General features: G+C 35.4%; 1 protein-coding gene, 2 long non-coding RNA genes and 1 other non-coding gene across 4 annotated transcripts; 3 read left to right on the forward strand and 1 right to left on the reverse strand.

The window, feature by feature from the left end:
- Positions 1-17,337: 17,337 nt before the first annotated feature.
- On the reverse strand, positions 17,338-318,268 carry LOC140699347 (uncharacterized). Its single transcript, XR_012077460.1, has 7 exons — positions 318,165-318,268; positions 233,264-233,392; positions 119,379-119,510; positions 41,622-42,730; positions 33,233-33,336; positions 29,914-30,123; positions 17,338-17,591 (listed from the first exon to the last, which is right to left on the reverse strand). It is a non-coding gene; the product is annotated as an uncharacterized lncRNA (long non-coding RNA).
- Positions 253,984-256,622, forward strand: MBL2 (mannose binding lectin 2). The gene is given in 5 exon segments (XM_006206677.4): positions 253,984-254,164; positions 254,563-254,613; positions 254,616-254,681; positions 255,283-255,351; positions 256,147-256,622. Coding segments are annotated over 5 exon segments (843 nt in total).
- On the forward strand, positions 279,073-316,130 carry LOC140699348 (uncharacterized). Its single transcript, XR_012077461.1, has 4 exons — positions 279,073-279,430; positions 306,544-306,662; positions 314,292-314,463; positions 316,017-316,130. It is a non-coding gene; the product is annotated as an uncharacterized lncRNA (long non-coding RNA).
- A 79,546-nt stretch (positions 318,269-397,814) lies between the features above and the next one.
- LOC116282451 (U6 spliceosomal RNA) lies at positions 397,815-397,921 on the forward strand. Its single transcript, XR_012078173.1, has one exon. It is a non-coding gene; the product is annotated as a U6 spliceosomal RNA (small nuclear RNA).
- Positions 397,922-576,716: the final 178,795 nt, after the last annotated feature.

The following is a 576,716-nucleotide window of genomic DNA, read 5'->3' on the forward strand; positions in this document are numbered from 1 at the left end:
GTTAGTGTGATGTAGGTGGTACCTTGAGTCTTAGCTCTATCACTGATTCTGACTCCATTCATCTGACCATGGGTCAGGGCAAAGTTATTTTTTAAAGATCCCCAGAAAATATTAATCATCTGCTCAAGTTAAAAATTACTGAACTTGAGAGAGAGAGAGTAAGTGTGAGAGAGAAAGAGAGAGAGAAGTGGGGGAAGACTAGGGAGAAGGAGGCATTTAAGGCACAAGAGGGACCAGTGTGAGCAGGTACACATGGGCCAGGAAGGGAAGAATCATCTTTGGCTGATTTAGGGAAGTCATGGTTTGCGCTATAAAGACTTTTTATTACCACTTCAAGCAATGTCTCAAATAAAACTGATGTGATAAAACATATATGAAAGGTAGAATGAAAGGTAGAATGATTCCTAACTATGTTTGGGTCACTGATTTGGTTTTTCTAAGGCTGATTTATATTTCTGTCTTTGGATTCCCTAGGATCCTCCTATTCATAACAGATTTTCATGACAGATTCATAACACATATTCAAAACATATTTCCATTTGATTAAACTTTTTCAAGATAGTCTGTTAACATTCACATCTAAGCTATGAAACTAATGCAGATGAACACATTTGTGTTATATGGAATAAAATGTGTACTTTTTTAATGTAGTAATTCCAAGAGTTAAAAACTGTTCCTCCACCTGCTTTTTATAACTGATTCAAAGCATTCTTTACACAAACCCTAACAGATTCACACTGAACTACAAATTAGAACATCATTTATTTTTTATAACTAATTTAATTACCCATAATTCTTAATTTTGCAGTTAAGTGCAGGTTAAAGGGAATTTGTAGTGGACTTACTTCCTAATGTACTCTAAATTCTAGTCATTTGTACAACCACCATCATGATTTCTGTCATACCACTTGTCATATTGTTCCATTATTTCATTCATATTTAAATCAACTCACTTTATTTACTTAAGTACTTTTTATTTTTAAAAGGATATGAAATATCAATGTAGAAATCATTGATATACACCACATATATTTTGTACAATTATATATTTTGCTATGCAACAATATAGCCATTAATATTAAAAATTCCAAGTGTTGCGATATCAAAATCATGTCATGTATGTATGACTTCATACACTTCATTGGTATATATACTACATTCTATTAAAGATAGTAATACTCAACAGAAATTAATACACATAAATAGATTTGGTACATCTGAAAGTTAATGAAAATGTACAGTGTTAAGTATATGTAGTTGTGAGCAATAGTTATTGAGCTCCAGAAGTATAACCAGAGGGAAGGACATCATTTAGAATAGATGGTGAAAGTACTGGTAGTAGAAATAACTGGATTTTCATGATGCCATCATAGTACAAACAATTTATAATACTCATTTTTAGTCACTTACTTAGTTTTAATTCATTTTCTTCACGTATTTGATAAGTGGCTCTCTAGATCTGTCACTTGTATATCCATAAATCAGTCATGCTTTAGTGAATATCACTTAGTAATAATGGTATCTATATGTAAATTAGTTTTAGCCAATATGGCTAGTCACAGGACATTATTTTATGAATATTTTGTTAGTGGTTCATTAATGGAACATTTCCAAAAGGATCTTAAGATCTGCTCTAAATGATCTTTAAAGCAGGATAATTAAAATGTCTGGAAATATTAGTCTATCATTTAACAGGAAAAAATATTCATGTATAGTGACTTCAACAGAAACCAAGCATTATTATCCTAGCTGGATATAAACTCGACTGCCTACATTAGAACACTTAGAGATACCACCCTACGCCTCAAGACACAGAGTAAAAGAAAGCACATAGAAAGTTTATCTTAATGGTTTTCTCCAATTTGAGAATATATAATATTACAAGATTATGATTTCTGAAGAAATTAAGTTAACATCTATTTTACATATATTCAATTTGTAAGATGTTTTAAGTGTATTTAATAATACAACCAAAATAATCACCAAGTTACATTAAAAATTAAATGGAGCTCTTGTTGCTTAAAAAAAATAAAAAAGAATATGATGTTAAAACCTGAGGTTGGTTTCTCCCAGCACCTTAGCTGAGACTGACTGCATGGGAGAATAAAAATGAAAAATGCTGCTGAACAATGAGCTATTTTGAACAGTAGAAAGTGATAAAAGGCTATTTTAGAAGTAAATGAGAATAGTCTCAACTTCATCCAAAGGAAAAAGAAAAGGTAGAATCACACTTTTGCTTAGGTAGGAATCATTGTCTTTTGGAAACCAGATAACATGTCCACTTTGTAAATCAACACCCTTTAAAAGACAGAGCAAGTCAAAGTATTTTATCCCTATAGTATTTTTCACCCTTAAGGTAAAAAAAAACGGCATCTATTATAAATGGTAACCCAGACACAAAGAGTAAAATAAAAAATTAAAAGCATCTATTAATAAGTCTTTTGCATAGCTTGTAGACAGGTAATCTTATCTATGCTAGAAACCCACCAATAAAATTGTTTTAAAAAGTCAAACAAATATCCAACAAAAATTCTTTGATAAAATATAAGAATAAGAAAATAACTAAATCAGAAGTGTCATTTCATGAAAATTTCAGGCAATCTAGAAGTGTATAATCCTAAATTATGCCCTCATTGGCTTAACTAAAAACATCTCAGGAATGCACTTCTTGCTTTCTTATTCAATATTATATTTTTATCTGCAGCTTTGATGCATTTTGGTCACTCTCAGTAGTCTGTACAACTTCTAAAAATCATCTAACAAAATATTAAAGAAGCAGAATATGAGCAAGCTAAGAAATTTGCATGAGTTTTGCACGGCCTGGTGTATAGCTATGGGGATTAGAAACCAAATAACACTTTAGGTTATTGTATCAACTCATTCTACTTGGCTAATCTGTTGTTTTTCTTAAAGACTTTATGAGGAAAGCTAAAAATAACCTAATCTTTATCAATTTATTTTTACTCTTTCTCTATTATTTTATCAAATATTATAGTTCTTTTCTTATAAATATATAATTTTAAACTATTTCCTTTCTTGTATTTAGTATTATATGATCTTGGGACTATATTATTTTCATTCTCTGTTGTGGAAAAATCTGTCTTTAAGCAGAGATCAGTAACTGTGTTTTTACTTTCAGAATCTCCAAACAAACCAAAAAGAACTTCATTTATTTTTATTTTGGTTCTTGCTTGTAGCCTAAAAATATCTTGTTTTCTCAATGCATACCATATCAGACTATGGGTACAGAGATAACTTGCAAATGATACACTTATAAAATATTTAAGGGCACTCACCAGGTAAAATCCACCGCATATATCAAAACAACTATTCAGAGATGGGACAGACAGGGACACCATTTTCAACAAGCTTAACATCAAGTATAGGTGAGAAGGATTATACCCCAAACAATAAATCCACCCTAGAAGTAATGAATACCACTGATCTTCTGCTCAAACTAGGTGTAACAAGATAAAATCAAGGATGACAGGAATGGTATTCATCTTCTGCACTTGATAAAAGTGCAGCCTTGCCCTGAAATTGTGTTACAAGAGTGGGTGAGAACAATTTTGGAAAGACAGGCAAAACATAAGCATAGCAACTGTTGTAATACTTAAAACACCGTAGACATTTCAACACTACATTCTCACTAATAGTCTGCATCAATAGCATATTAAAGGAACAGATTTTTTTTTAATCCTTCACAGTTTGAAGAAATTTGTTACCACAAAACCAAGAAAAATAACTACGAAGTGAACACTCATTTTTACTTTCCAAGAAATTAAAACATGGACTCCAAAAAATGCTTTTGAAAATCTCTTCCCTAGATCCACTTAAACAAGCAAAAGTATTTGTTGACTCACCACTGAGAAAAAATAATGTGGCTTCATTAGTTTCCTATCAATGCTGTTAAAAAATTGCCACAGATTTAGCTGACATAAGTTTACTATATTACAAGTTCTAGAGGTTAGAAGTCCAAAACAAGTCTTAGTAGAATAAATTAAATTTGGACTGCCAGAGTGGCATTATGAAGGCGATAATACATTCCTTGCCTTTTCCATCTTCTAGAGTCTGCACGACTTCCTGGCTCATGGCTGCATTACTCATCTCTGCTTCCATTGTCACATCTTCTCTTATTCAGACCCTCTTGCTCCCGTCTTATGAGGACACTGTGATTACACTGGGTCCACCTGAAGAGTCTGGGATAATCCCTGTACCTGAAGATCCTTTACATAATCACATCTGCTAAGACCGTTCTGCCAGGTAAGGCAGTATAGTCATAAATTCCAGGGATTAGGGGTGAACATTTGCAGGGGAGGGGAAATGATTCTACCTACCATAAAAATACAGTAGCTTTTCACAGAACGTGGGAATTCAAAAGGCCTCCCAGAACCTAACTGCAGTATCAATGTCCTCCACTTAACATTTTCTCAATTTAGGATTAGCATTCCTAAAGTCTTTGATTATTTCCAGAAGAATTCTTTTCTCCTCACAGGTCCACGTCTGCCTCCAGCACAAGTTCTAGCCCTTGCTAGAAGTGTCCAAAGCTTTCCCTAGTGAATTATTTTTTTCTTGTCTGACTCTCTGAGTCTCTGGTTCCTATTCTCTACCTGGCCATAATGAGTTGCTTACACCCAAGGTTTTAAAATATTAAAATTGAATAGCATGTATTATTTTATGTCTTCAGCTTTTTATTGACTGTTAGGATGTCTATCTGTATCTGTGTCAGAAGGTAACAACTATTTAAGCCTCAGGCTCAGTTTTACATATTGAAATTCCAAAATTCCTTATTTGTTCCGAATTCTAGGACCTAGTTCAAGGTCCTGTGAACTATGGGCTGCTCTATGTGATCACTGCCCTACACTCATCTCCTTATGTTACTTCTGAATAATCTGGGACTTAAGAGCGTTGACTCTATCATTGCTATCAGATCCACTTGGAAATGTACAGGCAGGCTTAAAAAATATTTATACTAAAGAAAGGTCTATAGATATTTTGAGGGTTATGTTTTCTATGTTTACTTGTTAATTTTAATGGGCTCATTAATAAAAGCCTAGCTAGTAGTCTATTTTCAGCTTTGAATTTTTGTGCCTACACTTTTATTATAAAATTTTATAGCTCTATTAAAAACAATGTTATAAATGCTGTGACGACCATCTGCTTAATTATCCACAAAATAATGGATATTTTGTATGCCAAATACTAATATTAACTTGTGTGTGTGTGTGTGTGTGTACAGTTTTTATCTTTTTAGTTCCAAAGTAGAGAAAGTAACTGCTGACTAAACAAGAAGGAAATTTATGCTTGGAAAGATGCATGTGTGGCTTCCATCAGACCCTACAGTCCTTTGTAAAACAAAATATTTACAATGTCATTGATTTATTTTGAATATCAAGAAAGTGGTTATGTTGGTATAGAATAACATTTCATTTTCTGTTTGAGGCAAGACAGCAGCGAAATCTAAGCTCCAGAAAGATATACATATTTTAGAATGAGAATAATAAAGTGCAAGTAATTTGCTGAGGGAAATTTTTCCCCATACACACACATGCACACACACACATACAAACACAAACCGAATCAATCAATCAAATTTAGAAAGGTTTAAGACAACCATTAGGAAGTTATCATTGAAATGTTTAACTGTTCCTACCTGATAACTCAAAATTTATTTCATGACAAATTTAAAAGAGAGTCTACATGGAGTAAAAATTCCATCCATGGCAAACTGACAGAGTCAGTTAAGAATGGAACTTTTGGTCATCAAGATGGTGACATAAAGTTGTTCCCAACTTTGTTCCACCTCCTAGGACCAACTAGGAGCTATCCATGAACAAGACACCATTGTGAAAATCCCAGAACTAGGGAGTGAGGCTAACATCATAGTCAATGGTGAAAGTTGAAATCATTTCCACTAAGATCAGGAAGAAGACAAGCATGCCCATTCTCCACCACTTTCATTCAACACAGTATTGGAAGTCCTAGTCACAGGAATCAAACAAGAAAATGAAAAAAGAAATCCAAAATGGAAGGAAAGGAGTGTAACTGCCACAGTTGGCAGAAGACATGATACTGTTCATAGAGAATCCTAAAGATGCCACCAAAAAACTACTAGAGTTCATTAATGAATTCAGTAAAGCTGAAGGATATAAAATTAATATATAGAAATCTGTTGCACTCTATATGTTAAAAACAAACTATAAGAAAAATAAATTTAAAAAATCTCATTTACAATTGCATAAAAATATAATAACAAGGAATAAATCTAAGGAGGTAAAAGACTTGTACTCAGAAAACAGTAAGACACCGATGAAAGAAACTGAAGACAACACTAATAGGTGGAAAGATAAACCGTGTTCACAGATTAAAAGAATTAATATTGTTAAAATGACCATACTACTCAAGGCAATCTACAAATTCAATGCAATCCTCATCAAAATACAATGGCATTTTTCACAAAGTAGAACAAATAACTTTAATTTGTGTGCAAACACAAAAGACCCCAAACAGCCAAAATAATCTTGAGAAAGAAGAACAGAATTGGAGATATGAAACTCCATGACTTCAGATGATGCTACAAAGCTATAATAATCAAAACAGTATGATACTGATACAAAATCAGATACATAGCTCAGTGGGACAGAATAGGAGTCCCAGATATAAACTCTCACAATTATGGTCAATTAATCTATGACAAAGAAGGTAAGACCACACAATGGGGATGTCTCCTCAATAAATGGCACTGGGAAAACTGGACAGGTACATGCAAAAGAATGAAATTAGAACATTTTTTTCACACCATATACAACAATAAACACAAAATTATTTAAAGGCCTAAATGTAAGACCAGAAACCATACAACTCCTAGAAGAAAACATAAACAGACACTCTTTGATATAAATTGTAGTGACAGTTGGATATGTCTCCTAAGGTAAATCAAACAAAATCAAACATAAACAGATGAGACCTAATTAAACTTAAAAGCTTGGAAACAGCAAAGGAAACACCCAACTGAATGGGAGAAAATATTTGCAAATGATATATATATATATGTATGTATATATATATATATATAGCCTTCAGAAAGAAGGAAATTTTGCTACTTGCAACAACATGGATGGATCTGGAGAGTATTATGCTTAGTAAAATAAGTCAGACAGACAGACAAAGACCAAAGACTGTATGTTGTCATTTGTATGTGGAATCTAAAAAATAAATCAAAAAAATAAATGCAATAAAACATAACTAGACTCACAGATAATAGAGAATAAACTAGTGGTTACTAGTGGGAAGAGGAAATGAGGAAGGGGCAAAATAGGAGCAAGGGATTGAGGTACAAATTGCTATGCATAAAATAAATGAGTTATAATGATATATCGTACATCACAGGGAATATAGCCAATATTCTATAATTTTGAATTGAGTATAATGTATAAAAATTTTGAATCACTATGCTGTACACCTGAAACTAATATAATATTGTAAACCAACAACATCTCAATTAAAAATAAGAAGAAGAACAAGAGACAACAAATATTCTTAAGACTGTGAAGAGATATCTGCACTCCCAAGTTTACTGCATTATTCAAAATAGCCTAGATATGGAAACACTTAAGTACATTGATGGATAAATGGGTATAGAAGATACAGTACATATATAAATTGAAATATTATGAAGCCATGAGAAAGAAGGAAACCTTGCCATTTGTGACAACATAGATAGACCTTGAGGGCATTACACTAAGTGAAATAAGCCAGACAGAGAAAGACAATTACTGTATGATATCACTTATGTAAGTAATCTGAAAAACTGAACTTACAGGGAATAGAATAGACGTTACCATGGGCTGAGAGTGAGGGAAAAAGGAAGATGTTTTTAAATTGATATACACTCCTAATTATAAGATGAGTAAATTCTGGGGAATCTAATGCATAGCATTATGATTATAGTTAACAATAAGGAATTATATACTTGAAAGTCATTAAGAGAATACATATTGTTGCACAAAAACAAAAGCAAAAATATATCAGTGGGACTACATAAAACTTAAAAGCTTCTACACAGCAAAATAAATGATAAACAAAATGAAAAGGCAAGACATGTCTTACCTCAAATGCCTCCTCCTCTGAAGGCCGTCCTTTATGCTTTATCTAGAAGCATCACACCTTTTGTCTACCTCAATCTAAGAGATTATAAGCATAATGAGAGGAGAAATCTTGTCTTTTTCACTAAGCATTGTCTGGTACATAAACAGAGTCCAGTGTTAATAATTACTGTTGCATGAATCAAATGAACCATTCTATAGACCGTAGAAGGTTAATGAAGTTAATGTTGACCTTCTCCTTGCAGATGCTAAGTCTACAAAAGAAAACAAAAAGCATCTATAAAAGCATCTATAAAAGTAACCCTTTGACTTTTTCTGGGATCAAGTGCAGCACTCTTGTCTCTATGGTAATGATTATCACTTACACAGGTTATATAGCCACGCAGGTTCTTTTGGAAAAAGTCAAAAAGTCCATGAGAAAGATAACTTGTATTAGAGACTAAACTGAAACATAAAAGCTATTTGTCCTCCTAAAACACTGCCTCATTTTATAAACGTTGGACAAATTAAGTATAAAGATAAAGTGAAGAATAATTCACTTATTCACACAATATTCTCTTTACAAGCAGAAAGGTGTCATTTGATTTAGTGGTTAAAAGAACTCAAAGGCAATAAAAGGAGCTGTCCTCATTTTAATACTTTGTTTTATTTCACACACCACTTTTTTTCCTTTCATATTGTTTCTCTACACAATACTTCATGTGATCCTCAAATAACATTTTGAAGTGGATAAAATTGCTCTTTTGCTCTTTACTGCAATGAAAAGATATGTGCTCAAATCAGGGAGTGAAGCTATTGAAGTGATAGGGAAATCTCAGTGAATTCTAGAGGAGGAATGAAAGCCAGGCCTTTTAGTAAACAAGGGTATTGGAAAATGGAAATACAGGGGCTAAGGATACCTTCTGTGTTTTAACTATGTATTTTCATTTTTACTTAATTCTTTACCAAGGCTTGTCTTCAAACATCTTTTACCTCTCTCTAAGCCACATTGTTTCATATTCTATTTCTTCAACAATGGGTTTTAGGTAATTCAGTATTAGCTAAAGTGTCCATGTTTATATAAGTGTCTATATTTACATTTAACATCTGTAAAATTTTTCACAGTTAAGATAGCTCATTAAACGGTAAAAGAATTTATTTTGTGCTATCTCTTGTATTCCTCCACATATTGCTATGAGATCATACATACTTATAAACTTTTCTTGAAATTCCTATGAATTCTTTGTACAGATCTATTATAATGTCTTCTTGGTTCTGTCTCTTGAACTTTTGTTTAAACATTAATTTTATTCAATGCACTCCCTCCTATGAGGACTGACTAAACTTGAAGAGCAAGAAAGTCTATTTAAATGCACTGGAGTGAATGAAAATGAAATAGGAATGAGCCTTTACTGCTTTCTAATTAAGGTAGAACATTTAAGTTAGTTACCATATCTGCTGTAGAAGATATGCCCAATCAAGATTCACATCAAACAAAGGTCTGATTTTTACATATTTATCTTAGTTCCTAAATGACTCTTCCATAGTCATGCTAATCTCTATCTCAGACTGAATCCCAAATTATTAAAAATCTGCAGTTATTATAGCAAGGAAAAGACCATTTTCCTTTCCACCAAAGGATAAGAGTCAGAGATCACCAAAAATATGGGCTGTAAGAGCCCAGATACAGTCAATGGCTTACCAAAACCATCCAGCTACTAACAAAGGCAATGCTATATACTAAGTTAAGTCACTTTATTCAGGTCTAGAGTTTACAAAAAGATTCGCTCTCTGAAGCAGCGCTCTCTAAGGAAATACTATAATCCATCTCTTGTCATTTAGCCAAAAGGAATAGACATGAGCACTGACTATAATGTTAACCTTTTTATAACAGATGTTACATGAACTCAAGCAGAACTTTGATTGACATAAGAGAGATATATGAAACTCATCCCATCATCCATTGCTGCTGCATCAGGGTAGTATCAGAGAAAGAGGCAGAAGGAAGAAATGGTTGTAGACATTCCTCAGCATTGTCTTGGGAATCAGATTCAGACAGGAAGGAAACAATAAATGCCTCCAATGTCTTTAGGGGAAAAAAAATGAACTCACACGCAAAGATCGCCTAGTATTGTTGTATTTGCTCATCTTTTTGATTTTTAAATCTATTTACTTATTTTGTGGGTGGTAATTAGATTTTTTTAAAATTTATTTTAATGGAGGTACTGGGGACTGAACCAGGACCTTGTGCATGTTAACCACTGAACTATACCCTCTCCCCTTCATCTTCTAGTTTTTAATTTTTATAGCAAGATATAAAGAAACAAATGTAATGCTAAATCTAAGAACTCATCAAAACAGTTTATAAAAATTACTTAAAGTAACCTCTACCAGGTCAGTGATAAATATTTTGAAAAGCTTTATTCATTCAGCGCAAAACATAGCCTAAGACAATGATGTGCTTTATATTCTTGTCAGAAAGGATAATATTCATGATGCATTGCCTAACTTTAATGAAAACCTTTATTCTTAAGGCAGTAAATATTTCTTGACACAGGTTGTATTAGATTTCCATTGCTCTATAACAAATTACCACAAACTTTGTGACTTAAAACAACATAAATTTATTATCCCATAGTTTCTGTAGGTCAGAAGTCTGAGATGGTATGACTATGTTCTCTGTCAGGTCTCAAGAAGCTGAAATCTGAGTTCAGTTCTTTCCTAGAGGCTCTCAAAAAACAGCTTTCTACCTCATTGAAACTGTTGAATCTGGTTCCTTGCAATCTGTGGGAATGTCATCCTCATTTTCTTACAGACTGTCAATTGGGCTTGTCCCTAGCTTTAGAGGCCATTCTCAGATTCTTTCCACATGGACACTTTTCATCATCAAGCCAGTCAACAAAGAATATCCGACATATAACCTACTCATGAGAATAAAATCCATTTAACTCAGAATCCTGGAGATCAAGTAAAGTGTGTACACTGGGCGAGAGAGGTGAGAAATCTTTAGGCCGTTAGAAAATTCTGCTTGCCACAGCTCAGAAGGTCTTTGTACTCCTGTTGATATTTCTAAAAGAAATCACTAATTCCTTACCAGATATCACAGCAACATTGAAAATGAAAAGGGAAGTATTTGCATGTTCCTTTTAAATACCTAACCAAAAAGTATACCTATTGGGAAATACATGCCCATTGATTTCAGCTTTTTAAAAACAGAATGTGCCATATAACAGATTTATATATCATATCTGAGGCTCTCTTTTATTTTTGTGGGGCTTAGTGTCATCCTTGGAGATAAAGGCCAGAAAAATATGCTTGCTGCAAAACAAACTGATCATTTCCCATATATACCTTGGAGGACTTTCCTCAGTGGGTTTGGGGAGCAGCAAATCATGACAATAGGGCTTTCTGTTACTTTTTTTTTTTTTTTTTCAGAATCCTGTCCGTAACTGACTACTGTACTCAATGGCTCCTGGAGGCCTACCTTTAATATAAATCCATATATTATCTTCTATTGAAAAGTCAAACTACTCATCTGTGGTAGATATTAAGTCCATATTTCATTTTACAAATGCTCATAACCATATCAGCCTTTTTCTTGAACTATGTTAAAAATAGTAATAATTAAATGCATCATCATTATATTTTCTATACACCAAAAAGAGCAATAATGTAAATCAAATAAACAATCCTGCAAATTTAGTTTGCTAAATCTTCAGAAATTGTCAATTTAATGATCCATTCTAATAAAAAACAGCAGTGACCAGTAGATCACTATCAACCTGACATAAGGGCAACAGAACAAGATACGACACTTGCCTTCAAGTTATTTTTCATCTTTTTTATAGAACTAACAAACAAACCATCAAATACAATGAAAAAGATGTGACTGAGTGGTTATATACTCTAGGACTGTCGGAGCCAGCCGACAATCTATCAGGTCCAGAAACCTGTGCCGCAGGACTGAGAAAAGAAAGACAAGACTAAAAGGTGGGGTTGAGAGGGTCTCACTCTAGCCCGCAAGACGCTAGGTCAAGAGTGGACCTCGAGTTTATTTCAGGCAGTTAATTTATACAAATTCAAGTGACTACCTTGTGCATTCTTGCACGTAGGCACAGGTATTGTTCTTCAGGGTACATTAATGGTGCGCACTAAAATCATTATCATTGTTTACTGTTCCATACACCAAGATTGATTGATCCCCAAAAGCTAAGATCATAGACTAAGATTATTGTTCCTTTAGGCTAACATCATGACTCGTGTATCATTAGCTCAAGTGATTGTTCTTTCAGGCAAAGATCACTAACTTGTGGCCGATTGTATCTCTCTTTCCAGAAGCTCTTGTTCTTAATAACTCAATGGCATCAAGATGTTTTTCCGACTCCAAATGCACCTGCTGTTTTTCTAACAAAGGGGTGGCGGGACAGAGATTGTCTTTGCTCAATCAGCCTTAGAGCCTGACGCCCCGCACTCTGGGAGTTTAGGCCCAGTTTCTGTGCTCGGCAGTCCCAACCTCAGAGCCTGGCGCCCCGCACTCTGGGAGTTTAGGCCCAGTTTCTATGCTCGGCAGCCCTCAGGTCATGAGTGGCCCCCCGCATAGGACCACATATAATGGATACCTAATGTTATCCTAGGGACGCTGGGAGAGACTTAAGCTGAGAGTGAAGGTCTAACATTCTGCAAAAGCCCTGGGATTTTAACATGTCTTTAGTTAACATGAATAAAGGCATCAAAGGCATGCCTATCAAATTTCTGGATAATTCAAAATGGAGAATGATTGCTTTTGTTAGGAAGAATTATACTTCAGCTAATGAGCTTACTCAGCTAAAATAAATGCCCGATTACCAGAAAAAGAAAAGCCAGAATAGAAAAATAAATCATCTTTACATTTAAGAAAAATAAAATGATTAGTAGTTACTTGTGAAGATTTGCTTTGATGAGTGAGACAAAGATGAAGAGAAGCTGAGTTGATTAAAACAATTAAATAAGGGCTACCATGTCCTATACATCTATGTCATACTTACCCTCACCACTTTACAGGTTGGTAAATTAATTTCTACAAATTTATACAGTTGGTAATTGCTGGAAATATCATTTAAATTTATCAGTGAGGGGTCTGGATTAATAACACAGGTTAGGAGGTAATTCATTGCGTTAAAAATATGAAGTTACAATTTAAGTTAGAAGAATACAGAATATACTTGATAAAAAATATTTTACAGGAAGAAACCATGGATTTAAGGGATATTTTGTGTGATATATATATATATATATATATTTAATGTAAAATATATTAGGGCATGTACTGAAGAATATATGTTTCAGTACATGAGGAATTAAGAAAAACAGTCCAAATTTGGAGAACAAGGCTACAAATTACAAATAGAAGAATGAAGTGAGCTGGCATCACAGCTAATAGTTCCTTCATATGAAGCAAATGATCCAGCTAAAACTAAATCCACTCCAAGATGACCCAGATGTAAGAACCTCTCCTCAGGCTAATGAAATAATAATTAGAAAACTTAGAAAAAGTTAAAAAGAGTATTTCTTTACCATGTCCCACTGAGGGAAAAGTCTGGGATGAGTTTAAGTGTTGTTTGTATAGCAACAATAAATAATTGGAGAAAGGTTAAGGCTTATCTGTTAAAGGGACTACAGAGCCTGTGACATCGAGAATTTCTGGAAAATTCAAGGATGTTTTAACTTCTAAGGTCAGTGTCAATAAACTAAGTTTCATGATATATGTTTCACTGGATGGAATTGCTACAAGAGAAAACCCTTGCCTTAGTAAATAGTGAAGCTCATTGTCATGACTCCTCTCTGTGAAATGGTTTATGTTGCTATCAAACATTGTAGCTTAGAGTCTGGATTGTTTCCCTGCCCTTCCCTGAGACAAAAAATCAAGTTGACTGAAAGGGAATAAAATGGCCATGAAGACAATTTGGGATAGTGAAGCAACCGAAAATAGCCTAAATAAAAGAGGTTTAGATTGTATACAATGGGCCACTCTAAACATATAATTGCCCTCCTTGAATGTGCAGTGCTGTATTCCTTAAATTTATTCTTGCTCCCTCAGAATGTAGAACAAAACCAATGATGAATGTTACAAAAAGATTAATATTTTAGATAAATATTGGGCTAATTTTGACTACTTAGCTTTTCAGTAAGACCGTGACTGCTTTGACCTATTCAGTTCTTCCCATCATTGAAGTAAGTAATCAGAAATAGAACAGTGCTTTGTCAGGATGTTCTGCAGGGAATTTCTCCTTTAGATAGACAGCTATATGAATTAATGTTAAAAACCCCTTCAGACCACAAATAATATTATTTTAAGTGTATTTTCCTCATAAGGAAAAAAGTAAATTATACAAGTTAATGAATAAATAATTAGATATCAAACAATGTGGGTGGAAAGGAAAATTACCAGTTCTGAAAACAAAGCCTATAATAAAATTCACCTGCTTTATATGAATATGTTGCCAAGGGGCCTGAGTTCATTATTTAGAATAAAGAAACATTATTTTCCCTCTGTCTAAATACCTCTTAATAGAGAAATATTAGGCAGAGAAATGAGAGTCTATAGTACTATGGTAACCATAGGAGTAACTAGAAAAATAAACACGCACTACATTAATCAAGTTACTGATGCAATCACCTCAGGAAAAATTGAGCACAGACAACAGAAAAAGTATTTATATCAATAATTGCATGTAACTCATTATTCCAAAGTTTCTTTACTCTTAAGTGGACAAAAATTACTTATATCTAATGGAAAGACTTTAGCATTCTATTAGTAAAATATTTAATTTTCATTAAAGCTGTCTATTGGTGAAAATCATTCAAATAAACTCTAGAGCTTGAGAAGAAGACTGAGTGAGTGAGTAAGAAGTGAAGAATTAACTTGAGGCCATTTGTTTCCAAAGTTAACCATGCTTTGAAGTAGATATATTATAAAATTATAAATTACAAGATTTATTTAGATAAAATTTTAATCACAGGTTCTCTATGAATGGTTTAAAACAACCATTCAAGTCATTAAAATCTTTGTTTGATAACATTTATTTAAACCACCCTTTTGTTAGAGCCCAAAGTAGGCCTCCCACAAAATTTGCCTCAATGGAATATTGATTATTTTGACTTAGTGTTACTTAAGAAATGACCAATGCAAGAAGGACACTCTGACCCTCCTTTCTGTCTCCTTGAAAGCAGGAAATAAATAACTCATTCACATGAAAGGTGCACTCCCTGCATCTGGAGGTGGAAGGACACCCTTACTGCCAAAGATAGGGAATTTGGGTCCAGAAGCCTATATAAACAAACCACGTTACCTTTTAAATTTATTACCCCAAGCCCAAATTCAGTTTAATTTTTCATTAATCAGGCACCCAAAACCTAAGTTTTTTTTGTCCTGTCAATTCCTCACAAATTTATTGTTTCTTTGTCTAACAAGCGTAAGAGCTGCCTGCTTTGGCCACTACTTAGTCCCATTTCTATGGGACCTCTACAAGCATGAAATAAAATGTTTCTTATTCTCCTGTTACTCTATCTTGTATCAATTTTATTAATAGTCAAGAAACAAGAACTCAAGATGGGTAGAGGGGGAAATTTCTTTTTCTCTAACACTTAATCTTAATTTTTAATAAAAAGTTAAAACATAGTTCAAAATTTAATGTATATCTATGTGTACCTATACTTATCACACACATACATATACAACACAAATCTGTATACACATGTGAATAAAGTCAGTATTACTATTTTCTGGATATGCTGAAATTTTCATTTGACCTTCCTATTTGTTTCTCAATTTTTTTTCAGAGAATGTTCTCCTAGGTTTTATGATCTTTATTTTTCTCTAATTTTCAAAATTAATTTTGGTGTTATTGGGGCTTTTTGTTTTGAAATGTATTGACATTTTCTTTTACCCTAATGTCTAGTTAAATTGTGAGGATATTTAATGAACAATTGAAGAAACTATGTACCTGCATTTTTTGGTATTCAACTTCCACCCACTGAATAAACCTTCCTTCCTGTGTCATGTCATGGGTATAACTACATATGTTATATCTTCATCGTTAATTGTAACCAACATATTTATAAAGAGTCATTCTACATATTACTTAATTTCCTAAAAGAAGTCTGAATTCAGAATTGTCTTGTCAGTTTAGGATCCACACTTTCTTATCACGTATTTGTTTTTAAAAGGTTTTCACTATGTGGTTCACTTTCTATGCATGTGTGTGTTTCCTCTGATAAACAATATAAAGTGAATTCATGGCATATGGGTTTTATAATTACAAGAGATCCATGTTAAAAGTTATCCACTAGCAACCCATCCATCTTAATTCTGTAATTCTTTAAAGATTATATACTAGTTCACTATCATAAACAATGAAGAAATTAGCATACGTCCTCTTCTTGCAATCTCATTATTCTTTTACGTACTTACTCCCTTTCTTTCTAGCACAATAAAATCTTCCAGGCTCATCTTGTATTTTGTTCTCCTTTGTTTTGGAATCAGCTATTTTGCGAACAAGCTCTCATTTCTTTAAATGTTGAATTACGTTTAGAAAACAAAATCTGAGTGTTAGTTTGTGCTCTTCCTTACTGAGGTATCATTGCCTCTAGGTCTTTTCAGTGGATGGATTTAGTAAATACACGTTTGTATATGCACACATTCACCCCTCTGCCTGTCTCTGTCTATCTGTCTGTCTGCCTGCCTGCCTGCCTGCCTGCCTCCCTCTCTCTCTCTCTCTCTAACTAGGAGCTCATTCTGATTCCTATAAAATTGATCCAACATCACAGCATTTATTCTAGCCTCATTCCTTTCTACATTTACTAAGTCTCTCCTCTGAAGGTGAGAAATTTGGTAACTTCAGATTCCATTATTCTCCATATGTTTATAGTTACAGCATTGCCTTACAGTGAGGGTATAGCTCAGTGGTAGAATGCATGCTTAGCAGGTATGAGGTACTGGGTTCAATCCTCAGTACCTCCATTAAAAATAAATAAATAAATAAATAACATAATCACCTACCCCCTCAAAAGAAATATATAGTTATTGGCTGAGCACCACTGTATACATCTAATACACTGTTCTCCATTGATCTCTTGATATAAATATTCATGTACATGTTTTGTGTAGCTATTTTTTCATAACTCTCGAGTATATATTTAGGAATGGAATTTCTGGGCACATGGTAACTCTATGTTTAACCACTCAAGGAACTGCCAGACTGTTTTCCACAGTGAATGCTGCTCACATCACTTTTAATCATGACTTCATATGATACAAAACTGTCATGTTCCTCATGACGTTTTCCATAAGTGCTCCAAAATTCATAGGCTATCTGGATTACCATTCATTAAAGATTTCAGCAGATTAGTTGCTTCTAAAGGGAGCCATTCAGAGGTTTTTTAAGAAAACATAAATTTTGAATTCAAGTGTACCAAGTTCTGTCAAAATCATTTCTGTGACGTTGAGTAAGCAACTTCATCTCTTTGAACCTAAAAAAAAAATTTTGTATGTCTGAGAATGTGGATCTAATGATTGAGATATAAACGCTCAGCATTGTACCCAATATGAAGGAAACACACAGATGAGAAAGGCATTGATCAATACTGACATTACTTTAATTTACAAGTACAGGACACCTGCCCCAGGTGTGACTGAATAAAGAGTCACAAATCTACCTGGTATGTTGATACAAGCAATGTTTGCAACACTTTAAGCTATTGCTTTTCATTAAGATTTGCACTGAGAACAGATTAGAGCCATAAAGGTAGGAGATCAGGGCTGGAATACAGTAGAGAAGTGAGATGAGAAAAAAGTGAAGAAGGGAAATCTCAGACTGCAGATCTCACATCTTTACCATAAGCCAGTCCTATATGAGTTGGACAACAAATATGACAAATTCAGTTTTCTTTGAATATCCAAAATCCCAGAAAATCTAAATATTTTAGCACTTTCATTAGTGGTATTTTGTTGATAATCAAGTTGATGTATTTCTCTGCATTTCTAACAATCCCTTTTGCCTTTCATGATGGAGAAATTAATTTCATTAGTGAGTCATGGGAAGGGTTGCTTGGTAATAAAATAATTTCAGTTTTCGATATGTTTGCTTAATTTATTTACTTTTTTCTTAAGATACTATTTTTGAAGTGATTATTTTATAAAGTTTGGGTTGTTTGATATGTTGTGGGTTCTGTAGCTACTTCTTTCAAGAAGACAGTCACTTTCCAAGTTCAGATACCAAGAATCACTTTCATAGCCAATTTTTATTCCATAATATTGTCTTTGATAAGATAGCTCAATGCTAAATTTTAGAATTCATATATTTGTTAACAATTTGTGATATCTACTTTTGATTGGCTTATGCTTCTGGTACCTGTAATCAAGTTCCTCTTGGGATTACTTATGATATGAAAGTACCATTGAGCCTGTGCGAGGATTGACTAACAAATTTAAAGAAAATGGTGGTGAGGTTATAAAAATAAGAAAGTATCACCAACGACAGGCAGAAATATTTTAAAGCAAAAATCAGCTTGTATTTGAAGTGTAAATATTGCCCAATTGCTGTTGGCCAGAACCCAGCATAAATGCAAAGGATGCTCGGAAATACTGTTTTTCTGTGTTCAACTGAAAGCATTTAAAGGAAAGAAAAGAAGAATTTATTGTTTAAGAAAAGAAGATACCTTTTGCCATAGATAAGCAAGAAAATCAGCACAAAAGCAGCTTATCATCAGCAATGATCTACAAATGTCCTGTTGCAACATAGTATAACTCATAACGTTTCCACCCTCTTAATTTGGGTAAGTGATAAACGAACTGTGCTTCTGTTGGAACATGCCTTTAATTATTTCTAGTAGTATCCAGTAGCAAAGTAGCCACTGATTAGTATAGCTGAACTGTTTGAGGAAGTGAAGCCTTAGAAAGAACTGAAAGCTGTATGATCATTGCCCTTTTCATACAGATTAACATCACCTTTTCATACAGAATAAACTGGGCAAACACTGAAAAATAATTACTTTCTAAAATATTTTTCTACAGATATTCTCTTGTCAAATCTGAAATAAATCTAGCTTTTAATCAACACCAAAATATATATGGTTAAATATAAAGAATCAGCCACTGTAAACTTGCTTTATAATTAACACACCTGACAAAAAATAAAGTTGAGGATATCATCATAGACAGAAAAGGCAGAATATAGAATTATGTAGATAGTTTAACACTTAAGTTTTTTATATAAAAACCATTTATAATATCTTTCTGATCTCTTTCCATCTTATATTCACCTCAACCATGCTATTCGACCTTACATACCACTCTTCAATTAAATTTAAATTATGTATACAGACTGATAGATATAAGCCACATTGCTACGCCTATGGAGTGAAGTCCAACATTCTATATAATTTACCCTCTTAACCTGACCCAAACATCTTTCCATCTTTGTTTTCCAGAACTATTTTATTATATCCACACTTTGCTTCTGTTGTTTTGTTTTCCTGGCAATTCTCACCCATCTTTTTAAAGCCTGATAAAATATCTTCTGCTCTATGAAACCTCTTCTGTTAACCCAAGCTTAAGTAAACTTAAGCCTTTTCTTCTAAAGCACTGTATTATATTTATTTCAGCAAGTATATATTGAGGCAATGTAGCATACTGGAAAAGGGAATTAACCCTGCACTGTCTGAAGAAACAGTAATGGTCTCTCCTGAGGTAGCTGTCATGCAAGACAATGCGAGATTTCCTCAGGATTCAGCCCCACCACTCCTTTTTGCTTCATGACCTATAACTAGACTCAAGTTCCAGGAAGGCCCCTTCGGTGAGGTACAAAGTGTGATCCATGAAGAGAAATGCTACACTCCAACAAGCTGAATTTTCTAATTTATACAGAGAGAAAAATCTGGGTGGGAATGAATGTAAGACTGTAGGATAATGGTGAAGAAATATAAAGTGTGATCGAGCTGTTTATTGATATGGATACTCTAAACAGAGATTCTGGATTTAACGTTGTAGTTCAAGGAGTTAGAAAGGACTCTAATGGTTTCCTTGGCTGGTTGAAACATGGACAAAAACAAGACCCACCATGAGTAAATTGGAAATGCTCAACCTGCCTTGGTTTACTTTATAGAAATGAATTAAAAGAAATTAGAATGTTAGAGTGAATTTGTCAATTAGTACCTACTTATCCAAACTGGTTGGGCCAAGTAGTCAAAGAAGTAAATTTATAAAGAGAGTCCTAGCATCCTTGAAGAGCTATATGGTCTCTCTTCCTTAAAGGTCAGACTTCTCAGTGGGAACTGAGCCATTGAACTAGGAACCTGAAATGGAATGGGAATCTTTAATGGAATGGAAATAACTGGATCCTGAGGTGGCGACAGCCATGTGGCAGCACTCAACTGCCAAAGACAAGGTAGGTATGGTTACCTTAACAAACATCAGAGTCAAAGCAATAATAAAACAAGTCTGACTTGTGCAGACATAAGGCATTGGCTAGTTGATCATGGTGTTCCTAGAAGTGATCTAATGTGATGCCTACTAAATTCTTAATTGATTTACAAGAACACAAGAGTTTTAGGTCAAGTAAACAGAAATCTAATCCTGAATTGTAAAAACTGAGACTCACAGCCCCTCAATCATTCCCTGGACCTGAGCCAGTGTACAAACCCAGAACCCCTTGAATAAAGGTGAGGTCAGACTCCCTAGATAGAGGACCCTAGTACACTACCAAAACTTTATGTTGCCCAAAGGAACCTGTTGTCTTTTACCAGGGTAACTGTGTATTGAAGAAAAGGAAATAGTCATTTCAGAGACTACTGTGCACTGGACATGAACTGACAGTATGTTCAGGAGATACTAATTCCATTGTGGACCACCAGTCAGAGAAGGGACTTTTGGAAGTCAGGTGATCAGTTGAGTTTTAGCTCAGTTCTGTCTCACAATGGACCCAGTGGTTCCCAAACTCATCCTGTGGTTATTTCCCCTGTTCCAGAATATATAATTGGCATAGATATACTCAATAGCCCTCAAAATCTTCACAATGGTTCCATAAGCAGTAAAGTAAAGGTTATTATGGTGGGAAAGGCCAGATGGAAGCCACCAGAACTGCCTCTACCTGGGAAAATAGTTTTAAAAAGAATACCTGAAGAGATTGCAGATATTAGTGCCACCATCAAGGATTTAGAGAGATGCAGGGGTGGTGATTATTACTACATCACTGGTAAACTATAGACTCTGGATGATTATGATGTGTTAATCTAAGTTCATAAATTAAAACAAATGTACCACTCTGGTGGGGTAAGTTAACAATGGGGAAGGCCATGCATGTTTGGAGACAGGTGTATATGGGAGATTTCTGCACCTTCTCAATTTTGCTGTAAACCTAAAACTGCTCTAAAAAATAAAGTTTGAGTTTTTTTGTCTTTTTGTTTTTAAGTTCAGGGGTCTTCTACATTAGTGAAATCTTCAGAAGTCCAGTGATGAGGGGCTTGTTGATGTAGCCCTTCTAAAGTAAAGAATAAGTCGTTGGATCTGATCCCTCCTAAAATCAAAAAAAAAAAAAGCACAATGTGAGGTGAACCTCTTTAGATTATAGAGGCAATAAATTCTTCATTTGGGTGTATTAATATGGCCCATTTACCAAGTGACCCAAAAAGCTGCTAGTTTTGATGAGCCCAAAACAGAAGTTTCTGTAAAAGATCCAGCTGCTGCACAAGCTGCTCTGATACTTGGACCATATGATCCGGCAAATCCAATGATGCTTGAAATGTCAGTGGCAGATAGCGATGCTGTTTGGAGCCTTTGGCAGACTCTTATAAGTGAACCACAGTGCAGGACTTTAGGATTTCTGAGCCAAGCTCTGTCATCTTCTGAAGATAACTTCTCCTTTTGAGAAATAGCTCTTGACCTGCTATGAGGCCTTAGTAGAGACTGTACACTTAAACACAGGTTAAAATGTGATCTGAGCTGCCCATCATGAACTGAATATCATCTAACCCACCAACCCATAAAACTGGGAGTACACAGCAATGCTTTTTCGTCAAACGAAAGTGATAAATACTTATCAGGCCTGAAGCCACAAATAAGTTACATAAATAAGTGGCCCAAATGTCCACAGTCTCCACTCTTGTTACACTGTCTTCTCTCTTCCAACTTGATTCTATAGCCTCATGGGGAGATCCCTATGATGAGCTGACAGAGGAAGAGAAGGCTTTGGCCTGGCTTACGGATGGGTTCCTCATGATACGCAGGCACCACTTCAAAGTGATCAGCTACAGTATTACAGCACCTCTCTGGTATAACCCTGAAGGACAGTACTGAAGAAAAATTGTTCCAGTGGGCAGAATCTCAAACACTGAACCTAATTTTTTACTTTGCCTGGAATATGAAAGCCAGATGTGTGATTATATACCAATGCACAGGCTGTGATCAATGGTTGGCTGGATGGTCAGGGACTTGGAAGAAACAATTGGAAATTGATGACAAGGAAATTTGGGGAATTGTATATTGCTAGACCACTCTGAATGGGCGAAAATGTGAATACAATCATGGTATTCCACATAGCATTACTTTTGATCAAGGAACTCACTTTACAGCTAAAGGAGTGCAGCAAAAGGTTCATGCTCATGGAATTTACTGGTCTTACTAATCCCCATCATCCTGAAGTAGCTGGCTTGACAGAACGATGGAATACTCTTTAGAAGACTCAGTTACCATACAGGTAGATGGCAGTACTTAATGTGCTGTGACAAGGTTCTCCAGAAGGTGTATATGCTCTGAATCAACATCTAATATATACTGCTGTTTCTTCCATAGCCAGGATTCAAGGGTCCAAGAATCAAGGAATGGAAATGGGAGAGGTATCACTCACTATTAACTTCAGTGACCAACTAGGAAAATGTTTGCTTCCTGTTCTGGAGACCTTATGTTCTGCTGGCCTAGAAGTCTTAGTCCAGAGGGAAAAATGTTCCTCTCAGGAGACACAACAGTGATTCCATTGAACTGGATGTTAAGACTGCCACCTGGCCACTCTGTGTTCCTCATGCTTCTTAATCAGTATGCAAAAATGGAAATTACTAAATGGGATGATTGGTCCTGACTACCAAGAAGATACTGGACTACTACTCCATAATAAAAGAACTAAAATGTATGTCTGGAATACAGGGAATCCCTGACAGTGTCTCTTAGTATTACCATACCATGTGATTGAGACCAATGGAAAACTATAACAAACCAATCGAGGCAAGACTAGTAATGGTCCAGAATGAAGATTTGGGTCACCTCATCAGGTAAAGAACCAGACTGTTGAGATTCTTGGTGAAGGTAAAGGGAATATAGAGTGGGTAGTGAATGAAGGTACTTATAAATACCAGTTATAACCATGTGACCAGTTACAGAAATGAGGACTGGAACTATCTTATGTAAATCCTCCTTATTTTATTATGAATAAATTTGTGTGATGCAATAGACTGAATGCCCATGTCCTCCCAAGTTCATATGATAAAATCTAATCCACAATATGATGGTATTTGGAAGCGAGGCCTTTAGAAGGTGACTGGGTCATGAGCAAAGAGCCCTCATGAATGGCATCAGTGCCTTTATAAAAGAGACTCTAGAGAACTCAACTGCCTCTCCAGCCATGTGAAGATACAGTAAAAAGATGGCTACCTATTAACTAGGAAGCAGAGTCTTCCCAGACAGTGAATCTACCAGTACCTTGATCTTAGACTTCCCAGCCTCCAGAACTGAGAGAAATAAATGTTGTTTATAAGCCACCTAATCCATGTATTCTGTTACAGCAGCCGAATGGACTGAAACATGTATATAGTTGATTATTGAACAATGTAGGGATTAGGGGCATCAAACCTTGTGCGGTTGAAAATCTGACTATAACTTTAGTCAGCTCTCCGTAACCACAGTTCCACACTTGGAAATTCAACCAACCATGGATCAATCGTGTAGTACTGTAGCGCGTATTTATTGAAAAAAAAATCCATGTATAAGTAGACTGCACAGTTCAAACCCATATTAATCAAGGGTCAACTGTATATGTGTGTGTGTGTTACATACATACACCCTGTAATGTTACATAAGATGTACTGACTTCATATCATATTATTTAAGTATTTTTAATTTCACATCATAGTTTTAAGTTTTGGGATATCAAAGAGAAAAAATCATTCAAGGACTTTACTTCCTCTGGTGAAAGGCTTAATGCATTTTTGGTAGGATGCAAAACAGCTGTATCATTTTAGGTGGAATTATGACCTTGTTATTGCCTGTGTTTGGAAATTAAATGTAGTTTCAGGAGGTGGTATGGGTGCCAGTGTGGCAAAGGGTGGACTTGTTATGGTTAATTTTATGTGTCAACTAGACTGGATCACAGGGTACCCAATTATTTAGCTAAACATTATTACTGGGTGTGACTGTGAAGGTGTTTGTGGATGAGATTAGCATTGGATTAGTAGACTGAGTAAAGCAGACTGCCCTCCCTAATGTATCATCCAATCTATTGAGAGCCTGAATAAAACAAAAGCAGAGGAAGAGAGAATTTGTCCCTCCTCTGTCTGATTGCTTGAGCTGAGACATCGATCTTCCCTGCACTAGGATTTAGACTTAATCATCAGCAACCCTGTACTCAGATGCAACCACCAGCTCCCCTATCTTAGGTCTTCAGACTCAGATTGAACTGTATCACCAGCTTTCCTGAGTCTCCAGCTTACAGATGGCAGATCATGAAACTTCTCAGTTCCACATCTGCATGAACCAGTTCCTCATAATCTTTCTCTCTTTCTCTCTCTGGAGAATCCTAACACATGATAGACTATTTTAGAGTTTTTAAACAGTATTTAATGATTTTCTATATAGTGCCTAGCACAATTAAAAGAGCTATGGAATGGGATGGTTATTATTATCACCATTATTATAATTATTCTTAACATTATATTATACATTCTACTACTTGCTGTGGGAAAACAAAAATGATCAAGGCATGACCATGGTTCACTAGGAATTTATAACCTTCTAAAAGAGGAAAATAAAGCAAAGTAAAATTTGATAAACACATTAATAACTAGCAAACAGTTGGTCTACTGCCTGAATTATTATGACAATAATTTTTTAAAAATAAAAGTGATGACTAAATGGAATAAAATATATCCAAGTAACAGTCTAATATTTGGTTACATGTATATATAGAAAAGCAGTATTACATCTATAACTTCAGTGGTTTATCTTCAAGAGTCACAAAATCTCTTCCTTTTATGATACCTGAATAGAAGTCAGCACCTTATACCCACAGGGATTTATTCTACAATGATTATTTAACTGATCAAAGTAGGGTACTTCAATGTGTAAAGGTGGCATTAATATGCACTTTGGGACAACAGTCAGAAACTAAGACTATCTTGGGCAAATGGGCCTGCTTATATCTCACCTCAGTCTTTTATGCTTCTAAAACTACTCTAGAAGATAGTGCATCATCATTGGACAGAATCACCTCCAGTTCTCCAAATCTGGCACTTCAGTGTTTTCAGCTTATAACCAGAATCGAATGAGTCAAACTACAAATTAAGGTCAAAACTGAAGGAAGAAAATCTCAAATCTGATCACAAGCTTAATGAAATATTCAAAATTTACATTAAAGATCCAGATTCATGTTTAATTTCAAGCTCTCTAAATTTTAAAGCATTCATAGAAGCACTCTGATGAGAAGTCATCAAAATGACAGGAAAAAAAAAAAAGAACTAGAGCCTATAAATGGTTTTCAACTGAGCTGCTGCTATTATGTGCTTGACATAAGAGGGAAGAACTGACTATATTTACAGTTCTGCCAAAAAACTAATTGTGCTCAACTGTGTGTTTTATAGACATGGAAATGCCTAGTGAAAGTGAAATAAATAAAGTCTGTATACAATTCATTAGTTTAAGTGTTTTAGAAATCATTGATTTGTACAGAAATGGAGCCTCCAAAAAGGGATAAGAACATTGGGGTAAGAGTTTCTATCACTACCCTCAAGTTTCCAGGAACATCTGTGTTCCTCAAACATTTTCTGGACTCCTGAAAAGGCAAGCAATATGGTGATGCATTTACCTGCCCACTTTAGAAAATTAAGTACTTGGTTATTCCTCATTTTTGTTAGTCTTTCTTTTCCCTTAGGAATGTAATGGAACTATTTTGCCAGTTTATATAATGAAACACACACATACTCACAATTTTTTCCTAACTACATAGGATATTTGTTCTTCTAGAGCTTATGGGCTAAAAACAACAACAACAACAAATGAACAAAAATAAACCTTCAGATTTCAAATGCATTCAAAGAATAGTAGTCTCTGTTAAGGATCCTAGGAAGAAAACTTCATTAAACATAAAAACCTCCTTCTGAAACATTAGCTGGAGACCATTCATTCAAAACCATATAGTTTTCTCTATATTTATACTTTTTTTAAAAAAGAATTTTAAAGTTCTAGAATTTTAGAACATCAGGGATTACTTCTATTTTTTAATTTTTATCTCATACTACCCTTTTCCCAGGATAATATCTAGGGACACCAAAAGAAGCCTATTTATTGTAACAATAGATAGAAAATAGCTAGTCTTAAAAATGACATAATGGAATTAAATTGATTAAAAAATGAACATTTTCCTCGATGTTTTTCCTTTTGATAAATATAACCACGTTAGCCCTGACCCCCTTTCTCAAGTGTTTATGGAATATGGGTTTCTGCTTCATCTGAGATACGGTCTTTGACAAACTTTCAGAGTATGAGGCCACAAGCCTATATCCGCCCATAATGGCATATTAGCTGCTGGCCAAATTGGCTTCTCAGGCAAATTCTGGAAGATCTGAAGCTCTGCATCAAACTCATCAACACAGTCTCCTCTTGTCTTAGAAGGCTCCAGCCACCTTTCTTTTCCTTCAGGGTTATGGTGTAGTCAGATATCCAACGACAGGAGTTAGCCTCATACGTGCCACAGGCAAGAGTGATATGTCTCCTGCTGTAGTCAGGGCTGTTTGTAATTCTCTTACTCAGCATGTATTTTCTTAATTATCTTGGGAAAATATTTGACCAACACAACTATTGGTTAGGTAACTCAAATGTGTTAAATCATCTTTGTGTCAGCTTATTTTCATTACATGTATGTAATTTTCCCTGGCAGAATTCAACCACAGATCAAAAAGCTATACTTTAGTATTAAAAAGTCCACAAGACTAGAGAAAACATCACAATTTTACCTTTAGACTGAAGCAATTTATATTCCAGAATGTAATTAGCATGTAAATGTACACTGAGATTCCTGGTAACAAATGGGACTTTTCCTGTTGTCTATGCACGTTTGTTGAAATATAAATGCAAAAATAAAAGGTGACAAATCAACCCTCCCCACAACCACCCAATACACAAATTCTAAAGAAAGGTCTTACAAAGAGACAGCCAAAAGCACTTTTGGAACACTTACTCTTTACCCTACCCTAGGCTTTAAATGGGGAAAAAGAAAGATATTATTGAAAAAAAAAATTTAACAACAGCATTACCTGCTTCATGGTAAGTATGTGCATTTTCATATCCTCTCAAGGAGTATGTGGGAGGGTGTGTGTGTGTGTGAGAGAGAGAGAGATATTATGGGGGGGGATTGGGGAGCTGTCTTTCTCTAATTTCCTGGAAACTAGTCTGAATAATGGATTTATCTTTAAAAAGAGAGAATGACATCTGGCTGGATAATCATTGAGACACAGAACTCACTGGCTAGGTCAACTTCATGCACTAGAAATGCCAAGCAAAAAAGTTCTATGGAGAATCCAGCACTTAGAGAGTTGGGTGCAACAAGGATGCATTCAATTTTCAAAAGGGCACAGTGAACACCGCAGATGGCAGTTAGGCTTGAATGTATGGAAGAATCCTATTGAGGAACACTGTGTGGTGGATACTGGTGCCTCCAGCATAAAGAAGCTAAGAAACTTTGGGATTTTACTGGGAAGTTGTAGTGGTCTGCCTGAATAATGGAATTATATAATTTAAAATTATCTAGAGCTAAATTAAACTTAGCTAATTAAATCATGGAATTAATAAGGAAAAATCCAGCAATCTACTTGAATGTTTCTGAGTAACGAAACACAAGGAATTAGTCACTGGAATCACCTCCCTCCCCTTTTCCTTTAGCTATTTTCACTATGTGTATGCTACCAGAATATAAAATGCTCTAAGACAAGCTTTCCCTGTGTCATCAGACATTTTCATAGTTGTTACAAAAAACTCAATTACAAGGCAAGAGCATTATTTGGTTTAGCTTGCATAATGCTTTATGTGTGTGTGATTGTGTGTGTCTGCATTGTTACGTACATGTGTGTGCATGTGTACGTCAGGATTTTACAATCTGTCAGTCATGAAGAGTGCCAGTTCCTTTACATCCTCATTTACATGGGATATTATGGATATTACAATTATTTTTAGCATTGATAATCAGATATGAGTCTCAATATTTTTAATGCATGAAAGGAGCATAATTTTTTTAATTCATGGGATTATCTAGTTGGTAATATAAAATAAGCTACTTTATGCAAGGTGTCTTGCACAAAAGATGTCTATTATTATTAGGAGAAGAAGAAAGAAAAACCATAGCAATGCACTGTACATAAAGGTCAGAGATAAGGTAAGTAGAGCATCAATTTTATTCTGACCCAGTAATCAGATGTAGGAGACAAACCCATGAAACACAGCAATTCTCATTATTCATGGTAGTCATTTTCTATATGCTCACTGCAAACCCTGAATTAGTGAATACCAAATGAGAAGTTAGAAGTTAAGTTTCCTGCAAGCCTTTGGTCTCATTTTCATCAACCTATCAATACAGAACCTTAATATATGCATACAAATGTCTGTTTAAAGACATCTTATTTAATATATATTGTTGATTGATCATGGAACTCAAGACCAACAGCACAGTAACTCATGCCTGAATGAGCCTTAAGTGACACATGTATATTCTCATAGCAACCTAACAGTCTTCTTGCACTTACCAGCACTAAACACTAGGCGGCACTTCGGTACCACCCTTGAGGAGTTTTTAAAATGGCAAAATCACCAAAAAATGCACAAAAATCTGAAAAGTGTAGCACTACATAAAAAGTGAAAAGAATGCCTGTTTATAGTATGAACTGACACAAGAATGCATGTCCATCCTCAGCTGGGAATGTGCCTGTTAGACTACTCAAGATTTTTTTGCCACTCTGCATGTCTGAAAATTATTGCAGAAGTGCCATGACTATTGATTTGGGGGTTACAAACAAATTTAGCAAATAGGCAAATTTGCAAATATGAAATCTGAAAATAATGAGGATCAGTGATACTTTTAAAATTTTTCAACTCTTTGGTAGAAAAATCTAGAGTTAGTGCCTCACTAAATTTTATTTTATGCTAGACTGTTTAGTGTAGATATGCTTACAAATGCCTTATGAAAAGATACATAGCTATCGGATATGAAAAAGTTAATCTGATTTTAGGATGCAATAATGTCACAGATTTCAGAAATTTAGACTTAAATTATATTTTAGTATAACCAAGATATAGTTTTTAAATAATAGTGTGTCAATTTAAAAATGCAGAAAAAAGCTTTTCTGAAACTGGGAATACTCTGTAAACCTACAAGAACATATGGAAAAATACATTTATCTCATGCTCTCTATTACTGTTGTTTCTCCTTCAGAAATAAGTATAAAATAATTTCTGATGTCTGTAATTATCTCCTTCAATTATAAATGCATTAAATCAGAAAGTGGAAATGGAAAAAAGTTCTATCTGACCACTCTGCTTGCTTACCAGGTAAAGGTCTCATTAAAACTGCAAAGGTTCCAAAGGATTTTTCCTGTTTTTGTTTGTTGCTTGCTTATTTTTCAATGGAGTATAACGGTTGACTCTATTTTACAGGTTACCTGAATTTGACACTTCTTCTAATACAATAGTTGACAGTATGAAAATGATGTTTCTATGAACCAAACGGTCTACCAATAGCTGTACTTACATTATATCCTATGGAGAATAAAAAGAAGAAAATTAAAGTCATTATCTTCTCTCTATTACATTCAATGAACATTTCTTTGACTATACACATAATGCCAAAAGGCATTTCAACACAGTTATCCACAATAAAGTACATTGATGACCACTGAAAAATACAGCTGAATCCACAACTTGAAGATTAGCCTAATGATCCCACCACCTGTCCAACTGTTAGTGAAAGTAAATGGGCCTTAATAAGCAGGTAGAAAAATTCAGTCACAGCAATTTCATGTGCTGTGTGACCTATAATATGTCTCTCATGAGGATGAACCAACTAAGCCATGCAATTAAATTGGCCAAGTATTTATTTACATGTCTATGGTTTGTCATACACTGTGGCAGCTACTGAAAAGGATTCAAAGCTGAGTAAGCCACATATCCTCAGGAAACTCATCTTCGGGTTATGGAGATTAGATACAAATAAAATGGTATATATATCAAAGACTAGAATGGAGGGCAACCTAAGATAACTGGCACAATAAAAGTACATACAAATTGTTGTAGCAATGTCGAAAGGAAGAAATATGCCATCGTAGGAACCAAGAAATGTTTCATGGGGCAAAGGTATGTATAGTGGACCTTGAGTAGTCAGAATCATCTTTCAGCTGAAAGGTTTTAAGGAGTTTAGTCAGAGGTAGAGGTTTGACATTGTATGTAGAAGTATGGAATATGGGGGTGCTTAGGGAGGACATGTAACCTAAAGCAGAGATTTTATGAGACGGGTGTGTGAGTGTGTGTGCGTGTGTATTGGGCATGTATCAAGGTTTGTCAAAGATTTATAACAGTAGAATGAAAAATTGAAAATCAAATTAGAAAAATAAAGCCTTTTAATAAAAATAATATAATGGACATGAGCTATGGTCTTAAAATTATTTATCATGGATCAAGTTATAGGCAAGTTTAGAAGAAAAAAATATGAAGGAGTGAGAAGACCAATTTTAGTGCCTTAGAGGATACCACATGCTTTTTATATGTATTTTTCCATTGATATCCCTTAAACCTGTCTAAAAAGTTGCAGAAATTACTTTTATTTTACAAAAGCTTAAAGACTTTTAAGTAAATTTCTCAAAGTAACAGAGTTAGTAAATGATGGGCTAAAATATAAAGTATAGTATGTCTTGACTGAAGGGCACAGAAAGCCAATGTTGGTTGAATTAATAAATTAGTGAACAAAGGAACATTTCGTGAGTGACTGTAATTCCTTAATGAGTTTGTTTTCTGTCCCAAGGAAATCTGTAATGAATTCATCTTGAAAAATGCTCCCCCTTATGCTTTTCTGATTCATGGAACTGTAGGACAGGTTCCCCCCAAAATGTGATTTTATAGGTTCCCAACATGTTTCTTGAGTTTAGATACACTTTAAAATTTCATACTACAACTGTCTACAAAAACTCTGTTTAATCTACTTTGCCTTAACCTTTCTATATGAGTGGTTTCTAAGAAGTTCTTAAAGTTGACCTCCTTTGATCTTTCAGGCAGTAAGAGCCCTAGAGAAACACTCCGAAGGATAGCTTGGACTCCTGAATTAGGCTTCAGCACAACTTAGTAAGTTTGGGACATGTGATCCAAATAAAATTGGAATAAATACTCAGATAGGAAAAACAAAAACAAAAAACAAGGACTAGCAAATTGTTTAACACCTTAAAAATGCCATGATCATTCAAAGACAAAAATAATACTTTATTGAAAGTCCCAATATATTGCCCGAAAGCTGCATTTTGAAGTATGATATAGCCTATGCATTAAGAGCACAGATGCCAGAGACAGACTGTAGGAACTTGGGAAGTCACTTACCCTGTATGTACCATCTATGGAATAGGGATAATGACAGTACTATCCTCATTCTGTCTGTGAGCATTAAATAAGTGAGTATCAACTGCTTAATACAGTGACAGGCACTTAGCAAAAGCTGTATAAATATTTATGATTTTCCATTATCATTTTAAGTTTTAAGTTACCTGGATTATTTTGGGCCTTACAACTTAAATAAGAATGATAATCACTAACATTTGCAACCCAAATTGGAAAGGTGGGATGTGGGAAGTGTTTGCATCAGTTCTTTTCTGTAGCCTGTACTGTATATGAGCCAGTGCCTGAGGGAGAGACAGGTTTATCCAGAAACTAATGCCCCACAAAGGAGCCCACATCAGGTCCATGAGCTACATTTTATGGCTTCCTATTAGCACCTAATCATTTGTTCCTCATAGATAGAGGAGCTAGGACTCAGCATAGCAAACAAAACTCACAGTGAGTCTCTGGGAGGCTGGCTCTCATAGGAACACTCCTGCTATTCTTCAAAGTAGCCATGAAAGAAACAAATCCTGCACTGGGGAAACTAATCCCCAAGAGAAAGTAGTATTTGAGTTTAGTTCTTGTTCTCAGATTTTTTTTTCATATTCAGCAAATTTGAATTATAATTGCCCTTAAAAATTTGTGTTTCTTTTTTGAGAAAATTTTAAAAAAGTACTATAAACAATTACCTCTAGCTAAGGCCTTCTGTGAATTAAAGGAAGAGGTGCAGTTGGTAAAATTTTCTTTGTATTTTGCTGTAAAAATCTCTCTCCCAAATTTATGAGGCAAAAATATTTCAAATGGAACTATCTAGCAAAGGTATTGAACTGCTAAGGTAATACATATTGAAAATTCCTATTTTGGACACAGTTCTCTCAGTACTTTCTTATTTCTTCATTAGTAAAATTTTTCAGATTTACTAGTAAAATTTAGAGAAATAAAGAGCCATCTTATCCGGGAGATAAATGATTATACTACCACTTAAAAATAAATATCCACAATCTTTGTTAATAAAGCTTTAATTTTTAAAAGAAGGATTATTTAAAAATCTCTAAAATAATATATGTACTTACAGGCAAAGCAAAATATGTAGTAGTTCTATAAAAATTATCACTAAGACATACCAGTTGAAGAAGTGTCCTAGAGAAGTTAAAATAAATTTGCTCAACTGTTGCTACAAAGGATGGTTATATTAAAAAATCAGAGATTGCAGGATTTACAAACATGTAAGACAGAACTTTATAAAAACTGAATTAGAAAAATTAGCTAGATTTTACTTAACACTTACTTTAAACCAGATTTGTATTAAATGCTTTATTATCATCTTGTTTCCTCGGAACAACAACCTATAGGCAAAGGACTATATCATCTTCCTTTTATAAAAGAAAAAACCTGAGACATGGAAAGACAAAGAAATGTGTTCAAATGTCACATGGTTTTAATTGCTAATTTAAGATGAAGTCAACATTTGAATTAGGCTGATTCAAAGGTCACTAAACAAGTATATAACTTTGTCTCTGAGACCTTAGATTTGATGTAGTAGGTAGAAAGGAGTCACTGAAAATTTCCGAAAAGACAACTAACAATGAGAAAAAGGCTGTTCTGAAAGGTTAGTATGCAGAAAAAAATTGAGAGAGAGAGACAGATTCTGGGGTCATTCTAGGCATTACCGAGCTGTGCAGTGATACAGGATTGAAGGGATACTGAATAATAACGCTTCATATTCCTATGAGATTTTGATAGCATCTCCTCACAACAACCTTATGGGGTAGTTATATTGTTATCCTCACTTAACAGATAAAGAAACCAAAGCTTTAAAAATATTTAGTAATTATTTAAGGCTGCACAGCTAGTAAGAAAGGAAGCTGGGGTTCAAACCCAGTCCTATCTGATTCTAGGGTTTATGTAAATAACAAGCTATACTGATTATATTATGTTATGTATATAAACTGTTCTAAGACTCACAACATACTAATGAGGTACACTGAGACTTAGAAAGCTTAAGGGACTCAATGTCATATAACTGGGATTCAAACCCAGGCTTGTTTAATTTGCTGGGTGAAGCTATATAAAATATACAATTGAAGAAAACTACCTTCAGAGGAAATGATTGAATCAAGAAAGTATCTAATTTTCCCACTTCATAAAAAACCGGTCTCAGCTCTAAGATCAAAAATCCCTTTAGGGTGGTTTCAATAATGAAAAAGTTGTTTTTCCCCCTATAAGAACCATTTTATATTTATCATCTGGAAGTTCTCAGGTAGTGCTTATTGCTGAGTTCACAAAAGGCAGCATTTCTGAAATGGGGGAATTAATCAGCACCGACTTTTTTTTGGTTGTTTTTTTCTCCCAAAATGACCAAAAAATGCCATAAAAATAAACTGTGTTTCTCATACTGTTTTTCTATGAATTACAGTAAAGATTTCTGAGATGCTGCAATGCCAATACCAGCTTATCTCAGATTGCACATGTATATGTCACCCTTTGCACACTGAAAAATGGAACAAACATGTCATGTTATATAGCAAAAGCCACCATCAATGCTGATGGGTTTACATACAGGATAGAGAGCATAGGGAGGTAAAATTAGAGAATAAGAGTAAATCAACTTCTGCTTCTTGGAGGTTGGTGGGGATTTCTCTTCTGCTTGTCAACTTGGGCCTTTCTTTCTTTCTTTTTCTGGATTTGGAATTTGAAGGGAAATTTTGTTTAAACACACCATGCTGTGGCTGACAGATTGACATGTCCTCTACTCAGATAATAACTGGCTATGGCTTCCTGCCTACTAATAGCTGAAAGCACAATTTAGAGTCTGACCCACACACTTGACTCCATGTTTCCTTGATCTAGTTTTTCCCATAACAGTAAGACTTTTGTTGTTATTCCTAAAGTCACATTTCAAATAATGTATTGCAAGGTTAACCAGTTTAACCCAAAACTTTTAAGTTCTATTAAACATTATAGGATAGCTATAAAATTATACATGTATAAAGCTTATTGAAATTTATTATTAGGAGTTCTTCTAAACATCTCTTTTGCATGGAAAATACTCTCAAGTTGTTCTTTGTCCCTTTTAGAACCATGACAAATATTACAGCGGATCCTGACACTCTTGATTTTCCTGAGCTTGAACTTGGCAGTCATGTCCAAGTGGCTAAGTCTGGATCTATTTATTATCTTTGTTCTAGTTCATCCAACATATACAACAGACATGACATGGCTAAACTGAAAAACTTCAGGTTCTGAAATCTTAGAGGAAGGGTTAGCTGTAGTTCTCGAATCACACAGAATCACTTTTACATCAACGTAGCCTTTCTCTTTATGCCAAAGCCAAACCGTTCCAAGGATTCCTCCTAACACAAAATTATCCATAGTTGTATGGGTTTAGTTCTGGACTCTCAATTGTATTACACTGATTTCTATGACTATCCTTATGCCAATACCACATTGTTTTGAATACAGTAGCTTTTCACTAAGTTTTGAAATTGGGAACTGTGAATCTTCCCCTCCGACCCTGATCTTTTTTCAAGGCTCTTTTGCCACTTAAGGTCCACTGAATATCTATTATTTACTTCTGTAAAAATTACTTGAAAATTCAATACTTTTCTTCTCAACCCACTAAACTCCTCCTTTCACTGACTACAGAAACTACTTCATAAGTTCTTCACTTTATGCATTTAATTACATCTAGAATGAACTTGTCATCAATTTCACTTGCTGAAATCTTGGCCATTTGTTAAAGCCTGTTTCATTTACCACCTGTATAATGAAGCCCTCTTCTTATTTCTCTAGTTATTATTTTTTTCTGAACTATCATATTGTCTGAATATTTTATGATAAATTATTACACAACAGTATTATTTAATAAACCATTAAGTCCAATTGTGCTTAGGACGGCAGTGTAGTAATTAAAAGAATGTGGCCTGAAGTAAAATATCCTATACACAATCCAGTACTGTCACTTCTAACTATATAATCTTGGCAGCTCCTCACTTCTCTGTGCCTCATAGAGGTTACCTACAACATAAGTTTAAGACTATTATAAGGATTAGGTATAACAATTCTTTTAAAGAAGTCAGCATAGTGCCTGGAACAGAATAAATGTTTAATGAAAATAAAGTGTCATTTTCACAATGGTTCTGACTTTTTAATATCCTTATATGCTTTCTCTTCACTGTTACTTTCTATCTACTCTGCTATTTTACTCTGATTTCTTTATTTGATACTAAACTCTGAGAGCAGTTTCCTGAACTTCTTGCTGTCTGAGTTACACCCTAATCTCTACTGATGTCACAGTGGTCTTCCTTGAGTGCAAGTCTCATTCTGCTTGTACTCTATTGCCTAAAAGCTTTTAGAACATCCACATGGCTCATAGAATAAAGTTAAATTTCCTCCACGTGACTTAAAATATCCTTTCTGTTTTCACTTTGCTTTCACTCCACAATTATGGCACTATTGTCAGATTCCTGAATTTTCTATAATGTTTCACAAGACTTGTCTTTGCTGATGGGTCTTTTCATATACTGTCATTTTAGAGGCATACTCTATCCTCTCCTATTAAATCCAACGGAAGGATCCTGCCCACATTCCAAATTTCACTGAAACATTGCCTTCCTGACCATTTCCTTTGAGGTAAGAGATGCCAATCACTTCATCATATGTTTGCATGCCATACCATATGCCGACTGCTTGCAAAGAATCTGTAACTTTACTGTTTACTTATCTATCTACTCTTACTAGCCAGTCATAACTTAACAATAAGAACTATATCCAACTCAACTTTGTATACTTAGTTATTACATTTAATATGGAGGTTTGACTGGAATGCTCAGTAAGTATTTTCTGAATAAACAGACAGATAGATAGTTATACAGATAAAGGAAGGGGGGAAGGAAGAAAAGAAAAGAAAAGAAAAGAAAAGGAAAGGAAAGGAAAGGAAAGAAAAGAAAAGAAAAAAGAAGAGAAGGAAGGAAGGAAGGAAGGAAGGAAGAGAGAAAAAAGAAAGAAAGAAAGAAAGAAAGAAAGAAAGAAAGAAAGAAAGAAAGAAAGAAAGAAAGAAAGAAAGAAAGGGAAGTTTAATAGTGTGACTTTTTGTTGTTGTTATTCAGGATAGACTTAAGGAATTTGATTTTCCTTTGATTAGAAGGGAAACACGCTTGATGATATCCTCACTTAGAAACTCAGCTTGTTGGGGTCTATAGATTTGGAATATCATTGGTTATTACAGAAGAAGAAGGAGGATGGTTAGATATACATGGACGCTTAAAGGCCTGTCACTTCCAGTGACAGGCACTGCTGCTGCTCACATGTCACTAGAATGGTGCAATTTTACTATATTCCAAAAGGAAGAGACTAGAATATTGTAAAACAGAACTATTTACTGCAAAATCACCACCTACCACATTAGAGCACAAGCTTCTTAAGGACAAAAAATATATTCCACAAATCTGTATATATTTCAAAAAATGTTGCCCACAGCAATTATGCAGTAGATGGTTTTATAATGAGTGAATAAATGATCTCATATAGATCTTAAACATCAATCCAAATAATAATGATTTCAGAGAAAAATATATCAAAATTAACTAATTCAGAAGATTACATTTAACTATAAGGTTCATTGACTCAATTCACTTTGATTTCCCATTTTCTTAAATCTCAGCAGTTTCAACCTAGGGAACATTAATTGTATTATCTGGAGCCTCTACCCTAGAGTATAATAAAAATAATCCTTGGAATTTTGCCAAAATTCTTCCTCTGTTATTATTCTATCTGTAAATAGTTTAACTTGCTATGGTAGAACAATGTCATCTACAGACATTAATCATGTGTGGGGTGGTTTAACCGCACTTACTTTTTCTGTGAGAAATTAGGTGTCACGTTTTCAGTGTATGTTTTAATCCTTTTTCATTCTCACTGAACACCCTCTGATCTAACATAACTAATGTGCATTCAATTACATTTCTGTAGAAAAATTACTATTCTGAATTCTCATTCTGGATTCCTTCCAATGGTTGTCAGGCTTGTATTCTTGACCCCTTTGAATGAGTCATAAATGGGTAGAACCTTACTGAAAGAGTTATGAGAGATATTTCGAAGTATTAAGCCTAAACACTGATAATGTATAAATTATTGTGTTGTGACAAGAATCTTCTTAATGTGAAACCCTCAGGATTTTCAAGTTATTTATAAAAAGTAAAATAAAAGAAGCATAAAATTATAATATATATTTTTAAATGTCATGTGTGAGTGTCCTATATCAAAATACAGTAATGCAAAGGGGGAATATCTAAACACTTTTTTCCCAAAATGAACAATGTCCTGTGAGAGTCTCTTTCCTCTGATATTTTATTTTGGTGACAAATTTAAGATGACATATCTGTTATCTAATTTCTGATTTTGCTACCTACAGAATCAGACTATACACAAAATGGTGATAACATGAAGACTATTATGATTTTTGTCTCTTGGTAAGTTTGATTTTAAATATTTGGAATTAAGTTATAGGTAGTTCAGTCCAGGGAAAAAATGGATAATAAAAAGTTCTTCCTTCTCTCCAATAGGGTTCTCTTCTCTATTCAATAACATGAGTACCCTCCTTTCGTTCTGGGGTCTTGTACTTTGCTCAGCTCCCATTCAAAATGGGAGGGTAATGACATAACACAAATAATATGCTTGAACAAACAGACATATATAAAATTTACCACTCAACATTCAGAGGGCAGACATTATTTTCAAACAAATTTTAAACATTCAGAAAAATTAACTTCCATAGTCTAAAAATAAGCCTCACTAAATTCTAGTTTAAATTACATAGACTATATTCTCCAAATATAATTTATTAAAACTAAAACCACATGGAAATAATGCCTGATTAATAAGTATTTGAGAAAAACTGTGCTACATCTTTATTCTATGCCATATATGGAAAAAATAAACCAAGTACTGTTTTATACTACTTATAAACAGCACGCCTTATAGATACACAGAAACAGAGACATTTTAGGGATGAATTAAAACTAGAAAATTATTAAAACCAAGAAACTGGGAGGAAATAACTACTGAAAACAAAATCAGGAGAATACATTTTTGACCACAGGGAAAAGTCTTCTCAAAGAACATGCAAAAAGCACAAAACAAAGCAAAATGTTGATGAAATGTTTATGTATAACACTACATCAACAGTAAGGATTTCAGTTCAATCCAAGTGTACAACAGACAAAGTCAACAGACAGATGGCAACCTAAAAAAAGCTAATTGTGGCCCGAAGTCACACAGGCAGTTATGACACAGTCAGTACTTGAATTGAGGACTAAACCAACAAAGGATTCATATCTATTGAATTGCATCATATCAAATTGCCATCTCAATTAGGATCCACTCGACAACTACAAAAATGGCAAAAATTGGAAAGCAGAATAACAGCAAATATTGAGTAGGATGTGCAGAGGCAAGAAACAGTTTTTCTGGAAGGGGTAGAAATGTATTAGTAAAGCCTTTTGGCTTTACTAATTGGAAAGTATTATTGAAGTTTAGGATGCATATACACAATGAATCAGCGATGCGTCTTTTAGATATAATTCTTAGAAAATTCTGCAAAAGTATATATTAAAGACAAATACGGATGAAAAGATATCTTCAAGGCATTGTGTGTGATAGCAGGAAGCTTGATGCAACTTAGTTTTTCATTAACTAGGAAATGGATAAATAAATACATATGGTAGATACAGACTATGAAATGCTTCTGTAAAATGCAGTAGTGAGCATACAGTACTGCAGGCTTCAGTCTATGTCTTGGAGAAGGAGCTGCGGTCACCAGAGTGGCTATGATTTTGCTCAAGCTCCAGTCTGCTCAGAGAAATACCAGAGAGCTATCCCCAAAAGATCCAGGGCCAAAAACGGACAAACTGATGTATGCTGGCCCCCAGGGTAGGAGGGTCTACATAACATCCAGACTGTCAAACAAGCTGCAACGCCAATAGTCACTCCTCATCATAAGTCTGCAATCATATGGAGACGTCTTTGCAAATTTCTGTAGAAATTGAGGAATGCATTGAGGAATGTTCCAAACAGTACTCAGATTAGTCTAACAAAATTTGCCAGTAGGTGCAAAAAGCTATACTAAATGAATGGATTCTAAAGAATTTAGCCAACTGGATCCTACATCAAACATCAAATGAAAGCTTACACTAGACTCTAACCTAAATCCTCTTCTCCCACCTAGTGACAAATTTGGAGAATGCAGACTTAAACTCCTAGAAATGATAGCTACACACAGACTGCTTGGTGTACTATGGTAGACATGATGCTTTAAACGTTCAACTCAGAAGAATGCAGTCAAAGATTTTACAATGACTTTGTCTCTAAAATACAAAATCAAAATCATGTCTCAGCAAATGTTTGCCTAACACTGGATGTCCCAGAAATTGTACACAACGAATCACTGAAAATGCCTGTAGGTACCACAAAAGCTGGTTTAGTAAAACAAACCTGGAAGCTCAATGTAATATATACACCTTCTGATCACCCAGTCACTGAAATATTTTTCTCATTTTAATTTTCTTTCTTTTTGTTTTAAATAAGGTCTTGCTGAGGATAAACTCTATACAGAGCACTCTAGTTGACTGTTCTCAGGTAAGCTAAATCTAGAGTTTTCCTGACAATATTTTATTGATCTTGCTCAATTATAATATATACCTGAATCTCTATGAAAAACTAAATATTAAACAATAAGCAGCTGTTAAATTATACTGCCTAGAAAATTAATAAAATCATAAAACTAAATTTTTTATATAACATGGGGAAATGTTCCTGATATATCAAGTGAATACAAACCAGGATGGATTGCTATATGAATCAATTTTATAATGTGTAAAATACAGCATGGAAAATATATTTATGAAAATAAAATATATATGGACATATATAATATGTAAAATATGGAAGTAAGTGACACATTTGCATAACAAAAAGTAAAAGTAAACATAAAATAATGTTAATACACTTATTTTTTCTAAGCTGTGCAATTATGAGTGATTATAGATTGGGGGTACTTTTATTTTCCAGTTTTTCAATATCAATATATATATATATATATTTACTTTAGAATTTAAAAAAGGGGAACTTAGATGCCATCTTTTGCAAACAGCTCATCTTACAGGAGATGGAACTTAAGGCCCAAAGTCACACAGGCAGTTATGACACAGTCAGTACTTGAGTTCTACTGATGCCAATGTTCTATGGGTATTTTACAGTCAAAACTAAGCTGTAAGTCCCAAAGTTAAGATGCCTGACTTTTTTTTTCTTAACATTTTTTATTGAGTTAGTCATTTTACAATGTTGTGTCAAATTCCAGTGTAAAGCATAATTTCTGTTACCCATGAACATACATATAGTCATTGTCACTTTTTTTTTGCTGTGAGCTACCACAAGATCTTGTATATACTTCCCTGTGCTATACACTGTAATCTTGTTTATCTATTCTACATATGCCTGTCAGTATCTACAAATTTTAACTCTCAGTCTATCCCTTCCCACCCCCGCCCCCTTGGCAACCACAAGTTTGTATTCTATGTCTATGAGTCTGTTTCTGTTTCGTATTTATTTATTTATTTATTTTTTCAGATTACACATATGAGCAATCTCATATGGTATTTTTCTTTCTTTTTCTGGCTTACTTCACTTAGAATGACATTCTCCAGGAAATCCATGTTGCAGCAAATGGCGTTACATTGTTGGTTTTTATGGCTGAATAGTATCCCATTGTATACATGTACCACTTCTTCTTTATCCAGTCATCTGCTGATGGACATTTAGGCTGTTTCCATGTCTTGGCTATTGTAAATAGTGCTGCTATGAACATTGGGGTGCAGGTGTCATCCTGAAGTAGGGTTCCTTCTGGATATATGCCAGGAGCGGGATTCCTGGGTCATATGGTAAGTCTATTCCTAGTCTTTTAAGGAATCTCCATACTGTTTTCCACAGTGGCTGCGCCAAACTGCATTCCCACCAGCAGTGTAGGAGGGTTCCCTTTTCTCCACAGCCTCTCCAGCATTTGTCATTTGTGGATTTCTGAATGATGTCCATTCTGACTGGTGTGAGGTGATACCTCATTGCAGTTTTGATTTGCATTTCCCTGATAATTAGTGATACTGAGAATTTTTTCATGTGCCTATTGATCATTTGTATTTCTTCCTTGGAGAATTGCTTGTTTAGGTCTTCTGCCCATTTTTGGATGGGGTTGTTTGTTTTTTTCTTATTAAATTGTATGAGCTACTTATATATTCTGGAGATCAAGCCTTTGTCCGTTTCATTTGCAAAAATTTTCTCCCATTCCATAGGTTCTCATTTTGCTTTACTTATGGTTTCCTTTGCTGTGCAAAAGCTTGTAAGTTTAATTAGGTCCCATTTGTTTATTCTTGCTTTTATTTCTATTGCTTGGGTAGACTTCCTAGGAGAACATTTTTGAGATGTATGTCAGATAATGTTTTACCTATATTTTCCTCTAGGAGGTTTATTGTATCTTGTCTTATGTTTAAGTCTTTGATCCATTTTGAGTTTATTTTTGTGTATGGTGTAAGGGGGTGTTCTAGCTTCATTGCTTTACATGCTGCTGTCCAGTTTTCCCAACACCATTTGCTGAAGAGACTGTCTTTATTCCATTGTATATTCTTGCCTCCTTTGTCGAAGATGAGTTGACCAAAAGTTTGTGGGTTCATTTCTGGGCTCTCAAAATACCTGACTTTGTGATCCTCTTCCGTATCCATTTACAATTTGACTTTTTGTCCTGAAATAGTAACAAATGTTGCTCAATTGTGTATCTATCAGCTGCTATTCAGAGTATAGAATACCACATTTCAAGAGTTCATGAGTCAACAGACACTGACATCTCTTAGAACTGCTGCAAGCTTACAACAAACACAATCACCTAGAAGGGAAAGCTCCTTCCTCTAGCTTTGAGATCCATACTTCACAATCATTCAAGGTACTGTTAAAGTAGGGTGTAAAATAGTTGAAAATTCACTTGCTGTTTTCAATGTACTATTTACACAAAAGTATGTGTAATTTGGGAAAAATGTGAAACAGATGAATAATTTGTTATATATAACTTTGTTAACATTTTTAAATATTCTTTCCAATTTTAACCTTTATTAAATAGAGAAATGAAATTATTTGATAGAGCTGTAAGGACTGGGAGAGGAAATGAGTACAGAGACTATTTCTCAGTCTTTTTTTAGAGAAGGAAGTCTCTTTCACTGTTTCAGTGAGTAGTGTAGTCTCTTGATTCTAAATATATGCTAATATCTGTGCTTTCTATTTGCAGGAAAATTTCTATTTTGCTATAAAACTCTCTTTTATGCTAGGATTATAGATATTAGAGCTGGAGGAACCACAAGAAACAGCCTATTCTCCATCTCTAGATTAAGGTATGTAATATACTATTAAAACAGATTTGCAGATGAGATAACTGAAGTCCGTAAAGATGAAGTGATGTACTTGATGTGTCAGTAACAAGTGGAGAGAAGGAAACCAGAGCCCAGGTCTCCTGCCTTCTCCCAAATTATTGTTTATATCACCAAACCCTGTCTAATATTTTTAAAAAATCTACAACTTCAAAAACCCACAGAAGCAGAATATTGGTAACAGAGGATGAATTTAAGCAGGATAGAGAGAATATACAAATAAAATTTAAAAAATTAGATTCCACTTTTTCCCTAATAATATGCTTTTTTTAAACAATAATAACATATATATTATGTAATTATAGTAGCATGTTTTGGTCACAACGGTCTAAATACTTAAAACTTATGTAGAAGAGGGGCAAACTGGGATGTGAGTAAAAAAAGCCAGGCGCTGACAGATATGAGTTTAGCAAACTAAAATGTTCTTAAGTTTTCAGTTGTATCCATGCTTGTGGAAGGTATCTAATTGAGACTGGGATAAGAAAGCAGTAAAAACAATACTTGCATAAATACTGGGATCTAAAAAGTGACTCATGTGGTCATAATCCTGATGCCAGGAACCTGGAGAAAACAGGTGAGAAAGGAAAACACTAACTGTAATGACAAAGTTTGACCATGAATAAAAGTATTAAAAATTTTAGTAGCTGCTACAATCATCAGTTCTAAATAATAAAAATGAGAGGAGTATATTTTCTAAAAGAGACATCATATCAATTAAAATTATATGCATATGTATCACGTATACTTACTATAATCTATGAAGACATATTATAATATTATATATCACCTATGTGCCAGTCATCGAATATAAAGAGGTAAACAGGATATATATATAGTCTCTATGCTTTCGGATGTAGCTAGGATTTCTAGTTATCCTCAGGCTGAAATGATAGGCAGAAACCAGGTTATCCAAGACTTTTTGGACCATATATGGACTGTTTAATGTTATTCAAATTAAATAGAAATTTATTGAAAATTTTCAAGGAAAGGCTGTCTTATTCACAGTATAGCGAATTATAGTAGTGCACATACAGCTTTATCTTACAGCAGAATCAAATTCCTTGGTGGTTAAGCAAATCAGGAAGGAGTCTGTAAAACACACAGCCCTCTCCAACTTCACTTAAGGAGAAGGGAACTGACCCAAACCTGAGACACATGTCACTATTAGCCATGGAACCTTGCTCTAGGAAGCTTTGACTCCCCCAATAGTATTAGTAATTGCAGTGCTATTCTGTTTGACCTAGATTTTTACAGAAAAATGTCCTCATTGTTAATAAACATTCTACATGATCATCATTTTCAAAAAGGTTTTAATTATAACCATCATTTACCAGAGCCTGCTTGCTGGTGCTCTCCTTCCTTACTTCATATCTTCCATCAGCTCCTTGAGTGTCAAAATTTGTAATTATTTTTTTCATAAAACACTGAAAATCCTAGCATATATACGTGTGTGTGTTTGTGTGTGTGTGTGTATGTATGTATATATAAAACTTCAAAGATCTTTCAAATAAGACAGGAAAGATTCCTGCAAAAAAGCATGATATTTGCATGTTCCATCCTTATGACAGCTGCATTTTGACAGTTGAAAAATAACTCAATCATTTGATTTCCTGAATAATAAAATACAAAATAACTTCTACTAACTAACTCACTCAGGGTATACAATAGAAAAATTCTGGTTCGCTTTATTAGACTAGAACATTATAAAATACACAAAGTTTTGAGGTGTAAATAGAAGGGCAGATAGTCAGAATTTGTACGGTGATTAGGAAACTACCTTTGAGTCACATACTTAGCTATGAGTAGGATGACCACTTGTTTTGATTTACCCAAAAAAATCCCAGTTTTTGCTGAGGTCATACTTATTAATAAAGTCTATTCTCGAATTTTCCCAGTTTGAACTATGAATTATATGCTTTCTGTGATAGTGAATTTTATGGGTCAACTTGGCTAGGCTATTTATAGCTATGAGCATATGAGCAGTTGATAATAATAATAATAATAATAATAGTAATAATAATAAACACTAACTATAACTATTACTACTAACTGATGATTCTTAGATTGCTAAAATTTTCATTTATAAAATGATGAAAATAATTCCGAATTCACTCTACTTCACAGTATGTTTATTGTGAGTGTTAAATGAGATATATTTTGTGTCTGGCAATTTTTTTTTATTGTAAAACTTTTTTAATTGAGGTGTAGTCAATTTACAATATATCAATTTCTGGTGTACAGCATAATAGTTCAGTCATACATGTACATACATATATTTGTTTTCAAATACTTTTTCATTAGAGGTTACTACAAAATATTGAATATAGATGGTTCCTTGTGCTATACAGCAGAAACTTGTTTTTTTTTATTTATTTTGTAGGTAGGAGTTAGTATCTGCAAATCTTGAGCTCCAAATGTACCCTTTCTCCCTCTGGTAACCATAAGTATGTTCTCTCTGTCTGAGTCTGTTTCTGTTTTGTAAATAAGTTCATTTGTCTTTTTTTTAGATTTCACCTATAAGTGATATCATATCATATTTTTCTTTCTCTTTCTGGCTTACTTCACTTAGTATGACAATCTCCAGGTCCATCCATGTTGCTGCAAATGGCATTATTTTATTATTTTTTATGGCTGAGTAGTAATCCATTGTATAAATATATCACAGCTTCTTTATCCAGTCATCTGTTGATGGACATTTAGGTTGTTTCTCTGTCTTGGCTATTGTAAGTGATGCTGCTGTGAACATTGGGGTGCATGTGTCTGGCAATTTTATGCCCAAAAAATGGAAGTTAATTTTAGAAAAAGTATAAGTTAGAAAAGATTCTTTGTCCACATATATTAGAGCCAGATATATATATATCTCCTTGGAAAGGTCAACCTTTAGTTTCTCCTTCTTATGTGGGCTTCTCTCATAGGCAAGGTCAGAAATTCCTACTCTGGTGGAAGTGAGGTGGAGCCTTCTGCCTCAGGCCTCTTCCCCCTAGTTTCGAGGAGAAAGATCACCATTCGTGGATGTGACTGAGGCAAGGTGAAGAGTGAGGACTGCTGAACAAGTCCCTGGACATTTCTTCAGGAGTTCAATTCCCTTTGTTTTTCCCTGTTCTAAATGTATTAAATACTATACTTAGCCTTTAAGAAGCATGTCTAAGAAGGGTCAGGGAGAAAATATCTCTCTTCAAAAGTTTCCAGAGATGCATTGTAGTTCCTACAGATTTTGAACTAAGAGTAGCAATAGAATCCTCAGCTAAACACTAAAACATAAGCCAGAAAATAGTATTTCCCTTAAATGATAAGCACTTAAGACTATTTCCACCAAGTCTATTTTGTAGACATTTGGTCAATTGGTGAATTTAATTATAATTGGTCAATTTCATATAAAATATTCATTTAAAAAAATAAGCATTCATCCTCTATTCTGTGAAAAGCATTTTATTTAATATTAAGGAGTTAAAAAAAAGCCCAAGTCATAGTTCTGACGGAAATCCTTAAGTTTAAATAAGGTGGAGAAAGATTGGTGAAAATCACTCTGACATAAAAGGATGAAATGAATGCCACAGGAGTCATGAGAATAAAATTTAGTGCAGTTCAGGGAAAAAAGAGATTAACTTCTGGCTGTAGTGTTTCATTTAGGAGATGGCATTTAAGCTGTATCCTTTAAAAGAGTAAATTTTAATATGTGATGATGTAGAAGACAGGCATCACAGCTGTAGGGTACTCATAAATCAAATCTCAAAGTTAAGAAATGAAGAGACCTGGGAGAACATAAACTTAGTTTCACCTAGAACTTGAAGTATGAGAAAGAAAAAAAAATGCATAAGGATCTGCTTCTGTCCTGAGATCAATTGGTAGGGTCAGTTTTTAGGAGGTGAGAAAAATCTACCAGAGTTTTTGTTTTTATTGTAGTTGATGCTATTTAAGTTACTATAAAAAGGCAAACATGGCAAGTGTTCAGAATGGCTTGGGCACTGGAGTCTTATTAAAAAATGAGTAAGCTGTTTTACTAACCATGTGAGAAATAAAAGAATCTGAAATAGGAAAATGTCAGTGGAATGGTGAGAAGAGTAGTGGTTTTTGTAGTATCAGAGAGATAGGACAAAAAGGATACAAAAAGAGAGAGAAATTCAAAGACGGTTTCAGCAGTAAAAACCTCAATTAGTGTATGATTATTTGAAAGAGAGTAGTCAGGACAATGAGCAGAGGTAAGTTTTGTTCAAAGAACTGGGGTATGTGTTCAGTATGGTCCATGCTGAGTTTGAGATGATTGTTGCACAAGGAAATCTGAAAGGTTGTCCTCCAGGCTATTTTATTTCTATTTTCTCCTTCTATTTCTTTTATTATTTAGAAAATTACAAATGATATTAAACAGCAAAGGTGATAGTAAGATAACTGCCTTTGAAAAAAATCTTTTTTTAAGAGAAATGGTTTGCAAGTCATTATTTCCAAAAGAGCTTTGTTGTTTTCCTCTGCAGTGCCTTGAAGTTTTGATGGGGATATAAGTGTTATATGAAAAAGGGAGTGCTGAACTTACGAGACTGTAGGAAATATAATGTGAGCCCTCTTGGAGGTAGGTTAGAGAAAGAAGAAAAGGAGACCAAGGAAAGACAGTGCATTTACTAAGTGGGAGAATGAAAATAAAGACAGAGATGCAATAAGAGAATTAAAAGAAGAGGATAACAGATCTACAAATGTTGGAAGTAGAGAACATCATGAAAAACACCACATTTATTTGCATATGGTTTGAGGAAAAGGGAAATAATTTATTTTTTATACTTTATAAAAATATTTTTTAAACATTTTTTATTGATTTATAATCATTTTACAATGTTGTGTCAAATTCCAGTGTTCAGCACAATTTTTCAGTCATTCATGGACATATACACACTCATTGTCACTTTTTTTTTCTGAGTTATCTAAAAATATTTTATTAATCAATGGTTTTGTAATATGATTTGTAAAGGGTGAATTTATATAAAAATGAACTCAATTATCTAAAATTTTGAAGGTATCATCCTCTTAACTATGACACTTTATTATATATACTACATTTTGAATGTTTCATTATTTCTTGCTAAATGATTACTTATGACTTAAAACAGTCTCTTCAGTTGTTTGTAGACATGTACATGGGAGATATATGTGCCTTTTTTCTCCAGTATTTGTTTTATTTTCATTATGTTATCTAAAACTTTTACACAGTGTTAAATATCAATGGTAATAGACACTTGGCCTTGTTTTTCCTTTTAATGGTTTGTTAGTCATTATTTGCGACAAAGTTTGCTGTTGGCTTTTTAACAGCTGTTGCTGTATTTTAGTAACTTTTTCTACACACAGTGAACTTATTTTTTGATAACTCTTAATATCTGTTGATATTATGCTGCATTATATCATTTTTGCCTTATTATTTCATATTAATTATAATCATATTTTGATAAATTTTGGCATGTCTTCCCCATACACATACTTCATGTTATACCATGATAGCTTCTCCTGTTCAGGAAATAGCATGGATATTCTACCTTTATTGCTGTAAGAATATGATGAAAGAATCAAACACAGAAATCAATAAAGGCAATGCTTTGCTCCTATATTTCAAACATATAAGCTTGGAAAGACCCAGGGCATAAGTAATATACTTCAAAAAAAGATGAAAAGACAAGCCATCTCATTTCATGGCTAAATTAGACTCTCTGGAGTAAAGGAAGTAAAAGATTTACAGGAAAAAACTGAAATGTGTCCTTGGGAAAGATGTCTACACCTTGACTTATCCCTACATGCTGAGTCAATCAATACTTGTATGGGAGGGTAGAGGAGGCTAGAGGTCTGCTAGTATATTGGAAAGCCCATAAGGGTTTTAGTTCTACCACACCAAAGGGAAAGTTGCCTTATTTTTCAAAAAGTTTCTGAATATATATCTGATTACCTATGTTTTATTTTATAAAGCATTCCATAAACAAAAGCAATAAATAAATAATACTTTTTAAAAATAAAAACTGCATATGAAAGAAGAGAAAGTCATATTATAAATATACAAAGGATGTCTATGCATTAATGAGGCAAAGAAAAATAATCAACCTCTAAAAGGACAAAGGATCTACATAGGCAAGTGACAGGAGGTAAAGTGAAAATGGACAATAAATATATGAAAAAGTGTACAGCTTGCTAGAAGTGAGAACAAAGTAAATTAATCAACATGAAATAAATTCTTATATTGATTCTACTTATAAAATCAATAAAAATTAAAATAATTTTAAAAAATAGTAAGTTTTACTGCTGGCAAATGGGAGACTAGGCATTCCAAAGGCCTTCCCATGAAGAAAATAAATTTTGCATAAAAATAATATTTGGGCCTTATTGGTTTCATAGTAGTCTATGAGAGTCCCTGCTTCCCCTCACCCAAAGTAAGCAGAAAATAGGGCAGGGAGAATAAGCAACATTCAAGCTGAAAGTGCAGCATTGGCCTAAATATAAACACACATATTAATGTTACAATCAGAATATTGAACCTTATACCCACTACAAAGGAGAGAACTTACACTGAGATTTTGTTATGGAATAAGAATCCCCAAAGAGGGTTGATTTAATAACAAATATCTTGAAAACCCATAAACCCATATCCCCTTAAAGTAAATTTAAATTCTCTGTGTAAGAAAGCATCCCCAAATTAGGCTTCTGGGATTTCACAGATTGAAATTAACCAAATACCCAGTTACATTAAAATTCATTAAAAAATTACATGGAAACAAAGTACCATGAGTGTCAGCAGATTAGAGTGAGATCTGAAAATAGAACAAACTGAAACTGTCTTATATGTAACATAAAAACATTTAAGGAGTACAAAATATTTATAATAAAGAAATAACCACCAAGAAATAAGAATGTCAAAATAATAGGTATATGTGAAAATGATGAACATCTAAAAATATAATATCCAAAAATATAACAAAATTTAGTGAGTAGGTTTACCATTATGTCAAATACTATGGGAGACAGAACTATAAACTAACAAGAGAGACATAAAAATTTTAGTTAAATACAGAAATACTGAGAGATGTAAATTAGGAAATAATGAAGGGTATGAGATGAAAGGAACAGACTGAGAAAGTGGTACGGTACTAAAAGTCTGCCCTGATAGCTCTTAGAAGCTTGGAGAAAGCAATGACCAATACTAAGTAAAACAGAGATACTAGAGATACCATGGCAAAGGATGGAAGAAGGGAATAAAAATTAACTCACAGATAAGAAAATTCCAGAAAACATGTCACATATAGATGACAATCATTCACAGAAAGGTTCACCTAATGCTTTGTTTACCAAGCAACAAAAAATGTGCCTGTGAGAAAAGGACCTTCATCACTGACAAGCTTAATGGTTCCTGTCCTTCCTAGGTCAGGACCAAGACTAGGAGATGGCATTACTGATAAACTAGCTCCCTGATTAACCAAAAGGAGGATAAATTCAAGAAACAATAGAGGCCAGGTGGCAACATTTGACCCTTCAAAGAAAGTCAGATACAATTATTATAATGAGTGACAAGATTAGAGTAGGAGTCAGAACATCTGACCCACACAGAGCTCTAGAGATGGTTACTAGAACACGGTATGTCTACGGACAAGACTGATGTTTAACCAAAAAGGCTGTTTTCAATCTATACAACCAAAAGAAATGAAGATTACATATATGATTGGTGATAGGTGGCTGAAGGAAGTCAGTCCAATAATAATCACAGTATCTTGCTGTTTCATTCTCTGACTTGTGAAATAAAGAGATATATATGGTAGTTGAGGGGAAGTCAAGTGGAAGCCTCTGCAATCAAGACAAAAAAAAAAATCCTATCCTGGAAAGAATTGCAGATTTTAGCATTACAGTTAAATACCTAAAGGGTACAGGGATAGTGAACGTCATTGTATCCTTATTTAATTCACTAGTTTTGCCACTACAGAAGTCAGACAGATACTAAAGTATAGCAGTGGCCTTCCGTAAACTCAGCTAAGTAGTAAGCCTCTATAGCAGCATAGGCTTCTGCAATAACTTTGCTAACAGATGAACACTGTCTAATGCACAGGACATATGGCCACTGATATAGCAAATGTATCGCTTTCTATTGCTGTCATGACAGAAACCAGAAACAGCGTGCATTCACTTGGGATGAAAGTATACATCTATGGTCATTTCCTAGGCCTTTGTTAATTTTCCAACCTCTGTGATAATAGAGGCTAAAGAAACCTGGACTATTTGGCCGTGTAACATAATATCATAATTAGTTCACTAAAAATATAGGAAAATGTTAATCAAATCAGGTGAGCTAGAGGTGGCAAATACATTTGCAACCTTGGTTAGACACATCTGCTTCAAAGGATGAGAGATAAACCTGGTGAGGATTCATGGGTCTGGATGCTGGTATACTCTCTCCAATATAAAGGATAAAATGTTACCTCTCCATTATAATATCAATACATTCTTAGGAAGGAAGTTATTATTTGCAAAATAGTTTCAGAAGTATAACCTAAATGTAGTTTGTTTTTTTTTAATTAACAGAAATCAAGTACCAACAGGCAGTATGAGGCATCATTCATAGATTTTTTCCTCTTTTTGAGGAGAAAATAATGTTATAGAAAAGTATCAGATGGGTTCTACTTAATAATCCAGCCACTGATACCATAAATCTACATACAGTTGAAAATTTTGAAATACTATTTTTTTGAATGTGCAGTTCTAGATTATGTAGAGGTCCAGAAAAATTCTAGAAAGAAACAGTTCTATCTACTGAAAATAAAGGCCTTTTTTTTTTTTACAACAATAGTTTCTCTGCTATTAGAACGCCTACAAAGGAAAAAAAAAACAAAAAAGGAGAGCAGCAGTTCAATAATGATAGCTAAATCTTATGAGTAAACTTACCAAGTCCCAAGCACTGCTCTAAACACAGCTTTACATTCATTATCTCATTAAATTCCCATAACTCTATGAAATAGTTCATTCATTATTTCTAACCTTTTATAATGTGGGAACCAAAGTATAGAGCTGCTGTGTAACCTACACAAATTCCCACACCTAAGAAAAGGTGAAGCATGGATTGGTACCAACTCAACTTAACTCTTGTAACTCTTAGTCCACTTTATCGATCGATCTGATTTGAAATAAGAAAGTACAGTTTCTTTTCACTGTTGTTGAAATAACAAATCCACCTGTAACTGCCTCTGTGAAAAGTCAGAGCATGACTAACTGAATATCTACAGACTTACTATAAAGTTAAATAGACAATATATGGTTTACTGGTTCACATGTAAACATTCCATGATCCCTTTACTGCATGCATAAACAGTCATTCTCTTAGCTTCCTTGCTGATTTGACTCACTTACAGAATTATCTGTCATGGTGTTCACTCAGAAAATTATTTTAAGCCATTGAGCTTAAGGTAGTTTGATACATAGCAAAAGATAATTGAAACACAAGTTAAATTGTCATCCATTAAAATATTTAATAGATTATATTTCCAGAAAAAATTTAGGTTCACAATTTCCCATATATCTCCTGTCCTCTTCCCCACACACATAGTCCCACCCCCAATATTAACATCCCATACTGATGGTACATTTGTTAAAATTGATAAACCTATGCTGACACATCATTGCCATGCAAAGTCCATAGTTTACATTAGGGTTCATTCTTGGTATAGCAATTCTATGGGTTTGGACAAGTGTATAATAATAACATGTATTCACCATAGCTATATCATACAGAATAGTTTAAAGGCTCTAAATCCTCTGTGCTCTGCCTATTCATTCATCTGTCCTCTCTAACCCCTGGCAACCACTAATATTTTTACTGTCTCCATAGTCCTCCTTTTACTAGAATGTCATATAGCTGGAATCATATAGTATAAGCCATTTCAGATTGGTTTCTTTCACTTAGTATATGCACTTAAGTTTCATCCATGTCTTCTCATGACTTGATAGCTCATTTATTTTTAGTGCTGAATAATACACCGTTGTCTGGATCTAACAGTTAATTTATCTGTTTGCCTACTGAAGCACATTTTAGTTAATGCCAAGTTTTGGCAATTATGAATAAAACTGTATAAACATCTTTGTGCAGGTTTTTGTGTGGCCAGTAGTTTTAAAGTTATTTGGGTAAATACCAAGAACCACGATTGTTGGACCTTATCGTAAATATGCTTAATTTTGTAAGCAATTGTCAAAGTGTCTTTCAAAGTGGCTGTGCTATTTTGAACTTCCATCAGCAATGAATGAAATTTCCAGTTGTTTCATTTACTTACTAACACTTGGTATTGTCCCTATTTTGGATTGGATTTTTGTCATTCTAATAATTGTGTAGTGGTATCTCACTGTTGTTTGAATTTGCAATTCTGTAATAACTTAAGATATTGAGCACTTTTATATGATTATTTGTCATCTGTGTATCTTCTTTAGTGAGGTGTCAGTTCAGATCTTTTGCCCATTTTTTAAACTGGGTTATTTGTTTTCTTATTGTTCAGTTTTATGACATCTTTGTATATTTTGAATACTAGTATTTTATCAGATATGTGTTGTTCAGAGATTTTTCTCCCAGTCTCTGGCTTGTCTTTTCATTCTCTTGATAGTCTTTTCATAAAGCAGTCATTTTTTTAAATCATGTTCCACATATTAATTATTCCTTTCATTGATTGCATTTTGGTGGTGTATCTAAAAGGTCATTGCCATAACCAAGGTCATCTAGATGTTTTCCTATGCTACCTTATAGGAATTTATTAGTTTTGCATTTTACATTTGTATCTGTGATACGTTTTGAGTTACTCTTTGTGAAAGGTGCAGGATCTGTGCCTACATTCATTTTTCCATGTGGATGTCCAGTTGTTTCAGCACAAGTTTTGAAAAAGATTGCTGTTTTCCCCATTGTATTGCCTTTGACACTTTATGAAAAAAATCAGTTGACTATAGTAGTGTTAATCTATTCTGGTTTGTTCTGTTCCATTGATATATTTGTGTATTCTTTGACAATACCACACTGTCCTGCTTACTGTAACATTATAAGTAGGTCTTGACTATCAAGTAATGTAAATCCTCCAACTTAAATCTTCCTGTATTGCCTATTTTGAAGCTTTTGCCTCTCCATATAAACTTTAAAATTGTTTGTTTATTGATAGCTGCAAAATAACTTGCTGGAGTTTTTGAATGGAATTACATTGAATCTATAGAGTAAGTTGAGCCAAACTAACATCTTGATATTATTGAGTCTTCTCCAATTACGTAGTTCTTCTATAGTTTCTTTCGTCAGAGTTTTGTAGTTTCCACCATATTTTGTTAGATTTATACTTAAATATTTCAGGGTTTTGGTGCTAATGTAATGGTATTATGTTTTTAACTTCAAATTCTATGTGTTTATTGCACATATATGTGAGTGATTGACTTTCACATATTAACCTTCTATCCTGCAACCTTCCTATTAATAGCTCATTAGTTCCAGGAATTGTTGTTTACAGATTCTTTCAGATTTTCTAAACAATCATATTATCTGAAAACAAAAACAGTTTCATTACTTCCTTCCCGTTCTGTATACCTTTTCTCTTTTTTTCTTTTCTTATTATTATATTAGCTAGGACTTCCAGTATGATGCTGAAAAAGGAGATATCCGTGCCTTGCCCCTGATCTTACAAGAAGTGGGAAAGCTTCTAGTTTCTCATCATTAAGGATGATGTTAACTGTAGGGGTTTTTTGTAGATATTCTTTATCAAATTGAGGAAATTCCCATCTATTCTTAGTTTGCTGAGTTTGTCAACTATTTTTTTATTGACTTTGACTAACTTCACATTTTTCTTTTACTGTTGGTATAAACTGAAGACAGAATGAGGAGCCAGCATCAAAAAATGTATTTAACACACATTAATAACTATCTGAAGTCAGCGCTTAGATCCAGACTTAAAAATAAAAGTCCTGACCGATCCTGTATTTGTTTATTTCCTTAAAATATGTTCTGTATATAGTATCTCACTTACATGAATGATGTTACAAAATTTCTAGTTTCTTTAATTAATTTTATGTAACCTATGTTGCACATTTTTCTGGAAAGTTAAAATTTGACTACATTTTATTGATTTAAAAGGTAATATGAGGGGAGGGATAAATGAGGAGTTTGGAATTAACATACACACTACTATACATAAAATAGATAAACAATAAGTATCTAGTGTATAGCACAGGGAACTATATTCGATATCTTGTAATAAACTATAATGGAAAAGAATTTTAAAAGGGATATATATGTGTACATATATATATACAAAACTGAATCATTTTTATGTACACCTGAAGCTAACACAACACTGTAAAGTAACTATACTTCAATAAAAAAAAACAATAAAAGTAAAAAATAAAAAGAAAGAAAGTATGTTAGATATGCCTAAAAGCAATATCGAATCATTATCATTAAATATATAATCACCAAAAAAAACCCAAAAAAAAAACTAATATAGCTTTTCTTATTTCTTATGCTTCAAAATGCCTAGTTTCAATGACATAAGGCAAGAGATGATTTGCTAAGCAACAGTGTCCATTAGCTAATTTATGATATTAAGAGCCTTGAAAAAGAAAATGACTTTCCACCAAGTCAGATTTTAAAATACAACATTATTCCCCAGTTTTCAGAGGAGGCTCATCAGGATACAGAAAAGACAAAATAGAGAGATGGCTCAAAGACAACACTGAATATAGTCAGTCTAGCAATTATAAAGCAAGTACCCAATATTTTGCAAAGTATACTTGAAAGAAGCAAGTTCTACCAAGAAATCAAATTTTCGAGACTGTACTAAAAGTACTTACTTTAAAAGTCCATAAAGACTAAACGTTCTGCTACTAATAGTGCTCCAGAAGCAGTTGTTTGCACTGAACACAAAGCAACTATATAGGACACACAAGAAGACGGAATCTAGTTCAGATCAGAAATCTTCTCTCTGTCATATCGGTTAAGATTTATCATCAAGTATTCAGTGAATAACTGGAGACCAAAAAAGTTAACGTATATCCTCAATGGGCCATTATATATATTCAAGAACCTGTATTTAAATAACATATAATCACTAATATGCAGCTCAGACAAAACACTCTTCACAAATCATTTTCACACTTTTAAAAAACCACACATACAGATAAAATTTCTTCAAGTGTTGTCACATACAGATGAGCAGTTCACATATAAGATCATACAGTCTGATACATAAGTACAGCAGCAAAATTAAGTAAGCAACTCTTCACGTGGAATCTTGTCTCAGTAGAGATTTGTTACTTGTTCGGCATGATTTTTTTCATACCTAGTCTGTGTGCTAGGTGTCATATAAGTAAGTTGATTCCTCTTATATTTAAACTACTTACCCAGTGTAAAATGGCTAGGTATTTGGATGTTTTCAATATAAAAATTTCACCTTTTCCCCACTTTTTATATATTGTTAGGTAGATATGAATGTTTAGATATACTCACATATATACTTACATAAAAGTATCATATCTTTGACGACATTGATTAATATAAATCTGTACTGACATTATTTATCAAATTATTCTTACATTTTTTATTATTTAAATTATGCCAACCAATACTAAACATAAACAGCCAATCAATTCTAGGAAATAAAAACAGAGTAGAAAAATCAGTAACTTAATCTGTACAAACTATGCTTACTTTGGTAACATTTTAAATGAGGAGACAAAGCAGGGAAAAAATTCGCCAGTGCATGGAAGGACCTATATAACACAGGGGAAAAGCTTCAAATTCTCAGGTAAATGATCTTATACAAACTCAAGGTGATTATAATAGCTATGTGTTTCAATTTATTGTTCTTAGTATGTAACTTAAAATTTTTAAATATATAATTTTCCCTCTCATAAAAAGTAATCTTAAATTTTTATGATAATATATTATGGCTTCACTTAGTATGTTTTGATGTTAATTGCATGTTTTCAACTTTTTATGTCACTAGGGCCCCAAAGTGGAAAATACAATCAAACTTCTGCAAAATAACCAGGTTCTATTGCTGCTGTGATTTCTGAATGTTCCCAGATGCACAATCACTCCAACTGACTCTCTAACATGAAGGAGGAAGTCTCATATTTTGTTACAATATATTTGTATTCATTATAAATAGCAACATCTTTTTTAGGCTTCTTGAAAATTCAATTTGTAATTATTACCTTGATAGGTCTCTCATAAGTATAAACAGCACGGTAACTCCAGTTAGTCCATGCTGTTGTTTCCTACTATCAGTCACCAAGATGGGCCAGAAATATTTCTAGAATACGCTCATTACTTTTCTTTATTATTTTTAAAAATACTGTATTTCTACACTTATGCAAAGTTTGAAATATATGTTTACCTTTATTAATATATATGAATGTGGTTCTATGTAGAATGTGAGAAAATGTAACTTCTGAATTTTGACAGTGCCTAATCGTAATGGTTATTTACATATGACATATAAAATGTAATAATAATGCTATATATTATATACAATATAATTTTATATTAATATCATACAACACTATTTTTACATGATTCTAAGCATTTTATACATTTAATATTGTTAACAACCTATGATATATGTAATTTTATTTTCCTCATTTTTACAAATGGGGCATTGGAAATACAGAAAGATTTAATAAGTTGCTCAAGGTCATAAACCCCATAAGAAGCAGAAACAGGATTCACACAGATGCAATTTGTGATATGAATTACTATATTTCCCCTCTAGTAAAATGATATCAGTTCCAAGGAAAAACATAATTTAATAAGATCTTTATAGGAAAAAAAATAATGAAAAAAGAAATGAAAAGAGGAAAAAGAAGAGAAAGAATGGCTAGTAAATTTCCTTAACATCAATTAGAAAACATATTCTTCTTTCAAAAATATTAAATTGTAAGTAAAATGTGACAACAACAACAAAACTGCATACCATATTTTCTTTTTTATACCAGGTCCTTTAGTGGAGGTATATGAAAGAAATTATTATTCTACCTGATATTTAGGTTAAACTTCTATTTGAATTAACCAAGAAATGAAAGAAAACTTAAACTTCCTATTACATATTGAAGAGAGCATATTTTTATGATGGGTAGGAGGAGAAGGAAGAAGAGACAGAGAGAAATTTGAGAAGAGGAGGAACTTCAAATCACCACAAGCTTTTGGTTTCATTGGAGGATTACTGTAATACTGCTTGCCAATGGGTCATGATGCAAACATTACGCTCCAATTTTCAGGATCACAAACAATAATAACTGCTATAATATCCAGGAGATACGGTGGTGACAAATTGTAATCTCTATAAAAACAAAAACAACAGTTACATATACTCTGAATGTGCCTTAAAAAATACTAAACTTCTCTATGTTCTGTCCCTAGCATTACCATTATCTTCAATATAATGAAGCCAGTGTTTTCCTGTGAATTTTAGAGGCCTTCTAAGACACTACAGCAGAGGAAAAAACTATTTGCTGATGAAATGAAAAGCCTCCTTTGAGATCCTACTCTTTGTTTAGGTAGTTACCATTCAGAGATTTAGGTGCCATTGTTAGTTCATTCTCCCTGCATCTACTTTTTCCTTTGCACTAAGGGCATTTCCGATGTGCCCTTAATCTCTCATCTGCCATATTCCATATTGAAAGACATTCTGTTTTAAATTGCCACCCTTCTAAAACCATGAAACTCTTAGAAGAGAATTTTTATAATTTTAGTAACATTGTCAGTATTCTAGCCATTTTGGGGAATATATTATCCTAATTTTTCATTCTGCTTGTAAAGCACGAAATTAAGAAGCTTTAGGACAAAAGCAAGCAGAAGAAAACTCCTCTTAAAGCATTTAAGTCATTCCAATTAAACTGTATGCCCCGTTTTCTATAATTCTTGAATTAAATAGTCTTTAAACTTTTATTTTCCAAAAATAGTAATATGAAGGGCCAAAATATGTTCTAGATTATATCAGGAACTATCCTGATTATAGGTAACCACCTCTATCTAATTGGTGGATAGAAGCTAACATTTTTTATACTGAAAAGCAAGGGCCATCATTATGAACCAATCAGTCATTTTAAGGTCAAAATAACCCTATGCAATTACTGAATAGTATTCTAAATTCAATAGTGTTGAAAAGTATTACAACTCATCAAAAGTGCATTCCATGTTAGGTGGTGAAATATGTAGAAGAGGTATCATTGATTAGATCTAAAACAAAAGAGCTTGGGATTGAACCTAGATAGTGAGCCTATCTTGTAAGGTTTCTAAAATTGAGAGAGCCTCTGAAATATATTCCATCTGTTTTCCAGTTCTATTTCTGTGAAAGTTTGAGTATGGCCTAGCTCCTATAAAAAGCTCCACAGTGTTGTTTATATAGTAACTATAATCCATATTTCTATGCATGTAGTGTTACAAAGTTTTAGACTTCCGTATGTCTAAAATATTGTTTTATTTTCTGTCTAAAAAGGAGCTACTGACTGAGTGTAATAACCAAGGAAACCAACTGATTACTGTAAGGAATTGGTATCCAAGGAAACTAGATAGCTCTTAAAAGAACGTCAGTACAAACCAAACATTAGGTTTGATTACATATTTTAGCCAAATCATAAGCAAATTGAAGTCAGTTATGGAACGCATATCAAGATGTGACTAAGGGGAAATAAAGCAAGTTAGGGATAGGATCTTTATAGGTATCATCATTAAAAAGTAACAAATGTATGTTAATATGCCCAAACCATAACCAGCTAAAAAGGAAGATAAAGTTAAAAAGTTAGAAGATAAGCATTAATTTTCTGTGGTTATTTGGTCTTGTTTTGTGGGCCTTGGTTAAAAGTTATCTGCTCCATGTCATTGTCCACTTGATCTGAAAATCTTGAGTGAATGACTGTCTGATTCTTAAGTGTTTCTAATACTCCTCCATACTTGGAATATGCAATAAAAGGAAACAGTTTGACTAACTGCTGTGACTTTGCTTTGCTGTGTCCAAAAGTTAACTTGATCTGGAATAAAAAGTACATTTTGAGGGTCTCTTCAAGAGATGGTGTATGGCTAAGGGGACAAACATGGGATAGAAGACAAGTGACTAATCAAGAAGTTTAAATTGTCCTATATAAATATGACAGATGACATTCTTCTCTATCACCTCAGGAAAACTTGAGTAAAATCCACATTAATCACCATTGCCTTGACAATCTGATGTGAAATAGGGGGAAAGAAATACAGTAAAGTGCTGAATCAATTCCCAAAGATAACAGAGGGCCAAATTAATCTGCCAGTCACTCCTAGATTACATGTAATTATTTTTTATCATCTGTATATAAATATCAAGTACTGGAAGATAAATTCTTCACATTGTTAGCTTGTTTTGGAAATAACATAATATCTAACATTTACTTAATACTGGGAATGTGCTAGGTACCATTTTGAATATATTACATGGATTAGCTCATTTAATTTTATGAGGCTGAAAATAACATTTTTACTTCACAGAACAGGAAACTGAGGCCATAAATCACCAAAGGTTACTTACCTAGTTAGGGTAAGAAGCAAGGGTAAGGACCAAGGCACCTAGGCACAGAGTCCATCCATTTAACCACTAAATCTTACTAAGTCCCACATGGATTATTAACTGCTAAATGAATGAGATGAATGAATTCTTGCTGCTTTCTAGACACTTCTAACAATTACATTCAGGGTTTATTTTTGAACTGTTGAGGTAAAATCATACAGAAAAATTAGGACTACTTCCCAAAACACTTTTACATAAGAGATAGGATATTAGTCTAGAAAGAGCTATGGATCAGAATCAGAGTCCTAACATTTATCTTTTGTGTAGGAGTTTTGTATTCAGCCCCAGCAAACTGACCACATTCACACTCATTGTCTTCAACAAAAGGACACAAGAGGCAGTGAAGACAGAGTAATTATTCAGTGTTCAGCTGAAAGAAAAGAGTGGAGCAAAACCAAGGATTCAGGAATACTGGCAATACCAGGCTGGATGTCAGTAATTAATAATTTCACTGTACAATGCACAGGGATGACAGTGGGTAGTTAAATTCCGAGGCACAGGTGATAGGTATAAATTATCATCTTTCTTTTCCAGTTATCATCTACTTAAATATGTCTGAGAAATAAAGGATCAGAGACGAATGCATCCAACAGACAAAGAAATCAATTCAAGAATGTTGAATCAAATTAAAAAAAAAAGCAAAACAATTGGCAGGAAGCAAGAGAAGATTTGGTCTAGGTTTGCAGAACCAAAATTAATTTTAAAAGAATATATCTCAGCTGAAAACAAAGCCCTATTGTTTTCCATGATTGAATTATCTAGTCAATAAAAAATCATCAGAAAAAGAACATTAAAAAAATTCTTATTTGAGCCTGCTTTGAAACACCTAAAGGTGAAAACACCATTTACTAACAAGAAAAAGAATCAAGTCTTAGAATCATTGATATATATAATAATGGAAATAAGAAAATCAAATAAAATTTAGAACTTGTTGAGCCCTACTTTCTAAATTTACAGCTCTCAGTCTTCTATCCTAATATTTTTTCCAGACTTCTACACTCATTAATGATTCATTTCTAAATGGATAATTTTTATTTTCTTGATGAAAAGTCAAATGACAACAACAATTTTCAAAACGTGTTTTCCATAAAATTTAGAACTTCAAGTTCAGAGAAGCAGCTGTTTTTGAAGAATTCAAAACTGATTCAAATAAAATAGTAATAGGAAGGAAATATCATTAACTAGTAATGTCAAAACATTTCTGTTTCAACTCCCTGATACTGAGTAATACAGCACATCCTTGTTAAGCATTAACTTACTCAACATGATATGCAATACTGAAGAGGCAAGAGTAGAGACTGCAGATAATGGGGCAATGTCATTAATGATCAGCCTTTACCACAAAAAACCTGCAAAGTAATTAGACCTCCAGGACAATCCTCTTCACCTAGAGAGCCCTACTTTGTTGAGGAGAACAATGGGAGCCAGTTGGTCTTTATCCAACCACATGTTCATGGCTGCTAAATCCATGGCAGAAGTCAGGCAGTCTGCAGGCTTTACTGCTAGGTGAAACCAAGTGCCTATTACTGGTCTTGCCCAATCTGTTTCCTCTTACAACCCGTTTTTCTGTCTTATGAAACAGGGTTTTCGCACAAGGCTTACGCATCAGGAGGTTGATTTCTCTCCTCCCATCATAACCATATCTCTAGTCATGTCCTCTTCAGTTTGGATCCATGAACGCACAATTCAGTTTGCCAACTGAAACACAAATACACCCTTGTTTGAAAACCTAGCTACACACACAAAAAAACTGAGTGAATAGAAACACTATCACCTTAGCCTCACTGATGACAAAAGGTCTCCTCTCGAGATCAGTCAGTAACATCAATACTTCACGTAAGTATTATCAGCCAGTCATCCACCTTGCCTGCTTGGTGTACATTGAAAAATGCATGTTCCTGGGTCTCAGCCAAAACCCACTGTATCTAAATATGTATACAGATATCTTGTTGGAATTCATGGGCAAATGGAACAATTTTGTATTTGTACTCCAACTATAAGAAGGATACTGAAGATTTTGTGGTGAAAAAAATGGATTTCTATGAATTGAAATAATTAAATTAATGTCCAAGAGGCATAAGAGAATATCTGCTAGGTGTACAGGCAATGCTGTATATTATTTAAATATATTAATTTATCAAAACAGAGAATGTATATCCCAAAGGTGATGACCAGCATAGAAATGGCATACTTGCCACTAAGTAATGCTAATTATAGGTAGCATTCTAATCTCCACAATCACACTATCATTATCCTGAACAAGTTTAGGGATGTAAAAAAATGATGCTGAAGGCTGATCATTCAGTTTTTCAGCCTTCCTAAACCCAAGGCTGAATTTGAAGCTGAAGTTAGATCTCAGGTTTTTGGCTAAAAATATCAATAACATTGGTGCTCTCCTAAAAATTTACTCAGCTTCTCTCATATCAATGCTAGCAGTATTGGAGTGAAAGAGAGAGACCAGGCCCTTGCTTTCATGGATTACATGATACAGTAGAAAACTCACAAATTAATAAAGCAATAATGAATTAACTAATAATTAGCAATAAATAATTATCAATTGTGACAAGGGGTAAAAAATAATCAAATTGCGTGCCAGAATACAGAATGCTTGTGTTTGAGAAACATAATTTGGATAATTTGGATTGGGAGTAAGGAAAGATCTCATTGAGAAAGGTAAGGCCCAAAAGAAGGGCTAATGCCTTAAGAGTGAAAAGTCAGTCAGGACTATGGAAAGAAGGTCACAAATTATAAATTCTTTAACAGAAGACATACCATTTATTAAAAATGTGCATGCAGGAAAAAATGAGGATAGCTATTTCAAGTCAGAAGCTGAGGGACTTCACCTCTGTTCTTTATATACCTCTTTTATGAATTCTCTTGTATGTAAGAGTACAACTCAAGATCCAACCTCCTCCACTGACCCAGCTTTCTAAAAATTGCTTTGAAACAAGTAGGGAAGAAGACCCTTCTACTGACAAGTAAGTAAGCTTCTATTATAATTTAAACAAATGTTTACATTCTGCAAACAGGAACAGTAAGATTAAGCAAGCTAAAATACAATTTTAGATATTCAACTATACATTATCAAAAACAGGAGTCATTGTAAATAAGGTGTTCTGTTTAAAAGGAGCTACAGATATACATCTGAAAAGTAAGGGATGCATATTACCAATTCATAGTTTTTAATTTTTAGAATACCTGACATGTAGTATTTTTATTACCGAGGAATGATAATTATCTTCATCATCCCCATGACTCCCAGGGATATACAAATCCACATGCTGTTCTTACATATTTACTAGACTGTATACAGTCTAAGGATTATACTAAAAACTTATGCGGGCAAGATGCGAGAAGATGAAGGAGGGATTTTATGCTAGACAGAACCAAACTAAAAATGCAAATAAAGATCTTTGCCTTCTACAGTTAGTGTTGGCCTAGCAAATTTTCAATTTTAACCTGTATTCGTACTGGTATCTTTCCTGTGCCCAATGCAATTTTATTAACACTTCATTGTGGTCTTCACTTAGTCCTTTAGATTCTTCATTTTACTTTCTAGGATAAAGATGCCACGTGGTATTTGAAACTAGAGGTTCCTTTCTAGACTTTTGGCATTTTCAGCAGTTTCTAAAATATGCAGAAAAATAAATTTCATCTTGTTTTCATGTAGTGTGGTTTGTTTGCCCACAGGTTTCTGGTACACGGTGAAGAACCATCTTCCAATGAGATGCAAGGTAGTCAGGATATCCATTAAAATGACAGAGAGAATTTTACCATGTGAAGAGTTAGGAAAGAAATTTGAACATTTAGAGGTCCTGAAGCAAGACAGAATTTAGAATATTTAACAAACAAAAGGACTAATGTGATTGGAATAAAGTCAGCAAGATGCGGGGTTGTAAGAGATAGGGTTCCAACTGTGGATGCAGGTTCCATGTCATTAAGGGCAGTGAAAAGGTAAACAAAAAGCCAAAGCCTGATTTACACATTACACTCTTTGCAGACTTAGCTAAATGTATGCAGGGAACAGAGAGGGAAACAAGTAAGTGTTTTTCTTTAAATCTCTCCAACCTCCCTCCCCACCAAAACAGAACAACTAGAGTAACAAAATAAACAAATGGGCAACAAAAGCCTAAGTGACAAAGATAAGCTGTAAGACAAAATAGCTTCAACAAGCCTCAAAATATCAGTGAATGAGGGACAAACAACTAACTTGTCCAGAATCACCACCATCTTCAGCAATGTTTCCTATTTTCCTTCCACAGGTTGCCTTAGTAAATATCATAGCCAAGCTAAACCTTTACCAGTTATCCTGCATCCTTAACAAGATACAAAGACAATAGGGTCTGCAGAAGACCTCTCCATGGGACAATGTTTGCATACGTCCTAAAACTGATTCAGAAATTCACCCAACTGAGTAGACTGACTGCAGCTAAACAGACTCAGATGGGGCAGCTCATTATCAGAAGAAATCAGGGATCAGTCATTTAGTGTATTCTTTGGGTACAGCTGCCCAATTTAAAAGCTCTTACCCTAATGGTTTGGAAGACTGAGGGCCAGGCACTAAGAAAATTTCAAATGGAGGAATTTGCCAAAGAAGGAGGGATGCCCTCAGGAATGTGATAAATGAAGAGGAAAACTTGTACTTTCCTTTCAGTTTTGCTTTCTCATGTTATCTCCCCATAAGTGCTTCCCATTTGCTGCATTACATGGAACAAATTTATCTGATAAACACATTCATATAGAAGATATTAAAGAGACCCAACAATGAGGAAAAATTAACAGTGGAACTTCTGGCATCCATGTAGATACTACTTTTGAATTAAGTATTATCTTTGATACTATAGAATTGACTAAGTATAAAATACTCCTGGAATGGAAGTGACCTTCTTATAAATGTTATGAAGAGTAGAAAACAGAATTTCAGCATCTGGAACTTTTCAATGAAAAGTCCTATATGATCTACAGCTAGACCAGGCAGCACAAGTCAGTGTAAAGAGCACAGACTCTGGGTATAGACAGCCTGTATGAGTTCTGGGTCAGCCATGTATTACTGTGATACTGACTCTTTCTGATTATCAGTTCTGTTGTCAGTAAAGTCAGAGCAATTATAGGATATACCTAAAGTCATTTATGAAGATTAAACTAGACCACATTTATAGAGATCTTAGCATGGTGTTATATGGATGGCAGTCAGGATATCAACAGAGTGACTTGGTGTTGGCTAACAGAACTAGCATGACTTTTTAGCACCTAAGCAAAGCATATCAAGTTTTTTTTTTTAACTTCAGTATAAAATGAATTAACTCAAATATTGGTTCTAAGCCACAATTTTCCTATTGAAAGTACTAAAAACCTTAAAAGAACTTTGTTCATAACACTAATAAATATCCAAAAAGAAGTGGAATAAAAATCAGGAGACCAGAGATTTCAATAAACACTGAACTGATCACCTGTGTTCTCTTGAGCACAACCTCAGGTATTTTTTCTGTAAATTATAAACAATAAGTTTTTCTGGGGGAAGGGTTTATCTTTTCTTTTTGTTTTATTTAAATATAGTTGGTTTAAAATGTGTTAATTTCTGGTGTACAGCATAATGACTCATTTACACATATATATATTTCTTTTCATATACTTTTTCATTATAGGCTATTGCAAGGTATTGAATATAATTCCCTGTGCTATAGAGTAGGACCTTGTTGTTTATCTACTTCATATACAGTAGTTAGTAACTGCAAATCAAAACTCCTACTTTATCCCTCCACCCAACCCTTCACCCTGGTAACCATAAGTTTGTTTTCTAAGTCTATGAGTCTGTTTCTATTTTATAGATGAGTTCATTAGTGTCATTTTTTAAGATTCCACATTAAGTGATATGCTAAGGTATTTTTCCTTCTCTTTCTAGTTTACTTCACTTAGTATGACAATCTTCTACATCAATCCACGTTGCTGCAAATGGCATTATTTTATTATTTTTTATGGATGAGTAGTATCATATTGTGTATATATACAACTTCTTTATCCAATCATCTGTTGATGGACATTTAGGTTGCTTCTATGTCTTGGCTATTGTAAATAATGCTGCTACAAACATTGGGGTGCATGTATCTTTTCAAATTAGAGCTTCTTCCAGATATATGCCCAGGAGTGGGATTTCTGGATCATAGGGTAAGTCTATTTTGTGTTTTTTAAGGAATCTCCATACTGTTTTTCATAATGGCTGCACCAAACTACATTCCTACCAGCAGTGTAGGAGGGTTCCATTTTCTTCACACCCTCTCCAGCATTTATAGTTTGTGGACTTTTGAATGATGGCCATTCTGACTGCTGTGAGGGGATATCTCATTGTAGTTTTGATTCACATTTCTCTGATAACTAGCGATATTGAGCATTTTTTCATGTGCCTATTGGCCATCTGTATATTTTCACTCGAGAAATGTTTGTTTAGGTGTTTTGCCCATTTTTCCATTGGGTTGTTTGGGGTGTTTTTGTTATTGAGTTGTATGAGCTGTTTGTATATTCTGGAAATTAAACCCCTGTCAGTTGCTTAATTTGCAAATATCTTCTCCCATTCCATAGGTTGTCTTTTCATTTTGTTTATAGTTTCCTTTGCTGTGCCAAAGCTTATAAGTTATTAGGTCTCATTTGTTAATTTTTGCTTTTATTTATACTGCCTCAGTAGACTGCCCTAGAAGAACATTGCTACGACTTATGTCAGAGAATGTTTTGCCTATGTTTTCTTCTAGGAAGTTTATAGCATCTTGTCTTACATTTAAGTCTTTAAGCCATTTTGAGTTTATTTTTTGTATGGGGTGTGAGGGAGTGTCCTAATTTCACTGATTTACATGCAGCTGTTCAGCTTTTACAACAACACTTGCCAAAGAGGCTGTCTTCTCTCCTTTGTATAGTCTTGTCTCCTTTGTTGAAGATTAATTGACTGTAGTCATGTGAGTTTATTTCTGGGTTCTCTATTCTGTTCCATTGATCCCTATGTCTATTTTTGTACCAATACCACACTGTTTTGATTCTGTAGCTCAAATCAGTAATAGTTTTGACCTCCAAATCCCCCATAAGACTATCAGAATAATTTGATAATCAAGTAAAGTTGGGTTTATTACCTACTTCAATAAATGGCAGCACCATCTGGAGAAAGTCTCAGTAACTTTATAAAGGAATGGCAATCAGGGACTGATATGCATAGGGTTTGAGGACTACCCTCAAGTGGTTTAAGCAGGTGTTTCAATGGGTATCTGAGTGGAATGTGGCTAAAATTCATGCTGTATTAGTTTAGGATTTGGCTGATACAGAGAGGTGAGGATATTGAACAGTCTGAATAAGCAAACAGCTGCTAGATAAGCAAGTAATTTCCCTGTTAGAGCAATCTATTGTCCTGAGAAGGAAGCTGTCTGCCCAGATGAACAACTGTTATCCTAAGAAGAAGGCTCTTTGAGCAGTCTTTTATTTGTATAAATTGATTTTTAACAAGTTATTGCTGCAAACAAGACATTTACTGGTTTATAGACTTACCTTCCTGGGTGAGAATTTTCTGAAACAAAGAGTAAAAATGTCACACTGAAAAGGCATCCTTAGTTGTTAGTCTCATATATAAGCTGTATAGATGCAGGCTGTCTCAATTCTCACTTTGTAAAAGAGAAGATAACTTCAGAACACAAAACCATACAAAAATAACAGAACTGGATAGTAGAAGGGGACTTTAGAAATCACTTCATTCACATCAATCGCCTCTTTTCTCATCTGATGGGTGAAGAAGATGAAACTCGGAGGAAAAGCAAATGATTTCCCTATACTCTGCCTTTGGAGTGACAGTCTTGTCACCCCTAAGTCAAGATTTTACTGGTGGGTCCCTGACCTCATTATCTAAGCAAAAGACATCATCTAAATCCAAACTCACCATACAGTGCTACTGCTCTTCAAGTTTCATCTCTCCCTAACTTCCACCCAAAGACAAACTTCAAAAAATTTATCTAGAAGAGAGCTGATCAAAAGTAAATAAAAATATGCAGCATGTACAAATGAGGCCACATGCATGCACACATCCATATCCACAAACACACACGTTTCAAAAGATCCCAGAAGCCAGAGACTTAGATTAGTAAAATTTGCATTCAAATTAAACTAATAGGGCAATATTCTCTCTTTTTGTTTTTACATTTCCTCACCAACTACAGAGCTGATCAATATGAAAATATGCTGTATATTAAGGAGTTTCCTTTAACCCTAAATTGCCTGCCAAAAAACACAGCAACTTGCACTTTGGCAAACTGTTTTACAATGTTATTACAGCAACTGAAAATTTAAACAAGTAAATTATGCATAATAACCTAATACTTAATATTCCCATTTGATGATAATTAAGCTGATTATAAATATGCATATGCTCTTCAGTGTATATTTAAGAAAAGCCCAGCTTTTCTTACATAATTCCATTATTTAATTAGGCCAGAAATGCACTAGATTCTAACCTGTTAGGATTTAACTACGGTTAACTTTTTTTTTTTAATCTGAGGGTTTTTTTGTTTTCTTTCTTTAAACTTTGCATGGTTGATCAGGAAGTATTGAGCAAGAACAGTCTAATTTATTCTTCAAAGATCCCACATACATGGTACGCAGTTAGACACAGGGCCGTAGGGTCAGTTTACATGCTGCAAATTCTGCTTGTTTTTAATTAGTCATTTCACCTTTGAAGAGTTACTGTTTCTTTGTTTCCACATTTGTAAAATGAGGCTTCAGTTGAAAATTTAACATGAGATAATACTTGAGAAGCACTAAGTCGTTAATAAATATGAATCATTATTATTTATATCAAAAGCTTTTGCAGCAAAATACCAATTGCTCTATAGAAAATAGAACTTCCTAATTACGTAGACTATTATAGTGTAGTGCTGTAAGTTTCTTTTTTGAAAGCTCTACAGCTGTTTTCTACAATAGTCAGCTTCTTATTCCCCATCCATGATAAATGAATCATTGACATGCATAGTTAAAATATTTTTATAGATAGTTATGGAATGAATACAATATTAGTTTTGCTTATTTCTACATATGTTTTCTTAATTGTCTTCCTTAAGTAGCTGTCATAGTAGGAACACATGATTCTGACATTTCCTACTTCTGCAGATGCAGCTCATAGTGCCTCACCTTCTCTCTAATGAGCTTCTGGATACGGATGAGGTCCTTGGGCTTCATTATGATCTAAGGCATCTGAACTTTCCATCCAAGCATTACAGGTGGTATATATCAATTGCATCTTCCACATGATTTCAACATTATATAAACTATAAGTGCATATAAGAATAATAGCTATAAAATATCTTTAATACAAATCACCTAGACCCTTTCTGATTTGACTCTACATTTTAGCCTGTGTACTTGTATATACACTTACTCAGATACAACATTCCACCTGAAAACGTAGCAAAAATTGACTTCTCTATTACAACTATTTATTTTAAGGCATTAGAAACTATAACATCTTTAAGAGATAATTTAAAGTCTATTATAATCACTTATTCCCCACCTTCCCTCAACTTTCCTGATAGGACTGTAGCCATATGTTTTAAAACATCCATCAGCACAGCTAAACCATGAATTTTAGATAGGCCAACTTTAAACCAAATAGAATAAATGCCATCTCTATAGCTGAATTGTGAAACATTATTGAAGAAGGGTTTCTCTCAGACCTGAGTCTGACATTGCACCTGAAATTCCAACCCTCAGAGTTCCATTTTTTTAAATTTCTAGGTAAAACCATTTAAAAAGTCTGGGCCTCCTTAACTGGTAACATGGGGTGGTATTATTCACAGTCATGTTCTTCGGGGGCTGAGTATAAAAAGGTATTTTACAACCATTACAGCAAGATGAGAAGCAATCATATATAAGTGGGAATTTAAAAGGTAACTGCTTGCAAAGGTATGGCATAAGGGGATTTACTCAGGATGAGCAGTTCTAGGAGGACCCTGACTGGCACATGTCTGGGATCTAGAATGTGTACGTGGAAGAACTTCCAGAAATGCCCAGATTAATTAAAGGACAAAGAAAGCAGTGGCCACAGACCCATGTTAGCAACTAAACAATTTTGCTTTTCTTTGTAATCGGTATAGTAGGTATAATTCAGAAAAATACATGGCAGTGATATGAGTACTATCTTTCCGGCAGTTTTACAGTCACATGAGTAGGCTCTGCTATCACTAAAGCACAAGTGTAAAGACAGAATCATTTTTATTATAAAATAGTATTTTATAGCTCTATATACCCTATAAAGCAAAACTTTAAAAAAAAAAACAACAGTATGCCTTCCTTAGGGGATATTTCAATTATCTCTTGACACATGTAAGTTTTAAAGGATGCCAGTAAATGTCAGTTTTCAGGACCTAGGAATAGTCGTATTTACAGAAGACTCCAGGAAACTGTAATTTTTAAGGACTTAACACCCTTGAGTTTCATTTTAGAAGAAAAATGCATTTTCTTGATATGTTGAAGTGTTTTAAGATTTCAGGCAAAATACTCAGGTTTTGGAAAACACTGGCAGATTCACTTTTAATGGGTAATTTTAGCTTAATTTTCTTCATCTCCTTTTCAATTCCTTGCCACTGCACTCACACTAGTGACCTAGGACTTGAATTCTAGAGGCCTCATTTGACACAGTTTAAGAAAAAACAACTTAAGAGAAATACTACAGCAAACTTAAAAGACCAGAAAGAGAGAATATTCCATGCATAAACTAAATTTACTAGTGATTTTTCATATATATATATTTCATTAAAGAAATGTGAACATTATACTTGTCTCATATTTGCATAAAAGGAAATATGTTTAAATTAAATAAAATAATGTTAACTTACTCATAGGAAAACCTAGTTTGAGTTTTAGGATTGCAAATTTGTCTAAATGAGAATGCTGCACCAAAAACAAGTGGATTAAAAACAGTTCATAAAATGGCATTTCCTAATCACTCAAAAATAAGTATCTACAATGTTCCTGTTTTCAGTAGAACACGTCATTTCATTCATTTCCAAGTGAACCTCCAAAAGATAATCATTCATTATCTTTGATTATACCAAAGGTTCATTCCAGGATGAACCAAGTAAGTGTTTCTTTGTGTTTGGTTGTTTGTTTGCTTTTTTTTTTTTCATTCTAACTGGGGAAAGACTTAAAAGAAGGACCTCCTTGATTTTAACTGAAAATGAGTATTGCTTTCCTTCTCTCAAGAGCCATGTATTTTAACCATTGAATAAGAAACATTTATCTCAAAAAGTTGCAGCTGAATGGGCTTATCCCTGTTCTGGGGAAAGGAGGTTTCTTTTTACTGAAACTACCTACATAGATAAGAAATTACCCCTGAGAAAGAATATTAATTTTTTTTCTACCTCAAAGCCAAAATCCTCCCCTAAACAATAATCACAGTTAACCATAGTTATTATCATGGTTTCAGAGTTTAAAAACTACTGTCATTCCAGAGTTTTAATTTCTCCTTTCATCTTCCTGGTCTGCCATTTTGAATAACAATTGAAATTAGGTTTGGAGATATAATGAATTCATCAGAATTCTAGAGCAATCGTTCAGATAAAACACACTATCACCTTCCCAAGTTTAAAGCACTTCAATAGCTTCCCAGTGTTCTTATAACAAAATCCCAATTCTTTCTTACCAAGAGAGGACAAGGCTTCATGTGACCTGGCCCCAGCCTGCCTCTACAGTTCCATATCATTACATCTTCCCCTTAACTCATGTACTTCAGCCACACAGACTTGATTTTGTTCTTCAGACATGCCAAACTCATTCCTTTCTTAGATCCTTCACATTTTCTGTCCCCAAATGAGCTTTGTATCATTGGCTCTTTTTCACTTCAACAGCCTCAGTTCAAATGCTATATCCTTCAGAGAAGCCTTCTCTGACTGTATTATTAAAAGTATTGACTTTACCTTAACTCTTCTGTGATCTTTCCCTTTATGGAACTAATTATAATCTCAAATTAGATTGTTCATTGATTTATTTTGTCTGTTCATTATGTCTTTCTCAACATGAGCATAGTCTCCTTGGGAGCACAGCTGCGATACGGTGCTTAATTTTATTGTTCATTTGTGAATCCCTTGAGCCAGGAATAGTGCCTGGCATATGAAACGCCTTCAGCAGGTATTTACTGAATGAATGATGGAGTAAGTGGATGAATTAATAAAAGAAATGTCCCAAACTGAGTTGAATTCCATAATCTATCGCCTATAACCCATATCTGAACATACTAGTTATTTTTGCAATAATACTGAGATAATACACTTCCTTAGACAGTTGTTTAGATTAAATGAGGTAAAGTATACAAAATTCTCAGCACTGTGCTTGACATATGTTACTCATCTATTAGCTCATAATCACAATTATGATTGTTGCTAATAATATAGTCATCAACCTAACTCACTTTGATTTAAATAAATGAGAGGTCATTTAACATCCCTCCCACTAATGAATAAATAAAAGAGAAACTCATCATTGCAAAGGCATAATCCTCATTATTAATTCTAATTCAGTATTGCAACTCAAGATTAAAAATAAAAATTTTGCCAATGTAATGATCTCCTCTTTCATCAGGAAATCCAAATTACGAATTGTGCTTACTAAGTTCTCAAGTATATAGTGAACAAAGAAGATACTTGCAAAATTACTTTCATTACTGTCTTATACTATCTTCTTTCTCTGTCTCTCTGTGTCTCTTTCCCTCTCAGTTTTTGCTATAATTGCCAAATTCTGTACTTTCTTTTTAGTTCTTACACTGTTAACTTCTAAAATTCTGTTGTAATTGACAAAGTTCTTAGAACGTAGTATTAAAACTTTGGAGGAGACAGGTTCGTGCAGGCACCCTGTGTATAGTGCTGTTAAGTGAGCTGAAATAAGGTCTTCAGACATCCACTGAGTTTTACCACTTCCCATTTTTACAATCAGTCCTTCTTGCAGAATCTCTATTTTAAGAAGGTGCTATAAAGAAAAAGTAATGGAATAATTCTCCTTTTGTAAGTGGTAGCGTGAACACACACACACACACATACACAGAAGCTTTCAATCCTATCCTTCTTCTCATATCACTGCCACTAAAATCACTAATATAAATTCACAGAAGCAATATGTCAAAACCCAAACAAACCATGTCTTTTTCGAGGCAAAATGATCTTGTTTTTATAGCCCCTAGCTTTTTAACTAATTATATATTGTAGATGTGCCTTTTGCAACCTGAACTATAAGTAATCCACTTCCCTCCAACTCTCTTTTCATTGTGTTCTTGTGTGAATTACTGTCAAAGCAAGATTCAAAGAGAAAATAAATTCACATATTTGAGAAGAAAAATCAACCACAGCCTGCTGTTAATTTTTTAAGGGCTGATTATTAACTTGGGATGATCATAGCTTAGATTGCTCTGTATTTATCCTAGAAATTGCTCATATTTGGACCACTCTGATAGTCCTAAAACAGTCACATAATAAGTAGGAGAATACAAGAAGACAGAATCTTTTCAAACTTAAAAAAAAATCTTAAGAGGAATGAAATAAGACTTATAAAAAGTATTGAACTATGGAAAGTATTGTAGCTCAATTGCAATTTTTGTGGCCTGCTGAAGTAATTTACACAACTGTATCTCAATTTATTATCTACCAAAAGAGTATGACACACAATCTGCTTCAAATGAAATGGCAATTGTAGATGCAGTGGAATAAAACAGAAATAAGCAGAACTTCTAAGTGGAAGTACTTTTTGATTTCTGGACCTACTATTAAAGAAATGTAAAGCTAGTATAAATCCTTACTACTGTGGGCTTCAATCTCCCATGCAAATTACCACAGATTTGGATTAGCTCTTCCTATTCTACTGCGATTTCTCTGACATGAAAAATTTTATTCTTATCTGAATCAGCCTTCTTTCTTGTCAAAGCAATATCTAATGAGTTGAGAAAGTAAGCTGCCTAATTTTTTTTTCAGTCAGTGGACATGTGTACATTAACATGAATGAATTAGAGTTATGGATTAATTTGAAACAGTTATTCATACTGAAAGTAGAAGTTTTAGCTATCTAATTTACAGCACTGTTATTCTTAAATATTTCAGTAACATTTGAAAAATTAACTCAAAAATAAAAATTATAAAGTTTTTTTTAACTGAACAGTACATTATAATTGGTGCAAATCAAATGTTTTTCCCCATCTCTATTCTTAACGACATTAAAAGCTTGGATAAGCAATCATTAATATTGTCCTCTTTAGTCCCGGGAACATTTCCTGGCAAGCATGTCCGAACTCTCTTTATAATTGATTTCACAGTGCAACACACCTCCTAAAAATTACTATTATTAAACCATTTCATCATTTTCCCCCAAAAGTTGTAAAGCTGTAATCATGACTTGTGGAAATGGAAAGAAATCTTTTAAGATATCTTTTTGGTGAGGAGTGTGTGGTTCGGGGGAAGGAAAAGAAGTGTGGGTGTATGTTATGTCACAAAAATGAACATTAACAATGTGTGTGACATTGGCTTTTTGGAAATTCTTTCCAGGCAGTATCTGCTTTCTGAAAAGCCCATTTACAAAATGCTAATGCTACAAAAGCATTAGCCCAGAGTCTCTTTACAAAGATAGTTTCCGGATGCTTTAAAAATAAAGCATGACTTCCATTTGACTTTTCAGAGCAAGGGTTTAATAATGGAGTAAATCTCCAGTTAGCATAGTTTCTATTATTTATTTGGAAAAGAATCGCTGCTTTAAAATATTCTCAAGAAGAGACTACTTACTGGTCAGCAGCAAATGCAGCAAACAGACCTTGGCAGGGCTATCGCAGAACTGCGTCAGTGTTTTGTCAGGCTCATTACACAAAAACACACGGTGTAATAGTTGGAAGTATGTGGCCTAATTCCCAGAGGCTTAAATGAGAAGGGTGGGCCCATGGATCAAAAGAAAAACACCCTTCTGTCCTTTCAACTGGCAGCATCTGTGTCCAACCAGATAAGAAGACTCCCTGATGGGTCAGCTTTAGGGCTTCTGATCTATTGAGAAAAGAACATTTAAAAAAATAATCACATCAGCTTAATTCGCATAAAAGTCAGGTTACACTGAGAACAAAACTCACTGATCTCATAAATAGACACTGATAAGTTCAAAAGGGCATAATATCCTCAAATTTGAATCTAGGGAGAAAAGCTCACTTTAATGTTAATAATTTTCATGCTTTTTATCTAGTAGCTGATGAGATGAGCTTGCTCCAGGATTCTAGATAACCCTTTCCCCCTGGAAATGACCTTGGAAATGTATGTGGATTGACTACAGAACTACTTGTAGCATAAAGATGGGTACAGACAATGCTGAAAGTTATTTCACTGCTACTACATTCCTAGACAGAGTGCCTGGCAGAAGTTTTACACCCATAGTGGTGAATGAGGGATTGATGACAACATACTTGAATATTGATGGTGGAGATGTGTTATTTATTTTTCTAATTTTGAGTATCATTGTAGATATTCAATTTTCCCTAGAGACTTCTACTAGATTACCATTTGAATTACCCACTGAATCACATACAGAAAAGCACTAATGTCATTTTTAACCATTTAGCATAATTCCTTGTATCATATTCATTTCATTTGAACAGAAGGACATCAAAATTGTAATAAAAATAGCTGTAGATAGAAGTCCTATTCAAAAAAATTGTATAGGAAAAATATCTGACTTTCATCTGAACTTGACACAGTAGATATCACCAATAAATTTTTTTTTTCTAATTTGCAGGGATCAATCACTACCTTTAGATAGCTACTACAATATTTTATGTACCATGAAAGTCATACAGTAGCAAAAGATGGAAAAGCTTGTAATGCAGCTGGTGGAAAAACCACCTAAACACTCAAAGAGGAAATAGTTATCCAGTCCAAATCTAGACCATAGATAGTAAATGTCAAACAAATGTTACTATTTCATCAAATAGAAGGTAGATCAACCCTCTCCTTTGATATGATATGATTAGGAAAACTTCAAAACTAGTGAGACTGGATTTGGCTCTTATAGAAGAGCAAAGGGTCCGATAAGCAGAGATGTGGGAAAGTGGGTGCCCCTGGATTGACAGCATATCTTGATAATGGATGTTGTTTAGTTTAAAGTAAATGACATTTAACAGAAGGGCTGGGAATTTCAATGACAGCACAATAAGGCTTATTTGTCACTCATATCAAGTCCGATGCAGGTCATACTACCTTCCTTCATATTGCAGCTATGCTGTCTGGAGTAGATGATGCACAGGTCACTGGGCAGACAGAATTATATGACCTAGCATGATTGCACTGGAGGCTAGATAAGTAAGGGGTACACTTGGATAACTATGACCATTAATTCTCTCTAAAAGAGATGGGCTTTCTTAAGGAGAAATAGAAGAAAACAAAAAAGGAATATGAATTGCAGAGTGCTTTGACTATCAGGAGGAACATTCATTTTATATCTTGGATAACTGTTGTGTATTGCAGACACTGAGTCTGAAATACGGCCATCAAAAGGACACAGTAAAGAAGGAAATTGTGAATGGGAATAAAATAATAATAAACCAGCTATTAAAAATGGGAATAAACAAGGTGATATAGACAACTACTTATTTATTGCTAAATTTATATCTTTAGTTAAATCCTTCCTGACCTTCACTCTGCCCCCAAAACTTTATATTAGACATTCAAAGCTTATGAATTGAGCAGCAAGTATGTGCAAGGTAGTGTTCTAGTTTTTCCAAGATGCTCTACTAAAAAAAATAGAGTAAGTTCATGTCCTTGTGGAGTTTACATTCTGCCAGGGAGAGATATTTTGACTTTCTGCATTCCTAAATTCTGAAGAGGCCCAAGAAATTACAGTCCTTGATTTGTTGCTTCTTTTAAGAGCAACTTAACCAAATGTCCCAAACACATCAGAACTACCTTCTCCAAAGGCAGTGCATCTCCCACCTTTTACATCCATGCCCAGGTCTTTTAACAAGTATTTCACTGTAACACAAGGAAATTTGAGCTGGTAGTGGAATCATCTTCCCCTTAGATTTGAGCTGATAGAATTCAGTGTTCCAAACTCACACATCCATGAGGGCCTAACCAGAACTTCTGTTGTCCTTATATGTCTATAATTTTCTCAATTCCATTTTTTTCTACCAAATCAATATTCTCAATATTCAACAACCTTGAAATCCCAGGACACCAATGTCAATGAAGTATTCTGTTCCTTATACCATTTAAATAGCCTCAGTACTCCTCAGGCACTTTTACTGCCTCTACTATAGTTCTTAATTTTCTGTTGTTGTTGTTGTTTTTAATGTTATAATTAGTTGTGTTTTTCTTCTTCTATACAAGTTTTTTGAGAGCAGTTCTTATTTTTGTGTCATCTATGTTACTTACCAATGTACGTTTTATAAATTAAATATTGAAAAAATGCCTACTGACTTGTGTTTTATGATGCCTGGAAAATCATTTACAAAGACACAAAGTCTTTACTCCAAATGTATAAGTGATCTCAGGGGTTTTTAGGAAATTATCAAGTGCCTCCCGGAACATTCTCAGCCCTCAAATGGACTTCTAGTCATGTTTTTGAAACAGCCAGTTTTCTGCACACAGTCCTAAATCTCTGTGGTGCTATAATTTACAGGTTTCCTATTAAGCCTCTGTGGAGAAAAATAAATAAAATGGGAGAAAGAGACTCTTTCTTAACTGTATGAAGAAAGAAGCCACAAAGGAGACTGATCTGAAGACTTGTGGTCTCTTTGGGAGCAGCTCAGGAAAGACTGGGATCACACAGGTTGCCACAGTGCACTAATCTAATGTGAGGAGAGACTCAGATACCCAAACAAAGAAGAAAATCTGACTAGAAACTAATGGTGAAGGTCAGAAATTACTATAGATTCCCATTTGGAAACATGAAGCTTGGAAGAATAAAGTCAGCCCAAGGAAGTCTGTGATGTAGCAGCTATTAAATAAAGCCTACTTAGTGTAATTTAGTAATACTATAAAATCTGCACTTTACAAAGACAGTCTTCTCTCACCAAATGTATAAATGATCTCAGAGGATTACCCATGGTTCTTAATCAAAGAGGGAGGATCAGAATTTCCCTTAAATTCAAATACCAGGTCCTTCCTGCCACCACAGAGCTATTAGAATCTCTTGGGACAAAGGACCTGCAAGTCAATGTGAAAATATGAAAAATCCTGTCATTTAAAAACAGAAGAAAAAAAAAAAAACAATTCCCAACATACATATCTTCTCCCATAAATATAGCTATTTACTGTAGCATTAAAACATTACAGTAAAGAAAGAACAGAAAAAGAATAAATTGAAAGGAGGTAATGTATCATAGTGATTCAGAGTTAGCACCCAGATTCAGACTGATGTAAGATCCAGTCCCATTTCTACCACATGGAGCTATATGACCTGGGGCAAGTTACTCAGACTTCCTGAGACTGACTTTTTTTGCATCTATAAAATGATGATAACAATAGTGTCTATTATTACGAGGATTAACTGAAAAAAAATCACTTCAAAATATATAGCACAGCCCTTGGCACACAGTGATGCTCAATAAATATTAGCAAGCGATAGCATGAACAGTAATAAATATGGCTAACACTAATTCATGCAGCAGGATTAGGATTTGATAAAGGAAGATCAACAGCATAGGTAAGGAAAGCTAGCATACTCTGAAAAGACTGCATACCACATGATTCCAACTACACAACTTTCTGGAAATGGTAAAACCATGGAGACAGTAAAAAGATTAGTGATTGTCCAAGAGTGGTTTGTGGTGAGGGAGAGATGAACAGGTGTAACAGAGAGGAATTTTTAGGGAAGTAAAGTTTTTCTATACGATACGGTTAAAGCTGATACATGCCATTATACATCATATACAACACTACGTAATATACAACATGAAGAATAAACCCTAATGAACTTCAGTGAATAACAGTTCATCAATATTTATTCATTGTTATAACAAGTGTTCCATGGTAACAGAAGGTATAAATACTAGGTAAAATTGTAAGGGATAGGCTAGAGGAGGTATGTGGAAACTTTCTGTATTTTCTAAGCAATTTTTCTGTAAACTAATTTTTTTTCTAAAAGAAGCATACTATTAATATTAATTAATTATCAATTAATATATTAAACAGTAATATAAAATGGTCTAAGTGGAATATGGCACCAGGTCCTACCAGTCAGAATAATGGTACACCAATATTATTTGAGACAACTCCCAATGCAAAACAGAAATCTTAAGTAACAATTTGAGAACAAATTAGAGGTCCAATTCCCAGGTAATTTCTGTCAAGCTGTTGTGTAGATAAGAGCATCATCAAGACCCTCCTCTTTGGCTGTATTTAAATAAAATGGGGAAATCAGGCACAAAGCACCTCAAATCACAGAGAATTACTTGGCAGTGTCAAAGTAGGCCTGCTATCAATCATAAAGACATCTCAGAAAATCTCCAAGTTCATCTCTGACATTTAGTCAATACATTTATATTCTTCAATTCCTCCTCTGCATAAGGCTTAATGATGCAAAAAAAAAGATCATTAAACTATTTTTGATTCCTTGGATTAATGGCTAGCCAGTAATGTTAACTTTACAAATTCCACATAGCAGATACTGCATTCAAATATTCATCACAAACATTTACTGAATTCTTTTACCTTGGATCTATTCACTATTCTGTAAGAAACTCCATAGAATATGAGGGGAATTATTAAAACAATCAATGAGAGACAGTAATATATTCCAATTACAATAATTGTGCTATTTCTAAAAACAATGCAAATCTCATTAGGTTTTTAAAGGTTTTACACTTCAATCTGGCAATATGTAGCTTCTCTTTCATTTGTACTGAGACTACAAAAAGACCTAGCTACAAAAACATAATTTATAACTGGAATTCTCTAACAAAAATATTATGCATCAAAAATGCTTGACTGAACTGAAATAATGTCACAATTTGTATTTGGCTTCACACGAGTATCCAGAAAACCTGATAGGCATTTCTGAGACTGATAGTTAAACCTAATTTAGATTGTTTGTTGGTTCTGAATTCTCTTTTGAAGAACCTGTGTTATCTTTGTGGATACAGTCTCTTTCCCATGCCTTTAGCACACAGAATACCCATTCATTTCACTGGGAATCCATAATGCTTCAAGGCTAAGTCCTCATTGGGAACCAGAATTGTACGAAAACTTACTTTAGGTGATCTATTTAGTTATTTAAGTCCTCCTATTTAATTTTAAGGTTATTCAGATTGACTTTCTCCGAGGTACAGTTTTGACAAAATGTCTGTAAATTTTGTGCTTATGAGCATATATATATTTCAACAAGGTAATATATATACTTCCTAATACTTGGCCAAACAAGTATTTAAAAAGTGCTAATTTTTCTTTCTTTTTTTTTGAACCCTAATTTACCATATGACTCAGGATGCTGGAGATGACTAAATTCAACCCAGTTCCTGCTAAATGACAAGGTATGAACAGTATTTACAATCAATGTGAACTCAAAATGACTGATGCGTCTATATTCTGTGAAGACAACATTTTTATAAAGACAATGCCTAATGTGACTGTATTCTTTATGAAAATGACAGATTGTGACTGTTAATATGGCAACTTAATCAAGGCCTTCCCTTCTGGCCAATACAAATCCTATAGAGAACAGGTTGGCCTAGAGTTAGGTTAAGAAACTATTTCAGATGATTCCCTTGAGGTAATAGTGCATCACTAGCATGCTAAAACACCACTGGAATAATAATAATTGCTAATTCTTAAAAAGCGCTTTCTCTGTCTTAGAGTCTCTTAAGCACTGTACCTAATACATCGTTGGATTGTCACAACGGCACCATAAGTAGGTACTGTTATCTTTATTTTACATTTGATGACAATGAAGCACAGATATACCGATGTGCTGGCTAATGTTTAACAAGCTGCTGAGGGGAAGAATGAGACCTAATTTGTAATGTTTGCCAATTTCCATGACTGTCATCAATTTTAAGCTACTAATAAGACATCACTGAATGTGAAGTTGGGAAGAGACTCATAGTAGAACAGCCTTATGTAGTACTGATACCAGTCTGATTAATAGATATATTTATATCTGACCATCATATTTAACAGTATAATATGGTAAAACAATCAGCAAGTGATGTTCTGAATATAAACTTTATTTTTAATATAATTTAGTAATTGTAAATTTATATTATTAAATAATGACTCCCCCTAGCAACTGGCTTATGAAATTCCTGAAAAATTAATACTCAGTTCACATGGATTAGTACGAACTGGCTCTAAACTTGACAAAGAGGTTAAGTAACTTGTTCAAGGAGAACACGTAAATAACATGAAGCATGTGCCTGTACCACACTCTCAAAACTCAATGATAAAGATATGAGGAAACAAAAGTATGAAAAGGTCACATAGCAAGACAATGACAGAGATGCTACTCCAACCCACAAAGTTCCAGAGAATCTGCACCAAATTACTACACTAAAATATATCTTCAGTACATCCTAATCCACCAAAAGGATATAAAAATTGTTAGGACAAAAAATCTCTCTTGCTGTAACATAAAGCATCTGATTTACTCATGGAAAAAGGACTGAAAAGAATTGGAAAATAAATCAGAATAATTGATATTTTTACCTCAATGTTCTTCTCAAAATGATTTTACAGATATTCAATGCACTGAACCATTTGATCTTAAAAATCCTATTAGTTTGTCCTTGTTTCATAAATGACAAAATGAGAACTAAGACAATAAGTGATTCATCCAAGTTGGAGCTATAAAATGGTGAGGCCAACATCCAGCTCAGGAGTTATTTAATAAATGTCAGTTCCATAAAAAGAACTGCTCAATTCTACAACTCTGTGTAAGTGTTTAAAGCCTGAATAGTATAAAAAAGTAACAGAGATCCAGATCATTCTTTAATGTAGCAGGCCTATGGCAAGGAATATTCTATTATTGGGAATGAAACAAGAAAAAAGACAGCAAGGGAGAGTCCAACAGCTTACTACAGCCTGAATTCTCCCCTCAGACTGCTTCAGGTGCCAATCCTTCACCTAACCCCTGAGGCACTGACCTCATTTCCTATATACCCTTACTCACTACTATATACCACTAACCCAATCCTCAGAATAAATACACTGTCCTTTAAACAGTGGAATCAATGGGGAAACAAAGTTCAATATTCTGAAATTTATAGTGCATCCATTTTTACGATTTTACACAAAACTTCACTGTTTCTTTCATCCATCTTCTATGTTTCATTCTAACTTTATTTTAAAAACTAACAAAAGTTTCTAAATGTAACTAGAAATTTGAAAACTCGAGACACCTAACCAATTGCAAGTAGCACAAAGTCTCATGAAAACCTCAAACGGATCTTGTTTGTCTTCTACTCAGAAAGGCAGAGCATGACAAAATTTTTATTTAATTAAGAATGCAAACTGCTAGAAGATAATCCCCACAAGGGAAGGGATGTTTGTTTTGTTTACTGGGGTGCCTAGCATAATATCTGACATACAGTAACAGTTCAAAAATCATTTGCTAAAAATAAATGTCTATTTAATTGCAATCTAAGTTATGAAAATAAAGGCTTTTTCATATCCTATATTATGTTTTATTAAAATGAGGGCACAACAGTGGTCCTTGAGACAGTTTAGTATTTTTCAACGAATAGAACCTTTTCTGAAATCACATGCACAGAAACACAAAGACATTAATTTGGAGGAAGGGATTTTAAACTACTTTTAAGTGCCTACATGTTTATAATTTTACTTACAGACAATTTATTAAAACCTGAAAATAAAACCTATAGATGCTAATTAATATCTGTATCACTTTCAGTTTCACATTAATTTCCATTTTTATTCTGACTGTGCAATATCCTGAATCCCACTTATAAATAATGGTAAGTATTTTTAACAACTCACCTCAGAGTTATGATATTTAAAAAAAAATCTGTTGCATCACTTAAGTCTGAAGAAAAAAATGAGAAAGCAATAGGAATTAACATAATGATGGTCTCTGATACTTGTAAAATGTGATAATGAATCATTCGAATGTGCTGCTTTTTAAATGTCTTAACATATTTAAGTTGAATCAAACTGAATTGAATCAAACATTCACCAAACTTTTGAAATACATCAATGGATACTGTCATACATATGAATTCCCCTCCCATCCTTGTGCCACTAGACCAGGCAAGAAGGCTTATTTTACAAAGACTTTGTTGTGTTAAAATAAATGAAAGTAAACCATGGACAAACAGGAACAAAACTGGCTTTTGTGTGAGATTTTATTTTTTCTTATATCCTTTGCTCTCTTCAGGAGTTCTCAAATTCCAAATGTGATCAACAGACCAATAAATACTACACTAGGTACCATGAGAATGTTGGGGGTTGGGGGGTGGGGAATAAAAGATGGACAAGAACACGTTTGAAAATGTCAAATGCCAAAAAAGGTGCAGATGTGACAATATGTGAATTGATGGGGAGACTACTCTCCACGGATCCCTCACACGTCTGCACTCTCTTTGTCTTGACTATCTTTCCAAGGGTGGTTGTATAGTGAACAGCTTGGAAGACAAGAGAGCTTCTCTCTGGCATAAAAGAGCAGGCTTGTTTAACAACTGGTATAATAATGTCTTATATAAGATTCAGGTTCCAAAGCTCAGGATATTTTTCCTATGAAACAATCCACTGCATCTGTAGACACCACCTGACCTTTGCCACATCTTCCTACAGAAACTGGGGCTGGAAAAAGTTACACAAACATTGAAATGCCTAGTACTGTTATTGTTGTGAGTAATAAACTGTCCTTTGCCTCTAACCCAGGTATCCCATGTCTTTTGCCAGCATCCATGAAGCTATGGCAGATAAACTTGTTAACTGACAAAGCATGATAAAACCCCAGATTCTTCACAGTTCTTAACTATGGGGAGGAAGAGAAATTGCCTGCTTTATGAATGAGGTAAAACTGGACTTGGAAAAGAGATAATATTTAGACATACATATGTGGATAAAGATATTCAAAATAGAAAAACAGTACAAGAGAAAGGCAGACAGTTGAGAAGTCAGATTATGTGAATAAATAAAATTTTCAGGAGGCATATGGGGTGCAAGAAGAAAGAGGATTTATAAAGGAAGTACATATGAAAGCTTTGTGGATTGTATTTTCCTCTGGTGTTCCTCCAAAACTGGCAGTTCCTTGAGTTACATTAGACAATCGATTAGAAAATGCTGAATGAATAAATCAATCAAAAGATAATAAATGACATAAAAAGATTCTAAAAACTACAAAGTACTATGTAATCAAAGACTTCATAAAACTGACACACAAATAATTCAAAGATTATCAGAATGGAGTCTATTAGAAAACATATTTACTAGGACCATCATTTGAAGGTATTTATTCAGATAAATTTGATGATTCTGCATGAAGAGAAGGGGTAAAATAGATACGTTATATTTTCTATTACTACATGCTGACTTTTTCCATTCAATAATAGTTCCAAGGTTGAACTGACTTATCCCTGTGAATTTCTATTCTTCAGAGAAAAGAATATTCTTTTCCCAGGAATTTCAGCTCCTGGAATATGGATCTGATCCTTAGAAAATCTCTAAAGCCTTATCATGGAGGCCCTGAAATTGACCTGTTTTCCATTTAGCCTTCCCTCTCCTTGCCTTTTCTCCTCTCCTTTCTGTGCAGGAAGAGCCATTCTGAGTGCTGAGAAAGACTGCATGCATATTCATTCATAACTCTTCTTACACCATGCAAGATAATGAAATTAAAATTGGGCCCAAATGGGTCTGTCCTGAAACAATGTCATTCAATAAGAATCAGGGATGCAGTTTAGGGGACTATTACAATAATCCATGTGAATGATACAATAATCCATGTGAATGATGCAATAATGACTTGGATCCCAGCAGTAGAGGCAGAGATGGTGATAAGAGTAAGAGCCTGCATATATTTTGAAAATAGAATTGAAACACAGGTGGAAAACTAAAACTTGCATAAGTGACGTGACTTATCCAAATGAGGGTCCTTTTAGCGGCAAATCCCACCCTCTTATTAAAAAACAGAATTGACATATTTGCTGCAGAATTAGATGTGGGATGTCAGAAAAACAAGTTAAGGATGATTCCAAAGATTCAGTCTGAGTAACTAGAATATTGAAGTTTCCAATTAACGAGATGTTGGAAACTATGGGGAGAAGCAGATTTGAGAATGAAAATCAGGATTTCTGTTTTTGAAATATTAAGTTTGAGATCTCAAAGAGATATCCACGTGGAATTTCAAATAGTCAATGGTTTGTGTAATCTAAAATTCGGGGGAGTGATCAGGTCAGAGGTGAGAAGTAGTCTAAAAAGTTGAACCCAATAATGACTCCAAAACTTAGAGGCTAAAGAAATGAAGAAACACCAATAAAATACTACTAAAGAGAACACATATTAAACAGAAGGAGGACTAACAGTAAATACTGTCCTAGAAGTCAGGTGAAAACATTATTTATTAAAGAATATCCTACACATTATTAAGGAAAAGCAGATGCTAATGTGTATGTATGGTATAAAATCAGCTATTTAAAAATGAGCAGATAGACAGACATAAGTCTACTTGCTAAAGGGTGTTTATATGTAGATAGATAGTTATAGACATCTAGATCTGTCATTGTATGCATAAAATATTTCTAGACAACTACATAGTATTTATTAACAGAAGATATCTCTAGGCAGTAGCTGAAGAAAGAATGGGGTAGGTAGGAGAAAAACCTCCACTACTTAACAAAACTTTTCTTCTGATTGGAGTTTTTACGTATGTCAATATAGTATACAGAATGATGGCCCCTCAAAGACTCAAGGTTGCCCATGCTACAATCTCTAGAACCTATGAACATGTTAAGTTATGTGGGGAGAAAAAAAAAAAACTTTCCAGATGTAATTAAATTTATAAACCTAAATATAGGGTGATTATCCTGGATTACCTAGGAGAGCCCAATCGAATCACATGAGTCCTTAAAAAGTCAAGAACTTCCTCTGTTTGGAGTCAGAGAGATGGGGTAGAAGGAGAAGTCAGAAAAATTCCAAGTGAGAAGGACTCCACTTCTTGGCTTTAAGATGCAGGGGCATGTGAGGACCAGAGTGAAGCTTCAAGGAAATAAGGGCAGCCCCCAGCTGACAGGCAGTGAGAAAACAGGGACCTCCATGTTGTAAACTACATAAAACTGAATTTGGCCGAAAGCCAGAATGGATTTGGAAATGAATACATCTCCAGAGCCTCCAGTAAGGATACTACCCTGCCAACACCTTGATTTTAGCCTTGTGAGACTCCAAATATAGCCTTGACCCAGCTAAGCCACGATGTACCCAGACTTCTGATGAATAGAGCTGCTAGGTGACAGATCTATGTTACTTTAAACTACAAATTTTGTTGTAATTTGTTACAATAACAATAGGAAACTAATACAATCAATTTTATAATGAACAAACCTTTAAATAAATTTTATAACAGAGATGAATAAATGTAAAATGTAGCAAGTTCATAAAATAAAGAATATTTGTAAATAATGTTTCTAAGCTGAAACATTGTTCTGTAAGATTGACCTACTTCATCTTCATAAGAGAGCTTGAGGTTCTTCCTTATAGTCTCTTGAAACTTCTCTCACACACTGCCTCTGTGACAGTCTCAATCAACTCACTCAAAAGATAAAGATAAAGTTTCCTAATAGCTATTATCTTAGGACATTGTTTTTTCATAGTCAGCATAAGTTTTGTTCTTTATTCACTTCCCTTACTTTCAGTTCTTTATGTCATGCTTATTATTTGCTCCGGATTTATGTTTTCAGGGTCATCATTGCACTAATAATGGATTTCCGAATCCATTTTGGTTGCCAGCCAAATTCAGTTTTATGTAGTTTTCACACTTAGAGAAAATACATCGTAGTTCTCAGAAGTTCAGGTAACTTACTTCCACTTCAATGCTATTTAGCTGAGCCATGCAAACTTTACTGCTAAGATATTTCCTTACTAGCACGTGATTTTTATATTCTGCAGTTGACTCCAATATTTTTTAATTAGTACATTGTTTTTAATGACACTCATAATCAAATATATTAGGGAATATAAGTGAAAAGCCTTTGACTTTACCTCTTAGCTACATTTGGACTGGGAAAATATGTAAATCATATGACATTCTAGGCTCCTTTAATAGAGTCACTGTGGTTGGCAGAATAATGGCTTCCCAGAGATATTCATGTCCTAATCCCTGGAACCTGTGAATATGTTATGCTACATGCAAGACAGAATTAAGGTTGTAGACGGAATTAGGGTTGCTAACTAGTTGACCTTAATATAAAGAGATTATCCTAAATTATCTGGTAGGGCCCAAGGCAATCACACGGCCCCTTAAATATGGAAGAGGGACGCAGAAGAGTAAGTTCCAGAGAGATATTTGAGGATGTTATGATGCTGGCTTTAAAAATAGAGAAATACATCATGAGTCAAGGAATGCAGGTGGTCCCTAGAAGTCAGAAAAGCAAGAATGTGGATTCTCCCCGCTAGGTCCTTCAGAAAGAATCCAGTGCTGATAACACTTTGATTTTAGCTCAGTGAGACCCATTTCATACTTTTGGGCTTCAGAACTGTAAGATAATAAACTTGTGCTGTTTTAATAACCACTGAGCTTGCAGTGATTTATTGTAGCAACAGTAAGAAATTAATTCAGTCAAGTATAGATGCAAAGAACACTGAAGAAAATACATACTTTCTAAAAGCACCAGGAAGTCATTAAGTCTCTCTAGAAAAGGTCACCTCTAGATGAGCTTATTAAACCCAGATTTTCCCCCATATTGGTCCCAAGGGGGACAATATAGGCATGACTGGCACTGCCTGCACCACAGCAGAGGCCCAATGTCACAAATGATTATTTGCAAGAAACAGAGATAATTATCACAACTTCTCCAAACATGATTCTCTGATCTTACTGCCAACTGATGGATTCCAGTGGTCTTGGTTCTTAATTAGCTTCTGAGTATGAGAAGGCAAGCTATCAGACAAACTCATTTCCACTCTATCAATCCTCTTCTTCAATGTCAACCTATGTTTTGCTCCTCTTGCTCTCTATATTCTGTAAGAGCTCAAAAATAATTGGAAGCACTCCATAAATTTTTCCTTTGAAGCTACTGATTGATCTAAGTTCAATTTCCTCAAACATCCCCAGATATTCTATTATCAGCTATTTTTAAAAGACCTCTTTTCTGATCAAAATGATACTTTTTAAATGAAACTGAAGTTTCTAGAAGTATAAAGGATTGGAGCTAATTTTTTTCAGTAGGAAAACCTACTCTTCAAATATAGCAATCATTAGCTATCCCTTCAAATTATTTGCTTATTACCCTTAATACTTTTGCAACTGGCACTAAATCAAGAGGTTTTCTTAAAATCAAGTAATCCAAGCTCTGACAGAGACTAGCGAACCCTTGGGCAGCTGGGAAGTTCATTTATCTTCCTATTCAATCTTCCCTTAAATTGAGTTCATAATTTCTGCCAAGAGTGGTGTGAGAGTTAATTGAGTGTTAAAATAACTACTTGGATAACCTTTGGAGCACTGGGGTATGTATGCTACTAACGTTCAGTTCAGCTCTTTATTTTTTTAACCATCTTCCCTGAGTAAGACAACTCATATATCATATATCTATTTATATATCTACATTAATATATGTTTATATATTAATATCTTGAACTAAACTGGAACATAGCTCTATATGTTCTTTTCCTGTAGAAAAATTTTTAACACCTTTATAATTTTACGTAGTCCATATGTTTTTTATATGTATTCCAAATCTTAAAAATACATGAAAGCAACCAATCAAGTAAACAAATACAACCTCACCAGCTATTTCTTGCTAAGAAATCTCAGAATATTGAAATAATAATGCTAATAAAAATGGCAGTAATTATAATAAAACTAAAGTATATTTTATCCTCTTTTTGGGTACTTTTATCTTTGATCATCTATCTTTTTAGTGTTTTACTAAGGTATAATTACACATAAGAAAACATCTTTTTATATGTTAAGTTTAATAAGTTTTGACAAACATATACACCCATGTAACCACAATCAAAATCAAGTTATAGAATATTTCCAAAACTTGAAAAGTCCCTTCATGCCTCTCTGCAATAAATTACCACCTCCTTCTCCTCCCACATTTCCACTGAGCTCTTTTCTGTCTTTTTATGTTTGCTTGCCTTTCCTAGAATGTTATATAAATAAATCATGCAGTATGTAGTTTTTAGTGTCTGGATTTCTCATTCAGCATATTTTAGAGACTCATTCATGTTGCTGAATGTATAAGTCGTGTGTTCCTTTTTATTTCTCAGTAGTATTATGTTATATAGACATACTATATTGCCTTTATTCTGTCATCTGTTGTTGGACTTTTGAGTTGTTTCCAGTTTTTGGCTAATAGGTATAAAGCTGCTAAGAAAACTATACAAGTCTTTTCATGGACATGAGATTTTAATTCTCATGATAAATACCTGTAAGTATAATTGCTAGGTTGTATAGTAAATGCACACTTAACTTGGTAATATACCATTATACTGGTTTTCAAAGTGTTTCATTTTACATTGTCTACAGCAGTGCATAAACATTCCAGTGGCTTTATATTCTGGCCAATACTTGATATTGTCAGGCTTTTTAATTATAGTCTTTCAAATGGATGCATATGGCATTTCACTATGATTTCATTTTGAATCTTCCTTATGACCAATGATTTCCCATGTGCTTTTTTTTTGTCATTCACACGTTTTTCTATGAAGTAACTATTTAAATATTTTGCACATCTTTTTAGTAGAGTTTCTGTCATCTTATTACTGCTTTAATAGATATTTATATATTCCAGATGCATCCCTTTGTCAGACAAATCATTGTAAATATTTTTGCCAATCTGTAACTTACCTTTTCAATTTTTATGGAATTATTTATCATTTCTTTCTTTTATTGTTTGTGCTTTTTGTCTTTTATCTTGTAAATCTTTGCTTAGCCCAAGGTTTCAGAATTGTCTTTGTTTTATTGTATTACATCTTACATTTAGATCCATGATCCATTTTGAGTATCTGCATATGGTACGAGGTAAAGGTTCATTCTTTTATATGAAACACAGTTGTGTTAGCACCATTTATGTTTCCAAGTTGATTACCTTGAAGCCTCTGTCAAAATTAACTGACTGCATATTTCTCTACATTTTCAGGTGTATTCTATGATTTATATGTCTATATTCATGCCATTATCACACTTTTACTAGTCTAACCTTATCACACTGTCTTTATTACTCTAACCTTTTATAATAAGTCATAAAATCAGTAGTGTAAGTGCTATAACTTTATTACTTTTCAAGATTGTTTTTCTGTTCTAGGTCCTTTACATTTCCTATACATGTTAGAATCAGCTTGAGGCTACGTGGGTCAGCCAAGGATTTGGGGATAACTTACACACAGATTTGTGAGCTTAGTCTTTCTGTAATTCTTTTGTTTCTTGGGTTTCCCTTAAATTTTAACCCGCTATGCCAGTCCTGGGCTCTATCCTCTGCCACCTCAGGCCAGTATAATTGAGCCATGTGCTGTCATACAAGTGGCACTCTTGCAAGTTTTGTCTGTCAAGGGTAGATTCCTCTTTTGTTTGTGTCTGTTTTTATACCAAGCCTCTAGATTCCCACCCATATGCAAAGTTTAGGGGTCAATCAGGGGATTTAGGCAGAGGTTACACTCATATTTTGGATCTTATACCATCTATGGCTCTCTCACTTTCAGGATATTCCTCTAAATTTTGATCTGCCCTGCCAACATGAAGCTCTGCACCATGCTACCTCCAGCTTCATATGACGTGATTTTCTTTTCCCATAGCTGTGGTGATTGTAGATAAATCTCTGCCAAGAAAGCCAAAAGTCTCAATTTTTACCTGTTTCAGTTGACTCTTTCAAGCATAAACTTGTCTCCTCTTTTTATCTGTTTTGGATCAATTTGCAGTGTCATAAAAAAAATTAAAGCAAACACACACACACATACACATATATCCAGTTGACTCTTGAATCACATGAAGGTTAGGGCCATTGACCCTCCTCTTAGTTAAAAATCCATGTATGACTTACGTTTGGCCCTCTTATATGTGGTTCTTCTGTATCCAGTTCTGCATCAGCTAATTCAACCAACCTTAGATTGTGTAGTACTACACTATTTACTACTGAAAAAAATCCACTGAGAAGTGGATCTGTGAAGTTCAAATCCATGTTATTCAAGGGTCAACTGTATAATATTTGATTATTCACACATACGTGTTTTGTTTTTATTTTATAATCATTATCTGTCAGGGGGGATGAGTGGTGGTAGTGATGGTGGTGGTGGTAGTTCTCCTAACTACTTCATCTCAACAGTGGGTGCTTTCACTTGCACATCCTGAACATTTCAGATTAAATATGAATATCAGAGCAATAAGTGTAAAACAAAATATTCAGAGTTGCACAAGTGCAAAAATCTCAATTTCCACTTTATAATTAATGAAGCATTGAAATAAGAATAGGCTGAAACCACAGAGACATTAATTCTAACACACTGGGAAACTAAGGCTCTGCATGATGTCAAGCTAGGTTAACAGAGGACACCAGAGAGATGTTACAGTAGAAAAGGATTTCTGCTCCTCTTTCTGGTGTTCCTTTAGCAGGTTATTGAAGCAGATGTTCTCCTAAGTACCAAACTCCTGCAGCACATGGTATTCCTGTCTTGTGCTTATAGTACTTGGCCCCCGTAGTGGGCTACGGTCAGCAGTGCCCAGTAGCCAGCAGCTTCCTCCAGCACTCCTCAGCTGGCTTTGCAGGAAGTACCCACTAGTAAAATACTTGCCCTGTAAATCTTCCCTCTCAGGCCCTCAATTAGTTGCCAAATTACTTCAGAAGTGTGATACATTCCTGTTAACTGCTCCCCCAAACATTATTGAGGGCAGATTCCTAGAAAATTCTTCCAGCACAGCCCTTCAGCAACGTCTTCATCATCTAGGGAACCACAGTCACACTCTTTCCAATGTGGTTTAGCGCTCAACCCAGGACAAGGATAGTCATTCTTCCCGTGATCTATTTAATCCTCAAGTATAATGGCTAACACTCAACACATGACAATCAATCAACAGATAATTTCATGCATTGTGAGTCTTTGAGACTAGCCACAGAACAAATTATTAGTCAGGATATCCTGCAGAATAATTTCTGCAAGCAAAAGTCAAAAATGCCTTGAATCTACTCTAACAAATGTGTTCCCTATCTCCAGGAAGTGGCAACAAATCCCTGAGAAACATCCACTTTTATATTTTTATTTATTAACCTGTAACCGGAAAATTCTAGCTATATTTTATAGCTAGCTTGGATTAAAGATTAAGTCTGCCATTGCAGTAATTAAGAAGTACAGACTTAGAAATTCAATAGTTCCCTACTCACTGTCAATTGTTGATTATGATGTGGATATGCCCAATCATTTATGGTCTTCTAAGAATATCCCTGTATCACAGTACAAAACAATAAAAATGCCAGGTTTTACTTTTCTCTAGTAAACCAAACTCAATTTTCTTTCTATTCCTCTCTTGCAAAAGACATGCGGAAACAGTAACTCAAGATTCTCCTGTCCCTAGTCATTATTCCCAGAGGAACCAGAAGACAACAATGAATCGATCGGATTTTCTAACAGAAGTTAATATGCAGTCTCTTTATCATCAAACAAAGTTCATGAAATAGATTCCTAAACATGGAAAAAGACAATTATTCTCTAATCAAGTGTTCCCAAAGTTTATTCCATTGAAGGGTAGTCCTACAAGATGGTTAAAAAAGAGATGCATAGTCAAATAATCTATAAAAACTGACGGAATAAAATTAACTACACGTCTACAGCAGGGCTTTCAGAAGCCTATTTAATGAGTTCAGACACTTTGGGGATTTCAGAGAACGAGACATAGAATTAAGCATTTCCCAAAATTGTTTGACCTGGAATCCCAAATTTTATAGAATACGTGTCAAAAATTACTGCTTCTTCCCCCCTTACTTTTTACATGTAAGTAACCTTAGTTTCAGAGAAATGATCTATTCAGTGCGACACATATATTTGTTGCAGAATTCTAGGAACAGAATACAAGTCTGTGACTTGAAGCATAAATGCTCTCATGTTAATAATACCCATTCTCCAGCCCATTTTCCAGTTTTAGAATATTTCCTAATCTAATCTCACATCTTAAATTCTTATATAAAATTATAATAGAAATGCATTATTTCTACATTTTCATTATGCCATTTTTTCAGACTTGTGAAGAACAGGAAAGAGGCTAACATTTTTATGCTTAATTATGGAGACTGTTTCTTTTATACCTTTGCTTCTATTCCTCTGTCTAGGATATTCTATCTCTTTCCTCCTTCCATACTCTCTATGATGCCACAGGGCAGAATTTTCCATGATCCAGTATTATTAATCCAGGTACATAATTTATATCAGAGTTTTTGTCTGTGTGGATAGTAGATCAGTTTGGCAATTAAGATTATAATAATACCATGTGGTCATCATGTTCCAAACATTGCACTAAATATTCTTACATAAAACATTCTTATTAAATTCCCACAAATATAAATACCTTATTTAATCCCCACAACCACCAATAGTGTAGTATGATAAGCAATTTACAAATCAAAAAAATTATATTTAAAATGGTTCCTTTACTTGCACAACGCTGCACTAATAACTATTAGTTCAGCTGAATTTAAACACTGGCATTAGGACTTCTGATATATTCTTAAACACTCAGTTTATGGTTGGCTTAGCATTTGACTCACAGCAATTAAACACCAAATTGTTGGTTAGACTGAAATGACACTTTGATATAGTCACAAAGAAAACAGAAATGATAATTACTACACTGATACTTAACACAGCCTTCAAAAGAGTTGTCTTCTCCTTTACACTGCCTTCTATAAAGCATCCTTTTTATCTTGCCCGTTAAAAATCCCACACTAAGATAATAATTCTATATGACATTGATTAACTTCTATGTGTATCGCAAATGAACAAATAAAGCTGAATATTCAACTAAATCATTAGTAAATATACCAATTTCACTTTTATTTAATAATCTACCAGCAGAAAAGAAAAAAAAATGGAGCATTATCACAATAGCTTGTTCTGGCAAAGCAAGACTACTACTAGATTTTAAGAGTAAGAATTCAATGTCACAATTGGGCATTTGAGAAATGAGCACTATTATTTCTATCAACTTATAAATGAACTTTGGATTTAGAATGCAATTATAACTTAGAATAGCTAACACAGTACATGCTAGTTATTTTCAGAATTGAAAATGTACCAATAGTAAAGAAATTCTTTCCAGAAAAAAAAAATTAGATTTCTTTAACAGTTATGAATTAAAAATTAGAGAAGAAAAAATACCTGTGATCACAAAAAGTTATTCTCTTTTCACTCTTTTCAAAAGACATCTCTTATATTGTATTGGGAGTTATTTAATAAAATCCCTTTTTAATTACAAGAGCAATTATATTAATGAATCGTGGAAGTTTATATATTTTATTTTAATACGGTAAAAGAACAAGAGATGAAATACTTCTAATTTAAACATTTCATTGTAAACAAAGGAGGAGTTAAAAGAGTGAAGAAGAAAAATGAAATAAAAGCAAAAGAATCAAGCATTTTTCTCATATAACACTAAAGAGTTTCTCTCAAAAGAAAAAATAATTACTATATATGATTTTGGGTTTTTTTGTTTGTTCATTTTTCACTCAACTGAAGATAAGAAATATAAATAGCACATTATTCTGAGAGACAGAAAACAAAGATATGGAGATAAGCAAAATTCCCAAAAATGGTTCAAATTTTTACTTATTGTATTACAGTTGAAGAAGACAAAAACAAACATTTTATTAAGATTTACATGCAATATGAGAATGTTATAGGTGTCAGTAATACTCTACATGTCTAGTTTTAGAAAGAATAGTGGGTTCTAGATTCAATTCTGTAATAAATAAACTGTTAACTCTAGGAAGCCATTCTACAAAATTAAGTCTCAGTTCTACAGGAATAAAATAGGGCATGATAGTGGGGTACCAATATAATTCCTAAACTTCTGAATAGCTTTGAAAAGACAAAGTTAGAAAAATTGGTACAAAGTCTACATTAGTTCAGTTCTCCTAGGTTCTTCAATCATTGCATTATATTTTGGTATACCATGAAATCCTCTGTCCCTCATTCCCATTAGCAAAGTTTCCTACTCAAAGGGCTAAAATCTAAACAAATATTTATTAATTACTCTATGTACCTGACACTGTCAAGAGCCATGAAAGAACCAAGAACTATCTAACCAGCATTTTCTGTTCTCATCTCAGTGTTCTGATGTAACTCAGAAAAATAAGAAAATCCAAATAAAAAAGGCAATTGACAAAGGGCACAGTAAATCACCAAGTTTCAGAATTATTGTCAGAAACAAACGTTGTAAAAGTTTGTCAAGGACAAACACTAGTGGGATGAGATCATTTTTCAAAGTATTAATTAGTGTATGTTACTCCTGCTTTTTCATTGGCTCCTTCCTCATAGGTAGCTGGCCTTTCAGTCTTTCTGACTTTACCCTCAATGCCATTTTATCTAACTGCTCTCATTTCATCTTATAAAATCTTCTGACAGGTAAGCATGCTTGAAAATTATACTATCACCCTGCTGACCTGTATAAGTAGCTCAACATAAAACAAAACAAATCATGCCCTTCTTTTTAGAACTCATCAATTATGTGAGCATGTGTCTATACTCCAACCTACAAGTGGGGGTTGAAGAATAGGTCTATTCTGGGAGATGTATAGAAACATGTGAATGCACTAATGTGTGAATTGATAATCCATTCTCATTTTGTTTTGTCTGACCCATATAGTTATCTGACTTAAAAAATACATCAGTAAAGATGATGAATAGCAGGAAAGGACTTGTCAAACAAGAATGTTTCTCTGTAAACCACCTGAAAACTCTTGAGATTCTCTCAATGGGAATATTAATTTGTTTTATTCAGACTTTGCCTTCATTGCTGATGATGCTACTGTGTTCTCAGACCTGCTGCAAAGTGGGACAGGTTTTGAAAATAACTGTGTTGTCAAAGTGGGATACATTTTCATATTTCTGTTCACATTAACTGATGCAGAAAGAAAGAATAATTATCATTTTGTATGTCTCCTAACCTTTTCAAAAGCATCATCAGCATACGCGTGACAGAAAGAAAATGTGAATCCTCAAAACAACTATCAAGAAATCCCAAATATTAATTTTAGCTAAGCAGGATTGAAATTTATTTTTAATAATTTAAAGTCACACCATCAACATTGCATTCAACCTAAAGAAAGCATGCATAAACATGAAGAAAACACAGAGCCTGAAAATCAGAAAAAGGAACCCCAATAGGTACAACATGGCATGGTTTATCTGGCAACCTCCAGACTGAGACACTAAATTTGAGGGACTCATACAGAGCCACTGGAAACAACATCTCTGTTTACAAAAAGGAATATATAATTGAGAGTCACCATAATCTAAATGAGAAATCTTTCATAATATTTCACCTTATTCTATTTTCATTCTATATGTACTAAGCAACCTTCCATTTATAATTTGATAATAATGAAAGTTGTAACCTAACCAGAGAGTCTGAACATTGCAGTTAATGGAAAAGAACATTCTTCACTGTCAATCAATATGTTGACCTTCTTGCTTATTTATTAGGATCTTGTGAATTTAATTACTGAGAGTTGTCATCCCTTTTACCAGTCACCACCAGTACCTCAACAAAGACCAAATGCTGGGCTATGGATAAATGTACAAAATTTGGCATGCAATAAAACAACTTAGTGGCCAGTCATGCAACTATCTTCTCTTTATAAACCAAACTTATTGTCATCAACTTATGAAATAATCATTAAAGTTCAATATGCATATAAAATATGCACAAATAATAAATATACATAGACTGACAAAATTTCACATCACAAAGGATAACCAGAACTTTGACTTAAATACCATTGCTTAGTTTTCTTTTTAATTTCATAAAACACAATCATACAATATGTGCTTTTTTGTGCCTAGATTATTCTTGATTATTTCATTCTAAGTCATATTAATTTAATTATATCCATATTGCTGTATGTAGGTTTGATTTATTAAATTATTAAAATTATGTATATTATATGTATAATACATATGACATTGTACAAATATTCTACAGTTTATTTTTCATTCTTCTATTGATAGACATTTTGCGATTTGCATTGCTTTCAATTTTTGAATATCATGAATAATGCTGCCGTGAATATTCTTGCAATGTCTTTCCATCAGCATATGTGTATATTTCTGATAGTAGAATTTCTGTGTGCACATAGACAAATACTTTTCCAAAGTGACTATACCAATTTACATTTCCAGCAGGAATGTATGATGTTCCAACTACTCCACATTGTTGGCAACCTTAATCTATTCTTTAGTTCACAAAACTAATATATCCTTTTGTGTTTTTATAGCACTCTGATCTCCTATAATAGACTATACAGGGAGAATGGGAAAAGGCTGCAACAATACAGGCAATAAGAAACACAAGGCCCTCATGATGCCTGGAACAGACGAATTTTCAAAATATACGTACCAGAAATGCAACAGCCAATAAATTTCCAGCTCCATGAGGTGTACCCAGTCAGTTATATGTCCTGAACTAGTTAGGCTAAGCAAAGATCCTTTCACAATAGGGTTAGATAAAAACCTGAAGACACAGGGGTAAAAACACTCCCAGGGTCAAGATTCTTTCTGTTACGTTCTCTCCCTACTTGATTCTGCTCCTCCTCCTCAGCCTAAGAGGAGGATTTGACCAGTACACACAGTGACCTTGTAGGTTATCTAGCATTTATGCTGTTCTAGTTCTTGTGACATTCTCTCTTTCTCGCTTTTGACCTGATGATAGCCCTGAACATCATATTGTGACTCTGGCCTGCCTCATTTCTCCAACGTGTACCTCTGCAACAATAATTTCTGCTTGGAGAGACCTAACTACAGACCAATCACCTGATTTGTGAACAATTATGCAATAGTGGCTATTAGTTTCAGAGTCTCCCTGGCCAAGCTCAGTGCCAAATTCACTATGTTTCACACATCCATTAATAATAAATAATCACTAAAACTAACAAATCTGAACCCACCTGAACACAACATAAGAAGAATCCACCATACACGGATGTGGATGGCATTAAAGGAGAACAAGTCAGGTCAGGGCTTAGAAAATGGGAGAGGATTTTCAAGGATGGCATCATAGAATCAGAGGAAACACAGGCCAAAATAAGTAAACAGGCTGAGAGCCAGAAATTCAAGAACAGATAAGGTCTATATTCATAAAGTACAAATAACTTAGATGTTCTATTATGGATTTGTAAAAACAAAGAAGTGAGTCTGACCCTGGAGAATAAATAATTTGCCTCCATTTATACTTATGGAGTATATTTATTGTGGTAAATACAAGGTAAACTATAATTTCAGAGCTTTTCTAACAACTTGGTTCAGAGATTTGAGGTCATTCATTAAAAAATACTTGTTGAATATGCCCTAGTTGTCCGACATATGTTATCTATCTACATATCTAGAGAGAGATTAGACAACATATGCCATTCATAAAGCAAAGGTTGATTTGTGGAAATTTTAGAAAGGTAGATACGGTCACTACATGAGAACAATTTCAATTAACTGGAGATCTCTAACAATGAAGCAGGCAGTGTGAAGTGGTTTCTGTCAGGGACTGAATGCTTGTGTCCTCTGAAAATTCATATGTTAAAATCCTAAACCCCAATGTGTGGATATTCAGAGGTAGGGTCTTTGAGAGGTAACTAGGTTGTAAGAGTGGAGCCTCTGTGAATGGGATTAGTGTCCTTATAAGAAGATACAGGAGATAGATGAGCTCTTGCTCATCCATGTGAGGACACATCAAGAAGAAGCCCATCGTGCAAACCAGGAAGAGAATCGTCACAAGACAACAAATCTGCCAGCACCTTGATTTTGGGTGACTCAACCTCCAGAACTGTGAGAAATAAATTTCTATTGTTTAAGACACTCAGTCTATGGTATTTTTATTTTAGCAGTCTGAACTAAGACACTTTCTGATCTGTGAAGATACTGAAATCTTAGGCTTCAGTATCTTTTGGAAGGTTTGTTTAAGGGAAGAGATGATGGAGAGTCAACTAGAGAATCATTCATTTCTCTTTCAACTTAGACTATATGATTCTTTACTTCACATTATTTTTGTTATACTCACATTGCCCAAGAATGTGGTAGGCACATCTTATAGTCTCAAAAACTGCTGATCAATTAATTTTCTATAGCTAAACCTAAAATTATCTCTTAGTGCAATCCTTTATTAAACAGTTCCTAGACTTAAGGGACTCTTATTTACAAACAAAATTTCTCTTCTTAAATAAAATTTAGATATTAGAAGCTACAAATATAAAGCTAAAAATGCAAATGGGAAATGTACCTAAATTATGTATCATCTTGCTTAATTAGCATACTTTAAAATCTGTTTTTTTTCATTCTAGGTATTTTTATTGTAATAAATAATACAGACACATTTGAAGCCCTCACATCATGTGTTGGTACAATCTTCATTCTTTTCCTTCCCTAGGAAACCACTACCAAACTTCATATGCATTATTTGCCTGTAATTTTACTATATTTAATAACCACTGCATAAACAAAAAACTTTGTGTAATCAGGACCACATACTGCAAGTCATTTGCAATTGGTGTTCTTATGTAATTTATCTTTTCTTTATTGTTGATACATTTAATCCCTCCTCATTAATTTTAATTACCAAAGAGTACTCCACTATACTGTTACTCAAGTTTTATTTCTCCATTCCCTAATTGATAGGTATTATGGTTAATGCTTTTTATCTTACATATGTTTATGAACACATACACAATATACAGCAATGCCATCACATTCCAGATGTCACATATACATATACATAGAGAATGCCTTCTCTATGTATAAAATCTATTTCTTGATGTAAAATATGTTTAGCCTTTATTCCTAATGGATATAAAATAGATACATAGATAGATACAGAGATAAGGAAATAGATATAAATATAAGTAAATCTATATCTATATATGATTTTAAAACTATGTTCTTTCAATCAGGATGTATAATATAAAAGGTTTGCTTAACAGGAACCTTTGTCTTTTCTACATTTCATTTTACCCACTCTGTTTTATTTAATTCTTTTTATCATGCAGATAATACAAACATTAACCCTAGGTTTATACTTTTTTCTTAAATGTGAAACTATCCAGACCTGAGGTTAGTTTATCAATATATTTAACATATAATTGAGCCTTGTGAGAGTATAAGAAACTCTTTAAGAAAGCAAACCTTCAGTTTGGGCAAGCTGGGATTTAAACTACAGTTCTGTTTGTTAATGTTACTTCATGTTCATCATCTGTAAATCATGTTAATACTATTCTGTAGTTCTAAGAATGCTGTATGTATTAAATGAGATTGCTACTTGTAGAACTGTTAGCTAAGCTTGGCACATTGATAGCATTAAATAAATGCTAATTGCCACCAGCTCTTAATGTTAACCTTCTGACTTTCAGGTGTATTCTCCTCCCAGGAAACAAGAAAGTATCTTGATAAGACTAATATTTTTCTAGGCAATTTTTCAATTGATAAATGAAAGCAATACCTACACTTCTACTCCATCTCCAAATTTTTCATATGTAACTAATTTCATAAGTTGAATATATTAGTGTTTCAACCACTGCATCTCAGAGTGGATATGCCAGACAAAACACAAAACAAGTAATTAAATTTGAATGTGAATTCACTTCAGCTGGCTGTATTAAATTTTGATTTGTTAAATCTGGAAACTATACCTCACAGTCTACCAAACAGTCAAAGTAGATCTTGCAAAATTCAACGTCACTATATAAGCACAGACAACTTCATTCAAATACCAATTAAAGATCTATTTTGGTAAAATTTTTCAGTATTATCTCAGGCATATTTACTCAATATTTCATTATTTGAGTAAGTTTAAACACATCAAAGCTTAGACTTCAGTGAGTAAATATATCCTTAAGCTACAAATCTCACTTATCAATACCAATAACTTTCTTTTGTGAAAACTAACATTAGTGATCCCAAAGAAAATTCTAGCTCATAAAATCACTTTTAAAATATTTCCTCCTAAGAGTTGTAAAGGCAAATAAAAATTTAAATAAGAGATTTAATACTCCTTGTTAAAAATAGTGAAGACATATCCCCCCTTTTTACAGTATTTATTCTAAATATTTTAATTGTTTTTTGTCTCTTTGAAACGTAGATAAATCTTTTTTAAAGGTGAATATGCTTCTTGCCAGCTTTATGACACAGGAACACATTTATCAAGGACCTGGGAACTCTATCCTTAAAATGCCGTCATTGAGGAAGACAGTGCCACTATCTTCCAGATTCTGTGGGTGATAACGGCCTACTCTCAGTCAGTGTCTTGCTCAAAACTTCCTCCTGTCATAAAGATACATATGAGAAGTTTATTTTTCCTTGAGATAAAGCCAATTAGCAAACACAGATAATCACCTCAATTACCAGGTGAATTCAGGATGAAGTATGTGTGACAAATGTTGCTGTCAAGTCCTGTTACTTGAGAACTAGTTGTTTTTATCTTGAGAACATGTGTACAATAGGTTCTTTCTGTTGGTCTATAAAAGGATGTGATGTCTTTCTGTCTTTGCAATCTTTTAGCAGATTGCCTGTGATGCGCATCACGTTCTGGTTTAACGTTTTCTCAGTAATAAAATTTTCCTTCTTTTCTACCTTTGTGGAGAGGTTTTCTGAGTTGAGATATTCTGGATTAAATTCTACTTCCCCAACATTATTTAAACCCAAGCTGTGATGAATCTGGACTGGTTTCTCTAGTTTATTATATGTATTTTTGGTATAAAAGTCAAAAGGAAGATGGCATGTGAAATTAATTTTTAAAGTGAATAAATCAAAGAGAATTTTTCACAATTAATGCCAATCTTCTGTGCTGCCTAATCCCACACTCTATAGCAATAATATTCTGCCCTCTTACATTCCATTTTTGCTTTGGAATCTCATTTCTTAATCTTGGAAAAAAATTCTGAATATAAGATAAAAAGTAACTTGGCTCAACAAAAAGCCTTTGTTTCAGTGAAGACAGAGCAACATCATAAATGATTTTGAGATTCATATGTAACTATCTACTCGTAACCAAAATTAGACAGAAACTTTTCTTCAGTTAGAGTCAATAATTGAAGTACTTATCAATAATGCAGGAAATTTAAAAAATAAGGCAATTTTCTGGTTGAAATTGTTTTTAATTCACCAAAGTTCTCCATTTTAATTGTTTGCCTTACAGTCTCCTTCACATGTGGTGCAGCCACAGTCTTGTTTAAAGAGCCTGTACAAGTAAACATGATTGATATTCTTAAAACAATGTTTCAATAAGGGTATGTTTTAGTTAGAAAAGTAAAAAACTAACTTCAATAAATTTCATCCAGAATTTCCAGACTAATTCTTGTGTCTATCATCTGCTAATGACAAATTGGTAAACTGTATGGAGTTTTCTACCTGAAAACTAAATTACTTGAAAAATTACTGGCATACAAAAGGACTGTAATACTAATACATTTCAAATTGCCCATATGTATTTCTATTTCTGTCCTCAATAACAAAGGGAAAAGCCTGTTTCATCACTTTCTCAGCCAGGCTGTATCAACTGATACAGAAAACGTCTCTCCATTAGCCTACACTGTAAGTGATCCTCAATATTAAACAATGGGAATGCAAACAGCAATCATTATAAATTAGCAAGATTGCGAAGCTGAAGACATGGCTTCAGCCATTCCCTATCATAACATCGTAACAGCTCATAAATTTGGTGTTCAAACACTAACTTTTTTTGCAAGGGAAGGATATTAAACCACATATATACCTTCTAGAAATGAATGATTTGTTCATTAGCCTTTTACTTCATAAAAGGGTGAAATCAATAATCTACTTTTTCAGCCAATTGAAAGGTAATTTCAAACAATTTCATGTAAGATTGAACTTTTATAGCTTTTTTTCTCCCACAAATTCTAACAAAAAATAATAACAACTTCTCAAAAGCTAGACAAATATAAAATGTCAAATCATGGCAGCCTTTCAAATACATGAAATAAAATCTCCTATTCACAGGTGAAAAGTAATTGTCTTACTAAAAATACTGCTGTCTCCAAACTATGAAGAAGATTTTTTGGGCAGATTACTGGCATGCTCTAAAGCTAGAAATGAGTGGGCTTCTGTCTTTAACACTCTACTATGCTGACCTGAGAATTACGATTTTTGGTGGGGGTCCAGGCTATCTTCATGGCTTGTAGATGGTGCCTTCTTGCTAAATCCTCACAAGGCCTTTCCTCAGGGCCTGAACCTTCAGACAGTGATATCACTGGTGTCTCTTCCTATAAAGACACTAATTCTATGAGATCACAGACCCACCCATATGACCTCATTAATCTTATTTTGTTGCGCTGATGTCTTTCTTTTAAAAGATTTTTATGGAGGTAAAAATGGCATATAAATTTATATGTTTTAGGTGTACAACAATTCAAAAACTATATTCATTACAAAGTGATCATCAGTAAAAGCCTAGTTACCATCTGTCACCATAAAATTCACCCCTTTTACCTATTTCACCCAAACTCCTTCTCTTCCAGTAACCACCAATCTTCTCTGTGTCTATAAATTTTTTGCTTGTTTGTTTGCTTAAGTTCCACATATCAGTGATATCATATGTTTTGTATTTGTCTTTTACTTTCTGACATTTCATTTAACATAATACCCTCAAGATCCATCCATGTTGTCAAAATGGCAAGATTTCATTCTTCTTTTATGGATGAGTAGTATTTTATTGTGTATATAAATCACACTTTATTTTTCCATTCATCCATTGATGGACACATTCATCCATACACCCAGGTTGTTTCCATATCTTGCCTATCATAAATAATGCTGCTAAGAACATCAGGATGTATATAATTTTTAAAATTAGTGTTTTTGTGTTCTTCAAATAAATACTCGAAGTTGACTTGCTCATCATATAATAGTTCTATTTTTGTGTTTTTTTAGAAACCTCCATACTGTTTTCCATAGTGGCTGCAACAATTTACATTCTCACTAGCAGTGCTTAAGGATTCCTTTTCTCCATATCCTTACCAACATTTGTCATTTCTTGTCTTTTTGATAATAGCCACTTTGATAGGTGTGAGCTGGTATCTCACTGAAGTTTTCACTTACATTTCCACGATAATTAGTGATGTTGAACATCTTTTCATGTGCCTGCTGGCCATATGTACGTCTTCTTCAGAAAAATGTCTGTGCAGTACCTCTGTCCATTTTTTAATCAGGTTATTTGTTTTTTGTTGTTGGGTTGTAAGAGTTCTTATATATTCTGCATATGAACCCCTTATGAAATGTATCATTTGAAAACAGTTTCTCCCATTCAGTAGGGTGCCTTTTCATCTTGTTGGTGGTTCCCTTCCCCATGCAAAAGCGTTTCAGTTAGATGTAGTCTCATTTTTTTTTTTAACATGAATGGGTGTTAAATTTTGTCCAAAGCTTTTTCTGCATCTTTTCAGATAATCAGATGATTTTTATTCTTCCTTTTGTACATGTGGTATACCTCACTGATTGATTGCAGATATTGAATGGTCCTTGCATCCCTGGCATAAATCCCACTTGATCATGTTGTATGATCCTTTTAATGTATTTTTGGAAATGGTTTGCTAATATTTTGTTAAGGACTCTTGTGTTTATGGCCTGTAATTTTCTTTCCTTTTATTTTTTTTGTGGTACCCTCACCTGCTTTTGGTATCAAAGTAATGCTGGAATCACAAGATGAGTATGGAAGTTTTTCCTCGTCTTTAATTCTTTTGAAGCATTTGAGAAGGATAGCTATTAAATCTTCTTTGGCTGTTTGGTAGAATTCACCAGTGAAGCCATCTGGTCCTGAAGTTTTCTTTGGAGGGAGGTTTTTAATTATTGATTAAATCACTTTACTAGTAATTGATCTATTCAAGATTATCCATTTCTTCATAACTTGGAAGATTGCATGTTTTTAGGAATTTATTCATTTCTTCTAGGCTGCTTGATTTGTTGGTATATAACTGTATGTAATAGCCCCTTATGATTCCTTGTATTTCTTATAGTATTGGTTATAACTTCTCCCCTTTTATTTTTATTTTGTTTAATTGTGCCCAATTGGGGCTCTTTTAACCTGGTTACTCTAACTAAAGTTTTATCAATTTTGCTTATCCTTTCAAAGAATGAGCTTTTAGTTTCATTGAGTTTTTCTATTATTTTTTAATCTGTTTTATTTATTTCTGCTCTGATCTTTATTATTTCCTTCCTTCTACTAACTTTGGGCTTTATCAGTTCTTAATTTTCTAGTTCCTTTAGGTATAAACTTAGATGTTTATTTGAGATGTTTCTTCTTTCTTGAGGTAGACATGTATTGCTATGAACTTCCTTCTTAGAATTGCTTTGGCTCTGCCCCACAGATTGTGATGCATCATCTTTGTGTTTTCATTTGTCTCTATGTATTTTTTGATTTCTCCTTTCATTTCTTTGTTGACCTACTGGTTCTTTAGTAGCATAATGTTTAATCTCCACATTTATGTAGTTTATCCAGTTTTCTTTATGTAACTGATTTCTCGTTTCATATCACTGTTGTTGGAGAAGATGCATAATAAAATGTCAGTCTTCCTGAATATATTGGTATTTTTTTGTGTGGCCTAACACGTGATCTATTCCAATGAAAGTGCCATGTGCACTTGTTTATTCTGCTGCTTTTGGATGGAATCTTCTATACATGTCTATTAACTCTATCTGGTCTAATGTGTCATTTAAAGTTGATGTTTCCTTATGACTATTTTAAGCCTCATTATGTCTGTTACTGGCCACTGACATAAAAATAATGATAGGATTTGTAAAATTTATTCATATTCTTACTTTCTGTGCCCAAAGACACCCAGAATGCCGAACAAATGAAAAGTGAAATCTTTCAACCAATTAGTAGCTGTCTTGAAATAATTTTTCTTCAAACCCACTATTTACTAAGTAAGAGATAGAGTATTTCTGTAAACCTTTCTTAAAATAAAAATAATATTGTTCCTTCTGTCCATTTTCTATTGAGAAATCCAAACCATATATATTTCAAGACTGTCCATACCATGTTATCTTAACATAAGTGAACATTTTTAAAGAGAATAATATATTTAACTAGCAATTTAAACAATCAAATAGTAAAGAGGTAAATGTTTTAGACTGAAAAGCATCAGTGTCACTTCTTAAAGATGAATGCTTTTAAATATTTCTATTATATGATTTTGCTTCTCCTTTCCATCTCTTAATTTTTTAATTAATTTTACTTCCTCTACTGATTAACTTAGCTAAAATTAAATAATGTGATTAAAAGTTTATTTTGCTATCTGCTTTAAGCAATAATTTCTGGCTCTCCTCATTATGTAAGATGGTATTTTATTCCTTCCTTTGGAATCTACTAGCCATTTGACCCCCAGTTTCTGTCAATTTTACCTTATCTTTTATAGTGTTAAAGCTGATAACATTTATTTCTTTGTAAACAAAAATGTTATATATTTGAATAAAAATAGATTTTAAATTATAAAAACCAATAAACAGAAATTACATTAACAGATGTACACAAATATTAATCACTTAAAGACCAAAAGGTCTATTATCATTGTATCATTTTCTCTAAGACTTTTAAGGTTAGGAAACCTATGCTATTTTAAGGTAACTGTTCCTAGGTACAAAGTCAAGTAGATCTTATTTTCTATAAGTTATCAGTTGATTATGCCATGTTTTATTTTACTTCTTACGTGGAGCATGACTTAACCACATTTTTCCTCCTCCCAACAAGTCTCCAATGATCTTTCATTTTTTCTTGCTGACAAAACATAGTGATCAGATTCCTGAAATTATTTCATCCTTTAATATATCCATTGCCCTAAGTCCATATTTTCCTATCTTTTTATCAACCAAGAAATGACTCTGTTCTGTTCAGCTATATATTATGATCCCCCCCATAATCTGATAATTCTCGTTTATCCCACTAATGAATCAGAACCACCATTTCCTAGAATCTATTACTTCCCTTCTTTGTTTTCTACCTTGCATTTTTGGAATTCATTCTCAGATACTACCTCAGAAAATATGTATGTGAGTTACATTTTCTGAATCCTTAAGGTTCTTTGTGATGTCTTCCTGGTTGACTGATTTTTTAATAAATAAATAAAGGCTTAAAATTATTTTCCCATTAGAATTTGGGATTTCTACCACTTAATTCTGGTATCCTATGTTGGCTTATCTTTTCTTTGTGGATATTTATTCCCCAAAGTTTTTCAGAATTATCTTCTATATCTTGTAATTTGAAACATTTATCATACAGAATATAGAACTGGAATTTTTATAAATCTCTTTTAGACTAAAATTTCACATCCTTCTTCAGATCTAGAAAATGCCCTATTACTTATTTGAGTAAATCACTGGTGTCATTTTCTTTGTTCTGTCTTTCAGGAACTCCTATTCATGGTGTCTTATACTTCCAGGATAGACCCCTTGAGTTTCTTATCTTTCCATCATAATTTCAACTTTTTATATTTTATATTAATGTTCTAGAAAGGTTCCTAAACTTGAAATTTCAATTCATATAATAAATGTTTAACCGCTATCAGCAATTATATTGTTAATTTTTAAGACTCCTTTTGTGTTATTTGATTTTTCATTTTCTTAGCCTATTATGATTTTTATGAATGCAGTATCTTGTCAAATCACTCTCAGGTAGGGATCAGGTTTTATTTTTCTCTTCTCTGTTTGGTATTATGTGTTCTCCAAGGTAAATTACTTTGTTTATTAACTTCAGTCTTTTTCATTTGCCTGAAGATCTTAAATTGTATTCATGTTTAAATATGAAACAAACAAAATATTATTCTACATTTCTATTTGTGCTTCAATCACCATGGTGTAAGCAGCTTTGTTTCCCTGGTATACCTCTTCCATGACTGGAAAAGCAAAGGAAATTTTCAAGTACACATGGGAGAGGCTTTTGGACTGGGAGCCTGGCCTTAGATGCAGGACAAGGAAGCCAGCTGACAAGTCTGTCCCCTCTAGCTTCAGGCACCACCTGAAAAGGTCTTTACTCTCAGGTACCAACACTCACCCTAATGTCCGTAGCTCTACCACGGTGATTATTTGAATATATTTAGAGAGAAACCTCCTGGTGTTTTTAAGTTCCATTTGTCTCTGTTTGTTTTCATTATGTTGTTTTTAAGTTAATTGCAAAGGCCAGGCTTCATGAAGAAAGAAGGGAAAGAATAACTAAATAATATAGCTGAAGTGCACAGCCATTCTTCACACAAATGGTCCGGTTAATCCAATCATTTTAAGTCCAACCTCTCGCTTCTGCACTTTCAATTTATGCCATATGTAAATTTTCTCTGGAGTTTCTGAGGAAGATGGGCTCCAGTGCAGCATCCTCATGCACACTTTCAGCTATTTCACCTGTTGATTTGTCTTCGTATGATTTATAACTTCAGAAATTATGTTGATAATGTTTTCCAGTATTGAACTTCTACCTTTCTCCTTATTATTGCAGGATTTCATATTCATTCCACTGGGACCTTAAATACATGAACTCAGTCTATTATATTTAGAAAACGAATAACATCTTAATGGCCAATGTTTATGTGTTACAGTGGGACCATTCAATTGGGTACATAAACCAAAATGGTGCAACTAAGTTTTTATTGACACTATTACCGAAATTCATTTGGAATATGTTAATAGTCAGGAGACCCCATCATAGAAATTGTCTCAGAAGCAAATATTAATGTATTTATTAAATAAATATTTTGAGCACCTGTTAAATAACAGACCCTGTTTAAAATGTTAGCAATAGATTAATGAGAAAGAAGACAAAAACTATAGTATGACCTAGTATTTTTACTCAAATAGCCCTATATTAATGTAACTATGAAAGCCAGTCTGAAGTGGGGGGGAAAACATCATATAAGGACAGCTTAAGGTATTTATAAAGAAACAGAGGGGATGACCTAAGACAGTTTCTTCATAACAAACTGTCAAGGAGGAAAAACATTTTAAATATATTTATACACAAATACACACATATACACACAAGCACACAAAAGCACACAAAATCTTACACTATCCCGAATAATCCTTCACTCTCTAAAAGAAGCTCTGACAAGGTAACCCAGGTTCTCTAAGTTCTTACCTACATGTAGTGCTACTCCCCATACTGACATAATCCTATATTTTAGGGGAAAAAAATATATATATAACATTTCACTTTTGAGCTCTATAGTGTGAATTGAAGTAACTTTGAGCAGAGTCTGGCTCTGCCACTTACGTACTGTGTAACACTGGGTAAATTCTATAGCCTTGTTAAGCCTAAATTTCATGTAAAAAGAAGGTTAACAATAATATATACTTCAGAGCTTATTCTGAGTTTGAAATTAACAATGTATGCAAAGGTCACTCACATAGTAAATGCTTAATGAATGCCACAAAATGATATCTTTTTTATTATTATCATCTATTGTGCCTCATTTTTCTCAAAGGATATACTGTTTTCAACCCTCTTACATTTGGATTTGGAGAACTGTAGTGAATTTTAAACATTCTCATCATTTTATAACAATCTACACTTCAAAATGTCTCTATTATATGGATTTTATTTAACCTCCCAGTGCTAAGTTCTGCTACCTCAGCCTGGGACCATACATTATGATATTTCTCAAACAAACCTGAAGGTTTGCTTTATCTGTCCCTCTTCAGTTAGAGAAAAAGGATGACAAGTCTAAATAAATTTTCATCAAAGTGATGTCACAAAAGATCATTATATAGAGAAAAGTTTCTCAACTTATCCAATAAGTAATGTCATTGAAATCTTATGTATGTAACACAAAAACGTGCACTTTCTTGTCTGCTTCATATTCAAGTTCACATAAGGTCAGCAGGAGGGAAAAAAAGGTCTCCTCAAAGCGATAAGAAGTATGCAAGAATATAATCTGAAAAGCAAGTCTTTACAGGAATGAGAAAGTTTGCATCAAAGAAGATAGGCAAGTGTATGTTTAATTACAACCAAGAAAATTCTCAGTGAATTATGTGACAGTTGCATCTGGAGCCAGCTAGAGCTCTGCTCTATATTACTTTCATTCCTGGGCCTAGTCACTCAAAGGAGACCCTATCTGAAGTATTGCTTGTTATTGGTACAGAAGAGAAATGGGAACATGGAACCATCTGCTGGCTCTCAAAACTTCTCCCCAAAAGTCACACATGTTAATTACTTTGATTCTTATTCCTAAGGCCTAAGCAAGTCACCTGGCTGAGTTTAATATCAATGGGCAAGAGAGTATAATTTTTTCCCAGAGAATAGAAGCAAATATTTGAAAATAATCATACAATTTTCTGCACTAGGTGGGAACACAGGTACATCCCAACTTCATTATGTGCTGTATTTTCTACACAAATTATATATTTTACCCATACAATAATTCTGTGAAATATCATCCCTTTTTTCAACAAGAGAAAGCCAATTCAAATGAACAAAGTGAACAAAGACAGAACTCTAAACTTGCAGAGTTGTCTGAAACCAGTTTAAGGTGACTGGGTTGCATAGTTCCCTGTACCTTGAAAATACTTAAACAGAAGCAGAATGACTACTCTGTGGGAGTGCTGAATAAAGAGAAGATCTATGAATTCTGTGAATAACTGGACAAAAAAACCTTTAAAATTCCTTTTGTCTCTGAGATTCAATGATTCTGCAAGTTGTTCACAAGTTCACACAGTTAGAGGCTATTAAAGGCAAAAGGTCACTTACAAAGAAGTGACTTCATTAGGAAAACGATAACACTGCAATGTGATTTAATAATCTATAGTGTTCAGGTGCCATTACTGTGAAACTTAAATGTTAAGGAAAAGTTTTATATAGATCACTTCTCAATCAGTATGCAGAAAGAATCCTTTCATTTGGTGACTGAAATGCTATGGATTATTACTAGCATCATATCAAATTTTCCAAATACCCTGGAGACTGGCTGTACTCACATGGCTATGAATAAAACACAGCCTATTGGTCACATTTCTACCACTCCCCAGAGATAAACATTTTCTTGAGTTGCATAATAAATAAACAAATGTTCTAATAGAGAGTGAAAAACAAGTACATCCTAGGTCTTTATTTAAAATAAGACTCTCTTCAAACTGAAGTGCTATACTGAGGTCTTGCATTCTAAAGATATTTTGAGGAATTTCATAAAGAATTCACAAACTGATGACTAACCTTTCTCATATTTCCAAGTTACATGAAATTAGTTACATGAAATTAGACTAAAGGTTGTTCATAATAATATTAATTTCTATTTGTGACACCTTTCCCAAAGGCAATAAACAGACTTGTAAAAATATAGATAAGAATTTATTAGTATCTCTCAGAAAATGAAGAAATTTACAATGAATTAAATCATTTATAGTTTTCTGATATTTAACCGAATGGTTTTCTATATTACATATATAAAAATATAGAAATGTTCTTATATATATTTATATATATATGTGTGTATATATATTCTTTTATATTATAAATCCTAGACATAAAAATGGCCCAGTAGATTTTCCTTGCCATATAACAGGAAAATGCAAAACTGCTACATAACCCCATTTGTAAGTATTTTTATAGTCCTATCACTCTTTCATTTTCTTAAGGATTTACTTTGCTGTATCAAATTGGATGCCAACTTAATTTTCTAAAGAGTTAAATCTGAGTTATTCTTCAATTAAGTTGTCAAATTATTGAAATTTGAATTATGCCATCAAGGAGTGGTATGTAAGAAAGCAATCATGTTTTTGAAGCATTAAGCTTCATACTAGCATGACAAATATAGCTACTGAGGCATCAAACTTTGGGATACTATTAACTTACAGTCTAATCAGCTGGAGATTCTATGGAGTTCTATCGTTATGACAAAGAACTTTATTTTAGAACAGTTTAAGATTTGCACAAAAAGTTGCATAGATAATATGCAGAATTCCCATATACCCCATGTATATCTTCCCCTATTACTAACATTTTACATTAGTATGGTAAAACTGTTACAATTAATGAAATAATATTGATACACTATCATTAACTAACGTCCGTACTTTATTCAGATTTCCTTATTTATTTACTTCCCTTTCCCCCTCAGGAGCCCCTACGGTATACCGCATTACATTTAGCCATTATGTGTCCTTTGTCTCCTCTTGGCTGTGACAGTTTCTCAGGCTTATCCTATTTTTGATGACCTTAATAGTTTTGAAGAGTAGTGGTCAGCTATTTTATAGAAGGTTCTTCACATTTTAATCATCTGTTGATTTTCTCATGATAGTATCGGTTATGGGTTTTTGAGAGTAACAACACAGAGGTGAAGTACCAATTTCATTACATCATGTAAAGGGTAGATAATATCAACATGACATCATTGTTGATAGTGACCTGATCACCTGGATGAGGTAGTTTGTCAAGTTTCTCCTCTGAAAGGTTACTCTTTTTTGTATCTTTTTCCATGATGTACACTTTGGAAAGTAGTCACTACAACGCAGCCTAACTTGGAGTCCTACTCTCCCTCTTTAAAGGTACAATATCTACATAAGTTATGAAGAATTCATCTGCATAGATTCGTCTATTCTCCCTGTTTATTTGTTCAATCTTTCATTTACATCAGCATGGACTAATGGATATTTATTTTATACTTTCATTTACAATCCAATAGTAGAATAATGTATTTTGTTGTTCAGATTGTTTCAGGGTACTCTTTCAGTTGACTCCTGTGTTTCTTTGACATATCCCATCATTGTAGACTTTTTTCTCTAGCACTTCCTTATCACAAACTCATCTTGAATATTTCCTGTCCCAGTCTTAGAATCAGTTATTTCTCTAAAGATTCTTAGTTCAGTTTTTTTGAAGGATTTTATAAAAAAAAAAAAAACAAGCTTTGGGCACTAGATGTGCCCACTGTTACTGAAGCTATTGTTTCTAAGATTATCAGCCGACAGAGTAAGGAAACTATATGTAGGTATACTGCATATATATCCACATATATACACACACACCTATAAATATGTCTTTGTAAAACCATCTGTATTTATATGTAAGCTAAATATGAGTTTATGCTGGGGTCTCCAACTCTAAGCTATTATCACATGGACCATTTTAACCTCCACCTGGGCTTATCTACAAACTAACATTCCAACAATGAGAAACCTGGCTTTCACAATTCATAATTCATTTATTTAATTGTTCAGTTATAGCGTACATATATAACACTATCAGAACTGTGAAGCTGTACTCCCATGGAACACAACTTTATCAGCTGTAGTAGAATGTTTAGTTTCTTTTGCCTTTAGTCTTACAGACTGCACTTATTTCCAAAGTTACTTAGTAGGTACTATTTTCCCCCAACCGCCTTCAGTAAGATTATTTCATACATGTTTAGAATAGTTTGATTGTGTTATCACCTCTGAATTCTTTCCTGAGATACTCCAACCTCTGAAATGATGTTTAAAATGTATATACACTAAGGTTCACACATTGTGTCATAAATTTCTATAGGTTTTGAAAATGCATAGGGACATTTATCCATCATTACAGTAGCATACAGATTAGTTTTACTGCTCTAAAAAAATCCCCTGTGCTTCACCTATTCAACCGTCATCCTTTCTGCTCGAACTCCTGGGAAACATCACTATAGTTTTGCCATTTCCAAAATGTCATATAATTTTAATCATAAAATAAGGCAGTCTCTTCAGATTGGCTTTAATATGCACTTATAATTCATCCATGGTATAATTAGTCATGGTATTATTGCTTTATTTTACTCTGGAGATTCTATGTTTAAGAGGAATATAAATTCAGTTGAGCTAAATATGCACCTGTGCTATGTAAGCATCCACGATTACTGATTGGATTTGGGGAAAATTTGCAAAAAGAGAATACTGAACCAACGTAAGTTGGTTTTGTTAAATCCTTTTATGGAACAGCCGTACATATTTCTTAGTTTTTGAAAACTATTCATATTTTTACAATTTATAGGATAGTATGAAGTCAGCTTTAATGAAGTATTTATATAAATCACTGTAAAAGGAAAGACTCAGATTTACAGAGTATAATAATCAAAGTTCTTGAATCTCACAATCATATTAAACACAACAGTTTAAAATAAAATGGCTAAAAATATAAATATATAAAGAATTTTATGTTGAACATATGAATGAAAAAAGGTGCTATTTTTTCTATTTTTAGTAATTTTTTTCTAAATTTTACTCATAATCATTTAATATTAAACCAAAAACACCAGAACAAAAAACAGGGTCTGAAATTCCAAGAATATAAAACTAAACCAATTGTATACACTTTTTTTAAATGCACATTCAAATACTACTGTCAAAAAGTGAGCAAGACTAAATCTTCGGCATGGCCTGGAAGAAATTATCCAGCACTGGAATTCAGAATATTTGGTTTCCAGTACCAACATTAACTGACTGTGGGACCTTGGACATTAAACTTGAATCTCTGAGACTGTCAACTGCACACAAAGCTGTCTGTATTACAAGGGTGGTATGGGAAGAAAATTAGAAAATAAATGCACATATGTTTTGAAAATGTCAGCATGCTATACAAAGGTAAGTTTTTCAGCTTTATTAATATGATATTTGGGAGATGTCCTGTAAATATGTACTGAGCTAATGAATACAATCATAAATAAGATTCAACTATCAGAATCCTCATTGACTAGCTGTACAACCTTGACAAACTGCTTAATACTTTCAGTTGAAATTTCAACTTTGCCTTCAACAGGATGAGAAAAGATAGAGGTAATAGCATACAATGATTATGAATCCAGATCTTGAACTTAGATTTTATAGACTCAGATTCTACTTTCATCACTTACCAGCTATGTGATTTAAGTATATTGAGTAAACTCTATAAATTTCATTTTCCTCAAATGTACAATGAGAATAATAAAAAATGCACCTACCCTATAGGACTACTATAAATATTAGAATATGTAATATTTGCAAAGTACTTAACACAAAATTTCATCCACTAAAGGCAGCAAAAATTTTGTTCTTGTGCTTGTGGATATTACTTTGCCATGTGATCATCTTCAAAACTGAGAGGAAAGTAAAGGTATTGACCAAGTTACTCCAAGGCTTTTAATCTGAGTAATATTCTCATCTTGAAGGACATCCTATGTTACCTTCTCCCTATGAAATATCACTTTTTAAAATTAAACAATCTATATATTCATATTATACTAACTGTGTGCCAAATCCAAAGCTAAGCGCATCTAATGTATGCATTGGAGTTGGGTGCATGATACAAATATATTTAAGACACAGGCACTTGATGCAGGGGTTTTCATATGAATATTTATAATATAAGAAAACACAAAAACACTAATTTGAAAAGTTATGTGCACTCCTATTTTCACTGCAACATTATTTTACGATAGCCAAGACATGGAAATAACTTAAATGTCCATCAACAGATGAATGGATATAGAAAATGTGACATATGTACAGAACAGAATATTACTCAGCCATGAAAAAAAGAATGAAATCTTGCCATTTGCAACACCATGGATCAACTTTGAGAGTATTAGGCTAAATAAAATAAGAAAAAGATAAATACATTATGATCTCACTTATATGTGGAACCAAAACCAAAACAAAATCCAAGCTCATGAATATAGAAAACAGAAAAGATTGGTGATTGTCTGGGGCAGGGGATAGGGGTGGGCAAAAAGGGTGAAGGGAGTCAAAAGGTACAAATTTCCAGTTATAAAATGAAAAGTAAATTTGAAAAATTCTAAGTTGAACCATCATAAGTTGGAACCATATGTACTGTATGTACAAATATCAAATCATTATGTTGTGTACCTAAAACTAACATGACATTATGTCAATTATACCATCATAAAAAAAATCTTCTGCCAGATGTTGTAGTTCAGATAAAGGAGCTATTTCCCATACTAAATTCCATTTTAGAATTGGAAATTAAACCAATTTCAGGTTTAATTCCTTGACAAAATGAGATGAAAGTGCTGCTGTTACATCAGCACCTTCATTTATTCCTGAATGTCCATGGAAGGTAATTTTCTAGTCTTAAAAAAAATCTCCTATGATTTCATTTTTTGTTTGTATGAATGAATTATGGTCCAGTTGACTTTTATTGGAAATGTTTTAGGTCTGGATTTTGGGAAACTTTACACTAGTTTCTTGCACTTTTTTTTTCTTTGGACCTTTGTGTTTATTGTGGAAAGAAAACTCCCAGGCTTATTGTGGGTCCTCTTCTGAGTCAGTCCAATCAGGTTTTACCACTCAGATTTAGCATTTGAGTTTCTAAAAAATAAGTGTGTAAGTTGATATAGGTTACAGATAGCCCTGGGCAATATGCACCCAAGAGAATTCTAAATTCTTGTATACGTATTTGCTGGTATTTAATGGATTTAGAGAAATCTTTAAATATAACTCTTAATTCAGTACAAGTCCAAGGTTTAAATTCTATAGTTACCTGTACACCTGGCACATGAGAGGGATGGATCTTTAGAGGTAACTGGCATTTTCAGGTTTTAGGAGATCATTGGTTAAAGGTAAGGGTTCTGGACAAAGGAAAGAGGAGAGAGAAGTCAACTGAGGTGTAAGAGAGGGACCAGAAGGATAAGAGGGAAAAGAGAGAGATGGGTACAGAGAGGCAACTGGAAGACAAGGAGAGGTAAAGTTTGCGAGGAAAAGAGTCTAGTTTGCTAAATGCTCATAAGCTTTGGGAAAAGAATCTCTTGGTGAATGAATTTTTGACTCAGAATTTCATTTGAAGGCTTCTGTGAAATCACATCTTGTACTTTATACCCTTTGTACAAACAAAATATGAACAATATAATTCACCGAGACCCCCCTGTTCCCCGCCACCCCAAGCTTATTTACAGAGTACCAGGGAAACAGCACATAGGAAACAACTTGCTGACAGCTCCCTTTGGCTGAACAATCAGCAGGCACATTGAGGAACTAGAATGACTGATAATGAACTTTAGACACCACAGGCTGAAAATCCACCACATGTAATACACTGACCCTATGTGCCCAAATTTGCACATGTAACCCATGAAGAAGCACAAAGAATAGTTGCACCTGTTCAGAGAACTCTTGAAACTGACCATTACTTTGCACAAATCATTCTCTAGCCTCCTTCCCCTCCTAGTCCCTACTTAACACAATAAATATCCCACAATAAATAGCCAACTAGGGAGACAGACCTGAGCTTTGTCGCCTGTCTCTTTTGCTTGGTCACCCTGAAATAAAACCTTTTTCTCTCTGCAAAAGACCTTTGCCTTGGTAATTGGTCTAGTTGTTGCACAGCAAGCAAGTAGCCCATTTACTCCATTACATCTCATACCAATCAAACTGCTGCCCAATCGGTCCTGAGAAATCTTATTCCTTTAGCTTTCTAAGGCACTTCTCAAATAAACAATTTTGTTGAAGTGAAATGTTCCCTAGAGTTGCCACTGAAGGCTCAAATCATCCTTAGTGAAGCTATACCATTTAGAAAGAGAAGTGCAAGAGTTAGTATTGCACATATAAGAAGCAGTAGTTTTTCCTGGAAGAGATTTGATTTTAGATGATCCCATGAGAGACGGCAACCACTGGCAAGAATGTAATGCTTGTGCACCTTGAGTCTCAGGTCCCCAGTCTTATGAAAACAGACCTGACAATCTGTCCTCCAGCAGAGCAGAAAACCAAAGTAAACACTCTCTCTGTATCAAAGGCAAAATCTCAGGACCAAAATAACGAATGGAAGGAAAATCCTATCTGGTTTTATTGATGACTCACAGCAAAATTTGTCCAAATGGACACAGGTTCAGGAAGAACATCAAACTCACCAGTCTGTAAGGCCAGCTTGTACTGTCTGTAACTGTATTCTACCTTGTAATTCTTCCTGTGGCAAATACTTTTAAAAAACACGACATAAAATTAATACAAAGGAAAGCAAAAAAGAATGCTTTACTCCACCAAGGACGCAAAACAAATGGGAACCAATAACAAAGCCCAGGTACCGAACTACAAATCAACAGCAGCTGATTGATAAAGGAACTCAACACCAAAGAAAGAAGAGTTCAAAGTCAGTTCTGACTTACCACATTGGCGCAGACTCAGTAAGCCACTAGCAGGAAGGCACGAGGAGCCACTGGAGGTACCACACCTGGTGAAAAGCTGGTGTCCACAGTGAAAGCAGTGCAGATGGTATGTTGGTGGAAGCTCCATGAAAACTGTAGAAATGAAGATCACCCAAATGAGGTTGTTTACTCAGAGCTCATTATAACAAAGGAGTCAGCTATCATCAGGTGCATTTGGCAAAGACTTAAAGGCAGGCAGGGGAGTGGGAAAGCTTTATAGAGAAAAAGAAGGAAAGCCTCAGTTATGCCCTGATTTGAGGTTGTTGGCATGGGAAGCTGGAGGCAAGTTAAGTAGAAATAGGGCATCCTATGTGATTAGTTTGTGAAACATATTTGTTTTTCTTTTGTTGGTTCTGAGTTGGATGTAGGGGTAAAAATTAGGGATGCTGGTAGTTACTAAGTCCTGACCACTTTTGGCCCGTGGCTGCAGGGGTTGTAGTTTAGCTTCCCCAGTTGGTCGCTGCAGAGGTTGTGAATCAGAATTCTGCTTTCATATATGGTCTGACTAATGTCCATTTGTATATTCAGTCTCTCAACTACAAAACTTCTCAAGGAAAACACGGGGGAAAATACATGTACCTTGGGTTCGGCAAACATTTCTTAAAGATGGCAGTAAATGCACAATATATAAAAGAAAAAACTGACATATCGGACTTCAAGAGCCCCTTTTTGAAAGACACTGCTCAAAGAGTGAAAACATAAACCTCTGACTGAAGAAAACATTTGCAAATGATATATCTGATAAAGAACTTGTAGTTAGATTATATACAGAACTCTTAAAAGGCAATAGAAAAGAATCCAATTTAAAAATGGATAAAAGATTTGAACAGATACCTCACCCAGGAAGATACACGGATAGCAAATAAGTACATGAAATGATGTTTGACATGATTAGTCACTAATCATGAAATGCCAATTAAACGTACAATGAGATAACACTACACACCTATTAGAAAGGCTAAAATGAATAACCATATCAGGTATTGGTAAGGACGTGAAGGAGAGGAAATTCTCATACATTCCTGTTAGGAACATAAGGTGCAACCATTTGGGGAAAAAAGTTTCATAGTTTCATGCACTTACCATATAACCCAGACATTCCACATTTAAGTATTAAAAAAAAACAACATATGTATAATATGATAAGCGTAGGAGGTCTCAGTAAGAATATATCAGGCATAGAAATTCTTATTAACAGATGACTGAGCTGGTTTTAAACGCTTTTCAGTCAAGAGTGACAGAAACATGGTTCAAGTACCCCACAATGACATGGAAATTATTTGACACTATAAATTTTAGAGAGCAGTATTTGTCAAATTCCAAAAAGCAAATTATTCTATCTGACTTCTTTAGAGTGACAAATTCACATATTCTTACTCTACACCATCACCACAGACAACTGCACCTCTGAGGATTCTACCATGCACCTACAATGACCCTTCACTGGCCAATGATCTGAGAGGTAATAACTAACCACAGTTTTATTTGGAAGTGACAATTTATCTTTTTTGATCCCTGTCTCAGAAATAATGCACTTAATCTCAACTTCCCTAGTTAACCATGTACAAAGTTGGCAGATTTTTTGTTTTATCTATGTATTTTGGTATTATTTTTGTTACGTAATTTATTTTCTGTTAAAATAAAAGGAAAAAAATAACCTTCCTGGTTTAGGAGTTAGGGAATTAAATTATTAGCTTTCGTATCAGAACTCTAAGAAAAATATTTTAAGTTTTTACTGATATTATTATATAGCTAAATCCTTCCACCAATAATAAATTGTCAGTGTTTTTAAAAAAGCCAGTAATATACCTATTAATATTTAAAAATTGCATCGTCTTTGAAAGTCATCTTATTCCTGAGATCGAATCCTGTATCTAAAAACATGATTTAGAATATGCATAAGGGTATTACTTATTGTGACGGTATTTGCAGTAGAAAAAAAGTCAATAGAAAAATAACAAATCAAATACCCATCATTAAGTACATGGGTGAATAAGTCCATAAACTATATATACATATCAAAAATACTGTACAGCTGTTTGCAAGAGTAAGGATCTCCATTCTCAGTAATTTGATGAATTCGACTGGTATTAAAAATCTCTCTCTAAAATTCTGAGAGATACAGATGCTGAATTAAAAATGCATTTGTCTTATTTTTAAAATTTATAGCTGAAAGTGTAAGAAACAAACAAAAATCTTCAAGTACCAGAAGCAAAGTATAGTGAAAGCGGGAGCAACAGCATATGGGCTGATACTTCTGCAGCCATGAAACAGTTCTGGATTCAGCAATGATTAGGTGGTTAGACTTTTAACATCCACCTCCCCAAGGAAATAAACAGCAGGCTTCAGGCCCATAGGATACATGGAGTTACAACTTAAACACCTGTGACAAAAGCAAGGCCACTTGAAGGGATGTAATTCTAGTTAAAGAAGGAATAAATAACTTGACACGCTGACACAGTAAGTATACAATAAGTCTAACATTTGTCTTGGATCTGGGTAGAAAAAAAATACATTCTGTCGAAAATTGAAACCATATCTTTCAAATTTGGAGTCTAAACTTACCCACTTATTATAAAGAAATTTCAAGTCAAAAATAGCTATTTTAAAATTCTGTCCCAAACAAGCAATGATCTCTGACAAATTTAAATTCAAAATTGTTCTGGAGCTACACTTCAAACACAAAGGCCATATAAGACTCTATGAGCAAATAAAAATCAACATATGCTTAAAAATGAGCTCAAAGAGTGAAATCTAAAAACATAAAGAAATGAAACACCATCAGCAGGAGTCAGAAGATGCCACATATTAAATGATTAGGATACTGAAAAATAGTGAGAGAGAGAATGAAACAATCTGTGTGAGGCTATTAAACAAGTATGTATAGAATTATTAGATAAATACTTTTTAAAAGTATAGAACTTACAAAAACAAAAAAAGACATTAGGAAAAAAATAACAAACAATATCCTAAAGAACCAAAAAGCACATGTGTAAATGAAAGGGTAAGATCTTTAAAGTTTTTTGAACTATTTTCTTCAATGACTGAAGTATTTTCAGCTAAAGAGGACCAGAAAAAATAATCTTCACACAGACAATGTAAGTTATCAACTGAATGAGGGTTCTTTTCATCACATGTCTACAAAGCTTAAAATTTATTCTTGGCATTTTCATGTAATTAAAATTGAAGATAATAAAATTTCTTATAATACAAATTACACATAAATACTTGAATAAGAAATACATAAGATTTTAGATTCCTCCATGCAAATCCCTTTTAAAAATGCACACTTAAATACAAATACACACACACACACACACACACACACACACACCTTATTAGCTCCAGACTTAACCATACTCAGTGAATGCAAAAGCACTGATTTCTAAAAGTGTGAGTGTAATCCATGGTATTATTGCAGTTTTTTTTTTTTTTTGGTTTGTTTTCTATTCTATTTTTTAGTTCAAATTTCCTTCTTAGATCCTGAAACTGTCAAGGATGAGCAAGACAAATGACTCATTTTATTACAGGTACAATGAACTATTTTGCTTTCTCATTGTGAGGTTGATTACTTTGACTTTCGGCAGCTGAGAATTTCCTTATTTGGTTTTTAATGCCAACACTAAACCTTTAATGTCTCTGTTACTGAATCTGTATTTAATCTTTACATCTATGGACGATGATATTCTGCCACAGATGCCAGGTGGAGCCATCCTTCTTTACTAGGATGCCGGCAAAAATTGTGAGTCTCTAGAATCTCTTCCTACCGTTACTATTTTTTTTAATTGAAGTATAGTCCATTTACAATGTCTTAGTTTCTGGTGTACATCTATTTATTCAATCACTCTATATTAATACATGGGTTTGACTTCACCTTCTAAAGATTTTGTTGACTGAAGGGGCTGGTTTGATTAAAGGAACATTTGTAGTAATGACATATTCCCCAAACTTGGGTTCTTATTACCAATAAACAATAGCCTTTCATGAACAAGCTTGCCAAAGTGCGGCTGTAGAAGCTATAGATTCTAAGAAGACCAACTATACAGTAGGCACTCTTCCTAAAAATGTAGATCCTTTGTAGCTTTGAATTATTATTTCCTTAGATTTAAGTGATTTCAGTGATATTATACTTATATAGATGTCAAGTCCAGATTTCGTCCCTTCTTTCAAATCTTTCAGGTAACACCTGTTCTCAAAGATAGACCAGATTACCACCTCTACTCTCAATTATGTGCCTTCCAAAAAATGCAACACACTGTTAAACACAGTGAAACAGACGTTGGCATTGTATCTGAAAAAAGTACCAATAGGTACTTCTATCACGAATGCCAAAGGGGAAAAGGATATGTAGGTTACATAATTCAACTAAATGAGGACACCAGACAAAAAGCACAGATAACCACATTTCAAAAGCTGTAGAACTGACTTGAAAGATACAGTATTTTAGCATCTAGAAAGAAAAGTTATGGCCAAGAAGTGAAAAGTTGTTAATTATAAGTACTTTTGTAGGATGAGAAAAAGGTCTTTTTAGGGTGGCTTCAATTAGATTTGGGAGAAATTATGTATCCCTCTTTTAAGAAACAGGTTATTTGGTCAAAGCCTTCCTTTACTTCCTTTTTTTCCCCATTGATCTTAAGGATTAGGAATTGCAACAGCCTTGAAATCTTGTATTTGTTTATGTAGGAAACCAAGTAACCCTCCCTTCTACTTGTCTTAGAATATTTAGCCTTGTTCCTTCTCATTGATAGGTGAGTTCTATGGAATGTGTATGAGTTAGAAAAAAATGTCACTGGAAGGATGATTAGAAAAATCGTCTCCTACAAGGTCACTGCAGACTCTGAAGGAATATGGCTTTGCAAGCAGTTAACTTTGTGCAATGTAAATACTCTTTAATGATACCTGGCTGCCTTAGTAAGATTTATGTAATTTCAAAATTTATTAATTTTATTTACTTTTGACATGGTGCATCAAAGTGATGTGTCATTAACATTAATTGTTGTGTAACAATTACAAAAAAGTGAATAATTTCAAAGATATACATATATGTTATCTCACACTCTCCATACATTAGAAGTCTGGGCACTACTTAACTGGATCCTCTACTCGAGGTCTTATAGGCTGTGGTCAAAGTAACTTTCAGGGATGTGTTTTCATCTGAGGTTCAGTGTCCTCTCTAACCTCACATGGTTGTGGGCAGAATTCACTTCCTTGAAGTTGTAGAAATGAGGCCTTCAGTATTTAAAAGATAAGACAGAGAAATTATTAAAAAGACCAAAATAGAAATTCTAGAAATGAAAAATAATAAAATACTTAATGGATGAAATTCCCAGCAAATAAAAAACACAACTAAAAGTGACTTATGAAACTGAAATATAAGTCAAAATAAAATATAGTGATTGAAGAGAAAAACATTTTTAAAAGATGAAAATCTGGTAAAAATAAAAATGGACATATAGTGACATGGAAATACCCAGATAACAGTATCTGGTGAATGTTTCCTGAGTTGTTTTACAGATGCTAAAACTCTCACCAAATTAAGGAAGTTAACTATATGATGACCATGAGCACATAGCCCCCAGACCAGCTGGAGCCTGAGGACTAAAACTGTTAATGTCTGTGACACTACCCTATTATTCTACCATCAACTAATCACAGAATTGTGCATGAGTTGATAACACACCTTGTGACTCCCTTCCCTCTCCTTGCCTTTGAAAAAGCTTCCCTAAAAGCCACTGGGGAGTCCGGGTCTTTTGAGCATAAGCCACCCATTCTCCTTGCATGGCCCTTGCAATAAACCTTTTGTTGCTCCAAATTTCAATGTTTCAGTTTTTCTAGCCTCACTATGCATCAAGTGCATGAACTGGGGTTTAACAACAGTACACTTCAAGAAAATACGGAGGAGTGAAGAGGTTATGTTGGTTTATCTTAATTAATCAAAATAAATACTGACTGCATAATATAACAAGAACAATATCTTTAGAGTTTTATGTGTAGATTACCAGTCTTTTTTTTTTTTTTGTCCCTATTTATCTCAAAATCCTTCGTATGTTGACAATCTTCTGGATATAAAATGCTGGATATGACCTTCAAGAAATTTTTCCAAGATGTTCACTTCAGTCTCTTATTATATCACTCTGACAATTTGAACTACAATTTAGATTCCATACATTTTTTTAATTAAAAGTTAATATACATTACACATTTTGAAATGCCAATCCCACTAACATTTTCAGATATTGTAGAAAATACTTCCTGCTGAGCATTTTTTCTATCTTTAATATATTTATTCACAGCCTGGCCCAGAATATCATTAACAAAATATTTATTGAATGAATGAATGACAAATAAATACAGACTGATATCTATCCACTGGCAACCGAACTCTAAAAAACAAAAAATACACTTGTTGATATCTTAATTTGAAATCAGATAATTTTTATTTCATTAGAATCTGCATATTTGGAAGATTAAAAGGGAGAAACTATACAAGAAAGATATAACCAGTCAATTTGTTGATTTTTTTTTAAATTAGCCAGTTTATAGTCTTAAAATGCCTTGGATATATTATCTTTCATTTAGAAATAAATATAAATGTGTTGTTCTATTTTAGGATTCGGAATTTCAATTAGAAGGTTGCAATATGAAATTTTGGCCTTCTTGGAACACGACTTTCAAAAGTTACTTTTTAAGAGCTCTTAGGTTTAGTGACATACAGTGAATCATCACTGTGAGCAAAAACTTCAAAGTGAACATATCTAACGTCCCCACTTCTATTACAACAGCAGATTAAAAATAACTGTAACAATTCAATGCATTCAGCTGTAAGTAAAGCCAACTAGTAAATTCAGTTTTATTAGTAAAAATCAATCATTTATTTTAAACTGACCTCTAAATAGCACCAATTACAAAACTCTTACAGTATTTCTATGATTCTAATTGTTTTTCCTTATCTGTGATTATCATTAGGGTAGTGACAAAACAGGATAGAGAGACTTCACTTTATTATACTCATGTAAACAATATCTAAACCATACATTATCCATAACAGTATATTATATATGCACTTCTAAAACATGTAACTTCATGCAACGAGCATTAAATGTAAAGTGGCTACAAATACCTACTCTCTCATCTCTAGCTCTGTGAATTACAGCTTCCTGTCAGAGCCCAGAAAAAATGTACTTACTCCTTCTGATATTCTGGGGAAACAATCTACCCTGTGGGAAAGACTGAGATTTTAACTTTCATGAGCTGTATAAAAGGCAAAGTTATAAAAAATTCATTCCACATAGCATTTTCTGTATATCACAAAGTCAATGACTAGCTTCCTTTTAATTAACATTTACAAAACATGCAGAGCAGTATACTATATAAGATATTGGTTTCTAAATATTTTGTATAGAATATATTCATTCTGCCTGAATGTGTTTCTTTTTAATACCAGTTTTAGTCAGAAAAGCAAAACAGGCTGTTCAAATGGCTAAAGAGGAAACCCTATCTTCTACCAAAGTATAACAGATGAGCAGGATTTACAGTCTTTCCTGCTGTAGCATTGCTTTTTGCCAGGTTTGCATGGGGCCAAGGTTCTTTTTCTCCAATAGGATGCACTAACAAATATGAAATCTTTGATCGGATAAAGAAGGGGTCTACTGGGAGCACTGGTAAGCTCTAAGGTCCTATTACTTTAAAATGAAACAATGGATATTGTTATCAAGCAAGTATTACTGCAATAAGTTTTTCTATAGTATCTGAAATTACCCTTTGAAGTAATGTTAAGAATTTTTTGGTTGCAAATTATAGGTGTCCATCTCGAGCCAGCTTAAGTAATTAATTTAAGAATGCTAAGGTATCTTAGAAAACTCAAGAAGATAAATGGGACTGGGTCTTAGTACCTTGCTCTTTTCTATGTACCTAACTCTAAATCTGTTTATCTTCCCCTCCATTCCTCTCCTCTTATCACGTTTAGTGATTGACACATTTAGATTTTTAAAGAAGTAGAAAATGTAGGGTATTTCCACATTTCCTAATTTCTGTGAATATTTCCTCTTTCCAGCTCTATAGGAGAGCATAAAACCACAGAAATCACTTGGAAAAATTATTAAAGAAAATTTTAAGAAATTTATTTCCAAAATTTATTCCCTAATAGTAGGTCAGAGAATCAAAATGACAACATTCATGAAAAGAGAACTAACATAGCCTGCTTAGATGGAAAAAGAACTTAGTATAAAATTTATTCAATATTTCAATATGAAAGTTTAGCTGGCTTTGGGAATGAATGCTAAATCTAATATGTAATTGGTCTCTCTACCAGTTTGAGTTATTGGCCTTTTCCTGGGTGACTTTCATAAAAATCCAGTAAATATACACTAGCTAAAAGCAAATCTAGCATTAACCAATGCTAACAAAAGAAAAATTAAGGGTTAAAATAACTTCTATAGGCTATATCTCAGTAATATCCAAGTTATTAAAGACACCATTGAGGTAATCCATATGAAAATATCCAGTCACCTCATTTAGAAAATTATTGCTTCTACACATCAAATATGAGTATTATTTATCACCTAATTTTCACTTAATTTGGGGAAAACAATTTTTTAAATATACAAAACATTTGCTTTAAGTTCATTAATTTGTAAAGCTCAGGGCACAGTATTACTGCTTGCAGAGGATTCCTTTAGGAAGATACTGTTTAACTGAGTAAACACAGAATTTTTAAAAACATTGAGATAGTCTGAACATTTACATAATTAATAAGGTTTAGAAAAAATGTGATACTTTGCTAACTAAACTAAAATTTTATTCAGAAAGCAAAAGCATTATTAATATCATGAAAAGCATTAAGAATAACCTACAAAATACAGGGTTACTGAAATCAATCTTGTTGCCTCCAAAAAATAATGTAAAAGTAAAGTTTCACTTTGAAAATATTAAGAACATAAGAATTTACAGTGACTGGCAAGTTAATTAACCTCATTAATTTAAGCATCTTTCTAATGAAATAGTAATCAAAGATTCTAGCCAAAGTACCTAAGTGTTATAAATTCAAATACCTTGGATTTAGGTTCATAGTGCCTGGAAATGAATTTTGGTTATGCACGTGTTAAAATAAGTAACCTTGAGAAATTCACTTATGTGATAAACGCCACTCCCAAGCCTGAGCCTGACCTTTCAAAATGTGCATGATCATCTATGATGTCTTTTCATTCCTCTTTGGAAAACCAAATGCACAGAACCCAGTGGAAGACTCCAAACAGAAGGAACATCAGTTCCTGAGTGATCGCATGAAGGCAAACCTCCTGCAAACCCACATTCCAGGAAAAAAAAAAACTGCATTGTGTCCAGTGACTGAGATGTAAATATTGTACATCTGACCAATATGATCAATATAGGGCAAAGAATAATTCACAGATGCAAACTTTTTCAAGTAAATGTGTTAAGAGACCCCAGTAGAAGAACAAACCTGACTCCATATTGGATCTGAGTCTTTTACTTTAACCTCTATATTCTACTGCTTTAGCTATAAGTTAAAAATGTTACCTATAGCCCAAACTATACAGGATATCGTATTCTCAAGGCTCTGACCCTTACAGGTGTAACATTTTTCCATTCATACAGAGATAAAAAGTTGCAGAACAGAGAATAGCATTTCTCTTGTTGGAGGTTTATAGGAACATTTTGACCCGACCTACTGTGGACAGCTACAAGAACAAAGGATTCTGGCATCAAAAAGTTTACAACAACCAACCACATTCCTTCCCCATTTAGCATAAAGACCTGAATTACAACTCAGGTAAAATGGTTCTTTGGGACACCAGTCCATCATCATCTCCATCTACTGGCTTCCCAAATAAAGTCACTATTTCTTGCCCCAACGACTCATCTCTCCATTTATTGGCCTGGCATGCAGTGAGCAGTACAAGTTTGGACTCAGTAACATGATCATTTTTTTTGTGAAAAAAAGCTCTTTTATAAGGCTATTGTGAATAAAATCTTATCCAGATGAGGTTCAGGAAAAAACATTTGCAGATAGCCTCATATTGAGTTAGGAGTAAATGAGAAGAAAAAAACTATTCCTTTTGGTGACGATATATATTTTGGTGAATGTAAAGATACAGACATGTTATTACAAAGTTGAAGCAAAGTATGACTGACTCTATGGAAGGTGTTGACTTCCCTGTCCATATTTTGCATAATGTTGTTCAAACAGCATCTTCAGACCTTTCTGTTGACACTGAATTATCATGAAACTGCTCTCTTTTTTCAGTAATTATACTGTTTGAACCAAGCAATTAATTTTATAATTTTACCAGTATTTTTCAATTCTCTTGCTTTCAAAAACCCATTTGCTCTGTTTAACACAGTTAAGAAGTACCTGAGTTTACTTAAAGTACTGAAATTATACTTCACTTCTAAAGAAAAGATGCAAGTTTCTTGATTTTTAAGAAAAAATACTAAGTGAGCCCTACTTATTTCTTGTTCATTAGTATCCAGAATATTTTTAGTAATAAAATTATGCAACTTGAGAGAAGTAAACTAGTGTTTAACATTAAAGTATTTCGTTGCTTAAAGAAATCTGCTGAGTACGTTAAAGAAAGAATTGATAAAATTTTTATACCTTTAAGTGTCAGGCTGTACTTAAAGGGGACAACATTGCTTATTAACAGGAAAAGAACTTCCAATTTAAGGTAGATAATTATTATAATTATTATGTCATGAAAGATGGTATTACATATTTCAACAAATCAAATTTATAGAGCAATTATCAGAGCTGTTAACTTTATGTCAGTACATGTTCAGTGTACTGGCTCATAATGCTAATTGTGAGTGTGTTTTCTCAGTAATAAATATTCCATAGGCAAAAGAATAAAGTAGGTTGAATGTGACCACTGTAGGAGATATGATGTAAATGGAACATATAATATAACTGCATGGAATTTTTATCAGCAAATTTAGCAAAATAAAGAATTGTTAAGGAGAGACAAAATATCAGAGGCATATAATAAAAAAAAAGAATTATGTACTTTAGAGACAGTTTATTTCACATTCGCAATATATATTTTTAGTGTAAGTGTGGTTCATGCAATATTTTAGTTTTATCTCAATTAGCCTATGGATAGGCAATTAGGAATAATCCAAATTTAACTGGGCAACCTTTTTTTTTTTTCTCAATCTGACAACCCTCTTTGTAAGACTGTTTTTAAAGTTAAATAAAGCAATTGAACCACTCTAACTACTAAGTAAAACTGTCCTTTGAATAAAAAGTCTGCTTTTAGTGTAGCATTGTCAGAAAAAAAAAAAATCAAGAAAAGCCTTATCTCTGCTAGATGGGTAAGAGTGAACTATTAATCCTTAAGGCTTCCTCAGGGAATATATTGGTTTTGAGAGGCTGCTTTAAGACAGAGTTCAACTCTGACAGGTTTCCAAATGAGAACAAGTCAAACAATGAAGTTCTCATTGGTATATGTAGCCAACAAAAAAACTCCCTTCCTGAGAAATTTGTTTTTAAAAAAAAAGTGTTAACACGACGTGGCTGAATGATTATACACCATGTTCCCCTTATTCCCATAATATACAATAAATGGGCTTTCTTCCCATTGTTAGTAATTTGTATTCTGATTATGCCATGTTGGCAGGTAAACAAACACAGTAATAGTATGTTTGCAATATACTTCAGATAATTCAAACCCAATTTAATAATTATACTTAAGATAATTCAAAACCTGAAGAAAGAATCTTTGACCATACCCAAACTTTTTGGAGATAATTTACTCATAATTTCAATATTATCTACAATATGATTTCCCATTGTTTGTTAATGTTGCAGGCAAAATTCTTTTCTCTACCAACTCTTTTCTCTATAGCATACCTTTACCTTTAGCTAGGAGTTTACATACTCAATATAAACTAAAATTTACACTTCCCTTACAATTTTACATTCATATTTTACAGTTTAATTTGACCTCAAATAATCTATGGGTTAAGAGCTATGTGAAATATTAAATGACTTTTTGAAGTTTTAGAGGTTCCTATTTTGAACCATGTGAGCGCTTTTGAAATATAGCTTTGACAAAACATCTTGAATTTTTTCATAATTTTTCTTTAAACTATTCCTCTTTGTCATTCATCAACTGTACTTATGAATGTATGCGGATCATCCAAGAAATGACCCTTCTGTATTTGGATCATAGGTGTTAAGTGCTGATGAAGAAAAAAAGAGACAAAGAGGAAGAAAGGAAAGAAGGAAGGAAGGAAGAAAGGGAGGGAAGGAAGGAAGAGAGGGAAGGGAGGAAGGAGATCTACTTAATCTATGGGTAAAAACAGTGTATAAGGAGACTCTCCAGAGGACACTACTGCGTTGTATATTCACCTTACACAAATTATAAGGCCGTCTAAATATTTCTGTGTATAACTATGAATAACTGTAGCCAACTTCACCCTAGAACTGTGACACATCCAGACACAATTGAGATATCTTCCAATAATGTTACTACCAGGAATATGAGATAAGGAAACCATCCAAAAGCTATACCAATCTGCCCTAGATCAAGTTGAATTAAAGCTACTCCTTATAATGGGAGAAAAATGAGGGAAAAAAAGTTCCTTAATTAGATTAAAATTCAATGGATAAAACAGCACTGCATCTCATTTACCATGACTGTCAAAGCTATTCAGACTAACATTATATCACCATTTGAGCTCACTCCTTAGCTTCACTAGCATCTAGTCACTGCTCAGTTATAGTGACACTGCTTTCTTGCTTACACATATACAAAAACACTTAGAAATTTACAGGATTTTGCCCAATGTGGAGTGCTTCACAGTCAGTTCCCAATTACACATAGCTACCAGTATCTTGGCTTCAAGTGTGATTTATTTATTTCCACAAATATTTTAAGGATCGATTCTGAGCTAAAAGATGGACCAACCATTCTCAAATGCTTGCCACAAACTTCATCAGCTTCATAGTGAATTGTTTTTATCTTTAAGCACTGATTGCCATGCCTATGTTTTTCCCTCATTAGATAACAGATATCTATGTAATATCTCTGGCAAAGTCTAGGCTTATTTGGGTTTTGCCCTCATTCAAAGCTCATCTGCTACTTGCTCCTGGATTTCTGACACTTTCTTTATCCTTTAATATCTGCCTTTACTCCTCAGTCTTCTTTCTGCATCTGCTTACTTTTAAGCTTTTTACATATGTTCTTCCATCTTCAAGACCTCCTGTTATCTCATACGAGGACTTACCTCCTTTTCACAAGTTGTAACAGAATTCTCCTTGTCCTACTCCTCATGTAATGAACAAGTCAAGACAGCCTCTGCCAAGTTGCTCTTCAAAAAAGTGAGGATGTTAAGGATTAGGTAATATACTCTTATTTACTGGACAGTGGGCAAACTTAAGTACGCAGCATCATGCTATGACTAGCCAGCACCCACTATTAACCACAGTTGATTACATAAAAGGAGGGTTTCTTATATTCTTTTTTTTTTGATAAATAGCTGTTTATTAACTAGATTTTATCTTCTCAAGTACTTGATATATACAAATTAAAGAATAGGCAGACAAAGTACCTACTATTGCAAAGACCTGTTCTAGTGACAGAAGTTAAATAAAATGTCCTAATCAGTGAAACTTCTTTAGACATACCTTTATGGCTAATGACCAGATGGTGACTATTTTGGGTTTATAAAAAAAATAAAAATAAAAAGCTCAGTATTTCTAGGCTTTCTAATTTCATATACTTTATATATTCAGACATGTAAATAACATGACACCCAACATCAGGTGAAAGTTCAGGGAACTGGTATTTAGTCCTCAAACACTTTTTGTATGTTGTGCCATCAAATGAATATTGTAAATAGTTGGTCAATCTTAGTTTGCTAACATGTTTTATATGAACCACACCTTTCTGGCCTACATAACTTAAAAAAATTATTTTCAAGCACTTTAAATTTGGAGAAATTTCAATGTAAATCTTATTCATAATTTGAAAAATATGACTATCTGGCAATACTGGGCCTCTTTCCTGCATACCATTATCCACATTGCTACAGCCCTCACTACTCCCTGCTATTCTATCTACACTGAAGCATACTATTGATTGTGATGTTATGCTTATTTTAATAGTGGAATCAAATAGAAAATAATGAAATCTTTCTTGTGCCCAACCCTCAGAAACCAAAAACTAAAGTAGAGATATGTTTAGGAAAAGGAGAAGAGTCTATAAGAGACTTCTTGTAGAAGTCTAAACTCATTATTACATAATAGTCTTCAGGTAAAAGAAATCCACCTGGCTCTATGCACTCATGCCACCTGTCTAGCCACTATGAGTATTGTTACTAGACTTTGCTGTAGAACAAGAGTCTGTGAACTACAGCCTGATGGTCAAATCCATCCCATTGTCTATAATTCTAAATAACGTTTTATTGGAACACAGACATGCTCATTCACCTACATATTGTCTTTGACTGCTCTCACATTCATTATAAGAGTTGAATAGTTGCAAAAGAGTTATATGACCGCAAAGACACTTACTATCTGGCTTTTATAGAACGTTTCTTGATTCCCACTACAGACTATATCCAAGAAAAAGCCTCAAATTTGATGGATCTTAAAACCAAAAATAAATACTAATAATAATATAATGTAGCATAGAACCAACTACTAAATTTACTGAAAAGCATTTATAAATATGGTAAAACTTAAGAAAAGTGAGAGGTCAATATTAACTAAACAGTTTGGGAACAAATTGATAAAGAATATATCTAAGCGTACTTAAAAGATATTTTAAAAAACAAATATTATGTTTCCAATTTGTCTAGGTTAGAAAGCTCCTATATAATGCTCTTGCCTAGAAACCCAAAGAAGAAGATATTGTTAATTATAGTTCTAAGGAACATTTAAGTAAATAGAAAACCTTGGTAAAATGAAAGACAAAGAAAATAGAAAATATATGCCTTGATTAAAGAGAATTCATTTTTGCTTTTATATTTCCAATGGAAAGTGAATTGATATATTTTTACTTTTAAAACCTGATGATTAAAAAGATATTGTCTCAATGTCAAAATAAGATATTATAAAAAATGTGAATATATTATCTGTTCACATATTACCATCAAAAATTAAGTCAGTTTATGACATTTTAAATCAAATTCTTCACTTTTTCCAGTAATTTCAAAATATTGCTATGACTAAGCAAAAAAATTTTACCAAAGAGAAATGATGGTGGGAAAAACACTTATGAGCACTTTCCACTTACAATATACCAATATACTATCAAATCTATCAGCCATTATGTGGACTCCACAAAGTGGTATAAAAAAGATTCTTCTTTTTCTAATTATGAGGAACAGAAGGAAGACTATTTTTAAAGAAAAGGAGATCATTTTGACAGGTAATTGTGTTAATCATAATTTGGTTTATAAATTTTATGGTACTGATTTTCAAAAATATACATTAGTCTGTTCCCTAAAAGACCATCAATTCTACAAGATTTTAAAGACTTATGACTCTTTTAAATGAAATTAAACAGCAGTAATTGTGTTTGAGTCAACTCTATGGCAAATGTTGCACAAATTATAAAAGATGACATTTGTATGTCATTTATCTCCTTTCATGATATGAAAGAAATTCAGTCACATAATTCCATTATCTATGACCTGTTGAGAGGGCACAATAAGCAGAACTTGTTATTTGAGATTTAGAGAGAGACAAATAAGTACATGCTGTGCTGGCAAGGTGCCAAACCTACAGTGGAACTTCACATAGAAGAAATGGCTGAAGGAAGAATATTTCTCTAGAAATCATCATCACCTATTAATGAAAAGAAGCTCAACTCTTCTTTGTTTACAGGTCTTCTTTTCTGACTTGCAACTCTTCCTTCAGAAATATATGAACAGTAGAAGTTGCAATTAGCAACAGAAAAATTCAGTGCTAAAAATTAAATATGTAAATAAAGGATGTTTTTAAAGAATAAAACTGGGAGTGCAAACTTGGGTTAACAAACTTTGATATTTTAATAATTGCTTTTACCAAATCATATTCTCACCTTTATGTATTCTCACCTTTACGTAAACACATAAGAAATGCATAATCAAAACCAATGCTTTCTATATTTGTTTCTATACTGCTACTTCAAAGCAAAATGTCCAAAAGCACAAAACACTAAACTCTCAATACCAGTCACCACGTTATCTATGGAACTTAGCTTAGTTGCCTTAAAGCTGCTCTGCTAGCAGGAATCTGCTACAATCTGTCTCCCTGCAGTAAAAAGCAGAGACATGTTTTGCTTGCTTTGCTTAGTTTAAGGTCATAGATTCAGGGCTGCTTGTGCTTATGGAAAACCATAATTCGTCCCTTGCCCTAACCGGCAGGACATGCTTTGCTTATCAGGCGTAGGTGGATAATGTAGGCCGCTCTTGCTCACAGAAGACTGTGACTTAGCCCTTAGCCAGAACAGCTGGGCTGCTTCGTATGCTTAGACAATTTCTGATCATTGTCTGGAGACTCTATGGTGGTCTGGGTTTTCATTATCAATTGTTCGGAACACTGTAACCTTGCTCATGATTGTTTGAGACTTAAAATAACTGTTTATACTATCAATACTGTAACCTTCTCTCTTAAGTATAAATTAAGATTATACTGTTTTTGTTTTTCACAAACGGAAACTACTGACCTGCATCCCTGCACATACCATGCCCCTTACTCATTCCTATGACCTATTGTATTTTACTTTGACTCTTTGTTTGATTATTCTCAACAAGTACAAGAGCTTTGGAGGAGCTCGGGGAGTCGGTCTCTGGCTCCCTCTCCCTCTCTTGACCTGATAAAGTCTTGAGTAATTTCGTTCTTCTGCAGTGGGACTTTTGCTGGACAAAAACCACGACGAACAAAACCCACACTTCAGAAATATATGAACAGGAGAAGTTGCAATTAGCAACAGAAAAATTCAGTGCTAAAAATTAAATATGTAAATAAAGAATGTTTTTAAAGAATAAAAAAGCACCAAGGAGTAGAATTTTATTCAATTTAGTTAGGCATGGAGTATTTCCTAAATGAAAAAACATTTTTCCTAGCCCTGAAAAATGAGTGAGATGGTGCTACAGATGATGGAAGAAAGACGGGAAGTGTTACAGAAACAGAGCAAGAAAGGGGTAAATAAATAATACTGTCATTCACTTAGTCACTAAACCTGAAAATGGAGAATAGATTAATCATCAAGTTTTCCCCCATTATGTCTTCAATATCTCAAATTTGTTCTATTTTTATTTTTACTTTTACCAAGAAAAGAGTATCTGACACTTTGACCCTTTGTATATCAAGTGCCTAACACAGTTCTTAGAATACAGAAGATGCCTGATCAATCCTTAATTGAAAGTAAGTACACACATAAGTGCTTATGCTGATAAATGCTTTCAAGTTTTCACATTATTTCTTGCCTTACTTATTGTAATCAATTATTAACTAGTTCCTCTGCCTACTATTGCATTTTTCTCCTCTAAGTTTTGAGTGATCCAACCACAAGGCTCCTAGAATCAACTACAAAAAAAGAAAAAGCAACTGCAATAAACACAAACATGCGGAGGCTAACCAATATGCTTCTAAGTAACCAATGGATCACTGAAGAAATTAAAGAGGAAATCAAAAAATGCCTTGAGAAAAATGAAAACAAAAAATGATGACTCCAAAACCTATGGTACACAGCAAAAGCAGTTCTAAAGGGAAGTTTACAGTGATACAAGCTTAACCTCGGAAAACAAGAAAAATCTCCGAAAAACAACCTCAAGAAACTAAAGAAGGAAGGACAACAAAGCCCAAATTTAGTTTAAGGACAGAAATCATAAAGATCAAAACAGAAGTAAATGAAATAGGGACAAATAAAAAAAAACCCATAGAAAACATCAATGAAACTAAAAGCTGGTTCTTTGAAAAGATAAACAAAAACTTTGATAAACTTTTAGCCAGACTCATCAAGAACAAAAGGGAAAGAGACCAAATCAATAAAATCAGAAATGAAGAAGTTACAATCAACACTGCAGCAATACAAGGACCATAAGAGACTATTACTAGCAACTATATGCCAATAAAATGGACAAACAACCTATAAGAAATGAAAAAAATTCTTAGAAAGGTACAATTTTCCAAGACTGAACCAGAAAGAAATAGAAAATACGATGTATGGTAAAAATCAGATAGTTTTATCTAAAAATTTAAACTGATTACTTTTTGGATCAGTGCCATTTACTTCATCCTGCCTCATGCTTACTACAGGCACAAAATTATATAATGAATGAGGAATCAGTAATTTTCCATTTAGTTTTGGATCCCAGCTGAGTGATCTGCTCATCTTCCTACTCTCTTCACAATCCTGCTTTTGATAAACTCAGTAAATAGCTCACATAGTTCTTGTATGCAGTAATACACTTCCTTGCTTACTAATTCTATTTCTTTAAAATCTATTCAAATTCAGCCAACAAAGTAATAAAAATTTTTAAATTTTCACATCTTTGGCATGATAATCTTGCTCTGTCTATTCACTTCCACAATATTCCCAGAGTGGTAGAAGATGTAATTCAGTGGTAAATGCTCCTGCTGTCCTAAGTGTTCAGCTTTCAAGGCTCACTGTTTATGACAGGAGGAGTATGTGCTTTATACTTCGTCTCCAATCATGGGATTTTTGCTTACAGCATTGACCTGCTTAAAAATGAGAGTCCTGGCTCTTCATAACCACAGGTGGGTATTTCTCTCAACAACAGAAAGATATTCATAACATGAAAAAAAGATAAAAGGCTTATGCCAAGACATTAACTTGGTTTTATTACTAGCCTCAGAGAAAATGTTGTTTTTTTTTATTGAAATAGTAAATACGAGATGTAAAAAGAAAACACATTTGGATACTTGAGTGAGGATTTATAAATATTTTATAGGAACACACATGAAAATATATTTTTTTAAAACTTTTCCAGCATATGACTACTTAAATATATTCTATTTTATTTCAAGATTTCTGGTTATTTAGAAGCTAGTGTATCACTGTGTGATCAACAGATTTCAACATACATGCAAGTGAAACTTTTATTAGGCCAAATTCATTAAGTAAATTCCCTGGGCTAGATTGAGTAATTGTGAGATCATCTGTTATTTTTGACCTAATGTAGAGTTTGTATTTGTTTTTTTATAGTTTTACTTAAAGAGTCTGAAATCAAATATTTTATCATTATTTATTACATGCTGCCTAAGAATTGTTTAGGGAGAGAGCTCATTTTTGTTTTTGCTCTTAATTTCCAAGCATTTGTAGGTCTTTAACTCTACATTTATTTTTTCTAGTTTTTTTTTTTTTACATTGAGTGTTTAGTATCATTTCTATTGTTACAAAACATGAATAATTCAGTACTAATATTATTCAAAATATCTCTTTTTTAGTCTGATCTGTCAAAATATGAGAAAGCAAATTCAAAGTTTTATATTATTATTATGTTATTCTCTATTTTTCTCATATATTTAGAAGTGTTATTATTCGTTCACTCATTCTGTAGTCAATAACTTTTTATTCAACATCAAATTATAATTAGTTCTTTAAAGGAAAAAAAACTGAAAATAGAACCAATATAAATTCCTGCTTCACAGGATATTTGCTCTAGCAGGAGAAACAGTAGAAAAAAAAAGTTAAATTAAAAAATAAAGAAAGAAATCTTTAAATAATGAGGCATGCTATGGAGAACAATAAAGCAGAGGCAGAGGAAACAAAAAGAACTGTGCACTGCTATTTAAAATCAGATGGTAAAGAAAACATCAGCAAAAATCTTTGTATTTCAGTACTTTGTTGAAGTTGAGGAAGCAAAATTCTGCATCTTGGTAATGAGATTGCAAGCAAGAGGAAAATGATAGCGAAAACCCAAAGAGCTCATACCAGGAGTGTTAAGGAAATAGCAAAAAAATGTGGCTAGAGCACCATGGTAAAAGCAGACAGTGGTAGGAAAGGACATTAAAATGGAGAATTGGGAAGACTAAGGGGAAGGCAAGAACAACAGTAGTTCCCAATTCTGGCTGCATAGTCATATCTGGAGTTTTATAAGAGACCAATGATCAGTAGCTTCTCTCTACCAATCAATTAGATCAGAACCTCTGAGTGAGTACGTGGGCATTTTGGTGTTTCTTTCTTTCCTTCCTTTCTCTTTTTCTTCCCCCTCCCTCTACCTCTCTCCCTCCTCCTTTCTCTTCCTCTGTCTCTTTCTTTCTTGTTTGATTTTATTTTTCTTTTAACATTCAAGGCACTTCTAACATCTAGCCAATAAAAGGAACCACTAATGTGTGCCAAAGTGGGCTCAATGCTGAAGCTTTGACATAAATTTCATTTTAAAGAAAGAGTTAAAACTCTGGATATTCTCACTATCCTGTACACCAGAGTCCTTGTTTCCCACATACCCGGGCAGAAGGAAGTTCTGTTTTCTGAAAAGAAACCTTAGACTCAGGAAAATCAGATACAGCTAAGAGCAAGGACATGCAAAAATAGGGGGATTAAGTGAAAATCTGAATTCTAAATAGTAAGATGCCTCATTTCTCAGAACACATGTAGCCAGGTTTTTTGTTTGTTTCTTTCTTTCTTTTAACTCTGTGCACCTTCAAAGCCTCTTCCCCACAAAGAGATTAGACTATTCCTCTTTAGGAAATTGTCCTAGAAAGATAAAAGACAGATAAATTCAGGTATGGAAGAGTGTTCCCCAAAGACACAGACTAGCAAGATCACTCCAAATAAAACTCATTTCTTGGCCAAATATGTATGTATATTCCAATTAATGTATTTAGAAACTTACTCTTAAATATGAACAGATGACTATAGGATCATGAGACTACTGGTAGTGATAACATAGAAAACAGAAACCAAACAAAATTTTAAAGGGAATCATAGTGAATATAGGCAATATACAGAGCAGATATAATATTGTAGATATAGAAAATACTACTGTAGATATAGAAAATATTGCATTATGGGAGGGCAGAGAACAGAAAACAGCAAAACCACTTACAACTTTAGATCATATATATGATAACTGAAATGGAAATTGCAATAATGAACCCAAATTATAATTATTGAAGATACCTCAAAAATAAATAAATACAACAAAAACTCCATTAAAAGTGGTTGAATAAACATTTCTCCAAAGAAAATATACAAATGACCAATAAGCACATGAAAAGATACTCAGCATCACTAATCAATAGGGAAATGCAAATCAGAATCACAATGAGATGATTTCACATTCCATTTTATCACAGTAAGATGGCTAGGCTGTTACATAAATGAATGAATGAATGAATGAATGAATTAGTGCTGGCTTGAGTATAGAGCAATTGGAACACTTATGCATTGCTGATAAAAATGTAACATGACACTACTGCTGTGGGTAATGGTATGGCAGTTTCTCAAAATCTTAAAACACAGAATTACCATATGATCCAGCAATTCTATTTTTATTTATCCAAAAGAAATGAAAGCAGGAATATAAAGAGATATATATTTATACACCCATGTTTATGATAGCATTATTCATAATAGCCAAAAGGTGGAAGCAATCCAAATGTCCACCAGATAAGTGGATAAACAAAATGTGGCTTATGCATACTACAGAATAATACTCAGCCTTAAAAAAGAAAATTCTGACACACACTGCAACATGTATAGTTTATGCGGATGTGTCTACATATTATTGATGTGATAGCAAACTAGAAAGCAGTATCATGGACATTTGACTCCTGTGTCATACCAGTGCCATGTATGTTTGTCACATATATAGATATGCAGATAAAGGATTTAAGGTTGGCTCTTTATATCTAGATATTTTGCATGAGGAAGAAACATTTCATAGTAATTTTATGATGTTCTGGTGGTTTCTAAATATGTAATATTAAATAAAAACATTGCAATATAGTTGTATTGTAACAGGAAATACATGAGCCTATATATGCCTACCTGGGCCCAAGGTACAACTATTCGAGTCTGAGTAGAATATCAATATTACATCTGAGACTTTGGCTGGCTTTTCATTTATATCTGAGAATAAATACCCTAAGCAAGGTGGGAATGGGAGCATGTGACACAAACATGAAATTTCAAGAAGCAGTTACCATCTTGATCATGTATTTACTTTCTCCCAGTAGGACTTGATAGTGGGTTTTGTTTGTTTCATGGATTTTTTATTATGCAAAACAAAAGCAGAAAAAAAATTAGCAGTCATATCTTTCAAAACTGAAATCTACATATACTACAATGTATTTATAATGACTCAGATCTCTCAATTAGAACATAAAATCTGACTAACACTAAAAATACTAGGCATGCATATGCTCTTAATAAATACCTGTTTGACTGAAAACTTCAAATACTCTCCTAAATATTCTGCTAACAGCCAAAGAAGAGAAACTGTAGGATATAACTTCTTTGTGAAGCAAACAAAAACATTATTGACAATGGAGGGTATATAAGTAAGTTTAACATTTTTATTCTATCGTCTACCTTATACTTGTGTATAAAGGATTCTTATAAGTTAATACCAGCCTGAGAGATACGCACACCAGTTCTTACTCATTCTATATAGATAAGAAACTTCAGGCTTGAGTGGCTAAGTTAAAATATTTTATGGAGAAAGTTAAATAATCAATACAAAGTAGCACTGTAAGAAAATGGCCAAACTGAAATTCAAACCTAAGATGCTAACTCCAAACTCAGGGCTTTCTCCTCTGAAGTCTGGCTAGGAAAGAAAATACTTGGATGAATAATTACTGTTTATTCATCAAACATGAATATTCCAGTGTAACATTCTCCTGATGGCCTTAAATTGACTCTCAAAAGCAAACTCTACAAAGATTTGTGAAGTTTTCATCAAAATGTTTGTTTAAATATTGTGTGCTGTTTTACAAGTATCTTTTCTTCTGCTTGTAAGTAATGCTTATGATTATAATGTGAATGTTCACCTTTGTTTTTTCTGAAAGATGCAGTCTTTGTATTCAGTGAGTTCTTTTATGTTTTTCAATTAAAAATGTGCAGAGATAAAGGATTATCCCACTAACTGCTACTGGCTGCTTGCCCACTTTGGAACAACTTTCCTCTTATTCCCTCTTATTCTTTGTTGAGTCAGTGTTGGTCCAGTAAAGTGAGGCAGCTTTGCCTAGCTCCAGATGGTGAAGAAAAATCATGACAGACTCAGTCATTAGTAGTTCGTTCCTAAGAACCTAAGTTGTACCATTGTAAGCAGGTGGCAAATAACAGGTGTTCCCCCGTGTTGAGGCACCACTTTGAAAACAGCAGCTGTTCACACAAATTTACTTTATTCACTTTTACAACATTTTGTAACATCTGACCCTTAAAAAATTAGTAGAAATTTCATTTTTTTTAGGAATACACATATTTTTGTATGTTAACTGGTATGGTAAAAACGTATATACTTATTAGTGAAACAGTCAAAATTATATTTTTTGCAAATAATTAAAGATACTCAAGCTGTTGAGCAAATCTGTGTTTCAAAAGATATAAAAAATTATTTTCAAGATATTATCTTACAAATTTTAGTGACAAAAATTAAGTGTTTTTTTACTTTTAAACAAATTTTACTTTTATTAAATATAACTTATTAATAAGCATAATTTCCTTGAGAGTGATCAAAATATATTTGTACAAGAACACTGCTTTATACTTCTTTGAAGTTTTTTGTTCAATACCTCTATTTCCTATATGTAATACTTTTATTAAAATCAGATATATGATATTATATAACATATATAGAAAAAAATTATTGAAATTTATTTTTGTAATAAATAGATTTCAATTATGTGCTCATCATTACACCAAGTCCTATCCAAGGAAGAAAGAAAAAATCAAAATGTATCATGTGGTAAAATTTCTTAAAGATCTTGACTGTTCTATAAAACGTAAGAATAAAGTCACATGAAGAAACTGAAGAATTATGTAAGTCAGTAATGTATACAATATACTTTGGTTTGAAAGTAACAGATATCTAAATCAAGCAAGCCCAAGCAGAAGTTACGCCAACCCACGTAACTGAAATGTCCATATGCACAAGGTGAGTCCCACTTACTTTCTCACTGCATCCCCACTTTTCTTTTCTCTCCCCAACCTTTCATATTGTCTTTATCCAGGTTTCCTTACATTTCCTCTAGTTCTTTCACTATTTTCCCGGCCCTCAGCATCTTCCGCAACTACCTCTCTATTCTCCAGCCTTCTATATTTTTCTGTACCTAGTTTTGTCTTTTCCAACCCTTTCTTATTCCCCTCCTTCTCTCTCTATAAAAGTTGTATATGAAAGAAGATAACTGAGAAGGAAACTAACAGAAAAATTAAACAAGATCAAAATTTAATATTCTCTGGATATAGGCAACAGGTTTGACAACTCCAAAACACCAATCAAGGCTCCCTCTCTCTTTCTGCTATACCATTCTGTGCACATGGAATAGATCCTCAAATCTGAATCATGGTTCAAGATGGCTTCTAGAGCTCCAATCATTACAAATGTGTTCCAAGAAGGAAGAATGTAGAACAATGATATAGAAAAAGGTCTATACCGGAAAAGTAATCCTCCATTTAAAAGCTTTCTGGGAAGGCTTTCCCAGTGATTATCCTACTGCCTAGAAGTTTGTCAAATGGCCATAACTAACTGTAAGGAAGGTTGGCCAATGTCCTCTTATTTCCATTAGTGAGGATGAAAAAAATTAATGTAATGGAAGCACCTAGAAGTTTCTGTCCCTCACTGTCTTCCCTCATTTCACCTCTTTAACAGAAAGCATTTGCCAACCTTTGCTCTACAGTACAGAGAAATGTCCAGAAATAATTACTGAAATTTCTAAACTTCATTTATTTTCCCTTGACTGCCTTTTCCAAGTTGCTAGCCTAAGGGAATTCTGTATTACTACAACTATTCTGAAAATTCAATTCTAAACTTCTTAGTGAGAGAAACTTTTCTTTATGTTTTGATGCACTTATGTCCTAAAATATTTCAGGAAGGTAGAATCTATGAAATTGAACTAAATTCAAGAATGAAGGAGTATGTGATGGGATCATCTGCCCCAGGAAATGCCTGAAAGATGTCTGTTAACAACCTACTCAAACTACAAATTGCAAATCTAAGAAGGATGAAGGCTTTTATCCTTTGTGATGCTATGATAAGAACTCAAATAATGATTTTGACACTGAAAGGAAATGTAAAAAATTAACAGCTACTATTTATTAAGTGCTTACTATATACCAAGCATTGTACTAAACATTTTATATCATTTCCTCACCTCCTTAATTCCTTAAAGCAAATACCTAACAGTATTAGTGTATCATTTCAATGATGATAAAATCACAATTGAAAAATAAGTTGTCTCTTTCACAATGCAATAAATTTCTCATAATTCAGAGCACTTTCTAAATTCAGCACTCTTTTCATTATTCAATGCTGTCTTCCATTTTTAAAATAAATTGGTTTTTAATGCAAGCAATATGACTGAGTAAGATAAAAGGAAGATTCTGCTGTCAGGAAACATGGGTTGCATACCCAGTTCCGCAACCAAAGGTTCTATGGCCTTGGGAAAGTCACAGATTTAGAATATTTGCACTGAATTTGGCAGTAAAATTATTCTTTAATCACTAAAATTAGAAAATTAGAAAAAAAATTAAAAAATACTAAAAAAAAAAAAAAGAAAAAAAAAGAAAGGAAAAAAAAAGAAAAAAAATCACTAAAATTATTTTAGGTCTCTTCTAAGGTGGTAACATATGTATTCACTCCTAGAGCAATGTAATAAATCAATTAGTTATATTCAAAGAGATAGACCATATTTGCATATTTGAAAGTTGCTTTAAAAAAGTAGATCTTAAAAGATCTTATCACAAGAAAAAAAAATCTGTAACTATGTATGGTGATGGATATTAACTAGACTTATCATGGTGATCATTTCACAATATACACAAACAACAAATCATTAAGTTGTATACCTGAAAGTAACATAATGTTGTATTTCAATTATACATCAATAAAAAATAACAAATAACCTAAATAGTCCTATATCTACTAAAAGTAATTAAATTAATAATTTAAAACCTTCCCATAAAGAAAAACCCAGACCAGAAACATGTACTGGTGAACTCTACCAAACATTTAAAGAAGAAAGCATACAGAAATATGCAAATTCATTGAAAATATTGACAAGGAGGGACTAACTCCCAGTTCATTCCATGAGATCAACATTACCCTGAAGCCAAAACCAGACAAAAATATTACAAGAAAAGGGAACCAAGGACCAACATGCCATGAATACAGATACAAAAATTCTGTATGAAATTTTAGCTAAGTAATTCACAATATATAAAAGTGATAATACATCATAACAAGGCAGGGTAGCAGACAGAAAGAACATGAAAATAAAAGGGAACTCTAAAAATCCTCATAGAAGTCTCCTTGAGTCTTTGTCCAAATACTAAGCTGTAAGCAAGATGAGAATCCAAAGGGCCTCTTAAAACAAACAAACAAAACAAACAAACATACTGAGAAAATATAACTACCAGGGAAGTAAAGATATCAAAGGAAATTGGAGTCTTGTTGAGGGTGAGAGATGCTCAAGTTACAATTTCAAGAGACTGGAGAGAATTTGTGAACACCAGGAGCATTCAGTAGACATCTCAGAAAATGCACCCTTTAGAAATAAGGCTAATCTAGCCTTATAGAAAAGACATTTATTAAGAAAGCTTAAAAACAAGTCTTAAAAGCATGAAACTAAAAATAAACTTAACACTTATTAAAGAAGACAACAAATTTCTAGAACTCAGCACCATATCATGGCTTATCCAATATAAAATTATAGGTATATGTATATATATGTAAAAATTTATTTCTTATGAAGAAGCTCCATATCCAAGAGCTATAATGGGGTGGGAGTAGTGATGATGATGATGATGATGTAATTAGCAAGCAAGAACATTAAAACAGCTATTTATACAAATTCTCAAGGGTTTAAAGAAAAATATGTAAAAAAAAAGAAAATAACTAGGAAATTTCAAGAAGGAAACTAGAAACCATATGGAGGAATACAATAAAAATTCTACAGCTAAAAAATACAGTTGAAATTTAAAAATTCACAGGATGGAATAAACAGCAAAATTAGACATTGAAAAAGAAACATTTGTAGAGTTTTAAAATAAATTATATTTATTATGTCAATATAGGCATACAATATATATGACTATATATTATATATAGTGTACAATATAGGTATATTGATAAAGATAGACTAGATAGATAGATACTATAGTCTATATGAAATTCAAGAAGACTTAAATATAGAGAAGTAAACTATGATCATGATATTGAAGAACTCATTATTTACAAAATGTAAATATTCCACAAATTGATCTATGTATTCAACGTAATTTTATTCAAACACACACAAGACTTGTCAAAAAATTGACAAGCTGACTCTAAAATGTACATGGAAATGCAGTGCACCTAGAAGATTCCAAAAATCTTGAAAATTGAAACACTAGATGGACTTACATTTCTGATCTTTCAACTAATCATGACAGTGTGTTCTCACTGTAAACATACACATATAGTTCAACTGAACAGAATAGGTGTCATAAAATCAATGTACAATTATATGGTCAATTGATCTTTTTGATCAAGTTGCCAAAGCAAGAAAATGGAAAAAACAGTCTTCTCAACAAACTGGAGCAACTAGCCCCTCCCAAGCTAAAAAGAAAACTTAACTCATATCTAACATCAGACACAAAAGTTTATTTCAATGAACTATAGAGACGGAGAATATCTTTACAAACTTGTGGCAGGCAAACAGGACAGAGAAATTACTATTATTAAAAGAAATATATATATAAAATTGTCTTTATCAAAATTAAAATTTCACTCATCAAAAGACTATAAAGAAAATGAATAAGCAAGTCACTGAATGTGAAAGCTAGAATTACATTACAATCTGGTATTCAATTCTGATAAAAGATTTGAATCCAGAATATATAAACATTTACAACTCACTTAAAAAGTAGGCAAAAAATCCAATTTTTAAATTGACCAAAAGCCAACTAGAATGCTTAGAAGATATATAAATGGCTTAAAGGCACATGAAAAAGTAGTTAACATCACTCATCATCATGAATGCAAAAATTGACACCAAAATATTATACACATGTACAAGAAAAGAATTCCTGATTTTAAAAAAATGACCCACTAAGATCATAAACAAGGCATGGATGTCCCCTCTCTCTACCCCTTTTCAATATTGTATTGAAAGTTATAGGTAATACAATATGAAAAGAATACAAAATGTACACAAATTGGGAAAGAAGACATAAAACTTTCTTTTCAGATGACATGATTGTGTAGAAAATCTGAAAGAATTGACAAAAAAATCCTCCTGGAACTAATAAGAAATTATAACAAGGCTGCGGTACACAAGATTAATATACAAAAATCAATCACTTTCCTATATAGCAGGAATGAACAAGTAGAATTCAAAATTAAAAATATATTACCAATTATGTTAGTGTCCCTAAATATGTAACAGTTAGGTATAAATCTAACAAAATATATACAAGTTGTATATAAGGAAAATTATAAAACTCTGATGAAAGAAACCAAAGATCTAAATAAATGGAGAGATTTCCCATGTTCATAGACAGGGAGACACAATACTGTAATGACGCCAGTTCTTCAAAATTTGACCTATAAAGTTAATGCAATCCAAATCAAAATCCCAGATAGTTTTTTTTTTGGATATTGACAAATTGATTACAAAGTTTAGATGAAGAAGCAAAAGACCCAGAACAGCCAACACAATATTGAAGAATAACAAAGTTGGAGGGCTGCCACTACCCAACTCCAGAACTTAACCATACAGCCATAGCAATCAAAACAATATGGTATTGGTGAAAGAAGAGACGAACACATCAACAGAATAGAAATAAAGTCCAAAAATAGACTTTACAATATTCACCTGATCTTTGACAAAGGAGCTAAGGGAATAATACAATGGAGAAAAGATAGTCACTTCAAAAAAGGTTGCTGGAACAACTGGACATTCACATGTCAAAAAAAAAAAAAGGGAATAAGGGAATCTAGACATAGACCTTATACATGTCACGAAATTAACTTAAAATGAGTCAAAGACCTAAACGTAAAACTCAAAACTATAAAACCATAGAAGATAACATAGGAAAAAAATCTACATGAAGATGACCTTGGGTTTGGCAATGACTTTTTAGAAATGACACCAAAGGCACAACCCATGAAAAAAATAATAAGCTGGATTTCATTAAAATTAAAATTTGTTGATTCACAAAAGACTGTTTAAAAAATGAAACATAAGCCACATATTGGGAGAAAATATATGCAAAGGACACATCTGATAAACAACTATGACCCAAATTATACAAAGAATTCTTAAACCTCAACAATAAGCACACAAATAATTTGACTAAAAAGTAGGCCAAAGACTTTAGCAGATACCTCACCAAAGAACATATATAGATGGTAAATAAACATATGAAAAGATGCTCAACATCACATGTCATCAGGAAATGCAAATTAAAACAATGAGATACCACTACCCACTTAGAATGGCCAAAATCCAGAACACTGACAGCACCAAACGTGATCCAGAGTAGCAAGAACTTTCATTGCTGATGGGAATACAAATTGGTACAGCCACTTTTTAGTAAACAGTTTTGCAGTTTCGGCCAAAACTGGACATATCTTTACCATACAATCCATCAAGCATACTCCTTGGTATTTATCCAAACATGTTGAACATTTATGTCCACAGAAAACCCTACACATGGATGTTTATAGCAACTTTACTTATAATTGCCAAAACTTGGAAGCAATCAAGATGTCCTTCAGTAGGAAAAGATAAATAAACTGTGGTACATCTAGACAATGTGGTATTACTCAATGCTAAAAAGCCATTTAAAAACATGAAAAAAACTTAAATGCATATCAGTAAGTGAAAGAAGCTGATTTGAAAAGACTACATTATGTATGATTCCAATTATATGACATTCTGGAAATGAAAAACTACAGAGACAATAAAAAGAAAATGCTTGCCAGATGTTGGGGTGGGGGGGAGATGAAGAGATAAAAAAGGTGGATTTTTAGAGCAGGGAAAATACTTTGCATGATCCTATAATGGTGAAAACATGTTGTTGTACGTTTGTCCAAACCCACAGAATGTACCACACTAAGAGTGAAACTTAATATAAACTATGAATTTTGGATGATAACGTTGTCAGTGTAGGCTCCTTAACTGTAACAAATGTATGACGCTGATAGTGGATGTTGATAACAGGGGTGGCTATGTTTTCGTGGGGATAGACAGTATATGGGAAATCTCTGTATCTTTCTCTGTATTTTACTGTGAAGCTAAGACTACTCTAAAAAAAAAAGCACTTAAAAAAAAAGTGCATGGCATTTTACTAAGCCTTATCAAGGAGTGCAGCAGTAAACTTGGGAATATCCTTACACATGTTCTAGAAAATGAAAACAAAACAAACAGCAATATCAAATGTTGGCAAGACTGTGAAATAACTGGAATTCTCATTTGATATTTGTGGAGGTATAATCAGCCTAGTAATGGCTCAAAAAAGGTAAACATGCAACTACTCTATGATCTAAGAATTCCACTTCCAAGTATATATTCACAAAAAGTGAAAACCTATGCAAACAAAGGGACGTGTGTAAAAATATTTGCAGCAGATCTATTCACATTAGCCAAAAACTGAAAAGCAATCAAAATGCCCATCAACAGAAAAATGGATGAATAAATTTTGATGTATCCTTATAATGAAAAAATACTTCAAAATAGAAAGGAGCTGATCCATCTCAAAATATGGATCAACCTCAAAAACATTATACTGAATGAAATAAGCCAGATATAAAAGAGTAATATTGTAAGATTCTATTTGTATGAAGTTCTTAAAAAGGCAAAACTAATACATGATGAAGGAAATTAGAACAGTGATTACTGTGGATGGTGGTGGTAAATTACCTAGGGTCAACAGAACAGATTTTTCTTTGGTGATGAAAATATTCTATATCTTGAAAGATAGTACATTAGTAAATGCACTTACCAAAACTCATTGTACTATACTTCAAACTCTGTGGAATTCAGTATCTGCAAATTATTTCTCAATTAAAAAGTATATAAAATAATTACATCTGCTCAGGATCTAACTATATTAGGTATTACCACAAAGTTTGGCAAATGATCAATTAAGTGAATTTTATTTAAACATCACTGCAGGAAACACGTTGGAAACTCTTTTAAAATTCTTTTTTCCAGAAAGTCAGTTATTTGAGGACATGATCGGTTTATAATAATTAATAATTATAATGTATGAACAACTAGAATTTACATATATATAAATAAATATGAGTAGGGTAACTGCTCTAAAATTAGAGTAATTTTTCTCCACTCCAAAATGACAGAAGGCAATGATTTGCTCAAATTATATGCTGTTCCAAATATATTAATACAGAATAAAAGCACTAACAAAAATTACAATGACAATAATAGTTAACATGTATTGAATTCACTATATGTCAAAACTTATTCCAAGCACTCACCATATGTTAATTCATTTTATTCTTACTGCAATATTTGAGATAAGTAATACTACTAGCTACAATTCTTATATGAAAAAATTGAGGCATAAATAGATTAAGTAATTTGTCCATGACAAAGCAGATGGATTCAAACTCAAACAATTTTATTTCAAGTTCTGTTGTTAACCAGTAGACTTTGCTGCCTCATAATAAACACTTCAACACATATGCTCATACAAGCACTGGATTATATTAAAGAATCAAGATGTGAAATGTTGATTAAGGAGACATGCCAAAATCAGTCCTTTCTCTGAACTGCCCTCAATGCAATAATTTAATTTCTGCACCTACATATTTCCCTTGAAAGTTTGAACTATATCCAACTGTCCTACTTGACTTCTTCACTTGGATCTCTACTTGGTATATCAAACTTAACATTTTCAAAACCATGAGTATTAATTTTCCCCATCTCATTCCTTGCAAACAAACCATTCTTGCAGTTTTCTCAAATTAATCAGCTTAATTAATAGCACTTCGATCATTCCAATTGCTTGGGCTATAGACTTGGATACATCCTTGATTCCTTTCTTTCTCAAATTATCCACATCCAATTTGTTAGTAAATCTTGTTGGTTATTCCTTAAATACATATTCTTAACTTGTCTACCTCCCTCTCTATAATCCATACACATGTGTTCCAAGTCACCATAGTATACCTGTCTTGTTTCAATATCCTTTTAAATGGTCCTCTGCTTCTACTCATCACTTCTTTGCAGTCAGATACTTTTAAAACATAAATGAGATCATGTCACTGTTCTGCTTAAATCATTAAGGATAATTCCATATCACTCAGAGAAAGGGCTAAAGTCGGTACAGTGGCCCATAAATCTGTACACTGTTCTAGTGCCCCACTATTCCTGACTCTGTCTCCCCCTCCACTCTCTCCTCTATGCTCATTTCTTTCCAATCATTCTAGCCTCCTAACTATTTATGACATATTCCAGCCACAATCTACCTCAGGGTCTTTGATTTATGCTCCCTCTGCTCAGAATTCTCTTCTTGCAGATGTTAACAGAGCTAGTCCCTCATCTCAAGGGTGGCCTTCTCAGGGACCACCTTCTTTAAAATCTTTATACCTATTCTTCACCAGGCTATCCCTTTCTCCCTTTCCTACTTTCTCATCATAGCACCTCTGATATTCTAAACTATTATTATTATCATTATTATTTCTTTTTTTTTATTGTCTGTCTTTCCCCTGTAGAATGTCAGTTCCATGAAGACAATGATCTTGGTTTATTTTACTCACTGCTATCCATACTTCCAAAGCCTAGAACTTGGTAAGAAGTTATCAAATAAATGAATGAATGATAAACAAGGCACCTTACAGGGAAACAAGTGCATCTATCTTTGTATGTCATGATCCTCCTGGAACACCAGGTGATTAATATCCCTTATTAGAAGACAGAAAACCTAGCTTTTTGAGCTTCTCTGGAACAAGTTCCTGTTCTGCTCAATTGCTTGTTCCCTCCACTGGACCAAGATATACCTTCCTTTCTACAGCCCATCTCCTCATTAGCAGGCCAAGTTCTAGGCTGTGGGCATCAGATAATTCTGGATAGTTAGTTTAACACTTGCTGGATGCCTATAGTCTCCAGAATTCTATTTTTTCTAGTTCCATAAAGGAATTCTCTAGCCTCAGCTCGTCATGAAGACCCTTTCAGAATAGTCATTTTAACCTCTGGAAGCTGAGGTAGAATAAAATTATCTGCACTTAGAACTGGAAGTGTGAATCATTATTTTTTTTTATTCCAAACTTTCTTCCCACGCATGTTTATTTGCTATGCAGCACAATAATGTGCCTATTCAGGTCTTTAACTATTTACTTGTGGGTCAGTTGTAGGACATATTGGTAATCACCAGCTTCCATTTCCCTTAAATCAAAGGCAGGCTCTGACTCCAAACAGTGGAATGGAATAGAGAGTCTGTCCCTAGATCTCAATAAAAGTGGACATTAAAGGCTAATGTACATTTTTATGATTCCTGTGGGCTATGGGGAAGAGTAGGGAAGAAATTAAAAGCCCCTCAGAGCAACACTGAGGAACGATATACTCCAAGGGCAGGATAGAGACATTGTTAATGTATAAGTATTATTTCTAAATAGGAACTAAAAGCATATAGTATCTTAAAATATTAATGTTTGTCCTTAGAAAAGAGATACTTAGTGAATAGGTCAGTATTTATTATGTAATAGTATAGGACCAGCAGGCTGAAGCTCCCACTGGAATGAATATTGTAAAGGAAACTTGAACTAAAAGAAAACTATTTCTCTGGCGCATGGGAGTGGGATAGGAGCCCACCTACAGCACTTACCAATCCTTCCAGGTACTTGTGAATCCAAGAGCTAATGAACATTAGTGTTAGGTGTATCGTGTAAGGTGCCACCTACAGTGGAGGTTGGCAGAGGGGAAAGTGGTAGAAGAAACCAGGAAAACAAATGCTCTCACTGTGGAATAAGATCTGACTTTTAGACAAAGAAGCTTGATAAAAGGGCTTCTTGGGAAGTTCATGTGAACTTGAAGTCAAGAAATCCAGGTCATGCGTAAGGGGAGCTGTCCGCTGGAGACTCTCTTCCAGAGGTCCAAGAAAAGATCAAAGTAGCCAGAACTTTAACCTTTAACTTCTTACAATGTAATTTCCTTCATAAATTTCTCTAGGCCTTCAGTAAAGAAATGTGTATATTAAAACTTGAAAGAACAAACCCTTCGCCTACACGCGAATTAGTTATGTTAAAATCACAATTTATCCCAAGCCAAGGCTGAAGTTGAATATTACAAGCATAGAATGAATATTTGAGATACACAATAAAGCTAAAACATGTCTCAAAACTGTGGAATTGTAACTAAAATTTTTAAGGTAGTGTTGAGAATTTTTTTTAGTTATTATTTTGACTTTACGGAAAAAATAACAATCAGCACTATCATTTGCTAATTCCTCATGCAGATACTACACCAAATATTTTTAATACTAAATAGATGTTTACTTTTAATTAAGATAACTGGAGAAGCAAGTTATGTTTTGGTTCAGCTAAACCTCAACAGATTATAATCAAGGGTGATGTTGTCACAAATTTTAAGTTTTCTTTTGTCTCTAATAAACAGTTAAAGGCAACTCTTCTTTAGACATGAAGATTTGGTTGATGGTGACACTGCAATGTCATGGAAGCAATCCCACAAATTGAAGCACTGTACACAAACTGCAAAAGATACTTTCTATTTACAGAAATAGACTTACTACTTTTCACTCTAATTTTTATTTCTGATTTTTTCTGGTTTGCATTTAAGCTGCATAACACAATCACTCGAAGAATATGCCTTTAAATCTCTGATCTATGACTGTCAAAACAGAGCTATATAATTGATCTTCATGATAAAAAAAAGTAGCCTCTGAATTCCAAATAGCATCTTAAATTTAATTGCACGTTTACAAATTTTAGTAATTTTTTTCCAGGTATAAGTCACAATCATCACACAAGAAGTACCTGAGTATAGGAGATGTCAGTCTGATTGTGTGATTCAATGCTTTCCAGTGAAGAAACCAAAATTTATTCTCCCTTTCTTCCTGGACACATAGCAAAGGAGTATCCCTTGATTCAAAGCACAGCCATTTGACTAATTTCCCACGAAAATGAAATAAAAAATGGAAAGAAATTGTGTTCTACCTCTATTATATATATACTTCAACCCACTCATCCTTCTTCCCTAACTAGCTGGAAACCAGATATGGAAGTAGCCTAGATTTGAGCATGCAGATGACCATGAATGCCCTAGGAGAAAGCAATGACTTAAAAGAAAATGGGCTTCTTCAATGGCTAAGAGGAGCAGAACTGCTCCACTGACCTATGCCATTCACTTTAAGAAAATTTATTATTAGATAAGTCTCACCTTACCCTAACTAATAGACCTTAATGAAATAAGAATTATAGCAAAATTGTAACACCAACACCATTGTTTCTCTTAAGTGCACATTTGAATTTCCTTTTTCTGATATCACTAAGTCTATGCTTCAGGAACAAACACATTTTAATTTCTATTTCTGGACCTATGAAAATCATTTGGAATTGTGGGCATTCCTCATTTTGTCCATAGGGTCAGGAGAGCTTTCAAATTTTTTTCTGCTTCTGAAGTTACTGAAATATGACAAAACAAGGCAATACCCATCCTCTACCAAATAGGAACTCTTTGTCCCTAGCTAATATCTGAGCCCTATTATTGATGTCAAGAAACTTTTCACATTGCCATATGACTTTGTTACTCAAAAGACCTTGTAAACCATGGAGTTAAGATTCTTCTTTATATGAATGCAGAAAGGAATGATAAAGTAGTTAGAAAACTCATCCAACATCACATGTGTAACTTTTCCCAAAACTAGGACCAGAAATCAGAAACACTATTGCCTAGCTAATTATGTTTTCTTTTGGTCTAAAATGTGAGCATGGAAAAGAGGAAAGAATTGTATCTCAACAATTCTAACCTTGAATTCATTACCTTCCCTACCACCTTTTATGTCTAATCTATTCCTTTGCACACAACTCATTCCATTCACCCAGGCTAAATTTTAATTGTTCATTCATTCAATAAGCATTTATTACACACCAAGAATATATCAATTACCATGACAAGTGGTCAGAATAAATAGTTAGCAGGACATAGTTCCTGCCCTAAAAGAGATCATCATTGGTAAACAGCCAATGTATTTTGTATGGTAGGGATAAATATGGAGTGTTATGGAGTTAGATGATTCAAGACTTCTACACAATCTTAAAGTTCAGAAGAGCTTCCTGAAAAAAATATCACAGGTATGAGAGTCAGATAAAGGGGGGATAGAGAGGATGGGGAAAACCATAACCTTCAGGTTTACTGAAACTTTGGAGAAATCCTAGTCCCTAACTCCTCGGGCTCCCTGCCTACTCTTACCTTCCTCTTACGCTCTTTCTATAATCCAATCTGTTTCAAGCTACATGATAATGCTTGTTACAGCATTGTAAACATTAAAATCCTATTCAATCAAAGAAAATAACTAGAAAAAACATGGTTTTACCCTGCATTTACATCTCTTCTTTACCATAGCGTTATTATTCTCTACAAAATGTAACTGTATGATGCTTAAAATATTTAGGCTTCTTGTACATAAAAGACTATGATTTTAAAACATTGCTGGGTAGATTCTTAAAGATTAACAAGGCATTCAATAATTTGTATAAATTTGAGTGTGAGAAAATTAAGAAAGCAAAGAGACCTACAGTGTGGTCTCTAGGTCATGAATAAGCTTTTCTTCCAGTGTCAACGTTAAATAAGGAGCATCTCTAATTGACAGCATAAGGGTAAATTATTTCACATACTGCTGTCCTTTTGGGGAAACATCTCTTAAATCTAGCTGTTTGGGTCTATTGCATTTTATTAAACATAAAACATTTTATGTACCTTAAAATATTTCCATAAAATATAAAACAATTTTCTATAAATTAGAAACCAACATAGGATGCATATTTAAAATCTATAGATTATGAAAACAAAATGCTGATTTACCAAGTACCTAATGTGTTAATAAAATGCAACCTTTCTTTAAAGGATATACAAGTATAACATTGAAATTTCAGTGACCAAATGTACTAATTTTAATATATTTCAAAATGGCTTAACAAAGTTTCAACCAAAGATTATTAGGAACAAAATACGAACATGTCTAATTATTTTCTGCCTATTCTTATATTTAGAAAAAGTTTATTATTAATGAAGTTAAAGAATTTGTGTTATGGACAGATATGGTGCAAATTACTCAAAAAAAAAATGAAACAAAACTTTATTCTTATTGGGAGAAAACTCCTGTTCTGAATAATGTAAAATATTTAGGAAGTTCAGTTGTAAAATAAAAAGTACAAAATGCTAAAGTCCCATTAAAATACTTTGAGCCTAAAAACCAATATGTAGTGAACACAATGAAATATATGTAGCTGTTCTTTTAAACAGAACAATAATGCTTGTTCAGAGTAATGATGGGCTTAAAGATTTAGTTACTAAAAAGACTTCTTAAATATTAAAGACTTACAAGTAGCAAAAGCTCTAAATTATTTGCTGTTTCCATGTTATAAAACATTAAAGCTTATGCTATTATATATGAGGAGTAGTTTCAGTTCTTCAGTGGGCTCCGCTTTCCCCTTGGCTTAGTGTCACCCGCAGATGAATAGATATATCTAGATTCTAAATATACAAATTTAAGTATAGAGAGCTAATCAAGACAATATTCCTATTCTAGCTGTTTTTATATAATGTTATACAATACATGTAAAATAAAGTTATTAGTTCACTTTTAGATTTAATATAATAAAGATTAAAAAGAAAAAGAAAGACTTCTAATTATAGATATGAACTGGAAAATATCTTTCCTGGACTGAAATAACAACTAAAGAAAGCAGTCTCAACTATTACACAAATCAAATTCAAGTATTCCAATTTAATATTAAAATTATGATAATTCTCTAAGATAAATAAATTCACTCAATTCCCAGCTTTGCCAAAACTAAAAAAAAAACAAACCAAATCTCTTACTTTCACCTATCAATGTGTTTATAAGTATATACTGTCTCCCAGGAAACATCCTCAGGTATATGAAGAAATCAACTCCTATTTAGTCCACAAAGAAGTTACCTGTAAACACCAAACTGGTGTTTCTACCTCCTAAATTAAACTCAGTTTCAGAAACAAAGAAATTGTATCTTTTGCTGGTATCTATTAATCAGTAATGGATTAAACTATTAAAAGGCTGGGATCTCCGGCCTCACAGGGACTTTCTGGGGGGTTGTACTTTGAATACTTTAAAAGTCAGATTTGAGCAAAAAACCTTTTAATTATGAATTCTGACCCATGAGAAAATATGTTAATTTACTGTCAAGTCAGCTGCAACCACAGTGTGGTCTACTTCCTTTCCTTCCAAAACAATCCAGTAATGATGTCTATGCCAGTAGCAGTTCTTTTTTAACCTGCTTCCATCTCGTTTATCCTAGTCAAGATTCCTGTCTGTATTCTGTCTCCTATTAGCTAGGTGGCACTGCTGGCCAGTCTATTTATTCTCATTACCTCAGTACCAACCCCTTTTTGTTCCATTTGACTCAATTTTCCTACTCCTCTTCCTATTCCTATTCCCATTGCTTGACTCAAATTTAACTGGTCTCTTAGCTATTTGAAGCACCTACCCAAGTTCTTTGATTAGTCAGACCATCCAGGAACATGCCTATTCTTTAGTGAAGAAGTTCTGTGCATCTGATCTTCTTGTTATGAACCCATTACATTTCTGCCATTTTACTAGCAGTAAAATAAAGTCCCTGGATCCAAGAGACCACTGTAACATGACAGCATCTGGAGCTATTAAAGGAATCACCATATTCAGCATACATCCAGATGTATGTTAAAGTCAATACTTAAATTCTCAAAAAATTTTGCCACATGTTCTTTAGCTTCTGATACTAATGAAATATATTAGGACTATCCAACAATGACATAGGGACAAGATCCAGCATGTTTTTTCATTAATTCTATTTGCTAAATAATTCTGGTTCACTGCTTCTGATCAAATAGGGAGATTTCATGTTCCTTCATCTCTGAAATTAGGCATGGTCATGTGACATTTCTCTGGCCAGTACAATGTTAGCAAAAATGTCAATTCCAGCAGTAGCATAAGTACCCAATGCTAGATTCAGTATTCTTCCTTCCTGCAGCCAGATGAGTATGAAACCAAGGGTTAAGAATCCCCGTCAACCTGGGTAACAGGTGAAAGGAGTGCCTGCTGACATGTTGGACATACAGCATTAATAAGAAATAGCCTTTCATTGAATTAAACAAATGATATTTTTAAGGATATTTAATACTACAGAATTATGCAGCCCATTTTGACTAACACAGATAACGTAGAGAGCCTGAATGAATTAGTCACATGTATATATTTGATAGGCTTTATAGTCTAATTAATACCTAGGGACTACTTTTACCATGAGGAACTGAGGCAAAGTTTAAAGTTGCCATCTATTTAATTTTATATAGAGAGATAGGCATTTTCTCTTTATTTTGTCTGAAAGAAATCATATAAACTTACTCTCCAAAACATCATTATCCTTTCTTCTAAATTACAGTGCAAGAGATTAAAGTCAGCCTTTCTATTTCATGTCATCCATAAAAATTATAACTCTCATTGGACAAAATTAAAGTTAAAAGAATCACTAGATTTAGACATCCAATAACACAAATCCTATTATTATTTATTATTAATTCATCAGTAGATTAATTAGGTGTTTGTTAATTTGAAGATTACTATAGTTTATTATATTTTATTAAAATAGAAGCTTTCTATACTTACCTATACTCAAATAGTGTGACTTCCTAAGTGGCCATAATGACTACTAATAAAATACCAACACATTTTATATGTTCATACATTTTGTGGTAAATAACTGAGAACTTAATGATTAAACCATCCAGAGTTCAAATTTCCTATAACAATACATGTTCTTTGACAAAATAAAAAAGTATTATGAAATCCCTTCCAAAGCAAATTTATGTTAAATCTGTACTCATGACTTGCTAATTGTCTTTTTTTTTTAATTCTTAACTTTGGAAACTGTCATCTTTTGAAAATAAAAACCATATTTGTTTAGAAGGAATAGAGGAATGTAAGTACAAGGAGCATACTCAAATTAATGTCTGTCTTCATAATTGGAACATTTTTTATTATATTTGTCTAATTTGTTTTAAACTTTTGATTTATATTTGAAAACTACATAAATTCATTAAGGGAATTTCTTCTACAATGTCAGCCCTGCTATACTTAATAACATCCTATCATAACTGCAGAAGGAAAATTCAAGGGACATAAACCTGAAAATCCCCAATTACAGCAGGATCAAAAAAAAATCTTTCCAATAACAGATTTTCTTAGATCCTTGGCTGAACTTCAGTGCATTGTTTTAATTATAAGAGCAGGATTCACAAACAAAACAATTTTTCTTGAGAGTTTCTTGCTGAAATACATTTTATAATAGTAAGTGCCTTGCAAATCTCATTACCAAAATCTAACAAAGTACAGAACTATTACAGAATATTGGCTTCTTATCCTTGAATATTTACAAAGGTCCCATTTCCTCTTACGAGATCTTAATGCAGTTTAAGTGTATCTACTCCTAAACCAAGGTAGAATTTAACAGAAAAATTTATCATTTTAAGCTAATCAAATACATTTGTAAAGATCAGGAAAACACAAGCATAACAAAAAGTGTTTCTAGCACTCTGCCTAATTAGGTATATCTCAAATACTGTGGTATTACAAAAAAACAAAGTTTGGTGAGCTCTACAGAATCACAATTTAAATTGTGAGGTTCTTAACATTCTTTCATTATTACAAAAATAGATAATCTGGTATCAAGAATGTTTCTTACTACATCTAACTTCCCTTTAGAGTTTCTATCTACTTGTTACTTAAAAATCATATTATTGAAACCTTCCCCTATTCTTACTGATGCTCCTGTGTTGCTTTATATTTTTTGTAAATCTTCAGTGTGGAGATATTCCATTTATATTCCTTGGTTTTAAAAATTCATGAAAGTATGCTTGACCTTGTGATCTGGGTCTGCAGTTTATAAACATTTATTCATTGTTCTGTTTGTTTCCATTTGTGTTATTGCTCATCTTGTTGCTTCTGGAAACTTCTGTTATTGGGTATAAGGATAAAGTTAAATAATTTGAAAAGTTTTGTGTTAGTAAACATTTTTTTTCTTTGTTGCTTGGTATGTCAGGGGAATGTTCACATTTTCAAATGTTTGCATTCCCTATAGCACTTACCATAGCATTAAGTGCTAGAACACATCTCTCCATTCTAGCTGCTACTATCCCCTTCAAACCAGCATCATCTCTCACCTTGATTAATACAGAAGCCTCCAACTGCTCTGTGCAATGTACACATTCTACGTTCATCTTGTTTGATGATGTGTCATTGCAGACATTTCCTCTGGTATTACTTTAAAAGATGGTCTTTGCTTTGTTTACGCATCTCCAGTAAAAGAGAGTTCAGTGCCATACATTTAGCTGCCATTTATTTTTCACACAAACTTGTTTCAAAAATTTAGTGAAATCTGCCTCCCAGTAATTTTGTGTATTAATTTTAGTTCTTCTCAGTGAAGCTACACAAATTAAAGTTATTTTTTACTATTTTATATCTATAAAAACTCTGCTTTCTGGCATCTCTTCAATGTTTTAGTTCTCCTAGATATTGCTGTATGGCCTAGTTTTCAGACCCATTCACAATTCTTTGTCCTCTTCTAAGCACATTTCACTTGCCAACATCTCAATTAACAAATGACAACTAAGAGGCAACTTCTGGAATGACAATGTGAGAAGCTCTGGACTCTCCCCCTAGGGAAACAATCATTAAGAGATGAAAAGTATTAAACAGCACATGCAACTAAGGTCTCTGTAAATTGTCCTAAGGGCGCACGGATATATTTATTCAAGAAAATTCACTAAATCTCAGTAAAAAGATCAAGAATTTGTGACATTAAACCCATAATCCACTCCCTCCCCCTCTCTCCAGCTCAGCACAGTAAAAACTCTCCCTCTAAAGGTGCAGCCCAGAACACAGGACTCCTCCCATCTCTAGCTCCCAGTCTAGGGCTATAGTTCCTCCCTATGAGGGGCAGGCCACCAACATTTATGACACATACCCAGCTCTGTGTTGCAGAAGCTTTACTCCGGGCAAGAGCAGCTGAGAAGCCTGGGGCTCCTTCCTTACTTAGTCCCCTATTATAGGGCAGGACTACGCCAAGGGTGACAGACCAAGACTAACTGCCCTTGCCCAGCACCCTGCCTCTAAAGCTGAGGTGGTATTCTAAGAGAAGACGGTAACTGTCCTTCTGGTATTTCCCTGAAGTTTCAGGCTATTGCTATTATCCTGCAATATGATTCATCTGAACCTGCTAATGCAAATTCATTTAACAGTTAAAATTAAAAACCATCTCCTTTGCTTTAAACGTCTCCTAAATATTTCTGTTTTTCTAGTTGACACATCACTTTTTGACCTAACCAAGTAAACTTTAAACGTGCACTTCTCATACTTTTCATGCATATTTAATCAACCTAAGTGATGTTTTCCCATTTGCTTTCTCTCCGCTCCATTCCCAATGCAAGCATTATTGTTCAGATGCTCACTGTCTCTTATCAGGACAATTAAAATAAACCTTTAACTTCTGTTTATGAGCTAATCAATAGCAAATATTTTTGCCAAGTTAATCTTCCAGAGTTCCTCAGAAGTTACTTTCCCACTAAGAAATCTTCAAAGATTCCTCATTGCCTAAAGAACAAAATCCTTACCCTCACTTTCTTCCTATCATGTTGCCTAAACTTCCTTCTCCAGTCTAATTCCCCACTGCTCAGAGTTATAAAAGATCACTACAAATGAGGTTATTTTTATACTGAGGACAATATCTTAAAGGTTTAAAGAAAAAATATCAGTTTAGCTCGACTAACCTGTCTGTGCTAAATATTCATCACCCCATTATTTCAATAGCTAGATAAGAAATTGTCAAAATCATATTGCCATTATAAATAAATACAATATGAATGGAGTTACAATAAGGTAATTTAGTTTTAGAAAAAAGTAAAATTAAAAATAAAACAGACCTTTGAGCTCATTCAATTTGATCTGCTATAATTTCAAGGCCTTAATTTTCTTCTTTAACATGAAAGTGTAATGAAAATTTCAGACATCCTTCAAGCTGTCCATCATTCAAAGTAGTTGTATGATAAAATAAATTAATTATTATAATATTATTATAAATAGCTAGTATATATTGAGTCCTGAAAACATGCCAAAGCCTATGATAACTGCTTTACGTGCTGTATCTCATTTAATCCTTCCAACAAATTTATGAGGTATTTTGATTTCCATTCATGATATAAAAGGGAAAAAAAGCACAGGAAGTTTAAGTAACTTTTCTAACAGTCTAATGAGAAACTCAGGGTCCTGAACAATAGACTGTTTCTTTGTGAAAGCACCATGCTTAGAAAATCTTTATAAATTATGTGTAACCAATTACTTGTACATAGACTATCACATGTGGTATCTATGATGGTCCATGGAAGGGGGAAGATTGTGCTTTATGACTAATAAGGAAAGTGTGTGCTGACATGGAACGTACACAGTCAGAAAAACTTAGGTTTGAAACCCAGTTCTGCCATTTATCAGCCACATGACCTCTGGTTAGTAACTCCAGAGAAATCAGTTACCTAACCTCTCTGAGTCATGTTTCCTTAACCAAAACATGAGAATACTACTATTTACTGTATTAGTTTGCTAGAGCTGCCATAACGAAATGCCACAGTGCGGACGGACGGTGGCTTAAACAACAAAAATATTTTTTCTTACAATTCTAGAGACCAGAAGTCCAAAATCAAGGTATCAGCAGGTTTGGTTTCTTCTGAGATTTCTTTGCTTGGCTTGCAGATGGCTATCTTCTCATTATGTCTACACATCAATAAAGCTAGTATAATTTGGGTAGCTATTACCTTTTCCTATCTGTATAAATTGGTAGAAATATACATATATTTCAGTTGTTGATGTGATAAGAAAAGCTTAACATATGAACAAGTTCTGCTTCTTACAAAGACCAGTACTGTTTAAATTCAGCTACTTAAAGTTATCTTTCATTTTGTTAAAGGATTTCTAAGGAAAGAAATAGAAAATAAACATCTTTACAGATGGTAAATGCTTAATTCTACATGCACTTCAAGTAACAGTATATCCAGCTCAATAGGACTTTAGAAACTATCTCAAACACACTTATTTTGCAAATGAGGAAAATGAGCCTGACACTGGTAAAGTGACTTGTCCAAGTCACACATAAAGCTAGTTCCTCGCAGAGCATGTGCTGATTCCCAGTTCATTGTTCTTTGCCCTATTCCACACAGTCTACTGTGTTTTTTCCAGGATCAAGGGCTTAACAGTTTCCTGGAGTGATTTATTTGTTTTAGAATTAACACTTACTTCATGTCTGGAGAGATTCACAAGTAGCTGCCTTCCTAATTGACTTCTTATTTCAGCCTAAGTTCACTTCAGCTAAAAGTGAATTTTAAAAAATCTGAGTTCATCTTGTAATTTTTAAATCCTCAGAAGTATCTACTACAGACAAAAACCTCACCCCTCAAATATTATAAATTTCCCTAGTTGAAACATACATTAAAATATGTATTAACCTAACAACCAAGATTCATTATATCACAAATGATCTAGTACATACACACATTTTTCTAATACTATGAGTTTCTCAGGTGTTGCTTGATCAGTTAGGTCTCAAATCACTTTCCAAAATGCTTCAAGATCATGTGCATACCTGTCCTAACAGTACTAAACACAATGAAAAGCAATTCAATTATAATTCTCTGGAGCCACATTGATCTAAGAAAAAACACCTTCAAAGAGCCATGCATTCTTCCAAAGTTCTTCCAACGAGGAATTAACTTAGAAGTAATGTCACCTTTCTGGAGAAGCTATTGGTAAGATGCAGTCACACTTCTTCCCTTACAGGCTGTACTTCCAACAGAGAGTCCTTAAAATGTGAATTCCAACAGGCCTTGAAATGTGGATGCAAGCATGAATTTTTGATCTAATCTGATTTGGAGAAAGCAGGAGTAACAGGAAGAACAAAGACTTTGGATTTAAAGAGAGTAGTATTCAAAGAGACTCTACTATGTCCCAATTATGTGAACTTCTCAGTAAAAATAGAGATAATGGGACTTACTTGGTTTGTTGTGAAGGTAAAATAAGATAATGTTTAAAAAACATGTAAGCCTAGTGCTTGACATGAAATAGGCATTCTTTCATGGGAGTAATTATTGACAAAATGATGAGAAGAAGGATGATTGATGATGATCCATCGCTTTCCAAACAGATTGCATTATGTGGTGGTCCAGAAGGAACTTTTTATCGCTGAAATTAGAAAAACTCAAGCCCCCAACCTGGACCCTTCATTTTCTAAGAAGCTATTTTAAAGAAGTAATGGAATGCAATGTTCAGTCCACATTTCATCTATTCACTGTTGCATCTGAAACTGGCCAAAGAGACTTCAAGTAAGTTCAAGGTGTTTCTTTGCTGGAAGAGAGTGTTTTGCTCAAAGTGCTCAGTAAGAGATCGAAGCCCAGTAGCGTGCAAAACAAAAAGGATAGAAACAAGATTTGATGCCGGCGCACACAGTATGGGGGATTGCCCGTGACAGATGGTGAAAAACATTCACCTCTTGCAGACTGTAGGTCTTTCTAGGCAGAAGTTGAGAGAGTGGACCATCAACACTGCTGGTTATATAGCATGTCTTTTCTCTGTCCCTTTTGCACATACAGCACACTAGCTTTTGGGGATCTTTGGGAATCAAAAAAAACCAATAGTTGAAAACTGAACCTTACAATGTAATCAAAAACTTTGCTTAAGCTACATAACGTTTTAGAATCTGTTTTTCCCAGCAGCACAAAGAGGGTATTATGTAAAATGCCCAGTGGGACAAGGTGGGTGCTGAGTTAATGCTTATTAGCAGCATTATCACCAACCACACAGAGCATTTTTGTGAGGATTATGTTAAAAATATCATGAAAGTACTTAACAAAACCTAACACATAGTGGGCAAAATTAACTATTTCAATTTTTGTAATAACTTAGTGATTAAGTCTTAAAAGCTGCTTACTAAAAGTAGGGTTGCTTGCTGAATTAAAAATAACTTTGTGCAATACAAATCTCTAAGATGCAGGACGAATTTCTTGGAGTGCTGCCATAATGAACATGGGTGAATAAATTGGTTCTGGGGATATCAAGAAGTTTCTCTGAGTGGTTTAAGAATCAACTATGTTGATCTAAGTCTTGAAACAGTCCTTGTAAATTGATTATGTGTGTGATCAACTTATTGTGGTGTTATCAAGATGACTTAATGTACACAGAGGAAATGTAACTTCATGGTAATACTGGAATTAATCAGTATGAATTTGTTTACATATGACATCAAATTTTTTTTCTCTCTGAAGACAGAATTTTAAAATATTAATTTATTATTATGAGTAGAAAAAATTCAATGCCATAAAATTCTAATAAAGTTACCCAATTTGGAATAAATTTTATCTTGAAATTACAAAGGAAGAGGCATTTTTCACACTTGTGAGGAAATGCATGCTTTTATTACTTTTTAAGTAGAGCCAAAAATGAACAGTGGCAGAAAGTAATGATCTAATTATTTGTGTTATTTTTGCCTCCAAAACCATATCTTAGTGAGGTGTTGTTAAGGTTAGTTTGGGGAGAGTCACAGGATGATCGTCTGGAAGAAAGAGGATTGTGTCCTTCGATCCAAGTCAGCCCCTCATAGTTGGTCAGCAACAAGTAATCCAGGTCTAACCGAGAAAATACCAAGTACCAGGCTACCTCACACAAGAAAAAGCAATCATAAAACACAACTGCAAAGAGAAAATAACAGAGGATTTACAATATGCTGCTTTTTAAAATAGGGTCTTACATAAAAATTCAAATTTATATAGTTTATTTATGTATGTATTTTATATAAATTTATCTATCTGTAAATTTAATGTATACTTAAAAAAAATCTCATGTGTTTATAGTTGTTTTGTAAATGTTTAGGCATTGTATAAAATTTAATGTATTTATATGTCCTATTAGTTTCTACATATCAATATGTACTATTTAAATTTATGTGGGTGCATATGTATATAAATAAACACGGTATCCCACAGTCTTCTGAAGATGTCCCAGCTCTTCTTTTCAGACATTTTTAGTACCTATGCCATTGATATGGACATTTAGATGTAAAGAGAGCAAAGCTTCACACATATTTTTGTTTTTTAACTTTTCCTTTTAGAAAGGACCCTTTCTATATTCTAACAGAGTTTCCCACCAAAAGGCCATCAACTATCTCCGACGTAAAGCCCACCCATCATCCTTCTCCAGGCTCATTTATGCCTCCTTGCCCCCTCTCTCTTTTGATTTGAAAGGCTGAGAGGGGAAGGATCATAATTAGCAGATATGTCTGGTTGGCAAAGTGTATTCTCAGACCCTAAAATCAAATGTATTAAAGGCAAGCAAGATATAAAAGCAAATCTCTACCTGAAAGAGCTGGGAAATTCGCTCTGGATGATCCTCTTTGCCATCCTACTTGGTGTCAGTGAAAGTGCTCCCCTCTTTCTGCTCATTACTAACTCTTGCTTTGAATGCAAATCACAGTCACCCCCGCATAAACTATTAACTCACTAAGTCTTTTCTCCTCCAGGACACTTGACCTGACAGATTTAAGTGACTAGATTTTGTGAAAAAATGCTTTAAACTAAGGGCAAATTTATCTATAACCCTTAACTGAAAAGTAAATTTTGTGACTACTTCTTCAGTGGTTAATGTCAGCAGTTTTACCTTGAGTGAGAAATGCATCAGACAGCTCAGTTCCTTAGGCCCCACAATTCTTCAGTTCTATTCAGTATAATAGAATAGAATAGGCCTTGTCCATTTCATGGATTTTTTCCAGCCTAAAAATGAGACCGTTTCTTTTCTTTTCTTTTTTTTTAAAGCTCTCTACCATGGCATCTGTCCAATAAATTCTATCCAATTTTAGTCTAAAACTTTTGATTTTTTTTTCAGGTAACTCAGAAGAACTCACCATTTACTTTTCTGACCTGGAATAATAAATTGATACTGCAATTCTAGCGTATTGATTTATTTCACCTTAGCTGTCCTTTATTTTCATCCTAACTGCTCTGACCACAATTAGGTGTGAATGATACGATACTGACATTCAAAATCACATAGTTGTATGGTCTTAATCCTTTCATACATGATCTTATAGAGTTATAACCAACATTGCATTTTTAAATAAAAGGATAAGATTACAGAAGAATGTGTGGACAACCACTTTACATATTCTAACTCTGAACTCCTTAAGTGTGGGGCCTATTCCTCTCTGCTTCTGCTTCATAAGGCCTTCAACACAGCTGGGTCTCAGTGAGAGACTGTGGAACTGGTTGAGTTATTTGAAGCTGTGAATCACTTGATTGCTATTATTCATAGTTTTCAACATTTACAATTAATAAAATACATGTACTAAGATATTTGAAAATCATGATGCTGGCTCACATAAAATGAAAGAAATTTGAAACTGGAAAAAATGGGGGATTTCTTCATCTAGACAAACAAAATACAAACAGGTATCTTAACTTTAACTCAAAGAAGTAAGTAACTGCTGACCACAACAGTTTGTTAGCAGAAAAATAAGGACTAGAAGCCAGAGTTGCTGGTGTACAATCTCCTACAATTTCCACCATCATATTTCTTCTCCCATGCTAGTCTTACTTCCTTACCTACACCAAGAGAATTCAATCCCAGTAAGACTTAACAGTGACAATATAAACAGTAACAACAGACTAATATTTATCAAATACTACTATATACTAGACAATGTTTCATGTTTTGCTTTTATATATTTCCTCATGTAATCATACAATAAGTATAAGTGAGGTACATTTATCCCAATTTTACTGATGAGAAAACTCAGGCTGAAAAAGGTTAAGAAATTTACTCAAGGTCACACACCAAGAAAATGCCAGTTAACTGTGTTTAGGGAACAATCTGTGTCTCTCATCATTTTATTACCATTGCCATTCCTTTCTAATGAAAACATTTTTTATTTTTCATCTGCAGTAGCTAATATACTGTCTATAAGAATATATCTTAATGACTTCTCAAGAATTATATTATTTCAATCAGCAAATAATATCTTGATTCCCTTGGAATCATTTCCAAATTCAAAGGACAGAAAATTTAAAATCATAAACCAACTCTGTTAAGAGAATTTTTTTTACTTTAACATATTATTTACATGCCCAAAGGAATTCAGTATTGTGTCACAAAAGGTATTTGCATACTAGAAACAAAGATACAAACTGTTTCAGAAAGTACTGATGCCTGTTTTATTATATTTGATCCTAAAACAAAAATTAGTTCTCCTAAAAGTCATAACAATGATAATAATAACTAATAGTAATGCTAAGCTCATTTCCTTGGGAATGCCATTCAGTAGAGCAAGATTCATTTTCTTGTGGCTATGAATTCACATTTATTTTAAGACACAAATAAATCAAGCCACAAAGTAGTCAGAGGTAGAAGACTGTGGCAACGCCTCCAAGTTAGTGGGGGATAAGCTGCAGAATTACTGCTTGATGCTTAAGGTAATTAGTGAGTGAATATTACGAGACGTAGACTAGTGTCTGGACATAAAAATTTTAAAAGATGGTGATCCTTGAACTGATATTGACTTGCACCACTTAATAAAGGCTGCTTATTACGTGCTACCAGACACTTTGTTGAATCATTCAATTTTACTCTATCTTTGCCTAGACTGGTTATAAGCAAATGTGGTTGTTACCTTTAAAATTTGGACTTTTACACTGACAGTTTATATTAAAAAGTAGTATCTTACGAAGCTTTCTAAAATTGCTCATAAATACTCATTTGCATACATTAAATAAAAATATGTCCTGCTAATTGATCATGACAAAAAGTGCCTGAGAAAACAAAGGGGACTGGAGACATTTAGACAAAAACAACCATATACCCTCAGCTTTCAAATGTAGTTTAGAGGTCACTGAGTCCAATCCCTATCTGGTAACTGATCCCTTCTATACTAACACTATTTGAATATTTCTAGCTAGGAGAAGTCACCTGGTTCCTTTAATTCTTCATTAGCCCTAATTATTAGAAAGTTCTTCCGCATTGTTGTCAAGAATCCTTAGGAAAATCCTCTTCATTAGGCATGAGATCATCTGGTAGCAAGTAACAGTTTCCTGTTCTCATGACACCAGACTAAGATTATTACCTATGAGTTTTAAACAAGTCACAAAGATGTATGTGCCTCTCCTCAGTGTGTAGGCTACACACATAAAAGTAGGGAGAGGAAGGCAGATGTCTGAAAATCTCATGCTTTCGATGAGACCCCTTTAATTAGATTTCGTATGTGCTTTACTTTTAATTTCAGCATCTCAAATGGTGAATGGGAGCAGGGCTTAGATGTGCTACATGGGCCCAACTCTGCCCATAGAGAAGCAATTCAAGGCTTCAGTGCCTTCCACTCCCATCCCTTCTGGAATGACTGATTTACTAATCCTGGCAAAGGTCCAGCTGTAGTTAATGGCCACATAGTAGGTCATCTATCTATCCCTTGAGCTATGCTAGCTCTGGGGCCCAGGATGGTTTAGTCAGTTGAAAAGTGCCACCTTTATGCAGTGAGCACAGTAAGAGTATTTGGTAACTATTTTTGCTGGGCACAGATTTTACATAAACAAGAACAATGTAATGGTCTGGCTAATCTCTATGTTTTAGTGCCTTGACATTTCTATTACAATTAAAATAACAGAAACAATGTCTTTTGACCAAGCTCATTAAATATGTGCAGTTCTTTATATCAATTATGTCTCAAAAATGTTGCCAATTTGATTGGCAGAAAAAATAATATTCCATCAATTTTCTTTTTCTTTTTTTGATTAACAAGAAAAATAGAGCATTTTATGTTTATTGGCCATTCAATTTTCCTGATCTATGCATTGTCTGTTTAGATAATTTAGGAAGAATAAAGGTTTAGTGTGAGCAGGGAACTGAGCCAAGATGTTAAAATTCTTTGTTATTTGATAAAAGTTAGATTTGAGGCTTAGCCAGTGTGGCTAAGACCACAAGCTAGGTAAAGTTAAAGGATCTGGACACAGGGCTCATGCTTGACACAGCCTAGGTCAGGAATCATTGTCTTTTTAATTAAAATATTGTAAGTACTATCTCAGCAAAGATTTACCTACCATAAATGGAAAGAATTTACCCAGGATGAAAGTCTAGGTTCTGTAGATTTTTAAATAGTAAATCATGGGCCTATAGTATTTTTGGCTGACCTGTGAGAGGAGGCAAACATCTCCTGATCTTCGGCTAGAGTAGTACATATCTCTTATGGATGAGAAAATACAATTATTCTGCAATGTTCTTCCCAACATTCCTCCATACTGTTTCCTCTGCTACATTTTTCAGATTGTATCCAGAGAATATTCATTTCAATAGATGTACAAAGGAAAAGGGGATGGACCTTTGATGTGGTCACCTAAGTTTGTGAAATACTATAAACTGGATTCTGCCCTCAAAGAAAGACTTGTAAGCTGTGTAAGTTTGGCAAATTCAGAACTTCTCTGTCATCAGTTTCCTCGTGTGGACAATGAGGATAATATCGGCACTCATCCATCCATAGAGAAGTAGTATTAAACAAGTTAATTCAGGCAAGATAATTAGAACAGTGCCTGACACAGATTAGGCACTCAAAACATGGTTATTTTCATGGTTGTTACATCAGCATGTAAAGATTTTGAAAAACTGCAGTAAATAAATCTATTTGACTTTGTCCAGCCAGTTTTCTCCAAATCATCTGCCACCAAAACAATTACTTTTTCACCCAACATCTTGCACTTTAAAAAATGCTATCTGATTTAGCTCCTCTTACCTAATGCCAGAATCAGCAAATAGGACAGAAGCAGGAACAGGGTGACAGAATGACCATGCTTCAGGTTGCTAAAAGAATTAAGCCATTTCCTTACTTCAAGTTTTCCTGCAAGCCTGTACTGGATCTCACCAGAAATACTTAATTCATCCCATCCAAATACAATGTCAAACATAATTACTTCCATCTGCTTTGAGGTAGTAGAAGGGAAAAAAATAAAATTCTCTATGTCTTATCTTCTATATGCCTCTTATTATACCGAGACAATTTTCCTGTGCACACTTTTGAATAACAAATCAACGTGCTGGAAGATTTCAAGGAGAGGAAGTCAATATTTTCCTCTTGTCATCCTCTCTATGATAAATAAGGCACAGATTTCTATTATCCAAATGTAGAGTCCAACTTCCCTTATATTTAGGATTAGGATAAAATTAAACCTAATGTGTATTTACTGGATATTATTAAACTACTTTGTGGGAATTCTCGTGTAAGATACAGAATTGGCTTCCCTAGTGCTATGACTGATGTGACTTACCAGTATTACTTTAATAAAGAGCAAACAAGGTTCCTTAGTAAAAAGAAGAGCATCTCAGAAACCCCTCTGAAGGAGCAGCCTGTGAAAGTCTAGAGCTTTCTGTCTAATAAAGCCAGTCTGATATCTAGAAGCCTCCCCACCTCTCGCCAGAATGGAGATTATTAGATTCTTGGCACTTTGAGACAACCTCGTTGCCCAGTACAGATAAACAGAAAAACTGCATTTTGTATTTTATCAGAAAACACATGAAATGTAAATTAATTTAACGAAGGATTTTAATTTATTCACACTATAAAATACCTGCCAAGTGAACTCTTTAATCTGAATATTTAACAGTAAATAAAGATTCAAGTCGCATTAAGCACTGCAGCCCAGGATGCTATCTGCCTAACAGCCCTTAACATTCCTCAAAGGTAAAGATGCCCTGATTATAACACTGATGATTGTCTACTTCCAAAACATGAATTGGATTAGTATTCATTTGAAGGTACAGAATGTGTACCATTTTGATAGTTGAATAATCACACTTGCTTCAGGGAAAAGGCCCTGTTTTCTGTACAGGCTACCCATCTGGCATTTCTACTTCCTTAATACTCGGGATCCTTTTTCCACTTCTGCATGCTGACACTTCCTCTTTCCACTTCTGCAGGCCTGAGTTCAGGCACTACTCAGGGGTCACCTCACTCACTGCAGCAGACTCCTAACTGTCCTCTGTTCTTCCATCTACCCTCCTCTCCCACCATCCCTTCAGTCTAGTTTCTCCATGGCTCCCAGAATGAGCTTTCAAAAGTACAACAAACTGCCTAAAACTCCTTAGTGTTTCCCCAATACATTTTGGGTAAAATTCAAACTGCTCATTTGCCATACAAGTGGTCCTTCGTGACCACCTGCTCCACTCCTATCTCCTAGCCTCATGTCTCAGCAGGTTCCTCTAACATCTCCTGGAATGTTCTCCCTCCTACTTCTTCCTCCTACTTACCCTTCAGGATTCAGATCAGATCACCTCCTCTAGAATGATCTCTCATACACACACTCACACACACTCGCAGTCACTCTAGGTTGGGTACTCTTCATTGAGATCCCTTAGTGCCACGTACCAATGTGAATCTTGGTAATTATTATTGTACATTGCAAGTGTTGGCTCCTTCCTCTCTTCCTCCCTTCTTTGCCTACTTTCTTCCTTGCCTTCTGCCCTCCCTATTAGATTATCAGTTTCCACAACGGATTACATTAGATTGGAGACCATATATTTTGAGCCCTAAGTCTGGGAACAGATTTAGGTAGCAACGGTTTCCTATATGAAGTAATGAGTATCGTTGTGAATACTGATTCAGTCAATATTTGCTCATCAATTTTGTGACTGTGATGTATAGTATTTTTAAGTAAATAAATAAAAATAAATTAATAATAGATGATAGGCAAGAAATAAACCAGCCTTTAAATGAATAAGTCTTTTTTTCCATTGAAACTATTCCGTTAAGTGGCCCTCCAAAAAACTGAAATAGATTATGTGTGCTATGAGCCAAAATACCACAAACTGTAAAATACAACTTGCCTCTCTCAGCTATTAAAAGGACATGCGCTTCTTTCAATATAAGATCCTCATGAATCCCCACAAGGTACTGTTGAGAAATCAAGGCTTGATGGGCTTCTAATATTTCTAATGTTTACTAAGCCACATTGTTGGAAACTTTTTCAGAGATGACTCTCCTGGAGATTGATACCACCATCTGCACTCCAGATCTTATCCCCCAGAAGTTTTGTGATTTAATATTTTTTTTTATTTGTGGCAGTGGCCCTAGTATTAAAATTTCAGTATTATAATCACAGTAGAGGGGATAATAAAAAAATTATTCTCATGGTGGCAGTACTGATGTCTATCAGAGAAGAAAGACAGCATATGGCTCATGTCAAATAAATAAGCAGCTGATTCACTAAAATTTGGAAGAACAGACTAACAAAAAGAAAAAAATGATAATGACCATCAGAACAAACAAAAGACAAAAGAAAAGGAGATGGGATATATTCCTAGGTGTTAGTGGAGGAGTGTTAATGCTTACTAAAATGAGAACCTCCTTTGAGCATGAGGACCTCTTCTTTTTGACTCTTTTAGCCCAAATACCCAGAAAATTCTTGGCACATAGTCAGCACTCAAAACATGTTTGATGAGTAAATCAATGCATGAAGAAATGAGAATATGATTTTATTGAGTAACTAAAATGTGGACTGGATAATAAAAGAGAAATATAAAGCCTACATTTTTATAGGTTATATTAAATTTTGCTAAGGAGAAACAATAGGTCTGAGAGAGCCCTCAAATTTTATCGTTTTTTTAAATGGTCACCTAAGACTACTCACTATAAGAATTATTTCAGAGTTTCATTTATGAACATCTTTTTACACCATGACAAGCTGAATTTCCTCCACTTCTCTGGAAACACTTTTTACCTGGAAGCAAAAAGCAGAGGAGAACCTTCAGAAGTCTAATCCACGTGCTTTCACAGAGCTGAGCTGAGATCAGGGGCAGAATCATGGCCCTATTTGTACTAATTGCTGGCTGGGAGCCCCAGTAGCATCTTCTCTACCACAGAGCCACCCAAATCAAGTATGGAAGGGATGGCCATGGAAAAAGAGTTATGTTCCGCCTCCCCATGCCCCACAGACACTCAGAACATTGCACAGACTTCACGTACCAGTTTGAGCATGTGGACAAGAGCACTTTTAAAGCACAACGCTTTGGGGTCGAACTGTTTTAGATTTGTATCTAAATATACACCAGGCCAACTGTGGAACCTTACACAAGCAACTTAAACCCTTAGAATCTCAGTAGTTACATAGATAAAATGGAGCAGATGCTAACATCTATCTCATATTATTGAAAAGTTTATATAAATATTTAGCGGGAATTCTTTAGTACAGAACTCCTAGCACAAAACAGGTGCCCATTAATTTTTACTACTGTTAATTAAATGATCTCAACTTTCTTGTGAAAGAGATGAAGTGATAAAGAGAAGATACAAAAAACCTTCATTAGTTTTCTGTTGCTGCATAATAAATTACTCTCTGTCTCTATGTCCAATTGTCTCCTTTTCATAAAGACATCAGCTATACTGGATTAGGGATACTCTCAAATTAACTTCACTAATTGTATTTGGAATAATCCTATTTCCACATAAGGTCATATTTCCCATTAATGTGAATTAGTGACATTTTGCCATGTAAATTTCAATTTCCTGTTCAGAAAGGCTGCTGTAGGCAGTGTGTACCCATCTACCAAAAAGAAATGTAATAATAATAATCACTACCATTTATAAAGCACTAGCTATGTACCAGGAACTGAGATAAGCACTTTCTATGCATTGTTTCACAATCCTCATAATAGCCCTGGGATCTAGGCTTGATTACATTGCCATTTTACAGAAATTTAAAGAGATTAAATGACTTGTCCAAAGTCACACTGGTAGCAAAAGAAAGAGATGGGACTCAAAGGCAGACTTTGGGACCCTTGAGTTTAAGAGATTAACCACCACCCTGCTGCCACTCAGTACACCACAGGGAATTAGAAAAAAGTCCATGGGTGGATGTCAGGCCTTCTTGACTGTAAACATCATTTGTGTTTACACAATACCCTGCTATGTAGTTCATACTTCGTAAGTATGAGATAAAAAATTATTTTATTTAAAAATGCATTATCCCAAATTGGTATATAGTTTGCATTATAATCTTGTTTGCATTATTAATTTCCTTTCTTTTTTCACAGGTAATCCAAAGGTATACTGAGGGGAAAAATGAGAACAAAATTTAAAAATTCAGTTTATTGAACTTCTCAGCCCTCTTTTGAGTTCATGAAGGAAGGAGGGAGTGTATAGGTCTGAAAATAATTAATTGTACTAATTTTGTTGCAAGTTTAGATTGTTTCCTCTGGTTGGAAACTTAAAAAAACCATCTAGTTCAACCATCCAGGAAACAAATCAACCACTGTTATTTTGAAAAAAGAAGCTGAAATGGAATATCTGAGATGGAAACCTCAGCTGCCAGTTTGCTTGGCTCTTTAAGTTTAATTTCGATGGTGTGGCCATCGCGCTAGAGTGGTGAGCATAGGTACCTTCCAAATTAAATTGAGATTCACTTATATAAGAGGCATCATTTCAAGCCAGAATGGTTCCCAGTGTCTTCCTTATGAAAAGAATAAGGTACCTCCATTCATAACGTCATCCCTCTTCCTATCTTGAAAGCAAGAATGAATTTCCTGGCACATGCCATTTTGAAGCCTGTGATAAACGTAATTTGAGGCTTCTGCTAACAACATTCCAAATGTATTTCAGTTATTGCTCTCCAATAAAATCCATTTTTTCATCTCCTGATAAATAACTGCTCTAGGCACCAGAAACAAACAATAGGTGGTTCTTGAACTCTATCAGTCAAGAATGTTCTTGGGGAAAGACTAAGAACTGGTCTGGATTCAGAGGTGACATCTAACTGAGCAAGGCAGTGCCCAATGTTGATAAGTCAAAAGCAGAAACAAAGTCTTTGGTTTCTTCTATGATAACTCAGAAAGGCATAAAAGTATGGACATACCCAATCTCAGTTAAAAAGAACACCATTTTAAAAAAGAATGCACTTCAAGTTAATGGTCTATTTAAAATGGACCTGAGGATAATAAGGAAAATCAAAAATGCCTGATGACTCATTTAAGAATCACTGCATTTCTTTAAGATAGTTTGAAGTGAGCAAAATTAAAAATCATTAATAGCTGTGTTACAGAAATGGACAGGAGTATGCTACAGATTATGTTAATCTCTTTATTAAACTAGAAGCAATTGCATAAATTAATTCCCAAATGACTTAACAGAGTGATGGTGAAATCCCAGGGATTAAGAATGAAAAAATTAACCAAATAACCATGCCAAATCCCCCTTCCTCCACAGTCATCCTCACTCTAGTCAATCTTCACAGAAAAGAAGCATCTTCTTTCCTCAACTGTCAAGTTTGCCATTCTCCTTCTCAGAACACCCCTGTATGTCTTATTCCTCTACACAGCAGAGCTTCAGATTAAGATCACTCCTCCAATTTAGCCAGGGTCTCTCTCCCTCAGGTTTGTGTCTGCAGCATTTAATTTCCTATTCAAGCACTGGAAATCCAGCTGAAAAAATGGTATATCTAGTTTAAATAAAGAACTAAAAGTCCTAAAGAAATGCTGGTTTATCAATGTGATTACTTAGAGATGTTATTGTACAGCCTCCAAGATACAGTTTTGAGCTTGGAGTTGATTTGGGACTGGCAGAGTTCATATTTATATAGCAGTTTTTATCTATATGTGTCCTTTAAATATAACCAGGTTCCTGACAGCAGGTATGGAAATAGCTGGTATAGCAGGTATAGTAACTTGTCTACTTGCTCACAGTAGTGGGCTCTAATATTGCCCAGAAATGTCCTGCCTCAGGAGGAGGAGGTTGCTCTGCTCTGCTTCCTCACCACTCCTGCCCATTCCCCAGGCCTGCTACTGGTCTCCTCAGAGGTCAATTCAGCTCCTCATTTCCTTTCTTGTTTAATTCTGCAAGAGCGAGCCTTGCTGCTTACCTTAGAACAGCTCCCCATCTTCCCAAGAAGACAGAACATTGATAGAATACTGATGTGACCTATAAGGATATTTATTTATTGTTCTCTACCCAGAGTGGGTTCTTCATTAAAGCTTGCTATTTTGAATTGAATTAATCAAATTATAACAGCAAAATTGCTCCCAGGTTCAAACTAAAAAATTAGATTTATCAATAAGACAAAAAGTTTTTTTTCATTAGAAACACTAAGATCCTTTGAATATTTGGTATGAAAGAACCCAGTGAACATTTAATCCAATTCATTTATTTTATGTACTTTTAATAAAAGAATGCCAGTGAGGTCAAATGGCATCTAATATTAAATAGGCAGTTATTAGCAAACCTACACAGGACCTTCTATCCCTACATATCTATGATTACTCATTAAACAATGTGATAAATTCTGTACTACAAGGTGAAATAATAGACTATTTCCCACTTCTATCCCAGTCCCAGCATGACAATTCTTCATTAAACTCTGTTTTCAACAGAGAGGGTTTTAATAAAGACAAGACAGGATTATAGGCTTTAGGGATGAGGCTTGAGAAGTGCCAAAGTTAGACAGATTTCAGGACCCTGCCAATAGCACTGAAAGCATAAAAGCCAACCCGGAACAATCAAGAACAACCCTTAAATAAGAGACTTACGCCATAATATCATAATGAGTTATATATAAAATAAAACACAAAATAACCCTGAAATTTAACATTATTTATAGTCCCCAATATGTTTGTTGCAGTTGAACAGCCAAAACCAAATGAAATGCCTATAAATGATGTTGTTATCCAAATTCCTAATGGAATCTGACATTTCCTTCACCTTACAGAAAATGTTTAGTACTCTTCTATCCATTCCCCCAGGAAACAATTCAGTCAGCAGAGAATCCACGAGCACAGAAAATATATCCCTATTATGGAAAGAACATGTAAAATAAGTTTCAGCCATAAGTTCTTTGACACTATCACCCATATGAGTGAACTGGCCAAAAAAGAAATCACTTGGCAAGAGATTTTTCAGCCCTAAGATGTTCCACATGCTAATTAAGGGCTCTGTTAGGAACCTGACCTTCAGTGACAAGGTGCTTATTAAACCCCTTTGGTTTCTGCCTCTCACTGTGACTGGATTAGATAAAAATCTTACTTAAATGTTAATAAGAAATTATTTTAGCTCAGAACTTTGATGTTGCATGTGCACTGTGGATATGAAAGTCTAACTTAATACATAATTGACAGACTGCCCCTCCCCCTGGCACCAAGAAATAGATTAAAACTTAAAAAAAAATTTTTTTTAATTTCGTATCTTGGCTTTAAGGAGATTTAGCTCATTTTATTATAGCTAAGTAGATTTTCTCTTTTGCACATAACTTAGGTAAGCATAAAAACAATCAGAATCTAAGCTGGGTGACAGGTAGTATGTCAAACTTAACAAAAAAAAAAAGTATGAATAACAAAACCAAGGATCAGATGATCAGATTTAACAAAAGCACAGAAAGTTGTTGAAGACAGAAAATAAGGGAAAAAAAAAAAGAAACATTAGCAAATATAAGATAACTCCACTATTAAGTAATAAAAATAGACAATGCATTTCTCTAGTAGAATTCTGAAAATCACCTGTTGTTATTTTTTTCAAATACTGCTACTATTTGGATCCTACCCTTCATGTCCTACATCTCTGTCTTGGTAGTCTGCATTTTAATAAATTCCTCTCAAATTAATAGCCAGTTTCTGACAACCACTATTACAGAGACACAGAGAATTATTTCTGCATCCACCCAAGTACATTAATAGCCAGTAAAGGGTTTTGCCATTGAAGGAAAATTTTTACTTTATCCAATCACTCTACAATATCTTCATGTACAAAGTCCATCAATAAATATTTTATTAAAATATTTGACTGTTGTCCAATCATTCCTAATGTATTACCTTGTTAATTTCTTTAGCAATATAAAACAGTGAAAACAGAGGGGCCAAGAGAGGAAACTAGCTTTATTCACATCTGTACCTATACCAAATTTACAGAGCTCTTGCAAGAGTGGATGATCGCTCTGCATGATACATTCTATAACACAGAAATAAAAAACAGATGGATTAAATAAGTGTTCTAAGTAGTTTGGAGTAATTGTAAACCATTTATCCTAATACTTAATATGATAAAGGTTTACTATGGGGGGACATGGAAAAGTCAATGGTGGAATAAGTGGAGAGATGCAATAGGGTAGGGCACTCTCTCTCCTCTGGAATTCTACAGAATTCAAGCTTAACTGCACCTGTGAATGGCATGTTTCACTAATGTAATTCCAATAAATGTCTGTTCTGCAAGTTTGAAATACACTCTGCGAAAGAGAAGATTTTAAATGAGGTGCTGTTCTTCAAAAGGATGATTTGGTTCTTAATAGATCATTCCACTCATCATCCTGGTCTAGACAAGTATCTGATGTTACTTGTATGAAGGGAGGAATATTTGCAGAAGAACAGTTATCAAACAATTATAGAACAATTATAGTAAACAAGCATACAGAAATCAATTGCATTTCTCTACACTAATAATGAAACGTCTTCAAAAGAAATTTTAAAAAATGATCCCATTCACTATAACATCAAAAACAATAAAATATTGAGGAATAAGTTTAGCCAAGCAAGTGAAAAATTTGTACAACAAAACTCACAATACTGTTGAAAGGAATCAAACTAGACACAAACACATGGAAAGACATCCCATATCCATGGATCAGAAGAATTAATATTGTTAAAATGTGCATATAACTCAAAGTCATCTATAGATTCAATGCAATCCCTGTTACACGTCCAATGGTATTCACAAAACTAGAAATAGGAAAAGAAAAGCAATCCCAAAATTGTATTGAACTGCAGAAAACCCTGAATAGCCAAAGCTATCCAGAGAAAGAACAAAGCCTTAGGCATCACATTTCCTGATTTCAAACCATAACCACAAACTTATAGAAATTAAAAGAGTATGAGACTGGCACAAAAATAGACACACAGAGCTCTAAAACAGAATAGGGAACTCAGATTTAAACTACTGTATGTATGGTCAACTAATATGCAACAAGGGAACTAGGAACACCTAATAGGGAAAAGATACTCTCTTCAACAAACAGTGTTGTAAAAACTAAAGGAAAACACAGAGAAAAACAAAATTGGACCCCTATCTTACACCACTCACAAAAACAAACTCAAAATGAACAAAGACTTGAACATAAGACCTGATACCATAAATTTCATAGAAGAAAATGTAGGGAAGAAGCTGCATGGGACTAAATTTCAACATCCAGAAATAAATTATTTTCATCGTAAAAAATACGTAAATAAAGCACTTGTCATTTAGTGGATAGCAGTGGTACAGAAATTAAATGGTCCTATTATTTAAATGCAGAGAAGCAAAAGGAGACTCAAAGTTCAGTAACTTTATTCCCAGTCATTTCAGGATCTACACTGTGACATGTAAAAACTAAAAGGGTTTAATGCATAAATATTTACCATGTGAATAGTATAATAGATTATTTTATTAAGCAATCCAACACATTTGGCGATGAATCAAAGATCATCCTGTCATTTTTCACTATTACCATTGTTTTATAAAATTTAACACAATGTAAAAGTTTATCTTCTGAAATTTGGCTACAATTTTAAGCACTATTTAAATCTGTTTTTAAAAGCAGTGCAGGAAAATAATAACCAGATTTTTGACTTATTATAAATTCTAAATGGTCTATTAAATAATTATATGGATAAACAGTCAATGAAATAAGATTACTCTCAGTTTTCTATTCTCTACTACTGAGCAATTATTTTTCTCATAATCTTTTATTGAGTGAGACTCAAATCAGGCCTTAAAATGAAACTTAGCAAGAACAAAGTCTATAAAAGAAACAATGCAAACAAGTCTAAAAACATCCTGCAATTCACAGTCCTTACTCTTCTCCAATTCAATCACTTTGTTTTAGGATTGCCACTTATGAGTAGAGTTCAGGCAAGAAGTGCAGTGCTGCTCAGGAAAGCTGTGTCTGAGAAAGAGACTTAATTCACTCAGCCTGGTAGAAAACCCTCAGTAATGCAGTTACATGATATAGTACTGATTATCGAACCTAGTAGAAGGTAAGCATCTCCAGAACAATCTCCCGAACAGTCAGGAGGAATCAGAGGGAGAAAAAGATCTCATGAGGATGGAAGGAGCTTCTTACACCCAACATTAATGAAACTTCATAAAGTTCCACAATCCCTTATCCACAACTCCAAAATATGAGAAGTTCTGAAAAACAAAACTTTTTTTCCAAATTGCACTTGACAGCAAAATGTAACCTAACCAACATAAGAACTTCATTCATTCCACTTAGTATGAATATTCTTAAGTTACTCTAAAGAAATACTAACACGTTTGATTGTGGGATATTGCTTTAGACCCAGATGGTGACGCTACATAATATATTGTATAGGTATCACAACACCTCTATAAAATTAGAATGATTTTTTGAGAAAAATTAAATTCTAAAATATTTTTGACCCCCAAAGAGTAAGGGATTATGAACCAGTATCTTTACATGGATCTGCTGTCTTTTCTGTCAACCAAATCATCACCATGAGGCTTACTTTCATATCCTAAGAGGTGACAGAGTAGATGTGAGGAAAAAAAAAATAACATTTACAATAATTTCAGATTGTGATAGTGTGCTGTAGACTCCTGTAAGTGGTATGACCAGAAAAGATCTCTCTGAAATAACTTTTAAAGTGAGACCTGAAATGAGAAGTCAATACACTTCTCTTAGTACAATAAACAGGGACATAAACATCCCAAGCAGACAAGATGGCAAGTGTAGGTATGAAGGTGGTAACAATTTTGACATTTGTGAGAACATGAAGATGACCATGGAGCACAGTAAGTAGGATGAAGGAAGGTAAGAGGTTAATCAAAGAGAACAGATGGGGACATAGTCCAGGGTAAAGAAGCTGGATTTTTGTGCTAAGGGTATTGAAAAAATAATGGAGGTATTTAAGTGAGGAGAAGGACATAATCGGATTTATGACTTTAAAAGACAACTCTGGGCGTGAAAAGACATGGCAAAACCTAAGTGTATGAGTGAAAAGAAGTGAAAGAAGCCAATATGAAAAGGCTATATACTGTATGGTTCCAACTATATAATATTCTGGAAAAGGCAAAACTACAAAGATAATTAAAAGATTGATGGGTGCTAGGGTTTTAGGAGGAGGAGAAGGATGAATAAGTAGAGCACAAAGAATTTGGTGGCAGTGAACATACTGTATATGACATGTTTATGGTGGCTACATGTCATTAAACAATTGTCTAAACCTATAGAATATACAACTTAAGAATGACTATAGACTTTGTGTGATAATGATGTGTTAAGGTAGATCCATCAGTTGTAACAAACACACTACTCTCTTGGGAGATGGTGATAACAGGAGAGGCTACATATGTGAAGGGGTACATGGTATATGGGAAATCTCTGTACTTTCCTCTCAATTTTGCCATAAGCCTAAAACTACTCCCAAAAAATAGTCTTTAAAAAAACATAACTTTGACTGATTTATGGTGAATAAACTATAAAGAGACGAAAGTAGAAAGAAGATCAGTCTGGAGGCCTTTTCAAGAGAACAGGAGAGAAAGGATGATGAATTGTACTAGAGTGGTAGATAAGGATGCAAGTTAATTCTTTAGAAGGTTAATCACCAAAACTTCTTAATAGATTATACGGGAGGGAGCAGGCAGTGAGGAACAGAGGTGAGTACAGAATTGTTTACGCTAGAATCATGAATTCTACTCTGGCTATTGTAAGTTTTATATGCCTTTATCAAGATAGAGATGTCAGTGGGCATTTTAATACACAAATCTAGGGTCCAGGGAAAGATATATTTGGGAGTCATAAGCTTATGGATGGTAGTTAAAGCCATGGTAACCCGGGGGGGTTCATGAAATGACTCAGGGAAAGGGTACAAGTAGAGAAATGAGGTTGCCTGGGATCAAGACCTGGCAGACTTCAAAATTTAGAAGTCAAATGAAAGTTAATCAGAAAGAAAGCCAGTAAGAAAGGAAGGGGAATAGAGAGTAGTATTGTGGAAACAAAGAGGGAAAAAAAAAAAGTATTCCAAAAGGTCAACTCTGTTTTGTACCGGAGAATTATCCAGTAAGAGGGCAGTGAAGTATCTAAATATTTTAAACAACCTTCACTATCACTTCATGCTTGCTGGCAAGTCCATGAGGAGGAGGAAATACCATTAACTGAACCACAATTATAACCCAGTGTGAGTTCAATTGGTAAGCAGTACAGAGTTCAAAGTAAAATACAAGGACACTTGCTCCCTCTGCTCCCACTGTCCTCCAAATGGTGAACCCCACACTCCTTCTCTCAGCCCCAGTTTCAACGGTCTCTAAGAAGCCCATTCTAACCAGCCAGAGGCCAGGAGGTCCCAGGTTACATGCCTTCTTTGGAGAGTGTACTTCATGTATTACAACAGTGTGTTCAAAATCCTTCAAGGATAAACTCAATGCTGGAGGTTGGGGGAGGGATATATTCTTGTATCCACTATTTCCAATACGAAAAGATAATATGTGCTTAACAAATGTCTATAGAAAGATTATCATTCTTTTAATGAAACTTTGCTGCGACTGACAGTGGGTGGAGTTTGTTACAATAGCAGACTAAAATAGTTTCAGCATCACCAAATGGCTTTATGCTGAAACAAACTTAAACTCAGATTTAAAATAATCCCTTTTTTCCAAATCATATGTGATATAATTTGAAAATCACAAACTTAAGCTTCCTATATATAAACATTTACCCAATTTGTCTTGTTATAGGGCTAAGAATTCCTCTAATATTAACTCATTTTATTTTAAAATTGTGTAACTTGTACAAGCATTTCTTGAAAGGAGTCACATATTTAATCACTGTCAACCATCCTCACCTTAGCTGAAATTAGTTGGAATAGTTAATTAGCATCTTTTAGTCATGATACAACATGATCCAAGACTGGTAAGCTTTGGAGGAGGGGTAGTGTTCTATTAAGATCTAGGGGCCTAGGATTAAAATAAAAGATAAAATTATCAAAGACCATTTTTCATCACTATACCAGGAGAGTCAAACAATGTTTCAGAGATAAAAACTGGCTTAAAGAGGTAGGTATAAGGTCCAATTGACAACTTCTTCCATCCTACTATGGACACAGGGCTAGCAAAGTAGCACAGCTAAGATTCAAGACAAGTACTGTCTGGCATGAAAGTCCAAGCTCTTTCCACTGTTTCATGCTTCCTCCAACTCCTAAAAATCTACTCAGATAACTACCTACTATTCAGCCATAAAAAACTATAACATAATGCCATTTGCAGCAACACGGATGTCCCAGGAGAGTGTCACTCTAAGTGAAGTAAGCCAGAAAGAGAAAGAAAAATACCATATGAGATCACTCATATGTGGAATCCAAAAAAAAAAAAAAAAACATAAATACAAAACAGAAACAGACTCACAGACGTAGAATACAAACTTGTAGTTGCCAAGGGGGAGGGGGAAGGAAGGGACAGATTGGGAGTTCAAAATTTGTAGATAATGACAGGCATACGCAGAATAGATAAACAAGATTATACTGTATAGCACAGGGACATATATACAAGATCTTGTGGTAGCTCACAGTGAAAAAAAATGTGACAATGAATATATGTTCATGTATAACTGAAAAATCATGCTCTACACTGGAATTTGGCACAACATAGGCATGTAAAATGATTATAACTCAATAAAAAAGGTTTTTTTTAAAAAACTTTTTTTAAAAAAAAATTTGCAGATATTGCATTTTTACAAATTGAATATCTGTGACAACCCTATGTCAAGCAAGTCTATCACCACCATTTTCTCAACAGTATTTGCTCACTTTGTGTTTCTGTGAAATATTTTGGTAATTCTCTCAATATTTCAAACATTTTCTTTACTGTATTTGTTATGGTGATCTGTGATTAGTGATATTTGATGTTACTATTGCAAAAAAACTGGCTTGCTGAAAGCTCAGATGATAGTATTTTTAGCAATATTTTTAAACTAAAAAAAAAAAGATAACTACCCCCTGAGGAAAGTATTCCTCTTTTGCTCCTAATTTATACCCCAGCTCAGCAACTTAATATTTGTCAATTTAAAAGTCCACATAGAACAAAAGCAAAGGTCAGTATTATTGGTAGTTAACATATTCAAACAAAAGACCCAGGTCTGCTCTGCCAAAGAACTCACAGTTAACACATTGCTCCTGGTCTAGTCAGAAATTCATATAGGTTCAATGCTTACTATGTGTCAGGCACACAGTTCTTACAGATATATTACTGCATTTATCCACCACAGTAACCCAGAGAAGATGTAGTTTCCTCATATTGTTTAGATTAGGAGACTGAGGTTCAAAGAGAAGAAATAATTTAGATAATGTTGAACAGCTGACAGGTAAGTAACTGATTTGCTTCCATGTAAGCAAAGCAATTAGTACAATTATTCCTAGTCACAGTCTTTCTGCCTCCAAATCAAAATTCAGTAATTTTTAAAATGTGTTGGACTTTGAACTGTTTATATATTTTCAGGAAAATCTATTTAAATTGTCAAAGAAATTTTAACCTGCTCCTCATGTCCACTCTTAGCTGTTACTCGGAAGTTCCGGGATCAGTATTTCTTTAAGCACCAAAATGGCCCAGAGCCAAGTAGTGAGACAACAATCTTCCTTCTCCCAATCTAACTCATCAGCATTAGGCTGTGCCAACAGGGCACAAATGTAACTTGGATACAAAGTGAAACATTCAGTCCAAACCCAGAGGGTTCTGGCCGACATGATGCCAAATAGATTGTGTGATTTTTTCTTTACATAAATGCCCACCTACTACAGAACTGTCTAGTTCTTGTGATCTCAAATAAATGAGTCCTTACGAGTTTGGATATTCACTTTAGGTGAAAACAATCTCTATAGACCATAAAACATGTTGTCATCCCTCTGTAGAATAAATGACACAGTAAGAAACGCCAAGAAAAATTATTATATTATCTTCCCTTCATAAGTCACTCATCTAATAAGCTATATTACTCCTTCTCAGCTCCATTTTGGTCTGTATATTGTTCCAGGTGAATAGCTTGTCTTCTCAAAGACATAAGTTTCCCAGAGTCAGCAGAGAAGGGGTTTGGGTTCTAAACAACTGACCCCTTTATTGGCCTCAAGCCACTGACAACAGAATCAGTATATTCCTGATCAATTTAACTTGAACTTGTACAATTTTTAAAATGAAGGAAGGCAGACAAGCTCCTGGCTGTTTTCACTTTTAATCCCTTTCAACTTTTCTACTTTTATGAGGCCTTTAAAAAATTTATAGCTCTTTCATTTCCAGAGAAACACAGGTATTTTTCATATTTAAATCTTATTTCTCATAAGAATTATATCTCATATCTAATAAGAATTCTGAAAAAAGAATCACAAATTGACAGAAGCTGAGTACCAGGTGGCATCCCCCAGGTTCTCTCATCTTGTACGTGACAGAGCCAGAACCTGAATGAAACTTTCTACCACCAAATCTTCTGTTCTTCCTAACTAGGCTCAAAGACTCCTAGTTCTTCATATCCGGGATATGAGGGAATGAGAACTAAATTGAGAAAGGCTCACTTGGTTGCTTCCTGATTGTATGAGCCTGGGCAAGTCACTGAGCATCTCTGTATTCCAGTCTCTTCTACCAAGAATGAGAATAGCCAGGACCTTCCCCTACAGAATCCTCAACTGGTCTTCCTGTTTCTACTCTTGCCATCCTCAATTCATTCTCCAGGATGCAGTCATAACAGTATTTTTTTAAACATAAAGGCCCTTTGCTTTCCTATACACATCTTCCAATATTTTGACTTTGCACATTGAACTGAGCAATGAAAAACTTCTCACTATTATTTACAAAGCCCTACATGATCAAGCCTCTGTTGCCTCTTCAATTTTATCCATATCACTCCCTATTCAGTCACTATACTACAACCACCCTGGCTTTTTTTCACATTCCTCAAACAAACCAAGTTCACTTCAGTTTCACAGCTTTCACTCTGGAAGCTGCCTCTGCCTGGAATGTTCTCCCCATGGCCAACCCATTCTCCTCGTTCAGGTCTCAGGTTAAAAACCATCTCCACAGAGAAACCTTCTCTGTTCTATCTGAATCTTTCTATGTAGTATCTACCTGGGCCCTACACCTCAATCTTGACCCATCACCCCATTTCTTTATTTTTACAACACTGCTCATAAATTATCTTGTTTACTTTTTTGCTTTTCATTTATTTTCCCTTTTCTCACTCTCCACTCCCAAACTACAGTATGTCCTCCACAAAAGTAGAGACTGTCTTTCTTACTTACCAGTCTATCTCTATTATCTATTGTATCTCTAGTGCCTAAAAACAGTGTTTGGCAAATGCCAGGAGCTCAAAAAATACTTTTTAAATGACAAGTCACCTGTAAAAACCCATATAAATAAAAGATACAATCATTGTAAATTCAGATCTCAGATTTGTGACCTTCTGCTTTGAACTGGGGCCAAAGCTTATTGTCCCATTGTCTACAAAAGAGTATTATTAAGCAGATTTTTTTAAGAAAAGAAGAAATTTTGGATAAAATTATTTTTAGTGTTAAAGCAGTAACTGAGGTCAAATGTATCATCTGTGGAAAACCAAGTCTTGACACTGAAGTAAGGCCTGTAGGGACCTCTCATAGATTATAGTGCTTAGTTAATAGATTACAATTTTACATCTACTTTAAGGTAATGAAACAATATTTAAATTTTCTTCCCGTTCTTCTAATTCAGACTTTATTAATTTAGAACACCTACAGATGTACAGAAATTGCCCACCACAATCTTCTTACCTTACCCACCTCCTCCCTTGCCTTCTCTTCCCAAAACTCTTCAGGATTCTGAATAATTACTCTTCTGCCTTAGGCAAGAGATAGAGAAGACTCAGTCCTGGAAAGGAAAGGTCTCCCTACTCTCTGGAAGTTAAAAAGAAACCATTCATACTAAAGTAATGAGCTACCCAAGATGACTCCAACTCAAGATTTTTCCCTTCTTTAAACTCCACATAGACTTGCAGTCAGGGCCAGCAAACCTCTTTTCAGTGATCCTCTATGATTATTGACCCTTAAGTTTAAAATCATAACTAAGTGGTAAACATCTTTGAACAGGGTCTATATCTTATATTTTATTCTTATCTCCAAAGCATAGGACTTAATAGATATCCAATAAATGCATATAATTAATCCCTATCAATTAATATAAATTAAGCACATCTTACTATACTTATCTTTTTTTGATATTTCCTACATCTCTCATAAATGCATGTTTAGGCTTACAAAGAGAAGAACAAGTACTAGCACATAAAATACTAAAATGCAGAAAAGTTCCTTTAAAAAAAAACTGCTTTATCACACAGCTTATAAAACTGAACATTAATTGATGCAAATGTGCTGACATACATTTTAATGTTTTTATTTTCAAGTTCATTTAACAAGTGTTGCTCTTACTTTACTTTCCAGAAGAGAGATTTCTTCATGCCTGTGTTAATTTGTTTATGATTTTAATATTGATAGTCATTTAACACTTTTCCATCAGGAGTTTCTGGACTTTATACCCACTAAACAGCTCAGAAGTAACCTTGCCAGAAAGAAAAGGACGTAAGATTAAAGAAATGGGGCGGAAAGGAAAGAGTCATTCATTGATAATACTTGGGGAATATAATGTTTCATATTATTACTCTAAATATTAATTCCTTGAGGTTCTCGTCAATCAAATGATAGAAGTCAAAGGGATGATGACAAGAGATTACTTCAACCATCCTCCTACTGCTCAATGTTAAGTCACTAAGAAATGTGATGTATTCCTTTTCATCTCCACCTACCAGCTTCCCTGAGGAATTTTCCCATGTGAGAAATTCTCTCTCATTTTGAAAACTTTCCCTCCCTCACCTAGCTTTGTCATATTTAGGGAAACTCTTGAGAAAATCATTCCTATTAGCCTGACAAATGATTTCTGACCTCAAATGCTTTGCTTCTCTAACACTGCCTCTGAGCTAGGAAACAGCAAGAAGCTATAAAAGATCCCTTTAACAGCAGAAGGCAGAAACTCTTAGTCATGCTTCACTGTTTTCCCAGCTACTTTTATTTCTACTGCAAGACTAAGCTTTCAAATTGACAGTGACTATAAACAGAAAGCTTAAAAACTGGATGGAAGAAACTAACCAACTATTATTTAAATACAACTTTGACCTTCTTTTGAAAAATAAAACATTTAAATTAATTTGATTTCAGAATATGCTCTTCACTATTTTGTTTTTAAATATTCACAGAAAAAAAATCTTTTTTCTCACCTAGCTGACCTATCCAACTACATTCAAAGAACTATTATCTATTATCTACCATTAAGTAAAGTAGCCCTTTGATCCTTACCTTGAATGAAAACACATAAAGTCACCAAGTGAGAAGCATCTCAACTGCTAATCATCTTTTATTTTTCAATTTACCCTTGTGACTTTTAATTTGGGGTCTTAAACTTAAATTCTGTTTTATTAAAATACCATCCCATACCAGTCTGTTAAACTGCTACCTTTTGTTCACTATTTTTGTTCCAGTGACTGCTTTTTCAGATGCTCCCCAGATGTCATAAGCAATGACAATTCAGATCTCATCTTTCAAGCCTGTAAAAGTGGAGTCCCTATTCAACTTATCTCTAGAATTCAGAGTTAGCAAAGTTGAAAAGGGGAGGCATTCAGAATATTCTAATGGAGAACCATCACTAAAACCTGTAGAATTACTCATGAATACTGAGGTCTCCAATCCCATCTAGTGAAGAGGCACAAAAGAATCTGTGTTAGAACCAGTTCACCCATTCATGAATATCTGTCTCTAGGGTCAAATTTGGGGCGCTTTTAAGAATAAAAAAAAATTATAAAAACAAGTAACTGAATAAAGATCAATAACTTGAAAGAAAGATGTTGCCGGGGAAAGGGACAATAAAGTTAATCTGTTAATACAAACAATATGAGGTGAAAGCCCTGCCTTGTGCAGTCTGACCCCTGAGAACCCCATTTCAAGTTGAACTTGATCTCTACAACTAGCTGTATTTTTCAGACTCCAGGAGGCCCTCGCCTTAAAGTCACCTGCCTCCCATTCCCCATGCTATTTGCTTCCACCTTGCTCTTTCTGTTTGATATCTTAAAATCCAAATCCATAAATTTGGGTAAAAAATGCACAGGCATAAATTAGCTTCCCCTTAAATGTGCTTAGAAGGACAGACTTCCTCTGGCTCTCTTAAATGTGTCCTAAAAAACTGAAATTCAAGGCTGAATTAAAGCAACCACTGCTTGCCCAATTATGAGACTTGTTAAGATTCTCATACTCCAATGATCTTCTGATTTAAATTTGGCAAATATTTATCTGGCATAAAGAGACTTTTAATGTTCTAGCTGCGATCTGAATCAGCTCTCAAGTTTCTAATTATCTGATTCGTGTATTTTACTACAGTCGATGAGACTCAAAATTTCTACATAGACTTACTTACTTCTCTCTGAAAAATTTCTGTGACTGAGACACCTGTCTTTGAAGAGCACACAAAACGTGGAATCAGACGACCACATGAAGAAAGACCTGGCCACATATTTGAAGGGCAAATCAAAGGAAGCCAAGAGGTAGCATCTGGCATTTGTCAGTTGGCTTGCCAGGAGGAAGCAAGAGGTCTACCAAGGAGCTGCTGGGATGCCAGGAAAATCTGCATTGGATTTGGGATGCAGTGAAGCAGCCAGATAAACAACAGGAAGACAGACAACAATTTTTAGTGCCTCCAGACAGGTCACTATGATCTAAAGAAGATTTAGCTGATGTTCAGCAGACTACCAGCAGACTTTTCTGGCAATGGCAGACATAATAAACCCATTGAAACATGATTCCCTCAACCCCAGTATAAATAATCTATAGTAGATGAGGAATGGTAGACAACTCAGGTATATTTTAGTGTTATTTATGATGATGGGCTACATATTTCACAACAATGCTATAGAAAGTCATTGCCAATCATCAAGACAAGCATGTGAGATGTAACTTATTAACCAAAATACAGACTCTAAACTGATAAAATATAAATAATACGTGTGTTCTCAGCCCCAGATGGGCTACCACTACAAAAATCAAAAGAAAACTTAAGGTCAACTGGAAAGGCAGATTTATAAAAGATAAATTCTAGTCTATTCTATTTATATTAACACAGAAAGGATTTTTATATATGCAATAGATGTTGGCTGATGGGAGAAGGCACAGTGGGCATACTTTTGATATTGTTCAACACAGAATTCTTCATGGGAATCCATCCTAAAAATGAGGCCAAAATTATCCCACTCTTTGACTACTAACTGAGTATTTTCAAGAGAAAGGTAATGCTGACCGAATTTTATTTTAATCTACTGTGAAACTATCTCTGGCTACAAAAAGTAGAGACTCTAACAAAGGATTAACCCGTGAATTTTTGTATCTGTATACCAAGAGACTATCTGTTGAAAAGGCACTGTGATACAATGGAGTAGGTATGGATTTGGAAATAAAAGATCTGCATTGACCTGAGAATCCAACCTCATATTCCCCACTTATTCTTAGCTGTGTGACCTTGGGTCAGTCACTTCATATTCTTGAGACTGTTTTTCTTCTGGAAAAAGGCAATGTGAGGGTCTCCTCACAGGGATTCTGTGCGAGTTAAATGAAATCTTGTGTGTGAGAGTGGAGTGATTACTAAAAATTGACTATAGCACTTATGCTTATTCATTTTTCATCAAAGAATAGTAAATCAACTAATTTTATTTACAGCAAAACGTTAAATAAATTTCATTCAAAAAGGAGAAGGAAAATAATTTGGAAGATTTTAAATGAAAAAAAAAATTTTTTTGAAACTTAACATCTTTTCCCTGCATTAAAAAGAGCCAAATACCTGCTATCAAAAACAGGATGGCTTTCAGGCAGATTCAAAGCCCCTCTCTCCTGATGTCTGAGTTCAGCTGTGGCCTCTCTTGAGCTCTTCCACACCGAGGATTGCCCTCTTTACAAGCATGTTCGGAACAACACAGGAAGTGTCTGTTCATGGGCTTCAGAAACACTCGGTTTTGAGAAAGCTCCTTTGAACGATATCAAGGCAGCCATTAAATTAACATGAATGAAAAGACGGGTTACGAGTATGGTTTCTAAAAAGGTAGCGGCTTTTTTCACCCTTTGTTGAGAGTCCTTCCCCTGTAGGTCCGAGATCGACAACAATGTCCCCTAAAGGTCAAGAAAGTAGGCGAGACGGGGCTAAAACGGATACCCCTCCGGTTGAACACTGGAAAGGGGGTGCCTGGAGGCAGGGCTGGCGTCGTGGGCTTAATGGGCGACACCTGAGCAGTCATACACCGGGCCCATAAGTCACACTTAGGCGGACCAGTCTGTTTCAATGCTCTGCCACCACAGTCTTGAAATTCTTAAAATTTAGCACAATTTCATTTTTCTCTGTACTCCGCAAGACCCAGAGGAAACACAGGGGGCCCTCCAACCTCCGCGAAAATACACTGACAAATCGAAAGAGCTGCAACAGGGGCCTGTGGTGACTGTTTCTGACCCGGGACACAACCAGCGACTCTGGTGTCTCCCGTCCTAAACACGGAGGAGTCCCAGCGGTCCCCCTGCCCACCTGAAAAAAACTCACAGGAGCCGGCTGGACGACGCGCAGACCGGGGAAGACTGGGCAGCCGCCCGACACGGGCCTCGTGAGGCGAGGGGACGAGGCGGCCTCCAGGCTGGACGCGCCCCCTGCACCGCACGCAGGGTCCGCCCTCAGCGCGCGACCGTCCCGGGCCGCGGGGGGCGCCGCGTCGTACAGTGCCCGGCCCGCTGGCCCCTGGGCGGCCGGCTCCTCCTCAGACACAGCTCAGGGCCGCGTCTGGCCTGGGACGGGCCGCGGGCACTGCCCTCCGCTCTCCTCCTTCCCCGCAGGCCTCAGTGGACCTTCCGCTCTCTCGCCCCCGCCCCCACCCCATGTGCGCAGGCTCAGTTCCCCGTCGGCCCCAGGTGCGAGGAGCGGCTTCCCTAAACCCGCGCCGCCCCCGCCCTACACCTGCTCCTCTCAGGCCGCCTTTGACAACCCCCAAGTTTCTGCATTTGCAGAAGCTTGGCCTCAGAGAAAAGAAGGCGTTTTGTAAAAGCGACGAATTGGGATGAAACTTTTTGAACTTTTCTTCCCAAATGCCAACGCTTCTAGTCTGGCATCTCTTGGCTTGGTAACAAGCCCCTCAGAGCAGTCCGAGTTCCTGGGGGCTCGAGTGCTCTTCGCGCCGCACCCGCCCTGACACTCCAAACTCCTGGGCGCGGATCCCCGTTATTCTACATTATCAAACAGCAGCAACCTGTTTCTCTGAGAGAATTCAGCCCCTTCAGAATCCTTCCAATTATTTCTTTTAAGCTACAGTCTGTTCCCTTTAAAAACTGGGGTTGAGAAGAAGAAGAAGAAAGGGAAAAAGGACCAGGAAATTCTGTCCGTTTTAGTCCAGGCTGCCTGAAGCAAAGTATTCCTCTAGAAGTGAGTGTGCTCTGAGACCCTTGGAAATCATGACCCGGGCAGAAATTTGCTTGGTCCCACAGTGTCATCTAGGGGATGACTGGTGAAATGACAGCCTCCTAATCCTTTTTCTGCTGATATTTATTATCTGCAAAAACACACATTCAGGGTCACAGGGCACAATTTCTACCTTCTCTTCTCAAATCAGCTGGCCTAAACACCCATGACGAAGAGGGATGGAAATTCTTCTGGGTTTTAGGATAGAAGAATGAAATGATACAATCTGGCATATTCAAAGGATCCCTCAGGGTACTGTGTGGAAAGTAGACTTAGAGGTGGAGGGTGGAATCTGCTGGGAGAAAAGGTAGAAAACTAGTGCTAAAGTTTAAACAGAGAGTGTGGGGGTCACTGCCTGAAGTGGCATTTGCGAGAGAAATAGCTGGGTGGGGGAGAATTTTGAAGGATTTGCTGAAGAATTGGACATAGCTCATGGAAGAAAGATAGGTGTCAAGGATGACTCTAAAGCTTTTTACCTGAACAACTAAAACAACTCAGTTGCCATTTGTTCTGTTAGGCTTGACCAAAGGAAACTCAGTCCAAGGGCATCCCACTGAAATAGGAGGGAAGGGGCCAGGACACAACCACTGAAGGAATGACACAGCCACTGAGGAGGACAGGACAAAGTGGTTAGAACCAAGGTGGCAGAAGTTGCGACTTCCAGTAGACCTTGAGCCTCATGTTGCACCCACAGGCTCAATGACAGTTCCCCAGCTGACCATAAAAGGTCAAAAAGTAGGCAGGGGGCGTTTCCTGGAAACCCTCACCCCTTCCCCAAAGTAGTTGGGATAATCATCCTGCTCATTAGCATATGAAATTACCAAGCCCATAAAACCCAACAACCACGCACCTCTTGGTTGTTCTGGCTCTGTCGCTCTCTCTTGCCTTCTGAGACATCCTGCACTCTGTCTATGGAGTGAGTATCTACTTTTACTTAAAACTAAACACCTCACACCTCTTGGCTTCTCTTCCTCTCACCCTTCTGAGATGGCCCACATTCTGCCTGTAAAGTGTGTATCTCCTAAGCCGTTTTCCGTTCTGAGTGAGACAGACTGCACTCTGTCTATGGAGTGTGTTTCTCTCTAAATAAACTTGCTTTCAATTTACCATGCCTTGCTCTTGAATTCTTTCTTGCACAAGGCAAGAACCTATTCTCTCACACCACCAGAAATCCATACAAATAAAATCCCAAGTAGGTAAAATCTCACTTGAGGTAAGAGAAGAGAAGCTGACCACTCCCCATTCCCTGACTGAGGATGCTCCCCTTTTTTGTCAGACCTGAGCTGGAGAGGAGGCGCCTCAAAGTTAAAACAACTTCAAACTATGTATTCGTGTAGTAAAATTGGAGGTGGTAATTATAACTCAGAATTTTGTCTTAAGTTATAGTCAGGAAAGGCATGGGGTAGTTGAAGAACTATCCCAAAAGAGAGGATTTCAAAGCAAGAGTGGGCGACAATAAAGTTTTTTGATAGTTATCTCCCATGTGTCAGGCTTTTCCAATATCAATTATGTAAAAACTCAAGGATCATTAGCTATTTTTTATCACCTATGTATTCTTCATTGTGTTTTATAGTGCCTTGTACATTGGAAGTCCCCACATATTTATTTGTTCATCCAAGTATTTAATGAGCAACTGCTATGTGCCCAGATGTTTAGGGGACAGAGATGAATAAAACATGGTTTCTATCCTCAAGGACACATAAACCTCATGGATGATATCACCAGTAGCAAGGAAAACTACAATATACTATTTGAGTGCTACCAAAACTCAGGAAAGATTGTCTGGGGAAGCTGGTAAGTGACCCAGTGAAAAAGACAGTTGAACTGCTCAAAAAATATGTTAAATTTAATGTGTGTCTCTTTTATTACTTGATGAAAATATACAAACTTAGAAGGGGCAACAATGTCAGATTTTCAGGCCAGAGAAATTCCTATGAACAAGGCTGAGTTGCTCTCTTTTAATGTTCGAAGAGTGTGAATGTCCTCCAAACAGGAGTCAAATGCTGGAGGGTAGTTGCCTGTCCGTCCCCCCCACCCCACCTTCTCCCACCCCGTCAAGAAAGCACTTCATACTTCCAAGAGACTGTCTATTGGATAGAACTTCAGGTACTCCTTGGCTATGTCTAGTCTCAGTTTTCCTGATTAACTTCCCATCTCAGTTTACTGGTACTTGAAATGCTACAGTAATTTGTGTTCTAACTGAAGAAGTATAAAGCAAACTAACAAACTGACTTCCCTAATGCAAAACTGTTTGCTGATTCATTCTTTACTGAGAATAACTTTAACCCAAAGACTATGCTCCAGGAAGGAGGTATCAGGCTGATAATCTGCAAATAGACAGACCGTCCGGAGATCCTCCAGAGATCCTCCTGAAGATTCAATGAGGTTAAGATGAATGTAGCACTCTGTAAAATGCCCTGATTGTCATCACCTTTTCTGTTCCATCCAGTTTTTATATAAAACCTGAATATTCAGTCTTTAAGGCATTAGCCTGCTATGACTCCCTTTGCCAGGCTAAACAATAAAGCTTCTCCTTGCTCCCAAAACTCTATCTCCAAGTTTGAATCTGCTTTTCAGGGTGCAGAGGCCAATTTTTCAGTGACATAATCTTTAAGGCTTGACCTCAGTTAAAAAACAGGTGCCTCTGAACAGAGAGTATACTATGTTGGGAAATAAAATTTAAAACAAAATTTCCTCCCAACCCAGAAAACCTCTTCACAAAAATAGAGAAAGAAAGCAATTTTATTACTGAATAAGCATTAAACTAGAGTGTAATGAGCATTATAGATAGCTTTTGAAGAGATTGCAAAGACAGAAAGTTCACCTTTCTATGTAGCTGGGCAGATACAACCCATTACACACCTGTGCTAAGACAACCAATAACTAGTCCTCAAATAAGAGGACTTAACAGCACCATTTGTCACACATAGTTCATCCTAAATTCACCTGGTAATCTCTGTGACCATTTGTGTTTGTTAATTGGCTTTGTTCAAAGGAAAAATTAATTTCTCATATTTTTATTAAAGGAGGTAGCTTTGCAACTTGGAATGAAGTGCTCACTGAAGACAGACTCCTGCCCTCCCACAGACTGGGTTGTCATCTTCCTTAATAGACTATATTTGACAGGTGATTCCCAGGTCCTTGAGAAAGACATTCTTCGCAAGAGGCTTATTTAGCTTTTAAAAGAGTTACATATGTTTCAAAGAAATGGAAAAGAACTTAAAATTATTAGGTTTCTAAACTAAATGCTCTAGGAAAGGGGAAGGGTAGGGAGTCTCTTCCCTTATTTCCAAACAGGATAATTAAGCCTCTTATTTATAATTTGCGTTTGCCCTTATAACTAGCGATCAATCACTTTAGCACGCTGGAATTTTATAGGCAGTTGTAGGAAGGAAAGTTCTTGTAGAAAAGATAAAGGGACCACATGAGTGCCAAGACGCTTTCCTGAGTACAAAAGGGCTGTGCTGAGGCTGGAGAGCAATCAGAGAAGAGACAGAGGCCAGCAGCTGAACACAATGTCTCCTACTGCATCATTTTCACTTGTCATTTATTTCTGAAACTCATTTAAACTCCTTCCAACTCTATCTTTCCACCAGTTCCTAAAAACTCAAGCTTCCTCCTTAAAAATAAGAAATTATGCTAACAGATCTAAGAAGCTGCTCTGGCTCACTTTGCCCAGTAATATCAGTCTTTCATTGGTGAAAAACAAAATGACTCGAAGACATTACAGACCAAAGTAAGCATGACAATTTTCAGTGCCTACTGCTCAGAATTACACTTCTGAGGACTGTCCCATGACGTGTCAGGGGACACTTTTTGGCTCAAAGAAGATGCTGTAATATGTACATGCATTATGTCACCAGTATGCCTTGGAAGTATTTATATCTAGAGTTTTAGGTCTCTTGAGATTTGCTAAAATGTTTCATGGAATAGAATTCTCCATATTACACTTAGAATTCTCTAGCATCAGGGAATTTGCAATTGGTCCCCTGGATCTACATCCAAGAAAATGATATCCAAAGACTTCTCAGAAATGTAATCTCTCTTGGCCACCGTTTCTTTATATATCAATTGGGAATGATAACAATACTCACCTCAGAGGGTTGCTACAGGTGCTAAATCAGATACTTCAGTTTTAGAACTTAGCAGAGTCCCTGCTGCATGCATAGCAAAGACAGCTATTATTATTCAAACTATGATTAGTACTATTTTGATTAGTCATAATATACATGAGGCAAATTTAATATTTCCCTTATAGATAACAATCTTCAATTGGTATTCAAAATATATTTTAAAGTCCTAGGTAGAGGATTTGAGTAAATTCATTTCTATATATACATATCTCTGGAAGATACTTAAGAAATGAAAAAAATGGTTACCTTTGAGAAGGGGAAAAAGGGGACCCAGGGACAGAAATTGGGAAGGAGACTTAGCTTATTATATATATTTTAGTTTTGTGTGAGTTTTTACCATATGAATAACTTACCTATTTAAAATTTTTTTTAAAAAAAGATCAATTTTGGGCTATACAGAAAAAATTACAAATGACAGACCTTTACATAAGAGTGAGGATAACAATTTTAATAAGAGTTAACATTCACTGAGAGTTTCTGATATTTCTGACACTTTTTAAAACTGTTTTACATCTATTTACTTGTTCAATCCTCACAATGAGAGAGGAAATACCAATTTCTGCAAATTAAAAATGAGATAAAGGAGGCTGAATAACATGCCCAAGATTACTCAGCTAGTAAGAAGCATCACAGAGATTTGGATCCAGACAGTCTGGCCGTGTGTTTGTGTGTGTGTGTGTGTGTGTGTGTGTACACATAATGTAAGCCAAGTCTCTGTATGATTGCAGTTACATGTGCCCCCAGCAATGTCAAGGGTCAACACAAAGTTGATGCTCTGTTCTTATGCTTTACTAGCCCAACCCTATGGGCCAATAACTGGCCACATTTAACAACCAAGATTCTTAAATGGATTCCACAGATTGGCGTCATTTCACGGAGGAAAGAAGAATAAAAATTTAAGAACTGAAAAAAAAAATCTCTGGTATCTGAGCATCCTGAACTACCACATCATCCCCTTATCCAAATTAAATGTCAGGATCCAAAAGCTAATAAAAAATCAGTGAGTCTTTTTCCTGGCTCTTCCAAGAATCTACACATTTCTTTGAGCTCTGTCTGCTCTGCACCTGCCAAGTGAATTATTAAATTTATGAGGGTGAAGCTAAGCCAGAGCTACTGATCAGTGAAATTGGTTGCAACTGGGTGGAAGAGCTGCACTGCTGAGAACTCCAGCAAATGGCAACATCACTCAAAGCATGCAGGATACTGCTGTGCAAATATTACTAAGTCACATGCACTTTGATGCCTGGATGCCAGAGGCTCAGGGGAGAGGTTATTTTATGAGCCTTGCAAAACTTATGTACAATGCTGGGCCAGTTGCTCCTCAAAGTAATAAGATTAGAGTTTAGGAGAAATTTGGCGTGGCCCTGAAACTGGCCTTTGTTTATCAAAATGCTGTTAAATCAAAAACTAGTTTTTAGAGAACACCTTGTTAAAATAGCTTTTACATAAGAAAAAAAAATTTTTCTTTTCCTCCTTTTTGCATTTATGTGAGATGATGAATGTTAAGTAAATTTACTGTGGTAACCATTTCACAGTATATGTCAATCAAATAATTATGTATCACACCTTAAACTTATACAGTGCTGTATGTTAATTATATCACAATACTAAAAAAAAAAAGCCATTACTTATCACTTAAGAACTAATTTCCAGAACTTAAATTTATCACTCTTAACTAGTTGTTCACAGCTTACATGAGTCATTTTCATATTTTTCTATTTCTTCTGGAAGAGTTCAGTGTCTAATAGGATAGTGGAACCAAATGTCATTATAATGGATACAAGAGCAGGTAAAAGAATGGGTCTGCAGAGCTTCAGGCGAACACATTATTCACAGATACCCGGGCACTGACTCTGCTCTCTTCCCTAAATCATGAGAAAGTGATCAATGTCATGGTGTAGCACCGGGAATATTATAAATGGTTCTCTAAACCAAACCACAAGATTGCCAAGTTCTTTTGAAACAGAGATGAAAATTCCAAGGGTCAATGAGCAATGGCGTACAATACCTGAGTTTCCTAATTTGGCAACGCCCTGCCTTGCAGCATGTCATCAAACTTGCCAGTGGTTTACCAGCTAATTGGCCTAGTATTAGCATGTCCCAAATGAAATCCCATGATGGACTTGGCATCTCCTTCGGCTTCTGCTTCCCTGACCACTCTGGAATATTTGCCGAACCCTCCTAAGAGTGACCCCCAACCCTGCCAAAAAAAAAAAAGTTCACCAATGAAAGATCTCTGCTGAGTTAGTCAGTACTCTACCACTCATTCCTAAATTTATGTAGGAGGGGGACTTTTCTAAACTCTCTGCTAAGCCCATGCTATTCCATCGCTACTGAAATTAAAAAATAATTTTTAAGCTTCATACGAAAGAAAAGATGGCCTATATGTGGTCGTTTCCCTTTTTTCTCAATAATTTCACTAAGTACTAACATTTTTCCATCACTTTAGCAAGTTTTCAACTCACTCCTTCCTATATTCAGCTATTTGATGTAGTCTTGGCAGCACACAAAATAGAGACTGGGATTCATTTTTAGAAATAGAAAACTCTTATTACCAAGGTAATCTTTAAGATTATATGTTCTAGAATCACAGCATATATACACAAATGAAATCTTTTCTCAGTGATTAAACAACAGTAACAGCTGATAAATCACATAATCCTAGCTGATCAGTGTAAGTAGAGTTTGCCCCTCAGACCGTGATATCTGAACATGGATTTTGCTGTATAAAGCCTAGGTTTGACTTGAATTTAATTTCTGCCATGAAAAATTCCATTTAATCCCCCCCACCAAAGAATCTCAAAATCCATGTGGCTAAGAGAGCTTTGTGAAATGTATAGAGCTACTAATGTAAGAGTAGCCATGGAGAAACAAACAGTGCGACTGCTAAAAGTCTTAAATGATAACCAAAACTCTAACACAAGTGTCACTGATTTAAATTAATATAAGTTAACATACAAATTTGAGTGATAGGAGTTCAGAAGTACTTTTGTTAGGTAATTAGATAAGTGGGGGCACCGGGCAGACAGGTGGAGGACAGAGAGGATGGTCTGGAAGACGGTGTTTTGCCCGCCTCCAGTATAAAGGGACTTTACTTCTAAATGAGTGCCGGCAAGAAATGTTCATTGTATCATAATTAATATTGCAGCTTAGCGCCTTACCCTGCCATGGGTTTTCCTGTGTACACCATAGGTAAGGACATGCACAAAGGGGCCAAACATGACTAAGCATTCTAGGGACAAGAGCCGTCAATCAATCAAAAGAGCACCTCTAAGTGGGGGTACAGGAAAAAGGGGAAAGAAAAACCACTGCTTTTCTTCCCTTGGATCAGCCTACCTCCTGTTCTTTTCTAAATAAATCTTTAAAATCTTTTGCTACACAACGCATTGTCTCCCGACTGTAAACTTATCTTTCGAGGTATGACAAGAACTGGGGTCTTTACCTTTATGGGGTAACTTCTTTGACTAGAGCAAAAAAAAAAAAAATAAACAGAGTGACTGGCTCCTTCCATGACATCCCTCTGATGCAGGAAAATGGATGTGGGGTGTGAGGAGCCCCTGGGACGTGCCCCGCCAAGTGTGGGTCCTTGGCTTCCGAAGAAAAGAATTCAAGAGCAAGCCACAGTTGGGTAAAGATAGATTTATTCAGAGAGACACACTGAAAGGCAAGAGAAAGGCCACGAGGTGTGGGGATTGGGTGCTCAGATTAAAAGTAGGTACACATTCCATAGACAGAATGTGGGCCATCTCGGAAGAGGGAGAGAGAGGGGTGGACACGAGGCGCCTATTGTTGATTTTTATGGGCTTGGTGGCTTCATATGCTAATAAGTGGAAGGACCAGTCTAAGTAGCCTGGGGAAGGGTTTGGGATTCCCAGGAAGTTGGCCATTTCCCACTCTTTGATGTTTTGTGGCTAGCCTTGGGACTGCCGTTGTGCCTGTGGGCATGTTATTCACCATGTTAATAAATTACAATGAGCCTATAATGAAGCTCAAGATCTACTAGAAATTAAATCTCTCATCAACTTGAGCCTCAAGGCCTACTGGGGGTTGAGTATTTCACCATTTTGATGTTAACTGCTGTAGCATTCCTTGAATGACTGTGCCTTGCCTCCTTCCATCCTGTCTCACCTCTAGCTTCACCTCCACTGAATCTTGCCACCCAAGAAAATTAGGCTCCTAAAATTTGAAAATGTGTAGTTTAATGGAGTATATTACACTGATAACTGATAGTGTTATAAAACATCATTTATTGAATTCTCATTAGTTTGATGTAAATAAACATGGCCAATCTAAACCTACTACTATGATTTTTGAGCTGGTCCCCAAATGTCTCATCGGTCCAAAACTGCAGAAAGTGCTTGAATTAAATCCACTCATAGAATGATAATTGTAAATATAAAATATAAATATAAATTAGCCCCACAGAAGAAATGTTACGGAAACGACAGGCCAGTCAAGAAACAAGCACCACTTGGAGGGTTGGAGTACTCAGATGTATTACGCCAGCGGGCTCAGAGGGGCTTCTGCTCCAAAGCTCTGAGCACCTCCAAGATGTGTGCATGAGGTTTTATAGGGTAAAGTACAAGCGTGGGGTATTAGGCCAATAGGCATGGAACAGCTTTAGCAGCATTATCATCATAAAAGTGGAGGTGGGGAGGCAGCAAACCAACATTCCAAAGCCAGATATATATCTTTGAAAACCCAGCTGGCTAGCAAAAAACATGAACAGCAAACCAAAACTAATTAACCTAGATTTACAAGTTAGTCTAGCAGAACTCAGATCAGTATTCCAATACTTAAATTTGTGAGTTATCTTGTTAGACCAACCCAGCCTCTCCTTCACATTCCTAGACTTGTGAGTTATCTTGTTAGACCAGCCCTGTTTTTCCTTCACAGAACCACTCTGTGATCATAGACCCATTAATACATCTGCTTATAATTAAAAAATAATAAAGTATTATATGTAGCTGAAGTCAGGTCCAGGATAATTAAATGAAGACCCCATTGCTAGTAGTAAATAGAGCACAGATAGCCCTAGCACAAAGTAGCAGTGTAACTCTTAAAATATTTAAAGGCAATGAACTGAGATAACTCACTGATGGAAGCAAATGAATTAGTAGGTAATATATGATATATTAGGCACTTGAGAAATATGGAGGAAATGGTAAGTGTAAGAGCAGTAGACTTGTGTGACTCTTGCTAAATGCAATTTAAGCTGTGCCAAAGAGACCTGAGAGTGGTTAATTGGTAATTAAAAGCTAAATGTGAAAGTCAGAGAACCTCCTTGGTAGCATATAGAAAACTCCCATTCCCTGCAGTGGGAAGGAAGACAAAGCTGAGAATAGGGCTCAGGAATTCATTGTAAGAATAGTCAAGCTCCAAAGAAAGTTAAACTCTCAAACAAAGCAGTTCTGTTATGATAAGAAGAGAGCTCCTGTTGGAAAAGAATGGAATCTGTCCAAGTATTTACTTGGACTGCATTACAGCTTAACTACTCTCTGCCCTATCATGCTTCTTTTCTTACCTTTCCACAGGTGTGAGCCCCAAAAGTTTCTTTTGTAAATGTCCTGTACATTAACATCTGTCTCAGAAAACAAACAAACAAAACAAGCAAAAGACACCACTGTATAAAAATTGTGCAAAACTGCAATGCACTGTTTAGGGATATACATATATAATTAGGTTATAAAATAGGGCTAGGAATGAGAAACACCAACTGAGTATAGAGGTTACCTCTGGGAAGGAAAACGGGACAAGGATGAGGCCTCTGTCCAAATCTGTAATGTGTGTATTTTTAAAAGGGAGAAAGAAGGAAAAAGGAAGGAAGAAGAGATGGAAAGAGAAAAGGAAGGAAGGGAGAAGCAGAGAGAAGTAGGGAAGCAGGGAGGGAGGGAAGGGGAAAATGTGAAGGAATGAGGAAAGCAAGAAGGAAATGAAGGAGTCAAAGGAGGGAAGGAAGAAAGAATAAAGGAATGAAGAAAAAGAAGGCAAAGGAAGGAAAGGAAGAATGAAAGTATGGTATAGTAAAATGTTGAGATTTAACCAAGCTGGGTGGTGACTATACTGAGATTTTATTTTCTTTATATTTATTTTTACATTAAAAGACATTTATTTAAAAAAAACATGAGAAGCCCAATATTTAAAACATAAAAACTATAGCAGCTCAAATAGCAGGGGCTGAGGACCTTGCCTGCCTGGCCTAGGGCTCCACAGAATAAATTTTATAAAGGACTCAACTAAAGGATCAGTGGTCAGATCATCAGCTTCCCCATGCCAAGTTGTAGAAAGAGCACAGGATGGACGTCTAGGGACTTAAATGCTTTAATTTCAGCTCTGACACAGATCACCTATGTGACCAGAAGAAATAAATGTAACTTCAGGGCTTAAATGATCTCTAAAGTCCTTACCCATCTCTAAATAAGAGTCCATGAATAGAGTAGTTCCTTCTGCTACGAGGCTCATTGCACCAGATAATAACATTGTGATCTAGATTGTAGTGATTTTTCAATAGCACCAACACCACCCTTGGAAGCTATGTTAACTCTCACACTGCCCTAAGGTAAGGTGGCAGCCACTGAATAAAGAGCACTCTAAATAAAGAAGGGAAGGTGTGTGTGACCAAAGAAGCCACTTAAAGGAGTGGCTTATGATCCAACTAAGTAATCTGCTCTGTCCCCTTAGTGCACAACAGAATATGGGAGCTCTACTGTTACCCCTCTTCCAATTTAATGCAACCTTTTCTTGTTTCTCTTAGAATGTGTCCCTCTTTATGAGATTATAAACTATCTAAGACAGGAGTAGGAAGTTGCATCCCATAAGCCTATTCTCACCTGTAGACTTTTTTTTTAAGCTGAGTTGCTATTTTATTAAAAATGTGAGTTTGAATATCTTTGGATGGAGTCAAGATTTCTGCAATCACCATAGCGCTCCCCCCACACCCCTCCATTCCCCAGTGCTTAGAGTGAGTCTAATTGCCTATATTGATGCTATCAGCTTGGCCCCAAATGTTTATGACTTATGTCTAAAGGCAGAGATTAGGCCTTCATTCATTTAATCCTTAATCAATAAAAGGACTAACTGCCAAGCACTGGGCTGTTTCCTGGAGCTGATTTTTTTTTTTTTTAATGTTTGTTCCCTCATTGGAGCTCACAGTCTATTATTGGAGACAAACATGATAATTAGAGTTTAAACTTATTAAAGTTACAGTCACACCTAGGAGCATGTATAAGGCACCTAAGAAGGTGAGGGAAGGCTAAAGTCACTGGAAGGTGAGGAAAAGGCTATTAGGATAGATTTCCAAAGAATGATCTTCTAAACTACATTTAGAAAATGGATACCCAGGCAGCCAAAGGAGAATTAAGCATTTCTGGCAGAAGAAACATCATTTCTAAAACTACAGAGGCAAGAAATGTAAAATGAGTCAGACTGGGGAGCAGGTCACATGTGTGAGAATGACTGAACTAAACCTGCAAGTTCTAACATTTACTAGATGGGTAACCCTGGAACCTTTACTCAATCCCAGGTGTACATTCACTGTAGAAGTCATGCAGTGCCTTGACTTAAATATCATCTGTAACATAGCATGTTAGTTGTTCTCCAATAGTAAGAGTAACCCCAATTTGTATCTCGTGTAAGATCTTCCTGAATAATACTGTGCTTCTCAGATTCCTTGCATTTAGGTGTGTCCAAATGACCAAGTTCTGACTAGTAAGCTGTAATTGGACATGCAGCTTTTAGATAGTGTTCTTAAAGGAAGGGACCATATCCTTTTTCATTCTTTCCTCCTCTTGATGACATGAATGGGGACATAATGGCTGGAGCTCAGGTAGCCTCATTAGACCATGAGATCAAAGTCACCTATTGAGGATAACAAAGCAACAAAGAGGAGTTCCTTAATGATTGTGGAGCCATGCTCCTAGATTGCTCATCTCCAGACTTTCTACATAATGGAAATAAAAACTCCTATTTTATTTACACCAATGTGATTTTGCTATTCTGGCATTTGCAGCCAAATGTAATCCTGACAATAAACCATTATTAAGATGATAACCTCAAAATGTCTAACTCCTGTCCCCATCTCTCCCCTCAACCCAGATTCATACCTGATTATTTACATTTCCACATGGATATTTAACAGGCATCTCAAATTTAATGTGTCTAAAATCAAGCCCCTGACTTCAACCACCTCCAACCTGCTTCCTCCACTTTCTTCGTCATCTATATAAGCGGAAACTTCATTCTACCAGTTATTCCAGACAACAATGCTGGAGTCATGTTCACACTTCTTTTTCAGTCACATCTCATCCAGTCCATCTGCAAATCTTATTGGCTCTACCATCGAAAGCTGACAAGTTTTTCACCACCTCCAATACCACTAATCTAATTCAAGCTACATGACCCTCATCTAGATATGTGCAATAGCCTCTACTCTTATTCTCTTCCAGTGGTCAATGTGTTCCTTTTAAAGTATGTTAGATAATGTCACTAATGTCACCTCCTATGGCTTCTCATATCAGCTCAGAATTAATGCAAAATCCTTTCCTTCTCTTGTAAATCTCTACATGATCTCACCCATGCCCCTGCAATATCTCTCTGACCTCATCTCTTACCACTTTGTTTTCATTGCTATGCCCAGACAACAACGCGGCCCCCCTTTTTTCCTTATCTACACATTCTCTCCAAAAAGCTTTTATCATGCTATTTCTTCAACCTGAAACACTCTTTGCCCCAGATACACAGACATGGCTTGCTCCCTCCAGCCTTAGATTCTGTGGTCAGAAAGCAATTTTCTCTGACCATTCTACATAAAATAGCCACTCACTCACTACTCCTCAGGAGACCTTTCTCTGACCACTCTATATAAAATGGTCAGTTTTACAACTATATCTCCTTAAGTTATTTAATTTTCCCTTATGGCACTAATCACCATCTGACATATTTCTTTTCAATTATCTCTCACTAGGTTGTAAGATCCACAGGAGCAGGGTTTGCAGGTTCGATTTATTCTTAAATCCCTAGGACCTCAAACAGATCTGGGACATAATGAGTGCTCAATCAGTATTGGCACTATAGACTCAAATACAGAATCTTGGAAAAGACAAAAAAAAAAAAAAAAGAGGGTCTCTGAAGATGTTCTCTGAAGATGTTCTGAAGAGAACATCTCAGGGCACTTTAATTAAATTGTTCTTCACGATCTGGTCTCCAAGTTTTAAGGTCCCCTGCGGGCAAAGGCCAGGCTGTCATCCTAGCAGGTGGTTTCACTGGCCAAGGGAGGCGTGAAGAATTCCAGAGAGGAAGACTGAGAAAGGCCAAAACCTGATCCAGTGAGAATTTAATGGGAACTAAAGCCTGAGAAGCCGAAAGACAGGTTCCAAGTGCTCGGAATGTGGTGCAGCCAATTACTCAAAGCTCGTAATATTTGAAGCTTGATCTTAGGTGCTGGAGTAAGTAGTGCATACAATAACCAACCTTAAAAAGCTAGAAATGTAGTTATTAAGTACAATCATAGGCCATGCCTTGTTCGAGAAGACTGAGGAAAAGCCCTCAGGATAGGAAACTACTTTTCAAACATGCATGATAATTTCTGCTGGAGTGAGGCTTCAAGGAATGTAAGCAAATTCAGAGCTGAGGGAAAAGATCATTATGTACTGTTTGAGTACCCCCCTTTTATTTGATTGCAAAAAAAATCTTTAATTCAATTTAAAAGCTTTTTTTGAGTACTGAATCCATTACTTTTCAACCTTGGCAGAATTCTCTGTGACATTTCCTTGCAATGCTGCTACCTAAGCCACCACTCAAAAAATCTGAATAGGTCTGAGGTGGAACCCAGGCTACTCATTCTGTTTATGTACTTATTTTTAGTTCCACAGATGTCACAGATGCTCAGTCAGGGTTGAAACCAAGGCCCTCATCTGTGCAAGACTCTGAGCTGAGCTCTGTGGTGGACTTAGAATTAATGTGCAGTTCCTGCCCCCCAAGGAATATACAAATTACAATTTGGTTATCTCGGGGAGGTAGGGTCATGGTGGCTATTATTTATCTTTTTTTTTTTTTTTTTTGCTTTTTAATACTTTCTAAATTTTCAGTAATTGATATATATTGTTTTATGATAGAATGAAACAAAAGAGTTCTTTTTAAAATATAAGAGCCTGAAATCTTTTTGTCTTCCCCTATTTATTGTACATATAAATCAGAAAATGTATCCACCAGTATCTATGACTAATGGCGTGCAGGTAATGTTGTACGTAACCCCTGTGGGCAATAGTGTGCTGTCTTTTAAGAATCCATAGTTAGAAGGATGAAGGCTGAATTTACAAAACCTTTGAAAACTGTAATGGACTTTGAAAATTGTAAAGGAGATTGTAGCATTCCTCCTAAGCTGGTCTGAGAGTTAGCCAGCTAAGAGTTGTCATTGTGTGCAGAAATTGTATTATTACGCAGTGATATTACATAAAATCAAAGTCTGGTTCCCCCACCTTGCTGGAGTAAAGAAGGCCCTCACCAAGGTCTGTTTACAATCACTAGTCCTTTTGTCTCTGCCAAGGGAGAAGTCTACAAAATCTTCGTCTTGCCGGGTGAGTTCTCTGACTTTAGTTTTCAAGCCCTGAAAGGGAAATTCTTTCAGAGCTTGAGCCAGGGAAAAGTTTTCAAGTGACCTTCACTACTAGGATCCACAGGGCCACCGTTAAGCAAAAGCAAAACACAATCATTTGCAGAATCTCTGCTGTGGAGCCAGAGCATCACCAGGCCCTGAAGCCTCCAAAGGACAAAGGAGAAAGGGTACTCCTTCCAACGCCGCGGAGCAGGACTGTGGGCACGTTCACAGGGGCGCGTCAGTGCGCGGCGGGTATCGCTTCGCGTTAGGATCTGGGTTCAGCGGCGGCCGCAGCGCACTTGTGCTGGATGCAGTGACCCAGTGACCGCGGAGGCGGCTCTTCTCGCCGGCTTGGGAGGAATTCATCACTCCCTGGTTGCTGACCCCAAGTTCCCAGGCTGGTTTCTTCTTTCTTTCTGATATCCACTCATCGCTGTGGTTCTTTGGCTGGCTCGGATTTTGGCTCAGTTTGAAGGCAGCTGCTGTGAGATGGAACTAAGACAGATTTCTTCCCAGATATGTTTGCCACACACAGTGCAGCTGCTGTAACAACTACTAATGTGAGCCTAGATTTTTCCGTTCTTATAACGTTAAAGCCATGGGGGGCTGCAGATAAAATGAAGGTCGTTTAAACAAAAGAAAAAGTCAAATTACAATAAACCTCCAAATCTAATTCCAACATTAATCCCAAAACTGTAGTAATTTATTTTGTTCATTTGAAACTTGCCTAGTTTTTTTAAATAAAATTTTTGTTTGCGACTCCAAGTGTATGTATGTGTTCCCAACACCTTTCTTTGAAAAAATGTGAGATACAAAGACAGTGCCCTCACTTTGGCACTTAAACTATGAAAATGACAAAGAACTTACTCCTGTCAACAGAACTGTCTAAAGTGAAATATATTGTATTGACCTATACCTAAAGGACACCTAATAATCAATTATTCCAGTTAACCTGAAAGTGGGAGAGTGAAGTCAAATATTTGGAACTGTTGTGTAGCACTAATTGTGTTTTTTCACCCAGTGGCTTCCATCTTCCATAGATTTATCTGCAGTGATCTTCAAACTATACAGTAGCATTTGCTCACCTTGTTTCATTCCCTTGCTTAAAAGCTTTCAAGTGTATCATAATAATAATAACTAACCCTTATTGTGGCTTACTATGAGCCAGATACAATTCTTTTTATATAGTAACTCATTTATTCCTACAACAACTCAATGAAGCAGGTGGCATTGTTATTCCCAATTATATATCAGCGAACCACAGCAAAAACAAAGTGACTCAAGGCCACTTTGGGATTTAAATTCAAATAATTCTCACCCATATTTTTCACCACTGTTATTTCTGCCTGAAATTCTCCATTATTATGGAATAAAAGCTAAATGCCTTAGAACTTTTAGAAACTGGTCTCACTGTCTTATGAACTCCTAGTCATCCTCCAAGGGTCAGTCATCCTATACAGCTACTTTTTTCTTCTTTCTTCTCTCCCTCAAATTGCCCACCACTGGTGAATCCTGTTTATCCCTTAAGACTCAGTAGGGGTTACTTCTTTATGTAGCTTTCCAGGACTTTCATGTACAAATTTATCCCCATACTAGAATATTCATGCTATACATTCTTTTATTAGCACCTATAATACAACATTTTTAAGTATGTTTATCTCCCTTTCTAGAACAATCTTCTTCCAACAAGGGCTTGTATCTGTTAGTGTGTTGCTAATAAATTTAGTGGGCCAAAAATGAAACTTATTCATAAGATAGAACAAAAAAATCATACAGTAAAAAACTGAATATTGATTCATGAAACTACTGTTTCATTGTGTATGTGTTATTATGGGTTGAATTGTGTCCCCCGAAAATACTCCCCAAGTACCTCAGGATGTGACCTTATCTGGAAATAGGGTTATTGCAGGTGTAATTAGTTAAGTTAAAATGTGGTTATACCAGAGTAGGGTAAGCCCCAATCCAATATGTCTAGTGTCCTTTATAAGAAGAGAAGATGCTCAAAGAAAGAAGGCACACAAGGGGAGAATGCCATGTGAGATCCCTACCAGACAGAGATTGAAATGCTGGAGCTGCAAGCCAAGGAGTGCCAAGGATTGCTAGCAAACCACCAGAAGCTAGAAAGAGGCAAGGAAGGATTGTCTTCTACAGGTGTCAGAGGGAGCGTGGACTGCTGCCAACACCTTGACTTCAGACTTGCAGCCTCCAGAATTGGGAGACAATAGATATCTGTTGTTTTAAGCCACTCAGTTCTTGATACTCTGTTAACAGCAGCCCGAGCAACTAATACATGTGTGTCTATGTGTACTGGGTTGCAAGGAAAAATGTATTTCTTGCTGTGGGCCCAGTCAAAAAAGAAGTGTGATATCATTTTTTAGATTGTATATAATTCAAAGTCAGTAATTACTTCTTAGTTTTTGTGTCTCTGGTAATGTGTTTACTGTTTGCCACACAAGAGCTTAATAAATGTTTGAAATCAAAAAGGGTGAAGTGAGAGGTGAATAAAAAGAAAAAGAGTAGGAGTAGGGAGAGAGAAAAAGAAGGGAAAGGAGAGGAGGAAAGGAAGGAAGGGAGAGAGGAAGAAGATCAAGGGAGGAGGGAAGAAAGGTTAATTCTGTGCTGGCTTCAGGGAGGGAAACTACTCAATTTCAGAGCACTGTGGGGTCGATGAAGAGAATCAAAGCCTCATTTAGAATAGACTCCAATGATAAAAGTACTCTGATTTCCTACTTTTTTATAGTATTAGAGATACTGTGGTTAAGAACAAATAGAGATTTTTATGAAAATAATAGAAAAAGTTTAAAATTCTGCCCCATGCAAATATGATTCACTTTTACCTTCCAACCAATTCCGGAAAGTGTTTATAAGATGGAGTAATATTTAAAAGTCCTTTGATGTAGCTTCCTCACATTGGTCTGGGCCATTAAGCACACAAAGGAAACTGGTATACAAGGAATGAGGAGCTGCCTTAGCTGTTTCAGCTGCTTAAATATGAATTTTCATGCATTTTATTTGAAATATTTTATTTCTCCTTTGTCATACTGCCTTTATTTATAATTCTACTTAAAAAAAAACAAACAATTATTCAGTGATTCAGAAGGCACACAGGCAGAAATAGTAAATGCTTGACGGTGTTAAAAAAAAAAAAAAGCTTCCTGCAAACTTCTTAGGTTAAAATGGACATGAGTACATTATATATGCAAACACCTCCAGATAGTAATTTCCATTCTAACATCTTGGTAGCTGCAGAATCACAGCTTCTGAGCCATTTAATTCACTTCTAGATAGCACTAGGGTGCCAGTGCATAAAAATAGAGGAAGAAGAAAATGAAAAAAAATAAAATATTCCATCAGGTTGCAGCAAGTAAGGCTTACTCCAAGTTTCATATGATCTTGATCATCTTTTCCCAAGACTGCTAGAATAAGAGCTTTGCAGGGGCTTACAAACTGTCTGCACTACACTCTAGCATATATTCATGAATGCACATTAGCTGCAATGATAGTATTTTTAAAATAAATGCCAGGATATATGGATAGGTAAAGAATTTTTGTTCTGAATTCTGAGTTTAACCATATGAAAAACATTATGTAGGTAAAAATAATAATGTAAATCACATTTAATTGCTTACATTTAACAAATTTCTAACTGAAATAGCAGCTATCTGAACATCCAGGATGGGTTATGTCTGAAGCCATGCAGTGTCCTGTGCCGACGTCCCACTCTGGTGTTCTTGATCTATACAGTTAAGATCAATTATCAGCCAACAGAAGTTTAGAGAATTTCATTCCCTACAGGCGTGTACTTCTCTACACCTTCAGTCTCGGGACAAACCGACCTAAAGAAATTAGCTTTCAGAGATTTTATAAACTTTAAAATCATAATTCTAGAAGTTGTACAAGGCCATAATTCACAGTGAGGTAAACAGGTGATATGTAAAGGGAAAGACAGCTTACCACTGGTTTACCTCTTTGTGTTAAAAAGTCTTTCTCATATCTTACTAGTCCAAATAAACCAGCTCCTAGGCAATCAAACCTCAAAAATCTTAATATTCCAATGAACTGGGAAAACAGTGTGAGACAATATCTTGTTGGGTTCTAATCTAGGACTGGAACTGAAGAACATTCAGTGCTTTGATACTTCTGTTAAGAGTCTCACATATATTATTCAATCTTCCTTGGATGAAAAGAGCAATGGTGAATCTATTAAGAGGCCAGCAAGAAAACTTTGAAATGACTGATTTTTCTAGAGATTCATATCAGCCTCACAGGCTGCCCAGGTCAAATGTCAAAAGTTAGAATGTGTAAAACTGCTAAGAATTAACTCATCTCTTTAGCCCCAAAAGATACTCTTCTACTTAAAATGTCTCTCCAACCAGAATATTTTCCTGTTCTAGATTTTTCATCCAAATAGTCTCATGTGTTTCCTACCTAAATAAATGCTGATTCGATTTTCATTCATATATGCCAGAAAACAAATATGAAAATAATCTCTCTTCTACTTCTTAGACATAGCCAACGAAGTTATAGGAATCTACTGCCTCTATCAGTAAGAGTGCTCATTAGCTCTCCTTAGAATCTGGGGAATCACAGAAATAATTTGAAAATAACACTCATGTGAATTATCTAAACACTGTTTAGAAACTTGAAAGAAGTCAAGAATAGTCACAAAGTGATTAAACACTGAAGTTTTGGGTCTTAGAATCTAAGCTAAAACAAAGCACTCTATCCAAGGCAGCAAGAAGAAGGAAGAGCCAGAGAAACAGAGCTTCTGGTCCAACTAAGGAAACGAACAGCAACTACTAGCACAAGTGGTGCCTATGAAAGATGAGTGTTAAGGCCAAGTGCCAGGCAGATGGGAAACATGGGACAGGAGTAGAGTTAGGAGAAAGGTAAGAAGTGTTCTTGGCAACTGTTTTTAATGAAACAGAAAGGTCCTGAATATGAATGAGTCAAGACACCTTAAAGGTATGGTGAGATCAGGTAAGACCATGAAGATATTTGAAATGTGTTTCCCTTATACAGACAGCTAACTATTTGAAATGAAAGGTGTATTTAAAGACTGTCAGAAAGGTAATATTCTCAAAGACAAATACTCTATCTCTTTAGCCAGTCACAGTTCTTAATGATCATATAATATAAATATGCCTGGGTGCCAACAGGTCCCAAATGGACTATTCAAAAGAACTTATGACCTCATAATCCTGGCCATGACTAACGACCAGTAGTGAACAATTCATCCAATACAAGGAAATGAATTGGCTAGTCAGCAACCGGTATTATGTTTCTCAAGAATTTCTATCAAGACTAACTATGCATAGTAGGTAGAAACTGAACTGAAAGACCCTGTGGATTCTTGAGGCCCACAGTTTAGGATATAGAGATGAATAAGTAGTGAAACTCTTTTCCCGAAGGAGAATGGAGCAAAAGTGAAGAAAGAAGCAGATACTTGAGAACCAGGGCTCCAGAAAGAGAGTAGCTTTGGTAGGGTTAATTTCACCCATTGAAAATCACTGCTGAGAATTTTTTCCCTTCCACTGATATTCATATCCCTTTTATATTTGCTTGTTCTCCAAAATAATGAAAAATATTCTGTGTAATAATGGAAAAAGAGGGATATCTATTTCTTCATGTCACAAGATGAAATTTAGCTGAGTTTTGAAAGAAAGTTAAGCAAGAAAAAAATTACATTGTTTTCACAGTAAAAGAAAAAAAAATAATTTTGCTCCTGAATTTTTAGGGAAATACAAGATCAAAAAAAAAAAAAACTAAAACAAAATCACAAACAAATCTTCTGCCTAAAAGAAAAATCTTTTTAATGATCTTGGGCTGATGTATAGGAAAGCCACAAAGGAAGAGAAGACCTAGTTTATCAGACAGCTGTTCATAGATTCCACATAAAGGCTCAGAGATAAGCAATCAAATAAAATCATATTTATAGACAATCGTTTGGGGCATTTCTTTCTTAAGGACAAAGTAAATAGTAAGAATCCATTCTTCTTACTCAATAGGAGAGAAAAATCTTTAAGAGAAAATGATGACTAAAAATCTAGCGTTAGCATTCTATGTAGAAGAGCAGCAGGCTAGCTGGCTGTCATAGCTGATGTCACACTAACCATGCCATCACAATGATTTTAAGAAAACCAATTATTTTCAGAGACCATAGAGTACAAAGGACAATTCATACCAGCTTGAAAGAACCAGTGAAAAGAAAGAACTGAAGATGTTCAATGTATTCTCACCTCAAAAGTCATTTTTTTTTTTGCTTCAATAAAACAGATATTTGGTGGTTGAGTTTATATGCTTATATTGGTAGGGTTTCTTTGGTGATGAAGAGGGACTTTAAATGATCATAATAAATACTACGAGAGCAGCATGTGTATAAGGAATACTTTTCTTAACAGATATTCCTGTAACAAGGACAATTTATGCTAATTCCAGATATCAACATTTTGATCAGAATACAAAGAGTATTCCATATGGATGTCATATTCATAACTATACCTGGATGGATGATTTTTAAATTTGAATCTTTGAAAAGATTTTTGGAAAAGTCTGAGCCTAATGCTGGCATGAGAATTGTATACATTAACTTAAACATAAATGTATATAATTATAGAGAGTGGGTAAGGCTATGTTCTGTGGTGCTTAAGACAACTGAATTCAGACACAGGTTTGTTGAGTAATACATTCTAGCAACATGACCCTGGGCAGTTTGCCATCCCAATTTCCTTGGCTATAGAATGGAAATAATAAGAGTACTTACCTTATTACCTCTTGTTGGGAAAATTGTGGAAAAAGAAACCAATCAGCATAAATTTAATTTACACTAGGTAATCAGTACAGTAGCAGGATGATCATGATCACATCTCTTATAATGACATTAATCTCTAGCTCCTCCTCATTATAGATCTGCTCTGAACACTCGCTCTTGCCTATCTCCTCATTCTAACCATCACGGTGTTCCACCATTTTGTTTTTTTCAATGGTGTTTGGTATGCAGAGGACATTTTCTTGTTCAGTGCCTGTTACTCTTTATAGATAGCATTTAGTCTTTTCACTACAATATGTAAAGTTCTCTTTTTTCTTTCTCCCACTAAGCCTTATAAAAGTGAGCTGCTCACGTCACTCACTAGCATAGGAATAACGTGCAACTGCTCCTTTGAAATGGTAGTTCTTTTCTGCCTTGTGTTCTCTTGTATGAAATCACCCATTTCCCTTTTGGAATCCACCTGAGATTAAATTCCTTAATTGTGAAAAAAACATGATTTTTCCATCATAACACTAATTTGTTAGTCAGAATAATAGTAACAGTTTTCATACAGAGAGGATCTCATTTTCAATGCCAAGGTTTTCTCAAACATTGGAGATTGTCAAAACTGAATTTTATTGTCAATCTCACTCTTCAGTCTACAAAAAGAATATTTTTTAAAACATTACCAACTAATTTTCAGCAGTCCTTGTAATTCAAACAGTTTGAATTCTACTACTTCTAATTGATGCAGAACCAAATAATTGTTTTAGAGTTGGAATTGTTTGGTGAAGACTAAGCATATTTTCCCTTAAAATACACTTAGAAATCTTTTCCCGAGGAGTTCTACCAGAACAACAACAGCAAAGTGTTTTGAGCATCGTCCTGAATATTAACATTCTCAATATAAATGAGTTCTCTGACTCTCCTCTTCTTTGTTTCCTATGGGAAAAGGTTGTCAAACTACACACAGCAGAAATACACAGAGAAACAAACAATTTTATTAGAAGTTCCCGAAGAGTGGCTTTAAGTCCGTCAAGGCTCCAGCCTCTCTCCTGAAAAATTCAATTTTTCATCCTGTTGAATTTCCTATTGAATTTCATCCTATTGAATTTAAAAATTCATCTATATTTCCCCATTTAATACACATATTTGATCATCTAAAAGACCCTGATCTATTTCCAATGTAAAGGTAGCCTTAACTGGCATTAAATGAGTGAAATTTACAAGAAGGATTTATACTTTCATTAATCCTCTTTAAAATAAATGTATAGAGTGCCACCATAAAGGAGACATCTATTAATAATTGATCTTTTTCATTTAGCAGCAATAATGATGAATAAAATACTTGATTTTACATCGAGGCTCATAAAATTATAAAGTTGGATAGAGAGATTAAAATAAATGATATCTTCATTATTATACATTTATTTAATACCTGAAATTTCTGCTTTACCACCTTAGCTCTAAACTCTACCAACAGCCACATCTCTATCTAGTCATAATCCTTGCTACTATTATTTATTAAATGTACCACAACTGATTTTTAGATGACTAGCTAGAAAGCCACTGGTACTATTCACTTGAAATATATTGAGGTAACAAAGCTCTCAGGACAAAAACAAAAGGAGAGTTATTACCTGATTCTAAATGTTGGTGAATGAAATGGAATCCAGTGAAAGGAAAGAGATTGCTACTTCAGCTCCATTGGTGAGACAGTAGGATTGTAAAAGGAGAATTTTTAAAAGGTAAATTCATGGCTCATGTACAGATATAAAATGAATACATGACAATGATTTCATTTAACTCATTATTAAACAGATGCAAAACTGGCTTTTCCACAAAGGGACTACATTTGTCCCTCCGCTGGACCAAATTATTTGCTTTTCTATAGACAGATATTATTTATATATAAGATTTGAAGAGCTGTAAAATAGCTCAAAAGAAATGAAAGGCACATAGTATCTATATAATCAGAATCAGATAATTGAGAAGGTTGTGCGATAAAAACGCATAACTATTCATGGAAGCACAAAATTTTTCCTAGAATCAAATAGAATACATGGATCCCTTTTAACATCTAGGCACAAAATCAACTTATGCCAGAGGAGAAGACAAAAGAAAGTATGGAATATTAAGTTAAAAATTCCATTGAGATGTAGTTAGTTTATGCCATTCTTTCTAACCATATTGGAAAATATCGAAGTCATATTCAGTGATAGGAAGGCAATTAAATACCCTGCTGCATGATCGCCATCAAAATGAAATTTGCTTCTGATTGAAAGAACTTTGAAGGATTAGGTGATAAGAGGTAAAAATACATCCCATCCTAATAAAAGGATAACATCAGGAAACCTGCATGCAGAAGATATGACATTACTTTCATGGTATATGAACATTATGGTCACTGCAATTCTGTTATAATTCTCTTTAAGAGATTTTCAGTCCCACTACTTTAGATTCTAGCTCCTGGCTGATAACAGCTTGCAAAACACCAGCATGGGTTTTACATATGAGGATCCCATAACCCTGAATGATATAAGAAGAAATTGAACAGGTTTGGCTTCTGAGCTCTACATTTAAGAAGAGCTTAGAACATGTTAGAAAATCCTTCTCAAGAGGAAAAAACTCACTCTGCTGTGAGTAAACAAAGAATGTCAAATATGATTATCTTAAATAAGGATGAAAGGAAATGGATGATTGATAAATTCAAATTCTGCAACTGATTTTCTTGATTTTTGATTAATCGGTAAACACATGCACAATATTATAAATGAATGAATGAATGACCTAATATGATATCTCTATTCACAGGCAGCTAGCAATCAATTTGAGGAGAGATATGAAAAAAAATAATAGCAATAAGAAAGGAAGCAAGATCAGCACTTCATGGGAAACATACTGATCACTTTCTATCATTAATTATGGTGTCCTCACTTAAAGTTATCTGCAAAAGTCAAACACAGCCCATTGCTCCATTCTATCCCCCTACCCTAACTTTCCTTTTACCTTACTTCATGGAGAGTGTTGTTATACATTGGGCAGATTACTGACTCACAGACCTGGGAGGTACAGCTTTAACAGGGGTTAAAGTTCAAGTGCAAATGGGTACTGCTATGGGCTGAATGTTTATGGCCCCTTAAAATTCACATGGTAAAGCCCTAATCCTTAATGTACTGGTATTTGGAGTGAGACCTTTGGGAAATACTAAGTCAGGTCATGAGGATGGAGGCCTCATGGAACTAGTGCCCTTATGAGAAGAGACAGATTGATCTCTCCATCTACCTTGTGAGGGTACAGCAAACAGATGAAGCAGGAAGAGAGACCTCACCAAGAACTGAATCGCCTGGCACCGTGATCTTGGACTTCCCAGTCTTCAGAACTGTGAGAAATAAATTGTGTTGTTGAAGTCTCCCAGTCTACGGTATTTTTGTCATAGCAGTGCAAACTAAGAAAGGCATGTTTTCTCTTCAGATGCTCCTTCTGGAGTTAAGTTCAAGAGTTCAGAATAACCCTAAGGGCTTCCTTTTTCCTAAAGGTCTGTTCAAAATTCTAGGACTGATTTTAAAAAACAGTGCCCAAATGCTCTAAGTTTTCAACCAAGAACATGTTTGCAGATCAGATGAAATCCAAAGAGGAACCAATGACAGAGCTCTGAGTAGAGCAAATAGGAAAAACAGCTGGATTAGTTAATAGACACGTAATGAAAAAGATTCCAAAATCTAAGTAATTCTACATCTAGGAAGCAAGTAAGTTCTTTCTGGACAGGTGCCTAAGAGAAATGAAGAATTCAATCTTTATTCCTGGATAGAAATTTTCTTAATTCAGAACTGAAATGTCAGAAATTCAGGGGTACAACGAGGAAGTTAAAAAAAGGCAAGGTTTTACATATACAAAATTAACGACAAAAAGCAGGCAATTTCAGGGAATTTCTGAGAACTGAAATTCCACTATAGCCGACTTTAAAGTATCATCTAATATGCTTAAATGTTAAATATTAAAATATTTAATAATTTTAAATATTAAAAATGTTTTAGATGTTACTTTTGGAAAGAAGTCACTATGTTTTGGTGGTGATCCCCTCACCTTTGCCCCAAGATACAAGAACTATTGTGCCATTACTAACTTCTTGATAGATGATTTCTCCCACCTGAGTTTCCATTTATAAGTCTTAGACTCAGGAAAATTATTATACTGGCAAAAATAAAAATATATGTATATGTATTATGTGTATATATATATATATATATATAGAGAGAGAGAGAGAGAGAGAGAGAGAATGCACACAGGGAAAAGAGAGGAAGAGAGACGGGGTGAGGGAGGAGAGAGAGAGGATTCAGAAGAATATATATTTTCTGATTCCTCTACACATCATTTTTTTCCAAGATAAAATTCTGGCATAGTCGATAACAACAATGGCGGGTCTAGAATAAAATATCTGCTGTGTTCTGACATTATTATTTTTGTTTGGGATATACTTCAGTATAAAACTTTCCTAGGCTTAGAGTTACTGCAGCAAAAATATCTTGTGCTAAAATTTTTATGCGTGTGTTTATCTATCGTCTGAGTTTTTGGAAGAATGAAATGTAAAAGAGACTTCAAGTTGTTTTTTTTTCCCCAATTTCAGAGATGTTTAATGGTGCTGAGGAGCAGCGTCAGTTCCAGGGAAGACAGCCTCAGCCAAGGCTGCTGAAAGAGGAACCTAGCCCCCAGACAAGTTCCTAAAGACTGGGACTGAGCTCAGCAAGAAGAAATGGGACAAGGGGTGTCTTTTGTACACATCCCAGGACTTTATTTTTTTTTTCTGTCAACAAGGAATAGGGGATTTGTTTTGTTGTACCTTTAATATCAGTTTTAAAACACAAACTTGACAGAAAATGGGAGTACATTTTTCATATCTCATTAATTGTTCAATTTAGGATTTTTTATGTCATATCCTTATAACAATTTTTTTAAGACTTTTTGTTACAAAATTAGAGAAAAGTTGTTCTTTTTTGTAGCCATGTGAATTTTAGGATGCTATTTAACACCTCTGTCTTCGCTTTCCCCACCTGTAAAATTAATACACTGACAGAACCTATCTCATAAAATGACTGCAAAGATTCAGTGAAATGATATGTGAACGGTACTGAGCCTGTGACATGTGCTTAGTAAATACCAGGCAGTCACAACTGTTGTTACTAACATGTTGACTTTGCTGTGTTTGTTGTTTTTGTTTTTGTTTTGGTGGATGTGTTATAACGCTGCGTGGTAAGCTGGGTTTGTGGATGCGGGACAAGAAAAGGAGTAATAACTACCGTTGATCAAGTACTAACTGTGTCCTAGGCTCTGTGCTGAACACTCTCACCAGACTATTTGTTGCCTAATAGAACCTTACTGCAGGCACCAGAGTTATACAGATCAGGAAACTATAGGTTAGAGAAATCAAGTAACTTTCTAAAAGTCAACATAGTCAGTCATTTGTGACCCTGAATCCCGGGCCTATGTTCATATTTTGCCTCACATAAAGCACAGCTGAAAATATTTCAAGGGAAAAAAATAGAGACTGTGTGACTTTTTAGTGTATGTAGGGATCAAAGTTCTCTGATGCTTTCATGGACTTCTCTCATCCAGTGGGGAGCAGAAGCCAGCTCGTACTGACTCACAAGAGATAATCACTTACTTTCCAGGGATTTTATGAGCCAGTTGTTGAACAGAGCCATTATTAAAATTTAATTTATATAAGCCTACAATCAAATTAATTTTGTTAAAACCTAAGGTAATAAATACTCAAAACTCGTCACTTCAAAATTAGATGAATACAATACATCTTGCCATTATTTACGCTCTTGTGATTAATTACTTATATTGTATCTATATGGTAGAAATGCTATAAAATAGCGTGTCACTGTATGTCTCTTTTTAACTAAATATTCAATGTCATGTTAACACCCTGATATCAGCCTTAATGGTAACATTTACAGCATGAAAATCATCAAATAAAAATAACTCAGAGCTTGATTTACCATTTTGTTGATTGTCCACAACTAACAAAGTGATGTGAAATATGAATAATGCAGGTTAAAGTTAAAAGTGTGTTGTATCTATAGGTATTACATTGTACATAGCACAAAAAAATTGGGGATGTAGTGCTATGGTATCCAAAAATTATATTTTGATTATATTTAGCAAAGTCACTTGCTTCATTGATGAATGAATAAAGTTCTGGCATACATCCTTGTTGTTTCATTTTCATTTTATTCGTTAATGTAAATGAAAAAATCAATCAACATTTATGTTGCAGCTATACTCATTTATCAACTGCAACCATAGTTTGGCTACAGATAATCAGTTTAGCAAAAATTGATGAACGCTTTCTGGAAGAATCAATTGGCAATGTTGCATTCATGATGAAAAGTATCAGATACTTTACTATTACTTATAAATTGAGTGCTGTAGATGCTTTATGTTAGTGAAGTTAATACAATTGATAATGAGCTTACGTACATATATGCTGTTGATGGTTTGTTGAGCCTGCACTCAGTTTATTCTCAAGGGGGTGGAGTTTGTTTCTGGATCAGATAATTGTCCTCAGTGGGCCACTGTTCAAGAGTTAAAGATTATGAAATATTTGCTCTTGTCTTCTGATACTACAGTTCCATGAAACCTGAGCAATAAGGCAGCAATAGGCTAAAAACCTGGCCACCTCTGTTTTACTTGGCTGCCTTCTCCCTTTTTAGACTTACTTCATTCCACGTGGTGGGGAAAAATGGGCCTGAGAACTACTGTAGCTGCTGCTTCTAGCTGCCAGTGATCCTTGCCACTGAAGCAGGAAGGTCTGAGACTAAGGGATGGGTTCCAAGGAAAGGAAGTGGATGAGGTTACATATACTGCATTGCTAAGAGACTCCCAAGCCTGCCCTTGGTGTAGGCAGATCATTTCTCTGGGTGCAGTAAAGCTCTACACTGAGTTTTGGGGCCAAGGCTACAGCATAATGAAAAAATGCTCTTTCTCTACCATTTTACTCTGGCAATATATATTCCCTTTGGAAAGTTGGAGTGCTTCAATTTGATTTTTTTTCCCCAAAATGCATCTTAATCTCACCCTCATGCACCATTACAGTTCTCACAAATTATAGAAACAACATTTCTTTCTGATTGCAAGTGTGCCCGTCTCCCTTCCTTGAATTCAGTCTTCAGCAACATTTGAACCAGAAGACAAAGTCTGATTGGCTCCAGGATCTCTATGATCCTAATAGGTTCCTCGAGACATCAAGAATGATAATCATGAAACAGTTCAGAGGTGGACAAAAAGAACTGCCCAAATTTCTATTAGCACTATAATTTGTCATGGTGCCAAACAAAAACAAAGTTATGGTGCAAACTGTCCTACAACAAGAAGAAAAAGCACAGATTGTCTTTGTCAAGATAGAAAAGTAAAAGAAAAACTACCAAGACTGGGAGAGGTTTCACAGTTGTCATCAGCACCTCCCATAGTTAGGAAGAGCAACTGGATCCTTGATGGTCCGTGAAGTATCAGTGCCACAAAATGGGACCGATGCCACAAATACCACAAAAAGCTACACGTGGGAGAAGGAAGAAGCTCTGAAACATGGTGCACAGTGGGCAGGAGCTTTTTAGAGTGTGGACATTTCTGCCCTATGGACGAGTGGATGAAGGGATCCAGAAACATACATTCCACAAGAAAAGCACATGACTGTTTCTGAAAACAGGTGATGTTCTCACTCTGGCTTTCATTTCCCCACTTTTGATTAGCAATGTTTACAAGCAATGTTTTATTTTCCTTTCAGCCCTACTATAGCAGAGGCAACTACAAGCATGATTATAAAGGGCAACTAACACTGAATCTCATCAGGGTGAAAATTAGAAAAGAGAGAATAATGTGGCAGACTAGGGAACTCTGTCTAAATGTGGTGTTATCCGATTCCATTCAATTATTGTGTGTAAAAAGTACAGGGCTAGTGTTGCCAGATTTTTCATTATTTTACCGAGCCAGAAATACAGATATTATTAGATAATCGGAATTTTTGTTGAGAATTACCAATAATTAAAAAACAAACAAACAAACTTTGTAGACATGCAAAACCTATCAATTTGCAGCTGCAGACAGAAATTCATAACGTATTTAAGAGGACATGAAACTTATCTTATTTTACTACAAAGAATAAATACAAATTATACATAAGGACTTACAATTCTATGATTTAAGGATGATCAAAAGGAGTGAGTGAGCTCATCACTACACAGATTCACCTTTCCTACTTCTAAGTCAAGTGATGTTCGTGATTTTCTGTTGTTCCAAAGTGGCTGGCGGACTGATTACTACAGCTCAAATAACACAAAGTAGGGATCCAATAACCTGATAACATAAGATGAGCTGGACATTCACAGAGATTCCACGCACTCCATTGACATTTTAATTACAAATTTGACAAATGCATTTATTGGCACACCAGATAAAGGCATGCAAACTTGTCAGGCAAAACCAGAGTTATGTAAATTCATCTTGTGGTATTTCAGGCAGCAGGTGTTTGTAAGCACCTTTCATTAAGAAGTGAATTTTTACTGTGATGGCCTAAAACAAAGAACTCTCTCATCCAGTCGATCTTTAGTATATAAGAAATGTTCACATTATCTTATTTATTTATAACCAATTACTTAATAAGCATAAAGAACAAGACTGAAATAAAGTAAATCTTCACATTTAGTGCAAACAAACAAGCAAATCGTTAACTAAATAATAAATAGATAATGTCTGTCCATCATCTGTTTCATTTCTACCACAGGCAGCCTACTCTCTAGTGACTTTAAACTTCCAGTAATGATATTACTAATAAAACAGCTCTTCCTGATAAACTTGCAAGGCAATTTTCAAAAGTAACACATCGCCATACCATACACATTGCCATTTCCATACCACCCAGTGAGCATTTCTGTAACATTCTCATTCAATGAGAATAAGAAACACAAATACAGAACAATGTTTCCTGTGACTCTGAGGGAGAGCATTATTCAACACTAATAGCAAATATATTCACATGTTGCCAACAACTCCATCTCCAAGCCAAAGCTATAAATGTCTGACTAACTTCCAATAGACTATTTATGACAGTTTTCCCCTGAGAAATAATTGCAATGTCCATAAATGCCTGCAATAAGAAAACGTAGTTTGAGAAATGTATGTTTCTTTATGCTTCAGCAGAAGTTTATAATCAAAATAGCAGTGAACAAGGAGTTTTGATCACTTCAACCCTATAGTCTGCACAACCGTAATCCACAAAACTTAAAGATCCAGACAGCTGTAAAAACTTAAATATCTTTCCTAGTCAGGGAGCTTTCCTGTAGACCTTATGCTTTTTCTTGTTTCTGAAATCTAGCCATTATATCTGAACTGGATCAAGATCACTGTAAATTTTGGGAGGCTGAGCAAGAGTGTTTTCGAAGGCATGTATTTATGACATTGATTAAATAGAGAGTATGAAACGTCACCTGCATAGATGTTTATTTTATTTCTTGAATGCAGTGTTTACTCTCCTTGGGGTTATAATAATGGATGTGTTACTAAAGATGTCAAGAGAGATTCTGGTAAAATTTAATTAAACAGAGGAGTGGTTGACTAGTCCAAAGTTAATAAATAAAATTGTTTTCTCCCAAATGGAAAAATTCTGGATATTTTTCAATAACAGAGGCTAGCTAGGGCTACCCTGACAACACATGTACTTAAAAAGTAAAAGCTAAGTGAATCAAAGGAGTTTTTGGTACTTCATGTTTTCAAATTATAGGTTCGATTGATTTTTTTTTTCCCACTAGAGTGACTAGTTGTTAGACACAATTTACTTAAACTGAGTGGCAATTTAAACTGTACTGACATTAACACTAAAATAGTTCAACTAGAAGAAAGAGTAAAATCAAGCAGATTGGGTTCACACACATTGAGGTGATTAATAGAATTTTTCACTTGTTAACCTTCCACTGCAGTGTCTTAGAGATACAGGCCCAGCAGCAACTCCGTAAAACTCCAAGACTCGTTCTCAAAGAGAAGTGAATATTCAGGATGAGAAGACAGGATGTTCTCCTCTATGACTGCCCAGGGATTTCATTGAGAATATTTCGTTCAGCTTTCCCATTCCTGCCCTCAGGAGAATTATATCCTTATTACTGTCTCCTGCCCACTAAGCAGAGAGCCTAGCCCACCCAAGGCAACGCTGAGAAGCCGACTGAAGCTGCTTTGGCCTCTGAAGAAGAGCCCTTCTCATTCTGCATAACTTCCCTGCTCTTTTCCCACGTTGCCCTCAGGGTGACTAGGGACCTCAGAGCCACACCATATTCAGGCCAATATTTCTCAAGATCTAAAACCTTTCTCAACCTTGATAAACCAAGTGCTTTAACTCAGCTCTTTACTGATTGCTTTTGAAAATCTACTAAACTACTTAGACCTATGAAGCTAGAGTCATTGATGACTTACATTCTTTATGTCTGTTTCTCTTTCACCTACAAGGAATAACCATTGAGGAGACTTTCACACTTACTGTTAGGCTAAGAAAGGAAATGGATTTGGAGACTGGATTTTCTTGAGTGCTCCTGAAGTCCGGCATGGTACATACACTAGTAGCACATGTAGGGTTGTTTCGGATTCAGTTCCAAACATTACTCAAGGGTAAAAAGTCTGCACTTCAGAATCACCCGATAGATTTTCAAATACACATGTTCAGGCATTCTGACCCATGGCTGGGCTGGGGTAGTATCCAGAAACTCACATGTGTTTAAAGCAACACACATACTGAGGCACAGAGTTAAGTGCCACTTGGAAATAGATTCTGGTTATTAGATCATAACTAAGGTCCATTCTGTAATTAAATTTTATCTCCTCGATCTTGAGAGTTAAAAAATGAAGTTAAGAGATTTTTGTGCCAATCTCTCTTGATCACCAAGACTCATAAGCAGAGATTTTCAGTAGGAAACATGATGTTCTGTCAGGGTTTAAATTTAGATTTTATTTTTCTCTAAATACTTAGCATTGATGAATGAGCCAGGAGAAGCCCCGTTTGTACAGATGCCCACAGTACCCCCCGAGGACTGGTTCCAGGATCCATGTCGATACTGAAATCCAAAGATACTCAAGTCCCTTATATAAAGTGGCGTAGTATTTGCACTTAACCTACCTACATCCTCCCATATATTTTAAATCATCTCTATATTACTTATAATACCTAGTACAATAAAAATAATTTGTACATAGTTATAAATACAATGTAAAAGTTATGTAAATAGTTGCCTGCATGGGGCAAATTCAAGGTTTGCTTTTTGGAACTTTCTGTAGTTTTGTTTTGTTTTGTTTTTGATCTGTGGTTGGTTGAATCCGCAGTTGCAGAACCCAGGGAAACCAGAGGGCTGAATGTACTCTATTATCGAAACAAATAGGCAGGCGCAATAAAAAGCATCCCTGGCCAAGGCACTGATATTGTGAAAACAAATTCCCTATAGATTGCAGAGTATATGTCTCTTTCAATCAGAATATCCTGTGTGGGATTCATGCGCATAAATGACTAACTAAGAGAGCTTCTCTTTGCTGTCAGAATAGAAGTGATCTCCTAGACAGCTCTGTGAATCTTAACAAGAGCACTTCTGCCACCTACTGTCCAAAGACAGCAAAAATATTCCCAGCATCTGGAAAGCAGCAGCTCCTCTATCAGGCCTAATTTTCACTTTCCATGGCCAAGGTCAATTCAGGGTTGCTTAGAAGTAACAGGAAACAATAAAATTTCTGAAAATAACTGTACAAATTTGTTGGTTCTCACTTATTCCAAAACCAACTTGGATTCTAATAGATTAAATCATTAATGTCATGATTCATTTGTGTGACCCACATTCTGCTTAAATTTGGCTCTATAAGATAGGCTACCAGAACACCAAGTGTTTTTAGAGCCCTGTTCGTACTACAGGCAACAGTATGTGATTTCCACATGGCGTTTGTAAATTTGAGATTTTTTTTTTGCTCTGATTTGGAGGAGAATAGTCTGGCAAGTTACAACTTCATTTAAGTTCAAAACAAGAGGTTAACTGTGAGAACTGCAGTATTTTGGTGCTGAAATTCATATTTCATAAAATATAATTCACACAAAAATGCTCTGTCTGTACAAAATGCCTTTGACTCACAGCTCTGATGACTAAGCATTGCTATCTCCCTATGTGACAATGACAAAGATGCAACCATTCACATTCGGCTCCTGATCTGAAAATGATAAGACCAAACTTACTCTGAAAATAAATTGGTGAAAATAGCTACTACATACCTTATGTCTTGTACTTTAAATGATTTCAACATTTCTCTAGCCACAGTATGAGCCATGGAATAATTAATGAGAATACAGTTCACTATGTAATGAATTCAAAGAAAAGAGTTTAAAGTGATAACCAGAGCTTTCTCTTGACCCATATAATCATATACTCTTCTTTGTCAGAGACTTTAAAAAATTATAGCTAATGACTAATTATAAAGACAAGAGTTTGCCAAAACCATCATTATAGGAGTAGTCTACACCTAAACCTTCCCTTGGCTATTGCAGGGGAGCAAAATTTGCTACCTGAAAATGCATTTCTTTGGCATGTAGATTGTTTTAAACTGAAAACAATCAAGGCCCAAAAGACTCAGGAAGAATATCTAAACTTCCTCCTAACTGCCAAAAAGAAGTTAAGAGTGCCTGTCCCCATAGTTTTGCAGAGATATCTCCAAGGAATATCGGCTTAGATGTGGTTAGGGAAAACTGGCAGGCCTAGAAATCAGAGTCCACTCAGTGTCCCAATATCTCGGCAGGGCCCAGGGACATCTGTTAAAAAAACATTTCCTTTTCCATCTCCCTGTGAATTACCTTCCTCCCCTTTGAAGAACCACTGTCCTGGACATCCTTTTTTGTCTTTAGCTGAACATGGTATTCAGGGTAAGGGCTTGGGCCATTTTGGTGAGTTACTCAGTTTTCCTGAGTCTCTTCTATGTATACATGTTATTAAACTTTTGTTTAATTTTCTCCTGTTAACATGTCCCATCTCAATTTAATTCTAAGGCCTGACAGAAGGGTAGAAGAAAGTTTCTTCCTTCCAACACTACTATCATTTGCAAACAAAGAAAGCTAAATAATGTCCATTGAGTCTCTATTATATGCCAGACATTTCGGTACATCTGTATATCCCATTTAATACAATGACCCAGAGGTAAGCATGATTATTTCTATTTACCAATGAGGAAACTAACATTCAGAGATGTCAAGTAGCTACATCAAGACAGCACAGCCAGAAAATGATGGATTCAGAACTGAAACTAAGCTCTGTTTGATGCCAATATTTTTTCTAAATCTCACACAGTTTACCAATATCCAGGAAATCTCAGTAGTCATGGGAACAAGAGGAACATTCAAATTCCTAGCTCCTCCCTCTCCTCCCAAACTCCATTCATTTTTTTTTTTTTACACCATAATCTCTTAGCTCTAGGTGCTAGGAAAAGTCTTAAAGAATTTCAAATTAATCAATAAATCTCAAAGATTAAATTCTGTCTATTGTGTTTATATTGACAAGAAACAGTACATTGTACCTGATTAAGACATATCTGAAGAAAATATTCAAAATATTTTCAGCTAATGCTGGGATTTTCTCAAAGGCCTCCTAACATGTACACTTCAGTACATTAGAACTTAAGCCCAATCAATTCTGCTCAAGACTAAAATTTCTGAAACACGCCATTTGTCACTTAAATGTTCTAAGGCCTTCAATACGTATCAGTGATTTAGAATAAAATGCTCAACTAAGCATTTGAGGGGTTAAAGAGAAAAACTACAGGCCCCAAATGGTGTTACTTGTGTTAAAGCCCACGATACCAAACCTAGATTTAATACCTGACCTAACTGCAGTTTCAACCTTCATAAGAAATGTAATGTTATCAACCAGCCTAGAATTTTCTGGTCAGCACCAATGAAGTAATCTGCGACCTGAGCCTTCTTCATTCTCCAGAAAAAGAAGTAATCTACCTGATAAAACCCTACCCCCCAACAAAAAAGAATATGCCTAGCCCTAAAAATAATCCTTTCTTTCCTTTTGCCCCACCCTTCTTCCTATAAAAACCCTCAGAGCACCCTTATTTTTGCTAGATGGGATGCTGCCCAGTAAAGCCAATAGATCTTCAAATGTACCTGGTTGAATGTTGTATTTTAACAGAGACATCCACACCTAGCAGGCAGCTACTCCTAGTCTCCATTTTATGAATCTTTCTTACTAATCAGTCTCTTTTGTTAACTCATAAGAACGTGCTCTTGCTTACTCTTCTCTGCTTCTTTGCTTAAGAAATTCCCCAGGTATAGAATAACCTTCCCTACCTTGTGTGTGTGTTCAGATGCTCCTATATTTATATTTGTAAAGTCAGTCTTTCTAGAGGGCTTTATGATGTTAGCTCCCAACAGTCACTGTGTACCTCACTCTCTTCTCACTCATCAGTAGGACAGAATTCTATGCACATGTTTATTCCTATTATACTATAAGCCCTTTCAGGGCAAAGATACAATTCCATTTAATATAGCACTATGTTTATCAAGCATCTACTGTTTAATAACTAGGTACTGTTTAGGGGACCTCATGTCCCAGTTTAAAATGTTGCCTAACAAAGGGCCCAAAGAATGTGATCACAAAGTATTTGTAGAATGAAAAAAAAAAAAAGGAAACTTGCATTTTCAAAGGTACAGTAGGATTCAGACACTATACTTCCACAAATTTTATCTCAATTAATCCTAATTACACTCCTAGAAGTAAGGTTGTTTCCTAATTTTTGTAGATATTCATTATTCGTCAGTCAAAGTTTGTTCACACCTCTGTATATGCCCCTTCTTCAGTAAAGCACTCTTGACTTGAACCTTCTGAGTGAGCCATCTGTTTCCTGCTTGGTCCCTGACTAATATACATAATTAGAGCATATTATGAAGAATGGCCATAATTACTTCACTTTTGGCTCTTCCTATGACTTCAAATTTATATCCAGAATCTGAAATACAAATATGTATAGTTCATATTTTCAAACCTCAAATTTATTGCCCAAGCACCATAGACTCACTCCTAATTCCTGGCTCAATTCTAAGAGAATTATTTCTCTTAAAGAATAATATTTTAGTTCTTAATCAAAGAGAGTGTCTTCCTTTCTACCTGTACATGGAGACAGAAACATTTCCTGTCTTAGAATCATAGACACCCACGTGTAACTCAGCTGCAGGAGACATTTCTTGCACTTCTGCTTCCTAAGAGAGATACTAGAAGATAGAGTCCAACATACATGAGTAAAAAATACAGTGTAAGTAATAAATTGAAACCAAAGTAAAAACACTTGATAGATGTCTTTTAAACTTTTATATTAAATCTTTTAAGTAAGCTATACATGTTTACAAAATTTGCAGTTAGTGCGTCCTTAAGGACAGAGTACTTTTTCCTTTGCCAGGTTTGTTACTTTTTTGCCTTCTGTCTTCATGATTTCTTTGAATTGGTTTCAAATGGCATAGGGCCCTTTGGTTCTAGGCCAGTCAGTTTGTTACGCTGGGCCAGGTGGTTTGGGAAGAAGAGAGAAGCAAGAGAGGGTGTGGTTGAGCGAGAAAGAGGCTGCATCGATAATTATTATAATACCTAAATTGGGGCCCAGGGTAAGCCACCCCGAAATATGCCTTAATGACATATTGATTATTTTAAATGAAAGTCAAGAAGTAATCAATGCAAAGGGACACTCTGGCCCTCATCTCTGCTTCCTTGAAAGAGGAAATAAGTCTTCCACGTGAAAAGGTGCACTCCCTGCATCTGGAGGTAGAAGTACACCCTTACTGTCAGAGATAGGGAATCTGGGTCCCGCAGCCTGTGTAAAGAAATCCTGTTACATCTTTAACTTACCACCCCAAACTCAAACTCTGTTTAGATTCCTCACTAATTAAGCACCCAAAAACTAAGTTTTTGTCCTGTCAATTCCTCACAAATTTAGCGTTTTTTTCATCTAAAAAGTATAAAAGTGACCTGTTTGGGCCACTTCTTAGGTTCCATTTCTATGAGACCTCCACGTGCATGAATTAAAATTTGTTTCTTTTTCTCCTATTAATCTGTCTTGTTTATTATTAGTCCACTCGCAAGAACTCAGGAGGCATAAAGGGGAAATTTCCTCCTGCCTGACTCTAACACTTAGCTAAAATAGCAACCGTTACGTAATTACTAAGTAATTACTATTGTTTTCAAAACACTTTACATGTTTAACTCAGTTAATGCTCACAACAGCATGAAATATATTATTTGTTATTCATACCTTGCCAGTGAGGTAATAAAGGCACAAAGAGGATAAAGAACGTGTCCAGGGTTTCACAGCAGTAAGTAGTAACACTCTGACTTGAACCAGGCAGCCTGTGGTCCAGTGTAGAACCTGGGCTCTTAATCATGTTGCCCTGTCACTCATGCCTGAATGTCCTCCTTCTCCTTTGCCTGTTAGTTCATCTCAGCACAAAAGGAAGTAAGTAAATAAATAAATAATATCCCTTCATGATACTGTTTAAATCTGAAACAAAATAAAATGTATCTCTGAAAAAAAAAGTCATTTTGGAAATATCTGACCTCTTCTCAGTGGTGGCATAAATGCTCCTGTCAGCTGGTTCCTGAAAGCCTAGCTCACTGCCATGGTGGGAGGAAAAAGCCCCCATTTATGGGCCGCCACTGACAGCTTCAAGCCTGGGACAGTCCTGTTGACTCTAAAATGTGTACTACAGACCATTGTCTCTCAGCTACAACACTCTTCCTGGTGTCCAGGTATGACTATTGTATAATAACTGGAGTTTCTTTCTGCTGGTTTGGACGATATCTATGATAATATACCTGGAGATTGATCACAGCATTCATAAACATTCATAGTTTACCATGAAGTTTAATGTAAAAGTTTAAAAGATAGTATGTATCGAGTGCTTAAACTGGCATTTTGTTTGTTTGTTTGTTTCAATTTATTTACCCAGTACTTTTTACCCTTGTGGGTTGGACTATTTCTTCCTAGCAGACGAGACACATTCCTGCTATGTAGGGCCTTGGCTGGAGCTTTAGGGTGGCTAGGGATCTCCCAGGGTTTAAGGTAGGGATTTCCAAACCTGGCTAATCATCGGAACCACCTGATCAGAGTTCTACAGATATAAGTTCCCAGGCCCCACTCCGGAGCTTCTAATTCTGGTAATGACGAGGCTCCAGAATTTGCCTTTCTAGCTCACCAAATGATTACGATGGTTTGCCAGTGCAAAGATTTCACCAACTTGACTGCCTTGAGAAGCTGTGAATCTCCAATGGGCTGGCCAGGAAAATACGTTTTTATAACAATTCCAACAGATCAGATCATTGAAAAGAACTTATAAGACGTTGCAGAGTATACTTACCACTTATCTAAAGCTTTTAATAACAGCAAAAGATACCATGCAGAAGGAGCAAAAGAGCAGGCAAACATCAGGACCCTCAAATCTTCACTGGGACAGCTCTGTGAAAGTCTTTCTTGCTGGAGAGTAGACCTATGTTACAGAGAACAAACAGCATATTTCAGAATGGTTGTTTTCTCATCCCTATGACAAAGACACAAGGTGGCTTTTCTTGGCTATTTACCATGAGAACTTGAGGGGGTTCCTGGAGGTAAAACCCCTGAATGTACAGGGAATCTCCTAACCCTGAGGCTCTTAGGATTTTCTGATTCTGAAGCTAGTACATGCTCAGCCTCCAGCAATTCATCAAAATTACCATGTAAGTATTCCTACCAGTTTCTAGCTTCATGCTCTCTGCTCCATGTAAGCAGATGTCAGCTGTGTTTCTGTATTCATTTGTCTCTCTAGCTTTCGAAGTGTCAGTTTGCCCTGTGATTTCAATTCTATGATGGGTACAGGAAAAATTGTTGATTTTCAGTGAATTCAGTTTTTTGTTTTTGGTAAGGATGGAAGTAATGACTTCTAAGCTCTTTGCATGCCAGATTAAAACTTGAAGTCTGGGGTATTTTTATAAAGAAACTCTGAGTCTATGTGGGAGTATAAGTGAGAGGAAATATCACACCAGGAATGGCCTGTAATCCCTTTTTATACTGCAGATAATATGTACAGAACTTAGTTTACTATTTTCCTATCTGCAAAAGCACATTTATGGGGAAAAAAATCAATAGCATTGCCAAGCTTATATGGAAATATTTTCTTAATTTAAAAGTAAAAAAAAAAATCAAGTCCATTTTAGAACATTTTTGTAAAAAAAAATTTTAAGAAGCAAAAATTGCTAGCTTATGACATAAAAATATTCATGTTCTGTCATTCTGTAGAAGACACAAACTAGTTGATATGTCATGAAAAGAATATCTTCAGCCAGAGTGATTACACTCCCATCCCTCTAGTTTTCTTTATAGGAACCCCCAAATGAGCAGCACTGCCCACCTGTAATGGAGAAACGAATGATTCAGAGAAAACATTGATCATGATTTGGTTAGCATAATGTACTAGTCTAAAGTAAAGCAACGCTCTAAAATCTTTCTTCTCTTACCACTTTTAAAGTATTCCCTTTACTATATAAAGAACGCACGTTAGGCTGGTGTTTTCTTGAACTTGCCTATTTCTTAAATGTAAGCCATCAGGAAGTTTTGGATATAAGTAAGCATAATAAGAAAGCATATTATCTTACTTTTGCTACTAATTTACATTGGTTATTCTATTCAGTTCATCCACTATTCAGCCCATCATTTAAATTAATGGCATGAAGCAGTAGTTGCTGAAATCTGTAACTTGCACCTAATATGTATTCTATAGATTTTTTAAACTGGTATTAGGCATTATAACAATGTTCTTTTTTTAAATTTTCCTTTGAATCAAAGTGATGATTCATTCTCTATCCTTCTCTTAATACTTAAGATACTACAACATATTTGGGAATACACATATATACACAGACACATGCAAATATTATTTATTTAGAATCACAAAGGATTTTACACTGATATTTTTCATATGTTTCACAGAAAAGATATTGGTATTTCTAAATTTTCTGACATTATCATACGTCAAACAAGAAATGACTTAATCAGCCATTCATAAATCATTCAATTTTGCATGTGATTGGGAAATATGTATTAATTGGGAAAAATGCATATAACCATAAAGAATATTGACTTTTATCATGTGAATGGAAGGTGACCATTGTGGTTATCCATTGGGAATAGCATGTTTGGCCCCTTAGGGTTTACTTTGCACTATAATTTCAAGTCTTTAAAAGTTGTATCTTTTATGAATTACAAAATTATTTTTCCTCACATCAAAATTTGATTCCTTTATGTGAGTTTACCAGTTCAGCATAAATTATTTATTGCTAACTCTTTCTGTAAGACTGCAGAAAATATGTTTACCTCTTTAATATACTTTTAATCAAAAGTGGAATGGAAGGGAGTGTAGCTCAGCAGTAGGGTTTGTGCCTAGAAAGCACAAGGGCTTGGGTTCAATCCCTGGTATCTCCATTTAAACAAATAATAAATTAAAATAAAATAAAAAGTGGGATAGACTCCACAGGAAACAGTTATATCAGAAGGGTGGGAAATTTGACTAAGTTTTTGTTTTTTTATGAAAATATTGACAAGAGAATTTCCTGTATTAGTTTTGATCTTTACTAAATCTTTTTCTATAAATAAAGCAATCTCTGACTGAAAGTGACAACAGAGATGTATCCTCTGTTTATATATTTTCTGAACAACAGTAGGAAAAAAGATAAAAAGGAAAGGCTGAATTTTTTTCTCTTGTATGAAACTATATTGTGATCACCCAGTAGTGTTGTGTATACAGAGACCTCTCTAGACATTTTACTTGTTGAAACAAATAATTACCCTCATCTAGCACCTTACTAGATGATGTTCCATAATAATTTTGATAAGGCAGCTTTCCAAACTAATGCAAAAAAAATTTTTTGAAGCATATGCTACCTTAAATTGCAAAATAGTTAGTGACTATTAGAAATCTTAAGTGAGCCTTGGAAATTCTCTTTCTAAATCACGTCCATACCCCCAACTTCACAGGTCTGGAAATTATGTCACTGGAAGGATCTCAGAAATGTTAAAGTAGTGACTGCAAGTCTCTGTTTCCTGACTTTCAACCGCAGTGCTCTTTCCAAGTCAAGTTTCTCTCAGCTCATCTCACTAGCCTGGGGCACAGGATGGTGTCCATCTAATAGTTATTTGAAATGTGCAAAGATGAGAGAAACTCTTTCACTGGGAGGGAATCACTGCCCAGACAAGCTGTAAAATGTGGCAACAAGGACGAAAACAAGCAAAGAACCTCCTTTGCAGATGTAGAGGGATTAGCTAAGTCCCCACAAGGTGCAGACTTTGAGAACAATAGATGGGCACAATTCACGGGGTTTCTGTTTTTCTGAATGGAATATTCACAGTGAGTGAAAAAGGAATTAGACCCATGGAGGACATTCTGATAGTTTCTGAGGTGGAATAATACAAAGGGAATTTAAAAAAAAGTTATCTGGGAAGGCAAAAACAAAGTTTGAATGATAAATTTGATGGAGTGTTAGCTGAGTTATGACCTGTGAATCCCTGTCCACGAAACCTCAGTCAGTTACTCTTTTCTCATTAATTCGGGAAGAATTTGGATCTACATAAAACTGAATCCTGCTTCAAAGTGAGCCCTAGACTAGAAAAATGTGTGCCCACAGGGGCCCTTCCATCCTGCCATACGTAAACCAGAGCTTCCCAATCTGTGGGCAGAAGCATATTGGGTCCTTAGATATTGATCCTTGTACCCCCTCGAGGAAGCTAGCTGGATGGAGTCCGAAGCAGTCGGAGCCCCAGGTCAGCAAACAAGAACTATGCTCTCAGGGACAGAGTATAAAATAGGAGGTAAGATGATGAAATAAAGGGACACATTCTAATTCTGTAGTCATCTCAGGAAGCTACACATGTACTAAGGAGAGACGACCCTGTAGTAAACCAGGCTGTTACTGCAACTCTCCTTCCATTCTTGAGGTGGTTGGGTGGAAGTGAGGTGGCTCAGCTGAAGGACAGCACACTATCAGGCACTAGCACTGATTTGCAAATGCTTTAAGTAAATGACATATGAGCTCTAGTCATTGGGCTTTTCAGACATTCTTTGTAACCAGAAATCTCCAGTTGTCACCTGATCAACCAGGGCATTTCTGCTCCCTGCAATCAATATAAAAAGTTGTGCGGTGAGAGAGGCAGCGCCCTCTCCTGGAGCACTTCTCAAGGAGCATTCAGTTACACCCAAGCACACCTTTCTGTGAGAAGAGCCTGGGAACCACATGCATTCTACTAATTTTTTGTTTCTCCAGTAAATTTGGCTTTACCCAGGAGAAAGTAACTCTCCTTATTCTATGGTTACAATCTGGCTTTAAACTAAACTAAAATTTAATTGCAGAGAGAGAGAATGGTGGAAAGCTAAACGTCAGGTTTTGGAGTTATGGTCAGTCTTGAATTTAAACAGTGCCTCTGGCACACAGTGCTTGCATGACCGCAGGAAATGTGTTTAATTAGGATGTGAATATTGATGATGCCTACTCACTAGATTCACATGAGGACCAGTAAAGAACTGTATGTAAAGCACTTATACTGAGTCTGGGCAAAAGCAGGTACTCAATAAATATTAGCAGATGTATATGCATAATGCAAAACAGAGGATGCAGCAAATAGTAGGTAATTTGTCCGCCTCTTTTCTCCCAGCTCAACCAATCAGCATTTTTTCTTTGTTAACAGACTTGGTTCCATTCATTTTGGCTGTTTATATACATGAATTCACCTTTCATAGGATGAACATTCATCTGATTGAATATAAAACAATGACCACAACTACAACAGTAACAACAAAGCTTCAGTCAGTCAGCACTTATAGGAATTTATAGGAATACTTAAAAGAAGATAATAGATGCCATTTTACAAGTTCTGCTTGAATAAAATTAACACTTTTAATAGTAACCAATCACCTCCTTTATTCTACCTCAGTTTAATTTAGTAGACATCGGTTTTCTTCAGAACATCTGCTTTCTTGAAGATATTGTGCTAAGCATTGCAAGAAGGAAAAACTGAATAAGATACAGTCATTGTCTTACCTAAATCATGGGGTTGTTTTGAGAATTAAATAATAAGATACTTTTCATAAATACTTATTTTTCAGGACCATTTCTGTTGTAAATTACTAAATCAACTTGATTAAACAAATATACACAAAGAGTGGGAAGTGGGGCTAAGAGGCTCCGGTAATCAAGGTTCAGGACAACCTGGATTCAGGCAAGACTAGATCCAGAGACTCCAAAAAGTAACAAATAATCTTTTCCTTTCTTTTCAACAGCTCTGTTCTATTTCTGCATCCTGTGTGTTGCCTTCTGTTTCAGACTCCTCCCCTTTGTATTGCTAAGATGGCTAACAGCAGGCAGAGATTCACATTCTCATAGTTTAGCAACCCAACTAAAAAGTAAAGTTCTCTTTTCCATGCTCTCAGCAACAGTCTGAGTACTGTGTCTCATTACAGTGACTCTGTTCAGGTTAGCAACTGCAACCCAATCATGGAAGGAGATGGAATGATTTGATCTGACCCAGCCTGTGTCAGGAAAATTTTGTTGTTGACATTAATCTGAATTTCTTATTTTTAAAATTATCAGGTGAGGATTATATGTATACATTAATATCAAAAGGATATTACAGTCATTCTTTTAAATATGAAAATAACTTTGCAGATATCTTCAGCTTTTTAAATAAAGTCAGCTCCTATAGTAAAATCTTTAGGTTGTAACCAACGTGATCTGAATTCTCTAGGCAGGTGTTTAACAAGAAGATCGCTGAGTAACCACTGAGCACGTAAAATTAATTTATAAGTGTTCCTTAGGAAAAGCATGTTAGCTCTTTTTCTGTCCAGTGGGGTACATTTTTGTTAAAACATCAATAGGATAATTGTATTTCTCAGCAAAACTTACTTTAGTCTCAAGTGAGACAAAAAAAAAAAAATCTAAGTCCACAACTAAGATAGAAACTAGTGTTGTCATCGATAAAGAAGCTGCAGCCATTCAAATTAGCCAGAAGTTGAGGCTGTTTGGCTATTTTTGTGGCTGTACAGTGTCCTTTTCTCAATGTTCAGACATGAATAGAGGGGTCTTTTTATATCTTGTTTGACCACAGTTACTGGTGGTCTCTGATTATTGATAATATTCTGAGAAAAGTATTTAGACTCTGTGGGAAGGAGTATAGCATGCTGCTAGCAACCAGGACATTATTTTTAAACCTTCTGGAGTTTCATAATTCCAGGAACAGAGGATTCTTTCCCCACCCCACTCCACTGTTTCTTAAAGATTATTAGTCAGAGAGTTTCATCAAAATTAATCTTCTGTCGTTTTCCAGGTCAGTCTCTGAAATAAAATCAATTAGAGTTGAAAAGCTGAAAGCATAGAAGCATTCAAGATTTATTTGTAAGATTCATTTGCAGTAGAAAGTGATGAACCATATAAGATTTATGTGTCACACACTGAAACACACAACACATTTTTTACCAGCAAATTTACTTAACTAGCTGTAGCACCTTCTGCAAATATAAAGAAGCAAATAAATACTTCAGTTTAGTATTCTTATACATAATATACAATTACCAAGTGAAATCTGATGGACCTAAAAGCTAGATAGTTGGACTTAGCTTCTAGATATTGAGGAATACTAATTTAGAAATCCTTTAAATACTGTATCTGCATGTTTTTTCTCAGCATACGATATATTTAATAATTTATGTTTGTTGAATTTATTTTTACTTTAGTTAAGATTCTTTCACATGCACTTTTTCCACTTAAATTGCTTCTCTAAGATAATCATAGGAGCCTACACTGTTGAGTACTTCGGATGTGATAATTACACAAATTTTGTTTCATTTAAATTTTACAAGTAGTAGGCAGAGGGTACACTTACTTTAGTTATTTTGATGAGGAAATCAAAAATTAGAGAACAATTGGCCAAGGGGGTGCAAATAGAAGGAAGTAGACCCTGGAAACTACTGCACATTTTCCATATGCTTTACAGCCATGTTTTACTTCTGCCGGAAGGCAAGAATTTGTATGCAATTGTATATGTAAGAGGGATTGGCAAACTAGGACTCATATATAATTTTCAAGCATTATTAAGTTGAGATGAGATGCAGGGAGAGCTCAAGATCCCATCAATCATTTCTGATTGTTACTCAGATTTTGTGAAACAAGTACAGTACGATTTGCAGGTCTCTATATATTGTCTTGGTCATGTCTCAAAGAATGAAATGGAATTCAAATGTATAGTAGAAGCTTTTTAAAATGACCTCCATTGGACTGAGAACCTAGTAATCAGTACTCTCCAGTCTTATGTAAAACATACTGACTGACGGTCTTAGCAAGCTCAATGCTCAGAGCTAGGAACCTACTTTCACATACGCCTACAAGCTCTGCTCTGTTTACACAATCATCTTCCAACCCATGCTTTGTCTGAGAATAGGGTTTCTACTTAGTAATAAAGGGTAAATCCACACAGATTCAGATTCAGTTAAACACAATCCATTTTAATTGCAATTCTTCTTCCCTCACTTAACACTTCAAACAACAGACTTTTCTGCTGGGTGAAACAGTTCGATGAGCTGGGAGAGATTCTGTAAGATAGACATTTGGAGATCACCACCTTGTTGAGAACTCATGCTTTTAATGACAATCGTGGTTGATTTTCTACTGTAGGTATTTGAGGTGTTTGATAAGTTGAATTTGTCACTAGAATAAAAATCCCATTAGGATTCCTATCTTGTCTGTTCACTGTTGGCTCCCTAGCACATGTCATAAAACAGATATGCAATAAGGAAAATTCCAAGTGTCTCTCACTATGATCATGCTTTTCTTCTGTAGAGATGAGCTTCCAAATGAAATGTAAGCTCCATAGAAGTTCTATAACCACAGATTCATTTCATTACATTCACATTTTCAATTTGAAAAATATACAGCAAAGTATATATCCAGTAGCACAGAACAGAAAATGATTCCATGATTTAGTCCATTAGATTTTTATAGTGTCAAGTAAATATTCTTGGGGAACTTATTCCACTGTAAGAAACTAAAAAGATAAAAGAAATTATTGAGTTTTTCTGACTGCTAATTTGTTTTGTTTTGTTTGTTATACATTTGCTATGACCTTGGTGGGAAATAAGGAATTTTTCCTTTTATAACAACTTTTCCATGTAAGTTTTAGACTTCTCCTGAGAAAAGAGACTATTACTCCATAAGACTATTGAAAAAGAGGATTCCTGGGAGTGGAAAGCTGATTCAATTTACACTTAAGATATTTTTGTATCTTGAGGCAAACCACTCATTAAAGTTATCTTAGTTTTAAAATCTTTATTGTGGACCTTTCTGTTATTCAGGACCCACGTACATTTTTATGTTTCATTTTTATTTGGAAAATTAAAAATAGCAAAATCACAGCTTTGACCAGAAAGATTTTAATTGTGAAAGTAATACCAGCTCCTGGAACAAACCCCAAAATAGTTTTATTTGAGGAAAATTATGGATAGAAGTTTGTTTTTCACCAATAAACACAAACTGACAAACTACTCTGAGAACTGCTCTCTTCTGAGAGATTTAGGTACTAAGCTCCTTCTGTTATATGGTTTTCAAAATCGTTAATTTGTTCCTAGTTTGTCAAGTATTTTTATCATGAGATTGTGTTGTATTTTATCAAATGTATTTTCTGGGTGTGGCATTGTCCTTTATTGTATTAATCCTTTGTATTATCTTGATAGATTTTCGTATGTTCAAACAGCCTTACCTTCTTGGGATATATTCTGCTTTATCATGGTGCCTAATCCTTTTTATATGTTGCTGGATTTCTGTTGTTGATTATTTTGTGTCTATTATTTTGTGTTCATAAGAGATATTGGTCTAAACTTTTCTTGTGATGTCTTTGTCCAATTTTAGTATCAGGGTGATAATGGCCACGTGGAATCTGTTGGGAAGAATTCCCTCCTCCCATTTGTGACGTTTTGGAAGAGTTTATGAAGAATTGACATTAATGCTTCTTTAAGTGTTTGGTAAAATTGACTATTGAATTTCAGGTCATGGACATTTTTTGTGGAAAGTTCATTTGTTTGCTTATTACTAAATCAATCACTTTACTTGTTACAGGTTAAATCAGATTTTCTGTTTCTTCCTGAGTGAGGTTTAGTACTTGGTAACTTTCTAGGATTTTTTTTCCTATTTAATTGAAATTCTAATTTGTTGATATATACTTCTTTCTCATATTACTCCCCTAAAATTTTTCTTCCTGTAAGTTCACTTCTAATGTCTAGTCTTTTTTTCTTGATTTTTTGTAATTTGACTTTTCTTTCTTTTTTGTTCAGTCTAGCTAAAGAATCGTCAATTTTGTTGATCTTTCAAACAAGCAACTTGTTTTTTTTGTTGATTTTCTCTGTTTCATTTACTTTATTCTCTACTCTTTATCATTCTTTCATCTCTATTATTATTCTCTATTCTGTATTATTTTTTCCTCCTGCTTGCTTTTTGTTAATTTTTTTTCTTCTTTCTCTAGTTTCTCAAGGTGGATGTTTAGATTGTTGTATTGGGATCTTTCTTTTTTTAAAAAAAATAGTCATTTAAACTATAAATATCCTTCTAAGCACTACTTTAGCTGCAACTCATAAAGTTTGATGTGCTGCATTTTCATCATTTTCATTCATATTGATATTTTTAAAACTTTTCCTTGAGATGCTACTTCACATCCTCTAGGATAGCTATAATTTTAAAAAAGACCTACACTAACAGTTGTTACTGAGGATGCAGAGAAACTGGAACCCTTATATCCTGCTAGTAGGACTGTAGAATTGTGCAATCACTTTGAAAAAGTTTAGCAATTCCTCCAGAAGTTAAACGTAGAATTACTATCTGACCCAGCAATTCAACTTCTAAGTATATAGTTAAGAGTATTATAAACATAAGTCCACACAAATTCGTGTACACAAATTTTCACTGCAGCATTAATCATAATATTCCAGTAGTGGAAACAATCCAAAAATCTATCGACTTGTGAACGGTTGGGTGCAGTCAGGGAAATATTCATTCAAAGTGAGAGAGCTAGTCAAGTCCTGAAGGATAGTGTTTGGTTTGGGAGAGTGAAAGGATGAATATATCCTAGGCAAGGGGATAGTGTGAGTAAAGATGTACCACTATGAGTATTCACTGTGAGTCTGGACGTTGTAGAGCCATCAGGTGGCAAGTAACAGACACCTACTCTAAACTGACATAAGCAATAATAAATTGAATACTCACAACTGAACTATTTCCTAATGTTCCTCCCAATCATTCCAGACGGTAAGATCCAAAGTATCAAAGGCAAATAAATGTGTTTTAATGTTTACAAGGAAGTCAAGATATATGGACATATGGTCAGAACTCTAGCTCTAGCTCAGCTCTTATTCTTTCCACATACTGACTTCATTCTCAAATAGGCTTTTTCTAAGCATCAGGAAAGATAGCTATTAACAGTCCCAAGCCTGTCCTTCCCTTAGAGACTCTCTGGTTACACATAGCAATTCTTAGGAAAGACTTGTCAACTTTTCCTGAGTGACTCACCCATCACTGAAATAATCATGTGATCTAAAGGCTAAAATATATTGGCTGGGCATAAATATACTGCCACATGCCAATAGGGAGAGCAGCCCAGTTAAACCACATGGAAAAGGTTTACCGGAGAAAAGAGAACTTCATTTTCCAGAGGCAGAAGGAAGAGATTTTGGAGAAGTAACAACACCCAATGCTCAGTACATATAAATTTGAGTGGACTGTCCTGTTGGAATGAACATTTTCAATTTGTTTCAGGGTCACAAGAAATAAGGGAGGAAAGTTAATTCAGACTAGACTGTGGAAGATCTTGAGAATAAGCAAGTTTTTATTTTACACTTTTTTTAAAGAAATAGTGATGCTCTTAAAGTCATTTTAAAGAGATTCATCTAGCAGTGGAATAAATAGCAGTAAGTGAGGGAAAAGAAGCTGGTGTCTTAGGGGGTTACTTCAAACATCTAAGGTTGAGGTGACAATGCTTTAATTTTTTGCTACTCTTTTCTTATTTTCTTGAAATGAGATTATAGGAAATGATACTTGGAAAGTATTTTATCTTTCAAACATTTGAGGATCTCTTTGTAGTCCAAAATGGTGAACTATAATGAAAGTGTCATGGACACCTGATGTTAAGCATTTGTTCAACATTTTCAATTATATTACTCTGCTAATTTATAGCCACAGAATTTAAAAACTACCCTAATGGACTATTTGCTGAATCAGCAGAGCATTAGGTGTGACACTTCAGGAAAGATAAAGGATAGCTTGGCTTTGTTCTTTCCTTACTCATTCAAATGCTCCTTCACTAATTTCTTCCACAAACACGCATGGACCTTTGACTACCTAATCCAGGACAGATCTAATTTCTTCCACAAACACGCATGGACCTTTGACTACCTAATCCAGGACAGATCCTGCCCTGGGATGACCCCTCTCTCTCAAGACAATAAATGGCAAGCCATTCATGGCATGCTAACAGGACAGGAATTCCTTCCATGTAGGTGTTATTCAGATTCTCAGATGAGGAAACTGAGGCTCAGACAAGTGAAGTTACTTCTGAGGATCACCTGTCTCAGGAGGGAGGAAACCCTGACCTTCAAATGACAAGATCACTGCCACATTGAGCAATTGCAGTGCTTTCTCTTTGGCCTGGAATGTGCTTCCTAGTACTTTTATTCTTTTTTTTAATATTTTTTTATTGATTTATAATCATTTTGCAATGTTGTGCTAGTACTTCTATTCTTAAGGACTATTTCTCATCCCTAGGGAGGCCTTCCCAAACTGCACAATCTTCAGATCCAGCCTCCATTATCATCTCAGCCCCTTGTTTTTTCTTTATAGCAGATACTGTATTAATATAAATACGTATCAACTTTCCCAACTGGACTCTCAGTTCGAAAGGGCAGTTATGTTCTTCTTTGTCTCTCAGTTCCTATCCCAGCACCTGAATAGTGGCTACCAGGAAGTAATGTGTAGAATGAGTGAGCAGGGATGGGGATGTGTGATGTCTTAGTGCAGCCCTTGGCCCACTGCAATTCTGAGTTTTGTCACTAGATGGCAGGGCTGACCTGTAATTTCTCTTTGGGAACTTGCTTAGAGGAGGATGATCCTCAGGATGTCTGTCTTTCACTAGCACTCCTTGGAAGCCAAACTGAGCAGCCTGAAGGGATACAAACCCCTCTGCCCACCATCCCATTTTTATTTAAGTAGTCAATTGGGGACCAGATGTTCGTGAGTCAGTCTAACCTGCTTACTCTGGGTCTCCCATGAGTCTGTTCCCCTACCTGTTGTAGGAAGCTCTCATTCTTGGTTCTCTTTCTCTGTCAGGGGAGTTATTTCTTAAGGGCTAGGGGTCCCATATACATGTAACACTCTGATTATCTTTCCAACATATTTTTGGTTTTTAAGTACTTTTATTATGGCCACTTAACAGCTGGAGGACTGAGGCTTACAAGGTGAGAGCATTTGGCTAAGTTACAATACTCAGATCAGAATGAAGTAGAATCAGGAGTGTGTATGTCCTCTTCCTGTCCTCCCTCCTGCCTTGGGTGGGGGGGGGGGGTGGCTGGTGACTGGGCACCCAAGGGAATGTGGAGGAGGAGCAGCTCGCAACTAGCTCTTCTGGAGCTGTGGCTGCAACTAGTCTCTTCCTGGCCTTTCTGGCAGAGAACATCTTCCTTAACCCCCTCTCCCTCGCATTACATTGCCCAGCCACTCTCTTCTTACTGGACCTTCCTGTCCAGTGGTACTCTCAACTATATCTTCAACTTCCCCTTCCAGAGACGTGATCGTGGGCATTGGCTGGGTTCCCCTGACCTAAGAAGGTATCAGCTTGGGCATCCATAACAAAATAGCACAGAATTGGAGGCTTAAGCAACAGACATTTATTTTCTCACAGTTCTGGATGAGAATCCAAGACAAAGGTGTCTACAGAGATGGCTTCTGATGAGACCTCTCTGCAAGGCTGTAGACAGCCTCCTGCCTGTTCCCTGTGTCCTCTTGTGGGATTTTCTGTGTGAGTGCACAGAAAGAGGCCATCTCAGAGCCCAGAACCAGCCAGGGACACCCCTCTTCCCTTTCTGGCTCTCAGGCTCTCCCATGAGGCTTGGCTGGAGGAATCCCTGATGCTACGTATGCTGACAGCGGGCCCACTCAGGGCATTCATGTCCCCCTGTACACTGATGTGGACATGCAGACACACCTACTGTGCCAGTTACCAAAGGATTCTTGGTGCCGATTTACTGTTCAATGTACGCTCTATGATAAACCAGAGAATTCCTTTAAGCATTTCTCCTTTAAAGTGAGCGCTATCAGCATTCACAGTAGATGGCACTAGAGAGAAGCTGCAAGAAAAAGGGACCTCCAGTTTCCGGATGGGACTTGTGGGCTTGAGAATATCCTGAGAGCTCTTTCCCTGCCAAGCCCCCAACAGGCAGTCCCTCGGTGAGCGAGCCAGCGTGCCATCTAGACCTAGTCTAACCGCAAACTTCGCGCAGCCCTCTCCGCGGGGCTGGGAATTGCACGGCCGCAGCAGGCTTTTTTGCCTGCACAGGTGCCCTGATTTCCCCTGTGCATCCCCCAGCCCTGAGGTGTGTCTCCAGCAATCCCTCTTCCTTCTGAAGCAGCAGCTCTCTGCCCAGGACCAGCATGCCCTAGGCCTGCTGCATCTGCCTGCACTCCCAATGCCCAGCCAGAGTGGCCGCAAGCTCTGCTGGCCTCCCTGCCTCTGCTCCGGAGGGTCGAGTCCCACGTCCCATGGCTGCAGAGCAGCTCTGGCCAGGCCAACTAGCACAGTTTGCTGCCATCCGCTGGATTCAATTCTCCAGTAAGGTCTGAACCATAGGGAGTGTTCTCATATGGCAGTTACTTTTAACCATATTTTAAGAATTCTTTATACTAAACTTTCCTGTTTAGATCATTGTGTGGTTTGATATGAGTTCAAATGCCCTTGTTGATGACTTAAATGAAGGTGTTTTAACTTGCTTGCTTATGACAAAGACAAAAGAATTATTTTTAGAAGTAAAGTTGTTCTGATATAAGAATGAAGTAAGCTGTGTCAGGATGTCATCATCTCATCTGTTGTCTCTGATAACTGCTCAGTAGCTCAGTTGCTGAAGGGCCCTCTTGGGGGCTTATCAACAAAAAACAGATGAAGAAGCATCTATGGTGTGGGGACATTAAGACCAGGTACCCAGAGTTTGTGAGGACCATCCTCTCTGAGAGTTTTGGTCTGAGCAGAACTGCCATTTGCTGATCTAGCTCTGAAGACCTTAGGGCATTAGCTCCCACCATGGTAGAAGTGACTCTTCCCAGCGGCAGAGAAAGCATGCAGTGACCCTTGAAGACCATCTTGCCCTCCAACCCTGGTGCCATCATTCCCTAGCAACGTGCTCTGTAACAGGGGACTCTCACTCTTGTGCTGACAGCTGGACATCAGCTTTTGGTTGGTGGAGCCTCCTCTCCCAAGAACCTCTTATGGGTTTGGGGTATGTTATTTCTTTATTGGCTTATTAAGAGACATTACTGTGTATGCTATTGGCTTGTGAAATTTCTGCAGTTAACCTGTGTTAAAGAAACCATTGGCAAAAACAATCTCAGTCTCTAAGCATAATTTTCCCCCAAATAAAACTCTCTACGTGTTAGAGAGAAGCAGCCTCACAGGGAGGATGCACTGGTGGTAAGGATACAGCAACCCTGGGAGGGGGCGTGAGGGAAGGAAGGGAGCAGAGAATGTCTGAGAGGACTCTGAGATCCAAACGTGTTACAATTTCTGTGGCAAAGGAGCAGGCCCTTGTTGACTTAAGTTCCAACATTCCTTTACTGCAGCTACCCACCTACCCTGTGTTCAGGGCCATAACCTAGGCAAGCTCAGACTCCATCATGCAGGCAGCTGTGACAGGCTCTTACCTCCCAGCCCATGGCAGGTATGACCTATGACCTCTCTGATGTACCTTGTAAGATGCTATGAGTAAATATATTTGTCTTTGTTGAGAAGAAAGCCCATGATATTTTCATATTCTCAAAGCATTCATGAGCAAAAATGAGCAACTGGAAACAACAGTGTAAGTAGAAACAAAGGACAGAAAGTTGGAGAAGATCAGACATTGGCCACAAAGGATACTGATGATAAAGAAAAACCATGTGACCACTGTCAGCTGTCTCTCACAGCCAGACTATGGCATTCTCTGCTGACCATAAATAATTTCACAGAACACCAACATAAAACAAGATCATTCTCTTATGAGTGTGAAAAATAACAAACAGAAACCTCAATTAAATAGCGTTGGGGGAGCTCTCATGCCCTGTAATGACAGCAGTGCCCAACAGGGAGAAGGACTCTCCTTTCTTGGCAAGGACCCAGCCAATAAAAAGCCATTGTCTCTTGTTTACTATAGCCCTCCCAACTTCCTTTTCTTTTCTATAAAAGAGACCCTTCCCTTGCTGTATGGGACTTGTGTACGGCCTGCCATGATTGCAGACCCTGAGTTGCAATGCTCTGCTGATCCTGCATAAATCCCTCTCTGCTGAAGCAATATCTGGCAGTCTATTTATTTCAGGTTAACAGGAGACACAATGACCATTCCAAAATTATATCTGGACACAGATAAAAAGTCACTCTATGAACCACAAAAATGAAAACATGTCCCTCTCCTGGCTACCATGACTATCTGCTGTTCCTTTACAAAACATAGCTTTGCCTTGTCCTATTCCTCTCTCCTCCTACATAAAATTTATTATAATAACTCAGTGATGGAATTGCTTCATCTTATTTGCAGCATCCTATCTAGTGTAGACACCTGTTCCTTAAACCTTTCCCCCAAATCACTCAATGCAATGCCAAATCCCACAAAAAAAAATTCCCTCCTGAAGACCTGTTACTGAGAAGTCATATGACTCACCACTGTTTGTAACGTCCCTATTGTAGTAATGCGAAAAAAAATCTAAAAGACTTTAGGGGTGTTTCTGGTAGTCTTTGCCTGGAGGGCAGTCTAACACTTCTCATTTACTAGAAACACAGTGACATCACATCCCTGTGGGAAAGAGGACAAGATTCAAAATCTTATTTTATAGATGTGAAAACTGAGGCTCAGCCAGAACATGTGGTCTGTCTAAACTCACAGTCATGAGCTCAAACCAAACCTTCTGGTTCTAAATCTCAAACCATACCTCCCAGATGGGGTTGCCCAAGAACACTGCTTCCCAAGGTAGGAAGACTACTGTGCTGTCATCCTGGAGGCAGTGAAGACCTTGTCTTAAGCAGGCTGGCATGGTGAACTGCATGCCATGTTGCTCTAAGTGTGGACCATACAGGGGCATACCATGGCATATAGCCAAGACAGTGGTGTCCTGATTCACAGATGAAAAAACAGAATCTGAAGGAGATGGAACTTGGGCAAGCTCATCCAGCCAGGAAGTGGCTGAGCTGGGATTCCATTCCACTAGAGGAAAGGGATGTGTGTGTGTGTGGTGGGGCAGGCAGTCCTCCTACAGGTCAGAGAGGCAATGTTGTTGTCTAGAGGGGGTGCCAGGGTGGAGGCAGTTCTAGGAAGAGCTTAAGATTCAGAACAAATATGCACAGTTGCCTTATCGATGAGGAGGAGTGAGGACTGGGTAGTCTGGGGCTGACACACGTGGAGAAGTTTATCTCGTGATGGGAAAGACCTCCTGCAGACTCTGGAGAACAGGAAGGACTCATAGCTGCACCAGGAGCAGTGACTCAATCAGACTGACTTCCCACCTAGAAGCCCACACCTTCCCAGCTCAGTTACAGGAAATGTCAGATCCAGAGGACAGCTTACTGACCTCTGGACTAAGGGTTCAATAAAAAGCACAGTGATCAAAGCCAGTACTTCCAGTGTGACCTGGAGTCAGCTGCCTTATTTCATCTCCTGCCAGTTTGGAGTAGGAGCAAGGGGAAAGTCTGGATACTAAAGAGAGATGAACAAGTTGCCAGCAGCCTTTTTTAGACCCTGGATCTCCTGGTCTCTGTCACTGTGGCTCTGTACCATCCTGGACATCTTTTAGGCACAGGGGATGGGTCAGCAGAAAGTAAGGAAACCAGACCCTCCACAAGCCAAGGACAGTGTAGTTGGAAAGGACCTGGAAGGGAATCCCATGCACTTTCCTTCTGGTGTTTGGAGGCCTATATGATACTTCACCACATGGCTCTGCAACCTCTGTTTGAAGCTCCTGTGATGGACTCCTTCACCACCGAAGCCACCATGACATCTATTAGAAATGCTGTTCAGAATTAAATAAATTTTGCTTCACTAAGCTATTGTTCTATTACTTCTAGATTATCCCTCTTGACCACTGGCACATGATTCAAGCTACTTTTTTTTTTAACAACCAGTAGTTTAATATAAATACAATCAGCATAGAAAAACTCAAAACTACGCATACACCAAAACCAGAACGCCAAGTGGGGGGTGGGCAAAGGCACATTTCTGATCTTTTGACTTAGACAGTCTTCAAATAGAATCAACAAAGAAGACAAGTCAAGCCATTTACCCACAAGATACTCATTATACCTCTGGCAATCAGTTGAATGGCACCCAGACATTCAAGTCAGAAATTTGTGTGTCCAAACAACTTCCTTTTTCTTGCTCACCATTTCACATCCAACCAAGCTCCATCAACTATACCTTGTAGATGTTTCTCAAATGTGTAACCTTTTCGATACAACTGCCATTACCCAAATTCTGGCCACCACCATCTGCTGTTTAGACGACAGTACACACCTTCTTCCAGCTCTGCTTTTACCCAGTCCTGCTCCCCTCCAACCTTTCTCCACATTTTAGTCAGTTTTTGAAAAATTCAAATATGATCATTCCTCTTCTATTGGAATTTGTCTTATGACTCTTGGGAGGAGATCCAAAGTCCTTCACATAGTTTATAAGTCCTATTGTCAACAGGCTTATATCTCATCTCTCACACTTTTGGGTCTCACACTGTAAAACCAGTCAGACTGGACAGCATTATCTGCAGGAACCCAGCCTACTCTTTCTCACTTTTAAGCCATTGCACAAACTATTCTCATTGTTGCACAACTTGGACAAAGCTCTGAAGGAAGCAGGGATAGTCTTTGGATCACTCATAGCATCCTTGAGATTCCCTTTGGAAACTTTTTCGTTTGAAATATTTCTTTTCTCACAGACAAGTGGAAAATAATAGTTTAAAAAAACAAGGTTCTCATGTGCCCTCATCCATCACTCACCAATGGTAGGATATAACACACCAGAGTACAAGAGTCAAAACCAGGACATTGGAACAAAACAAAGAGATAAGGATTTTATTTGGATTTAACCATTACTTGCCTGCATTTTTCTTGGTGTATAGTTCTATGAAATGTTATCACAATCATGGGTTTGTATAATCACCACAATGAAGATTCAGAACTGTCCCATCATCCGAATGAAACTTCCTTGTGCTACACTTCATAGTTACACCCTCCCTGCAGCCCTGCTCACTGCCAACTGCTGACTGTTCTCCATTATTTAATGTTGTCATTTCAAGAATACTATCTAAAAAGAATCACAGAATTTGTAAACCTTTGAGATATTTATTTTACTTAAGACATGATTCCCTTAAAATTCATCCAAGTTATTATATTAATTAATAATCTGTTCCCTTTTTTGTGAGTTTTCCAGTTTATCCATTCACTTGTTGAAGGACAGTTGGGTTATTTCCAGTTTTTCTGGCTATTAAAAATGAAGCTTTCAAAAATGTGGTACTTACATTTAGTGGAACATTATTCAAACTTAAAAAGGAAGGTAATTCTGATACATGCCACCTCATGGATGAGCCTTGAAAACATCATACTAAGTGAAATAAGCCAGTTATGAAAATAGATACTGTAGGATTCCACTTACACAAGATGTCTAGAGTAGTCAAATTCATAAAGACAAAAAGTAGAACAGTGGTTGCCAGGGGTTGAGGGTAAGGGTGGGGTTGGAAATGAAGATTTTTTTTTTTTTTTTGGTGGGAGGAATTATTCTTAATGGGTACAGAGTTTCAGTTAGGCATGAATGAAAAAGTTCTGGAAATGGATAGTGTTGATGGTTGCCCAACAATGTGAATGTAATTTATGCTGCCAAATTGTACACCTGATAATGGTCAAAACAGTACATTTTATGTTATCTATACTTTCCTACTTTTTATTGTGATAAAATAAGGTAAATGGCTAGAATATAATATCATGTGTCCTAAGTAATATGAAAGAAAATAAGGCAAGCTAAGAGGATAGACAGTGGCAACAACTCAGATAAAGCTATCAACAGAGGATTCTCTGAAACAGGAATGGAAGACAAAGAGCCTGCCAGCGGCACAATGGAGGGGACGTCGAGGCTGGGAGGGCGCCCAGTGCAGAGCCTGAGGCAGGAGCAGTCAAGGTGTGCTAAAGGCAGCAAGGCGTCTGCTGCACCTCCACGGATGAGTGTGTGTGTGTACACTGGCATGTCTGTGTGTACGGCCAGTATGCACAAGCGTGTGGGTGCATTCATGGGAATCTTTTTCGTTTCTCTGTTGGAAACAAGCATTTCGGCATGACTAACCATGTGTGCCTACTTCTGGCGGCTCAGCAGTAAGAACTGCCAAAACGGAAGGCAACTGAAAGGAGGAACTGTACAGTGTTAAAGAAAACAGCCACCAAGCACAGTGCCAGAAGCCCCTGGGAACTGGTCTTAAGAAGAGTTGTTTATTAATCTGGGGTTGAAGGCCAGGCCTCTGCTGTCCCTGTTCACAAGGCTAACTGGGCCTTGCGATACCAAGTTCAGCCTCCTCCCTCACCCTGACACGTCCGCCAGAGCATCCTGCTGGAGGGCCAGTTTCCTCGTCACTGCATCCCTGCTCTGAAGAAGTCCCAGTGATTTCTTTCTGGTAAATGGATCTGGGGTCTTAGATCAAATGTCTAGGGACTTGACATGATCTGGGGGCCTAGAGGAGACTTTCTGGGAAGTGGATGTGGGCAGGTGGCAGGCAAAAGCCATGCTGAGGGTATCTCTTTCTCTGATTATGCTGGGGCATCTGTGACTCTCCTGGGTTCAGCTGACCATTTGCAAGTGAGACTGTGCCTTTGTTTTCGAAAAGAGCCAAGAAGGATTAGACCCTTGAGCCTGGGCTGCTGAGGTTTCCTGGGGAGGCACAGCTGGTAGAGAACTCTGAAGGCAGATGAAATGTTTGAAAAGACTGAGATGGAGAAATAGAATGGTATTCAAGGAAGGTGATCTAATGGCAAATGGTTTTGACTTATAGAACACACAGAACTCCTGCCAGGAAGTAGAGAGGGATCAGGCACCCTGCCAGGGCCAAGATAGTGAGAAATTTTCAGAGAAAATTCTCCCCCTTGCAAGTGTCTCTTGCAGTGGGAAATAAAACAGCAAGAGGAAGCACACTCAAGTTAATTCTGGCTGGGTTGGTAAGGAGAAGTGACTCTTCCTTTCTGGATCATTAGACTGCAGCTCAATGCCTGCCACTGAGTAAATGTTGGTTAATTGGTCCTGGAGGGCAGTGGACTGTCCAGATATGAGGGTGGGATGCCGGTGTGCAGGTGACAGATGGGCTCTGAGGGGAGAGGTGGGGAGAGAGAGAGCTCCTACAGATCCCTGGGTCTCCATCCGAGTTTACCTGGTAAACTCACAGGCATGAGTGAGCTACGCAATGTGTAGGCCTATTTGCTCTCACAAAGGACAAAGAGAGCACCCTCATAGCCTTCCAGCAGTAACACCAGAAGCCCAGGCACTGGTGACCCCTCTCCCCATGACAATGCAAGTTGTTGTGCCTAGCTTTATTGAAGTATTAACCACACAATGTCATAGCAGTATTTACTTTCCCAAATCCCTTTTCTGGAGGCCAGGAATGGGTCATCCATCTCTATAATACCTGTGCACAGTACAGGTTATACAGAAACATATATATGTATGTATGTATGTTATATAGAAAGTGGGCATGTTCGGAAAATATGTGTTGATTAACGGAACAAGATGAGATAACCATCCTTGACTTTTCCCACCCCAAGGTGAGGACCATGTCTCTGCTTCCATTGCTCCTTCTCCTCCTCCTGATTGTGGTGACAGCATCTTGCACAGAAACAGAAAACTGTGAGAATGTCCAAAAGACCTGCCCTGTGATTGCCTGTGGTTCTCCAGGCATCAGCGGCTTCCCAGGCAAAGATGGGCGTGATGGTGCCAAGGGAGAAAAGGGAGAACCAGATACAGTTTGGGCTGTTCTGTCTCTGTGACTCTGTCTCCCAGAGGAAGCTGCCTGGAGATGTAAGGTGGGTAATGTCACACTCATGCAGTTTGTACTTCTCTCAATGCCGTATTATAATTCAAAACAGAGATACAGCTCAGACTCTCTGGCTTCCCAGTTTTCCACACAGGAATTGGTGACACACAGTGTCCTTCTGGCTCAGGGAGTTGACTCTCAAGGCAGACCACCTGATGGGACAGACGAGGCTTTTCTTCTATGGTCTTTGGAAGCAGTGGCTTGGATAAGTTAGCTCTGGATCAATATCTCCCTCCTCCCAGGAAAGGACTGGGCATCAAGCCTTTGGAGAAATTGAGTAGGAACATGAATATTGAGTCCTGTTTTCTTTGTCCTCCAACAGGCCAAGGACTCAGAGGCTTGCAAGGCCCTCCTGGAAAGGCAGGGCCTCAAGGAATCCCGGGACTCCTGGGTTACCAGGACCAGTGGGCCAAAAAGGAGACCATGGAGATAATTTGGGTAAGGTGTCTACTGCAGCAAGGTTAGGCTGAAGGCCCCTGGGTCCGGGAACTCTGAGTACCATGTGGGAAATGCCCCTTCTCCTGCTGCCTCCTGGGAAGGTGCCCAACTCTGCTTCCTGACCAATAGCCTCAGACTTTTCTAGGTTACTTAGAGCCTCAGGAGATTCTTATCAGTGCCTACAGACTCATAAACCCTCATGTGCCTCCTAGAGAGCTAAGCCCTGGCTCTCCCTCAGTGGAATCAATCCAATGTGCAGCTCTGGTTCAAAGAGGAGAAAAAATTCTCTATGTGTTGGACTTGCTATGCCTATTTTCACAACAGCAGTAGATACATGGTATGTCAGTTATCTTTTACTTCATGAGAAACAAACAGACAAACAAAACGACAGCCATTTATCTAAATCACAATTCTGTGGATCAGCCAAGTGATTTCTTTGCTGGTCTCAGCAGGACTCACTCGTGTGTCTGTGGTCAACTGATGACCAATGGTCTCACTTACGTGGCTGGTTACTGTTTGGCTATCAGCTGGAGTGATGAGGGTAGTTGAGTTCTAAGATGCTTTCTCAACAATGCTCTTTCACTCTGTTTTAATTTTCTAGGTGACCATATTACCCTGGCTGCTTCAGAAAGAGCAGCCCTGCGATCAGAATTGGACCGTATCAAAAAGTGTAAGCCTTCTTTCTTACTTTTCAGGGTGCTTGAAGTTTGGGAACGTGGAAGACAACAAATTATTTCTTGAACATATATAACTTTCTAGCACCTGTATAGGTAATTTTCATAGTCTGATCTCATGAACTCCTCACAACAACCTTACGGTAGAAATAGAGGCAAAGGGAAACTACGTAATTTACTCAAATGCACAGAGCTAATATGTAGCAGAGGCAGTGTATAAACTACAGTCAGTCTGACACCAGAGACCCTGATTCTGTACTCTTTACTATCAGGGTACATATGCATCATGAAAATGGGACCTATGCCCCTTTCCCTTTGTTATGCTGATGCTGAGAACTGACAATGGGGCTTAACATGTTTCTTTTCTGCCCTCCTGGCCTGGGACAAATATTCTCAGACATTTTTTATTTATTTTCAAGTTCTTAGTGGAGTAAAACTTAAGAATCATAAATTATATGTATTCTAGAGCTCTGGTCCAAAAAGACAAAGGCCTGTGTTCCAGTCTGTCTCTTCAGATTAGGGCTTCCAGATTTAACAAAGAAAAAGACAAGACACCCAGTTAAATTTGAATTTCAGGTAAAGAACAACTAATTATTTTTAGTATAAGTATGTCCCAAAATTGCATGTGAAATACTTATACTAAACAAAAATTCATTGTTTGCCTAAAATTCAAATGTAACTGGACATACCGTATTTCATGTGGCAACTCTACCCTAGAAGCCTTTATCCAGACAAATACCTTGAGCTGGGCTTAAAGACAAGCCAGTGTCATCCACATTTTCCCATTTTAGGGCTGATCTTCTTTCAGGGCAAACAAGTTGGGAAGAAGTTCTTCCTCAGCAACGGTAAAGAGATGACCTTTGCTGCAGTGAAGGCTCTGTGTGCCCAGTCCCAGGCCTCTGTGGCCACCCCTATGAACGCTGAAGAAAACAAGGCCATCCTGGTGTTAGCCAGTGCAGAGGCCTTCCTGGGCATCACAGATGAGAAGACTGAAGGCCAGTTTGTGGATCTGACAGGAAGGGAGTTAACCTACCAAAACTGGGATAGTCATGAGCCCAACAACGCTGATTCTGGGGAAGACTGTGTGATCATCTTGAAAAACGGCAAGTGGAATGACATCACCTGTTCCTCCTCCTTCTTGGCTGTCTGCGAGTTTCCTGCCCGAGAGAGCATGACCCTCAGGTCCTCTTGTCCCTTCATTCATCTCACAGGTCCACAGTCTGATTTGAAAGATAAGTCTATATCAATTTCCCACACCCAGTATTGACTTGCCCCTTAATGGAGAGTCAGAGAAAATGAGAAGAATGGGTTGAATGATGAGACATGGAAGTGAGAAATGAGAAGAGACTCAGTGGTGTAAGAGTATCTGGTTCAGACCCAATCACTAATAATAATCACAACCAACAACAACAACAAAATAACAATAGTGGTAGCAGCAGCAACAGTATTAATAAAACATTTTAAATGTTTACTGTGAGTCAGACCCTATATTATAGGTAGAACATTAATTAACTAATTTAATTAGGCTGTTTACTTTTGTTTGAGTAGTGTTATCGAATGTACAAAAATAAAATGGATTTATTTTTCCATTTACTCTAAACACCTGTGCTCCATTGAGTCTTTCTCTTTGGGGTGAAGGCTCCCCTAAATTACATCCCCCTAGCCTAATTTCATAGCTTTTCTGCCAGTCTCAGGTATTAATAGAACCTATCTTGTTGTTTTCTTTCTAAACTATTTTATTTTCTTTTTTAATGAACTACTACACTATATAAAGAACATAAATATCAAGTGAATAGATTAATGAATTCTCACATGTCTACACCCCATGTAACCATCCTCTAGATCAAGATACAGAACATTTCTAGCATCCTAGAAGCCCTTTCATAACCCTTTCTGGTTGATATTCCTGAAGGAAAATACTATTCTGAGCTCTACTACCATATATTAATTTTGTCTGCGTACGAACTTCATACGGATGGAATCACACTATACATACAGTTTTATATCTTGCTTTTTTTAATTCAAAATTAAGTCTGTGATGGTCATTCATGTTGTTAACATCTAGCAGTAGATATTTTATTTTCATTGTCACGTAGGATTCCTCTACATGAATATATCTCAGTTTACTCATCTATTGTTAATAGACACCTGGACTGCTTCCAATTTTTGACTATTAACAAAAAACTCAAGAATATTTCTGCACTTGTCTTTTGGTAGACACACGCACTAATTTCTCTTGGCTACCTACCCAGGAGTAGAATTGGTGGATCATGGAATAAGCACATTTTTAACCTTACAGTCTCACCAGCAAATGTGCATCAGTTCTAGGTGCCCTACATACTTGTAAAAGAGTTGATATTTTAGTCCTTTTAATTTTGGCCATTCCTGTGGGTATTTAATTTCCTTAAGATTTAGGTCTATTTATATTTTCTATGTCTTGTGCAGTTTTGGCAAATTGTGCTTTTTTCAATGAATTTGTCCATTTCATCTGAATTGTTTAATGTATTGGTGTAATGTTGTTCCCAGTATCTTTCTATTCGCTTTTATTGTAAGCAGGGTCTGCAGTCGTGTCTCCATTGCATCTTTCATGATTTTTTGTATTTTCACTTTTCTTGATAGGGATTTGTCAATTTTACTAATCGTTTTCAAAAGCTGCTTTTTTATTTTGGCATTGCTTTTCTCTATTAACCTGTGTGACCAATTTTATTTATATTTGTTCATGTCTTTACCATTTCCTTGTGATCCCTCTTCATTGCATTAAATATGCCCTTCTTTTTCTAACTATTTTTAATTAATATTTAGAGACTTACTTTTCTATGTTTCTTCTTTTCTAATATATTTATTTAAAGTTTTAGGATTTTCATCTGAAGACTGCTTCAGCTATATTCCATGGGTTATGATATATAGCTTTCATCACGTCCTTCAATTCAAAGTATTTTACAATTTTCATTTTAATTTCTTCTTTTACTTGTGGTTTATTTATAGCTATGTAGTTTAATTCCCAAATATTTGGTAATTTTAAAAAGTTATTTTCATGTAATTGACTTACAGTTTTATTCTACTGTGCCCAGGAACATACTTTGTATAGATTCAGTAATTTGAAATTTGGTAAGACTTGGCTTTTATGGCACAACTTATGGCTAAGAATGGTAAATGTATTATGTGCATGTGAAGTAATGTGTTTTCTTCAGCTGATAAGCAATGATAACATTAGGCCAGGATGTTAGTCTCACTGTTTGTAGCTTCTATATTCTTACTAATATTTTGCCTTTTAAAAATCAGTTTCTAAAAAATGCATATTAAAATATACAACTATGGTTGTATTTTTGTCTGTTTCTCATTTTAGTTCTGTCATTTTTTTGTTCTATGTTGAAGCCATATTAATATGCAACTACAAATGTAGGACTATTATAATTTTCTGTTTTTAATTCTTTTTTTATTATGAAATATCTTTCTTTACTCTAGTAATTTCCTTTCATTGAAGTGTGCCTTGCCTAATGCTAATTCACTAATCAGCTTTCTTTCATTTCATGCTTGCATGCTAGGTACTTTCCCATTCTACATTTACCCATTTCTGTCCTTATATTCGGGATGTCTCTTTTATTAGCGTATGGTTGGCTCTTTCTGAATATCCACTGTGACACTCTAAACTGGATTTACAGCACTATCATTTAACAGCTATGTGATCATGAGCTAGACTTCCTTTGAATAGTTTAGTTCATATATATTTAATTTAATTATTAATAGAATTGGTTTCAAATATAGCTCAATTCCCTAAATCAATCTTTTAAAATTTTTATTAAGAATACATTGGCGAGGATCTGTAGGAACTATCTTCTCTCTGCCTGTTGCCTGACTCTTTTTCTGTGTTTACTGGAAAGACAGCATTTGGATAATATAAAACAAATAATACATTCAGATTTCTTGTTTCAGCTCCAACTAGTAAAGGGTTTGAAAGTCATACTCCCATTCTCACAACAACAATAACAACAAACTTAAAATGAATGACTCTTCTGAGATCCTTCAGAGAACTGAGTGCACAAGGCAAACTGTCTAGTGATGAAGTCCCTGTCCTCCCACAGTAATTAAAGACTAAAAAAATTAATTCTTCCCAATGATCCCATTTTTCATTTTCTGATTCTGCTCAGGCTGAGCCAGAAGAGTGTCACTCACATCTTGTGGAGCCTGAGTCCTTCCTCAGCAGCCCGGCCTCGAACACCTGCCCTTTAAGCGCTCATGGCTCCTCCAGCCCCTGCAAGCCAGGACTCATGACACACCAACCCCCCTCTTGCTCCACTATTCCATGCTTTGAGGGGTTGGGATGACATATGAAAAGGTCATAGGCCACATTCATGAATGGAAGAAGCACCCGTAGGCAGAAATATGTGACAAATAGAAAAGAGAAACCCTCTCAAACCCATCTTCAGCAGAGTGACACCCAGTCAGGGCCAGTGCTTAGGCCACACTCTGAATTTAAACCCATTTAGGGAAAATTTCCCATTTGGGGGTCATTTTTATCAGTTTCTATAATCTCAGGGGAAAAAGAAAACAGCTTCAAATACTGCTTTTTCTCTCAGCGAGTACCCTTTGCAATGTTACATTAACACGGAAGCTCCTGAGACCCTAGGCTTTATTTCCTGTGACCACATCCTCCACATGGAACCCTTCACCCATATTTAAAATCTTCTCACCTCAATTTCTCTTTCCAGTGCAAAGTGAGGCATGGGGTCTTCCTGTGAACAGCCTCCACTCCCTCCACTGGGCAGGACGTTCCACACGTAATGTGGGGCAACCCTCCCAGAAGAGTTCATGGTCTCATCCTCAGATGCAGTGACCCACCTTTCCCTCAGTTCCCAGCTGGCAAGTCCCACAGCTACCACAGCCTGATGCCTCAGAGCTGCCGCTGCTTCCTCCCCTCCCGCGATGCTCTAAACCCATGGGGGCCCTCACCTCGGGAGGCTGCCTGGATCCCGTGTTACTCTCAGGGACCTGAACTGTCACTGCCACTGGGGGAGGCTTCTGAAGCCTGTGCTTCCAGAGCCCCTGGGGAGAACCCGCAAGCTTTCTGCTGTGGGATCTCCCCAATCTGCCTTTTCACATCTTTGAATTATCAAAGCCTTAGATAATTTGTAGTCTTTTGCAACAGAAACACTCTTCTCTGTCAAGTGGTTTTCTGTTTGCATTCTCTCTCTCTCTCTTTCTTTCTGTTTCTCTTTCCTTTATCCCCATCTCTCCTTTATAAGTTTTATTGCATAAGACCTAGAAAGAATCCTGATTTATAACAAGCAGATACTCTTTGTGATTTGGGCTTATGTCCACTTAGTCTGAAGAAGTACTAAAATAAGTTGTATGATGGCCTTCAAAGATATATCCATGTCCTAATCCCTGGAACCGGAGAATATTACCTTATATGGTACCTTACATGTGATGTGATTAAATTAAAGCTCTTGAGAGAAGGAGATTATCCTGTGTTTTCTGGGTAAGCCCTACATGTAATCACATGCATCCTCGTAAGAAAGAAAAAAAAAAGGAGTTTGGAGACAGACTCACAGAGGAGTTACACAGAAGAGGAAGAAGAAATGTGTCCACAGAAGCGAAGATCGGGGTTATGCAACCACAAGCCAGTGAACGCCTGCATCCACCAGCACTGCAAGAGGCGTGGAGCACATTCCCCACAGAAGCCTCTCAGGTGAACGCAGCTCTATAGACATCTTGATTTCAGGCTTTTGGGCTTGAGAAATGTGAGCAAGTAAATTTCTGTTGTTTTAAGCAATTTGGCTTGTATTATAATATACGTATGCATGGGGGGCTTTTCTCAGGACTGGGTGAAGAAACTACAGGATTCTGAGGAATGCATGAGGCCCGTGCCTGGAACAGACTCTATCTACACAGTGACCACCAGCAGCAGTGACCCTCGCAAAAGACGACCTGGGAGCTCTAAGGCAACCTCTAGTCCCTCGTCTCTCAGGAGCCATGAGATCACCTGGTCATGGAGAGATGAAGGGAGGAAGCTTTGAGCTTGTGAACCCTGGAATTCTCTCATTCCTGGAGGCCTTCAGGCAGCTGATTATTTTCTGTGTCCTCTCTCATTCTCATCCACTCCTGTCTGCGCTGAACTGTGTCTTCTTGATAATGGTCTCTTAACCTCTGTACCTGCTTATGCCCATGCTCGGTTCCAGGTCTTCAATAATAGCATCTCTACCAATTGTATTAGCAGGGATGGTTTGTTTCCCTCTTACATTTGCAATATTTTGATTTTGGCCCCCCTTCCCTGCCAAGAGTGGTTCCTGTGCCCACTTTTGTTAATCCAGCAGCTTAGCCAGCCTCTCTGTTCCGGCCTATGCCGTGGTCTTCACCAGAGGTCTCAGCTGTGGAGTGGCCACAGGAAGAATGACAAAATGTACCCAGTATGCTCATATCCGAAGAGGTGACTTGCAGGGACCTGAAAATGGATATAAATGTGCGTGCACACACATGCAAACACACCTCTTGCCACATTTGGCAGAAAAAATAGTCCAACTGAAACTTGTTGCATAACATTATTAGGCTTCCCTGTCTGATTCTGAACCAGCAACATCAGAAGGGATATTCTAGAGTGAAATCACCAAATGTGCCAGCAGCAGCAGAGCCAGGCCACACTTTTCAGTGCAGCCCAGAGCTGACACTCAGGCACCGACAATGTGGGCATTAGGTACCCTGCCTTCTGGGTGGTGAGCATCCTGACACTGTCGGTATGCAGGTAGGGACTGGAGCATCTTACACATGACTGACAGAGAGCAGTGGATGTTTGAACTGTTATAAGTAAACTGAGACATATTAAAATTTATGGGAGTTCATTTGAATAGGGTAGCACCAAGGGTAGCACCAAGCCAAAAGTAGTTAGGAGTGCTCAGCTGACAGAAGATAGGGGAAAGGCTTCTATAGAGAAGATGTGGAGGCAAAGCAAAGCAATTATTTGACTGGCTATAGCTTCAGCAGCTGTCTTGTTTGGGAGAGCCCAGTTGGCTGTTTGTTACTGGCTGGTCTTAAGTTTCACTTTCTCAGATTCAAGAGCAGTGACCCTGACTTAGGTTTCGATTTGTAGGCTGCCAAAGCATTAGAGCCACCCAGTCCAGTGGTCTCCTTGCTTAATTACTTTAACAAGTTTTAACAAAACTGAAAACAGTTTTGTTTCAATAAAAATCCTACATGGAACACCAACACATACAAGAGTTTAAGAAGCAATTTCATCAGAAAATAATGACTTTTTGTGTTTGGAAAAGCTAAAATTTATAGTTTTATACAACATGAGACAGAGTACTCTGATAAACTTAAAAATTTTGAAATCCAAAAGTTTTTAATGTTGGTTATAGTCTTATATCAGCTTCCAGCATTCAATCTACTTTTAAAAAAATATCTGGTCTTAGTTGCACAGTGTCAGATAGTGAGTGACACGTGCAAATATTTATAAAAGATAGATGGATGCACAATGCATGCTGGGGATCCTCTTAGTTCAACTATACTTTCAACTCACAGGATTACCATAGCCACACTTGGCCCTGGCTCCATTGTGAGAGATGGAAGGAAAGGAAACACAGCCTACTGTCTGGGCAGAAATGAACATTTTTCTGCAGTGGTGGGAGACCTGACAGCATCCACAGTGGTCCAGGAGCTACTCTCTGCCCCCAAGTGACAGTTAAGGTGTGACAGAGCCAGATCTACACAAGTAGGTGCAAAAGTGGCTTAGAAGCAAAATCCTGGCTTAGAAGTCCCACACCCCTAATAGGAAATAGTAGTCTCGTGTTTTTTCGTATCTTATATATTTTTTAAACTATGATAAAATAAACATAACATAAAATTGACTGTCTTAACCATTTTTAAGTGTATAGATTAGTGGTATGAAAAGATGCTCAACGTCTCTAGTTAGCAGAGAAATGCCAATCAATGAGACATCACATCACACCTCTTAGAATGGCTATTATCCAAAAGTTAAAAGATAACAAGCTTGGTGAAGATGTGGAGAAAAGGAAACTCTTATGCACTGTTGGTGGGAATGTAAATTGGTGCAGCCACTATGGAAAACAGGATGGAGGTTCCTCAAAAAATTAGAAATAGAACTGCCATACGATCCAACAATTCCACTTCTGGGTATTTATCTAAAGAAAATGAAAACACTAACTTGAAAATATATCTGCAACCCATGTTCATCACATCATCATTCATAAATAGCCAAGATATGGAAACAACCTAAAAGTCTGCTGACTGATAAATGGAAAAAGAAAATGTGATACACACCCAAAAACACAACACACTGGAATATTATTTAGCCTTAGAAAGAAGGAAATCTTGCTATGTAGGAACCACAAATCTTATAATAACATCTCCATAGGTAAAGTTTCCAGGTATCCACAGGCGACACTTAACTCGCAAGAATTATCACACTTCCCGGAAGTCCAGAGTTGTGTATCCCAAACTGGTATTTTCAGTTCATTCTGCCCTCCTGGGACAGAGGCAGCACCCAATCAGAGGTCATTTTTACCCTATGCAGTTATTTCTCAGTAACACAGCTGACATTTCACTTTTATCAAGTTTCCAGGCTAGAAAGTTAACCCAAAGCCAAATTCCACAGAAGAGGAGAAAGGAGAAATTTATTAGCCCTTTACTCAACACTGTAACATTTCAAAGATTCATGTATTCTCAGACTGTTCCACAAGAAAGAGGAATTCAAAGTTAAATGGAAAGTGACATCTGGCATGATATATATGGTGCCCTAGATGTTATTGTTTCAGCTGACCATTAGAGCGATGACAAGCACAGATGCAGGTGGGCACTGAGGAGACGTGCCATAGCCTTGACAAGAGTTTAAGTGAGCTCATGAGAAGAGCTTCATTGCACTGAACTGACTTGCATAACAGATCGGGAGTGGAACCCACTGGGGTGAATTTCTAAAGTGTCCAGTGTATCAGTGGACTTTCTAGGCAGTGATGCCGTGCTGAGAATTTCAAATGCATTAGAGAAATCTGTGGGGTAACTTTGTTCCTAGCTCCACACAGAGACATTATCTACTGGGCAGTCCAAGTAATTGTGTTGGTAGTCTCCAAATGGATAAAATTTGTTTCTCACCACATGTGTAAATCAAGGTTACTCTCACTTAGTTTTATATCTTTGAAAATTTTTTCTTGGAAAATAAATTCTAATTCCATCTTTGCAGCCAGTAGTGCTCCTTTGCATCCCTGACATGCCCTGAGACAACATGAGTACAATTGCTATAGAGGGGAGTGGAGTACAGGAAGGGGTTGCCCAGAGTTCTCTCCTCCTGGAGTTTCATGACAGGCCCTGGGCGGGTGGTTGTCCTGCTCACTGCTTAGCAGGCCTGCTCTCTAGGAAGAAATCTGAAATTTCACTTTCTTTTGTAGATATAAAGCTATTTAGAATTTTCTGTTTGATCTTAACATCATTTTGTTTTATTTTTCAAGGACTCTAACTTGGTGAATTTATCGACATAAAGTACTTCATAGACATCCTTCATTACTCTTTTGTTATCCATCAGAGTCAGTAATGATAACCTCTTTTCATTCCTGACGTTGCTAATTTGTTTTCTCAATTATTTTCCTGATCTGTCTTGCTAGATATTTATAAATTTCATTAATCTTTGCAAGAAATAACTTTGGGTTGTTCTTTCCTTATTTCCTCATTTTCTTTTAGCCTTCTATAACATTAATTTCTGTTCTTATCTTTATTATTTCCTTCCCTCCACTTACTTTGAATTTAATTTGATCATATTTTTCTAGTTTCTTAAAGTGGATAATTAGATCATTTACATCATGCCTTTTTCCATTCCAATATAAGCATTTAAAACTATAAATGTCTCCTATTAGAATTGCTTTAGCTATATCTTACAAATTTAAATGTCTCATTTTCATTATGATCTGGTTTAGAATATTATCTAATTTCTCTTTTTGTTTCTTCTTTGACCATGGATTATTTAGGACTTACTTGCTTAACTGTGACCTAAATTATGCTGGCATCTAGTTAAGTTACTTGGAAATCGTTTTTTTCAAGTCTAGCTTCTATGTGGGGCTGAAGCAGTGCTTGGTTTAGAGGAAATCATTCACCTCTATTTATTACTCAATCATGAATTAAGGGTTTTTCTAGTCTGGTTGGCAGGTACAGGCTCTGTTCTCAGGCCTGTGTGAGTGTTGGGCACTATTCACTCCCATCTTTTCAGTCAGTTTTTTTCCCTGGCCTTGTGCAGAATCCTCATGAGCACACACTGGTCAGAGTTCTGGAAAATCCTCAAAGTTAGGACACCTTTCACATTGCAGTGTTCTCTTGCTCTGATATTCTTTCTCACGATCCCCAGATGTCTATATTTCTGTGATCTCCCAGCTCTGCCTCCTCAACTCAGGGCATCCAATGGGCTTCGTCTCTTTTTCTCTCCCTGAATTTCAACCAGGAATTTCTCAAGTCATTAAGTTACAGGTATATTAGGGCTTACTTAGTTTATTTCTAGTCTCTCAGAGATCATTCTCCAGTGCCTTAAAAACCATTGTTTCATTCATTTTATTATTTCAGTTATAAATGAATGGTAGTGACTGTGTACCAATAAACTTTTTTCACCAAAACAAGTAGTGGGATATGGATTTAGTGTGCAAGCCTGTGATTTGCCAACTGATGAACTAAAGCAACCCTAATCTAATTTCCATATCAGAGATCCAGGAAAGACTGTTTGGAAGAACAGTTTTCACCATTATAAAATTCTTGGAAAAATCTCTTAAGTCCTATCCATTCAAATTCTGTGGATTTTTAAAGGCTCAAAATAACTAACATACATTAATAAATATTTATCAATTTAAGTTTAATTTAATTAATTTAAGTTGCCTAAGATTGCATGTGAATTAGAAAAAGAACTGGAACCTGGAACTAAAACTTAGAAATCCTATCACATAGCCCTTTTATATTTTTAACTATGCTTGCCAAAAAGGAAGAATTTTCCCAAGTAAAAGAAGTAATTCTCTTTGTTAGTTTTGGACAGTGTTTTTAATTGGTATTGAAAATAGCATGAGCTATAAAAACAGTAGATCCTAAATAAAGGCCTCAGATAGGAAAAAATCAGATACAAGCACAAAGAAATATTTTCTTCTTAATCTTCATGATAGTGGTTTTAAAAGAAAAGATAAGTCTACTGTCATACCTTGATTTTATTTGATGATGATGATGATGATGATATTGTTCCAGTTGCCATGACCACCTTGTTTGTGGTGAAATTTTTCGTCAAGACAGCAGAGGGTGCTCTTCTATTAAGATATTACACTATCTACCAGGAAATATGTTTCAATGTTTGTGGAGTAGCAAGAAATGTATTTTAATAAAATTATTATCTTTGTGGTTTTCTTCAATTTGCTGTTTTCAAAGGAGATTATTTCTGGAGTTTAGGTATCATTAGTAGTATTCCTAAACATTCAGTCATCCTTGAAAATGTAATGAAATCTACAAGTCAGCTAAGAAAAATAATCTACACATTTACATAAAAAAATTGATGAAGAATTTAAGGAGATACTAAAAAAAAGGTTGGGATTTTTCCAAACAATGCTCAATAATTTTGCAGAGCCAGTTTAAAAAGAAACATTTTCCTTATGGAAAATTTCAAACATGAAAAAGTAGAAAATAAAAATGATGAACTCATAACCCCTAATTCTTCTCTACTACCAATCCCTCCCAACCCAAAATACACACTGGATGATCTTGAGGCCAGTCATTATATCAATTTTGCCATAAAAATTTTATGTATCTAAAAAGGATAAGAACTTTAAAAAATTACCAGGTGGTACCATTATCACACCTTAAAAATTGAGCAAGTCCTTATGTTATCAAATATTATAATTTTTCATAATTTTTACATTGATTGATTTGATGAATCTAGACAAAGATGTACACACTGCATTTCATTATTATGTCTCTGAGTTACTTTTAATGTATATGTCAATTCCTTCTTTCTTTTCCCTTTTTATTTTTTATTTTTTTAAGAAATTAAGTTTACCTTGTTGAGCCTTGCTACTCAAAGTGTGGTCCATGGGTCAGCAGCATTGACAACTCTTGAGAGCTTATTATAAATTGGAATCTCAAGCCCACCCCAAACTACGAAATCAGGATTTGTATTTGAACAAGGTCCTTGGTCAATTTATATGTATGTTAAAATTTGCAAAGCACTTCTGTAGTTTCTTAGAGTCTGGATTTTATGTGTGCATTACAACTCTGTGATGTCATTTAGTATGCTCCTCTGTCTCCTGCATTCCTTGTTAACTGTAATTAAATCTGGAAGATTGACCTGACTGAATTTCAATTTCTTGACAGGACTACTTCCTAAGTGTTTGGTGTGCTTTTACCGGGAGGATCATAACGTCCAATTTCATCACTTTTTATTTTTGCTGCCATGGGTCATCACTGCCTTTGCTAATTAAATAAGGGTTTATAAAATGATATGCTAATTTTATCATTCCTTATTTCATTAACTGAGATGATTTTATAAAGAGAAAGTATTGCATTTGGTCTAAAATTTACTCAGAAAATGTAAGTTAAGTGTTTACCCTCACCCTCCCTCCCTTTTTTCTTTACTAATCTTGAGAATAGTCGATGAGTCCCCAAGCATGTTCCAAAGATGTCCAAAAAAGAAATTTTTATTTAAGTATACTTATGAACTCATAAGATTTTTAAAATCATATTTGATGGTTTAATTCACCAAATGTTATTATTATTGATTATTCAATTATTCTGCTGATTATTCAGTTGTTATTCTTTATCAATTCTCAATTTGTCCCAACTTTTGCTGTCGAGATACACTTCATGCTGTCTCCTTTTGACATGACCATGATATCAATGTTCTTTGATCATTTTCCTTGCTGTTATCACAAAATACTACATCCTTATCTTGTACACTTTCTGTCTCAGTCCTGAAATCAACCATTTTTCCAAGGATCCTTAGCTTCATTTAGTAGGAAATGATATTCAGAGATCAGAATCTGTGTACTAATGGTGCTCAGAGCTACTGAATAGCCATTGGTTACTGTTTCTAGGATTTTCACTGGACAGAACTAAGAAATACACATTTACAAGAATATATATTCTGTGTTTACACTAATAATTTCAAATATAAATTTGTTAATATAAAATTTTTGGTTAACTTCTCTCATTTTATAGTTATACCCTTTTTATTATGAAAAATCTTAATTCTTAATGATATTAACATAATGACTTATAGTTTTAATCCTATGACACAAAATAGTATTAGAATAATAATTAACAAAATTATTACTAATGATATAATCACAGAAAACAGTTTTAAGTTTTTTTGTTTTGTTTGAAAGTTATTTTGGCCTTAGCACATATCCCACTAAACATGTACAGTCAAATTAATGTTTTAAAGTTATCTGGCATAATTCCCATTTGTGCATGCCACCAACTCAACATAATTAGGTTTATTTATTTCACTTTGCTTTGCATTTTTAGGAATGCTTTTTATTTTCATTTTGATTTAATTTTGCCTTATATATACAGATCATTTTCACTGTTCCAAGGTCAAATAACAAAACGAGATGTATTCCGAGAAGTGTAGATGTAGAAATCTATTTTTTAAAAATTATTCTTGGGTCAGTTTCACAATGTAGAACAACAGCTAAGTCAGGTCAAAAGTGTACATGTTCCAGAGCAAAATGCAGCCAAAAGAGGAAACCTGGGCTTTTTTCTTGCTCCTTAAAATGAGATGCAGGACAGCTAAACTTATTTTCTATAACATACTCTAATTATTTTAGGAAGCACTTATATATGTAATTTATGGTTTTTGTTAGGCTGTGAGCAAAAATGACACATACTGTGAACAATTGTACCACATTGTTGGGGGCTTAGTTCACAAGGGGAAGAGAAGAAAAGTATATATTATGCATATTATATATTACATATATATCATGTAAAATTATTTCCTCTTTCTAGTTATTATTTTCTCTTCATTAAAATTAAAAAGTTGAATTGGGTGATCTTTTAAATCCTTCTCAGTCCTGAAATTCTGTTCTATTCTAAATGTGGTCCATAGTTTCCAAAAATGACCATCATCAGTGCCTTTGCTCCCTGTATGTGAATGACACCATCTTCTCAATTGAGATGCAATCTAATTCCCTTCTCTGTGAATCTGGGCTGGCCTTGGTGACTTCTTTGGTCTGCAGAATGTGTTAGAAGTCAAGTTCTAGTTCTTCCAAGGATAAGACGTAAGAAACCTTGCAGCTTCCTCCTTGTGCCTCTTGAAACCCTAGTTCTGGAGGAAGCCGGTCTCTATATAAGAAATCCAGTTATCCTGGGACTACCCTGCTGTGAGGAAGCCCAAGCAAGCTGCATGGAGCAAGCCCATGGAGAAACAGAAATGCTCAGCCTGCCCTCAGCCGTTCCTCTCATATCAGCATAGGCACCACCTATGTGAGTTAAAAAGCCTCAGTAGCTATCAAGCTCAGTCAAGCTTTCAGATGACTCCCACCTCAGCTGCCATCTGACTGCAACCATATGGAAGACTCCAAGCAAGAATCATCCAGCTGATCCCAGTCAACCCACAGAAATATGAAAAATACTAATAAATTGCCAATTTAAGCACTAATTCTTGGGGTGAGATTGGTGCAATAGTAGACAAGTAAAATAGCATAAGATACTCGCTAAAAGAAACAGTAATCAAAATGCACAAAAGAAGAGAAGATTAATTTTGACTATGGGGAATAAAGATTATTTCTTATCAGAGAAATTATTTGAGTTAGGTATTTCAAGGGTAAGAAAATACTTTGAGGAAATATATGGGGACAGAAGTATATACGGACCATCTGGTGAAGGCTTATTGTCAAAAGCTTTTTAATATAAAATTCAAAAATAAAAGTCATTTGAATATTTTGCATTGTTACAATTAATAAAAACCAAGATCATACCATAAAACTAAAAACATAAAGCTCTACTAAAGCAAAATATAGTCCAACTGCATATTCATTTCCTTTTGATGGCTTTGACTTTAACTAAGAATAGCATGTAGAGTATTCAGTGGAGAAGACTGTCCACATAGCTTTCAAATAGTTTAATTCATGTTATTTCTCTCAGCCCCTTTCTTTCTATGAGCCAGAATTGGACACAGGCCTTAAGTGCTGAAATTCTAGTTTCACGTGCTTAGAATTCAGGGAAGTAGATATAAAATCCTTGTATTTTGGGAAAAGTCACTGAGGCTGATTAAGCTCCAAGAAAGACTATCCCATCTTTGCCTGGATTAGGGTACTTTTGAGTATCAACTTTTGTTTTACTTTGTTTTATTTTAGCTTATGAGTATACTGGGCATATTTTTTATCTCACCAAATGTTGTTTTGAAAAATGATTTATATTGGCTAAATATTATCCCATTCTTGTGCCTTTATCTTATATAACCATTCCCTCATAGCTAGACATTTAGGTCATAAATTTTTCTTTTTTAAGAAATAATTTGGATGACCATCCTTACAGCAAACTAGTTGTGCACATTCATGACTTTTCCCTTAGAAAATGAATAGATGATCTTAATGTAGCTTTTAATTCTGAGTGTTTATGAAAAGAAATAAAAGACACAAAACAATAAAATTGGCCATAATTGAGAACAGATAGTAATTTAAAACACAATGCTACCCTTTCCCCCTAATCATTATTTCTCTTTCACCTGCTTCCTGACACAAGTACTACATACCTTAAAATAAAAAACAAATTTGAAAGAGCTGAATTTTAAAAGTTCTGAATTATATATCCTACAAACTGGAGTTAAACTTTGTAATAATGACCCTGAAATACTTTTAGTCAGTTTAGTCAAGTTATTTTAAAAACTTCATTGTACATTATAGTCATCTGTGTACTTACTTAAAATCTAAATTCCTGAGTTCCAAATCCCTGATATTCTGTACATTCTTACAGAACTACTGGCTTAAGACCTGACTGTACTGGAGACCTGATCTATATAAATATGAAACAAAATAATTTAGGTAAAATTTCCTAAATAATTATAGGCCACACACTAGCCTCAGTATTCTCAAAACTGATTCTGATAATTATAGATTCATCACCCTGTTGTTTCATCTCCAGATCCCTAACACAGGGGTCCTTCCTATATCCTTTTCTTCCCCTTTTTTCCTCCCATTTTGCAGAAGTTGCCTTCATCTCTATCACTCTTTGTCATGTGCAATTTTCAAGCCTTATCATGGCAATAAAAACGCTTAAAATATGCAGATTTTTCTTTTAAATTAAAGTTCTTTGTTAAGAGATCTTCAAGATACAAATTCAAAGAAATGGTACAGCTGGTGATTTTATACTTTGGACAGATTACTTGGAACAGATGATTTGGAGCAGGTTGGTATTCAGATCACATCATGAAGAGAAGACAAACTTTGCAAAAGCAAAAATGTTCCAGAACCTTAGAGCTGGAAAAATAAATGATTCTTAGGACTTACTTTGGTCAGTGGTCCATGATTTCCAAAATCACCTGGGTCCAGGTGCTCAAATGCTCTAGCACTCACTCTCCATTTCTCCTTCAGGAGATATCTGGAGATAGCGATATCCAGTTTTACCAATTAAATATTATTTTCCCAATTCGCTAATAAGAAAGCTAAGGTTAGAGGGTTCAAGTGATTCCCCAAGTTCACAAACTAGTAAGTAGCAGAGTCAGACCTGGAGCTCGGCCATTCTGATTCCAGAGCCGGAACTCAGAAACTCTACTCCCTACATGCTCCAACCTGGGCTCTTCAACAATTACATGATGCGCCAGAACTCAATTTCTTAGTGCCAGTCAAAATTAAATACACGAATTTAAAATCTATTATTTATTGTTGTCCTGTTAAAACAAGTGTAAACTGGTGAAAATTAGTTGACAATTTAACATCTATGTCTTAGATATTTTTTCATTATTTAAAAAAAAATCTAAAATAAATTACATTGAGAAACCAACATTTGAAATGAAAAATAAGACTCAATCATTGTCAGTACTGTATGCAAAGTGCTATTTACCGTTATCTATATGCTAGAAAAATTTGGAGTTGAGAAACAAGAAAATAAAAGACTTTGGGGATTTTTTAGAACAACCAAGACATCCCCATCAGCTACAATCTGATTACTGATGCTCCAAGATATTATTTTAGTATCTTTCTTCATTGTTATATTAAAATTGATATCACCCTAATAATATAAACCTCCAATATTACAGTACCATAAAATAGAAGCTTCAAATGTTTTGAAATTAGTCAAAAAGCCAAGGCTTGTCTTACCATTTACTTCTAATTCAGTAAGAGGAATTAATCTTAAGGAAAAATTTTAGTTAGCATTTACTATCCTCATTATCTACTTCTATCAATAATATTTATTAAACTTAGCTGAGCTTTATTCATTATTTAATTATTGTCTTTTATTCTGGGGGTTTTCTTGTTTCCCTAAGAATTAAATTAATTTAGTGTTCTTCTTCCATGATGTACAGATACATCCCAGAAAAGTATTTGTAATATCTAAAAAGTTAGTAGTAATTTCCTCTCTAGTTATTTTGTATCTATTTAAAAATACACTAGTGATGTAGTATGTCAGCAACTTTAAGAAAAATTCTCAGAAGTCAGTTCTATAAACATTATATCCCTTATTAAAAATCTAGCATCTGAAAGTTACAGTATCTTTTTTAAAAAATCAAGGTTGAATCACTAAAAAATAAATTTTAAGGAACTTTTGCATCAAGAAAGATGGGATAAGTTACTCTTCTCTTTTCCTTCTGATAAATACAATTTAAAAAATTAGACATTATATATAAAATAAATCTAAGGAGACACAGAGAGGTGGAGAGAAAAAGGCCAACTAGCTAGAAAACTCAGTGACCTAAGGAATAACACAGAACTCAGTTTCCTAGGTTTTCTTTTTATTTCATATATTTTAGAAAGGGTGCTGGAGAAAATAACACCCTTGAAATGCAAATGGGTACAAAAAAAAAAAATCCCTCCAAAAAAGGCCAGACGCTCTGAGACAAAGGATCAGGAGAGGGCAGTCTAGCAAGATAGGAAGTTTTCAGACAAATAACTTCTATTCTTTGGCCAAACATCACAGAACAAACAGGGGTTACAACCAACAGCCAAGACCAAGTAGGAATCTAGATTCTATCCTTTCAAGGCTGCAATAAGATGCTTCCACCTCCAGTGGCATCAGAGAAGATCTAACAGAGAGATTTAAATTCACTTAACATTTAATTCATCCACAAGGAGGCATAAAAACCTAAAGAAATGAAAAACAGGAAACAAAAAAGATAATGGCAGATTTAAAACCTAGCAAATCAATACTTAACATTAAATGTAAATGATTTAAGTACACCAATTAAACAACAAACATTGCAGAGCGTATTGAAAAACATGACCCAGCTATATGCTATCTACAGAAAACTCACATCAAATGTAATCATATAGGCAAGTTGAAAGAAAGACAATAGAAAAATATATATCATGCAAATGTTGATTTTAAAAAAAGCAATAGTGACTAGATTAATATCAGATACATAAGGTGTCAGAATGAAAAGAAAAAAAAAAAAACCCAGAAATAGGAACATAATGACATAGTGATAAAAGTTTTATTCACCAAGAATACATAGCAATGCTAAATGCATTTACACCAAACATCAGAGCTGTATTACCTATGAAGCAAAATTAATAGAACAGAAAGGAGAAATAGACAAACTCACAAATCAACATCCTTCTTTAAACAACTGATAGAAAACTAGACAAAAATCAGCAAGGATATAGCAGAACTCAACAACATCATCAATCAACAGGATCTTATCAATAATTATAGAACACTCCACCCTAGAACAACAAAATGTGTATACAGTTGTCCCTAGATAGCTGAGGGTTACTGGTTCCAGGACCATCCACAGATACCAAATTCCAAGAATGCTGGAGCCCCGTTATAAAAAGGTGTAGTATTTGCATGTAACCTGCATATCTTCCCTCATACTTCAAAATATCTCTAGATTACTCACAATACAATGTAAATACTATGTAAACTGTTGTAAATACAATGTAAAGATATGTAGATATTTGTAAATACAAAGTAAATACCATGTAAATAGCTGCTAGTATGAGGAAAATTGAAGTTTTGCTTTTTGGAACTTCATGGAGTTTTAAAACATATTTTCTGTCCAAGGTTGGTTGAATCTACTGATGTGAAACCTGCAGATATGGAGGGCCAACTATACTTTTCAAAAACCTGCAAAACATATACCAAGATAGTCCATATCCTGGGTCATAAAACAAACCTTAACATTAAAAAAAAAAAACTTGAAATCATACAGCGTGTGTTATTTGACTACAATGAAACAAATTAAAAATCAGTAACTGAAGAATAACAGGAAAATCTCCCAATGCTTGGCAAAAACAAATATTAAAAATTAGGTAAATATGTTCATGTCTATTACTGTTTGCTGTTGTTATGTTTAAGAAGTTCTAAAAATATTTAATTTAAAACAATAGTGCATTTATCCTTATATGATAAATTTATCTATTCATATCATTACATTAATTAGCAAATTTGTCACTTTCATCTATGGCCATTAAAATATATAACTATATATTTTATCAAAGTCATCTAAGTAATATACAAGGAGTACCTACTATGTGTTAAGTACTATTTTAGATGCTTAGAATACAGCAGTGGGGAATATTAAAAAAGGGAAATCACTGCTGTTGAGGGGCTTACATTCCAGTGAAGATAAAGTGACTAATTAATTGATTGATTGATTGATTAATTAACTAATGAAATGGTAAGACAGACGATGATAGTAACACAGGAAAAATTTAAAATAGAGCAGAATAACTGCTATTGAGAGTAGAGGGCAGCAGGGGATAGAAGTGAAGAGACAGATTACAGTGTTAAAGTAAACGTGGTCATGATAGACTTCCCTGAGGTGGTAAAATCTGAGCAAAAACTTGAGTGAGGTGTATTAATTAGCAAGCAGTTTATGAAGGATGAGTATTCCAAACAGGGGCAACAGCAAGAGCCAAGTACCTGTACCAGGTGAAAGTGTGCAGGCAGGTAGGCAGCACAGGGGGCAGAATAGAGGGGCTGGAATGAGTCAGAGGAGAAGACGAGGTCAGGAAGGCAGTGCGATGTTTCAGGCCTTCCTGGCCTTTGAAAAGACATTGGCTTTTACTCTGAGGTCAAAGGGAAGCCATCACAAAGTACCCGGGCAGAAGACTAACGTCATCTAAATGACACTTGAAAAGACTCACTCTCATGAGAGTAGAAACAAGGAACAAGTCAGGAGCTCCTGCAGTAATCTAGCCTGGGGATAATGGTGGCAGGGACCAGCATGAGGACCCTGAGATAGTATGTGCTCACTTTGTGGAATTTTGGAAAAATACCAAAACAGATATATATGAAAATATAATGAAATTATGAATTCTCTAAAAAAAATATGATAGTTTTACTTTGCTGTGAGCAAGATGCAGAGCAGTGGGCCTCTGAAACTGACTTCTAATTCTAGGTCTAATTATCTGTGCAAATTTAATGTCTATATACTTCATTTGCATAATCAGTTAAATGATAATTTCTCCTAAGGAGTTTCTAAATTCCCTTGAAGCTTTGAGAGTTACAAAATAGGTCATTATTCTGAGTGAGCCAAAATTAAATTTAGTTAGAATAGATGCTCTCAGGCAACTCTGTAATTTTTCATTCTTTTAGTATTCATTTATAGCATAGTACATAGCAGACTATGAGCCACTGGGAAATGAAGTGAGGAAAATATACAGAAAATATTGGCCTTCTTTTCATAGTACTAGACTTTACCATTACCCTGTTTTGAAAAGATAGTGGTCTTTCAACTTTTTTGTTGGTCTGCTGTAAAATTATGATTTATTTCTGGTTTGCTATCTCCATTTGCAGTGTTATAAAATGTTTCTCAAAACATTATGGTCAACATGGACTAGAACTGAAAGATTTAACTGCTAAATAACAAGGTTTTAGTGAAACTAGAAAAATGTATGAAGCACTAATTTTGTCACATTAGCTTCTGGGCATTCTCATGTTTTCTTGGTTATATGAGATCTGTTTAACTGAACAAGCCGAATGTAACTAAAGTGGATTATCACTCAACAAATATCTTTTGAATCCTTACTATGTATCAGACATAGTCCTAATCAATAGGGAAACTATGCTGAGTTGTGACAGCTTCTCTTAAGAATCTCACTGTGTGATCACTTCTCGGCCTTTTGGTAAAGATCAAGTGAAGAATTTCACTGTGTGATCAGGAAGACAGTTTAATACACATCTAAATACAACGTCTGTGACTAAGTGCTGCTATGAGAGGCAGAATAATGAAAGTGGGCTTCACCACTTAGATGTGACAGTGTGCTATCTATGCAACTCCTCAAAGCCTCAAAATCTTCACCTAAAAGTAAATTCTTTTAAGATTGCATGAGAGTACTCCATGCATGGACCATAATAAGTGCTCAATAAAACTGATTATTGTTATTATTCTTATGAAAGTTGTATCATTATTGTAACAGAAATTCAAGATCAACTGTCTAGGAAAGTACAGAAGCAGAAGCATTGCCCACTTCAGTGTCTAGAGATTACATTATCATTGGGCAACAAACTCTAAAGGAGGCAGAGTAGGTTGAGAGACAGTGTTTAGAATCAAGTAAAGCAGAGTTCAGATCTCACCCTGGCCATAGGTTGTGTGACACTGGCGACTTACTAAACTTTTCAGAGACTTAGTTTTCCCTATATAAATGCAGACAATCTGCCTTGCAATGTTTAGGGAGATAAAAGAGAAGATAATACCTAAAGTGCATAGTACAGAGCCCAGCATATGAAGAGTTTATAAAAGGTAGCAAATATGACAATGATGATGAAAGTAGGTAAGGCATAAATAAGGACTCCAAAGTTCTAATTCAAGTTAAGTAATAATTCTTTTACTTCTAGATGAATTAAATCTTAAATCAGTATTAAGTTGCTTTACAGGCTCATTTTTTCCTCAAAGTCTCCATTCTTATTCAGACTCCACCATCACTGAGAGTCACTGTTAAGTCTCACTCCACTTAGGAAGGAAGGGTCACTGAAGAACAAAATAAGAACAAAATCCCTGCATCTTCTCTGTTATTGGCACAGTCAGCTTCTTTTAACCTCATGTCATATATAGTTTTACTTGTTGCATTTTAAAGTTAGAAGTTAAATTCTTATCATTTGTCTCCATGTTCAAGTATTAAGATTGTCACATTGCCACAGCTCTGGGAGGAAGGGGCCCTTGGGTTATTGTAAAACTAGAAGGTTATGATGTACAGTTTACACTAATGAAGGTAGGCTTCCAGTCAGGAAGTGGAGTCACTCCCTGTGGTGAGGCCGTTAAGTAGCCAGGAATGAGACTTGTCTATAATTAGAGAGGCATTAGGCGTTAGTGATCCCAGTGACTAGGGAGCCTGTGCCCAATGGGCTAGTCAGACTGGCTGGCTACCCACCCAAAGCTATTTCCTCCATCATTCAAAGTCAGAAGCAATGTAATGAGGGGTGGGCTAACACATTTCATTGAGCTGAAATTACGCAGTCAAAAATATAATGTTTCTGAAAAATAGACTTGAAAACTGCTTACATTTAGAACAAAACTATAGCAAAACAATCCAAAAATCCAGTAAAGCAGCAGATTGAAAGGTGAAACAAGGCAAAAACAAATCTCAAAACTATGAGTAGCAAATCATAGAGTATTATCACTCTATTATTCAACTTAATCATTCCTAGGATCTGAAAATAGAAGAACCAAAAAAACTGGTAAGTCATTACATTTTTATGGAATATATATTCATTTAAAAATGCAGAAAGTGTTCATTGTCAGGGATCCTTGTGTAATCAGTAAGGCTGACAAGCTCAGAATATTTTGAAAAAATGAGCTCTGGAAAATATGGCAGAAATACTAGTTTACCTTTCAGTGTTTTACAGATGTAAAAAGTCAAAGCTGAGAAGGAACAGGAGAATGAATATAACCACAGTTATTATGGGTTAAAATGTATTCTGTACATTTTGGCTTTATTTAATTTCCCATTATTTGCTTTATTTGACCATCAGTCCAGTTCAATAAAGCAGTGACTTACCATTACTCACATCCTATACATGAGAAAACTAAGTAACAGAGAGGATGAGTAAGTTACAAGTGTCCATCTTTGGAAGCAGCTGCCTCTGAAACTGTGCTCCTAATAACTACACAGTACATGCCTTGCCTAATAATTCATAGCTACTGGCATTGGTAGCGCCAGGATTAGGATTTAGATTCTATGATGTCAGGCCTTGCATTCCATTCCAGTAGGCTAGGCTGCAATCCTGTAAGTGTTAAATACACTTCTGCGGCTGCTTGCAGTTGTGAAAATTCAATAACAGTAAAAAGGAAAATTCCTTGTAAGAATTGACTTCATCTAGCATCTGTCCACTGGGTACTCTAGTAATGTATTTATTTTCTCATTCAATATTTTATCTGTTTTATTCATTGCTTTATTGATCCTCACTGCCTAAAACTGTGCCTGGAATGCAGGAAGTACTTAATAAACAGTTGTTAAAATGAGCAACTTTATTATGCGTCTATAATGCGCTGCTATACATCACTTGAGGGGCTAGGACAATGGTAAAGAAATACAGGTTCTTGCAATGTGGCATTTTTCCTAATGGTTGAGAGAGCACACAAATACCTAGATAACCTTTAAAACAAGACTCTGAAGAAAATAAAACAGGATAATGTGACAGAGTGTGATCGTTGTTGGGGAGCATTTTGGGAGAGTTCTTTTTGAAGTAACTTTTGAGCTGAACCCTGAATAGGAAGAAGAACACGGCCATATAAAGATCCGTGGGACAGGAATTCCAGGTAGGGAGGACATCAAATGCAAATGCTCTAAGGCAGAAATAGTTGTGGTGCTTTTGAGGAAGAGAGAGAAGAATGGCTTGAGCTGAGAGAATGCTGGGACGGTAATTCGAACGGAGCTAGAAGGTGTAAGCAGAGCATGGAAGCCAGTGGTCCCTGGGGCACTTTGAAAATACTGATGCCTTTTGAAGATTCCACATGTAAGTCAGATCACACAGTATTTATCTTTGTCTAACTTATTTTACTTAGCACCATGCCCTAAAGATCCAACCATGCTGTAAAGGGCAGGATTTTCTTCTTTTTTGGAAGGAGATGTTGGTCAAAGGGTACAAACTTGCAATTGTAAGATGAATAAGTTCCTGGGATGTAATGTACAACGTGGTTGCTATAGTAAACAATACTGTATTATATACTTGAAATTTTTTAAGAGAATATATATCTTAATGTTCTCACCACCCATACAAAAAGGTAACCATGTGAGGTGATGCATTAATTAACCTTACTGTGGTGATCATCTCATGATACAGATGTATATCAAGTTATCATGTGGTCCACCTTAAATGCACACAATATTGCTATCATTGGGTGATAATATATTACATTACTGTATACTGACGTATATCAATGTTAATGATAGCTCAATAAGGCTAAAAAAAAAAATACTGATGTCTCCCTGACTCCTGCAACACTGATAAAATAGTTTTAGGGTCTTGAACACAAACTACTTCTAATTATTTGAAGTTAAAATTACAGATACCTAGAGTTGAAAATCATTGATAAGAGTGGTTGTAGGCTATAGGAAGTACTTAGAGTTTGATAGAGGTTAAAGGGAAAGAAGCAGAGCAAAGACTTATTCCTCAGATGTCTACCAATTCATTCTCAATGTGGTCAATAAGCTTAATGAGACAAAAAAAAAGATGCAATCTCTGATTTACTGCAAATCACTTCTTAATTACTAAAGACTGTTAATTTCTATATTCATCAATGATATTGTCCTTGGAGCATTATTACTTTTATTTATAATTTAAAATTTTGGATTTATAATTAACCAAAGTTTATCTAAACTGAGCTGTGCAAAAGAGTATTTTTAAAGATGTTTTGTAATTTGGGAGCCATTCACACAAGAAAAACTTGTTGGAGAACTGTCTAATTCATGAATTTGGCAATTAAAGCTGGACAAGACAGGTAACTTAGGCTAATTATTGTCCATTTCTTGCTGAATATATGTGTGTTTGACAGAATAACGTCCATCAGCTTCTCATTTTCTCCACTGGAGCATAGTCTTTTCCTCTTTATTTTAATGTTTTTCATTGTTGCTTGTAACTATGATATTATGTTTCTGTTGATTCAATTTTAAAAATCCTACTTCATTAGACTACAAGAAAAGAAAGCACCTTCAAATATTTAGATTAAAGCATCCTATGTAGTACCAGTCTGATTGTCAATTATAGTGAACTTTGTTATGAGGAAACAGAGCTCAACAGTAAAACCGCAGAAGATGTCAATCCCCCAGCCTCTCCTTAAGTGGGTGTGGTTTCCTTTGGGGCCATCATAATAGACTTGTCAGCCAATCCTCCCAACTGCTGATGCTGCTGATACAGCTCACCCATCACAATTTATTTCACAGTCCTGTTTCATCAGAGACAAAGAATTTTGATTTACTGCTAATTGGAATAGCCATGTTTCCCCAGACACAGGCAACATTTTGAGTGATGATGTAACCAAAAACCAGGTTTTTGTGATAAGTCAGTATGATTTAATGGACGAGAGAAGGCATTATTTTCTCTGTGAAACATATACTATCACTTCTGTATCAGACAGAAAGATTGAAAGCACTGAAGTTAATTTTATTAAATTATAAAGATCGAGAGACAGGAAATTATTTCAGATTGCTAAGTAAATCTGAGAAGGTTTGTATACAAAAAAATTGTGGACTTCTGTTTCAGTGTCAGACAATTTGTAAACAAACAGGTATAGAATTGCTATCACTCCTTAGAAAGTGTATTTGCTTGTTTGGCTGGGAATTGAACCAGACATTACAAGTTGGTTACAAATATGGATTCATTTGGGTAAAAACAAAAGTCATGGGATGTGAATTGTGTAGTTCCCAAGCATAGGCATTTTAGTGTAGGCCACAAGGAGAGCAACTCAACAACCTTTCAAGTGTCTAAGTATAAAAGGCAAAAATTTTGTGGTTACAAATGCTCTCAGCCATTGTATTTATATCACTCAAAATTCCTAAGGTTACAGGCTGCTGTTTTTAGATATCCTCAATTTTAGTGCTACCAATTTTATCTAATGCTTTGGTTTATTCGAGGAGGGGGAGTGGACTGGGAAGAGGAATATTATGTTCCAATTGTTATAATCAGAAAACAAAAATGAGCATGTCTTAAGATTACTTTATTAAATATGTGCTAGAGAAGTACTGCATTTAATGCTACAAAAAAAATCTGTATCTGTTGGGGTTATAGGCTCAAGACAAAAAAAAAATCAGCACTGCATTTTGAGATGTGACAGTGAAATAGGCTGTTTACTCTCTGAAGACACAATCTATTCTACCATGAAGCACACAGGAGCCTTTAAATAATTAAATCTGTAACACTTAATAATTAGGACTCAAGCTTCTATTTCACAGTGTATCCACTGTCAAAAGTTTACTAAGCATTAACTGGTACAAAATTTTTTTATATGCGTATATGACACAGCCCCTCCCTAAGAAAAACTAAACAAGTATATAGCACTAGTTAGAAAATAAGTGTCATAAAGATATTTCAAAGTTTGGTGGAAGTTCAAAAAAGGAAGGATGTGTCAAGGGTTTTTTGTTTGCTTGTTTTTTTTTGTTGTTGTTGTTTTTATTTTTGCTTTTTAAGTACTGAACTAAATAGCCAAAGAGTATGGCTGATAATAAAGTCACATATTTTTGTAAATTACCGAATAAGCCTATTTTTTATAGATTAGAGATCATTGAGATTTGTTCCATTGCAGACATGGAGCAATTTTTAGTTAAGGCTGTTTTTTTTCTCTGATAGAGTAAATACAGCATTCAAAAATATCTAACTTGCTAAATAAGATGGAAAAATCTCTGACATTGAGATTTGCCAGTCTCAAATGTTTTCACCAAAATACCTATAATTAGAACCCAGAATAGAAGAAACTTCTGCTCCTGAAGCATCTGACTGTTTGGCCTGAAACCTGGCTCTCAAGACAATTTCTTGGGGGGTCATATTTTTAAAACTGTATATAGATTTTTTATGATATTCTATAATGTATTTGTTCATCTCAATATATCTTCCATCAAGTGATAGTGTAAAATTGACACTCAGAAAAGATGGTGAAGATGTACCATGTTAGACCTGGTATACCTTTCAGCCCAGAAGAAAACAGTTCTTAGAAAGGTGTGCATCCCTTGTTGTAAAGCAACTTATTAAAGAAAGTGACTGATACAACTGTTTTTCCAAAAAAAAAAAAAAAAAGTAATGCACTCTATAAAATTAAGATTACTTTTACAGCATTTGTTGAAAGAAAAAAAAAGTATTCAGATTGCCTATTTAAAAGTCAATCCCAGACTAGAAACTGAAGGATTCTAACTGGTAACTAAACCCACACTCGTTATATGACTTTGAACAAGCCAAGCCGGCTGTGGCCATGATTATGTATACAAACCGCCTACGTGGAGTGTCATGCCAAGGTCAATGTGTTTATGCCAGCCAATTTTGTTATACATGCAGAACTCCACACAATTGTTCTGGGCATGGCAGTTGGAGCAGATACCAGCACAACTGTAATGAACACATTGCCAGAAACAGGCTGATTATCTAGGCAATGTAGAGTTGAGGCAATTATGACAATGAATCAAGTAAACAAACATCTTTGTCACAAAGAATGATAGTTTGGCTGAATGATGCAATTGATCATATAATTGAAATAATTGTTGAAATATCCAATATAGATTGTTTTACAAACAGGACATTCCTCTCAACTAACATGTATTTTTCCATTAAAACAATTTATGATAGTGAAGCCTAGGGGATACTACATCAATTCACCAATAAATTTTAAGTTCTCAATAAATCAGTAGGCAAGAGCAACTGAAATTTTAAAAAGCAAGACAACCTTAAAAATTACTGCAAAGGAGTAGTCACACATTAACAAATATGACTCATAGTAATGTAATATAATGTTCATATAAGATTTGAATTCTTAAAAGAAAGACATTTAAGCCTATTGGTATATTTACTCAGTAAGATAAATGCATTTATCTTATTTACTTAGTTTTCAACCTATACTTTAACACATTTTAGTTTTCCCTAAAAATATGATGCAACCCAAAAACTCCTGGGGAGCACCAGTCTATAGAACCGGACACATAAATTCTAATCTTAGCCAACAATAATTCTGTATACATCCATTGGTCCTCTATGAAGACATGAGGTGTGAGGTTGTACCTTCATAGTGTCAAATAAATGGAAGGACTGGCCAATTTAGTAAAGAAAAAAAATTAGACAAATAAATATGCAATTGCTTTCTTCACTTTTCTGTCTGTTGTAACATCAAAATATCCTCCTGATAAAATATATTCAAAAACATGACATCCATGGAAATTGATACTATTAGTATTAGAATTTTTAAAGTTTTAATGAAATCAAATGCAAGTAAAATATGTTAATAAGTGAAAATTCTAGTAAAATATATAATGCCATGTAAAACTTATACAAATGTTATTTTAAAATTTTCCATCCTCACTGGAGTATTTAAAGGACTAATATCTAGATGTTTTGAATGACTTTCCAAAGCAAATGTTTCTAGTGAATATCAGAGATCATTAGAACCCTGGTTCCAAAAATTCTTCGTACATTGTGTAAAAACATTGACTAAAAGTGGTTTATATACATAATACATAATTATATATAAAATTAATAGAGTGACCATATAATTTGTCATCAAACTAGGACACTTTTGGCAATGTAGGATGCTATTAAAAATTAATCAGGATATGAAGAATAAATTGAGATTACCCAGGGCTAACAGAGACACTTGTTCCTCTTGGGAAGGGTCATAGCAGCTTCATGTACAGACAGTAAGGAAGGAAATTACCAGTTTCTTCATAATCACAGAGTTTGTGAGATTTCACAAACCGAAATATATTCTCTGCTTTATCTCATTTAAGGGCAGAGAGTGTATACCAGATATGCTCTGGGGATAGATGGTTCCATGTGATGCAAATTGAATGTAGGGGCCACAAAGATAAAGTTTAACCTAAGAAAATTAGAGTTGAAAGTCTAAGAACAAGGAAAGACCAAGGGAAGCAAGCTGATTGATAACAGCTTTGTTAAATTTCTAAATCATTTGACAAAGTTCTTGGAACTAATTTTTAACAGAATTTTTGAATAAAATCAAATTAAAACCGTAGATTAATTTTGCAGATTCAGTTATGACTAAGTCTACTACTTTTCAATAGATTTGGATTCATACTTTAGGATAATTTATGTGTTTTTCATTTTCTAAATGATAAACTAGAACTTTTTCTTATTAGGTTTATTATGACTCATCAGAAAAACAAATTCTACAAAGTTATTTTACTCATTTATTTATATGGTATTTTAACCCCAAAGTTGTAATTCCTGTATTTGTTAAAAGGGTAACAGGAGTAGAAATTTTCCTTATTTCTTCTCTCATTCAATAAGTATTCACCATAGTGCTTCTCAAACATTAGCAGAAATAAGAATTACCTGGAGGACTTATAAAGACACAAATTGTTATACCCTGTCCCCAGCATTTCAGATTCAGTTGGACTATGGTAGGACCCAAGAACTGGCATTGCTAACATGTTTCTAAAAGTTTCCCAGGTTAATCTGACACTGCTGGTCTGGGCACCACACTTTGAGAAACACCAATACATTGAACATACAGTATTTGCCAAGAGCTGTGTGCTAGGGATATAGTAGCAAACAACAAAACAGACAAAAATTCCTGCCCTCATGGATCTGATGTTCCAGTGAAGGGAGATATACAATAAATACATAACTAAAATATATAGCATGTTAGATAGTGCTAAGTGCTATGAAGGAAAACTGAACAGGAAATGGGGCATATGATGAAGTGGTGAGAGGAGTATGATGAAGAGGGTGATCACGGGAGGCCTTAGTAAGAAGGCAACATTTGACTAAAGACCTTAAAGAGCTGAAGAGTGAGTCAGAAATATATGAAGGAGCCTTAGTTCAAATGCCCTATGGCTGAAGCGCACTGGCAAAGTTTAAAGAACATGAGGAAGACCAGCATGGCTGGAGTTAAGTGAACTATCGCAGGGAGAGCAGAAGGAAACAAGGAGGAGAGGCAATGGGAAGATAAGAATAGGTAAAGCCTTATATATCACTGAGAGGTCATTGGCTTTTATTCTGAGTGACAGGAGAAGCCATGGGTAAAACTGCAGCAGGGAAATAGCATTATCTGATTTGCATTTTAAAGAGATCAATGGAGCTACTAGGTTGAAAATAGTCTGGGGTTCAAGAAATAGTTGTAGGCTGAATACATAAATTTGGGAGTTGCCAATCTATTGGTGGTATTCAAAATTGTGAAACTCAGGAGATTACTAAAGAACAGAGTGTATCTGGAGAAGAGAAATAGTCCAATAACTGGCCCTGGGGAAATTCAACTTTTGAGGTCAGAGAGATAAAATAAGAGCCCAGAAGAGAGGCAGAGAAGGCATAGCCATGAACTAGGATGGAAATCAGCAGAGACTGGATTCACTGGAAACCAAGTGAAGAAAGTGAATCACCAAGGAGTTCACTGCTAATAGATCAAGTAAGATGAGCAATGAAAAGTAACCCTTCACATAAGCACATGGAGTTTAATAATGGTGTTGACAAGAGTTGCTTCAGTGGAGTGGTGGAGATTGAATGCTTGGCTGGAGTATTTTCAAGTAAGAATGAGAGGAGAGCTATGAGAGAGAAAGAGAGAGAGAGAGCATAGGTGACTCATTTGAAGAGGTTTACTGTTAGAGAAAGAGATATGGGTGGTAACTGGAATAGAAAGTTAGATCAAAGGGAGAGTTTTTGCTTTTCTAGGATGGGATAAAGTATTAAAAATTTGTAGACTGATGGTTATGATCCAGTAGAGGTAGGAAAACTGATGATGTAGAGAAATAGGGGCTAAAACTGGAGTAACATACTTGAGGAGGAGGGAAGGGCTGATCTTCTGCCCACATAGAAGGTTCAACTTCATATTGAAATGTGGAGAGTTCATTCATAGTAATAGAAAGACAGAGTATGTGAGTACAGATGCAGGTTAATGGGACATTTCAGTGGAAGAGGTAAGGTCACCAACTGAGAAACAGCATAACAAAGAGGTGTTGGAGGTTTGAAGGGAGATGAGAATGTTTAAATATTCTCCAGTTGTAAGAGAGAAAGAGAGGAGAGAGAAGAAAAAGAATGAGAGACTGAAATTGGGTGGATTAAGAAATGTAGTGCTAGCAGTACAATCTGATATTTTGAAATTAGTATTTCATTTAAAATTTCTTGGGTGTTTTTCCAAGTATTTGTAGCACTACTAATCAGAGTCACATACACCTTCCCAAGATCTCACTTATTAGAAACTTCTACTAAAAAAAAAAGAAATGAACATAAAGGTCATTTGTTTGACCTGTTAATTAATCTGCTTATACAGAAATGATCTAAGCAGGGTTTCAGGATAAATTCAGATAAAATATGCTAGTGAATTCTTGCTTTGTGAGATTTAATATATATATGTGGTGGATAACTAATATATATAGATATAGATATCTTTGCTGTCTTTTAAAAACTTCAGCATGTAACTGTTTCTCAGTTGAGGTGAAAAGCTATTCATTAGGCAGAAATTTTATGTGCTGTGGCCAGTCAGACCTCCTGTCTATCAAGTCTCAACTGTTTTATCAGGAAAACACTAGTGTTCCATGAACTCTTCATACATGTGTGACCTAACTTTGATCAATATGCAATTTTTTTCTACAACAAAAATTTATAGTACTAAGATAAAGTCTGTCAGGAGCAACGTTCCCCTGAGGGTAATAAGGGACAGGTACAACTTGCTGTAATAGATAAAAAGAGTAGTGTGACCCTAAACATGAAGCACAGAAACATGTGAAAACTTGCCTGTTCAGTGTGTAAGACAGGCTAGTCAGGGTGGTAAGAGATGTTATCAGTCAGCAATATAGCTCTGAAAAACATCTAAGGAAATACAATGATAATTCCAGATGCTTTTATGGACACTGAGGATTTCTTATGTCTTTGTAAAGAATACTGCCTTTGTCTGAGACAGTTCTCTAGTCTGAGGTGCAGATTCGCATGTGAGATTAGATGGCAATCTTACTCATGCATGTGTTCCTTCTCTACATATCAGCTGAGACTTACTGTGCATAGCACTGGGGAAAGGACTCTGCAGGATGTAGGGGAAAAAAAAAAACCCTTAAAGATGTGGTTCTAGCCTTTGAGAGGCTTACAGTTCAGTCAAGAAATCATCTATACATGAAGTAACAATATTAAAACAAATCAAGATATTAAACTGTATTTAAGGTTCAAGAGACATGCAGATAATAAACATTTTCAGGGCAAGGGGAATCATCATAGGGGAGGTTGGTCTTCAACCATGCTGCTTCCTGATGGCAGGACCAGTAACACTCTGACTTTTGTTCTAAACCTGGATACCATTAGAATGATGCTGGAATCTTTTTAGAAATGCAGGGTCCTTAACTCCATCACATCCCTACTTTATGACTTTTGTGAACTTCAATGTCTTCCTTACACTTGGCTGCATAAGTTGTAAAAGGAGCTGCTCTACCAAGAAGCTTTTGTTTTCTCATTTCAGCTTAATCACTCAGATATTAATTTTTGCCCAGAAAAAAATGTGAAAGACATTATCAGCATTGTCAATATAGATGGATTCGTTGACTTATTTTTACCCAAGGACAGTGGGTTCCTGACCAAAATAAGTAAAATCCACATGACATAAAATAGAATTATGCTTTCTTATCTTTTGTTAGAATTACATTTTCACAAGTATTATGCTATATGAATCAATTACAATTATGGTACATGTTTCTATCAATTAGAAACTGGCAAAATCTCATTTATCTTTCAAAATTCTCCTCAAATGTCACCTTCTCAATGAAACCTCCCTTGAGTACCTCCTAAAAAGAATGATTTTTCCTTCCTCAGAAAGAGTAGTGTACCTATACATACACTAGCACCACATTGCCATCGTTAGCAAATACTGAGGTTAGATTTTAATTTATTGTTAGGCGCTGAATTGTATCCCCCCAAAATTCATATGTTGCAGCCCTAAACCCCAGAACCTCAGAACATGACTACATTTAGAGATACAGCCTTTGAAGAGGTAATTAAGTTAAAATGAGGCTGTTAGGGTGGGCCCTAATCCAGTCTGACTGGTGTCTTTACAAGAAGTAGAGATGAACACACAAGAGACATGCAGATAGACTTGCATGCCCAGGGGAAAGACTAAAGACGATCTGAGGACACAGCAGAAAGGCAACTATAAGCAAGCCAGGCAGACAGACTTCAGAATGAAACCAGCCCTGTCAAATACCTTGATCTTGGACTTCTAGCCTCCAGAACTGTGAGAAAATTAATGTCTCTGGTTTAAGCTATCCAGTCAGTGGTATTTTGTTATGGCAGCCTAACAAACAACTACACTTGTCTAACTGTCTTACTGAGGATGCATGCCTTAAGGGCATAAACTGTGTTTTACCTCTGGTGCCCAGTATGGTGTCTGAGACCTAATAAATGCCTAGTAAGTATTAGTTAAACTTATTTATTCTAGAGATAACAATTTTGGTCATGAAGAACAAAGAATAAATATTGTATACTTTCATTATGTATGTTACAAATAAAAATAAGTTATCAGAAGCTAAAATATATGTTTAATTTAGAAGGAATTTAAAAAACAAGAAAATATATAAAGAAGAAATATTTAAAAACCAGTTATAATCCCACACTTGGGAATGACCCTTTTCAGTATTTTATTATAGTGGCATAAATTCATTTTCATTTGAAATATATATATAGTGTACCTGTATTTTTTTCTGTATATCATTCTTTTTGCATCATTTGTTTTGTATCATTCTTTTTTATTAAACAATATGAGTAAGCATTTCCTGTATTATTAGATAATCTTTAACAATATGCCTCTTAATAGCTGCATACTATTCTATCATATTGATCTACTTAAATTTAGCCCCTATTTAGATGTTTTCTGATTTGGGAGATAATGCTACAGTGAGCCTCTTTGTATAAAAATCTCTATTCACATCTCTATTATGTCCTTATGATAAACACATTTAGCATTTGGCACATGTATACCCAGCAACTTTAATAACATACAAGGCTTGAGGCTGTATGGGAGGCAATTATGAATGTCTTTCAAAATAATGTGAATTTTATCCTGCAGATGACAGAGAATATTTGAGTAGCAGAGTGACATAATAAAAGTGATGTATTTCAGCGGAATTAATCTGGTGGCAGTATGTAAGGCAGATTGAATGGAAAAAGAACAGTTACAGTTTTATAATAATCTTGAGTGTGAAGTGATATGCATGTGGACTATGGTGGCAGCTTCCGTTGAAATAGAAGCTCAAGTGTGAGAAACATTTTAAAAGACAACACATGTTCATATTTTTTCTTCCACTGAAATCATTTCATAGATTTAACCCTAATTCTAAATTGTCAAGTAAAGTACTTATGATTTAGATAAATTATGAGAAATCAAATTGTCCCTCAGAGTTCTCAAAAGAGAACATAATATTCTCTTTTTAATCTGTATCATTCTACATTGAAATATTTTGGAAAGAGATCGATCCTTTCTCTTTTGTTGTACCCTGTAAATGCAGATGACTAAAACTTATTATACTCTAGTGAGAAGGAATGTGAAACAAATTGCCTACCATGAATGTCATTCCATCTATTTAAGCATATAATTGACTCCAGACAATGGGATATTCCTTTTGTCAGTAACTAATTTAAACTCTGCTTTCACATACAAACTATTTTTTCAAGGAAAATAAAAAGCAAAACATTTAATTCTGTTCTCAAAAGAGCCCATGATAAGATGAAATTGAACACTGATTTGTTTCTCTAGTATGTTTTTACCAGTAGATTTTGCCTAAAAGTCAGTTGAATGATAAAATAATTAGAAAAATTTCCCAATAACCCCTTGAGTAAGGGTGTGTGTGTGTGTGTACATTAGCTCTACTTATTTACAGTAGCTATATGTAAACTGCTTGAGAACATTTAGGTGTCAACTTGTGAAAAGTAATGTATTTGTTGAAATACCCCTTCTCATTATTCTACCTAATATTCCATTCCTTCCTGTAATGGAAATTTTCTCCTTAGTGTTTGGATACAGAGTAGATGCTCAGTTAGATTTGGGTGGATAGATGGATTGATTGATAAATGAAATAGAATCACAGTGTCAAATAATGTTTACATTATTTAAGAACTTTGCTATATAATGACAAAAAAGTGCTTTTTAAAAAGAAGTTCCCTCTCACCAGCCAAATACTCATTCTAGCTCACCTCTACCTGCACCAATTAATATTTTCCTTACTAAACCTTTGTAAATACGATATAGTCATCCACTCAATACAAGTGAGATTAAATATCTTCCATGTTCATTAGATTTATGTATTTTCTCTTTGTCCTGGTGTCCGTTCATTTCCTTGGTCCATTTATATGTAAAGCTACATACATTTCTTAAATAATTTGCACACACATTTTGTAAATAAGACTATTGAGGCAAATACTTTCTTCAGTTTGTCATTTACACTTTAGCATAAGTGACTTTTATATGCATAAATTTTTACATTTTTATATACTTGAAATCTTATATTTTTATACACTCAGAAATTCACTCCAGATACATGTTACCTTTCTCTCCCCATTATATGCTCTGGCTTCTTAGTCTTTCTGCATAGCTTTCAACAGGCCTGTTTCTAGTCCCTCTATGGCCTTTGCAGATGCTGTTACCTTTTCTGGCATCTTCTTCCTTCACATCTTCCTATCAACCCCTCCAAACCAGAAACCTCCTGCATGCCCTTCATACTTTTATAACTCAGTTTCCAAGGGGAAGGTCTAGCTCAGTGGTAGAGTGCCTATTTCTATTGTACTTTCTAAAGAGTCAAAAGCAAAAGTCAAATTATTAAGTTTTATTTACCTTTCAGGTAGCAACTTCATTTAATTCTCATAAGATTTTTCATGCGTTCTCTTTGGATAATTTAAGTCTACAAACATACTGTCTGGAAGTAATGGCTACTTTGTGTGTCATTCCAATAGTTTTATTTCTTAGTTTTGCTTCATGTGACTTAAGCCATTGGTTTGATGTTTTAGAACACCCTTTGGCGAAGTGGATTCTCCAGAAACAATTTCTATGATGTTAACATAAATTTTGAAGATAACAGGTAGCATGGTCAAATAAGTCTGTGTTACCTCGATTAAAGTTTGTCTCTTATTTGTATAGATGAGAACCTGAGACAGAGAGCAACTTGCCCAAAATCATACAACAGAACAGGGACCAGAAATTGAATCCTGATTCTTAAATAATTGAGTCTTATAAAATAAGCTACAAATAATCAATGAAAATGAAAGAAATTAAAACGACAAAAGAGATAAGTTGTGAAAAGCAAAAAAATATATATAAGTGGTTTATTTACAAGGGCCTTAAATCTCACTCCTTATACCTTATACTAGCTTCATTTATCTCGAGAAGAAAAGCATATTAATCAGTTGGGCTCCTTGGTATGTTAACTTCTTTATAACAATATTAAGGCAGATAAGCATATAAAAATTTATTAACAAAAGACAGACTACGTAGGACACATAAAAAGAAAGTGCTATGAGGATTAAAGGTGAGTGGGAGTGGAATGAGGGACACTATATCTACAAAGACAGGTATGAGTATTCAAGATTTAGAGATTTAGAAATAGCTTTTATATATATTAATATTTTATATATTCTGCCTTTTTTTCTTCTATAAACTTATCAAATGCCTGTGTGTTGCCTTCTGTCAATACAAAAAATAACAAAAATCAGTTCATCTCTTAAGAAGGCTTTAAGAATAACTTATGATACATGAAAGAACTGCCACAATAGATGTATATGAAAAGGTTCTAGTGGAACATAGGGAAGTCAAATGAGGCCATACCTGAGGTGCATTTATAAGACAAGTAACATTCTCAAGAAAGGAGAAGGTGAGTAAATCATTTGAGTCAGAAGTAGCAGCATAACAAGGTCAGAAAGGTACTAACAAAAAGCCAAGAACTCAGTCATAAGAAGTATAGTCATCATTTATGGAGCACGTACACCAAGCATTTCAAGTACGTTATCTCCTTTAATCTCATAACAGACTTTGAGGACTGAAATTTTCTAGTACCCTTATTTTAGATATAAGAAAACTGAAATTTCCAGGGGTTGAGTAATTTGTCCAAGGTCTTAAGTGATAATTTATGTAGCTGGATTCAGATTCAATTCTGTCTGACCACAAACTGCATGCTCTTAACCATTATGTCTATGTTAATAGCTACTCTGGTGCGGCTGGTGCACAGGAGACAGGACTGGTAGAAAAAAAAAATCACTGATGGTGAGTCTGAAAAGGAAATTTCAGAAAAGATCGTATATGGACATCTGTACCAAGTTAAAAAAAAAGTAAGCTTTTTATTCTCTGGGTAGGTAGCAAGAACAGTAACAGTAATAAAATTCAGATTATGATCATTTATGTAGCACTTATTAAATACCAAGGACTTTACTGAGATGGGCTGGGACTAAGGCGGGACCACAGAGGCTGTTAGGACACAGAATTTAAGGAAGCACTCCCCCTCAGTCACCTGGTCTTGGTACTGAGCACTTCACAAACAAGAGGATGTTAAAACCAAGTCTTGCTGTCTAGAAATTTAGACAAAATACTAAAGGACGAGACCAATATAACAGACAGCAAGTACTCCCACACCCTAGAGCAAAGTGATTTCAGGACAACGTAAGAAAGGGTGAGTAAAGCTGTTCTGATCCCAATCTTGATTACCCACCCCGCACCTATTCCATCAGGCTAACGAGTCTATGGGAGCATCCTTTTGAAGCCTATGCTGTAGCTGTCTCCTCAGGCACTCCCTCCACCCTTGGGAGAGAAGGGGGTGCTTTCTCCACCTTAGGCCTTTTGAGGCCTAAATATCATTTTGGCATATAGGCCCCTGGAGGTTAGGGCATAAAGATTCGCTAGATTTCCTGAGGGAGCAAAACAAAGAGAAATATAGGCACTGCAGTAAGGGAAACTGCATTTCTGCTGACAGCAAGATAAACACATAATTCAGAAAAATTACACAGAACTAGGAAACAATGCTAAAGAAGGACCCGAAGTCCTTTCTATGCTGCACTGAAACACTGTACAAATGGCTAGCCTCAGAATTATTTAATTATTTTGAGAGTGTTCTTTTGTCATTAGGGTCCAGAGTCTGTGAAATTACATATTCACCTGCATAGTTTGTTTAGGAAAGATACATACCATTTCTGTCTACTAGAAAACACAGACCCAGAGGTTATAGTTTTATTGATCTTGAAGAAATTGACTAGTTTTGTATCTAGCTTAGTAAATCTTTTCTAACATTTTTCTTTAGTATTTATAAATACTCAATTTCTCAAACGTTCTGAATTGGTTTTACCATTCTACTTGTTCCCCATTAACTCCCATGTGTTCACTTTACATGAAAGTCTTGTTGATTATGCTCTTAAAATTGTATTTCGATAGTTTGAACTTATCATGGACTAAATTGAGGCCAAATGAGAAAGAGAGAACCTGGACCATCTTGGAAGGGAACTCATTCAAGAAGGCCCCTGGGAGGGGTCAAGTGATTCATCAGAAAGTTGACTAGGAAAGCCTGAAGAATGGGAAGGAACTTGAAAATGACTGCCAGAAAAAGCATTCCCTGAATCAATGAAATTGCAGTTGGAAGTTTCTTGCAGAGAAATGTTTAAAGAATGTGCAAAACCACTAATGAAAAAGTCAGTTTTGCCAGCCTATAAGATTCTACTGCTCTTTGCTCAGTGATGGGACCAGCCATATTACAACAGTGCCAGTTACTTTGCCCTATTTTACCTTGGTCCCCTTTTCCCTTGGGTAAAATTCAGAGATTAGAAACCATGGTCACTGAATGTTTGCATCCCTTTCAAAATTTATATGTTGAAATCCTAGCCTCAAAGTGATGATATTAGCAGTGGGGGGAGGTCTTTGCAGGTGATTAGATTGTAAATGTTGAGTTCCTATAAATGAGATTAGTGTTCTTGTAAAAGAGACCTCAGAGAACTCTCTCTTCAATTCTACCACATGAGGACACAGCAAGAAGGCATCCATCTGTGAACCAGGAAGTTGTATCTCATCAGACACTGAATTTGCCAATGCCTTGATCTTGGACCTCTCACCCTTTAGAATTGTGACAAATAAATATTCGCGATTAAAGCTACTCAGCCTATGGTATTTTTGTTTTAACAGCCTGAATGGACTAAGACAGCCAGCTAGCGGGTGAGAAGAATAAATCTGAGGAGGTAACAAACAGTTCATTTATCTATGGTGAATAAAATTTTAGGTTTGATTAGGTTTTAAGTTACATTCACTAGAATTATACTACATTGCACTAGAATGTGCATTTTAACTAAAATGAGATTTTTCTTATGATTAAAATGAGTGAGGAAGATTGTACAACCTAATTTAACCCAAGTATAGAGAAAACAGAAAAACTAGACCAAGAGGAATTGTAAGGCCAATGGGAAAAGGAATGGAATAGAGTTGCCTTATGATTGCTCTCTGTTGAGTCCCCTTCTTTTAATATACTGGCTGCATTTTTATTATCACATTTAATCCTTATAGAAATTATACAAGGTGAGTAATTACCTTTGTCTTGGTTTGCCCAGCAAGACTCTAGTACTGACAACTTACTCTGGTCACAAGAGTAAGCAGATAATCTAGACATAATGCCCCATATTCTTGGCCACAGTGATTGACTTGAGAACAGGTAAGTGGCCCAAATTAGGCCAGATTATACATTCATCCCTAGTTTTCTTTCCTGGCTGCATTTGATAGGTAAAAGAAACTTCTCCCTCTGATGTTAGTAGATGGGTTATAAATTCAAGGATATCGGTGCCCTAATCCCTTTTATAAAGAAAAGGCCTAACTACAGTCCTACAGACAGTTGTAGAGAAGGAAATCAACACACAAAAAAAAGAAGAAACAAGACAAAGCTCTGAGAAGGATCTATCCAGCCCTTGGGTTCTGTTTTGTTGGCACTAGCTTTCCTTTCCTATGTTCAAGTTCCATGAGCTTCTAATTTTTCCTTTTCTGAGCAAAAGTTAGATTTGTATTTCTGTCAATTTTCATCCAGAATAAAACTGACCACTACAATGATCCATATGTAACTGATGATGAGGTTGGAGAGAGAAAGTATTTTCCTGAAGGGCATAAATGGCCTAAGTGGCAAAGAGTGAACTAGAAATCTGGATCTTTCTGACTGTGTAGTCACTGATCTTAAATTATACTGTGAAAGTTCAAGAGCACTATTGAAGTTTCATAAAGGGGAATGACATTTCAGTGGTTTGAGAATTTAAGAAAAGTAGTTAAGTTTCCTCTCCCCCACAGCCCCACTCTTACTCCCTTTTCTTCCTCTCCATTATTTCCTTCTCCAACAATTTTCTCCTAACGCTTATGCTGAACCTGGGCAGAGTGAGTGAGACATCTGTGACCGTGGGGATGAAGGAAGCTGGCTCAGGGCAGGGTTATTGAAACTCAATCAGAGGGACAGGAACATCCGTATAGAAGCTGCCCTGCTGCATGAGGTGTCAGAACTGGCCAAAGTGACCCTCTTGGCATGGTAAAAGGATTAAAACAGACCCCAGATTCTCTTGTTTCAACCCTTGACTCACTAGCTGTTTTTCTCCTCTATTTTTCCAGCCCTTTCCCATTATTATTAATTTTTTTTTGCTACTTCCTCTACTTCTAAACCTTGAAACACTGCAGAAATTGCAAAAACATCTTTCAAAAGAACTGGTCTGACAGTTGCCAGGAGGGAACTGAAACAATGATCTCTAGCAAGAGGCATGAAAAGAGAACAATCTTCAATCTTTTCCACTAAAGGTTTTGTAGCGGTTAAAGATGAAGAAAACTTCAACTTGAGCCAGACTGCAAGTACATGTTCACCCCTTCTCTCCTCACCCTATAAAACTCCAGTCCTGCTTCAGTTAAGGGAGTTACTTTGATGCTCCTCAGGCGCTTCTGAATGTGCACCAGCTGAATCAAGCCTTTAACCTCTGAGTCAAGTAAACCATTTTTTCCCTGATAGTATTCACATGCAAAAGGGAGTTATGCTGAGTGTGAGATGTCAAAGCCTGAGAGGAGTGAGGAGGGCTTTTGCAAGAAGGGGCATCATGTGCCGGGCATCTGCGCACAGGTATAGAGGCATCCATACGCAGGATCTAGAGTTAGGAATCTATTTGGGATTAAGAAATTCAGGAAGCTGCAAAGCTAAGGGATTTTCACATGTGTTGTTTTGATGAATCCCTTAGCATCTGAACACGTGGTACACACAGATGCAAAATAAGAATCGTGTAATGAATGAACTAATGAATAAGTAAAGCTTCTGGGAGATGGTTTAGAATATGAATGTGAAGAATACACTTTCTGTACATAAGAATTTTTAAAAATGCTTTTATGACAAATATCCAATATTTAAAAATTTTATATTATCTGGTCTAAATTGGATATACTTTCAAAAATGAATGGAATTTCCTTACAACAAAAAGAAAATACATAGATATTTTAAAATTAAATGGTGAAAATCAAAGATCAGAAGAATGACATAGTCAATTCCAACATAGCTGATATTCTCTGTTTTTAAACAAGAGGGAAACATTTTTGCCTTATTAAGCCATGAAGTTATTGGGGATTTGGTTTGCTTGATGAGAGGACTCTGTTGTTTTACGATTGTTAATCCTGGGTATCCAAAATCACACTCTAAAGAAATACTTAGCACCACAACAATAAGACAAAAGCCCAAGTAAAGTAAACATTCCAGGGGCCTTCAGAGGTTAAATAGGAATCTGGAAATAATTATCCTATTGCTAAAAAATAAATAACATATGGGATATATAAGCAGTGGGGGAGGATTTCCTCTTAAGCAGGATTTTTTTTCTTAAAAAAATTTTTGAAATATATAACTTTTTCAAAGTAAAAAGTAAGACAATGATATAATTAGTTTGATATTGATATTTAATATTATTATCTTTATGAGCTACTTTTTATCATTTTAAATGATTCACTGTATAATAAATTATAGCATATAATATTATTACTTTATGTCCTACTTTTAATTACCTAAATCATTCTCATTGTGACTAAAAATTTAATTTGGTCTATACAAAAATATTAGCAAATATACATAACACATAAACGTGTGTGTGTGTATATATACATATATATATAACCTATCACTCAGTCAAGAAAATTTTAAAGATGGATTTATTCTATAGTCGCATTTTCTACTCTGTTTCTGTCTTTCCCTCTTTTATAATTTTCTACACTTCTTGAAGAAGGTGTCTAGACTATTACCACTTCCTCCCTTTGTCCTCCTCCTACAGAAGTCTGGTTTCTGTCCGTACCACCTCACTGAAGCTGCTTTCACCCAGAAACCGTTCTTCTGGTTGTTAAATCAGAGGGAAAATTTTTAGTTCTTAAATTATTTGGCCACGAGAAGCATTTAGCATCACTGGCCACTTGTTGAAATTCCCTACAGTCTTGATGTTCCCCACACTACTTTCTTTTCAAATTTCTTCCTCATTATTTGGTCATATCTTCAGTTTCTTTTACTCTTTCTCCCCACCCCATTATCTTTCACAATTGATAATGTTACTATTTATTCATCCAATCACCCAAATAAGAACACTGCACATCATCCTTGACCACTCGCTTTCCTTCTGCCTTCATATCCAACTAATTCTAAATATATCTCCACTCTTTGTCCTCACATCCTTTTCCTCTGCTGCTATCTTAGTAAACACTCTCATTATCTCTCACCAAGTGATTGCAAGAGCTTCCTAATTAGTCTTCCTCTTTCCAGCTAGACTCCGCACATTCCATCCTTCATAATTGCCTGATGGTATCGGATCACTCCCCATTAAAAACCTTTCAATGGTTTCCCATTAATTGCAAGATAAATTCCTAGCCCCTTGGGATACCTGACATACCAGATTTCTCTCTTTAAAATCTGGACACAGCTTGCCTCTTTAGTCTCACACACAATTTGGTGTGAAACTCCATCTAGTTCCCACATTTATCTAACTGTTCCATGTGCCCACATATTTGCACAGGCCATTCACTCTGCCAGGGAATCCTTTTCCCTTGTACGCTGGCAACTCTTATGTCCCACTGCTTTTGTATCTACAGCTCAAATGTCTCTCCTGGATTTTATAAACACTGTATTCAACTTCTTACTGGACACCAGTAGATACTTCAAATGTCTTTCTCCTCAGACTCATTCCTATCTTCATTATTCAGGTGAATGACACCATCTAACTGTTTGCTACAAAGAATTAGAGCTCTCTCTAGTTTTCTCCTCTTCCTTACTTCTGCATATCTAATTTCTTTTTAGTGTGGTTGACTCACTATCAAAATATGACTTAAACTCTCTCATTCATAAGCATCTATACTACTGGTGCCCTAATTCAGAATTGTACCATTCTTGACCAGGTCAATATCCTACTTTATTAACTCTGCCTCTACTATCACATGATTACCTCAATCCGTCACCCTTTATCCTACAGGCAGAATTGTATTTTTAGCCAAAAAATTTGAATGTGTTGTATCTCTGCTCAAAATCCTTCAATGGCTCCGAAAGTTCAAAAAAAAAAATGGAATCTAAATTCATTTGCATGTCCTTCAAGAGCCTCCTCATTAGTTCCGTGAGTTATTTTATGACTTCTACCACAAAGATAGGAATGTGTATACCCTTGTTCTTCTTCTTCAGAAACCCTCATCTATTAATTGGCCTTTGGAAAGTTTACTATTTAAAAATTGGTCAGTGACTATCATTTTTGTTTCTAAAAGATGAAGGTGTAATGGCATGAAACCAAAAAAAAAAAAAAAGGAAAAACTGGAAACAAATAGAGCTTGAAATTTAGATTTATATGATAATAAGCTAGTAAATGGTTAGCAGCCCCCGCTATGTAGCTATTCAAGGCAGAAAAAGCAAAAACAAAGACCTCATAAAAATGGTTTGAAAATTAAAGAGCTATTGATACATTTCTTAAGAAAAATAACCTACCTCTTTGGAATGTAATTTGGGTTAACAAGATGGTTAGTTTTTGTTTTGTTTTGTTTTGTTTTGTTTTCTCAGGCAATTGTGAATTATTCCCCTAAAGTGAAAAAAAATCTAAAAATTGTACAGGGGTGCTTGGCCTTCTTTTTAACTAACTCAGAGCTCTTGAATTTTAACAGTTAAATTCTTTCTTCTTTTGCATTACCCTGTTTTCACAGAACATCACTTGGAGCAAATTGATATTTTTGCATCTTGGCAATACTCCAGGGACAACATTACCAGCAATGAATTTTCTTCCAAAAATCCAGAGAATGCAATGAGAGCCTAAGCTGGGCTCAGTTAATTATATGTTTGTAAAGCACTCTGTTAGTGTTTTTTTTCCCCTCCTGCATTTATTTTTAACACAAATGTATACACTCTACTAACTGTGGTGCAACCACAGTCATACCCTCTAAACTCCATGAGTTTACCTCCTGCATTTATGTATTCAATATCCAACAAATATTTATTAAACACTTGCATGAAGCAGACTTGATTCCCACCTTCATGGAGTTTACATTCTAATAAATAGTATTAGTTGAACTTGGCTACATTCCGTGCATTTGCTCCATACTGTGCTTTCATCATCTCATTTAAAGCTCTTTAGCTCACCATAATGAAGTAAACATTCATCATTACTTTTGTTGTTGTTCTTCTCATTATTTTATAGGCAAGAAAACAGAAACTTAGACAAATGAGCAGCTAGCCACAATTTCAACAGAAGCAGCAATGTGCCTAGCTGAAAATTCAGAAACAGTCCTCCTGCAAGTAGTGTTGGCCACATACACAGTATTGGCCGGTGAGTTGTAAGTGGAAGTTTTTGGGTGAGATTTCTGATAAAGCTGCTTAAATAAGTCACAACTCAACTGGCAGAATGCCTTTCTGCTCTTTGGGCTTCTTTGTTCTTTTCCTGATACTTGGGGCTAATACTGACTATGATTAAAAAGACCAAAGAAAGAAACTGCAAAGATAGCTATATCCATTTAGACTGCCTACCTCTGGATATTGTGTTATGTGAGAAAAAGAAGAAAAACTTATCTTATTTAAGCTACTATTATCGGGATTTCTACTACATGCAGCCAAACCCAGCCTCAGCTGACACCCTCAATGATCCATTCTCCACATAGCAGCATGAGTGACCTTTAAAATCTGTCTCATCATATCACTCCCCTGCTGAAGTGGCTCAACATCACACTTGAATAAGAATTCCAATTTCCCTAGAATTATAAAACATGTAATTGTGAGGCATAAGAAAAGTGGGGAGAAGTCTGGGGTACCTATGTGGCTACACATGTCTTTTATCTTGCATCAGACACATGCTCTTTGGCCCAGGATAGTCTATGAGGTCTCTAAGTGGTACATGGGTTGCTCATTGATTGGGAGCATATGGATTACACAATTTTTTTCTTTTTTGGGAGCCATGATTCATACCATTAGAAATCCCCAAACAGGAACATACTATTAAGAGCATTCCAAATTTAAGGATATTCCTCCCAGCATGTATCATCAGTATATTTGCCCAGAGATCCAGTTACCATATTTCCAGGAAGAGAAGCCTGGTCACCTGCCTTCTCTCTTAGTCACAAATATTACCATGGTCATCAGGAGAGGGGTAGGTTGCAGGCCAGCTGTTTTAACTCCTTTCTCCCCAATTTAAACTGAAAAAGTTCTTTCCTTACAATGTTTCATCTTGGTGTATTTTATTCATAATTATGGTTACCTATGATTATATTTAACAGTATTATTGAGTGCAGTGTTATAAAGCCTTGCCTTTAGAGTTTGGGCTGCCATGACAAAATACTATAGACTGGATGACTTAAAATAAAGTTATTTCTCATAGTTCTGGAAGCTGAGAAGTCCAAGAACAAGGTGCTAGTAGGTTCGGTTCCTGATGAGAGCTTTCTTCCAGGCTTGCAGATGGCCTAACTCATGCTATGCCCTCACGTGGCCTTTCCTAGGTACATGGTTGCAAAGGGGGGGCGGGAATTTCTTCTTATAATCCTGTCATGAGGGGGGTCCATCCTCATGACCTAATCTAACCCTTATTACCTCCTAAAGGCCCCATCTTCAAACACCATCACATTGAGGGTTAGGGCCTTCAACATATGAATTTTGGGGCACACATTTAGACCATAATACCTCCATTTCCTCCTTTAATACTCACATCAACTTATGAGGTAAATATTATTTTAACTCATCATACAGATGGGGAAACTGAAGCACAGAGAGGATGTGCAATGTACTTAAGGCCATGTAACTGGTAAGTGACAGAACCTGAATTCAAATCCAGTTTGGAACTACCTCTGGGTTCTTAAGCACTATACTAGGCCATCTTATTCTATCAAAAAGTAATCATCAAGAAACAACGTGAAGTTTTCAGTAAATCAAGAAACAACATGAAGTGTTCAGTAGTTTAAAGCCTGGATGTATGTCTATCTTCTCAAAAAGCTCCTGAAAGTAAACTTACAACTTGCTGCATATCCCCATTGAATCTAAGAGACTGTGTGGAGAATTTTAGAAGCAAATATTTGAACTATATTTTTCTCATTAGTTACCTACATTGGATAGTATTAATTGTCAACTACATATAGATTAGATGAGAATATGGAGAGTCTGTCCACAATAAATCCATAAAAGGCCCTTTAAAATTGATTTTTCAACATGTTTGACATCTATTTGTTTTTCATTTCCGACATTTATTGCTACTAGTCTAGCTCTAACTTATCTTTTCCTCATTGTTCTGGCAACAACATGGCCAGAATAAAGTATGATTAAGTAAATGAAAATAAAGAGTGAAATTTGTACATTAAAATATGCTGAAACAGTTTAACAGTTCAAATTATATAACTTGCATAGGATGAATATAGCAAATTCAGATTACAATGTTTTATATCTTTTAGGAGAAAGTTTATCACACTATTTGCTCATTTGACAACTATTTATTGTGTTTTCACTATATTCCAGACACTGTTTAGGTGTCAGAGGTGTTTAGTGGAAACAAAACAGACAGGAAGCCTGCTCTAATGGAGTCCGTATTTTGGTGGAGATGGGGTAGGTGATGCAGATAATCACAGCTCAATGACAAACAAGAAAAATATGATAGTAATAAATACTATGGAAAGAATTAAGCTAGGATGTTACAGCGAACTACTGGTGGCTACTTTAGAATAGGTGGTTAGGGGAGACCTCTCTGAAGTGGTGACAAGAAGCTAAGATTTGAGGGACAAGAAGGATGCAGATAAGTAGGGAAGCAAAACCCCCAGAGTGTTCTGAAGAGAAGGTAGTATAAAGGCCCTGAAGAGCTTGCTGGCAGTTCTAGGAATGGAAAGAAGGCTGAACTGGCTCAACAATTGGAGGCAAAGAGACAGGTTAGAGGTGAGTTCAGAGACACAGGCAGAAGGCCGTTCACATTGGGCTATATGTTTCCTTCAAATTATTAGTAAAACATAATACTGGTAAGGGCTCTCTGACTGATGTGTGCTTCATTTGACTCTTCAATCCTCTGTTTCAGCTTGAAATTAAATCAAAGTTCAAGCTATATCTATTAACAACCAAAAAGCATTTTAGAAAACTTTTAGATGTTTTGAATTTATATGCATTGACTAATTTAATCTTCTCATCAACCTTACAAGGTAGATATTATTATCTTTGCTTAACAGAAGAGAAAACTGAAGTTCAGAGACACTGTTAATAGTAGAACAATAATCATTATTTCTAAAACCACAGTCTCTGAGAAAAAGGATAGTGTACCAGTTCCTTGCCCATGCTCCCTTGCCCTTACCAATTCAACGCACAATGACCCAACCTCCAATCGCTAACACATGCAGTTCTTTGTCTGAGGGTTTTTCCTGGTAGCCTGAGATTGTTATGCCTGTGACAAAGAAAAAGTGCCCCTAATAGAGTTAAATAGACAAGGAAGACTTTATTCCAGTCTATTGTAATAGGAGTCAAGATTATTGCAATGGGGGAGAGAGACTGAACTCAACTCTTTATATAATAGAGACAGTTGGAGATTTATTGCTAATGGGCAGCACAAAGGGGTCAGTGGATGATAAGTTACTTAGAGAAACTTGGGTATCAAGGGCGGGGAAGAGGAACTTGTTTACATATCAAGGTTTGGGGAAATCTCGCTAGACTGGCTTAGCGAGATTCTTGCTAAAACAGGGCTCAGCAAGCCAAGAACAAGTCCTAGATGAAAAGAAGGCTCAGAGGAACCTGACTACAGTTTGGTCAAGGAAAAAGTCCTCGTCACGTCTCCCAAGAGGAGAACAGATTTGCCAGAGAATTACTGGTCACAGGGAGCAACCGTCAACTATGGTATTGATGTAGATTCCTCAGTTTCCTTAATCCACAGAAGTAACCTCTTGGAGAACTCTGCTCTAAGCTGGCTCTCAGATCTACGCAGAGGGAGCAGGCTCACTGCAGTAGATTATTTAAACCCCAGCCGTATTGGCTGCCTTTCCTTGTCTGTCTCACTTCCTACTCCCTGCACATTTTTGGGGTCACCTTCCAAACAAACTACTCACACTCAAATCCTTGTCATAGGGAATTCAAACCAAGACATGTGTCATGTGTTCTTATTCAGCAGAATAAAATCTAAGCAACCCCAACAATGAAATACAAATATTATATTTTAGTGATAAATCAATGCTTTGTTTGAAACAATAATAATACATATTTATGTAGTGTGTTGGACTTTTTGAAGTATTCCATGTGGGTCATCTCATGAGATATTCACAGTAATTTTGTGAAGCAGACAGGGCATTTCTTATCCTCAGTTTGAGAAAGATATAAAATATGTCCAAATAATTAGAATTTTCAAAAATGGTAGCAACAATCATTTACTATAAGAGTTCCCTGTTGCTTCTGTAACAAATTACCACAAATGTAGTGGCTTAAAATGACACAAATTAATGTTCTTACAGTTACGAGGTCAGATACCCAAATGAGTCATATGAGCCAAAATCAAGGTATCAGCAGAGCTACATTCTTTCTGGAGACTAGAAAAGAACACATTCCTTTGCCTTTTTCAGATGTTACATGCATTCCTTGACTTGTGGTCCCTTCCTCCATCTTCAAAGTGCATCATTTCAGTTTTTGGAACTGTTGTCATATCTCCCCTCTCTGACTTTGGCCCTCCTGCCTTCCTCTTGTAAGAACACACTGGGCCCACCTGGATAATCCAGGATAATCTTACCATCTCAAGATCCTTAATTTAATTACATCTGCAAAGGGTCCTTTGCCATTTAAGGTAAAATATTCAAAGATTCTGGGGATTAGTACATTAATATCTTTAGGGGGAAGGAAATTGCATATTACTTTTTCTACTTCATATATGTAGCTTTAAATTACAGGAGTAATTTCAAAGACAGGATGACTTATTTAAAGTATATCATAGTTTCATAGACATTAATACTTGGTAATTTATTATTCATATCATGATTGCATATTTTAAAAGGCTCAACTGTCTCAGAATTGGAACAAATGAAAATCTTGACTTCGTCCATCATATCAATTGATTGCATACCTAATTATATGCTTTTAACTTTCCTTGATTTAGTTTCTAATTTATTCTTACTAAAATTATTTTTAATTGAAGGTATAAGACAGCACAGGTCTGTCTTATACCCTCAGTTCTCACAGAAAGCAAGCACAAAAACCAATAGTATTATGGCACCTAACACTGCTACAGTGTTAAGTGGCAGGGCCTCTGGCATGAACCACCCAGACAGGGCCACTGGGTTGCTCAACCATGGGGAAGCATCAAGTAGTACTCCAAGAATTCTAGAAAACATTGTATTTCTCGTGGGTCACAGCTTCTGCAGCACAATTCCAGATATGACCCTATACACAGGCTCAATTTCTTACCAGTTTTTCTTAGCCAAAATTCAGCATATATAAAAGTGTCTCTAGAAGTAGGTAATAATCCTAAGACAGTTACATTCTTCTAAAATTTCTCACTTGTCTTTCACATAACCTAGTTCAAATTTTCTGTCATTGTTGGGTTTCTCCTCCACTCAGAAACATCTCTGTAATGGATAGAACCTAATTATTTTATTATTAGTTACTAACCACAGGCAAGTCGCATTTCGTTGTCTGTATTATACCACAACTACTGCGTCGTTTGGTACCACAGAGAGCTGTGGGAGCCATGTGATTAGGGCTTAGCTGTGTCTGCTTCAATGTGCTATTCATCTTATGGTCCATTTGTCAGTTATGGAGGCACATTTAACCAGTTCAGATTGAGGTAATTTTGCAGAAATCACTGCAGAGTTTTGCTTCTTTGAGGTAAACAGCTGATATTGTCTGTTTCAATAGTTTCTACATATGAGGTACTCCTCAAACAAAACTTCCTATAAAGAATATACAACTGGACGTGCTTATATATAACATGCAGTTTCTACAAACCACATTAGTTTTAGTGAATGAGAAAAAAAAAAACCTCTCATGATTTCTATTTTTAAGAATGTCTCTTAGGGTCAAAGAGGCAGGCCCTTGCAAAGCCAAGCCCTCAACATTCATCTTGTTTGCCTTAAGGGAAGGAACATGGGCTCTGGCAGAAGGAAAGGAACTTGTACTCTTTAGTTTTCAGAGTAATTGACATGAAAGTCTTCCATATTTATCTTTACGTTAAATCACACTCAAACCCCTAATGAATCATCTTAACAGGAAAATTAGGGAATGTCCCATATAATCCAACACAGATCAGTATCTGCACATGTATTCAGTACCTTCTTTATATAATAGGCAATAGTAGGTCTTGAAGACTCAAAGCAGTTGAAGATGGGTATCGTTCAATCTCCTTGGTGCCCTAAAGAATATCCTTAATTTTTTGTAACACATTTAGTGTCTACCATTAGTAGACTACAAACACATGTTTATTGAAATAATTATTTAATTTACTCATATGCTGTCTTTTTATTTTTGCTGTGTTCCCCTGTACAGGAAAATAGAAGAAAGCTGGGTAGAAATGTCCTGTAAGAAAGGTTAAGGTGCAAAAGTGAGAGAAAAGACTGAAAAACTGCTTTCAGCTCTACAAGGAAATACAACCAAAATATTGCAAGGTAAAATAACCATGGGTTTTGAATGAACGCTAAGTCTCTACATAATTAAGGTTTTGTCCAATTTAAGCATGCATGTAGGTGTCTTGCAATTTAAAGTGAAATATAAAATGCAGCAGAACCAGATATTTCTAAAAGGGAAAGCTGAAAAGGTTATTATTTACCTGGTTTGACTTACTCTGGGCACTAGAATGCTTATTCCAATCGGTTGAAACCACCTAGTCTGGTAGAAGTTTTTTAATTCAGATACTTGGTAGACACTTAGGGGTTTGTTGAGCATGATGGAACCAGAACTCTAGAATAAGACATTTATGCATGGATGTCTGGGTCAACCTACCCTTTAGTTCAAGGCCTTCCCCATATCTTCTCTAAATTCTTATGTTTTCTCCATTATAATTTCCCATTTATGCTTCTGCATCTGCTGCCTTATTTTCACTGTTCTGATTTCCATAAAACATATCTGCTGGAGAGAAGGATCTTGAGAATCCACTCTCCTAAAGATATGCTGGGTTCTCTTGGGATGAGTCACATCACATAAATCAATGTAGCGCCACCATTTTCATGACTATGGTGTCATGCTCCACTGCCTCACCAAAATCCCTCCCAACATGTGACCCTTGGACCAAAGGAGAGTTTCCTGGGATGTGAGGTCTATTTATCCCTCAAATTCTATTAAATAAAATGCAGGCGTGCATGTGTGTGTGTGTGTGTGTGTGCACGCGTGCACTTGTGTATGCTTACCCTAGGATCTAAAGACAACTTTTATTTTTCTCCACAGTAAAGATATCATGAAAATTATGACTAAGAAAATGGCTTCTAATTGTAGTTCTGTTCCAGGGGAATCTGTGTTAAACTCGTATCATCCTTGTATTAGATCTCTGTGGTCATGAGATTATTCTTTCACTGTAAATAAAATTTCTCAAAAGTCACTTTTTGTTCCATTTTAGTAAATGATTCTGTAAGGTTTTGCTTTTCTTCAATATCTTGAACAAAATGCTGGCAGCTGTTTTACCTGGTACCAAAAAAAGGTTTCTGTCTGCTTGCTCTGCCCTGTGATTCTCTCTACATCCCTGCTCTTTTATATGACTGTAATCATTGCCATGATCTGGGGTCCCTCCTATGCTGTAGCAAAGGGAAGGGTTACACTGGCATTCTTTCGTCGATAGGAGTTTGAGCCAAGAATAGATTCCTCCCATTGTGACACTAATAACTCTCTCATAACACCACTAAACATCTCTGGAGATTAGTTTTTCAGACATGTTTCTATCTAACCACTTCAAGCCCTCAATCATGTAGGTTATCCTAATTTATAATAATTTATATATTTAATCCCAGTACAATATGAAAAAAGTTCAAAAGTCAAAAATGGATAAAATATAGCTTCTTATTATAAGTGTATTGTAACTTGCACTGCAACTACCTTTATCCTTAAGGGAGGTAAAATGTAACTTCAGAGTAAAAAGAGTATTATTCTATTGGAGTCTATGGTTAAATTTAGTGACCTGAAATTGAGAATGTATGACGATCTCAACATGATGAACCAAAATTCACATTTATTCTACGACAAGACAGCAAACCATTGAAAGAATAGGTCTAATGATTATTCTTAAACCTTATGAAAATCTATTAATGTCCCACATGAGTAAATCCAAAGAATAAAATTACCACCTACAATATTTGTATGTATATATATCCCTCTTTGACTTTACTGTAAACCACATGTGTCACAGACATTTTTCACTCATCTTTTGAACCCCAGTAACAGCATAAGGCCTTAAATATACTGAGTAACTGGAAATGAAGTACTGAATGAATGAATCTGATACTTTTTTTTTATCATGGGCCTGAGGAGAAAGGATAAGATCCCTTCTCTTTGTTTATGGACTTGATATTGTGAAATAGACCAATAAGTAAACTCATGCCATTATAAGGCAAATATTGATTCTCTTATTGAATCCAGAGTTGGGAAAATATTCACTCCACAGGTGAAAATAAATCTCAGAGAGGTCTCAATTTTACCTTTCAATTCTAATTTTGCAGGTTCAGTGGTTAAAAAAAAAAAAGGAGAAAGTAATAGGGTGTCCATTGCATAAGAGTCTATGTTGGCAAAGAAGTAGTTAATGATTCTGTAATTAGTGAAAGGCAGCATGATTTGTCACAGATTAATTGCTGTCTTAATAACTAATTGTTGAAGTCACTTAACCTTAACCAGTGAATCCTTGAGACAATACAAAATGTTGATAATAATGCTACCAATAGGTTTGTATATATTCAGAAACTGTCCATTAAAATTAGCATATTTTTACTATTCCTTTGTTCTTGCAGAACCATACTTACCTTTTTGTGTAGCATTATGCTATTAAACAAAAGGTTGACAAACATTTAAAGTTTTATTTTGTTTTGTTTCTTATTTTATTGGAGGGAAGTTATTTTTTTTTCTCTTCCATTGATTCCACAGCTCACTACAATTAGAATTACCATAATGGTAGGATGTGGTTGGTAGAAATATATGACTTCATCCTTTATAATCACCAGCACGGCATTTCCCGAAACAAAACACTACAGGGTATCAGTGAAGCTAAGTCTCTCTTCTCGGATCTAATGTTTTCATGCATGCCAGTCTGAAAATGCTGACTGCATTATAACCCTGGCTGCCAACAGTAAGCTTGTAAAACAACAGAAGAGCAACAATAAAACTGCTATTTGTGTTTTATGGAACTGTGTTAAACTAAGAAAATAGCAGAGTATCCAAGGGTTGAGTTTTTAAATATTCACAATGGTCTCAATTTTTATTCCTAACTCATTATGGCAACACCTCCAAAGTTGTTTTTTTCAACTGTACTATATTTTCAAAGAGAAATATATTTAAATACTATTTGAAATATGTCTATGCACATCTAACATTTTAATTACTTTTCTAAATGGATAGCACTCTTGATGAATCTCACATTGTACTCTTAGAGTAGTTTATATTATATTGGAGGATATAGTAATATAAGATTTTTTCAGAACACTAAACTACTTAACTAAGTAAGTACAATCAATTCAAAATTGCCAAAATCTTGAGCTGTGAGTAATGTTTTTCGGTACATAGGTATAGCTTTATTTATACCTATCATCAGTGCATGGTAATATAATGATACAGTTGAGCACTTGATAAGCCTTTAAATATTTACTTGCTTGGGCATAAGGTAAATAAAACTAGAAACTTTATGAGCATCTCCAAAATGATTGTAGGACTTTATCCTAATATTAACTTTCACTGTTGTAGATTAAATATAGTTATACAGTCTTTACCATTCCTTTCATTGAGAGGTGGAGTCTAATTCTCTTCCCCTTGAATCCAGGATGTCCTTAGTAACTTGCCTGACACCAATAGAATGTTACATCCTGGGCATTTGAGGCTGGATATCAAGAAGCCTTGCAACTTCTTCAGGCATCCTGAAAGTCTTTCTCTGGGAGTCCTGAGTTGCCATGTAAGAAATATGACTACTTTGAAACCACTGCACTGGGGAGACCACTAGTATACACTCCAGTTGACAGTCCCAGCTGATTCTAACCCTCAAGTCATCAAAATATGGCCAGTCTATTTACCAGGTGAATACCACCAATTAATCTGAGTTGACAGCATATGGAGCTGAAGAATCACCCAGCTGAGCCCTGTCCAAATTTCTGACCCCAAATTGTGAGACATAATAAAATGGTGGTTGTCTTAAGCTGCTACAGGAAAACTGTTTCTCTACTTACAACACTTCTGACACCAAATGTGTGTGTATGTTCTTTACCACATTGACCAATTCTCCAACTCTCTGGACACCACCTGGATGCCTTACAATTTAATTCAATTCTGACACTAGCAATCTGGAGGTAATGTGGATCCCACAGGTTAAGGGGACAAGACTAACCCCCACTTTAAGTGCCAATCACAAGCCCTGGGCTTCCTGTACTTCTGACTCACGGGCTTTAAAGCAGTGGTTTCCACAACTCCCTCCTCAGATTCAGTAAGGAAAGCCTCAGAAATCATTAGTCAAATCCATTTCACCTGCCTTCACTAATAAAGGTTGTTTTAATTGTTGCTGCAAAAAACTTTCATGTCCTCCATGATGCCCATAGCCTAAACAGTAAGACGCTTGCCTGAGTTGTTTTCCAGGAACTTGGAGTTAGCTGTGTCTAGTTTGAGCTGAGCTGGTTAAGTCTGGCTAGGACAATGACCCTCCAACTGGGCATGCTGCAAGTGTCTGCTCAGTGACCTTTTGACATCAGAGGGTTGAAAACTCCACTCTCAGATCCTGCTAAGGGCCTCCATTTTTGAATGTGCAGGGGCCTGTAACTTAGTTAAACCTGAGAAGGATGATGATTACTGCACCTTTTCCAATCACTTTTTCCCATGATCTAAGTATCTCCTAGGATCCTTATAGACTAATCATCCTAGACTACTGTTGTGGGTTGAATTGTGTCCCCTCAAAAAGATATGTTAAAAGTCCTAACCCTTAGCACATCAGAATGTGACAGAACTTGGAAATCAGGTCATTAAAGAAGCAATCAGGCTGAAATTAGGTCATTAGGATGGGGCCTAATCCAATATGACTGTTGTCTATAAAACAGGAAAATTGGGACATAAGGAGACATGCAGAGAGAGACTATGTAAAGACACACAAGGAGAATGCCCAAGGGGAGACACAGTTTTGGGGTGATGCCTCTACAAGTCAAGAATTACCTGAGGCTACCAGAAGCTAGGAGAGAGGCCTTGAGCAGTTCCTTCCCTAGAGCCTTAAGAGAAACTGTGGCCCTGCTGGCAACTTAATTTCAGACTTCTGGCCTCAAGACCTGTAAACCAGTAATTTTCTGTCATCTTAATTTATTCGATTTTTGGTACTTTGTTACAGCAGCCTTAGGAAGCCAATACAACTACCTACTGCTTCCCAAGAGTGCCATGCTTGTCCTCAAAAGAAAAAAGTAAATGTAATATAAAGAAGGTTTATGTTAAACATTCCAAGATTTTGAAAGAAGGCGATGGAAGTAAGAACTTTTTCATGAAAAAAGGCATTTGAGCTTTAGGACATGGGTTTTAGCAGGCAAAGATGGGAGGATGGCATGAGTTCCCAGACTGTTGGGATTTACCAAATGATAAAAAATTTGTAATGACAGGGGGCATTGTAAGAACATCAGCATCTTATTTTGGGACATTAAAACATTTTTAGTTACTGTCATTTTTTATCACCAGAAATTCATTTTAAAAATGAGACTAAATATAATTTCAGAGTAAATTATTATCCTTTAAGTTGATAAAAAAGGTATAGCTTTGTGAAAAATTTACCAGATTGTCATTCTTTCTCATTTCCCCCAAACCAGATAAAACAATCTGCTGTTTGGGGGAGAGGAAACACTGCTTTAAAATTAAGCAAAGAGACTTCCACCCAGCGTGGTCACAGGTCTTGCCATTAACTAAACGAGGGGCTGAAGGTGCTGGAGATCATGGGTTTTATCTTACAGACTTCCTCAGAGGTGGGCTTGAGAAGCATAAATCACAACTGTCCCAAAGAAGTTCCTGAGGTTCCACTAAGAAATGGGTTAGTTGTTGTTTTTGTGAGAAATGTCACTTGTTTCTACACAGGGAGTATTGGTCTTTTAAGAGATACGATTTTTGGTCCAAAGACCCACAAGCGTTTGGAAGGATTAAAGGTGTCCTCCTGAACTAACCAGAAGAAGATATATCACCTCCCTGGGACGGAACTACCCCACCTCCGTTCTTTTACCTTTTGCACATCTGAATTAAAAGATTATAAATATGGTTTTAAAACAATAAAAAGAAATAAAACTGAATAAGTGTATTAAGAGCTAGAGTAGATTAAATGGTTTTAAAAATCTGCTATAGTTTAAAATAAGGCTACTAAATGTTCAAATAGGAACATTTATTATAATAAAAGTTAGCAATAGCTCTGGATGTGGTTACTTCACGGAGAGACAGGAAGGAAGGGGGCAGGACACAGCCACTCAAGAAGTAACACAGCAATTAACACCAAGATGGTGGAAGATCCAACTCCCAATAGGCCTTGAGGCCCAAGATGGCAGGAGATTTCACTTCTAGTAGAACTTGAGCTTCATTATATGCTCACTGTAATATATTAACATGGTAAATGGCATTCCCACAGGTGCCATGACAGTTCCAAGGCTAACTATAAAAGGTCAAAAAGTGGGTGTGGCTCAATTCCTGGGAATCCCAGCCCCTTCCCCAAAATAGCTGGAATAATCTTCCCACTTGTTAGCATATTAAGTTACTAAGCCCCTAAAACCTAACAACCCCACACCTCATGGCCACTCTCCCTTCTGAATGAGATGGACCCCACTTTGTCTATGGAGTATCTACTGAGCACCCAACCCCCATACCTTAAGGCCTTTCTCTTGCATTTTGAAACAGCCTACACTCTGTCTATGGAGTATGTATCTCTCTGAATAAATCTACCTCTACTCAACTGTGGCTTGCTCTTGAATTACTTCCTAGATGAAGCCAAGGACCCACAGTTGGCAGGGCATGTCCCAGGGACTCAACTGAAACCTGGGACATGGCCATCCTCTCACCCCACATTCTTTTTCCTGCACCAATGGGAAAAACTTCATAGTCATGGGCTTATAATCATGGGCTTGATCCAAGAGCTGTCTGCCTTTCTATTATAGCCACAGACTCAGGCTGGAAATGTGAACCACGTGCTTCAATTCTTTTGAATTTTACAACTCTTCAAATATCCCATGCTTTAAATCTCTGAACCTTGCAAATGTTTTGCCTCTTGGTCTGTTTTTCCCCTTCCTTTGCTCCAGGCTAACATTTATTTACTCTGCTCAGTAAGAGTCACCAAACTTACTATACTCCAGATACAATTTTAGGCACTTTAGATACATCAGTTTACCTAATTCTTACTAAAATCCTCTGATGTAGGCACTTTTATTGCCAAAACTCAATTATTTCCGATGAGGAAATTTAGGAACAGAAAGATTCATACTTTTCCCAAGGACCCTAAGCTAGAAGGGCAGAGCTAGCAGGAAATCTTTGTACAGAATACAAGCTCTTAGCCAGTATGCTATACTCTCTCTTTGTGAAGCCTTCATGATTCCCTCAGAATTCACTGGTCTTATAACTTAACATTTATCAAGTGTTTCTATAAATCATATATTTCTACAAACAAGAAATCTTAATCTTCTTAAAGAAAGGAACTGAATCTTATATTTCTACCCACCTCCAACTCTACTACAAATAGTTTATAAAAGTCAACCAGAAAACATATACAAAATGAATTAAATGTAGATATTTTTGCAAAGCCCACAATATGTTAATTACCTTTTTTTCCATATTAAATACCATATCTTTTCTTTGCCTCTATTAAAACAAAACTCTCCAAAGATTTCTAAGACTTTTCTGTTTCCTTTTCAAAAAACTGACACAGAACTAGTCTTTCTCAATTTGAGTATTTACCTTCTTCCTAAAGAATAGTACATCTGTTTATTATTATTTTTTATGATTTTTAGTTCCTATCTAAGTAAGTGGTATATTGAAGAAGTAAATAAAGCGTCGTTTCTATTCATTTAAAGTCATTCATTTATATAAACAAATATTTCTTGACTGTCTACATTTGCTAGGTATTGCATTTGGTAAAAGAATCCCTGCTCTCTAAGAACCCACACTGGTAAATACATTAGGAAACCAGCAATTTTAGAGCAATGTGACAGCCGCAAGGAGAATATGCACCATAATGTGACAGAAAAGAACATGGGGGATGATGAGAAATTGTAAAGACTTCATGGATAACAGGTAATTATGAATCCTTTATTCTGGGAAAGCAGCAATCTCATGGCAGACTAAAATTCCATTGAATGTTGGTTATTTGCCAGGGGATTGTTGGTATGTGATTCCAACTTGGAAAGAGTGGCAAATGCCCTTTTTTTCTGTGCTCCCGTTTCTCCCTCTCTTGTACATGAGAAATGTTTTCATTGAATAAACTTTCTCTGATAGAGAAAGGGTGTGAACAGATCGAACAGAGCCAATTCAAAAGCTGTATTCCCTAATAGACATTTGAAATGAGTCAAGCCTTGGTGTATCCAAGTTTCTGTAGTGCCTTCTGATTACCACAACTGAGCAACCCATTTTTTTCATTTCTAAAGCTCATTGCTCAGTGTTTCTTCCCACTTTGCACATGGTCTCCAAATGAACACTTTGGGGAGACTGCAGCATAAGTGATTGGGAAAGTTATCCTGCATTTATAAGTACTGAAGAGACCACACATGAAATGGAGATATCAAGCAATTAGTAAGACAGATCTTCTTATTCAATCTTTGTTTAATATAACATTGAATCCATCTTCTAGCTCTCTAGTGTGTTGAAATGGGGAAAATCCAGGAGACACTCATTTTGAATATCATGGAAACTTTTAAAAGTAGGGGTAGAAAAACTTTTTGTAATGCTGTTTGATTCTCTTATAACCTATATATTCATGAAATGATTCTGCAAATGCAGCAGTTGAATAAATCATCTGAGAATTAAAAGTCAGCTAAAATAATGAATGAAAAACCCCAGTGGATGCGTGCTCTTTTCATAAGGCACAAGAAAAAAAGAGCTATAAGGAATAAAAAAAGCTGGATGTATAGATGTTTAGAGGTTTCCAATCACTTTATATTTTTGTAAAAGCAAATCCTACTGATGGTTAGTTCCTGCCTCATGCTGACAGTTTACAAATAAGAATAGCAAGGTCCCATTTCAGAGCAGACAGTGTGGAGCCCTCCTCAAAAGCACTTTAAAATTAGAGTGACAGAGCTTCACAAGCATTCCAGGCAGGAAAGGATGAATATTAGTGCTTTAAGAAAACAATAAATTAGATCTATAGTCTTTTACCTACCCCCCACCCACTTACTGTGAGAGTAAAGATAGGCCTCCTGCAGTTTGATTTTTTGGTCTTTTTTTTTAATGATTCAATGGTTCTTATTTAATATTTTCTGGATTTATCAAAATTATGGATTTGTCTTATTTCTTTTACTTTTTATTATTTTGATTGAAATATAGCTGATGTACAATGTTGGTTTCAGTGATTTGACATATGTGTACATAATGAAATGATCACCACAGTAAGTTCAGTAAGCATCTGTCCTCATACAAAGTTATAACAATATTATTGACCACACTCTTATGCTGTATATCACATTCTGGTGACTTATTTATTATTTATTATATAAGTGAAGGTTTGTAATGCCTAACCCCCTTTAGCTATTTCACGCACTCTCCAGCCTCCACCCCTCTGGCAACCACTTGTTTGTCCTATGTATCTATGAGTCTGTTTTCATTTTCCTTTATTTGTTTGCTTTCTTTTTTAGATTCCCCATATAAGTGAGGTCATTGTCTTCTCTGTCTGACTTATTTCACTTAGCATAATACCCTCTCGATCCATCCATGCTGTTGGAAATGACAAGATTTCATTTTTGGTATGGGTGAGTAATATCCCATTGTAGGTGTACACGAAGTTTTCTTCATCCATTTATCTATCAGTGAACACTTAGGATGCTTCTGTATCTTGCCTATTGCAAATGATGCCGCAATGAACATAGGGGTGAATATATCTTTCCAAATTATTGCTTTTGTTTCCTTTGGGTAAATACCTGGAAGTGAAATTGCTAGATTATATAGCATTTCTACTTTTAACTTTTTGAGGAAGCTCCCTATTGTTTTCCGTAGTGTTTGCACCAATTTACTATCCCACGTTGGTGCCTGAGGATTCCCTTTCCTCCATGTCCTCACCAAATACTTGTTATTTCTTGTATTTCTGATGATAGACTTTCTGACATGTGTGAAGTGGTGTCTCGCGGTTTTGATTTACATCTTTCTGATGATTGGTGATGTTGAACATCTTAACTCTGCTAAAAATTCTCAGCATTTGTTGTCTTCTGCCAGTTTTCCCAGGATCCCATCTACAGCCTCCCCAGTAAGTGGGGTTTAAAGTAAAGAATGTAGCCTCAGCATCTACCTAAATTTGGCAAAGTTTTCCATTAATTTTAATTTTAGTTTTGCCTTGGCTATTTAAAGGAATAACTGGTAGCAGTTTACCAGAGAATCCCTCACAGTCCTGGCAACCTAGAGAGGGGAGCATATGGAGGCATCCTTCCAGTGTAAATATAGGGGTAGTTGAGCTGGTGTGGAAAGATTTAACAAAACCTTTGGTGATAATCTTTTTTTCAAGGTCCCAGGTGATTGCAAATTAAACACCAATTTCTGGGCCAGTATTTTGACGATAGACTCCTAGGAGAATGCAGAAAGGAGGCCCAGGTGTTTTAGGTTTCTGGCTTTGGAGCTACTGCAGCTGTAAGGCTACTAATTTGGTAGACTTTTGTTTACGTCTTGTAGTCTTTTCAGAGTAGAAAGGCAATTCAGATAGAAAAACAGCACTGAATATTTAAGAAGGACAGAGGAGATTAAAAGGAGTCAAGTCAATCTTAGTCTTTTGTTTCAGGCACCTGTTATGTTTTAGTTTTTCAATAGCCTTTTGCAAGAATCTCTCAAGGGAGCTATTCTGAAGACTTCTGGAAACTTCAGCATGCCAACTAAAAGAGGAAACATTCTGTTGATTTGGAAACACTTGTTTTCAAGTGTACTTCTTAAATGAACAACCTTGTCTAATTGGAACATTCCCTATAATGGCGATTGTAATTTTAGGTTTTTTTATTTAACAAGAGTTTACCATTTTTGTAGATATCAGCAGCTTTCAGGACGTGGTTCTTGGATACAAAATAGGCAGATGTGCTGGAGAGTGATGTGCTTAATTCTTTTAAACTTAAGGATTCCACTTCTTCAGCTAACCCTTGGGTCTCTCAAAGCCAAATTTACACATAAGGGGAATATGTGTGCTGGGTTGGGGATTTTGTGGTGTGTTGCAGTATGACTCACTGCATGGGGTTTTTTTTGAGATTGGTGGGTGACCTAGCATCAATCTAACCTGTTCTGTGACCAATTTATCCTAGCATAGGAGTCTTATTAGAGTTAAGAGGTGAGTTCTTAACCTTTCAAGTATCTGTGCCCTCCAGTTTTGCAGTTTTGGCTTAGAAGATGTCCTTTAGTAATAGACTTATTATTCCTTTCACAAGAAGATTTCTTTATAGCAATGGACACAATGATGGCTTTTTAATAGTCATACTGGTGCCCACGTATATTTAGATTTGGACTTTTACGATCAAAACAATCCAAATCTCTTGTATTTATTTCTCCAAGTCCCCCAGCAGTTTATGCTGTGGACTGGCTTTGAGGCTTTTTGAGTCCCTTCAAAACCACCACCTACTGCAGACTCCTGATATAACTATCCCGGAACCATTCTGGGACCCCAGAATCTTTCTAGTAATTTTAATAAACCCCAGAATCTTTCTGGGAATAATATATAAGAACAATGTATATTTATTTTAAGTTTTAAGATAAATTTTGTTTGGATCAGATTGCTGCACACAAGGGAGCAGAGCTCAAATCTGAGAGTGACTTACCCACAGCCCTCGGTACTGATGACAGGAGCAATGAGCACAGAGGGTTCAGTGTGTGCCCCTCCTGTGTGTTGTTGTCCCAGACGCTGTTAGAGGTCAGCTCTGGATCTCAACCCTCATGGCTGAAAACTGTTAAAAAATGATTAAAGAAGACAATATAGGTGTTAAAGCAAACTTTAACACTTGGGGAGTCTCCATTCTTAAGAGTCCAGAGGACTGCAAAATGGGGATGTTGGGCAAGACACTTTTATAAGATAAAGAATAAAAAAACATGAAGAGACAAACAGAAAACATCTGATTGTCTGGCACCACAGTCAACCTTGTTTGAGGTAAGAAGGCCCAGAAGTGGCTTGGCTTTGGGGATTGGCTGACAAAATAAAACCCTGGGTAACCATTCATCAAATCCATTTTACTTGCCTTGACTAATCAAGGACTGTTTTAGCTTCATGTAGCCTAAATAGTAAGATGTTTGCCTGAATTGCTTTCCAGGAACTTGGAGTCAGCTCTGTCTAGTTTGAGCTGAGCCAGTTAATACTGAGTAGGACTATGGACCCTCCAGCTGGGCATGTGAGAGTGTCCAGTTGGTGACTTCAGAAGGCCAAAACCTCCAGTCAGATCATGCTGAAGGCCTCCAATTTGAACGCGCAGAGACCTGTAGCTTATTTACACCTGTGTTGAATGACACTTATGTCACCTTTTTCCAAACACCTTTCCCCAGGCTGCCCATGCCTCAGACTGCCCTGCTCCTTATTCTTTATCCTGTAAATACCCTGAGCCCCTTGCCTCCCTTGGGAGACTGGGGCCCTGAGACTTGTTCTCTCATCTCTTTGCTTGGTTGCTTTGTAAATAAATAAACCTTCTCTTTGCTGCAAATCTCAACTGCTTGCTGCATGTCAAGCAAAAGGAACCTGGTTCAGTAACAATGATACACTGTTGTTTCAAGTCAAGTAGAGCATTTACGGGGGCATGAAAATTGTATACGTTTTGGTTTGCTGATGTGGCACCGCAGGCAAAAGTGGCTCCATCTTGGGCCTAGAAGGTTATTTCAACACTTAGTAAAAGAAAACTAAAGCATATTAAAACTTTCAAGAGTTTATCTGAGCATTTATTGATTAGAATTAAGCAGCACCAAACTGGAGTTCGAAGTGCCCCAAGGACAGAAGCCTAGGGAAACAAGTATATAGAAAAAGTGCAGAAGCAAAGAAAGGAAACTATCTGACTGGCTAGAGCTTAAAGCCCAGTGGCCTTCTTGTGATTGGTTGTCCTTAGTATTTTGCTTTTGTATCTTTGAGGCATTTGCAGGTTCAGATTTTTTTGGCATGCTTACATAGGCAGTCATGGCATTTGAGCCTCCTCAGTCTAATGGTCTCCTTGTTTACTCAGTTTAAAGGCCTAAATGAGAACAAGTACTTGACAGTAATAGGTGCTCAGGAAAGAGCGGCTATTTTGTTGTTGCTGTTGCTTTGTTAATTTTATCATCAACAGCAGCAGCATCTTGTTGGAGGATGACTAATCAAAAAGCAAACCAAGCATTTCTGATCTGCCTGTGCATTAAACAGAGTGAAAAGGGTGGTGATAAAAAGCTTTAGACAAATCCAGTTCCTAGCATGGCTTTGCCACTACTTGTCTGACCTTCAGAAAGTGGCTTAATCTCCCAATTCTCTTATTTAATATGAGGATAATAGCTATACTTATTTTATAGGATTTTTGTGAGGATTAAAGGAGATTTTAGGTAAAGTTCTCAGTATTGTTTCTGGTTTATAATTAAGTACTCAAATAGTGTTAGTAATTATTAACAACATTATGACTAACTTTATTATTCTCTCAGTGAAGGACAGTCCTGGCATGAGAATCTTAGATGTCTAATCCAGGATAAGAAGGGGAAATTACAGATGTAAAAAGGTCATTTGAAATCTATTACAAAGAAACAAAAGCAATAAAATCTGAATGGATGGGCAGAAAAAGACACAAACACACTCTGAAAACATTGAAAAGTAAAAAAAAAAAAGGCTTAAGATTTCTTTATTTTACAAACACTTTATAATACTAAGGGCTAGGCACTATTGTAAGCACTTCACTAATATGAATTTATATAATCTTAATAATCCTACAGAGCAGGGACTATTTTTAATCCCCATTTCACAGATAAAAAAGGAGAGGCCAAAGAAGTTAAGAAATGCAACCAAAGTCATACAACGAGCCAGTAACAGCCAAGATTTGAAGCCAGATAAATGCTCCAGAGTTGGTGCATTTACTCATTTTACTGCTCAAAGAAGCTTCTCTTTGATACATGTTTAAAACGTGTGCTAGAAAAGAAAACCAAAGCCTAAGCATTGCTAGAATGGGGACTTTGGAAAAAGGGAATGTTCAATCTGTCAATCAGCTATGTCTTTGAGGAAGGTGCATCAACTGTAGCTAAAGGTAGGTCTAGGACCCAGCAAAGAAGGCTTGAATATTTTCACTTTGGGGATAACAAATGTATATTATTCTACTAGTAAAATATGAAGTAAACCAAGAAATTAATTAGAGGCATGAATTATCTGATAGGGCTTTAAGAATAAGAGGCTATTAACACTGTATTTTCTCCACATATGCCATTTTGCCCCAGGAATTCAAGAGTAACAAAGTTGGCACACATTCAAAGATGATGACTAAACATATCATTCTGGAAAAAGAGCATACCCTGTTTCTTTTTTGAGGTGATGATGGAGAAGAGTTTTTCAATTGCTGATAGCAAGAAACTTGTGTTTGCAAAATCCCCAGCCTTTCCCAGCTCTCAAACACATCAACACCAAATCAAATATATTCTAATTTGAACTCTCCATTTCTACCACCCTTCAAAATTTGATCTTGACTATATACTGAAACAAATAAAAGTGACAGCAATGCAAAGCATAACTCTCTTCTCTCTAAACTCTTTTGTAAACTTCCTACAGCTTCATGCACCTGTTGATTAAATAACCATTATTTGAGTCTTCACTAGCATTGACAGACTTTGGGGCACAATGATTTATTCACTATTTAAGATTTTAAGATCTGAACCACTGCCATGAACCTTTATCACCTCTCACAAGATGAACTCCAAGAGTAACGGTCAGTAGCAACTCCTGTATATATAGGTTTTATGAGAAGAGCATACTTTCAGTAAAAATTCAATGGGCAGACTCAAGTGTAAATATGAACATACAGGGCAAATTTTGCAATGTATGTAAAAAATACTTAAAATTTTGCTTATAATTTGATTCAGAATTCTAAGCTTTCATAATAATTTTAAGAATCTATACAAACTTTTTGTATAATGATGTTTATACATGGCTATTCATGAAAAAATAAATTCATGGCATCAAAAATGAGTTAAATGTCCAATGACAGGAGATGGCTAAGTAACTATATCCAACAAATGTAATAAAATGCCCTCATTAATAAGATATTGCAGAACAATGTTTAAGGCCAATAATGTGGAAAATGGTCATGATGCACTGAATCTGTCAAGTAAAAGTGCATAGAAAAAAGACATATTCTAAAATATGGTTAAGAGTGAGATTGTTTATTTTAATTTTTATAATTTTACTAATTTTCATTTTCTAAATGTGTTCCAGTGATCTTTTATAATAATATCAAAAAAAAATTTTTTAATGTAAAAACTTTTTCCCAGTCTTAGGAGTCCCAAAAAGACCAACTCAGAATCCCCAAAACCTAATGCGATCAACTGGACTGAACAAGAGAGATGCCGAGAATCCTTTTCTATACCTTTTCCTTACACACAGGTTTTGTTTTGGGTTTTGCTGTTGTGAAATAAAGCACATGGTGCTCCCCAGCCAAATGTATATTATTTACTCTGAACTCTCTTAAAGCCCTGGGGCCCTGACTACTTTCTTACTTGTGAGCTGGGATGGATACCATAATGAAAAAATCCTGAAGACATCCTCTGCTTTTTTTCCTTACAACTTGTAGCCTAGAGTAACACTGTCCAGTAGAACTTTCAGTATTGATCGAAATGTTCCACGGTAACCCCCATAAGATAATAGATATATGTGACTTAAAATGTGACTAGTGAGACTGAGAAATTGAATTTGTAATTTTATTTAATTTTATTAATTAAACTTAAATAACCATATGGCTGGTGGCTACTGTATTAGCCAACACGGAAGTGTTTAGAAAGAGTTAGCTGTTGCTTCCTTTTTTGGACTCCACCTTAGACCCTTCCAGCTCTCCCATGTTAAAGTTCCTACAAAACATTTATCTACTCATATATTCATTCACTTCTTAACAACTGAAAAAGTTTAAGCATCGCAAGCCAGTCTTGGTACCGACATCCATCCACTCAATTGCCAACAAGACAGCCATGTTCCCCGCCCTCATAGGACATGTAGTTTAGCAGAAATACAGATTTTCTTGCTCTGAATTTCATCCTGTTCTGCCTCACAAAAGACTTTTTGTTAAGAAAAAGGTATTTCATCAAGTCATTCTGTGCTATGTTGAAATTGTGTGTTCATAAACATTCAATTCTGTGTCATATTTCATCAAAGTCCCCCTTTCTCTACTGGGTATTTTCAATTCTTCTAAGATCCATCCTTTAGACTGAAGAGTAGGTGGTCTCCTGCCTGAATTTACCTCCTAAGCAGACAGGGATGGGTTGACTCTTCAGAGCACAAGGCCTTTTTCATGTGAGAAAATGGGCACTGAAGATACTTATAAGATTCTTCTCTCTGCCTCTGGGAAATAAAGGCACTTTCCTACTATTTCAAATACACAGAATGAAACCCAATTCATCTTTAAATTCAACTTCTATGGGGCACTTACTTTGTCTAAATCATTGTACTAGATATTACAGATGATCAAAGATCTAAAAGGCTTGGCCCTGCCTTCCACAGAACCCCAGGTTGTGAAGAATCCAAGCAGAAATTACCACAGGCCTTTGCTTTCTTACAAAACATTATTCCACCAATCTTCTTAAAGCATTTGAAAGGTAATTAAGGTATCAAAACTTGAGGGTAGGGCCATTTTAGGTTCCTCTTTCCATTTAAAACAAATATACAAGGACAAACTGACATGTATCCAAAACTATGCTCAGTACTATGGCAAAGAAAAAGATAAAAGTACAATCATTGCTGTAAATAAGATTAAAATTTAGGTTTACATGTAGTTCATGTGTCACAAACATGTAAAAGTATTTCATAATAAAAAAACTGTAACTAGAACTAGGGTTCTGTATTAGGGTTCCCCAGAGACACAGAACTAGACAGAGAGAGAGAGAGAGAGAGAGAGTTTTATTATAGGGTATCAACTCATATCATTATGGAGGCTGGGAAGTCCCATGGCCTGCCATCTATAAGCTGAAGTGCTCATCTCCTCCAAGGACACCCTCACAGACATACCCAGAAATTATATTTAACCAACTGCCTGGAGATCGCAAGGCCTAGTCAAGTTGATACATAAAATTAATCATCACAAGCTCTTACCAACAGGGAGGTCCAGTTATATGGCCTTTAAGGGTCCTTGAAATGCTCAGGGGGCTCATGACTCGACACTTCATTTGCACAAAAGGCACTGTGATGTCAGAAAGCCTTGGTTCAAATCCTGCAAAAATACAAGTTTCATGAGCGTAAGCAAATTATATTGAGTCCCACTAAGTTTCACTTTTCTTATCTGTAAAACGGAGACAAAACCTGCTTCATGTGGATCATGTGAACATTAAAGAGAATGTATATGAGCAGGGCCAAGAACTGTGCCTACCTGTAAGAAGTATTCAGTAACTTCTAGATTGATTAGGGGATAGTTATTGAGGGAATACTGACTGCTGAAGTCAAAAAATAGACAAAGCTTTGTACTGTAGCATCAAAAAGTAGTCCTTCCCCAACAGAGGGCAATACAGTAAGCGCCCACAGGGTGTGTAGCACTAGACAGACTGGCATTCGGCCTTCTCAGTGCTTGTTGGTTATGACAGGAAAAGCACCAAGAAGTGAATTGTTCTCTGGAGAGAAAACAGCTTGAGATAAAATCTTAAATAATTTCAGTAAAGTTACAAGCTGTTTACGCTTTTGTATATCTATGGTGGTATCTCAAACTATCTTACGCCTGAGGAAAGATAACTCCAGATCAATGCATTCTGATCAACAGGCACTGATGATCAAAGGGTGGAATGACATCACTATCTTCATGTTACGTGAATCTCGACGGATAAACCAAGAGAGCGCTGAGAGTTCAGGGGCCCTGCCTCTATGTCACAGAGGCAAAACCGAAGACAGAGAACCTGAGTGGGTACTGAGGGCCCTGGGTCCTGTCAGTGCTTCTCAGAAGTGAGACTGGAAATGAAACACAGCCTGCACACTGCTTTCTGCTGGGATGGGCTACCTAAATGTTTTCTCTTGAATACCATTTGACCCTGTTGTTAGCAGCTATTACTGGAGACACTCATCTTAACCACATTTCCCTAGTCATCCTATCTGTTCATTTACCAAGAAATGATGTGCTGTTCCTATTTCAGGCTCTTCACATGAACTGTATTAGCACTGGATGTCACTGTTGTTCCGTGCAAATGGAACACAAGTGTGCTTCTTCTTCAGCACATTACAGAAATGGCCCAGAGCCTTCCGGAAGAGCTCATCATGTGCCTTGGCAGAACCACACAAAACCCCCCCAATCAGCCTGGCACTGGTGTTGCTGTTTTCAGATTCTAAATCTAATCTAGCCCAAGAGCAATAGTCCACGGAAAAAGCCAAGAAACCTCTGAAGCCCAGAATTTATATAGATTCATCCTACATTCAAATTACTAGAAAGGTCTATTTGCAAGCAAGAAATTCTGCACTTGCTAAATTTCATAAAAACGGTAACAACAAGTAGAACAACGCAATACCCTAAATATGTAACTGCATCAGAATGAATGACATCACCACCCCATGAAAGAGTTCCAGAGGCATTTCTCTGGCAAATGAGACCCAAATATTAACTATTGCTTCTTATCTCAGTCACTTCATAATGAAGTAACAGCCAGTAATCAAGGCCATTAAAGCTCTCGGTCTGACCTTCTAAACTGTTCTTGGACAAAAGCAAGCACAGCAGGCAATGCGTTTTAGGGCAATTACAGGCATAACTCAAGTATTTACAGGACACAGCATTGTAACAGAACAATCTTTTTGGAATTTCCGAGGTAACAGTTAAATCCTGCATCAGTGGTGGCCCATCAGTGGTGGGAAAAGACCAATTGCTCCTGAGGGTGGAAAATAATTTTGCAGTTCAAGTTAGTGAGTGATGGCATTTCTTCTTCCACTGTATTCAAAGTGTGCTGCAGCATTTTTTCCCCCTTCTTCGTGATTTCCTCATGACAATGTGGTTACTTTAGTAGGGGGTGGAAAACTGATAAGTGTAATTGCTGTAATCACAGGATGTATAGGATGTAAATATTTGTAGGGCAATTAAAAACTATTAGCCTCTTTAGTTTCTTAAAATAAAAGGTACATCTGAACAGCAAACAAATGGAGATTTAAAAAAAATAGAAAGGATTTTAAGTAGCAAGTATATGAAATGATTTATGGAACCTTTGTTTTGTGGTTTGGTCAGATGTGAATATAGGGGGAGGAAAGCAAAACAGTGTGGATCAAGAGAAATGTGCCATCAAATAACTAAAAATAAATTTCAAGAGAACACCCTGGGGTTATAAATGATCTCAGTGTGTGGCACTGTCAATTATCCTCTCAAGCAGGAACACTGTTGGAGGGCGGAGGGTGGGTTGCTAAGTGCCAAGCTGTTATTGTGACAAGCCAAGGAGGTTGTCTCATTCATTAGATACCTTTAGGATGGTAGTCAAAATAATCAATCATGCCAGTTGACTACCATCCAAAAATGGCGGTTTTCCTCTGAGACTAGTTTTTATTTTTCACTCTTACCTGATTCACATGCAAAGATATCCTATTTCTTATTCTGCCTTCCAAGTAACAATTTGTATTTGACTCATTTGCTGAATTTTCAACATATTCTAATTTTTACTAACAGCAGCGAAAGCGAAAAGACTACTGCATTCTACCCTGTGTATAAAGTATAGGATTTGCATAAGGTAGGAAAGAGGATTGAACAGCACTCGGATACTCTTATAGCAAATACGTTAAATTTACACACGACACTTCAGATATGCAAAAATACTGATTTGTTATGTTCTATGATTGACCTCATCTTGCCCCGATCCTCTATTTCTCTCATAAAAATAAAAAAATAAACAAACAAAAATCCCTAAACTTGATAAATGGTAACTTTTTCTCTTATGGTTTAAAAGCCTCTCAGTTTAATTCAATCTCTTAAAGAAAAGTACTCAATCATTTTGGATTTCTTATCTCTTTGTGCTCTTAGGAGGGTATCTAAGGACATGTAATCTCATGAGGACAAAGGAAAGGAAATTTGATCCACATACCATCTTCCGCCAGCCCTGCTGACTCCGTCTGGGAAATACCAGCGGGTCTCGACTTTGGTCTGTCCTTGCTGCGCACGTGGCTGAAGTGTCTGAGGACAAGGTCCTCAAGGCCTGTGCCCTATGGGTAGGCTGACTGACTCCTCTGGAGAAGCTTAACAAGCTCCTTGTTCTAGCTGGGCGTTGAACTTTGACTTTTTTTCTGTCAGCGTTGATTCTCTGAGACTTAGCGGCATCTCTGTCACCTGTGAAGCCCACTGGGGGAACCCAGGGAAAAATTAGGTGGAGCGTAGGTGATAAGGTCGAACCTCTTCCTTTGTGCTGCCTCTAGTTCCATTTGCCACATGCAGAGGCCTTGCACCTAACACGTCAGATAACAGGTCCCAGCTCAGAACCGCTGTCTGACGCCTCAGCTCCGGCTCCGTGAAGCGCAGCAAGCAGCACCTCAGCGCAGCATGGCGGCGGCGGGCATGCGCAGAGACGCTGCGCCTGGCACTGCGGCCGGTTGGGCGAGGTGAACAGCACGCCTGCGCAAAGCCCGCGAGGACCCCCGCCCCCTGCCCCTGACAGGAACCCTATAAAGCAGCCCAGCCAGCAGCTTGTCAGGGAGTGTGTGTACTGTAGAGGGAGAATTTGTGACTCTCCTTTCTTTACTGAAAGAATAAAACTTTCCTTTGCTCCTGAGCCGAATGTGGTCTTGTTCTGTTGGCACGAAGGACCCTGGGCAGGAGGATCCTTGTTGGGGCAGCGACTCAGAAAGGTCGGTAACATTTCCTTGGAGCTGTTGGCTTTGCTGTGGTTTCTTTACCCTGACCCATGGTGACCTTTTGGCAGGTATGCCTAATTTTATTTGTGCTTAATTTTAATCTTCCTTCTCACAAAAATGTTGGAACCTCTGGACCTTTTCCATATCACACACAGGATATAGACAGAGGTTTGCTGCCCCAAGGCTACACCTCTTGACCCTTCCCCTGCCTGTCCTGACCCAGCATTCTAGCACCATGTTGCAGGAAGCCGAGCAGAAGATTCCCCTCACTCAGTCTGGAATCCAGATCAGAGTTTCTATCATCCTGCCTTTTTTCACCCACAGTCTCCACCCAAGTCTGCTTGGGAAGCATGCTCATTTTCACCTCAATCAGCTGGTTCTCACAGCCCCTCATCGCCTCATCTCAGAGCTGGAAGAGCTTTCTGTTTCCATTTTCTAACCTTAAAGGAAGCACCCTATATTATATATTTGTTCACAGAATCTGAGAGCAAAGCTCTAGGCCTTGAATTCAAGTTTCAGCCTTGATACAAAAAACAAGATTTAGGATATAGAAATCCTTTTTTTTTTTTTCTTAAAAAAACCTGACTTGGTAGATACTGTCTTTCTCTGAACCAAAAAGCAAAGCAAAACCAAACCCAAAAAAGAAAACTGAAAAAACCCACTTGAGCTTGAAATTCCAAATTGAACATTGACTTTATTATCTATTGTACCCACTATACAAGCAATTGATTGGATTGAGAGTCATGAGGCAACAAAATTTGGGGAACATTTTTAAAAATTAGTGTCTTAAAAGTATCATTTCAGTTACACTTCTTACTCAAAAATCCTCAATAGTTTTTGTTTTTTGTTTTTTATTTGTACAAAGCTACATGGCACTAAAGGCATCCACAAGTCCCTTCCAGGCTTCTCACTTTTGTGCAAGAGAGAAAGAGACTTAATGATTCTAGGCTAAGAGACTCATAGCCAATGAAGATAACTTGCCAAGAGGTAGATTTTGACCAGTGTAGTGTACTCTTGAAACAGGGGTATGATGTATGAAAAATACATATCTTCAAACTCTGCTATCATATTCAGTGATGCTCACATTATAAACTTGGGACTAATGGATCAATAAAGTTGTTATTTCTCTTTCCTTCTTCCAGGGAATGTAGAGTTCAGGTTACGAAGGTTAGATGTACTTGTGATGTAACTCCATGGTATGCAGGAAAATATGCTAACAAATATTGCTATTTGATAATGAAACGGGATTCAAGTATGCTACAAGTGACCAGACAAGGACAATGAAAATGATGCTAATAATACCAGTATTTGCATGTCTGTGTGTCAGGTATATTATCTCCTTTAATCCTCAAAACAACCCCATGAGGTAGATACTATTATCCCTAGTTGAAGAAAACTGAGACATAATATGCAAAGAGGTAGGTATCTTATAGGATTATGTAATCACCCTAGAGAATAGGCAAAAGATTTTTTTTTAATACTGGTAATCTTAGACTTACGCATTTTCTGATTAAAAAATACTCTAACATAACATAAACATGAATATTTACAAGAAAACCCTTGCAGAATTATTCCTTATTTCTGCTAGGCCTGTGGAAAAGAAAAAGAAGAGAGAAACTAATTACAGGATAAATTTGCTGTTACTAAATGCCTATAATATTCTCTTGCCTGGAATTCTAATATAAATAAAATAATTCATAAAATGCCTGAGTGCATTCAAAATTGAATAGATGCATTTTCTAGCTGGTGGGTTTCTATTGTTTCCACATGGACACACCAATTAAAACAATTTCAGACTTAATTTGTTATAATATAACATTTCAGTTTTGCAGAGCTTGTTTTTAACATTAAACGTTGTCCCTCTCTGCATGCTAATCTTCAGAAACACTTTCTAAATCAGTCTTTGCCTGATAAATATGTCCATTTGGTTTAGCTTTTTGACTCATGTACCATAATAATTCTGATTTTCTTTTTTTTTTTTTCTGAACCACAAATTGGAGGCAAGGGAAGCATGAACCCACTGGGTTTTCTTTCCTCTTTGTAAGTTTATACAAAGGTGAAGAGACATGTCTTTCATTAAGTAGATAGTAACTTCTTAAAGTTTTCAGAACCAGATGGACGAAATGATAACCTCTCTGCTGATTAGAATGTCTGATTCCTTCTAAGAGACCTTAAAGGAAGCCAATTAGCATCAGCAGATGTGTGTGCAATGGAGAAGGGGAAGGAAAACAGGGTAGCAGTAGCTTTTTAGGGACTTGTATATATATAAAAATAAAGATAAGACTGGAAAAAGGGGGTTGTGGGGGCTATGGCTTTCTGTAGACAGTAGTAAGGAAACAGTGCAGGGGACATGGAAGGGAGGGACAGGGAAAGGCAGTCACAGATTTCAGGGAGATCTGTGTTAATGTGGCTACTGCATGCCAAGTGATTTTCAGGGAAATTATGCTTAAGGAGAGTAAGAAATAAGGAAAATATTCTGCTAAGAGGGGGATATATATCACATTGCCTTCCATTCTGAGATTGTACTCTAGAATCAAACATTGTAAGGATGTTAGATCAAAATAAGACTCCAAAATTCTTAAGAACTGAGTCCAACTCCCCAGGTAATTCTGAACATGGCCTGGATCAGTGCTGCTCAACAGAAGTAAACCAGAGTCATCTGGGTAATTTAAAATTTTATATTTTCTTTGTTAATTTAGAGGTTCTTTGAGACAAATAGTAACTGCAGTATTAATTGAGAAATATCTCATATAGCATGAGCCATCTAAACCTACAGAAAAGATTTTGATTTTTCAAATTTTTAATCAATTGATCTTTAATATTTTTAGAAATAGTCTGTGGTCTGCTGGTAATTGATGATTTAATTGAAGATTTTTAGCTTTTTGTAAAATATAGTTTTTAGTCTTTTTCTCATAATTATCTAACAAAAATACCATCACTGAACTAATGATTTATTTTACCACCTATCTAAAAATGATTTTCTTTTTAGTGCAGAAAACCATGCCATAAATGAAAGGCAACTACATATCATTGGGGAAATCAAAACGAAAAAAGCTGCTGATGGCTAATGGCTCTTGTATCCAGTGGCACAGGCCTAAAAGCAATAAAATGCGTACTACCTTTATTTGCATGTGTGGTGATGGAAAGACATGTAATTCTCACTGATCCAGCAATCCCACTCCTGGGCATATATCTGGAGGGAACTCTAATTCAAAAAGATACGTGTACCCCAATGTTCATAGCAGCACTGTTTGCAATAGCCAAGACACGGAAACAACCTAAATGTCCACTGACGAATGAATAAAGAAGTTGTGGTATATTTATATAATGTAATACTATTTAGCCATAAAAAAAAATAAAATAATGCCATTTGCAGCAACATCGATGGATATGGAGATTGTCATTCTAAGTAAGCCAGAAAGAGAAAAAAAATACCATATGATATCACTTTTATGTGGAATCTAAAAAAACAGACAAATGAACTTATTTATAAAACAGAAACAGACTCTCAGACATAGAAAACAAACTTATGGTTACCAGGGGGAGGAGGGTGGGAAGGGATAAATTGGGAGTCTGAGATTTGCAGATACTAATATAAATAAAATAGATAAACAATTTCATACTGTATAGCACAGGGAACTATATTCAATATCTTGCAGTAACTTATGGTGAAAAAGAATATGAAAACAAATATATGTATATTCACGTATGACTGAAGTATTATGCTGTACACCAGAAATTGACAAAACATTGTAAACTAAGGATACTTCAATAAAAATATATATATACACACACAAAAAAAGCTCCAACACTTGAAAGTGCTTTTCTCTCTTGGAGTTTGCCCCTACGTTTTCTGCTCGTTTCCTGCCTCCACAGGGAAAAGTGAGCCCGGCTCCAGTCCAGCTGATGCAGGCCAGCTCTCCTGAGCTCTCATCCTACAGGTCAGGAGGAATTTAGACTTTTAGATAAAGTCATTTATTTCATTTTGGAAACTAGTTGATGGTAATAGGGATCTAAAAAGGGCAGAAGCTCCACTTAGTTCTTGAGCCCAAATCATTTGTGAATGTTGTGAATGCCCAGTCTTCCAGCAACTTCCAAACTGGGGGCAGTTAGCAGCTAGTTAATCCCTAAGGAAGGGGTAGGACTTGTTTATCATTTGTGTTCGCCTCTTGTGACTATTTCTTTCTCAGGAACCTCATGAGGACAGTGGTTAGGCAAAGACAGGGCTCAGTAATCATAGATTCACTAGCTAAATATCATCTGATTATAGCCCAATTCCAAAATTGTTTTTTAATAATTAACATTTTACTTTTATCTTGAGTTGCATTGTCATCGTTTTGATAATGACTCTGGAGAAAAAGGATGGAGTCTACACACACACACACACACACACACACACACACGCTACCAGGCACAGGATTATGTCCTTGTCAAGATAATGGCATTAGTAATTGCAATGACAAATTTTGAGGTTTACAATAGAAGGAATTAATGAAAATGTTAATAAATGATATTCCACATTTGTCTTAAGCCAAAGTAGGAAAGGTCCTTTTAAGAGTCACATGTGACTTATAAATATCTCATACATTTGAATGAAGTTGTACAGTTTCTCCAGTTCATAACCACCCAAAGTCCTATTATTTAACCCTTTTGCTTCCGACAATAATTAAGATGTCCTGAGCCAGCACTGCCACCTTGTGGTAATTTAAGGGACAGTTTGATCCAAAATTGATTCCTTCCTGAACCGTTTCTTGTATAAATTCCACTTTATTCTGTCTTTCCATATCTGGCCTCAGTTAATTTCTTCCATGCCAATTTTTATTATATACACTGAAGGAAAAATTACGTGGTGGCTGAGAGCACAGCTCTAGAGCTAGACTTTCTAGGTTTACCTCTCTTCTTCACCTCTCCCCGACTCTATGACCTTGGACAAGTTGCTTAGATTTTTGTCCCTCAATTGACTCATTTATAAAATAGAGTAATAATAACACCTATAATAAATAGCAGGTGTTATATGCACATTTCCCTTTTAGTCATCATTCTTCTCTTTTCTAATTTTAACTAGTTTTCCATCTCTCTCAAATAAAATTAAATTATGTCTGATAAATATATTATTATAAAGGATTAGAGACATGACTACATCAAAGGAGATTAATATATTTTGACATGAAATTACAGTTGACTAACACAACTTATAATTCTCTTGGCAATACTCAGAAGAACCACTTAGAATCTCAGTAAAGATCTTCATTTGCTTCCTATTTTAGTCTATTGGGGCTGCAATAACAAACTTCCATAGACTGTTGGCTTATGAACAACAGACTTTATGTCTCACAGCCAAAGTGCTGGCAGATCCAGTGTCTGATGAGAGCTGGCTTCTTAGTTCACAAAATACTGCCCTCTTACTATGTCCTCAATGATAGCAGAAAAGAGAAGGTTCTCTGAGGTCTCTTATAAGGACGCTAATCCCATTCATGAGGGCTCCACCCTCATGACCTAATCACTTTCCAAAGGCCTCACCTCTTTATACCATCACATTAGGGGTTAGGATTTCAACATATAAATTTTGGGGGGACACATATATTCAGTTGAGTCCATAACAATTTTTAAACATTCTCTTTTTAAAAATTATTAGCAGTCAAAAAAAATTTAATATTGTATTTCAATTTCTCTTCATGTTTTTTTAAAATCAAATCAACAATTTAAAGTTATTTGAATTCCATAAAACACTAAAATAATACTTTCTTGTAGAACCTTTAAACCAGAGATGATGCAAAAATTTTCCTTGACTCCTTCCTCCTCCAGTTCTACAAATTGCCCTAGATGTAAAGATAAGCCCTTTGGTGTATTTCATTTTAGGTCTTTCTTATTCTTTTCTGGCAAATTGTATCTAAAGAATTTTCCCATGCAGCATTATTTGCAAGTCCCGTGACTATGTTGTCTAAGTCAAAGTGGAGCTAAAAGTAAAAATATACCCTAGTTTATAAACCAATTAGAATACATATTTAATCTCTACTTCCTGTGTTCAGGGGTATGTACAGAGTAAGAAGTTAAAGAAAATTCATTATCATGGATAAATACTAAGAGGCAAATTTTGTTGAGTTTTAAACAACATAAAAAGCCTACTACAATATCGTGTGAATTTGGGCTAATTCATGGACTCATTCCTCTTTTGCCTAAAGTAATTTCCATTTTTAAAATTTACAGTGTGTAGCTATTAATAGCTTCCCACCACTTTGGGATTTCCTTTTGGAACAGCATTTGAAAATGATATAATTTCCTATTGCAAGTGTGAATTTTTGTCATGCCAAAAAGTAAAAAGCTTTAGAAAATGTGATTCAAGAGTATTTAAAAATATTTTTAAAGAAAAGGAAAATATGAATTAAATCATCTTTTAAATGATATTGGGTTTGTAAAGATAGACATTTTATGGTAGCAGTCATTATGCTGATAATGACAGTAGGTTGTATTGTTTTTCTTATTAACAAATCAGTACTTCACTATTGGTTAGTTTTCTAATAAATTCAATACTGTCTATGAAATATAAAGAAAAGTCAAAGGTTTGGATCCCTTGCATTTCCTAAAAGTCTTTGGTCATCTACCTGAAAAATGTTTATGTAGAACAGATTCATAGAAAAACTGTCTTATACACACAGCCCACACCTATGCTTTGTCCATGTTCTCTCCTGGCAATGGTGAAGGTGAGCATGAGTCAGGAGGAAGAGAGAAAAGGACGAAAGAAAGCAAGAAACACTGTTTTGTTTTTCTTATTTATATACTATCGTAGCACTGAAAATACCATTGGACTTAAATTGGGCAAGAAAATTATTCTTAGCCTAGGCAGTAAATTAGAGATTCATCTGAAGTATGTAATCACTCACTTTTTTATTTTTATTTTTATTCTTGGCACAGTTAGCACTTTGGGAGCATCTCCTGATATGGTCACAGGGTAAGCACTTTTGTGATCTCATTTTTGCAATTACTATCTCTTGTTCTCAGGTAAGTGGTTAAAAAATGCATGCTGTGCATTTGTGGACTCTGTGTGTCTCTCAAGGGCTAATTGGTGTACATGCAGTTTTCTGTGGTTAGCCACTTAACTCTGAAGCTGTCTTTTACCTATGATTCATGGCATACTTCTCACTATATCAGGTCTTGGAGCAATTGTTCTGGTGTGGTTGAGCATGTAATTATCTTCTCATCATTTCTGTTTTTGTCTCCCATTCTGCACCCTTCTGGATTCTTGCCAAGGGTGAAAGGAGGAATTAAAAATGAATGTAAAAGTTGTGTCTGCAGTATAACCTAAAGAAGAAAGCCTGGACATCCAAATATTAACTGATTAGGCTCTTCTGGAACTCTCAGGTATCATTTAAATGTGATGATGTAGAAAATTTCAGTACACTTATGTGGTCACTCTTCCTTTTCTCCTTACAGATTTCAAGGTCATTATGAAAAGTATGAGACTCCTGTACATCCAAATATAATTGCTGTTTAATTTTGACAATATGCCAGTCACTAATGTTAATACACACACATACACAACTTTCTGCTGGGAACTGTGGAAGATAAAATACTTATAGACGGTGGGGGCTGTCCCAGGGGAATATGATGGTCAAGACCATAAGCATACCTCTAATTGCTGGGGAGGGTCCCAGTCTTTGCCTCTCCATTTCTAAAAAAAAATGTCTGCCTCATTTGGTTTCTGGGAGGATTAAATCAAATTTGTTGTTTAGTACCCAAGTAGTGCCTTCAATATAAAAAGTACACAATTATGTAGTATTCTATCATTATTTCAAAGGATTCCATCAGTGAGTACTGAACTACAAAGGCTGGACCATAGGAACAGAGACATTCCAAAATAGAAAGCCTGTATCAGAGCAGTGATTGTCCAGAAAGCTCTTCTGGTGTTAGGCTTTAATTAAAGAAAGTAGAGGCTAGGACAAAGGAAAATGAGGACCACCTTAGGAGGTGATTTATCAGGAGGAACCAAAAAGATCCGTTTGACAAGGCTGAAAGGTTGATGCGATGAGTAATGTGAAATGAGATTGTATACAATGAAGATGGAAAATGGAGAGTGCTGAATATTTTCTATTTGTCAATGTAGTTCTTAAATCTTTAATATAAACTTAGAAGCCCTTTAGAAAGGGGAAATCCATCCGTTTCATTTCTAAGGAGAACCTAATGTATTTAAACCAGAGACTTATGTCCCAGGATCTAAGATCATTCCTACAGATTTTGATTGTCTGTGTCTGGAAAACAGTTGACTTATCTCAACAATTGGCCTCCTAAGATGAGAACTAATTTAAGAGAACACCTAGCTATTCTAGAAAACTGGCCTTAAAAATAAAAGGAAAAATGAAAAGATACTCTGAGGTAGAAAGAGGAGAATAAAAGAGAAAGTGGGACGTTGAATATTCACAGGTACATCTTGGGCATCACAGTGGTGGAGCCTAAAACAGAATGTGAGATCTAAGTCTAGCTATTTTGCAGGGTTTTTTTTTTTTTTTTTGGTTCCTAATGTCACACTCTCAAGTTCAGTTTTACTGTTTTAAAATGTATCCTCATTCTCTCAAAATCTCAAAAAGATTGAAACTAGTAACCTATGCATGTATCACCATAATTTTGTGTACAAGTCAAATTCTACAGAGGAAATTGCATCCAGTGCCTTCTTGCTGTTTGGCACTGTCAGCCCAAAGTTGATTCACTGCTTACATAAGGACAGACCAGTACATATATACCTGGAAGTCTCCTCACTGACCAGCAGACCTCACTAAATGACTGGCTAGACAGGCTGATGTTTCTTTAAAGTACATCATTCTTTTTTTCTCTGAAACAGAGAAACCCTTGTATAAACATGGGCCAAGTCCAAAGTACATGTGATGGGTGTCTCCTCTTATTCAGACATGTATTAGGTAGGTAGAGTGGCCAAGTCATCCTGGAAAACTGTCCTATTCTCTCCACTGGGTTTATGCCAGTTCTCTTCAAAGTAGATCAATGCATATTAAATGGCAAGTGACTACATAATAGAAAATGATTCTAAAAATAGTAAAGTAGCTTACCTGCTGAAAACTCTTTCCAACTGATATGAAGAGTCTGAAATGTATGTCCACTTCTTAAATACAGGCATTACATTTATAAATCTGTAAAAGTGCAAATGTTATTTATGTGTAACATGCTACTTTTAACTAGCTCAGCAGAATGGGTGCCTAAGAAAATGTCACCTAAGACAGGTTAGTGTTTTTTTCAGAGAGATGGAAGCATAAGGATCTAGAGTATGATGAACTATTCCAAGGACTGAAGTAGATTCAGTTCACTGCACTCTCCCAGATAAATAGGAAGCCCACAAAATCATTTGGATGGGAAAAGGGACAATAAAAATGGATATGACTTACTGAGATGATCTGTCTTTATGCTGAAAATTATATATGGAATACATTTATAAAATATTATTTTGTCACTCCCAAGCTAGAAGTACCTTTGTATAAATTAGACTTGTTTTGTACCATTAAAATATATACACAACAAATACTAAAAGATCCCATGACTACTATTGACAATACATCCAAAGTATTTTTTAGATTTCAAAGTAACAGATCTGGAAAAATTACTCTTATATAACACCTAACCTTAGGAATACTTTTATTTAAAAAGGTATGTGTAGCTAGATAAACTAATATGATTGAGGTAATTATATAATTCTATAAAAAGTTATAATGGACTAATTAATCAGTAAGGAATATAAGTTGTCTTCTCTAAGTATTCAGTCGCTCTAAATAAAATGAGTAGTATAAGAAAACAGGTTTAACATGGAATGAGATACTTAGATTTTCTTTCTGTATAGCTAAAAACAAATTAATGTAGTTTTACTTTATGTTCAGTGGAAAACTTATTTTCATCAATTTGTCCAACAGAGTTCACAAAAAACTTTAACAAATGAACTAATTAGCAGTAAATAACCTATTTAGTGCATAACTCCTGATAATCTCGAAGGAAATAAATATATATATATATATATATATAGTTAAACCATCACAGGATGCAAAGACATAAATTAAATATAACAGAAGCAACCAAAAAGCAGGCTACAATAAACAATAATAAACACTTCAAATAACAATATTGCCAAAATACATTTCACTGGGGGCGTCCCATCTTACCACAGTCAGAGACTTTGCCTACTTAAGGGTATAAAATATTTTTATGGATGCCAACTTATACTCACAGCTAACCACATCACTTAGTGTTTCCAAATCTTCAATCAAATAAAACAGAGAAAGAAGACCTTTAACTCACTCATCATAAATTCCTATGGTTTTCACTAGGGTATTTTGTTTGAAAAATGAAGATGAGGTGTGTAAGTGTAGCTCCAACCCATCAGAGTGGATTGGAGGAACTTAACAATAATTCCAAAAAAATTGTTTGACCTCCAGTGATGACGTTCCAAAACCAGACAAAATTGGACAGACTTAAAAATCCAAAGAAAGCACATGCAAATTAGAGGTTTCCAAATGTTACAGACTTAACCAAAGAACTTGCTGAAGGTTACATAACGTGTGTCTTGTATTTTATCTACCAAGTGCTGAAAGATTCTCTGTGACATCCATTCTTCTCTTCCTGTATTCACTTTGAAGGAAATTTAAGGTTATCAGTGGGGGATGTGGTTAAATTGTTAATCTGTATTAAATTTTGTGTTTTAAGCCTGACTGGTAACATTTTAAGTGCTGACCATGGCCCCCAATGTGCAAGAGTATATACAAATTTGTAGACTACAAGGATTCTTGGAACCCTCTGAAAAATTCATGAAAGCTGTTAAAGTCATTATATTGTTCATATTTTGTTTGGCATAAAATGATAGACTGGCACTTCACTCCTTACAGTGCACCTGTAATAAAGAATCATAGGCCACATACATGTGACTTGACAAAACGACAAATCTAGCTACTGTCAGGGTTGAGTCTAAGCCAAGTATATCTTTCTTCAAATTCTCTGGCGCACGTTCTGCTATTTCAAATCACTTCTATCCTGTATTATTCTTAATAGTGAAGAGGAGAACATGGTAGATATTTGAATATAATTTGTGTAATCAATGTTTGAGACCATATATACTTTGTCTTAGAGACATAGAATTATTAGCTTTTAGAGTTGGAGAGGTTACTAATGACAACTTAGCCCAATCATCATTTTTTAAATGAAATAACTGAGGTCTAAAGATATTACAGACTTATCCAAATCAAATTATTGGTATATAAAAATAATACTTATAACTATTATCACAATAAACAATGATTAGCATTTTTTCTATTTTCCATTATTGTTTGAAATGCTTTACATGCATTAACTAATACACTTTTTTCAACATCCTTATGTTGAAGTACATATATTGTCCCCATTTTACAGATGGGGAAACTGAAATTTGGAAAAATCAAGTAATATTTTAATTAGTGGCAGAAGTAAGGCTCATATTCAGGTTTATGATTCCAAAGAATGCTCCTATCTATATTTTAATGAAGATTAGATCATTAAAGTTTCAAGATTTAATTGAATCTTAACTATTCACAAAATACAGAGGGGAGACTGCCCTAAATAATGACAATTGACCTAAACAATGACAAATGATCTTAAATCAACCTTCTAATTTAAGAGCACATTTTATATATCCCTTTTGCAGATTTGATTTTCTAAAGATTTTCAATTGACTGATATATTTAAGTGAATCTGCTATAAGCATGGCACAGTTCTTGACAATGGAGATATAAAAATAATAATTTGCCTTGGATAAAGTCAAATTTAATTCGTTTTCTTAACTACTCAGTGATCATGTAGAAGCGAGAGATAATGTATTAATAGGGTAAGAAAAATATGATACAAAGAAGCCTCATGTTGAAAGTTTAGAAATGACACTTTTTATAATTATATATATAATTATATGATACTATTTATACATTCACATTACAAATATTAAGAAATAACTATATTTTCTATTTCATATGGTGACAAGTAAGGAGACCCTACTTTTGAGGTAATATCTTGATTTAACTATTTTTCCAAGACGTGCCAGCTTTTAAGAAAAAAAAAATCTTTCCTTTAGAGAGTTAAATTCGAGAAAACATTGTCTCAAAATACTGTTGCTTGACAAATACAACTTTTCTGAATCTTGACTCAGAATGTGTTTCACAGTATACATTTAAATGTAATATTTTAATCAGTTTTATTACTGAAAAGACATTAATTTTTCTTCAGAGTGATATTTACTAGACCCTGACTTGGTTTGATTTTACAGGAGATTCTAGTCAAGTTAATTTGTGCTATTTTAACATTTTACTACAGTTCTCACCCCTTTTGAGAAAGAATTTATTACTTTCTCAAAATTTATGGGATTCCTTTACAACTTCTTTCTAAAAGAAAAATAAGTCAGGTTGCAATTAATTCCCTTATAGATAGTTTATGAAATTAGTGCTGACTCTGTCCCTTCCTTTACTATGGTTTGTGAGGCCTTAAAATGTAATTTAAGAGGTGAGATTATAAGCACTTCCTCATTCAGGAAAAAGCAAAAGGAAGAAAACTCGTCTCAGGAAATATAAAAGCCTTAGAAGAACGATTATTTTGTAGGCATTGTGAGGAGAGAGGGTGGACCATGTGAGTTGTGTTCTCTCAAAATAGATGGTGGCACTTTGTTAGGTTATAAATTCAAATGTGGTCTCACACAAGTCAATTTAAATCATGAGGAATCTTCACAAAGCACCACTTAGTCCATACTTACTGCTACCAGGAGACCATTAAGCAACAAGGCACCTTCTCAGTGGGAGACCAAAATCCAGGATTGTAATCCTTCATTAGCAAAAAGAAGGAAGACTCAGAATAGTATAAGGGAAGGAACAGGGTTGAAGGCAGGAGAGGCTTTCCAGTTAAGTGATCTCATGACCATTTCGGATCACCTCAGCCAAGCTCAGCTTCCTCATGGAAAAACTTCTACGTTCCCAAACTGATGTAGTGTTAGTTTTCCTCTGCATCTCAGATTCTTCAATAGCTATGTGTATCTTTGGACAAGTCTTAGTGTGAGTTTTATCTCCCTCGCCTGTAAGAATTGAGGATAAGACAAAATAATTTAAAGAGACCTTCCAACTCATACAATTCTCTAAGAAACTTTTGAAAGTTCAGGGCAAAACAAGGGACAATAAAATTATAAACAGAATATATGTGACCGAAAAAAAAAAGATATTAAAGATAGCAAAGAAACTTTCTTGATTTTAAGTTCACTTTTCAGCTTTGGACCCAAAAGAAGCTACATAAGTTGTCATCATTTTCTTTAACTGGTTTCAAAGCTGATCTCTAAACGATGAAAGGAAAAACAAGCAAATAAATAACCACAATATGATCTGTGGATCATAGAGACAGACTGCAGGCACACCTTGGAGATATTGTAGATTCGGTTCCAGACCACTGCAATAAAGTGAATACTGTAATAAAACAATTACCCCAAACAATTACAGTAGTAACAACAGAGATCACTGATCACAGATCACTACAGCAAATATAACAATAATTAAAAAGTTTGAAGTACTGGAGAATTACCAAAATGTGACACAGACATGAAGTGAGCAAATGCTGCTGGAAAAATGAAGTCAATAGACTTGCTCCATGTACGGTTGCCACACCCCTTCAATCTGTCAGTAGTACAGTATCTGTGAAGCAAACCACCATAAAATGAGGTATGCCTGTATTTGTACATTTAGCATTTATGACAAGCTTGCCCCCATCCTTCCAGAGCAGACCTGATTAACCAATTGTAACACTGTCTGAGTTCAGGTTTGAATTTAGAATTACAACTTATTCATCACTCTGCTAATCATTTTACCCATTTAATCTCACCTTCCCTTTAAGAAGGCAATTCATTTCAATTTCACAGAGTAGCCTGAGGCTCAGATAGATAAGATTCTTGCCCAAGACCAAGCACTGGCAGGTGGTGTTGTCAGTTTCTGCCTAATTCTCTCTGCCTCCAAGGCCTGAAGTATACTGTATTCCTCTCCCCATAGTAAGATCAAGAGAACTTGGAAGAAGATAAATCCAAATAGCATGTGTATATCCATTCATTCATTTTACTCACAGTGCTTACTGAGCATTTATAATTTTCCAGGTGGTGTTCTAAAATGAAGGAAATACAATGGTCAATAAAGCAGACAAAAATACAGTATGTATAATTGTGGGGAGGTAGGTAATAAACAAGATCAGTAAATAAAATATCAAATATATTGATAAATGTGACAGAGAAAAAATAAAGCAAGGAAAGCCCGAATTGGGGAGACCATCCATTAGAAAGTCAGACAGAGATCTCCTCATGAGAAGGTAATATTTATATAAAGAAGACTTGAAAGAAGGGAGGAAATGGGGGAAGATCATTTCATGCAGAGGGAGGGTAAGTGCATAAGCCCTTAGGTGAGAGGCCTGTCAGAGGGGCTGAGGGCACTAAAGTAGAGATCAAGTGGCAAAGTAGAGGAGATCAATTCAGAGAGAAAGGAGGCTGAGGAGAGCAGGCTGAGGAGAGTCTTGTAGGGCACGTTAAAGACTTCGTATTTTGAGCAAGTATTTAGGCTCTGACCAAAGTGTGCGTGATCTGGTTCTATGTGTTGACTAGAATTGTTGACTACGTTCCTGGAGAGAAAGAATTAGAAATGTATATTTCAACTCTAATGTTCTGAGATTGACTATGGAGAAGTATGCTGTTAAGGGCTGAAAATTCATAGGTTGAAGTCCCAAGCCCCAGTATCTCAGAATGTGACTATGTTTGGAGAGGAGGGTTAATATCTGTCCGTTTAGGCTCCTCACTTACACCACCACCACACACACACACACACACAAACACACACACATACGGAGTACCATGTCCTCTAAATAGAGTTGTCAGATAAAATACAGGACACTTGGTTAAATTTGAATTCACATACACAACAAATGATTGTTTAGTAAGGTGAGTCTCAAATATCATATGCATTTTCATTTGTTATATCTGGCAACCATTCCCTGCAGTCATCCTCTCAGTGTTGTGCTGAAATGGGCTTGTTCAAGCTCAAAACAGCTGATAGTTAAATTTTCTGGAATTTTGCCATCTGGTTGACATCAAGCTGGTAGTTTGAAATTGGCCAGTGTAGGAATATTAATACCACAGAAACTGGCAAAACTTTAAAAAGCAGGGGTTTTCTGTTGGGGGAGCTGATTGTTGAGCATGTACCAGATCACCACTGCTTTCCTCAAATAAGTAGGCTACTCAGAGCATCATCTGAAACTGTTTCTTTATAGGAATAAAGATACCTTAGAAATGCAAAACACTTTGCAATCTACAAAACCATTTCAGGCTATTTTACTGAATCATTACAACCTCATGTTTGTTCTTTAAGAAAGGAAGTGGAGAAATGAAGAAAGGAAGTTAAGAAAGGAAGGGGAGAAAGCAAGAATGGAAGCTTCAGGGAGATGAAATAACTTCCTTGACGCAAGCAGTGAAAGAAGGAAGGATGGATGGAGTTAGAAAAAGTCTAAAGTGACTCCACAAATGACTTATTGCAAATGGAAAATGTGTCTATAGAATGGAGAAATCTGGTTGTAACCATCTTAATCAAGGGATCAAACAGTGGTAGAACCTGACATATGTCACTCCCGATGTAATGCAATGTGAAATACACAATGTTCACTGATGATGTATTCTTGCTAAAAATGTTTACCCTAGAATCTAATCAAGCCTATAGACCTAAACTTCAATTTAGAAGAAATATAAGAGATAGGGGAACATATTAAACTACACAATGAGGAAGTAATTAAACAAACTCACAATGTGAAACATTTTATGAGAAAACTGGTCTGGACTCTTATAAAAAATGTCATTTAAAAAAGATGGGTATATGGAAGGAATTACTCTTTAAGAGAAAATAAAAAGATGTAACAGCACATACAATATATGAACCTAGGAGGAATTCTTTAGGGAAAAATAAAGAACTAGAAAACACATCCTTGGCCTAAGTGGGGAAACCTGAAAATAAACTGAACATTAGGTGACAGCAAGGGAATTTTGTTAATTTTCATAGGTGTGTCATAGTATTATATGTCTTCATTTTGAAGGATTTAAGGATGAAAGTATATGTTGTCTAAAATTTATTTTTAAATATTTCAGAAAATGTGCATATTCATGGAGAGAAAGATATAAAACAAATACCATAGACTGTTACTTGTTGAATCTATGTGGCACAAATACAGTGTTCATTGTACTTAGTGTTTCAGTTTTCCTGTCTCTTTGAAAATTTTATAACAAAAACTTGAAGACATAAAAGAAAAAATACAGCATTTGATATTGTAAATGCTCACAAAACCCAATTCTGGTACAAATGGAGAAGTTGTGGTTTAAAAAGAGAAAGAGAGAGAGAGGTTACAAAAAATCTTCCTGGGATTGGCCTTTAGACACTGGATTGGCCACTGGAGACAAACCAAAGTCATATTTAAAACTTGTTTCCCCCACTAGTAAGATGCATGCTCATAAATTAAATGAAATAATAACTTTTAAAAATCATCCAGAATTTTAAATGGGTTCATGATCTTTGGTACCTCACTGATCATGTAGAAGATATGAAACTCAGAGATTGCATTCAAATATACAAGAGTTAAACCTCCTTTGTATTTCTCAACCAACCTAATTTCTATTTCAGAGGTTTCCTTCTTTCTTTTTCTCCTCAAGTTGTGTGTATATTCCAGGAACTCTTGAATAGCAATCAGTTCTTGAAATAGAGTCAGAAGAGACTCTGGCTTTGGTTCCTCCATGTCCTGAGATATACATAGTCCTGGGCTGTCCTTCGTTCTCTGTCCACATCAGTTGCTCTTGGACATCTCTCACCCCTGTCCAACTCACTTTTAGTTATTTTCCTGCTGTCTCATGACTTTTTGAGACTTCTGGAAATATAGTGTGGCTAAGTAAGGTCATGTTCCCAAATAAACCATCTAATCGTTCTTATCCAGTGAATGCCAGGGTAAAGTCAGAACTCAGGGACCTTGCTACCTTGTTTGCATAAGACTCAGGTCCCCAGTGTGTGAATTCTTTTCTTTCCCCTGGCCACTTCCAGGTTGGTGGTCTATATGAAATGTAGGGCATAGATCTTTGTTCAGGGATGTGATGCTATGTAAACTCTCTTGTGTCTTCTTCCTCTTCCTTTCTCTCCAACCTCCTCCAGTAGGGAAAAGCTTTATCTAGTTTTGGAGATAAGAAAAAATCACTCAGACTGCTTAAGGTATCTCCCTAAGTCTTTTGTTTATGCCCCAAGGCCTAAGCTTTTAAAACTTAGATATAAATATTTACTCTTGTTCTTTGGATTCTAGTGGCTCATCACTTCCCTGAGGTTAAGTATACTCAGTTCCAGATACTACCTTAATTAATGAAGGAGGACAACTTATCAGGAATGAAGGAATACTAAGCCCTTTGTTTTACATATCAAAACAATATACAGAACATTTGTAAAAACACTAACATATACTTGTCCACAATTCTGCCAGAATACAGTACTCCCACAAACATTTTATAATTCAGAATATATGGTCATTTTTGATAGCAAAGTGTCTTACATTAGCTCAGGCTTTTCTGTGCAAATAAAACAAATTCTCTAACAGAGTGCAATCCAATGCAAATATAATTTGAGCCATATATGTAATTTAAAAATTTCTAGTATGTACATTACAAATGTAAGAAGAAACAGGTGTAATTAATTTGATAATTCTTTTATTTTACTCAACATATTCAAAATATTATCATTTCCACATGTACTCAACACCAAAACATTGATATCATATTCTTTTTTTCATGCTAAGTCTTTCCCAAACCCAGAGTGTGTTTTATACCTAGAGTATATCTCAATTTGCACTAACCACCTTTCAAGTGCTAAGTATAGTAACTACTGTATTGGACAGTGTGATTCTAGCATCTCTTCATTCAATGCATCACAAAACATCAGAACCTTCACAAGTGAATATAGTTTATTTTTCTAATTGTATTAAAGTCTTCTGATGTTTATAAAATTTTCATAATTGATTCATAGGGGCTAACAAATGTTAATAAAATATTTATTACACACATCACACATTCACAAACACACAACATGTATGTCACAATAATTCTCTATCTTGAAAAATTATGTTTTTAGATTTATGCAATTTATTATTTACTATTTCTGTGTTTATCCACAGTATGACTTGTCAGTAGTAATAAATAAAAATTGTAATTAGACTTTAAATACATAGGGTCATTGTTGGTCACACGATGAGAACTTTGTAGGAGAGAATACTAGGTTAGGGAAGAGAAAGAGAATATGAAAAGAAAGAAAAAGATGAAGATATTTTGGAAAACTAGAGTTCTTTAATTTAACTAGTGGTTCCTGATGACACTTCTATGAAATAGTTTTGGATGGCAGGATCAGTGTTAATTTATGGAAACTAGAAGAAAGCCTAGCAACTAAACAAGTTCAAATGAAAGTTTTAGCATTCAAAAGAGAAATAAAATATTTAAGGAAACATGGCCTAGCTATATTTAATGTAGTAGAGACACTGTGGGGAGACATGTAAAAGCCTACGTGTACGTGCTTACCTAATGCTCAGATAGTGCTTTCCCAACTTGTGTTAGGAACACAGTACACATTTTTGTGCAAAAGCACAGCAGAACTTCTTGTTGAAGCCTGGCAATACAGTGAGATACTAAGTAAGAAGGACATGGTTTACAGGGTTTGAACTTTATATGCTTTGATTAAAAGCCAAAAGCATGGTACTGTACAACCTTAAATAATTTCCCCAAATTTGATTTTCTTTAAAGTCCCCCTCACATAACGGTGCCCATAAAGTTCTGGGATTTATGTTTTTTTATAAATATCCCTTGTCCTACAGTATCTATTGTTTTTTAAATTCCTGCATAGCCATGGTGATCCTTTCCTTCAGCACTTGTATGTGGTCATCAGCTCATTTTTATAAATATAGCCTTTATCTGTGTGGTGCCATACACTCAATCGTGTTGTAACAGAAGTGATGGCTTGGCAGTCAAACAGCTACTTAGCTGACAATTACACTGGGAACCATCAGCTCAGTTTGGCCCTTTCTAAAACCTGTAGAGTGTTCAATAATTTATACATAATTAGCCAGTCTGATCAGTTATATAAAATTGACTGTAGTCATTTACATTTTTTAAACCCAGCACTATACAAAGTTTCCATACCTAATATGTCATTTGTTAAAAATTATAAATTTGACCCAAAAGTGTCTTGTCTTAAAGTGGTATAGAAAATTAATTTTTATTAGGGAAGCAATTGTTTTAAGTAAGTGAGAAATATTTCCCTATGAATTGAGCTAATAACAGAATTGGGGAAAACTTGATTCCATTTAACTTAGGCAGGCTTCTTATAAAAATCTGGTTAAATTGCCCAAGGAGTTTTAAAGAAATAATAGAAAAAATTTTAAATTCAATAAGAACGCAGCATTCTGTTTCTAAGAGCTGGTGTAATTTAACCTCATGCAGTAAAAGAAAAAAAAAAAGTCTGTGACTCTTTCCCAGTAAAAATCTCATAAAATTTGGAAAATATCACTTGAAGTTATGTTCTAACTCTCTTCAAGAATTCTTGAGAAAGCTTACTGAAGGCTTTAGGTTTCAGGACATAAATATAGTCTGAAATGATTACGAAGGTATATTTATTAGATTTATTATTTCCTTTAAAGAACTCATGTAGCTGTGTAAGATTTATCAAAGTGATGGATACCAAGAAAATAGTCTGTGGTCTTAATTGCCAAGTTCCAAAACCATAAAGAATGATACTGGGATCAGAGAGTAAAATTGCCCCTTTGATCACAAAGTACAAACTTTTACTACCACACAAATGCATTTATATGAGGTAATTTTTCACACAATACACAATTGCCTTGTTTAGAGTATCTTCAGAGAATTAAAAGCTCATGTTAATATTTATTTATAGTAGTATTGTTAAGTACTCTTTAAAAAAAATCAGTAGGACCAAATAGATGTCATCTGAGGTATCTCCTTCATGAAATTCTACAATCCTATGTAAACTTTCAAATTTGAGAGAGAGAGATGAGTTTCTGTTTTAGCTCAGGAAAATGCTGTATTTTTGAAATCAATATCCGTAGCTTCAACTCTGAGTCAGTGACTCTCAAATCTATACCTAAAGTCCAAGTTTTCCTTTTCGGAGAGACATAGGTATGTATACAACCACTCACTGAACATCTCTACCTGGTTCTCTCAAAGCATCTCCAACTGAAAACTTCTAAAATGGAAGATATTGTCATCTACCCCTATCCTCATCTCTTTATGTCACTTATCCTGCAGGTGATGCCACCATTCCTTCAGATTCCCAAGGCAACAATTTTGGAGATATTTTTAAATGGCTCTTTACTACACACTTTCAATTTTTTTCCAAAAGTTATGTAACAAAATGGTGTGAAATAGTAACTGAAATCTTTTCCTGTGCCTGAAGATAATCAATAGAGCAAGGTATTATAGTGAGAACTTCATCTGTTTTCCTTAGCTGAGCCCCTCAGTTTTCCCCCAGGTTTGAGAGAAACTTCTGATGGCCTTTATCAGCTAGAAGTGCAAGAAGGAACTGGGAGAAGAAAACTGGGTGTCATCTTTTGTAGGAGAGGCAAGAATTTAGAGACTTGTAATCCTCTCATTTGCTTCTCACTTCATCCTATAAGAGATAACATTCAATGTTTCTGTTCCTCTCCTACAAGATTAGAGGTGTCAAAATCTTCCCTTTCCACATTATACTGAGTTGGGAACTAATGAAGAATGCTTGCCTGAATGCTGCTGAGCCATCAAACTGTAGAGCACCCAATGTTGTTGGCATCTGAAGAAAGGGTCTAGAGAAAACAGGGCAGCCCAGACAGGGAAAGCCAGGAGGCAGTCTGTTCTCATGCCAGGACGTGTGAATCTACATTTCCCTTGTTTAGCCTGGAGATGGGCTTACCTCGTATTTCTGGCTCCACCACCACCACCATCCCACCAAGGGCCATGGGCATTCAGTGGTTAAAGGGTCCTCAGCAGGAAAAAGCAGTGGGATAAACAGATCTCCTGCTAGGAATCTGGGAGGAAAGGGCAGCTCTAAGGGAGGAAGGAACTGGCTAATCACCAGCCAGATCTCCCGTGTCAGAGGACTAGGAGGAATGGCCTTGTAACATCCTCCAGAAGAAGCAAATGTACTCACAAAAGAGAACCAATACTTGGAAATCTGTCTACAGATTGCTTTACCCCGAGAAGTAGTGGCCAAGAAAGGGGACAAAGTGCCTGCCAGGGGCAACGTGTTGCTCATGTAAGCCAAAGATGGTACCCCTCCCTGCACTCTACCATTGATAGAGGCAGGCATGAAGGATATGACAGGAAGAAGAATGGCAAGGGAGGAAATGAAGAGGACCAACCCAGAGCCCCTTTGCACCAGTCTAGTCTGTCTGTGCTGAAGGAGGAGCAGAATTTTGAATAGGAGAAAACATTGCTTTAAGAACCCAAAGTGAGTAAAATATTATGAAATTACACTGAGATAAAGAGAGTCTGCTTCCCAGGAGAAAAAAAAAAAGAGTATCTAATTAGAAGCAATTTTAGAAAGATAGAACTGTTTCATGTTACATTAGTATGAGTTGACTTCTCAATCAAATCAATGCATGAATATTCAAGCTCCTAAATATCTCCTAGATCTACTGTCTTTCTCCTCCTGTTATAAGTGCCAAAGGTCAAGTTCTATCTAATCACTTCTGATCCCAGCTATTAGGTCCCTTACCTTCCTTCCAACCTGTAATCTTTCTCCAAATTTTCCAGCATTTTTTTCCTCTGTCCTTTCTAAGTTACAAATCTGATTGTCCCTCTTCAATAGCTTTCAGTTTGTAGCAAATCAAATTGTATTCATTTTGCAGGACATTCAAGGCACTTTACGATTTGACTTCCTATTTACCCACTTATCTTTATCTGTTGCTCAAAATTTGTATAAATGCAAACATAAACTACTTAGAACATTCCTTTCTCTCTTGGCCTTTTTCCTTTTGCTTGGAATGCCAGGCAGTTCTACTATGCAATTCATCAGTTTTCAAGTATGACATAAATGCTAACTAGGCATGAAGACTTCTCTAATTCCTTCAGGCTGACTCAACTGTCCTTCTTCTTGGTTCTCTCTGTACTTTGTACACAACATCCTTACAATAACTACTTCATTGAGTCATTGCAATTGCTTGTTTGCCATCACAGGATAGTAAAAATCACTGTCAAAATTAATTAGACACGTTTCATAAGGATCCACAAGAAGACTTTCTTTCAGCTCTTAATACTAGGAAAAGATGGGCTTCTCTGGAATAAATTATTGGGTTTTAATATAAGGATACCTAGTTTTGTACCTTTCTTTAGAAGATTATAATACCTCGAGCTCTCAAGTGCAGCTAACATATACTAGCAGATTAATTTCTTTTTCTTAAATGAACAAATAAATGATAATATGTCTTTCTTGCTTTGACCACTATAAAGCTCAGAACTAAATTTGGGGCCCAGCTTCAGTAACCACATAGGACCTTGTGGCATACAAATGTTGTATTAATCTTAATGCTGGTTTCACCTTGATTTTTTTTTTACCTCATCACCTTATCACCTTTTTACCTTATCACCTCATCACTTTATTTTTCTTTTTTAAAATTTTTCAATAGCGTATATACATGCCTTATTTTTTTCCTGAAAGCAAAATAGGGCATAATCATAAGTAGTGACTGCACATTCATTATTTAATGAAAGAAGAGTGGATGCAAATATAAAACCAACATTATTTGGCAGAGTTTAGTAAAAAGAGATCATTGAATTTCATTTGGTTATAAACACTGCAATGGCAGAAAACAATAAAATTTACTGATTCCAGTTTTAAATTCACTTTCATTGTTATGTAAGTCTAAACTTACTCAGTCTAAACTATAGACATAACAGCGTCTCAAAAAATTGTAGCTGATTTCATCAGACTTTCAGTAAATTATGTTCAAGTAACAGGCATGAAATTATCAAAAAGATTATATCGTTCTACTTTTACTCTACCAGGTCAGTCTTTCCTTAAGCATAGCCCTGAGGAAGATCTAAAATTACAGCAAATCTTCCATTTTGAATGTTCCCAGTCACAAAGGAAATGGTTCCAATACAGGAACTATTTAAGACTTCTTTAAGTGTGGTTCTTGTTACATTATCTGTCCCTTCCCTTCCTCAGCTCTTAGATAGGAAAATGTCTGCTAACACCACAGGTAGGGAGAGTTTGTGCTTTCGGAGAAAAACTAACAGATTCAAAGCCATGATCCTTAGTGCTGTTTTTATATTTAAATATTTGCTTTGAAAATGTTTCTCTTCATAAGCTCCACTGACTTTCTTCTGTAGAGATTATGTTTCTCATGCATTCTGTCATGGAAGCATAACTTCCTATTAGGAACATGTTTCAGTACAGTCTTTAATTTCAACTTTTCCTTTTATGGAAACTACCTGGATGGAAGGCAATGGAAAAAGTCAGGGACCCGAACTGGACAAGTATACTCTGAAAAATCAGACAATGTGGAGTTGGATGGAAAGCTTATATAATAGAGGACAATTTCTTAACTTCTAAGTTTTGGGTTTTTTTTTAAGTGTAATTCTTTACATTTCTCTGCATGTGCCTGCCAGGTTTTGAACTACTTGGAAAAAAAAAAAAAAGAAGAGGCACTAGGGAAATGGAGAGTGTTGGTTTAAAAATAAATGCAATTGGACTATATATTATTTAAATCCTAATGAAAAAGAATAATTAAATTTTTACATTCTGTCTGTGGAACGAGGTTCCTAATACACACTTTGGCTTGATTCAACCAAAACGTACTTATATGTAGTCAGCGTTCTAAGAAATTTAACATTATACTTCATTTAACTTCACAACAACCCCGTCTGGTACATGAGTGATGATGATGATGACACAAATAAGGAGACTGAGCCTAAGAGGGGTTAGAGGCTTTCCCAAGGATTCTCTATTAATAACTGGCTGAAACAAAGGGTTAGGGGCCATAGGTTTAGAGGTATCCAGGAATAAAGGAATGATTATGAGACAGATGTAAATTTGAAAATGACTTCTACCACTCACTGGCTGGGTTGCCTTGATAAATTACTTGACCTCTCTGAAGATCTGTAAGGTGGCAATTATACCTACCTCTTAATGCTGTGAGAAAGAAATGATACTATGTGTCAGAAACGGGGGTAGGTGCTAAATAAATGTTTGCTCAATCTATTAATGAATAATCGATTAATGAAAAGGTTCTAGTGTGGATTTTAATGAGGATTCAATGGGTTAATATTTATGACTCTCTAGCACGTAATAAGTACTAATAAATTTAGGTAATGCTATTATTATTGCTATTACTATTGTTAAAGTCTCCAAATAATAATAATATTATTAAAGTATTTAAGTAAGCAAGGCTATTATTATTATCATTACTAACTTATCAGGTTTGAATTTCAGCTCTTAGCTCCTGCCTAATTGTTATCCTAATTAGAAATTAAAAATACCCAGTCTCTCCAGAGCAAAAAAAAAAATTCTTTTCAAAGTGAAACCTGAGAGAAGTTAACTCTTTTGTGCTCTCATCTCTGAAGTTGCAGACCTCCTTGTAATCTGTTCTTTCTGAGTTTATTTTTCTAACATTCTGTACAGTACTTCATAAGAAAAAACTGCCAGTGAACATGGCAACTTTGCAAAACTTCTCTCTAATTGGGGCTAGCAATGCACCATGTTCCCTTGCTGCTGGCCCAGGGCTATTTCCTTGCTTTAGGAGAGATTTGACACTGACATTTCCAATTCACAAACCCACATGTCACTGTCACAGACACGGTTTTGATCTTCGAAGCACCTCTTCCTAAACTGGTATCCTTGCTTTTAAGGAGAGGAGACCTGGTGCCTCCATCAGATATTATTAACCTGAGGAGAAACACAAATCCTGCCATGACAGATGTGGCTTGTGACATAAGCATGCTGTTGTCTCCAAGAGTCTGGTATGGACAAACAGTCAGAAGGGTACAGTCCAGCCCACAGACTGGCATTGTATGTACAGGAAACCATCTGGATAAAGGGTTGAATCTGTTTCAAATTAGGATAGTAGAAATACAGTAAGATGATTGCACTGTGATTAAATAACTGAAAACAATTTATCAGTTCAATAAGTTGTCACACCATCTGTCACATAAATGAGACAGTAAAACAGATTTGGCCTATAACACAGTCTGATGAAATGCAAACCGGATCTGATTTTTCCTTTTGTAAATTCTCTGTTTTTATTACCTTTGTGGAATGAGCTTCCTAGTTTAAGTAATCATTCATCAAGAATTCAGTTCTCTTCTTGACATCCTTTTGTGTTTTGGCTCTTTCATTTCACAGAAGTACAGCTTGGGGATGCACCAAAAAGTATGTCATGGTTTCATTCATTTTAAGAATCAGTGAAAATTTAAATGCACTCTATTAATAATAGTATCATTCATTGAGGACTTATGTACCAGGCTAGACTTTTTATAGGCAGTCTCATTCAATCCTCAGAGAAACCAAATTAAATAGGTTTTATAACCCTCATTTCAGGGATGGGAAAACTGTACCCAAGAGAAATTAAATAATGTACTCAGGGTCATACAAAACTTAAGTGAAAGATCTGGAATCTAAACTCAGGTCTGTCTGACTCCAAATACTGTAATTTTCATTACTTACTCTTTGTTTAGATCCTACTCAATTAAAAAAATTTCAGAGTAATCTTAGCCAAATACTATGAAGAATTCAGGGAAAGTAGACAGCAGATTCAGGTTGGCAGGTGCGATTTATAAGGTACAGTCTAAGCCAACAGGGTATAATTATTAAAACTGAAGTAAGTTCAGTTCCCACTCCACTGCCCCAAGCCAGTAAAACATAACTATCTAATCCCTGTGGAGAAATCTTACATTGTGCTACTGAGTGGACAAAAGGAGCTATAGATGTAAATAGCCAGTGCCTTAAAGATACAATTAAAAATAAACAGATTTTCAGCTCACCTAAGAGAACTTTTATTCTGCTACTTCATAGCCTGATCGTAAGTAGAACATAGGTTATTCTTCAATCATTCTGAGATATATATACATACATACATAGTCATTGTGCCAGTTATCAATTTGTTGCTTCTTAGGTCCAAACCTACCCTTCTTTACTCTGTGACATGTTTCTCCTTTGCCAGCTGGTACGATGCTTTGTCAGTAGAAGATGCTGGGGTGGGTAGGGAGAACACACACTGCAAGAAGGGGATTTCTCTCCTTTATTTGGTGCTATGTCTGTCTCTTACTCCAGCAGCTCAGCTGGCAACAGAGGGCTGCCTTGCCAGCAGGGAGCATCCTTCCCAGTAGGCAGGGGAGCTCCCCTGACATTGTGTGAGGGGGGCTCAGTCGTATACACCCTTTGAAAGAGCTTTGCCAGTACAGCCATGGGCATCTTTGCAGGGAGTCTCAGAAGTGTCAGCTTCTACACAAACTTCTTTGATACTCTCAGTGTGTGGTTTCCTTCAGCACAGCTCCTGCCTGGAGGACTTAACAAACTCCATTTCTACAGTGGACACAGCCACACTCTCTTCAGAGAAGCCTGATTCCCAGCCTTGTGGTGGAGGGCAGCCCTTCCAAGTTAGTTCCATCCTCAGGTTCTCTCTCTCAGCCCCAAAGTTAGAAGCTGTTCTCTTCCTCTGTTATCCCTACACTTCTATTACCTTTAGAGCCTAAATACAAACTCCTCCAAAAATCCTTGGAGGTTCCTAGTGTAATTGCCTCCATTTTCTGAACCCCATTAATTATTTATTTAAACCTCTCATATGCTTCTTGGCACTTTCTCCCTTATGTTTTAGCTGTAATAAATACGGAATTTTTTTTTCCACACCACTCAGGGTATGAATAAGATCATACTGTTTATTTCTCAAGTTAAATTAGAATTATGCTCTAGAAACGTGAAACCAGCCTAGACTAGTACGAAGTCCAGAATCATACTCTTGATGCCACCTATTTGCCAACTGAGATCAGCGGGAAGAATGAGTCCCAGAGGTGGGTGCTTAGTCTTCCCTTCTCAAGTCAGGAAGACCCAGTGCTTTCCCTTCGCACAGAGTAAGTAAGCAAAGGCTCACACTACCTGCAAAATAAGGGTATCAGCAAGATGAAAAAAGTTCACTTTTTAATTTTTTTGTATTTTTCATATGAAAATATAGAAAAGGGGTATTTTAATGTTGGCACACATACAAGTTTTACATTTTACGTTAACATTATGCTAACTTTGATTTACCTATGGGGGCTAAGTGAGTGAGAGTTTCTTAAACTTTCCTGGGTTCTGAGTCTTTGAAGGTCCTGCCTGGGAAGAATCTGGCATCCTTCAGTTTGCCCCACCATCACTTGCTGGTATACAAGCCCACTGCTGGGATTTTGGGGTCTTTTCTCCCCTGCCTATTGCTAGTGTTTCACACCAGGTCCCTGCCTAGGCCAGCCTGGTCTTTTGAAGGAGGGTGGCTCTGAGTGTGATTTCATTCTCTTATTACCAGCTTGGTTATGACTCTTCCTTGCTTGGGTTCCCAAGGCCAGAGATCCAATGCATAGTCGTTCTGGGTACCCACACAGCACTCTTGTCTGAGGCCTTTGTGCCTCAGAGCCTTTGGATCCAAGTGGGCTCAAACACCAACCTACATGAAATCTGCAGTTTATTTGTTTCACATCCGGAGAGATCTAACAAAGTGTTCCTTCCTCACTCTGATGATTCATCTGCAAAGCTTGATGGTCATTAGGAAGGACTGAAAGGGAGGCATAGCCACAAATTAGTCACTCTCCCATTCCTTCCAATCAAGTCATTCTTTCCAAGGATCAATGCAGAAATTCTTGCAACAGTAGCAACACACACACACACACACCACACAGTTCTTGAATGGTCATCTCAATATTTTGTTATGACATTGTCTTAGCTTTTCCACTAGAATCAAAATCCTGAATGTGAGTTTAATTACTGATTTATGTCTGTCCTTCCTGCAGTAAAAAAGCAATATTTTTGTACATGATGAGTGAACAATTTTTTTAAATGAGTGAATGAACTGCATTATTTTTCATTCCAGGAAAGTAGACTGATTAAGATAAATCACATAATTAACATTTTTACTTTAAAAGAATATACCATTGAGAGTTACAGAAGAGACAAACACTGCGTACCTAATTAGAGACTAGTTATAATAACTAAGCTATTCAAAGGACGTTTATTAGATCCCTAATATGTGCTTGGGTTATGTCAGGTTCTATGGTCACAAAAATGAGTAAGATGCTGGATATCAAGGAGTTTATAGTCTAAGGAGGAAAACAAGCACATACACAAACATTCATTTCTCCATGTAATGAGCCTAATAAAGATGAGCATAAAATACTGGGGGTGCAGAGAACACACAATTATGTGGCACCCAGTAATTCCCCCAGTGTAACACTTAGTACACTCTAGTGTGATTACCAACTAAATAGTTGCCTTCTCCAAAAGACTGTATGCTCTGTCAGGTCAGTGGCTTTGTTTTTTCATGTTCACTACAGCCTCCAAATAACTAGCAGAGAGCCTGGCACATAATAGGCACTAAATAATCTTTTAAATGAATGAAAATGCTGCTGCTACTACTATCATTACTACTTCTAGTACTACTACTACTGGCTGGGGGAGAGGATTAAGGAAGCATAGAATTTTACTTTAGGAGGTCAGACTCTAGTGTCAGATGGACTTGATTTTGAATCCTAGTTCCACTGCTTTCTAACTGGGTAGACTAAGGTGTTGCATTTCTAAGCTTTGGTTTTTATATTTGTGAAACAGGAATATTAACACTACCTAACTCATAGCTTTACTGTGAAGATTAAATAAGCTGGTAAACATACTCACTTAGCACACTGCCTAATGTACAGTATGCACTTATTAAATAATTAGCATTTTATTTATATTACTATCTCCGGTATTTTTATCTTTTTATTACTTATAATGGAAAAGTGGAGGAAGAGTGGCAATATTTCTTCTCAGTGTAAATCTGTTTTTACTGAAGTATAGTCAGTTTGCAATGTTGTATCAATTCTCAATGTAAATTTGATAATAGCTCTTCACATTTCTTGACTATAAGGCCAAGAGGCTCCTGAGCCCTCCCTTGAGATGCAAATAATTATTTACCTGGATATAATAATAATTTTTCACAATTTCAAATTTAAAGGCTGTTATGTCCCTATTCAAAGTTTTTATGTGAGAAACTAATGATGAAAAGTCAATTACATCCTCTTCAACTAAGATTTAGTTAAACTGATTGAGACACTGGTTTCAAAAACTAAAATTGTTCTCATTTCATATGGAAGCTTTAAAAAATATGAATATTTTTTGTCCCAGCAATTTTGCTTTTAGAGACTTACCCAGAGAATCAATCACTGGACATATACAGTGATTTCAATACAAGTTTGTTCATGTCATTTATATTTAGAATAAAATTGGAAATCCAAATATTTAATAATGGGAATTGGTTAAATTATGACTCAGAGTAATACTATTATATCATTCAATGAGATGGCATAGAGAATATTAGTGACATGAAACAGTACTTACAATATATTGAGCAAGTTTAAAGTGTACATACAGTAAACACATAAACATTTATGTATATGTGTGTAAAATATTCATGTATTCATATATATGTGTATAAAACTGACAAAGTATGTAATAAGAATATTAGGAGTTGGTATTTACTTAATAAGAGTTTTAAAGGTATTTCTAGCATCTTTTTCATGATTAATTTATACATACTTGATTATATACAGCACTTAAAAGAAATAACATAGCACTTCTTTCAATTTTATGACTGAAGGATTAGAGACTTTATTTAGGGGCTCCAAAATAATTTTTTTCTTAAAAGTACCATTTTAAAAACCTTCACTGAGTGCACCAAAATTAGCACAAAATCTGATGACCACTATATTTGTATCCATTTGAACTACTATAACTATAAAAATTTGTAAGGACATAATAATTAAGCCAATTGCTTTATTTTTAAATGCTTTAGAATTGAAATTTATAGAGAGAGAAAGCTAATTGGGTAATTCTGCATTTTTATAGAGTAGCAAAAATGTTGCTACTTAACACTTCATCTTGCTTGTTAACATATTTTTAGAAGAAAGTAAAAGGTATATATTATTTTATTATAGCTCCATTTGATTGTCAAATAGACACCTGTGATAGGAATAATAATATCACCCCGCAAATGTGCACATCCTAATTGCCAAAACCAGTGAATTTGTTACCTTATATGGCAAAGGGTAATTAAGATTGCAGATGGAAATAACTTGTTAATGAACTGACTTTAAAACAAGGAGATTATCCTAAATTAACTGGGGAAGGGCGGGGGTTGCAATGTAATTGCAAAGGTCTTTAAAAGTGGAAGAGACAGACTTGACTCTTCTTGGCTGCCTCTGAAGGTGGAGGAAGGGGCCATGAACCAAGGAATTGGGGAGCCTCTAAAAGCTGGAAAAATCAAGGAAAGAAGATTCTCTCCCAGAGCCTCCAGAAGGAGGGCAGTCCTACCAACACCTTGATGTTAGCCCAGTGAGACCCATGCTGCCTTCTAACCTACAGAACAGTAAAATAATAAATGTGTTATTTAAAGCTACCAAGTTTTGGATAATTTTTAAAAGCACTAACAAGAAACTAATAAAACATCTTAAGATTAACAAATCCGAAATAACATTTTTGTTTGTTTCCCTCAAACTTGCACCTCTTCTGGTCTCGCTCCACTCAGGAAGTGTTAGCTGCATTCTGTAAGCTGCAGAAGCCATAAATCTTGGAGTCACCCTTGACTTCTTCCTTTCACATCCAACCTGCAAGGATTCTCGTCAGACCTACCATCTATAAATATCCAGAATTAAAACACTTTCTACCAAGATAGTTACAGCCACTATTTCCTCAAAGATTGCAACACTAATTCTATTCTCCCTGTGTCCACCCTGACCTCATCACAGATGCTTCCTCACACAGCAGTCAGAATGATCTCTTTGTACATTTAAGTCATCTCATTCCACTTTGCTCAAAATCTCCCCATGGCTTCCCATCTTAATGACATAAAATAGTTCTTACCATGGCCTAAAGCTCTACGTATCTTGGCCCCCAGAAACCTCTCTATCTCATCCTTTATCAGGCTCTTCTCTGTCACTCTATGCCAGACATATTATCCCCATTCCTCCTGAAGTTCTTTCCCTTGCTGGTGCAATGCTCTAGCCAGATGTCTATCCACATGACTGGCTCCATTGCTTCATTCTGATTTTCCCTGTCTAAAATAGTCCACCCCCTTCCCAATCACTCAGTGTCTCCATCCTATTTTATTTTCTCTTGACACCCACCACCACCTGACCTATTGTTTATTTCCCCAATTGAACGTAATTGCTATGAAAGCAGAGATGTGATCTTTTTCACAACTGTTCACTACTACACTTCCCTGACCCAAGTCAGTGTTTGAGTCAAAGATGTTCAGTAGATATTTTTTAACAGAAGGAATACTGATGCCTAAATTTCCATCATACTGGTCATCTGCTCAGTGAGTAGTCTTCAGTCAACTGCTTTGCAAAACTCAAAGTAATTAAATTTGACACATTTGATGAATGAATTATTTTTATTCATGGAAGGAAATCATGGAGATCATGAGGGACATTGGAAAAGTATCAAAAAACTAACCATGAAAATAATCCCAAGGTTCAAATTATGTCAGAGCATGGATTCTGGGGCCAGAGTGTCTAGAGTCAAATTCTACCTAATTCTGCCACTTAGAAGCTGTGTTATCTTAAGCAAGCTACTTAAATTCTGTGTGCCTCCATTTACCATCTGAAAAATAAGAATAATAGTAGTGCTTAACTTATACTGTTGTTATGAGTATTAAATGAGCTAGTGTTTGTATTTATATAAAGCTTAGAACAGTGCCTGGCACGTGGCAGTGCTCCCCAACCTCAAGTGACATGTGAAAGTGGCTTGGTGTGGATCCTTCCACCTTTCCCCTTGGTCACATAAACATGTCCACACACATGTATTTCACATGATAGCTTTTGGCTGAGGTTTGTTTTTATAAGAATGAAATTAGTATATCTATTTTTTATAACAACACATTATGGACAACTCTCTGGATCTGTAGATACAGATGTGACATCTTTTTAATACTTCCACAGTATTTCATTGTATAAATGTAACACCATTTTCCATCCCCCTATCCCCCCCACCCCCAGTTCTGGGGTATATAAGTTGCTTCCAGGTTTTGCCACTATTAATAACGTTTAAATGATGATTTTAATGCATATATTCCTTGTATTGTTGCTTATATATGACAGGATAGATTCCTAAATCTGAGACTTCTTGATTAAAGAGTATGTGAGCATTATTATTCTTAAAAGTAATTAGGAAAGACTTTTTAGATGGCAGAGTAATGGAATAAGTAAAGATATCAAGATATACTAGAAGAAATAATGATCTGAATTGTGCACTTCTTCCTCCTAATGGTAAAGTTGGGGAAGGAGACAGGTTTGGGATCTCTTTAGTTGACATCTTTTGTCATCACCTCACTACCCAATTTACCTAAATGTTTCAGGAAGAGAATGTGGATGAAGAATAAAATGTGATACAGCCCCTTCACTTGGGGAATTTTTTTCTTGGCATATTGAGGAAATCCGTAGCTATACAAAATATGAACTGCAAACTAAATTAAGTAAATACACATTTTCTTTAAAATGATGAACATTTTTATCAGCAACTAGAAAAATGATTTTACAAATCAAGATCACATGTAGAAGATTAAACCACTGAAAACTATTTTTATTAACTTATGAGGCATATGAGAAGATTAAGTTGACTAGTGGCTCTTTCAAGACACAAAGCTAATAATTTCTCTTAAGGCTCTAGTGCTGACACACAACCATTTTAAAATGAGTAAAAGGAGGTCATGAGCAGAACAGATTGTTTTTGAACTATTATTCATGTAAAATATACTGTGTTCTGGATTTTGTAGCAATAGTCAATTTATAAAAGAAATGGCTTTAACTCTGTCTACCTCTGGTTTTTGCCCCCTCAATATGGAATAAAGTGGCAAAGGCGGGTTGAAAAAAAGGTTTTGTTTACAATAAACAATTCACCAATTTCTCTGAGTAGTTGTCTTCTAATTAAAGAGTATAAGTTGCTCATCCAATCAGCAATTCATTCATTGCTTATTGTGTTCAAAGACTACTCAGTTTCATATCTATAGATTTTAGGGGTATAAAATCACAGAGCAATTATTAAAACTGGCTCAAGACACTGGAAAGAAGCATTTTATGCTGAGGCTATTTGTGCATATTAAATATTAAATGTTGCTTTGTACATATAATGAATGCATTTATATGAATAAGAAATATATAAATTTGATACAATATTAAATGTAAGTGGTGGTTCTCTCCTACCCTTCCCTCTTTCCCAAGACTATCACTTTTACTAGAGACCCTACCAAAGATAGACAAGAATACGTATTTGTGTGTATTATTGCTTTGTACATAAATGGTAGCCTATTAAGTATACTACTAAAAGCGTCATGCTTTTTCTTACTTCACATTACAGTTGGCTCTCCAGATCCATGGTTTCTGCATACATCATTTTTACATAAGGGATTGAGCACTGTAGATTTTGGTATGTGTGTGTGTTGAGGGGTGTCCTGGAACCAATTCCCCATGGATAGGAAGGATGACTGTATATCATGTAGTTCTAATTCAGTACATATAGAGCATATAGTTCTTCTTGACCAGTTGCATATGGTTTATTTAATCATTCTATTGTTAGATATCTATATTGTTTTCTATCATTATTATAAACAATTCTGCAAATGAATCTTTTTGCATATATATTTATGGAGGAAACTTCCTAGAAGTCAAAATGTACATGCATTTTACATTTTGACAATTTTGCAGAATTGTATTCTATAGCAATCCAATCAGTTCTGCTAACTATGAGTGAGTTATCCACATCCTTCTGCTCTCAGCCACAAAATGGTTTAAATTTTTTTGATATTTGCAAATCTGATGAATAAAAAATGGTATCTAACTTTCATTTTGTTTGTCTGAATACAAATGAGTTTGAGAGCCATTTCTTTTCCATTTTTTTTCTTTTTGAGAGTCATTTCATATGTTTAAGAACTTTTATTTTTCCTGCTGACTGTTTATATCCTTTGCTCATTTTTTTTTCTCTTGAGGCTTTAGTCATTTTTTATTAATTTGTTGCTGTTCTTTATGTATTAAAGAAATTAGCCCTCTGTATACAACATTTATGGTAAATATGTTTTCTTAGTTTTTTTCTTTATCTTTTAAAATTTTTATTATTAATACTTTTACACTTTAAGATAGGTAATTTTTACTATTATAATTAATAAAATTCATCTGTTTTCTTCTATGGTCTGGATTTGGTGTCAATTTTAGAATGGCTGAGTCCCATATTTTTTAAAACCCATATTTTCTTCTAGTTTTATTTTCATTTTTCTTGTTTAAATCTCTGATCCACCCAAAATATATTTTGGAATAATGAGTGAAATATCATTTAACTGTTTTCCCCAACCCATTTATTGATTAACCATCTTTACTCCACAAAGAGGCAATGCCACTATTTCATATAACTTATTTCATATAATAAATTATATTAATATACATACATTTAAAAACATAAACTATAACATTTTAGCAATCAGCTGGCCTAGTTTTCCCTATATTTATTCATTTTCAGAATTTTTCTGGCTCTGTTTGAGTCCAGGATTGTTCTTCAGAGGAGAAAACTTAGCATGTTCTGCAAAAGGCTATCAGTGGGAGAGGTAGTAGGGTTTAGGAAGTTTTTGTTTAATCTAACATAATTCTTATTAAATTCATGTCTTAAACTTCAAACAAGAAAAGTTGTTTTTTTGTTAAGAAGAGAAGATGAATCACGAGGGGTGCAGATATGACATTAAATAAATTCCCTCTTCCCTTTCCCACCCCCCCCCCCACAAAAAACCTCTAAGAACAACGTCATTCCAGTGTGTTTTTCCTCAGAACATTTCTGCCTTTAGTTATTCAGTTGTTGTTATTTGGGAAGTGGAGCATATTATCTGAATTCCTACAACAAAAGAAAATTGTGAGTTTTTTTTTTTCTCTTTTGCCATGTTTTCTGATCTAGTTTCCACTAATTAAGCAGCAATTTAGTCCCTTACACTTTGAAGTTTCACTCATTACCTGGCTTCTGTAAGTCAACAAAAGGCAACATCTAAAGCCCCCAGGATTGGGCCATCACTTTGGGGACTGCTAATTGAATGTAATTACTTTATTTTGTGCCAGAGTTCATACTTGTAACATTGCCTTGTAATAATTTAAATTGTCTGCATACTGCAGGGGGACTGTTTGACGCCAGAGTGGAGACGGCCAGGCAGCCACTTGGGCCTTGGAAGCTGAGTCCAAAGTAAGGAGACATTGTCATTTGGCTACCTACTCATTAGCTGCCCTCCATGGCTGTCTGTTGTTTTGAGTGGACAGGATGTGTAGTGACTGAATCTTGCCCCTAAAAATAACTGTGAAAACATGCATTTGGGATGTACAGTAATTGGTTGCTTAGTTGATCGCAGATATTTTTAAAGGCCTTGGGAAAAGACAAGGTATTTTTAAACCGTGACCTTACAATACCACTTTACTTCTCTCCTGCTCAATCCCTTCCTCCCTCCCTCAAAAGAGAGAGGAAGATAGAGAGAAGAATTGTAACAGAATAAAGATCAAAAGATAACTCATAGAGTTATTCTTCATTATCTCATTTGTGAAATTTGAAGACTGGTGTGCCTTGAAGAATAAAACCAAGTCCTCTTGCCATTTCTCTGGCTTGATATTTTGGCAACCACCTTCCTTCCAACAGGAAGTTATCATCCAAACTTCTGGGTTTTTTTTGTTTTGTTTTGTTTTTGTTTTTTTTTACTGCATGTTAGAAGAATGTTTATTGTAGAAGAGGAAAATTACAAGCCTGAAGCCCTTAACAAGCTCTGGAAAAGCTCTCTGACCCACACACTAGGTGCAATCCAGACTGAATTTTTGCCTCTACTTGGGTGATTAATCATATGGTGAATCTGGTCTCACTAGCTCTAATAATAGGGCTGGCTTTTGACTTTTTTTGTGGACCAGGGAAATAAGAACATCTTCCCTGAGTGTTAGAATCCTCCTCTTTTGTTAATGGTGCCAGCAGGTCTACACCACTGGCAGTTAAAGCTAATGTGAACCTTTTATTCTCAAATTACAGTCAAGTTTAAAAAGAAAACAACGCTATAGTTTTGAAAGAAATGGTGAAGTGTATGGTAAAAGAAAAGAAACTCACTGAAAAATATAAAATGAGATAAGTTGGATAAAATTAAGTGTAAATCTTTGATTTACCTAAGTCCTCTGTAATTATTTCTTCAAGATGGTTAGAAGAATAAAATGACCACCAAAAGTAATAGATGCCAACTCTTTCCTAATATGTGTGTATTTAGTATGTGTTTCTTAGATATGATTCACATACCACAAAATTCACTTTTTCAAAGTGAACAATTCAGTGTTTTTAGTATATATACAAAGTTGTATGGCCACAACCATTATCTAATTCCACAATATTTTCATCACCCAGCATAAAACTCCATTATCAATCACTCTCCATTTATGTCTTGCCCCACCAGCTTCTGGTGACCTCTTTTCTGTTTTGTCTCCATGAGTTTGCATAATCTGGACATTTCATATGAATGAAATTACACAATACATGGCCTTTTGAAATTGGCTTATCTCACTTAGCATGTTTTCAAGGCTCATCCATGCTGTAGCATGTGTCGGTACCTCATTCTCTTTATGGCTAAATACTGTTCCAGTGCATGGAGAGACTGCATTATGTGCATCCACTCATCACTTGAGGGACATGGGTTGATTCTACTTTTTGGCTATTTTGAATAAAGCATCCATGTATGAGTTTTTGTGTGAATATGTGTTTTCAATTCCTATAGGCATATACCTAAAAGTGGAATTGATGGATCCTTTGGTAACTCTGTTTTACTTTTTGAGGAACCGCTAGAAGTGGCTGTACACTTTTACATTTTCACTAGTCATCTATGAGGATTCCAATTTTTCCATATCCTTACCAAAACTTACCTATTGTTTTAATTACTGTCATCCTAATGGCTGTGAGTGCTCTCTTAAGGTTTTGATCTGCATTTCTCTAATGACAAATGACACTGGGCATCTTTATGTGCTAGCTGACCATTTTGTATATCTTCTTTGAAAAAATGTCTATTCATATTTTTTGCCCAGTTTTTAATTGGGTTATTTGTCTTTATTGTTGAGTTATAAGAGTTCTTTATTTGTTCTGGATACTAAACCATTATCAGATATATGATATGCAAATCTTTTCTTCCATTCTGTGGACTGTCCTTTTACTTTCTTGAGAGTATTACCCAGTTTATCTTTCTTTTTCTTAGCTGCTTTTGCTTTTGCTGTCTCATTTAAGAAACTACTGCCTAATCTTATATTCCAAAGATTATTCCTATGTTTTATTCTAAGCATTTTATAGCTTTAGTTTTTATATTTAGGTGTTTACCCCATTTTGAGTTAATTTTTGAATATGGTATGAAGTAAGAATCCAACTTAAATCTTCTGCATGAGGATATCCAGTTATTCTAGCACAATCTGTTGAAGACCATTCTTTCCCCTCTGAATGGTCATGGAACATTTGAAAATTAATTGACTGCATCTGGTTTTATTTCTCTCAATTCTGTTCCATTAATGTATATAACTTTTCTTTTGCCAATTCCACACAGTCTTAAATCCTATTGTGTTGTAGTAAGTATTGAAATTGAGAGGTGTAAATCTTTCAGATTTGTTCTTTCAAGATTGTCTTGGGTGTGTGTGTTAGCTTTAACATAATTATAATCAAAATGTCAATAGAAATGTTTAAACCTGAGAAAACCTAGAAACATAATTTGCTTTAAAAAAGTATTTTAAAGATTTTTTATAAGTAAATAGTTCCAAATAAACTGAATGTCTCAGTCTATAAACTTCTCTCCAATAATAAGAAATAATTTTAGTAAATAACCTAATTCATCTGAAAGCCAATTAACATTTGGCAAATTAATGTTTTAGAATGCTACATTATTGTGGGAGTAGAGAATGCAATAGATTAGTTAGACGTACATACCCTGTGCAGAATTTGTGTTAAAATGCCTTTGTTTTTCTTTCAGCTCTGCTATTTATTGCTTACGATCTCCCAGCAAATCACTTTACCTTTTCAGTCTTGCTGTTTGTTCCTTTATGTAATTTGATTGTAAGTCCATGTTCATGGCAGCTGGAATGGAGGAAAGGGAAAGTGGTAAGCACATGCCTTTTCTCTAAAGGCTCAATCTGCCTGTTACACACATCACTCACATTCATGTATGGTTACCTAGAATTTAGTTACATGACCAGCATGAGCTGCTAGGGAGGCTGGCAAATAGTCTTTCTGGGCAACCCTATTCTCAGGTAAATTCAGAGGAATTATTTTCTTGAGATGAGATAGCACTGAGATTTCTCTATCAAAGTTCCCAGTTAAGGCCTATTAGCCCTTTACCTTATGTGTTTGACCAGTCTGTATCTTTCAGTTAGAAAGGCCTTTGCATGTTTTTAAAAGCAGACTCTTTGTGATTATAAAAACATTCTCGGAATAAGCAAACAAATTTCTCAGGCCCTCCAAGAATATTTTTGTTCCTTATTCTTATGTCTGAGTTTTATCAAAATACAGGTAACAAAATACACGGTAACAAATGAAATACTACAGAAAAGTGTATAATGAATTAGTAGCCACTCCGTCTGTCCATAGCCTGCAATCTGTTTCTGTTTTAAATTCTTGTGGTTGTTACTTCCATAGCTATATATTTGAACTTCTATTTTATCTAATTTAGACAATATCTATTAATTCTCTGATATGAAAGATGATTTTATTCACTATATTCCAACTATATCCCATTCCTGTCTCCTAACTTATATCAGTGTTTAATATTTATTTTATTATTTGTTTTTTCATTACTTACCTTAATAATCTTTAATGTACTTGTATCTCTGATTCTTATTCCATTAATTTTTCAGAGTAATTTTGATTTTTCTTTGTAAAATGAACATATAAGCACCCTTAGCATCATTTCCTCTCCTTTCCTCTATTTTTTCATTTTTCTGTCAACTACATTTTTACTTGTACCTTATCAAACTTTTAAACAATTTCATTCTGCTTGACAACTACATAAAGCCTTAATACACATCTTTCCTGTAAGCTGGTTCTAAAAGCTGGAGCTCACTCATAGAGTTTACATTATTATGATTATGTAAGTAATATAAGTTGGGTCAAGTAAAGTGCTAGAATTACATTTTCATGTTTTTGGGCCCATTGCCACAACTACTGGGCAAATTAAAGCTGGTAGTTCCCAACATTAGTGTCAAATGGACTTTCCTTTCTTATGCCTCATCAATTATTTAAGTTCATTTTTCATTTTAGTGTGTTTCTCGACTGAAACAATAATTTCTTGTCCTTAAAGTTTCTAATGTCCTTTAATTTCTTGCACTATTTGCTTTTTCTGTGAACTATTTTTTCTTACCAATTCTCTATCTTATCACTTACTCTATTGTCCTTTCACACACCTTTTTCCCCTAAAGATTTCCCCCCGAAAACTTCCCTCCCTCTGATCCAGTCAGTTGGCTGCCTCACTTGCTGCTCCATGACTGTAATATATCTTACCATCACTGCTTTCCTGGGTAGAATCCTTTGCCTCTTACATCAAAAAATTCTACCTTTTGCTCTCATTTTGCTGAAACATTTCATATAACTTCATAGTTAAATGTCCATGAAGTGTAAAGTTACTGAGTCCCTCCTTGTATATTAAAAATATCTTTATTCTGAGCTCACACTTGAAGGCTATTTTGGTTGGGTAAAAATCTAGGTTGAAATGATTTTATCTCAGAATTTCAGATGTTTGTTCCAGTGTTTTCTGACATACCATATTAATTGAAGAATTCTTGTTTGATTCTCATTCCTTTGTGTAGAACTTGATTTTTGCTCTCTGAACTCTTTCATGATCTTATTTTTATTTTAGGTGTTCTGACTTTCACTCTTTGAGCTAAGCACCCTCTGAGAGCCCCAAAAAAGTTTCAGTGTCACTTCAGGCAGGCCTGTGTGCCTTGGGGTGAATATCTTATAAGTATCAAATCATCAACTTTTGAAGACTCATAATGGGAAAAATCACATTGATATAGTCAAAATACACTAACTATAGTTTTTTTTTTTTTGAAAATGAATTTTCCTTCCAAATGGATTAAAGTATTGAATTTTAAAATAGCAATAAAATAGGCTGGAATAAAATACAGGTGTATACATAATTGATTCTGGAAATAAAATATTTTCTAAACAAAGATTAAGGGGAGATACAATAGAGAAAAATTGATAACTTTGATTACAAAAATTTGGGAAGTTTCTATGTTGAAAAAACATGATTAAAATATTACTAGGCAAGTGAAAAACTGGGAAAATCATTTGTAAAATAGAGAGGTTTGATATTCTTACTATAATGAGCTCTTATAAATCAAAAAGAAAAATGCAAATGTATGAATAGGTGATTTACAAAAGAAGAGAAATGAAAAATTAGTTATGAAATAATATTCACTTTCAAAAAATGCAAAAAAATACCCAAAACTTGACATTTTTATATATCAAATACCAAAACCAAAAACAGTTTTAAATCAAGATGTTATTTAGGGATGACATGCTGTGGGGAACCAGGCACTCTTATACTCAGTTTGTGCTATTGTTAACTCATAAACATGCATGGTATTCAGTTAACCAATATATAACAAAGACCATAAAAATACACAATTCCTGTGACCCAGTGGGTCTATTGCTGGTCTTCTATTTCTAAGAATTTAATCTAAGGAAGAACATCAAGTAAGCATGAGAGCATGCACGGATATCCAACACTGAGTTGTTTATAAGAAAATTGGAAACCTACATGCCCAAAAATATAGGTTAGATTTATGTTGCATTCATGTAAGAGAATTAAAACTGATGCTGTACTTATGTATTTATTGACATATGGAGACACCCAAAATACCATCTGATGAAAAATGCATGCTTGAATACATATATATGGTATAATTCCAATTTTCTTATTGACCAGCATAATTAAAAATCATTCCTGGTTTGATCCAGAGGCTCAAATAGCACCATATATTATTACAGAGTACAGAAAAACATACACAATAACATTAAGAGCGGTGCTCCCTAGATTGTGATTTTGGTTTTCTTCTTTATAATTTTCTGTATTTTCTTAAATTTCTAAAATGAGCAAGCATTACTTTTATAACCAAGAAAAAAAGATTTAACTGATTCTTTCTTCTATTTAAAGATTTTTTTTTTTTGGTGCCACTTGACAATCAGAGATCATCAGAATATCAATTTCCAATGGATATGGTGTGGGATAACGTCACATTTACCATAACAGCTACAACTTTCCTTATCTCACTTTTCATACAGGCCTTCATATTAGACTCAACCACAGTAAATCTATTTTTTCCACATGTTATTTTCTTTCCGTGGTCTCATATTTTCTAATTATTTGAAAACAAGCACTCATTCTTTACTTGAACAAAATGTTATTTGTTATCTCTGTCATTTGGGATGATAATTTTATAGGATATTACAATAGGTTTTTCCTTGTGAATATGCCTATTAATCATAAATACTTTACATTAAGTTTAGATATAAGGAATAACCCATTTAATCAGACCAGATGAAGTGATTAAAGCTGCTCTTCCTGTAGACAGAGTGTAGGCTGAGTACTTATCCAGATAATTTGATTACTGTAAACAGTCAACTTTGCCTGAATTATCTGGATAATTGCCTCACCTCTCCATTTTACATAGCCTAAGGTTCTAGGTTTATTTTTGCATCCTACTTTCTGCAGTGATCAGCAATCAGAGAAAATCAGATTATCACTCTGTTTAACCTTCCTGTGCCTTGGGTAATTAAGTCAACAAATTAGCTGAAGGCTCCAATGCGGAAGGGGATTGGTAGACTGTGGTCAAGACACATATTTACGAATTTTCCCTTAAGCTGCTTTTCTTGAGGAAGCTTTGATAAGAACCATATGATATCAATTATCATTAACTTTCTGTGGTTTCCGTGTTTGGGAGCTTGACCTAGACTTTAGAAGGCCTAGGACCCCCTTGGATGTGTGCCGGAGCAGTATATTGCCAGTCCATTCACATTTTCCATCCTGTTATCTCACACTGAGAAAGGGGACTTAAATCACTCTTCACACACTCACTGCAGACTCAAGGGCGATACTCCTTATGCGGGCTGCTTTTAGTTCTTCTTTACTGCCCTTTGGAAATATGTTTTTCTAATCAACCAAGCATCTTTCTTTAAGGTTATTTTTAAACATAAAATTGTTTAAATGAAATCTCTTAAGGTCAAAGGGTAAATATGTAGATATGAAAACAATTCCTATCATACACAAATATGAATTTAACAAAAAATATCATTGCTATTGTTTGAAAATCTAACCCTGTAAAAAGGGTTTTTGATTATCCTTTTATAATTTTAGATTTAGTTCCTCTGTGTGAGAAAGTCTTAAAGGATACCATTACCATGTTTAATTTCTGATGGGTCATAATACCATCTTTGTATACACGTATTGAAAAGCTACTCCAAATACTAACTTCTGGTTCAGGAACAGGAATGGGTTGATGGTGAGGACTTGTAGGACTTGGCCAGCTGGAAAGTACAGGCCGACAGGCTCTGCTGTGCCTGAGTGTACGATTTTAAAGGGGCATTTCTGTCTCACTCATACCATGTAAATATGTGGATCATTCAAATTTTAATCAAATAAAATGTTCTGTCTGATGGAACCCTTCCTCTATATAATATATAGCTTTAAAGAAAGAGTAGATGGGCTCTCAGAATAATTATTTTAAACATTTTATTTGTCAACAGACATGATACACTATTTATCTATAGATACATCATACTGGTACCAGAAGTAAGAAAATATTTTAAGTATTATTGCTATATTGTGTCGCCTCTAAATCTAGTTGAAAATTAACATCCCCTAGAAATACGGAGTTGGAAAATGAATAATTGTACTTTTTAACTCACTGTTTCTATGGGAGAGTAATTATCTAGTGCCCTCTAATACTGAAATGAGTGTAACTCCCAAGGCCAGAGAAACAGCTGGGTAAATAATGTGTGCTTATGACAGTGATGTTTTGAGATTATGGCAACACACTATATTATAATTTTATTTTGAAGAATTGTTACCCATGCTTACTTTTAGTATAACAGCCAGAGTTTGAGAACCACGAATTAATTAGGAATTCAATCTACTGCATTTTATTATATGAAGAAACTATTACTGAATGTCAAAGCAGTTGGGAATAGTGGTGTTATTGCTATAATAAGCCCATGTGAAAATTTCAAATAACTAAAATTGATTTTTAAAGCTGAATCACCCAGACAAGGGACAACCCCATCTTTTCCAAGGACAGGAAACAAGTCTCACTCTTAACTGGTCATGGCTGCATCCTCTTGTTCTCCAAAAAGACACAAAACTTGAATAACACTTTATTGTGCTAGATTATTTATCAATCTCATTCTATAGGAGCTGAATAGAGTATGTGCCGTTTTCCCTGTATGCATGAAAGAGACACCAGATTAATTCACTGAGGTGCGTGTTCCCTAAGGTGTCTAGGAATTACAAGAGTAAGTTTATGCAATTTCAAAAGAAGAGTATTTCATTTCCTTGTGCTCAGAACACTTCTTACAGAGTTTATTCAAAATGACTTGCTCAATTTGTCTCCCAAGATATGATTTGAAAGAATCATTTTATGTTAGGTAATGAAAGTCGTACATGCTCATTATGAAAACCTGAAAATGCATAAAAATGATTTAAAAAATAGTAGTTGGTCATCCAGCAGAGATTTTTTACACATTTTCCAGTGTTTCTTGTGAATATGCATTTTTCATAATTGAGAATGAAGTGTGTATTGTAATTTTGGTCTAAGCTTTCCCCTCACTTAGCACACATACATCACTTAGGCTTTATTATGTTTCAAGGGTCAGTAAACCCAGTTTAAACTGGCTAGAACAACTCCAGGAAGTTGTTGGCTATAGAACGAGAAAGTCCAGAGGAAGAAACGGATCCTGGCACAAATCAGAGGTTCCCCGGGACTCTGTTTCCATTTACCTGCACTTCTCCCAGATTTGCTTTCTTACATTGGCTTTACCCTCATGCTAACTCTCCACACGTATGGTACCAAATCCATCCGTTTTAGTTTCAGACTTAACACCCTCTCACCACAGCATCCAAAGAGAATCTCTTTTTCAAAGCTTTCATGAATGAAACTTTTTGTTTCAACATTTCTAGCAAAATCCCTAAAATGCACTCAAATTGGACCCGCTTACATCAGGTGCACATCCTCAGAACAACTATTACTATAAGGGAGCATTTTGCTCTGATAGATTTGGGATACATGCTTCTACCTACCCAGGTCACATGGGCTGAGAACACAATTGAATAAATTTCATACTCCCACATTAAAAGCATTTTAACAAGTGTCATTTTAATGTCTGTGTGCTATCTCATTTTACTGTAATACCAACTTTTTATTTAACATTCTCTTGTTAGATATTTAGGCTGCTTCCAGTTTTTCTCTAATACAAGTCATGTTGCAAACATTCTTTTTTAATAAAGTCTTGGCTGCCTTTAGTTTTAGTCTTTTAGGATAGATTAGTACAAGTATAATTACTAGACCAGAATTTTTTCTTTGTTATGTTGCTTTTTGAGAGAACCATGTCTCATATGCAAGTCTAACTTATCACACCCTTGCAAGAATCATCATTTACGACACCTTTGCTAATTTTTCTAGTCCATCATGGTTATTTTTATTCAACTTTAATTTACTAATAAAGTTATATTGTCTTTCATAATAATTGATAATTGTAATTGAGCATTACTGTGTGCCAGTCACTGGTTTATGCATTTTGTACACATCTGACGATTCAAACATCATAAAACCTAAATACTTAATTATCTTACCAAAAGTAAAATGGCTAGAAAGTAGATGGCCAGCCAAGATTCAAATCTATGTCTACCTGACTCTTAATCTTCTAACAATCATGCAAAGCTACTTCCTGTATTATACACAGTGACTATTTATATTTCCTACTTTGTTACTTGGTTATAACACTTACTATGATTTGCCTTGAAGAATTCTAATCTCCACTTGTGTCTCAAATCTAAAATAGTCAACAGATGTCACCATTGAAAGTTAAGTATAGAATTACAATTTTCTAAGAAAAAATGAAAAATCCAGGGGATATTTACAGTGTCACAAATTCCCATCATTCATCAAGCAGCACCTGGGTGCTAAACTAGAACTCTTTCTATACTTTTGTATTATTAATGCTTGCAAAATGGGAAAAAGTAAAACAATTTATTGCTTTAGTGCTCCTCTCTACAATCCTTCTTCTCTCAAATCAACAGTGCTATGGTACGTATTCTCTCATTTTTTAAAAAAATATTTTACGCAGATTTCTAGTTCTCAACAGGAGGATTATTCTGTTACAGGCTAGTTGGTCACAGTTGAAAGCAAATTCTACAAGTGTTAATTAAACACCTCTCTATAATTTGTATTAAGAATGCTTACATAGTTATAAAGGTAAAGTATGCATTGCCCACTTATAATAACATCTGCAAGTTATAGGCTGAAGTGTGCCACAATAAAGGGAAAATCTTAAAACTGGTGTGTGTGCTTGTGTATGTGAGCTTGAAACAGGGTTACATTGAGAGAAGACCTCTGTGATGCTGTTGAGGAACATTTAGCACAGAACAAAGAAACGCATTATTCCTATATTGTGACTTTAGGAAGCTATAGTAAATACAAAAATAAAACAAAATCAAACAAAAAAAGCTTTGGTTAAGTTTTTGGGGCATCAGGTTTTCATAAGGTGATCAACTTTTACATCCTAATTCGTTCCACTGGAAGTCTGTGTAAGTCATACATATGACATATATATGTCACAACTCTCAGCTTCTACAACCATGAGAAGAAAACCAAATAAGAACACATTTATCTTTACCCTTCCTCTTCCTCCCACCAACACACGCACAACACAGGGTAAAACCATGAAACATTCTTGGGCACTGTACCACCACCACTGAGAAGTCAACTCAGTTAAGGGGACAGACACATTCCTTCTGACATTATGGTGTATCCTCTGTGTGCCTAATGTATGAAGGTATATTAAGTTATTCATTTGGAGAAGTTCTAAGCTTCAGTCTCAGCCATATTGCCCAGTATTATTTGTGTCCCTTTTCTAATAACCACGTTTATTTTCCTTTCCTTGGTATAGCTTTTCAAGTTATCATTACTATCTCTAAGCATTTTGTGAGACTATATCATTTACTTGAACTCTTAGTTTCAGTATTTTTTGAATCTGGAATTCATCATGCAGTATTAGAAAGCAAAAATGTATACACTCACACACACATATATATACACACATATATATATAAAGAAGACAAATGTTAACTTTTAAATTTAAGAAACATAATGTTTAGCTAACAATATTCTAGGAAAAAATACACTTTATGACAAATATAAAGATGCTTTTCCTAATGAATTAACAAAGTTACTCTAAAGAATTACTGTAGCAGTGGGGACAAAGGGGTGAGGTAATGGTCCTCTAACTCATAAAACATAGTTTTTAATAAACAATGTTAATTCCATTCTGAGAGTTTGATGTCAGGAAGTCACATAGTCAACTTTGTTTTACTGTACTTATATCACTTAAAAAAGTCACCAGTAGAGAGAGTAAATAATCTTAAAATCATATTAATTTTGACCTACATTATTTTTAAATTGTATAAGGATTAACCTATTTCTGTAAAATATATGGCTTTAAAAAGTCACTATATAACTTCACGCAATATTTATAACTACACAGAAAAAACTACAAAATATAACTATAATTTATAAATCTCTTACTAGTCTAAACCATAATCACAACTGTTGTGGAAAGAATATGGACTTGAATCAAATAGGCCTGGATTTTTCTATTCTTGTTCAATTTCTTCTTAATTCTTGGACTTGTGGAAAGCCACTCAGCTTCCCTAACCCTCATTTTTCATGTTGTTGGGATGGAAAGAATAATAAATCACAGAAATATTTTGTCAAAGAACATCTCAGGGAGGATTAACTTTATTTTGCATGTTAGATAATTAGCAATAATACTAGTTTTGTTTTACTTCATTAATTTTCTCCATCTATGTGTGATTTACCTTAAAAGGAATGTAGATCCCTCCCCAAAGACATCCTGCCCTTCCCAATCCCATTACTTTAGTCCCACAGGCCTATTTCACACTATTGTTGAAATATGTCAACCTTTAGTAGTAGGTTTTGTTAACTGAAGGGACTTAATGTGCTGAAGGGGGAAAATTAAGGACAAATCTCTAAGTAAATATGACTTTTCTCAAAGTCCAATATTAAAAACATCCATGAAGTTAGATATTCTCAAGGTATTCTCAAGAACATTCTATGTTCTTGAATTTGCCTCCCTGAACTCAGGTTTGAGTTTCAGGGAAAGCCATCCTTCCTCTAACTCTTCTCTGTGAGTTACACCCTTAGGGAAGGCAAACTTAAGCCTGTGGCTGCTGGTCCAACTTCAGGCTCACTACCTGCCATAGAAAACTTCCCCAGGACCAGGATAGTGTAGCTCTGCAGGATGATACCCAAGATATTTTATGGTTAATCTGTCTCGGTGTTGAAGAGTTGACATATTATGGTAAGGACAGCAGTCATATTACTTCTGAGTTCTAAAATCAATAATACTACGGAACATAGTACTAGGAAACAATAAATGATTAACTTGGTCTGCATGCTATTTTCTCCAGCTAGTGACTGTACAGAGAAAGGATTCCCACATCCGGTCTACTTACATTCCAGAAGTCAATTTAAGAATCACAGTTGAAGACTTTTGTTGGCTTTTTAAGACTGATGGCATTGAAACATTTCTTTGATCGACCAAATTTTTATTGGTTAATTGATAATTTGGAGAGTATTTTCCTAATGTGTGCCCCACAGCTGACCTGTGAGAAGGCACTGTGGAGCATGACACTAGATGCTAATAAGATGGGCACAAATGCTGCTTTAGCATAGGAAAAGTGAGAGATGTTTCATGGCTAGAGGAAGGCATAATGGTAGCCAAGTAAGCAGAGAAAAGATCAGATGCACTGGTATGAAGGAAGACACAAACATCAAATTGCTTAACTGCCTCAGCGTAAGAGAAGCAGGACTCATGATAGCATAAATAAAACTACCTTATAATTCCACTTCCCTTACCTATTCGTAAGCTAAGAATTGCTTTCCCTTTATATATATATATATATTTCTTTTCTTTTTCTTTACTAGAATGCTACTAGAACAGAACATGCATCTTCTACCCTACCTAAAATCATCAGAATGATATCAAATTCCTGATATGTGCCAGACACTGTGCCAGTCACTGGAAAGATACAAATAAATAAAAGCAGACTAGTATATATAGGCCAGCATCATGTGTCCACTCCCAGATTCTCAGCTCGTGGAATACTCAAGTAACCTGTGCTGAGGGAAAGGAAAAAAAGTCGTTCTTTAGGGAGTAATTGGGATAAGTGGTCACCAAAGGAAAAAAAGCTGGGTGGCCAGAAAACAAAGTTTCCCCTGTACCAGAATGATTTTGTATTTCTACCATTCTACCTAAAGTGCTTAAAGAGCAAGCTTTTACAGTTCATAAGACTAATTATGTTGCTGGCATTCTTTATGATCATTCATTCCTCTTTAATTATCACCTAAACTTTAGAAATCTTTCTGCATAGCTGAGTCTTTTCTCAGCAGAGCTACACACAGTCCCTGCTCCACTCATAAGGACAGACGATCAGAGTCCCCTGGACCTGGCACAGGCGTTGCAGGAGTAATGAGCAAGCGATTCTAAAGGGAGACATGGGTCAGGAAAAGGATTAGGGCACCATACTGATAATAAGCTTGAATGTGCTGAATGTAAAGTTCATTATGAAAGATGGCATTTCTTTATAGGTAAGGAAAGTTTGGAGTCCCTAAGAAAAGAGAGGCTGCGGTCCCAAACATGGCAAAAGACATAAAAACATTATTAAGTGTTTTCGTGTTTACTTTGATAAAAACTTCATTGCCCTTTCAGGCCCAAACTTTCAAGCTCTGTTAATTTGAAATCAAGAGCCGTTTTATCTTTTGCATGCTCAAAACTGTTCTTCATTATGAACCAGCTCTTTTCTAAAGATCTATGCTATTCCATTCAAGATCTATAGGAAAATAAATAATACTGGTTCCAAACATCTTTTGCGAGAGAATGTTCAAAAGTTTGATCATATGCAGGCATCTTTGTTATGATATAGTAAACTTTTGATTGCATCACTTCTATCTAAACATGTTTCTCCTGACTCTCAGTCTGTATGAGGAAATCAGGATTGGTTTCCTGTTTTGTTTCTCTTAAAGTACAACAGCATCCCGTTGTTCCTGGGGCACTATGTTCTGCTGAGTCTTTTTCTTATCAATCTACTGGAGAAAAAAAAATTATAAGGATGTTTGTTTTTGCAATAATTAGGAAGGAATTCTACCTTCTATATTCTCCCAGATAGCAGGAAGTATACCCATTGGCCACAATCCTAATCACTAAACTTGAGATTCCTTAAAAGCTCTATTATTTTAACTACCATTCTCTTAAAAAAAAAATGGCTAGTTGTGGAAACCTCAGGAAATACACAGGAAATAACTGCCTGAGAAAATGTTAGCTAGGGAATTGGGTCATATAACAAAGTGGTAAGGCATGACTAAAACTACACTCAAACACTATTATTTAAATTTCAAACTGTCTTTGTTTGTGGCGTTACATATTTGAAAAGAAATAACTGTCACAATATGTATATCATGTCTTAGAAATATCATTGCCCAATTAGGCAAAGAGCCAAGATATCTAGCTAATTGTTGACTTTTCAAGGCAAGGGGAAGTGGAGAGTTAAGTCAATAATTCAGGCCATAATCTTGCTACTGACAGAATGTGTGTTTAAAGATTCCAGAGTGATTGGCTACAGAGGCTGCCTGCCATCCACTGTTCGTTTTAGTTTTGGATACTTATTTGATTTACAAGTTTACAGATATATGGAATTGTGAAGATAGAGCGAGCCCTGACCTTTGTTCTTAAATCTTTTGGGCTGATGTTTTGCACTAGAAAGAGCCAATGTAAATATGAGACATCCTCTCTTATGACTCAAGACCAATCCAGATATATGCAGATTCCATACCAGATAGACCTGGACTTGTACCCTAGCTTTGCGACTCATGCAGTGTGTGTGAATTTGGGCATGTTTTTATCATTACTAAGCCTCAGTTCCTCTACAGGTAAACTGGTAATGGTAGTACCCAATTCCTTGGCTTAAAGACACACATTTAATTTTACATTTGAATATTTCTAAATATTTCTAAACTTTGAATAAATTTTGAACATAATCGATAAGTGAATTTGATGTAGTGTTATTATTTTTCTGACTAACAAATAGTAAGTAAATACTGCAGTTATAATCCCCAGCATGCAGAAGTAGATGGAACTGTGATACCTAACTCAAGGTAATTTTTAAGGATTAAATAAAATAATACATGAGCTGTTGACACATAAAGAGCACTAAATGCATCTTAAACCACCACAACTACTACAACCATTGGAGATATACCATTACCACGACTATCACCACCAACTTCCCTTTCTCAGTTTCCTCATGGGAAATAAGGAGAATAAGACATACCTTATGTTATAGAGTTTAAATGAAATAACTTATCTACAGCTCTTTGCATGGTACCTGGTACATAGTAAGTGCTCATTAAATGTTAACTACTACTGTTATTCACAGCAGTAACTATCACCACTATTACAACTGCTACCACAACCACCACTCTTATTAGGAGGAATTATATCCCCATTAATCTCAAAGACTTTGCACTTTGATTATAAAATCATTAAAGCAAAATATTTCAAGATAGAATTTCCTTTCATTATTATTCTGTTAAGCTTAGCCAGAGACTGAAGAAGATCAAAATCAAAGGGCTTAAAGTCACCTAAGAACACAGGACAAATCTCTGCCTCCCTTCCCTGATGTCCTCAGTAAGGAGATCATCAATGTTACCTGGCACTGAAAATCTTCATAGAACACTTTTAACTGCAGAGAATTTTCTCAGGCTTTTAAATTGGTAGAGTTGGTAGCTCAATTTCCTATCATATTGCATCTTTCTCCCTAACCCCAGTGGATGTTCCCTGTCACTTACACAAATGTATACATACACTAATTGGCCAGAGCTGCGGAAGGTGGCAAAGGAAACCCAAAATGAGCAGCATATGACTGATTATACCTTGCAGCAAGCAGAAGGAAAAAAAATATCATTTACAAATACATGTCTATGTCTTCTACCTGCTTCCTTTCGTCACTTCTGTTCTGTCTTTTTCAACTCTGGTCTATTCTGCCTTTCTTGGCTCTTCTTGCAAAAGAGTTGTCTTCAGGCCATAGTAACCGGTGTTTGTGCTTGCCTTGGTGTGAAGGATGCTGGTAACATTTATTACAAAAGGGAAGAAAAGTACTAAGAAAAAAAAAAGATGAATATAAAAATATGCTCTCCATAAGTTTTATATGTGGGAAAAACCTATTTTTCTTTCAAAACTCATAATGTCCTTTACTTGTTTATTATTTATGTGACCATATACCAGGAGTAGTCCCAGGACTTAATTCAATAGGAAAATACTTAAGTATATAATAAGAGTAACAATAACTATATATGTATATATATGTACATATGTGTATCTATATTTTCTTTTTACAAAGTATACAAAATATACATTATGGTTATTTCCTTAGAACCTTTTTCCTGAAAGGAACAGAAATCCAAATCAAACTAGATTAGTAAAGGGGGTTATATATTGATACCTGTAACCAAACCACAAGAAAACCAGTGGTGGGGATGGGGGCCAGTTAGCTGGCACAAGAGACAATCCATAGAGAGTCTCTGAACTTTTCTGACTCTGGCCTTTGCTAAACAACCAGGAGATCTAGTATCCCAGTCACATGCTTGCCATCAGAAGAGAGGCTGAGAGATGCTTTCTATTGTTTATGTTCAAAAATCCTACGAGAGGGTTCAGGCTAGGCCTAACCTAAGCTGAGCCATTCATTCATTTCTGTTTTGTAATTTATCAAATAAATTTTCTGAGGATTAACTGTAGTGCAAATGAACACAGCACTATGTTCATTCACCTGACTTAAAATTTTCTCTTGTTCTAATAATTAAATCAAGAATCTTCATCTTTAATTCATGCTTACACAAACCACTACATTGAGGAAAATGAAGTATTTTAGAAATTTAACTCTCTGCTTAAATCAATATTTCTGTATCTCCTAGCTGTGGCTACAGACTACTTCTCGTATTGCTTTAATTTTCACACTTTAAAAATCAAGGTATACAGAACCACACTAAACTCAGCCAATATAGTAATAACAAATTTGTTTTTATCAAATTCTTTTCAACTTCCTTGAAATGAAATCACAGAGTTTAACTGTATAGTATGCTTTTCAGGGTTTCAGAAGAAATTAAGAGCAAACAATACTCAAAATCTTTATGAAAATCCAATCAGAAACCTATTGACAAAAACCCACAAAAGCTCACTTAGCACAAGGAGTTATTTGCATGTTAAAAGAATCCAGCTGTGATTTTGTTCATCTTAGTTATTACCATGGCAAATTAGAAGTTTGTTTGAATAAATATAAACAGTGCCTTCTCTTCATCTGACATTTGAATACCAGTTTCTGCTAGCCAATTCTAAATATGAGATCAGTAACAAATGTGAGGGACTTATGAAAACGCCACGTGAGAAGGCAAGATTAGCAAATGGGAAGAACTGGAGATTTTTTTTTTTTTTTTTAAGTATTGTGAGGGGCAGGCTGAGAAGGAGGAGCAGGAGGAGGAGGGAGTTCCTGAAGCTAGATCGGGAAATACAACTCTACATTTTGATTATAATAATCATATAGTCTCAAGAATTGTTTTAAATTTCCTACCCCAGAAGTAAGCAAATTTCAAAACAATGTTCACTCACTAGCTGTTCAAGATATTTTTTTAAACCTATTTTTCTTTTATACCACCAAGTACTTTCCAACTTTGCCCTGGAGGCATGTTACAGATCACTTTCCTAAACTAACCTCTTAGTTGCAGGCTGAAGGATCATTTAAGGAGAATGGGGATAAACCTGAAATATGAAGCAAACTACTTCTCCATTCTCCTAAAAGGGAGGAAACAGATTGGTAAAGGCTGTTTATTTAAAGTACGAAATTACCTTTATTGGGACTTAAGGCCAGGGAGGTACTTATTTGCAAAGTTGTAATAGAATGTCTTTAGCAGGAAATCTTAAATAAGGGCAAAACCACTTCAGGACCTTGGCTGGAATTTTGAACTATGAACATTAAGCAACCAGCAGGAAAATGATATAGCATTATTTCATTGATACACACTGTGCTATAAATAAGCATAAATAAAGACAGGAAGCAGCAGACTTTGTTGCTTTTGGTACTAAATTTTCCCTGGCAAGGAAGAAAATTAAAAAAGCAAAACAGAATAATTGGCTTTAAAAGAAGAGCAATAAAGATATTTTGAAACATCTTTAAAAAAACCCTAATCCTTAACACTTGAGATTTATCAAAACTGGGAAAGAGTGAAATAAGAAGAAAAAAGGCAAAGCACGATTTTCTTTCTTGAGCTTTTTTTAGTCTCTCAGTGCCTTGGAATTAGAACAGCAAGCTGAAACGATTTATGAAATGAAAAATTCCTGCCCACCCAGTTCACAGACAATCATGTGGAGTAACTACTGTGTTCTGCTATTTGCCATAATATTTAGCTCAGATGTAGCCAGAAAATCCCACTACACAGAAGAGTCAACCATAAAAAGAAACAGATTTCCTTGCATTTCTCTCATGTGTTTGTACATAGACACACAGGAAAATAATATATGCATAGTTTTGCACACATCAGTACTTCCCCTTGCATCTTATCCTTTTGCTTTCCTTTTTCTTTACTCAAAAATTTTTAATTTACTTTTACTTTTGAAGTAATTTCTCTCTATATATTTTCCTCTCCTTTCTCCATCTTGACCCCCTAACCCTGTTCCCTCTCCACAAGACTCAGAACCAGGTTGTTACCTGAGTAATTTAGCAAATAACCACTCATCTAGACTGAATGATTGTGCCACAAAAGTGATTTTGTTAAATACTGGTTTTCTTTATATCACTAATTAGCTTTATTAGATATGTGACTACTCAGGAGAGTACACTCTGGTCTGAAACTGTAAATAGTGTATTTGTTTGTGCTGTTATGTAAAGCTTAATAAAAAATACCGAGGAGAAACTGTGAGTATTAAATGGAGAAACCACCATTAATTGACATATACAAGACTACAGGCAAGCCCTTCCACACATACATCTTTAACCCAGAACAACGTGATGTGTTGTGGAAAAAAGAATTATATAGAAAACAGTCCTATATACTTCCCTCGGAGGACCCTGTTTATTTGTTGGAAAGTCATACACAATAAAATAAAGACTACCATAAGATTATTTACTAAGAAACCCTCCAGCAGTTCAAGGAAATGAAGAAATTGTTATAAACTGAGAGAATTGGGAAAAGTCAATGGAAATGGTGGGGCTTAGCATGAGTTTAAAGTACCATTTTGGATAATAAGACCTTGCATACCACGTACGGCTCTTGCCACAGTGGACTGCTTAGAAGTGATCATTATAGCCAAACTTCAGTCTTTCCAGTTAATTATATTTTCCCATATCCTCTTGATATCTGAGCACACAAGGAAGTTTGAGAAACAACCAAACTTGGAAAGCAAGAATGAGGCAAGCAGTTGTATAGGATGTGGTATGATGGGGTAATGTAATGAGGTCTCAATTTCATCTCTGCCATAATCTCACTGTGAGTTTTTCTGGGAGACTTTAAAGCAGTAAATGCCTCAATTTCTTAAGGATAAAGATTGTGTTAAGACCAATGATTTCCAGAGGACAGATGGGTGGAGAGTAAAGTGCATCATAGTGTTGGGGGTGGACAGTAAAACCACTGGCAGAGGGAAACTTTCTAAACAATCCCACAGGAAAGCGTCTTAAGTGACCATCTAAAGAGCTTTTAGTCACCAACCCCACCCTCCTGCCCCTTCCTTGCCCAATGCATATTGGATAAGGATTACTTACTGTAAATGAGATGTGCAGAGGGGGATGTGAGTGGGGTGCAGAATTGAGAAGTACTCTATCCTTTATACTCATTCTTCCTGATCAGTTTAAAATTGTTTATGTACATGCTCTTATATCTCATCCTCAAGACATTTTTTAGGTTTACAGCTAAATTCTAGTGTACTTTTGAATGGAATTTCAGAATATCTTTCCACTTGATCTAAAAACTAACCTTGATAATGCTTGTGATCTTAGCTCATGCAGGAAATTTATGTCTACATGATCTCTTGATACATAAAATTGAAATCGTTATTCTAAACTATATCTTTTTAAAGGAAACAGAAGCTATAAAGAAGAGCCAATTAAAATCAGGGAACTCAATGGCTGAGATAATAGCCAAGCTAAAGGAAGTCAAAAGCAGACTAGATAATGCAGCAGAATGAATAAGTGACTTAGAAGACAGGATAACAGAAATCACCCAATCAGAACAGCAGACAGAAAAGCAAATGAAAACCAATGAAAGCAATATAAGGGACCTATGGGATAATATAAAGTGTGCCAATCTATGCATAATAGAGTCCCAGAAGGAGAAGAAAGAGGAAGGGAGATTGAAAATGTATTTGAAGAAATCATGATTGAAAACTTCCCAATCCTAAAGAAGGAGACAGATATCCAAGTACAAGAGGCACAGAGGGTCCCCAACAAGAAGAACCCAAATAGACCTCCACCAAGACATATTCTAATTAAGATGGGCAAAGTTAAAGATAAAGAAATGATTCTAAAGGCAGCAAAAGAAAAATAAAGAGGAGTTACAAGGGAACCCCCGTAAGGCTTTCAGCTGATTTCTCTACACAAACACTGCTGGACAAAAGGGAGTGGCAAGATATGTTCAAAGTCCTGAATGAGAAAAAGCTGCCATGTAGGCTACTGTATCTGGCAAGATTATCCTTTTGAGTAGAAGGAGAAATAAAGAATTTCACAGACAAGCAAAAACTAAAAGAATTCAGCAATACTAAACCTATCCTAAAAGAAATATTGAAAGGCCTACTCTAAATAGAAAATAAGCAGGAAGCTACAGAAAGGAGAAGATCATAATTGGAAATGTGATAACTACAATGAGTTGCAAGAGAGTAAACATGAAGATGTAAAAGAGGACATCAAAAATCATAAAAGGGAGAGGGAAGCAAGAAAATATAGATTTTTTTCTTTTCCATTTTTATTGTTTTTAGGATATGTTTGAGCTTATAAGACCAGCAGTTTAAAGCAAACAGATATAGTAAAGGGTTAACATACTTTAAAAACAGGGTAATCAAAAGCACACAATAGAGTTACAAAAATCAAAAAGAAGCCAAGCTAACACAAAAGAAAATTATCAAACCACAAAAAGAAAATAAAGCATACCTTTTTAAGATGGTTTTATCCTTGACTACAGTAAGTTTAGAATGGACATCAATTTATTAAATATTTTTTTCATTAAAATCCATTTATTTTTTCCAGTTTTTCTGGTTGACTTGACTTTATAATCCATAACTTGAATAGTTGGACTTACTAAAAACATACCTAAATATCACTTAGCTTTTTTCTTTTGAGGGGGGGAGCAGATCAAGTGGGTCCCATTCTAATGGAAGCAGAACGTGGATTCTCTCCTTTAACCTCTAAAAGGTAATAAAGAAACAGGTGTAATCACTGGAACCCTTTCAGTTGGACGTGATAAAAATCAAACTCAAAATAGCATAAGTTAAAAAAAAAAAAAGAAAATATTTGAGAGCCTTTGAGGGCCGTGTCACTTAGAAGTGCAGGAATACATTTCCCCCAATACTGCTGAGATCCAAGGTCTCACAGAGTTCCATCAGGATATCAGCTCTCTCTCTCCAATGGCTGTCTTCATGTAGGTTGAGGAAAGCTAGCAACCAAATACTGTCCTGCTACCACAGAGAAAGTGCCTACCCTAACAGCGCTGGGTCAGACATTCTGATTAGCTAGGCCTTTGCAAGTACCCACCATGTGACCAGGAGAGTTCAGTGTCACTCTCAAATGAATCGTGTGGAATGTTTTCCATATGAAATAGAGGTTCTGTTACCAAAAGTAAGGAAAAGAGAGAGGATAGGGAGACACAATATGTCTACCACATAGAGGCAGATTTTTCAAATATACTGGAATTTCAGCACTGTCACCATTAGACATTGTGGCAGCCCCTTCTCTTCCTAAAAATTGCATATACATAAAGAATATATTTTTTTCCTTTCATTTTAAAATTTATTTTTGTTTTTAAATACCTGGAGAGAAACAGGCATAAGTGGAGTATTGTGAAAGACCCATTTGTTTAAGGGCTAATTGTATTTCAATTGCAAAGACCATTAAAACTTTATACAAAACCCACAATATTTTCTAGCATTTCTATCTGAGAAAATAATAGCTAACATTAGTTGAGCCCTTACTATGTTTACATTAAGTGTAGGCCCTACTCTATGTGATTTACATATATTAACTCATTTATAACTCACAATCCTCCTATGATGTAGGAGTTATTATTCTGATTTTATAAAGAAAACCTAACCACTGAGAGATTATGTGATCAACTCAAAATCACACAGCAAAGTTGGCACGCGAACCATACAATCACTTTATGTCACCCAGTCATCCAACAGTTTGCAGAGCATTATGGTTTTTTCATTTGTTTTTCTTACATGTAGGAATTTGTTTCTGGAAAATAGGAATTAAACAGAGTAAGTCATATGTGTAGACAAAGACTTGCTTTCTTCTTTTTTTAGGGTCTAAACAAATATTCTAGAAAGCCTATTAAAAAAAGAAAGCATAGACTTGCTTATTTCTCCAACATTCAGCAGAGTTCTCACAACTAACTTGATAAAAATTGTCATTATGTTTTAAACTTTTTATTGGTCAAACTAAAATTAAGTCAGTGAATATGAGCTTATATCATTTTTAGTATCTCTCTCATTATTTGAAAGACTCCAAGAATGAATTTTCCATTTGATGTTTTGAAGTTATAAACACGTGGTTTTCTTCCTGTGTCTCAATTTCTAAATGAAACCACATGGATAGAGAGATGACTTATGGCTAGTGAGAAACACCAAGTCATTTGCTCTCTCTGCAGTATGGTAATAGAGTCCATCTGAATTAGCGTGGCATAAAAGACACTGGAGAGTATTGGTTAGGACTTGTTTGGTTGCAAGTAACAAACTTAAGCCAAAAGGAGAAAGGATCCTAGTGTTTCCCAAAAACATGAGATGCAGATTTAAGCTGAGCCTCAGGAACAACTGAAACCAAGGGCTGAAGTATTATTAGAATATTTGTTTTGTACTTCTGCTTTTTCTGTTTTATTTGTTTAATGCTGAGCAGTACTTTCTCCCATCTCAGTCTTCACAGTTGAGCAAAAATACTACCAATACCGAAATGTATAGCTTCCTCTCAGACACACCTGCAATCTTGGTCCTGATTCCAAACTCCCAGAGAAACTAAACTGTTCAACTTGGATAAAATGCTTATTCCTGGTCCAATTAGTTGTCACTATGGAGAGGATTAGAGTTGGCTCAGATTTGATCAGCTACCAACTCTTGGAATAAAGACAGAATAACACATGTGGATGCAGGGAATGGCAGTTTTCAGAGTAAGAGGATTCTGGAATTCAAAACAATATATATCTACAGATCTGAGCTTGCTATTTAAAGTCATTTATCTACTATCTACTTATTTGACTGAAAGGGAACTTGAGAGTTATTTTCCAATAGTATTTACAAAGATGGTACTTTTTTTTTTTTTGCAGATTCCAAAAGACAAAAGCCAACTGCTTAATTTCAGTAACTCATATTGTCAGTGTAAGTGATCTTGATAAATTCTGCAAAGGAATATAAGTAAAATTATTTAAATGGAAAAACAGCATAAAATTACTGAGAAAATCACCTGATCTATATGTATTCTCATCCACACCAGCTGCTAAGAAAGAAAAGATTTAACTGATATAATTTTCACTTTTCTTTTCCCTTTCTTGCCACAAGGGAAAAAAATAAGAAAGAGCTATGAACCAAATATAAGAGAAACAGCTAGAAGAAGAAAAGGAGATGAAGGAAGAAGATGGCTTTAACTGACTGAAGAAATTCTGATTATGATGAGATTATTTTAAACTGATGTTGATTGATTTTGATTTTGATTCTAGGCTTGAAATGGGAATAAAGTTGTAACAAATACAGAAAATTCCATTTCTTGGACACCTATGTTTGTATACTAAAATTTATAGTAATTGCTTATTCAACAGCAGAATTGAGAAAATGCTGCCCAATAACTATTTTCACTTATTTTTCTTAAAAAATTATTTTCTCTAACCCAGAGTTTGAAAGTAATTATTTAAAAAAATGATTCACATGCCTACCAATGTGTTTTTTTTTTAAAACATTTTCTCCCTCTGTCTTAAGGTCCTAGAAACTAAACTCTGACATTTTAACCATCTGGCTATATGTTCAAGTGGAATGATTTTATTTGCTAGAAAATTTTATTTGCTCCTTTGAGAGTCAGTCCTACTTGGTGTTCAATATATAAATCTTTTTGTCTTTTGTCTACTCATTTTCCTCACTTCCTCCAACCTTTCAGTACTTAAACAACATTACCAGAATGGGACCTCCTTGTATGTTATTCCTCAGTTTGCTAGTGATAAAAAAGAATATTTTAAATATACTTCCATAGAGGCCACATGTGTACCATTTAGGCCTTAATATAAATCATGAGGAGAGGGCCTCCAGCATCCTATGAGTAAAGTTTTGAACTTGGTATGCTATAGTAGTTGGTCTTTGATCCAAGGAAATCCACAATTGAATTAGCAGAGATGATTTCTTTTTTTGGTTTCTTCTCTTTCTCATGCCGTTGGTAGATTTGTAGCTCAGAAAACTGTATCCCTGGAGACATATGAGGAATCATTCTCTTTGCAGTGTCTGCAGCTTCTCTGATTCAGTAAGTGACTATTTAGTAAGGGAAAGTGACAAAGCTAGACAGTTCAAGAGCATGAAACTTGTCATGGCTCTATGGTAATAGTCTGTCATTATTCCAGAGTTGGGAACAGAATAAAGTGCTCACTATAACCAAGTGATAAATCGGATTATGCCAAGGGCCCTCTCTACCACAAAATCTTTCAGATTTACTTTTTCCTTACTTGTGCACCAGCCCTGAATGGACTGGAAGGGCAGTGTCACATGGAAGATATTCACAAAAGAAAACCCGCCAGCTTGGTTCTTCTGCTCTAAGTTGTCAGTTGTCCTCTACTATCTGATGCTATCAGGCTTTCAGCAAAAAAGGACCAAGATGGCATAAGCTTATGGGCCTAGGCATGTTGGTTATAAATAACTATTTCTCGAAGTACATTGCAAGCTCTGTGTGAACACCTAGCATTCTCCTGAGTATCACCCAATATTTAAAATTTTACTTCTTTGCTTCATCTTGTTCCCAAAAGTATTTAAAGTGACGTCTAAGATACACAAAATACTTAAACTGATATAAATTATAAGTGAGTAAAAAAAAAGTAGAAGTATTAGTGTATCAAATAAAGTTAGGAATGAGGCTAATTCAAAAATCTAAATCATATGATCTTAAGAAGATTCACAAAATTTGTCTCACTTTATAAAAGGACAAGGAAAAAGTGACATCTAATGGGTTAGTTATACCCGATTTGACAATATGTTTATCACCTCATAACAATTATTTAGAAGAAATAAAAGGAAAATCATCTAAAGGACCCTCAAGGTGAAAAAAAACTCAGCCCTTGGCATAGTGCTAGGTACACAGGCTTACTGCTTAACAAGAACATTGAATCTATGACTATTATCTTAAAATATTATTTTGGAGAAACGTTTGTTTAGGTCTTCTGCTCATTTTTTGATTGGGTTTTTTGTTTTATTTAATTGAGTCATATGAGTTGATTGTATGTTTCTCTAATGAAGACATGCAAATGGTTCAATATTACTAATTATTAGAGAAATGCAAATCAAAACTACAATGAGGTATCTCCTCACACAGTCAAAATGGCTATCATTATAAAGTCCACAAACAATAAACGCTGGAAAGGATGTGGAGAAAAGGGAACCCTTCTACACTGTTGGTGGGAATGTAGTTTGGTGCAGCCATTAGGGAAACAGTATGGAGATTCCTCAAAAGATTAAAAATAGACTTACCATATGATCCAGCAGTCTCACTCCTGGGCATATATCCAGAGAGAACTCAAATTCAAAAAGATACATGCACTTCAATGTTCAGAGAAGCACTATTTACAATAGCCAAGACATGGAAGCAATCTAAACGTCCATCAACAGACAATTGGATAAATAAGTTGTGGCACACACACACACACACACACAATGGAATACTACTCAGCCATTTAAAATGCCATTTTCAACATGGATGGACTTAGAGATTGTCATACTAAGTTGGTAAGCCAGAAAGAGGAAGAAAAATACCATATGATATCATTTATATATAAAATCTAAAAAAGTGACACAAATGAACTTATTTAAAAAACAGAAACAGACTCACAGACAGAAAACAAACTTATGGTTACTGGGAGGAATGGATAAATTGGGAGTTCAGAATTTGCAGATACTAACTACTATATATAAAATAGATAAACAACAAGGTCCTACTGTATAGCACAGGGAACTATATTCAATACCGTGTAATAGTCTATAATGAAAAAGAATATGAAAAGGAATATATATATGTGTATATACATATATATAACTGTATCACTATGCTGTACACCAGAAATTAACACAATATTGTAAACCAAATATACTTCAATTATATATAATAATTGAATATATATGTTATTTTGGATGATCCACGCTTTTGAAGAAAAGTCAGAAACAAAAATCAAGATGGCTTTTAAAAAATTTTTTTCTTATTACATCTAAACAATTTGGCAGAGACAGATTTATGGCCACAAATGTCTGATGACTCTAGAATGTGAAGGTGAATCCCTTGTCTTAGGAGGTTTTCTGCATCACAAGTTGAAATTTGCTCATATGAAAATTTGTGTGGGCTTTTATTGCTAGAGGGTGAAACTGGTCTTATCTAAACTTAAAATCCGAGTGGAACAATGTGGGAAAATATAAATAGTTGGGAACACTCCTACCAACTTGCACCATTTGATGTATGATTCACTTCTTTAGGCTATAACATGGGCTTACCATGTGAGCATGCCCTGGAATCCTTTACCATTCCACAAGGGAACTGATTTTAGACAGGTTTAGAAATTTGTTTTTTAACGGTTTTATGAAAGCTGACGCAAATTTTTATATTTTTGAAATATGTGAAAATGAATAGACATAGAATTAATTGAACTGCCCAATCTGTTATTAAACTTGACTAATAATAAGTCACAGAACAATGAGCAAAAGACTCCTGAGCCCTTCAGGGGGTAGTGACTTGCTTCCAAAGAAAAGAGCACGGGAAGGTGAAAAAATAAAGAAATCTAGCAAACACTAGCTTAAACAAGTGAAGAAAGTTAACGGCCCTACTGCTATCATATGGATGTCATCTACTCCCAGTATGATGTGATGAGAAGGGCGCTTCATCTGTGAGAGACTTCCACAAAATCTGTAACTCCAGCCTAATCATGAGAAAGCATGAGATAAGCCCACAATGATGGATATTCTACAGGATACCTGGCTATTCCTCCTCAAGACCATCAAGGTCGTAAAAATCAAGGAAAGACTCGGAAACTGTCATAGATAAGAAGAGACTGGGGAGATGTCATAACTAAATGCAATATAGTAGCCTGCATTGGATCCCGGAACAGAAAGAGGATATTAGGGGGAAAATTGATGGAATATACATAATTTCTGGAGTTTAGTTAATAATAATATAACAATATCAGTATCTTAGTTTGACTAATGTACCATGGTAACCTAAGACATTAACAGTGTCAAAATTAGGTGAGGGGTTTATAGGAACTCTGTACTATATTTGATCATTTAAAAGTTTATTTTTAAAAAAGAGTCTTGACATATCTAGTATTGATTAGCCTTGTGATCTATTCATTTTGGATAAAGAATAACATCTTTAAATTTAAGAGGAAAACCCAGTGGCAAAGGGAAGAGAATCTTCTATTTTAGCATAAATTAGCTAAGAAAATTTAAAAGGCATACAAGCCATGACAAAACAAAACAAAACAAAATTCTTTGGAGCACAATGAATGTGAAGATGACTTCATGTAATTCTGCTTAAAGATAATAAAACTCTCCAAATTGTTTTATAACTCCTCAGAGACGTGTATTCTTCTTATATTCTACCCCCCTTCCTCCTGTAACATGAACTTCTTAATATTAACCATATATACTTACCCCCATTATACATAGTCCCATGAGTCTGTCTTTAGAAAGTTCAAAGGGGATTTTTTTTTCACACCCAAATTATTCTGAAGTATTTTCCTTCTTTCTTCTTTTGGCATGTTTATCTTGTTTTAATCACCTTGCCTCCACCATGAAAAACAACAAATGGTGTCTGAGGTTCTGCTCTGTCAAACTAGTGAGCAGTTAAGGGAAGCTGGTGACCAGCTGTTTTCCATTTCTGCTATGAGTAGAAAGAGCAGAGACCAACGCCCAACTACTGAAAGAACTGCATACATAGGATCTACAAAGTATTCTTTAATGACCTATTGCTGTTAGAGCAGGTACCAAAGCGAAATAGAGTCTCCCACACTTTATAAGTACTGTCATGTTTTTTGAAATAAAATTGACACACGTAGACTGGCTCTGCTGGTCCAAATGAAACAGAAAAAAAGAATGATGAATAAAGGGGGAGATATTCATGCTATAGTGTCCTACAAAAATATAAATGCAGGACACTTACTTAATAAATTAAACCCTTCTCTAGATGAAATAGAGATGTTTGGAAATGGAAAAAAGTACAATCAAGGAACTTTATTCCTTTGCAGTATATTTAAGCACTAACATGTGCAGAGCACTGTACTAGTTTGCTGGGGGGAAAAAGAAGCATCAGCTTAATAAACCCAAGAGGAGAAAACACATAAATCTTCTATTATGAGGTATGAGGTAAATGTTAATTTTTCTAATAACAAATACAATACTGTTTCATGAGATGTAAATTGACCGGAGGGCACTAATAAGAACATGTTTGTCTGTTTTCTCAAGTGTGTTTTACAATATTTTAATGACTTGAATTTATAGTGGGAAGTTATCACCTTCTACTCATTTCCTGCAGGGGGCAGAATCACCCTGGAGGAAACAGTATAAAAACATGAGGAAATAAGAAACAAAATGAAGTAGAACAAAAATAAAGTTTGTATTTTGGGGACTTTTTCCAATTTGAAAATTAATTATATTATCAATTTGTAAGAGTAACAAAAAAATTCTTCTTGAGATATTTAGCTACTGCTACCCTTTCATTTACCACCAAGAGCAATTTCTTTCAGCTACTCAATAGAAAGATTGGTTTTGTGCAATGCTCTATAATATCAAGTTCTTATTGTTCTTGGAGGTCAAGGACAATAACTGAAGTTTCACCAGAAAGAGGAGAGAATAGTTGAATCTTTCACAAGAAATTATCCAGTGCCTTCTGAGCTTGTATACTTACTTTCTAATGCTGACTAGGTATCTCATTGTTGAAAAGTTCTTATCTTTCCAACTAAACCTTCAATGAATCAAGTAAAACACACAGTAAAAAGCTGTAGTCCTTGGTGTGCTGTTAATCATTTAACAGCAAACTTCTTTAGAAAAAATATGTGTGTGTGCAATGTGTATCATCAGCTTATCAGAACTACTTTTGAATACTTTTGTTGATTTTTCCAAAATTTTGTAACCATAAACAACCTATAGTTGTGACTGACAAATATGTGTGGTCTTGATATGAATGTTGATTGACAGTTTTCTTTACCCATTAAGATAAAAGTGAAACAATGAAGACATATGTCAAAAGTTCAACCCTTCATCAATGATGTGAGCAACATCTTTGATGAATCAGATATTATTTTTAAAATACTGGAAAGCTATTGTCTTAACTTTCCGTGCTACACAATGTAACAGCTGCACATACAACACACTTTTAAGTTTAATCTGCATTATTAATATTTTCTCCATCACTGTCTTAAATCTAGAGACTAAAAGAAAATAAATTAAGCAATGATTTGTAGCATTGCCTATTTCTGTGATATAAACATACTTACCGTGGCCCATTTCAAACTACTAATGTAATGTCACTGAACACTGAGTTAGAAAGTGATGCTTAGTAGTTTATGATCATATACTATTGCCACCATATAGATGCAATAAATAACCTAAAGAGCATAGATAATAACAAAATGTATAGAATAATTAGAAAGTGCTTTATTTTGATTTATTACCTTTATTTTTATAATTTATTTATTAATACATTTATTTGATTGTAAATTTATTTAATTTTAATAATGGCTCATTTAACAACCAGCTTGCAAACTGAAAATTTAATAATCTACTATTGCAAAGTGAGCCAATTCCAGCACACCATTAGTTGCAGCAAATGGTTTTGTGAAATCTTTAGACAAAAGCCCAACACAAAAATTAATAAAATTAAAGCTATCCAAGATAGACTACACTCTGGGCCATCAAACAAACCTTAACAAATTTAAAAGAATAAATATCATACAATGTCTAATCTCAGACCACAATGAAATTAAACTAGAAATCAGCAACAGAAAGATATTTGGACATTCTCAAAATATGTAGAGATAAAACAACACATATCTAAATAATACACAGGTCACAGAAAAATTCTCCAGAGAAATAAAAAGGGTTTTGAACTAAATGAAAATGAAAATAAAACTTATCAAAATTTGTGGGATACAATGAAGGCATTACTTAGAATGAAATTTATAGAATGGAGTGCATATAATAAAAAAGAAAAAAATCTCAACTCAATAATCTAGGCTTCTGCCTTAGGAGACTAGAAAAAGAAGAGGAAATTAAATCCAAAGTAAGCAGAAGAAAACTATAAAACTCTAGTAAACAAAATCAAAGATGAACTAAGTAAATAGAGAGATACTCCATGTTCAAGGATAGGGAAGACTCACTATTGTCAAGATGTCAGTTTTTCCCAATTTGATCTATAGATCCATTCAATCCCAGTCAAAATCCCAGATAATCATTTTATGAATATTGAAATACTGATCCTAAAGTTACATGGAGAGGCAGAAGAGCCAATACAGTACAGTAATCAAGACAGTATGGTATTGGCAAAAGAACAGACAAATAGATAATGGAACAGAGTAGAGTCAAGAAATAGATCCCTATATAGTCAGCTATCCTTGACAAAGGAGCAAAGGCAATATATGGAGTAAAGACAGATCTCTTCAAAAGGTAGTGCTGGAACAACTGGATATCCACATATAAAATTATAATGGTGGATGTGTCATTATACAGATATTCAAACCTATAGAACATACAGCACCAAGCATGAACTCTAAGGTAAACTACTGATTTGGGGTGATTAGGGTGTCGGTTCATTCTTGTTAACAAGTGTACCATTCTGGTGAGTAATGTTGATAATGTGGAGGGAGTGCTATGCATGTGTGGAGACATAAGGTATATTTGAAATCCCTGCATCTTCTTCTCAGTTTTGCTATAAATTTAAAACTGCTCTAAAAAACCTATTTTTAAAAATTAAAGCTAAGGACATGGAAATAAAAATAAACTTTTTTTCCTTTTAGTTCCATTAACACTAAAATTTATAAAAGTATTGAGAGAAATTCAATTCATTTACAAGTCAATATATCCATTTCTGAGTACATCATATCATATACCTAGCATTTTTGTCTTTCCTCCAAACTAGGCATAATACTTACTTAATATATAATACTTACTTAATATACAATACTTTTGTGTTCCTCCAAAATGAGCTGATTTATAGATAAAATAGTACCAATGGAAATTTCATGTTAGTGTTTTCCAAAAATTATCCTTCTAGCTTTCATGACACTTCAAAATTTTCAGAAATTTTCTCTAGCTGAGAGATAAAGGTCATTTTAGCCTAGTCTCCAATTTATTTTTGGGCTGGCTTCCAGCACAGTTACATCATGGCTATAGCACATGTTGTTGTCATTTCTCCACCACGAGAGCATGTTTCTGAACAATATATCTGAGATTCATTCTGATTGGGAAGATTTAGGCTACATACTTACCCCTGAAGCTAAGGGTGATTTATCTTCTGTTGATACATGTGATCTCTACTGAGGAGAGTTCAATTGACACCCTGAATGAAATTCTGAAAACTCTTAGAAAGAGTAGAACAAAGAATGAAGTCATATAAGCAACCAACAAATGTCTATTATCTCCACTTTTCAAAGTAATTAATGGATATCATATTTTAAAAAGTTAAGTTTAAAATCCTCTTTCAAATTCTGCCACAATTTTGTCCCATTCCAACTCCCCAAATTTATATCCCACCAATCTCTTTTCTGCTTTGGACAGGCTAGTCTTACTTTCCTAAAAATATAAAATGTTTAAACGTGGTTTTTATTTCATGATGTTCTCTACATTTGAAAGATCCTTTTCCTCTTTATCTCTCCCAGCACTATTTGTCCATGAAAGCCCAATTTAAAAACTGCATTCTTTTTCCTTCTCACCATAAATGATCAGAGTTCAATTAAACTAAACATCTGTGCACATGCAACAGAGGAAGATTTTTTTTAGGAGCATATTGATTTTGAAGTACTCGTGAAAAATCTACGTAGTAGTATTCATTAATAAGTTAAAAAGTTCCTGAAATAATTGGCAGGAGATGTAGACCTATCCATTTAGAAACTGGAATAGAAAAGATTGCCTAAGCTAAGTCAAGACTATAAAGAAAGAAAGAAAAAAGAGAGAAATAAAGACAAACTATATGTACAGGAAGTTAAGATACAGAGCACACAGTAATGAGTGAGCAGTGTCAGGCAGAGAAGGAGAACAAGAAAAATCAGTTCAAATTAAAAGAGGAAAGTACGAATTAAAAGGAGTGTATTCAGAGATGTCTAATACAGTTAAATCAAGTCAGATGTAAACTTTGGTTTACTAGTTCTCACCATTGTCTGAGGGTGGTCTATTTCTCTTAGTTCCAATTTTGATAATACAGATTAGTATCTGTCACTGATCAAGCACTGGATTAGGTCTGCCCCTAATCCCATTAGCCTTGGGCAGAATAAGACAGACCTTGTGGTACAAACATAGTCTTCTCTTCCACAGAGCGAAGGTCAGAAAGCCTCCAAAGATGAGAGCGTGGAGGAAGCATGACATCCCCAAATGGGTCTTTTTCAGCAATTAATTCTATTCTTCAAAAACTCCAGCTGACATCCCCTCTTCCACATAATCATCATTAAAAGGACAGAGAATGTCCTCAATTGAATTTTAAGTTAAATTCAATTTAGAGATGGCTCTTACCTCTAATCCTTCATATAACTTGGCATGGCCTGTGATTTTCATTTGTCAGACATATTAATTGGTTAATCACTCCAACATCACTTCAAAACAAGTAAAACTTTGTTCAGACAGAAAAAAAAAAAACCTTACAGATCCTAAACCAACTCAACATTCCCAGCCCTGCCCAAAAGAAGAAAAAAACAGGAGAGAAAAACATTCAGGCATTAAAAATATTTTTTTCCTTCTTATCCCATGAGTCACAAAGCTTGGTGCCATAAAATAGGTGCTTTCTGTCCACGGACTGAATGTTATATTCCATCAGCACAGGGGCAACTGTATTATATATTACCTATTTAAATTCTGTTCTCTGAAGTATCTTTCTCCCCACATATTACTAGCAAGTACATTTTAAGGCTATTAAAATTTTATCTATTCAATTATTGATTTACCAGGGATACTTACATCTTAAATGAAATTTTTCTAAATGTATGTTAGGAACATAAAGGCATTTTTTTTTAGGACTGCCAAGAGTGGGGCTTGGTGGGGAGGGAGGGGTGATACTGACTACAAGAGGGGCATAAGGGAACTTTTTGAGATGATGAAAATATTGTCTATCTTGATTTTTGGTGGTAGTTACACAACTGTGTAAATTTGTCAATATTTATAAAAGTCAACATTCAAAAGGATGAATTTTACTATGAGTAAATAATACCTCAATAAACGGAGGGTAAATATATGGATAAAAATAAAATAAAATAAAATTTAAAAGGGGAGTCACTTTAAAATTAAGTTTCTTTCCTGAACCTCTCAGGATAGGAAGAAAAAAAAAAGAGGGAAGTGAAAATTCACCAAACTCACTTACTCTGAAGAATCTCTGAATTATATGATTTCATTATCCTTAAAAGTTGATAAACATATACATTCTTAAAGAATTGAAAATACATGGAATGCAGTATTTTTCTTGTAGAGTGTAAATTATGGAGACATGACTTTAAAAATAGAAAACACAAGATAACTCTTCAATCCTCAAAAAAAAAACCACAAAATGTTTGGATTTCTGACTTTTTTTCCCCATCTTTTCATTTAACTCAAATAGGTTTTTTTTATATATCCATTCTAACCTTTAGGTACTTTGAAATAACTTGTAAGATACTTTGAAATACAGTAATTCAGATAAATAACCCAAAGCATACAAAAACCAATGAACTAATGTAATTGCATGAAGTATTTATTGAGCACCTACTATATGTGCAAGTAATGTTAGCTGCTCTTATAAGGACTTTGAAGATGAGCAAGGTAATCACTAAATTCATAAAGAGAAAAATACACACAAGATAAGTACTGTAAGCAAAGGCTGAGCTCATGCACACCCTAGAGGAATGTCTGGCTGGTTGGAAGCCTGGCTGCAAAGGCATAACTACTATGGAGGCTGAGGAAGCAGTAAACACAAATAGCCCTTTAGGAAGTTTCTAAATAAGAATAGTAAACTGAAGAGGAAGCAGAGTTGAGAGAATTTTTGTTTAGGATATGAGCTAATGATGGAGTATCGAAAAATCATCAAGAGAGCAGTTCCTATCATGAGTCCATGAGTCCTGGGATGGATAATAAGGGGAAAAAGTTCACCTTGATAAAGAACTGCAGTGTTTCTCGAAGACAAAACAACAACAAAAAAATTAAAAATAAGATATCCTCATATCAATAATGTGGAAGAAGTGCTCGCTTCGGCAGCACATATACTAAAATTGGAATGATACAGAGAAGATTAGCATGGCCCCTGCGCAAGGATGACATGCAAATTTGTGAAGTGTTCCATGTTTTTTTCAAAGCTGTAGAATAGAGAAACAAGATTATACTGTATAGCACAGGGAAATATACACAAGATCTTATGGTAGCTCACAGAGAAAAAATGTGACAATGAATATATATATGTTCATGTATAACTGAAAAATTGTGCTCTACACTGGAATTTGACACAACATTGTAAAATGATTATAAATCAATAAAAAATGTTAAAAAAATAATGTGGAAGAATAATGTGATTTAAGAGGATGGCAGTTGTGTTCCTGGGGAGCTCAGGGCTGGAGTGATAATTTTAGTAAGACTAAATTGATTGTGGTGTCCCACCTCTATGTACAAAACAAAATAAAAATAATATTTAAAAAAAATTGCTTGTAATGAAGTTCAACACAGTTCTGATAGTTCCCATGATGACCACTCTGGTGCTTTATTTTGAAATATTGAATTATTTCAAAAGAAATGATGTTTATTGCTTCCGGCTTTGCTGCTGCCCCAGATTTATGTTTAGTCTGTCAAGTTTCCAACAACAGGGTTTCTGGCTGGCTGCCTAGGCGACGTGCAAAGAATAGCATCACCTTAGTGACTGAATAAAATCATGGGTCTATTCTTTAATTTTATTCAGTCACTTGATTAATCTCTCAGGGGTGTATCAAACTAAACAAACACAAGAGTATGTTATGTAAATGAAAAATAAATACATTAATAAGCAAGAAATCTTACAAGCAACCTAGATATTCTCATTTTAGCACACAATTTCCCTGAACTATTTCATTCATAATAAAGACATCCTTTTCCAGTGTTTACTATGCTTATGTCTGCATTTTTTTCTTTATGAGTACCTGATGAACCAGACACATGATTAGAAATGTACATAATGAGCACAGAAGCAGAGCACTCATTCCTTCACTAAAATTTCACATACCAGAAACCAAGCGCGGGCACACAGTGAAAAATGAAGGAGGCACGTTATCAACCACATGGGTCTTAGAGCCGAGAAGAGGAGATAAACATTAATGTGGTAACTATAAACAATAGAGTTCATGAGAGAACATTAATAGATGAATATATTTAGTTGATGTTAACTAATATTTTGCTATGTATATTCTGCCCAGCTCTTACACTGCTTAAGAGAAACATGTGTCTAATGACCAGTTTTGTATCTTACAAGATTGAATGGGACAGCTGATACAAAAAATGGTGCTTAGCGGTCATGAAGAGGGTGTGTTCGGGGGTCCCACCATCTGGCTAAAGGTGCTCACTGCCTGCAAGAACTTAGACCCTTGTTTCAGCGCTGTACTGTAAATGTATTATATGCTCTGCAAATTATTGTCAAGGCAAACTGGTTAACCTGTAGAAAACAGTTAGCACAATGCCTGGATAAGTGGTAAATAATCTACACTCATTGTTGTGATGGTTAAGGCTTTCTACTCTGAAAGGGCTGAATAGACTCTGCCAATTTTTGTTCTCAGGAGTGTTCTTTTTTTAATTCTTATTATTCATTGAGAATATTCCTGTTTGTTGATATACTTTTTCTTTAAATATTATTATTATCAGATAAAGTTATAAACTTTGACTTGGAGACATTCTGTATTTTAGCTTTACTTCTTTAGAAATCTGATAGGTTTTTGATTTTGATAGCTTATTGGCCTTACAGAAAGGAAGTATTGTACTAAAGGTTGAGAGCATGCATTCTAGATTCAGGCCATCCAGGTGGAAAAATCCTAGCATTACGACGTACTAGTTGAGTGACCTTAAAGAAAATGCTTTAAAGTTTCTGCAGCTCAATTTCACCATATGTAAACTGAGAATAATAATAGTGCCTACCTCAAACTATTGTTATAAGGAATAAATTAGTTAATTATGTAGAGTGTTTAAAAACTTGTTTGGCACTTAAAAACTATTATATGCGTTAGCTATAACTACGCTTTCACTTAATCCATTCAACAACCACATGCATTAAATGCTAATATTTAATGAAATTGTAAGGCACATTTGTGGAGGAAGGCACATTTAGACGTTGCCATTATTCTATCTCTGATACTTAGAACAGTATTTACTTAACAAATATTAAAAATACAAAAATAAATAAATATAAATCAATCAATTAAATCAATGGATAAATGATGAATAAATTCCCATGTTCCAGAAAAGGAAATTACAACCGAAAGTGGTTTGATAATTTGTTCAATACATAATTAGCATGTAACAAGGTCAATCTACGTCTCTCTGACTGTAAGACACATATGCTTAACCAAACGTATTTATGGTGGAACCAGTGAAGCCTTGATCTTTTGTAGCAGGGCTCAGCGCAGGGAGAAGAGAAAGGAGATCAGGGAAATTACCAGTGCTGAAATGTATATGGTGTGGCAGAAGAATAAAAAGGGGTCCACATATGGTTTGTGGAAAATCCTGTATTAAAGCATACTCCAAATCAGAATCTTTTAGGCTGGTACTCTGGAATCTGTGTCCCTAATAAATACCCTGGTAATTCTATGTTTTTTAGTGCTTTGGAAGTCCTAGGTAGAACATATTCCTAGTGGTTTGAAATGGTGGACATTGAGGTCAGGAAGTGAAAGCGAAGTCAGAATGGAACCGAGAGTGGAAAATTAAGAGAGGGCACAGTTGGGAAATAAATACTAGTTTCAAAGTAAATCATAAAGAATCTCTCCAGCAAGAAAGCCAGAATTATCATTACTGGAGAAAACTTGTTAAGATGTCTTTTGATCCATCAAAAGTATAGTTTTGTTACTTGATATTTGCTTACTATCTATTGAAAAAAATTCATTTTATTGGGATTAATTTGAATAAATAGGATCCTGAGATTTTAAAGGGGAGTTGGTATGGCATGCATTTAAGCATTATGTGCAATGCAAAGTTCAACCTTCCCTCAAAGCTTCTGCTTCCTGGGAACTGATGATTACAGTGCAGTGCCTAATTCTATGGTTGCAATGGCAATTACAGGTATCGTAAGTGCCACTAAGCAGCTCCGATATTCTCACATGTCTTATACAGACAAAATAGCAGTATCAACGCTCTGTCTATACCTCACAAAGTCATAAGTGTAGGTCATGTGTATATAATTATTAAATAATTTTAACACTTACTTCTCAATCATCATTGGCTGTCAAATAATGCCTGCCTTTAAAGTTATCCTTCTTTAGGGTACTTTTTAAATTGCATGCATATGTTTAAATACAATGTAATTATTTTTTCACAAACACATTTATTTTAGATTTGTATAATTTTTAAAAACTAAGGGAAATTCTTTTTTTGATGTTCCAAAGAAATGAGCATTGAGTTTAGGAATATTGTGCCCACAATCTTTCACACATGATACTAATTTTCCTTTTCTTCAGGCTAAAGAGGAAGTGCCTTTCCAATTAATAATTTAATGCATTTGTATATGATTAGATAAATATTTTGGATGCCATCCGTAATGTAAGAAATGGAAACTGAATGTTCTTTAAACTACTTCGCAAGCCATCAGTTACTAAAATCTGTTTGCATGTATGTCTGTCTTTAGCTAGATCAGTGATGTTAAAGAATTCTCAAAGATAACTCACTTTCTTACAAAAGGAATCCTTCCAAAATTGATTTTAAAATGCTTAATCAGCCCATTTTACTTAATCTAGATATTCATCTTTTTCTTTTATTTAATTTTATATTGGTAAATATTCCATTATCTTTCATTCTAAAACTTCTTTTCTTGGCTATCTGATGCTTTATACTATGCCATGTATTCTTTACCTTCTTCCAAGTTTCCAGAGAGCCTCTGGCTTCTTTGCCTCTCACTCAACAGCTTAATGATGCTGCTCTCTTGAAAGTTATTACTAAATCTAATATTTTCCCAATCATCATTTTTTGAATGCTTGCTTGTTCTAACAAGTTTTTCCCTCATATTATTTCCGAAATAATTGCAACTTTCCAAGTTTTTTAAAATACATTTTCTTAATGTCTCATTTCAAAAATTTTACATTATGCAACATACAAAGTCAGAAAATAATCAGATATTTTATGTATTCGGTACAGATATTTTATGTATTTGGCACTAAAACAGATGTTAATATTCTGTTCTATTTATTTTAGACCTTACCCTTCTAAAAGAATAAGAAAACAAGAAAATGATATGCAAACAGCTGAAGCCCCAACAAACACTTTTCTCCCTCACTCTCCTCAGAGGAAGGTATGCAATATTTGTGCAACTCCATGGTTTTATACTTTTGCTACATATGTATATTCATAAATAGTATATGCTATTATATCAATATTTGCATTAATCTTACCATATTCTGCATCTTTCTGCATTTTTTTACTAATATTATATTTTTTTTAAGATTTTCCATGTTTATGCATGTAAATCAAGCTTACTCATTTTAACTGCTAAATAGTGTTTCATTATATGAATAAACCATGATTTATCCACTTCCCCTACTGAGTGACAATTAGAATATTTTTTCTTTTTTTGTCACGACAAACAGTCCTGAAATTATTATCTTTGTATGCGTCTCCATGAGTACAAATTTCTCCAGGTGGACACTGAGAAGCAGAATTTCTGACTCAGAGAGTATGCATATCATAAATTTTATTAGTTACTGTCAAATTGTTTTCCAAAGTAGATGTACCAATTTACAACGCCACTAGTGGTAGGACAGTTTCCTCTTCTCCACCTCTCCTCTTTCCACTTCTCTCTTCAATACCTGTCATTACCAGATGGATTAATGTTTTTCTGTATGATGAATATGATGTAGTATCTCTTTCCTTTGAGTTGCATTTTCCTAGTTACCAGTGAGGTCGAGCATATTTTCACATGTTTATAGGCCATTTGTCTTCATCTCTTATAACTTGCATTCTCATTATCTTTATCCATTTCTTTATCTGTTGGGTTGTCTTTTTCTTATTAATGTGTCAAAACACTTTAAATAGATATTAGTCCTTTGTTACATAAATGGAAAATATTTTCTGACACTTTGAAAAGATTTTGAAAAAAGCACTTTATTTTTTCTATTTGCCATGCAAAAGTTTCATTTCAAATGTCATTTTTTATTTGTTTGTTTGCTATGTGTTGTAATGTTCCTTATGCATTACTCAGTTATCGGGTGCAGTGTTAAAAGCATCAGATTAATCTTGTTAATTTTGTTGCTCCAATTTTCAGAAGTATTGACTTTTCATCTGGTTTATCTATTAAATACTGATGGAGGGGTACAAAAATCTCCCATTATGACTAGGGTCTTAATTGCTTCTTCTTGTACTTCTATCATCATATATTTTAAGTATGCTCAATTAGAATTATTATATCTTTCTAGTGAATAGAACTTTTTATCAGGATGCATTAACACTATGTTTATGATAATGCTTTTAATTTTCAAATCTATTTTGTCTGACATTACATATTTATACTAGCTTTTCTTGAATCTCTTTCATTTTTTTCTATCTCCATTGTCTCTATGTTATTCTTCTGAAATTTTTGATTAAACTGGAATTAGACTTTCTCACTCTATCCTGCATAAATTTTAAGAGCTCCTTCATATTCTCAATCACTTTCTCTGTTTTACAAGGGAATTGTTTTTCAGATGAATCTTTACATTTACTATTTCTCTCTTATACTGAATTCTAATCTCAGTATTTCTTATTTCTAGAAATTATATTTGTTTCTATTACCAATCTGTCTGTTACTTTTTGTTGCATGTTCTAATAAAGTCATAATTTTTGTCACTTTTATGTCTTTTCAGCCATTAAATATACTTAAAAGTTTGTATATAGTATCTTCAAGCCTTTTCAAATTTATTTATGCTACTTTGTATGTTCTTATTCATACTAGCTAGCCTCCTTAGGAGTTTGGTGTTTAAAAACATGAGCTCCTATTCTTTGTAACTTTATCTTTGTTGGCTGGGTGAAGATGTATTCCTTGAGAATAGATTTGCATCTGTTTCTGCTAGAGAACACTATCAATCTGGGTGCTTGAAATCAAATGGAATGTTGGATGTTTTGGGAGCCACATGGGTGGTGCGTTTTCTGGCCTCAAATTCATATAAGGGACGAATTCCAGTTGGTAATTTTTAGAGGAAACTTTTCTTCTCTCCTTCATCCAGACATAAAGCCAAAACAGGTAAGTCTCCCTTACATATTTCCTTTGTGAGCAGATTTTTTAGTTTAGTTTTTTTTTTTCATTTGTTTGCCTATTTATTTGTTTGATTTCTAAGACACACAGAGAGGAAGCTCCTTTCATGCAGATGTCTTTGTCTTTCTCTCTAACCTTGACTGGGTCCTAGAGTTTGTCTCCTTTCCCTCATGAGCCATTGAGCGCCATGAAGGTTCCACTTAATGGAATAAGAGAAATCTGGGGAGAAAGATCTTAAGTTCAAGCTTAGATACAGTTTATGTAAGTGTCTGTAAAACAACCAAAGAGAAATGACAAGTGGGTGCTTTAGCACGCAGTGTGAGCAAAGAGATGAGCCCCAGAACAGCATGTGAAGCCTTGGCTTTGCGTGACCCTGGTTACAAGTGTGTGCAGCAAGAAGAGAAGATTTAGGACAGAGGCTAAGGTGCTCCTACACTGAAAGCCAAGTGAAAAAGGCTACTATAAACATAACTTGTATATTCCATGTACAGTCTTAAACAATTTGTGCCAATATTTAAAAGCCAAGAGATTTAATATAAAAATATGGAACTGCGTCATGAAAAATCAGTGTTTCACATAAAAGGTTTCACTTTCAAAGCAGGCATCAGCTAGAGTTAAGTGAGCCTGTATGCTCTGGATGAGTCATATAGCCTGTCTGCTAGACTACATCCATCTTTACTACCTGGCTAGCTTCTTCACGCATTTGAGTTTGTGCCCTGACCTAGGCTAATGATGGCTCTTTCATAGAATTTTTGTGGAAGAGATGGACCTTGATGACTATGGAACAGAAAACAAAACCTTACTGGGACACTGACTGCCCTTCCCAGGCCTGGAAAAATATGTAGATTCCATGGTTGAAGGGGCAGGATTATTAGGGGGTGTGATTCCTGCCCGCTTGCATACAAAGTCCCACAAGGGGGAATGATTTCAGAATGTTCACAATGCCTGATCTTGGTCCAGAAGTTACAGAGCACACAAACCCATAAACAGAAAATTTAGGGCAGTCCAAATAACAACAAAAATGTACATTTTTAAAGGTTCCTGTTAACGCCAAGGGAGGAGAGAGTTCCACCCACAATGAGTTAGGAATCACACTGGATCCGCTTATAATGCATATCCCCCAAAGAGGGATTCAAGCCAAATGCCAGCAAGTCTGTGGTTCAAAGGTCATGAGCAAAAAACAAAAGAAAACAAAAACCCAACAATCACTACTTGAGAAAGCTGTGGAAAAAGAAGGATCACCAAGTGAAAGCTAGGTCTGTGTGAGGGCGTTGAGGTGAAGTGACTGTTCAGTGAAGAGTTCGAGGACTGAAAGGAGTTTGTTGATGATGGACTACGAATTTGAGAAAAGCACAGTGGAAGTACTTCAGGAAGTGGGAACAGATGAAATGTGGAGGATGAAATGTGGGGCAGAGATGGGTTCACGTAGATTCTTACAGGAAACAAAATGAGATACATACCACATAATCTGGGAGACTATTCTCGTGGCATCATAGACAGAGATAAAAGTGCTGGTGGATTCAAAGTTATGATTATTGGAAGGTAAGGATGATGGGAGACTGATCCTTATAATGGAGTTGAGGATTCCTGAAGGAGCAGATTGTTTTCTGAGTGGAATTCTATCAGAGGATAGTAAGTCTAGGGAGCTAGTTCAATTTCAATGCTTGAGGCTTGCTCTCAGCCTTGTTACAAGTAGGATAGTCATTATTTTGTGTAAGCAAAAGAGCAGAGATAATTAGAACCACTGAAATATAGAAAACTCAATATAAAGAAGAAAAAAGTATGATTCAGGAAATTTTCCTTAAAATAGATACATTCTAAATCTTTAAGTGGTTATATAATGCTATATATCAGAAGACTTTATACAGATGAATTAATATAAAGGCATTTTCTTATTTAATCTAAGACTATAGACAATGTTTCCCGTCATCCAGGAAGCAAAGAGATATTGTTTTACCAGAGGGAAAAATTCAGTCTGGCTTCGGCCTTCTCCAAAGCAAATTTAAAGAAAGAAGAAAACTGAGCAATTGCTACAGAATATTCAAAGTAAAGAAATTGTTACCCAAGGATTATATCTAGCCATGGTGTCATTTATTATAAAGGTAACAGGCAGGCATTCTTAAACCTCAAAGAACTCAAGAAATGTAACACTCATGATCCCTCTTGAAAATACTATTCAAGAATAAATTGTAGCCACTTAAATAATTTATGAATAAAAAATTCAGTAATGGATGAGCTATGTCAAAAGGTTTGCTTCCGAGCTTTGAAACCTATTGAAATAGACTATAGAGAGTATGTTACTTTCTACATTTGGATTTTGGAACTGTTTTGAGAGAAATGATATGTATTATTTGAAACGTTTCTTAAGAAAATTCCTTTCCATCAAGAGAACAAAGGGCAGGCCCTGATCAGGCTAAAATATTCTTTGACAAAGAGCACCAGTTTAAAATGAAGAGTATAAATTTGGGAAACATCATGAAAAAAAGCTTCTAAGTTTACTGGGTTTTTTTTTTTTTCCTCCTAAAAGAACACAAAATCAGCAACAGTGAAATTCTGGGAAGACCCTGGAACCAGATAAAACAATCTTATTAAACACTGAATCACGGTTAAAGAGCAGTTACCCAGCAACCAACGACCTCATCATTTCCTCCAAGTCTTCCACAGTGCGTTTTTTTTTTTTTTAACAATCTCATAAAACTAGGACAGACTGAAAAATCATGGAAAGAGGTGGGAAATGAAGAAGGCTGAAGGAAAGGGAAACTGAATATTATTTCACTGCAAATTTGATCCAGATACTCAAAGGCTATATAAGGTCAAGCCATTCAGGCCACAAAACACAAGAAATATCCTTATACCTCAGTCATCTGAAGGCCAGGCAATAGAAGAAAAACAAGTAACACAGAAGCTTTAAAATATACAGTTAATACAGGAGAATCACAAAACATTGGGACAGTATAGAATCTGAGGCTGCAAGGCTGTCATTTGGCCTGTGAGCAAACAGACTCAGGAAGGTGGTGCAGTGGGTCTATGGCCCGGTACAGACAGGTGCTAAGGAGGCAGCTGGGTCTCACTCCTGCGTCACTGTTCTTTCTACAACCATATACCTCGTATTGATTATAGGCGTTGTTAATTGGCAGCATGCATCATTAAGTAGTTATTAACTAGTCAAATTCGGCTGTAACAACAGAAACTCTCTGTTCTCCTGAGAAAGCGAACATTTTAATAGCAAAAAGGCGTCTTTCACTTGTTTTCTAGGCTCTGTTTATTTCTGACACTATTACTTATTCCCCCGTCATCACTTTCTACCTGTCCAGCTTACTCTCTGTCGTACCCTAAGTCCTAAGATGCATACACCTCAATTCCCATCTCCATCTTTTGAAGATTTCTACTCATTTGACAAAATCCTACTTGTAATTAAATTCAATCACCTAGCTACTCTGCCCAGTACCCATGAAACTGAATGTGGCTGGAGAAAAACACAAAGTTGCTGAACACTTGAATTTCAAGTCCCAGGTGAGATTTTAATGACACCTGGTAACCATCCTTTATTTCCCTAGTGCATTCACACTCCCAGATTTCTAGATAACTATTTAAAGCCTCTGTTTCCTCAAACCAAGTTTTGTAACACTTTCTTTCTCATTCTCAATCTCAGCTCATGACTTATTTTCCTGATAAAACAAAAGCATTCAGAAAGACAACTTCCAGAAGTTCCCACATCTACAACTACCATTATCAGTACTCATAACTCTGCCTCCTCATCTGTTAACCTTGTGGGTAGAATAATCGCCCACACACGTCTAAAGGTAGTCCCACCATTTGTGTGCTAGACCCCATCTCCTTTCTCACAGACATCCCTCCAGCCCCTTCTTTCTCTCCTGCATTATTCATTCTCTGCTCTCTCTCCTCTCCTTTCTGAATCATTTTATTAGCATACAAACGTTCTCTTATTTTCCTCACCCTTTGCATTCCGATAGGGTGCTTTGCTCAAAAATCTCATTAACTACAACTTTTTTTTCACCCTACAGATAGATATTTAAAAATAGCCACATATCTTGGAAGAAAGTATTTTGATCTCACTTCTGTGGAGGTTTAAATGAGCTGGCTGAAGCTTATAAGGAACATGGGTTAAGGATAAACGAAGATCTCTATCTCACAAGCAGATATGAATGAGAAGGTATATTTATAAAATCATGCCCTGGCCCTATCTTGATATCACTACATCATGACTGGAATGTAACTTAAACAGCTGACTACTGCAAAAGCAAGGAAGAAGGAGCAACTGGAAAATGTGCTGGAGAAGTGCTTTCTACGTGTCCAAAAAGCAGTGTTAATAGAGACGGCCCCTCTCCTCAAGTCAACAGGGACAGCTCCTTTAACCTGAAGAACATCATCAACAAATGACGAGGATCCCAGCAGCAAGGCGAGACGGCTCCTCAAGGTAGTGCTGGAAGGGCACAAAGGCTGAGGGTGCACGACAAAATGAAAACATGGGAGAGGATTTGCTTCTAATCACAGCTCCCTTCGTTAACTTGTGAACTTGAAGAGCCATCAGCTGGACAGATCATTTCCCAGAAAATGATTTCTTTTTTTTGACAGAGCATTGATTGGTTTTCAACTCACAGGAATTACATTGCTTTACAAACTCACCGATCCTAACAGATCTAACCTTTTATGGGAAATGTTGAAGGAATCACCATCATTCAGCTGAAAGTCTATAAATGTCTGTGTTTCTTCTACATTTTCAAATTATTTTATTCTTTGCCATTATTTTTCCCATTTTCTTTAATGACAGGTTAAGTATATTGCAAATGTGTGTTCGAGACTGAAACAACAGAGAACAGACCCATCTAAAAGGGAAGGTGCGATGTAGACTGCTGGGCAGCAGTATCTTAAGATACTACCTCAGTATGTTACCTTAAATGTTTGCAGATTAAACTAGATAGAGTTGCTGTCTGCATATTACTGCTAAAATAATTATAAAAACCCAGTAATAACAAATATGGCTATGTCATTCTTTACGTAAAACTTAAAAAAATAATTTTTGTTTGGATTCTTTACTGCTGTCAGTTTAAATCCAAACTCCTGCATATGGTTTAAAATCATCTGGTCTCTGTTTGACTCTCTCACTCCAGATCTTGCCATTCTCTAGCCCAATCCCCTGGACTTAATGCTCCAAACAAATTGACCTCATTTATATTCACCAAATACGCCATACTCTCTCTCCTACCATGACCTTTGCATATTATCCATCTGAAAAATGTTACTTCTTCATTTTACCTAGTTATCTTTCAACTCATACAGGTGTCAGCACTCCCCAGAAGTCTCCACTCCTCCAAGACTGTCTTAGAAACCCCTCCTACATTTATCCTAATATACTGTAGTTGTTCTATACTCCTCCCACATTTATCCTTATACACTGTAGATGTTAGGTACCCCTCTTGCATTTATCCTAATACACTATCATTACTTATCTGTAAGGTCCATATGCTCAGGGGTCTCTCCTTCATCAATGAAGCCTTAATTTCCAACATAAAATTTTGTGACAGGTTTCAAAATATACAATCACAGAAATCATCTCACTTGATAACCCTACCTTTGTGAATGGGAGAAACGAACGTTATCATCATCACCTCAGTTTTCAAATGAGGAACCTCAGATTCAGGGAGGTGAAATAACTAGCCCAAGAAGAGACAATACGAAATAGCAACAAGAGTTTGAGTCCAGACCTTCATAAGTCATACACTCTTTTCGTGTAAATGGGATCCAACTACTAAATTAACCACGCTGTCCAAGCACGAGCTTTCAAAGCATATGTGATAAAGGTAAAAGTATGCATCAATTCCTGAAGACTTATTAGTGGTTTCAGAAAGTGACTAGCATTCAGAGACATCTAGTTACTAGCAACGACAATTTAACGAGGGTGAGGAAATCCAAAACTAAAAGCATATTTGTTCTACAAAAACTACCTCAACTGTTTTCCCTGAGTACATAAAAGTTACTGTTGTGTTTACAAATCTGGTCTGTGAGGAGAGGGACTGTCTGTGCCTTTCCTAGGCTATGAAAACAACCACTGAATCTGACATCAGCTTTTGAAGGGAGAGTGTGTGGTACTCCCTTGACCTTCCCCACCAAATGTGCCTTCTATCAAAGTCTCACATTTCATAAACTAACCTTGTTCTATTGAAAAGGGAGGAAGTAAAATAAAAGGCAGACCAACAAAAATATTACAAACATAATCGCTTTAAAAATCACAGAATTAGATAAAACAAAACAAAAAAAGGTGAAAACACTAACAAAAATACCCTGCCCAGGTCTTGTTTTATGATTTAAAATAAGGTGATACTCATTGGCCAAAGACAGTCAGAGAGCTGGTTTCTGCATAGAGAAATTGGTATAGATAGGCAAATTTTCATCTGTTTTGAACGTTCTTTCCTTCAACCTACAGAGCTTCAGCTACGTGCATCAAATTTTTTGAATCATTATAGAATGATATAGATTTCAAGAAGTTCTGGCAAGAAGTGGAGTTGATGCAGAATCAGGGAATGTATAAGGCAGTAGGCATAGGTTATATATTACCCCTTTCCTTCAGCTTCCATGTCAAATAATATATAGTACAGATAACTTGAGAATCTGCTCCTGAAAAAGCTATAGATGTTCCAGGATTTTAAATACTGAAACTTAATGACTTATTAAGTGAAGTTTTCTTATATAGCAAATTCTGCAATGCTTTCCATGACATGGTTTTCTGTGTATTTCATCAGGTTGGATGTATCACACTGAGGTGACAGGAGACTGAGTCCAATGACCCTGCACCATCAGGATCTGGTGGTGATCACAGAAAAGGAAGATTAGCACAGGTTACAGAAAGGTTCTTGAAGTTGGAACTGGGCTTTCTGACCCACAGACATCCAACGTATTAACAGAAGCTCTGGGATCTGAATCTCGGCTTTATATTGCTCTCTTAAAATCATAAAATTGGGAGAATATCAGAATAAGCAAGGTACCTAGAAACCATCTAATCTTTCATCTTCCCTAAGGAATAAAAATAAAAACAGTTCCCTGGCTAAATATGTTTTGGAAACTATGCATGCCATATCATCCTACAAAATTCTCAGAAGTATTCTGCTATGTTAGAGGTTCTATGAAAATTTCCAATGAAGAAAGCTTTCTCATTTTGTCTCCTTTTTACTCACGTAACTCCATCTTTTGCCATCCTATGAGGACACCCTGGGAGCACTACTGACCTAGTCTAACCCTTTTCTGATATTTGCATCCCAGAGACCATTCTCTCTCACCGCTACTGCATTCTTCCGAAATGCTGAATAGATGTCTGGCTCCTCCCGCCTTGCAGCAGGACATGACAGCCTGTCTTATGAGAACATTGCAGCTCTGGGTAGACAGAACAAAGTGTCTCCAGTCTGAAATGCATGCCTTTCTCATTCTCTCAATCCCTCTCCAGAATCGGTGTACTAAGTATCATGGATGGTGGTAACTGTTGTTTGTTTGGTTTGCTTTTCACCCAGTAACCTTCCTCATCTCCCTCCCCCCAGGAACAGAACCTGCTTTCCTCCACTGAAGATTCAGTTCTTGGCCCATCATGTTCTCTGTTTTCCTGGCAGCTGAGATGGATCCAAAGATGAGCACAACACAAAACAGGGCCAATTAAGGTCCTTCTGCAAGATAAATACATGAACCTTGGGAAAGAGCAACTCTCTTTCTGCAGAGTTCATTAAACTAGGATATGATATCTATGGCTCAGGGTCAACTCCTTCGCCAGCACAGGAAGAGGGCCATGAAGCCAAGCAGAAAAAAGCTGTGGAGACGAGAAGAACTGGGTTAAGTTGGGTTCTTGGTTCTCATGCCTGAGAACCTGAGTTTCAAAATACTTTGATACTGTGAAAAATAGACACATGCTTGCCAATATATGATTCATAAATAACTGCAATTAAAGTTCATTTAATGAAGCTTATGATTAGGGACAATCTTTTTTTACAAGAGCTGAATTATCAGTGCATAACTTTGATTATGAACAGAGCTCTTGTATACAGAAAAAAATTAAATGTAAATTATATCTTTGGTAAATTATTTCTGTATTATACTTTTGCAATTAAAGAGAATTTATTTTTCAAAGCTTAAAAGTAGGTAAAGGTTTCTCTTTAATTATTGTATATTCTACTATCTGGATTTGGTAGTCTTAGGTAATTATTAAAATTTGTAGTCAGGATCAACCCCAAAATAGCAGGGAGTCAATGTATTTCCCTTTAGAAGCTCCAGCATTTTGTGTTCTGGTGTGTTTCGTGGGGATGGAGTATGAGGAACAGAGTTCTTTATCCTGACTTCTTTACAACATCCTTCATTAAACACTCTGTATAAGACACAGAAAAAAGTGTCCCCTTGCTCTCTGTTCCTTTGTTGTTTAGCAAAAGTCAACCTCAAAGATGTTATCAACTGAACAGAACATTTAGTGTCTGGAGCTTTAGATCAGTGAGTCAAGCATTGCTACAATGAAAATCAAAATGCCATGCTGGCTTGAGCTTGAACTAGCTCTGCTCTAATAGTATTTCAGAAGTTAAATGGCAAAGTGCCATGACATGTATGCTCATGCCCTGATGGATGTGCCCAGAGATGTGTTTAGTTCTTGGGTTCCTTCCCACATGGCACCTCCTGCTGCAATTTATTGACACCAGATGTTCTCTGTATCAGTAAGACTTGTAGCAATGTCTATTTAAAGTTAAATGGAGTAATTGAAGCCAGAGCATCGTACTTTGAATGAAGTAAATCAAAGAACATCACAGTCATAAAAATGCAGACTAGGGAAAGCATGAATGAGAGAAACCCATTATAAAAAGAAAGCCAGACTAATAGAGACCAAAAAGCTCTGATTAAAATTTATCAACTCACACAACACTGATAGAAATCAATCGGTAACTGGTCCGAGCTCTGACGCCAGAATTAGTGAGCATGCCTCACTATATAAATTAGGCAGGAGCCTCTTGTCATAATGACCTCCTTCTCCATGACAGCTCATGGAAAACAATTCTTCCCTTGAATCACTGTGGGGATCAGATGCAAAAACTCTAGTTAATGATAAGAGACATGGACCTGAAGTCTAATCATTTTACTAACATAATGCTTTAGACAGAGGTTTTAACAAATCAAGGCTTAACTAATGATTGATGGTAGGAAATGGAGACATGTTTTAAAGTCTGATTTAAAAGAAAACTAAGACAGGAAGGACAGTGTGATTAGAAAGGCTCAAAGCCAACCATGAACCATGAGCATTAATAAATGTGGATTTTAATAGGTACAGGTCTGGCAGCCAGCAGACAGCAAGAACTTAGATTGATTGAAAAGAAATGAGAACTTTTAGTATTACTCCTACTAAATTGAATCATCAGTGGCAATCATAAATATACCAAATTATAATAGTGATTTAAAAGTACAGAATTCAAAGCTATTAAGACTAAAATTATAAAGCACAAAAATGGCAGGAAAATATTTTTAAAGAAATTAACTGATTAAAGAAGTTAACTGATTTCTTCCTTAAAAAAAACCAAAACTTTTTTTCAGGCATTTTTTCCCTATCTGTTGCCTCATGAAGGCAAAAACTTGACCCTGTGTTCATCACGTCAGCAAAGGGATGTCACAGGACACAAAGCAGAAGGAGCCTGATAGTCTCTGCCTTTCGTGCTCCAGAACCTTAAATTCCTTTGGAAAATTTTTAGGGATTTAGAATAAAATGCATAGGAAACGCAAAGAAAAAAGGGGGTGTTTCAAGCCTATTCCCACTCAGACTAGAAAAATAATCCCATGGGTGGAGAGGAGAGGGAAGAGATGGTAAGGAAGTTATTCAAAAAAAGAGAGAGAGAGAGAAATGGCAGTTTTTGAGATAGGGGCCCGGTGCTTTGATTTCAGAGCAGGAAACTGAGAGTGGGGTTGAGGAACGCAGCAAACCATCAGGGAGAGAGCAAAGTACTTCTGTGTAATGGATCCAGACAGAGCCCTGGGCAGACATTGGGAGTGTCCATGGCCACGTCATGGAGTAAGTGTTGCAGCATGATGTCTATGCCTTAAGTCTAGCTCTGATGTGGAGGAGAGGTGCCCACAGACTTGAAGAAGCCTTGAGGACAGGAACATGGGTCGCCTCACGGGGAACCTTAATGCCAGAATGACTGACTAAATAGGAGAAGGTAAGTCTCTGAGGATTCTTGCCTAAACAGATGACTCAAGGGCCAGGTGTGCCACAATAGCTTAGGACCACAGAAGGCCTTGGAATAACCCTTTAGAAACTACTGCAGAATATAGTCTTTATATAAGGATTAGGTTGTGATTTAGAAAAACAAATTATTTGTATATTTAGGGTTAAGGACTCATACTTAGAGCCACTATAAAGTATTTCAAATGCCTCTGAAGAGAAAAATATCATATACAAAGTGGAGGGAGATATAAAAAAATATTAAAAAGAAGGAATAACTATTGCATGAATGTGAATTGAATCTTTTAGTGCATCAAAATGCGAAGTTCAGCAAAGGAAAATAAATGCATGATCCCCGTGGAGTCCCTTACCATAATAGGTGGATGGTGTCTAATGTATTTTGCATCTTAAAGATCATGAGCCAACCTAGCTCTTGGTGATGGCCATTCTGAAACATGACTCCTGCAGCCCAGGAAGCTTCAAGCAAATCAACCAAAGGAAAGTATCCTGGCTTCAAAGTAAGAGCAGTGTCTGTAGCTATGAAGAGGTAGGGGTGTGCTACCAGCAGGTGATAGAGCAGAGCAGACAATGGAAGCCTGTGAGTCATCCAGTGGTTTACAGCATCATGTTGAGACACTTGAAATTCTAATGCAATAAAATAAAATAAAATAAAATGATAAAATATCACATCTCCCAGGTGTTTTGAAGAAATTACAAAATGTACTATGAAAAATTTGGACTTGGAATATTGTTACGAAATTCTTTCTACTGTTTGTAAGTGAATAAAAACTAAGAAACAATCTAGGTGTCTTGGTAGGATTTAGAGTACAGACACAATTTTGAGGAAGGAGGAAAAATGAACTAAGACTTAGTAAGGAAAAGAAATCCTCGGTGTAAGGCAACCTTTTCTTCAATGAAAAGAATGCAACTACAGGAAGTTAGAAAAAAACATATAAAATAACTTTATGACCTTCAGATAAGAATTTCTGAAATAAGATGCAAAAACCACAAACCATTAAGAAAAGGAAAGTCAATTTATTTATTTAATTTAAAATAAAAGACATTTAAAGTTAAAAGATAAGCTATTGATTAGGAGACTAAATTTTAAAAATATACAGCCTACAAAAGATCAACTCCCCAAATACGCTAAAAACATCGCTTATACACACACCCAGTTAGATACCATTTCACTTATTCATAAGACTAGACATAATTAGTGCATCTAATTAATAATAAGACTAGAGAAGGATATGTGAATAAAAGGGCTCATGCTGGTGAGAGTTTAAGTTAAAAAAACAATGTGGAGGACAATTCGTTAGAGTCTAGTATGGCTGAAAATATATATTCCCTACAGACCAGATATTCTGTTTCTGAATATGCAACCTTGGGAAAGCATTTATTGCAGCATTGGTTTTTAATAGGAAAATGTTGGAAATAATCTAAATATCATCAAAAAGGAATATAAATAAATAAAATATGGTAACACTATAGTTATAGAAATAAACTAGATTTCTATATTTCAAAATAATTAGACCTCAAAAATATGATTTTTAGAAAAAAGCAAGTTGCAGAATGATTAAGTACAGTATTATCACTTATGTATATATTTAAAAATCCTTTGTTGGCCTTCAGGGTGAGGAACAAAAGGTACATTATCTGAATGATTTTTTTTATTTCTTTAAAGAAACTTGAAAAAAAATAATAAAATATTAATAAGAATTTTATACTGTAGAGCTACAGTCATCAAGACAGCATGGTATTGGTACCAAAACAGACATATAGACCAATGGAACAGAATAGAGAGCCCAGAAATGAACCCACAAACTTTTGGTCAACTCATCTTCGACAAAGGAGGCAAGAATATACAATGGAATAAAGACAGTCTCTTCAGCAAATGGTGTTGGGAAAACTGGACAGCAGCATGTAAAACAATGAAGCTAGAACACACCCTTACACCATATACAAAAATCAACTCAAAATGGATTAAAGACTTAAACATAAGACAAGATACAATAAACCTCCTAGAGGAAAACATAGGCAAAACATTATCTGACATACATTTCAAAAATTTTCTCCTAGAAGAAATAAAAGCAAGAATAAACAAATGGGACCTAATGAAACTTACAAGCTTCTGCAGAGCAAAGGAAACCAGAAATAAAACAAGAAGAAAACCTATGGAATGGGAGAAAATTTTTGCAAGTGAAACCGACAAAGGCTTGATCTCCAGAATATATAAGCAGCTCATACGACTCAATAAGAAAAAAATAAACAACCCAATCCAAAAATGGGCAAAAGACCTAAACAAGCAATTCTCCAAGGAAAAAATACAAATGATCAACAGGCCCATGAAAAAATGCTCCATATCAATAATTATCAGAGAAATGCGAATCAAAACTACAATGAGGTATCACCTCACACCAGTCAGAATGGCCGTCATTCAAAAATCCAAAAATGACAAATGCTAGAGAAGCTGTGGAGAAAGGGGAACCCTCCTACACTGCTGGTGGGAATGCAGTTTGGTGCAGCCACTATGGAAAACAGTGTGGAGATTCCTCAAAAGACTAGGAATAGACTTACCATATGACCCAGGAATCCCACTCCTGGGCTTGTATCCAGAAGGAAATCTACTTCAGGATGACACCTGCACTCCAATGTTCATAGCAGCACTATTTACAATAGCCAAAACATGGAAACAGCCCAAATGTCCATCAACAGGTGACTGGATAAAGAAGAGGTGGTATATTTATACAATGGAATACTACTCAGCCATAAAAACCGACAACATAACGCCATTTGCAGCAACATGGATGCTCCTAGAGAATGTCATTCTAAGTGAAGTAAGCCAGAAAGAGAAAGAAAAATACCATATGAGATCGCTCATATGTGGAATCTAAAAAACAAAAACAAAAACAAACAAACAAACAAAAACAAAGCATAAATACAGGACAGAAATAGACTCATGGACAGAGAATACAGACTTGTGGTTACCAGGGGGGTAGAGGGTGGGAAGGGATAGACTGGGATTTCAAAATTGTAGAATAGATAAACAAGATTACACTGTATAGCACAGGGAAATATACACAAAATGTTATGATAAATCACAGAGAAAAAAATGTGACAATGAGTGTGTATATGTCCATGAATGACTGAAAAATTTTGCTGAACACTGGAATTTGACACAACATTGTAAAATGATTATAAATCAATAAAAAATGTTAAAAAAAAGAATTTTAGATATAAATTATCTTGTCTTTGTATTTTTTATATTTCTTAAAATAACAAAAAGTAATGCAGAAAAGAATATAATGCACTTCTTTCTATTCTAAAAAACACAGTTAGATAATTTTGGAACATAAGTCCTAAAATTGAACAGATTCCAACTGTCATTATCCTTCACACAATTGTACCTTGGACTAATTTTTATGTATTAAAAAAAGACCTTTTAAAATGTCTTAGGAGAGTAAAGGTGTTGTGTTGCTAACTTCTTGGGTCATTTTCTTAATTTTCTCTTGAAATGCCTCAAATCCATGTTAGGCTCCAAAATAAATGAAACTTTAATTATTCTATTTAAATAAAGAAATCACATCTTGCTAGACTGGAAGTAAAGGAATTAGCCAAAGTGGATATTTATTTTTTAGCCTTAGGAAAATAAAAACCTCATTCATTATATTCAGCATCAAATATAGAGCAGTTATTTATGTCAGTGCTGTTTCAGTGTCTACACTGCATAAGACAGATACTGAATGGACGGAGACTTTGGGGAGAGAAGAACCTATGCAAGTAGAGAGCTAAAGGAATTGCATGATGACGAGGTTAATTTCCTAAGGTGTCATGACGAAGCACCACAAACTAGCTTAAAGCGACAGAAATTTATGGTCTCACAGCTCTGGAGGCTAGAAGTTCAAAATCAAGAAGTTGGCAGAGTTGGTTCCTTCTGAGAGCTCTGGGGAGCATCTGTGCCATGCCTCTCTCTCCTAACCCCTGTTGACAACCCGGCATTCCTTGGACTGATTCAATCACTCCCATATCTGCCTTCCATCTTTACATGTCTGTGTCTTTGTGCAGGTTTTCCCTCATCTTACACAGACACCAGTCATATTGTATTAAAGCCAACCTAATGACCTCATCTTAACTTGATCACATCTGCCAGAACCTCTTTCCGAATAAGGTCATGTTCACAGGTACTGGGAGTGAGCACTTCAACATATAATTTTAGGGCGGACATAATTCAATTTATAACAGTAGTTCAGAATCCCTGGAAAAGGTAGTAAGAGCTGCTTGTGGGAGAAATGACTTCTTTAAAGAAGTGAGACTTGAGATAGAAACTGGAAATAACTTTTACCAGCAGAGAATATTCTAGGTCAGAGGAATCAAGAATGAAAAATGACACAATGACAAAAAAAAAAAAAAACCACATGCATTTAAAAGAATCGCTTTCTTGCTTCAAATTACAGTTTTCAGTACTTCACAGAACATTAGCCATAATGTGATCTGGCTTCTCATTCTTTCATTCAACAAATAATTAATTCAATAACATTATCAAGTGGTAGTCACTGCCTATGTGCAAGAGATATGATACTAAGAAGAAACAAAGCGCCTGTCCTCATGGAGGAAATAGAGCTAATAAAGTAATCTCACACAGACAGATGTAAGGCTTGTTGACAAACGCTGGGATGGAAAAAGGGCAGAGCTATGAGAACATACAAAAAGACTCATTTGATCTAATCAAGGCAAGTGTTTTCCAGAGGAAGCGACAGTTTAATCCACATCTGAAGCAAGATGAAAGAAAGTTCACTAGTCCAAGGAGGGAAAATTCAGTTTTCCAAAGAAGAGGAAATTATGTGCAAACATTCTGGCAGAGAGAAGCTTGGTGAGAACGAGAGACTAGAGGAAGCCATGATGGAGGAGGCAGAGAGGGTGAGAGTAGGCATGGTAGGAGGTGAAGTTAGAGACGCAAGCAAGAGCCAGAACACGCAGAATTGTGTGAAATATATCAAGAAGTGATGCTTTTTGTGGGAGCAGAGGCAAAGTTTAAAGATTTTAAGCAAAGTAGTGGAATTATTATATTCAGGCTTTGTAAAAATCACTCAGGTACATACTACTGTTTACAAATAGGAACACTAATAATAAAATAAATTAAGTGTCATCCCTAAGTCAAAGAGTGTTCTAGAAGCAGAACTGAGGGAAAATCAAGGCCTCTCATCTTGTCTGTTGTGAAAAGCAAACCTGCAGGTGATACTCAAACACCTAAAAAACATGGGGCTTCTCCTCCAGCCTTCTCCCATCTAAATAAATGTCATCTACGCAGTTGCCCAAATCCTAATCCTTCACCCACTTGCAGCTCTTTCTCTCACTACCACATCCAATCTGTTAGCAAACACTGTCAGTTCTTGCAAAAGCTTCTCAAATCCATTTACTTTCTCCAAACCCCTCCTTCCACACTAGGCCATCCATCATCACTGGAGCCTGAAGAATGATACAGCCTACTAACTGGTCTCCATTCTTGCCTCCCCAGCTCCCCTTCTCCAAAATCTATTCTCCATACTGCTACCAAATTGATCTTTTTAATTTTTTAAAGAACATACAGTATGTCAGGTCGCTCCTCTACTAACCTCTCCCTTCCAGTGGCTTATCAAAACTCCTAGAATGAATCAAAACAATTTACCATGGCCTTCAAGATCCTGCATAATTTAACTCCTCTTCAATATCAACTCTGACTTTTCTCCTTAACCATGCCTGAGTCTTACCCATTTCTCTGACACACCAAGGTCTTTCCCACCTCAAGGGCTTGGTACTTGCTATTCCCTCTGGAATGTTCTTCTCCTAGCTTTATAAAACTGGATCTTTCTTATATTTCAGATATCAAATTTCACCGTTTGAAATAGAATTTTTTGGACATCTTTATCTAAAGATGAAGATCTTTCCCTGGCTCTATATATCGGTATCTACACAATTCCTTTATTATTATTATCAGTTTTTCCCCATCAAATGAAGGAATTATGAGTTCCCCTGTGAAGGAACTTTGTCTTCCTTGTTCAATGCTGCAACTCCAATCTTTTACATAGTTACATAGTTAGCCAGACACACAGAAGTTGTTCAATTATTCTTGGCCAAATAAATGGATACATACATAAATACACACAGTGCTCAGTAATTTACAACAAAAAAAGCACTAGAGAAAAAAATGAGAAGGATAAGGAAAAACAATTATGAAAATCTTCCCAAATGCTCATCAAAAGAAATCGTTATTTTAAAAATATCCCCTTGAAAAAATACATGTGTTTTATGGGTAAATTTTTACAAATTGTTTTTTAATACAGAGTTTATCTTAGTTTATCTTTAAGACTCATAATGTAATAAAGATTTTTTTTTCCTAGAAAAATACGTCTGAAGTTTTTAAAAGAATGAAACAAGGACACTATGGACAGTGTTATAAAGGTAGTTGGAATCTTGGTCAGAGATACCTTGACATACTAGTTTTAAGGAGATGCTGCTCCAGGATTCCATGTAATAAACAAGATATAGAAAACATATCTGACTACTAAAGGAGATAAGTTTAGGACTTTCTTTAATACTTTTTATTAGAGTCCACTTTTTCCAACTTAAAAAAAGAACTGCTCTAATTACTCAATAAAGAGTCAATTGTTGATTTCATCTGATTCATTTTCCCAAATGTAAACTAAAACTAAGTGAACCATTTCAATTTGAATGTTTTTTCCCCCAAAGTTACTCTGTAAAATTACTTGGAAAGTAAGAAACTATAAATAAATTTCTCATGCCTGAGTAACATGTGTTTAACTTCTGACCATCTGGCTACTAAAACATACTGTCTTATTGATCAGTAGAATTATTTCTTTATTTTTATCATTTTTTTTCAATCAATCACAAGTATGTTCATAACTGAACAACAAATATTTATGGAACAGCTACTATGTCCTGAATCTTGTGTGAGATAATAGAGATATAAATTTTAAAACTACAGTTTGCTTTCCCCTAGTCCACAGCTTCATGGTGGGACCTAGAAATTAGTGGTCAGGGACACAGATTCTACTGTAAGTATGCATTGCCCCTAATTAGCTGCATGATCTTGGGTAATTACTTGAAAATTTTTTAAAAAATTACTTGGTTTTGTCATCAGCATGATGGGGATAATAACAGTACTTATCTCATAAGGTAAATAATTATCTAGTATATTAGTAGTAGCACCCAGTTAATAACAATTATAATACGGAGAGTGGGGAAAATTATTCTTGAAAGGAGGCAAAACTTGAGCCAGTTGTATTTGGAGAAATGCAGTATCAGTTTTGAGGGAAGAACCTTTTTCGGGGATAGTATTTATATGCTTAATTAATAGTATATATTTGATCCAGCCCCCCATGATATAGACAGCTAAATACAGGAGCCATATGAACTAAAAATAGCTTGCTTTGCAAAAGAAGGCAATGTTTTCTATGAGCTGTTGGCAGCTGGTGGAAAGGATAGCAGAACCTGGGAGAAAGGAAATAAGAATAATGGCCAAGGCAAGATGGTAGCAGTTAGGGACAGGAGGAAAATTCAGCTCATGTACATGTTCTGTTAAGTTTTGGAAAATAAAACTTTAGAATAATGATGCCTATTATACAATCAGTGATTGTATAATCAATGTGGTATCCTTTACCCACTACAAACCTACAAACCCTACAAATCTGCAAACATTCTGGTGAAGAATACCAGCTTACTGATAAGGCTCTGGGGAAAAAAGTAAATGATAAGGGCAGATGTTAGTGAACATGAGACAAATTCCCTTTCAAGAAATACATATTGATGAAAGATCATCCACGAAAGGAGAAGGGGAAGACGTGCGTATTACACATTTGCCAAATGATCTAATACTGGACTTACAAATTGCCTGACAATTAGAGGGGAAAACCTTTGTTTCTTATCTTTACAAATTAGAGCACAATAATTTGAGAAAATGATTACTGGTTTAAGCACTGCCAACTCTGATGTCCATTTCATCAAAAGCATGAAATCTATAGGCACGTTGTTCACACTTCCTTTTTATATTTTTAACGTTTGTGGGATCTGGAGACGTGTCCTCTCATTTCAGATACTGGTCGTTTGTGTTTTCTCTTTTTGTCTTGATTAATTTGGCTAGGGCTTATAAATGTTATGGATCTTTTAACACAATCAGTTTATAGTTTCATTGATTTTCTCTATTTTGTTCTGATTACTTTCATCTACTTCACAGCAGCTTCCTGAGTGATGAGCACCTGATCCAGGAAGATCAATGAAACATGATGAGAATTTTGCCACCGCATTTATGTAGACTGAGACTGCTTCCATCATCAATTACCAAATGTAAAACTGTATGTTGGCACAAAATCAATACTCAGAAGCTGAAAAAACCTTAGAAACAGAAAATCTGGACCTTGGTATATCCTTTGAGTCTCAATCAAGTTGAGACGTTTCCTTTCGACTTTGTTACATGAGCTGATAAATTGTTTTTGATTACAGCATTTTGGTTTGGGGTGTGTGTGTGTGTGTGTGTGAGAGACTTATAATCTAGAGATTCTAACTGATGAGACAAACTGTGCAGCTTTAAATATGGAACAAATCCAGTAATAATAGCAAAAAGAATACCTGCAATTACAACAGGCATCTAAGGCATTCTTGTAAAGATGATAGACTAAGTTGACACAGAAATTCTGCCTACCACCAGATCTTCCTTCCACACATACTCATGCTCTCCAAACATAAAGAAATAGTCGCTAAATTGTTTTTAAAATTTTAAATGTTTACATAAACTCAAGAGCAAAAAATAATATAGGAAAATTTCAAGTTATGAGAAGTAGAAAACATAGCCATGATGATGAATTTAAGAGGTCCTAAAGCAAGGATGCTCTTAATATGATTGGGGCTAAGGTTTAATGCCTAGAGAAGAAATAATAAGTAACAATAATATAACATTTATTATATTATAGACACTGTTCTACACACCTTACATACATCAGATTATTTAATCCTCACACAAACCTATGAGGAATGTGCTGTAAGTATGCCCCTGTTTTTGAAGAAACTGGAGCAGAGAAAGTAAATTAACTCACCCAAGATGACACAGCTGGTAAATTTTGTAAAAGGAAAGAATGGCTCTGCCCAGTCTGTGACCAAGGGCCGGGAAATCTCTACCTCACTGGTCCAGGGGAAGAACAAGAAGCAATTGGTCTGATGGGACTATAGTCAGAAATAAATTCATCTCCACCACCAACCTCACTAAGAAATAGAATCAGAATCCTTAGCCTCCCCTGAATAAGGGTGAGTAGCAAGGTGCAGAAACCCTGAGCTGAAACAGTAATACAAAGCAGAGGTGGCAGCAACTGCAAACTCCCATCTATTAAGAAAGCTTCCTGAGCTCAAGGTGTGCTGGGACTTGCAAGAGCAGTAACTCTCATGGGAAATGAACCACAGGCAAGAGTTAAAAAAGAAACAACACATGAATAAGTCTGTCATCAAGAAATACAATTCATAGACTCAAAAAAGGCAAGAATTCCTGCCCGAGAAACTAGAGATAATGGAGCAATTTTAGAATGACTTTAAATAAGCATCTTTAAATTTTTCAAAGAGATAAAATAGTATCACCTGTTTTCCCAGCACTTCTAGCATGCCCTTCATCATGCTTTACATGCTGTGTTCAATTAAACTTAGCCACTGTATGAGGCAAATAGGCAATTTTATCTTTAACTTAGTGTGAGAAAACGAGAGCTTAAGTAAGTGGTCCAGGGTCATATATCTAGTAGGTAAGGAAGTCAGGATTCAATTCAGTCCAGGGGCAATTTTTGACAAGAGGGGCATTTTTAAGGCCCTAACTGAATCCAAAATAAATCACCACAAAAGAATATTAAATAGTCTAAAACTATCCAATCTATTTAATTCATCATTTAATTACTATGAATCCACTTCATGTTAGGACTCTGGGGACATATTGATAAGAGAATGTAGTTGCACTTAAGAGGACCACAATTTAGTACAGAAACAGAAAGACAAGTTAAATTTAAAAGTGCCATATAATATGATAAACAAAGTAGTGAACACTTCTGAATTAAATTTATAATTGAAGTATAGTCGATTTACAGTGTTCTGTTAATTTCTGGTGTACAGGATAGAGATTCATTTATATAGATATTCCTTTTCATATTCTTTTTCATCATAGGCTAATACAAGGTATTGAATATAGTTCCCTAGGCTATACAATAGGACCTTGTTGTTTATTTATTTTATGTATAGTAGTTTGTCCAAACTCTTAATCCTTCCCCCACCCCCTTCCCCCTATGGTAAGCATAAGTTTGTTTTCTTTGTTTTTGAGTCTTTTTTTGTTTTTAAATAAGTTTATTTGTACCATATTTTAGATTCCACATATAAGTGATATGGTATTTGTTTTTGACTTACTTCACTTAGTATGATAATCTCTAGGTCCATTCATGTTGCTGCAAAAGGCACTATTTCATTCTTTTTATGGCTGAGTTAGTATTCCTGTGTGTGTGTGTGTGTGTGTGTGTGTGTGTGTGTGTGTGTGTGTGTGTGTGTGTGTGTGTGTGTGTGTACACCACATCTTTTGTATCCATTCCTCTGTTGACAGATATTTAGGTTGCTTCCATGTCTTGTTTATTGTAAATAGCACCACTATGAACACTGGGGTGCATGTATCTTTCCAAATAAGTTTTCTCTGGATACATGACCAGGAGTAGGATTCCTGGATCATATGGCAACTGTATTTTTAGTTTTTTTAAGGAAACCCCATACTGTTCTCCTTAGTGGCTGCACAAATTTTCATTCCCAACACTGTCCTGTCCAGCATTTGTTATTTTTAGACTTTTTACTGATGGCATTCTGACTGATGTGAGGTGATAGATATCTCATTGTAGTTTTGACTTGCCTTTGTCTAAAAATTAGAGATGTTGGGCATCTTTTCATGTGTCTATTAGCCATCTGTATTTCTTCTTTGGAGAAATATCTAGTTAAGTTTTCTGCCTTTTTTTTTAAATTAGGTTGTTTGTAAAACTCACTTCTTGTTTGTTTAGAGGGGTGAAGCCAAAACATGTCAACCAAAAAAAATGTCTCATTACAAGATGACTAATTCTCAGAAACCAGTTTCACTTTGAAGTAGAAGCTTTTTCGTACAAAAACATAGGTACTATGGAGTTCAGGAAAAAAAAGGAAGAGGGGACGGTCCATAGAGGGAGACATGGAGTACAAACAACCTTCAGATTCTATGGAAGAAACTGAATGACATCTTAGTGGCTTTTGTCATTGTGGCACTCAGAATATTTTCATAATCAACCAAAATTTTTTGGCAGACTGGAATACATTATGAAGGATTTGAAACCCTGGGTGAGGCAGCTTGGAAGCAGTTAACAATCAGCAAAGAGTTCTGGCTTCCTCATGTGCCACTCCGAAAACTAAAGGGATTGTTACCTCAAGACACATGACTTGGGAGGTTCTAGTCGTAGAGAGCAAAATAACTACAATTCCTAGTACATAATGAAGCTCCAGGGACATTATTTTTATCTTTTGTTTCAGGGAAATAGTTTCTATATACCTGCTCTGTTCCACAGGAAAGGAGGTCAGTGACTGCAAGGCTACGCTCTGGCTCTGTTACTTTAGCTGCTCTGCTCCAGGGCAGGTGGACTGAACTGTCTGATGAATGAATGTAAGTAGAACGAACTAGCTGATCTTTGTTCCTCATTGGATTTGACTCTCACCCTGTCTCAGCTGTCCCTACAGGGCAGACTCTCTCCACCACACAGCGAAAGCCATCCCAGCCCAGCTGTTTCATATCTGCTTGGGTAAGTTTGAATAAATAAGCACACTTGTCCACAGATATAAGCTATGTCCTCCAATCTCACCTTTATCTGCAATAATAGTATTTTGATAATCCATTTTCTATGTTATAATATTCATCAAATGTACCAGAACATAATTATAAAAACAGTAAGATACTTATGCTCTCTCTATATCATCACTATGTGATAGAACATTTTGCAATGGTAGAAATGTACTATAATCTGTGATGTCCTATATGGTAGCCATGTGTAGCACTGAGCAAATGAAATGTGGCTAGTGTGACTGAAGAACAAATACTTTTTAACTATATTTAGTTTTAATTAATTTAAATTTAAATTCAGGCAGCTACATGCGGCTAGCGGCTACTATATAAGACAGTATACTTTAGATCCTAAGCCTCTCGCCTCTCTTTCAGTCTCTTGTGTTTTCTTTCCTTATTTGAATCAGAAGGGATATATGAATAATCACATAGGGCTGAATAAGTAAGCAATGTGTTTATATACAAATTCTATCTTGACTTAAACCTCAGTGAGTATATCATGAAGGAGTATGGGGGTAGGGGAGAAACTGTTAAGAAAATGTATGGGGCCACCAGGGACAGAAGGAATGACAGTATCTAGAAAGATCCATAAGAGTTCCTAGAGATGCATCATTGAAGGGCAACATTGAGTAATCCACATCTGGACACTAGATAATAGGGCCCTCAGTATGAACCTCTATGAGGATAAGACAGATACTGCCTACTTTATAACTTTGCCCAGGGTTTTAGTCAGTTTGGTTTAAGAAACCAAATACAGATAAGCTGTCATCAACAGAAAAAGATGTTATTGAAATAAAACATAGGCATCTCTGTCAGTCTGATAAAGACCACACCTATCTTATTTATTACTCTTTCCTGGGTGTTAGTGATACCTCGTAAGAACAGGAAGTTCAGACTGGTTCCGCTAGCAGCTAAAATGTGAACTAGAAGTTGAGTAACCTGTTCACTTTCTCAGTCTGTCAAGAGACTATTGGTTTTTCTCATCTTAGCTTCTCTCTGTTCCTTCCACAGGCCAACTTCCTTTACCTGAACATGGTCTAACCCCATTCTATATGGTTTCTGATCTCCCAGTTCAAGCACTCTAGACTAAACATTTTAAGTGTCTGTGTTCCAATTACACATTTGTCTTACTCAGTGAGCTTAAGCCAAGTGCCCGAAAAGGGGCAAGGCAGACAAATTACTGCTATAAATACTACACTTAGGATTAGATTTGATAATGTGATTAAGCAGGGATGGATGAAAATGTAGTATATTAAGGGGGTTCCATACACATTATTCATTTAATCCTCAAAAAATCCTCAAAGTTCATTTCTATTACTTCTTTTCTACAGAAGAGAAAATGGAAGTTCAGAGAAGCTAAGGAATATCCATGATATTAGGGGTAGCAATAGCAAGTCCTTTTTACACTAAAACATTCTGCTTCTACTTTTCAATTATATTTTCAATGTTCCTCAGCAGAATTTTGTATAAGGTAGGAAGTAGGACTATTCTGACACATGTCATGACTTATGGCTTGGGTCTCCTCTGAACTCTAAACTATTACAGAGACTCCTTATGCAACAATTAAGCCTGTGTATGTATGTGTCCTTGTGTCTGCAGGTGTGTGTTGTTTTCACTAGATTGAGTGTGGTTTTAACATGGAAGGCCCTGGAAGGACTTAGAACCTTTCTTCTGCTCTTCAGATTTATCTTTTATGGTACAATCCCTAGAAAAGTAAATGTGCATTTTTATTAAAATTCAGATATTCCTAAAGGGAGATTTCTGGTCAAGAGCATTGCCTTTTGTATCTTTTTGTAAAAAAAGGTACAAACTTTCAATTATAACTAAGTTCTGGGGCTGTAATGTACAGCATGGTGACAGGAGGTAACAATACTATATTGTATATTTGAAAGGTGCTAAGACAGTAGTCTTAGAAGTTCTCATCAAAACAAAACAATTATAACTGTGTGGTGATGGATGTAACTAAACTTATTGTGGTAATCATTTTGCAATACATGCTTATGTCAAATCATTGTGTTGTATACCTAAAACTAATGCAATGTTATAGGTCAATATAGCTCCATATATATATGTATAATATGACATACTCAAAAAGTATACACATCTTCCTCGTTGGGAAAAAAATCTGAATAAAATATATGGGTAGTTTTTTAAAAATCATTTTTCTTTGACCAAATCTCATAACTTGTTTATCCTTGAAAGAAGCAGAGGATGACTAGCCAAATGCTGTGTGTTTTTGATTTTCATTAAATGCTTCTGGAGGGTGGAGTGAGCATTGTCTAAAATTCACAGCCTCTGAGTGTGCAGATAATACCAGAGCAGAGGTGGCTTTAACAGCCTTTGGAGGAAAGGAACCATTGTTAATGGGGAAAAACTCAATCATCTATACATCAAAAATCATACATACACACAAAAAGTCATCCTCTTCTTGGGAGTTTACATAGATCCATGTTCACTACCATTTTAGTATTTATGTTCCAAAATTTTGGTTTTATATTTTTTTGAATGTTCTCAAAATGATGATAACAACAGATAACATGGGATAGACATTTACTGTGTTTTAAGCACATGCCAACCACTTCAATGCATCATATCAATCTTTACAACAACCTTATTAGCCAGTATAATTATTCCCATTTTGTATCTGAGAAACCTGAGGCTCAGAGGAATGAACTGAGTTGCCCTGGATCATTAGATAGTAAATGGCAAAGTCAGGAACCATAGAGTCTGAATCTATAGACACTGTTATTAATTACTACCTTCCTGTACTGCCTTCTTTAACTTTAGTCCTCTGTTAGCATGAAGTATTCACCCTATATTTAATCAAAACTAAGAAAGGTTTGCTTGGCTTTTGCTCTGCTACAGGGTTTTTATCTGTCTTTGCTAAGCATCCCAAGATACAGTTATCTAAGTCACACAGCTCAGCTCATGTCTAGCTAAACATTTTGAATATCCCTGCCTTCATCCCCAGCCATACCCTCCTAAATTTCTGACCATCTATCTCACCATAGTAATTGTTTATAATAGTAGAACAGTGTCCATCACTACATGATTATTTAAATAAATCAAGGTCCATCCATAAGATACATACCCACTAAAGAGTATGCTACAGAAGAATATCTATTGACATGGAAAATATTTCACACTATGCTTTCAAGTAATAAAACAAAATATTCTCTATTACCACTATTGGTAAAGAAATATACAGAACTGTTAACATTGGTTACTTTTATCTAGTAGAACTGCACATATGTGTTTATTTTGCTTGACATTTTCTACAGAGAGTTTATATTGCTTCCACAACAAGAAAAAGTTACATATACATTTTTTTAATCATGGAAAACCTACAATATTAAACTCAGTCCCAGCGCTTGTACTAAATCTCTGGCAGGCAACTGTGCTCCCTCTCTAATTCAAACCCCCGCAGCACCTGGTACCTCTGCTATGAATGCGGCATGCATACTGACTTGCTTTATGATTACTTTGTACATATGTTTAACTTTACACAATAGTAACTAGGACTTAAAGCAATGAGGAAGAATGCTTTGTACTTACTGTTCTAGCCCTGAAGCCAAACAGAGTACTGAAAATTCAGCTAGAAATTACAGCTCAAGATTCCCCGTTACCTAGTTAAGCTTATATATTTACTAATCCCTACTTATCACATAATTCATCCACATAATCACTAAACATATATCTACATATATATATTTATAAATCGATCACATATCATATTGGAGTCCAGAAAGCCTTATCAAGATAGCTCTCATATAAAAATGAACATAGTTATGTATGTTATGACTGAAACATGCTGTAAACCAGAAGTTGACACAACACTGTAAACTGACTACACTTCAATTTAAACAAAAAAGAAATAGAAGAGGGGAGAAAGACAGCTCTCTAGTCCAGGGATAATTCATGATTTCAACAATATGGAGGAAAAAAATAAATGATGAGAATCTAAAGAAAAGAAATGCTTAAAGAAATTATTGTATGTCTGGGTGCTTCAGAGACCTCAGGACTCTTTCTCCAACAACTCTACATTTATCCAAGGGAATAGATGGATTTCCCCTTAGATTCAGTTTGAAATAAATATTTGTTGCCTGTAACCTCTAAAATGTTTTCAAAAATACTAGACTGTAGACACAATTTAAAGAATTGGAAAATACAAAATTTCAGATTAGGTGGGAGCACGGTCAAGGGTGAAACGGAGAGTTGAATGAGGAGGTTAAGAGACTGTCCTGCGTCATCTCCTAACAGATATCATGGAAGTTTTACTGGCATGAGTTTCAAGCCGCCAAGTATTGAATCCCTAACACACTTTTCAATTCCTAGAATGCCTGATATATTCTGGGGTTTTACTTTACTGACTAAAGTGCTGAAATTTATTTTATATATTCTACAAAGTGTCAACTATGTACTAGCTGCTCCTGACAAATGGTGAACAAAACATTCATAGTTCTTGAGCTCCTGGAACTTAAGACTTAATGAGAAAAGATAAGGATCAAATAAGCACGTGAATAAACATAAAATTTCAAGTACTACAGATGAAAAGTACATAGTACCATAAAAAGGGATTTGGCCTAATTTAGTGCACACTGAAAGCTTCCCTGAGGAAGTAAAAACTGAGCTAGCATATGGAAAATTAAGAAGAGTTCATTAGGTAAAAAGAGAAGAAAAAGGAAATTTCAGGTAATGAAAATAGTGCAGGTAAAGGCCCAATGACAAAGAGAAGCAAGAGTTTACAAGAGACAGAAGGAGGCAGTACAGATGGAGGAGAAAGAACAAGGGGAAAATGCATGAGCAAATGCTGGGGAGGCAGGCTGGCAGGCCACATAGAGAGTTTACTTTTACTCTTAAGAACAAAGGAACCAATTGATGGCTTTTAATAAGAAGCTTTTCCTTTCAAAGGAGCATTCTTGCTGCTGAGTGAGAACAGATTGGAGAGAGACAAGAAGAGATTCTGATGATCAATTTAGGAGGCTATTATAAAGTTCCAGGTGAGAAATGATATATTGATCAGAGTGGTGGTGGAAATGGAGCAAAATAGATGGATTCTAGAAATATTTAAGAGGTCAAAAAATAGGACATGATGATTTGTGGGTGTTAGGAAGAGGACGGTGTGATGGATGACTCTAAGATTCAAACTGGGGGAAGACAGAGAATACTGGATGAAAAACAAGATCAAGGAAGTCTCAAGAGTCAGGAATTTGGGTTTAGACATGTTTAGTTTGAAGTGCTTTTGAGGTATTCAAGATAAACTATCTAATATATTTGGAGCTTAGAGAAAGCTAGAGATAAAAATTTGAGTCACTGGCATGTAGGTGGTTCTTCAAGCTAATGACCTGAATGAGACTCTCTAGAAAGGGCTATCAATGATAGGAGAAAGGAGAGAGACCAGACTGAACCATAAAATAACCAGGTAGTTGCAGGATGAGACTGATAACAAGAGAGAAAATAAAAGAAACAGAGAAAAGAAACAGAAAACCAGGAGAGAATGATATCACAGAAACCAATGGGAATTGAGTGTTTCAAGGAGTAGCTGATAGAGTCAAATGCTACTGAGAAGTAAGGAAAATGAAGACTGAAAAATGTTTACTGGAATACAGCAACATCAAAGCTCTTTACTGTCTTAAATTGAGAGCTACTTGGGTGAAATGATGGAGACAGAAGTGAGATTTTAGTGAATACGGAGTGAGTAAAGGAAGAGTAAATGAAATACCAGTTGTAAGCAACTCTTAAGAATTGCATGTACAAATAAACGAAGGAATAATCTGTAATGGAATTCACTGGAATATGACTTTTTAAAAAGCAAGGATCTTCATCTCTTCTGCTCACAGTTATATCCCTAGAACCTAGAACACTGACTAGTTCATAATAGATACCCAATAAACAGTAAGAGAAAAACCTGAATCTGTCCTTAGGAGCTGGGGTAGAAAGCCATCCAAAGCACATTTGGAAGGATCAGTCTAGTCTCACAGAGGAAGAGGAAAAGCTCTTATATGATAATAAAAAGGAAAAATGACAGTATGGGGACAGATCTAGGAATATTTCTACGCTTTGTGAAGTTTCCAATGCATAGTTTCTGTTTTCTCATAAAGTAGATTATAAGGTTGGGGTTCAGACTGAGATGAGGGAAAAAGAGAGGGAGTTAAATAAAAGGAGAGAATGTTTGCAGTCGTCATTGGTGAGTGTTTGAGAGATGTACAGTAGAACAGATGGGTCATGGTGAAGGCCTCTCTGAGGTTCGTGATCATGAGTTCATGGTGGAATTCATCTCTTCTGTGACTTTCTCCAGCAGAATTTGAATCCTTATAAGTAGGTAGATATTGAGACAGAAGATGGTTTGCTCATTTCCGGGCTGAAGTTTGACCATAAAGCATAACAAAAATTTCTTTTGGATTTAACCAGAAGACTTTTTGTTCTGTCACTTTGTCACTGTCCAAAAGTGGAAACTAAATATGTAAATAGGCATGAAATAGTTAAATTGGATAACTCAACACCAGCTGCTGTAGCTAGGAGGACTTCTAATCGGGGAGGAGATAAACAAATACAAATAGGGCTTCCTAGTAATGGAGGAGACTCAAGCCATACTCAGCCAGAGCAACAACAATAACATGTTCCTGTATAAACTTCCAAAAGCTTGAACATCTTCCACAGGTAAACAGATTTCATGGCAGGCATTTTGCGCATTTGACAATAGAGGTGTTCGCACATCAATCCAAATGGTTAAAATTTTTTCTATTACTCTATTGTTTCTCTAAGTGGTTTTTCTGAGAATAGACTCAGTGGGATATAAATAAGAATTTTGCTTGAGTAAAGATGGATTCTGTGATTAAGTAAGTTTAGAAAACTGGTTTAAACAAAGTTGGAGACACTTTTCTGCTGCAGTATCTTTCATATAGAAACATATGCCCTGAATGTCTACATTTTGATTACAGTATACAGATTTCCCAAGATTATTTGACTTGTAGAGCCTTTTTATGAGAAGTGACTTACAGTTATCATAAATCAGTGCTCTAAAAAAAGAAACTCCACTTTTCACATGGCAGTTAATTACGATGCTAATTAGACTATACTTTTTTTTCTTTACTCCTATATAACCTAAATTTCTTGTGCTAACACTTAAATAAGCATGCCTGCAGATTATCTGTATAAGCATCGTATTGTTCCCGGTTAAAATTGCAGACTTTTTAACTGAGAGCTAAAGAATTTCTGAGGTGGAGAACAGAACCTCCTTTTAAACAAATGCCAAATCATCAGGTTAACATTTGAGAACTGAAGATTTAAGTCTACTTCCTCTTTCCAGTTGTTATCATCTGTATAATGAACTTTTAAATACATTTGTAGACTGATATGTAGTTTCTTCCTTTTGCCAAAACCTGATTTTCACAGGGTACCTGTGACGCTGCACTCATATTAGCATCTGGAAAGAGATTCCTTCTTAATGTTCTCCATCTTCAGTTTGTTTTTAATTCATTGCTGGTGGTATAAATGGCTGGTAAAATTTGCTAGAAATTTTATGTTAAAACTTTCCTTCTAATGGAAAATAATACTATCTATGTTCATACCAGTAATGTAGAGAGAGAAGAAATTATCTAAAAAATTTGTACCTATTCAAAAATCTAGACTGATTGTTCAATTAAAAAAAAAACTTTTAAAATTCTTCCTCAGATAAGGAATAAAAATGACTAAATTAACCAGAATATGTCATAAATTGCTCACTTTGAGTTACCTGTATAAACAGAGTTTTAAGGGAATTAAATTTCAGAATTAACTCTTAATCTAGGGATTCAGTGAATCAGGTGTTCTAGCTGATCAAAATTCTCATCAATGGGGAGAAATATTAAAAACATCATAATTTAAAATACCATAAAATACATTTCACATTAATACTGTACTAAAATCCAATGAATCAGGGTATAATTCAAGCTACTTTGTGGATACTAATAAGTTCTTCCATTATCATTACATTTTCAATTTCTGTTTTCATGCATTTTCCTGGTAATTTCTAGTAAAAAATCTACACCAACACACCAAAATGAAAAATCAACAGGATTTGGATTTTTGTTCTTATTTTGCCACTAACAGACCAATCCTTAATCTCCCATAGATCTCAATTTCTATAAACTGTAAAACTGAATGGTTGAATTACGGTATTTTGAAGTTCCTTTCTCATTCTAAAACTCTAATCTCACTAGGTTTTTGTTTTGTCATGCGCAAGTAAGTACACACACAGAATTTAAACTTGCTAGATTCACTGTGCATGTGTGATGTAGTCCTCCAAAGACTTGAAAGACAGTCCCCATTACATTTATCTGTGGATGTTAAAATTCTTGCCTCCCATCAGTAATAGAGTAAATGCTGCTTTTCCTTCCATTGACGCTATTTAAATATTAAATTAATTCCCGCCTCCAAAAGAAAAAGATAATTTATTCCATAGAAAGGACAACAACTTGCTTTCAAATGTGTACTTCCATTGCTTTTACATTTTGTTTAATTAGGGTGAGGAGTGCACTCTGGAAACGTTTGTATGGTACTGATTACTATTTGGAATGCAGCGTTTCGATTGAAGTCATAATAACTACAAGTCCACACAACTTGTATCAATAGTTGCAGCCACGCAGGAGCCACAGCTCTGATGTTATGTCTCTCGTCATCAGCATGTGCCATTGTGAGCCAGGCTGCGGCACAAGGCCTGTCTGCTTCTTCACAATAGCTCTTGCTCCCTGGGGAACACAAAAGCAGACAGCAGCTTTTCTCCTCTTTTCAACAGACACTCAGAGGGTCTGTTCCTTATTATCTTTGCAAGAAAGGACACAGGTTTCCACAAGCAACTTGAGCTGGTATCAGTTCTGAGATCAGAGAAGATGAGGTAGGTCCTTGAGAGTCTTCAGCAAGACAAACTTTATTGTTGTTGCTGCTGATAAAAGTAAGATTCACAAACATTCAGCAACTGACGAGATTCATTTTTACTTGCTAACATCTTTATGACCATCTCTTCCGTGGAGAAAAGGAGGCTTAAGCAGAGAAGCTGGGAGCCACTGGATAGAGTATTCATAATTAAAGAGAGAAAAAGAGACGGAGAGAGAGAAAGGAAACTTCCTAGATCCCACAAAGAGTTATGATCTGAGAGACATCCCTTTATCTCCAACAGCACAATGTGGGTCGACATTAACCATAGTAGACTTTCTCATTTGCATCAGCCAATCAACTTTCATAAAGCAATCACAGTTTTTTGTTATTGTTGTTTGTTTATTTTTTAAGAAAAGGACAACATGGCAGGAAGAAAGGAGTATTGGACTGGACTCTGGGAGACATGGGATCTGATCCAGTTCGGATACTTGATAGCTGTATGATAATAGTAATATTACTTTAACATCTCTGCCTTAAAGCCTTCTTCTCTGTAAGACTAAGATACTCCATTTAGATTATTTCTAAAGTCTCTAAAAATAAGAAAATTTAGCTCTAAAATACACCGGGCCTATTTTCTTTCTTTGGTCTAATGGAGTTGTAAATGTCTAACATTTTAAGTTAATACAAATGTATTCAGGCAAACTAGAAGCCCCTCAATTTACTTGCACTTTCCAACCAACTACTGATGCATCTAAAGAAAAAAAAAAACAACAACTGTGTTTCAGCAAGGCCACCTAGGAGCAAGAATAAAAACCAGCTGTAGCACAATACTCTCAAGGACTGGTCTCGGTAAAAGTTTTGAATGTGTCTGTTCATGAAAACCTAAGGGAAAAATGAAATGTTGTATTTCCCTTTCATTGGATGGAAACTAATAATACATAGAATAAAATAAGGCACCAACCCAGAGGCTTTCTTCTTTTTTAACTAGAGCATCTGTGTGGACATTGTGGAGCCATCAAGACTGAATTCCCTAAATCCATTAGGGAAAATGCTCATTTTATCCTGAGTGAGAGAGTGCTAAGTAGAAAAGAGTGACTGACACAAAGAGGGCAAACTGTGCTGAGAACAGAGACACGCGATCTTTGATAGCTCTTGGACAAAATCCCTTGACCAATTATACTTCCTAAGTACCAGTCCAGAATCTACCCTGGTTTAGGCTCTCCTAATGGCATGTTTATTGTATGGAATCTATCCCAGCTAGTATTTATCTAATTTTTTAAAAACCAAAATAAACAGTTACCAGCATTATATAAAACAAGATTCAGATTTACTGTGGATTCCTAGATGGCTGATAAGTGTGGCTGAGACTATACCTAGAGATGTTAGAGATCCTGGGAATCCTCCTTCTTACTGAATTACAGAGCTTCTCCTAATGTACCAGCCACCAGTCCACCCTCTCCTTAAAGTCTCATCAGCACATTGGATTCCATTCCCCTATGGATACTCCAAGACACATTCTGTTCACTGTAACAGGAAAAAAAAAAACTTTTTTTTTTATACATAACTCAAACATTACATTTTGAACATAAAAACACTCACCACATCTACAATTTAACTTCCTTATCATTGGAAAGCCTTCTGGCTCATTTATTCACCAACCAACCATCCTTTCATTTATCAGGTAATTGTCCATCAAGTATTCCTGGGGATTTGGGGACCTTTATCATCCTGTTTCTTTTTCAAATTCCAAGCTGGTTTGTAAACAGGTACAGCAATCAATGGGGAGTAAAATATGGTATTATCTTTATTGATAGCAAGATAGAGTTGAAAAATGTGACTTGAACCCAAGAAAGTTAGATATCTTAATCCTTGCTCCCTAAATTGACCTCACTTAACCAGTTAAGGCAGAGATGCAGCATTCTAATCCTCTGTTCCATGAGAAGAGATGTAAATTGTGCCTAGACTGTTTACCTATTCATCAAAAGTATACACACCTCGTAGAAATGTACCCCCACCATTACCTAAATAAAACTGAATTTAATTCTTCCTCTTATTCTTCTCTAGGTAAGATTCCCTTCTGTCTTTTATTGTTTTAAATCATAATAGCAAGTATTAAAGAATCATCCTACAAAAATAGAAAGGTTATTTAGAAAACAATATTAGCACTTGAACAAGTAGGTGAGAATAAGACTTACTAGCCACACAGCTGTTACCAGGTTCACAGTTCTAAGAAAAGATTCAGAAATGTATGTGTGTGTGTGTTGGGGGTGGGGTAGGGAGTGAACAAAACTATGTTTGAAGCTAAAGCTGTTTCAACTTTGTGTTAGGGCTCCCTGGAAACATGCCAAATGTTCAAGTGTCTTAAAAAAAAAAACTAGCCCTGGTAGGCAAAAAAAAAAAAATTAAGAAATTCTGAATAATATTAGAAACTGGCATTTGCTCACCAATTACAACACAATCCCAATGATATGCTGAGAAACCAACAAAGTGATACATCAAAATCCTGTGAGAATGTTTGTTTAAAAAAAAACTTACTTAAGATCTTTCTTGTTATTAAACTTGTAGTTATATAAAGCTTTTGACTCAAGCTGTTTCTATGTCTATTATTTCTCTTTATTATCACAACTGCCCAATAAAATAGGAGGGCAGAGGGCAAAACTACAATTTTTCTCAATTTGTCTTCTCTTCTTTTTTTAGTAATAGGACCTTCCATTTTTTTTTTTTTGGTAGGACTTACAGCAGTCTAAAACAAAAATCACATTTTCTACATTTCCTTGAGTTAAATATGGCCATGTCATAATGCCTGACCAATATAGTGGTACAATTTCTGGGAAATGTCCTTAAAAGCCATGATCTAGCCCTTCTTCTCCCCTTTCTCCTTCTTTCTGGCTGAGATGCAAATGAACCGATCTTACCTATGACATAACCTTAGGATAAAAAAATTAGCAAGACAGAGTCAGGAGATAGAAGAAGACTTAGGCCCTAACATGCAGCCATCATAAAAGCTTGAAACTGCTTATCTCTGGGCTTTTGCATGAGAGAGAAATTTCTTATTTGAGACATCTCTGTGTGTGTTTTGTATCAGTTATAACCATTTCTAATTCTAATATAAGTAAACAGAGAGCTCACAATTGCTACTAAGGGGACAGATATGCTTCAGAAGTAAAATGTTGAGATTATTGGGAGGATAAAACAATACATAAAGTGCATACTATATAATGGGATCTGGAGCAGCAACCCATAATCACATTCATTAATATTTTTGTAGCATATCAAAATACACTAAATGGGATAAATAAAGCTGTAAAAAGTGTCTCATCAGTTCATGTCCAATTTTACTAGTAAATTAGTACAGGTTTGGTTAAGTTTTACCACTAAATGAGCATCAAAAGCCTTTTGATTTTCAGAGACTTGAGACTTCAGTATTGTGTAAAATGGATCCTATACCTATATTATCTCTTTTTTACAGTTAGGGAAGCTACGATGTAAGAGATTAAATAACTTGTTAATGCTTCATGGCAAGATAGGCATTAGAGTTGAAAATTCCTGACTTGATTGAGAGTCTTTTCCATTACATAATAAGATTTCTATTTTTATCCAAAGTCCTCATTTATTTATTCATTCTAAAAAATATTGATTGAACATAAGCCCTGTTCAAAGCTTAAACTCCAGGAAGTATACTCTGGGGAATATCATAAGGCCATGGTTCCCATCAAGGGTATGCGTACTTGGTTGCTACAAAGCCACAGCATAAATGTGGAACATATGTTCATACAGACCCTCATACGAGTGTTCATAGAAGCTTTATTTGTAATATCCCCAAACTACAACCCAAATGTCTATCATGAGAATGTCTATCATTCTATTATATGGTATGTCCATATTATGGAATAATACTTGGCTATAAAAAAGAATAAACTACACATACTATAACATCAATGAATCTCAAATTCAGTAAGTGGAGTGTAAAAAGGACAGAAAAGAGCACATACTGATTGATTCTACTTATATAAAACTCTAGAAATATTGACTCATCTATAGTGATAGAAAGCAGATCAGTGATTTCTTGTGGAGAGAGATACTGAAGAGTAGGAGAAGAAATTTCAAAGCGGCCCAGGAGGCTTTTGAGTGATCGATATGTTCATTACCTTGCCTGTGGTGATGGTTTTACTAATCTATATATCATTAAGTCAAAACTTATTAAATTGTACACTTTCAATAAGTGCAGTTAACTGTCGACTGTACATCAATATATCTGTTTTAAAAACATGGAACATCTTCCTAGACTGTGAGTTTTACCTGGAGGTTTGAAAGGAAAACTCAAGGACTTAACTAGACTTTTTAATATTAAAACAACAGAAATACTATAAAGTATAAAGCAAAATTGAATCACTTATCCAGATAAAAAAATCCTAGATGTGAAAATTTAATGCTTATGGGGGCTAGGTCTACCTAACTGTTTTAAGATACTCCAGAATCTGGTTATTTTCACTCTTCTCTGAAGTTAACAGACTTTGGTGGTGAAGTTTGAAGTTCTGCCAAGGGGTTTACAAGGTCACGCAACAGATGTAAAAAGTCCCCTAACACCTATAATATAGCACTGACTCTAAGTTTCCTGTGGCTTTAATTCAGTCATTGTATCTTCTTAAATCATTGACTCCTTGTCCATTTCTATTTCTAGGAGCAGTAGTTATTTATAATCAAAGGGATAAAAATAGAGGAATAGTCCTTGTGCGGCCATAACTGTACTACCCTGGGACATGAGGAAAGTGAGCCCTATTATATAAATACCCATATTTTGTCTCTAGTATTTCTTCCTAAAGAATCAGAGATTAAAGGGAACAACTTACAATTCTGATACTGTGGAGACCAGAATGTCCTACTGACCCACCTGAATAATCAGAAACATAGGAATTTATTGCAGGTATTTCTCATTTTATTTAGATGTTTCATACAAAGAATGCATAACCTTCTTGATGAAAACAATACCATGATTCTATGAATTTCTGGATTTTGTAAAAGTAGAATTTTGAAAATTCACGTAATAGTTAAAGATGTTAACACCTCTTCTGAAGATGGTGTATATTTTTATACAAAAAAGAAAAGAAAACAAAACCTTTTGACTCCTCAAGAGAAGGATGCTCAAATCCTATAGCGTTTAGAAAACATCATTCAGAGGCCAGGTTAGAAGAGAATACAGTAGGAAGGTGCTTATCCTCCTAAATATGTAGGATCAAGATCTGGTTTAGTTTATCGTAGGGTACTGAAAAGACCTGCTTGATATGATCTTGGAGAAATACTTAGTGATCTTGGAGGAATCTCTGAGAAATAGTGGAGAAAATTGGAGGAGCAATTTCTAATCTTTCAGACAAAGAAACAGATTAAGTCATAGAAACTATGGATAGATAAGAACAATGTTAATTCATCAAAAATCTTAGAACTGACTGCTAAATGGATGGTCTGTGATGCTGTTAGAAACAAACAAAAAGTATTACTATAATGCAGGATATACTCATTAGAATTTTCTGTCTAAAATAATCTATTTCATCTCATATTAAGTAGGACAAAGATATGTCTGGACCATAATGGACTGTATCCTCAATTCATTCCAATTTGACAAATAACAAATTCAACAAATGAAATAACTGATAGATGAGGTGAGGACATAGAAGGACTCTTCCTTGAACCGTCAATCCAAAGTGGGATCTCTGGTTGTTTTCCTCAAGACTATACTTGGAGAAAGAATCAAACATAAAGAAACGCTGATAAACTGAAGTGAGTCACAGGATTATAAACAGGAAGGTAAAAGTTCTGGAAACTATATCAAGATGAATAGCTGCAATAGCTGAGAATGTTTTACATGCAGAGGAAAACATTCACATGGGGATTTTTTTAAAATATTTGAATGTATGTTATATTGATGTGGGAAAACACTTTTCTGTTCTTCTAAAGTGCATAAGTAGTTGGAATTTACAATGAGGCTAATTTTGGTTCAATATAAGAATGAATTTATAATTATAAATGTTCGACAACATAGTTTTGTTTCAAAAAGTATCATGCCCTCTACTTGACAGTATCTTTCAATATTCAAAAGGAGCATGCCTTTTGTCAAAGGATTTCTGTTTCAAGGAATTCATCTTCAACCTATAACACACACATTTTCAAAGATATGTGCAGCAATATACTGTTTGAAGCATTGTTTATAAAAACCATCTAAATAAATTACTTTTAAAAATCCATGGAAAGCAATGGTAGGCAGCAGTTACAAAGGATAAGGGATATCTATTAACAAGTATTTTTTACTATTAAAAAAGATTATAGATCATTGTGCCAAGTTTGATCTGATTTGTGTACAATTAAAAGGATATTTGAGTATATTTTATATTATCAATGTATATGCTTATATATGCATAGAAAAAGTCTAATAAGCATAAAAATTATAGTAATTTCTCTAGACAAACTGGGGAACCAGAAGAATTACTTTTCTCTTTGCACCTTTAGTACCATTTTTATTATTTTAAACCATGAATGTATATTATTTTTTTAAATATATAAAATTTAAAATTTATTGCATTTATTAATAAAAAGGTTTATCTAATTATCTGATTATTATATATTATTATATCATATCATCTATATTATTTATATTATACCTGTTACATATAATTATTATATCTAATACATTTATTATATAATTACTAATTCCTATCAAAGACATAGTATTTCAAAGAATCTGTTTTGCCATCAGAGCTAGAATCTTAAGTCTGCAACTTTCTGGATGTGAACTTAGCCTGGAAACTTAACATCTTTGAGCCAAAAATTTATTTTCTGTTATGTAGGCAGAGCTTATGAATTGAAATGAGGCTTAAATGAGATGTAACTAAGAAACGACTATCTATTTTACTTAGTTCTTGTAATAAAAATTTACTAATGTCTACTAAGCTTATACAGGCTTAATATAACAAAATGGAGTATAACCCGGAGACAAGGAAGACTTTTTTTTTTAGTTCTCCAAGCTTCCACCTTGAAGACTTGGAATTTGATCATTACCTTAAAAGTATAATTGTTTAAATTTCCTAATAATTGAATACAGACTTCCCTTATTATTTTTCTTTTAGTTTGCCAAGCAGTTTCAAACTTTAATGTGCATAAAAATTACTATATAGAGATGTATACTCAATATTATGTATGGTGTACTTCATGGGTAATTTGGGGAAATTTTCATATGCAATTTTAATAAGGCAACTTAATAATAATTTTCCTTTAGATGCTAATTTTAGATTTTATTACATATATATTCAATTCAACCCACAAAGCAGGTTGAAATGTAGTCCCCAAGTGATATGTCTACCCAAGACCTCAGAATGTGACCTAATTTGGAATTAAAGTCCTTGCAGTGTAATTAAGGTAAGGGTATTAAAAGAAGATCATTTTGCATTACGGTAGGTCCTACATTCAATAAATGTCCTTATAAGAGACAGAAGAGGAAACACAGAGACACAGAGCAGAAAGGCCATGTGAAGATGGAGTAAGGATGGAGGATATGATACCACAAATCAAGGATGCCAGGCACCACTAGAAGGTGGAAGAAGAAAGGAAGGATTCTTCCCTAAAGTTTCAGAGGGAGTGTAGCCCTGCTGACACCTTGATTTCAGACTTGACTTCCAGAACTGAGAGAATAACCTTCTGTTGCTCTAAGTTACCAAGTCGGTGGTAATTTGCTATAACCACCCTAGGAAATTCACACAACATACATCTATAACGACCCTATAATCTGTTGTCCTAAATTAGTCACTTCGGAGATTAAAAGGGGGCACAATCATGAATGGTATTAAGATAAATCGGATAAACATCACTTCTCGTGACAAACTGGGACACATGATCACTTAACCCATAAAACATGAGACTGCATTTAACGTACGTAAAATGGTTAGCAGAGTTCCTCTAATACAATACGTCCTCAAAAAGAAATGTTACTATTACTATATTTTATGTAATTATAATGCAAAAGGAACTGGGGCCCTGGAAGTTTGGACAGTCTGACTAGGGTTTTAGGTTGGAGGCTGGGCAAAGGAGAGACAGAACATGGAGGTGGGGAGTAAGGAAAGTTATTGGCCAAAGGAAGGTCTCTGTCACAGTCATGGTCAGAGCTACTGTTAAGAATTCTGATTACCACAGCTGCTTCCAGCTTTCCTGAGTCCACGGATACCTCTTATACACCAAGAAACCTATCTTATCCCTAAATTACTGCTAAGGTTTAAATTCTACTCAGCTGTAAGACTTGGAAAATTTGTCCCAATCCACTATTGAGTTGTAAAATGTATCATCACTATCGATTTGAAAAAGTAGATGGGAAAATACTGGAAGATGTAAGACCAGATTTCTGGAAGAAATTATTTTTATCCAACCATCCGATAAAAAGAGACCTGAAAGGGATCTTGGCCTGACCAGTCAAATTCTCTATTTTATTGTTAAAGAAACTGAGACGAAGCAACATTACATCTGCCAGGTAAAATGACATCCAGGACAGTAGTAATAAGTACTCAATTTTGATGTCAAAATATTTGGGTCGATTTTTTGTTCTTATTTTGGTTCATCCATGCTATGTGTATCTGGGAAATCAAGGAAGTGTATTGAAGGTATTTCATCTTTCCTTATTATCAAAATGGCTCATAAATAACATAGAAATACTTGTCCCATTGCCTTCAAGATATCAGATTATTGATCGGCACAAAGAATCTACACCCAAGGGACCTATATATATTTGAAGATAGAGAGTGGTAATCTTTGTAAATTTCTCACTTGAGAACAAAATACCGAAAACATACTTTTTAAATAATCAGAAATATATCTAGTGCTTACCTTAACGAGGGCCAGTTATGTGGAATACTTTCCACGTATTATCTTATAGCGCCATTATCCAGCTGTTATGTTTCCATTTTAAAGATGAGAAAACTGAAGCTAAGAAATACTACATAATTTGTCCTGGAGCCCACACTCTTATCTAGGCATTGTACTAGAAATTCAAATTCCTAGCCTCAAGAGAGTCTCGTACATGAACTTGAAGAAGGACTATAGGCAAGTCACCTCATTCTTCTAAGCACCTGCCAGACAAGAACATTGTTGAAATATTTTCCATCTCTAAAATCTATGAATCCAAAATTCGTAATAACTAGGAAGATATATTTGAAAACTTTTATAACTAATAAATATCTACATTCTACTTTTAGAGTTTAGTGTAGAAGAGTCAAGAAGAGTTGAGTGTTGCGTGTGTGTGTTGAGTGTGCTAAGGATTTGTCCAGCTTTTAGTGTATTTCTTCACAGGACAACTGATTCTTATGCTCCTTACAACATTTCAATTGGCAGATAATTAAGGTCTCATGCTGCATACCAGTCAGTCTTGAGACTGACATAAAAATAAGAATTGGGATCCAAAATTATTTCAGCTCTTTTGATTGGTCACAAATTAATTTATTATTCTGGTTGGAGTAGGAAAAATGGTTGAAAACACATGTTTTTCTAATACAATTCAGTCCCTTGGCAAAAAGTTATTGCATGTATCAGTCTGCACCATGTAAACCTTTCCAAGATGTTTGTGATCTTATAGATAGCTCAGCTTTGACCACTCTAAGAATTAATTCTATTTCATTATAATACCTCTGCTTCCAGAAAGAATTAGAGGCTTCTTTTTTTTTTAAGACACAGAGTAAGACTGTTAAAATATAAATTAAAATGTAGCATGTTCTTAAATAAATCAAAATCAGTTATCTACACTAATATAAGTCTTGTGAGCATTAGATTTAGCTCTGAATATTTAGTCATCAGGATGAAATAAGAAGCATAATATTTGATTATTTAAAAATCACAGTTAATCAAGTGATTAGACGTAAGCAACTTATACTAGGGTCATTTTTTCAAGGGACATTTGTACAATATAATAACAATAACTTAAAATATCTTTAACAACGAGTTTATAACTAATGCATTATTTATATTACCATTTCTTTTTTTTTTCGCTTTCTTTTTTTTTTAAACTGAAGTATTACCACTTCTTATACTGTAACAGTAACTGTCACACTGTTATTTGAATACTTTAGAGGAAAAAAGCATAGAGTTTGGGTTGAAATACCTCTTTGATAACATATGTTTGTGAGGATAAACCCATATGGGTAGAAAGGCACTTTGAAAATAATAGCAGTTTTTATCATTGGAGTACATTCCCGAATTCCCTTCCTCCATGTAGTTCAGTTATGTAAACACATCAGTTAGGGGTTTTAGCTTGTGATAGGAGTATACAGTTTTTACATTTTAATATCTTTCTCCCCAAGTAAGAAAAGAAAAGGTTATTTTCTTTATTCATGAACAGCTATATGTCTCTTTCCTTGAATTGTACAAGAGAAAAAAGGAGTAACAATTATTATTTCAGATCAAGAAGAGTTAATAAGAATGAACTCTTTGGAATGGTAACTGAATCCTCAAAGTCCTGAACTTGCCAAACTGCTGGGATGATTCATAAAAATTCTCAGTAGAAAGAGTGAGTTGATTCTGGAAACTCTGAGTGATATTTTGATCAAAGGTAATGGAATACATTAAACAAGAGCATTTCTTTTTCAGTTACTGGTTCTTTGATTATGGTTTTTCTGTGTTTTAGAACATGTGAAGATTATTACAAAATATTGTACTAACAATCTGACATGGAATTCTTGCCTTTATTCACTCTGTCCAGATTTTTATATTGGAATCTGTAGACAGATAATTATATGCATACTTTGTTTTAATTAGGTAAATATACAAATTCAAAGGTCACATATTTGAAATAGATCCCGTTAGGCAAAGAAATGTGTCATTGGTATGTCAACAATAAACGTCAATATTTGGGGCTGCTCTTAATAGAATTTAAATATTAAATTAAAATTAAATATCAAAGTTTCCTAAATTATTAGCCATTGTAGATTAAATGTCAACCTTAAGGAGGAGGAAGAGACTACTGAAGCATAATTATGGGTTTCTCATGATCTAAATATCCTCTGTTTCCTCCAGAATGCTATCAGTCTTATCCTTCCTCCAGGATGCTTAAAACCATTTATCAGCAGGTAATGTGAGACAGGGAAGCGACAGGAAGAGAGAAAGAAAAGGTGGCGGATGGATGCAGATTCCAAAACTCATTCCAATTTAAGACCCATATCTTCCATCTAAAAGTAGAGGACAGTAAACTAATGAAAGACTGCCTAAACTATCTTGTAAAACTAAAGTTATATTGGCATGCAGTTAAAACGTTTGCTTATTTTTGTTGGTAGATTTAAGTACAACTTAATATTTTCAGCACATTCCCTTTTTACTAATTACTAAGTTATTTAGCATTTTCAGACAACGGTACTGTCCTGGAACCTAATACGGTATTTGGTAAATAATACGAACAGCAAAAGCAACCACAACAAAAACTGATATTTATTGAAAATGTCCCATTTGTTTCAGATCTGCTCTAAACAATTTTACAGCTAATAAGACATTTACAAGTCATAATCACACAATGACCTAGGGTAGGAACTCCCCAAAATTTACAAATTTACAAATGGAGAAAAAAAACCCAAAAAACTGAGGTTAAGCAACTGAGATCACAAGGCTAATTAGCAGAGTAGCCAGGATTTGAAGACAGCAGTCTAGGTTCAAAGTCCATGTCCTTAGGTAATCAATATACAATATATTCAAGCAAAACATAAACTGTTTAGAAGCTCATGTGACACGCCCCATTCACATTCCAAGCATGGGCAACTTCAATCACTCGTGTTAGTAGTGATTAAGTCACTCACCATTTACCATGGACTAGGTATTAGGCTGTGTAATTTACATACGTATTCTCCTCGTTTTATATTTAGAGAAACTGAGATTCAGAAAGTTTAAATTATTTAATTAAAGTCACACAGTTGCTGAATTGAATATATAAACATTCAAAGATGATCATTTCTGCCTTTCCAATCCTGTCTTCCCTGATATATGATTATGAAACAACACTTAGAGCTTAAGCTGGTAACTGGTAACAGGTAAGTGATAATTGGAAACAGGTAATTTTGAAGTTAATGCCTGTTTTATCATATGGTTATTATGTTCACTTCCTAATTACTGAAAAGGACAGTTACTCTTACCCAATCTGAATCCCTTCAGATTATTGGCAACTAACTTTAGTCAAACTTCAACAATTCTTCATGCAAAAAGGAAGTACTACAGGGAAGAAAAGACCATTTCCTATTTTTACATAGTTGACAGCTTTAAGTTCAAAAGCAAAATAAAAATTAGTCTTGGAACAGGATCAGACAAAGGACTGTTCAATACTTGTCCTGGCTTGTGGATTTTTGTTAACCTCAGCCAGAGAGGACATGTGTAAACAGTTGTCAGCTCTGTGGCCAACACTGCTACTCTGCTGGGTTTTTGAGATTTAAAATTGTCTCTTCCCATTACTGTATTTTCTGTAGACTGGAGTACTTTCTGCCACCAGGTGGAGATAGAGAGTCACAAGTGCTTATCAGTTTTTCCAGGCCCTAGCATAGGAACCCCCCAAATTTAACTACATTATTTCATAAAACTATTAAATTGCTTTCTCATAAAAAAAGTAGTAATCAGTCTCTCTCCAGAAAAAAAAGAAAACCTAAAAACTGCTTACATCTTCTCTAATCAAAAATGTACTAGCATAAATACTAAAAATAATTACTATTTTCAGACAAAGTGGTGGTGAACTTCTGTACAGGTGTTTCTGCAGCCATGGTGTGGCTGAACATTAGAAACACACAGGGAGCTTTATCAACGCCAAGATCTCATCCCAGACCACCTGAGTCAGAATTTCCGAGAATAAAGTCCAAGCATCTATATATATTTTTAAACTTCCCAAATAATTCTTATCTACAAATAGGGTTGAGGCTCACTGCCAGAGACAGATGTTTTTTAATGGGGCTGCAGATCCTAAAAAGGGGTTATCACTGGGACAGAATCTGGTCCTCAACTCAATAGATTTACAATAATGTAAAGCAGGTTGCAGAAAGCTTATTTATGCCAACAAAAATCATAAGACTATCATATATAAAGTAGAAAATCAGTAACTGAATTGCTTGGCGGAACACCTGAAATTAAGACCGTAAGTCAACTACACTTCAATAAAAATTTAATTAAATTAAAAAGGTCAATAAAGTAACTCATTGTGGGGAAAGAACCCCTTAAATGGGCCACACTAATTATATTAACCAAATTAACCTTCCCAAAGTAGATATCCGTTCATTCATTCAGAATTTAAAAGCAAGAAAATGTTGGGAGCTGGGAAAACCAAATTCAGATCAAAATTCAGATAATTTGATGCATCTAGAAACCTAATAAAGGACAGTAAATGATCTTTGAGGACAATCGTACCACCCTAACTATGATAGGCTGATGGGTCTTTCTTTGTTAAAACGGTTTCATAGACCGACATAGCTGTCTGTCAGCCAAGCCCCACTTCCCAGGTGGAGTTAAGGAAACACTAATATTTTTCAACTCCCACTTTCTATTTCTCTGCTTCATGAGCATCAGACTTATCTGTGATACGATGAAGAGGATGAAAGAGTTTATTTCATTTTCTGAAAAAATAAAATCAATGAAATACATAACACACAATCACGATGCCATGCATGGCAGGACTCAGGACAACTGGATACCTTAGCAAATAATCAGCAAGGAGGAGAAACTTCAGGGCCAGGAAAAAGGTGGATGACCTAGGAAAATAACCAGGTGGCTAAGCAGCCCGGGAGATGGCAGCCAAAAAGTCCTAAGCAAGTGTTTCTGGATTATAGCAGAATTAAATACGGCTCAGGTACTGGCATTTAAAATATGAGGATTTATGATATGAGCTGAAAAGAAAGGTTAGCATGAGCAAGGCAAGATTCAGGGGTGCCAGCTGCCAGTTGTTGCAAGAGAGTGCCTCATTCCAAAGGGACACTTAGGGCATAAGCAAAGCTCCAAGACAAACTCAGTACTATGTTAGGACCATTGTTTCTGGAATCAGATTACCTGGGAACTGGCTTTAGCTCTGCCCCCTCCATTCTGTGCATTTTTGAAGCAAATTTAACATTTGAGCACCTTTTTCCTTAACTATAAAAGGAGAAAATAATTATTCCTATCTCACAGGGCTCTTGTGAGATTTTAAAAAGATAGTTTAGGCAAATTATAGTGGTTCTGAAAGTATATCTCCCTGGACCAGCAGCATCAGCCTCAACTGGAAACTGTGAATTTCCAGCTCTACCCCAGACCCTTCAATCAGAAACTGTGAAGGTGAAACCCAGTTACTGGTGTTTTAACAAGCCCTCCGGGTTTTTCTGATGGACACCAAAGTTTGAGAGCAACTCATTTAGAAGATAAACCCTAAAAAAATGGAAGGAAACAGAATTCTTACTCTAACAACAGAAAGAAGGCAGGAAATACTAAAACTAAATAGCTATACGGGGCACAGAGCTTGTCCAAAGCTTACCAGCTCCTGAGTCTGCTTATCAGTGAAGCTGATTCAAGATAAATGAAAGCAAATTTGATCCTAACAATCGAAAATGAGCTACCAGCATTTAAGCCTGGGTGGAACATATTCCTAACCTGATGGATTTGAACTGCTGATCCATTATCCAATCAGCTGTGGTTTGGGGAGTGAGGATCACATGAAATAAACATACCCACCTAACTCTAACTACCCTTCAGGAAAAAAATTGGGCATAATAATGTCACAGGTAATGAGGCCGTTGTGGGAAAGCATCCTACATATATTTACTTCAGTCATTCTGAGGTCTCTTTTTATCTAGGTTAAGTAGAATTACTTTCTTCTCAAAATTTCAATATCATTGTTACACCTGCAAAACATATTTTTCCTGGTCAATGTATTCTTGAAATACGATGTAGTACTTCAAAATACTAAGCCCTTCGGACACACTGATCACAGCTCCATTCTATCACTCCATATCTGCTAGTTGATGGTGTTAATTACATTTTCTCTGGCTGTCCTGTTTCCCAGATTATAAGGCCCCTGTAGCCCCAGAATCTGTCAGTGTGTCTTGATTCCTCATATTTGTTATAGGACTCTAAACTAAATTCATGCTTTAAAAAATTGTCCAAGAAAGCTACTCTACACGATAATCTATATATATTTTAACATTATACAAATAAAAATATACATTTTCAACACTCAGATCACTATAATTAGCCCAGATTTCACTGGATCACCTAACATTTTGAACTTTCTGCTTGTTGGCTCTAAAATAATTTCTAAAAGAAGTAACCACCATATTTTATCACATATCTAATCACTATCCAAATACATCTTAGGTTTAGGTTTAAGGTATGGATCTGTGCCATCGCTCTCATTTTAAAGCTGATAAAAATGTCTAAAATTGCCATATATTCTGGAATTTTAAGTAATGTGTATGATGCGCAAAATTAGTCTTGTAGAACAATGAATTAAGTACTTTAAGGGCTACACATCACCTCCTTTGAACTTACGTATAAACTATAACATTTGGAAGTGAATATTTTTATAACAGGGCTTTCAAGAAAATGCACATATTTGCCAGCCTAATTATTAACACATTCCTGCCCTCTGTACTTGGCATCAGAAAGATCTGCTGAGGGTCAGAATACTGTGTTATATTTAAGAGTCACATGTTAAAGTGAAAACAGTTGCAGAGCATTCAAAGGGAAAACCTCTGTAAATTCCCTTAAAACTTTACTAGAAGCATTCAAGCCAAGGAACTTCTGTATCTTACCTCAAAAAAATTAAGAATTTAAGTTTATCAACCCCCATCACCCCACAACTGGAATGAAATAGTAAGATTTGGTGAAAAGAATCCAAGCCAACTCAGGCACACAGTCTTTCTATAGATATATTGGTAATTGAACTAGGACAAAATTACTGATAATAGGGATTCCAAAATGTATAATTTTTTAAATTATTTGGTCTTTCTATAATTTTCAGGCTGATAAAATTCATCCTACTTATATTCCTTTAGAAATTATTTCATAAATTTTAGCCTCAGTCAAAAACAAAGTGAAACAACAACAACAACAACAACAAACATTCATTATAACACTATAAGAGCTTTTTTTCCTGTGACAAATCTGGATCACCCTTGCTGAATAGTCAACTCACGTTCTTCCGTTCTGTTATAACATTACACACACACCACACACACCAGATCCTTGTTTAAAAACTTCTTTGATTTAGATGGCTCGTGAGTGAAATTTTTTTATGTTATACTTTTCAGGATCTTTCAAATTTTCTAAAATAAACACATATAATATGAAAATATTTTTAATTCTTATTTTTTTTCTCCAAGCTGATTCTTCCCCAATTCTTTATTACCAGGCTTATATTCCAATTACTCATATTCACTACTATTCTTTGAACTCTCACCAAGTTTAACACATACCTGTGTATACCACCTGAATATAATTCTGAAATAAATTTCCAGCATTAGTTGACATCTCTGTAAATATTTCACTGTTTTAAACCAAAGAAGTCAAACAGCCAATGTTACTGTCAATTTTAATCTAGTCATCAAGAAAAGAACTGTACCAAATATATTATCAGTATGTTGCTTCTCTGAAGAGATGATGGTTAAAGGAAGATACACAGTTTTTCTTTACATTTTATTATCACTTTCTTCTAATTAACAAAAAGCTCAATGACTTTGATTTGGACATTTAAATATGAAATACCACTTTAAAAGAAATTAGGTTTGTGTTAATGCCAAGGGACTGACACTCCAATTTAGATCGACCAGACAGCCCAGTTCAACTTCAATGAGACATCAGGGATCTGGTTAAAAAAAAAAAAAACCCTAATGTAATAAGTTACTCAGTCATTCTTTTAAAGCAAACACACATTTTTGCAGAAGCTCATATTGAAATGTGAAGTTGGAATAATAAATACAGAAGAACATATACATGAGTATAGAAATGCCCAATTTGGATAAAAGCTGCATTCTGGAAAGAGCATTAGTGTTTGGAAAGAACCTGTTACATTACAATCACATCTAAATGGTCAAATTGAACTTTTGGTAGACTTGGTAATTAAGAGCTATGGAAGATTCTTCAGCTAATTAAAGGCATATGTGTTCCTCAGGTTTTTCAGTTCTATAACACTGCTACAGAGAAAAGAAAAGGTTTCCTTTCAAGAGGAGAACCGCTTTTTGAAGTTGCTTTTGGACACTGGGTGGGTAATTCACAGGTAGAGTCTTGGCTACTTGTACCTCTTGGACCATCAGTGAATGCTACCAAGTAGCCAATGATGATGAGAGTCTATCTGGGATGGATGGGGATTTTTGCTGCCTCATGCTGGTATTTTCAGAAATTTACAATATCTCCATTCATCCTCACTTAAAGACAGAAGGCTGTCTGGAAAAACCCGCTACTGAACCTCTCTCCCTTACTTTAGCATCTGCTCAACTGGACAACCTTAGCCACCTTTATGGCAAATTAGTGAGCTCATGGACTTGGTTGGAAGTTCCTTTTAAATCGTGTGTGGCTCTCATTACTGTTTCCCTAGCTCTCACCAAGTATTTTCCTTTTGGGGATGGTTTCTACCTTGCTCTGGACCTGTTTTGATCTTAGGAGTATTTCTTTTTATTGCTGTCCAGTTTTTTACTGGAACCCTCAGCTGTAGCAATAAGGTGACTTCCAGATTTTCTTCATTTTCTTTTCTCTCCTATTCCTTTCAAGTTTATGGTACCATTCCACAATGGTGTGCTAAGCCTTAGATTCCTGACATCTTGGGAATAAATCTTTCATTTTTCAAACTGTCTCTAAGATCTTGCTAATCTTCAGAGAGTAGTCTGTGATCCTACAATATGTGAATCACCTAGGTGCAGAATCCAGACCCCACCTCAGATCTACAAAACCAGAATCTGCATTTTAACAAGACCCCAGACGATACACATATGCAGATCACATTATGAATAGTGCTGCTCTATGATGTCACTAATATGTGGTAAATATCTTCTTAAATGCCCTTAGTGATGCAGAATCTTCACCTTATTAAGTATGTCACTTTATCTTTCGGTAGCTTTCATCATAAAAAGGACCTTCCTTACACTGAAATTAAATTTATATCTCTGTGAATTTCACTTGTAGGTCTAAGATCTACATGCTTGGGATAGACCAAAGTTTAATCTTTTGTTTACAAGACAGTCTTTCATACATGGTAAAATAAATATTATCCCCACTTATTTTTTTCTATTTCAGAGTAAGTACACTCACTTAATTGCTTTAATATTTATTTATCTAATTTCAGATTTCTTCTTCTCTGAAGACATTCCAGTTTGACTCCACCTTGAAGAGGAAACTTCCTAAGTTTTGAGAATTTCATGGTTCAGCATTCAGGGGCTAGATGATTGGTACAGCCTCAAGGTGGTAAGAATGACGGGTGGGAGTTCCTTTCCAATATTCTTACTGCTACACTATTTTCATTAAAATTCTAATCACCAGAATTATCTGACATACCATATGTTGGAAACTTCTTACCTATCTGATATAAACCTATGGGTTTACTTCCCTTAAAGGTTTTTAAAATACATTTAAACCTGGAACTATCCTAAGAAATTAACCTAATACATTTCATATTTAAAAAAAATTGTTAAGCCCGCTGCCTTGTATGGAAGTGATGAGATTTTTCCCTTGCTCTCTATAAAAGCATCACTGCTAATGGGAGTATGATTTGAGTTTTCTAAAGTTGCATCAAATAAAAGAAAACCATTAAGTGGACTCAAGGAGGAATAAGGACATAGAAGTGGAGGAGGCAAATCTTTAAAATAGACAGCTATGTTCTCACAAGGGAAAGTGCAATCACAAACTATGATGACATTTAGCCCCGTGGAAATACGAGTGTTCTCTAATGTTCCAGCACTTAGACATCAATTCATGGTGGTCTCAAGCTATGTTTTTGTTCTGGCACATTAAACAGAAAGAAGACATATGTCTAAATTTAAGACATCCTTTTAGTGCTCTGCGCACGAGAGCCAGCTGAGAAATTTGAACAATTTCAAAGCACTAGAAGAGGAATTGTAGACACATCCTTTGTTTGGGCATATATTTTTAATTATCCTGCCTTTTAATATTCTTCTCCATTTGAGGATAATCAGACAAAATGGATCCTGCTGGGCATTGTCATGCTTAATAAAAGTAAAACTGAACATCTGCAAATATGGCGACACTGTGGCGCATGCAATGAGCCAGTGACTGAGCTGCATTCTGATGTAATTATAACACCACATGTCCCTCTGATAATGCAATTCCCTGTTCGCATTAGTTCTAGCGCTCAGAGTAAACTCTTCTCGCGTTAGGTGCTAAGCAATTTCAACCAGGGCAGGCACATAGAATAATGAAGGAAAAAATGTACTAAATGCAGGATGCAGATAATGGCAAGGACAGGCAGATAAAAGGCTGTAGGCTGTCATGTTTGAGTCTACAGGCCAGAGGTCAACTCCCTGGGTTTAATTCCAGCTTCATTGGTTACTAGCTGTGTGACCTAGAGCAAGTCCTCAATGTCTGTGAAGTAGAGATAAGAATCATACTTTTCTCATAAGATTATAGTAAGACTTGAATGTATTAATCTATGTAATGATTTCTCTTTTTCCTCCCTTTGCTCTCCTTTATTATTCTGCCTTCTCTTAATTCATTTAGACAAATATTGCCTTTTTTCTTTCTTTCATCAAAAAGCCATTAGGAAGGTCCAGATGAGGTAGGTAGATCAGAGTTGTCAGGCCTCAGTGACAGCTGGAGCCAATGTGCAAAGAGGGTGACATCCAGGTGATGTCAGAAAACTGGCTACATTTAGGTGTTTGAGGGAATGAGATCTGGCTCCTCACTGTCAAGGAAGGGAGATACACATGTGGAGGGGGAAGCTAGAATGAACCCGTGATGTTGGACTGGAATTGAAGGTATCAGCGGAAACTTAGCATTTTGTAGATGGTATATAGAAATAAATATAGATATAAATGTGTGTGCCCTGGTCTGAATGTTTTTGTCCCCCAAAATTCTTGTATTGAAACCTAACCTTCAATGTGATGGTTTTAGGAGATGCAGCTTTTAGGAGGTGCCTAAGGGTCATCACGGTGGAGCTCTCATGAGTGGGATTAGTTCCCTTGTGAAAAAGACCCCACAGAGCTCCCCAGCTTCTTCTACTATATAAGGATACAATGAGAAGTCTGGGACCAAAAAGATGACTCTCATCTGACCATGACGACACCCTAATCTCAGACTTCCAGCCTCCAGAACTATGAGAAATAAACTTCTATTGTTTATAAACCTTACAAACCACCCTGTCGCTGGTATTTTGTTAGGACTAAATCAGTATGTGTGTGTGTGTGTGTACAAAGGCATGTATTCCCTAGCTTGTTACCTTAAAAGAGCCTGGAAAAGCAATATCAAAATAGCAATGAGCATGCCTAGCGTTCAGATCTTGGTTTCCAAACACCACTCTCCACCAAAAGGAAGCAGGGCTCCTTAGACATATGGCTGCTTCTAGGCCTCAGTTAGGAAATGAACAAAATGAGCGTAGAATTTCTTGTAATGCCACATAATATGAAAATACTCAAAGAACAATGAGTACTTGTAAAGAATAGAGACTCTAGCTTAGAGGGACTTAACCTAGTCAAATCTAGGGTAACTTTGGATCATCAAAATAAATCATAATGGTAGAAAATTATAAACACTGAATAAAATAAAAACCCATATATGTATATATAAGATTTCACATATATTTATATATAATTTCACATATATTTATATATATATTTAAAGAACTAAAAGAAAAAGGGTAAAAAGAAAACTATGAGAATAAATGTAAACGATTATACTCATTTTTCCCAATGAAAATCAGCCTCACAACTACAAAGTCACATTTCATACATTTCCTTTTTGGAACAAATGACTAGTCCTTATTTTTTGAGTTGGAGCCTTTTACCTATAAATCTCAACTCTTTTCTCTACTTTGTTATAACTGCAGTGGTTCCAGATGCACATGTTTCTACCAGCAAAGAAGGGAGTTATTTCCTCATAAGAGGGTCTTTTAATTAAGAAGAAAAATTTTCCAAGAAGGTAGAAGGGAGACTTTCAGATCTTGGTAGAATAAGGTTATGAAACAATTTTTTAACTAATCACTAGTAAAAGGAATGAGGTCATGATTGAATTAAATCTATGATCAATTCCCTGAGGCTATAACATAGAGATTCTCTCTTTCCTTGGGTATGGTGTGAACACCAAAACATAATCATGATTATTCCAGAAAGGGAGAGTGGAGAGCGGGGGCATGGCCACTGCATAAGCAACTCACAGTATCTAACATACTAGAGTTCGAAGAAAACACCCATCTCGCATATAATCTGGCCATTCATGAATCATCAACTTTAGTAAAACAAAAGTACTTGTACAAGCATTTTAATTTCTAATATAAAAGCCATTAATTCTAAAAATGCACATTTTTGACATTTTGACACCTCTGAAATTGAGTCTACCTTGAAGGTATTGTACAAGTGTTTAACTGGCAACTCTCTTCTTTGTGATCCATAAACTAATGGTGCATCTCATATTTGACAGTTAGATAAGATGTAGTAAACAAATAATAGTTACCTTGGTCACTGCTGCCAAACATTCTCTCACTTAATCATTATAACAGCCCTATAAAGTAAGCACTATTACTATCCCTATTTTAAAGATGAAACAACTGAGGCTTTTTAAGGCTAATTTGCCAGATTCCACAGTGAGTTAGGGCAGAATTGAGACTAGAGTCCACTGTTTGTCTGAGAACAAAGTTTGTACTTTTATCAACCCCAATCCTGGCTCTCAATGGTTATGTGCATCCATTTATGCATTTAGCATACATGTGATGTGCCTGCCAGGTGCCAAACACTGTATATGGCACTGAATGTGAAATGGTGATTAACAGACCTGTGGGGCTTAAAGTTGAATAAGGGAGACTAATAATAACAATAATTAATAATAATAATAATAATAATAAAATATACCATTAAAATTGTAATAAGTAATTTGAGACTGTGATGGATTGCTCACAAGTGTTTCACACTCTTCCTTGAGGGAGGATTTTACTTCCCAATCCCATTAATGACAGGTTTTGTCACATGAGACTTTTTTGGCCAATGAAATGTGGGAGAAAGTAACATACATTATTTGCCCAAAGAACTTTTAAGCACTAACATGTGGTTTGCCATGTGTCTTTTTCTTCTGCCACAATGACCAGCAATGTCCCAGATGGAAGCTGCTCTGTCATTCTAGGCTCCAAAGTGAAGAAACTATGAAGCACAGTTGCAGCCACCCTGCGATGTACAAGTTGCAAGAGTATGAAATAAACTTTTGAGGTTGTAAGCCACCGGGATTTTTGACATCATTAGTTGCCACAGCATATCCTAGACTACTCTGATGATTCAGTGACTTCACTTTAAATTGAAAAAATAAAAGCATAACAGTGTGAGAGGCCACATAATATATAGTGCCTAAAAAGCAGGAACTCTGCGGCCAAATTGCCTCGATTCAAATCCCATGTCTCTCATTTACTAGAAAACTGACCTTAGAAAACATACCTAACATCGTTGCCTCAGTTTCCCACAGGATAATACCACATTTAACTCATAGCATTGTCTTGAGGATTAAACACGTTAATATTTACAAACTTTTAAGGACAAGGAATGACACACAGTGAGTGCTACACAAATGTTTGTTAAACAGAATTTCTCTGTTAGGAAATAACAGAGGGCATTTACTTTGGAGAGAAGCAGTCAGGATAGGGATATCTTGTAAAGTTTTAAATATATATATATATATATATATATATATATATATATGTATATGTATATATGTGTATATATATATTTTTTTTAACTTCCACTTGATGGCAGTTTTCCCAAGACACAAAATTCCCTTGAGAATTGCTGTATATTTAAGGATGAGAGAACGACATAAGGCCATATTGAAATGTAGGCTCTGGATGGTTAGCTAGTCTACCCCAAGGGATTGCTCTCATAAAACAGTCTCTTAGAGTTCAAGGTTCAGATTAGTGCCTCCATGTAGTTACAAACTCCTACACTTCACAGACTTTTTGGACAGTTTTGAAACAGCTGACTATAAAAATGTGCTAAGTCCTGCATGCCCACAATATTTCATAATTTAACTGAGCTCTTTATTTAAAATTTAAAACTGGAATCATCGAAAAGCTAGAAATTCACTAGCTCCCTTCTCAGCTGGTTGACTGAATTGTTCATGGTTCTCTGATGGGATATAAAAAGAATATAGGGCCTTCTTCCCTTACTCTTCATCTTTCTCAGCCATCATCTGTTGTTGAAGATTTGGAATCTTTCAGAAGAAGAAAAAAATCCTTCAATTTCCTGAGTAGAGACGAGGCTTAAAATACAAACCTTCCTGATAGGAGTCATATAGCTGGAGCTAAATTTACATGAAGTTGTAAGTCACTGATAACAGGTTCAAACAGCCAGGAGTCATTGACACTGGAACTTGGAAGAAGGCACAAACCATGGAAAGGGAAGGAGGGCAAATGAGGAGCCTCAGTTGTACTTAGGGTGGGCCTTGGTTCTCAGTAGTCCTATCTTTTCAAATAACTCAAAATTCACTTCACATAGAACTTTCCTTAATACAGCAATCCTAGTTTCACTGGATCTGTGTTTGTGCTGCATGAGATCTTTCCCTAAGCTGATTCTCTTGGTTGCCTAATGCTGATCTATGGACCAGGCCCTACCTACAGAGGTTCTGACTCAGCACATCTGGAAATTTGCATTTTATCACTGTGGGATTTACTAGCATATCATGATACATACAGAGGAGAATAAACCATGTTAAGGAAACATTCTACAACAGGTACTGTCCCACAGGTCTGTACATTCTGGAAAACGAGAATTTTTGTTATTATCTTTTATCTTTTGACTATGCAGTATTATATGCTTATCATAGTGTAGAAAATCACACAGGCAATAAAAACAGTGTCTCTAATAAGCCCACCATTCAAAGATAACCATATCACTCATGAAGATTTTCCAGTCTGTTAAGTCAGTTTTATTAAAAATATATTTCACTGAGTAAATCTAGCATGGTTTATTTGACCATAGGGGACATTTAGTGATTTTTTTCCCTCCAATTTTTCTGTTACTATTTTCAATAATATCACAAGCATACTTAGAATTAAATATTGAGCATATCCATAAGGATAAATTCTCAAGGTCAATAATATGAAATTTTTTAAAGTTGGGAGACTATTGCCAAATTGGCATCTAGTGGCAATTTAAAATCTGAATTCTTTATATCAGAACTTTATAAAAACAACACAATGATTTTTTTGAGAACTGGTCTCCTACTATTGTATGAACACTACGAGGAGCCTTTGGCATGCTGAAATTGAACAGTGAGATGTCTGGCTACTCAGGATCAGCATGAAAGTCCATGACACGGTATTTGATTTTTCTGAGGGATAATGTGAACAGCACACCATGCAAAGCAGGTACGTAAGACTCAGTGCCCAGCACCTGCTCCTCAAGATGGCTTTGTAGTTTATTACCCTTTCTTCTATTCACAAAAATTCCACGGTATAACAAAATAAATGATAAAACTTGAAAATATAACTTGTGTGTGGTAAAATGGTATGTGACTCTAATATGATTCAGGGAAAAGCCAGAAGCTTGTACAGATATTTTTCTACTTGAAAATATGGGTATTCTTAAAGGTTTTGGAACAAATTCCACATAAGCGTCAGTGATGTGTTGCTCACATAATTTACTGTATAGTTACCTACTGTCTATACTTAGCAATATATAATATGTATTGAGTGCTGATATGAATATCCAATTCTATCCTTCTAAGAAAGTGTAAAGACAACCCAGATGTGACTAAAAGGAAGGTGTCTGTTCATATCTAAACTTCTCTCATTCTTTCACGGTCCCTTTCCTGTTGTTCCTTCTTGCTTTTCCTCTGTGTCCTATGCAACTCCTTTTCCACCCTGGCTGAGTTTTGTTCACGTCATTGTATTAGGGCCCTTACTACTATTTGCAGATTTTTACAGTCTATTTATAAGCAAGTTTTTCTTAAGTACAAAAGCTCTGGTAACAAAAGCTTTAATAAAGACAGACCTGTTAACTAGGGCTCCAACAATAATTTTCATTTAGTTTGCTGGGTCCTACAGCTTTGCTCTCTAGTATAAGTGTTTTGTGTGTTAAATTAGTTTTCCTTCTTTGTCACTATCTGTTTGGGATCTGAGCTGAAAACAGTATATCATTAGGCAGAAATATGACATTTCCTATTTACACGAATAAACCTTTCTTTAAAACATTATTTTATGCCCCAAATAAGCAACACAACGATTGAATATCATTTCCCATAGCCAGCTCTACTCATTGTGGAGCCCTTATTCCTTCAAATAATATCTGCACAACACTGTACTGTTATTAATTTTGTACAGTTGAGAAATATACTGACATGGAAAAAATCAACAAGAAACAGCCATTTTTTTTGACTTTTCTATATTTTTGTCTATTATCCCAAAGTTTAATACTTTCCATAGAAAGAGTTTTAATACCAGTCATCTAATTGGTAAAACAGATGCTCACAAAATTTTTACTGAAACATAGAGATTACTTCAGTCAGCTATAATTACTAGTGATTACTAGGTATCTGTTGTCCTATTACAGAGAGAGTGAATTTATTAATGACTGACCAACAGTGACTTCGAGGGTAGAATTTTTCGGCTAAGGCTCATGTTTTCAAGTTTTATTGGTTTTCAACTTCCTCACAAAGAAACAGGTTTAATATGGACAAAGCATTTTCATATAGAGATCAATTCCACTCTATTGCTTTAGTCTTTACCATCCTTTCACCAATGTCCATGGTCAACCATGCCAGGTGCCAGGGAGTGCAGACAACTCAGACAAGAACCATCAATGTGCATATTATTACAATGTCTCACAGAAAATACAGTAATTCCTTTCTGGAAAGATAACATAAAACTTATTTCAGACTCAGTACTTATGGCTTACTATTCATTTTCAGGGCATAGTTATTTTAAAAATGTATTTATTAATTTTAAATGAAAACCTTACCAGTATCTTCTCCCTCTATTCCCCTTTCTTTGTTCTTTCTCCTTCCCTATCATCTATACTCCCACACTGATTTTTTAAGTTTAATTGAATCAGAACATTTGCATTTGGTATTAAGGTGCAAAAATCAAGGATGCCCCATTGCTTAGCCATGTAAGGAAAATCCGTTTATCCAAGTACTGTGTTTAACCAGCTCTTAAAGGGATTTTATTTGTTTGGTAGGAACCAAAGCTGGTGAATGAATCATGAGGGTCAATTTGGGGCACTGCAGTATCAAAAAGTATAGACATGCTCCTTCTTGCTTTTTAACTCTTCCAACTGGAAATAAGAAAATCAGTTTTGGCTGCAAATACTGAGTCAGGAAACATTTCCATTTGATCTAAAATTGTATTAAGAGATGAGGCCCAAGTAATATTCCCTTTCCCCATAACGTGTCTTACACACATTTTACATTCTTAACCTGAGCAAGATGTGAAAAAACAAGCCTCACCATTCATTCGCACTCTAAATTATCCATGGACTTCAAAGAAGGCTGGGAAAACTATAAGCAAAGAGGATATTGTGCGTTTTCCAACCATACAATGGTAAATCAGAAAAGACATCCTGTGGGGTTCTTACAGGACTTATTAACTAAATAGTGTTTATCTTCCCTTCCTGGCTAACCTGCTCAGGGCAAGTAATGAGCTCAGAGGAAATAAAGCAAATACTGAGCCCTTTCCAATGCTTCCAACTGCTCTGCCACACACTAGTTCTTTGAATATTTTTCTAATTTTGTATTTGCTTGACCTAAGCGCTCCAACTAAACTGAGGAAGGGCTTCCAGGAGATGGCTTCGGTCAAGCAAAGGTTTCTTTGTTTCTCATGTTCTCAGAGACATATGTCAGTCAAGCCATTGCCTCAATTAAACATGTAGCATTTAAGTTAGAAGAACCTTCTTCTCACAATTTTCAGTCTCTTGTTGGCCAGAAAAGGTAGATATTAAGGGAAAAGTATTTACTGTTAGCCCTATCTGTGGCCTTAAATTAGTTCCACACTGTTTATGATCTCTACCTTCTCTTCCACGGCCACTCAGGGAAGGAATGCTGTTATTCTAATTCTAAGGATAGTGGAGAGGCCAAAAGGATGTTTCACTTACCACCACTAGCTGAGCCATTTTATATCAGGCTGGGAGGATCAAGTGCATTACTGCTTACTGAGAATCACATCATAATTTTTCATTACAAGGAACGCTTTTAATTTCTGGTAAAAATAATACCAACTTTTTCATAAAAACCTTAATACTTCTATTTATTGTGGAGAATCACAATGCATAATATGAAACTTCTATGACCCTCAGTGATGGATTAAGGAAGAAAAGGATGAGAAAGGATGGTTGAGGATTAAGGGACAACAAATGACAAAGAGCATGAGTTGCCAATTTTCCCAAGAAAAGGCAATATGTAAATGGAAGAAGTCAGGAAGTCACCTATCATCTTCTATGTCCTCCTGATTTTCCCAAGATATTTTCACTCCAATTAAAAAATGCAATGAAGAAATAAAACCATATTCCCTTGAGGGCATTGTATTCAAAGTCACTACCCAGCTGTGGTAAACTACTCCTAACAGACTGATTCGATCTCCAGAATCAAAGTTTATTTTGATGGATTACTTTCAGGAAGAGAAAGAGCCTCACTTTGAGAAAGCTCCTATGTTGTTTATAGTTGTTAAGGTCATTTATTTCAAATACTATTCATGTTTATAATTCACTGTCTTCCTTGCTAGAATTTACATAGCATTTTTGAGATAAAATACATTAAAGCCATTTTTAATATTGTGGCACACTAGGAATTATGCATATTTAAAAGTTCTTCTCAAATGATATTATAAACATAGCCAAATTATTACCAGTTTCTTCATGAAGCAATAAAGTCTGAATATTAAGAAAAAAAAGACTTCTATTTTCTTATACAACATTAAGCATGAAAAGATATGCTTAATTAACTGTTTCATACATAGGTCTCCCCAGCTTGGATCTAGCCCCAGAAAAGCAGAAAAAAACTATATAGGAAACTTTAAACATTAAGATACTTTACAGTAAATAAGAAAGAGTATATAATGTCAACAGTGGCTTTCTCTAAGGGGTAAAATGATGGATTTTTAAAATAATTCTCTTTATTTTTCATACTTTCTACAGTAGCATTTACCATATCTACCATGTAAAATAATGAATTTTTAAATAGAAAAGTTTCCTTTCTGCCTTAATTCAGATTTGGAGGTAAAAGGAACAAAAATAAAAGCTATAATAATAATTATAATCAAAACATTACAACCTTAACAATTTAGATGCATATAGTTATATATTAAGAGCCTAAAAATGACAGTTTCCTATATTACTAATCTAAAGAGTGATGAAACTAAGGCTCACACACTTAAATAACTTGCTCAAGGTCACAAAGTGAATAAACGGCTGAATCTGAACTGGAATACAAATTGTCAACTCTTACACTCTTACAAGCACACTCTCTCCCTCATTTCATCAAGGGTCACTCTAGAGGATGTCATCATACCTTTATGTCAACCCTGGAATTGCTTATTCACACAAGCTGTTGCTAATAATAATATGAATATTCATATAGGCTGCCAAGCTCTGCCCTATGTACTTTATAAATATTAATTCATATAATCCTCACAGCAACCCTATGGGATGGATACCATTCTTATGATTCTATTTTACAAATAGCGAAACAGGTTATAAAACTTGGGCCAAGATCATACAGCTAGTGGTAAAATTGGGACACAGGCTAACTGACTTCAGAGTCTGTGTGCCTAACCACCCCGTTAAGTGGTGCAGCAACTTCCCTTTATCAGTTCTGTTAATAAAGGAGGATAGATCTTCTTTGGTGCTAGGTAAGCCTCAAAGCAAATTATAGAAAAGAATCAAGAGGAGTGAGGGGAGCATCATTATTTTTCCAAGGAGTTGCTTTGCCTGTATACTTCCTGATCATTAGGGTCCAACTTGGACAAACTCATTTTCACACTGTGCCTCAGTCAATGCTTGGTCCATTTTACGGAGAAGGAAACTAAGACCCGTAGGAAACACTAACGGTGGAGGAAAGAGTAAAGTACTCAGCAGACTTTAGTCCAAAGACAATTTCATTGAACTCTTCCATTTGTTTGCTGGTTAAACTGTGTCTATTACGTTTCAGGGAGCAAAAACAGAATGTGCCACTTGTACCGTGGTGAAACTTTCCATTTCAAGGAAGTTGATTCCAGCAGGAGTAAGGCTTCCTGGAAACAAAGGGCTTGTTATGGGGTTACTATAAAATAAAGATTAAAAAAAAACGTAATTCGGAATATGACTTCTTCATTGTACACATGCATTACATCTGGGCTGCTCCACCATGTAGGCCACTGACGGAGGCTGTGTTCAGATGTGAAGAATAGGAGAGAGCTATTCTAGGCATAAGAAGAAGAAGGCAGGCAGAAATAGATTTTTTTAATTGTACTAAAATACACATAACATAAATTTAACATTCTAACCTTTTCTAAGTGTCTAGTTCAGTGGCATTAAGTGTATTCGCATAGTTGTAACCATCACTCAACCTCCAAAACTTCTTTCATTTTCCCAAGCTAAAACTCCATACCCATCAAGCTGCCCACTTCTCTACTTTTGCAGCCCCTGGCAACCACCACTTTAATTTCTGTCTCTATGAATTTGACTACTCTGGGTACCACCTAAAAGCAAAATCATACAATATTTGTCTTTTTGCTGACTAGTTTATTTCACTTAACTTAATGTCTTCATGTTTCTCCATGTTGTAGCATGTATTAGAATAGCCTCCCTTTTAAGGCTGCATAATATTCCATTGTGTGTATATATCACATTTTATTTATCCATTCATCCATTTATGGACATTTGGATTGCTTCTACTTTTCGTCTATTGTGAATCATGTTGCCTTGAATGTGGGTATACAAACACCCGTTCAAGTCTCCGCTTTCGTTTCTTTTGGGCATATACCCAGAAGTGAAATTGCTAGATCATATGGTAATTCAACTTTAAATTTCTTTAAACAAACACCATACTGTTTTCCAGAGTGGCCACACCGATTTATAAGAAATAGATTTTAAGGCCAATTATTGAGTTCAGTTTCTCTACCTTCCTCCACTTCCTCAAAAAGACCAAGTTCATAACCACATGATTGCCAACTATACCATTTACCTCCTAAATCCACCCCAGTTTACAGCCTCTCTATGTCCCCTTACCTTAATAAGCCACAATTTCATAGACATTGCAGAACTTGTAGAACCACAGAACCTGGACCACAGCCATCCTCTGCCAAAACTGCACCCTTAATATTTCATGACAGAATCACCCCAGGAGCCATGCTTGTGCTGTTTAATCAGGAAACAAGACTAGCCTCAGAGACCTGCCAAGTTATTATATTTAGACTGCACTGATTACTATTGCAACACCCTGCTTATATTCTGCTGTTTCATAGCAGAGCCGAAATATTATACACAGAAATCACAGTGTGCAGTTGTGTTACAAAATCTTGTTAATGAATTTCATGAGCGTTTTCCTAGATGGATCCATGTCTCACTTACCTTTGACTCTACCATAGTGTCTAACATGGTTACTTGTAAAATGTATAAATTGATAACAAACTTAGATGTTTTACAAACCTGAATGATTCACATTACCACTCTCAATGACTTTTGCCATGTCCAAATAAATCAACTCACTCTTTTTACTTATTTTAGTATCTTTAGTAAGAAAATTTTTATCACCAGTACAAATGGAAAAGCTATCTTTGGCTATAAGTAAAACAAATGCACTTATAAAAAAAGTCATCCTAAAATTATTTTACATACCGCCAGTAGAAATCCTGGACTAGCTGCCTTGATATATGAACATGAATGCATTCATCTCCTTCAAAATAGTATATAAATATTTCAAGAAGAAAATCTAACAAATAAGGGCTGCATCAGGATAAAGAATTTGGTGCTAAAATGTTAGCAGTGATTTGGGGGGGAATGCAATTATGGATAATTTCTTTTTTATGGTTTTAAAATGGAAATAAATGTCTATATGTATACATATATATGAGTGTGCATGTGTGTGTAATATTTTGTTGACAGAGACAACGGGTGAATGAAAAAAAGGAAAAGACGGTGACCTCTAATAGCCAAGTCCATCATACTGATGTTGGCTATCAGTGGGGTGATGGTTGTTGTAGCCAGATCATTCTCACGTCCAGCAGTAGGGTGCATCAGAGGAATGATTTTAAAAGAAAGCAGATATAAAGGATTATGGGAGGGAGAGTAAATATGTGAGTCAAAGCAATGACAGCCAGCCCAACACAGGCATCTTCTGAAATGCTTCCCTCCATATTTAATCGATGAAATGTACTGCTGGACTGTTGGAGGATCCACAAATATGCAGGGTAATATATGAGGGCATAATATATGATACAAGTATTATACATCGCTGCTCTTGCCCCATAGTTTTAAAAATCTAAATGAGACAGCCATGAAAAAGTGTATTATAAATTAAAGTGATGCAAAGGCTGAATAGAGATACATGTAATATTCTGTTGTTACAGAAAGGAGGAAGCAGGATTAAGGATGGGAAAGCAACCGACCGAGGAAGATATTTAGGATGAAGTAATGCTGAAGGCTATTGATGACCGGAGTAAAATGGATGAAGTTTCTCTTGTCTCCACCAGATAAACACTCCCTTCTCCAGGACCAAAGAGAGGAAGAGACCATCTTGAACCTAGAGTACCCCATTTCCCTAGTTAGAACCTGGAGAATGCTGGAAGGGTGCACACATGAACAGGCTGCTGAGGAAGGGGAAGTGGACTCAGGGGAAGTCATAGCCCTGAAATTTCACATGATGCTAGCAAGTTAAATGAGGGAGCTTGTGCCAACTGCTCACACTCCTGAGGCCTGGCCTGAACTGCCTCACTCCCTGACGTCCTTCTCCAGCTGGGCTATTTCCTGGGCTGCTGCAGACTCATCCCTTCACACCCCCTTCACAGCTGTGGTTTGGCATCTCTGCTGCAAAAGCCCCAATGGCCAAAGTGCCCTCTGGGCTTGTCTCCTGAGAGCAGAGGCCTGCCTATTTCCACTACTGAATTTACCCACAGAGACAGGCGGAGGAAGCTTTTTTTAGATGGCTGAAGCAAATTGGCCTGCATGAATTACACTGGAGCCGTGTGGTAGTAATCAAATTTGGTGTCTGGGACACCCAAGAGGCACATGCATAGGCTTTAAGTAGCTTAGAACTTTTCCTGCTGCATCATTGAAGCTGCTGGCTTAAGAAATGGAAGAATTTGAGGGATGAATGAAAGCTCCTCCTCATACATGATGTTTGGCTGTGGCCAAAGGGAGTAGTCAAAACAGTTGGTTTTTTTCCAGAGCCAAGAAAGTGACTAGGATTTTCTATATCCTGATGGTGATAAAACAGGGGTCTATAAACTCTGGCTTGCAAGCCAAACCCAGCTTACCCTCTATTTTCATATAGCCTACAAGCTCAGAATGGCTTTTCCATGTTTAAACAGCTGAAAAAAAAAATCGAAAGCATACTTTACAACACATGAAAATGATATAAAATTCAATGCCTATGACAAAGTTTAATTGGAACACAACCACGCCCATTCACCTACATATTATCTCAGGTTGGTTTCAAGTTTCAAATGTAGAGCAGATACTTTATGGCCGGCAAAGGCTAAACTATTGACTATCTATCTGGCCTTTTACAGACAGTTTTTCAACCCCTGTACTAAAGCAGTGGCCAGTGTGACCAAGGGCAAGGGCAAGGCAGAATAGTAGTGGGTGGGAAATTTTTTAAATGGGGTTGATTTTTTTTTTCAATCTGAGCTGCATTTTTAAATGTTCCAGCATACTTGGTTGTACATTGCACTACACTAAGGAAGAGCTGTATCTGGAGCTCAGCTTTAAACCTTAAAATAATGCTTAGATTTCCTGTTTGCTTTTGTGATACTCCCACTCCCTGCCCCCATGCACATAACGGTGTGCATGCAAACACACACATGCACACAAACACAAGGGAAAAAACAATGGGCAGATCACGCATGTATCTTGTAAGAGCTCAGCAACATGCTTGTGCTCACAGAGGCTCAGTGGCAGGAAGTACAAGAGCAGTGAAATGTAGACCCCCCACGATGGACCCCAAAGAAGGATTAACTGAAACAGTTTTATGGAAATGTATTCAGCATGCACAGATGACAACGTGCCAGCAAGCCATTTCAGCACAGCATTCTAATTATAGACACCACTCTCAAAGTTTAGCCAAGCTATAAGTTTAGCCAAGCTATACAGTATCATCCCTTTTACAGGGTGTGGTTTAAATTGACCACTTAAAGACTGGAGAGGTCACTTTTGGTTAACTAGTACAACTTGGTGTCTCAAGGAAACACTGTACCTCACTCTACAGTATCAAGACTTTATTTTTGCTCTTAGAGTTCTAAGATTCCTCCAAGCCAGAGAGCTAGAATGAGAAGTTAAAGATGAATATTGTGTTAATCAAGAAAAAGCCTTATGTTCTGATACAAAGAAGTTACATAAGGAAACCTAGTTTCTGAAGAAAGCAAGCTGAGGTAGAGGTGTGTTGATGAGCTGGAGTGTGGCAGCAATGTACATGGGAGTTGTAGGTGGAGGAAGAGTAGGAAAGGAAATTTTCAACCCATTAGACATGCTGGTATACTGAGGGTAACTACTTTTGTGGGCACAAACCCAGCCAACTGATGTAGTGAAAGGTCTGAAGGCAGCGAGTACAAACTGTTTAGCCATGACAGTCACCATCCACATTATCTGGTTCTTCCATTTAGTAGAGGTAATATGGTGTCTTAGAAACAGCATTAAGCTACTAAACTACATCAAACGCCATGCCTGAGGTATGTCATCAAAGGAAGCTATCATAGAAACCATCATTAAAAAAACAACAAGAACAAAAACAAGTTGTGTTGACCTAGACATACTTCTTGGTAACAGAAAGGAGAGGGTGATTTGGCAGTGAGCTACAGAGAACCAAAATCAAGGAGCACTAAGGCTTGGGAAAGGGGCTTGAGAAAGCCCCAGAGCTCACACACTCCCTAGTTTGTGAGAAATCTGTTGCTCTGTGTAGATTTGGAATAAGGAATAAGAATACAAACTCTATTTTTCTCTGTGAGCATTGCAAGCTCTTACACTGCCAGGAGATGGAAACTTGATCTCAGTCAATCTCTGCCCACTCACTAGGTCTTAGGAGAGCTAGATTTACATAGTACCAAAGGATTGTGAGGAGAGTAAGTTTCCTGTCCTATTTCTAAAGAAAGGCCTATTCAAGTCCACCAGCTCCCTTGTCGATTTCAGCACCACTCTTGTTGACACTGGGGTTTTCTGCTAATTCTCTTGCATTCCGAGGCTGTGGGTACTTTGCTAAGGCTGCCTCTAGGACCATTCGTAAATCCTCACTGCCCTTGGGTGCAATGGAATCGTTCTACTTTTAACCCAAGACCAGATGCAAGGAACTCTGTGGGGCTGCTCAGGCCCTCCTTCCTAGAAGCAATATACAGTCATCTCTAGGCTTTCACAGGAGAAAGGACATAGCTTTTTTCTGCTCTAAGGTCTCCAAAAATTTTCTGTTGTGCCCTCCTCTAAGTCTTGAACTGTAAGACAGAGGCAGAGTGCAGAGTGGAGGGACCTTTCTTTCCTCTCTAACAGTTGTCTTTCTGAAGCTCAAGTTATAGAGAGGTCAGGGGCACAAAGGATACAATCCTCTGGTGTTCTTCCCAGCCTTTTGCCTTATGGCCACAGCTAGGCTTTTAGATTCAAAGTGAGAGTTTGATCACTGTCATCTAAATTATTCTGTAAGTTCAAATAAACTAGCTGCTACCTTGATTGAGGGATGAGAGGATTACTATTATAAAATATTTTCCCACTATTGATTTATGATCTTTGGATAAATTTAGTGACACTTCATTATCAAATGTCCAAGGTTTTATTACTTATTACATGATTAACATTTTAGAAAATTAGTCTTTAAAGATGAAAGATACAGTAGGTAGTACTTTCTTAGACCAAAATGTTTTAGTGACCCTCTTATATAATTCTCAAATATGTACCATTAATTCCCTGTGCCTCTTCTGGTAATCATCATAAAGACTGGATCAATAATATAGTTTATTTTTTATTTCTTTTTTTTTTACTTATTATTTTTTATGTGGGGGGTAGGTAATTGGGTCTTTTATTTATTTACTTAATTTTAGTGGAGGCCCTGGGGATTGAACCCAGGACCTCATGCTTGCTGGGCATGTGCTCTTCCACTGAGCTATCCTTTCCCCCTAAAATGGTTTATTTTATTGGAAAACGGACATTGGGTAGAAATGTTGACAATGGAAATCGATATTGCCTCAATACGTTAGAAACAATGCATTTTCTTCGTTTTAAGGCAACTTTATTTTCCTTAGGAATCCCAGGTGCCTTTGAACAACTACATTATGCCATTTTTTTTTAAAGGTAAATCAACATAGAAGATAAAGGAGAAACAATTATTTCCGACGGAAACTCGCGCTTTTCCTTGATCTGAAAATTAATGGGAGTTGTTAAATCTCACAGCGCATAATCCAGCTATTTTTCTTTAGTTTAATAATGAACAAATAAAAATATGAAAAATGCAATTATTTTCCTCTTTAATTTAAAGCTGCTTGGTTCTGAGCCTCTTACTTGGCACTGAAACTGTTTCTATTGGGAGTGAGTAGGACAGAGACTTTTAAAGGGAAAAGCACAGGAACAAACTTTGCCTTCATTATTAAAAATCTGAATATTCTTCAGATTCAACAAAGCACTACAGTTTGAAGAAGTATGTCATTAACAAGTTCAGGGATGAAGGTCTGAGTTCTGGCCTTCCATCTGAAGAAACAAATATATTTTCAGATTTCAATCCATAAAGATATTCAAGGAATATACAGTTAAATACTCCTTTTTATAGATGTATCCTTGCCATAATTCAAGTTGACCCTCTACTTGCTGAAGTACAGTTTTTTTGCAGATTTTAGTCATCCATTTGAGTCAAAAGAAAATCAGTCCAGCACCTCAGCTCTTGGAAGTATTTTTTTTTCATAGATTCAGAGCTTAAACAGATATGTTTTCTGAATTATCATTATAAGTTCATATAATTAATTATAATAAGAGATAAATATGCCTCTTATTTGCATAGCTTTCTTTCCAAGCCCTCACACCTTGCTGTGTGTTACTTTATTTCTCTTAACCACATCCTTACAAGGTAGAAAAGGAAAAGCATTGTGCCTTTATCCAAAGATGGTATGTTACAGTTCATAAAGCACTTACACATATATTGTTTCATTTTGGTTCTGACCCTGACAGTACCCTGTGATATATGTAAGTCAGTCAGGTGTAATTTTCTTCAATTTATATATGGGAAGACTAGACAGAATTCAGAAAGGTGAAGTGTCTGCCTGTGTTTTGCATCTAAGAAATGGAGGAACCAGCTTTGCTAGGCCTGTCAGTAACTCTGCACTGTGGAGACACAGAACGATCAGGTGAATAATTCTATATCAAGTGAGAGAAATACTCCAATGGTTTTTATATTTTACTTTATAGCTTTACTTTTTATTTTTCTTGTGTTACATTTTTTCAATGTCATCATTGTGTCAAATACACTGTGAAGTACCTCCCAGACTGCACGTATGAGAAACAGCCCTATTTGTTCCTTTCTCCACAGAACTCCAGGGTGTTTGTTGGATTTGGGGATTATTTTCCTCTTTGGTTTTACATTTTGAGAGACTTGCTCCAACTCTCAAAGGATGCTGTTAAACACAGAATAAATATTGAATTGTCTCTCTATCCTCACGGTCTTCGTGGCAGCAAATAAATGTTTCTGTGAAGGAGTTTGCTCCCTGAAGACCCACAAGTGGTGGTTAAAAAGTGTCCACAAATTAAAGGCAATGAAAGATCACTAACCACAAGTAATAGATGTTAGGGGGAAAAAAAAGGAAAATACATAAAATAGCTTTATATGCATCTATATTCTAGACTCTAACCAGGTGACTACCATGTAAATGTTTTCCCAATTATGAGCACTTTTATATATACAAAGATGCTTTCATAACAGCTGTGTAGGACAAATATTATTCATAATTACATGATTTCTTTTAACTTCAAACAGTAGAACAGTGTCAGTCTAAGAGAAAACACTTTAAAATTTTAATCTCTAATTTCTGAATCAGTAGTCATCTGAAAGACTATTCTGATTTTAATAAAAGGAAAAGAAAATATGAAACAAAAACATTGATTCAACATTGGAAACCATTTCTTACTGAGGTAGGAGATATGAATGTAAGATTTCTAATAATTTGCATTTCTTCTCATTTGAAAGTCACCAAGAACTTAATAGTCACCGACTCTACATCCAGTTATCTTTTGAGAAGGTCAAAAGTAACATGGCGAAACGAACGTCGGTTTTGTTTCGAACGCCTGGTTATTCTCAGAATAGCTAGAGAAAGACAGAAACCAAATATTTGCCTATTTTCCCCACTAAGAATGTTTCCTCTCTCTTTTCTACCTAATAAAAACTAAGTATGTCTTTCAAGGCTCATTTCAAAGCCCTTCAAGAACGGCTGTTTCCTTCCCCTGAAATCTGCTCCTTTGTTCAGTCCTGTTGATTCTGTGTCTTCATTTTCTCAAATCCATCTATTTCTCTGTCTCTACTGGCAATGTTCTAGCCTGAGTCTATTACTCTTTGCTGGAACTGCAGCCATAGCATCCTAACTTCTCCTTGCCTTCAATCTGTTTCTCCACCAATCCTATTTGCAAACATCTATAGCTTAATGTTCTTAAAGAACCACTTAGAATATGTCATTTTTCTGTTCAGAATTTTTCCATTGGCTGCTCATTGCCTACCAAATAAAGTGCTAATTATTTAATCTTGTATATTACAGTCTTCTAAGAGTCATTATAACTTGCCTTTTCCTCACCAGCAACCTCTCACGCATGCTATGCTCAAACAGAACAGAGCAACTTCTAATGTCAGTACAGGCTGTGATCACCAGCCCTCCTCAGTTCCCCCAAATTCTCATATTCAAATGTTGTCTAATTTTCAGAGCTGCGTGTGACTATTAGCCTTTTCTGAACCCCCATTTCTACATGTGCTCTAGGATACACACATTTTTTACCTCCATACTTTTCTTGGTGCAAGAGAATTATTATATTCTTGGCGGGGGGTCAAACTTCTTGAGGTTTAATTCCAGGCTATTTATGTGACCCTGAGGAAGGATTAATCCTTGGTGTGCCAGTATTAGGGGGAAAGGGAAGACTAATACTACCAACATCACAGACTGTTGTGAAGATTGTGAATTAATATGAGTAAGTTTCCCTAGTAAGTGCTCAATGTAAATGTAAGCTATTATTGCGTACATCTCTCTGCTAATACAGTAGGACCTTGGGATAGGACTTCCAGCCACTTATCATTGTGTCTCACCAGTGTCAGCACGCTCCAATGTTCAACACATCTATGTTGAAAAAATACTAAGGGAAAAGTTCCATTCTGTGTCTTCCAGTGTCAACAGCATCAGAATTCTGTAAAAGACCATTGTTTACTGATGATCTCAGCAGCCTTCTCCTCTCCTCTTATGACGTAGTTGGGAATGATGAATGGGGCGTGAAGTATGCAACTCCACATCCCCCATAAGAATACTTCCCATTCTTTCTGAAGGTGAGAGGGGTCGTCCTTGCTCATTCTGTTTCTCCAAAGAGTTAGAAACATTGGTAGCCAGGAGACAAAGGAGAAGGGTCCTGGGCAGTAGATTCAGGGAAATCTCATCCTACAGTTTTGTTTACATGTCTCTGAAAAATATTCTTTGTGTGATATACATTTCTGAGCAGGAGAAATTAGGAATGGCAGACTGTGTATATGTCTAACTGGGGCACAACATTTTCAGGAACCTCTTTGTCTATCACTTTACTATGTGACTTTTAAGCAAATAGGATGCTAACTCTGGGTTGTGCACAGAAATGCATTAAAAAGGATTGCCTACAGAATCAGAAAGTCAACATTCAGAAGCATATGGTATTTATTTAGGGATTCTTAGACTCTGATGTGTAACATTAATCCAGGCACAGACAGAATGAAAAGTAAGATTTCTCCAAATGGCACTCATGTCTAAACACCAGTTTTATAAATACTGAATTACTCATCAACCTGGAATATGTGTATTTTTTCAAGAGTAGCTATGTTTAGCATCTAAAGTTTCTTAAGAAGGGACATTTATGATGGATACATTTGGTCAAATCTGTAATTCCACACACATGTGCATTAAGCTAGAAAGACTTCATATTTTTACTAAAATACTAAAGTTGTTTTTTCACATCGATAATTTGTGTGTTCCTATGTGAAAGAGTTTCCTTAGCTTGGCCTTCATCCTCTATCATTAGCAATCATAAAAATAATAACAGAAAAATAGCTACCATTTGCCGAGTGTGCACTACCTGATCAGTATACAATGCTCAAAATAAGCCTGCAAGGTAGGTATTATTATTTCTGTGTTAGAGGCGAGGAAATGGAGGCTCAGAGTAGCTCAATGGTTTGCCAAAGTCATGTCACTAGTCAGTAGCAGAGCCAAGACTCAAATTCACATGTCTCATTAACAAAGCCCCTTCACTAGTGCTAGTTCATAAGTTTGGATTTACAAAGTTTTTAAGTTTGGCTTATAAAGTTCATTGTATTTATAAAGGTTTAAAGTTTTGTTCTCTATGCGCTTTAGTCCAAGTTTTGATCCCCCTGCACATGCTCAGGACTGTGACCTGCCTCTGGCCAACTACCCTGCATGGAAATGTTTACTAGCCGTGCTCTCAGCAATCCTCCCATCCTGGGGGCCTGGATATAAATCCACCTAAGCACTTGTTTCCTAATTCTTACTCCTGTCTCACTTTCTTCAGTAACATCCTATCTTCAGAACGATTGGTCTAGGGATGGACACTCCAATCTCAGTCAAAAACATGAGAGGAGACATTTTCTGGAAGGGTTTCCTAGACTTTCCCAGCTTTCCTAATGGGGAAGTGCCTTCTCTTTATCTGTTCCAAGATCCCTCTTATGTGTCATAGCTCATAAAAAATAGTTTAAAAGTCTCTGTATAAGGAGGAGCACAGTCAGAACTGAGGACATACAATTCCTCAGTTATAAAAGCAACAGTTGTACACCCATGTTCACAGCAGTATCATTTGTAACAGCCAAGGGGTGGAAGCAACCCAAGTGTCCACTGATGGATGAATGGTTAAACAAAATGTGGTCTGCACATCAATGGAATATCATTCAGCCTTTAAAGGAAGGAAAATCTAACATATGCTACATCACAGATAAATGTTGAGGACATTATGATAATGAAATAAGTCAGTCACAAAAAGACAAATACTGTCTTATTCCACTTGCATAAGGTATCTAGAATAGTCAAATTCATAGAAACAGAAAATAGAATGGTGGTTGCAAGGGGCTTGGGGGAGGAGAATATGAGGAGCAGTGTTACTGTTTAAAGGGTAAAGAGTTTCAGTTTTACAAGATGAAAAAGTTGGTTGCATAACAATGTGAATATACTTAACACTACTGAACTTTACACTTAAGAGATGGTTAAGATGGTAAATTTTATATGTGTGTTTTACCACATTTAAAAAGAAAACAATGGTAAATTTGTGAGGTAAGTGATCTAAATTTCTAAGATTTCAGCATGTGAGGAAAAAAGACATTTGGAGAATGTAGAATAACAGAAAAGAATGGTACAAACAGCTAATCCCCAAGCCCTTAATGATCCCCCACCTTATCCTGGAACCAATTCTTAAGTCTCTGGTTTGAGGGACAAGCAAGAAGAAATGTGTATCTAAACATTTAGGATTTTATGTCATTTATTGACATGAATTATTTGGGTAATTGCAGTATCCTTCACACTATTTTAAAGAACTTAAAAATCAGTCACAATGATGACTTTCTCTCCTTTAAATTTCATTTAAACAAGCAGAATGATTTCCTTTGAATTAATACTAAATTAAGTCCTTTAATTGAACGTATTCAGCCATTGGTACTTTGTTGCATTTATTTCACTTTTTATTGACAAGATATTTTCATAGTATGATTAAATTTCTTTCCCATTTTGTGGTATAAACTGCCAGTCTCTTGTGTATACAACAAAGGAAAAGCATACTGCATTGGAACAGGAATGCAATCAAAAGACCAGGCATGGATTTGAGTCTTACTCTCCTTCTGGGTAACCCTAGAAAATAACCTAAAATCTCTAGACCCCAGCTTATCTTTCATCAATATGAAGGAATTAGAGGAATTAGTCTAAAGTAGAGGTTGGCAAACTTTTTCTATTAGGACCAAATATTAAATATGTTAGGCTTTTAGGCATTGCGGGTCAAAAGGTAAAATCAGGGTAACAAGGGAGAAAAACAGTATCCACAAATGTTTTTACTGATGAGACAGATATACATAGATATACAGGTATCTGTATCTGTATATCTATACACACACACACACACACACACACACACACACATACATATATGGAGAGAGAGAGAGACAGGTTTACTAACAGGAAGAATAGAAATCCTTTTTTGGAGGAAACATTTTGCTTAATTGGTGTTCAAAGTTAGTTTTCTTTATTAATTCAATTGCAAATATTTGTTAAAGAAAAACATTTTTAGCTCATAGGTTCTATAAAAACCAGCATCAGGCCATCAGACCCAATTTGCTCCATTGGCTGTTGCTTGCCCACTCCTGTTCTAGGATCTATATAATTCCCAAGGTTTTTTCCCACCATGAATGTCAGGCTTCTGGAATGTTCCTTCTCAACCTCTTTTGCTAAATTTAACTCCTCTGCTCAATTTCTAAATGTTGGTGTGTCCCAGGGTCCTCACTTCCCTTCTAACTAGATTTTTTGTGTGTGTGCATGAGCTTATGTAGTCTAGTCGTTTTTTTTTAAAAAACACCTATATGAGATGAATTCCAAATTTTTATCTTTATTGTTAACCTCTCCGCTATAGGATATATTTATAAAACCAACTTCCTCCTTGATGTCTAAGAGGTGTCTCACATAAAACAGTTTCTAAAATTGTCCCCCACTCCTTCAGTAAAGGACATTTATTTATCCACGTATCAAGCAAAAATATCTAGGTGCCATCCTAGCTCATTCTTTTTACCCTTCCCTGGACCACCTGAGCCATCAGCATTTGTTTGAATACCTTTTGTGTAAGGAGAAAAGCAATCCAAGTGGAGAATCTATATAGCTGCATTCAAGACAGAAATAATCATAAGTATTCTGGTTATAAAAATAATTGTAAGTATCAAGTCCTCACTGGCAAAACCCATTAACAATTCTCAGGAAATAAAAATAGAATCTGGGTAATAAAGTAAAGTCTAACCTTTTTTTCCTTTCACTTTGTGCTTAGTCATGTCTCATTTGCTCGTAGGGTCCTGCGTACAGAGGCCTGGGCCCTGGCACTTCAGACCGAAGTTTCGGGCGCCAAACGCTGCGGCTGCGCAGGATGCGGCAGCTGGTGGGGGGGGGGTTGGGGCGGGGGGCGGCCAGAAGCCCGCGCATGACAACTCCATTCAAGATGGCGGCGGGGTGGCGGCGGCGGCGGGCCGCGTGCAGAAGCGCTGCGCCCCGCGCTGTGACCTGAAGCGGAGAGCCCACAGCTGTGACTGAGCCTCAGTAATGGCCTATCCGGGAGCGCGTGTGCTCTAGAGCATGAGCTCGGAGCACCTACCGCTCCATTCTCTGATCAAAGAATAACACTCTCTTCTGAACCGAACTCGGTGTGTTCTGCGGGCTGGAAGGACGTCAGGTAGGAGGACCCTTGTGGAGGCCTGAGGGCCGTTAACAATATCAGCCTCTCAGACAAATCTTGGACACATTCACCGCTATTACCTCAGCCCAAGGCACCGTCGTCGCTTACCTGAAATACTGCTTCTGCTTTGTAATGGTGTTGCTTATTCCATTTTCAGCTCCAACTCCGCCCCTCCTGTCTATTCTTTGCAGATTAGGCAAAATGGTCATCTTGAAACACAAGTCATGTTTTGTCATTTCTTGCTTAAGATTTTTTTATTTCTTTCTGCCATTAATCTGACATACGACATCTGCTTACTATGTTCCGGGCACTAGTCTCCTTGCTGAGGACATGGCAGGGAACGAAATGTACAAAAATTCCTGTCAAATGTAACTTAAGTTCTAATGAGGGAACAAACTGAAAAAAAAAAGAAAAGAAGTAAATTATGTAGCATATTAGATGCAGTAAACACTGTGGAAAATAAATAAATCAAGGAGGTGGGCAAGGAGTTTGAGAGTAGGAGGAGTTACAACGTTAAAAAGGGTGGTCAGGAAAAGGCCCCACTGTGATGGTGCCTTTTGAGCAAAGACCTGATGGAGGTGAGGCCACAGGCAGGTGAATTTTGCAGGGAATAGAGTTTCAGGGAGAAGAAACAGCAACTGCTGAGGGACAGCAAAAAGCAGATTGAGTGAGGGTGAGTGAGAGTGAGAGGAATCAGAGGACTCAGATGACAGAGACCAGGTTATGGAGGACCCTGTAGACTCTGAGTGAGGTGTTGATCTGAGAAGAGACGTGCTCTGACTTAGGGTTTAAGAAGAACACAGGATACTGTGATGTGGTTACCTGAAGGGGAGCAAGAGCTGAGGAGAGAGTATCAGCAAGAACTCCACTGCAATTTTTGAGCCAAAATATGCTCAGCCTCTGTACATGGAGCAGAGAGGAGTCAAGGATGACTTCCAAGTTTTTAGTCTGATCACCTGGAAGGTCAGAGTTGCCATCAAGTCTAAGCCAGGGAAGTCTGAAGAAAGAAAAGATTTGGGACAACTCATCAGGACCTTGGTTTTGTATTGGGGTACATCTGAGACATATGTTAGACATCCAAGCAAAAATGTCAAGTCGGCAGTTGGATATTTAAGTCTGAAATGCAGAGGTGAGGTACAGGCTAGGGATACATATTTGTTGGTCATTCACGTACAGATGTTGTTTGAAGCCATGAGGCTGGGTAGTCATCAAAACAGTGAACGTAAATAGAGAAAGGAAAACGTCTGAAGGCTGGGTCCAGTGGAAATTGGAAGATGGGGAGGAGTCAGCAAAGGAGACTGAGAAGGAACAGCCAGTGAAGGGCATGGTAAATAGGTAGAGTGCAGTGTCTGAAAACTGAGTGAAGAAAAGGTTTCCAGGAGGAAGGAGAAATTAACACGGCTGAATGCTGCATGTAGGATGAGCAAAATTAGAAGAAATTCTAAGTAGAATACGTTCTAAAATTCCTCTTTCTGGACTTGAAAGCATCTACACAATGCTTCTTCAATACCTTTCTGACTTCATCTATTATTTTCTCCCTTCTCAATATGATATGGCCCCTGACTACCTCTCCAGTTTTTATTTCCTACCTCACTATCTCCCACATTCACACTACTTAACTGTATATACTGGTCTTTCTGTTTTTCCTATTTTTTGTCCTATCTGCCTAAAATGCTCCTCCTCACTATTACTTTTTATCATTATGATTCCTTTTCATGACCACTCCTCTAAAATGCCACTATCACCAATACTATTCCCATCTCATTCTGTTTCCTCTTTATCTCACCACTTGATTCTGTTCACTTTATGATATTTTGACACTCCATCTCCAAAATTACCAGTTTATTGTTTGTCTCCTCACATGAGAGCAAGGATCTAGTCCATCTTGTTCTCTGCTGTATCCCAGGCTAAATCAGAACAAGGAATGATGTATTAAGTATCAATAAATATTTGCTGAATAAAGTAATATAGATCTCAAAAAATTAGCAAAATTGTGTACAAAGTACTCTGGTAAATAATTCTGAACTTAGATGTACAGCGGAAAAAAAGCTGGTGTATATTTTCAGTTGATGATTCTATAAAGTATTTTTTCAAGTTTCCTTCAATTTCCGTTAAGCTAAAAATATAGACAGCCTTCCATCCAGTCCATTTGAGACATAGTTCACCTAATACACTTCTCCAGTCAATATAAATATATATATATATATATGTATAAAGTCTCATGTTACTTTTTAAATCTTCAGGCACCTATAATAGTAACAGCATTACCTTTACACAGATGGAAGCATATAGTAGACACACCTCGGTTGTTTACTGAAAAGTTGTTGAAATGAATGAATAAATTAATATTGAAATCTTTAAGAGTAAATGATGATTAGTTAAGTAAAATATTCTCAGCTACTTATGTCCTACCATCCTTCTCACTACTTATCACTGAAATCTTTTTTTTTTAAATCTCTCTAATTAAATTCAGGGACAACTAGACGTGGGGTACGGGCAGGCAGTGCGTTTGATAACTCGCTGTGCTCTTTCATCTTCCCTCTGCAGTCTTACACTCATTGTCTGTTGCTGCTAAAGCAGTAAATGTTGTTTGTCTTAGTTTCAAAACCAAGTCTAGAAAACTTTGAAGTGTTTTCTGTTGCTTAATGTCACCTACTGTTCCTGTCAGCAAGCTGAGATAAACCTGATGGACTGAGGTGTCTGGTCTAATTCCTTTATTGACACATAGTCCTGTCTTCAAACACCAGTGTAAATGCGTAAGTACTGAGATAGTAATGTGTCAGTAATAGGCTGCCAGATAAACGCCGTTGTTTACGTACTGATCCCGCTTCCTAAGGCCCAAACAGCTCAAAAATCTTACAAATTAGCACCTCACTGAGATCAAAGAATTGTCTTTTCTTTCTGCAATTACCTACTTGGAGAGCCCAGCAAGCAAAGGAGACTAGTTTAAGCTGTCTCTCTCCAGCCCAAATCTTTCTTTTGAGGAGAACAAATGGTGGAATTATACACTTTTTCAGAAGGAGGTGGTTAAGAATAAGAGACTTGTGTTTTATTTTGCTATGTAAGAGCGAGGGGATTCTGTATTTTATTTTTATATTAATTATTCTAACTTCACTATAGTTCTTACTTCTAAAAAAAAAAAATGAATGGAAAGAGCCATGTTCATCCTTCAGAACCAGTCTTTTGAGATCAGATTAAACTTCAAATTACAAAGACAAAAATAGTTTTAAATTTAGTGGCACCATAGGACCTACAGTTTCAAACAGAAGGTATGGGAAAATTAGTATTTTCTGAAGGGGTGAAAATTTAGACCACAAATCTAGTTTCAGTTTTGATACCTTATAAAGTGCACCATTAGTCTAAATAAAAACTAAATGAACTTTACTTGTTCATTATGTAAATTTCCTTGCCCTGAGAACATTCCAGCTCCATTAGCCTATGTCCAGAATGACATTTTTTTTAATTTGAAGACATTGAGAGATGAGAAAATAAAAATTAATTATAGAATGTTATTAACTACATTATTTAGTAACCATGTCTTTCATACTAGTTATACAACCTGGAAACAGAAAAATCAAGTGGCCAGACCTCATGGTTTAGGATGAATTTGGCTTATTTATAAGAAAAGCAAGATTTTCCTGGTGACAGACTTTATCTTTTAGGTAAATGAGGAAAATGTACTTTCAAATTCTAATGGTACAATGACCAATTCTGTCTCAAAGTCTTGACTCGTATGGTAGATCAGTTTAAAGAAATGAAAACTGTTTTCTCCTTGAAAACTAATTAACTGGAATAGTAAAGTTGGTCATCCTTTTTTCAAATACATGTTTTACTTCACTTATTCACATCCACGGTCTTTAAAGGAGTATTAAAGTATTCTTTCTTATGCCAAAGAGTTCATGAAAATGAATGTGAACTAAGGGCAAATTTTAATATGATTTGTCTCATTTTCCTAAAACTTACATCTGTGGAAAAAATTCTAGTATCCCTGGGACCAGCCAAGTTTAGAGTAAGACCCCCTGCCAGGATACTATAACCTCCAAGTTTCAAAAATGTTGATAATTCCAACCTAGGAGAACTCGCTATGGGACCACCAAAACTGAGACAACTCTAGTAGAACTCTGATAATTATCATAAAACAAGGAAGTTTCTTCAGTAGCCCTTGAAATATATTTAAATATCTTATTATATTTAGCCTAATAATATCTCTATTGGCTTCTGGTGTTAAAGTAGAACTTGAGAAAAAAAGTAGAAAATTTGAATCAGTGCAGGGTAATCAAGTGGCAAAGTAACCTCTCAGAATGTGTCTGGCCAATGTGAACACTTGTCAACAGATATCACTCAAAAACTGTGGTGTAGTTACTTGAAAAACTTTAACTTGTGGCCAAAATTAAAAATGGGCAAAGCAACAGCAACAATCATACCAACTATTTTGACTGTTCTATCTTTTAATGAAGAGGGGGTTACATAGAAAGATGAAGGAGCATAGAATTTGAAGGTGGAACACGCAGCAGGGCTAAGTCTGTCTATCTGTGTGACCAAGGCAAGTCATTTAAATTAAGAGCCTCAATTTCCTCCTGTCTAATGGAACATAACAGTCCAGACCCTTCTACATTATAAAGTTGTTGTGAAGATCTAATCACAATGAAATACACTTATAGATAGTTGTCTGCTGGCAAATATTTATATATTTTCAATTTGGGGAAGGGGTAATAAAGTGTATTTATTTGCTTATTTTAACAGAGATACTGAGGATTAAACCCAGTACCTAGTTCATGCTAAGCATGCACTCCGCCACTAAGCTATACCCTCCCCCTGCTGATAAATATGTTTTGTCTTGGAAGAGGGTCTATTTTATGTCAGCAGAGCTTAAAGGTCTACTGCTAACAGCTGAATTACACTAATGAGCCTGAGTAATCAAAAAGGAAGCATGCTTTATTAACTAACCTGTATGAAAAGGAAAGTTACGGAGCCTGGAGGAGAAATTTTCCTTTCACCTTGGTACTTGTTCTTACTTTCCCTGAAATAGAGATTATGATACTCCACCACTAATTCCCAAGCCTTAGTTCTGGCTTGGAAATTGGAGGAAAGGGTCCAAGAACACATAACTGAGAGCACCAGTGAGTGTCCCAGAGCAGACTGTAGAATCATAGATGCTAGTTTGTAAAATTACCTTGCTATTCAGGCTTCAGGCAGTTAGACACCACGTTTAGATTCTTAATCTTCAGTGTCAGCATAGTAATATTACCTCTGAGGTTAATGAGCTGTGAAGTGGGCCTTTCTACCTTCCTTCCTTTCTTAAACCTACCAGGAAAATATCATAAGTTTCTGTGCTTCCATATTATCTCTTTTTGGTCTCTATAATGAAAATACAGTGGTGTGTAAATTCTGGCAATGTATATGGCAAAGTTCATTTCTATTTTCTAAGTAATAGTAGAAAAGGAAGGAAGGTAAAACTTTTGATGCCATTCCATAATCGAGCAAGCTAGGACACCCCTGCCTGAGTCCAGTGCTTACACAAGCACCTAAATGCAGAGCTGCCAGACTGGGTCCATGTGTCAAATTCTGCTGAAGCCCTGAAAGCACCTGTTGTGAAAAGCTGGAAAAAGGACTTGGCTACCAGAACTTATGTTGATTTTTGTCACCCTTTTGAGCAAATATTCTTTGCAGATCAATAGTGTACTGGTTTGTCTTTAAGAATGTTTTCTTTTGAATTTCCTTTCCTCTCAATGTGGTTTTAGAAACTAGTCCTTTTAAAAATGAACCTTTTCATGGAGTAGAAGAATACAATACTTAGAGTGGTCACATGCTCAGGTTCAAAGATGCTATTTTTGTTTCTTTTTCTGCAAGTCCTATTTCCAGTTAATTGCTCCAAGACTAATTACAATTCATCACCTATTGTAGATTCAGACACTATATTGTCAACACAATATGAAACAGCATTAAAATTCATGTTATTATTTAACGGTGTTGAAAAAAATTCCAAAATGTACATTTTTTGCTTTTTCAAGTTTAGAATTTTCCATTTATTTTATAGTAAAAGTCGCAGAAAATATGTTCCTTATAAGTACTGAGGCATCATTATTGAATCAAATTTACAGCAACTGTGCTTTTTAAGAGTTCTCTGTAAGAAATATTCAGAGTTATTAGCCAGGCAGGGTGGGAAGTGCAAGTATGAATGCAAAGGATCCAGTGTTTTTCCAGCAGGGTACTGAAAACTCATTCTTCTTGGTGAGGAGAAGGTAAACAACTCTCTCTTTACTGTGATTCATTTCTTGGTCTAAGTTATTTCCCAAACCAAGAGTGGACTCTCTCCTGAGTTTCTGTTGACTTATCTGGCTGCCAACAAAGAAAGTTTACTAGTCTCTTGGAATCCTTATAATTATATCCTTGTGGGCACTTATAAGGAACCATCAGCTCTGTCCTTGCACACCCCACTTCTAGGCTGGCATCCATCTGGGGGTGGTGAGAACTTAAAAGAAGGCATTTTTTAACTTACTTCATACTTCATAAATCAAATGTTATCCCTTCAAATAACACTCAAATCCCATCTTGTTCATAAGTGCCAAGCTGAATCAGATCTAATTTTACTTTCTTGTTTATGATTGCAAATAGTATTATTCACGTATTTAAATTTTAGTAAATACTATGTCAGTTACTATTTGCATGCCACAGAATGCTAGAAATTAAAAAAAAAAATTAAGAAAGTCAGACCTCCAATGGTCTTGATTCAAGTAAGTTCTGACCAAAGGTTTAACCAGAATGTTTCTGAATTCAGTGCTACTAAAAAAATGTTTATTTATTTATGTATTTATGTAACACTTCTCCTTTGAAAAGAGAATTTGAGGTAGTTTCCAGAAATGTATACAAACCAATGTAAGAAAAACAGACCAATCTGTGGAAACTAAAACAATGAGAAAGATAAATAGATTGGAAAAAAATTAAGATAGATTAAATTAAGGTTAGTACCCACAATGCCAGTCCCAGGGTCCTTCTAGATGTGCTATATATGGATGGCAGTTTTGAAGCAGGTTATTCTAATAATCCAGTAAATATAGTTTGAAAGTACAGTCAGGCATGAGATTAACCAAAATCAAAGCACTGAGAGAGAGCATAGTTGTTCCAGTTCCTGTGATATGTGAGGAATTTTTCCCATGGTTCCTCAGAGACCGTGAGTGGACACTGAGTGCTTAGTGACTGTTAGTGGGCATGTAGACCTCTGGGAAGAAGGTGAAGTGAATGACAGCGTTGAAGGGTAGGGGTGAAGGGGGATGTCTTTATCATTTTTAATGTGAGCTTCTAGTGATTAATGAGTTTGAGATGCCAGGTTTGAGTATGTGTGCTTCATTCCAGGAGAGCTGGAGTCCAGCAGTTTGGATAGGGGCTAAATTTGTGGGAATGGAGTTTTCTGCCTAGATTCCTGAGCAACCCTTAGGGCAGATTCATCAGAGTAAGCCCTTGTGCACCAAGAAAGCAGGCCCACTACTTACTACTTACAAATCTTCTGGGGCTCTCATCAAATAAGGGTCCCCAATTCCTGGATCTCTGGAATTTCTATGCTCTTCCATTCTTAATACATGGAGAAGGGATCAGGGATCTGGATATCTAGCAGAGACTTGTTCTACTTACTGGAGAATGGCACTTTGAAACTCAGAGATACAGAAGGCAGATTTAAATATAGTCATTTGGTGATCACCTGTCCTATTTAAAATAGAGGCCTCAATTTCTTAGCATGACTATTGTTAGAAAAAGAGACTCTTACTGAGTGACTACTCTGTGCAAGCTACTAGGTAAACACTAATGTATTTTCCAAGAGAAGATGGAAATTTTGAGACCCTTTCAGAAGCGTCAAAGCTTATATAATTAGCAGTGGGGCAGGCTTTAAGAAAATACGAATATAAAATTTATAAGACTGTGCGTGCAGCCCATGCCAGTGAAGTGAAGCGTAAGCCTCATTAACTTCATTAAAAATCTCTCTGATGGTTTCTCTTGTAATCCTCAGAGCAACCAAGGATGCAGGTAATATTCTTTCTATCTGATATAAGAAAAAACTTCTTAGGTTAATCAGACGGAGACTAACCTATCCAATTATTGGTGTTGCCAGATTTTTCAAATAAAAATATAAGACTGTCAGTTAAATTTGAATTACACATATGCAACAAATAATTTTTAATATAAGTGTGTTCTATAAAGTGTTTGGAACATATATATGTTTAAAAATTATCTGTTGGTATCTGAAGTTCAAATTTAACTTGGAAGTTTGTATTTTATCTACAACCCTATCAATGATAAAAAGCCAGGCTTTTGAACTCAGGTTTCTTGTATACAAAGCTCAAGTGTATATCACTTCTTCCCTATTATAACTGCCACATGCTTAACAATTGTTAAGCCCAATCGTTTTCTCATTAAATAAAAATAATCTTCACATTAAAAAATTTTATTTAAGTAACTGAAAATGTATATAATATTCTACTCTCAAAAACTCTTAATTCAACAAACAATAATAGTTAATTATAGAAAAACATTAAATACAAACCAAAAAAAGAAAGAACTCTCTTTTGTAAGTAACTTCTTCATCATTTAGTTTATACACTCTTCTGATGTTTTATATAAATAGCTGTATATATGACTTAAAAAATAGAACCAGCACTATATATCCTTTGAAATACAAAGTGACTTAGGAAAAAAAAAAGGAAACAACAAAACTTTATTTTCTTTGTGCTTGGCCTGGTGTGTGATGATAGAGATTTGGCAATCAATTGTCTGGATTTGGATTGCAAAAATCAGCAAGTAGAATACCAGATGTGAAATGTTCCCTCTGTAATTCTCACTTCTTTTGAAGTGTGAGATTAATGATCTATATCAGATGGCTGATTCTGTTATAGTCAGACTTAATGTGAAGTATTTCAGATGGCTACAGGATGATACACGTGTGGCTGACAAAAACCCTCTTGGAATTGAGATAAATTTCCTTAGTCTCATCACCATGATTCACTGTCTCATAAAGCAATGCAGGCAAGAAGAAAAAAAGAATTAAGTTCTTATTGCAGATTAAAAATAAATAAGTGACTTTCTTAGTGATATATATGTCAAATTTCTCTACTAGAATTGCCATGGATGTCATATGTACCCTTTATATTATAAAGTAGATATTAGGTTTCCTTTCAGAGGAAGGGACAAATAGAGGAAAAAGGATAAATTGTCATGAATGTAGGACTTCTGAGATAACCAAGAGAAGCATACAAGTCAGCTTTTTACAGATAAAACTGTTTTCCTCTATGGAATAAGCCTATGGTAAGCAAAATCAGTGGCCCAGATTTTGCTCAAGTGCAGAATTTAGGGATGTGTTGAGATGAAGCAAATGGAAGTGTCAAATAAATTATTGGCAAAATGTTCTTCTATACCTGAATTACTTTATTTGGCCATGTAGACTTAGCTCAGATCTCCTGACAATTTCCTGAAATTTTTTAATTTAGTGTACCTGTTCAAAGTAGAATGGTCAACACTGACAGTCACTTGTGATTTTCCCTAAGGATGACCCACTCTTGACTCCATCCCTGACTTCCATCTTTGTAATCAACTCCTACTGTTAACCTGGAGGAGGGGCTAGGTGACAATGTCTACAGTTAACAGATATTCCACTATCAGTTCCTTAGCAGAATAGAGAAGAGGAACCCTGGAGACTTAGAAACTAGTCATGGATCTAACAATGTCTGTACACAAGTTTCCAGGTTGGCACAATGTCAACTTATCCAACTTGCACATTATTTACTGTAGCTCTCAGTGTCCTCACCTGTAAATAAAGCAGTGGGATTTTGTTGATTCTTTGAGGCCACTCTCTGGATTCCTAGCTCTAACTCTTGAGTTATTTCAAAGTTATTTCTTGTCTTTAAAAAAATTCTAGATGCATATTTCTGTTTGAAATTTCTTTGAGCAGCTTACTTCTGCTGAAAAGTTACTACCGGGTTTACAGAACAAGCATCTGTTTGTGAACTAGGGATAATCACTGCAGCAAATTCCTGCTGCTATTTTGAGGATTAAACAGTAAAATATATATTCTATGTGTGTGTTTTACTATTAGAATTTCTTTTTTTTAAATTTCAGTTTTGTTGTATATATATATATATTTTTGTGAATAAATTATATGTATATAAATTCATGTATATGGATAAGTAGAGATATATAGACATAGTAGTGTATGTATTCAAAATAATCTGAACTAATACATACCAAACTCTCTTTAGTCCAGTGCTTTTCAGTTTATCTATAGTGAAGAAATAAGGTTTTTTAAAGTTGTTATTATTGTTATTTCTAATCCCACAGGGACCAGAAGTTTTGTAAAATATAATTAGAGTGTCAAACTGCTATTAAAGTTTCTGTTTATTCTCTCCCAGCAGACTCGTTACAAACAGTTTGAGACATACCATCCCAGGTCTGTGGACCACATTTTGAGTAGAGTAGCTCTAGGGCATGAGATGACATGAAACTTTCACTTTCTTTTTTCAATATTTTGTATAGTTTTATTTTTAAAGTTGATTTTGTTTCTATAATAAAGGGAAGATAGAAAAATAGAGTTAATTTTAGTAAAATAAATTTAATTTTATATGTGCATATGTATATGACCTGAATAATATACTCTCAATTGTTAATCTAAGTCATCTCTGGTTAAAAATACCCTTTTTTAGGAGATAGGTGTTTGTATTTCTCAGTCTTTCATGATCACCCATTACAAAACAAAGACTAATATAAAGACTGTTACCAAGTTGGATCAACACAACTGTTCACTTCCAGTTACTAGAACCATTCTTTTGAAGGGATTTCTGAAGGGGAACTTCTGTAAGTTTTTAGTCCAATTCCAGTTCTAGCTCTTTATAAACTCTAATTAAAAATAGATGTGATTTGGCACCCCAAAATATTACTCATCAATTTTCATTCATCAGTGAACACTTGTTTAAACAAGCCACAAAGTTTCCTGAAGAAGTTCTTTAGGTAGTAGTTGCCTGGCTTCTAGCAGTAGTTGACCACTACTTTCAAGTCAGCTGATGCTGGTATTCAACATGTTTGATTTTTCTAGCTAACATTTGGATACTCATTTATTAATTTACCAAATGTTAATGAGCTTAGTACTATCAATCAGGCATCGTGCTAGTCCCCAAGAATAAAATGTGGAGGAAAGAGACACAGTCCTTGTCCACCTGGAGCAGAAAACTGGCAGGGACGGCTCATAAGGAGCAAGTACCTGCTCTGGCAGCAACGTGGAGAGGGGAGGGAAAGGAGAGTGAGAAGCGCGTGGACACTGCTTAAAAGTTAACCAGCTAACCAGGTATTAACATGATTCATTTCTTCAAAGAGTCTATTTTACTCTACACAGAAGAGTCACGAGAACGCTGCTAACCAATCTCAGATTTTATTTAAAAAAAAAAGAAAGTTTCACTTGTTTATATGAAAAAGCAAGAAAAGTTTGGAGAACATAAAACAGCTTCTTGAACAGGTATATAGCAGCACGCAGGGGATTCTACTGTGTCGTTCAAGGGCTACAGTGTGGATGCTGACATCTGCTATTAACATTCCAGGGTAGATATACACTTGTCAACTCACCAGTTTAAAATTTAATGATGGGTTTCTTGATGATTTTTGTCTTGAGACTGGTTGGGGGAATGCTTGGACAGTTGATAGGTGAGGTTGGAAATTTAATTTTATTTCAGAGAGACTTCCACCCATAAATATGAGCACTAATTTATCCTTTTCTTGTTTCAATATGGGAAGCATAGAGTTTTCAAAATAACAGCTAACATGTTCTGTGCACTTGCTACATGCCAGTAAAGTACTGTGCTAAATGTCACAAGCAGATCTCTTAACCTTATGAAAGAAGTACTATTTTTATTTCATTTTTCATATGAGGAATTGAGATTTGGAGAAAATAAGTCAGTTACCCAAGGTTACAGAGCAAAAGACAAAGCCAAGCTCACAGCCAAGCAGCTTGAGGGTGTAACCTTCCTCCGCACTCTACTTCAGAGGCATCATCAGTGGCCCCATGACCATGACTGCAATCTATATTAAGAAATGGTGCACATTTTCTTAGGCGATTAGGTCCTCTCTTTAGAATAGGTTCAGAAATCAAACCCACCAATTTCATGGTGTATTAAGTAAATGTCAAATAATAATCATAATGAAAATAATAAGAAACAACCAGGTGCTCTTCAATCAAAGGGAAGCTGAGGTCTGAGATAGGGAGAAACTTTAGCTCAGTCTTCACAGAACAACAGCTGGTTCCAGCCAGCATCAGCTCCAGTGCAGTTACATCAACTGCACCCAGAGTGAGTGTGATCAGGGCCTTTCCCTTTACAGGACAAACACTTGGCCTCCACGTAACTCCAGCTAGAGCAGCTTTGTCCAGCTATTGTTCTTCTCTCTTAGCCAGGGCTATCTTAGCATGTGAGTAAAGAGGTACTTGCACTGCACCCCCCACCCCAGCCGACACACATGCCCTCCACACAAGGAAATTCACCGTTCCCTTAGCACATGAGGCTGGTATTGTTTGGCCCAAACCCATAATTGCACCACTTATGAGGAGACATGAGTGCATATCAACTCCAGCTCAGTATTGATCAAACTGAATCTTTCTAAAATTGATTTATTGTTCTAGCAGCACTTTCCCTCTGGATACTTACACAGATATCAAATCATTTGCACGAAAAACTAAACTGAAATAAACCAAAAAAAAGAAGAGGACCATGAATACCTATAAGATGGTCTCGAGTTCACTATTCCCACACCCTTTAAGACATGCACCTGCTCTTTCCTGGCCGCTGGGCTGTTATTCTTGCCTTTCTCAGTGAATTAAACAGATCTGAGGGCACCTGTTACCTGTATCTAAATATGAGGCCACCATCCGCTGGAATTCATAATTTCATCATGCACTATTTTCTTAGGAATTAAAAATGACTAAAAGTAACAGACAGATTAGTTTCTAGTTTCTACTCTTGAGTCCACATAATTTTCTGCTACCCAGGATCAGAGGAATTGTTCAGAACCCTTTATCTTTCCTTCATCTATCCTTTTTTCCCCCAATGGAAACAAATTAATTAAATAATCCTGAACAAATGCATTAGTTGTTTGAGGATTTGAAAAGCAAAGTGCAGATATCACCTTGCCAATTCTGAAAGAGATTTAAAGCTGTATTTAAATACAACTGTGTTATTACAGCTCTGTGTTTATTATTTATTCATTTACTCAACAGTTATCCCCACTGAATACTAACTGCATCTAAAAATACTGCCATTTCCCAGAGGGAGAGAAGGAGGAAAATCAGTGTCCTTCTTACCCAACCCCCTGACCTAGTGCAGAATACAGACATGTACATAAATAACCATAATGTAAGGCACGGTATAAGTTCTATAAAAAAAGATTAAGATGTTATGAAAAGAAACCCTCTCAAGCTGGCCCCAAAAAGTTTTTCCTGGCTTCCTTAGCCATAAAGTCCAAATGCAGATCTAGTTGTAGGCTAGGCTTCATCCAGCAGTTTAAATGTCTTCCCTAGTGGCTAGTCTGAGCCCTACAATCTTACCTTTTGGTAGCAACATGGCTATAAACTTTCCACAGCTTACATATTTTTACCCCACATCTAGGAAAAAAGAGAAAGATTCTGTTTCACAGACACCCCAGCAAAATCTCCTCTCATCCCTTGGACTATGATTGTCTTGAGTGCCCAATCCCAAACCAATCATTTTGACCAGGAGTATGGGTATTCTAATTGGCTTAAGGCAATCAGGGCACAGCCCTTGGGTTAAGAAAGAGATCAAGGCCACCAAAACCACATGGCTGAGAATAGAAGGGGTGGCTTCCCAAAGAAAATCAGGATTGTGTTAGCCAAAGAAAGGAAAATGGATGCTGGACAGGCAATACCTCACAGTAGGAAACAATTCTGAGAGGGGTAGGGGGAAGGAAGAGGGTAAGAAAGATGGCTCCTTAGAGACCCTGCTCTCCAGGGGTCTTAATTAGAAGATAAGAACCATCTATGATTGAAGATATGAAACAGATGCCTTTAGTCCACAATCCCTGCTGGAGTGCCACTTGCCCTCCATTAATCACTCCTTGAAAATGACACCAGAACTGCCTTTAAGAGTCCCACAAGTTCATCAGCTCCTCCCCACCTGCCTCACCAGCTACATGATTGTGGCCCCAGTTTTTGCTGATATTTGGGCAATAACTGAATTAAAACCATAACAGAAATAGTTTTCAAGGGGCTCCTAGTAGGGTAGCCGTGGCTTGTAGCATAGCCCTTCTATTAGAAATATGACCAAACTTCATTCCCTTCATGAAAAATCACTGAGCCTGAGCACGCAGATATGGCTGCCATTTACCAAAAACCTGCTGCAAAGGAGAAGGTGGTAATTGCTTTACATGCATTGTACCTGATCCTCCAAAATACACCAGACATGAGGGAAATACTATTTTTTATACCCATTTTAGAGATTAAAACATTGATGCTTAAAGTTACAGGGAGAAGGTAGTGAAAATGAAATTTGAACTTGAAGATTTCTGACAACAAATCCTATGCTATTAATCATTATACCTTATAACTAAATTTGATGAGCTGGAAACTCTTGAACTGTATATAATTCATAAAGTGAGATACACTTGCTTTATGTTGTACAGATTATGAATTGGCAACCCAAAACACCTGAGGAGATTTTATAATCTTTGTTTCCAGAAGAGTTGAATTTTGAATGTGCCCAATTTACCACAGTAATGAGGAGAACTAGAATATAAAAATATCTGAAACAGTGATCTTTAAAGAAATTATTTGTATTTTTCTTTGGAACACATTATATTATGTCCCCCTTCATATACATGTACATATTCATTATATTAACTGATTAAAGACGTTTGGATTCATGAGTAATAAAGTAAGTTTCTATTTGCTGAATACACACTGATGAAATTTAGGGGTCACTGAATATCTTTAAATGGCTGGGAGATACTTTCCATGAATAATGCAGTCATTTAAAGGTAAACCAAAATAGTCAGTGAATTGTATTGCAGTAGTCTATGAGCTGAATCCATTTCACTCTAATCTAATTCTAATAGTTTCTAGATGCGTAACTAGGGGCGTTATTTAATGTCTCTAAACATCAGGTTCCTGCTTTGTATAACAGGAATAGCAGTGGCACCTTCCTTACAGATGAAGTTGCATGTGTTAAGTGTGTAGTACTGTGACTGACCCATAGTAAGTGCCCAGGAAAGGTTATCTTCATCAGCTATTAATAGAGTCAGCTTTTTATTCTCCATTCTTCCCCTTGCTCTCTTCTATGTAAGTTCATCCAAAAGAAGCAATAATTCTATAGACTTTTAGTATTTCTATAGAAATACTGATACCTTTCCCTGACTATACCCCTCCAAATTACAACATTTTACCTGCTGGGGCAAGGAAATTACCACTGCAAGAATTTTCACCTCATTTGGACCTATCAAACATACTCAGCATATTCTTTTTCCTGGCCCTACCTAAATGATGTCTTGACAGCATTAAATCATTCTGATTTCACAAGGGAGAAAAAGTTTTGAATTCTTTATACTGAAAAAAAAATTAATTAGAAAAAAATAATTATGAATGAGTGAATGGACTTATCAGCACACTAGTTTTGTACTTGGAAAACAAGCAAAAATATAGTCCAAGACATTTTTGCAATCCAGGGGACAACTGGCAAGGACTGGAGACATTTTAGGTTATCACAACTGTGTGTGTGTGTGTGTGTTGAGGGATTGCTCCTACCTAGTAGGTAGAGATCAAGGATATGCCAAACACCCTATGATGCACAGGACAGCCCCTACATCAAAGAATTACCAGATTCAAATTTTAGCAGTGCCAATATTGAGAAATCTTGGTCTGGACACATTGCCATTGATGATAAAGATGTATTTACTTCGAGTACGTTCTCCAGCATAACCTCCAACATGATCCTATTTAGTTAGAAATACATTATTATAATAGCCAGATTTTAAATTATTTTTTCTGCTTCTTTCCTTCTTCCAAAGGATACAAAATTATATTTGAACCCATTTAGTGGCCTGGGGAAAGCCAGATTCAGATGCTTTCAGAAGTGCCACCCTTTGACATGTTTTTTCACTTGTTAAATGATAGTTTAATAGCTTCAGTCACCTGCAGGGAGGGCCTCCCATTTCCACTCTGGGAATCCATGTGTGTGTGTCATGGGGTCACACATAAGAAACCATGATTTACTAGGACTTTACACTGCATGGCAAGGCCTTTGGAAACATTCTTTACTGTTCCAATGAGACCTGTTGTTTCAGACCCAGAGAGGGTCTGTGACAGCAGAAAAGACAAGGGGATTTTTTTTTCTATAAACATACATAAAACACAAATAAAATGACTCCAATTCTCAAATTGTTTCATGGGTGCTTTTTGTTAGGTATAGAAGGAAGGCAAAATCAAACACATCTGATTTTTGAAGAATATAAAACTTCTCAGCAGAGTTTCACGTTCACCAAGTTTCTGTTGCTATTTTGATTTTTCCAAAATTGCGACATCCTGTATCTTAGTGGTGTGAAACTGAAACAAATCAATACAACACGTTCCATTTGTAAGAATATGCCATTTTGAGTTAATCACACAGATGACTAAACTACAAAATTGTTCTTTGGCATAGCACTACAAAAATATATATTAAAAATATAAACAGTGTTACATGAAATACGTATTGCTACATCACCTTAGAAATGTATTTACCCTTACATAGTTAACTTTCTCATTTATTTACATTTCATAGAAATCTAGGATGTATCTTTGAAACTCTAAAATTGCATATATTGAATGGGGAGAAATTCAGATGTTTGCGGTTTATGATTTAGTCTGCATGAATACCTAGGCACTCCCCCCCCCCCCATTTTGGTTTAGTTTCAAATAGCGCAAGCGTGTGCTTGACTTCGCTTCTTCACCTGCCAAGTTTTCTCTTGGTTCATAGTAAACAGAAGAGACTTTAGAGAAAAAGCACCTCCTTTGAATATGACATTAAAAAGAAAGAAGCTTTTCTTTCTTTGCTTCAAATTTTCATTTGGAAGGCTTGCATTTTGTAACTTTTTCTTAAAACTGCAAAACTTTTCCTTAAAATGTTTTAAACTTAAAATAAAAGGTGTTACTAGGGAAACAGCCAGGAGATTTGAAAGCTTTTTCATCCCTCTTCCTTCTTCATTTGAAATTAAAAAATATGGAACACCAGTTGATCCACATAAACATTTAATTGTACTTCAGTTTCTAAAAGTTTTTAAGTATAATTGTCATTTTTAGATGAATTCTGAGCTGAAAGGCAACCACAATAGAAAAAGATGATTGAAATGTTTATTTTCTCTTATTTCACAAAATAACTCCTAAAACATAGGTTTAACTGAGTTAAATAATTTTGGAGATATGACATTCTAAAGGATTTTGGCGATAAATCAGTACCGAAACATAATAAATCAAAATTCTGATGTTAGGGATCATTTATTCTTAAATGAGGCTATTTATTGTTAAAATACTTGATTTAAAAGCTAACTGTAAGGCTGATCTTCCTTATTCAATAAAGATTGAGCAATTGCCTAAAACATGTCAAGTATAATTAATGAACAATGCCTTGTCATTTCTAAGTGCAATGAAACTGTTAACTAGCAAATCTATGCATTGCCCAGTGCAGACTGTGCTTTGAATTTTGATAAATTCAAAGGAAATATAGACAAATGCTCATAAATATATTACTATATTTTAGGTGGGCTTGGTCTTTGAGTTTAGGTTGAAGAAGTTAATTTGATTCTAAGGTTCTATGAAAGAGGTAATGGTCAGGAAAAACAAGGACATTAAATAAATCAGTGAATGAATGATGAGACTTGCCCTAGCAGGTGTTAAAATACACTATGTTGCTTGGTAACTAAGAAAATATTTACACAGGGGTAGTAGAAAAATTGATCATTGGAAAAAATTAGTCAAGAAACAGGCCATTTATACATGGAAATTTAGTTTGAGATAAAGGTGGCATTTCAAATAGAGGTATTTGACAGGCAGATGAAAATATCTATTGAAGTTTAAATATGAATATACCTGGATGAGGTAACCATACTTTCAGAAAACTGTTCAAAGGAAATACTATCATAAATGCAAAAGAAGGTAAGCAAAATGATACTCATTGCTTTATCATTTGCAATAGCAAAGTATTTAAAATAGACTAAATATACAAAGAGGTATTTTAAATATATATTATAAACATAATGGAATATAATGAAACCTTTAAAATAAATGGTATAGACATATGTATGAGTATGGAATTCTCTCACGAAATATTAAGTGAATGAAAGCAAGCTACAAAATGCATAAAGAATGTTGCTATTCATATAAATAACCAGAAAGAAACATGTATGCATGGACATATTACAAAGTACATAGAAAGGGATTGGAAGAATATACATCAAATTGTTTACAGGGTCTATCTCTAGTAAGTAGAGGGAAATTTGGGTCATGGGTGCGAATGGGGACTGTTAACTGAAGAAAAATAATATATCTCTGTATTGTTGGAAGTTTAAAGAGAACAATGAAAAGAACTCTACACTTGCACTATCCAATAAGTAGCCACTAGCCATATGGGGCTGTGGAGCTCATAAAAAGCGGTTAGTGTGATTGAAGAATGAATTTTTTATTTTATTTAATTTTAATTAAATTCATTGTAATTTCAATATCCCTATGGCTAGTGGCTACTGAATTATATAGTGCAGCTCTACACCATCAGCTATCTGAAGAAGGAGGTACAAATATACTTCCACTTACTAATACAGTCCTCCCTTGCTACCCATGCAGGATTGGTTCCAGGACCTCTGGAGGATTCTAAAGCCCTCCCAGGAAATACTTGTGCTGTGATATGAAAGCCATATACATCAGTGGTTCTGAGTGGCCCCAGACCCGCAGCATAGGTAACATCTGGGCACTTTAAAAATGCAAATTTATCTAACCTCACTCTGAATCTACCGGATCAGAAATTCTGAGAGTGAAGCCCAGTAATTCATGTTTTAATTAAGCCCTCCAAGTAATTCTGATGAAGGCTAAAGTTTAAGAACCATTACCTTATACTGCTGCTTTTCAAACTTAGCTACACACTAGATTCATCTGGAAAGTTTTCAAAAGTACAGATTCCTAAGTCCCATCTCTAAAAATTCTGATTTAATAGGTGTCAGGTGCTGCCTAACCATCAGGATTTTCATGTACTGCATTATAAGAACTACCACCTTTCATTGTAGCATAAAACCCTGCTTTTCAAATTAGGATCTCTGGACAAAAGGCATTGGAAAACAGACGGAACTTGTCAGAAATAAGAAATGTCACACCACATTCCAGACTTAGTAAATCAGATCCGCAAGTGATTTTTATGCATATTAAAATTTAAGAAGCACTGGTCTGGACAAACACTAGAACAGCATTATTTAATAGAATTATTTCAGATGATAGAAAGGTTCTGTATCTGAGTTGTCTGGTACAGTAGCCACTAGTCATATGTGGCTGTTGAGTACTTGAAATGTGTCTAATGCAGTTTGGAAACAAAATGTTTTAATTAGTTTAAATAGCCGCATATGTCAAGTGTCTACCATGTTGGACAATGTAGAGATTGCTCTAGAGAAAGAACAATCATTTCAAGTTTATAATTACATAAGTAAATAATTAAAGTTTGCCATTGTTACAACATTTGACGTTACCTCATTTGTATAGTTAAAGGCAAGGACTGGACAGTAGGCAATATCATCTGGTAGGAGAATTGTGTGCCTATCGTTTTCTTTTCTGGGTACTCAGTAACTTTATTTGGTACACAAGTGTTCCATAATCCCTGACACTCTGTTAAGTCTGTTTTCCATTATCCCCATAACTTACCTATTTAGATCTTATTTGAGAGAACTGTTGATTGTTTATTAATGGGAAAGGACTAAATCCAGGATTTGGAACAGAAAAGAAAAAAATGAATGCAGGTAATTTGGGGCAAGCTTGAAAGGAAGCCGATTCTAACAAACCAGTGAAGAGCGAGATATTTGGTAAGAAATAAGACTTAAGGAGGTGCCTCACTTCATATCTACCTACTTTTAGGTCAAAAGCGGGGCTGTAGTATAATCACATGGATTAAGAGCCTCCGAATGCTGGGAACAAATTGTTCCTAAGGTCCTACAGTTTTAGGGGTCTTCAGTCAAAAAAGAATTGATGACCTAGTAGATGTTGCTCCTCTTTCATGGTAGAGTAATAGATTATTTTAATATTCAACTTAAATGCTGAGTTGTTTGATTCAAAAGGATTAGTCATGGCCATTTAGAGAGTGTTCAGTAAACAGTGTTGAATTTTGTTGATCTTTAACATATTTTTGAACTTCAAACTTCTATTATCACTTTGCAATAATCTTTTAAAGTTATGGCCATAATTTGGTAACTGTTGTAACCATTTATGTGACCCATACTAAGTAGTCAGAAAAGAGCTTTAAAAAAACCAGTTAAGAGTTATTCCTGCCAGTTCCTGCCAGGTTTTGAAGCCTGGCCGTTTGCTGTGTTCTTGGTCACATTAAGGGAAACAAAAAGCATTGTAATAGGAAAGTTGATTTCATTCCCCAGGGGCATGTTCTCCCTGACACTCCCAGGAAGGCAGTGCTCTCTGATCTAAAAGACAGAGTTCAGTTGTAGGAAATAGTGTTTTCACGGCACAAGTCAAGAACAAGGGGCATAACTATAGAGCATGTGCAGCCTTTTGTCAGGAGGTTAGCAACACATGGGAGGGTGACAGAATGAATGAGATTGGATTTGGAGCAGAGAGAAGCATTGGATTAGGAAACAAGTATAGACAGTCGAGGAAAAAGTCTACAAATTGAAACCAGAAAAAATATAGGAGGGAACACAAAAAGTGTGTAGAATTTTTAAATAAAGTAACAGATTGATCTGGATTCAAGACTCAATTTTCCCCCTTACTAATTAATTGATCTTAGATGGATTAGTTTCCTTATATGTCAAATTGGGGTAGTAATAGTGCCTTCTTCATAGGGCTGTTGTGAAGGTTAATTGAGATGGTTTTATAACATATTTAGCAAGTGCTCAGCAAAGGTTATTTTACAAGAGACAGGAAGTGATGTGAAGTGCATGAAAAATGCATAAATTACAGGAACTCATGAAAGCAAAGGACAATGAAAGTGAAGACATAAAAAAAGTGCAGCATGTACGGAAAAGATTTTTTTTTTTGAGTGTCTGGACTTTGAGTAAATTGTACAGAGAGTTTTAGAACAGAAAAATAAATGAAAATACAGAGGACAGAAGAACAATATTTTGAAATACCCTTGAATAAAATTATTTTACCTATAAAAGATAGCAGTGATAACATGAGTAACAACATAAACTTACCAATGGCAAAAAAATTTGATGCCATAAATTTATATAAAATAATAAAAAGTAATAAGTAATATGATAACTTAAATCATTTTACTATTTTTTTCTGGCTTGCTTTCCTGCAATTTCATTTATTAGGTCATCAAAATTTTATCCTAAAAGGAGGTTCATTTTCAATCAATATAACTGAAAGCAGCACCAGTCACTCTTGGCATATGTGAGAGTGCAAATCATTTTTGATATTTTTTTAAATTTTGAGGAGTGTCTTTCTGCTGATGCAACAACTATCACGTGAGCTGCTAAGAGTATTTTATAGACTGAAGCAACGTGCAATACATTTTCAGATAAATTATTTTGAAATAAAAATTTTTGGACATCCAATGTTGATTCTCATGGAACAGTTTTTCTAAAATCACTTTTGTATAAGTCTGAATTTTAAGTGTAAATTTACACCATGGCAACTTAATGTCTCTGATATTTTCTGTAGTGTTTGGAGATTGAACAAGAAGCTGAAAGTGGCATCATGCTTTGCCTATAATTCAAAATGCCTATCTATGCAGTCCATCATTGTATTTTCAATTAAAAAAGAATCATTAACTTTGAAGAAAAAGAAATACCCTTGAAAATGTATGGAAAAATCTGACTGCATTTGTGTATAAGGATTTGACAGTTATAGCTTAGATCAGAATCTCAATTGAATTATTTTAAAATATTAAAGCCCATTGTTGTATATCTATATTGTTCTGAAACTTGCCTTTTTTATCTAAAATCATATATCCATAGGTTTTTATTTGCATTTCATTAGCTAAACTGTTTTCAAATGTTTATTGAACATATGTATTGCTCTTCACATGAATTCCGTTTATGTATTAGTTATCTATTGATACATAACAAAATACTCCAAAGTACAAGCAGCTTAAAATTTTAAATGAAACAAACAAAAACACCTTTGTAAAGTGTTATAAACAACCTCAGACTTTCCCCAAATCATTCTAGCACAATTAACTGGCACCAACCTTGGAGCATGTCGTCTTGAATTTTTCTTCTTCCAACTAGGCCAGTCTAATTAAGAGTCCAATCAGGAGCCATGGATTGATTATTCAGGTCTGCTTTATCATTTTCACACATAAACACAGGGACTGCAATTGCTGTGACACTGTTCCCGAATCATTCTGGCAGGTGGCTAATCAGGATGTTCTCAGTTGCAGGTGACTGAAACTCCATTAAAACTAAGTTAAACAAAATGAAGAATTCATTAGTTCACATCATGGAAAGTCCAGGTGTTAAGCCAACTTAAGACATCCAAGGGCTCAAAAGATGACCAAAACCATTCTGAATTTAGGTGTCTAGGACTTAGTCTCACTCTCTCCTCTCTCAGTTGTGCTTCTCTCTGTTAGGTGTCCTTTCTTAGACAGATTCCAGCAGCCCCAGCCTTATGTGCTCACAGCCAGCTCCAAGTCCCAGCAGAATGAAAGAACGTCTCTTTCCCCAGAAAACTGCCTTTTTCACCACAGAAAACATTCCCCACTAGAATGTAAGCTCCATGAGGGCAGGGGCTGTGTTTTCACCATTGTATCCCCAGAACCTATGATGCCTGTCACAGAGTAGTTGCTCAATATTGATTGAATGAATGACTAAGATCAGACTGAGCTAAATTAGGTCACTTGTCTTCCCTGAACTACACGTTTAGGCCTGAGGAGTGAAAAATACTGAGTAGGCTATATGATCACCCATGATTGAACTATCACAAATCTCATCAGTGCTTTTTCATCAATACTTCTGTTTATTAACTGTGGCTACTTAATACCATATTTTAGAGATGCATTTTGTGACATATGGCACTGAGAGAGGGGCTATCATGTTCCTCAAGGGACACTGGACTATTATTAGAAAAAGAAAATACCGATGTTAGAAGGCTGGAGAGGAATAGATGTCCATCTACGTAAGTTTTCCATTTCTCAAGATCATATTGGAAACTCAGAATTATTCCTTGGAATTATTTTCCAAATGAGAAAAATGCAAGCACTTTTAAGATAAAATGAAAGAAAATTAATAGGGGGATAATTAAGCCTTTATTCCGATGCAATTACATAGGGGATTTAGATAGATAAAATGTAATTATCTGAGTAGGAATTTGGCAGGATGCCTGATTTTCAGAGATTTTATCATGAGGTTACTGATTTCTGGCTGACTTACAGGAGGGCTCACCTGAAGGATTAGTAGTGCCATTTACACATTTATCAGAATTGAAGTAGCTAGAAGAATGGGAAACACCAGGATGATTTTTGCACACAGTACAAGGGAGTTATCTTTATGAACACAAATCTGAATCATCTGAAGTTTCTGAGCCTGTTATGAATGATCAAAAGAGAGATCACATTATATTCTAATTCTCTTAAAATTGGTTTGAACAATGAATGCCCTAAAGGTAGAGCTTAAATTAACCAGCTGCTTTTTCAGCAACACCTCTGTGTACTGTGCATAGTTTTATTTAATGCTGTATTTTAGAGATGCATTATATTGCAATATAATTTATATATCTATATATGACATCTGTATGCTTTATACATATATTTATACAATATAAGAAGTAAGTAAAAATTATATAATGTGGTATTTGTATTTATCATACTTTATCATTACATACCTTCTATTGTTCTAAGTAGATCATAAACAATTTGAAGTCTAACACCAATCAGTAAACTGTCCCTCCATTGGACTTTAATAATGTATGAGAAATATGTTAGGAACTTATTATGTAAAGTCTGCTTTGAACACGTAAAATGAGAATTCTTATGTTTTTACCAGTAAAAAACCTTTTAATATGTTTAACATGGAAGAAATGTTTGAAAGATGTGATTTCAAGTTGTATTTGTTATATAAGTTGTTTTCCCATTTTTGATTAATCAAAGATACTTATATCTGGAAAAATCTTTCTTGCAACACTCTATTCTCACATCTTCTCCCCAAACATTTACTGATTAGCTGGGGGCAGGGAAGCGAGAGACTTAATCTTTGCATAAGTGTACAAATAATTTCCTTGCAGGTTTTTGAAATATTAGGAGAATTTACACTCATGAACACCACTGAGAACCTCAAGTTGAAAACTGCTGTCAGAAAAAGGGCATCTCTTATGGAAGGAAGGTAAGTTCCCTGAATCAACATAATAGCTGGTCTAGTGCTTTTTAGTCAAATCTGTTTTGGGTGCTGCTCCATGGCTAGGAAGTTCAAAAAGCATTCATTGGTTTGACAAATATTTATTGAGTGCTTATGATGTACCAAGCTCTACTCTGGACCCTGAAGAACCAGAAATGAACCAAACACAAACAATCCTTAACCTTGTGGAGCCTTTGATCAAATGGGGGAGATAGAAGAGAAACATGATCAGTCAATAAAAATATATGTCAAAAATACATGTCAGTGATAAAGAGCAGACATCATGATTTTAAACAAATTGTTCAAAGGAGTGCTACCCTGAAATTATAACAATTTGTTAAAGACTGAAAACTGTGGGGAAATGAGATATGAGGAAGAGGAGAAAGTGCAAAGGCCCCGAGGCAGAGGTAGTCCTCACACATTTGAGGAACAAGCAAGGAACCCAACACTGTCCACTCTGTTCCTCAGGTTTCAAGTTGAAGTTTAAGGTGACTTCCTAAAATCACATTTTGTTATTTCTCTTTTTTCCCACCAGTCATCATTGAGTTATACAGTGGTCATGAGGGCCATCTAAAGTTCAGGGCAGCGGTAAAACCCAGTAAAAATCTTTTCAGAGTCTCTAGGTTATTAACATTACAGTTCAGAGAACTGTCTTGAAACCTCAACGTGAGCATGTTGCAGAGGACAAAACAGGTGCTTAAGCAATTCTTTCAGGGAAAGAAGTTACAGAATATGATTGTCATTGATGCTTCTGAACTATAACTACAAAGCAGCGTGAGTTTTAATCATTCACAACAACTATAAAATTATTTACTTTCAACAAAGATCTAGTTTAAATGATGTTGGTAAACTTATACCTACAAGAATGTTTTTTCCAGAAATGTAATAGCATTGTTATTTTTCTCAAAGAAAAGACATAATCTCCAAAAGGGTGTATAAAATGACTATACATACAAATTAATATTTATCTCTTAGTACATGAACATGATTTGGTTACCAATTAGTTTCCCTTATTTTGAGGGTTTTATAAAATACAGAGGGAATAACAATATAGGCAGCACATACAGAATTTCACATAACAAATAACCTATTTAAGGTAGAGAAGACAATTACTGATCTTAGCATAAACTAAGGCAAGGAAGATTTATCTAGTTGACACCATTGAAGGAAGATTTATCCAGTTGACTCTGAGAAGATAAAATGTAGAAGCAATAAATGATGGTATAAAGTGGGGTGAAATAATAAAGTAGATATAGACTCTTGCAATTTAGAAACCTGAGGTCTCACAGCCTAATAAAACAGACCCCAGAATATGAAATTCTGGTAATAGGCCTCAAATATAGTTGGCCCTTGAAGGAAGGTGTAAATAACAAGAATGTTTCAAGGGAGGGAAGCCTTAGAACAAGAAAATTTCTCAGGTAATTTCAGCCAGTAGCGGTATTTAACCAAGACTATCCGGGTCAAATTCCATAGTGCATTTACATAGACATTTTAAAAATCATTGGAAGTCTATTCATGAGAAAGCTCACAAATTTTACAATCTTAATGTCAATGCCTTTATTGTGAAATGACTCCACCCTCTAACAAAGAATCTTTTATTATAAATGTGTTATTCATTCAGGGAATAGGCAAAACCCTTACAGACATGCCCTTTGGGTTTGGAAAGAGAAGAAACTAGCAGATAGAGGAATACAATGAACAGACAATATCATTTTATCATAAAACAAAGCCCAAAGGGAATTTAAATATTTAAACAAATACGCAGGCATTCCCCACTTGCAAGAGCCAAGTGTATTTTGGCAGAAGGGAATTTCCATATTGTTTCAACTTTGATACAGTGGTTAGTTCTCTTCTAATTAGAATCCCAACTAAGCAAATGTAGTTTTTCTTTTTTGGCCTTATCAAAGCCCAAATACGATATCTCTCACAGATAAAACACTTTTATTTCAAAACTATGTTAAAATTTTAATTAATTCTTCAATTTCTTGAGTTCAGATAAAAACCTCATGAAGCAAAACGTGGTAAAACACCAAATTTCAAAATTGATACATTCCTATTTCCGCATGTATTGTCATTTGAAAAGTCATGTTTTCAGTAAGAGTTGGCAAAGACACTGATTAAGTTTCTGAATATCCCCAGAAAGAAAACAAGAAACAGAAAGAAACAAAAAAGCAAATATTACTTTGATGATATAAGTATTACAGGGAAAAATGTGTACTTCACTGGAAAAGTATGCATTGTCTATGGGGAGATATTTTACAAGTCTGTAAGTTGTAGAAAACTGATAGTAAAGCAAACATAATTCTTGTCTGTAGACATGTAAATAAATCCTGTCCTGTGGAGTTTATCTAAACCCTTTTTGCTTGGAGAAAGTTGGATAATAGGTGAGAGCTGTATATTCTGTTCCTCTAAGTGGGCTCTTCAAAACTTTATATAATTATTTCATTTTAAGTAAATTTACAGAATATCATGCTCACTTATACATGAATGCAAGCAGCAAACTACCGGACATATATGCCATTAATCTGAATTTATCCTAGAGATCATCTAAAAGCTATTTTTTTTAACCTATTTACCTATTAACCTGAGTGTCTGGGAAACAAGCAGCTAGCTTTCAAGAGGAAGCCATAAGATCCTTACCCAATAAATAAATGAATACAATGAATGCTCACAAGTACACTTAAAACTCATTAAAGATAAAGACCATTTTGGAGTATACTGAAGTACTGTACCTAGGCGTGTTTGAGCATAAAATCTCATTTAGTGTGCAAGATACTACAATATGAAGGAAAATCCAATTGCCTGTAGAAAATATGCCTGAAAACAGGGTTTTTAGTAACTCACTATAAACAGGGATGGAATAAAAATGCATTGAGCATTATAAAATTTGGTAAGATCAAATCATGTGAAAACATAGGAGAAAAACATGTATGGTACATAAGTAAGTCAAAATGTGGAATTAGTTAGGTTCAAAGCTAATTGTGAGTTAGACATCTCTCGCCACTAATAATTAAATTTACTGTTAAAATTTGTATCGCCATCCAACTTTTGCCATCACTGTATATGTTGTAATAGAAAAGTCACACTTAAAAAATTGTTATGCATTAGTTTATGGATTTCTTACAAGCAGTATGGTACGTAAAATTTAGCAATGTACTCAGCAGCTAAATTTTTATACACTGTGACTTCAGTATAAAGAAGAAGTTGCAAACCAGCACTCAAAAGAGACCAGTCAGGGACAAGCAGATTAGTAAAGCGGACTTCCTACAAAGCTATAGGAACTGGTGGAGTCTGCAATTAATTGGACACTTTATAACCTATCTGAAGGTGATCAGCAGTATTGGTTCCAACTAGTTATTGTTATGCAAGGATGCAGGACCAGTGTTGCTTGATCTGGTTTTTTAAGAGTTTGCATTACAAATTGTATATAAGATCTCTAAATTTTGGCAACTGATTAAAAAAAACCAGTTTTGCATATGTGTGGGCCAAACAAAACAAATCTACTGTCCAAATCTGGCCATGGGGCTACTAGTGTATGACCTCTGGTTAAGAAACCAGAGAGAATCCAAGAAAAACACAAAAACAGACAGTACAGTGGATAGATGGTGAATTAAGTGACTCAAGAAATCCAGGGCCCATTTGGCACTGACTTTTATGAAATATGGGATCAAATTATTAGGCCCTTCAGAATCTGTTTTTCTCTTGTCCCTCACTATATTTCTAGTAACTAGTAGAGGATCTGGAGTTGATGATCTATACATATTTGTGAAATTGATTAATTAATTAATTAATTAGTAGTTTAAACCAAATGATTTCTAAGTTTTCTACCTCTTACAGTCCTTAAAAAAAACTTGAGTGACATAAAATGCTTTCTGTGAGAAAACATAGTAGAAATTAGGATTTATTTGACACAAAGAAGGAAAGTCAAGGATCCTTGAGTATTTTTGATGGACTGATGGGAGAAGAAACTCTCTCTCTCTACATATATATATATATATATATATATATATATATTTATTTCATGCACTCTGTTTTATATTATATAAATAAAATTATATAGTTATATCTATATATAGAGAGAGCTATATAAATGTATATATATATGTTAAGCTATAAGAGTAAGTCTGATAAGGAGATTATGAAAGTTGATAATCTTTAAAATAATGTTATCAAATACCTTTCTTGGCCTTTAGCCAGTCACCCAACCAAACTGGCCTTACTATTCTTTGGAAATCTACAGTGATTTTCATGCACTCTATTTTATATTATATAAATTAAGTTATATAAATGTATCAATTTTAAAGTTCCAGAGCTATGGTGGCTGCAAGGGTGGCAGTGGCATTAAGGGAGGAACCATAAAGGCACAGAGATGGAAGAGGGGGGCTAACGAGAAGTGATTGGCAGGTTTGAGAGATTAGTTATGGACAGAGAAATGGAGCAAATAAACAGAAAGAGTAATCAACTTTCTCACTGCCAAAAAAAAGGTTTATAAATAAAAAAGGGGGGAAGACTAGAAAGGACTCTGAGGCTCTGCATTGGAGGTATCCAAGGGAACTAATGACCCATTTTTTTCTATATATATGACACAGATATCAATGTAAATGTGTGTATGTGTGCATCTCTGTGTGCATTTGTGTGTGTGTGTGTATATATATATATATATATATACACACACACACACATACATGCATACATTTCTTTGCTCTATCCACTGAGAAGGTTAAAAGCCAGGACAACCCAGTAACAGTGAACATACCTTTTGCCCAGACCTTGATTTCTAAACACCTTGGAGAAATGGCTGATCCTAAGGAAATATTCTGATTACTCATTCCCCAAAACAGCATTTTAATTAAATGCAAGACAGAAATGCCAAGATTGGGTTAATTTCAATGTTTTTGAAAAATTTCCTCAGCAAATTAAAATTTCCCATAGATATAGAACACTCAGTCTGGACCACCTAAAAACTGCTCACAAAGACAGAAGTGAAGGCACAAATGTTCCTCAACTAAATGATAAACACATGAACCGACCAAGGGATATTTTCATAATGCTGAAACTTTAAACTTCTTCATGTGTTGAAAAAAAAATCTTTTTAAAAATAACTGGAACTGTTTAACAGTAGAAATGAATGTGTTTATGTGCAGCATTTATGGAATGCTGGCCACCAAAGAGACAATTATGGCAATTGTAAATTTGTTTCTGAATTACTGCCCCATGACCCTAGTGTTTTTTTATCACTTGCCAATTAATGTTTTCTCTCATAAATAACCTTGCCTCTTTTATAATACTTTACTCTTATTGTATGTTTTTCTACCAAATGCACAGTTATCTTTACCTTTGTTTTAACAGGCAAAGGGAAGTCACAAAAAACTTTCTTTGAACCTGTATATTCTTTTACCTATATATTTATGTTTATTTTTGTCAGACTTTCTCCATACCTGATAGTTATTTAATTCAATTTAACTAAATATTATGGATTAAAAAGTTAACATCACATTGGAGGTGGAAATTGTCATAATTTAAGGTTTTTGAGGCCACTGATGTCATGCTTTTTTAGGAATAAGTAGACATCACAAAAGAAATATCATTTTCACTGCTTCAGATATCATCGTACTGGCAAGCGTATTCTCAGGAATTTCTCATGTGAGACCTCATGAATAATGAGACATATCAGTGAGGCATTCACGGGAAATGAAATATTCTACTTATGTGAATATCTAAATTAACTAAAATGTTCTCCACTTAAGCAGAATTTCAAGCAATTCAAATGGATTTTATTCCTAAATTATATTCATTGTCATTGATTTATGTATTTCCTTATATAATTCAGGATTATCATTGTGAACATCTAGTGTATCCCCAAGGATTTATGAAGACTCCAGGTTTGGGGAGTTGAATATCCGGCTCCCACCTTCTCTGGCGCTGGAGATGAGAAGAGAGGATCTCAGACATCATTTATTAAACCATGCTTTGTCCACACTCCTGGTTCACAGGTGGGCTTCTATTCCATTTGGGCCCATGAGACTACAGAAGCTATTTGCTTGAGATTTCTAAGAAAAAATGTTCCTGAATCTTTCCAGGTACAATTGATATTGTCCCAGAAGTTAGCTCCCAGGACCAGCAGTCACAGTTCAACCACAAGAATAGCCAGTATGAAACTGCCTTAGTACAGTTCCTGTTACAAACCAGAAGACAGAACAGAGCAAAGTAAAGATAACCAGCCTGTGATGACCTCACTGAGTAACTGAATCAAACCATTCATGAAGTTTCCTCTTCCTCTGCATTTCTGTGTCTCCCTTTCTCTTTTATCTGTGTCAGGCAATATTGTTTGAGCATGGTTGATCACCAGTTATAACTAAAATCATCCTGTCAAGACAATAATTTATTCTGTTATGATAGTGATGCTTGCAGGGCTGATAACCAGCCTTTGCTGTATTTCATTACATAAGATAATTCAGAATATTCTGTGTTTTCTAGTTTGTGTGTTCAATTGTATAGTTTGTCTCCTCTCCTGTCAGTTATCACTCTGTAAGCCTGGAAATTAATCACTAACAGGTAGAATTGTCGACTAATTTCCTTTTATCCACCATGACCTTAGAAATAGAGTCTGCACCTCAGGCTTCAGATTCCTTCCATAATTTCTCAGGAAAAACTTCCCAGACCTACAACAAGGTCAAATCCCTTTAAGTATCCTTTGAGCACTGACCGTGTACTAAGCTCTCTTCTAAGAGTTTTACCTGAATTAACTTGTTTAATCCTCATGTCAACCTTATTTTACAGACCCTATTATTCTCACTTTACAAATGAAGACACTGAGGCACAGACAGGTCAGTAAATAGTTCAAAGTCACAAAAGCAGGAACCATTGGGAGTAGAATTCAAATCAAGGCAACTCAAAGCCCTCCCTCTTAACTTCTGTGTTAAATTCTTTTCCAGAATGCTTGTATCACTCAGTTGTTAAACATTTCCTAACACAGTAATGTGATTAACAGTCAAGCCTTCCAAAAGATTTCAAGTTCCATGTGGTCAGAGATCATATCTAGTTTGATTCATCATTGGTTCCTCAACCCTTAGCACAATGCCTACGTCATAATAGATACTCAGTAAATGTTTATTAAATGAGAGAGGAAAGGAAAGAAGGAAGGGAACAAGGCAAGGAAGCAGGAAGAGAAGGAAGGAAGGGAGGGAGGGAGGGAAGGATGTCAGTTTCAGCTGAGCAAGGACCAGAAAGGAGTCTTTAGGTAAATTATAATTAAGGACTATTTCAGCTGTGGACCTTTTCTGGTCATTTCTAGGTAGTTAAATTTATCAGAAGAATGAGCTATTACTGTATTAATGTCTAGTAGTGGTGCTTCCTTCAGCAAGTAATTCAGAACATGTCTAACTCTTGCAGTCATGAGGAAGACTGAGAAACATACCAAGAACATAAATAACCTTTTTATACTTACAGGGATGAGATTATAAGGATGAGGTTATACCTGGCTGCATGCTCAGGCTTTAAAGATACAGAATAGAAAACAAACTCCAGGAAACCTGAAGGAAGCTGTAACGGAGTAAGGAAATGGAGTAGGACATAGTCTGTACCAAATAGCTACTACTATGTAACAAATTATCCTAAAACTTAGCAGTATAAAACAGCACACATTAATTTTCTCACAGTTTCTGTGAGTCAGGAATAGCTTCCCTGGGTCTCCCAGCTCAGCATCATTCACAGGGCTGCAGTCAGGGTTTTGGCACAGGTTCACAGCCATCTCAAGGTTCAGTGGGGACAGGATCTGCTTCCAGGTTTATTCAGTGATTGTTGATAGGATTTAGTTCCTTGTGGGCTGTTGGACAGAGGTTGCCCTCAGTTCCTTGCCACAAGGGCCTCCTCATTATGACAGCTTGATTCATCAAACTAGCAAGATAGTCTGCTAGTGAAACAGAAGTCACAATCTTTTGTCACTGAGGTTTGGAAGGAACATCTCACTTTTGCTATATTCTCTTCATTAGAAGCAAGGCACTAGGTCCAGTGCACACTCAATAGGAGAGAATTACTGAAGGGCATGAAACCAGGGCTTGGGGATCATCTTCGGAGCTGTCATCCTATGTAGTTCTTTTTATAGTTGAAAAAAACTACGTATATCATTTATAATTATGTAATTATAAATATGTTTTGTGTTTTAAACAAGAAAACTGTAAAAGTGTAAAATACAACTATATTATTATTATTATTATTATTATTATTATTATTATTATTATTTAAGTCCTTTTACTTTCAAGGAAAGTGCCCCAAATCACAAACTAAAACAATAAAAGTTTAAGTTCAAATGAAGCATATGCATGCAGGAATATATTTGAATATTTTTAATGGTGGAATAGGAAATGAAATGTTCCTGCCACTCAAGCATGCCCTCTAAGGGGTATTTTAATAAATCAGCATTAAAGGCAGGAAATATAATTCACACACTAGATAAGGAGTAGTAAACTAAAACTCTTAGAAAATTACAGTAAGTTTTAACTAGATGCTGAACATAACAAGCCTAACTTCCAGACCTAAAAGTCTAAGGGCAGATTTCCAGTAAATCACTAAAGGGCTCCTCCCCCAGCTTCCTGCAAAGAGAAGAGATTGTCTCCCAAACCAAAACCTGTGTGTCTCTGGGTAACTTCCTTAAGATATGGCAGAAGCAAGAGGGACCATGGATACTTCTGGGGACATTAACTGTGTCATTATGAGTAAACATTGAATTGAATACTCAAAATATGCCCACATCCTTTTCCAGAAGAGCCTAGTCCCTTTTACAAATAACAAGTGTGAATTTGTTTACTGGTGGTTTTAATTGGCCCGAGGTTTGGCACAGCTTTACTTTGTCATTAAGGACTCCTTCAGTTTGAAATACAACAAGACAACTTAACGTCATCTTAAAAGGCAGGACAAGCCAACAGATCACCTAGCTGGAGACCAGCTCTAAGCCTCAGTTAAAATTTACTTTACTCCCTAACCTTCTGAATGGGGAGCAGGGAAGACCACTAGCAGGTGCATGAGAGCTGCCCAATAATGCATATATTTCCTTTTCCTTCCACTGGTTTTGTAGAAAGAAGAAAGCAGCCAGAAAATAGCTGAAAGGCCATTTTTAATGGGGAGTTCAAGATTTGCAGATACTGACTAATTTATAAAAAATAGGTAAACAACAAGTTTATATTGTATAGCACAGGGAACTATATTCAGTATCTTGTAGTAACTTATGGTGAAAGAGAATATGAAAACAAATAGATATACGTTCCTATATGACTGAAGTATTTTGCTATACACCAGAAATTGACACAATATTGTAAACTGACTACACTTCAATAAAAATATGTATTAAAAAATATAAGAGAAACAGAAGAGGAATAAGACATAGAAAAATGCCTTCACTGAGACTTGAAGCAGAGAAAGAAACTTGGGACTCTGGTTTTCAAAAAAACAAAAACAAAACTGCAAGAGGACACAATGGACATACATCAGGACAGCTACTTGTATTTTCTGGCAACTGAAATTAGGAAAGTGGAAGGGAATATCTATCAGGATTTTAACACAGTAATAGATTTCAATATTAATTCAACCTAATATCTGTATCAACTGGTCAAATGGGAATTGACCACTGGAGACATATCAAGAGACTATTCTTAAAATCAGTCCTATAGAATTAGAGTAAAGAAGAGAATAGTACCATATTATGTTTCCAGGTTATCAGGATACTTCCATCAAAATCAAGATAACCAGCTTGGAGAGTGAGCATTTAATCACTATGGGCAAAGACAGAGGCTGATGTCCTAGACTATCTAAGAACCCCAGGCTCCTGTACAACCTTGGAGGGTAGGGAGGTGAGGGATCCCTGATAAAAGTAGTGGTTTAATTTCCTGCCTACCAGGTGGGAAGGAGTATTGGAGCAAATTAAAGCTTTTTTGGGGAAATAAAAGAATGTGACATTCCTTAAACCTACACTGTATAGTAAAATTCAAGCTGATATATATTCTTAGAGACAAGAATGAAGAAATTGATATTTTAGGAAATTAAATCAGTTACTCAGAGTTCTTCGAGCTAGGACTCAGCTTCTGATTCCTTTTCAAACATGTTTCACCTTCTAACTGTATTTGTTCTTATTTTGACATTAGATATTTTAAGTCATTTTAATGAATAAAAACCTAAATTATTCAATATGGATTGTAATAAATGTATATGTGATAGAAAATTATATTGTGACAAAGAAGACAGATATATTCATAAAGACACGACGTAGGTATTAACTTCAAAAACTGTTTATGAACAGGAATTTTTGCTAGGTCCTTTTACAAGGTACTACTTGAAACAAAAAGATGAATGAGATGGATTTCTATCCTTAAAATACACTTAAAATATCGAATGCCTAGAGGCAAAAAATAAAAAGAGAAAATAATTCAGAGAAGCTATCAAATATATGTTTTTAACTATCGAATATGTATTTTAAAAACTTAGTTCTGAGATAGATGTACTAAGTTAAGCCAAATGTATCTCCAAGATAAAGATGCATATATTTCTAAACTTACTTGAACATGTAACTCTTTTTTACAAAATGTCCAACAGGACTAGTGTAGATGGATCACAAGTTGTCACAATTTTCTTACGTCAGTCATGTTAAGTAATTTAGGACTACTCTTTAACTCCCTAAAAGTGAAAGAAAATCTTCCTAAAACCAAATAATTATTAAAGAAAGTGTACCAGAGGTGAAATTGTATTCACTTTGAGACAATCTGTGTTAATTCAACTTGATAAAATTAAATAAAATGGCTCTTTAATATTGGGATCCATGTCAATGTTAATAATGCAGTAAATAAGAAAGAACAATTAACACTATGATTAAAATCCTATTATATCAGTTATTGACAATAATCATTGATCGAACTGAGACACCCACTTTCGTTAGTGGTCAGTGCCTGCTGGTGATTCTATTGCCAAAACTTTGTATTTGTATTTCCAAAAATATATTTGAATTTAGTATGGTTTGACACAATCTCTCCACAATATTACATGTTGAGTGTTTATTCAAACAAACTTTCGAAGAGTTATTACTGAGTTCTTACTAAACACAAAGTGTTTCTGTAAAGTGAATCATCTGTCCATTTAAAACGGGATTTTTTTTAGAAAAAAATTCCCAAAGTAAAATTTAAAAAGGCTGATGACAAAGTACTAAGATGTTAGCCATTTTTCTTATTCCCCTTAAACTTTCTCTCTAGGATGCAGAGATCACCTGATTTCAACCACCCAGAGCCTAGAATTAACTCTCTTCCTTCTGTGGTTTGCCATTTTAAAGTAATGAACCTAATAATGAACCAATGCAGATTGTCTTTGCAGCAGAAGCTAGAGGGTTGGGAAAGGTGAGCAATTTTGTAAAATAGTGGTTACTCTGAGGAGCTAAAAGTTTGGTGGCAGTTGGTGTTGTTTGCTGGCAGTTGCCAGCCAACTGTGCATCGCCTTATGGAGGAAAACGGTTCAGGTTAGTGGGAGAAGGGAGTGGTTTATATATAAAGCAAACTCTTATAACTGCAGAAGATCAAAGCCTGAACCAAATAGGTGAGAACTGTTCACTTAGAGGGTCATCTAAGGGAAAGCTATCAAGGGGAGTTACAAAGCTTGCTAATTCTATTTGAGATTCAACACTAACCAAAAAAAAAAAAAATATAGAAACCAAGGGGCCTATTTCCAAACAGTTTAAGGGAATGTGTTACATTTGTCTTCCTCCTAAAGCAAGTACCAGCTATGTGGCTACAATGCTTGAAGAGGTGGGCCTCTTGACATTCTGGTTTGTCAGGATGAATTCCTAAGTAGAACGGCGGTAGTAATAATTCAGAAAGGAAGTCAGGAGACCATGACTCTGATTACACAGCCAAAACTCAGAACCATTTCAAAGAACATTCAATAAAAGGTATAGAATAGGAAGAGAAATAGAAACTATTTTCCCATAGCACCTCTGTAAGTCTGCATAGATGAGGAGAGAACAAAGAAGTGGCCCCACTGGAGAGTCACCTGAAGACACATCCATAAAGAATAGATCTGGTATTTAAGAGAAGGGCTTTTTCTACAGAATCTACATACAAAAGTCCCTAAAAGAATATTTGTTGAATGAATGAATGATTAGATTACTAAAGAGGAATCACTCCTAAATCTAGGAAATCTGATATGATCTGAGAAAAATAAATATATTTGACACTGTCAGTGGACCAATAGACCAAAACTGAAGTGCCCTGTGTTTCTGAAGCATGTATCCAGAAAGTAACAGCCCACAGAGACACTGTCCACTCCATTTGATTCAAGTGAGAATCAACAATACCACCAGAAGAGGTTGGGAATACCTAAGGGATATTTTAAAGTATCCAGTAATACACATAAGAAATAATAAATTAGGAAGAGAAACAAAAAGAATACAGATACTTACAATAACAGATCTCCAAATAACAATACACAGAGCATGAAAAGACAAAATGAATTTGAGGTTTTATAAGGCAGGGTTAGAAATACTGACTTTAAAGTCTTTAGGATGAAACTTACAATTTATATAATATAAAAATGTGTGCATTATTGAACCAGAACAGATATTTGGGGGGCAGGGAGAGAAAGAAAAAGAGATAGATTAATGCTACATATCTAAGATATATCTTATTGCAGAAAGAGGAAGAAAATTACCATATATATCACTAATATGTGGAATCTAAAAAATGATACAAATAAACTTATTTACAAAACAGAAACAGACTCACAGACATAGAAGACAAACTTATGGTTACCAAAGGGAAAAGGTGGGGTGGAGGGATAAATTGGGAGTTCTAGATTTGCAGATAACTAATTACCATATAAAAAACAGATAAACAACAGAGTCCTACTGTATAGCACAGGGAACTATATTCAATACTTTATAACAGCCTATAATGAAAAAGAATAGGAAAAGAAATATATATATATTTAACTGAATCACTATGCTGTACAACAGAAATTAACACAGCATTGTAAACCAAGTATATACTTCAATAAAAAATAATACATACTAAAAAAAAAGAAAAGCCAGCTAGAGAAAAATAGAGTAAGATGAATGAAAAATTCAAAATGTTAAAGATTAAAAAGTGAGAAAAAATTTGACCAAAAAATTGACAAAATGTTACCGTATACTAAAGAGAAAACAGGGACATTAAGAGATGTGTTATTAAGATATAGCAAATCACCCAAAAGAAAATAAAATAAGTTCATAAGTATACAACAATTGAAATAAAGTATTTAAAAAGGGAAAGGGAAAAAAATAGCCACAGATGAGCAATATGGGTCCATAGGGAATTTCTAGGGACAGTCTAACTTCCTGAATTAATAGTTTTCAGCTGAGGCAGCTGGTGTGCATTCTTCCAGGGCAGGGAACAAAGGAGGAAAGAACCATGTGTTTTCCTTATGCTTGTCACCTTTTTGACCATAGAATTGTACATCTCATCCACTGTTATCTCTGGGGACTTCATCACCCTGTAGGAACCATTGTAGAGGGGCCAGGGATGTTCCTAATTCCCGTGCTTTGTACTATGGGACAGCAGGGCAGCAGAGCCACCACTACCACCATGACCATAACTTTAACAGCATGGCCTCATAAAATTCAGATCTTTTATATCCCTAAGAAAATGAATACACACTATGGAGAAATTCTCCGTCAGGGAAGTCAAAGCATACTGGCGGTCACAGACTGAGAAAGAGAACAGTAGGATTGATACAGACTCTCTCTCTTCCTTACCATTTGTATTCACAAACATTGCCAACTTTTTTCCCTTAAATGTTGCATTTTATGATCTAGCACATGTAGAAGTATCACTGCACTCAGACCAGGATGAAAGTCTTTACTTTGCTAATTACTAACTGTGTGGCCTTATGGCAAGTCACTTAAGTAAGGTTGTGATGAGCCAATGAAAGGAAATGTGTGAAAATACTTTGAAGACTATAAAGCACTATCCAGATGTGAAACATTTAAATCTTTGTAACATTCTGAGTTGGACATCTATTGGTTTAAGGAGTTCTTTTTCTACCTTTCACATACAAAGTACTAAGAAACATGATCCTGTGGTGTGAACAAGCCCCACACACCATGCATCGTGTTGAACTTCTGCAGATCTGAGTTGAGCTAGGTGTGGCTGTATAGCTGTTGTGACAATGTGCTTTTGTGCCCATTTCTAAAAGGAACCTATCTGCAACACCGGTCAGCCTCCTACAAAAATACTTCTCCACTGAAAGTTGGCACAAGCAGCTGAAATGACTATGTCATGAAAGGCACATGGAGTATAAGCTTACCTAATTAATAATTTTCAGGGTTGTTTCCCTTTTCCTCTGTGCAGCTGCTAAACAGAGTGGTTCTGATTAAGCCGTAGCACATCGTGAGAAATGCCGCTTCACAAGGGTGCTACATTCTGTATTTCCCCCCACTTTGATCCCCGTTCATTGGCCCCTTTGATCTCTGAACAGGATGTACAAGGTTCACTAATCAATACTTTCCCTGATTTTTGCTCTTTAGTCTGTTAGGTGTTTATATTTAAATCATTGACTAAACTAGGTGAATATGGATGACCTATGTCTTTTCCCACTTGGTGTTTATGTCTTCAAAAGACAGAAAGAAGAGAAAAGCCTTCTAATTTTCAACCAAGTTTTCATTAAGAGCAGAGTTAGGCAGGACTACAGATACGGTGCTCATTTCTTCCTCTTTGAAAATTTGGATCACTTTGTAGGGAGCATGGAAGACAGTGGAATGGAAGAATCAGACCCACTGGTAGTCCACCCCCAACCCATGCAAACTAGAACACAAGTCTTTTTCATGTCAGATGCCAATGGAGAGACATGTGTCTCCTGTAGGCTTAGTAAGGAAGCTACGCCATGTGCTACCTTTTCTAAACCCAGACAACAATGTGCTTGGACAGTTAAGAAGCTTACCACTGAGAAGGGAACTAAATACTAAGTGTCAAATGAGGAGCACCATAAGATACGGGCCACTGGAGTCTAGAAAAGGGAGAGAACCCTTGAGAGCTGGGTACTCAGGAGAGACTTCTCACGGGAAACAAGTTTTGCTGGGTCAGATTCATTCCAGAGACTGGGAATTGTGTGCTGAGTTTCAGGGATGAGAATGCATAGGAGCAGGTCCTGGGCCTAGTTGGCCAGAGTAACTAAGGAGTTGGGAAAAGATTGGTATTGAATACCAAGCAGGTACCCTTAGAAAGTGAATAATCCATCTAGTGAGGCAGGACTAGTTTGGAACCTGAACTGTTATTTTTAGCTAGCTATGGTAAAATAACCAAGTTACTTGAACGACAGGGAGCTGCAACTTTGTTATCTCTAAGAATGGACCAATTACCACATACCCCTCAAAATTGTATGTATCAAGTAAAAGAATACGTGCCCTGATTTTCTTCTTTCCTTTCCCCTTGTTTTTATGAACTTGATGATTTCAGTAGTAATGGTCCAGACAATTATACAAGGAATCTCTAATACATGCAGATATTTTTATACCACCCCTTTTCTTTATAAACATGTGAAGAATCTATTCTGGTTTGAAGGTGATACATCTGTTGCTATTCATCAACCCCCCCATCCACCAATTTTTATTTGAACAGAGAAAATGAAGGCAGATGTCAGCAGTATTGAATTACTCTATGGGATATCATGTTTTCCATATTACACTGTACCAGTAGCTCATCAAATCAGACATGGCAGGTGGCAGATTATTAGACCCTTTCTCTTTTGATTGAGCAAACTCACTAATAAGGTAGCCTAAATCCTTAAGCCTCAAGCAAAGGAAAAAGAAAGACATCTCAAATTCCATAGTTCCATATGAAGAATTTTAACAACTACTTAAATTTTCTGCTTTCATAGAATAACAAATTCATAGGTTACTGGATCTTGGAATTTGAGATCTAATGACGTTTGGAACTATGATCAATAAAATCGATGTCAATTTTCAGACCAAGAAATTGAGCCTGAGAATGTTTTCGTGATTTGCTCAGAACTGTATGGCTCTTTAATTTCCAGGCTTTCTATCCTGTACCCTTTCCGTGGGATCAAGTGTTCCTCATTTATTAAACAAAGCAGTCATATCTCTGAGGGTTTATCCAGCTTTAAATTCTGTGATTTCCTTCTTTGTAAATCTTGGAAAAAATCAAAGCCTAAAAAGCAAATGACAGCACTCTAATTTCAGCTTATGAAGGACCACACTAGACTGGTCCACTGTGGTTCAAATGTTAAGTGCTAAATGGCAGAGCAAGTTAATGCCCTGGTTGTTTGCCTTCGGAGGTAAAAATATATCTGTAGGTCTCAGCCAAGTTCCTGTGGAGATTTGTCCACATCCCCAAAATACCACACGCATTTGGCAAGAATGACAGATTATGTCCAAGTAAGGCCCAGAGCTTGAATAGCAAGAGTATTTCGAGTAAAGAACAACATACAATGGCAAAGCTCTCATTCTTAGGAATGCCATTTATCTCCCTAAATTTCTATAATATTCTCTTCCCCTTTATTTTTCTGGCTCTCCCCACCCTGATTTCCAAATTCTACAAAAACCTTTCATCGTAAGTTATATTTGAGATAGGATAATGATCACAATTAAACATTGTTCATTGCCTTTTCTTCTTTATCCTTTTCTGTATTTTCCAAATTTTCTCTAAAATGGCAATATGTATGTTATGCTATTTCCCTTCCTCTCTTCCTTCAGTTATCTCTTTCCTGCTCTCTTTTTCTCCTCTCCACTCACCCTCTGTATGTGTGAGCCGGTATGTTCCTATGTGTATGTACCTGTCTGTGGACACCTGTTTGGGCTTATGAAATTGCTTAGATAGGTATTTTTGTTTAATACGTGCACAGATCCAGAGAGAGAAATTGTAAAGAAGGAAAAATGTGTGTCTGGTGCCATCATCTCATCTCGTAGTAACTTTTTTCCCTTCCTGCCTGACAAGCACTGCCTTTGTCCTGCCTCCTCGGCTGGCCTTGCTTCAATTCTCCCAACTCATTGTTCATTTGATAATCTGTTGTTTAATTCACACTGTATGCCAGCACTGAATCAGTTTTCTTTAGAAATATTTTTATGCTCCATATTCATGATTCTTCAAATGTATTCCAAGGAACACTCACAAGGAGAAAAGCTTTTTGGAGTGAGGGTGAGGTAGTCAAATAAGTTTGAAACCAAATGTAGCAGCTGAACTCAGTTTGATTCCTGGTTCAAAACAAAGCAGGCAGACAGAAATAGTTATCAAAGAATTCTTGCCACATTTGGGAAAATTTCGAAGTGAACTGGATATTTGAATTTATTGGAATTATTGTTAATTTTTTTCTGGTGTAATCACTGTAATACAGTTATATAGAAAAATGCCCTTATTCTTAGCAGATGTGTGTCAGGTTTAAAGGTGAAGAATTTGAAGTGTTAGGGTGCCTGAAACTTGCTTTCAAATGGTTTCAATAAATAGTAAATAAATGTGTCTTTTGTGCCTAAAACTGGCATATTTACATAAAAAATGTATGGCTCCAGAAAAATGCTTATTATAAAGCTACGTATTATATATGTATACTTATTATATGTAACACATATACTTATATCATCTATAAATATGTTTATATATGTATGTAAGATATGTTTAACATATGTAAATCAAAATGTATGTTATATAAATATATTGTATAACTTATATATTAGAATAAACATATATGTATGGTTGACCCTTGAACAACATGGGGATTTGGGGTGCCCAATACCCATGCAGTGGAAAATCCACTTATAACTTTGTAGTCCACCCTCCTTATCTGTAGCTCTGAATCCGCAAATTCAACCAAGTGCGGATTGTGTAGTACTGTAATATTTATTGAAAAAAATCCACATATAAGTAGACCTATGCAGTTCAAACACATCTTGTTCAAGGGTAAACTGTATGTATTACATACAATAAGCATATGAATATCAAAATATATAGTTTTTTAGTGGGACTGTATATTGTTTATACACACGTATCAGAAAATTTATAATAAAACACACACAAAGTATTGCTGTGAAGATGAAGTAAACATATTTTTATTTTCCAGAATATGTTTATTTATTTTTGCTAAACCATTTGAAAGTAGGTTGCATGCTGAACTCTGACAAGCTCTGATCACATAGCATTTTTAGGTACTGGGGAACCAGTGGATAGTTGAAGGGAATGGGACTAATTAACGGAAGAGAATCTCATCATGGATAATTGATTCGACTTAACAAGAAGAGAAAATGCCCTTAGCCATTAGACTTTTGATGCAGGAAAGAAATACCAGTACGTGAGAGGTAGGGGGTGGGCATGCTGCTTGTGGCTCAATTTGGGGACTTCTAGACTTTCACAGGAAGTACCTCGCTCCTTACCGCACCCCTTAAACTACTGCTTACAGGGAACACGCTCCTAATTGCAGAGTGGTAAGGGTTGGGATGCATGATGAAAAGGTTTGTTTTTGGAAAGAAACTTCCTTATTTCACTTATGTTCTTGTGAAAGATGTTTCTGATGCGGGCAAATAAGCCAGAGAAAGGCTTCAAACATCTAGTATAAAAAGCAGAATTCAAATGTTAGATGCTCACCCAAAACAGATAAACATCAATAAAAGTGACCCTGTAATGTGACTGTGATAAGTAAGGTGCTGCTATTTTATTTTACAATTTTTCCCCCTTTAGGAGAAAGAGACCGAGACCATACCTGCTTTTGGAAAAGTGAGGGCTCTGAGGCAGTTCCTTTTTGAATTCTGAGGCAAATTATATGACTTTAGTTAACTACCTTTGTTTCCTTGTTTATGAGATGGAGATAACGATATCAATTTAGCTCAGAGAGTCTTTGTGAATTATACATTACTTATAAAAGTAATTATAAACCACTTTGTAAATACAAAGTGCTATATAAATGCTTAATAATAGTCCTTTGAGCCACATGACACCCCCTAATGGGAGCTTATTAAGGAGTTCCTGTTTAGCTTGGATTAATTCTTTAAAAAATGTTTTCTCCTCAAATGAAGCAAGGTACTATGACTAGGAAAACAGCAAGCTTAGTCATAGTATATTTTTATAATTCAGGAAACATGAAATCAAGGACTGTGTCCCATCATTCCTTGCAATATCTGCTTTTTCTAAAACAGAACTGAAATTAATTTTAAAAGGTATCCTGCTGTCTGAATAGGAGCAAGATAACTGGAAACCTGAGCAAAGGATCTCCTTGAAATTTCTTAGAACCAGAGAATTCTTTCTCGGGGTAGTTTTAATGGGACAGAACAAAAGACCCTACTACCATGGCACAGAGGAAAGGGCCTGCCTAAACACCAATATAAACATGCGTGTAAAGTCTTTATTCATGGAGTAGATATCAGGAATTATGTCAAGACCCTTTGTAAATTGTATGATTTAACTCTCATGTCTCCTTTTTGAGGTAGACATTACATTTCCCAAATTATAGATGAGAAAACTGAGGCTCTGAAATGCTGAATACTAAAATTCACATGGCTGGTACATGGTAGAGCTAGGATTTGATTACAGGTGTTTACTCTGCACAGAATTTCCTTGGATGAGAACATAAATTAAAAAGTAAGCCACATAAATTAAAAACTAGACCACAGAATGTACAAACTTTGGGCATTGTTCATAATGAAATACTTTACATTCTTACCTTTCCGAATAAGTTTCTGTGGGTGCATAATAAGTGTTTCTTGTTGAATGTGATATTGTAACTAATTGTATTTCCCAACTTAGTAGAAATTCCATGATGTTAGTTATCTAAATGTTTACATTTCTTTCTTCAAAGTGTAAGTTTCATATGTTTATTAAACATTAATTGAGCTTTATATTTACCATATATATACTATTTTGCAGTACAAAATAACAGGCATTTTATGAAAAATTAAAGTGAAGAGAAGATACAGCATGTGATCTCTAGAAAGAGCCACTATCTGAAAATTGTCAGACAAGTTTAAAAATGCTAGACACCGAGTCTAAAAGACAATATCCGTTAATATCCAAGCAAACATATCCTATGCAGGGTATAATTAAAACACCATTGAAAAGATGCTCCCATTTGCTTGCAAAGATTGAATTAATGTATATAAATGGCAGAAAAGACATTATTTATTTCCATTTTCTTCTCTCTTCTCCATTCAGAAGATGACTCATCAAAGTGGAAAGAGAGAGGAGGGAATTGAAATCTGAAATGCAAAGAAAGCATAGAACCCTACAGAGTGAGTTTAATTTTGTGGACCCAAATGAATCAGTCTCAAGATAGTGGGAGAATATGGAAATAAGGTTATATTGGAGAAGTGCACAAGACTGCAGACAGGCAGATGTCACCTTAAAAAAAAAAAGTGGTGCACTCCTGAAACTGCAAAATATGACATTTATATAATTGTCAGGAAAAATTCTGAAACAGCTGATGAAATCAATGGCTTGTAAGAGCTGACTAGGAGCAATCATGGATTCATTAAAAATATACCATGCAAAGCAGTGGGGGTTTTTTATCAACAGTATTGATTATTATCATTAGATCAGTAAATTAAGATAATGGTGTTAGAATAAGTCTTGGTTTCAACAATACAGTGATCAAAGTTTAACATTGTTTCTCTAGAATGCTGAACATACATCACGACTGAGGAACCAGAGTATGTGATTTCATAGCCCCATATTCACAATCTCTGGCAGGAGGACAAGTCTAAGAGGAGTTCAGGAGTTAGTACACCGTGTGTGGAAGCCAGCCCTGCCCGCTGCCTCAAAGAAAGATCCCCTTTCCTCAAGACACGTCACTGCCATCTGCTGGAAAATAGAGTAACTGTAGAAATCCATGATGACCATGACATGAAGGGTGCCTCCTAGAGTTGTGCAAAGCCCATGTACACAATCACATGTAGTAACCATGGGTGAATTTTCAGTCTGAAAATCCTACAGACTGAATGCCAGATACTCTCTATTAATCTCACTCTTTTGAGCTATTTACTAAATGAAAACCTTTGTTTCTTTAGCTCAGTGGACTCCAAACTTCATTCTGATATATGTATATTTATTTATAAATAGGAGTGTACTACTATACTAATATATCATGTACAGTATAAAACATTAAAATGGAAATTATAAATGATAATTTAAAAATCAGTATTAACAGAAGTTCTAGTATTTTCTTCCCACATTCTACTTTGAAGACTGATTTAGGTCCCCTAGACTCCCAATGGCAGAATGAGGTCAGACCTTGTTCCTTGTCAGAAAAAGAAATTCTCTTTTGCCAACAGCCTTGTCTGAATGTGTGTGTGTGTCTATGTGCACACGGGTGTATACTCAACTGGTTGAGAATGGATAGGTGAGGTGAGCATTCAGGAGCTATAATGCTTTTCTTAGTATACCTGATTTGACAATCGGCAGGTGGTTCCCATATGGGGAGTCATATTGGTAAAGTACAGGGCTGAAGGTTTCAGTTATTCAGACTCAATTTTTCAGGGAGGGCTTAAACTCTAAAAATCATGCTGTTTCCTCTGGATGAAGTTTAAGACCTACCCCAGGCCCCGAATTACATCGTTCATCTCAGAGTTGATTTCCTACTCTGAGGAGCCTGTTTAAACCAGAATCTGCTATTTCTGAGCAGTTTCTCTGCTTCTGTGTTGCAGGAGGATGGCTTGAAAAGCATCCTGCAGATAATGATGGCTCTGGCTCCCTTACATCCTGTTCTCTCTCACTTACAAGCAGCGCAGAAGAAAGAGGCTCTGATTCATTCCACTCTCGTAAGTACAGTACAAAAAGCAAGCCATATTTATTATCACTGTCTAAATCACTGGGTTTACAGGAGAGTGAACAGTTTTATATTTTATCCTGTTCTCTTTTTTTGAATAGTTGCATAGTTTGCATGTGTACAGTGGAGTCAGAAAGCCTGGGATTGAAGTCTTTTGTCATTTAACACATTTTGTGACTTTTAATATTTAGGTTATATAAATTCCCAAAAATTCACTTTTCCTTTATCTATAAAATGAGGGGTGTTTATAATGCAAAACCAGCCCCTCCTTGTTGCAGTGAGGACTTAATGTGATAACTAATATAGGGTACTTTCTACAATGACCAGCACTATGGTTAATCTCAATAAATATTAGCTATTCTTATAGCATAATTATAGGAGCGTAGTTATCTGGATCTCTTAGCCAAAAATCTTGGGGCCAGGTGTTTTTCAGAATTTAGTATTTTTCAATGAGCTTTGGGAAATTTGGAGTTGGAGAGAAGACACTGTGGAATTCTACTGCTATCCATTTAAAGTTTCACTCAAAATTGAAACATGATAACAAATATCCACCCACTTCTGTCTTTAATTTGCTCATAGCAACCTTTGCTTTTCAATTGAGTTCCATTACTCGCCTGATAAACTCTCTGGGTCACTTATTTAAAACACCAAGTCCAAGGCCTGTCCTAAGAGAGTTTGTAATTAAGAAGAGATCAAGTGGTTTTTCAAACCATTACTCCCAGGCAATCCTTATCATAGGCTACATTTGGAAAACCCTGCGTTACTAGGCATCCCCACAGAGACTCACCTGCTGGCCCCGTTTACACGGAGTCTGTGTCTCACCATATGCGGCTTTGACTGGGTTCCACCACGGGTACCAGGTATTCTCTTCCTCCATCTGCTGCTCTTGCTACCATGCCTCTGGCCAGCCTGAGTGGCTTTTCCTTCCTTTTGTACCTGAAATCATTTTGCCAGAAATTCTAGTTTGTTCCTCCAAGCCTAAGCCTTGCTCCCTTTCTTGCTATTATGTCACTGCCAGGTTTTCCGCAGATCCTCTTTTTTCTTCTCTTTTCTGGCCAGTCTTATCTCATCCTTCTCATGGACAAACCCATGAAACGCAAACTCTCTTCAAAATATACACAATGGTTTCCAAGCTGTTAGAAGAGGTACAGCTAGATAATTCTGGTGACCTGTAGGATGTGCCCCAAAATGTCTACAAGATAAAACTTATTAAGGTGAATATATCTTTGAGAATTATCTCATATCTCTGGAAGAATTAGAGGGAAAAATTAAACAAGAAACAGATACGGAAGATCCAGTTAGATATTAATTCATTTAGGCACCCAATCAAATAAATATTGAATGGTCATCTACTATAGGCCAGAAAGATACATCCCAAATTACCATACCAATTAAAGGAGAAATATTTCTCCAGACCATGATTCAAACAGAATTATTCCTTGGAAAAATATATACAGATATACATATATATATTTTTATATGTTGAATATTAAAATAACTGCCAAAACTCTATCACATTTTTAAAAAGTTATTTTGAAATAATTTCAGATTCACTGAAGTTTCAAAAGTAATACAGAGAAATCCCATATGCACTTTACTCAGATTCACCAATCTTTAACATTTTTAACATTTTGTCAAATGCACTCTCTCTCCATACATGTATATTACATATACATCACACTTAATGTATGTGTATTTTTATATCATATATATCATATTAATACTATTATATATGGCATGTTGCATATTATGTTATACACATATATCTATTTAAATAATATAGATATAACTATATTTCTACATTATATAGAGACATATAATACATGTACATAATATAGTTTTTTCTGATTTGTAAGATAATACGTTGTATATAAGATGCTTTTTCACTTCTCAATACTTCCATGTATATTTTCTAAGAACATGGATTTTAAAAAAAGAACATGGATTTTCTTTTTTTTTTGCAGTTATTAAATACAAAATTATCATTGATGCATAGTTTTTAAAATCTAATCTGTCATTTCTTTTCCCATTTTGTCAGTTGTTCCAATGAGGTATTTTAGAGCCTTTCTTCCACCCTTCAGTCAAGGATCATATATTATACTCAGTTGTCATGTTCTTTAGTTTCCTTTAATATGGAAGAGTTCCTCAGCTTTAGTAGTACTTAATTTGTATTCTTTTACTTTCATAATCTTGGCATTTTTCAAGAACAAAGTCCAATCATTTTATACAGTGTTCCTTCCTTCCCTTGGATCTGCCCCATGTTTCCTCATTCAGTTTACGCATCCTTGCAGGAATAGGATGTAGGTGGTGCAATATCCTTCTCAAGGTATCACACTTGGTGGCATGCTATGCCCATCAGACCTCCTGTGATATTTATTTCGGTCACCTAGTCAGAATGTTGTTCTGTTTCTCCACTGTCTAGTTACTGTTCTTCTGTTTGCAACTAATAAATAAGCCGTGGGGAGTCATGTTACATGGACTAACATGTTACATGTTAAAACCATGGTGTATCCTGCTTCGCATTAATCTTTTCTCTGTAAATTTAGTATTCATTCATGAGAATCTTCACAATGAAGATAAGGAAAATAACATTTTTTTCAACTCCACTACATCTTTAACAATTATAGGTTAATGCTCTAAAAACAAAAACAAAACAAAACAAGACAAAGAAAAAAAGAACCCTTCCCTTCCCTCCCATTTTTCTATTTATCTGGCTAACTCCCTAGCTATTATCAGTGTGAGCCCACGAATTCCCATTCTTTTCCAATTACTTATAATTCCTCATTATCTTTAATTATATTTGTTTATTTTTAATGGCACGTATTCCTAATTTGTCTTCAAACTTAAATAATTATAATCACATTGTACATTTGTGGGTCATTCTATGCTTTCACTGCATTTTCATATACCTATCTAATTTGCTCCTCCACAAAAGCTGTAAAATCCAGTGGGACAAGAGATTAAATTCACAGGAGTGTTTCAGGGCAAACAACTTTTAGGTCCTAAATTAGAAACAAATTCCTAAACATCAGGCATTGATTGCTTTTTGACTGATGGCAAGAAAGAGAAGCAAGGAAACACCTTTTTAGCTCTCCAGAGCATGGGGCTCTTAAAAGCCTCTTTCCAAGAATGGGTATTCATATTTGCTTTAATAATTTTTGTAAAGCTCTCCATTGTTGCAAACAAAGAAACAAAAGCTTACAGAAGTACTGAGTCAAAGATTATATTTATACCACATCATTCCAAATTTTTAATTATTTGAATTTAAAAAGATATGACCTTTTAATATAAATATGAATATAAAATGTGTCTTTATTTATTCATGAGATCAACAGAGCAGTTCTAAGAAATAAAGCAAGCCATATTCTTTACCTTAAATACTTGGTGCAGTTCATTATTCCAGTTATATAATGAATAATGAACTCTGGACCATCTTTGTTTTGGAAAAAAATTTTAGGTTATTTAGGGGAAAAAAAAATCAAATATCTCCCATGAATAGTGTTTTTATGAGGTCATCTCAAATTTTAAACAAATTAAATTTAACTGTTACCAACACTAAAGTGTTATTCAGGACTTTAGATAAATAATTTGCAGGTACCTGAACGTGGGTCACTATAATGGTACCCAGAAGTTGCCAAAAAATTTATGGCAGTTATATAATAAATGTATATATGTCAAAATTATAAAAGCATGGACATAAATAAATTGAACAGAGAATAGCTGATTAACACCTACATATCTGCAAAGCAGGTGAAATTTCTGTGGTGGCCAGTCCCAAGAAGAATGCTGCTCTCTCAGTTACATTTAATACAGTTGGTTGGATTTAGAGATAGGAAGTGGATGATGAAGAAGCTCCTGCTTTGGTAGCGTTTACACAACATTGTGTAGTGTTCCTGCTGTGCATTCCTTTTTAGTCAGTTTCAGGTCCCTCAGTTCCATTCAAAATGCACATCCTCAGCACACTGAGAAAAAGAGCCCATCACAGTTCATTCACCCACCAGAGAAAATCTACCCTAATTTCTTTCATGATCTGTACTTTCTACTTGTTCACAAAAGATTCTCACTGCAGTAGTTACACACTAAACATCTTCAGTGTCATAGACTCTAATGTTGCAAACAAAAGGATTATGACCTCTTTCAGCAGCCTTCCTGCTAGATCGAAGCAGGAAGGGGAGATGGATTATATGGAGAAAAGGCCTTGTTTGAAAACATTAATCTTTGGTAGTTAGTAATTGAGGAAGGAAATGCAACCCGTACATGAAAGTTAAATTAGCTTCTGCAAAAACAAGTGATTTCTAAAGCTGATCGAGTCAGACAGTTTGTCTTCTAAAATAACTAAATACATAAAAAAGAGGATTCTAACAATTATTCAACCACATATGAAACCATTCTGAATCAGAAGACTGAGAAGCTCTTTAAGACAGTGAATGTGTTGTGTGTATGAATGTTTATTTTTCAGCAGAAACAGCTATTAAAATTAATATTTCTTCAAATGCCTGGAGAACAGGAAAGTCCAGGTATCTGGACCCACGTTATTGCTTATTTTAAAGGTTTTAGATAAACTTACCTTCCTTGTTCTCAGTGTTGTCTCTTTTCAAAAAATATCTCCATGTATCACAAATTACCCATATTTACTCCTCTCATTAAAAAAAAAAACTTCTGTCTGCTTTGTAAATGCATATTCTGAATGTGGGGGAAGAGTCTAACTGAACCTGGTAATAACTGAACGCTGTATATATTAATTATTTAACAATAGGCTCCTTTAAAATAGTCTCTTCAAAATGTGGAAACTTAGGTGCTGAAAAAGATAAAACCACTAGCTGCTAAATTTGCAATTTAAAAAAGGCAAATTCAAGATGTGTCAAATTTAACAAAGCCACTCCTGGGAGACCAATTTCAGAGATAAAAGATGAAAGGCCAGCAATCCACTTTACCCCAGCAGCTCAATGAAAGTTGTGTCATTCCTATTGCTTCATCAGGTAACTACAAAGTAGTTTCCTCCCAGTGAATTCCGTTGTTTTGTGGATTCTACAATATCTGACTGTGGAATGACAAAGGCCTGTTTGAATACGATAAACGATATCTAAAACTCCTTATGTTCATTTCTAACACGAAGCCACTGACCAACTACAACTAGTAACACCTGAACTCAAACATTCATAGACCAAGCGTTCGGCAGAGCACTTGGGACTTTGCATTGCTCCTATGAATTTGCCACTTTCTCTCCAATCTTTACCCAATAGTCCTTTCTTATTACTTGTTTAAATTTACACCCTGATAATCAGAGTGCTTTGTTTTTTTATTTTTGTCTGGGTATGTTTAAGATTCTGAATCACATTGTGCTAAGATTCTAAATCACAAGGGCAAAACTAAATGTCCTTCCAATGATTTTCTTGGCAACCAAGAATTATCTTTGCTGATCACCTTAATTATTCCGTTGTCAGAGTCAGAGGTATCTTTGAGTTGCTTGGTTAATTTTATCTTGTAGGGAAAGTTCTGAAATCCTTACTAAGGTATTCATTAAAGTTGTGGGCCAGCATGTACTCATTCCTTTTGACAAAATGAACTCTATGCCCAAACAACAAATGTAATGTCCGAAGTTTGCATCCTTGGAGACAGTCTAGGAGACAGATGGAAAAGTTGTAAACAGACCTGTGAATTGCTTTGGTGCACACAGATTTACTTTGAAGATTTCGCTGAATCTTTTTGACTTGTAAGCCACTCATGGCAAAAGAAAGCAAGTTTACCATGCAAACCTTAACCAGATACTAGCTACAATGGAGGAACCTCAGCAAATTTAGATGTGTGGTTCAGATAATCCCCTTCAAAGTTCAGATAATTACCTAAAGCTTATTTAAATCTATGGAAAGACTTTACCCTCTTCTTCACCCCATCTCATCTTTTCTTCTTTCTTCCATAATCCTTCCCACCCTACTCTGATCTTTTTTGTCATTCTTCAGATCACCCTACTTTAAATCTCCCTGTTTTATGCTAAATTTCCACCTCACTTTTGAAAAGACCTTCCTGTGCTGGTTAATTTCTTAAGTCAGAATGTAGTGGGTTTCCTTGTCATGCATCTCTTTTACATCCAATGTTTTCCAGAATCACATCTTTGGAAACTTTACTAGTTGGTTTCTAGAAAAAAAAAAAAACATCTTTTTAAACAAAGATTCTAATGAAAAGGTGTGAGTCAGAGCGCCTAGCTTCCAAATGTTGCTATGAAAACAAAAATATATTGACTGGCCAATGGAAACATTCACAACTACCTGTAAATCTAAGACATTTGTCTTCCCAGTGTTTCAAAATGTCAAATGAGTAACTGTGAATAATGTTCAGGATTCACATTCAAATAGTTCACATTTGAATACAATATTCCTCACATTTAACTTTCTGAAATATTTTACAGTTTGTTTTGGAAGCAGGGAAGCAAAACTCTTTGATCTTTGTGTTCAAAAACAGCCACCAAGCCCTCAGAAAACAACAGATAAGAGTCTTACCCTTCTGATAAAAGGAAACACATTTAAATCAAGACTCTCTCTTGATAAAAGGTTGTTGAACTGCCCTCCTGCAGAATTAGTAAAGTTCCTGGGATTTGGATTCAGATAGTGCTTTCTGTTTGACAATCAATCAGCAAACCGCTTACCATTAAACCTGTAAGGGCAATCATATGTGAATTTTTATTCCTTCCATTATTCACATTCATTAAAAAGAATACTGATTGAGGATCAATTACGTGCAAATCAAACACTCTCTTCGCAGAATATTGAACTCCATAATAGGGATAAAGCATTTACAGGAACAGTTATAATCCAAAGTAGAAAGTGGCACATATCCTAAGAGAAAGGCAGAAGGAGAGGCAGCGGCATGCAAAGAAGCAAAGCTCACATCTAGTACAGAAGAGGACTTCTCAGAAGAGGTGCGTTAAAGCTGAAATTTGAATGAATGGGGAGGATTTAAATATCTAGGAATATCAAGGGAGGAAAATGCTGTAAACTAAGTAACCAGTGTAACCATTGTGAACTGGAAAGCACAACGCATGCTAAAAATCAAGTAATTTAGGTTAATTGGTACACAGAGTAATGGAAAGAAGATAGTGAAACATTATACTGGTTGTGAATAAGTTGTGATGGGTCTCTGAGATTGTGGTGGGAGGGCTGTGATGTCAGGCAGAAGAGTGTAAAGTGATTCAGTAGGTGTATGGAACTGTTGAGAGCTTATGAATGTACAGTGATTTTCAATCAATTTTCAACAAATGGGAAAAGGATAGTCTTTTCAACAAATAGTTTTTGTGACAGTCAAATATCCACATGCGAAAAGATGAATGTAGACTTCTATTTCATTCCGTACACAAAAATTAGCTCAAAATGGATCATAGACCTATACGTAAGGGCTAAGACTATAAAGCTTCTAGAAGAAAACAGGAGAAAATTTTCATAACTTTAGGTTAGGCAATGCTTTTTTAGGATGTGAACTATGTGATGCCTAAATGAAAAATATTGACAAGTTGAACATGATCAAAATTAACACTTTATAAAGTTAAAAATACCAGTAGGAAAATGTAAAGACAAGACACAAATTGGGAGAAAATGTTTGCAAATCATCAGTCCAATAAAGGACTTGTGTCCAGGATAAATAATGTGCTCTTACAACTTAATAATAAGACAAACAACTCAATTGAAAAAAGGTGGGGAGGAGATTTGAATAGACATTTCACCAAAGATATACAGATGACTAACAATCACAAGAAAAGATACTCAACCTCACTGGTTATTAGAGAAAAAAAATTAAAATCATAATGAGACATAATCTCACATGCACTAGAAAGGCTATAACCAAAATACTATAATAAGCATTGATGAAGTTGTAAAGAAACTAGAACTCTCATACACTACTGTAAGGGATACTAAATGGTGCAGCCACTTTGGAAAACAGTCTGGTAGTTCCTCAAATGATTATACATAGAGTTATGATATGATCCAGCAATTCTACTTCTTATATATCCAGAGAAATGACAACATATGCCTGCATAAAAACTTGTAATTATATTTTCATAACAGCATTATTAATAATAGCCTCAAACTCGAAACAATCCAAACATCTATCAAGTTCTGAACAGAGAAACAAAATGTAGTATATCCATACAATGGAATATTCTGAACTATTGGTAAATTCTACCACATGACTAAATCTTAAAAATATTCTGCTAAGTAAAAGAAGCAGACCAATATGACCACATACTGTATAATGCCATTTATATGAAATGTCTAGAAAAGGCAAATCTATAGAGACAGAGTTAGGTTAGTAGTAGAGTAGGTTAGTATTCACCAGGGGCTGTGGAGAGGAAGTGGGGATTGAATACAGTCATGCATGGGGTGTTCTAAGTGTGACAGAAATGTTCTAAAACTGGGTTTGATAATTGTTGCACAACTTCACAAATTACTCAAAATTATCAAATTGTACACTTAAAACAAGTGAATTTTATGATATGTATAGTATACTTCAATAATACTGCTTTTAAGATTTATGAAAAAAAAAAGACAACAGAGGTAGAGCTGTGTTCTAGGAACTTAATCTGGCAGTAAAGATGTAGCACTGATTGGAGTAGGGAAAAGCCAGAGGTATCAAGATCCATGAGATATCTCTTATGACTGTCCGAGTAAGAGAAACGGAGATCAGAACGAGGAGGGCAACAGTGGGGGAAAAAGGGGAGATCAGACAGGAGACTTGTCCATGGAGGTAGAATTGGGAAGACATCACAAAGAACTGGATGGGTAGGGTATGAGAGGAGTGGCCAAAGATGACTCTACAGTTTGAAGACTAGACAATTTGAAATAACCTGTTCACTGTGGTAGGAAGAGGCAGAAGAAACTTTATGTGGTCAATGTTTTAAATGTTTTATAAACACCCTTTGCTCCATGAAAGAACTGCTAGCTTAATAAAAACTCAGTTCTTTGTAATTCTAGCCTACTTCATGTTTCCTTTACAATACCTACTCTTCCTTCCAGATGAAATTTTCTTGAGTCTGATATACACCAAATTATTCACCTCTGGGAGATAGAGTTTCCAGTAGGTGGATGGGGCAGGATTCTCTATCATCCTTTTATATAATTTATTTTTTAACAAACATGGATTACTTTTGTAGCTAAACATTATTTTTAATTATCTTATATTCACCTAATATTATGTAGCAAGAAAAAGATAATGTTGGATATGTTAAAGAAGTGCTTAAGTTTCTTTGCAATCTTTGTTGAGTAATACCTACGTTTTCTCTTCATCAGGGCAGAAGTATTTCCTTCTATGAAAGAGTTCAATCAAAAAAACTGTGTGAAGAAGGTTTTGTCACCATTATTGAAAAGTCATAGTCCCTTCTCAGGGGGTTGGAATCTAGTCTGTTCCACTGGTCACCTCTCCAGGCCTGGAATCCTGGAATATTCTAGTCTTTTTTTTTTTTTTTCCTTCTTTACAATCCTATCAGCCAGGTTCTGAAGTTACACATGCTTGTGCTGGAGTCTTGAATCTACCACTTTTGGAAATGTATTCTTTCTCAGAGCCTCTGTTTTTCTCTTCGGTAAACAGTGGTTGATAATACCTACCCTAGTGGATTGTGGTGAGGACTGAAGATGACTGAAATGTTGAGCTCATCGGAAATGCTCAATAAATACTATCTGTTATTATAGTTCTCTTTTGGACTAAAGAATTAAATCATACATTTAAGTATATTCTTTAATTAGTAATACTGAGATCATGTGACTTGCTGTGACAAAAACCAAGGACCAAATTCCCAGCCAAGATCAGGAATCAAATTAGAATGATTTCTTCCCCTCCCATCTATATTGTTCTACTTTCTCTGCCCCTGTGTCAGCTCCCCCTCCAAAAAAAGTCCCAGTAGAAGTGGCAATGTCAGCATGGATTTCACCCAGTCAGGGTTCCCCCTCTGAGGGGAAGGAAAATGGACTGTAGGTACATACTGCCTTGAGGAAAAATACATGTTTAGAAATTTTTTTGAGCATCGTCATTTCAATGTCTTAATAAGGCACATGGTAGATAGACCTCCAACTATTGTGGTGAAAAGAATAAACATGAACTTTGAGGTCCCATGGGCCTAGATTTGACTCCTGACTCTCATAACTGATAGTACGACCTTGGGCAAGATACAGGCAGCTCTGCTCCTCTGTTTTTCCATCTGTAAGATGGAAATAATAATGCCTACCTTTTTGGGGTGTTGATAGTATTGAATACCTGAGATCATTTGATGAAGATCTGAACACAGAGCCTGAAACTTAGTCAAGTATACTCAAAAAAATATTATTTTATTATTTCTTTCCTCTTCCTTGTTATTCTCTTCTTCCTTAGGTAATATAAAAGAGAGAGAGAGAAGAAAGTATACATGATAGTAAACATTTCCTGAATTTTCCAAAACCATTTTAATTATAATTTCAAATCATCCCCACAGATGAGTATTCGTATTTGTCATATCTTATGGCTCTGTTTTGGATTCCTAAACCACAGTTTTACAACCTGATATGGTAGGGCTTACTTCACTTTTTAAAATAATTCCCATGTTTCTCCATTTTTATGTCTTTCAGATTACAAAGAATCAGATGCTTGATGTAATGAGTGAAATAGCATGACCCAGAGATGCAGGACCACAACACTAATCTTTAACACACTCCCTCCTTCCAATTATAGCCCATCGTGGTAGCCAGTGGTATGCATTCCTTTCTCCTTCCTCATATGCACATAAACCACATACATGTCTGAGAGAGAGACTTTATTTGCTTGTTTTTCTGAAAAGAGAATAGTTCAAAACACGTTATTCTACATCTTGCTCTTTTAAGCTTAATATATTATGAATTTTTTTACAATCCTTATTTAACATTCTTAAGATGAAGACTACTTAACTCCCTCTCTTTGCTTCCTAATAGTGTTGCCTTTTGTTCTCACCTCCTTTTTATGTTTTTTTTTATGTGAATTATTTCTAAATATTCTTCTAGAGAAGAAAGTTTTGGCCAATCTACTTTTAGGAGATGGTTTGGGGCACGTGACAGGAAAAAGCAATTCTTTTTCTATCACCCAGTAGAGTTAGAACACTGGGCTAATTTCTGTGCAATAACTCCTTACCATATAACAATTCTTTTTCCCTTGTTAACCTTCCTTTTTAAGCTGTAGATTTTTTGACATCAGGGATAACCTCTAATTCATCCTCTTATCCTCAGTAGCACAAAGTAGATACATAAAAACCTTTAGAAAAGGCAGTTGAGGGTAATGGTTAAAAAGTCTAACTTTTGATTTTTGGAGATCAGGGATAACATCTGAGTCATCCTCTTATCCTCAGTGGTGCAAAGTAGATACATAGAAACCTTTAGAAAGAGCAGTTGAGGGTAATGGTTAATAGCCTTAACTTTTGAGGTCAGAGTGATTTGGGTTCAAATTGTTCCTCTTTTACCTACTACTAACAAGTGATCTTAGGCAAATCACTTAACTTCTCTGTGATATATATTACATATATTAAAAATGAAAATAGCATCATGAAACTTACTGATTATTGTAAATAGTAAATGGAAAATGATTTCCACTGGGCTCAATAAATGACCAAATTATTTTAAAAAAAAAAGGATGAAAAAGAAATAAGGGAGGCATTTTAGCTGGGGAATCTTGGGAAGTAAGGAGACCCTAGGCTCTTTCTAAACTTTCAGCAATTAAGGTGTTGCTGTTCTTAAACTTCTCTTTCCCTGGAGGCCTAGTCAATTCCCTCTTGTCTTGGGTACTCATGCTCTGGACCTACATTTTCAGATATCTTAAAATTTTTCTCTACTTTCTTTCAAAAACTTATTTATCTTAAATCTCACCCCCTACCTCTAAATTTAAAGGAGCAATTAATTTGTACTAATGGAAGGTAGACAGAACCACACCTTTAGTGTCTAGCTGAGAAGTAAGACAATGCACATTTCCCCACAGTTCAAGCCCAGAGCTTTGCTTCAGGGGTGTAAAAGATCAGTCTGGAGCTGGGAACCATACTTCTGGTCAGTTCTTTTAGGAAATCTTGAGGAGAGACTGGAGCTGGTATAAAGAAGTTTATCACACTACTAATAGAAGAAAGAAATGAGCAATGTAGACATAAAAGATGAGTGGCTGTTAATAGGGGGCCATGTGATGTGAAGTAAAGTACAAGTATTATCTGCATTCAGCTCCTTCAGTTGGAAAATAGGATAGTTAGTGCTTATTACCTGAAGAATTGTTAGAGTTTGATATCACTATTTATATAAAATGACAGGTATATTGATAAATATAAGAAATATTAATATATCCATCATCTTCGCCTAAAACATCTGTCTTGTGTATTTTCATGTAATTATCTTTATTTTTATCAGCTTTATTGAGGTATAATTTACATAAGATGAAGTTCATCTGTTTTAAGTATACAATTCAATGATTTTTAGTTACAGAATTCTGCAATCTTTATACAAGCTAATCTTAGAAGATTTCTATCAGCCTAAAAAGAAACCTCAGTGCCCCTTTGCAGTCACTCTTCACTCCCACTCTCAGCCCCATAATTACTGATCTCCTTTCTCTGTAGGTTTATCCTCTATGGGTATTTCATGTAAACAGAATCCTATATGATCTTTTGTGTCTGGCTTCTTTTCATTTAGCATAATGTCATAAAGTCTTTGAGGTTCATGCATGTTGTAGCGTAAGTATTTCATTCATTTGAGTGAGTTAAAATTAAAGTTCTGTATTTTTAGATACTAGCATGCATTTTTAAAACACATAATAGCTTTCTGGGGAAATTAATAAGAAGATAAACTCATGGCAAGCCAAATGTACATCTCTATTCCTGACTTCTGGGACCAGCAGGGTGCTTATCAGACAGACATTTTTAATATCATTTAGAAGAGAAGAAAATGTAATACTTTAATGGAAATCCCAGAAACAAAAATGATTCTAGGAGAGAGATGGCAAGCAGGGAAAGGGGAATCACGGAGTTTAAAACAAACACGAGAAGACTTAATCAGCATATGGGCTTTGGCAAAAGAGACCAAAGAGAAGATAGAGTTCAAGAGACTGTTGGCCAAGAAATAAAAAGGTTTGGTGACAGCCTGGATAAGCAGGAAGAAAGGGTTCTGTGTGTTTAAAAGATATGGGTGATAACAAAGTCCCCAGTCAGGGTAGAGAAGTTGAGCAAGTGACTCCTTCAGGATGAAAATAAGTTTGCTCTATGTCAAGCTAATTGTATTTATTTAATGCGTCTCAACACTGCTCAAAGTGAAGAGAGCACAAATTCTAGAGGAGGTTGGGGAGAGGAGAAAAATATGTTATTTACATGTCATCATTGGGAAAAAAATTACAGCAAAGTATTCTGATTTGGCTCATTAATAAAAGTTACATAAAGTTTGATTTGAATAATGTATTAAGCAGTCAAATCTCCACGCTGCATTAACTGTGACTTTTTTCTCAGCAGATTTTACTTTCTTTAGCTCATCAGTAATTGTTAATATCGCTGTTAATGCCTTCCTGGAGAAGTCAGGAATGTGCGAGGGATTCATGGCAAATGAAGGCAAAGACTCACTTCTGAAGTTTGATGTTTAGTCTTTAATCTGCATTGTTTCATATTTTAAAATCCTATATAATCTCAATTCAGGTAAGGATGAAGTCAATTGACAACAGTAAAGAAAAGAAGACAATATTCTAAGTATGAACTTATTTGCTTTAAATAGCCAAGGAAAGCTTTAAACTTCTGATTCTTTTCTATAAAATAATAGTGGATTTACAGACTGTTAAGATACCATAAGATATTTGCTTTCTGATACTTCTTTTTTTCCATTTAAGTACCAAGAGCGTCTCAAAGGGAAAAGTATTGCGTCTGACTAGAGAGCAGCACAAGATCCAGTCCTGTATTAGATTCCATATTCATGCAGTTTTCCGATCGTTATGAAAGATTACTATAAAAATCAGTTAAATCTCACTATTTACCACACTCCAAACATTAAAAATTTAATCAATTGTTTTGTTTATACAATCTCAAATGTTTGATTTTGATTTTGCTACTGTCTCCCACCCCATGCACATACATTTAATTATGAATTGTTCTGAATTTCACTGACCTCATGGCTGACAGTCAGAGTCTTGATATGTGGTTCAAAAGAACACAGTACTGTACCTATTGATTGGCAAGTTATTTGACTTATCTTTACTTGTGTTTTCTCATCTTGATTAGACCTGTCCTATGTCTCTACAGGGCTGATTAGGGGGAAAGAAAAAGGAAAAGAAAAAGAATTAGATAAATGTGTAAACTGAAGAATTGCTTGAAAGTCCATTGTGATGTGATGTTATTCCTGGCCTTGATGGGATAAAAATATTATCTTAATCCACTAAAAACTAATTATTGGTAAATAAATGTCTACTGTGTTGCTAGTCTCCTTTGTTAAGTAAAAGAGAAAAGGGCATGCTAGGAGATCAGCAAGACAAAGATCAAAAACCAGAAATGTAGGGCCCTAAATACATTATCTAACCTGCTTGTAAAGGTTATCAAGAGCATACCAAAGATTAAAAGCAGAAGAGTTTAACTCCTTCATCAGGCCTAGTGCAGTGTACTTAGAAAATGTAACTGAATAGAAAGAAGCAAGAAGTAGTGTTAACAGCCCTTACCTGTAAAAGCCCAAGATAAACCCTAGTCTTGTATGGAATTTATTGCTGTTCTTCTTTAGGTTTTGATCAAACTACCTCCCTTATCTGTATCCCTCCATGTATCATGGTGTGTCTGCTGCTAGAATCCCACTTCATCTTTCTCCTGCAGGTAAAACCCAATATCAAAGGATTCGTTGGCCATGTTCCCCATATTCTGCAGGCAATTCTGTTCATTTTTCTTAGGAGGTAAATGTGGAGATACGACTGAAGATGGTGAAGAGGATGTATGTTACTGAAAGACTGAAAAAGTTTGTACTCTATTTTGAGGTAGAAAGTGAACTTCACCTCCCTCAACTCTAAATTTGATCTAAAAGATTTTTTCACCCTAGCCCACATGAAGGGTAGGAGTGTGGTGTGTGTGTGTGTGTGTGAGCAGCAAGGGTCTAGGGTTTAGAGATATTCTACATAATGTCCCTGGAGCAGGAAGTTCCGTCTTTCCCTGAAGAATTCAAGCTACAACTCCTAAGAAGGCAAATGCTCAAATTCCTACTAATGTGATCTTGAGATACTGCCGGCATGGTGGCCCAACTTTTCCTCTAATTAGGTGGGTGGCCTTGGCAAATTCTAGACCTCTCTCTGGGGCAGTATCTGCCAGGCAAAATGAAGGTGTTACTACCTGCCTCCATAGTACTTTCCTTGAGGCAATTTTTTTTTTCTTTTTTAACCCTAGCTCTATTGAGGTATAACTGACAGAATTGTATACATTTAAGATGTATAACATAACAATTTGATAAACATACATATTGTGAAATGATTACCACAATAAAGTTAGTTACACACCCATCACCTCACATACCTTTTTTTTTCTTTTGTTTTGAAAACATTTAAGATCTATTGTCTTAGCAGATTTCAAGTATACAGTACAGTGTCATTAACAATAATCACCATGTCAAACATTATGTTCCCAGAACTTGTTCACCTTATAACTGGAAGTTTATATCCTTTGACCAGTATCTCCCCATTTCCCTCACGCCTCCTTAGCTCATAGCAACCATCATTCTAATCTCTATACTTATGAGTTCAACTTCTTTAGATACCATGTGGAAGTGAGATCACTGTATGTCTTGCTCTGACTTATTTCATTAAGCATACTGCCTTCAAGGTGCGTCCTGTGTTGTCTCAAGTGCCAAGATTTCCTTCTTCTTTATAACTGAATAATATTCCATTATATAAGTGTACATATACCACATCTTTATCCATTCATCCCTTGATGGACACTAAGATTGTTTCCATGTCTTTGCTATTGTAAATAATGCTGCAGTGAATATGGGGATGCAACTATCTCTTTGAGAGAGTGTTTTCATTTTCTTTGGATATATTCCCAGAAGTTAAATTGCTAGATTATATAATAATTATATGTTTAATTTCTTGAGGAAGCTCCATACTGTTTCCAATAATGGCTATACCAATTTACATGCCTATCAACAGTGCACAAGGATTTCCCTTTTTCCATATCTTCTCCAAAACATCTCTTGTGTTTTTTCTGAAAATAGCCATTCTAACGGGTGTGATGCAGTATCTCATTGCAGTTTTGATTTGCATTTTCTTGATAATTAGTTATGTTGAGCATCTTTTCACATAGGCCATTTGTATGTCTTTGGAAAAATGTCTAAGTCCTTTGTCCGTTTTTAAATTATTTCTTTATTCATTCATTTATTTATTTACTATTGAGTTGTATGAGTTCTTTAAATATTTTGAATATTAACTCCTTATCAGATATATGATTTGCAAATATTTTCTCCCTTTGCATAGGTTGCCTTTTCACTTTGTTGACGGTTTCCTTTGCTGTGCAGAAGCGTTTTAGTTTGATGTAGTTCACTTGTTTCTTTTTGCTTTAGTTGCTTGTGAGGCATTTAAACTTCCAGGCACTATAGGTACAAAGGAAGCAGAAAATATAGTGTAATTGTAATCATTTTTCCTGATCATTTTTGCTTGCTCACGTTTTTTTTTTACACTCAACTACCCGAGTAGTTTTTCAAGTCATTCACACTATTTTGAAGTTTCTTGATAAGAAGACAGAAGTATGACATCTTAACTAAAAGAACACATTTTAGAAATCTGTAACCTCATTGAACAACATTTTAAAATTTCTAGATACTAAAAAAATGGTACTAAATAAGGTCATGTTGATTGAGTGAAAAACAATGGACTACCGTGAAACGCTCTGTCTGAACTTTCCTTTTTACTCTCCTTGCCTAGCTTACCTCTTTGAGTGTGGGCTGTTGCAATGGCTCCCTACTTAGTCTCCTTTCTTTTGTATAATCCTCTCTAATCCATCCTGGCTGCTGCCAGTAATCTTTTAAAAATGTGGATTTAATCCCATCATTCTCAAGCCCTCTCTTAAAATTTTCTGTGCCTACCAAATTTCTCCAGTTTGAAATTCAAGCCCCTGGCGTACAAAACTCTTGGCCCTGAGCACATGGCCAGCCTTGTTTCTCCCTGTCTTTTCCCAGCCCCCGCCAATTCTAAACGATTTTGCAGAGCCCCTTTCAATATCTCTGACATGCTAGTCTTTCTCTGATCTCTGGGCCTTTTCAGTATTTTCCTTCTATCTTCTTTATTACTAAATCTCTTCTTTATTTACCAAATTCTTTCAGACTCATTGCCTTCCCTGTGCAGCCTTCCCTGCACCTTCTTCCTGGATCCCAAGTTGAGTCAAATCATTTCCCTCAAAGCTGTCATAGCATCTACTGATTTTCCTCTTATTTTGTAAGAAATCATATTATTCCTTCTAGTATGAGAGCACCTTGAGGGCAGCAATTACAGTTTTGTATCCCTAGGCATTTTGCAAAATAGATGTCCCATAAATATTTGCCAAATAGCATAATTAGAGAGGCAATATTTTTAACATGATGACTATACTTTTTAGAGTGATTATTAAATATCAAAACTGCGCATGAATTTTCTTATTTAATACTCTCAAAAACTTTCAAAGGAGTTTACTATTATCATCCCCATTTTATAAATGAGGAATTAAAAAAAAAAACAAGGAAGAAAAGGGAAGAGTAGAATTCTGTTCTGTTGTGCCTGAATATATTTTCTATAAAAGATTGCTAGTTAGAACATATTGGATATGCTATAATAAATTACTTCCTGAACTATATCACAGTGAAACCCTGCCTCAGCTACTGAGATTGGCTAATGTTGAATGCTTGTCATAGAAAGAGCTTAGTCTTCATCCTGAATTTAAAAGACCAGAGGAAAGAGAGTGGTAGAATAGAACAGAAAGTTCCAGAGGTAACAATTCACCCCAGAAATTAAAGATGAAAGTGTTTAGGACCAAACAGGAGTGAAGAACTACTAGGTAAATCCTCAGTTGGAACTTTTCTAGTTCTTTTTAGGATCATTCCCATTGTGAAATCAAGGGGGTTCCTCTTCCCATTTGCTCCCATATCATTCTCAGATTCCTTTTTCTGTTTATTGACTGGCTAGGGTTTGAGATGTTGACCAAAGACCCCATGGAAAAGTGATGATTTTAGAATTAGTTTTGCTGATAAAGTACTCAGGTTAAGGAATGGTCTCTCCTGAGTTCCAAGTCATTTGCCATGTTAACATCACATTCTGAGCCATGAGTTGCACACAGGTCAAATTCTCCTAATGAGAGCAGCTCTCTACACGGCCCTCTTCTGAACGCATATAATAGAGGATGTGTCAGTGATCAGTTATGGACACCACTGTCTGTTTCCCAAGTTCCATCCACCAAAGAAGAATGGGTGACACAACCAAAACATTTACGCTGTTTTTTGTGTCTTACTAAGTTTACTTTGGGATCGCAAATTTTAGTACATCAGCCCTCATGTTTTTAAAACAGAAACCAAGAAAATATTCCAGCAGGTTAGCATTTTGCTGTCAGTTGGCAAGCTTTGGGCACTTATTTCCTACTCTAATTTTTCAACTGCTTTTAAATTTGTTACTGTAGTAGGTTTGTAGTCGCAGGCATCTCCTTGGTTATTTGTGCAGAAAAACCTCTAAGACTGTACAGTGTAGTCATTCTTACCATGGTAGTAGGTGGCTTAGCTATTGGCAGAAGAAAATTTTTTCAAGTGATGGTTTTTCTACTCTTTAAATTTAAGTCAACTATCATTGAGCCTCTGACATTTATAAGACATAAGTTTTATTAATTACCTATTTTTAATTCATCTCTCATTTAATACAGTCATAAGAATAGCTGTCATTCATTCTTATGCCAGCTCTGCACTGGTCTCTTTATAAACTTTGCTGCATTTTATCCTCACAGTAATTCGGCAAGGTGAGAATGGCTTTTACCTTTGCCCCATTTTACAGGTAAGTCTATAATTCTGTGAAGTTAAGATAATTGCCTGCGGTCACATAGTAAGTGTATCAAGGTTTATCTTCCCCTAAAGCCTGTGTTCTTCATATTAAAGAAACAAAGAGGAGTGGGAGTGTGAACTAAGTGTTATGTTGGGTCAAGTGAGGAGGAATCCTTTTGATATGGGGAATCAATTAGGTTTTGTAGAAGGTGGATATTTGTAAAATATGGATGTGAAAATGAAGTGAGGGGTGCACTAGAAATTCAAGCAGATATTCCTGGAGAACAGTGAGTGGTAAGACTGGTTGGACTAAAATAATAAGGTATATGCTGGAAAAAATTAGGTTGAGACTGAAAAGTCAAACTGAAGCCACATAGCCTTGCCTTTTGGAGATTGAATCTGTAGCAGGTATGGGACATATTTGAGTGGAAAGAGACTAGAAATAGTTCAAATAGTTGTCAGGATTTTTGCCTTAAAACCTCATACCAAAGTGTGATGAAAACACTCTTGTTTTCCTTTATTCACTACTCACACAATACTCTGTACTCCAAACATGTGGATAGGGAGGTTTCCCACACCAAGGAATTCTGCAACACCAGCTGGGGGTCCTACAATCAATTCATTTCTGCAAATCCAGGTTGCTACCTGTACTTCTGACTGACTGGCTGAAAAGCAGAAGTTCCTACAAACGCCTCCTTGGGTGGATTAATTTTCTAGAATAACTCACAGAACTCAGGAAAGTTTACTTACTAGATTAACAGTATACTACAAAGGATATTAAAGGAAACAAATAGTCAGATGAAGAGATTCAAAAGGTGAGGTCTTGAAGAGTCCAAGCACAGGAGCTTCTGGCCCTGTAGAGTCTGGGGCACGCCACTCCCCCTGCATGCAGATGTATTCTTGTTCATCACCTCGGAAGCTCTTCAAACCCCAGAGAGATAATGGAGCCTTGATGAGAATCAACACAGAATGAACAGTAGAGATATATGTAAGGGGTCTTTTTAAATAAAAAATATCATTACAGTTGACTCTTGAACAACACAGGGGTTATGGTCACTCACCCCATGTGCAGTTGAAAATATGTTGATAACTTTTGGCTCCCCCAAAATCTTAACTACTGTTGACCAGAAGCCCTACTGATAACATAAACAGTTAATACATATTTTGTCTGTTATATGTATTATATACTATAATATTACAATAAAGTAATCTAGAAAAAAAAGAATGTTACTGAGAAAATCATAAGAAAGAAAATCCATTTATAGTACTGTACTGTATTTATTGATACTATAAGTTTATGTCATCAGTTTATAAGATGAATTGTCTGTCAGTACCTATTATCAATACTGTCTTATATGATACAAAGCGGTCTAGATGTTATGTATATTACCAACACTAGACATAAAAAAATGAAAAAATATGTGTAAAAGAGTTCATATTTATTTACAGGTATAGTAATTCCTATATTGATAGTGAAGAAGCAACACTATGATTGCTATGTGGAAGCCTAGTGTAATCTTTATAATTGCTTCACAATAACCTTGCCTTTACATTAATGAATGGTTATAAGATTTTCATGGCATACAGTATTACAGTCATGTTCATCATACAGTATTTGAAACTCTGTTACATTTTTGAAAAAATTACTTAACCTATGATGATAGGCTGATATGCAGTTTCTTCAACTATGGAAGACAGAAACACATACCGTACAGTGAGGCAATTCTTTGAAAGCAAAGTTATAAAACAGTAAGTAAGAAACTAATATATTATTTTTATATTAAATATCACTTTATACCTGTGTAAGGATAGACTTCTATCTATACATATTTTATACATATCATGACATACTTTCTTCATAATTTTTTTTCACATTTCTAGTCTGTGCAATTCATCTATATGTTTTTTAAATTATAAAGTTTTTCCAATATATTTACTGAAAAAAATCTGCATATAAGTGAGCCTGCATGTCTAAAGGTCAACTATATTTGGCATTTGATAAGATATAGACTTGAGTGTGAGGGAATGATAGCATTAATAACAGAATTAGGATGGTTTAAAATAGTGAACTCTGGAACTTCCTGGATTCACAGAATGGATAAGTGGATTAACTAGAGTCACATAGGTGCTTAGGTCTTCTGACAGGTACTCCTGTGCTCAACTCTATTCTGCCTTTCTACCAATTCCTGATTCCATCCTATAAAAAAAAGAATCTTAAGAGGTTATACAATATCCATCCCTGAACTGGCAGGTGGGCGTGATATAGACAAAGACAGAATGAACTTGATGTTTAGTGGATCATAGAGATGGTCAATCGCTAAAAATTTTTCAGGAATTCACTATTTGTATTCTGTATGAAATTGGCATCTTATGTTTGAACCAAATATATTTTCAATCGTGTTTTTAAAATGAGATCTCAAAGTTCAGATGAATCTTTATAGTGAAAAAAAAAAAAGATTAAAATAGCAATGTAAATGTAATGATTTAGTCTGTACCTACTCTTTCAGTCATCATAATCATTAACAACTCTTGGACACATTATATGCCAGGCACTGTTCTAATATTGTGTGTGCAGTAACTTATTTAATTCTCATAAGTAAATTCATGAAGTAGGTACAATTTTCATCAGGCCGTTTTATAAACAAGGAAGCTGAGACTCAAAGAGATGGAGTATCTTTCACAGGTTCAGAATAGGCCAGTTAGACCAGGCTTCAGTTCCAGGTGTCTCTGAGCCTGAAATCTTTTCCATAACTCATAGTATGTGAGCTATATAATGCTCACAACTATTTTAGCTGACATGACCTAGGATAACTGACTTCTTTTTTTTTTTTGGCACCTCAGCCTATAACCATATTTTTCTGAGTATGGCACTGATTTTAATTTCTAGAAGAAAATGATTTGCACTTAGTGACTTTTGATGCAATAGGAAAACTGAAATGACCAAGCTTCCTGTTATTTTTTTTAAAAGGAGTCTATTTTGATGTGTATGAAGATACTCTTTGTATACAAAAAAGGATTTTTTAAAACTACTGTGGTTAACTTTTTACTTGAAACATCATTAAAATAAATGATCACTGATAGATATTATAACTAGATATACACTGAAAGTGTTTATTAATAAATCAAATTATTTTTTATAATTTGTATTTTCTATTGAAGTATAGTTGGTTTACAATGTTTCATGTGTATGGCAAAGTGATTCAGTTATACATATATATATTCCTTTTCAGATTATTTACCATTATAGATTATTACAAGATATTGAATATAGTTCCCCTGTGCTATACAGTAGGTCCTTGTTGTTTATCTGTTCTATATATAGTAGTGTGTACCTATTAATCCCAAAGTCCAAATTTATCCCTTTCCACCCTTTCCTCTTTGGTAACCATAAATTTGTCTTCTATGTCTATGAGTCTATTTCTGTCTAGTAAATAAGTTCATTTGTATCATTTTTTTAGATTCCACTTATAAGTGATATAATATGATATTTGTCTTTCTCTTTCTGGCTTACTTCACTTGGCATGATAATCTCTAGTTCTATCCATGTTGCTGCAAATGGCATTATTTCATTCTTTTTTATGGCCAAGTAATATTCCATTTATCTTTAATCTTTTATCCATCATCTGTTTATGGATACTTCGGTTACTTCCATGTCTTGGCTATTATAAGTAGTGCTGCTCTGGACATTGGGATGCATGTATTTTTTCTAATTAGACTCTTTGTCTTTTCTGGATATATGCCTAGAAGTGTGATTGCTGGATCATATGGTAAGTCTATTTTTAGTTTTTTAAGGAACCTCCATACTGTTTTCCATAGTGACTGAACCAATTCACATTTCCAACAACAGTGCAGGAGGGTTTCATTTTCTGCACATCCTCTTTAGCATTTATTATTTGTAGACTTTTTGATGGTGGCCTTCTGACAAGTGTGAAGGGATACCTCATTGTAGTTTTGATTTGTATTTCTCTAATAATTAGCAATGTTGAATATCATTTCATGTGCCTGTTGGCCATCTGGATGTCTTCTTTGGAGAAATATCTATTTAGATTTTCTGCCATATTTTTGGTGAGTTGTTCATTTCTTTTATTTAACTGAAAAGCATGCACATTTTCAAAAATTAATCTAATTGAATAGATGCAATCATCTTGTAAAATTCAACCTCAATAACAAAACGAATCGTCTAACTATTCTTCCCTGTGATCACCACAATTATTCTCCCAAAAGTTTTTGATGTTTCTTAACATGTGTTGAGTCTGAATTCTGGAGAAATTGGTACCTCAGCACAAGTTAGTAATCATCAATAATATAAGCAGATAGAAGATATCAGTATAGGCTATAGAAGGATGTGATAGATTAGTGATAATTTCCTCTTGTGGATGCGTCTATTTAAGGAGTGCCAATGAAAAAACAAAAATGAAAACAACAAAAAAAATGGGCCTGAGTTTTATTGTCTGTAAAATGGGGAATGGAGATGATTCCTTCAGCTCTTGTCAATGTGTGTTGAATTCTCACAAGAAAAACACGTACTTGATAAATTCTTCAATTCAGCCTGATTCTCTCTGTGGGACCTGTTCTAGGGAAAATTCCTTATCTAATGATTTAGAAATTTTTACTTAGATTAACTCAAGGGTTATGGGTATATAACAGTTATAAGATTTTTTCTTTCTTTCTTTCCAAAGCCAAATTTGCCTGTTAAAAGAATCACCTTAGGAAAATTCTTAGGTCTTTCCCTCTGGAGATTCCTTTGTGAATTTATATTTTAACATAAAGTAAAATCACTCAAATTTGAGAAATGAGAAATAAACTCTCATAGGAAAACTTGCCCAATTTTCAGAACTAACGCATATGTTTGTGGTGAGATGAAAGAGGTAGAGGTGTTATTTAATCCACATTTAAAAGCATCTTTAACTATTTTAGAAATATCTTCTAAAACTTGATAGTATTCCTCTACTGTTGTCCACGGAAATATAAAAACGACAGTAATCTCTTAGAATATATTCAACCTCTTTTTTTGGGTGAGGAAACAGAGGACATAAGTGATTTGAGCAAGGATAAAGTTAAATATAGGAAGTAAAGGACCATTCATCAAAGCCATATTTACATCATCCAGCAATTTTGAATGGTGAATTAATTACATAGCTAATATTTCCTCCATCCTATTTCAGTGACAAAATTTTTCTTTTAAGGCTAACTACTCACTCACCTGTTCTTAAAAAACTCTTTCTCTGCTGATCCTAGACCCCATTTTGCTTGTCAGTAACAAAAGGTAAAGAATCTCTAAATCTCTGATCCTACTTTTTCAACATCTTACTCTGGTATCACTGAGAAGAAGTTGATGGGAAAAATATTACTGGTTATGGTCACTAACAGAAACATTTACAGGGAAAAATACCACAGGACAAGAATGAAGTTCTCATTGGTGTGCAGAATTGGAGAAAACTGGCCCAGGTATTTTATAAATACTGCCCAGTGTTACTATTGTACTAGACCTCCTGAAGTAGCCATGCAGCCAGAGTGAGGAATAGCAACATGGTTGATGCAACAAAACCGTGCATGATTCTGAGTGTTGACAATACAGAGATGAGTATGGTAGATCTCTGGCCTTCAAAGAGCTCATGGTCTGACATGTAAACAGATAGATTATTATGCTGTATTAGCATAAGTACTTACATGGCGTCTATGTAAAATTTAGAACATGGTTTAGAATGGCCGTAAATTATTTGACACTCCCCCTATTGAATATTGGGATCTGTTTCCCCTTCTCTTAAACCTGGACTGGACTGTGACCACTTTGATGCAAAGGAAGTCTCACTATATCATTCAAAGCCTAGTTTTAAGAGGACTGGAAACATCCCTCCTTGGTCTTTGGGATGTTGTGCTGTCATGTAAGAAACACTATTGCTCTGCTGGAGACATCACATGGAGAGCTGTTGAGACTACATGGAGAAGATAGGGGTTCATCTGAGCCCTGCTTCTCAGCCATCCCCATCAAGGTGCCCAGCTTGTGAGAAAAACCATATTAAATTCACAAACCTGACCAGCCACTAGCTGAATATCACCAAGTAACAATGTGTTGTGTCAAGAACCAGCCAATTGAGCACTGCCCAACTTCCTGACCCACAAAATCATGAAACATAATAAAATGGTTGTCATTTTAAGCCACTAAGTTTTAGGGTTGTTTGTTACACAGAAATATATAATCAGAACAAAGGAAGTGATTAATTCTGTCTGACTCAGAAAAGACTCCTCAAATGGGGTGAAATCTGAGTATGGTTTTTAAGGGTAAACAGAGGGATTACCTAGGCAACTAATAGGGAAAAATCACTCTAGATTGATGGAAAATGTGAGAGAAGACAGAGAAACTTTAAAGAGTTGGATGTATTAGAATTTCTCAGTATTTTGAAGAATAAATAGACTAGAGGAATAAATAGGTGGTTGGGGATTTGGCTAGAGAAATATGGATCCCCTGAAAAGATCTCATATGTTAATCTTTTTATACTAGACATATTTTATAGGAAATGGTTGGGAGGTTATTTCGATAATCCAAAGATGTAAAAGGCCTAAATATAGCAGTGAAAATAAATATTAAATAGATTAAAATCTTAAATCATGTAAGGAATGGATTGGATTGCTCAAAGAAAGCAAATAAAGTGGTAATTGAGAATACAGACATGAACGAAACCCAGAATGTAAGGGACTGGGAGAGAAAAAAATTATCCAGATAAACTAAGAAGATCCAGTCAGTAAAACATGTCATGGAGGCCATACTGAGAACTAGACTGTTTACTTCAGTTGCTTAAAACTCACTTGACCCTACTACCCACCCAATAATCTAGACTTTATTTCAGTGTACTTGGGATTGGGATGCTAATAATATCTAAATGTTATGTAAATCTATATAACTATGGATTTAGGTCTGGGGGTGGCAAGACTAAATATATATGATTACATTTTTTCTTATATGTGTATATTTTTCTATACTGTTCACACGAATGCTTTTAAAATAGCCTTTTCACCACCATAATGTGAAAAATAATACACTTGCCTTCACACTGGATTATCAGAATCATTGCTTCTTTTCAATTCAATATCACAAGCCAAAAGAAACACAAATAGTCAGAATTTGTTTTATTATATAAAGTAAAACATGTGTCTGAAGTTAAGAAAATAAATTAGAAAATTATCAGGTTAATGCATATGACATTGAAAACTTCTCATAGATGAAGTGGAGAGTGAGAAGAATTTGAACTGAATTTTATTAAGGACTATTTGCATCTGTCATTCAATAAGAAGTGAATGTTTTCATTGAAACACCATTACTAATAAGCAATTTGTTTGCTTTAATCTCCATGACTGGGAGAATACTAAGCTATTCTGAAAAGAAAATCCTAAGATGTGACTTGAGTCCATATTTTTATTTTAGAGTAGGAATATGATTATTTTTGCTCATGTTTCTGGGGATCGGGATTTGGGAAGAAAAAAATCCACTTCATTTCTTATTTTTTCTGAGACCTTCAATCTCCTTTAAACAGAATATGGTCAATTCCTAGTTGTGGAATAACCACAAGACAATTAGAAGTTAAATTGTTGAGCAGCCCGCATCTAATTGAAGTCTCTCCATTTTAACTTTTATTTTTAGCATCTGAAGCAGTCTGTAGCTCTTCTAGGCTATAATCATGTTTATTTAAGAGTAGTGCAGTCTTCAGTGAGAAAATAAAAACCTACCAGAACTGCTATACTGAACAGAAGAAAACAGGGAGATGGGTAGCATGTTTATTATACTTTGCAGTTTGTGATTTCCTTCAATTTACTGCACAAATATTTCAGCCTGAGTTCTAGGATTCGATGTCTGAATGGGTTGCCTTGGCATAATATCATGAATGTGTGTATCTATCTTAAGAAGTTATTCCAGATTTTTACTTTTCAGAAAGTTAGAGCCCATAAAGCTCTGAAGATGTTGAGTAAGGTTTATTTTGCAAGTCATTCTAGGGAGTCACCATATCTAAAACTCTGTTTTCCAAAACATACAGGTGAAACAAATACAAATGAAGATTATTTACTATAATTTTTTTTCCAGAAAGATAGGACTATAGCCTAGGAGAAGTTTTTGCATATTCAGAAAGAGGACCTCTGGAGAATTTAACTGTCATCACCATCATCATTTTAACAAACATTCCTTAATTGCCTACTGTATTTCAAACTCTGACCTACACCCTTCCTATGCATTTTTCTCTTTAATTGTCAGAACAACTCTACATGTTAGGTAATGTTACAATCCTTTTTTTTTTAAACTAATAAATGAGGTAGGTTTTAAGTGGCTAAAGTATGCTATTTATTGATGCAAATTGGCAGAATGATGCTTTGAATGTAGCAAACCTTACAGTTGTACACTCTTAACCACTGTATGTTATTTTTAACGTAAAGAAAATCAAAATAACAAAATTTTAAAGAGAAAGATTTAAAAGAAAAAAAAAACACTCTTTGTTGCCAATAGCCTTGTTAAAATGGAGGCAGGGTCAAGAAATAGTCCATTGCTCTGACTCAGGTCAAGTCCTTACCAATAAGCACTGTTACCTTAGACAAGGCCCATCCTTCGTTTTTGTTATCTGTCAAATGGAATACTATGAGTAATTTCCTCCTAGGTTGTTGTGAGGATTGAATAGAACAGAAAGTATAATTAAATACTTAGCATACTGATCAGAGCTTTAAAATTTCAGCTAACTTTTGAATGTTCTTGTTTTGTGTTGGTGTGTTATTATCATCTTTATGTATTTCAAAATGCAAGCTTGTGTCGCAATTCAGTTTGGTCCACCAAGGACTATGGGATCAATAGCATCCTAATTCTAGGGGGTGTGTGTGTGTATATATATATATATATATATATATGTATTGATATATATATCAAATGAATATAAAAGTGCTTTTTCCAGTTTGGGAAGACAACAAACAGGTATTTAAAGAAATAATTAAAGAGCATTCTAAAGATAGTATTTGAGAAACTACTAAATTGAACATAAGCTAAATATAGTAAAAGTGGGGAGTTGTGGAGAATGAGATGCTATCACAAAAGCTCTTATTGAAGTGATCAGTCTTAAGATGAGATGGAAAAGGCTGCTAATAACTTCTGGAGTGACAGCCAGGTGATAAACTTAATCATGCATCTGTCTTGTTACTAACAAGAAGGAAAAAAAAAACCTTTAAAATACGATGAATACTACTAGATATCACATCAAAGTGTTGGTGAATAATAACTGTAGATACCGGGGCAGAGGAGTGATGTGAGGAAGTTGGTGGCAGCAAGGCAGGATACATGGGAAAGGGGAAGCCTGGCAGGAGAAACATCAGCTTCAGAGGGTTTTGGAGAATCAGCTCTGATTTGATAAGAGCCTGGAACTATGATGGTGACAGAAGAAATGAATATGTGTTAGGTTTCTGTCTACTCCAAAGGAATGACCCTACTGGCTGAATTTCAGGCTGGAAGAAGGCAAAGGCAGTTCACTTGTGGTGCTATTTGGTGTTTCCCATAGAGTTACCTCAAATCTTTCCTTGTAAAGTGGCTAATTCACCTTGTTCTAGAAATATAGACATTTTTTATACGTACATAACTTTTTGGTTTTCTGCTGACAACTCTCTCTGATCCCTGTGAGCTTTTGTAGGCAAGCATCTTTCTCCATCACTAATATTCTACAATATAGTGAAGCTATTACAAGCCTGGATTCATCTGCATCAGAATTGTTTGGGGTGCTTCCAAAAAATACGTATTTCTGGGCTCTACACCATGCCTACTATATCAGACTCTGTGGCAATGGTCCCTGAGAATCCAAAATGTTATCATACTCCTCAAGTTAATCTTATACATGCCAGAGTTTGAGAACCCTGCTATTTGGAGATGAGTTTAGAGGAGTGAATCATTTCTGTGCACCTACGTAAGCCTGTAGGCTTCTCAAAGATCATCTATCCATTTGCTCTAGCTGCAGTAATTCTGTGTTGCTTTAAAGAACAAACAGATCATTTATTTTCACAGGTCTGTGGATGGATTAGGGTTTGACAAATCTGGGTTAGGTTGGGCAGAGCAGGGCTTTTGGCTTTTGGCCCAGTCAAGTTGGTTTTGTGTGTCTCTTTCTGAAATGTTTTTGTGTGACAATGGCATACATGCAAGCATATTTCAAGCCTCTACGTTACTCAAGGCCACTAAAATCCACGTCCCGTTGGCTAAAGCATATTACATGAGCAAGCCCAAAGTCAAGGGGTAAGGAATTTTCTACCTACCATGAAGCCATGGCAAGGTTCTGAATTTATAATACCACTAGAGGGGAATGATAACTTGTTGCCCATGAATCAGTTACAGCAGTGTGGGACTGTGTTTTAATCATGCTTGTATTCATACTTTCCAAGTGATTTCTTGGCATATAGAGGTGATTTTAAAAAGCACTTTTGAACTTAACAGCATAGCTGTTGCTTTCAACAGTGTAGCTGAAAGGAAAGGATGAGAGGAACCATGAAAATAGCATGTGACCTGGAGATGTTCCCTGAAAACCATGTATATCGCTGTCCAGTTTGTGTCTTAGAATTTATTTGTAAAATCTTAAGCTACCTCATTTAAAAAATTTTGCTTTTAATTATGTATTTTACATATAACAAGATTCACCATCTTAACCGTTTTTCAAGTGGACAATTTAGTAGTGTTAAGTACATTCATACTATTGTGCAACCAATTTCAAGAACTGTTTCCATCGTACAAACTGAAACTCCGTACCTATTAAACAACTCCCCATTCCCCTCCCCCAGCCCGTGACACCCACAATTCTGCTTTCTAGCTCTATGAACTTAAATATTCTAGGTAACTTCTACAAGTGGAATCATACCGTATTTGTCTTTTTGACTGGCTTATTTTACTTAGCATAATGTTCTCAAGATTCATTCATAATAGCAGGTGTCAGAATTCCCTTCCTTTTTAAGGCTGAATAATATTCCATTGTATGTATAGACCAAATTTTCTTTATCCATTCAACTGTTGGTGAATACTTGAGTTGTTTCCACCTTTTGGCATTATGAACAGTGGTGCTATAAACGTGGGTGTACAAACTGCCTTATTTCTTATAATCACATTACATTTTGTGGCTAGACCATGCCATTTGCTGCCATTAAGGCAGTGTCCCTTCCTATTATCAACAATAAAACAGCAAAAACACTAATCAGTTTGGGAACAGGAGTTGGCAAACTGATCTGTGAGCCAAATCCAACCCACTGCCTGTTTTTTTCTACAGCCTACAAGCTAAGAATTCTGTTTACATTTTTAAAGATCAAAAAAGAGAAAAAGAAGATTTCATGACATGAAAACTATATGAAATTCAAATTTCAGTATCCATAAATAAGCTTTGATTGAAATACATCTACTCATGATTTACTTGCTATCTGTGGCTGCTTTTGCACGAGACAGCAGAGTGGAAAGGTTGCAGCAGAGACAGTATACCTGCAAAGCCTAAACATTTACCATCAATCCCTAGAAAAAGTTTGCCAACCCCTATTGTAGGAATTCATCACAACAGGCAGCAAAGAACAGCTTAGAAGTTGAGTCTATTCTTACAGTTTATGGATGTAGCATTTTAGCAAAGTATTATTTTGACAGACCTAGTTATGGTGAATCTGAGAAAAAGTATTTCTAATTCTCTGTGACATTTCATTGTGAGATAATTATCTGTGACATTTCATTGGAGCCATTTAATCCTTGACAGTTGTAGAAATGCTATTCTAATAAACTAAGTGGTCTTGTGGCTTCATGCTCTCTTGAAAATACCACTGTGGCTGTAGAACATTCATCTAGCTAGAACTGATAAAATGGATAGGACACCAGGAGAGCCCACAGGGAGCGTGCAGGCTGGAGAAGAGGCTCTGAACAAGCTTAAAACGTCCTAGAAAACCTGGGGCCTGGGAGCCCTCCAGGTGATCTGGGACTGGAAGGGTGTATTACAGCAGCGGTTCTCGCTCTTTTTTTCACCAGCAGTCACACTGAACATTTTAAAGTACAAAATGTATCATCACAGTATCTTTGGAAGTTGTAGGCATTAATTGTAATAATTAGCGATCCTTAACTACGCGGCAGGTACTAAACCTTTTGCATGTAGGATTGTCTCATTTTCTCCTACCCCTAAACCCTGTAAAGGTGGGTACTATTATTATTATTCCTATTTACCAGTGAGGAAACTAACACAGAGTGAGGTCACGCAGCCAGCCAAAGGTGACCTGGGGTTTGATTTGGGCAGGCAGACTGCGTGCTGGTGCTCTAACTCCAAGGACCAGGGAGCGACACATTTGCCAAGGTGACTGTGACCAGGCTCAAAGGATAAGGGTCTACCAATACTGCCAGCAGCTGCAAAATACTGAAGTAGGCCCTAGAAACGCCAAGCAGCTGGATCAACCTGTAACAACAAACTGGTCTTACCCAGAGATTTCTTTAAACAGTAATAAAAATGAATGGGTGCTTGTGAAGAGACTGTTAAGAAGCAAAGCAGAGAAGACCACATACTGGAGCCTTGGAGGGCGGAAGCTTCGAGACCCTGGAGTCTGGTATTCAGTCTCACTGACCTCTCCTAGCCTCTTCTGAGATCACCCTTGAAGGGTTTTTAGTGTCACCATCCCTTGATTCTGCGGCCTCCCGCCCTTTACCTGTCTATTCTAGTCCTTTGTTTTCTCCTTTCATCCAGGTCTACCTCACCTGGAATTCACCTCACACAATTGCCAGTGATCTTCAATTGTTCTCTGGTCTTTTCATATGTTCCAATCTCTCTCCATTAAGCTTCTTCAATAAAAGGTTAAACCCGGTGAAGGATAGGAACCTTATTTTCTAAGCTTTGGAATCTCTCTCCATTCTTCTCTTCTCCCCTCCCTCTCCAGCCACCCTCCTTGCACTCTCCAAAATGTACAGAATATGGACATATTCGATAGTACCCTGGGACTTCAACACCCATCTGCACAAGTCCTATGGCATAGTTGGCTCACCAACTTGAAGGCAATACTTGTCCTTGTAGAACTGCAATAAAATTACTGTGTTCTCCAGCCCAGCCCCTCTCCTCCTATCGTTGGCCATGGCCGCCTTAAAGAGCTTTCACCTGTTGGATAATTTTCACTCTAATCCACTCATCCTAGACAGTGCTGTCAGAGTAGCCTCTGAAGCTTGTCAAGCAATCACGTTCTTACTCAGCTGCTGTGTTAAATACGAATTTGTGATCTCTACAGAAGGCTGTAACAGGCAGTGTAGCTTAACTCTTAAAAGGACAGGCTCTAGACTCAAAATGCTTAGGATTGAATCCTGGTCCTACTGCTTACCTGCTGTGAGACTGGAGCACGTTGCTTAATATCTCTGAGCTTCAATTTCCTCATTTGTAAAATGGAGCTGACAACAGTACCTTCTTTATAGGACAGTTGTGAGAATTCAGTGTGACACATCTACTTAGCACTGCTCTGATGCTCTGCAGTACCTTGTTCATAGGAAACATTTTATACTCAACCCTGAAAATCCAGTCAATGGCAACCACTTGGGTGTTCCCTCAGTTGGACCAACACTTTTTTTCCACCTCATATATTTTTTGATTGCCTTTGTCCAGATGCCTTTCCCTAGCCCCCATCTCAGTTTATCCAAAACCCTAGTAATTCTTCAAGAACACCGTATCTTCTCAAAGGCCATCCCAGACCTTTCCAAGTGGATGTGATTTTCCCTCCTTTACAGCACTATTTTTTTTTTTTTGGCAGGGATGGGTAGGGGTGGTTTAGGAAAATAGTTTATAATAGCTAACAATCTATAAAGTTATTTACATATACTTTTTTTCTTAATATTCTTTATTAGATATCTACAAATAACAGGAAGGGAGATGAGTGATATTCAGGATTTTAATTTTTCTGATTCCAAAATACAGTCACAAAAGAAATATTTTGTCCAATTCTTGGCATTAATCAGGAATTAAATTTGAACAAGAGAAGGTGGGTTTTTATCATAGGGTTTTAGGAGTGTCTCTTAGAACTCAATTCTCAAATAGGGGCTAGAACCAAACTTTAGAAAATTGCAAGAACTCTCTTTTCTCTTCTCTCTTCCCTCTCCCATACCTCCTCTATCACAGAATTAAGCAGCCCCAGCTGATATATATGTATTACATAGTCCCAGTGAAATGCAGAGATTAATTTGCTCCTGCTGGGGCTAATTCGAAATCTTTGGAATTAGAATCCAATTGGCTAGTTTTGGGTCAGATGTCCCAAATCTAATCCCATTGCATGCTGGGTAGGAAGGGTTTCACCCCACAGATCAGAGGCAGTTCACTGAAGAGGGAGCAGTCGCCGGGAACTAGGCTCATGCTAAAAGGTATCCACTAAACTTTTCAACTATTTTTGAGTCTAGTAGACTTTGCTCATAATATCTACTATCTTTTGTAATATCATAATAATGTTTTTTCCCTGTTTCACACATTTTGGGGAAAATATTTCAAAACTATATGTTTAATATCCAACTTAATAAAGGTTGTGATCTCAATTTGTGATGAAAACAAATGATATTCCTCATGAAATAAGACTTTTAGGCGACACTACATCAATGATAAGAGAGTTCTTTAAAGAAGTTACAGGTTTTACCCTGGTGATTCTAGATCAGACCCAGTCCCTCCCTGGAACAATGTAAGTGGGTCCATGCAGATAGAGGCTTTGCAGTAAAAGCTAGTTTACTAAAATCGTTGTAAGACGTTGGGGCATTAGAAGCACAGATTTGCTGCTACCTGCTACTACAGTGTAGTAACACATTCTCCCAAATTGTACTCCAGAGTGCCCACAGCTCAGGGCCTTGGGAACTTCTCAACAACAGTGGTGGAATTTATTTGAGGCGCCTTAGTGCTCAGTGGAGGACAACAGCAGGAACTAGAGGGGCAGCCTGGCTTGCTCAGCTGATGCAGAAATACTCAGAAAGAGGGGAAATCACATTCAGCAAAGGCTTCTGGGCCCTAAGGGAGCTGCGGTATCTTAAAAAATACAGCATCATAGCCTGGTTGGGCATGGTAGTTGATTCATTTGGGAGCAGACATGAGACTATATAAGCCTTGGTTGCCAAAATTACTTATGAGAGAAATTGAGGGTAAAACAAGCTGAACCTGTGACCCATATGTACCCACAGAGGGAAGCCTAGGGGAAGTTATATTATTATTTTGTGCATTTATTCTAAGAAATGGAAATATCTGCATTATGTAGAAGATTATAATGGAAACCCCAAACACCACCTACATAGATGTAGACAATTAAGATTTTAGACAAGCACTCAATTTTAGTGGCCTGGCATACCACAATATTTTTAACAGCATTCACTACCATCTCTTGTTTTGCCCCAAGACAATTTCTGGTGGTTTTTCTTGGAATCAACAGGGTCGCTACCCAGTCTGGAAACACAAGTGTAAATGTAATACATGATTTATTAATGATACATTCCAATAGCTGGTAAAATAACCTATGTTTGTGGACTTTATGGCTACCTTGTATTTTTCTGTTCCCTTATCCTTTGGGCAGATGAAAACCATCTAGACCATCCTTTCCATAGTCCTCCATTCTAGCGTTTATCACACTGGATTGTTCCTGTATATCAGCTCTTCACCTCCCACTAGATAGCAAATTCTTTACAAGCAGGACCTTTTCTTATTTATCATTGTTTTCTCACACACACACTCACCTTAACTTCCCAAACTTTGTATCTCTCTGTGGATATTTCTTCCCCTTCCTCCCTCCCTTCCTATCTCTGTGCTTCTGCTGAGCACCCCCTCCCCCCTGGCTCTGGCACCCTCTGCTCTAACTCTCCTTCAAGGCAAGGAGTCACGATGGTTTCCTGCCATTCTTTCCTCCTGAGGGATAGTTCTCAAAAATTTCTCAGTGATTCCTTAACTCTGCCCACACCTCTGTGGCTAGCCCCTCATTAAATTAGTTTCCATAATAACCTCTCTGAGTGGAATTCTGTTTCCAGCTGACATCTTCTCTGAAGCAGATTGGCTTTGCTTTTTCCCTGTTACTTAGAATATGTGATGTACCTCTCCTCCCAACTTCTAACATTTTAATATCCAGCATCCTCAAAATTTCCACTATCAGCCCAGAAGATTGGTTTCAGGTATAAAAGAGATTTTCAACTACCTTGCTTTAGAATTTTAAACACATTTCTGCTCAGTAAATCAGTTTGGAAATGTTAAGGCCAAATGTTAACAATGAAACTACCTTCTTTTTTTTCCCTTCAGAATAAAGGTAAAAATAAGACAAAGCAGAAACTTCTCTGTAATTTCTGACCTGTAGGCCACTATTGAATCATCAGGTCAAATTTTAAAAAGACAGTAGCTAACCAAATTCCCTGAAACTCTGAATTCACTCTCCTCCCTCCCTTTTTTTCATTTGGTGTTTACTTGGTTTATTTATTTATTTTTAATATATATATACTCTTTTTAAGTATAGTCAGTTTACAATGTGTCAATTTCTGGTGTACAGCATAATGTTTCAGTCATACATGAACATACATATATTCGTTTTCATATTCTTTTTCACCATTAAGTCACTACAAGATATTGAATATAGTTCCCTGTGCTATACAGTATGAATCTGTTTTTTATTTATTTTATATGTATTAGAATCTGCAAATCGCGAACTCCCAATGTATCCCTTCCCAGGCCCTTCTCCCCCAGTAACCATAAGTTTGTTTTCTATGTGAGTCTGTTTTTGTTTTGTAAATAAGTTAATTTGTGTCATTTTTTTAGATTCTACATATAAGTGATATCATATGGTATTTTTCTTTCTCTTTCTGGCTTCACTTAGAATGAAGATCTTTAGGTTTATCCGTGTTGCTGCAAATGGCATTATTTTATTATCTTGTATGGCTGAATAGTATTCCATTGTATAAATATACCACATCTTCTTTACTCATCTGTCCATGCACACTTAGGTTGTTTCCATGTCTTGGCAATTGTACATAGTGCTGCTATAAACATTGGGGTACATGTATCTTTTTGAATTAAAGTTCCCTCTGGATATATGCCCAGGAGTGGGATTGCTGGATCATATGGTAAGTCTATTCTTAGTCTTTTGAGAAATCTTCATACTGTTTTCCATAATGGCTGCACCAAACTACATTCCCACCAACAGTGTAGGAAGGTTCCCTTTTCTCCATACCCTCTCCAGCATTTATCGTTTGTGTGTTTCTGAATGACAGGCATTCTGACTGATGTAAGGTGATACCTCATTGTAGTTTTGATTTGCATTTCTCTGATTAGCAATATTGAGCATTTTTTCCTGTGTCTATTGGCCATTTGTATGTCTTCACTGGAGAATCACTTGTTTAGGTCTTCTGCCCATTTTTGGATTGGGTAGTTTGTGTTTTTCTTGTTAAGTCATATGAGCTGAACAGCTCATACATATATCTTCTGGAAATGAAGCCCTTGTCAGTCTCATCTTTTGCAAATATTTTCTCCCATTCCATAGGTTATCATTTTGTTTTGCTTATGGTTTCTTTCACTGTGCAAAAACTTAGAAGTTTAATTAGGTCCCATTTGTTATTTTTCCTTATATTTCTATTGCCTGGGTAGACTGCTCTAGGAGAACATTGTTAAGATTTATGTCAGAGAATGTTTTGCCTATGTTTTCTTCTAAGAGGTTTATAGTGTCTTGTCTTATGTTTAAGTCTTTAAGCTATTTTGAGTTTATTTTTGTATGAGGGAGTATTCTAACTTCATTGATTTAAATGCAGCTGTCCAGTTTTCCCAACTTCTCCTTTTTAATTATATTTTTTCCTACACAATGTGCCATTGTTGAATAATATGGTAATTTTTCTTTTGATGCTCGAATTTGGCCAGTGAGAGCCCCTTCAGGCTGACTGCTGTGTCTTTATGACTTGTCCCCGTTAGTCTTGGAGCACCTCCTGGGTTTCTGGTACAGCAAAGCATTTGGGGTTTACTTTGTCCTTTGCCTGTCCTAGACTTGGAATCAGAAATTTCTTAAACAAATACCCTCCCCAGAGCATTTGTTCTATAAGAGATATAATGATGTTTAGAAATCAAGATCTTTACTCTAGCTGTATTTGTTGCTACTGGAGTATCATGGCTTCTGGATTCGTTCAATACAGTGAGCTAGGAAAAGTATTTTTAAAACATGAATCCATATTAATACCTCTGGCAAAGATCATCCATTGACATAAAACCTATTGCCTGAGAAGTTGTTGGGAACAGAATAATCACATGGTCTGAAATTGTCACCCCTCCGGCTACTTATATATTGATCACAAAGGAAAAAGGGTGGCTTTACAGTGGAGAGATCTAGTGGACACTACCTTAACCAGATAAACTTCACCTTGTCAGTAATGGAACAAACTGATCTTGTGGGCCTCCTGATATGATACAAATGTAAGTCACACCACCTATGTAGTAAACTTGCTGGAAATGTTTAATCAGAAATTATCACAAGTAAATGATCACATTAATACACATTGTGGTATATGTGACAACTGGCTTGGTCTCAAACTCTTCCTTAAAGTGTCAAGGAAAAACAAAAGGGTGGGGCAACTTCTTCATCAAAGAGCCTAAAAAGATATGGCAACCAAATGAAATGTATAATTTTTTTCTTAGATTAAAAGTAAATGTTATAAAAAGCATTTGGGGGATGATTAGAGAAATTTGACTATAGACTGCATCTAGATAATAATATTTACTGGGCTAAATGTATTGGTTTCGATAATGCTGTTCTGGTTATGTAGAAGCATATTCTCATTCTGAGGAAATAACTGCTGATGTATTCAAGTGGGGGAGGGGAATGGCATAATGTCTGCAATTTATTTTTAAATGCTTCAGAAAAATGTACACAGGAAAGAAATGAAATGATAAAAATACTTAGTTATTAATCTAGGTGAAGGGTGTTCATTGTACTATTCTTTCAACCTTTCCAAAATAAAAAGAACTTGGAGGGAAAGTACAGAGAGTTAAGGTGAACATTTTCAAATATAGAAAATTTGTAAACATTAGTCATCTTGGAGCATTAGCAACATTTTGAAGTTGACTGCGCACACACACAAAAGAAACCTCGCAGAGCTACAAGGAAAAGGATTAATATTTCTAACTTAATCTTCTTAGATTAAGTTTTTGAAAATCACATATTGTTTCTAGCTAACATTTACTGAGTACTTATTGTATACTACAGTAGGTACTTCAAAGGCAACATTAGTGTACAGTTTACCTAAATTTTGCAACATTCCTCTTTGGTAGGTACTTTCATTCCCAATATGTGGAGGAGGAAAATTAAGTTTAGAGAATTTAAGTAACTTGCCTAATGCCCAAAGCTAGTCTGTGATGAAGCTGGATTCGGATTCCAGTCCAGAGGCTTGAAATGCTTACCCACTTCACTCTATGAGATGAGAATGGCTAGTTAAGGTCCAGAACCTAATTCTCAACTTAGTTTCTTCTATCTACCACTGACTAGTTGTCTGATCTTGAGGAAACTACCTAAAATGAGCATAATAATGATCGTACCTGCACTGTAGATTAGTTTGGAAGTGATAAACCCATCAAAAACCCTTAATATGATACCTGGTAAAGTCTTGATAAACATCAGCCATTGGCAAGGACCATGCTCACTGTTTACACGTACATTATTGCATTCTCCTGTATTATGAACTACACTCATGCAAGATAGGTTCTTCCCCTCCTTTTTTTATAGCTACTGAAAGGTGCACAAGTAGAGCCAAAATTTGAACCCAGGTCTCTGTAACACCGAAGCCCATGCTCTTTCCACTACATCACATAGGATTCTCCCCATAGTTTACCACCTTAGCATGTTCCTCTAAGTTCTGATTTTTAATTTTTAACTTAGTAAAATGGAGTAGACCAAAAAGAGTTCATTACAATTACACTCTGTGTCATCTTTCCTTTATTATATAACAAAGGCTCTCTCTTTGGTTTTAGTTCAAGTGAATGATCTTTCACAGCAATATAGGAGTTAGTATGAGATTTTAAAAATTATAGTGGGGAATTAACAATTTTTAGAATAGCTAGTTCTGGTTTAGACTTTAAATCCAGGAATATGCAGCATCCATTAAAACGCTTTTAACTTAGAAGCATTTATTTTATAAACGTAATAATTAAGGCCAAATAACAATCAAGATTAGAGGCTATAATTAGAAGCTCCAGGGTATCACTAAACACACTTACGTCATTGAAATTCAAAATATGGCAACAGAATCAATACACGTTTTGGAGATACTCTTTTATCTGTGAAGTTATAAATGCGTGAAATTAGAATCACTGAACTTCCTTGAGTTTATATGCATGTGCGTGGCCTGACCGATAAGACCCTTTGACTGAAATGACGAGTGTTTCATTGTGATTTTCCTCAAACAAGCAGGGGAGATTATCAACTTTTTTTTTGTCTCCTTTAGTTTTCACAGCAAAATTCTACAACCTGCTTCCAGCATTCTATATCATATCAAGGAGCTATTGCTTCCTACTGTGGCAGAAAAAGAAAAGCCTACTTTAAGAAAAACTTAAAGATGAGATGGATACATGAATCAGCATATTATTTATCAAGATATCAGTGTCAGTTATGTTTTAAAATATTGAGTAGAGCAATAAAAACCTCCTTACGGCTCATATAATGCCTTAAAGTTGGTGATTCAACACTTTATTCAATACAATCAGCATATATTTCCTATCTAATGTGTTCAGGCATTTATCATCTATCTGGGTCATATTAAAATGAATTTTAGTAATAAAGGCTAAGAAATGAAGATGACTTAAATTGATAGTAGCAGTGGTAGTAAATCACCGATCAGAAGCCATTCTTGTTTCAAAACCTTGCTCCCACTTTTTAAATTTTCTGAGTTGAATTTCTAGAATACTTAATCAAGTAAAAATATCTGTGTAATAAAAATAACAATTGGCAATGATTTGTATAAAACCGTCAGCCAAGAAATGAAACAAATGCAAATGAGCATCACAAATTACCAAAACGTTAGTCAAAAAATCATAGAAATCAGTCACAATGAAGGGCTTAAAATTAGTTATTTACCTGGAAACTAAACATTTACTATTAATTTTTTTTAATGTTCTAAATGTTTTTAAAATGCTCTTAGTGTGTTTTCCTTACTACTTCTTTTCCCCCACTCTCAGCTTTGTTTTTATTCCTTTAATTGATGTTCTCTTGGTTTCTCCTGTTTCACTGTCTCTCCCCTGCCCTCTCCCTAGGGTTCTTGATCCTCAGTGACATCTCTGCTTGGCAGATGTCCCTCAGCCCTCCTTGTCTGTCTGGGACAGAGGATGCCATCCCATCATAGGCTTGGATTCAGATCTCAGTGCCCCTTCCTTCATTCCCAGGACCTCTTTCCATAGATGGAAGTCCTGCTAGCCATTAGCATGCCACACAGACAACTTTTTTTCTAAAAGAAAGATTGTGAGATTAGAATGTTTCTATTAATTATGGGAACAAATAGAAATTACTCTATCAGTTCTCACAGGAAGCAAGCTGTTATAATGTAATAATTTTAAAGTAAATGTAAAATTTTAAGTTTCTAATATTTTTGCCACTTGGAAAAATCTTATGAATATCTTTAAATTTAATGTTTGTATCATTTTCCCCCATAGAAATTTAAGAAATTATATGTTCTTTAATCCAGCATATTCTCCACTTTACTTTTTAAAAAATGAATAACATTCATTGATAGGAAAATAATATAAATGGGCAATAAATACTCTAAATAAAGTTAATTTAATTGAGAAACAGTGGAAAGCAACCTAAAACTGTAAGTGAACTATTTTCACTAATTTACCTGTTAAAAAAAAAATAAAAATCCTAGTATCTACCACTAGGAAAGATGCAAGGAATTAAGTCCCCTCCCAAACAATGATAGTAGGAATATAATATAGCAGAAACTACTAGAGGGCAATTAGCAACATCTATTAACTGTTAATTGAAAGACTTGTTTAAGGAAAGCTTGTGTATATGCACAAAGGAATATACCAGAGTGTGCAGCCTTTCATTGCTTGGAAGAATGCAAAATGGGAAGCATATCGTCACTCAAAAAGGAAATGATTAATAGCCCAGGAACATGTGTACTACAGAACAGTATAAGATCTTTATAGAAGAATGTGGCACGTATCCATGTATTTCATTTTCAAAACTCTCCAAGACATACTTACTGGATAAAAAAGAATTCAAAGCTAATTAATATAGAACTGCAACATTTATACAAGAACAGATCTAAAATACTTAATAGTTACAACTAGGCAAGTGGAAGATTTGGGGGAAGGGGAGGAAATCATGAAGGAAGACTTTTCACCTATATCTTTTTCATTTTTTTAAATAATAAAAACATACTCATGTATTACTTCTGAATTAAAAGGAGAGGAGGTAAAAGAAAATAAGCAACAAAGTCCAAAAAATATAAGCAGAGTTTAAAATAAAGCAAGGCCTCGCTAATTTTAAGTAAATAAGAGGGGTTTGCTTATGGGGCATTGTTTTAGAAAATGTCTTAGAAAAATCAAGAGTAGTATCACCTATAAACTGACATAAGTTTAATAAATAAAATGAAGCATGTCAATAAACAGTTTAATCCATGGACGACCAAATCTATATAAAAAAATGTGTCATTATTAGAAAGAAAATTTCTGCCTAGAGGAATTGTAGATAAATTGCTTACCTGTAGATATGGGGATAGCAAGTTAACCTTCGATTAGGAAAATACTGTTTCATTGGGATATTATGGCTGCCTGTTAAATGTTCTTTTTTTCACTTTGGTATCTATTGCTATAATGGAGTTTATCCAAAAAGGACTCTAAAAGAGTAGCTCAGCCCAGAATTCTCATTTTATTAAAACCATTTGCAATCAATGATTTTAGCCTTAATTCTTCTTGCTGTAAGAAGTTCCACAGATTAAAAAAAAAAAAAAGTCACTCCAAATGCAGTAAGAAATATCTAAGCCATTTTACAGTTACAAAGTCCAAGTCAGTAAAACCTGGGTGAATATAGTTTCACTATACCTTGCATCATTATTCCAAATTAAATATTTGATTTTAAGTCACTGCTCATTCTCAGGCTAGGGACAAGCTTGTATTCTCATTATATATTCATTGGTGGTTTTCAAGTTCTAGTGTTATTTATATTCAGAATCAGAAATAGTTATATCCTTCTCTGATATATTTAACATTTCATTTCTTTTAATTTGTTTGCATAACTGGATGAGCAGTTGTCAGATAATGTTCTGGCATCTTCTGCACTCTATGGTAAATATACATCCTGCAGTCTTTGTATTGTGCAAACCTCAAGTCCAGTCTATACTAAAAATAAATGCAGTAAGTTGATATAACACTCCACAGGTAGACTAAGTTGACAGTTCACTCCTCATATGTACTTCCATTGTACATTTCATCACCAAATATTCACAAATGCCATGTAGAAGATAGAAAAGGTCAGCTCTGGAGAAGGATCCTGGAATAGTCATTCTCGAATTTTGCAGCATACGGAATCACCTGGGGAGCTTTAAAAACTCCCAGTGGCCAGGCCTCACTCCGTTCCAGTTACATTGAAATCTCCACGGGTGGGACGTGGGCCTCGGCAGTTTCAGAACAGCCCAGGAGATCCGAAAAGTGGTTAAGACTGAGATTCAGAGTCTTAGAAAACATTAAAGGCTTTCAGAACAGCAACAGGGGCAAGCACAGCAAATCAGAACAGCCTGAAGAGATAGCATAAGTAACAGGGCAAGTAAAAGGAGCCACAGACTCATGTTGGATTAACAGGGCAGTTGATGTTTTGTTTAAAAGAAAAAAACAAGATTCAGTGCACTAAATGAAGGCCCACAGTCCTTAAGACTTTGACACCTGTGCCTTTCATTGGAAATGAAATAATTAGAAGTTAGGCCACCTGTGTGTATTTTCCCCACCCCAAATGAGATCAAGGTTCAATTAGAGACAAGAGTCCAAAGAATTAGAAGACCCTAGAGATCAGCTTAAGCAGGTGGTTTACTGTTTTTCTTCTCTCTTTGGTACTTAAACAACTTTCTGCATATTCCCTGTGCCTCTACAATAGGCCTGCGTCACCTGGTAGCCACTGAACAAAGCCTTCATGGTGATGGAATATGTGTCTGCTCATACATTTCCAGAAAAAAAGAAAGAAAGAAACACAAAAGGCCTTACGGCCACAGTAGACCATGGTAGATGTTTAAATATGTGCCATTGGAACACTAATTTCAGCCATTTTTAACACCGCAAGCCCTTCAGAAGTTTAATGGCTTTTAAATGTATGTTTAGGCACAGAAACCGCAGGTTTTGTTTTTTTCAGTTTTTTTTTTCTTTTTTTTTTGGATGTGTTTCTGTATATGTATGAAGGAGTTGCATGAGTTGTGTGAGGGAGCTGGGGACCAGAGGCAACCTAGAAATGTGTCCTCACACCTGAACCTACTGAAGCTTTTTTTTTTTGTCAAAAGTGGGGGTACCCCTGGCTTTCGCAAAAGCAGTTGGGGGGCAATCCCTAGATGCAGCAGAGGTCAAGAGAATGGTTTATATAATCCTCTCAGTTCTTCCTTTCCACTCTGCGAATGCCCACAACCTGATTTGACTTGAGGTGTAATCAAGAAGTATTTAAATGGGCTGGGGAGGAAATTCCACGAATGAAAAGACCTGTGACTTGGGGGAGGGAGGGAGGTGAGGGCTGGCTTATCCGGGTCCTTCTCCCTCTCCAGGCCAGCTTTTTAGTTCCCTCCTCCTCTTTCTCCTCTTTTCCTTCAGATGCTCCCAGCAGGAGCCTCAAGAACCAGCCTCTGGTCCCTTAGGCTTACCGCCACCCTGCTGCAAGGCCTTGGTAAGTCTTTAAGTGTCGGTGGGCCTCGTCTTCCTCTTCCGTGCTCAGGGGAGATGAACTCAGCTCTTGAACAGGCTGGCTGGGGTTTGGTCTGGTGGGGGTTGTGGAAAAGTGGGAGAGGCACTTTATTTTCGCTATCATGAAATTACTTCAGCAATTTCAGTAAACCAGTTTTTCTACACTAGCTATTTATGGTAACCCAGTAGTGGCGTTAGACATGGAGTGGATTCGAGCCCTAGCTTCTGCCTTTGCATACAATTGACTGTGCCTGAAAGTATCAGCTTGTTTTCTCCTTTCTCCATCTTACTCCCGGACTTGGTATCTTGTAACCGGGATAACTGTCAGAAGTAGAGATCTTACTGTGAATTATTTGAGTGTGTATAAAAAGTTGGGCATCGGGCAAACTGTGTGGTTTACCCTTTGTTTCCATCTTGGGCTTCTTGCCTAAATTGAGATTCAGGTGAGTTTGGACTCCCTGTTTTAAAATTTTGCTGAAAATGATGGGTGTCTGGTTTTATAGCTCATTTTAAGTGTTTTTTTTAATTGAACTTGGTGTCTTTGCTATTAAAGGACAACTATAGACCGAAGTTGTTTTGGTTTAAGAAACACTGAGTGATAACACACTTAGTAGTATTGTCTGTGTTCAGACCTCTTAAGCAGTTCATACAGTTTTTGGTTAATCCAGATTAATCTAGTGGAAAAAAGCAGCCTGTCATCACCCAAGAAACAAATATTGTAATAGAATCAATCAATGGCCACCATAATTATAAATTCTGAAGCCCCAAGTTAAGATTACAAAAATCTTCCCTTTCCTCCCCACCTGCTCCTTCCCCGTTTTCTTTGAGGTATAATTGACATGTAACATTACTTTCAGGTGTATGACAATGGTTCAATATTCGTATATATTGCAAAATTGTTACCCTCAAAAGTCTAATTAATATCCATCACCACACAGTACAGATTTTCTTCTTGTAATGAGAACTTCTAAGATCTACTTTCAGCAAGTTTCAAATACACAATGCAGTATTAAGTAGAGTCAGCATTCTGTACATTACATACCCGTAACTTATTTTATAGATAAAAGTTTTTACTTTTTAACCCCCTTCGCTCATTTTTCCCTTTTCCTACCTCACTTCTGCCTCTGACAACCACCTGTTTTCTGTATCCATGAGCTTTTTTTTATATTCCACATGTGAGTGAGATTACACAGTATTTTTTCTGACATATTTCACATGGGATAATGCCCTCAAGATTCATCCATATTGTCACAAATGGCAAAATTTCATTCTTTTATGACTCAATAATATTCCATGGTGTGTATATATATATAAGTATATATAAAGAAAAATATATAAAATATAAATACATATTAATATATAAAGAATATATAAAATATATAAAGAAAAATATATAAAGAGAAATTTTCTGTGTATAAAACTATACATATACACCACATTTTCTTTATCAATTCTTCTATTGATACATAAGTTCCTTCCATATTTTGGCTATTGTAAAGTTTCAATGAACATGAGGGTGCATATATCTTTTCAAGTTAGTGTTTTTATTTTCTTTAGATAAATCCCCAAAAGTGGAATTGCTAGGTCATATGATCATTTTAGTTTTTTGAGGAACCTTCATACTTTTTTCCATAGTGGCTGCACCAATTTACGTTCATACCAATAATGCATAAATTTTCCCTTTTCTCCACATCCTGGCCGGCGTTATTTGTTGTCTTTTCAATAGTAACCATTGTGACAGGTGTGAAGTGATATCTCATTGTGGTTTTGATTTGCATGATTCATGATGTTGAGCATCTTTTCATAATAGTCTCGTGATCCTTTGTATTTCAGAGATATCAGTTGTAATACCGCCTCTTTCATTTCTAATATTGTCTCCCTTTTTGTCTTGGTTAAGTCTAGATGAAGTTTTGCCAGTTTTGTTTATCTTTTCAAAAAACTCAGCTCTGAGTTTCACTGATTTTTTTTTTTTTGAGGGGGGATTCTTTTTAGTCTGTGGTTTAGAAACCGCTGATTCTTCAATTGCATTCTATGCTTTGGGAAGAACATTTTGTGAGGTCAGTACACAGCAATATTAATAATTGTTAATGCGTGTATCTCTCTCAGACCGTAAATTTCTCTGTTACAAGATCATTTAACTGGTATTCGCTAGAGCTTGCTATGATGTGTCTCTTCAGCTAATAAATCATATCATGTTCAACTCATTTTAATCCCCACTTTTCCACTAATACCGAGTTATAATTCATCCTGCTCAATTCAGCTATGTTTTGAAAAGTAGGGATGGGAGGGATTTTTAAAAATCCATAAATTATTCTTACTCCTTTTCAACTTTCCCATTAGGTAGTAAACTTGCTTTCTAAACTTCTGTTGGAATTGGTCCCAGTCTCGGGTCTTGACACAGAGGGTATGAGATTCCTGAGTTAAGAAATACCCTAAGTATTCTCACTCCTAGCTGCAATCCTTTGGCAGGCAACCTTCAGAAATTCAGTTTAATTTCCAGTTTCAGAGGCAACCTAGCTTTCTACAAATCCACTTCAAAATTAAGGTGGACTTCTCAATACTTCTGCTTTTTCTGAAGAAGGCAGAGACTGATGATAGTGGTTCCCAAACTTGTTCCCATTGGAATCACCTGTCAAAATTCCAAAACTGTTGCCACAAATCAGACCACTCAGTCACAGTCTCTGGGGAGGGGTCACAGGCATTTGTAATTGAAGCTTTTCAGGTGATCCCAATGTGAGTGAAAGAAAGTGGGAACTGCTAATTAACGACATCTATAGAATTTGTTTTAATTTATTTGGGGCTAATGTCAGAGTTTCAATCCAGGTGTTGATCCTACTATTCTAGTTCCTTTGAAAAGTAGATTCTTTAATAATGAAAATACCCATTTTATGGTCAACCCACAGGAAACGGTGAAGCCAGAGGGGTCTCTGTGGTTACTTCATCTCAATAAATGTGAATTACAACTGAAAGTAAAATTTCTTTTTATGAAAGCCAAGAAAAGTCAAGCCATCCTTCAAGTTCTCCTCAAAGCTATCTAGTTATACAAAATACATGATAGTATTTTATAATAGAATAAATTAATGTATATTTTAATGCTCTGATTATTTTTGATCAAATTATATATGTAGTGTAATTAAGTACAAAAACAATGACAATGTAAATCAGTAAGTTATTTTTGTCTAAATGTTATTAAGAGTTGATTAATTTTATTTGAGTTAATGTTAATTATGTAATTCCTTGTAATTAATCCCTTGTAATCCCTCTTATTTAATGATCTTAAATAATACTGTTATAGAACAAAATAATGTAGTTACTGAACCTTTTTGTGTATTTTTATATATGATAAATAATATAGATATATCCATTCAGTGAAGAAAGCACAGGAGTTTACGGATTCATTCAACAAGGACTTAATGAGTAAATACTATAGGAAGCCCAGAACTGGGTGCTGTGGATAGAAGGATGAACAAGATTCTTGTGTTCATGAAGTCAACAGTTTAATGGGGAAGACAATCACTTAAACAGTAAATATAAAAATACCATATTTGCACTGGAATAAGCGCTATGAAAAATAACTCATGAGAGAACATGAAATATCTGACTTGGTCTGCAATAAACAGTAGGTCAAGGAAGACTTCCCTTTAGAAGGAAGCTGGGATTTCATGAGACAAAATTGATATTAGGAGAAAATGGTGACTGTAGTGAAATGTTGTCATTTGTATCTGTTTCAGTTTCTTTCATTCAAATTTGAAATTCAGTAAAAATGAGTTTTCTTAAAGAAGTATCTGGAAACATACAAAATTAACTCTACCACCTAAAAAAAATTTTTTAAGTTACTATTTTTGTCACCCTTGACATAAAATGTACTTCCAGACCATAACATCCAGCTCTCAGTTGTCACTCTGCCACCTCCTAGCTGTGTGGTGTTAAGGACATCAGTTTACCTCTCAGCATCTCCTTGTCCTATTGCCCTGTTGATTCAGTGAACAGTTGTGTGTGTGTGTGGTTGGGTAGATTTTTTTTTTTTACCGTTATTGAAGGATAGTCGGTTTACAATGTTGTGTTAGTTTCTGGTGTACAGCATAGTGATTCAGTTTTATATAAACATAAAATATTCCTTTCATATTCTTTTTCACTATAAGCTGTTACAAGGTATTAAATATAGTTCCCTGTGCTATACAGTAAGACCTTGTTGTCTATCTAGTTTATATATAGTTGTTAGTATCTGCAAATCCCTAACTCCCAAATTGGATAAAGAAATTTTTTGTGTGTGTGAACACATACACATACATACAATGGAATACTACTCAGCCATAGCAAAGAATAAAATAATGCCATTTGCAGCAACATGGATGAAACTGGAGATTGTCATACTAACTGAAGTAAGCCAGAATGAGAAAGAAAAACACTATGATATCACTTATATGTGGAATCTAAAAAAAAAAAGACACAGTGAACTTATTAACAAAATAGAAACAGACTCCCAGACATAGAAGCTTATGAACAATTTATATACACCTGCTAGAGTTGTTGAACAAATCACATGAAATAAGATACCCAGGCTCAAGTGCTGGTGTATGAGTGCTCAACTAATAGCTCCTTTCTTTTCACATAACCCCTATGTAACTATTCTGTTGGAAGTGAAGTATTTTGATTAAAGGATGTGTAGCAGTGGGTTCTAAAGTTAGATGTACAATATCAATGAATGGAAGATCTTTAAAAAATACAGATGCATATACCTCATTTCAAGAGATTCTGATTCAGTAGATCTTGTAAGAGACCCAGTTATCTGTATTTTTTAAAGTTTCTCAGAGGTTTCAGGTGGCACACTGAGTTTAGAAACCACTTATCTAAGAAAGTTAGAAAATGATCATCCCTTTTGTTAGGACTAAAATACAACACCTTGACTTCTTGAATCTAAACTGACATGGAAAAGCCCTTCCTGATGGCAGGAGACACATCACTGTTGTGATATAATTATAGCATCCTGAATTAACCATGGGCTGCAGTAGTTCTCACACAAGGACACACTGAAAACTCATCCACATTGGAGTCAATGCATGGTTGTAGCAGAACAACCAGTAAAACGAGGTACTTGATGCCTATCCTGAGACCTAAAACTGAAATTCAACCCTGATTCCAAGTTCTGCCTCAAAGTTGTGAGTTCGTCATCAATTTTGTGTTCTTACTCACTTAAACACTGAATTGAGATATTTGTGTTTATGTGTATGAGCTATTTTTAGCTCTTCAGGATGAATCCATGATATAATTATATCAGATTTTTTTCTCCTGGAAGTTGAAACCACTTAGCGGTCACTTATTAATAAAGAACTACATTTATGCTTATTATTTGTTGTCACTGCACAAAGTATAATTTGAAGGATGGACTTAAAGGAAAAGCAACTATAATCAGAATGCAAGGACAACATTTATGAAGTAGTACACATTGTGTATAGGTGACTTGGTAACTGGACTTAAATGCAAGGATTATTATAGTGTAGTTTGTGATATAACATGTAGAAACCATTCTCTTAGAAGAAATAGCATAAAAATCAGTGACTTTAAAGAAAACTTTTCTAGTAATTAATTCATTAAACTATTTCTCTATTCAAGACAGAGATTATATTTAACTTGAAAGCAGTTTACTAATTTAATCATTAACTTTTTTTTTAATTTAAACACAGGGGAAATACTTTTTTTCATTTAAGCACAGGAGAAAGACTGTATAGGGTGTTACATTTTAAATACATCTTAATGGAATTTCATAAAAATAATTTTTTAATTAAGAAACTTGAATGCTGCCTTCTTCCAAGTCATCAGATGAATCTTTAGCCTACTTTAAATATAACTGCAAAATAATTTAAGGGATACAGAAACTTTATATTTTTTCTTTTTTAAAATTTTTTAAATTATTTTTTATTGATGTATAGTCAATTACAGTGTGTCAATTTCTGGTGTACAGCACAATGTCCCAGTCATGCATATACATACATATATTTGTTTTCATATTTTTTCATTAAAGATTATTACAAGATGTTGAACATAGTTCCCTGTGCTATACAGAAGAAACTTTTTTTAAAATCTATTTATATATATATAACATTTGTAAATCTCAAAATCCCAAATTTATCCCTTCCCATCTCCTTTCCCTGGTAATCATAAGACTTTTTACTACATCTGCAAGTCTGTTTTGTAGATGATCTCTTAGTGTCCTTTTTTTCTTTTTCTTTTTTTAGATTCCATATGAGTGATATATGGTATTTTTCATTCTCTTTCTGGCTTACTTCACTTAAAATGATGATCTCTAGGTCCATCCGTGTTGCTGCAAATGGTATTATTTTATTCTTTTTATGGCTGAATACTATTTCATTGTATAAAGATATCACAGCATCTTTATCCAGTCATCTTTTGATGAACGTTTAGGTTGCTTCCATGTCTTGGCTATTGTATATAGTGCTGCTATGAACATTGGGGTGTGTGTATCTTTTCACATTCGAGTTCCCTCTGGATATATATGCCTAGGCATAGGATTGTTGGATCATGGTGAATCTATTTTTAGTTTTTTGAGGAATCTCCATACTGTTTTCCGTAATTGCTGCACCAAACTACATTCCCACCAGCAGTGTAGGAGGGTTCCCTTTTCTCCACATTTATCATTCATAGAGTTTTGAATGACAGCTGTTATGACTGGCATGAAGTGATACCTCATTGTAGTTTTGATTTGCATTTCTCTGATAATTAGTGATACTGAGCATTTTTTCACGTGCATTTTGGATACAGAAACCCAGCCCTATTAGTAGTGGTTAAGAGCCTGGAGTTTGAAGCAGACAAAGATTTCAAATCTGGCTGTCACTTAGTAGCTACATGAACTCAAGTAAACAGTTTAAGCCTTCTTAGCTTCTGTTTCCTCATCTATAAAATAGGAGCAATAAACATACCTACCGTATAGAAGCACTATGAGAGTGAAACAAATAAATATATACAAAACACTTAAATTAGTCTCTGGTAGTGAAAGTCACTCTGAAAAATTGTTGCTATCATGATCATTTCCTGCCATTTGTATTGCTTAGTTGGAAGGAAGTTTTATTTTTAAAAGCCTCAGTTATGAAAAAGAATTATTTATTGAATTCCTACTGCTGGTCAGGCACATTAGTGCATGCTTTCACATCTTCATATAAATGGTAACAGTGTGAATTCATTTGCACCCCACAGTTTCATGCCCTTATGGTTTATCAAACCAATGACAGAATGATAGAATTGGGAGGGAGAACAAAGGGAAGGAAGGAGAAAGGCGAAGTTGGAGGTGTGTATTAGTTAAAGTAAAACAAAAAACCTAAATCTTAATGGTGTATCACAATTAAAATTTACTTCTTGCTCGTCTAAGTGGAGGATGGAGGGCAGGGGAATCTGTTCCTGCTACTGTTCAGAAATGCGGGAGGAGAGAGGCTCCTCCAGTGAAGAGCGGGACTGCTGTTATCTCCCTGGACACCAGCAGATGGAGGAGAAGCTAGCGCAGTGTCTCCAGGCAAATAGCCCCTTGGCCAAGGTCAGTCATGTGACTGCAGTGGAGGCTGCGAAATGGACTTAGGAGGGAAGGAAAACTAGTTTGTTAAGTAAGTTTCAGCCACAAGGTCTAAAACGACAGGTCTGGGAGGAAGTGTCTGCTAAAGGCTAGGTCATCAGAAGTTAAAAAGAATAAAATAGAAAAGACATTGAGAGTCTTATGGAAAAGGTAAGGAAATAGATGAGAAGGAATGAGTGAAAACTATGAAAGCAAGAATAGGGTTTCTAAAAGGGAGAGAGATGGTATGAGCAGCAAGGAGAAAGATGCTGAATGAAGGGTTAATTTAAGAAAAACATTGACCAGTTACTGAATTTTGCTAAAAAGTGACCTCAGCCTTAGAAAAGTGAAAGTGGGCTTTTTGGTATGTTTTAAACATATTCTGCAATAAGCACCTGAGTGTCAGACATCACAGAGCTTAGTCCTACTTGATCAAAAAGATAATCAAGACTGGTAATAAAACTGTGAAATATGCAGAACTCCCTGAGTAAAGAGTTTCCATTTTGTCTAGAGCTTTCTGTTTAGGTTGGTTGTAAAATTCAGTCCCCATGCCTGTAAGATTAAAAGCCAAGCTATCTGAGAAGGCTAACTATATCGTCAGGAAGAGAAAAGTGAGAGTTTTCTCATCAATAAAGATATCTAAACTAAAGGCCACGTCCTGCTTTAGTAGTTTATGTATTTGTGTGATTTATGTGCCATGTCAAACAGTCCATCCCTGTATATAGTAGTTGAAGTATGAAGACAGATGAACATAGAGAAAAAAATGTATCTATTGTAACAGAATTGTGATTGTTTTTTTCTTTTGCCTACTCCACAGTCCTTTTGGATATTTTAAAGTATCTGTTTTAGTATGTTTTGTGATTTTACTAAAATTTTAGCAAATATTCTTATTTCTCCTTTATTCGTTACTCATTCGTTCAACAAATACTTGCTGAGGGTCTTCTCTGTACCAGACAGGGTTCTCCCAGTCAGTATTTTTTTTTTAATTTATTGAAATACTGTCAGTTACAATGTGTCAATTTCTGGTGTACAACACAATGTCCCAGTCTTGCATATACATATATTTGTTTTCATATTCTTTTTCATTAAAGGTTACTACAAGATGATGAACACAGTACCCCACTCCATACAGCAGAAACCTTTTTAAAATCTATTTTTATATATA

This window comes from Vicugna pacos, chromosome 11 (assembly GCF_048564905.1).
Source record: "Vicugna pacos chromosome 11, VicPac4, whole genome shotgun sequence".
NCBI classification, from domain to species: domain Eukaryota; kingdom Metazoa; phylum Chordata; class Mammalia; order Artiodactyla; family Camelidae; genus Vicugna; species Vicugna pacos.